The sequence below is a fragment of the Rhipicephalus microplus genome, chromosome 2, assembly GCF_043290135.1.
Source record: "Rhipicephalus microplus isolate Deutch F79 chromosome 2, USDA_Rmic, whole genome shotgun sequence".
Classification (NCBI taxonomy): domain Eukaryota; kingdom Metazoa; phylum Arthropoda; class Arachnida; order Ixodida; family Ixodidae; genus Rhipicephalus; species Rhipicephalus microplus.
Genome location: NC_134701.1, coordinates 174,216,969 through 174,793,684, shown reverse-complemented (window position 1 = coordinate 174,793,684; position 576,716 = coordinate 174,216,969). Strand labels below are relative to the sequence as shown.

General features: G+C 44.2%; 1 protein-coding gene and 1 pseudogene across 1 annotated transcript; both read left to right on the top strand.

Annotated features, from left to right (window-relative positions):
• The first annotated feature begins 184,093 nt into the window (after positions 1 to 184,093).
• Positions 184,094 to 454,778, top strand: LOC119169661 (cell adhesion molecule Dscam2-like; annotated as a pseudogene).
• LOC142786691 (uncharacterized) lies at positions 296,605 to 297,449 on the top strand. Its single transcript, XM_075884325.1, has 4 exons — positions 296,605 to 296,904; positions 296,976 to 297,035; positions 297,101 to 297,205; positions 297,261 to 297,449. The coding sequence occupies exons 1-4, from the start codon at positions 296,880 to 296,882 to the stop codon at positions 297,422 to 297,424; spliced, it is 354 nt and encodes a 117-aa protein (XP_075740440.1). The 5' UTR covers positions 296,605 to 296,879; the 3' UTR covers positions 297,425 to 297,449.
• Positions 454,779 to 576,716: the final 121,938 nt, after the last annotated feature.

Below are 576,716 nucleotides of genomic sequence, written 5' to 3'. Positions count from 1 at the left end.
ACTACCCCGGGTACGAAGAGGGAGCCGCCTGGCGACCTAGCAGCTGGTTACTATGAGCGGGTTGTGGTAGGCTTTGAGGCGCTCCACGTTGACAATGTCGCGCCCTCGACGGCGCATGTCCGAAGATGGTTCGATGGGTTCGATCAAGTAATTTACAGGGGAAGTGCGTTCGACGACACGGTAGGGGCCTTCGTATTTGGGCAATAGTTTTGAAGATAGGCCAGTTGAAGTGGTAGGGATCGAGAGCCAGACGAGCGCTCCAGGGAGGAACATGGGCGCAGTGGTGCTGGTGTCAGCGCGAATGCCTTTTTGCCGCTCTTGATCATGCGCTGTAAAGGTCCTTGCGAGCTCTCGACACTCTTCAGCAAGCTTGGCTGTAGCAGAAATAGGCGCCCACTCTGACGGATCTGGCTTGTACGGAAGTATAGTGTCGATGGTGTGCGACGGGTGCCTTCCATATAATAAAAAGAAAGGTGAAAAGCCAGTAGTGCTCTGAGGGGCGGTGTTATATGCGTAGGTGACGAAGGGTAGAATGGAATCCCAATTTGTGTGATCGGCGGCGACGTACTTGGAGAGCATGTCGCCGAGCGTACGGTTGAAGCGTTCAGTAAGGCCATTCGTCTGCGGGTGGTAAGCAGCAGTTTTGCGGTGAACAACGTTGCACTCTTTGAGAATGGCTTCGACGACTTCAGACAGGAAGACGCGGCCTCGATCACTGAGCAGTTCCTGAGGTGGACCGTGTCGCAGCATGAATCGTTGGAGCAGGAAGGAGGCCACATCGCTCGCTGTAGCCGCGGGGAGAGCGGCAGTTTCGGCGTATCGCGTGAGGTAGTCCACAGCAACAATGGCCCAGCGGTTACCGGCCGACGTTAGTGGAAGTGGCCCATACAAATCAATGCCAACGCGCCCAAATGGCCTGGCAGGGCAAGGTAGAGGTTGCAGATCTACCGGCAACAGGTGGGTTGAAGTTTTGCGGCGCTGACATTCTATGCAGGAGCGAACGAATTTCTGCACATAGCGGTACATGCCGCGCCAAAAGTACCGTTGGCGAATGCGCTGGTAAGTCTTCGATACGCCGGAGTGCGCACAATGCGGATCAGTATGAAAGAATTCACATATGTCAGAGCGCAGACTGCGGGGTATGACTAGTAGCCACTGGCGGCCGTCACCGCTGTAATTGCGTCGGTGGAGAAGGTCGTCGCGAACGGCGAAATGGTGGGCTTGACGACGCAACGCGCGAGTGGATGGAGTGGATGGATCAGTCAGCAAGTCTATCAGTGAGGCAATCCATTGATCCTTGCGCTGTTCAGTAGCAACGGCATGAATGCTAATGGAAGAAACGGCAAGGTGAGACGCTGAGTCGTGGGCATTGTCGTCAGGCAAGGGAGAGCGCGACAGGGCGTCGGCGTCAGCATGTTGCCTTCCGTTGCGGTACAGCACGCGGATGTCGTAGTCTTGCAGGCGAAGTGCCCACCGGGCGAGACGGCCTGAGGGATCTTTCAATGAGGACAACCAGCATAGTGCGTGATGGTCGGTGACTACATCAAATGGGCGACCATATAAATAAGGTCGGAACTTGGTAAGGGCCCACACGATTGCCAAACATTCTTTCTCAGTGACGGTGTAATTAGTCTCGGCTTTTGTAAGCGTACGGCTTGCATACGCCACGACATATTCCGGGAACCCTGGTTTGCGCTGCGCAAGGACAGCGCCGAGACCGACACCACTGGCGTCCGTGTGTACTTCTGTAGGGGCAGTAGGGTCGTAGTGGCGGAGTATGGGAGGCGACGTCAGTAAACGACGAAGCGTTGTGAATGCGTCGTCACACTGTGATGACCACGAATGGAGAGGCCCGTTACTACCGAGGAGTTTTGTCAGCGGCGATGCGATAGACGCGAAGTTTCGGATGAAGCGCCGAAAGTAGGAACACAGTCCTAAGAAACTGCGCAGTTCCTTGATGGATGTCGGCTTGGGGAACTCGGTCACGGCCCGAAGCTTGGCTGGATCGGGGAGAATTCCGTCCTTGGACACGACGTATCCGAGTATTGTCAACTGCCGAGCTGCAAATCGGCACTTCTTCAGGTTCAGTTGCAGACTGGCGTCACTCAGACGCGTTAAAACATGCCGCAGGCGTTGAAGATGCGTTGAGAAGTCCGGAGCGAAAACGACGACGTCATCGAGGTAGCACAGGCACGTGTGCCATTTCAGGTCACGCAGGACGGTATCCATCATGCGCTCAAAGGTGGCAGGCGCATTGCACAGCCCAAACGGCATGACGGTGAATTCGTACAAGCCGTCGGGAGTGACGAAAGCGGTCTTCGGTCGAGCGTCTTCAGCCATAGGTACTTGCCAGTACCCTGAGCGCAAATCTAGAGATGAAAAAAATTCGGCTCCTTGCAGGCTGTCAATCGCGTCATCCACACGCGGTAGTGGGTACACGTCCTTACGAGTGATCTTGTTGAGACGTTGGTAGTCCACACAGAACCGCACAGAACCGTCCTTCTTCGCGACGAGAACGACAGGAGATGCCCAGGGGCTGTTAGAGGGTCGAATAACATCGCGGCGTAGCATGTCGTCCACTTGCTCGTTGATTACACGGCGTTCTGTGGGAGATACGCGATATGGACGTTGCCGTAGTGGTGGTTGTGCGCCTGTGTCAATGCGATGCGTAACAGTCGATGTGCGGCCGAGAGAAGGTTGAGAGACATCGAAAGAAGAGCGGAATTCTTCCAACAGGGCCAGAAGCTGGGAGCGCTGGACCGGCGTAAGGTTGTCGGCAATGGAAGGACCAAATACATCAGCTGATGATGAAACAGATGTAGAAACAGCACTAAGCGTATTGGAACTTCGGCAGTGCGTGTCATTAGGTTGATCCATGACTTGTGCGCCTTCGATGGGTTCCACGCTGCCGAGACATTCCCCTCGCACCAACGTAACACTGTACGGGGATGAGTTCAGAACAAAAATAGTGGTGCTGCCGCGAGTTACTTGCACGGTCGCGAAAGGAACCAGCAAACCTTTTCTGGTGAAAACACGATGAAATGGTGAGAGGAGTGCAGCGGTGTCTGAAAGACTGGCACAGTACACCGACGCCGCCGCGGACGAGTTTGCAGGCACTTGCGTGTCGTCCCTGACGAGTAATTTGCTTGCAGTAGATGGACTGTCGGCCGGCGTCAAAGAAGAGAATGGTGTTAGCTCTATTTCTGCTGGTGCGCAATGAATGACGGCATCGTGGCGGGAGAGAAAATCCCATCCTAGGATGACGTCGTGAGAGCATGAAGGAATTATGATGAATTCAACGGCATACATCACGTCCTGAATCATGAGGCGGGCTGTACACATCGCTGTAGGGTGAATGCTTTGGGCGCTGGCTGTACGGAGGGAGAGCCCGGAAAGTGGCGTGGTCACTTTGCGCAGTATTCGGCTAAGCTTTGCGTCCATCACGGATACGGCGGCTCAAGTATCTACAAGGGCAGATGCACGAACACCATCCACAAGCACGTCTATCACGTTCGAAGGTCTTTCCTGAGGGCTTCCGCAGTTCGACAGCGTCGCAGCCCTTGCCTCGTGGACTGCGACGACTAGTTTTCCTGGTCACCCTCTAGTGGACGTGGCCGCATCGGCGACAGTGAGCGACGTCGCGGAGAATGTGAGCGGCGGGTAGATGGAGCGGGGCGGGACGACGGTGACGTAGGTGGCGGTTGGTCATAGAAGCGGCTCGATTGGCTGGGAAAATTGGAGGCGACTTGCGGTCGCTGCATACGATTGCAGTAGCGTGCTACGTGCCCGACGCAACCTCAAGCAAAGCAGATGGGGCGATTGTCCGCAGTGCGCCATCGGTTCGTGGGTCCCATCCATGTCGAAGAACGCGATGGGCGAGCCGGCTGCTGATATAACTGCATAGTGGGCGGCACACGGGGCACGTGGATGACGTCGGTATATGTAGGCGGCACAGTTTCTCCGAAGGCCTGGGGTCTGGCGATGGTTTCGGTGTAACCAAGAGGGCCAGTCACAGGAATCGGTGGGGGTGGCCTGGCGACAACTTGGGCGTAACTGAGTGGTGTAGATACTGGAGGCGGCTGGTGATATTCTGGAACGACCTCCGCGATTTCCTGCTGAATGGCTCGGCGGAGGGGAGGCAGAAGTGTGCTTGACGACTGTTCAGCACGGTGCGGGGAAGCAAAGGCCAGTAAAGAGACCTGGCGGGCAACTTCTTCACGCACAAATGTCTTGATTTCAGCAAGCAGGGCGGTGTGGTCCGGAAGTGTTGACAAGGCCGAGAGATCAGCGTCACGTGAGGGTGGTCGACGGGTCATCGAGCGCTGCCGTCGCAGCTCCTCGTAACTTTGGCAAAGTGTAATGATCTCTGCTACAGTGCGAGGGTTCTTGGCCAGGAGCATGGTGAAGGCATCGTCGGCGATGCCTTTTAGAACATGGGTAATTCTGTCGGCCTCTGACATGCTCGCGTCCACTTTTTTGCACAAGTCAAGGATGTCCTCTATGTAGCTTGTGAAGGACTCACCAGTCTGCTGTGCTCGTTCACGTAACCGCTGTTCGGCTTGTAGCTTACGTACGGCGGGACGGCCGAACACGTCGACGACGGCGGTTTTAAAAGCGGACCAAGTGGGGAAATCGGATGCGTGGTTGTTGTACCACATGCCAGCCACACGCGCGAGGTAGAAAACCAGGTTGCCGAGTTTACCTGCCTCGTCCCAATGATTGGGGACGCTGACGCGTTCGTGCATAGCAAGCCAGTCCTCGACGTCGGTGCCATCCGCGCCGGTGAAGACAGGAGGGTCCCGGATGCGGGGAACACCGGAACATGGCGTCGGCGCAGGAGGAAGCGTTTGCTGTGCGGCGTCTTGGTGCATGGTAGAAGGCACGGTGCGGGATCGTAGCTCCAGGGGCATCAAATGCTAACCGAAGGTGTTAGAAGGGCACAGCACCTCCACCAAATTGTTGAGACGTTTATTGGCGGACGGTTGTCGACGATGCTTGACAGTGACAGTCAATGCGGGTACCGACTCTCTGCACGAGCTGCTCTTCTTCTTGCTAAAAAGGGCAACCCACTAGAAGGCGCTGTAGAGGACGACCCACTGTTCGAAGGCTTCACCACAATATATATATATATATATATATATATATATATATATATATATATATATATATATATATATATATATATATATATATATATTATCAAGTCTTGGTAGTCTTGGCTGCGTCAGCATTTATTTGTGGAAAGACCTCGCAAAACGAACGGGCAGAGCCAGTACACAGATGATGACGATGATGATGGCCCAGAGTGGCATTGAGGACAAAGAGACAAGGTGATGATGGTGATTGTGATCATCCAGGGATGATGACGATGTAAGTAACAAATGCCCACACTAATTTCCCCCACTTGGAAGCGGACACCCTGGCCGCCGTAAGTTAAAGTGACGGGGAACGTTGCGTGAAAGGTTTCATGCGACAAATGTGGACAATCTCTGTGCTGCGGTAGCGGCGGTCTGTTGGGACGACGAGTGGTGTGACACGATAATTAACTGACAAAGTCTGTTCTAAAACAATGTATGGCCCGATGAAGCGTGGTTGGAAGTTGCCACAAAGATCAGGAGTGCGAATACAAGTTAAAAGCAGCACCTCGTCACCAGGTTGGAAAGAAACAACGCGGTGGGATTCATCATAGATGATCTTCCGCTCGTGCTGTCTCGCTTCAGTATTGATGCGAGCCTGATGGCGAGACTAGGCCAGGTGGGAAATGTATTCTTCGCTAGAAGACTGACATGAATTTCCATGGCTGTTAAAGAAGAAGACATCGAGAAAGTTAGTCGGGGTGCGTCCGTACACGAGGTAAAACGGTGAGTAGCAAGTTGTTCGCTGAACGGCGGTGTTATAAGCGAATATCAGGAATGGTAAAAAAGTATCCCAGTTTTTGTGGTCGGGTTGGACGTAAACGGCTATCATGTCAGCAAGGGTTCGGTGAAATCTTTCTGTGAGACAATTTGTCTGAGGGTGGTACCTTGAAGCTGTCTTTTGAGTAGTTCCAGAAGCGCGCAGTACTCCATTTACCATTTGTGACAGGAACACTTTGCCGCGGTCACTAACTAAGCAATACACGAGGAGCCCCATGACGCAGTATTATTGCGTGAAGAATAAAGTCTGCCACTTCCACAGCTGAGCTTTTAATAACAGTTGAAGTATCAGCGTAGCGTGTCAGGTGGTCCACGGCGGTCACTATCCATCGTTTGCCAGCAGATGTGACGGGGAGAGGCCCGTAAAGGTCAACACCTACAACCTCGAACGGCATTGAAGGGCACGGAAGTGGCTGTAGAGGTCCAGCAGGTGCCGACGTGGGGAGGGAGGAAGCAACAAAAAGGGAGAAGGCAGGGAGGTTAACCAGAAAGACATCCGGTTGGCTACCCTACACTGGGGGATAAAGAAAGGGGACAAGAAAGACGAGAAAGAGGGAAGAGAGGGAAAAAAGGGGGTGGGGGAGAGACTGACAGTAATTTCACTGCAGCGTGTAGAAATCTACCGCATGTCAGAGGCGTTCACACAAGCCTGTCTTTCTCAGGAAACGCAGCAGGGCTTTCACTGCCTTGTGGGCTGTCGAGGCATGTGTACGTTGCTGTAATAGCACCTGCACAGAAAGAGGCCGATCATCCAGTCGCCGCATTGCGTTGGCAAGTACTTGTCTCTCTGAGGCAAATCGAGGACAATGACACAGCAGGTGTTCGATATTTTCGTCGGTGCCGCAAACATCGCACGCCGCACTGTCAGTAATTCTGATTAACGTGGTATATGCTTTCGTGAAAGCAACTCCCAGCCAAAGGCGATAGAGAAGCGAAGCTTCACGTCGATGTAGGCCGGGTGGAGGCCGGAGTTGTAGTGATGGGTCGAGCTCGTGCAGTCGTGTACGTCGTATGCTTGGTGTGTTCCACTCGGTCAGTGTGAGACTGCGGGCCAGTTGACGAATCTGCCTCGCCGCATCCGCTCTTGAAAGCGGTATCGGAACACTGTTCCCTTCTTTATGTGACGTGCGAGCAGCATGATCTGCAGAATCATTGCCGCCTATACCACTATGCCCAGGTAACCACTGAAAGACGATGTCATGGCCTTTTTGTATTAACAGGTGGTGTAGTTTCACGGTTTGGTAGGTCAACTGGTCGTGGCATCCGCGTCGGAGAACTGATATCAGGCACTGTAACGCTGGTTTTGAGTCAGAAAACACAGCCCATTTACCTGGTCTTTCTTCTGAATTGATGTGTTCCAGTGCATTGCGCAGAGCCTCGAGTTCTGCCGTCGTCGAACTCGTCACATGTGAAGTCTTAAAACACCGAGTTATCCCTTGTGATGGTATAACCACTGCTCCACCTGAACTAGACGGCGTAGTAGAGCCATCCGTGTAAATGTGCACGTGGTTACTGTAGTTTTCTTCCAGTAGGGATAGACTCAGTTGTTTCAGGGCATGTGTCGGTAAGTCCGATTTTCTCCTCATTCCTGGAATCATTAAGTGAACTCGCGGCCGGCTCAAGCTCCAAGGAGGAAGCAGTGGCTTTGATGCAGGTGCGTATGTCTCAGCAAACGATGAACGATGCTTGGAGACAATAGTGCCGTATGTCGTGCGGGGCCTTTCAGCAGCTAGACTCGCCAGGTGGTGAGAAGGGGTCCTGGCATAATGCCTGAGGTGCATGCGCATTGTCTCGGTAATAATATGCGTATTTATCGAGTGATCTTGAGCGATGGCAATGGTTTCAGCCGTTGAAGCACTGCGGGGAGCCGACGTGGGGAGTTTACGATGCTGGCATGGGTAGCAGGAGCCGACGTACCGCACTACACTAGAAGAAAGGCCAGACCAGTAATAACGACATCAAATGCGGTCAAGAGTTTTTTTTTGAAACCATGATGACCAGCAGTCAAATCGTCGTGGAAGGCTTCAAGCACCTGAAGTCGAAGAGAGCGTGGCGGTACAAGAACCCAGCGCTGAACGTCAGGGTGATAGACGTGGCGGTAGAGAACTCCATTGTCCAGCTTAAAGTGCAGGAGTTGACGACGGAGTCACGCGTTGGGTGGATCAGAAACTCCCGAAAGGTGGTCCATCATGCATCTGCAGTAGGAATCGGACCGCTGGTGGGAGATAAATGTTGGCTCGTCGTCCAAAGACGGTTGCCTTATTGATGCGAGCGTATGAACTTTTGTAGATGTGGCGGTTGAGTTCTCACCAACGCTGATATGGGCAGTTGGAAGCGGGCAACGAGATAAAGCGTCGGCGTCTTGATGTTTTCTGCCTGACTTGTAAATTATGTCAAAGTCGTACTCCTGCAAGCGTAGTATCCACCGACCCAAGCGTCCGGACAAGTTCTTCAGTGTAGAAAGCCATCATAAGGCATGGTGGTCCGTAATGATTGTGAAGTGACGGCCGTGAAGATAGAGACGGAACTTCTAGACCGACCAAACCACAGCCAAACACTCTTGCTCAGTTATAGTGTAGGTCTTTTCGGCAGGGGTGAGTACGCGACTAGCATATGCAACAACTTTCTCTAGGGAAGACTTCTCGCGTTGTAGAAAAACGGCTCCTATACCAAGGCCGCTAGCGTCGGTATGGGGGATAGTCGGTGCGGCTTCGTCAAAGTGGCAGAGCAGAGGTTCATACGTGAGTGCTTGCTTCAACAGGTCGAATGCCGTTTGACATTCTTGAGGCCATAAAAAGGGGACGTTGGAAGCAAGTAGTTGGTGTAATGGAGCAGCAATAGAAGCGAAGTTCTAGATAAACCGGCGAAAATTGGAGGCAAGGCCAAGGAAACTGCGAAGCTCCTTTGGTTTTTCGGGACGCGGGAAGTGAAGGATTGCAGAAATCTTGTCAGGGTCGGGCCGGATGACATCTTTGCTAACGACGTGTTCTAAGACCTTGATAGATTTGCTAGCGAAAGAGCATTTCTTAGTGTTTATTTGAAGCCCGGCAGCCGGCAAGGCACGTCAAAACTTGATCCAATCGTTCTAGGTGCTCAGGAAACGTTCACGAAAAGATAATAGTGTCGTCCAGGTAGCAAAGGCAACTTTTCCTTATCAGGCAGCGCAGCTCGGTATCTATCATGCGCTCAAAAGTCGCGGGTGCGTTGAAGAGCCTGAAAGGCATCACGTTGAATTCATATAGCCCGTCGGGGGTTGCGAATGCCGTTTTCTCCTTATCGTCTTCATGCATGGGGATCTGCCAGTACCCAGAATGCAAGTCGATGCTTGAAAATAATTCCGCACCTTGTAGGGAATCAACGGCGTCGTCAATGCGTGGCATAGAGTACACGTCCTTCCGTGTGATCTTATTGAGCGCCCGGTAGTCCACGCAAAACCACACAGAGCCATCTTTTTTTATGGACCAAAACAATAGGAGACGACCAAGGGCTAGATGAGGGACGGATGACTTCGCGTTTAAGCATGTCCGCAACGTTTTCTTCTATATTTTTCTTTCAGTTAGAGACACGCGGTAGGGTCGGCGGTGTATGACAGATGTCCCAACAGTTTGAATTCGATGTGCTGTAGTATTAGTGCGGCCTAGCTTAGACGAGCAAATATCGAAAGAATTTGCATGTTTCTGTAACAATGCGAGCAGCTGCTGCCTCTGTGAATATGTCAATTCGCTGCTGATAGCGGTGGTAAAGGCGGAAGAAGAAACATGCTCACCGAGGCAAGGTTCTTTGGATGCGATGGCCTGAATTGACGTGACAAATACAGGCTCGAAGTCAGCAACACGGGCCACAGTAGTGTCCTGTGGCAGTAATATCTTCTCCGGTGTAGAGTTGACAGTGGTGACAAGTGCCGAGCTATTGCAAAAACGGACGACACCGGACGGAAGAACTATACCTTTGCGAACGCAAAGTGGTGACGGTGAGACCAATACATCCCCGTGATAAATGTCGTTGGACGTAATGCTGACAATTTGCTCTTGTAGTGGCGGCAGTTCGATGTCTTTCGCACCGACCAGACCAAGTGGCTTCTGATTGTCGTCGTCAAGCATGTAGTCGGTGTCAGCGAGGTGAACGACGCGTTGTCCACAACAAATCGCCGCGGAAGCAGATGATAGAAAATCCCACCCTAAAATTAGTTGGTGTGAGCTGCGGGACAGGACAGCAAACTGGACATGGTGGCGGATGCCGTTGATGAAAACACGCACAGTACAAAACGCGGAAGGGCGAATGACGTACCCCTGGGCAGCAACTAACGTGGGGCCATCGTAAGGCGTCATTACTTTCCTTAATTGTTCACACAAATCAGCACGTATCACAGACAATGTCGCACCTGTGTCCACCAAAGCATCAAATCGCACTCCTTCCACTTCCACAGAAATCATGTTATACGGGCCTGATGGAGGAATTTCAGTTCTAATTCCGAATGCAGTTTTTCATCCACAAACTGCATCACAAAGTTTTCTGAATGAATATCAGAGGTTAATGATGCGGGCCGAAGTGGAGAAGCGGAACGGCGGAAGGGCGAAGGCGAGCGGCGTCTCGTGTTTCGGCTTTTTCGTGGTGCAGTCGATGCAGGAGCAGATGGAGACCGGTCCGGGGGAGACGAATAACGCCGACCTTGATAAGACGCCCCGGTGTACAAATCCCATTCACGCACGTCGTTCCGTCGTTCATCTTGCTGGCGCTTTCAGCAGAAACGAGTTATGTGGCCGCGATAGCCACAGTAGTAGCATACAGGGCGAGACGAGCGCCACGGTGGGGAATAGAAGGTACTCGGGGCACCTGGAAATAGCGCGGTCAGGTGGGCCGAAGGGTCAGTGGGCACGGAATGGTAGCTCACCGGGGCAGCGGCAGCAACTGACGCGTAGGATGGACGCGGCAATGTCGCGTGGGCGTCGCTGGGAGGCACGGAAGCAACTTGAGGGTACGTGGATATAGGGTGGGAAGCAGGTGGCTGTACGGGCGCAGAGCCAGTCAGCGATGTAAGTTCCTCCCTGATGATGTCACGTAAGGGCATTTCCGAAGGCTGTGTAGGTCGCGGTGTAGGAGGTGTGAAGCCCATGGACCGCGATTCTTCACGTATAATGTCCCGAATGAGGTCACGCAGATGGCCATCTGACGTGGAGTGGTGGTCGCAAATGTCCGGTTGAAGGCGAACGAAGTCCAGCGCATCAAGGCGCTGGCATGTCGTCACGACATCAGCGATGGTAGCTGGGTTTTGCACAGCGAGGGCATTAAAGGCAACAGGCCCAATGCCTTTCAATATATGGCGCACTTTGTCCGATTATGGCATGGATTGATTGAGACGCCGGCAGAGTGCGAGGACATCCTCGATGTATGAAGTGTACGATTCACCGGAATGTTGTCGGCGAGTATTGAGTGCCCTCTTCGCGATGGCGGATCGGATATCTGGTGTCCCAAAGACGTGTCGCAGCTGCTGCTGGAAGGTAGCCCAGTCGGGTAAGTCAACGACGTGGTTAAAATACCATGTATTCGCGACTCCGACCAGATAAAAAGGCACGGAACGCAGTTTGGCGGCCTCGTCCCACCTATTAGCGGCACTTACGCGGTCGTAGTCATCAAGCCAGTCTTCTACGTCTTCTCCCCGAAGACCAGCAAAGAGCGGGGGTTCCCGCTGATGTCCGTGTATGTAAGTAGGAAGGGCAGCTTGCGGCGGTGCCTGGTTGATGACATCAGTGCCGGCAGGCTCGGTCTGGGACATGCTGCCTGACTGTGGGCACAAGCGGCGTCCTGAACGAAGCTCCAGGGGGTATAGCGGGCTGCGGGTGGTCAGAGGACCGAAAATTCACCTCCACCACGTATGAAGTCTTGGTAGTCTTGGCTGCGCAACGTTTATTTGTGGAAAGACATCGCAAAACGAACGGGCAGAGCCAGTACACAGACGATGACGATGATGATGACCCAGAGTGGCAATGAGGACAAACAGACAAGCTGATGATGGTGATTGTGATCATGCAGGGATGATGACGATGTAAGTAAGAAATGCCCACAATATATATATATATATATATATATATATATATATATATATATATACATATATATATATATATATATATATGCCCCGACCAGGTAGTGATAATGGGAGGTTGCGAAGGTTTCTGAGACGCGCTAAACGAACTGTAGGGCGAAGTTTTCGATGTCGCTGATGGCAGAATCGCCGGCCTCTGCCATTAAGGTGGTGGTCCCATACCAGCGGCAACCACTCCGCATTTTACGCATTGTTTGGGAACGCACTGTGCTCTTAGAGCTCCACTAATATAATTTATTGTGCAGGTTCAAAAAGATTATGATTAATGATTTCCTATGAGACTTGAAAGCTGGTCTGAAGGGGTGTTATAAAAAAAATAGTGTGAGCAACAAAATTCACTTCCGTTGTAAAGCCTACGTTCTACTTTGAGTACGGCGAAACTGTTCAACATAACAGTGCCAAATTATTAAAAGAATTGGTACTATGTAAAGACTGCAGTTATTCAATATCATGAAGGAGATGTGAGCTATAGTCGTCTACAGCCTAAAAATAAATGCAAGCGCCACCTACAGCGATCATCATCCCACCAGGCAGAATTTGCCTATATGTTTCACTAAATGACCATAGGTTAATTAGGTGACGTCAGGCACATTACATGGGTTTCGACATGCGGAGTTTAACGTCCCGAAATCATCATATGATTATGAGAGACGCTGAAGTGAAGGGCTCCGAAAATATCGGTCATCTGGAGTTATTTAAAGTGCACCCAAATCTGAGCACACGGGCCTACAGCATTTTCACCTTCATTGAAAATGCAGCCGCCGCAGACGGGATCCGATCCCGCGACCTGCGGATCAGCAGCCAAGTTCAGCCACTAGGCCACCACGGCGGGGCAGATTAGACGGATTTCAAGCATATCACTTGTCGGTAGGATATTATAATCATTTCGCTAGTTTGCGGGCGGGAAATCATCTTCTAGAGAAATTTCATCGAAAGTTCTTTCTTCATTGCTTTGAGAAACGTAAAGTTTTAACAAGGAACAATGAGCATATAATTTATAATGTGCACAGTATTTGTATTACCAGTGAAAATGTGCCTATGGTTAGAAAGGAAATCGCCAATCATTGTTCTGTTCAACCAATGTATGACAGGCATGCTGCAGTTCTGGGAGTGGAGCATGTATTTATTCTCAGGTTCTAGCCGACAGTAGTTGTGCGAGTCTTTACAACACTTGTTAGAGTCCTCTCAGTCGCCAAAACAAGAAAAAACAAACCTTGCAATTAGGGTCCTTCTAAACTTTTCTCACGACTACTTTTACTCAGAGCGTCGTTTCTTTGCGACCTTTCATGTAAACCGTACAATTCACGAGACTTTCTGCTGCTAATAAAATATTCATATTTCTCGACATCACAGTTACGAACAGAAGATTCAAGATTTCATGGTCACATGGGTTGTTGCCTGCCACTAAGGCTTTTAAGATCAACGTGGACTGAACACAAGGCAATGCATCAATGCGTCGTCGACCACCAACTCAAAAGAACAGTGCTCTCGAAATGAATCGTTACATTGTAGAATAAAATAAAAATACGGCACCAAAATGGTCGATTTGATTGATATCTAGGGTTTAACGTCCCAAAACCACCATATGATTATGAGAGACGCCGTAGTGGAGGGCTCCGGAAATTTCGACCACCTGGGGTTCTTTAACGTGCACCCAAATCTGAGCACACGGGCCTACAACATTTCCGCCTCCATTACCAAAATGGTCGACCTAGCAATCTTATTCTACTGAAATAATAAATTGTTGTCATCTCGTACATGGAGTATTAAGCCGAAGCTATAGGAGAGCGAGATGGCGTTCATCTAGCCGGTCTGAAATATCGGCTGCAGGCCCCACTTGACATCGTCAGACAGAATCATATAAAGCTCGTCTAAAGTATAAATAGCGAGCCAACCAGCACAGCGCAAATCACAATGCTTAAATGCAAAGTCAAGAAACGCCAATACGGAAAAAAAGTAACGGAGACGGGCCACGTCAGGACGAAGAGCGCAGGACGACCCCATTTGACAGTACCATTTTTCACGGGCAACATTCGTACAATCCCCATCGAATAGCACGCGTTGCCTCTGAATGCAAAGTTGCTACGATGCTTCCAACCTTTCTTTCTTTTTTTGACACTTATTCTCTACACTTGCTATACATGCTGCCGAGGGAAGTCATGTCTCTGCTTTCCACCTCTGATGATAGAATAAATTGAAGTAAACAATGCATGAACTTGGCGGAAGACAAATGAGGCTGACTGACCGGAAGCAAGGACCAATACCTTTTTGCCGCTGAGTAGCTGTCAGCATGGTGAAAGCATCGCTTCCGCGGCTATAAACCAGTCTTTGTAAGAAAAAAAACAGAAAACGAATTCTGCAACAAGAAGTGTTCAGAATCCTGCACTGCTAGTTTTTTTTTTGTTTGTGCCTAGGGTGTCAATACAACAACTCAAATCTTTCACATTAATATCTGCTTAAATATAAATTATTTCATAAAAGTTGGCTTTTGCTGAGTGCACACTGAAAACTCTACGAAACTGTAAGCGACGTTTTAGTCTGGCTTATTCTCAAATTTTGCATCAACTGAAAATCTCCCAGAGTTTATAATAATCACTCACAGGAATGACTGGAATTCAAGAAAGAATTAGTTTACTATTGTGTTTTTAGAGCAGACAGCTGACCAAGCTGTTACTAACATGATCTTGGAAAGAAAAAGTGCAAAGCATAGACAAAAACTGGATAATTGTCATCGTAGAAAAGAGCCCAAGGACTGCATCTGCCTTTGTTCTACCATCTAGCATTTGTTCTTGTTATGCGTTTCTCTGTTTAACACTTTTTAAACTCAAAATTCCAAGCCATAACCTGCGAGAGCCACAATTTTTCGTATAGGGTAATCAGGTGGCGCTGGTGTGCATGATGTGCCTTTATATATTACTGAAATTTAGGCAAATAATATATAGGCGATGCTCATGGCTCACAATCTACATCTTCCAGGACTTAAGGAAAAATCCCAAAATGATAATAATCGAGAATAAGGCAGTCAGTTATAGCCTCACGCCATGTTTAAAAAGTCCTAAGGAAAAGCAATATTGTCTCATTAAATATTTTATTATATACAATGACACAGTCCTGGTTTCAAAGAATATTGAGCCCGGACGAGTAAAATACTTTTATCAGGCAAATGACTTTTGTTGTGGATTGGCCGCGATCGTCGGAGGAAATGCTGTGGCAAATAATTCAATCACAATCAAATAGTTTAACACACAAAACTTGTGCAATTTCGGTAAATAGAACAAAGCGGCAATTAGCAAAGCCATAAATTTATTTGCCACATCGGATAACTCTAAAGGCGTTAAAAATTACAAGAAAGTATTGACAGCATATCCACAGAGTTAATGATGAGTGGGCGAAAGTACCGTCCGGCAGTCGGTCTGTCTGTCCGTCTGTCAGTCCATGCACCCGTCCGTCCACTCATATCACAATAGAGCACGCATTGAATTGTCGACACCAACGCCATCTAGTGATATTATTTCTAAGGACATATACATACAGTGGCATCTAGTCAGCAATTCTTAAAAGTAACTAGAAGTGGCTACTACAGCATACTACGAGGGAATGACCCACACTCTGAGGAGCTTCGCCCCTAAAAAGTACACACGGAATCTTCTGTCGTGCTTGTCGACGTAATTCGTAAGCGCTTTGTCCTACAATCATCGGCTGTTTCATCATTAAGTGTTGAAGTGCGAATGCAAGTGCAGTGTGCTGTCAGTGTCCATTGACGTGCAGCACAACGCGGTTTTTGCCGTGTTCAAGGAATGCGCCAACTGAATGTGTTGTTTGCTGCGTTCAGTTGTGGTGTTCATTCGAACGCTCTTGTTGGGCAGTATTGGCACACAGCCGCTAAATACATAGCGGCCGCATTATACATGCTGGCTTTGTCATTTCTTGCATTCGTCAGAATGGTGCTGTAGCCTTGACAGTGTAACGCTCATTTGATGTAGATATACTTGTTACGCCGAAATTCTTATATGTCTGATATGAAGCGTCAGGTGGTGAAGAGCCGGCATGTGTACAAAGAAAAGGTGAGCAAAGCATAAAGCAATGTTGATACCCGCGTGCCCATCAGCTCCATACAAGGAAACAGCGCGTTCACTTGTTCATGGCAGCACACAATAATAAACAAATATAATTAATTTAGGGCAATATACACTTGCGTTGCTCGGCCTAAGAGACATATCTTTTAGAAAAAAGGAGAAGGAAAGACACTTTTCTGTAAGTTTGGCTTTAATGACATTCACGCGACTGACAAAAAAAAAAAGAACTGGCGTGATCCTCAGCCCTGCTTGATTTTCGCAAAAGCGTTGTATAGAGATGAAAATGAATAAGTTTAAGAAGACAACAATCTGGCACAGAAAACGTCACGGAAAGCTTCGACGAAGCAACATCGGTTGTTCGGAGAGCACGGTGATAAGCGATGTTCGCTTCGTTCAGCTCAGTGACCTCTCGAGAATAAAAAGTTATACAAAAGCGATTGGAAGCTTCACTGTACAGTGTTAATTTTCATGAAAGGGAACACGCGAGCGCGTGGCCTGCGCATATCGGCTGTTGCTCGCAGCGCGTTCAAGCGGTAGTGAGAGCAACCATGGCTTCTTTTCGCGTCATCTAGTGACGAGAAAAACAACCTGTGTTTGGTAATACCGAACATGTGGCAAGAGTACAAGCCCTTGAAAGCGATTACGCAAGAGGTCCGTACGAAATGAACCAGTGAAAAACTTTATTTTGATGAAGGCCTACTCCCGATGAACGTGGAGGCCTCAGTTCAGAGCACCTGCGGTCTTCGCCATATTGCGAGCACAATTACGCACTCAAATTTGAGCAGTGGCTTCGCTCGGCTAAGCCAGAATATACGTAGCGTTAGTTACGGACGGATGAACAGACCGACGGACTAGCGAGTTAGCTCATGTGAGTCAAGCGCCAGTCAACTCGTGAGACGTCACTAGAGGAGCTGCCAGACCTCCTTCAGCACGCCAGCTGTGCTGCATGTGACGTCACTGCTCCTTAGACATGCGCAGGACAGCTCTCAATAAGTCACGAGGAACTCTCAACGCCAGCCAGTGTAGAGGTTGCGAGTTCCAATTTATAAAGTTTACAAAATTATAGTTGTTGTAGGCGGCATTGGATAAGGCATGGCTTCCTAATTAGAAATAATCGTACTTAAATATGAGTGATATTTGTAAATGTTTAATTAGCACAATGAAAACGCATCAATTTGTAAAAATACTAGACGATAACATCGCAATATCTGTAGTTGTAGCACAGTTATTATTGTAATAACAAAACAGATAGTTTAAGGTTCTGTAAACATAATTCTGAAAATTATACCAGTAAGAAACACATAAACGTGGAGGTTATACTTTTATATGTTCATGATCATCACCTTCTTATTTTTTGGCATTCATATTTGAGCAATATCAGTCTATTTGACGCAAAGTATTTTCCTTCGTGACTCAACGCGAGCCGAAATAACGACACTTTGTTTTGCTCCGCAGGAGCCCAACGAGCAAAACAAACGGTCCTATAGCAGCCAGTCATCAAAAGAAGCCGGAGGACGCCATTCCAGAAGCAGTGCTTCAGAGAGGGACACGAGAAAAAACGGTGGCCGAGGTGGACAAATGAGGAGTCTGCGCGCACCTAGATGGGCGGCGAATGAGCGCCGGCAAGAGGGGATAATACCCGCGGCGGCTCGGTGCGAGACGTCGTCGCTGTAATAAAAATGATATCTCGGCACCACACTCATGCCTTCTCTGGTCCACAGATATAGCAGAACAAGAGCGGCGCGGTGCGGAGAATGCCGCCGGATTGACCGAGATCAGTGGCATCACGCTGTCAGCCGGAGTGGCCTGCTATGAGGAACGGACGCAAGAAAAGTGAAAGTAGGTGGGAGCCTAACCAAGGAGGGGATTCGGAGGAGGCCGCAGCGATGCATCATGCGGGAACAAGCGGGCAAGCTTCCTTCCAACCATTGGGGGGCGATGCTTTCTGGAGGCCCCAATTGGAGCCGGAGTAAGTGCTTTCGTATCTGTGTGAAAGAAAAGGCTTTCTACCCTAACATTCTTTATTTTACTATGTACTTTGCGCCCAACCACGCTTGATGAGGGAGCGCAACGAACGACTATGATTAACGGTGCCGCATCCATTTCGTTTCGTTGCTCGGAAATCTTCGTGCAGAGAAAGAGCGCTACAGGAATGAAGAATATTGATTTACAGCTCGCAAGAACAGGCGGCAAACAAAAGTGTGACAAATCGTAAATGGCGAAACCGGAAGAGCCACCTGCGTGTATTCTGCTGAAATTACCACAAAAGTTTGAAACTGTGTGCGTTCAAGTAGTAGAAGAACAGTGGCAACGTACAGGTAATTTCGTTACCCGACGGCAGAAACTTATGCGGCCTTATCCGTTGAGCTTAGCGGGATGGCTCAGCGCTCTCCCATAGTTGAGTACGAAGTACTCGAAATCGTTAAACATTTTTTTCTAAACAGTGTGAGGCCCAAGGGACGGCTTTCAGCGCACCTATTGTAGAGCGCCAAGTGCTGTAAATCGCTAACCACTTTTTCTAAACACACACTCACTCACTCCGGATGACATGAGTGGTTCGCAGTAGCAGCATAGAGTAATAGTCACTTTATGGTAGCAGGCCCTTGGTGCTTGCTCATTTTCAACAGTTTTCAGGACGGCTCAACGCTTTCCTATAGTTCAGTACAAAGTACTTGAAATTGTTAAACACTTTTTCTAGACACACGCTGTGATATGTTCTTTGCAAAACTCGTAATTTTATTACGACAGCTCTTGGACAGTCGGTTAGATTAGGAAATTTCAAAGACTCCGTTTCATGAAGCGGAATGTGACAATCTCTCCCTGGCTAGCGCTTCAAATGTACCTAATAATGCAGGCATACTGAACTGCGAATATTACAAATACCACAAAAATAGCTAGTTATGGCTACGCATAGATTTCTCCCTTAACCGACCATGGAAGCGACCCATTGAGTGCTTAGGCGTGCTCAATATAAACTCCATAAGCTTCTAATTGATCCGCCTATCCATTCAAAGAAGTGTACACTACTACGTGTGCTTGTTTCTGTGCTCGGCTTTCAGCCGCAAACACTGTTAGCAATGCTGGACGCAGACCACGCTGTAATGTATTACAATCTTTGCGATTATTTCACGTTATTCTTAAGAATATGCACAGGAAACTAAGGGTCAATTTATTTGAGAAATTGCGCAAGCCCCAGCGACAACGCTAGCAGGTTCCAAGGCGGCTGTACAAAAAACGGCACTTTCCTATGATGATCTGATTACTATAGGCCGACGCTATTCGGCAATATTAGTGTACAACGCCTATTGCTTGAACTTTGACTTTATACATCCTGGCCATCAATTCGTCTGAAGAAAAACTTCCGCGCAGAACCCGCTAAATACTGCCTTTTTTCAATGTCACGAACATGTGGACAACATATTGGGAGCTCGCCACGTGAATGACTTCATGTATTGTGTACACATTATCACCACGTGGTCACGTTCTCCAGTTGCACATACCACTGCTGGGTGCACAGGGCAATCATTGTAGTTCTAAGACTGAAGTCGCTCCTCAATATTTATTGAATTAATATTGCCAGAGTAAATATAAAGCAATATAACTGGTTTCTTGGCGTTGCCTTCGTGTTCTATATAAAGTCAAAATCGATAAGATTCACACTCCACGCCTCCCAAGGCACGCACGTCATATGTTTTAGGAGCAGGTAAAACTGGGCGAGTGGAGGCGACGAACGCAGCTGAAGCAAACCTAAGACATTGGCCCCTTATCATCATGTTAATCTGTAAATGTCGTCGAAAGACGAGTCTTGCGTGTGGAGGGAGTGAAAAAAACATTTATTTGATGTTATGCGCAAGAAAATCACTGAATGATATTCTGGAAGTGCTGCTTTAGAGTGCCTCGAGAGTGCAGCGGAGGCGAACGAACGCCTCAAGTCACGCCACACGTGAGACAAGAGCGTCATCAGGCAGTTTTCTTGGAAAACGAAGCGCGTGGCTCTGAGACGGGTGTGCGTGCCCGTCTCAGAGGTGATAAGGTGTAGAACGCAAGGCAACGGGTAGGTGCCACCACCGTCTTTTCTTAGCAAAGCGTTGGACACACTCGCCTTTTCGTACAAGCGTTGCATGGTCATCGCAGCGTGATAAGTGCTACGGTCCTTAAAATTACTTATGTATGCCTTTTCTAGTAAAAGATGCACATGCAGAATATATACGTGTTGCTATAATTTGAAGTTTGAAGTTTATTGAAGGGTAAGCATACATATAAAACTAACAGATAATCGGAGTACAATTATTGCGCATGCCTTAGGCATGCGCAATAATTGCTGTTTAATTGACAATCGCACAAGTATGAGCGCTGAATCTTGAGCAACATTGGTGGGCGCTGCGGTAGGGGACAACCGTTTCAAATACCCGATGCTGTTAAGAGTGGACAAACAGACAATTGTACAGACAAACAGACAAAAATTTTTGCGTTGAAGGTCCCCAAGACTATCGTCTTTAAAAGAAAACACAGCATATGCATGGACTGCATGATGATGAGTGGGGCGAAGCATCCGTCAGTGCATCTGCGCTGCCGTCCGTTCATTCGTTCTTGCTTCCGTTCGTCCGTCCGTTCAACCGACCGTCCGTCCATTTGTTCCTTCGTACGTTCATCTGTGCGTCCATCCGTCTGCATGTCCATCTGTCTGCCTGTGCGTCCATCCGCCCGTGCATCAATCTGTCCATCCGTTCGTCCATGAATTCATCCGTGCGTCTATCCGTCCATCCGTCCATCCATCCATTCATTCATGTGTCCTCTGTTCGTCCATCTGTTCATCTGTCTCTCTCTGCATTCGTGCATCTGCCCATCCGTTCATCCATACATCGAACACTCCAAGTGCCGCCACCTCGCATCTTTTCATCTTATATTCATCACATAGAAGTGCCGCCATACAGCAGACATTCCAAGGACTAAACGAGAGGGGGCACGACTGGACTAGAGGAGCGGAACACGCTCACCTTCTTGAGGCCAGCGCTTCGTGTCTAGTTACCACTTTTCGTAGCCTCTAGTTCATGAAAGTGCGGTCAAAACTAGATAAACCTTGCTAAAACCAAGAGAATGCTCAGCGAGTTCAACAGGACAACGAGAAAGGGCTCAAAGTGCGTCCTTCTGATACGTTTTTTTTTTCTTTTTTAAGCTATATAATAAAGGCAAATTTTATTGCAGAATGAGTCACCAAAACTCGTCTCTGTAGGTTACTTATTCAGAAAGAAATAGAGTTTTATTTAGGACAAAAATAAATTCGTTTCCTCCTCAATTCCAAATGAGTGCGCGCGTGCCGCTGCTCTAGTCTGGTTGTGGAAGTGGCTACGTACTACTACTACGCACTGCTACGACGGCGTTTCACCAAGGGGCGCTGCCCCTTGGCGATGACTAAATTGGCCCATACACCACATTTGACGTGCTGATTGGTACTGATAGCTTTTGGAAATACCAACAGAACAAAGAAACTACGCCGGAAATCAACAGCTATCAAAACTGTCCTTACTGGGCGGTGCGAGAGCCAACCGTAACGAAGTGCAAATCACTTAACTGTGCCCAAGCAGTGCTGTTAAGAGAGTCGGTAGTTGACCGGAAAGCGGAGCCCATTCTTTGGCTCTTCTGGGTGCTGGAGTGTTTTGGCGTGTCTGACCCACCAAAAGAGTCCCCAAATATGCACTTGATAAAACAGTTCAACAGATACAGTACGATGACTGACCAAAGGCATGAAGTAATGCTTCCTTGGAGAGAAAATGTAGACCTATCGAACAACCGCTCCGTAGCAAAAAGATGGTTCCGTCTTTCGAGCAAGAGGCTTTCCGAATTGCCTGGTCTCATGGGCGAATACGAGGCGAATAGGCGAGGAATTTTAGCATAGAGAAGAACACATCCCGCTACAGGTGAGCTAGAAATAGATGATCGTACCATTTTATATATGCCCCATTAGCCAGTTCTTCCACAGCTGAGCAGCATGAACTTGACGATCGTGTTTGGTGCCTCGTCACATGATATTTACGAAACATCAGTGAATAAAAATTCGGCAGATCCCGCGTACCCGAGAATCAACTTTATGCGCAGCATGCGGAGTGAAGGCGACCATGTTACAATTTTTTTCATTGTGTGACACGTCATGAAATGACGTTGAATATATGTACAAACGTCGCACGCACAGTCATATGTTGAAGAGTTGCAGATGTTTATATAACTAGTTATTTGCACTTGCGCAAGGATGCCAACTGGAACATACGTAATAGCAACAGCAGAAGTTGATATGAAGCGCTGATGCTCGCGGGGATGCTGGCCCTGAAAGCTGCCACATAAATCTATTTCAGCGCATGACAACTAACCACAATTGACGTTAACCCGACGTGACGGATGTATGAAAGGAGCACATGTGTGATGTTCAGAAATTTGGGTAGGCAGCCCTGCAACTATTCTTGACGTCTCACGAAGATTAACGTCAATTCGAAAAGTAGTTTTGAGTCCTGACGTAGCTCTGTGGTAAAATGGTTCATTGCCACGCAGAATGCTTAGGTTCGATTCCAGCTAGGATCCTGACATTTATTCTTTGCATTCGTCGGGTGGACGCTACCAATATCGGTTATTTCTTAACGTTCGCACGCTAAAATTGCCCATGTGTGTGTTCATCGCTCCTGAGTAGATACTAAGTGTCAATGACCTGTGGCACATACCTGCATACTAGTGGCACATACCGGCCCGTGTGTATGTGCCACTGTATGGCGGGACGTGTTTGACGACATACGTGGTGGAATTGTGACATTATTGAGATCTTGAGCGGCGCGTCATATTCGTCAAATCATCTTACCCTCCCATGCTAATTTCGGTTCACGCCAAGTTAAAGGGGTGACCAGGAGAGCACCCAAACGTAAGTGGCTAGATAAATAGATAGATAGATAGATAGATAGATATGTTAAAAGTCGCTGAAGTTCACTGAGAAATGCTTCGCATTTAAAACTTGAAAAGTGTTATGCGTGCATGTGTGGTGCCTAGGCGATACAGTGCTACAAACATACAGCCATCGACTAGACCCCTTCCACACGATCGGACCACACATGGTGACTCTTTCAAGGTGCTGGGGGTTGACAATGTGAGACCATAAAAAGACGATAAGAAAGTGAGAAAACATTTACCCTTTTACTTGCGCTGTCGCGAGGGCCGTGCATTTTAGCTCGTGACTGACATCAGAGCCGCTAATGTTGTTGGGGCATTTCGCAGTTTTGTATTGTGAGGAGGTTTGTGCTGGGTGTTGAAATCGGACAAAGCTCAGACATATTTGGGTGCGGGAGCTCACACTTCTTTGGAAGGCTCTCTGTCTCCCTGAAACTGTACTGGCATTTTTGCTAATGAGAGAAAATTCATCGAATATGAATGTGAATGTGTGGGGTGGGTTTCTAGGAACGCCTTGTTCTCAGCGTAAGAACATTTTTGAGAAAGGATGTAGGCCGCAAGTGCATTGACTTCGTAGAGGTTTTGACAAAGCTGGCGGAAGTAGAGGCTGTTGTAAAATCTCGACCCCTAACGCAAGTGCAAGATGGCCAGAGCAATAACGTACCATTGGCTACAGCCACATTTCTTGCTGTCAGACGTGTTAACCCTTCAGCAAACAGTAACCGCAACCCCGGAAACGCGTCTTTCTTTCATACGCTTTGGAAAATGTGAAGGTGGATACTCCGCTCGTTTTTCCAGGCCTGACGGCAGGGCCTTAAGTTGGGGTACATTGCGTTAGTGCAATAAAACTATCCCGCGCCTGTTGGGGAAACTTGATGTAGTCGTTGGAGTCTTTTTTCGGAATAGATGAATAAGTCCGCTCGTGTATGGCCTGGATGCTGGACGGCAAACTTGCGAGGCACCCTGTTCAGCGATTACTCAGTGTTGAAGTTTCCGAACTTTATGATTAGAGAGATCGTTCGGCGGAACAGTTTTGCGAACAGTGCATGTTTCTGTTTGTGAAGACAGGGGGCTCGGCACAAAGCCGTTTTCTATTACGCCGCTTTATTGAGCCCGTTCGGGGAAAGAGGTTCTTTTGCGGGAAATGGGTGCCCTTATTAGACTAGCGGCAGCAAAGCGGGTTGTACCAAAAGAAAGAGGGGTCGAGAAAGACGTATAGATGGTCGCTCACATGTTTTAGTTGAGTTGTTCAGAAGTGCCCTTTTGTGGCTGTAAATAGAGCAAATGAATCCAGTTTACTCAACCCAACTGTGCATTATCTGATTGACATACAAGAAACTTTCTACAGAGATTGTTCGAAATGTTTGTGTCTCCGAAGCCCGCCTATATATTGTCACGTGATTACACAGAGACCACAACGTCTCTTCACAGAAGCCGCAGCACTGAACGTCGAGTCGAACCAAACGTTAGACCCCGAGCACAACAAACAGTCCTCTTCTTTTTCACAAAATGGCGCATACTCGCATTGGCACGGCTCAACCTCGTTCCATGCCTGTGACATTACACCCTTCCAAAAAAAGTACCATCCTAATGCTCAATGCCTAATAAATGTTAAAGTAGTGGCGTACATGCACAAAGACGCATGATGAAGCAGTGTCAGGTGCTCGGGGGTAGTGTGGCTTCATCCGTGACACATGAACAATGTCCGCCTGCTGCGAACATCGAGATCGCCGAGCTGTGTCATCAAGCAGGATTTCGTAGTGGACATCTGTGAGGCGCCGTAGAACTTGATAAGTAACGAAGTAGCGGTGAAGTAACTTTTTCGAGTGGCTCCTTTGGCGAACGGGGATCCAGAGCTGTACCAGATCACCGGGTTGGTAAATAACATGGCGATGACCTCTGCGAGTCGATGCGTTGTTGTTTTCGGATCCGTTAGAGTGCAAGCAGGCGGGCCGCGTCGGGGAGCCGGATAAAGTCGTTCGCATCAGTAGGAATATCGTTCATGTCACGCAGAAGCATCGCAGCCAGCATCATAATTGCTTCTCGGCCATGAAGCAATCGGAAAGGAGTGAAACCCATAGTCTCTTGAACCGCAGAGTTGTAAGTGAACGTTACGTATGGCAAAAATTCATCCCAGTTTTTGTGATCGTGGTTGACGTACATAGCATGTCAGCGAGCGTCTTGTTTAATCTCTCCGTCACACCATTGGTTTGTGGATGGTATGCGGTCGTTTTGCGATGAGCTGTTCCACTAAGCCTCATGGCGGCCTGCATCAATTGGGCTGTAAAGGCTGTTTCACGGTCAGTGATAAGAACTGTTGGCACTCCATGGCGGAGGACAATGTTGTTGATGAAAAAAGTACGCATTTTTTTGGCGGTGCCTCGTTGCAGGGCTTTCGTTTCGCAGTACCTTGTTAAATAGTCAGTAGCGACTACGATCCAGCGGTTGCCATCATGTGACTTTGGGAAGGGCCCAAGCAAGTACGTGCCGATTCGTTCGAACTGTTGTGACGAGGGTGCAACAGGCTGCAATACACCAGCACGGCGCACAGGTGGGGTTTTACGGCGCTGGCAATGATTACAAGTTTTAACGTAGTGCCTGACATCCTGGGTGAGCTTTGGCCAGTAGTAGCGAGTCCGAATCTGGGCAAGGGTACGTGCGAATCCTAGGTGGCCGGAGTAAGGCTCCTCGTGGCAGGCAGATAAAATGTCAGCACGTAGCCATGGCGGAACGACGAGGAGGTACTCAGTCGCATAAGGTTCGAAGTTCTTTTTGTAGACTATGTCGTTGTGGAGACAAAAGGACCCTGAACGTCTGAATGCCGATGGTGGACTTGAGCTCTGACCTTGAAGGTACTTGATAAGTTGTAGTCGTAAAGCCAATCGTCAATGTCCTCGTAAGGGTCACCGTGGAACCGCTTCGGGGTTCGCGAGACGTTGAAGAACCATGGAGGAGGTAGCATCGATGTCTCTTGGGTTAGTGTTCCCGCACTAGCAATAGTACTGTCAAGTTGTGGAAGCGGCCCGAATTCAAGTAATAGTTGTCGCCTGCTACGTCATAGGTCAGCTGGTTCTTCCAAGTCGCGACTAGTGTCGGGATCTTGCTGCTGATTGCAGTGCATACAACACTGACCAGCACCTCCACCAGAAAATGTCTCGTGAATACAGAGAGACCACAACGTCTGTTCACAGGAGCAGGAGCACTGGACGTCGAGACCAACCAAACGTTAGACCACGACCACAACAAACAGTCCTCTTCTTGTTTACAAAATGGCACATACTCGCATTGGCATGGCTCAACCTCGTTTCATGCCTGTAGCATGTGGCAATATCCTCTCACAACAGGGTTTTCAAGAGTTGCACAAGATTGGATCGAAAAGCATTAGCTACGAGTTTTACTTCGCATAACTAAAGTTTTTCACTGTCGCATTTACTGCATCATTCTTGCGGTGAGACTGTTTTATCATTTATTTAGTTATTATATTTAATTTTTTTCTTTGTTTTTTTTATTTAGAACGTGTCGCCATGAGATATGCCACTTTTGGTTAAAAACAACGTTTTCTTAGAATAGCGCACTTGAAGCTTTGGCATCGGTAAATCATTGCTTGCGGCCTCTACAAAAACTATAAGTTATACAGTTCTCAATATCCGAGGGGGGATTTATTCGCAACGATTGCATCGCCAAGTGACGATTTTATTTCTGCCTATTTTTGTAAATCAGTGGCTCAGGTAGGCTGACCTATTCAACTTCTAAGTTGCCTTTTACGCTTTCAATACTGGGTGAAAAGAGGGGTATATTTCCCAAATCACTCTTTGGTCTAGACAATAGTATGCAAGGCATTTTGGCAGATGCAGTTTCACACCATACTCTTAATTAGGTGATCTCTTGTGTTTGCAGGGTAGGTTCATAACACGTCAAAGAGTACGAATATTTAGCAGGAATGTAGTAGTGACTGGTGTAATCACCTTTCAAAATTCTGCTGTGATTGTTTTGCCGGTTTGCCGTGACCAGCGTGTTTTTAACAGGCAGTTTTCCGCTGTGTAGATTATTATTTGTTTTCTTTATTATCTGTCTATAGTTGTACCGTGGCGATTATATTCATCCGTAGTTGTCTACTGGCTGTCTCCTTTTGTTGCAAAAGCTGCTCGTGAACCTTTATTTCTAACAAGCATTTTCCGTGCAAAGTAATGTACCTACTTTTTCAATGCGACGGCATTACACAAAATTCACTACGTCATGTTTTTCAACGACCGTGCCAGGCCTTTTAAATACAATATTCTTCCTTAGGGTACTTTGAGACAAAACTTTTGGTCTGTCTGTTTGTCTTTTTGTACATTTGTCTGTTTATCTGCCGTAACAATACCCCAAAAGGCACCTAACGATACCCCTAACGCAAACCCCATCCGCAGCTCCCACCATTATTGCTCAAGTTTTGGCGTTCCTATTTGAGCAACAGTCAATTAAAAAGCACATATTGCGCACATCTGAGGCACCATAACAACACGTAAATATTTTGTATGTGTGTTTTTATAATACAGAAGACACACAAAAGTAATTCTAAGGGCCGTAGCGGTAATCACGTTGCGATGACAGTGCAACACGATGTTCGATAAGGCAAGTTTTTCCAACGCTTTGCTGAGACGACAAGTGGTGGCACTTGCCCGTCGCTTTGCGTTCTACACCTTAACGCCTCCGAGACAGGCGCACACGCCTTCCTTCGTTTTCGAAAATAGCTGCCAGATAGCGCTCGTATCTAACGTGCATTGATGTGCTCGTTCGCCTTCGCTGCACGCATCAATACTCTCAAACGCAGCGCTTCTAGAATACAATTCCCCGATTTTCTCGCGCAGAACACCAAATAAATGTTCTGTTTACATCCTCCGCACACAAGACTATCGTCTTTCGGCGACATATGAAGTAAGCATGCAGATACGGGGCCAATTTTTATTTATGTTTTCATTCACGACTCTTGGACTTGTGTTAGGAGCTAACCGAAATATAAACGAGATTTAACTTTGTAACTGCACTGATATATCAGTACCATCTTCTTGGCCTACCACTGATGAACTAACGGGAACGAAGCGATTTGCCGCGATTTAGGTCCACAAAAAATAATCGACAAATGCTTAGATATAACCGTAAATATGGTTAAGAAATAGAATAAGCTAAAGCCAGGAGGCATAGCACACAACAACAAAAATCACAAACTTGTGTGAGTATTTTTTACGTAATAACGCTTCGAATGTCTGATTACATCTTGTAAATAGAAAACGTCACTCGTTAAGCAGATGCGAAACTTGAACTTAATTGTGGTCACGTGATCGAAGCCCAGCTGGGGCGACTGCATTTTCAATGAAGGTGGCAATGCTGTAGGCCCATGTGCTCAGATTTGGATGCACGTTAAGAAAACCCATGTAGTAGAAATTTCCGGAGCCCTCCACTACGTTGTCTCTGACAATCATAAGGTGGTTTTGGGACGTGAAACCCCATACATCAATCAATCATTGAAGATAAGGGTGCCGTCTCAACAGCTGGCACACCCGCCATATTGACAGGCATCAATATAAAAAAAAACGAAAGGGTGAGCTATTATAAAGATTCTATTATTTAAGAAGGCATATATAAATGGATTGTGTCAGCGAAGACAAGTGAAGAAAGAAGAGCAATATAAGAGAAAGACAGGAGATTGAATGGGCGAGAAAAAAAAAATTCGGCAGTTCTCACGTGCCTGGGAATCAACGTTATGCAAAGCATGCGAAAGGAAGTTGACCGTGTTGCAATTTTTTTATTGATCGACTCGTCATGAAATGACGCTAAATTAATGTACAAATGTTGCCCGCACAGACATAAGTTGAATAGTTGCAGATGTTTACAGAACCAATTGTTTGCGTTTGCGCAATGATGCCAACTGGAACATGTGTATTAGCAACGCCAGAAGCTGATATGAAGCCCTGATGCTCACGAGGATGCCAGCCCTAGACACTGCTACATAAATCAACTGCAGCGCATGGCCACTATCCACGATTGACGCAAACCCGACGTGACGCCAGTATCAAAGGAGTACATGTGCACCGTTTATAAAATTCGGTAGGCAGCACTGCAACCATTATTGAGGTTTCAAGAAAATTAGCGTCTATTTGAAAAGTAGTTTCGAGACCTGGCGTAGCGCTTTGGTAAGATACTTCATTGCCACGCAGAATTATTGGGTTCGATTCCAGTTTGGGCCCTGTCATTCATTCTTTACATTCGTCGGGTTGACGCTACAGATGTTGGGTATTTCTTAATGCTCGTGCATTGAAATTGCCTATGTATGTTCTCGTCGTTCCTGGGTCGATACCAAGTGTCTATCACCTGTGGCACATATTCGCATACCAGCGGCATATACCTGCCCGTGGGTATGTGCCACTGTCTTGTCGTAAATGTTTGACGACGTACGCGATAGTATTGTGACATTATACATATCTTGACCAGCGCGTCATATTCTTCAAACAATCTAATCCTCCCATGCTAATTTTGGTTCACGTCAAATTAAGGGGGTGAACACGAGAGCACCCAAACGTAAGCGGCTAGATAGATAGATAGATAGATAGATAGATAGATAGATAGATAGATAGATAGATAGATAGATAGATAGATAGATAGATAGATAGATAGATAGATAGATAGATAGATAGATAGATAGATAGATAGATAGATAGATAGACGGACGGACGAATGAATGGATGGATGGATGGATGGATGGATGGATGGATGGATGGATGGATGGATGGATGGATGGATACTCTCAAAGTCGCTGAAGTTCGCTAAGAAATGCTTCGCATTCAAAAGAGAGAAGCTGGGAGAAGAACGAAGAAGAGAACGCGGGGGGGGGGGGGCATTTTGTTTGAACCGGTGCGCGCAGTGAAGAACGAGGCGGGCCAGGACGACGGAGGAAACGGCGGATATTCTAGGTGGTCTGCGTCTTGCCCCAGTCATTAAAAGCTTGGAGGCCCACCCCACAGTTTCTACCTCGGCGAGCTGCCAACTTCATGCTTTAGGCATCTTCCTGGTCAGCTGTGCGGTGAGCTGCCGGGACTTGTCAGCCTGTGCGACGCCGACCTTCAGTGAGCCCGCAGGCTCGCAGCCGCCCATCTGCCCCTTCATGACGTATGAACTAGTCTCCCGAGACATGGAGAGTCTGCCTGCAGTGGGCGTGCCAAGGGAACGAGAGGCGAGCACCTCGCATCATGCGCGAAACGATGTTCGGCGCCAGCACCAAGGACAAGAGTAACGGAAGCGGTGAGCGATGATAGTGCGGCCGCGCGACCGATATGCGTCACTCTCGACTCGGGCAAGCATATAGATACGCACTCACTTGGAAAAGGAGACACAAGTTTGACATTCCCGTGATGGGACGTAGCATTTAGAGCGTGGGGTTTTGCTTACCTGAATGCTTCCTCGTCTTGCTATATTCGTATCGTTCAGGGAAATTAAGCGTGTTTTTGTGCCACCCCGTGTCCCCCAACTTGCGTTCTTTCAATTTGCTTTAACAAACGACCCGGGTGACATCATATCGTGACAGTTTGTATACAATACCATGCTCTTGCGGCTTACTTCACATTGAGAAGACAGACGATTGAAAAATTGATTCACTCCCTTGAGTGGCCGTATTCTCTAAGCAGACGTTTTGCAGAGTTGCGCGACATAGAGTTTCAAAGAGCTAGTTGTTCGTTTTTTCATCGTATAGCATTCTAATTTCTTGCTATCGCATTGATTGCTTGCCCCTCATTGCAAAACTGCGATTCTTAATAATAAGCTTGAAAAGACGTAGTGAAACGGCAGAAATTCCCCAACGTTCAGTGTTACAAGAAAATAAGTTTCAACGCAATAGCTGCAGACACAATTTTTGCCTCTTCTCTGTTGTACCATGTTTAAAAACACAGGAAAAGAGAGGCGGAATATACAGAAGTTATCAATTCACCGGGCAGGCTTTAATCTGGCAAGTACTCCTGAGCCAACATGATGACTTTCTTTTTTTTTATTTCTTCCGGCTGCAATTACGTTGTCTTTCGGATTCGTGTCAATTGATCGCTCTTCTTATTCTCGTTTACTTTTTGCTCTCTGCGACTAAGGTTTTGCCTGCCTTAATGGATGACGGGCCGTGGTGGCAGAGATGAAAGGGAGGAAGGAGGAAGGCTGGCTCGTTCATCACCGCTGCATTGAAGGGAAGGGCCTCCGCTGACAGCGCGTTCGACATGGGGCTCACCCCGGGGCTCGGAGGCACAATTTGTTTTCGCCATGCGCATGAGCCCAGGCGCATAGGGACCACAGGGCGCCGCAGCGTTGTCGCCGGTCGACGAATGAGCGGCCCCGCTTCACTCAATTTCTCATGCCTTCAAGCGTGTGTGGAGGCAATGTGCGAGCAAAGTTCTTTGATTTGTTGTTGTTTTATTTCTTTCCTCTTTTCTGGCTCTCCTGATCCTGAAAGCATAATCATCTATGGTATGTGCCAACTTGAAAGGGAAAATACCAATATGGGTCGTAATGAAAACGAGGTACAAGGACGTTGCCTCAATTGCAGTGCACATATATATTATAATATAAACGTCTTTTTCATCAAGGCAGATTGAAAGGTACTATCAGAACTGAATCGCTGGAACAAATATGCCTTGAAGCTACAACGCCCACTGAAACTTCTTTAAATCCAAAGGTTTCAGTAATGGAGCCTGCTAAGGCTAGCCACTTGTAGAAAACAGATTCTGCAAATGTACACTAAAAACTCAGTACCCTAAGGACTCTTGAATAATAACGCAAGTTGCTACTCACGTACAGAAAAGGAATCGCGCATAAGTAAATTTTTTTCCCTTTAAGCAGAGGAAAATAAGTTTGAACGAACAACAAGCTTTTTAACTAAAAACGCTATGATAAATTCAGCTTTAGGTGGGAGGCTGGGGAGCAGGGTGAAGAGCTGTCAATATTGCAATATTATGAGGGCAACTCTTGATCCTAGACTCGAGAAAGGAATTGATTGATAAATTATAATCTGTACTTTTGTTCTTGCCTTAGCATATAAAAAAGTTAAATATTTCCCACTACGCTGAAGGCTCGTTGCCCTTACATGAAACTGAGGGAACTTTTCGCTGGCTTGTCTTAACCACTTCGACGAGAGCCCATTCGCCCAAGTACGCGCGCACATCTCGTGTTGGGGGTGATGCTACATTTTTTCACTTTTATCGCAAAAGTTGAATCTACAGAGCAAAGCTCACTTCACTCAGTTCAGCGGCTATGTTTGCGAAAAAAAGTGCGCTGCTAAAACAAAAAGTAACTCACAGTTGTTAGTTCGTGAGGTTTGGTTTCGAGCGTTCATCTAAGTGCTTGAAGAGCGCCCTTTAAGTTTCGTTATTTGACAGTTGTTCGATCGCACTCGTCGTGCATGTGCTCTTTTTATAGGTCCTCTGTGCTTGAGCATCATGCTCGATGTGTCTAGCTGCTTGCCGTTCTTTGCGTTATATTGCAATATATTGTTGTCGCATTCTACCTGTCGGCATCGTGGCGAAAGAGTAATGTTTTATTTATATTTCCAGTAGCATTTAGGACAGCAATGTTCGGTGTGCGAAAGATGACAGCAGTGGCAAAGCACAAGCATTATCGTCTTCCTATGTTTGCAGTATTATGCTCTGTTTAGCTTAGCCGAGAACAGTACGCTCCCTTCGCGGACACACAAATGGCCTGGACGTGATCCGAGTGGGAACATATTTGGTAGCTCTCGCGACAACGATTCGGGGCACACGTCTGGAGAGGCCAAGCAAGTGATCTACGTTGACATCCTTCTCCTCACTACGCTCGAGAAAAAAAAATCTGTACACTTTATGTGCTTTCTAGATTACATGTTGAAACGCTTAGGTTGCAACGTGTCTTTTTGGCTCACTTTCCCTTTGCGTTGTTCAGCTTTCGCAAGCTATCTGGCACCAAAAAAAATTGCAGCATATCCACGGAGTGAATGATGGAGAGTGGGGTGAAGCATTCGTCCGTCCATGCGTCCGTCTGTGTGACCGTCCATGCGTCTGTTTGTGCGCCCGTCCCTGCGTTATTTCATGCATCCGCCCCTGCGTCCGTTCATGCGTCCATCCATGCATCTGTTTGTGTGTCCGTTCGTTCATCTATTCAACACTCAAAGTCCCACCATCTCGCATCTTTTTATCATATATTCCCCATATAGAAGCACCGCCATCCAGCGGACATTCCAAGGACTAAACGAGAGGTGGCACACGCACACTTTCTTATGGCCTGCGCTTTGGATCCACTTCCCACCTTTAACCACCTCGAGTTCATGGCAAATTCTAGTTCACTGTATTCGTGGCACTGCGACCAAACGCTCGCTAAACCTTTCGAAAACCAAGGAGGTTACGCCCAGCGAGTATAACGTAGCAACCTCTCCCTGTCAGATAGGGCTCAATTTACATGCCAATGGCTGCTAATGAGAAATGAGAGACAGGAGAATTCGGCTTTTACTTTGTTACGGCTTGCACTTCGTATCTACTTCTCATTTTTAACCACCTTGAGTTCATTCATGGTATATACAAGTTCATTGTATTCATGGCACTGCGGCTCAACGCTCGCTAAACCTTTCTAAAGCTAAGGAGGTTACACCCAGCGAGTATAATGTAGCATCCCTTTCTTGTCCGATAGTGCTCAATGTACATGCCAATGACTGCTAATGGGGATTGCAGCGTGTGCGTTGACTAAAAGCCGAATGCTCATGTCTCTCATTCCCCATTAGCAGCCATTGGCATGTACATTGAGCACTATTTTTTATTGTTAAACAACGCACAGAAGAAATCTCTCACTGGCACCACCTTGGAGGTCAAGTGTTATACCTATTTCGGGTATGTGCCACTGGTGGTTGCATACGAGGGACGCCCAAGCCACGCCATAAGGAGCTTCGCCCCTAATATATACAAATTCACAAAGAAAACTGCGTTGCAAAAATCACAGCAATAACATGAGTGAAGTGACTGTATATGTAGCATTTGCCACCATGTTGTTAGCGTGATGGTGCGAGCCTTCAAGAAGATAAAAAAATGTGTACCCCCTAAAGGGACATGAAACAATGAATCGACTTACATTGAGAAGTTGTACTCTGAAGACCCTATTTTCCATGCTTTGTATTTTATAGTGGAGAAGAAAACGCCACGAATTTCAAATCCATTTTTGTTTTCTGGTGCCACGAACTCACAGAATCTTTCTGAAACATGGTATGTTTTGTCTATGATCCCTTTGCAAGACAATGTACTTCATTTCTACAGGTAAGGAACTGCATGTCACGTCATCAGATCCCGTTACATTACGGCGTTTGGTGCAGGAATTTGAACAAGGAGTCTCCACCCACATTTTTTTTGTGTGTTTTCGTCCCTTATTAAGCATTTTCTCGCTGTAGGACTGCCGTTTGTGGCATTGTCTGATTGTAATTGACCTATACGCAGAAAAAAAAACTTGTTGCTGTTTAGCTTACCTGCGTAAAGGCGCAATCTGGGCTAACTGTCTCTTATCGAAACCATGTGTGGCATGCACAGTTTCCATAACTAGTGAGTACGATTTATACTTAGTTCTGTGATCTCTTTAATTCTTGGGGCTTAACATGCCAAAACCATGAAATGAATATGAAAGATGTCGTAGTAGAGAGATCCGCCAATATCGACTACGTAGGTTTCTTCAACTTGCTTCTAAATTTAAGTACACAGGCCTCAATCATTTTCACATCTGTCTAGAAATGCGCCCGCCATTTCCGGGGTTCGATCGCGTGACCTCTAGGCCAGTAGTCCAGTACCGTAATAAAACAGTCACTGCGGTGGGTTCAAGTGAAATTTTGAATTGTGTGAACGCACACAGCCCGCTAGGACTGTGTTTGGTTAACCATCGGTCACCCCCATCGTGCGCGAATGAAGCCAATGTAAGTCAGTACAAACCTAGCCCCACGGAAAATTTTCTTGTTTCACAGACATTATTAAATAGAGGTGATTGTTTAACTGAAGGACTGACAATCAGTTTTTCCCTTAAGTTATCATAGAGATGCCATTTAGTGCACCACTAGTCCCTATGGGGCACTTGGTGTTTTCGTACGCATACGAACGCTGAAAAATCAAGGAGGTGTGCAATTTACAGTTCCACTTAAAAAAATAGCAGCCTTTGCGTAAATGGGCCAACTTACGACGATGGTGGGTCTTGGGTTGTGTTGCTTATAGTGGATTGTGTTGTAGGCCAAATAGATATAGATGTGCAACGATAGAAAAAGCGTGGCAGCACTAACAAATACATGACGCGTCAAATGTCTCGTCCGATTCTGGCATGAGGTTTCCTTGTTTAATACATCGTCAACGAGGATTTTGTTTTTGCTCCGTTCAGGCGATGACATAAGACACCCTCAAATTATATTATTTTGGATATCTTACGTAGTAGGTTTTCTACCTTCAGTGAAAGAAAATACATGTATAGAGTGCGTACTTGTGTATAGCTTGCCTATAAGCTAAGTGCTTAAGTACTGTGTGTATATCACTTTAGAGACTATATCTTTATAAGAGATGCTCTGTTATATCGTTCTGTTTTTCTCATGACAAGATACGGTAGCCCGTTTGGCAAAACGAAGTCCGCCACACATTATAAAGAAACTGAGGGAGCCATTTACCATGAAAAACAAGTAAATACAACCTTGTTTCCAGTTGGTAAATCCACTTGCTGAACCACTTCGTCTGCAGAGCGCTCCTAGAGTACGAGGCGCGTCTCCTCGACCATCTATGGCGGCGTTAAATCTTGAAATTACTTTGCGAAGTAGAAATGCACTGCCAAAAAGGAATCGCTATCCTTTCCTGTCACCATCCTTCAAGTGGCGGTGCGGGATACAAACAGTACCACTCCAGGCCGCCCTTTCGGACATCGATGAGTCGGTCTTCAAGGAGGCCACCTAAATATGTCATCTATTGCAACATGCTCCTCGCATATCTCCGTCAAGCCACCACGGGTAGGCCGGTTGACATTGATGGAGAGGCCACATGAAGTAAGTCACAAGCTTAGATAGTCGCTGTAAAATTCGCCTCACTCAAAAAGTTTCGATGACCATGTGCATGTTAGCTCTTTGCCTTTGACTGATAAATTTCGGAACCTTCGACGTGTTTGTTACTTATTCTCGACTTTCACCTTTTTGCGTAATATCTTTTTTGGTGTCGTGATAAAAAAATTGAATCTTGAATCTTGCATCTCTCTGTCTTCTTTTTCGAAACCTAAAAAGCATTTAAAGCCCTTCAGTTTCAACACTACCTCAAGGCTCTTAGGGTCCTAATATGCCTTTCATTTGCCTGCCCTACTGCAGCAGTAATTAAAAGACCATTAATTCGTTCCGGAGTATATCTTATCAACATCATACGTTAAGCCCACTTGTGTCTATGACCTGGGTAATCATTACTGAGCAAAGCACGTGGGGTAGATTAAGAGGGGGTGGTGTCCAACGTACTAAATTGATTGGTGCTTTCATCCGGCCACCCAGCTGCGCTTTGTTAAGCGGGATAGCGTGAGGGCCAAGGCCATTAGGGGCCAAGCTCACTCACCCAATAAAGTCTTTCCTTCGATCCTTCATGTCTATATGCATAAAATTCCGAGGGCACCTAGAAGATAAGAAACTGGAAAACGCCACAGCTTGATTGGTAAATCAAAGAAAAAGAAGGAATTACGGAAAGGTAGGGAGATTATGCAGGATACGTCATGCTTGTTACCGTGAACCGCGGAGTAAGATCCGTGCTTTATACACAAGGATGCGAATGAACAAGTAAAAGAGGGATTTCAGCAATCGAACACACAGTACGGGGTGTCGCAGGTTGTCGCCTAATTCAGTTGCCTCCAAGTACTTCATGGGGACTCATGTGGCTTTCTCTGCGTACGTACCAGGAGGCCGGGCTCTAAGAGCTTCCCTCAAATAAAAGTACGGTCATCGAGTCTCCTCCAGACAGGCTAGAGAGTCCAATGATTAGTATAGTGCTAGCTGATAACAACGACAAAGGGACAACAAGACGAGCCCTAACTTCCAACTGAATTTATTTTGCATGGAGCGTCTGCTTGTCCCTTTGTCATCGTTTTCAGCTCGCGCTATAACAATCGTCCAACCAACCAACTAACCAACCAACTAGTTCAAACCGCCACGCTTGTAAGTCCAATGATGTTAAAATTGGCGGTAGTGGCGCGAGATATAGTCAATAGTCTCACCACAGTTGCACTTATATCACATGGATGAATGCATTACACCACTACAATAGCTGAATGTGTTGGTAAACAATACACCAGACCACAGCTGATCCGGTAGTGTTTTGTGTCACGTGAACAAATATCTTCGGTAATAGATGTAACTATAGTAATCACTCAAGGTGCTGGCCAATGCGTCCACGATGGACCGTCCACATTCATTATGACCTTTCCAAGAGTAGACGTTGCAAAAAAAATTTCTGACCTTGTGCATAATGCCACGCTCAAGAATTGGCGTTCTCTGCTATTGTCGAATCGACTAGCAGAACAAATGTGTGTTATTATGAATGCATTTTTTTCGTTCGCAATGTGTCGAACGAATGCTCTGATTCCAATATAATGACTGAAGCATTAGAGAAAATCAGGTGGGCTTAATAACTCAGAATCAACTACGGCAAAAAAGTAAGTGCACTTATTCTGAAAATAACATTCATGCCTGTGTATAGGTCTACTAAAGAGCGCATTCAAGGAAGAAGGTAAAATAGAGGAAGTTCCGAGCCTACTAAATTTGATAATATAGTTCAGAAATCTGACACTATTATCTTAACAAGGTCATATGACGAAAGCCTACCATTCATATCACTTTGTCGACGTTCTGAGGTGTTCGTCACTAAAGAAAGGAAGTGTACAGTGTATAGAGATGAATCCAAAAGAACATTTTCCATCTTTGAGAAAGTTTAATTTTTGTGCACTTCATAGCGACTTGTGGACAAGATTTATATTGATATAGGCTACGTTATAAGTAAAACGTCACTGAAATTTGAACGAATTCTTTAGAACATCTGAGAGGTAATTGATGCTTTACCTTATAGTCCTCGGTGCAGTGGAGTCAACTTTTATGTTGAAAGAAAATACTCAATAAAATGAAGTACACAATGTGTCAAGCGCCACCCTCATTGTAACACAAGCTATATATATATATATATATAGATATATATATATATATATATTTATATATATATATATATATATATATATATATATATATATATATAGGGAATGAACTAACGGCTTATCCCACCTACCCCTGGGCAGTACATATTGGGTAGGATGTTATATGATAATCAAACAAGGGAGTCGTCATACAAACGTACTGCTAAGTGCAGTCTCCAGCCTACGAAAATCACATATATCGTACTTGTGGAACTCACCACCTGGTACGTTGACTTTCTGAAAGCGGCAGACGGAAGCTTACTTTTGACGCAGATGTCTCATTTATGTAACTGTGTGATGTATTTGAGTAGTGTGTAGTCTATCAGTCGATGAATATTTGCCTCCAACTATGCTTTTAGCATTAATCAGTGGAAAAGTAGAATGTTGAGTTACATTTTCCGTTTCAACGCATATCCTTGTAGGCTGCCTGCACTAGAATACTCAGGCGCATGTCATTCTTATTTCCCGACTGACGTTACACAGCTCTACTTCAAGCGATGGCAGTGAGTGCACGGTGGGTAAACAGTTCATTAGCCATCTAAACCGGTAATTAGACATCTAAGTTCTTAGCATACGCTCTGCAGTGATCGTAGCTGAATCGACAATTTCCCGTGGTATGGAGCCCGCGTGTCATGCCACGCGCTTATGAAGTCTAATTGTCCCATAATGGTTTTACATCCGCAATGCCTGTCAAGATCACACCAATACCAAACATAAAAATTTTCATTCATAATATTATCCTATCCATTCAAAATAAATTCAACGAAATCCTTTATGGCTGGAGCAGAGCAAGCATAAATTTTCGGAGCTTGTCACATTCAACGTAAGCATTAACCTCCCGCTGTGCGATAAAAAATGGACACATTCAAAGGCGCTCGGTTATAAAATAACCGTTTTAAGAGCTTGGCTCTTGGAGCACAATGTAAAGCGTTGGGTGTCCACAAAAAACGAACCAAGGAGTTGCTTACCAGCCGCACCCACCGACAGTTACAGTCCAAGCAGCCGCCGTGACGCGGTAACTGCGCGAGCCTGGGTACGAGTGACGAAATATCTAGGCTTCAATCGGAGGCGCAACAGCCAGGTTTGCACGTTAGTTCTGGCGCAGAAGTCTTGTATGGTCAGTGAAAGGCTGTGCCTCGAATGTACTACATCTACGCCAAGAAAAACCCAGCATGGGCAAAGCAGTTCACGTTAGGCCCTTAACATAAACTTCACTGTTTCCTAAAGCGCCACTTATCACCCTGCGTTTAAACACGAGGGGGTGATTTTCTGCTCTCCTTCATACACATGATGCAACCTCCTCGCCTCTTAGTTCTTGAGTGGACGTAAACAATATCAGCACTAACCACGCTAGAGCCTATGACGATTTCGCACTTCTCGGCTGCACGCTGTTATCGCCACTTCCACAGTGAAGTGGCGATAATAAAATGAAGTTTGATGAGTTGATTGTGCACAATATTCATGCGAGACAAAGAAGAATGGATGGGCGGATGCATGGCAAAGCAGTGCAGAAGAGTAATCAGATGTGATATTTCGCGTATAGCAACGAATCGAGAGCATGTATGCTGTAAACGTCACGGGAACTACTGTCTACGTCACAGTAGTGTGCCAAGAAAGACTAGAAATATCAGGAAAGAATATTGCGCTCTTTTTTGTATTTCGGGAGCCTGGTGAGTGGCCCTTTAGGGTTTACACGGCTATAGTCAAATTTACGTCCTTTTTTGAGATGCAAAGCAGCTTTTGCTGAGGACTGTGTCTGAGCACGAAGAGGTGGCAGGGGCATCTTCTCGCGTGAGCGTGAGGAGGTGGGGTGGAGGATATGTCAGAGCGGTGCCTCCGCTTCCTTTCTCCTCTCTCGTTTATTTCTCCGCTACAGCAGTGCGTGTGCTCCCCCCGTTGCACTCTCCTACCAGCGCTGGGTGGTCACTTAGCGGCACCCACATAGTATCACACAAGAATGGTAGTGGAGTAACCTAATTGGTATGCAACATACAGACAACTCCACACACAAATGAAACATACACGAAAACTTACAAATGCAAAGAACAAATGAAAACACAAGTGAACAAGAGCGCTGCTTTGCATCCCCGCATGGTTTCCTTTAGTGGGTGATGGTGTAATATTTTTTCGAGCTTACCCTAGAAAATACAGCTTTCTAGTTCTTCAGATTAGTTTGAAATGCATTCGCGAAAACATTGTGCTGACTTCTGAGAGTTTTATTGCTGCGTGTGCGTGCCCGCGAGATTATTACTTTTAGTTGGCACTCTGCAGCCACTCTTTGGATGCATAAAGTTTCCCGCAATTAGAAGGGGTTCTGGTGCCACGATCATTCAACCATCATTGGAATGATGGGTAGAACACACATTTTCGATGTCTTCCTGCTTGCGGGCGTCGAAGGCACTTGTGGCCTTGTTTATTGCTGTGTTCTGTTTTTCTTTAGAATTAAAGAATGAATCATTGTGAACTTCACGACTCAATTTGAATAGATGAACCTAAATGGTCAAAATTTCGAAATGCAACTGCTGAAAATTTGCTCATTGTGTTCTCGTGTAAAGCGGCTCCAAGCCACTCAAATTCAAAGAGCCGAAAGGGTGAAAGATAGACATATTTGTCACTACCCATCATTCCCACGTTGGCTGAAGCGCCGGGCGTTACAGCTCCCACAGACACTAGCGACAGACACTCTATAGGACACTATATGTGTGGACGCAAGGTGTGATTAGGAACTGCTAGCAGGCTGTGTCCACACAGCCGCTGTAGGCACTCAAGCAGGCCAGTCTATTTCAAGGTGGTATGATGGGGTAAATAGTGTATGGCAGTTTTGGCGCAGTAATATAAAAACGGCTGCAACTATACCCCCAAAAATTTATGTACTCACGAAAAATGCTTCTGAGTATCAAGTGGAACTTTTTTTTATGACTAGGTTGTCTATCTTTCTTATAGTCAATTCAAAAATTTTATAGGGGGTTCATTACACAATGTGCCTGTTCGCTGCAACTATCCATACCGAAAGAAATGTAACGACATTGAGGAGTGATATTGTAGAGGCCTATTATGTGAATCTGGACTAAAACGTTACATTTTTTATAAATATTTATAAAAACACGCACGGCAGGCACAAGGTGACATTTTTACTGCTTCATTTTTATGAAATCAGCATTCGGTTGCTAAGTTCGGTTGTTTATAACTCACGCATACAAAGTTTTATCGAAATCAATTGAATACTTTGGAGTTGAAATACATACAAAAATGCAATTTAAGAAACACGAAGTCTCGCGTTCGCATAGTGCTTATTCCAGAGGGCGCGGCACACTTCAGCGCAGAAAAGAAACCGCTTGGAGTGCCCGCTCGACGCCGGGCTTCAAAACGTTTGTTCCTCAGAATACAGTATAATTTTCAGTGTCCAAATTGCACATTCTACAGTTGAAGGCATTTACCCTACCATACGCTGTCAACAGCGAAGCCGGTGAAGCCAGGCACAGTGTGTTTGCTGATTACAAAAATTATCATCATCGTAAACGAACACGTGCTCTCTTCGTCCAGTAGAGACCTATGGCATGGCTCCTTGCAGCGCTCCAGGTGTTCCTGAGGTAAGCAATTCAGAAATGGAGCGCTTGGTAGTTACCTAACAGTTTTGTGTACATGAGCAAATACTGAGATGAAGCCAGTGTAAAGAGACACTAAAGGCCAATAATTTGTGAGAGTAAAGTATCGCTGTTTGGGAATGCCTGGAACAACAATATTATCAGCATCAGTGCTCTAATCATCGAGAAATTAGGGTATGTGTACGAAATGACATGCTTTAAAATTGGGACATTTTGAAAATTATCCCAACGATGTCAAAGTGCCTGAGTACGAATAATCACTCCGCTGCGGTGGCCTAGTGGCTAAGATACTCGGCTGCTGACCAGCAGATCGCGGGTTTGAATCCCGACTGCGGCTGCTGCATTTTCGATGGAGGCGAAAATGGTGTAGATTCGTGTGCTCAGACTTAGGTGCACGTTAAAGAACGCCAAGTGGTCGAAATTTCCGGAGCCCTACACTGCGGTGTCTTTCATAATCATATGATGGTTTTGGGACGTTCAACCCCACATTAATCACCGAATACAAATAATCACCGGTTCTAACCAGGTGCTATGAAAAACGAAATACCTTTCTTGTATTATAACACATCATAAAGTGGTGCTTGTCCATCTCAGTTTACACGCCGAAAAAAAAATCATCTGGCGTTACTGTAAGGAATGGCGTGAGTGGCTCGAATTTTCCGTTTTCAACTGATTAGGTTGAATAGGCACTGTGATCTAGCGGAGCCCAGTCGAACAAACCAAGGAAAAACACGGCCAAGCTAAACTGTGCGCTAGCTTTTTACGGCCTTCGCATCGTGTGCTGTACATGCCTCTCATTGCTGCTTTGAGAGGGCTGTGACTCTGATACTCCTCCGCCGTTCTCATCAGTACGCACAACGCTGGCACATGGGTTCAGGCGCGCTACTTCACTAACGTCCTGTTGAAAAACAAGTTTCCTAATCGTTGACGACGACTCCACCGTAGTGGTATAGTGGCTAAGGTACTCGGCTGCTGACCCGCTGGTCGCGGGACCGAATCTCCGCTGTGGCAGCTGCATTTTTGATGAAGGCGAAAATGGTGTAGTCCTGTGTGCTTAGATTTGAATGCATAATAAAGAACACCAGGAGGTTGAAGTTTTCAGAGTCCTGCGCTACGGCGTCTCTGATAATCAAATTATTTTTGGGAAGTTAAACCCCACATATCGATTAGTAGTTGACGACGCATGAATTGTTTATGGTATAGCTCATACCCAATGATGTTAGACTATGACCTATACACCTCCGAAGAGTGCACTTTATGTGCAGTGTCAGAAGCCCCAAAGCGCAAGCATGATCGTAACATTTAGTGACAGAAAACGCCATATCACACACTCCCTAACTACTTCGTCGGGGTACGCTAAATGCTTTTTTCACTGCATTCTCTTTGCTGCAAAAAAAACACATTTTCTTTCCTCCTTGTGCATCTGTTGCGATTTTCTTGACACATGCATGGGGATTGCTTTTGCGATAATATTCAGACACATCTTCTCTTCTGCCAGCAACTGCTGTATCTTCTCACAGTTTCAACGATGATACGACACTTGGGAGCACAATCTTCCTATCATAGTCAAGTATCGACCTGTGCGATGAGCGTCGCTGTTTATCAATTGCGTGCAAACACCTACTGCTTCTTGTTTAGTGAAAATACCTTGTGAAGTCGCAACAACCAGATCTGGTTTGCTGGTCTCCCCTTTTCGCTTGCTAGATGTTTGACGTAGAGGCAATGCTAGTGAAGCCACGTTTGATGTAGAGGCGAAGCTAGGGAAGCAGGATATTTTCGAGTCTTTTATGCACTTGGAATCAAGAAGGAGGCATCGTCCTCGAAAGGAGTTAGCGTGGAGTCAGAAAGACGTTTTCTGATGCGATAGGCAGGCACATAGTCCTCATCGCGGAAGTGCCTGCTGCATGCGACACTTGAAGACTTCACTTTACTTCACTTCACTTAATTACCTTAAAGACCCCGGTGAGGGGGTACTACATAAGGGGTGGGTTAACAAATGGAGGTTACAGAGAGTGATCTTCTGACAAACAATATGAATTTATGTTTTGTCAAACGTTGATGAACATGTGATGGCTGCAATGTGACGGGGAAGGCCATTACAGTACACTGCTGTGTGAAAAAAAAATGAGGCAGCCTTGTGTTTGATGATGACGCTTTCTCTCGCAACATTGTTTTTGTAATTTACTGCACACCATAACACAGCTAACCAATATTGATTTACGTACTCCGCGTACTGAAGGTTCTGTGACCGGCTTTTCGAGTCTAGAAATCACTGCAGACTGAACACTGCAGCCATGCTGGGCAAATCTCAGAATAAAGGAAGCCCCACTAGAGAGAAAGGAGAATTGACAACAATCTGCTTGTAGCACTAAATCACTATAGACATAATACATATTTCTTAGAAAAAAGCTGCTTACTTGCCAAAATGTTGGAATGTTAGTTTCTCTTTGTAAACATGTTCCTTCACAAACTCGAAGGATAGCGTAAAACTGATTTGCACTAGAGAGTTGCAGTCACAGGTCAAGTGGCTTGCGAGCCTAAGCAGCAGCGTTGTTCGCATTCTTCGCGAACATGGTTTGCAGTACAAATGAATGCGAAAGATCTTGAAGTCCGCAGAATTTATTGTTCTCTATTGTGTCAACGCCTTGACAATGCACACCACCGTTCTCAGGGCGTGCTGTCCGAAGACGTTATTCAGTAGCAAGAGTATTCTCTTTTTTTTTACTTCATTTCTGCCTATCCGCTGTTATTTTTATTAATTAGCGATAAAACAAACGTACGTGCTTCAAAAAGTTTTCAAGCTGCAAGCCAAAGCTTTTAGCCCTAAGAAGCCCTCCAAACTATATATTGGAGAAGTAAAGAAATAAAAAATACCTTCGAAAGGGTAGGCGTATTCGTCATTTGTGTAAGTGACCTCTATTATTTGTGGCCTGGTTGTCTAACAAGACCAAGGGTTGAAGGCATTTCGTGCTCTTTGCTTTCAGAACAGGTGCAGTATTCTTATGTCTATCTCTCTCTGATTGCAGCCAAAACTTTATGCCTCCTGCATTATGCCTCGTTATCTGATTCTTTCACATTTTACCGAGTTTAAGCTTGTATTAAACGCGAGCACATGCATGCTTACGTTATGCGGCGAGCCGTCTATTGACGAATGTTTTTTTCTCTTTTTAAAGTAGATGATTCTAGGTCTACCCCCAACTTTTTGAATAATCGCCCTCCCCCCTTCTCTTTCGAGAACTGGGCTTTCGCGGTTTCACATCGATCAACACTCATCTTCGCGTGCGTCATAGAGTTTCCTAAATATGCATTAGCGGAAACTCTGGCGCTAGTGTCTATAAGAGCTGCAGCACACGGAGTTTCATTGAGCATGGCAATGATCGGTAGTAACAGATTTGTCAAATTTTCGTGTTTCTGGCTCTGCGTGTGTTCGTGTGTCTTGGAGCTGTTTCCTCACGAAACCAAAGTCTCCAAATGTTCAGTGGTTGCGCTTGGCCACCTTTTCTTTTCGGCTTACTTTTTCAAATCGAGTTACAAAGTTCAGAAGGGTTTGTTCTTATCTTCAAAACGAAACCGAAACAAAGCAATGAACGAAGCCACAAGTACGATTCGCCACCCGCAAGTACGAAGACTTGGCAAATCCACGTACTACCTATCATTCCCATTAACGCTGAACGATCACAGCGCGAGAGTCCCCTCTAGTAAATTATAGGAAAATATGGTGTGCGCGGCGCAGGAGAGGCAAGGTAAAGGTTGAAGCGCGCCTACTATCGACGAGTGGAAAAATACTCATAAACTGGCCCATCGCTTTCGAAACGGGTGAGAAGACCGTAAGGAAAAAAGCACGGACAGGTTCACTCTAGCCCGGCCATGGCAAAAAATTGTTCAATTGTCATTGTTGCTGCTGCGTCTTCCACTAAGTGCATTCGTTCTGTGCAGTAAAGGAGAGCGATTTTAGGCAAGGTAACTGCTACGTCAGCAGGTCCGCTTTCAGACAGGTGATATGAAGTGCGCTAATGCCATGCGAAGCACTGATTTGTGATTTTACTTCATAATAAGCATTTACATGGCACGCAAGCAGCATTACGAGGATTTCGGGCCGCTATTTTGGCAACCAACGTCGACCTAAGATTGTCCTTTAGTGTTTCTTCAAGTAGAGTGAACTTGAGATAAGCATTGTGTAATGTCACATGCCATAACTACTGTATTAAGAACGTTAAGCTTCTTGTGATTTGGGGAAACTTGATATGACATGAACTGGAAAGACTATAGTGAATCCTTAGAAGAACCACCGATTCATAAAAAATACAGCTACGTCTGCATTTAGGATTGCCACCATTAATAATGCTATGCAGAGCTAGTCATAGCCTTTTATTTTTCAGTGTTTGTTTGACGCTTCATACTAGCTCCGTTCGCGTAAAGCTTCGCGCTTTTCTTCACGCCTAAAGGACGGCTCAGTGCTCTCCCATAGTTGAGTACGAAGTACTCGAAATCGTTAAACATTTGTTCTAAAGTCACTAACTCATGAACACGTTACCAGAATTTAAGCTTCTCTTTCAATATTTTCCGGCTCTGTGGTGTATTGTCTAAATTGCTCGTGAGATGACTCAAAAATCATGCATTCGATGATAGCTGCAGCAGAGTTCTTGAGGCTTGTGTACTGTGCGGTCTCAGTGGACTTTAATATATACTCTAAGTAGTCGGAATTTCCAGAGTACTCTACTACAACGTACCTTCTTAACCTACTTCTTCTCGTACGTAAAGTTCCCGATATTATTCTCTCTAAAGCAACAGTCGTCATCTTCGTCAGTGAGCCATCGGCGTTTTTCTAGATTCAGGTGAAATGGCTTTGTACTTTGTCTAGGAACTCACCCTTGGGTCGTCGCTGACGTACCGGAGCATTGTACGGCGCAATCGCTTCTATGAATTTCTCGAAGATGAAGCAGTGCCTACATTCATGAGTTATTTGGACCAAACATTGCGTACGGGTGGATATCCTGCATACTGAGCCGTTCACTGCAGTGAACGGAGTAGTATACATTGATAATGTTATGACAATGGTTGCGTATGTCTGTTTAGACACCTTAGATATCTTTGCCTCACACATAAACAACGCAGACACAAGCACACACACACATACGTACGTACATATATACATAGGTAAGTATACATACAATGTATGTATAAACATGCACACACATGTATGTATACATACATATGTACAAATACATACGCACATACATACGCGCGCATATTTTGAAGCATTTTGCATGAAAGGGCGATCCTGCTGCGTTGGTGTAGTCACTAAAATATTCATCTGTTGACCGGCAGGGCCCCAGACTGATTTCCGGCTGTGGTGACTGCATTTTCAATGGAGGCGAAAATGGTGTAGGCCCGTGTGCTCAGATTTGGGTGCACGTTAAAAAACTCCGGGTGGTCATGATTTTCGGAGCCCACCACTGTGGCGCCTACCTTAATATTATGGTGCTTTTGGGACATTTAGCCCAACATATTCATCAATCAATCAATCAATCAACCAATCAATCAATCAATTAGTCAAATACTTAAAAGTACAAGACGTAAACCGTTACAAATTTATTCCTAAATACCTAAAATCCACAATAATAGGTTTCCGACAATTCCAGTTTTACAAGCTTGTACCAGGAACACGTACAATTTAGTTCAGGTAGATCAAGCTGAGTGAATCAGTAATCATTCATCTTGAAATGAACATTTCATTCATCTTGAAATTATCATTCATCTTGAACACATACACAGTACATAAAAGTAAAATTCACCACGTTTACATGGTTCATTTCTATTGTCGTCGCAAGACGATAGCCTTTTCTCATGAGGCGCTGCATAAGATAAAGAGGCCATCTGGCCGTAGTATAGAGAAACAGGAGGTTATACAGAGCTCAGAAATATTGGCAGCACTAGGTCGTCGGCAGCTCGATTTTTCGAGCTTACTGTCCCATTTTCAGGGAAGTGTAAGAAACAAACGCTTTTTCTTGCATATAGCGTCGTATTTTCAGCACAACGTGAAAAACAGTAAGGTCTTCAGAATTAGGTACCTTCATATTTTCTAGCAAACTAACACACCACCCCATACTTAAGTATTGATGTAGTGCCTCGGATGTGCGTAATATTTGCTTTTTGATTGACTACGCGCCCAAGTATGAACGCATCCACCAGATCACGATGGGTGGGCACTGAGGAGGTGCTTAAAGTTTCGCTGAATCACATAATGACGTGACAGACAGTGCGACAGACTTAAACTTTGTGGTATCTTTAAAAAGACTACCGTCTTTACAAAAACACAGGACACTCGATTCGTTTGCCCCGTTTTCAGTTTTTTGTTCTCTGTACTGTCAGCGTTCACGGAGCGCACCTTGCAAGATAAATTGATTGATTTGTGGGGTTTAACGTCCCAAAACCACCATATGATTATGAGAGACGCCGTAGTGGAGGGCTCCGGAAATTTAGACCACCTGGGGTTCTTTAACGTGCACCCAAATCTGAGCACACGGGCCTACAACAACCTTGCAAGATAAAGAATATTTTCGTACGTCCTAACTTCCTTGGTTTTAGCAAGGGACGGCTTTGTGCTCTCCCATAGTAGTGTGCCTCGTACTCTAAATCGTTAGAAACTTTTTCTAAACACATGTCCTGTATGATGGAGGATTGCACTAACAAATAATTATGATGAGCTGATTGTGACTTCGTTACTCGTACGTTGAACAGTAGCTACAAACAGCATGAATATGCGGGATTGTAAACTTTCTCTCAAAGACTGCAAAACAAGGTAGAGGAAAAAATTAGCCGGTACGCTAAAAGGAGAACTGGTGTGAACACTTTTTTTCATATTTTTTGTCTTGAGGTTCCGAGATTTTGTTTTTTGTCTTTTTTTTCAATACACCACTACTTCGTTACCACGTCGTGTCTTCATATCGTCGGTGTAGAATTGCGTTATCGAAGTGAAATCTATATGTCCTGTATGTTAGCTGCTCTCAAACATTATTTGACGCTCACGGAGCTATTCCCCGTACTTTGTTATAGAGGTGTGTTCTGAAAAACGTGTTCAAAGATTTAGAGCACTATAGTTACTCCACTACTTGGGAGCATAGCTGTCCCTCGTGCGGATGAAACATCACAGCAGCGTACATTTCATGAGGCCGCGTTGGCAGTGACGAGAACGTGTGTTTGGAAAAACTGTTCAACGACTTAGAGTACTCAGTACTCTGATATTGGAGAGCTGAAAGCTGTCCCGTGGGCGTATATCTAAAATAAATTGCTGCTGTCGATGAAGTACTTTGTTATGGAAGTCCACGACGTTCAGCAAACTTCACAAAACCCGGCAACTCGTAAATATCAGCCCTGTGCACAGTAAGTAGTCGTGCGAGTCGGTACATTGTTGCATGTTGTCGTTGACGCAATCAGATGACGAAAGGAAGTAAGTTACTGTTTGGAAATATTTACAAATGAAGTATATACTCCGCAGCAAAAATTAAAAATAAACATTGTAAACGAAGGCTCTATTGCGAAAACAATGAAAAAAGCATATTCGTTTTTTTATATGAACTTTTATTCGGTACAGTTGTAAATAAGGTACAAATCAGAAATGAATGAAAAATGAAGGATTTTTCGTATACTCCAACACTCCTCAAACTCAGAAGAAGGACTGACTGAGATAAATGGAAAAGTGTAGTGCCCGTAGAGCGCTCAATTTTCAAACCGAACGTGGTGCCATCCATCGGCCAGAAGCACGCCATCTATATATATACGGTTCACGCATCCTACGTTCGACACAAGAAAAGAGCAGTTCGAATGCGTCATTTTTCATGGACGTTGCCATTCTGTCTGCCACACAAAGCTCGTGCCTCCTAAAGATGGCCGCCCAGCACAGCGGTACATGTCCATATTTCTCTCGAGTCTCCTTCGTATGACCACTAAACGCGTCGTCATTCGACGTCATTTATCAGGTGGGCGCGCAAGCCTATAGGATGGAAGCAACGTACTGCATCACACACATGAAACCCTACTCGTTGTGACCGGACGTATATGACCCAATCGTTCCTTGCCTCACCAGTGCTGCCTGTGTGCCCCGACACAAAGGCAACAGAGGCCCACTAATGGGCGCCGTCCTGCGTACTCGATCGCTGTGACGTATTGCTCACTCATACCGACGCGCCTCGTCCCAGTGTGCCATGGATTAGCTTCCTATATTTCCTTTCGCTAGGATATATTTAGGTCCTCGTGGACTTCAATTTGAGGATTCAAGCGTATACTCTAAGGAATGCGGACACCGTGATTTTCTTTTTTTTCTTGGTTGCGCGGAATTTCCGTTCTTTGCAACCATTTTCAGGTTGCATATAAAGGTTGTTGTTGCTCTGTGCTTCATGCAGTTATACCGGAAACTTTGTTGTCCGCTGACAGGAATGCTTTCGCTAAATAGCTTGTAACAATGTCGACAAGAACATCACACTGGTGACTAATAGCAAAATACAAGCATAGAACATGGCAGTGAGCTTCCAATCAAGATGTTTCTATAACATCATGCACGAAACTTCGAACGTTGCTTTCTTGAAGGATTATGTTCATCGGGTCTACCAAGATACATTGAACTAATATTCATCCACTGGGCCAACGTGCTGCGCATGTTTCCAAAACACCTATGGCTTAGCGTTCCAAATATCCGCTCTAGGACTTGTGTACACCTAGACAATAACTTATTTCTTTAGGAAAAAATACATAAAACATTGACTTTACTGAATTATGCATGAAGAAGTTTTCTTTCTAAGCCTTATATAGTGGCGAAATCTCTTGCATCAGACCTTTCGTTGAACCTTCTGTAGCGCTTCGCCAAACTAGCGTGAAATATTTCTCAAAACCTGCAACACATATGAAAAGCCTTCGCGCTGTTTGATGCGGCATTAAAATTAAAGATGCTGTCGATATCCCTCTGCGTATTTCCCTCACGAATACCGTCAGGGGAAAATGTATGATAGTATAATTTTTCTAAACTTTTTTGACATATCTACATAAGAGCAAGCACAATTTATATTTCAATATATTTACTGCAGGTACACGTTTATAACCAAGAAGAATGATTTCAGACTGAATTTTGGGAAAAACAGCGTTAGCTTGAGAATCAACAAACGTGTTCCTCTGGTGGGCGAAGTAAATAGTTCTGTGAAGACGCTGTCCAAATTCGAGATGCCATATGCATACGATGGGATACCGAGTGGTCCTTGAAATTGGGTAGGACAAGTGTGTTGCACTTCAAGGTATATTTTTTCAAGCTATGTATATCTCAAGAATTATTTTACATCTGTACAAACATTTACCAATCATCATTTCATTTTTACATCGAAAGCATCAATTTGTACGTGTCCAAACAGCGACATGATGATGCGGGAGGCTCCTTAGTGATTCTCACTGCCTGCAGTCGTCTAACGTGGGCATCAGTATAAGCGCACATGCATTCTTGCAGTTCGCCCCCATCAAAATGCTACTGTCATGACATGAAATTGAAGTCGCATTCTTTCCTACGCAGCCTTTTAGCTACTAAGTTGTTTTTTGTTAATAACTGTTTACTTCACCGATTTGAATTTCCCTAGTGCTAATGAACGCTTCTTGTTAGCCCTCTAAGCCGAATAATGATATTTCAACGTTGACATTACGGATGGCTCTCGTAGGCTTATATTATTTCCTTTGCAGTTTTTCCTAGAACCGTTGAAATAATATACAGTTTAATTATAAAGCACCAATAGAGAAGCGCGAAAACAACGCAGTTCAGTCCAAATACTCGGGTTATAGTTTGAACTGTGTGTTTTCGCTAAATGTACAATTTATTCTAGTAGCTCATTTACGAGCTCTAGAGATCATTAGATGCTACTTCAGGACCTTTTAATGTGTCTGCGAAAACTATTAGGCCTATTTTAGAATATTAGAATTTGCACATACGTCTTCACACTTAAAAAAATAAAACATTGTTTGATCACTGCTATTTGGCGCGAGAGAGATCGAGAGAGTACGCCTTGCTTGTACTCTCTCTTCATTCTGCTGTTGTAAACGCCGATTTAGACATGTTTATTCAAGCCAGGACCCACCTAACTCCAGTAGCTTCACTTCTCAAAATGAAGAATCTGCAGCTCTATGTCGTGTGAGATATGTAGCCTGCGGTTAAAATACAACCGCTGTGTCGCAAAACAATACCGAAGTCTCCACGCGATTCATTCGGAAGGAAACACACACGGGGCTGATTTATTTGCTGTGCCTTGAGAATTTGCCGGTTACTAGAGCAGCCAGCGCTCGCAGACATAGCGCAATGGCAATTGCGGTAATCTAAGCTGTCACGACCAGGCGATGCCTCCACCAACATAACGGGACTCTGCTGAAGATTTATTTAGCGCGTAGAAACCATCATGAGAGGGCAACTAAACACGACATGCAGGAAGAGGAAGACGAGGTTTTCTTTAGTTGCACACTCACGATTGTTTCTATGCCAAAGCACCAACTATTGTTGTTCATAGCGCACTCACACATTTTAAAGGAGATGGTGAAAACGTAAAACGATTCTTCCTGAAAGCCTAATAGAATATAACTGGTTGCTGTGAAGAACAAAGGAATTCTAGAGATGCCACGTACCTTGGGAATCGTCTTTATGCGAATTATCCGTGAAAGAATGTGACCGTGTTGTATGCTGTTTATTGAGCGACATGTCAAGAAATGCTGCTAACTCGATTTATAAATATGGATGCTCTGATAAGTTAAAAAGCGGCTAATGTTTATATAACCAATTCTTTGCTTTTGCTCATCGTTCCCAACAGGAATGTAAGTATTAGCAATATCAGAAGTGATAAGCTGATATTAGGCGCCGGTCCTTGCGGGGATCGCAGCCCTGCACACTGCGACATAAATCAACTTCAGTGCGTGACAACCAACTACTGTCGACGTGAATCCGATAAGACAGCTGTATCATGGGAGTGCTTATGTAATGTCAATAATCTTGGTAGCCAGCAGTGCAACCACATTTCACATTTCACGAGCATAGCGTCTCATTGAAAAGTGCTTCCGAAACCTGGCGTGGTTCTGGAGTAGAATGGTTGATCGCCACGCAGAACGCTTGCGTTCAATTCATGATGAGATCCTGACAATTATTCTTACCATTCATCGGGTCAACGCGGCCGACGTCAGGTTTTTCTTGAGGCCCACGCGTTAAGGTTGCCCATGTATGTTCCCAAGATTCTCGAGTAGATACTAAGTGTCAATCACCTGTGCCACACACCCGCATTCCAGTGCCACTGTTTGACGGGAAGCATTTGACGACGTACGGGACAGTATAGTGACATTATTCATGTCTGGACCAGCCCATCATTCTAGACAAACAATTTCAACCTTCCATACTATCTTTGGTTCACGCCAAGAGAAAGGAGTGATCACGAGCGCTCCGAGACGTAAGGGGCTTGATAGATAGACTGATAGATAGATACATAGGCACCCAAAATACTAGCAGTACCCAAAGAGATACTTCGAATTTAGAATGCCAGCATTTTATCAGCTCAGATTCCTGAAATAAAGCTGTTGCGAAAACTATGTAATCAAGCACTCCATTTAATTAACTTTTCCTGTCTATCCTATTTCTCTTTCACTGTATTTGTATCTCTGAGGTAGAGATACTGATATTTTTCACCAACCATTGAAACTTCGCATCTTATCCTCACTGCGTGCTAGGAATGCGAAATGCTGTTTGTGAAAGCTGTGAGATTTTTAAAACAAATCCGCTAATCAGCTTCCACTTTCTTAAATATACACATGAACTTTATTGTTGCAATTGTGTAAATGAGCTCGAGTCAAAAAATTTTGCAGTTACGCGGTAAAATTTCAGTTCGGACGCAAGCCACAGCATTGGGTTGAAGGAAATGCCGCCTGAGACAAATAACGGTGCGGAGATGCGCAGCGGTGTAGTTTTCCAGCGCGATTAGCTTAAGATTTAGGGTGCTCAGCGACGCCCTAATTGCACTTTGCCGCTCGTGGCCAGTGGACATCCATGGCCAGAATGGCGCAAAGCCACTAGGGAGAGTTTGCAGGCGAAGCCAATTCTCGGAGATAGCTCGTTTGCGACGGCGTAGAATTAGCTTCAGATGGACTAATTGCAATCGCGTTCGGCTCTAAGGCTTTGCCAATTTCAGCTGTCGTTCGCAGCTTCGTAGTCTAGAATTTCACGATCTTCGCCAGGCTTTTGTAGAAGACGCTTTGTTATGTTTTTGTTGCGAGCTTCAGTCGGACACATTGGAAGGAAGACACACGAATAAAATGTCTTTACTTGAGGTGAGTTGAAAAAGCGCGCAGTCTGAAATTAATGTAATGATTTTCAAATGGCGATCTTCTCATATGGGCTAAAGCAGGCAGAATTGTAATTTCTAATGAAAGGTAACGAACAGCTTCCGGGTAGCACTTTTGGTGAAACAGAAATTATTCTTGAGACTTTGTGTGAAAAAGAACATTATCAGCAGTTGTCTTGCGCAACGTGGCAGTGAAAGTGATGGAAAAAGAGCTTCATAATCTTAGATAGCGGTTGTTTGAACGTTATGTCAATTCAAGAGATAGCGGTACGTTATTTCTACTTTAATTAATGCAGTAGACAGCAAAGCCACAATGATTTAAGGCGACTACCGAGAAGTTTCTCACTCCCTATTAAGTTTCCATTTTTGAATAACCTTATTTTTGCCATTGCATTGCACTATGAAAGCACTAACGCTGTATATGACGAATAAGAATGAGATGAGAGTCTTTCCTGGATGTTGCAGGGGGCTTCGGTATGTTAATGTTTCTCAACCTAACGTTTCTTTTTCTGCCTTACCACAATTGTTTGAAAGTTGAGCCCTCCAGTGTTCTTTTATAACTTTCATCGCCGACGTTCCAGTGCAGGGGCGTGGTTCAAATACAGCACTAAATTATTTAGGTGTTGTAGGTTCAATCTCACTGTAAGAGAACATTGCTGTATAGAGCTGTTGTATTATACTACATGATTTCTTGCAGCTTTATCTTTATATATGAAGGCAGAGAACTACTCAGGGTTAGTTTATTTGACAAAGCAATAAAGAGAACCTGCTGATATTGAAGCAAGGGAAAGTATAGAGACCATAATTTGTACTATTTCAAGTGCGCTATAACATTTGTATTATTGACGTCAAGACACTGAAGTAATCCTAATGAGAATGAACACACTTACCGCATTGTTCGAAGCCGTTCGAAGTATAACTTTAAAGCCTGCATACAAACACGTTGTATGGCATCAGAGACACCAGCCAGCTTTTATTCTGACATCCTATAAACTAAACTAGAATATTTGCTGATAAATTTACACAGCTGCGAAAGATACCGATTTGTACTGATAATTAAGCCTCGACTCCACAATTGGTTAATTCAGATGTAAAAAAAAGCGAGATGAAGGAATGGCAATAACAGCAGTGAATTTGTTTGCATATACATATAACAAAGCTGATGTAAAAAATTCACACTAACAGAACAGCAACGTCTCATAAGCAGTACTGATTTTACACATATCAAACACAAAGGTAAGATGAAAGCAACGTAGTAATGTTACCCGAGCACATTATCATTGGTAATATTGCCGGTGGCTTTGTGTGCATGAAGAGGCCACCTATTTGAAACCAGCGAATTATTGAATGGCTGTCGGTATTTTTTATAAAAATGCTTTCTATGAGGTTTTATAATGTCGCAAGGGTTCATTCTATCGAGAAAAGTATTAGTGTCATTGGCGTCTGTGTGCTGTTCCATTTTGCTTATGCAGACAAAAATTTATCAATGTGTATTGAACCTTACAAAGGACCTTATAAAGAATTTATTGATGTCATGTGGAACGCTGCCTTATGTCTGGGTTACGAAACCTGTACCTCTCTTTCACTCTCTTTTTCTTTTACTCTTTTATTACTTTACCATATGTAGGGTAGAAAAGTGATCGTAGTCAACTTAACCTGCGTATGTTCTCCCTGTTCATTGACTATCTCTCATATTTTTGTGGCCGTTAAGGTTGCTAGGCTGTACAGCTTTCAAGGTCACGCTGATGACAAGGGCTTTAATCGCTACTTCACGCTGATATGTATGAAAACAACAGAGAAAGTGTACTGCTTTTCCCCTCATACAACGACAGGTTGCTTGCGTGTTAATTCCATGATGGAATATTGCAATCCGGCAAGAAGGCACGAAAAAAAGCAAAGACAATCTGGGAAAATGCGGGGAGCACGTGTGATCAACGACGCACCTGTCTGGAGGTAACACCGGGAGTTGTGTATTGCGTGAACGAAATACAACAGGGAGGCCACGTGAGGTCGTGAGCAAACCACGCAACGCAGGTGCCAGGCCCGCAGTAGCTGGCAACCATCAGGAACCCATCAGCGTTTCGCTTGTCACTGGGCTGCGTAGGCCGCTCTTAGCCTGATTGCTCAGAGCCGTCGTCTCCCCGAGGGAGAGAAGCCTGTCACTGTCGTGTCTCCTGCACTTCCCGTCCCTAAATGCGTGCAGTAAGAACAACACTCCCCCAACCCTATTTTGTGGTAAGTACAAATCTGAAATTGTCACGTACATTACACTTTGTTTTGTGCATTTTTTTACCTCGAGGCAAGAGCCATAGTTACCGTAGTTACCAACTGTAGCTAGTTCTTGCTAGAACCACCAGAGAGCAGCCTTCTGTTGCTTACACACTGCAAATCGGAAGTCTTAAGTGGCCAGTGTGAACTTTTGGAGTCGGAAGCATTGCACGCACTTGCAGACGTTACGTGAAAAACACTGTACCCAATAAAAAATGAACCAATCTCGTGTTTGCGTCATTAATCGCACACCCAGCTGAGCATTTGTAGCGAAACACGTAGGTTACCCTGAAACATACGGCAGGCCTTCCTTAGCTTTGATGATGTAAAGAGCTACAAAAGGAAAGACAACCGAGGCTCTTTCAAAAATATTTTATTGTGCACCTTCGTCGCACGAAAGTGATGCTTTTCGGCGTGATGCAGTAGTAATGAAGCAATGATCACCACAACGGAGGGAGAGAAAGGTAAAACGTGATTCGGGTAGATGCAGTACTTACAGAGCAGTACCAGTCACAGGAACAACCGTTGTGTCAAGAAGCGAACTACACAGCTACTCTAGACTTCCCAGCTGAAGGGGTTTTGGTATATCTGCGCTCTCTTTGTTTTAGTAAGCAATTTTATTTACACAAGAAAACTTCACTACTCTCAAGAACTTTGCAATATAAAGTAATAACCACGAAAAATATTGACCGATTTCATGACTTTAACAAAAAACTAGTTATTAATGTCTTACAAATACCACATTGATTTTGTGCGTTAAACTGTGCTTGCATTGAAACGTTTCGACAAGGGCATATGAGAACCATAGGTAGACGAAGCAGTTGCAGTTTTGGGTGGCTCATGAAGCAACGATTATTGGTAAATGTTGTCACTTAGTTGCGACGCTGAAAATGGTGGTAGTCTAACAGATCAAAACGAACGAGTTTGTTGCATTCATAAGAGTTAAAAACAAGGCACACCGAAACCGTAGCGGTGACTACGTTCACCGATTGTCGAATGATTTTATGGCCGGTAGAAAACGTCGATTTTTATGCATAAGTTATCGGTAACTCCAGCGTTAGTGTTGATGGTCCAGTCAGCTGGAGCACAAGCTCGACTTGTCGCGTTTTCAGTGAAGTCTTATCCGGACAGTATAAAACAATCACGAAAATTCTATGCACTGCGGCTCTGCTGGTGGGAGCGGTGGTAATAAGTTGTAACTAAAGACTGATTACGTGGGCCCTTATCGATATACATTGAGAGATAAATTTGTTCATAAACAAAACCTTCAAAGTCATTGATGAAAAATCATGTGTACACCAGACGCTTGAAGTAATACACAGCCAAAAAAGCTATTGTTAGTTTAGCGGGTCCATTCAATAAGATTGATAATTTTTTCAGCCGTAACCGGGCAACCATGTAAGGGTATGGGTTTTAAGTGAATAGACATCCGCCAACTACTTACCATCAAATTATCTGGCATTCTGTTTTGGATAGGGGAGTATTTTCAACTCCACGTAGGAAGGTAAATAGAGCTCAGGCAGGGAGATTGAGATAACTTCAAACGAAAACGTACCCTAATCCTTCCTTTTCCCAGAAGCTTAATCTTGAAGTTTATTCGACTAACTTGTGTACAAAACTTGCCCGTTTAGCCACATACTCTAGGAGTGTTCATGGGTACGGGGCACCGATACAGCACCGTCCAGCAAGTGGGGCTCCACTCTGAGGAGTCCGGATATACATTCACATCTTTGGGTTGTCCAGAGGCTCCGCGACGCAGCGGTAGGTGTCGGCCTTACTGTCTCGTCACGAGATAGGCGCGCCATGTGCTAGAGCACGCGTCTTTGGAATTTCATGAATATTGTTTTCCCAAATCCAAACCAAACCAGACCAATGATTTTACTTAAAATTATCAAATTGTAGAGTTAAAAAACTGTCTTTTATAAAAGAAATATGAACCATCTTCCCGAAGGGAACCCTGTTGGGTTGCGAGGCAGCGCACGGCGTTGACCTGGCTGAAACGAGCGTCGACGTGGCTGCTGCAAGAACGGTTTGGAACAAAACTTGGTGTACCAATCACTCAAGTAAACGTTTGTTTAAAACGCAAAAACACGGGAGGCGGGTTGGGTTTCGCGTAAGTTTTATCGCAGATAAACGAGCCGATCTATTGTTTCCACTCGACGTGCTGTCAAGCTTTGCGGGCGTAAAAAGGGCGAATTGAGAGAGAATTGTGTTGCGAATGGGGGGAGGAGCCAGCAGCTGCGGGCAGTGTGGAGACCGTACTGCGGGTGGGAGAAAGACGGATTGATGCCAGCCGGGACCTGTGAAAAAAGCGTGCGACGGGAGCATGACATCAACGTCCAGCTGCGGTGTGACCTACTTGGCACCGCTCCAACACCTGCAAATGGTGGAACGCGATGCGACGCGTTTGTATGGAGACACGTAGGTAGGGTGTTACACACGTGAGCCAAAAAGCTGCTTCGCACCTAAAAAAATCGTGCTAGCCAGTCTTCACTCTTCGACGTGCACGAGGCTTCTACGACGCTGCAGCGTGTCCCTGTCTCTCTAGATAAGTACCTATGTTTCTTTACTGTTATCGGAATTCGTCTAGTGTGCAGATATGTCTGACGACGGTTTAAATTATTCAATATGATGTATTTAACGTTCTTGAAGAGGGAAGCTGCTTGAGCACGCCGTAATTAGTGCCGTGGTGCCAGTGAGCGTATGCGGCCCGCAGGAGGCCTATCAACAATATAAGAGAAAATGTGCGAAAAAGGAACTGGGTAAGTATCACTACTGACGACTGGTCCATGCACTATACATCAAGAAGGCAACAGTTAGTCCAACAAATGGCCACGAAGCGAAGGTGGTAAGTCGAAGACACCGAGTATGTGTAACGAAAGAACAGTAGGGAACGGGAAAGGGAACTGCGTTTGCGACAAGACCCAAAAGTTATGGAAGGTATGCACGAATTACAATGTCCCAGCAGATCTACGATATGTGCGACCGCTTTGTTTCGGCGCTAAATTCATTCAGTATCTGTACTTTGGACACTCGTGTCGTGTGTGAGCTCCTGTGGCTGAAGTGGGCTTTTTATTCAAAAGTGTTTATTAATTTAGAATACATGTTATTTTACTATAGGAGAGTGGAATGTCGTCACTGGAATCTCCTGCATTATAGATAGAGAACATACTTGCCACGTTCTTGTGCAGAAGATCAACGTAGACACAATCTAGCATCACTAGATGGAGCCCAGTGACCGGCTTGAAGCAACCTAGAAACAACAATCATCATCCCGCCAAACACAATCTAGAAGAAAGAATATTTGTCTTCAGAATCGCTCAGTTTCACTGATTTATGCCTAGCGTGGCTAAGAGGAAGCTTCGCCAATCATTTTCTTTGTCACGAGCGCTCCGTCTGTGTTTTCAATGTGTTTTATAGCTGATCAGTTAAATAACCCTCCCAATAAAAACCAATGAAACGTCCTTGAAATGCGCTTGTCATTCCACCTAAGGCCTCTCGCGAGTGTGAGATCAAGCAATGGTCATATGCAATGTTTGTTCTCCTTTCTCCAACGCCCCTCCCTCCCCGTCAGCGAGAGCCGCGAGCAGATGTTCAAACTTGCCTCGACAACTCAACTCCGTCCTAGAAATAACAATTTTTCGAAAAGTTGGAGCAGTTGTTAAAAAACGTTTTTTTCGAATTATTTTTTTCAAAATATGAAAAAGGAATGGAAAAAAACAAACTTTCTTTTGCATGTAGCAATAGTTTATTGCCAACTGTCAAAAGCAATTGCAATCATTGTGTATATAACAGAAATGCTATCTCTCATCAAAAACGAATACGGTGTTTAACAGATCACCCCACCGCAGTCGTCTAGTAGCTAAGGTACTCGGCTTTTGACTCGCAGGTCGCGCGATTCAATAGAATTCCAGCACTGGCGTAGCATTTTCGATGGAGGCGAAAATGCTGTGGGCCCGTGTGCTCAGATTTGAACGTTAGACAACCTCAGGTGGTCGAAATTTTCGCAGCCTTTCACTATACAATGTTTCTCATAATAATATGGTAGTTTTGAGACGCTAAACCCCACATATCACTCATCACCAAATAAATCAGCATTTAACAGATCTAAGGGAGGCTAGAAGCGTCACTGCGAACTCATTTAGCGCTCTGTGAATGGCTGTGGCTTCCTAGTAATATTACGACAGCTAAAACAATGAAGTCATAATTATCTTTTGTTATAGCTTCAACTATGGGAACATCAATCAAGGTGGTAAAATAATGAACTTCAAATTCTTTTTTCAGAGTCAGCATCACTGGCTTCATCTGTATCTTTCTTCATCATGATGTCGCGTTCGGGAAAGTGTAGCTGCTGTTGCAGTGCTTACAGACAGTGAATCCCTGTTTTCTTACATTGGTCTCCTCGATCGTGAACTGCATCCACATATCGAAAATAAGTCCAATCATTGCAAAATATGCTTACACGGCTTCGTAAGCGGCCTTTTGCCATGGGTCACAAAAGTGTACGTAGTAAAATTAGAAACCACCACCCGAACGACGAATCTACGCTATAAACTCATAAAGCTGATGATAGAGCGTACTTTATGTGATGACGATAGTGAGTGGTCAGCCATTGTTTGGTCTTTTGGTATTATGTCCGATGCATTCATTTCACGTTCAACGCTATGGGTTACCTAAGTCTATTTCTGTATGTTTTACTTTTCGAAAATTTTGGCTAGTTTTCCTATGTGCACCAAAAAAAAAAGACCGAAAATAAACAGTTTCTGTTAAAATTTTTCCCTTTTTTCCACTCTTTGCTTCTCTACTTTTGTCACATGATTCCTGAACCAGCAATACTCAGAAAATTATGAATAGCAAGCCGGTGTTTCTTGCAGAGGAGGGCCAACACATAGAAAGCTGCGCGACATCCTTGTTACAAATTGTGTAGAAGACGAGGAGCGACGCTATCATCATTCAGATCATAGCAGGACATTCAGAATAAAGAACAGGTCGATCGGGCGGGCTTCGCCATGGGCACGGCAGCTCGTTCTTTCCTCAACATTTCTGTGCCAAAACCCAGGAGGAAGGACTTTCGAAGGTGAGACGGAGCAGCCTTCACAAGTTTTGACCGCAGTCACCGCCTCGAGGACTTTTCTGAAGCCGCCGTTGGTTGAAGCTGATGTGCGAAGCCAAACCGTTCCACAGAACCCGATCAGGAAGCATGACACGCCGACGTTGCTTGAGACTTCATGCTGCGAAGCGTTTGTGACGGACACCACGTTGACTGCGACTCCTCTTAGTGACGTAACCGAGCAGTGATTTCTCACGTTTCCGACACGGGACTACATGATGGAGGCCCTGTTAGCAAGGCGGAATGAAGTGCGCAAGGCCGTCACAGAAGCCATCGCCAACAATGAACGTATAGTACACGGGGAGCGTCCGCCAGTATGTAAGTTACTGTTATAATAACAGGTTTTGGCACCAAAATGTTGAAGAAAGGACAAGCCGCCGTGCGCATGGCAAAGCCCACCCGTCGACCTCTTCTTTATTGCGAATGCAGGTATCATCCCCTAATGATGATAGCGACTATCTTCGTCGTTCACACAATATTCAACAATGCTTTCGGAATGGCAGCTGTTGACACTTGTTATTTTTTTTTCTCTATTGTATGAACCGATAGGTTCAAGAAATTGGAAAGTTAGTGTTTTGTTTAGTTTTGTGCAACGGCATAATCATGCCATTGCGCGGGCTCAATAAAATCGTGATGACAATCGCTGGGGCAGGCCTTCATATTTTTATATGACAATGTTAGTTTAAAATACATGATTCAATTTTTTGTGTGTTTAATAGTTTTGTTCGCTTAGTTCATCTTTCTGGTAACCGGACGTTTGTTATGTTTGTTTGTTCCAGGCTTGTGTCCTTGGTATCTTTCACAGTTTCAAAAATGTGGCCACCTGTATGACTATGATTGCTGGGCTTTTTGCAATTTTTCATAGTGCCTTAGGCAATGCGTCTTTCAAACCGCGAGTCCTTTTAGAGATACGGCTTGAAGCACGCAAAGATGAAAACAACTTGCTGTCCTCGAATAGCTCTTAGGAAGAAGGTCATGAAACGCTAAGAAAAAAAAACTAACCATCTAGGTGGACCAAGCAGAGCCTTTTGTGCACATACATCAGCACCTAATGAGTGCAATGGTAGGTATAATGCCGAGCATCATGGAAGACGTCGCAATAGAGGTAATAAAGAAATGATATCTCGGCGGGACACTCATGACGTTTGCGTTCACGGATGCAGAAGAAAAAAAAAAGCACGGACCCGAAGACGTGGGCGATCGTAGGACAGTATAAGGGCAATAGCAGCTAGCCATGAGGCACAGCGCTCTATATGGAAAAGAAACCAAATGGGGCCAAAGAAACATGCAGCTGCGTGCCTATCGGGTAGTCTTAGTGGCTGCAGCAATACGTGAAGTGGGGAGACAAGCGGCAACAGCTACGTCATACGAGGCCATCTCGGACCACCTCTATTACAGTAAGGACGAATGCGTTCCTAATTTGGAAGGAATCCTTTTTTTGTGTGTTACCCACGTGTTAGCTGCTGTCACTGATGTCTCGCAGTTATTCAGTATGATTCACGGCTGAAGCTTCTTAGCTCCTTAGCAACCTTCATTCTGCAACGAGTAGGGCACAGTATGAAAACACCAGAGAGAAAAAAAAGGAAGGTAGTGGTTGTCAGACTAGACATAGTCAAGTCAGTGCTAATCAAAGAAATAGGCAACACACACTTATTGCAAATGCACGTTGCCATTTCTCTGTCCCCTTTATATACATTTCTGCATTTCCGAGCAGCACTAAATCTATAAATCCTGAGGTTATGGCTTAAAGATGGGGCGTATTCTTTGTTCGTGCGACTGATAAGCTCCTATTTATTCTACTAACAAAAGTTGAACTTCCACTTGAACATTTGCGCATTGAAGCTACGTGGTATTTAAACGATTAACATAAAGCTTAGCTTTCTCTTTTCCAGTTTTGCATTAACTGAGTATTTTGCATTTCTGTGTTATACCATTTATCTGCCTGGATCTTGCCAACGGTTGTTCCCTTTCTTTTGTGGAAGCGTTACGTTTTAAACTAATAAGAAAGCAGGTACAGTGTTGTTTCATACGCTCAGGTATGAATCTCTAAGAACACATTTCAGAAGTAACCACCCATTTATTATTGCTACGTTGCACAAGTTATCTGTGTCGTCACGACTTAGCTATCCTGAATGACGTTTAATAAATGACAAGACATTCAATAATGTATTACACATTTAGGTATTAGGGATTCCAACAAGAGAAAAACAGAAGTAAGTAGCTCATCTTTTCCCGTTGCTGGCGTAAGGTGGATATTGAAACGCCACGTGTTGTGTGACTTCAACAAAGCAGTAGTGTGTTGCAGTGTCATACTGACTAATCTAAAATTGATGAAACTTGTTCAGTCCAAAAGCTCAGTTTAGCAAGCAGCCTAATGTTCATGCATCATTCCTTAGCATCTTGATATGCAAATAACAAGAAAGCGAGCTAACTCCGGCAACATTAAATCAAATTTTCAGTATTTCTGTTCTCTTGTGCTAAGTAATTTTGTTTATCCCATATGATTCGTGCAATGACAGTCAGAATTCCACACACCAAATTTCCTGCATTTCATTGTTTCCGAATTCCCGGTTATTTTCTATTTTAATAAAGCTCATTACAAAACAGCTGCCGTCGCAGTGTTTACTTTTTACTTATTGCGTTGCAAAATATCGTAACATTTGCACGTATTCACCAAGCTTGCAATAAAAAAGTTATTCCTGACCTCCCGAAGTATCCCTGTGCAAATTAATTCAGTTTAAAAACTTTCAACAAACACACTTCGATTGCTTTTTCGTGTCCTAATGTTTGCCTCACAAGGAGCTACTGTTTATGCATTATTCCTTCGTGAATCAATTCTTCAACTGCCTGCACACATGTTCTGGAATGGTAAGCTTAGCACGTCTTTTCACGCTAGCCTCATCATCCTTACAAGCTTTTGACATCACACATGGCGCAGCCTATTCTTCCGATACACATGCGCTATACCTTCTTTATTCATTTCTTTACGTAATACCATGGTGTTTTGTCTTTCAGTAACTGCTCCTTTCACGCGAGCAGCGTTCGCGAGGAGGCCCAAAACAGCGCAAAGCACTTGAATTATATATTTCGATCGCATTGCCGCACAACGAGTAGTTTTTAGGATGCAATTCATAACATTCCGGAATGTAACTGGTATATTGTGACAACTGTTGTTCCACCCCACGAGCAAGCTTACCCATGTTTGGCAAACATGTCTTTCATAAATTGTGCCTATTCTCAGACAATTTATCATGCTAATAGTAGCAATGGTAACGCGCTACGAACGAAGGAGGCTGCTTTCTATAAGAGATACAATGTTTAAACTGGTTATCTTGAAACACATGTCCATCGCCTGACATAACTTTAACTTTTAAGCCATCATAACATAACTTTAACTTTTAAGGCAACATAACTGTTAAGCCATCAAGCTAGGTAAACCGTGCGTCGAGGGTAAACACTGGCTGTACTTCTAGTTTTAAGGCAAACATTCAAGCACGAAGCTTCTTCTTTTACTGCTAAGCAAAAATCGCATTTCTTAATTTCATGCAAAACAATCAAAGTGCGATTTGATCACCAAGTAAAAGAGACGTAGCGTATAACTGGTTCATGGTTATGAGAACAGCTCGGTAATGGCCTTGCCATCGTCTAAATTTATCCAAAAAATTCAAGTATAGCACGTGTCATAACCTCTTTGTCATACGGGTTATCCAGGAAGTTTGTCAGGGCCAGCAGTACCTAATTTTCAAATCCAAGGCATGCTTTTTCATGTAAAATGCGGACCAAGAAAAGACATGGTGTTTGTTTTAGTGGTGTTCTTATTCTCCCTTTAATTCTCTAAATCATTATTAGTCTTTTTGCATGTTTACTCTGATACTCGTGAAAACATTCAGCTTCCCTATTTAATAAATTTGTCAGTACCAGACATTAGATATTCCCCTGAGTCTTCGGCAGCATGGGTGCAAAATATAGTATGGAGAAACCATATCTGAGCAGACAATATTCACCTTGTTTGATGTTCCATGATTAGCTAGAAAACCTGCGGACAGATGCTTTCATACCACTTACCCGGTCGGACGTTATCCCTGGAATGTTCAGTGCTGCTAACTCGACATAAAATAATTTGGTGGAATGCAATTCTGAAGCAAAGCCGGAAGATTTTTGTAAACAGTAAAAAGCTCTTTATTTTGACTCCCGTTATTTTGAGAAATAGGGTAAATGGGTTTTGTTCTCTGGTATATACCAGCATATGTACTCTTGAATGGCACCCAACTTTCGCTTATTCGGTCATGTATGCCGCGACTGCAGTTTGACTCAGACGATCCTCGAAGAGCTCGAAGCATGAATGCCGATCACTAATGTCTGAGACGAAACAGCTAAAAGAGCTCTGAGGAACAACTAGAACAGCCGCAGGCCTTGAGAAAGGCGTGGTCTTCACCCTTAAGGTGACTATCATTACGTTATTGGTGTCCACGACGGCACTGGCAACGGAAAATTATGACATTTTGTTTCTAACTTCGCCCAGCAAACAGTCAGTGTACGCTGGGAGTCCAGAAAGTTTCTGGACGGTTGTATCTACTGCAATTAGTGTCAAAGCTCTGACTAGCAACAGTTTCATTTTCGTCGCTTGCTGCAGAACTTCGTAGATACCATCAAAGATTGAACATTAGTGAGACGGGTTTATTTTGCAGCAGATGCGGCGCTTTAGGGCTTTTATGCGACTCTGCAATCTGGATGCAGGCCGCACACTTGATTTAAGAACAACGTGGACACCAGGATCACGTCCTTTGGTAGCCCCCTTTTCACTCACAGTTGGTGCAGCTCTCAGCTGCGTCGTCTTAGCTTCCGCTATAGTGCACGTACAATGTCAGAAAAATAAACATTTTGTAACTTGTTGCTGATGAAAACCTTCAGCCGTGGTCTGCCTGCTGACATCAAACTCACTTGCTACATAATCATGACTCAACAAGCAGTTGTTGCTTATTGGGCAGCTAAAAAGTATCGCAACGTATGCGTAGCGCTATTAGTTGTGTCTGTACGTAATAAGCACTGCTTCACAGCACGTTTCGGCTTAATAAGCTTTGCCTTTGTGCCACGCACAATTTAAGAAAAGTTCTGAACCCAACACATTGCGGTTTCAACGCGATAGCGTTAAAACCGCAATGTTTGTGATTCAGAGCTCGTGTCGCAGAAATTTTGCCGTCGGCGTCAGCACTGTTTGTTGTGAGTGAGAAATCGTTCGTAAGCGAAAAGTAAAGAAAGCAGCAAATAAAATAAAGAATAAAACTTCCGGTTTCAGTGAGGATCGAGCCCGGGCCGTTTGCTGGCAAGCAGGTGTTCTTCCACAAGGCCACCATGGTACTTGCAGCTACTTAGGAAAGAAACGCTGCATAAATTTCAAGTAGTGGAAGGAATCTTCCTAACGCTTTTTGTTCCACAGGTATCACGACAAAAAGCAGCCCATTCGGTGATTTGTAGGCGCATTAGGAAATCCATCAAACGACGTCCAGAAAGGCCGAAATAGTCCAGCCACCTGTCGCTGTCGCTGGAAAATCGCGTGCATGTGGTTGGGCCTCAAAGGACAGAGCGAATCACGGATGGGAGCACAGATGGACTGGCAGGTAGTCGTATACACGGAAGGACGGATGGGTAGACGTATACATGGATGAATTTACCGACAGACGAGTGAATAACAAACGAATACATGGACGGACGGATAGGCGGACGGTGCGTGTGATTACATATTGTTCTGTCGTATACTTGATTACACATAAATTGGTTTGTTTACACTTATGGTTTCAATTTTTTTGTGCAGGTGTTCAGTTTCAGTTTAGGGTTTGTGGAGCTTAAAGGGCACCAACTAGGTCACCCCAAAGGATTTTCGCCCTTAAAACTGGCATAGGCAGCGTTGACCCAAAATGCTTACAACAAATATCATGACCCCAGCTGGAATCTAACCCCAGCATTCTGCATGACAATCGAGTATGCTATAACAGTGCCACGCCACGACTCGTAGCTGCTTTTCAAAAGGAAAAAAAAAATATTCATGAACTATTCATAGTGGTTAATCCGATATGTTGGGTTTATCGTCCCAAAACCACCATATGGTTATGAGAGACACCGTAATGGAGGGCTCCGGAAATTTCGACCGCCTGGGGTTCTTTAACGTGCAACCAAATCTGAGCACACGGGCGTACAGCGTTTTCGCCTCCATAAAAAAATGCAGCCGCCGCAGCCTGTATTCACTACCCCGACCTGCGGATCAGCAGCGGAGTACCTTACCCACTAGACCATTGCGGGGCCTCCATAGTGGTTGGAGTGCTAGCCATTCAGTCTTCTAGCATTTCCATACAACCGTCACTTCGGGTTAACGACAACAACAGCAAAGTGCCATCCAGTGAAGTTCATTTATCTGGCAGTGTTCAGGGCCGCCATCTTCGCTGGCACAAGTGCTACATATCAGCCTACCGCTTTTGGTTTTCCTAATACTCAAGTTTCTGTTGGCATCGTTACGCGACACTAAACATGCGACTATTTAACATCTGTCCATGCGTACAACATTCTTAATATGTCTTTAGCATCATTTTGTAAGATTTTCGTAAATTAAAAATTACAACACAAAGACCTTTCCTCCCCAAGCTTCGCATACCATAGATTCCAAAGGTACATGGGATCTGCCGACTTTGTCACTGATGTTCTCGTTTGTTAACTTCTACGGCTTTCTGCAACAACGAAGTGCTAGGTACAGTCTCGTATACGTGAAATGTGCAAACGTGAAATGTGAAACAACAAATGCAGAACAAGGCATTTACATCCCGGAGCAACACCCCAAGATAAGACAGAAACTTTAAAGTGGGGAGGGGGGGGGGTGACGAAGCGTCGAACTTTGCCACGGTGTTGTTTCACGAGGAAGAGCTTAACGTAAATATTTGTTCACCGCTCGTAGGAATGGCTGGTGGGTCTCACCGTGCTGTCGCACCACTCGTAGTATTCAAGGAACCACGTGCACTGCCTGCAAATGGCCGACCCACGCACATACCTTGTAGCTTGTTAGAAGAAGAAAACTCTCAAGAGGAAGGTTCCATACCCTAGTACAAGAAAGCTTAGTTAAATAAATTGGGCTTTCACAGGGGACGCATTGGTTGGAAGTTGCGGCTGAAGTTTTGTCGTATTTTCTTGGCGTTCGACAAACAGCTGCTTCGGGCATAGTTTGTATCAGCTTTTACAACAGCGAATACTACACCAGACCTGTTTTCCAATTTGTATACTAATAATTTTTAGAATGTAATGCACCAAAATCGGGATATACACCGTAATTGGGCACAGCGAATCAATTGTGACCACCATGGTTTCTTTACATTTATCTAACTCCAAGTACGTCGCTGCACCTTGCAATTCACTGCCACCGAGAACTTTGCGTAGTGCCCCTATTCATTTTATCAGTCTGATCGTTTCTCAACTGTGGTATAAAATTGTCACGGCGTCACTACGCAAAGGCTTTCCTTGTGGCTGCCTCTAGGTGTTACTAATGCACGCAATTTGAATTTCATGTCATTTCAAGCAAGAGATTTACAAGCAGAGGCACAAGTATGAGTCATCTACAACGTGCTTAAATACATACTTGTCTAGTTATATTGAAAAACTGCAGAAAAGAGGTACCTACGTGATACCTGCTGCATTTTCTTTACTGTAGTATAAGGCATCTTCACGTGTACACAAGCAATATTCATGTCATTAATCATGAATCGAGCATAATAAACTTTTTAACCAGCGGATATGAGCGGTTGAGTTAAATGAGCAAACTAAAGTCCCTCCTGCGAATAATCCTTAGCCACTTTTAAATTTCCAATGGGTGGTCACTGGTATTCATAGCGGGGAAATGGGATTTTGCTAATTTATCAGGTGAAACCAAAACCGAAGAAGCAGACAGCGCAACTACGCACCATTCACTACGAAAACCTCCTCAATACCGACACTGTTTTCCTTGCATCGCGGGAGGAGGATAAGCGAGAGGCCCGTGTGCTCAGATTTGGGGGCACGTTAAAGAACCCCAGGTGGTCGAAATTTCCGGAGCCCTCCACTACGGCGTCTCTCATAATCATATGGTGGTTTTGGGACGTTAAACCCCACAAATTAATCAATCAGGATAAGCGAGCGTCCATAAGCGGCCATGTGACTGGAGAGGTTTGCTATGAAATGAATTGTGCAAACTCATGGTTGATAACGGCGAAGGAAACAATGTCGTCACTAACGATTCTGTTTAGGTGAATGGTAGATATGCTCTTTGGTGCATCAGTTTCGGTTTCGATTTGTAGATTAGCGATAATTAATTGTCCCACGATTATTTGTAATGGCCGTAATTCAGAAATTTTAAAGTGGCTAGACTATTTGCCGGAAAAACTTGACTTCAATAATTTCACCTAACCACTTATTCCCACTCGTTAAAAGTTAATTGTGTTCATTTCTACAACTACCGCCGTAAATATTGTTGTACGCATCTGAAGATGCCTTCTGCCGCAGTGCAGTAAACGCCGCTGGTAACACGAATGCAGATACCTCCTTTCTGTTATTTTTCAATAATTGTGGATGGATTTCTTAAAACGCCCTGCATATATTAGCATCGGTATGAGTCATAGTGGCCCCGCCGCGGTGGTCTAGTGGCTAAGGTACTCGGCTACGGACCCGCAGGTCGCGGGTTCAAATCCCGGCTGCGGCGGCTGCATTTCCGATGGAGGCGGAAATGTTGTAGGCCTGTGTACTCAGATTTGGGTGCACGTTAAAGAACCCCAGGTGGTCGAAATTTCCGGAGCCCTCCACTACGGCGTCTCTCATAATCATATGGTGGTTTTGGGACGTTAAACCCCACTTATCAATCAATGAGTCATAGTGACTTAACAGAGAGTAATTGTTATTTTACACTCCTGTAGTGGTTCATTGCATACGTCATCGTTCGTGGTCGTTGTCGCATATCTTCAATAACTCTATTCACAGATGCTACGTAAAGAAAAACAGAAATTTTAGGCACCATTGTTTTTCATCTTGGCCATGGTGGTCAAAGTTTGTTGGAATTAAATATTGGAGGGAAGTGTACTCCGCAATGTTTGTGCCCATTGAAGAACTCATCAAAAACCCATCATTATTATATACTGGTTTCGGCACGTGAAACCCGGCAATATTGATTGATATGTAGGGTTTAACGTCCCAACACCACCCCATGATTATGTGAGACACCGTAGTGGAGAGCTCCGGAAATTTCGACCAGCTGGGGTTCTTTAACGCGCACCCAAATCTGAGCACACGGGCACACAGCATTTTCGCCTGCATCGAAAATGCAGCCGCCGCCGCCGGTATTCGATCCCACGACCTGTGGGTCAGCAGCCGACAACTACAATAATAATAATAATAATAATAATAATAATAATAATAATAATAATAATAATAATAATAATAATAATAATAATAATAATAATAATAATAATAATAATAATAATAATAATAATAATAATAATAATATTAATAATAATAATAATAATACCACTGCTCTCCAAGTGCTTGTTAGTGACAGCAATGGCACCGAATGAAGTTCCAATTTCCCGTCTAACACCTACGCATAGCCTTCAGTATAACTATACCTTCTTCTTCTCATTGCTTTCCTTGTGGCCACGAGCAGCCTCTTTAATGGATGCTGGCCGCTGTGTTAGAAGGGAAAGACAGCACGCGTGGTCATCCATCACTGCCGGATTGAAGGAAAGGGCTTCTGCTGTCAGCGCATTCGATGTGGGGCTCGCCCCGGGCTATGATGCGCAATTTGTTTTCCCCCGTAGTGCCTGCGTCGTCTCACGCGTCAAAGGGGACCGCAGACTCCCATGCTTCAGATAGGGCTGCTTCAAGTGAATGCTTGCGCCCGCGGTCGATCTTGCTCGCGCACTTCTCTTTTTTTCCATCGCAGTTATGGACACACTAGCATCCGTTTCTTCGTTTGTATTTTCTGGTGCTGAATAATGAGATACGCTACACTATAACAACAGCAATGATAAACAAAGGTCCTAACGTATTCACCACGGTATGGTCTGGTTATAACTCAAACGGGACGCGCAAGTAATCTCTCGTCCTGCTTGAATTAGTTGTTTGTTATAAGGACGCATGGAGAAATAGCACATGATATCTTGCGAAAATGTTGGTGGGGCATCGCTTAGATAACTTTTAAAAAGGGTCTTGCTCGTGGTTTGACTGCTATGCCATATATAGAAACCACCCTTGTGGGCTTTAAAATGTCTCCCTTAGAAACATCGGCAAAGAGAAGAATAATAGAAAAAGAGCAGGCGTCCACACGATTCAGGAAGCCGGCCACATTACATACACTTAGGTGCTAAAGTTACACCGCGTAAAGAATTTAGTTTAGATTTAAAACAGGGGACATCTTCACGAGACTGAATGATTGACTCTATGCTAAAATTGTTTATGAACATTTGCGTTGCTTGAATGCAAGTGCTGTGTAAGTGCGGCCGCAATAGCAAAGCGCCACATGTCCTTCACCGATATTTTGTGCCATAACACGCTGGTTATTGCTTTTGTCACTACTTCAGTTAAAGCTGCAGCGCATTGCTCCCATCTCTCAGATTTTATGACCCTCTGGCATATCTGCCAGAGTTCGCATGTGATTGACTAAGTTGTTTTACATTGTTCTTTTAACGTTGAGAGCGAACTTCATCCATTTTTATTTAGAGGAGCTGACCATATTCTGTAATTTATCACTGTAACTTGAGCGACTCAAACCAAGATGATAAATCATGGGCAATATTAAGCTCTGTTTTCAAGCTTAACTCATCCTATAGGCATGAAGAAAACAGATACATTTACTTCAACAAGGTAGAATTGTTAACGCATATCAGTTCTATTGAAACCTTTTCACAATTGTTTTAATGTGTATAGCCGTCTGAGGCTTTTAAGCATTACTTCAATAAAACGTTAGAAGGAGCTAATAGCAAGCTGCAGTGAGCTGTAGAACTTCGGGTGGTCTAAATTAAGGAGGATATGTTTTCATTAGCCTATAGCTTTCTCTTGGGCCTTCATACTTTTAGAAATGATAATCTTTCTTGGGAACTTTTAAGGCCAAAATTTTGGTGTATCTGGCTGTCTGTATGTCCGCGCTAACAATATCTATAACGCCAGCCATAGATACGTCGAACGGCCAAGCTCGTTCAGAGCGCCCACAAATATTGTCCCAGTTTCATCGTTCTTACTTGTTCGATTGTCATATCAAGAGCAATTACAGCACGTACCGGAGGCACCACAACAACACGTCGATATTTTCTATGTGTGGCTTTACACTGGAAAAGGCACACATAAGTAATTCTAAGGATCGTAGCCTTTATCACGCTGTGGGGACACTACAATGCGATGCTCAAAAAGGCAAGTGTTGCCAACAATTTGCTAAGACTACACGGTGGTCGCACTTGCCCGTCACTTTGCATTCTACACCTTATCGCCCCCCAGACAGGCACAGATCTTTCTTCATCGGCGCGCACTCGTTCCTTCGTTTTCGAAGATACAACTACCAGATAACGTTCATGTCTAACGTGCCTTGCAAAGAAAGAGATATGGCAGATGAGTCGAGAGAAAGGCTTTAGGGTAGTGGAAATAAAAAAAAGAGTTGCATAGGTGGGGTGAGTTTTTTTTTTTTTCATTGAGGCAAAATTCACTTCGATTGAAGGCTAGGTCATGATGTGGGTTGGCGGCTTGCAGGACGCACAGTAGCTTTCTTTAGGGGCACGCGGGCCCTTCGGGCTCGAAGATAGTAATGAGTAAAGCTGCCAGGGGGACTCATTGACAGGTGGTATAGGCAGATATGATTTAAAAGTGGCACCACTGTCTAACAACGTAGAGTCCGGGGCAGAAATCGACGTAGCCACGAGGCTGAGCAAATTTAGACATAGGCTATTTTAACATGCAGGTTCGCAGTAATAGGCTGAAGTGGGGAAAGATAGAAGAACAGCTAAGGAAAGAGAAGCTGATGACATATGGGTTTGTAGAAACACATCTTAGGTACATGGAACAACCATCTAGTAATCCAGACTACGCATGGGAATATTGTAACAGAACAGAACGCAGCAGAAATGGAGGTGGTATTGATTGATGATTGATTGATTTGTGGGGTTTAACGTCCCAAAACCACTATTTCATTATGAGAGACGCCGTAGTGGAGGGCTCGGGAAATTTCGACCACCTGGGGTTCTTTAACGTGCACCCAAATCTGAGTACACGGGCCTACAACATTTCCGCCTCCATCGGAAAGGAGGTGGTATTGGGGCATTCATTCATAAAAGTACAGACTGGCAAAGGGTCAAACAGGAGTGCACGGAACATTTATGGCTGAAAGTCAAAGTGGCAGGCCAGGTGACACTCCTGGGTTTTGTATACTCGTGGACAAGATCAAAAGCTGGAAAGCCAGAAAATGGCGCAAAACATAGATAATGACATTGAACAACTAGGAGAAGAGTGCTAAGTAATTATATTTGGAGATAAGAATGTACACATGGAAGATATGGATGAATAAGCTGACCCAACAGGCAGAATGCTAGTGAGTATGGGTGAAAGGCATGACTTAATCATTTGCAACAGCAGCGAGAAATGCGAAGGGCCCATAACATGCGAGCTGGAAGGCAGCAGTCGACGATATATTACGCAATAAAGTCACCCAGAATGTATGATCGGCTAAGGGTGATGAACATAGATGAATATTGGTTCAGAAGCTTAGGTTGTGATTACAAACGTATCAAGCTGAGTGTTGGAAGAGAAGTAAAAATGGAGAGAAGGCATTGTGGGCAAACACATGGTAATATTTATTCTGAAAGGCAAATAGAAATAGCAACTAAGGAGATCGAGAAATAATCACCGATATTACTAAACTAGAGTGGACGTTCACAACTCTACCTCGATTGCTTGTGTTAGAGCTTGCTAAGGTACTAGTTAAACAAACCGGAAAACGGAGACACAAACCCAAGATCTGCGGGATGAGAAAGTTAAGATAGCCATACTAAGACGTCAGAAAGACTCCAGAGAACTCAGGTATGCTAAACAGAAGGGTGAATCGGACGGTGATGTCAAAAGACAATGGGATAATTTTTTGAGCTGCAGAAGAGAAGTGCCCCGCCGTGGTGGTCTAGTGGCTAAGGTGCTTGGCTGCTGACCCGCAGGTCGCGGGATCGAATCCCGGCTGCGGCGGCTGCATTTCCGATGGAGGCGAAAATGTTGTAGGCCCGTGTGCTCAGATTTGGGTGCACGTTAAAAAACCCCAGGTGGTCGAAATTTCCGGAGACCTCCACTATGTCGTCTCTCATAATCATATGATGGTTTTGGGACGTTAAACCCAACATACCAATCAAATCAATGCAGAAGGGAAGCGTCCGATTTGATCAGTGACAAGATTAGAATAAAGGGGGCCCAATGAATGGCGGACGTAAACAAAAAGGACAAAAAGGCAGTTGCGAAGTTTTAAAACCATCTGAATTCTCTGAGTAATAAGACAAGCATGAAACAGACGTTTATAACTACAGTTCAAGAGGTCAGACTAGAAGTGGTTGAGACAATAGAATATATAAAAACAATGATGACAGAAAAATTTAAGCAAGAAAGTGCTGCATGCACCGCACCAGATGAGGATGGACCAATTAGCAGTTGGCTCCAATGGGACAACGAGAGTGGGAAAGGGCAGAGAAAAGGGTTCCTAATAGCACGTCAACAGACCCTGACAGCATCCCAAGTACGGTAAAAAAGAAACTAGAACCAAACTCTAAGCAAATATTAGGAGAGGCAGCTAGCAAAGCAATATTGGATGGTGAAGCCCCCGATGGGTGGAAACTAAGCCGGATGAGCATGATCTCTAAACGAAGGGGGGGGGGGCGAAGCCGATATAAACAACTACCGTCCTATAACAGTTGCTTCAGTATTTTACAGGGTGGTGATGCAGATAGTAAGAAAAGACTACAGACATGGGTGGAGAGTGAGGCGGTGCTGGGAGAACTACAAAATGGGTTCCGCCAACGAAAGAAGTTGGAGGACAGTGTTTTCATTGATGCAGTGTATTGAAATAGCAGAAAAAGAACAAAGGCCCATGAGGCGGGAATTTTACATACCAAGAGAGCTTACGATAGTATGATTAAAGAAGACTTGTGGGGAATACTGGACACACTAGATGTGGAAGATGGAACAACTAATCTTCTAAAAGATATCTTTAAAAGTAACAAGGTAGTTATTAAATATAAAAAACAGTTATCTGAACCTATGGAAATACTACGCCGGCTTTCACATGGATGTCCCTTGTCGCCTTTGTTATTTATGCTGTATCTACAGGGCCTAGAAGCCGAATTCGATGGGAGTCGACTCGGCTTCAGTCTATCTTTTGCCAAACAAGGAAAACACATTGAACAGTCATTACCAGCATTGATGTATGCAGATGATATAGAATTAATAGCTGACAACAAGGAATATCTGCAGGAATTGATAGACATCTTTGGTAATGAGGGAGATAGGTTAAATTTGAAGTTCAGCAGTGAAAAATCGGCAATCATCATTTTAATGATAACAAAGTGAGCATAAGATACATAAAGTCACGCTAGAAATAGAGGATAAATACAAATCTTTGGGTGTATGGATAAATAACGGGGCTGAGTACCTAATGGAGCACGAAAGATACGTAACGACTAAGATTAACAGGAATGCAGCTGTAATGAAAAATAGGGCACTGTGGAACTACAATACGTATGACGTTGTGAGAAAGATTTGGAAAGGTGTCATGGTCCCGAGTTTGACGTTCAGCATTGCGGTCTTCTGCATGAAATCAGAGGGTCAAGCAAGATTGGAAATTAAACAACTCGGCATAGGTAGACTTGCTTTGGGAGCACACGGGAATGCCCCAATTCTGGGGGAGCAGAGTCACATGGGATGGACATCGTTTGAGTGCAGAGAAGCTAATAGCAAGATGGAATTTGAGGAGCGATTGAGAAAAATGGGAGAGGAGCCTTGGGCTAGGAAAGTTTTCAGCTACTCGTACATGAAGAATGTTGATACTAAATGGAGCAAGCGAACTCGAAAATTGTCAAGCAAGTATTTAGATCACAGTAGAATACCAAATAAAAAGGAAACATAGGTTAAGAAGAAGGTGAAGGAAACACAGAGGGACATGTGGAACATCGAAATGCTTACGAAATCATCACTAGAGACGTACCGATCTTTCTAACAGGAAATTGCGAAAGAAAAGATTTGATCTTTCCTCGGGGTGGTCCTCTGCTATTCGAGGCCAAAACGGGTGTATTGCGGACTAAGAGGAACCGAGCCAAATACGAAGGCACCGACACGTTAGGTAGGGCGCGTACAAAGGAGGAGGAAACGGCTGCACATTTGATAATGTTGGGCAAAGGGCTCCACCCTGTAGTCTAAGATAATGGCGCGAAATTTTTCAAAGCATTTGGGTTTAGGAACAGTGAAGGGAAAATAAACTTTAAACGGGTAGAAATAACCAGGATGAGGCTAACTGATGTGTGGCTACTTTCAAGGCGCAAGTTATATTCAATCCACGAACACTTAGTGATAGCACTTAACTTCAAGGCTAGGTGGCGTGAGCTACCACCCGACCTAAAGGGCACAGCCAGATACATCAATCTATCCATAAATTCATGCATCTATCTTCGATGCACTCGTTCGCCTTCGTTGCACAAAGTGAGACTCTCTAATGCACCGCTTCCAGAATACAATTCACCGATTTTCTCACACAGAACATCAAATAAACGTTTTGTTAACTTTCCTCACACGCAAGACTATCGTCTTTCGACGTCTCTGCAGTGAAATATGTAGGTACGGGGCGATTTTTTTTAAAGAAGTTGTTCAAAAGTTTCGACTAAGTTTCTAGAGATAGTTGTTCTTCGTCGCATTTTGACTTAGCAGGCTTATGTAAAAAAAGACAGCCTCCACTGATTGACACTGAAAGTGTTGTCACTGAAAGAAAAAAAAAGAAAAAAGTACATGACCCTGCTACACCATTTCTACTAACCGAAATAGTGCGCCTGTTTGGTCACGCAAAACATTTTGTAAGAAAATCACCTTCATGCGAACGCATATTGATGAAGCAATTGTAGACGCAGGTGCAGCGTGACCGTGTACATTGCATGTCGGGGCACACGCACCCGCCCGTTGCCGTGAAGATAATGTCTCCGGAATGAGAAATCTGTGCTGTGGCCCAAGCTGAAAGAGCCGCACGCAACGAGCACCAGTCACGCCATGCTGAATCCGGGGAGTGCTTCTCATACACGACGAGGCTTTTATACCGAATAACCGCATTGCGTACAAGACAAGCATGCGATACCTTCGACATTTCTTCGAAGACCAGAGCGAAGCGTGTTACATTATTGCTGACGTTCATCCGGAGGATTTGAAGAAGGTTAAAACCATGCAGAGGCGTAGTTCCTTCATAAAAAAGAAAAAGAGAATCGAAAAAAAAAGAAAAAAAGAGAGAGAAAGCGATGGTTGTGTTGTAGTACAAGCATTCTCGTTTGACCCGTGTCTCCTTGCTTGGCACCGGCTTGGTTGTGCGTCGGTCAGTGCAGTGCTTTGGCGGGCGCAAATGACGCGGACGTGATTCGAGTAACAATACGTTTGGCGGCGCTGCACCACTGAGCACAGCCGTGGTTCCCCGAGCACCAGCGAATGATCAATGTTGCGTAGCAAGCCACTTTTGCATCGGCCACTCAGAAATATCCGGGCCACTTGGTACGCCGTCGTGTAGCGGCAACTGGCAATTCTGTCGTTTATATTTTACACACCCGTTCTTTTTTCTCTGTGAGAGCTAACACCCGCACTCTCTCTTTCTCTCTCTAAGTCTTTCTCTCTCAGATTCTGCACGTTCATCGACAAAGCGCAAGCTTCGTTCTTAGAAACAGAGATCACGTTCCTTTAGTGGTTGTGTAGTCTCGAAAACCGAACGGATATGATACCCGACAACCTTTATGGGTGAATTTTAGCAGTGGTTGGAAACACTACAATGATTACTTTAACGCCACAAAATAATCCTACCATAGGAAACGTAACATAAAAATACTGAAAGCACATCTGCAATAAGTATAGGAAGACTAAAAATCACACCATGGTGAGGAAAAGCAAACAAAATCGATAAATATACAATAAAAATTATGTGGGTAATTTTTGTGAGCTGTATGGTTAGGTGACATGAAGTTAGTAGCAGCGTGTTGTGGTTAATTTTGCGTACAGTGACGCATGCGCGGGTTTGAATGAACGAACATGCTTAAAATCCCTGCCACATACGACAGTGTGGCAGTCAATGCAATAATTTTGCTGTTTTGCTATAAGACATTTACTTCATGTGATAAGGGATGACAGATGCGTCGGATGCACCCATTTCTTCTCGTATCTTAATGTTTTTTGTGTTCCTTTTAAATTTTTGAGTAACATGATGGTTACCGTAAATATGTGGGCTGCATTAACATAAATAGTCCGGAGAAAATTTCAACACTAACATATAGTATCAACAGGTACAACATTTGCCTCATAAAGATCACTACTTTATCACTTAACACGTATGTCTCGCAGACTCTCGTCATCGAAAGGCCAAGTATGTGTCTGTGCTAGCGTTGATATCCACCGTCCCTTTGACTAGTTTCTTAGAGCGTTCTTAAGCTCAACGCGAAAGGAAGTTCGCTCTATTGCGCATACTGCAGCTGCAAGAACACCCGAAAACACAAGTACCTGCTCAATACAAAAATAAATGACGTACTACATAATGAAAAATGCACCACCGGTCTCCGGTTCCTCTGACGCCTATACTTGTACTGGACAGCCTTGGGATTAGGAAGTGCGGCTCCTCGACGATTCGCAGAAGCGTTAAATCCTGGGATTATTTATCGAGGTGGCAATGCGGTGCTCCAGCGTTTCTGCTATTCCCCTTCCACTGTCAGAGACGATCATCCTTCAACTGGGCAACGGGAAAAGACAGCTTGCTCGACGAAGCTTTCGCGCAACATGAATGGCCCGCTCCTCTGAACACGTCGTCCAAGGATTTCTTCTGCTTCAAGCTCTCTCCCGGGTGCCCGGATGTCACTGGCGAGATAGAGCGCGTCAAGTGAGTTACGCTGATGGACCACCTCCGGAAGCTGCAGTCGGCTGTTTCGGTCGCCACGAGCGGCACCTTTTCGCTCACTCGAACCCGCATTGCATTTCTCTTGTGTCCCGCGTCATGTTCGATCACCGTAATTTTTCCCTGCCATGCCACATCCGTGGTGTAGATATCATGGTCGCCAGTTAAACAGACATCCCCTATTATGGGGGCTAGTGTCTTTTCCTGTAGGATTTTTGTTTCTCGAGTTCGGTTCTCTTGTAGGAACGGTCGCTAGTAAGAATTCTTCACACAAAGTGCTTAGTTAGCTACACAGGATAGCTTCGGGATTCAAAAGCGAAAACCTTAAATGCCTCATGAAACTCTCAATATGACCACCAGCGTCACGCGGCGCCAGCGACGAGTGATTCAAAAACTCGTCACGTGATGAAGTCCCCATACGTAACGTCACAGACAACACGATTTGTGACATTGTGATATCAAGTGACGAAAAATCACATTATGACACCATGGCCTGGTTTTTTTAAATGCTGTAGGCCCATGTGCTCAGATTCGGGTGCACATTAAAGGACCCTATGTGGTCCAAATTCTCACAGCCCTCCACTACGGCGTCTCTGATAAACATGTGATAGTTCTGGGACATTAAACCCCCCATATAAAGTCAAGCCATTACCTGGTATTGTGGCTCGGTAAAAAAGAGAATACGGGACCCTTAAGCTTCATCTTTAAAAGTTCACGAGACAGCTATTTTCTGTGCCTAGTGCGTACTCCAAAAACACACTGCATGAAATATTTTTGACCTTTCGAGCTAGCAGCGAAAGGCCCGTTGGTGGGTTGTCTGAGCATTCACTTCAGTGCAAGTGATACGCTGGATAAAATTGTCCAGTAGGTGTACCTGGAGGCCTGGTTGGCAAGTTTATAGCAAAGGTAAAGTTACATGCCGGACTATGGTGCGCATGGAATAGACGTCAGTGTCTCTAAAGGTCAGGTAATGTGCCCAATTGTTCTTTCATACAGTGGCATAATGCAAACACACATGGTGCACAATAGAAGTGTGCGGCGTGAATGTGATGTTAAACTATGGCGGCAAAGCAAGCAAAAACAGGCAAAAAGGAAGAAATAAGGAAGGAAGTAAAGCAATTTGCTTTTATTTAACATTAAGAAAACCACCATATTCACATAAGAGACGCCGTAGTGGTGCACCGTAATGTAGGTACATGGGTTTCAAGGAATTTTGCCTCCGTCGGAAATTTGACAATCGTGGCCAACAGAGAATCCCGCAGACGGCAGGTCCAAAGTAAAGCACCATACCAATTAGACCGCCAACGCGAGTCGAAAGAAAAAAAAGAAAAGAAATAAAGAACGCACAAAAGAATGAAACAAAGATACAGGTAGATAATGGAAAACAGAAAGAAAAACTTCAGCCACCTTCGTTCGACTTAGTGCTGCTGTTTCGTTTTGGTTGTGAAGTGCTGTGCTAATTTTATCACTGCGGTCATTTATTTATTTATTTATTTATTTATTTATTCAAAATACCTTACATACCCAACGGGGCATTGTGTAAGGGGAGCATAAAAGGAAAACATGCATGAATTGGTACACTTTCTATACAAAGAATAACATGAACTAGATGTCAATTATTATACACGTCCTAACAGAAATAAGAATGAGAAAATAATAATAAGAATTTTAATAGGAATAGAACAGCAATGAACATCAGGTGAGTATAGGCGTTAGATAATGATTTAAAACAAGCTAAAAAAACAAGCACATATTGTGAAAGACTTTCCATTATTCAAAAGAAAGCATCACTGAATAAAACACTACAGTACAGAATGGCATATTAGTATTCAAACCATCAAACAAAATAAGTTTAAAGTAGCAGAATAAAAAATCTCTGACCATATATCATAACTGACCAGGCGAGAAATTCCCGTGGGTCTTTCAGTTTCTTATGTGAATACCATTTGGCGGTTAAAACCTTCAAAAACCACCATAAGAATGTGAGAGACGCCGTTGTGGAGGGCTTTCGAAATTTCGACCACTTTGGGGTTGTTTAACGTGCACCTAAATATGAGCACATGGTTAAACAAAACTTTCGCCTCCATTGAAAATGCAGCCGCTACACCCTAGCTTCGATACTACCGCAGCCTAATACTGGTAGCCTTTATGTTTTGTGCTTGTTTCGAGAGCGCGTGCACGCGAATACAGAGAGAGAGAGAGAGAGAGAGAGACCCGCACGCGCGTAAATAGAAACATACCCAATTCCCTACAATTTTATGAAACAAGAGCTTTACGCAGTGCGCCAAAGCCTTAAAAACGACTGGTCTATGAAAAGAGCCCGAGAGGTTTTGCCTTATTTACGAGATATTCTCAGCAATACCTGTGCAATATTAAGACGTGCACGTAAGGATCGAAACAGATAAATAATGCATTTAGGTCGGCTGCGCAAGTGAGCATAAATGAATCTCTGGCGTTTCCATGATTACTTCCACGTGTCATCGATCGTTTTGTAAGCAAAAGAAAACAAGATCAGAGATACATCTTGTTTTCGCTGCCCTTCTGGTCTCACTGTGTTGAAGTATCCAACGTGGTGCACTGCGGAAAATCTGTTCTGAAATACACTGGGCCGCACAGCATGTCTTCATTATGCTGTCTTTATTTAGCACTGGTTATCATGCGCGGTATGGAGATGAACCTGCTAAAAAGAAATAACGCAAGAAAGCAGTAAATGACACCCTCTTGAATTTTCCTTTTATCTATCGCAGCTCCTTTGCTTTTATGTTATGATGCATCTCTACATGATGTTTTTGTGTCCTCGCAGGTAGTTTCATGTAAGACTCCTTCTACGAGAATATTCAATTGTTTGTAATGTGACAGTCCTCAATTCTGTGTGCGTCATACAAAGTATGATAATAGGGACACTTTTTTGTGTGACTGTACGTTGATATTTGCCCGCCTAATCAATGAGAGCCACTGGCGTTCCATATGCTGATTGAGGTGACAAGGCAATGGTTGAAACGGAAACGAAGATGAGTGTAAACGAGTTGCAATCACTCGGAATTAAGATTGACTTTTTCTAAGATCAAAAGGTGGCTGCGCAGTAACATAATCAGTACGAGTAATCATTATGACAATATTGTGTGGAATAAATTGTGCTGTGTTGTTAAGAAACAGCCAATTGATGTTTCACCTCATCTGACGACTTCCCACGGCTAAAAACTGCGATTCGGTGAAGGTGTCGAGTTTTTCGGCACATAAAACAAAACCACTTGCCTTGTTGGCAAGAACTGTTGTCTTGGCTTCGGATAATTACTTTGCGCATGTCTCTCACGTGTAACAACAATATAAATGCATATTATTTTATCTGAAAAATGCCAACACGCGTGTTACTCAAATTTTTTGTTTCCTTGCATAAAAAAATGGCAGCATATCCACGGAGTGAATGATGGAGAGTGGGGCGAAGCATTCGTCCGTCCATGCGTCCGTCTGTGTGACCGTCCATGCGTCTGTTTGTGCGCCCGTCCCTGCGTTCTTTCATGCATCCGCCCCTGCGCCCGTTCATGCGTCCATCCATGCATCTGTTTGTGTGTCCATTCGTTCATCTATTCAACACTCCAAGTCCACCATCTCGCATCTTTTTATCATATATTCCCCATATAGAAGCACCGCCATCCAGCGGACATTCCAAGGACTAAACGAGAGGTGGCACACGCACACTTTCTTACGGCCTGCGCTTTAGGTCCACTTCCCACCTTTAACCACCTCGAGTTCATGGTATATTCTAGTTCACTGTATTCATGGCACTGCGACCAAACGCTCGCTAAACCTTTCGAAAACCAAGGAGGTTACGCCCAGCGAGTATAACGTAGCAACCTTTCCCTGTCAGATAAGGCTCAATTTACATGCCAATGGCTGCTAATGAGAAATGAGAGACAGGAGAATTCGGCTTTTACTTTCTTACGGCTTGCGCTTCGTATCTACTTCTTATTTTTAACCACCTTGAGTTCATTCATGGTATATACAAGTTCATTGTATTCATGGCACTGCGGCTCAACGCTCGCTAAACCTTTCTAAAGCTAAGGAGGTTACACTCAGCGAGTATAATGTAGCATCCCTTTCTTGTCCGATAGTGCTCAATGTACATGCCAATGGCTGCTAATGGGGATCGCAGCGTGCGCGTTGACTAAAAGCCGAATGCTCATGTCTCTCATTCCCCATTAGCAGCCATTGGCATGTACATTGAGCACTATTTTTTATTGTTAAACAACGCGCAGAAGATATCTCTGACTGGCACCACCTTGGAGGTCAAGTCTTATACCTATTTCGGGTATGTGCCACTGGTGGTTACATACGAGGGACGCCCAAGCCACGCCATAAGGAGCTTCGCCCCTAAAACAATTGAAAAAAATTATGATTCGATACGATTACGATATTTTCAGTAACCATTACTACTATTGAAAAATTCGGGATCAGTCATTTACACAATGAAGGCCAGCGCTGAGGTTACATGTAACGCTTTGTTAAGCACCCTAAAGACTGATACATGGGTCTCCATACAAATTAAGTTCGAACTGAAGTACGAGTGGGGAAGTTCCTGTTCATTAAAATGATACACTTTGAACAAATATGTGGTCTGTGTACAAAACGTTCGTTACTCAAAAACTTAAAAACAAACTCACGCTGTGCCATTCAGAAGAAAAGCTGTAGCACGTGAAAAGAAGTTACTATTCACCTGGCATTCACTGAAGCTGACATTCACGGCCATGCATGCGCTGACTCCTAACATGCAGCCTACTGGGTGTTCATGGAGGAAAAAAAATGCTAAATCGTGACGATGTGGCACCCTAGCCTCTCCGCTTTTGCTTCTTTTTCACTCCCACACCCTCATGCTGTACTTACTTTTCTCCTCTCCCCTTTATATGCTGCAGTATGCAAAGCTTTACTGGTCTTACTCATCTCCACCACCTTCTTGTCATCCTCAAACTCACATCACTTTTGCTAGCCGTTACTTCCCTTATGAAACATTCCTGTCTCTGCTGTACGTTACATGACTACGCTGTTCCGTGCCCTCCCCCTCTCTTTTTGTCCTCCTGCACACCGCTTTCTTATTCACCCACTTCTGTGTAGTGTATTACAAGTGAATATTTTATGGTGCTGAGTAACGCAAGTGACAAGAAGCGAACTTTGCCTATTCGCAATTTTTGCGATACTATGCTGCTCATGGCTATTCAATAATGATGAATAACACAAATGACAATAAAAAGGCTTAGAAAGAGAGCAACATACCATCTTTGCTGTTCTGTTGTCAACACTTCCTCATTCCACCTCATGGCCCTATACTAACTTTTCCAACTTTCCACTGCTACGCAGTAGAGATGGCCGGGCTATTTTATACCGTCAAAAACACATTCCTCTTCCTAACCCTCACTTATCTCCTCCACCTTGCTGTATTCTCATATGCATGGCTATTTTATGCTTGCTGTTGCTGTGTGATGCCAGACGTGGCAATGCCATGCTTTCCCGTCTCTGCTGCTTTCAGTCCTCCTCACCCTTACTTTCCTTGTTTATCTCTTCGATGCACTATATTGCACATGGCTATACCGCATTGCACCCGCCCCTCCTTGTTTTCGTCTTGACCATTCCGACTTCCCTTTGCTGCTGCCTTGCAATACAATAATATGCAACACCTACCCATTACTTTACCATCACACTTCTCCTTTTCCTTTTTATCATTATATATTTTACCTTTACCTTTATTTCCCTTTCTCTGCCCCTTGCTGTGCTGTAATGTATGCGCTAATGCCACACTTAACGCTCTTTCCTCTTTCGCATACCCCTCGTCCTCACACCACTATTCTTTACCCTCCTTTTTCCTTCCTACACTTTTGTTGTACTAGACAATTTAACACTGCGCTCTGCAGAACTGTCCCATGCGTGGTTTTGCAGCGTGACTTAGTTAAGCCTTACTTCTTTTTTTCTTTGTTTTCCATCTTCCAGTGTCGATAAAACCAGCAAATGAGGATAGCGTCATTGTGAATGTCGGCCGTCTTGGTAACACACGTTGTGTGAGAATAGCGTTCAAAGGGGACTGTCTCCCCTCCCATGCGAAGTTTGGCCATTTTCGTCACCAGGTCCGACCATTTATTCCAAAACCTATGTGATGTCATAACTGCCAGAAGATCGGCCATGTGCTCGCGGCGTGCAGGAACTCCGTAGTGTACCCCCGATGCTCAGAACCACACTCCGAGGAAAAATGCAGTGGAACCATACTGAATTGCCCTAGTTGTCAAGGTGCTTACAGTGCATCTTCCAAAGACGACCCGCGCATAAGAAGCAGTTTACTGTTCTTAAGCAAATGGTGCAAAACAGCTCTACCCACGAAGAGGCCGCTAAAAAAGTCCGGCGACGACAACGACGTCACCATCCAAGGTCTTCGCGAAGAACACACTGAACTACAAGGAGTAATTCAACGCATCTGGGAACGGCACCCGCAGCAGTGTGCACCGCGACGAACGCAGACGATGGAAGAGAAAATAAGTAGATCTCTCTCTGCTGAAGAGTGGCTGCCACTTATGCGCGCGCGACTTGTGGAAGGACCACATCAGAATCCACTTCCATTAGAGCAAGCTGTTATAACAGAGGAGCAGCGTAACTTGGATATGCTAGTGATTGCTGTTTTACGACCCCTAATTGATGCCACTCGCATGGTGTTAAACAACATGCACATATTGTCAGCCAGACGTGCACTTCAATTACTGGATGCTCCGAGTCTCGTACTGGCAGCTCTTGAGTAGATAATGGTTCATCCACTGTCTTCTAGGAAAGAGGTCAGAAAAGCATTTTTTAGTGGAATGCACGGGGGCTGACATCACGCATTGCAGATTTCCATCGGTTCGTTTTCACCAATATGTTTCCCATCATCGTCATCTGCGAGCCAAAATTATCGAGCGCTATCAAAGACTTTCTGGATATGAATCATTTATGTCGGCTTCTTTCAGTAAAAACAGTAAGGTCTTGCTAATTGTTCGTCGTGAGCTAACCTACATTCTTCAGTCTGTACCTCGTGACAGTGATAACCAATATGTATGCTTAACAGTGAAGAAAATGGTCTTACTGTCACTGTTGTCGGCGCCTACCTGTCGCCATCAAGTAGTTTTGACCACGGAAGACTAGGACACATCCTATCATCCACTTCTGGCTCAAGGGATCATCAAAGGGGACTTCAGCGCCCACTATACGCTATGGGGAAGCCTGAAGACCAGCGCAAAGGTCAAAAGTCTTATAAAGTTTTCTTCCGACAACGAGCTGTGCTTGTTAAATGATGGCAGTCCCACATTTTACGTGGCCCTGAGTACAGCAGCTGCCTTCACTTGGCTTTTGTCTCTCGAAGTCTCGTCAGATGTGCCGGATGGTTTGCGGACATAGAAACACATGGCAGTGACCACGATCGCACATAAGTCATTATCAGATGATTATCAACTTGCAAGGTACGCGACACTATTCAAAAAGTGGACTGGACCAAGTTTGAATCTTTCATAAAAGAACGCTGTCAAGAAAACACCTCACTAGACTTAGAAGAGGTGATCAAGTCCACAGTGCAAGACAGGGTGCGCACCCTCACATGCTCATCGAAAATAACGAAAATGGATGTAAAATTAGAACACCTTCGGGCTCTCCGAAAACGTGCGAAACGAAGGTTCCAACGCACGAAAGCAACCGACGATTCATGAACCGCTAGTCGTATTCAGAAAAAGATGCAACGCCAAATTTACAAGCTGGAATCACAACGTTGGGCCGCACTTTGCGCGTCGTTAGATCCCCGCAAGCATTTATCACACTTGTGGAGGCCAGTAAGAGGGCTCCGGCAGTGCTTATTCAGCGGTCTCCGTTCAAGGCTCTAGCTTTCTCTCAACAGAGATCGGAGGTCTACGTGGCAGAAGGGTTCTGTGCCAAATTATCTGCTGAGCTCAAAAATCCCAGCATCTCCACGCACTCGCGTGGTGGCACGACATCACGCGATCACCGCATGGGCTAACTTTTTTTCTATTCGTGAGCTTACAGCAGCGCTTTGCGTAGATGGACATCAGCACATGGGCCTGAAGGAATATCCTACAGAGCACTGGGTTACCTTGGTGTGTATGCAAGAAGTGCACTTATCGAGATATACAATGCTTGTGGTGAGACGCCACCCTCCCAATTAACTGGAAGAGCAGCCGTTTGGTTTCATTACGTAAGCCTGGCAAGTCACCAGTAGTGCTCAAATTGTACCGCCTGATTGCACTGGCTTGTTGCTTGGGCAAAGTGATGAAGAGGGTAGTACTAAGACGGCTATAATGGTTCCTGGAGCATCACAACATCTATCCAGACGCTATGACGAGTTTTAGCCGTGGCTGATCATCAATTGATAGCGTCATAGAGATGGTCAGCTACGTGCAACACGAAAAAGGCCGTAAGCGTCTCGGCGCTTCCTTATTTCTTGGTGCTAAAAAGACACTAAAGCCAACTATTAAGTCAACGTTTATTGTTGAAATGACAGTCCAGAAACCTCGTAGTGTTACTTTTGGGCGAAGGAATGGCCGATTTTGAAGTAAAATCAAGTTTCAGTGCTGCGCATCGGTTTAGCGCACTTCAAGTTACCCGCCTCAAGAAGCGGGCCGACCGGACCGTCTCACGTCACTGTTGCCATGCACAACGTTGCCCGGATATATGGCGCTAGTAGCTGCAGGCTGAAAGCAGTGGCAGCCACAGCAGCAACCACGGCCAGTGATCAATTTTGCGCCAATGGCTTCGGGATTGGAGATGCTTTTGTTTCAACGGTGCCGCGCTAGATGGCACCACCTGTCCCGTGTATCCACGCGAAAATGGAATTTTTGAACCACACGCACCTTTTCCCAAAGTAAAGTTTAACGGTTCTTTTTTTTTCATGAATCAAACAGAAACGAGAAAGAAGCATTTTATTGCGTCTCTTGATGCACGGAAGATCGTTTATTTAGGGCAGTTAGATCAATAACTGATGATTAAATTTATGCGGTTCGTCTGATGTCATCGGGATCAATTTGAAAACATCCGACTGTGGCGCTTGTGTTCCTATGCATTTACTTTGATATCTCGGTACGTTGGGCACTGTTGTTGGTTAGATTGTCCTTTTAGATGTACCCATATATTGAGCTTTCACTCTGACGTAAATTGTTATTTGACTTTAGTGTCCCTTTAAAGGGGCATATGATAACTTCAATCATGAAAGTTTCCTCATCGCTCTCAAAGAGGTAGGAGTGGGTGGTTGCATGCTTCAGCGGCTACGCAGCTATCTCTTTGAGTGATTCTTTTTGACAGAGACCTTCTATGGAGCCCACATGTATCATACATGAAAAGGCGGCTGACAGGCATCCGCCATTTGTTGAAATTCTTCGCTAAATAGAACTGGAGAATGTCCACAGCCGCTATGTTGTGACTCTACAGGGTTCGTTTCCTTGAATTCCTTCGGTACAGCCTAACTGCGTTAACCAACGCAAGTAAAACAAGTATACGAATGCTTCAAAGTGTCCAGGCTCAAGAACTCCGGATTTGTCTAGGCTTGCCCCAAACTTCATCAACAGCGGCAACTATCACCATTACAAGGGACCACCTCATCAATACCGTCATTAATGTTGAAGTGCTGAGAACGCATATACGACACCTTGCTTGAACTCCTCGACACCCCCTAGCCTCTCTACCAGTAGACTGACCACGCACATCTTACTGCAAAACAGTGACCACACATGGCGAGTCAATCCCAACTTTGTTGTTTCCTGCTGCGAGACCTGTGACTCCGCCATGGTGCCTCGCTCAACCAATTATTATTACCATACGTGGCGTCCAGAAAAAAGCCAATTTGTTGTCACCGCATCTTAAGCAGCTCACACTACCTTTCTTGTATGAAAAATACCAAGACTCCATACGTATATTTACTGACGGATCGGTTCAGCCGAACAGCTCAACCGAAGAAGTCATGTTACCAAGGTTGGTCACGACGAATAAATTGAAGCCATCCCACGCAACAACGTCAACGGCAGTAGAATTGTCAGCACTTCGGACCGCATCGCAACTTGTCCTTGATCAACCTACACGCAAGTGAACTATTTTCTGCGTCTCAAAGGCGGCACTGCAGTTTCTACTATCAGCCTTACGCCGTGGACCGCATGAGCATCTGTTAAAAGAGATAGCAGAGGTTATACACCACCTGACTGAGAGAGGGCACCAGAAAAAGCTGGCCGCTCAGCCAACGCAGAAGATCATGAACTACTGCTAACACTTTCTAGAACAGATGCTGCACGAAAGCTCCGCTGGATTGCTCGCCAGCAAACCACATCGCAGTGGAATAAGCTGCACTTCAAGCAAGCCCGACTGTACCCGCTTGACCCTACGTTAAGTCATCAAGTCCCGTCGAGGCTTTCCCGAGCAGACCAGACCCTTTTATATAGGCTGTGGATGGGCGTTGCGCTTACCAACGTCTACGCTTTCGGCATTGGGATGGCGGACACCGCAGCCTGTAGCCCCTGTGGCAAAAAAATAAACCATCCAACATATCCTTTGTGACTGCCTAAAGTAAGTAGACAACGACTATGCCTTCGCAAGGAACTCAGCAAATTAGATAATCAACCTCTGTCAGAGGAAAGAATTCTACAATATCGACAAGATGCAACTTCACAGAAGAAGGCCCTGAAAGCGCTACTGCACTTTTTGCGATCGACCAGCCTCTCTGAACGGTTGTGGCCAGAACGCCCTTCCTGTGTGTGTCTTCGTTTTTTCATAAGTGCACGTGCATTTTTTTCTATCTCACTATCTACCTCCTCTTTCTTGCCCCTGTTTCCCCACCTCCAGTGCTGGGTAGCAAACCAGATGCTAATATCTCGTCAACCTCCCGACTTTCCTTTACTTCTCCCTCTCTTCCCGTCCTCTTGCTTTGTTGTACTTTAAATGGTTTTGCCATAAACGGCTGTGCTATTCCCGGTTTTGCCAGTCTTACAACCGACAGAAGAGACTACTGAACACAAGAAACCAGAGGGTATGACTGCATGGACTGCTAATGTGCTGCTCACTTAAAGATTAGGATAGATTTCAACCATTAATTTTGCTCGAAAAAGTGTCTCTTTGCTACAGCTTAAATACAGAGATATGTTTTGGCGTACAGTGATAAAGAAGAGGCAGCAACGCAGAAAACGAAGTTGTAGGTCCTGCCACTCCGGCTATCCCATATTCCAGGAAGCGAAGTGTTGTAAGAACATATATTCAGATATAGGCGCTCGTCAAGAAATCCTACATGGTAAAAATTTACTGAGCCCATCATTGCGGAGTGGCTAGTAACCATAACATAATTTCGTCCCATCAAACTCTGAGAAATAATACAAAATTCTTTCAAACTACAGTTTCCACGCCGATTCAAGTTCCGAAAACTTGGGGGTCCAGCGTACCGTTCATCGATAAACCTCATGTTGCACGATCACGCTAAAAATGAAGTGGTCAACATTTGTGACTGTGGTACCCGGGCAAGTTTTCATTTCAAGCAGTTTGCTTAAACTAAATAAATAATATTTGAGGCCCAACCTCGGCTCATTCAGAGTGCCCGCCACATTTTTCAACAGTGGTAATATTCAAGCCGAGTATTGCTGCGTGACGGTTGAACAAAAAAATGGTCGTCATCATTACTCCGCACCCACCTTGTTTGTTTTCTTTTCTCTCTCCTGCTCAGCTACCAGAATGCATGCGCTGATTTTTCCAGTGTGGGGTACCATAGCTTACTTTGGTTGGCAAGAGAGTGAGTACGGAGAAAGAAAGAGTAACATGAAAAGTGTTTGCGAAACATCTGTTTGGCGAGGTGGTGCTCGAACCTGCGGAGCCGTGACCAGTGAGGCCAACGTAGGACCATTCGCCTATCCAGCTACCCTCGCACAGTATAGCCTATTTGATTGATATGGGGGGTTTAACGTCCCAAAACCACCATATGAATATGAGAGATGCGGTGGTGGAGGGCTCTGGAAACTTTGACCACCACGAGTTCTTCAACGTGCACTCAAATCTGAGTGCAAGGGCCTTCAACGGAAATGCAGCCGCCGCAGCCGGGATTTGATCCCGCGACCTGCGGGTCAGCAGGCGGGTACGTTAGCCACTAGACCCCCGCGGTGGAGTCACCGTATAGCCTAGTCATGTATAGTAAATACCTACATAGTTAGAGAGGTGAGATAGAAAAGAGGGTGATCAGGAGAGATGTGAAGGATCAAAGGACAAAGAAGGATAACCGAAAGGACACTATGTCATAGTAAGCATGAAATCTATAGAAGCGGCGAGAAACAAACTTAGAGAAAAGAAGAAAAAGTGAATCGAGGATAGATAAGTAAGAAAATACATATAGAAAAAAAATGTTAGGAAAAAGGAGGAAGCAATTTACAGAGAAAATAACGCAACAAATAGAAATGGTGCAAAACGAATACAGGGAAAGAAATAGAAAGGAAATTAAATCGAAGTGAAGAGAAAAAGAGGGGTAGAAAAACAAAGGTCCGAGTACGTGGGAAAGAAAAAAAGTGAAAACTAAAAAGACACAAGCCGCCCAGCTCTTCACTACGTTCAAACGTGGCAGAACTTGTACGAAGCTATTTTAGATTTTTATTTTGTGCTCATGGCTTTGTATTTATTGTTTTTCGACATGATGCAGCAACGAGACCTAGTCAAAATTTTTTCATCATACGTGGGTTGTTGGCCAGAAAAAGAGATCGACTTTTTGACACAGCGCTATATTACTGTGCCCAGTAGAACGATAAATTTCTCTACTAGTAAGCCAATGAATCAGTATACATCAGATGTTCCTCATGAATCACAACGTTCTTGAAAGATAGCGAACATTAATTTATCACAAACGGTGCCGTCAAACTCACATTTCGGAAATGTGCTTCACCCGGGTTTGAATTTGTCGTGGCAGAGATGATCGTGTATTGTCACCTTGAAGTGGTTTCACACTCATAAAGCTATTTTTTTTTCGAAGCAGTAACTAAGTGAGTGATGCAAAATATATATATATATATATGCTACGATGCTGGGGCTGAATTCGCAAAGCTTTCTCTTTGCCTACGCATTTTCTTAGCCAAAAATTCTCTTATCTGGAGGGATTACTATAGCGCGGGTATGAATTTAACTTATTCGGCACTTAAGAGGGTAAGGAGGACAGACGATAGCCGATGAAACGACAAGGAAAGAAAGAAGTGTGTGCCGATAATATCAAGGTACCACGCAAAGCGTCTAGCATCGAGAGTATACGATGATAGCCAATGATTTGCTGCATCTAAGTTTCAGTTCCGCGAGCGTCTGCTACAGCTCTTACGGGATGCCGCGTACGTTGTAGTAGACGTTTTGGTGGGCTGTGCAAAGCCAAGCACTCGCCTTTAATCAACGACTGTAGCTAAAAAAAATAATTGCTCGATGGCCTTAAGCCACCGAGCAATCCATGCACTATCTCGCCAAGTAAAAGTAAACAACACTCCAGGTGCACCACATAAATGAAACCACACATAAATCGATGCATGCAATGTTTGAAAATGCGCCTCGAATGTCTTCCCCTATTTATTGCGACCAGTTACCTCACATTTCATTGAAGCTACGCTGCTACTTAACTAATTCGGTGCAATCTAGCACGGTATAGTAGTGAACGTAAGGGTGTTTTGTACCTATAGTCAAGGTAGCCTTTGTTACAATATTCTTATTACAAGACACATGAGCGACTTTGGTGCCTGCAGACGAATTGTGCGGAAATAGATAACAGCAGTAATAAAATGAAATTGTGAGTGCAATTTCGCTGGTTCCATGTACCGCAGCATTTTTATAAAGCCGGAATGCGAGAACGTGCATGCGCTTACGCTTAGGTATATGTCTACGTAAAATGAGGGAGACTCGTCGGGAGGTGTCTCAGTGCTAATGCTTTTCACAAAACACGGTGCAAATATTTCGTCCAGCGTTGTTTGAGTGCGCAAACAAAGCAAGGGACGTGTATACGAGTCTTGAGGTCGAAAGACGTTATCACACGTGCGAAAAGGATGAAAAGAGAGAGAGAGAGACTCTCGTTTCGGCTTCGCGAAAGCTTGAAATTGATAGATAATAAAGACAATTTTCTGGCCCAGCAGACGTCAAGGAAAGTCTCCGCAAAGCAGCGTCAGATGCTCGGAGAGCATAAAAAAGTGGAGTACGCGTTATATGGGAGTGACAGCCACTCAGAAAGCGAAATGAAGTGTGACTGTCCTTAGATGTGAGAATCAATGCTAATTAGGAGAGTTGAGTTAATGAGCCAAAACTTTCCTAAATAACGATAATGGAAGCAAACTGAGCATTCATCTAGTGAAAGTGGCACTAGTGACAGTGAACTCATAATAGTTGATCAGCGTTGTCACAGTCCGATATATATTTTTATTTTCTTATTTATACTTGGCAAACTATGAGAAGGTAGCTTGCGTTAGAGCTGGCTATCCCAATGTCATGACAGTAATGTACAAGAATAAATAGCGCACGGTTATACAGTCACACGTGGCGGTTTCCATCTAGTAACCTTGGGCAAACGCATTCTGACTATTTTTTCTATTTTTGACAAAGTTTCACCGGACGTTTTTGCATTTGGCTTCATTCGAAGGAATGACGGTATATCAGCAATAGGGCGAATGCAAGCACTGCTGCACTGGACGAGCGGTTAGAGCGCTCAACTACAATATAGGAGGTGCTTAGTTCGATTCGCAGAATCACTGAGCACTTTTTTTTTTCAAGAGATTGCCCGGCCTGACATTATGCGTGGTGGCGGGTACTAATTTTTTGAGAATTAGGCTTTCGCACTTGCTTCTTTCACTCCCCTTTTGACCCAAAAGCGCTGTACTGTGCTCCTTCAAAAATGAAACAAGTCAGGGTTCATAATTTTTTCCTCCATTCTCTCTTATCGCAAAAGTGTCCAGTGCTGAAATACCAATATTATACCTGGTATATTACTTTTCACGTGTTTGGATATTCGACCAGCAATCAGTCTTCACGGTGTTTTGAAGAAAATCTACACATGCAGTGAGCTAACTGCTTGCAGCCAAGCTGACTGCCTTTGTAGGGACAAGCTTTCGTGCTAATTTGGTGGGCATCATCACATGCAGCAAGACCAAAGAGCACGGACAGTTAGAGCTGACGCGAATAGAGTGATTAGTTTGTGTCTTCTCTCGCGCTATTTGTCATGCTGCACGCTGCAGTGTAATGTCGCTGTGAATGGTTACAATGAACTATAGCAATTAATCGAGTTCTGCTGAGAGGGTCCCTATTGTCCAGAATGAAACAGAACAATGGCAATTTGATTTGTGTGATAAAGAGATACCCTGCTTTTGGTTACTAGAATAAATTTCTAAACTGAAGTTTATTTTTTATTAACCACAGTTCCAGTGCAGATGAAAGGTGCATGGACAAAATTGATGTATTCAGCTTGACTAGGTTTGTGACCTTAATTGTAATTGCAAACCGGTATCACCATATGCATAAATATCACACACATGTACAACGACGGGTGATAGCTTGCTTATCCTAATTAAAATTGAAAGCTTGAAATCGACATATTCAACCAATGCAATGTGTACGAGATATGCCATGTAGAGTAGCTATGCTCTAAACTAATCTTCGCAGGTTCGTTCCATTTTACCCAATTTCTTGCCCATGACTGTAGGTTGGTAAATAAAACAACTGCTTCGAACACACATATTCTGTGTAAGGTTACATTTATTTTTATGCAGTACAAAATAAATTGAAATATGTAATGGCTCAAAAGAGAAATAACTAGAAACAAATTCAGCCATATCATTACCAAACTTACTCACCAATGATAAACGGATTCTCATTTAAAAGATACATACATACATGCATGCATGCATACATACATACATACATACATACATACATACATACATACATACATACATACATACATACATACATACATACATACATACATACATACATACATACATACATACATACATACATACATACATACATACATACATACATACATACATACATACATACATACATACATATACGCACACACACATATACATATGTACACCCATACATAGATACACTCAGCTGTAAATATTAAAATAAATGGCTGTAAAACAACAATTCTAATACACTCATTTTGAATATACTACAGAAAGTAACTTACGAGAGAAATCCACCGGCACTGTTATGTCTGAACACGGTGTTTCTCGAACCATCTCGCAAAAGCTTGATGCATAGTTTTCCGCTGCTGCTCAGTGACAAGCAGTTTTTATAAAAAACACAAGAATAAATCCCTTGACAATGTCATGCTAAAGAAAAGGGCTGTGCGTCAATATTTTGTACATGTCTGCAATATCACTCTGTTTATTTACATAGCTTGGCTCATTCACAACCCACTAACAAAGCATGTTAGAACACTTGGGCTGAAAGTTGGCACAGCACGAGTAAATTCTAGACAATACATGAATAATACAATTGTAAGCTACTGAGCTCCTTGGTGCAAACAGTGTTTATATTGACAGCTATAGGTGCCATTTCGTTTCTCCAAAACACTTCTCAAAAATAGAATCGACTTTATTTAGCTAAAAGTTCCTATTCTGGCGCGTCGTGGTGGCTCAACGGGGGAAGTGACTCTTTCGGCCAAGAAAACAAAGACCAATTATTTTTCCAGTTCGTGAATTCACCCCATGCTAACAATTGAGGCAGCTTGTAGAAGTGCTTTTGGAGAGAGGAAACCACCACATTCCCACCAGTTGTGGCCTTGGGTAGCTACTTCACTTGGACAAAAATGATGAAAAACACTCCTCAAGAAGACTTCAAAGTTTTCACATCAACAGAGTTCCCGTATAGCTGTCTATTAGTCTGCTTGAAAAATATTGAGTTTACTGGTGGGCCAAGACTGTACACTATGTGAGGTGATTCTCCAGTGCACTGCTTGTATGTCTTGCTGCTGGCCTCAACTGCGATGTTGCTCAGCACATATGTGTAAAATAACAACTAATACTATGCCACTGCAAAGTAATTATGTGTCATTTGCATGAAACAGGGAACACAATAAAAACCTAACAACATTTGCCTTCACAAAGTTAAAAAAATGTAAATAAATTTCCACAGACTTTTCACAGTTTATCTGAGGATAGTAATATTGGTTGTAAACACATTCTTACTTCCACTAGCAAACTATCTTAAGATCCCATATTCAATATTAAAGTATACCAGCACTTTTGTAGGGCTAAACAATTGTACAGGCACCTAGAAAAAAACAAGCGAATGCATGCTATAGCTACATATAAAAATAATTCCTTTATTTCTAGTCTGAGTAGAGCTGCATAGATGATAAGTCACTTGCATTAAATTATGAACAAACCTATCCGAGCAAAGTATACATTTAAAAAGTTACACTTACAGAGTAGATAAGTAGACTGTTGAAGGACGGACAGGCAGTGGGATAATACCCAAGCACTAAAATCTACTGTTAAGATATACTAGGAGTAGTGATGATCCTCTTCCTTCCAAATAAAATAGTCCACATAGATTCACTTCCCAGAGCTTATACACTCATGGCATCATTGGTGCTATACAAATGAGTGTACACTGAAGGATTACATCGACTAAGTACATGTTTACTGCATCCATGGCTTTACTTCTTGTACTACAAAGAATGCAAACACAGTTACCATTGGCGACCATGGATGCTGTGATTTCTGGCATGTAAATGTAGAGGCACGCAGGCACTTAACACACATGTTAAAAACTTCAGCTCAGAAATATTTGCCCACTAACACTACAGCAGCCTTTAAATTAGTGTCATAGTTTGGTATCTTCCAAGCAAAATTTAAATAATTTTGAATGCAAGCAAATGAACTGCTGAATAATGCACTGCTAAGAAGTTAAGCAGAGCTGCTCCTGATATCACAATGTACTCTTTCTGCTGTTGTAAACTTTGAGCAGGAGAACAGTCACTGGCAGTCTCTTTATGCTTGTTGGTCTTCTGTGCTCTGTTCTTGATACACTGTGCATGACCGTGGAGCACCTAACCCCTTGTTACTGCTGGAACTTAGAAAAATACAGATCATTGTTACAACCATGCTACATGCAAGAGTGTATAATTGTCAATTATGTGCTCATATTTACAGATGTATCTTCAGAAGCCAATGACAAGCCTCAACACACACACACACACACACACACAAAAAAAAGTGAAGACTAAAAATATATTTAATATGATACCAGAGCAAAATTACAATGTTATAGATGAAGGCAAGAAACTTGTGAAAGGCATAAAAAGCCAATAGAGTTTCTTCTATTTCGACTTTACACTAGGTGCAAGAAGTATACCACAAATAAGTTCACTAAGAAACACAAGTTGGACTACATTACAACACAACAGCCAATGTTCATAACTTTAAGGCTGTCTAACATAGCCAGCTCACCATATGGCATATAGGAGCAAATGGGCAGTCTAGAAGACACAAAGAACTTGTGGATTATGAGTGTGCTTGTTGCTGACATCTATTATTCTAAATGAAGAAAACCTTTCAAAAATACACTTCATCAGGGGAAATAATCATACGCAACAAACACAACGGGCTCCTACAGGTGCCACCAACCCTCACCATTATTGTTGATACCAGTGTCTTGCCGGATGGATATGCTGCGTCCTGCACAGGACACCAAAGGAGCGCTCCATGACTTGGATTGCATGTGTGCTAGCTGCATCGCTCTGCTGCTGAAATAGGCTAGCCACAGACAGAGAAATGAGAAGCCATGGCTTTGAAACACACTAAACGTCACCTTTAGAGATCAACAATGCATACTTAGGTCAGGTACAAATTTTAGAAAAATATATATCACTATGCAATCGTGGTGAACATGTTCGGCTGAAACACAAGCAACAGCACTGAGAGAGAAAAAGCTACATTAGGTAAAAGATGCAGTTACTGGCCCTATGTCATCTGAGGCTTCTTCAATAGGTCTTTCTCCTTGCAAGTTGTGAACAGCCAGGCAATTTTTACCCACTTGCAATTTCCTTCCAGAGCACTTGATCCACAGAGGGAGTCACAAGCTGAAGAGCTCAATAAGGAATCAAAGTATTTGTGCTCGTTTGAAAGCACAAGCTTTTGAGTCTCAGATTATTGGAGTTTCATTCATAAGCTGCAGGCTTTCAGCTTTCAACATTCTCAATTATCTTGCAATTTAGTTCTATAAATCTTGAATAAGAAATATGTGTAAGAATATTACAGGTATCCACTGAAAGCAACCAGGCTTGGGTTTTAAATTTATGCACAGTAAGTGGTGTTCACGTAATCGTATGTATTAAAGAAAAACTAACCTTGCAGCCAGCCGTTAGGCAGTTTTGTGCCCTCGAAGCTCCCAAGCTGATCGCAGTCCTTCCAGATGAGGCTGCCATGCATGCTTCCAGGCCACATCCAGGTTCGCTGAATGATAGCAGTCTCAGCAGCGACATAGACTTGCAGAGTTAGGGAGCACGTGTTCTTCCTATTTTTGTACAGGTGCTCCAAGTCATGATGAGGATTGATGTGCCAGAGTGTGCAACCGATGCATTACAGGACCTTAACAAACCAATCTCTGCGATCTGTGAAGAGCCAAAAACGAGATATATAAAAACAATCATTAAAAGCACTAACTTCTAATACTTATTAGAGGAAGCTATCACTTCGTTAAAGTGACCAAAATCTGCTCTAATCACTTTCAAATAAACTGAAGCCTCATGTAAAATTTACGTACCGCAATATATATGTCCTACTGAAGTTTAGTACTACCACAGTGGTAATCGTCTATAGAACTAATTTTCCAATATAACCTAAACTTTTTAAGTGCAACCTGGCTCCTGAAAAATAAATTCACATTAACTTTCCAACTATCAAACGTTGTCAATCGACATGCCCAACCTCATAATCAAACAAGAGCTCACATGTATAAAATCATAAAAAACTTTTAATGTATTTGCTCTATAATATATGTATGTATATAACAGTAGTAGTAAATTTTTCATGATTCAACTTACCATAGAGAAACATTACATCTGATGGGCTTAAAAACTTGCACACGTTATAGAACTGCGTGAGTTATAGTACCGGTGAAATTTAGTTCTGCAAGCTGAACTCACCGATGGCAGCATTTAGTAGCCGTCGGTGTCATGAGGAACCAAGTACGGCCACCAGGCAAAGGGCATCTGCAGACTGGAAGCTGCCAATGACAGCAATGAAGGGCTGGCCAGTTATGCACGTCAATTGATAAAGTGTAAGAACTGGCCATGACCGGTTGTTGTCAAGACTCTAGTACCGTGCAAAACGATGGCCAGACGAACTCGGAAACCTGTAGTTAGGCGATATTGGCCCACAACTTCATCCAAAGGAAGGCACCGGTGAAATCTTTGCTTTTTCTGGAAGCCGGACGGAAGCTTGACATTCACGGGCTCTCGCTGCCACATAGAACTCTCAAGTTGTTACCGAAGAACAGTCTAGGCGCACTTCCAAAGTAACACGATCCACAACAGAATGTAGCATCTCACAGCTTTGGTTGATCACATCACTGCGCTAGGTCTGGGGGCCGGAGGGAAGCTTGACGTTCACGGGCTCTCGCTGCCACATAGAACTCTCAAGTTGTTACCGAAGAACAGTCTATGCGCACTTCCAAAGTAACACGATCCACAACAGAATGTAACATCTCGCAGTTTTGGTTGATCACATCACAGCGCTAGGACTATGGTTATCACAAAAGGAGAAGTGACGACTTAACAAACAAAAGCGCCAAGCTGCCCCACCACAACTTCGCAGGGCAAAACAGTTATCAACGCTGTCTTTCAATTTTCGGTCACACGAGCACAGCTTGTTCACAAGTCTTGGAACGTCAATAAAGCACCACTGTTCACAATGAACATCATTTCATTCCCGAACAGTACATTGCTCTCAAGTAAATAGAAGCGTACGGGCTAACTAGTGGCGAAGCAAGAACCGAGCGCGTAGTTCATACGTTTCCGTACGTACTTGGGGTCACTCAAGTAACGTGTCAAAACGCTGTCAATCCGAAATGTCACACAGCACCCAACTGAGAGACTGGAAAGTCAGACGAACGAACTGTTACCGGCACACAAACACACATTGCAGGCTTCTCGAGTGCTAGTTGCCGTCGATACATCGATGCCGATCCCCGCTTGATAACCACACCGACGCACAGGATTCGCTGCGCTTCGCCGTACACCATTGCACTGCCACAGCTTTCCGCACTGCTTACACGCACCGAAAGAGCTGCTGTAATTCCAACACATCCGGTCAAACGCTGAAGTAACTCGTGCGAGAAGCGTTTGTTGAAAGTCGCACCGACCGATATGCTGTTTACGACGCCATGTTGTGTTCGACAACTGCTTAGCACATAAGAGAGCTCTTAGAAAGTACTTGCACTATTTTCATGGCGTGAAAAAATTTTCTCTTATGTGCGAGGGGGGTATTATGACGAACAGGACAGGTCTGCCAGATGAAAGAAGTGTTTTGGCAACGTCACGGAGTGAGCTGATGTAGAGGGTATTGCTTCACAACCAATCACAAGCTGTGCCTGTCGGCCAAGCTGTCGTCTGCTCACGTTTGTCGTCTGCTTCGATCAGAGCATGCGACAGGGGATTCGCCTTCGCAACGCTATTATTCTCAGGTCAAGTGGTCGCTGCGTCGCACAAAATACATGTCAGTGGCTCGCTCTACCTTTGAATGATGTTCGTGCGCCAAGTTAAATGGCTGGTAATTGACGCAGGGATGAATTCAGCCAAGGTTTGCTCCGGAATCGTGAGGGTTTGCATACTTTCGGTGTCATACAAAGTTACTAGGGTCATTTCATTCCGATTGCTTGCCTTATTATCACGGTCCATATCGGTGTCTGAACAGTGAAGGTGAAGATGCATGATTTGTTTGTAGTTCCATGCGTAATCACGCGCACCCCTAATACATTTTGGTTTACAAAGTAAGCTTTGTTCCAGATCGTCCCAAAGAGTATCGACAGCTTTATTTCAGAGATCGCAACCATTACACAGTTAGAGCCAATGAAAGTACAGTAGAGCACAAACTTTATGAGCCACTCACTAAAAACTTCCTCTCATTTTTATTTCCAATAGCGTAGAAAGAATGTGCTCCCATTAACCTCTTTGGTGGTAATTTCCACCAATGAGGCAAGGATCTCGAGTCGCACTTTTAATTGGATGAGATGGGGCACAACACAACAACATAACAAATAAGGTTGATCCTATGCCACGCCGCGTTCGAATGCACCGACCATTCACGTATCACATCAGTTTTCATCCAACCACAAATCTTTACATGCGTAGTTTTATGCCATTGACGCCCAATAGAATTCTTCAATTACTGCGACTTCGAACTTATTGGACGATGGTGGTTGTCAACACCATCCACTGCGTACAAGGGAAACAACACGCGAAGCTCAAAGCGCCGAAAGAAATAAAAACGCACCAGCAGTCATCAGGCAGCCCTTAAAGGGCGTGAATTAACTCGAAACCATCCAGGGCACCAAAGTATACCGCCGCGGCAGCAGGTTCTAAATAGCCACATTGTTCCTAAGAGTGGTCCGGACCACTCTTGGGATTTTCTCTCAGCCATGCTGTTTTTGCGCACAATTTCGCTTCGTGAATCCACTTACGAGCACTTTTTGGTGACGTAAGCAAATATAGCAACTGCATCACCATCGCTGACATGTTCCCGGGCAGTCACAGCGCGCTTTATTTGCAGCGGCTGATGTGACAACGATGGCCTCTTACGACTTTTTTTCGTTAAGTGAATCGACTTACGCAACAAAGTTTCTCTTGCACAAAAATGTTTTTGTAAGTGAGTTTTGTGAATTCGGCCCCAGATGATCCGAGGAGATACAGTTAATATGTAAGATTGCAGTCAAATAGTCTATTAGGTGCAGGGATGTATGATATGCAATTTTCCAAGTAAAATCAAGAAACTGTAACTCTACCCACTAAAATCAAAAGAAAGAACTTTATTTTTTCAGTGCGGGTCTTATTTAACACCAAAAACAAACTAAATAATTTCGAAGTTACAACTGCCTAATACCATGTGTAGTAACGACAATTACCTCAAACTGACGCACTTACATTTCAACCCATATGTGGGTTTTCAAGTTTAGTGTGTACCCACATGAATAGCTTTGAACATCAGACATTTTTTGCTATGCTTGAGTACGCTGAATTTTCAATAAAGGGAAAACGCAATCACGTGGCCTACGAGCACTGGTGACTGTGTGCAGCGCGTTCAAGCAGAAGCGAGAGCGACCGCAGCCTCTCTTCGCGTCATGTTGTGGCGAACAGTAAAATAAGCCACTGATATGGAACCCTCGGATGAATAACCCCCCTCCCCCCTTTGAAGGCGAATACGCAAGAAGCTAGGTGCTGCAGTCTGCTGCAACCATCCGCCGAAATGGTTGGGCCACGCGCTCGTGTGTTTCTTTTTCTAAAAATTAATTAGTGCACATGGTTTCGATTCCCGGTCATAATGGCCTCATTACCACGCAAAATCAATGAGACAACGAAACACTGATGTGCTTAGATTTAGGTGCAGATAGGAATCAAACCAAAGATGGTTTGATTCATCTGAAGTATCTGAATTCAGATTAATCTGAAGTATCCTGCCACGGCGTACCTCTTAATCACGCCATTGTTCAGGCGAGTAAAGCGACACAGAAAAAAATGTTTCTCCACAGTTTGAACTCACAACACCAAGACTTGGTGGATATGCTGGAACTTCTGAAGTTTCGAAGCAGGTGTTCCGCGTAAAAGCACTCATGTTGCTTTATTCCCTTATGCTGCAGCAGCTACCAGAAAACTGCCGCAATTTCTGCAGCATAACCTGTTGAGTTCGAACCTCGCACGGAGATAGGTCGTAAGGCTTCTTCGAAAATTCAATGTCTTTGTGAAGCCGACCAAGCCTTAATCGAATTTTTCGGGAAGCCTACAACGCACTTTTTTTTTCTTGTTTATATGCCCATGTGAGCAAGCCCAAATGCTCTTAGCCAGAAACTGAACCTCAAAGAAGAGAATTTCTTTGAGTTCATCACATGTTTCTTTCACCTGAGAGTCTGCATTGTTCACACTCAAGCGCGTTTTTGTGAAGATGAACTGCAGGTGCCACACTCTCCACAAACAACTGCCTTGAACGAGATTCACACTCTCATGTTGAACAAGTGTAAATTCGATTATCTATCGTAGCAGGCCTATTGTATAGTACAACGTTTTTTGTACAATGCACAGGCCATGTGGTTTTGTCATGCAAATCAAATGATGAAAGCAGGCAATTCCCGACGTAAGTGTGGAACAACTTATCTCAGAAAACAATTTTTAGTTTCGGTGTTCCAGACGTAGGCTTCCCTGCTCTTGCTAAATTCTTCGTATACTGGCGCTTAGAAGCGGTAACATTATTACGTTTAAGCATTCACGGGCCTTTTCCGACGTAGACAGTTCGTCCTAGTCTTTCTGAGTTGCATATGCTTCTTATATAACTTTGCATAGGACAAATTGGTATTTTCACTGCGAACCAAGAAGGAGGCGTAGATACATACCGATTGAAGGATTTCTGGTTTTTCACACCAGAATGTGAGATTCAAAAAGAACACGAACAGGAAGGTGATAACTAGACCAGAGTGAGATTGGATAAATTGCTCAATGGAAAAGAAAAATGGCAGAAAATGCTTGATGAGGGTAAAGTAAGACCATTGAGGGCCACCGATGCTGCAAAAGTTTTGGGTTTGATGTCTCTGACTGCAGTCAGCTCTAGCCAAAAGAAATTGCAGCAGCAATGTAGTCGAAAGACAGAGGTTTCAAGGCGGAAGTGCGCCGAAGGCACCGGATGTATGCAGAGGCACCGATTTCGTCACACAGTTATACGACCGAAGCACTTCTCGCGCTACACCAGTTATTTCTTGCTAAATGTGAAAACTCAAATGACCAGAAAGCACAAAAAGCATATGGGCCAGTTGCTTAGTAACTTCATTTTCATCCGAAAATTCTCCCCAAAGCTGCATATTTGGTTACCTAATCAAACATCACTGCTATACTTTACTTTACTTACGGCATCATGAAGTAACTGAAGGTATCTGTTCGGCACTGCACTTTAATACTATCATAAGGAACGAATGCACCCAACTTTATTTTGGTATAAAGCAAAAAGGCGGGAAAATACAAGATAAATGTTTCTACTTGACAATTTCGGTAATTGTATTGATACTTATTTTTATTTCGTACCGAAGCACACAAGCAATTCAGAAAAAGTTCATAGGGTTAGAAAGATGCTCTACAGATAATAACTCACTTCTGAACTACTGCTGTCCTCCTCAACCAAGGTTCTGAGCAAGCCAGCCCGCCATCTGACCATTATGATTTGTAATCATGTTTTGATGCATAAAAGGCACCACATGAATGCTATTTTTATTCGTACGCTTTCTTAAGCTATTGAGATTTTGTTAATTTATTACAGCACAACTCCATCATATTGCTTTTGCTATTTTTTATGCGTCGCTAGCCATCAATTAGGAATCTATAGAAGACACAACAAATTTAAAGTAGCATGCAGCTGATTTCATACAGTTTGCCAGGATCTACCTCAGCGCAAAAGGCATTTTTTAAACGGTTCTTTAACGAAAGCCTTGATATTTGTTCTTCTAGATCACTTTTTACGTTTTCTTAGAAAGTCTAGTTAATTCTTTATATTATAAGAAGAGTAGTATTGAGTTCATTTCGACAAAGGATGCCGTCATCCTAACTCAATTATTCTGTTGGCCGCGACATAAAATAAAAAAAGTATTGGACCAGCAGGTGCAATAAGTTACTGCAATTATAAAAATAGAACAAAAGCAGATATTGTTAGACCACTTTTATGCATGTTTATTTCATCCTGGTTTCATAGTATACACACTTCGAATAATTTCAGAGATACTTTTCTACCAGGTGTTAAAAGCTAAGCTTTATGGTTTCTTAATATCTGGTGCTAGAAAGAACATGAAAACCACCTTTGCAGATAACTCTTCTATGCAGAGAAACACAAAGTAATAAAATGTTTCTGGTTTTAAGGACCAAATTAACTAAGACTTAATAATTACCTTTTCATTGGCTCCTACAAGCGGGCATATTTGTATTGAATAGTGGGAGGCAGCAATGTTTACTGTTTATGCTCAGTACGTTACACTTGGAGGAACTCTTATAGCATGCCAGTGCTTCGAGATATACCACGCAAAGCTTGATTTTGTGGTGCATGATTACGCATGCAAGGCAGTAAAAATAAGAAAATGTTCTTCCCCGATGCAACGAACAGTCATAGCTGACTACCGCAAGCCAGTGATTTAAGGCCGACCATTATCATCTTTGCTAGTGCCTTCGACCAATGTTCAGATTAAACGACGCATGCAATTATCATAGCCCATCGGGGAAGAGCTTCGCACCAGCGCTAATTTTTTGCATGCGTAATCACGCAAAGCACAATAAATTTTGACGCGATATATATTGGGACACAGACAAAGTCTTCCAAGTATCTTCCAGAAGTTCCAAGTGTAACCATGTGCAAACGCGATTGCCTCCAACTTTTCAATACAAGAAAGATATATAGATATGTGGCATTGGACGTCCCAAAACCACCACATGATTATGAGAGACGCCATAGTGAAGGGCTCCGGAAATTGTTACCACCTGGGGTTCTTTAACGTGCACCCAAATCTCAACACACGGGCCTACAGCATTTTCATCTCCATCGCAAATGGAGCCGCAATGCCGGGATTCGATACCACGACCTGCGGGTCAGCAGCCGAGTATCCTAGCCACTAGACTACCACTGCAAGGTCACTGTTCAGTACGGATATGCCTTGCTGCAGTCACTGAAAAGGTATTTAAAAAGAGGTGCTTAATTGGACTATTAACAACTATAATTATTATTTCGCTTTGTGTCCCCCAATATATATAGGTTATCCACAAAGGTGGTTGTCATGTTCTTTCTAGTGCAGAATTTTAAGAAAACTATAAAGCTTAACTTTGAACTCCTGGTATATCAAGTTTATCTCTAGTGCCCTTTACTTCCAGGCGTGGGTCGCTTGGAGGAAACATTCTGCAGCCGTTAACTGAGGAGGTGGCGCCTGTTGTGTGGCCCACACATGTTAGTGAAATAAAGCAAAATTAGTAAAATGTTGCTCTTTGTGATTCTGTCAATCCATGTCTCACAGCCAGTTTCGTACCACGCCACAGTAAAAAAAAATATTGCGTGATAACATAGCAACTCGTACGATATGTAACCGAAACAAATGGTACGCTTGTTTGTATACCTTATTCCGTATTTGTAGCTCGCACCACAGTATTGCGGCACCCGTAAAAATGCAGACACCACCTAATTGCCCCTGTGCAATCATAAACAGGTGCCACCAATAACAAGTTTTCTAAAACCTCGACACAGTGCCTTTATCGGGCATATTTTGATATTTCGATAACAGCTTTGTTCTTCTTACACGATTTCTCGTTAATTTTAGTGGAGTGCGTGAGAGGTACTCGCTTCTTTACTTCTCCCAAGAGACCATAGTTTAGACGTCTCTGCTGTTGTATTGCTCAGTATTGCTGGTGTATTGCTCAAGAATATATAAAATGTTCAATTTTTAAGGGAAAAACGCAAAACTTTTTTGAAGCGTTGAGATTGTACGGCTTAATAAGTACCTTGAGATTGTACAGTTATTAAATAACTTCACTCACTTTTTTCTCCATCGGCATAATAAATATTCGCGCACTTTCAACGCAGCCATCACCACATTTAAGAGCCTAATTGGTACCGACATTATAGGGTTACATTGAACAGTTCCACATTTGAATTGTTACACTTGAAGTGTTGTTGCCTAATTTTGATACTTGAGTATTGCACGCATTATTAACAAATTAAACTTCAGCACTTTTTACTGCGTTCAGCATGAGCACTGCACAGACGTACATTTATTTACTCCTGTATTCCTAAGTGTTGAGAAATAAAAGTTCAAGAAAATAGACGCTTTACTAGCCTGTAATGTGTGAACGTACGCACATTGTTTCTTTCAGCTTTTTTTTCATTCTATATGTGCCAGGCACCTCATGGTCCGTGCAAGAAAAAATTCTGAAGTACGTAAGTGCATGAGAGTGCAGTGATACACAAGAAATTTATGAAGAAAAGTTTGACATCCTATATAACAAAGGTTGCAATTTCTTTATCTTCCTTATTCTCACGTTATGTATTCATATCCCTAAATGATCAAATTATGGCAGACGCCTAGTTGGTGCCACGCGTGGGTACTTCCTACACAAATTAGTAGGAAACCACTTTTTGAATAAAGTAAAAAGAAACGTTCATAGTTTGAAATTCTGACCTTTTAAATAAATACGCGTTTGCCATAGGCGTACGCTATTTTCATAGGCATGAACTTCTTTTCTGCAATTTACTGTAAATTATATAAGGACCTAACGAGGCCTTCAAACAATTTGCCGTAAAGAACAGCGCTCACGATTCGCTAACTCGTAGTGACGTCCCTCTTATCTCACAGTTTTCCCCAGCAGATATGTCAGACACAATACCCATCATCTTGAAAACGTGCACAAGTTTGAAAAACCTATTAAACATTCAGATCAAACATGGAGCATACACTAAAAGCAATCTAACATGGGCGTCGAAGCAATAAGGTATGGCTAACCAATGCTCGGATACACTTGCTGAAGTACATCAACATTAAGTAAAATCTACGCAACAAGAAAGCTGTTAACAGCTTCTCAAATTGAATAAATATTTAGTTCGAAAAAGTGCAATGACATTCTGGAAAAAAGGACTTATTCTAACGCTCATGCTCCGACAAACACTAGCAATGAGTTCAAAATAAAGACTCTTTGTGTAACACTGTAATCGACTCGTAGTTTTAACACGAATCCAAAGAACTATTGTAAAGAATGCTTTCAATATAGAGCTTGGAAAGTTCTAGAGATGCTGTAATAATGCTTCCATAATACTGCATGACAATATGCGCATGTATATTTCAAGGTAAGATAAGAGGCATTTCTTATAATGTCCTAACTTACATTGTTTAAGGGTTCCAGTAGTGGCCATTTCAGTGAATACACATAACTATGCATGAGCGTGCACCACCCACAGCATTCGTCTTGACTTACCGGTATAAACACTAGCCTTGAACATGCACAGGCGTGTGAACAGTGTGGAGGAGGAACGCGCTGCCAACCCTAAACACTTAGGGTGTGCAATTCAGCCTCACACCCAGCGCTACCAGGCCCATCATTGTTTAACAGACAATGCTATAGAGGAAGATGTCCAGCCCTGTTGACAGTGGCAACAAAATACTTCTTATGTAACATTACTCGAACTGTTTATTTTTCACCTTTATCTCCGGAAACCCGGTGTACTAAAGCGGATCATTTTGAGCCACACGCAATCGTTTTATTTCCCATTTTCAAAGCATTGCAAAACTTGTTTTTTTGGGGGGGAGGGGGGGCAGGAGAGGGGAGGAGGCTCAAACAGTGAAGATATATTTCTGCAGTGATAATTCCCCCACTTTCCCATTTGAAGAACTATGCACAAGCTTATTGGAGCACCAACTAGTCCTGACAATGTATGATTCAAATTCCTACGAACAAGACAAAAAAATAAAGGGCGGTAGAACGCACAGTCACCAGCTAATCATTTTAGCTGTCATTTTTTAGGGTATTGTGATATAGGACGTGTGCACTTAGACATTGATCATAACATATAACTATCGTCTGACACAGCCAACATAATTGTATTCTTCAAGCATAATGACCTAAAGTATGGAAAGTATCAGCATGACAAGTGCAATATTAGGCTAAATAGTGAAAGGCTATAAAGCCTCAATGAGTGATTTACATAAAGGATTTATGAAAATTTACTATTAATAACTCTCGGCATCGAAAGACGAACTCTGAACCAATTTTTGAAGGTGCCACATATTTAGAATATTCATTGACTGTCTGAATATACATAACTTAATAAACGGAAGCATTCTCTTTCGTATTGCTGTCCATTGTACAAACCAGTGTTTGGTAATACCATAACTCAAAAGAGCCCGCAATTGAAACCAAATTTTGGTTACTTTATTCCATGAGTTTGAGACAACTGCAGATTGATGATGATGATGATATGTGGGGTTTATTGTCCCAATCAGAGACGCCGTGGTGGAGGGCTTCGGAGATTTCGACCACCTGAGGTTCTTAAGCGTGCACCGAAATCTGAGCACTAGGCCTACGGCATTTCCGCCTCCATCGGAAATGCAGCCGCCGCTGCCGGGATTTGAACCCGCGACCTGCGGGCCAGCAGCCGAGTACCTTAGCCACTATACCACCACGGCGGGGCGAGATGACCGCAGAGCTAATTCTGAGCATTTAAATAGGCTTCAATTTTAACTGTAATATATTAACTGTCACAGGCAATTTTCTGAAGCATTTGGTGAGGTGAGGCAAAGAAACAAGTATTTTTACCTCAATAATCCCGATCCGACTACCCCCGAAGAGCTTTCCGCCACAGTTGTAGGCCATGCCCACACCGATACTGGAAGACCATGGTACTCCACAAGTTCGCAGTGAACCTGGACTGCCGAAAACTGAACTGTGAGCTCGCGTCTTGTAAAGAGCTTGTAAGAACCCTCTCCGAGTCTCTGTCTGTGCTGAGCTTTGCGCTATGTAACGCCGGGTGCTGCCAGAGCATTTGAGCAAGTGTGCCATTCTCGCCCTCCTATATGCGGCAGCAAAGTGACTGAATGTGCCACGAGAGGGCACGGACCTACCTGCCGCCTCTGACTGTGGTCTCTGAGCTTGGAATGCTGCTGAGTATTAGCCTATCAAAAGGTGTTAAGACCTATCAGTCCTAACACCCTTCTGATATTTTTTGAAATGAAATGTCGTGGAGGTTATACCAGTTTGTTGATGATGTCACGTAATTAATTTCGCACATGAGAAACGTGTGGTAGACCTGACTAAAGTTCCTTTCCTTCAGTCCTCCCTATTGGTTTTAGCTGATATCATTAAGATTAGCGACAGCACGTTCAAGGTCTTGCAGGTGATGCACGCCAAAACCTGCGAGTTTTTACCATTCTTCTGAAGAAACCAGCCTACCACCTAAGTACAGTTGATTCTACGAATATACTGCCTGTCCCTTGCGGTTAGCGCACTGTGTTGCTGGTCGAGCGGTGAGTGGGGCTTCTTGCCTAGGCCAAGCGGTCTTTAGAGAAGCAATGCCAATTTGGAGCAGCCAAATGACATATGTAGGGTTCCTGTTAAGGGCAGGTCGAGGTTTACTATGGAGGTTGGACATATTGCTCTAAATATGTCCGTGTAATCTGTTTATTATTCAGTCACTGATGCAATATCCCCACGACAAGTTACAAGATTAAGCAGAACCACCAATTGAAAAATATTTATTGTAAAAATGGCTATATATTCGTGCAGACATTGCGCTGAAAAATTATATTTAGTGAATACGCACATTTTCGAATAAATGACTATGTTAAAGATCACGATTCCTCTGTTTGGGACAACGCGAGCCCACACGAGGTTCACCATACAGCAAACCATGTAGAAAAACTCGGAAAGAGAAGTTTGTTAGTCTCTCACCATGAACGGCTATAGCAATATACGAGAGGAAGATGACCAGTTTCTTTTGGCTTAAGTCAAACGATATGAATGCAGATGAAATGTCATTCATGTAGGAAGAATCTAAATGCCACAGAGTGGACGCAACAATGAGTATAGTGGAAGAAAGATTTCAGTGTATATATATCTCTCGCACAGGTTACCTAAACTGCTCACGAATAACATGTGATATGACCAATCTAGACTTATTTTTGTGTTTGCAGAAGTCCCAGCTCTACACCAACAAGCCGCAATCAATTGAGCATAACCTAGATCATCACTCAAAATGTGCTATATCAATGCTGCAGAGTCATTGAAAACAGCATGACTAAGATCCGTGCCACCGTGAAAAGCCATGGTGTACATTCAAACCATTTTAAATTCCAGATATAATTTCATACATTCGGCTTTTAAATAAAAAGTTTCTTCAACACTTCTCACAGAGCTTGCTTTATTCTATTTCAAGTTTAATCAAAACTTATTGAAAGACCTTATCAATTTTTCGGTCAATACATAAAATAAAAGACCTTATTGGAAACATTGTGCATTTTCCATAGAATAACTCACTGCGGACAGGCACCTGTGCCTCTTCCTTCACTGCACTTCGTATTTCATTGCATGGGTGCTCATTATCGACAGATGCGTGTGTTTTCATTATGAAATAACACACCAATCGAACAAATGATTTTTATAGATAATGCATAGCGGCAGCCAAAAATGAACGAAAGGAGAAACAATTGCATCTGTGAAACCCGTGGAAGTACGTAGTACAGTTATGCAACGGTTGCCGTTCGTTGAGTTCACGCTGCTCCGTTTCAGGAGCGTGTACGAAGCGCCTGGGGCGAGTACAAAGTGCCTGACAGCGTCGAAAAGACTTCGCAGCCAGTCACTCGCGCTTCCTGCTGCTGCCTTCACCCGTACCGATCAAAGGCATTTTACTCGCCTGTGGCCGACGTATGTGGACAAAGAGACCGCCAACCTGCCGTTCCTGGGACCCTCAGTCCGCGTTGTCTCAGCCTACTCGCCTCCTCGTCCGCCGCACGAGTGCTCGTGCCACCGACTCAATGCCACTGCACTGACTGCAACGTCCCGGCCAACGCAAGTAAGGAAGGAAAGAAGAAAGGAAAAGCCTGGAAACTGTGGCACACACCCACGCTGGGGGATTGGGCAAAACCAGTTAGTTATAACGAAATACTGTTCATCTGTTAGCTCATGTCTTTGAAATTGATGGTGATATATGGTGTTTACCGGCGCAAGGGCCATGTGATGGCCATAGAGCACCATGAACCATGATGAGGGAAAAGCAATGGTGCGTTATTTTAGTAATATAATCAGAATATGAACAACGATAGTGTTGCACGGCTGTAAAAGGGTCTAAAACTATATGCACTAAAGCGGATTAAAACTAAAAAAATTAAAATCATGACGGTGACGTGAAACGCATGAAGGTGTAATAAATGAAAATATTGATCAAGACGACTGTCACACCTGTGACCTGTGTACAGAGGTCGAGCTACTAATCACCTCGAAATATGGGGTGAAATCTATGGACATCGTTTACAAATGTAAAAAGTGACTGAAGTTTAAAAAGCGCATCCCTACCGATGAGCATGACTAGATGTAGTGGTAGCTACTGTTGATAGAGCAATAAAAAGTGTTTTTTAATAGTCTAAATCCCTACACCGAACTAGAATGTGGGCAATAAAAAGTGTTTTTTTAATCGTCTAAATCCCTACACCGAACTAGAATGTGAAGTACCGTAAGTGGATCTACACCCCTCTCACAGATGGGTTGGTCATCGCCAGACGAAATGTACGAATGTGTAGGGTGTGTGTGTGCTATCTGCAGCCTTGTAAATGTAACTTGTGTGTAGCGTGATCTCGACACTGGTAGCCAAGTTCCATGTATTGGTTTAATAACATGTAGTTTATTGTCTGTTTGCCTATTTCCTGGGTGCAGCCAGCTGGTCCTGAGCTCCCATCGTAAGAAAGGTTTTATGTCAAGTGAAGGCACGGCCATGGGTGTTTTGGCGGGTGCGTGGGCGTGCGCAGACGCAGCTAGGTGGTCTGCTGCCACGTTTTCAGCGATCTCTCGTTGCCCTGGCGCCCAGCACACCACATGTTGTTTTAGGGCGTAGATACTACGAGAAAGATAGTAAAGTGACACAAGGACAGGATTCTTATGTTTTTGAGTGTTTTCAGAGCTGTCATAACGCTCAGCGAAAAGTTGTATACAACCGAGCGTTGTAGCTGTAATTCATTATTAGGCCTGACAGCCACAGATACCGCATGGGCTTCTGCGGTTGAAGTTCTTGTGGGGGGGTGCAGTATACCGGTATTTAAAAAAGATGGGCCACAGCTGCATAGGACACGCCAGTGCGAAACTTAGAAGCATCTGTAAAGAATTTTAGGCAAGTGTACTTGTGTTGAAATCTGAGAAAGTGCGTGCGTATATGTGCAGTAGGTGCGTATTTAGTGAGCTCCGCGAAAGATAGATCGCAGTCTATTACCTGCCATTGCTGGAGTCATCAAACAGTGTTCTACAAGTGGCATGGCTGTTTCCTCAGCGAGCCTCCTGACACGGAGTGAGTAGGGCTGTCTCAGAGAAGGATGGTTGTGGAATAAAGTAGAATTGGAGAGATAATAATTGTGGAGTGAGTGGGATGTTCATCGTTTGCGTTCACCCTGAGGTATAGTATGTAAAAGACGTATAGCATGTCTGCATACGGAGCGACCATTTGTTTGACTCTTCATACAGGATTTCTATGGGGCTGGTGCGAAAAGCACCAGCCCCGTAGAAATGCGAATGTCTAGGTGGTGGAGAAGGTCAAGCATTTTTAAAGCCTGATGGTGTCGCAGACTGGTAGCTATTAGCACCGCAATTGAGGCACGTGAGCACAAGGCTTCCATATAGATTCACCAGGCATTTCCTGTCACTACCCCACGTAGTGCGTGACACTTTCAAAATATTCATTGTTTTTAAGCACCTGTTCTTTAAGTACTTGATGTTTGGTATGAAGGTTAGTTTTGTGTCTAATATTACACCCCGAAACTTGTGCTCAGACTGTTCAGACAAACGTTCACCATGCATGTCAATTTCGGGATCCGGATGAACGCCCCTCTTCTGGCAGAATAAGACGGATGTGCTCTTTTGCGTGTTTAATTAAAAAACCATTCTGTTCTGGCCATTGCGAAACCTTGTTCAAACTTAATTAAACCTGTCGTACACATATAGTGAGGCTGCATGATTTAAAACCACCCTGTACATCATCAACATTTGAGCAGTAAAACATATTTCGAGGGATAGCGAGGCGCAGGGAGTTCATTCTAACTAAGAAGAGCAAGTAACTTTACACAGCTGCTTGCGGCACTCCTATTTTCTGGACAAATGTTCACGACAAAACAGTGCCTAATGAAACCCGGAATGTGCGATTGGTTAATTAGCTTTCGATAATGTTCAACATTCCACCTCGTACACCGAAGTGTGAGAGGTCTCTAAGTATGCCAAAGCACCACGGAGTATCAAAGGCCTTCTCCATATCGCGAAACACATTGAGAACAAAAATTGATTATGAACAAAGGCATCGCGAATTTGAGCCTTGATACAGACAAGGTAGTCTGTAGTGGACCTAGCCTCGCGAAACCCACACTGGTATGGGTCAAGTAGGTACATTAGTCTCAAGAAAGTGCATAAGCCGCCTGTTTATCATTTTTTCAATGACCTTGCAAGAACAACTAGTTTGTTCTATTGGCCTGTAGCTTGAAACTGAGGATGGGTCCTTGCCTTGTTTTAAAATAGGAATCACTATGGCTTCTGTCCAGGTCGAGGCCACCTCGCCCGAAAACCATAAAGAATTACACAGGCAGCGAAAGGCTTTTCTGGGTTTTGATGGGCAGACGTTTTAGTGTTACATAAGGCACCCGGTCGGAGCCTGGGGCAGACTTGTTAGAGCAGTTTAGTGAGGCCTGTAGCTCCGCTAAGCAGAATGGTGCATTGTATGCCTCGTGGGTTGTGGATTTGCGCTGTGGTTTTTCTTTTTTTAATTATTACTTTGTATCGTTGAAACTCGGCGGTATAGTGCGACAAGCTGAAGACCTCCTCGAAGTGTGCGGCGATGGAGTTCACCTGATCTTTCAACCTGTCGCCCTGCATGTTTACAAGGGGCGTCTTTGAAACTAATGAGAGAGATCAAGGAAAAAAATTAAATATGAGAAATGAACAATTAGAAATAACTGATACAGAAAATAAAGCAGATAGTTGCAGCAACAGCAATAACTGAATGAATGAATAAATCAATGTGCAAAAATATGATTTCGGGGTAATATTATGTTGTGCAGTCTGAATTTCTTTGAAGCTTTAATGAACTCCTGCAAGGCATCGGTAACGGTCCCATCAGTGAATTCTAGAGACAAAGACTTGAAATAAAGTGCAATTGGAGTGTTTAACTCCAATCTAACGCAAGTTTCACAACAACTGGTGACATTTACCTTTTCTTTGATTGATCCGTGGTACTTCATAGCTCAGGCATCACTGACAGCGGTAGCTTTAACGTGTCTGTAACTTCACTATGTTCTGATGGGTTACACCCTTTTACCTTTTTTCGTGTGGTCATAAACATTTTTTATGTTGTTAGAAATCGGCTCCTTCTTTTCTAGTGCAAGGCCTTGCTTCAATTGAAACCATTCAGAGCACAAAACCTGCATGACGAGCCTCAACAGGTTTGAGGAGCGAAGCTGCTTAAGCCGCGTGTTTCTCCTAGCTCGTCGTGGTTCGTGACCACCTAATTTGATGACTCACTCAGCAGGTGTGCACGGGCGGAAAAAGGGCCACCAGACAAACAGACAGACACACAGACCGACGGACGGAAGGACGGATGGATGCACGGACGAACGAACGGACGCACCGACCGCCGGGTGGACGGGCGGGTGGGCAGACAGACCGACAGACAGAGGGACGGACGGACGGGTGGATGGACGCATGCACGGAGCGCCGGAAGCAACAATTAACGAATGGGCAGAAGCACAGAAGCAAGGACGGACGGACACATGGACAGAAGAACAAATAGATGGACGCATGGATGGATGAAAGGAATAACGAATGGAAGCACGGACGGACGGACGGACAGACGGACTCACGGATGGACGCTTCGCTCTACTCATCATTATTCACTCTGTGGATATGCTGTGATTTTTTACAAGCAATTCAAAAAAATGTGAAGTAAAAATGTCTGTGGCTGAACGCCTCAAAAGCACGATATGAATATGAGAGATGATGTACTAGAGGGCTTCAACAATTTCGGCCCTGTTGGGTTTTAACGTGCACCTAAAATTTAGTATTCAAACTGACCTCCAAAATTTGCCTGCAGTGCGTCTAAAACGTCACAATAGCGCTTAATAAAGGTGACACACACAGTCCACCGGCTCTAAAGTACTTTGCAAAACGCCGTAAATAATAAATATGCATGTTTGCATCAAATGTAACATCACCTTGAAGATAATGTTACAGCTTCCTTACCATTCCTGCGATCCCTGCTTTTAGTGAAACCTGACTAACCTGACTAACACAGCCGCAATATTCATGGCACAATAAGGATAAAACTATTTTTTCCAGTTGTCTAATGAACTTTCTTTTCTTTTTTACCTCTCTATATTATATGTATGCAAGCCTCCGATCCCACCACTCTTACTATTTCTGTTCGCAAGTTATCTCTCTCTCAATGAATTAATGGATTTTCCAGTCGGAATTCAGTTCCTCGTTTTGACATGTGCTTCTCGTTATTCCTCTTAGTATCGCTCTTCTCACAAAAACTTTTGGTGGTTAGTTTCACCGCACTCTCGCAATTCGCTTGATGGTCGACAGAGTAGCGCTGAACAGTTTAAAAGTAAACCAATTACGCACAAAGTAGTTGTGCCACGTTAAAGAGGCAATATTTCATTTGTCCCTTATCTGGGCTCATTACAACCTCTAAAGATTTTCTTTTTCGCCCGAATAAGTAGCCGACTGCTGCATTGTACCGAAATGGTTCCTTTGGCCACTTCGTTAGGGAAAACATATTAGGTTACCAACAAAGAAGTATGAAGATGAAGAAAGAAATGAAAACAACGGGTGAATATACTGCATCATCAATATGGTGTCGTCTGGGAGACCACTTGCGTTGCACCAATTAAGAGTTAAGCTCATCCCTTGTTCCGCTCGCATTGCTCCCCTCACATTGTCGAGTTGTTTATCTCCCCAAAGAGCCTGCTATACCTCTGTGAGCCGGCTGCTTCTTCTACCACTCCCCAATTTTCAACGGTGAACTTCATTTTTGTAGTGCACAAGAAAGGACGGACTAACAAGGACGGGACAGGTGCTAACTTGTAATAGTGCTTTTTCCGGAAAACGCTGAAATGTCTGATAGGTTGGCAGATAAAGATATTTTTAAACGATCGATTGGCCGTTCGTGAAAATAGCATATCTACGTAAAGATTGTTAATTCGCGAATTCGTGATCGCGATAATCGAAAAGCGATGTTGCATATATATATATATATATTATGAGACCACGTCCGGTACGGCAGCAACCAGGTCATCTTTTTAATCCAGGCGCACGAGCCAGAGAGCGTGCCCGCGTGACATACGATTATGGTCACTACAATGGTTCGGTCATACAGATGAAGATGAAGTACATAGTCAGCGCTCACACTATTTTCCCCCCTTCGCGAAAGAGGGCAGCAAGTTAGAAAGGGTTGGGACGCCGAATATATCGTTTCAGTCGAGAGACTTGGGCGATCTCGGTGTGGCGGCGACGGTGATCAGGAGCCGCGTTGACAAGAGCAACGCGATAGTTGACTTCAGATGTTCGTTCCAGGACGGTGTATGGACCGAGATATCGGTGAAGGAATTTTTCGCAGAGCCCAGGTACACGAACAGGTGTCCACAAAAGGACTTCGTCGCCTGGGCGGAACACAACAACTCGACGCTTCGCATCAATGTCAATTTTTCTCTTGTCCTGAATGGTAGCAGTGTTGGCGCGGGCGATTTCACGGCAGCGGGCGACGCGAGCGGTGAACTCTTCCGGGAGAGATGAAGATGGATTGGAAGATGTGGACGAAAAGGTAGTGTCCAGAACAAAAGTCGGTACACGGCCATACACGAGAAAAAAAGGGCTGAAATTTGTAGTACGCTATGGCAGTGTTATATGCGAACATGACGAAAGGAAGTATTGTGTCCCAATTTTTGTGATCCGGTTGTACGTACATAGAGATCATGTCGGACAAAGTTTGGTGAAAACGCTAAGTCAGACCATTGGTTTCTGGGTGATACGCTGATGTGGTCTTATGGATGGTGTTAGAGGCCTGTAAGACTTCATCAAGGACATGTGAAAGAAATGTCTTGCCACGGTCACTAAGGAGCACACGCGGTGCGCCATGTCGTAAAATAATGGCGCGAAGGAAAAAATCGGCTACTTCAGAGGTAGCACCAGATGAAAGAGCTGCCGTCTCCGCGTAGCGAATAAGGTGGTCTACGGCAGTAACAATCCAACGGTGACCGGCTGGCGTAAGCGAAGAGGTCCGTGTAAGTCTATGCCCACAAATTCAAAGGTAGTGGACGGGCACGGCAGTGGTTTCAATGGCCCCGCGGGAAGAGACGTGGTACGTTTTCGGTGCTGGCATGACGCGCAGGAAGCGACGTACTTGGCGACAGAAGTGGAGAGGCCAGGCCAAAAGCAGCGAATCTTGAGGCGGTCGTAGGTCTTGTGGAACCCTAAGTGGCCAGCTGTCGTATGGTCATGAAACGCTTGTAGAACTTCCAGACGAAGTGAGCGAGGAAAGACGGGAACCCATTGGTTACCGAGAGGATGGTAAATTTGCCGACATAATGTTCCCTCTTGAAGATTGAAACGGGCAAGTTGTCGTCTTAGGCGGCTGTTTGGAGCACGCGATAAGCCAGTGAGCCGATCGATGATTGTGCGGCAGTAGGTATCGGCATGTTGGAGCGAGGCGAAATCTGTGGACGAAAGAAGGTCTGCCGAGACAACTAACTGTTTCGAAGCAGCAGCCGTCTGTTTGGTCACTTTCGTGGGCGGTGACGAACAGATGGAAGGTGACACTTCTGTGATTTGCAAGAGTGGGCAGTGGGACAAAGCGTCATCATCTTGGTGCTCTCGACCCGACCTATATTTGACGCTGTAGTCATACTCTTGCAATCGTAATACCCAACGGCCCAGGCGTCCAGACAAGTTTTTGAGAGACGATAACTAACACAGGGCATGATGGTCAGTCACTATTGTGGAATGACGGCCGTTTAAGTAAGGGCGAAACTTTTCTTCGGACCACACGATGGCGAGACATTCTTGCTCAGTGATGCTGTAGTTTCGCTCAGCAGGTGACAGAGTACGGCTCGGGTAGGCCACGACTTGTTCTTTGGAAACGTGGTTCCGCTGAAGAAGAACAGCACCGATGCCAAGTCCACTTGCGTCAGTGTGTAGCACAGTAGGTGCTGCAGGGTCGAAATGGCGAAGCACTGGCCGTGATGTGAGGCATCGCTTGAGGGTGTGAAAAGCGGCTTCACAGTCATCCGACCAGACAAAGGGTTTGCTCGTGGTCAGAAGTTTGTGCAAAGGAGCCGCAATAGTAGCGAAATCACGTACAAAGCGGCGGAAATACGACGCTAAGCCAAGGAAGGTGCGGAGGTCTTTCTGTGTGGTTGGTGTAGGAAGGTGCAGTACCGCGGCAACCTTGTCGGGATCGGGCTCAACGCCATGTTTACTGACGACGTGATTTAATACCTTGATGCTGTGACTGGCAAACCGACACTTCTTAGTGTTGAGCTGGAGACCGGCCTTAGCTAAACACGTGAGGACTTCGTCTAGCCGTTCCAGGTGCTGTGAGAAGGTGGAAGAAAAGATCACAATGTCGTCCAGGTAGCAAACGCAGGCTTTCCATTTTAATCCCCGCAGTACTGTGTCTATCATCCGTTTGAATGTGACTGGGGCTTCGCACAGGCCGAAAGTCATCACATTGAATTCAAAGAGCCCATCGGGCGTAGCAAACGCAGTCTTCTCTCTATCATACTCGTGCATTGCCATCTGCCAATAACCGGAGCGCAAGTCGAAACTTGAAAAGTACTCGGCACCTTGTAAAGTATCAAGAGCGTCGTCAATGCGAGGCATTGGGTAGACGTCCTTACGAATGATTTTGTTGAGTGATCTGTAATCAATGCAAAACCGTACCAAGCCATCCTTTTTTTTCACTAGTACGACAGGAGAAGACCATGCGCTTGTTGAAGGCCTGATGACGTTGCGCGCGAGCATGTCGTTGACTTGTTCTTCTACAAGCTTGCGTTCAGAAGCCGACACATGGTAAGGGCGGCAGCGAATCACACGGGATCCGTCGGTGTCGATACGATCGGTGGTCACTGTTGTTTGACCCAGATCTTTGAAACAAACGTCAAAGCAAGAGAGAGAGAGAGATAAAGATGCAAGGAAAGGCAGGGAGGTTAACCAGACGCACATCCGGTTTGCTACCCTGCACTGGGGAAGGGATAAAGGGGAGAAAGAGGTTGCAGAAAGATGAGAAGGTACACACAATCACGAGCACACTCGGGGAGCACACACAGTCTACAGGCGGTCACTCAGGTTTGTTGACTTAAGGTAAAGTAGCAGTGCCTTAGTTGCTTTCTGCGCAACTGAGGCAGATGCCCAAGGTCCTAGTATCTTCTTCCCACAAAATGGTCCGGGGTCAAGTCGATTCAAAACCATCCGTAGCTGGCATCGCTGTGTGTCGTAGCAAGCGCAGCTGCACAGGACGTGTTCGATGGTCTCTTCATCTCAGCAGTAGTCGCATGTAGGAGTGTCTGCCATACCAATACGAAAGGAGTACACCTTTATGAATGCAACACCCAACCAAAGGCGACCAGAACGTGCGTGTAAGATCTCGAGCCAGCAGGTAAAGTTGTCTTGCTGCATCATTCCTTGATAGAGGAATTAGGACTACACGGGTTTATTCACGGGCTGAGCGGGCTGCATCATCGGCTAATTGATTTCCGGTAATACCGATATGTCCAGGCAGCCATTGATATATAATATTATGCCCTCGTGCTAGAGCTTCATGATGGCAATGTCTTATTTCTTGTACCAGTTGATCATGGCTCCTCCTACGCATGGCCGACTGCAAACTCTGAAGCGCTGCCTTCGAATCACGGAATATGACCCATTTTCCTGGACGTTCTTGAACGAGATATTGTAAAGCAGCCCTCATAGCAAATTTTGTGCTTCATTAATAACGCTAGCAAGGCATCAGTTTGCGTTGGGTTGTGATGTTCACACAACGTGGCCTTGAGAGCAGGAAATGCATCTTCCGCTAGCATACACTTTGACAATGACAAAGAAGATGAACCAGTGACGACACAAAGCAGTGCTTCTTCGGTAATGCTTGCAACAGTGGTCAGCTCTGACAAAAGAAGTGGTTCTGGCGTCGTGTTGCAGGCCGTGATGCTTGCATAACCACGAGAGAACCGCACTAAACAAGATACGGTGGTGATCCCTCAAAAAAGGCAGCGCTGGCAAGGAACAACCACAGCGTCACCATCTAGAATGTCTCGTGACTTGATCGCAAGGACACGTTCGTGTCCGGGAGGCAGGAGGAAACCCGCAGCTGTCACAAGGTTGGGCGACGAAAGGTCGGCAGCAGAAGAAAACTCAGTGTCTGTAATACGAATGAGGGGCCGACCACACAAAATTACAGCAGACGCCGCTGACAAGAAGTCCTAGTCTAAGATTATCTGATGAGCGCACGAAGACAGCACAGCCAATTGTATGTGATGACGGATTCCATCGATGAGAACACGAGCAGTGCACAACCCGGTCGGGCGAATTGAACTGTCAATAGCGCCGCATAACATGGGACTGGCATAAGGAGTTCGCACTTCACGTAGGCGAAAGCACAATTCACGATCAATTACCGAAATTGCGACTCCAGTGTCTATAAGGGCGTCAACCAAAACACCTTCCACACAAACAGGCAGTAAATTAGCTGGACGAGACGGAAGAGTTGTAACGTTCCGACAACAAGCAGTTTCCCCTCCAAAAACTGCACCTTCTACTTTTCCGAGTCCAGAGAGATCGGCGCGGGGCGCAGGGGTGATGACGTACGTTGAAACGGTGACGGAGAACGGCGGCGAGATGAACGAGAAGGATGAGGCCCAGCATGAGACCGCGGAGGGGAGGACGACTGACGGAAGGTGAATGGATGCGGTGCGGGATCGTATTCATTGGGTCTCGGGGCAAGGTCTTTCTCGTAAGCTGAGTAACCACGTCGTTCATCCTCCTGACGGCGGCTGCAGAAACGGGATATATGACCCCTTATGCCACAGTAGAAGCAGATGGGGCGCGGAGGACGCCATTTAGAATAGTGGTGTGGCCTTGGCAATTGCGTTGTCATCGCAGCCACATGATCGCATCCGACGTCTGCAGGCATGGTTGGAACTGGTGCAGGGTCCCGCGATGCAACTGCTGCGTACGAAGACACTGGGAAGCGCACAGGAGACGGGGCATGTGCAGCGCTTGGCATTGATGGCAGTTCGTCCTTGATTATCTCTGGCAGGTTGGGAGGAGGTGTGCGGACAGACGCAATGGTTGGGTTGCCTGGAATAAGGCCGTGAAGTTCTTCTCGGACAATTGTGCGGATAAGTGCTCTTTGGTAAAGCGAGCGTCGCATGAGGCGTGTGGAAGGCGCATGGAATGAAGCGCGTCCTGGCGTTGGCATGTAGTGATGACGTCCCGGACGGTAGTCAGATTCTGGATCACGAGAGCATTGAAGGCCACAGAGTTGATACCTTTCAGTAGATGTCATATGCGATCGGCCTCCGTCATGTCATTTTGTGCTCGGTGACAGAGAGCCAGAGTATCTTCAATGTAGGACGTATACTTTTCGTCATCCCCCTGGATGCGGGTTGCGAGCCTCTGTTTCGCTACTGCAGAGCATCCTGCAGACGTGCCAAATACCTTACGGAGATGCCCCGTGAAGGCCGACCAATTGGAGAAGTCACTCTCGTGGTTGTAATAGCAGGTTTCAGCGACGCCATCGAGGTAAAAAGGAACGTAGCGCAGTTTGCGCGCCTCGTCCCAATAATCACAAACGCTGGTTCGATCATAACTGTCCAGCCATTCTTCGACGTCTTTGCTGCGAAGGCCGGAAAATACCGGAGGGTCTCGATGAGAGGTACTCATGGTGTAGTGAAGCCTAAGTGGCTGAGAAGGAGCGGTTCCAGCAGCGGACGCGTTGGGTTTTGCCATCGCTGTTGCTTGAGGGCACAACCGTCGACCAGACCGCAGCTCCAGGGGTGACGGGTAGAGCAGAAGGACGTGGGAACCAAAGCACGCTCCACCACTTATGAGACCACGTCCGGTACGGCAGCAACCAGGTTATCTTTTTAATCCAGGCGCACGAGCCAGAGAGCCAGCCCGCGTGACATACGATGATGATCACTACAATGGTTTGGTCATACAGATGAAGATGAAGTACATAGTCAGCGCTCGCAACATATATATATATATATATATATATATATATATATATATATATATATATATATATATCTTGCTTTGTGCGCTAAGAAACTACAGTGTGATGTACCAACACGCCCCAAACACTGCGTTATTTTTGATGACGCTGTTCCAGCTTGGCTTAAGATGCATGGCAGTGTCCGAAAACGGCCATTATCGTCAATGAGTATGTATCAAATTTTTCGGGCAAATCCCACCGTTTGGCCAATATACGACGGGAATTTATAACACCATGAATGAATGTCCAGAGAAAGAGAGAAAAGAAAAACAGCAGCCAATGCGCCATCCAGCGGCCAGACACCACACAACCATAGCTACGCGTGGTAGCTAAGCCACACCCACCGACGGAGACATCACGTGCAGCGTCCCGCTCTATAGTGCATAGCATAGATATGGTCGATCATGCCCAGAAAGTCATCGGGTGTCTCAAGTGCTTACTCCCAATAAGGTAGCCGCTTATCACGAAGCTAAAGTTTTGGTCCATGCAAATACGAGTTCCGGCATGCGGTTGTTACTTCTGGACAAGCTTTACGCGACATAGTGTGAACTGCGCGCATATTTTCAACCACAAGACAGCATGCATGTTCTCACATACCTTATGCAGGTATGAAGCCCGATAATGTTTTTTCTTTCATTTCAAAATTAACAAGCAAAATAGAAGTAATACGTTTTTTGTGTTCACTCTTGTTTCTACTTGCTGCAATGAAACAATGTCTGCATTCTTACCAAAGAACAATGTTATTCTTGCCCGGCGAAATTTCTCAACCGTCAGTCATTAGCATTGGAGGTGTTTAAATACTGTGTAATGTGGTATATAGCGCCCGCTGCATTTGAGATGTCGGGCTTAGTGTGTGCATAAACTGCGCAGGGACGAATTGTCTTCAGCTAAGGAGAAAAAAAGTCCAGTTTGCCAACGAGGCTAATATGCACAATTAAGGGAAATGAAATAAGTGGATGATTTTTGTGCTCCGAAATTACCAAGACAAAAATACAAACAAATCACATTTGAATAATTACGTATATCAAGTGTACGAAAAATCTCACAAATCAGGACTGAAGAGCCATATCACTTTTTCATCTGCTTTCTCTCGGGTGGAATTGGGTTGCTGGGGGTTAAATATGATATCTATGCATATGTGCATAAATGGCAAACAACCATGGAAGCAAGGCACATTGTCGTTTCAATTGACAGAGACGAACTAAAATAAGGCCTTACCCTGGTTTTTGTACATATCCGTGGACCGATATACTCAATACAAATGAACGAACTGTTAAAATTATAAAAAAAACAAAACAGCGGGTACCCGGTGGAATGAAGGAACACGTCAGTAACAGACAGCGTCGCGGTAGAAGCTAAGCTTGACGGTTTTTAGGAGCAAAGCTCCTTAAGGCATGGGCTGAGCGTCCCGTCGTGATCGCATGTAGCCACCTCTCGTTAGTTCTTGAACCGGCCGTAAAATGCGGTACCTGTACATATAATAAAACGCATATGCGCTAAAAAATGCAAATTATACGATGCTATAGGGCTTTACTTATAGCGTGATAAATAATAAAAATCACAGCATATTCATGGAGTGAATGATAATAAGTGAGGCGAAGCGTGCGTCATTCCGTCCGTGCTTCCGGTCATCCGTTTGTTCTTCCTTCCGTCCATTCATGCGCCCATCCATCCGTCCGTCCGTACGTCCGTCCGTGCGTCCATCTGCTCATTCGTACATCCACCCGTTCATTCGTGCGTCCTTCCATCTATCGATGCGTCTGTTCATTCGTGCATCCGTTCGTGCATCCGTCCCTGCGTTCGTCCTTGCGTCCGTCTGTTCGTCTGGCCCTGCGTTCGTCCATGCGTCCACCCGTCCTTCCGTTCATCAGTGCGTCTGTCCAACCATCCGTGCGTGTATCCATCCATGCAGCTGTTCATGCGTCCGTCCCTGCGTTCGTCCATGCGTCCATCCATCCGTCTATCCGTCTTCCCTGCGTTCGTCTGAGTGTCAGTCCGTCCGTGCATCCGTGCGTCAAAAAGACAGACAGACTGACAGACGACGGATGGACGCGACCAGCGGATTATTGCCGGTTTGCCGATAAAAAGTATGATATGCGTAAGGCGCCGGCGGCTGGCGCTCAAATACCCAACCCCTATCTGTGAGCTCTCAAAAAAATAAGTATGTCACATCAATACGTTGGCGATCGCGTGTTCATCGGCGCCGCCATTCGTTAGCGGGTGCGGTGTAGTAAAATAAAAGCCATTTCGGCGCGCGCGAGCGTTCAGAAGTACGGCGGATGGACAAGGCTGCAGTGCGGCATGCGCGCAAGGCGGCAGCGGCTCGCGCTCGAAGACGGAACCTCGATGTGCGAGCACGCGAGGCAGATGCGTGCCGTGCAGCTGCACGCGGCGTTGCTTCATCACGTGATTGCGCGAACGTGTTCGATGCCTTCCACGCCTTCAAGCTTGCCCGTGAGGAACCTGCTAGGGTGTTCTTAACTGAGGATTGGGTGGTTTTAGCTTTGCAGTCTTAGTGTTCGAGTCTCTAGTTTATCGATTTCCATGTCTAACCCTGTCTGTAGTGCTCATGTCGACAACTTCTCCTGGCAAGGTGAGATCCGCCTGGTCAGCGTCCCTGCTGTCTAACGAATTGCTGCCGGACTACTTTTTCCGCAGTGGTATCGACAGCATTCCCGTGACACTGATACCTACAAGTGGAGGATTCATCTGACTTACGAACCCTCAGGCAGTTCAAAAGGAACTTAAAGCTACTTCAAACCATTTCCAGATCATCACAGATGTGCGTCCATTTGGGAAAGGAGGTATCATGTGTAGGTCATCGGATCAGACCGGCATGCAGGATCTTCTGAAATGCAACTCGTTTGCTGCTACCGCGGTGAATGCTTTCATTCTGTCTCACCTTGCATGTAACAAAAGCCTTGTACGGGGAGTCGACTCCAAGCTGAGTCCAGCTGAGACCCTAGACAGACTCCCTTGAGCAGGCGTAATTTTGATTTACCGATGTAATCGCCTAGTCAACAAAAATAGAGAACCAACCGAATATGTCATCGCGACATTTCTGGGCACAACATGCGTATCAGAAATAGAATTATGGCGATTGATCTTTCGAGTGGAGCCGCTCACTTCTCGGCCGATTCAGTGCAAAAACTGCTGGAGATTCGGCGACAGTGTGGGAGGATATAAATAATACGTTTGTTGTAGCACCTTTGGAGAGAGCCATTCTTCAGGCGAGTGTACTGCAACAGTGGAAAAGTGTTTGTCTCTGTGGTGGAAGTGACTGCGCCTACAACTCTGAGTGTTCCGTTCGTTCTCAGGAGGTTCAGATCTTATGAGTTATTGAACACCGTCGCTGTTCTCGAAAGAAAGCCATTGACATAGTTAGAGACAGGGCAATTGGATACTCTGATATTACAGCGCGCTACACTTCTAGTATAGACACAAATCTTTCGCAGGCCATGTAAACTGCTGTGGAAAAGGCAGTGAGTAAGGCAATGAAAAAACTCATATCCAACCTTTCTGACAGTTTGGTGCAAGTTCTTTCAAGTCAGATTGGGTAAACAGTACAGAATAGTACACAACCAGCCGTATCGAACATAACCAGCAATGCCCCTTAGCTACACAATGTAGTGTTAGACAAACTTTCTGCATCTGCAGACAAAGCTGAACAGTCAGGAACACAGGCGCACTTGGACCGATATACGCCTCAGCCAATCACAAGTGCTACTACGGATATGGAACTCGATATGCGAACTAATAAACGTACCAAATCCCTATCTACATCAATCACATGTCCAAAACTAAACGGAACAAGTCAGCTACTTCGCGTGAAGAGGCTGAGAAGGGCATGCGCCTCTGCGGTGCGCTCAACACCATAGGTCAGTTGAGGGTACTACAGTGGAACTGCCGTTCTATATTCTCAGCCTGAACCGACTTGCATGGCTTTTGCAATCATTTTAATCTTGGTAATGAAATTATCTAAGAAGCTTGGCTTGCACCGGATAAAAATTTTCGTTTTGCAGGTTTTCGTTCTTTTCGATTAGATCCCCCAACACGTGGTGATGGTTTAATGATCCTTGTATCAAGTAAATTATATGAGAGGACGAAAATTTCTTTCAGAAGGTTAGATTATGATTGTGAAATTGTAGCATTAGACTCTTGTCTCCCCTGATACCACTCTTTTTTAACTATATATTGTTAATTCAGCTCCGGTGTGCAAAGTATGCGTTATCTTGACAGTGTTTTGGTACTGCACGTAGAAAGGAATTTGTTCTCAAAAAAGACTAATTCGCACCGTTTGGTTTGGGGCCTAAGGAGAAATTTTTAAAGTAGGCGACTGTAGGAATGGACCATGTAACATTTGGCCAGGGTCAGACTTGCTCAGTATTATATTTAACGTTTTGCTCAAATGCAATCAAGGTATCATAGGCTGTTGAGGATTTGGCAACTAATAGCAACAATCTTCCCGTAGGTTTTTATATTACTTGTCCAACAATACCTTTAGAGCAACCCAAACACACATACATTAATCACAGCAAATTTCAAGCCTGCCTCCGTTCTGTCATTTCTAAACTTGGAAATGCCAGTACTAAGGCGATTGCATCTACGATTGGTTCAATGTAAGAGGGATATAGAAAAAAGTTTTGCTATTTCATCGAATAAGTGATCTTCCTCTCGTTGGTATAATGATGAGTGTACGCGCGATTATAAAAGACAAAAAGCCGCTTAAAAAAAAAAAAACTTCATAATCAATGCCCTACGAACTGGAAGGACTATCAGTTCCTTGCTGGCGTATTTAAGCGTACAGTGAACCGCACGAAAGAAGAATACAACAGTAGACATTTCGATTATTTTTTTAAATAAAAAGTAAGCGTGCTTTGTTCGCTTATCTTCAGACAAGAAAAGTACTGCCATTTAAAGTTGCAATTATGCGTCTTGACGCCGCAAGAATTGAACACCTCTCTAGAAGACGCAAGATAGCGCAAGGCTTAGAACGCCGCTTAACTGCTAATCTTTCGGCTATTCAGCCCTTGCTGGGTGACTTGCATGAATTTCCAGAAGTTTCTTTAGCTGAATTGAGTCAGACAGTATTATGCTTACCGTCGAGAGCTCCCAAACCAGATGGAATATCAAACTCTAAGTTAAAATTTTTACTCCGTGAATCACCTAACCTTCTGCTAGAACTAGTGAATTATTTGTTAGGGAACGCATGAATACCTCCAGATTGAAAATTTGCCAAACTTACATTGTTGCTAAAAAATAAAAATGAAGCGTACATGTTGGATAACATAGGGTCATTCACGCTGACATCAAACTTAGTTGATTTGGTTGAGAGTATCATCAATATACAAATTATGGACTTATTACCGAGAGGTCAATTCTAAGGCCCTGTCAAATTGTGTCCAAGGCTGGTTGATCAATTTGGGATGCCCACTTTGATTTAGAAAGTTGGCTTCAATTAACTTGGCTACACAACAAATATGCAGCTTTAGTTGCCTTAGACATCGTTAAAGCAAATCATACCGTGGAGCACTGTATTTTGATAGATCGCTTAGAATACGTTGATTTTCCGTCATCCAATGTTGCGTGAGTCCACAATTTTTTTCGCAGACAGGAAATTTTATTGTCTTAAAGATGGGTTTTCATCATCTACTCATAGACAAACGAGGGGAGTGCCGCAAGGCTCAGTGCTTTTCCTGGTGCTATTTAATTTAATTATGACCACGATTCCACATAAAGAGGAGAGAGGTTATCATTATACAGACGATATCATGTTTTTTGCAATGGCAGATAACATTCAGACCTTATATGAATGGCGGCAGACTTACGTTAATATATTGGAGAGCTGGCTCGGTGGCAACTGCTTTCTACTGAATCCGAGTAAATGTGCCCTCCTTGTTTTCCCGATGCAATAACCCACGCACATCTCTATGTCTTACCATCAAGAGGATGTACATCAGGTGGAATGTGTTAAATACTTTGGAGTAATTTGTCACACATCGCACATTGCTTCACTGGTGACCTCATATCGAATACATCGCCAGAAAAGGTGTGCGGGCCATTGGCATATTACGTACGCTTAGCAACTACCGCAAAGGTATGAGAAAAAACACCCTGGCAATGATGAATCGCATGTATGTTCGTCCTATTTTAAATTTCGTTGTGTACTTTTCTCTGCAGTTCCAACTTACATTTCTTCTGGAAAAGGAAGCTTTGCGCTTATGCCTTGGCCTGCCTAAAACGGTTGCTAATAGTGTGTTGCATCTTGAATCGAGGGTCCTTCCGCTTTCTTGAGACGTGAGACGCGTGTCATGTAAAACATGACGCGTGTCATGTTTTTACATGACACGCGTCTCACGATTATCATGTTTGCACCAGTCTTATACCTTCGTCATCTACTGACATCACGTAACAGCAAATTTGGTATATGTGGAGCTAGCGAAACGGCCTCGAGTGCATCATGAAGGACCCAATATACTCCACCGTAACGATGACGCGCGCGCACGCTAGGCACAGCGACGCTACGTTAGCAAAACGCGAGCACTCAATAGTCTGACGCCAAGCGCGATCGGCCCGACCAGCGTCGAACGTCGCGGCTCAACGGCAACTGCCAAGAAATGCGACACGATGCATTTAGCGCCAATGCGTTACCCAGGCAGCACAGCGTCTGCCTCTTTTTGAGACGGAGGGACAACGTACGCGTTGAAACGCGCATGAGTCAAAACAATGCAGCGTGCGCCTGCGAGTATGTGGCAGGACCACCGCCTTGCGTGGCAACGCCAACGTGACGCGATGAAACGAATACCGACGTCGAAGTGTATGTATTAGCGCCTTAACTGTGGCATGTAGTCATGTTCTCACATGACACGCATCTCATAATTATCATGTTTGCACCAGTCACATTCACCATCCATTGATGTCACCATTTACCAAATTTGACATATGTGAAGCTAGCGAAACGGCCGCGAGTGAATCGTAAGTGTGGCATGTAGTCATGTTGTTACATGACATGCATGTCGTAATTATGTTTGGATGTGTCATTTACCTATGTCGTCCATTCGTGTCAGGTAATACAGAATTTGGTATATGTGAAGCTAATGAAACGGCCACGAGTGCATCATGAATGTAGCATGTAGTCATGTTGTTACGTGACACGCATCTAATGTGTATCCTGTTTGCAGCAGTCTGATACTTTTGTCATCCAATCACGTCCTGTCACACCAAATTTCGTATAAGTGAAGCTAGCGAAACGGCCACGAGTGCATCATGAACGTAGCATGTAGTCATGTTGTTACATGACACGCATCTCCTGATTATCATGTTTGCACCAGTCAGATACCTTCGTCATTCATTCACGTACCGTAATACCAATTTGATATATGTGACGCTAGCGAAACGGCCACGAGCGCATCACGACCGTGGCATGTAGCCATGTTGTTACACGACACACATGTCATGATTTTCATGTTAGGGTGTGCCGCTTGTGTTCGCCATGCAATCACGTCATACCGTACCAGTTTTGCAACATGTCATGTGAAAGAAACCACCACAAAAGCAGCAAGACCATGAAATGTAATCCATGACATTCATGACATACATATCATGAGTTTCTTGTTGTTACAAATCAAATATAATCGTCATATAGTCCTGGTATGTCATACCAAGTTTTGTATCGATACTATTACCCAAATGGCCAGGAGAGCTTAAAATCATACGTGGCTAGATAGATAGATAGATAGATAGATAGATAGATAGATAGATAGATAGATAGATAGATAGATAGATAGATAGATAGATAGATAGATAGATAGATACGCACAAAGCCGCCGAAGTTCGCTGAGAAATGCTTCACATTTTAAAAAAAGAGACAGAAATGCCCCCCCCCCCCCCCCCTCTTGCCGCCGCTTCACCAGCTCGGCGCTCGGCGTCGGCATCACGTCCACCGTCGCCTTCATGCCGTGGCATTTGTGCATCGCCGTTTCGTCCCGCTGTCTTGTGATGGTCGATTTTCTACAAGATGGTCCGGGACGGAAACATTTTCCATTGCCTTACGGCACACTTTATTCAAGATATCATACATCTCCCTGCATTTGGGCAAACACTGGGATGTGCAGTCCCTGTGTTACTCTTTCGATTTCAATAAATGAGTCCAAACAGCTTTCCGTTTTTCAGTTGTCGAGGTATGGCATTGTGTCATGCACTAAATAAAAGAGTGCTAGTGCATGCATGACAGCATACTGAAACACTGGCCTATGTATGTTGATGTACGTGTTCTACGAAACAAAGTGAATTGATGATTTTAGTAAAGCATGGCAAAAAAAAATTAAACCGAAGGGAGCGAGACGGAGAAAGATCCAAATTGAAAATTGATTGATTGATGTTTGATTAGGCGTTGCGTAAATTGGTGATGAACATCAAGTACGGAAGTCAGGTGCAGAAGTCAGCAGAAGAGCGTGTCACCGACATTTGCTCACTCTTTTGAATATTAAATACAGTTCTCATATTCCAACATAAATTTGTAACAGTGAGCCACGACCAATTGAACCAGTGTACTGCTGGGGGGATAATGTACCAGCTATAATATCCCCCTTTTCTAAAGAGCAACTGCATGCAGTAACTATAACAATTTCGAGTTTCGTTCTGCACCACTTCTTGACCCCAACTGCACGCGGACGTTCGCGGAAGAGATGTGCAGAAGAATTATTTATTTGAAGGGAGACCGCCCTGTCTATCGCTAATTTGTGTACGTAATACTTGACCTTGGCGCGCGTTTCGGCATTCACTTGAACAGCGGTGTGATGCTGAATAAAGGTGAGAGTAGCCACTCCCCATAAATAAGATCAGTTAAAGACTGGATGAGTAAAAACCACTCTATATCGCGAAATAACGCGCATAAATTCTAATTGCAGAAATAAGTAATCGTCAAAACACTAAAGAGGCGCTGCTGCCCTAGCGTGAATACATAGCTCGCAGCAGTTCGCACGTCCAAAATGCAAATGTTAGAGTAGGCACGCTGAAACAACCATGTAAGTTGACGTGCGAAGGCGCATTGTCTTCAACCTGCTGAGAATAGGCTGTTGTCACACACCCGCGTGTACCTCCCGACACAAATCAGCGAAATTTCTCAGAGCACACGCACGGGCGAGAAATATACGCAGGTTTCGACAGCTGAACACAGCTTCGTCCGTGAATTTCGGTGAGCGTAACAACCGCGGTTCCAGGGGAAGCACTAAAACGTCTGGTGCTTTTGTAGACAATAAGAAATAACAACCTGATAAGCAACCATCTGGTAGCATAAATTTCACCTATAACACTATATCTGCGTAAAATAAAAAAAAACGCTGGCCTTCACCAAGCTGTCGCATCATAAAAAAAAGATTAAAATTTGGGTTCATATATACTGCATCTTCGGAAGTGCAGGTTAAGACAAAGAGAGATGGGTACCACATGGATGTGTACCCTTTCAGATTTAAATTTCTTTTGTGTGCTTTCAAAGCTTCATCAGCAACGCTTAGGAGGATCAAACTCCAACGATATAAGGAGGAAGAAACATGAAGAGGAAATGCAGGGAGGTTAACCAGAGAAGCACCTGGTTTGCAACCCTGCAGTGAAAATAGAGGGATGGGGATTAAAAAAGCGAAAGAGGAGAGAAGCAGCTGTACCCACAAAGCTGTACCCACAAAGATACAGTCAGTCAGTCACTGCGGCCGGGAACTTTTCTGAACAACATGACTTCAGCATTCAGACATGCGACAGGGAAATTCCTGCAATGTGAAGTAAAGAAAAAAAAAGTGAAACAGAAAAGTAGAGTTTTCGCCTTGTTTAAAGGCCTCAAAAACATATACCAGGCAGGAGCCTCAGCGTGACTTATGCTTGGCGCAAGACGCAGCAGTCAGAATCTGCCATTACTTTGATAGCATCCATCGTTTCTCCACTTCACAGATCTGGCACTGCTTGACGTGGATCAGAAGACTGGCAGCGAAATAGAACTTTGCTGCACTTGTACCTTTATACACCTGCTAAGCACGTCGTCATTTGACCTCATTTATCACTTGGTCGTGGTCACACCCCTGGCCCCTCCAATAAAAAGCAAGATAAAGCATGGATGGAAACCTATATCAGACACAAGAGAGATGAGGCTGGTCGGGCTGGAAATACGATCCAATATCTCTGCCTCGTGAAGGCTACCCGCTCCGGCAACGAACACAGCGCCTGTGTGTTCGTTACACCCTTGTAGAAGCAGATCCCAGCGAAGGGCAGCTGCAGCACAAGGTCGCAGTGACATATTGTTTGCAGCTCGTATCCGCGTATCACCACGCCATCTTCAGAAGACTCCTAATTCGCGTGATCTTTTTTTCTTCTTGTTTTCTTTCTACTGCCTACTTGTCAAAACCTCATATAAACAGCAGCATTACTATAGCTGGCCCGGGATACGAGCATAAATAATCTGCCAGATAACAGATACCTCTTAACAGTACTCGTGACGGCCTACTGGTGTTTCTCCATGAGGAACGATGGACAACTTATACCATTCCAAACAAAATTACCTCAGTGTGGGAATTGGGAAAAACGTGTAGTGCTTTAAAACTGAGTTCTTGATATTTCTACAAAGCTCCGTGATCCTGCATGTGATAAACTCACAACTATGTATATGGCGTATTGTGCTTATTTTGTGACGCCTCAGTTATCAATGTTACTGTTTTTCCGTGTCTGTTGACATGTGCAGACGACCTCAATTAACGCAGTATTGGGAGCATACGGTAATTAGGCCTCCCAACTGGCCAACCTCCGGGTGCCGATAGCTGGATTGATATACCATTTCACTGATATTATAGATATGGATTGACAGACCATTTCACTGACATTAAAGATAAAGCTATATTGCATGTGTATTTGGACACAGCGAATTTCTATCCCTTAGTATGGACTTCCGAAATACAAAAATAAAAAACGCTCCCTACTGAATGTTCGAAAACGGAATTCTATCAGTGCTTTGATAAGTGCTGTATACTTATTGCATATTCGAACACTTTACAGCTTGTTAAAATATTCAGATTTAAACAAGGTTTGTGACGTGATGTCAAGAACTGTTTCAATATGCCTGTCACTGAAATAAAAATTGCTATATTTACTCATATACTTTCTAGGTATTCCGTCTTTCTCATTTTCACTCATCTCCAATCCACGTCAATAAAACGATGTATTGTTCCATGAGATTACACTTCTCGACGGAAAACCCTGTTCTAACGTACGAATAACTTCTCGTCATCTTTCTCTAGACTTGCCAACTCCTACAAGAAAAATGATACTTCAATTGGTATGAATTAGTGAACACAAAAGTAATTTATTATTTCATTTTGTTCAACGATAAGCGAACACAATCCTACCGCAACAACAAAAAGATTCCGATTAGAAATGCACTAAAACGACTACACTTCCTCCTACGCAGCAACCGAAATGAATGCTAACGACTCTGCTAGCTGTCCACTTTGCAGTATTTTGTTTACTCCTGCGAACGAATCAAAAGAAAACCCTAATCTTCATTTTTTATATTATGGTAGCATTGAGAAGCCTGGTTCGAGGTGGAAAGAAAGCGTAAACTCGCCTCCAAAATAGCGCCTTCCCCCTTTTTTTTGCATACCGAGTTTCGTTCTCTCGTTATCATTTGTCTTCTCGCTTCATTACAGACCGTCTAGGGACTCATGATATACGGCAGGGCATCGTGAAAAAGCAAAATGCTGGCATTAATTTGCGGTATACGATAGAATTGTATGCGGAGTGCCATGATGAAGGGAAGCATCTGTGTTTCTAATAACGACCACAGAGCCCTCCCGGTGTCTCTCTTTTGTACGTTATTCAGTGTGATAGCGCATCGCAACGCTATTTGCTGCTTTTCGGGGCTCTTGAAACATCCAGCGTGCAGCGAGACATCGCTATGTAGCGGGCATAATGACACAGGGGTTATCTGTTTGCGCTTCCGTCATAACTCGTAGAACAATTGAAGAGGGTCTGATGACAAAACAAGCATTGCAGAGCAAGAAAGAAAACGTGAGCGCATAATTTACTGAAGCCTTTTGAATGCGCGACGGCGTCGTTTGAATAATGGCATGAGGTAGAACAAAATTGGGATGCAGTTGATGTGTTCTTAAGATTATTCGACAATGCGAACAGGGGCGCGGCTCTTTAAACATTTGACATGACTTATCAAGAGCCTTTTTTTAATTTTTATGTTCCCTGATGTGTTACTACTACATCAGAGCACTTTGTCCGAAAAGGCCCTTGTGCTTTGCTTAAAGACAAGAGGGGCAATTTTATGGCCCTATATTGACACTAATATGTCGTGTTGACCCACAGTTAGTTATTCTATGAAACAACGTTTTACAAAAGACTTGTTTACTCATCACTGCAATTAGCACAAAGTTAAGTTATTGTGGAAAAAAGGAACAAAGTAATAGAGATATAGAATGGAAGCGTAAAGACAGGGACCTTCACCGGGTGAAGCCACCACGAAGCCACCGCTCTTCTATGAATAAGGCAAGTGGGTGCATAATAATTAAAAAAAAAGACCAGCGGTAACTGTAAACGGCAACGTCATGCCAATAACGCTGTCTAAAGGCAACCCATGAACGTAGCGATTGAACTCTCACAACGTGTAGTTAATTCCAGTTTCCCCATGAAGCCACAGCAGTGCCCCGATAGCGGCTCACGTTGAAGTGCGCGTAGGCTACCACCCTGCAATATTGCTTTGTCTTGAAGATCTTGAAGCTAACCTATTTTGGCTGAGAAGACTGCTTTGTGGGCGTGCAAGTTTTTCCATTCCTAGAAAAGGTGCGCAATTGTTTAGCTGTACCCACAGAGTTAACGAAATGCACTATTAGTTGTTTTAATAGAGAATGAATATTCATTCGAGAACGCCACGGCAAGCCGGAGACGTACCATGATGGTCTAATTATGTCGTCATAGGTGGCGTCGATACGTGCTGAAATATAGCGTCCAAGGTATGCAGTTTTAAACTTGGCAACATCAGTTAAATTCGCAAGTCCAGCGTTGAATGCAAGAAAATGTGCTACCCCACTTACACTACACCTGTCCGACAGTATCCTCCGTGCAGCTCATCAGCTTCTCATGGGATAACTGTCTATATAATGGTCTATCTCATATGATTGCTAAGCCATCCTCCAAAGTTTTCTTTTCGCTTTACACTTGGCTCACATCAGCCAGGTGAAACATGGCTCACCAGAGTATCTATTGTTCAATACAGGCGCGTTCACTTTGAAGTCCTGGCGAGAGGGTGAGGCCACGTCACAAGATAGCTTCAGTAAAACACGGCAAATCACCTGCAGAGATATTGCTAGGTGCCTAACAAAGAACCAGACTAAGTCGCATTTCCTATAGCGGGAGGGCACAAAGAAGACACTCAGTAGCCAGGCTCCGGCATTGCCTTCCCGGTGGTTTTCTCCCGGAACACTAGTTTGATCACGACAGTATAACCGTAGCGGACGGGGGACGGTGGATCACTGTTTTTAGGAAAGGAGAAGGAGAGTGATGGCAAGGAGAATAGTGACAGCGATTTGACCAACCTTTACTTCTAGAAGCGCAGCATGAAGCCTATGTGACACAATCAAGGAAGATTGAAATGACTTCGGCGCTGAAGATTGGCTGCTACACCAACTACCCGCTTGAGAACGCTGCAAAAAAATCAATGGAGGGGCGGGTACTGACCAGCCTGCAAGTGCTGTGGAAGACACGGTGCTACGCAGACGTTCAACGCGAAAAAGAATTCCGGACAGGTTTTAGAAGGAAGTTCAGTATCTCACCAGATACTTTAAGGGAAGTGCTGTATCGCATTAACTGCGGGACTGTGTCTTGGCGCATCTCCACGGCGCTCGCACACAGCTCTTCCTATACTGAAGAAGACCACCATCAGATGTCTTTGGAATGAACCTCATTTTTTTCACGCGATAGCACCAAAGAGCTCGTTTCGTAGAGATTCCGACGTCGGCTTCGACTTCGTTGGTCGTTAGCAAAAAATCATAATCTTTGCGTGGCCAAAAAAAATGAGAAAGATGGAAAAAATAAATTATGAAAATTCTGGGCCTGAGACGGATCGTTTGCATGGAAAGTGGGTGTTCTACCATACAGCCACACCTATGCTTGCAAATAGAGCAAAAATAACTTAATCTGCTTGTACTTCATCTGATTGTTAATGCAATAACTTCATCTGCTTGTGAATGCACTGAAACTAACTAATTTTTTACAAACACAAGCCTCCTGTATACATGCTTCACAATACAACATGAAATAACACCATAATATTGCCTGGTACAAGCGTACAGTGGCATCGGGAGTCAGAACATGAGATTATCATAATGATTTCATAGTTTTAAGCGAGTCACCCACTACAAAAAGCACACACGTTACTGTACACTTAAGGCCACGCAGTGGGTGCATAGAAAGTTCGCACAAAATTCATAGATTAGGGGTTTGTTATACGTGCTAGGAACAGAATGTTACTATCACGTTAAACTCCTGATGACAAAGCCCAAGGGTTCCCTAATTTTTTACTTGTAGTCCTTTCCTGTGTCCGCAACGTCATTTCACGAATAACTTGCCGGGAAGCTAGTTACGCGGGTAAAAAGTCACGTAACATGTTACTAGTCAAGGGACATGTTCTCACCAGAAACCTAGTAAAAGGCAGTCACATCAGTCAAACTACGCAAAGACTAGTTATATGACTAAAGATTACGCAAGATCATGTAGCTAGTCACACGAATAAAATCAGGCAATATGAAGTAAAAAGCCAGGGTAATAAAATTATGTAGCAACTAGTCACGAGATTGAAGCGATGTGATATAGTCGCAGCTTGTGATATCACATGTTTCTAACAATAGATTGAGAGAAATCAGGTAGGTTGAGAGGTTGACCAGATGGCAGTATCCGGTATGCTACCTTGCGCTGGTACGGCGAAATAGGGGACCAAAAGAGAGAGATAAAGAGCAAACAACCTGAAAAAACAAATGACCACCAAACACTCGATAGCGTTTCAAATACTCGTTCAGACCGGCCTGTAGATTGTAAGAAGCCTATAGTAACGCTTCAACGGTGTAATTCTACAACGTTAAGTATATAGACGATGGCGTAATATTATTCCTGGAACAGAAGCTGCTCGTGTGACTAGTTGAGAGCAAGCGTAACAAGGAGATTGACTCTGTGGCCCGGACAGTCACATGGGACTTGCAACAAATTTAAGTAGGACATGCCTAGTTTGGGAAAACGATCAAAACTGCATAATAGCAATGCCTAGCCATACCTAATAATTTTGCATATTTAGTAATAGCGCAGCGTATCAAGCAAAATCTTGACATAACTAGAAAAAAATTAAGAAGAAAGTAGGTTGAACACTAGATCCTCCAATCATTTCAGTCTTCTGACAGAAGTTCAAGCTCCACATATTTTTTTATTTACGTATCATACAGCTAAAGAATGGAGCCGAAAACACGCTCAAAAACACTTATGTCTACTTTCAACCTACCGTTAACAAATAGGCTTTGTTATCATAACCAACAAACCCAGGTAATCACATTTTACGAAATGTAATTTTCTAATATTCATGACACATGATATTTTCCTGATTCCTTTTAAACTGGACAAAAGGAGGTGGCATGCGAAATTCGGACTGATAATAACCTGTCGCGAATGGTAGTAGTCGATAATTCGGTCCCAACCTTACTATGAGTATGGGGTGCATAACTTGCCAAAACGTGTTACATTTGACGCAGACGTGTTCGAGTGACGCGAACAGATAAAATAGGTTGTTTAGCGAGCGCAAACAAAGAACCAAACGTGCTCTCTTGTTTTTCCTTCTCGGGAATGGAAGCTGTAGCAGACAATATTAACATTCACGCATAAGTTTCAGTAAAAATTACACTGAATCCTGCTTTTAGGTCGGCACGCTTTTTTCGATTTCATGTACACCCACAACATGTATCTTATATTCTCAGTTGTAGCTGTTACCATGAGTAGTATAGCTCTGTTCCGCACAAGGAATAATAAATATTATTATTATTATTATTATTATTATTATTATTATTATTATTATTATTATTATTATTATTATTATTATTATTATTATTATTATTATTATTATTATTATTATTATTATTATTATTATAACAGGGCAGACGTGCCCTTAGGGCACAAGAATTGTTGGCAGTTGTGTAATATATAGGCGTTGATAGTGTAGAGCTGCAAATGAAAGGAGGCAGTGTTCCGTAGATTGATTGCGCATCTAACGATTACGGCTCATAGCAGTGCAAAGAGCTGGGCTTGCAGTTGGTGACGAGAATGTTTCTGGAAAAGGGCACACATGCCAGCAATACGTGGTACCCGCTTTTTTTCAGCACTGCAAAGGAATATATGGACGCGTTGTTTAGCTCCCCTATCATATTGAAAGCCGCTTGCGTATGCTTAGAGATAACGGTGATGCATCATCATTATCATCATCATAATCACGACCATCAGCCTGACTACGTCCTCTGGAGGAGAAAGTGCTCTGTCATTTTCCAGCTGTCCGCTCGGTCCTGTGCTTGCTACTGCCAATTTATACCCGCAAACTTCTTAATCTCATCTGCCCACATAACTTTATGTCTCCCCCTAACCCGCTTGCTTTCTCTGGGAATCCAGTCAGCTATCCTTATTGACCAGCGGTTATCCTGCCTACGCAGTAAATGCCCGGCTCATGTTCATTTCTTCTTATTGATTTCAACTATGATTTCCTTAACGCCTGTTTGTTCTATGATCCACTCTGCTGTCGTCTGGTCTCTTAAGGTTACGCCTACCGTTTTCCTTTCCATCGCTCACTGTGTCGTCCTCAATTTGCGCTGAATCCTCCAAGTAAGTCTCCAGGTTTCTGCTCCGTAGCTAAGTACCGGCAAGATGCAGCAGGTACATACTTTTCTATTGAAGGATAGTGGTGACCTACCCGTCATGAATCGAGATTGCTTACAAAATGTGCTCCACCCCATTCCTATCCTTCTAGTTACTTCAATTTTGTGGTTCGGATCCGTGTTAATTACCTCTCCCAAGTAGATGTAGTCTTTTACAACTTCAAGTGTATTAACTACTGTTGCAGATGATTGCGGCCGCGCGACAACTAGCAGGAGAACCGAAGAAAGAAGTTAGACATCCGAAGTCGGAATAAAGAGACGTTATTGGTGTAGGGCTCGGGTCTTGAATACGTGACATATTTCTGGTGCCGAAACCAGCAGGTCATGCCTTTTCGAGACTCCTATTTCCTATGGCGTCGTTGGAGTGGCTGCGTAAGAACCATGGCGATGTCAGGGCCAGCGTCACACGCAATATCACGCTCTTGACCGGCGAACTGCAAGCCTCCATTGCCGATGCCAGTCAGGTCAACTCCCACGTTGCCTACCACACTCAGAAGAACGCCGAACTCGTCACTTTAAACAAAGAAATCATCGATGCAACTGACGACGATGACTACAAGGAAGGGCTCGAGGTCGCGGAAGAGTACGATCCAAGGGTCTCTTACGCCGTGTCATGAGCACGTTTCTTCCTCCGAGAGGCCGCAGACAAGGCGACAGTAACGAGTACTGCGAGGTCGGTGGCTGCATCACCGAACGCCGACGCTGGTAGTCCCAGCACCGCAGCCCAAAGCCAGGTCAGTGACTCTTCTCGAGTAGCCGATGCGATTCCCAGTCAAGGAACGATGCCGCGTCATCGCATGGTGGTCCTGCCTAAACTACAGATCCCCACGTTTTCCGGCGCACTTCGCGATTGGCAGTCCATCTGGGACTATTTCTGTGCCACGATTCACCCGAATGAAGACCTTTTACAGATCGAGAAGTTTAAGTACCTTCAGTTGTATTTGAGTGGTGCAGCAAAGAGAGCAATCGAGGGCATCTGACTAACCAAGGACAAAACATCATCGCGATCAAGATCTTGACGGAGCGATTTGGTTGACGCGATTTGCTTGTCAATGAGCACGTTGACCACCTGCTCGCCTTAGGACCGGTCATGTCGTCAGCAGACGTGAAAAACTTCGCCTGCCTTACGACAAGGTCAACTTCCGAATCTCTGCGTTGACCAGCTTGGGCGTCCCACCTGACCAGTTCAACTTGGTCGTCAACTGCGTCATTATGAAGTGTCTGCCGGTTGATCTGGCGATTCTCTACCGCCAGAAGGTGCAGGAAGCACCGATGGAAATGTCTGGCATCACAACACCTGAACAGAGAGCTCGCCAGGCTGCCGAATCGCTCAATTTTCTGCACATTAAGATTGAGGTTCGAGAGGAAAACAGGCCAGAACAAACGGCGTCTGGTTTCTCACGGTCGCGGCCTGAACAGATCGAACCTCCGTCGGCACCGATGGGGCATTTGCCTGCGGCGTCCGCACTTGCTTCTGAATCTGTTACAGTTGAGGAAGAGGTGTGCCCTTTATGCAGCAGTTATCAGCACACCATCGCGGACTGCAACGTTCAGCTCTCGGCTCAGGCCCATATCCACCGAGTGAATGATGGAGAGTGGGGCGAAGCATCCATCCGTCCATTCGTTTTAGCGTCCATCCGTCCATTCGTTTTATTGAGCATCTAATACTCGAGGCTTGTAGTGCGGCGCCGTCCGCAAGCTTCCTCCTCCTTCTTCCACCATCTGTGCATCCCTTCTTCCTCTACACACCGCGCGCGCTTCACTCCTCCACCATCTGTGCACCCTTCCTCCTCTACACACCGCGTGCGCTTCTCCTCTTCACGAACATTCGCTAGCTGTATAATGTAGCGCGCATGCGCCGTCACGCTTCGAGAACATCGGCAGCTGACGCGCGCGCATGCGCCGTCGCGCTTCGAGAACATCGGCAGCTGACGCGCGCGCATGCGCCGTTGCGCTTCTCCCCCTTCTCGAACATTCGACAGCTGACAGTGCATGCGCCGTCGCGCTGTATATATACTCAAGGTCGGCGCTCGCTCGCTCAGTTGCCGCTCGTCGGTTGGTTTGTACGGCGCGTCGACGTCCAAGGTCGCGGTCAAATGAATTCCAACGAATCCACAAACACAATGATCGACGGCCCTTCGACCAGCGCCGCCCTTTCGCATACGTGTGTACGTGTTCACTCATTTAACACCCCCTGCTACAACCACGTTAACCAATTTAGCCATCAACCCAAGTAAGTCGCACTTTAACACCCCGTTAACCAATTATATGCTGCGCATCCTCCTCAGTGTTCCCGCGAGGGAAGCTGCGGGCAAATTTTATTTGCTTCCACTCATCCATGCGTCTGTCTGTGTGACCATCCGTGCGTCCATCCGCCCGTCAGTGCGTGCGTCTGTTCGTGCGTCTGTTCGTGCGTTTGCACGCCCATCTGTGCGTCCGTCTCTGCGTTCGTCCATGCATCCGCCCCTGCGTCCGTCCATGCGTCCATCCATCCTTGCAGTCATCCGTGTGTCCTCCCATGCATATGTTTGTGTGTCCATTCGTCCACATAGTGAACACTCCAAACACCACCATCTCGCATATTTTCATAATATATTCCCCGTATAGAAGCACCGCCATCCAGCGGACATTCCAAAGACTAATGAGAGGTGGCACACGCACACTTTCTTACGGCTTGCTCTTCGTGTCTACTTCCCACCTTTAACAACCTCGAGTTCATGGTGTTTACTGGTTCACTGTATTTATGGCACTGCGGCCCAACACTCGCTAAACTTTTCTAAAACCAAGGACAATACGCCGAGTAAGTATAGCAACCCTTTCTTGTCAGATAGTGCCTAATGTTCATGCCAATTACCGCTAAGGGGGAAAGAGAGACAGGAGAATCCGGCTTTTACTTTCTTACGGCTTGCGCTTCGTATCTACTTCCCACCCTTAACTACCTCATGTTCATGGTATATACTAGTTCACTGTATTCATGGCACTGCGGCTCAATGCTCGCTAAACCTTTCTAAAACGAAGGCGGGTACGCCCAGCGAGTGTAACGTAGCAGTTCTTTCTTTCAGATGGTGTTCAATGTACATGCCAATGGCTGCTAATGGGAATGAGAGACAGGAGAATTCGGCTTTTAGTTAACGCGCACGCCGGGAAATTTTTATTATTCAACGACGCACAGGAGAAATCTCCCACTGACACCACCTTGCAGGTTAAAACGTAAGACAGGTCACACACTACTACTCCGACTACTGCTACGAGGGACGAGCGGGTGCCGCTTTAGGGAGCTTCGCCCCTAAAACGGGCTCGGTTGCGCACTGCTCACTGCTGCTACCCCTGTGGCTAGCGAAACCACATGGCACGTTTTTGCTGACGTGCACGCAGCGTCACCTGTAGTAAGTACAACCGACGACACCTCACTATTCTCTGTGAATGGTTCACACAGGCAGCCCCAACCCGTACAAACGCGATGACAGCGAACCAGGACGACCCGCGCATCGCTGGGCGAGGCGCCAACACGCTTTCAGTAATATCAGCCCCAAGCGTCCTTAGTGGGATCAACGCCGCACTTCTTCAAACAGGACGAGTCAAGATAGAGTGCTGGTCCCGAAAGCGTCTCTTGCGCATTATTCTTGACAGCGGCAGTCAGCGCACATTCATCCGAGCAGATGTTTCAAGTGACCTCAGATGCCTAGTTATCGGAACTGAAGAACTTTCCTTGGTTAGGTTCGGCCACTCGAAGCTCCGCGTAGCAACACGCGCAGTCGATTGCCTTGACGCTACGAAGAGAACGTAGGAACATAGCGATAACCTTCCCTGACCCAGATAACCGTGGAGGCCTTGGAGGTACCCAAAGTGTGTGCAGTTACAAGCCCGCCGCTCAGTATTGATGTTTTGCAACTTTTGTGTGACAAGAACTATGATGCTGCAGACAACTTTCATCCCGGCATCTGACACCCACAGGAAGTAAGCGTCCTACTTGGTTCCGACATTTACTGGAAGGTCGCGACTGGAAGGGTTGATCATTCAACCAGCAACCTGACGGCCGTGGAAACCAAGTTTGGCTGAACCATTCAGAGTACCATGGAACGCGAGAGAAGTTCAGCATCCACGAGCGCTCTATTCCTGCACTGTTGCACAAAGTTTGTTCCAGACTGTGATCTTTCTGCGATGTGGCGTCTCAAAGTCATGGGGATCAAGATCAAGACGCCTGCTGAGGAAAAGAGCAAGGATCCACCAGAACTTGAGGCATTTGAAGAAGGAATTATCAAGCTGAACGAGCGCTACCAGGTGCCACAGATGTTAAAGGATCCAGGAATACCTGCCGGCCGTGACAATCGATGGTTGGCGCAGCGCCAGCTGCAAGCACAAATAAATAGGTTCAAACCACAGCCCGAATTCCTGAAGCAGTATGACAGGGCCATCAAGGCGCTCTTTAACGAGGAGCACCCAGGGCGAGTCGAAGAAGAGTTACTACAGAGAGAAAATGTGTATTATATAAGCCTCATCATGCCGTCGCACGATGATAGCTGGTTACGACAAAACTTCGGGTGGGGTTGGATGCTCGCACTCGCCTGGCCATCCCTGCCTGAATGATGTCTTGTTTAAGGGTACAAGGCTTAAAGTAGAGATTGTGCAACTGCTGCTCACTTTTGATGTCACCTGGTGGTCCTCATTGCGGAGATCAAAAAGGCATACTTGCAGATGCTTATTCGCCCGGAAGACCGCGACGTGCTGCGATTCCTCTGGATTGATCGGTTGCCCACGGACAATGATCCATCTCCATCTAAGGTGACGTGAAGAATGACGCGAGTCCCGTTCGGAGGCATTTCTAGCCAATTTTCGCTCGCAGCAACCATTAGACATCACCTAGCATTTTGTCGAGAACGATATCAGGAGACTGTAGCGTTACTGGAGGCCTTTTACATTGATGACCTTATCGTGGGACTTCCAAGTGTGGGCGAAGCTGCCAAGGTGTACAATGAAGCGCGCAAGATATTCTTGGCAGCAAGCATGAAATTTCGCAAGTGGGCTTCCAATGCACCTACCTTACGGAAAATTTTCCTTGGAGACAAGATTGAGAGAGCACCCCAATCAAAGTTCGTGATATACCTTGGGAACACAAAGGTGGCATAATAATTCTCACGGTGCGCGAAGCGCCTGACGTTGCTGCGAAAAAGCCTTCAACCAAGTGCGTTGTGCGCCAGACATTAGCAAGAGTGTATGATTCGTTGGGATATCTACCTCCATTTTCGCTCAGGGGAAAGCTACTGTTTCAATACTTGTGGAAGATGAAATGCACATGGTACGATGCCCTCCCGCCAGATGAGCAAGCAAGCTGGAACAGTTGGCGCACTGAATTGGACAGCATATATTCCTACTCTGTCGACCATTACGTATTCCTGCAAGCAGCTAATGCGACGATTTCAATCGAACTACACGTGATCTGTGACGCAAGTCCCAGAGCGTGTGGTACATGCATCTACGTAAGGGCGCGCTCAATGCATGGCGGCTGCAACTCACAGCTCCTCATAATTAAGAGCCACGTGGCACCACTTGAACATATTTCGCTGCCACGTCTAGAGCTCTTGGCATGCATTGTCGGCGCATGGTTGTGCGCATACATGAAGACAGTACCAGTTCTAGGCTCTGTTCCTGTAGACTTTTGGACCGACTCACTCGTGACATTGCATTGTATTCAGAACACGCCTGCCAAAATAGAAATGTTTGTACGTCATCGAGTCTTCGAGATTCGTAGCCTCACATCGCCGACCCAGTGGCCTCATTGTTCCGGAAAGGAAAATCCCACTGACTTGGTTACACGAGGGGTTTCATCACCTCATCTTTTTGCGTCAACAATGCGGTGGCATGGTCCAACTTGGCTTCATAATCCCGTAGAGCCAATGCCTACTGAGCGCGCTGAATTGACAGAAGAAGTTGCACTCTTCCAACAAAGTCCAGAAGAAACGTCGCTGTGTCCCGCGGGCTTTGTTGCGAACACTATATTATCTGGAAGCAAGTGCAGCCACCTGAACAGACTGCTAAGAGTCACCGGATGGGTGTACCGCTTTGCCGCAAACGCGTCAAATAAACAGTGTTCTAGGGACGGACCGTTAACAGCAGCAGAGCTTCGCAAGGCAGAACACTATTGGTTGCAAAGAGTCCAATAAGAAATGTTCTCCGAAGAAGTACAGGTGCTCCGCGCAGCGAAGGAACTACCGTCTACGAGCCCAGTTCTTTAGTCGCATCCTTTCCTAGACGAAGGTGTTCTGCTTCGCGTTGGAAGCCATCTGCAGGAGCTAGCCGACGCTTTTGATGTCAAGCACCCAATACTGTTACCAGCAAGGCACACCTTGTCCCATATTCTGGTTTCAGCCGCGCATGAACGCGTCCTTCACATCGCAGGCCACGCTTTGCGAGCTTCGAGAGATGTTCCGGGTAGTGAAGGGACGACATACCGTTAAAAGTGTACTGAGGAATTGTTTGCGTTGCAAACGTTACAAGCCTGTCGATCAGACATCTTCATTTGCCCCATTGCCACGAGACCATATCACAGAAGCAAGTCCTTTCTTAGTCGGTGGGTTGGATTTCTGCGGACCTCTATACACGCGTGACATGGCTGCTACGAGCAAAAAAGGCATGCTTATTCATGTTCTCCTGTGCTGTCACTCGAGCTATACATTTGGAATTGACGACCGACATGACAACGACAACTCTTTTCGCTTTCCGCCGTTTTATCTCATGGCGTGGAATTCCGGACACGGTTTACTCGGATAACGCGCTGTCTTTTCACGGCTCAGCGCGAGTTCTCAAGACCATTGTGCCAGCTCTGCGAGAATATGCGGCCATAATCAAGATCAAATGGAAGTTCATCGCTGAGAGAGCTCCATGGTGGGGAGGCTAGTGGGAGCGCTTCATCAGATCGACAAAGAACGCATTGAAATGGTCACTTGGGTGCAGCAGACTTGACGCCGAAGAACTCGCTACGGTTTTATGCGAAGTAGAAGCGGTCATAAACAGCCCACCTCCTACGTATTTTGATGGCAGCCCTGATGAACTGCAACCCCTGCCTCCGTCTCACTTCTTGATCGGAAGATGCCTCATGTGCCCTCCACAAGAAGACAGCAATACTCATGGCATATTGCCGCGACATATTGCCTGCGTTCAAACAACGCGCCCATCACCGCGCGCACAGGGACATACATGCGCGCCGTCTAGTGTTGCGCAGAGACGATGATGATAGCACGAGAACCCAGCTGGCCCCGGCTGATGTGCGCCACGCGCTTGGGCCTCCTCTTGAAGAAGTAGAAGAAGGAGACATCTTTAGTGTTCTGCTGTAACGTTCTACGACCATAGTCCCTTTGAGATGTAGCACAAGTTCGCTCTTTAATAAATATGTTTTATTACACGCCAAGTCCTTCGACATCGTTACATTTCTGGTGGACGCGCTGGGTAAAGAATCAAAGCCCTACGAAGGCAAGACAGCGTAGCCCCGACCACCAGCGAGTTGATCCTGGGGAGCTGACACATGTGCATCAGAGGACCAGTCGCCATATTCGAGGTGATTCAGCAGAATTCAGTCCACTCCACTTCACGCCAAGGGTAACTCAGTCAATAGACGCCCCCGCCATGACAAGTCATGTAACACCGGCCCAAGTGGTGATAAATCAGCCTCATGAGCCACCAGTATTTCATGGCGAATCGTATGAGTACATAGAAGATTGGCTAAACCTCTTTGAGAGAGTGGCAAGTTTGAACGGTTGGGACGAGAGAGAGAAGCTCCGCCGCGTATACGTTGCTTTGGAGGACTTCGCAAAGACGTGGTATGAGAACCATGAAACCTCCTTTACGACCTGGAATGAATTTCGGCAACAAGCTCTGGCGACTTATGCCAGCGCGGATCGCAAAGAAAAGGTGCAGGCTGCGCTCGAATCCAGAAACCAACTCACCAACGAAAGTGTCGCAATGTATATTGAGGACATGATCCGCCTGTTCAAGCGCGCAGATTCCCATATGACTGAAGATAACAAGCTACGCCACCTCATGCGTGGGGTGAAGCAAGAGCTATCCGGTGTTCTCGTCCGCGACCCACCACGAACAGTTGCGAAGTTTCATACGGAAGCGACAGCCATCGAGGAAACGCTAGAACAGCGGGCTCGACAGTACAATCGAGACATAAACTACGCACCTGCCAATGTCTTCTCTGGAGGCCAGCGAAGTGACATGGACGCCCTGCGAGAACTCATCAGGTCGGTGATCAGGGAAGAGCTCAGCAAGTTGCAAGCACATCACATTACAGCAACACTGTCTGTCGTCGACGTAGTACGAGATGAACTGAGGCAGATAATACGTGAGCCGGAGCGTGCGCCAAAGCCAATCCAACGCATCCCAACGTACTCTGAAATACTCAGACAACCCGCGGCGCACACCAATGCAGCAGTTGCGATGGCCCCTCCTTGCCCACAGACAGTACGCAGCGCACCTCGTCCACTGAAACTGATGGCTACCTACCTGCCACGAGCCCGTGGTGTAGCTTGCTACGTGGATCAAAGGCCCCGGAAAAGTGACATCTGGCGTGACCGTGAGCGCAGGTTTTTGTGTTTCCATTGCGGGGAAGCAGGTCTCCTGTATAGGTTCTGCCCTTACCGACAGGCAGAATTAAAGGGCTTTTCGTTGTACGCACAATGCCCTCAAAACGGTAAACGGCCAACGGAGATCGAAGAGTACTTGTCCACGCGCCAGAGCCCACTCCACGCCAACATCAGCCAAGGTGTAACCCAGGCGTTACCGATCACCCAGCTCACGTGCTTCTTTTGTACGATCTGGGCCCCGTTCTACAGGCCCACACTCGGAAAACTGAAGCAAGCGACCTGTGGAGGTGAGACCACTGATAACTACAGTTGCGAAGATCCTCCATCACGGTTTCAAGGTGACGATGCTATGTTTACAGAGGATAAGCGCAGCAGTGCGAAGATTACTTCAGATTTGCGGTTGAATATAGACGGATACGAGCTATATGCTTTTGTTGACACCAGCGCTGATTATTCGGTAATGAGTCAAAATTGGCAAAGAAACTGAAAAAAAGTTGTGACGAAATGGAGTGGGGCACAGATACGCACGGCAGGTGGCCACACTGTTACACCGCTTGGCAGATGCACCTCAAGGCTCGAAATAAGAGGCTTTACTTACGTTGCTCACTTCATCGTACTGACGGACTGTTCAAGGGAGCTTATACTAGGAATAAATTTTCTTCAAGCCAATGGAGCCATAATTAATCTGCGCACATCCAGTGTAACGTTTTTGATCGAACAAGCTATGTCGGTGGAGGAATCGAAAAGCGACGTCTTACTGGATCGCGCGTTGTTGATGATGACGTCACAGTGCCACCACGCTGTAGTGTAATGGTGCTTGTTGAAAATAACGCATTTTGTGACCACGAAGGAATAGCGGATGAAAACGTAGGGCTCTTTTTAAACAAAGGAATATGCTTGGTGAGGGGTGTTGTTCACTCAAGGAATGACCACTCAGTTGTCCTCCTTACGACTGTTGGTAATGAATGTCAGCACATTGCGCAAAGTATGGCTATCGCCTATTCACACGAGTTCTGCATGGTGACTGAACTATGAAGTTTAGCGACTATGCCAACCACTCCACAAGAGACCTGCAACGTCGACGCATCAGTTAACGTCAACCATAGGCTCTCAGATTATCAAAAGAAACTATTGTTCGCCTTTATAAAAGAATTTTCGGACTGCTTTTCAACGTCCTCTAAGGTGCGACGTACGGCTATTACAAAACACAGGATTATAACAAAAGAAGCCACGAGACCGATTTACCAACACCCATATCGAGTATTGCAAAAGGAAAGAGACGTCATCAAGAAACAAGTGGAGGAGATGCTTTCAGATGACGTGATCCAGCCTTCCACTAGTCCATGGGCGTCTCCCGTAGTGCTTGTTAAAAAGAAATATAACAGTCTTCGATTCTGCGCCGACTATCGGAAACTGAACACTAACGAAACGGGATGTATACCCTCTGCCGCGTATCGATGATACACTCGATCGACTACGGAGTGCGAAATACTTCTCCTCCCTTGATCTCAAGTGCGGATATTGGCAAATTGAGGTAGATGAGCACGACCGTAAAAAGACGGCATTCATAACCCCTGACGACCTCTACCAATTTAAAGCACTTCCATTTGGCCTGTGCACAGCGCCAGCGACGTTTCAGAGAATGATGGACGCTGTCCTCGCGGGACTGAAATGGCAGTCCTGCTTGGTGTACTTGGATGACGTTGTCGTATTTTCCGCTACATTCGACCAACATCTAGAGCGACTCCGCACAGTATTAGAAGCCATTCGTTCAGCAGACTTGACTATCAAGCCAGAAAAATGACACTTCGGTTTTGAAGAGCTTCGATTTCTTGTACACGTCGTAAGCTCCGAAGGCGTTCGGTCAGATCCCGAAAAGACAGCTGCCATCGCGAAGCTCCCGACACCCAAAAACAAGAAGTCAGTACGTTGCTTCCTGGGTTTATGCGCGTACTATCGGCGATTTGTGGAAAATTTTTCGAACATTGCTGAACCACTTACTAATCTAACAAAAGACGAGGTGCTCTTTATGTGGAAAAGTGAACAACAGGAAGCATTTGATGAGTTACGAACATGCCTGCAAGCCTCTCCGATCCTCGCCCACTCCGATGAGACTGCCGAAAGTGAAGTTCACACTGATGCGAGTAACGTCGGCCTCGGAGCTATTCTATGTCCAGCGGCAAAACGACCAAGAAAAAGTGCTAGCGTATGCCAGCCGCAAGCTTTCGAAAGCTGAGACAAATTACTCTGCAACCAAAAAAGAGTGTCTCGCGGTCATATAGGCCATAAGTAAATTTCGGCCGTACCTCTACGGTAGACCATTCCGAGCAGTCAGTGACCACCATTGCCTGTGTTGGCTGGCGAATCTTAAGGATCCCTCTGGCCGACTAGCAAGATGGAGCCTTAGGCTACAAGAGTACGATGTTACTGTGGTATGCAAATCTGGGAGAAAGCACAGAGATGCCGACTGCCTGTCACGCGCCCTAGTGGAGACGAGTGAGCCGGAGGAAGATGACTTTCCGTTTCTAGGCGTCGTCCAGGCATCAAAAATTGCTCAACAACAACAAAATGACCCCGATTTGTTGCCGCGTATACAGCGTCTTCAAGAACTCAACGTGAAAGTCCCGCGCACTTTATCCAGAGGGCTTCCTTCATTCTGTCTTAGAGAAGGTGTCCTTTACAAGAGGAACTTCAAGCCTCATGGTGACAAGTTTTTACTCGTTGTACCTGCACCTTTACGAAACGAGATTCTGAACGCATGCCATGATGAGCCAAAATCTGGACACATGTGTGCCAGCCGGACATTCGCCAGAATTCATCTAAAATACTACTGGCCAAAACTGTTATCATCAGTTCAGCAATATGTGAAAACTTGCCTTGAGTGTCAAAGACGCAAAACTCTATCCGTGAAACCTGCAGGCCTCCTCCAGCCAATAGAACCGCCGCTTGCCCCATTCCAACAAGTCGGTATGAATCTCTTAGATTCGTTTCCGACATCGACTGCACGCAAGAAGTGGATAGCCGTAGCCACGGACTATCTCACTCGTTACGCTGAGACTGACTCGCTGTACAGTGCAACAGCTCTTGAAGTTGCCAAGTTCTTCATCAACAACATAGTCCTCAGACATGGTGCACCCAGCGTCGTAATTACAGATCGTGGCCCAGCTTTTACTGCAGACCTAATGAAATGTCTGATGCAAATGACCCGTACAGACCAGAGAAGAACTACAGCATACCATTGTCAAACAAAGGGCCTTACGGAGTGCCTGAACAGAACTCTGACAGATTTGCTTTCAATATATGTCGACGTCGAACATAAACTGTGGGATGAAATATTGCCCTACATCACGTTCGCATATAATACAGCCATTCAAGAAACAACGCGAGTGACACCATTTGAACTTGTATTCGGCTGAACAGTCATCACTTCACTGGATGCCATGTTACCACTGAATGATGAAAGCAGCAATCCACCTAGCCTAGACGACTTCCTGGCCCCGCCGCGGTGGTGTAGTGGCTAAGGTACTCGGCTGCTTACCCGCAGGTCGCGGGTTCGAATCCCTGCTGCGGCGGCTGCATTTCCGATGGAGGCGGATATGTTGCAGGCCCGTGTGCTCAGATTTGGGTGAAAGGTAAATAACCCCAGGTGGTCGAAATTTCCGAAGCCCTCCACTACGGCGTCTCTCATAATCATATGGTGGTTTTGGGACGTTAAACCTCACATATCAAATCATTAGACGACTTCCTGCAAAGAGCGACGAAGCACGACAGATGGCGAGATACAGAATACGCCCCCAACAGCGTATCGACTCATATCGGTAAAGCGCAAGTTACTGAGGTACTCTCCATTAACCCTTATCCCTAACTCTTCCATGTCTCATCTATCATGCGGATGGCTAAACGTTTCATGTCACGTAATATTGCCCCATTAGACACAAGAAAGATTCACGTCTTTCCACGACTTAGCAAACACTAGCTACACCATGCTTATATCTGCCCGGCTTAGTCGCACATTGATGCCAAGATGAATTTCAATTAATGGGCAAATATGCAAAGCAACTGGTTACACGATCAAAATACCCGAACCTCGTTGTTACAACTCACAGCAGGGCCGTGTTTCGATGTCTTTTGAATGCTGTTCACGCCAGTATTTGATTACTTTTGCCAAAACAAACTGTGACAGCCCTTTGTCGCACGCCTTTAGCAATACCCGTTGAAATACTACAATATTCTTCTCACATTAGAACTTATCTCTCATGTGAGGCTCGTGAACATTGTGTGCATCGGTAAGCATCTGTGTTTACCTTCTATTCTCTTTGACCTAAATAATTGAAGTTGAAAGATACATGGGCACATTGTGAGCGCGACACTCGTTTAGCAATTAGGGCCCTTTTCGAAAAGCGGACCGAATGCTTTGACGTGGTATTATCGCCATTCTCGTAAATGGTAATCTATGAACGGAAACAAAGGCCTATCTCGTTTGCTCGTGGTAGTTATGCAAGCGTGTTAGTGATTCACACGGTGGAAAAAGTTTGCCTAAAAGAAGAACAGAGTGCGAATTACCCGGTGCGATGCAGTTTCGCCAGAGCTCGGTGCCGTGATTTAGCGCGCTTGCCGTCGCACTAATTGCCCCCGGTGACCGGTGGGCAGCCATTGCAGAAGCGGCCTCGCGCGCCTTTCTAAACCACGGTGCTGGTGAAACCAATTCCAGGACCGACCTCGTTTGCGCCGTCGTTGAATCAGTTTCAGTATGGGACTAATTGTGATCCTCATTCAGCGTGTACGCTTGCAGCGTTTCTGCGCTCCTCCAGTCTTGCAAGCCCGAAATCATGGTGGCTTGACTGGGTAGTTGTAAATTCGGTCTTCAGCTTAGCGCCTTTACCGTTTCATTTCGATGTCTTCAAAGTTTGTAGCTGACACCTAAAGAATGAGACTGAATTATTGGAATAATTGTTTTATAAATTGAATTGTGAAATTAGACAGCTTTACCCAGCCTGCGCTATAGCCCTAATTTAGCAAAAACTGGCCACAGTAGCTGGTACTACCTTGTGCTGGTAGTATGAAATGAATACGGCACCTGAAGTCATATCACTTAGAGAGGTGGTTTGTTCGATCAATTTACCTTAGTCGCCAGACTGCATTACTTGAGAAACAGCAAACGCTTACGCACCCCCCCCCCCCTCCGTAAACTATAAGTAAAGGAACATAACTCTTTTAATGGGAAAATGCAGTATTTTAATGTTGTAGATATTGTAGAGGAATTTCCTTGTAGTACTCTCTGCATACAGTTTTTATGTTCTATTCTTAGAACCAGATAATCGTGGCTTCTAATAATGTGATGTATGTTTTGCAAAGTTTAGAGTCGTCCTTGCCAATGACAATTTCGTACCCTTGCGGCTTACCGGCCAATATATGCAATCCTTATCAGCTCATAATGAAAATAGAAACGCTGTTAGGAAAAAAAAGGTCATGAACACCAACATCATAACCGACTTGACTACAGGCACTGCACGCCAAAGGGCTCTCCCTTGTTCTGCCAATAACTCCGGTCCTGGGCTCACTGTGGCCACGTTATTAGCCCCGAGAAGTAGGAGTGGCGCCACCTGGCGGATGACGTCACGGCACGGACTGTTCGATGCGAGCCGCGGCGCGCCTACATAATAATGCGCTCGCTTCGTGCGCTGTTCCACTGTTTGCTTTCGCTTTTTAGTTGTCTCAAACTGCAGATAATTAAAGAAAGCGGATTTGGTAGTGGTTCAGGGAAACAAAATGAAAAATTTACTCTTTCTTCTGCAATGTGAGATGAATGAAAAGGTATGTGTCGCGCTGCTAACCTCGATGATGCCATTCGTGGCCACGACATCCACTATCCGACGGGTGGGAAAATGAAGCACACGCTTCTGTTTGGATCAACGAACTTAATGACGCATAATTATGTGATTTTGAGAAGGAATCAAAACACCATATTTAAATTAGAAGGTTGGGATGTGCACTAGTGATTCCTTTTGGAGATATCAGGGCTTATCCTTCCCTAGAATAATTTGTACCGGAGGAATCCACGTATCTATGAACAGAGCTTTCACAAGTGTATCAAGCCCCGCACTTCCGTGCAGCATCGAGTATCGCAAACATACACCAGAAGACGCTCGACCTAGAATAACGTCGTGGCGGTTGTGTGTTATCTCGTGTACTTGCTCACTCAACAAGTTGTTTAGTTTCATGTTTCTCTCACAATTATATTGAAGCTTTAATTGACCAAAATTATTTACGTTAAGTGCGGTTCACGTTAGGTGTGGAAATTCTTATTTCGGTCAGATTCTGTCTTTGTGCAGAATTGTAGCAACAATGTGGTCGCGCTACTAACTACCAGTTTATATAGCCACCTCAGTCATCGCCTCATCGAGGCAAAGGTTGTTCGGTTATTACCTGGACCCAGAAGCCTTAAGGTTTAAATTTTTTTCGAGGTTTGGGGAGGACATCTTCTGAAATGGTCGTTTCACCCTCTGCATGGGAAAAAATTTAGGCGGAGGGGACAGGCCCCGTAAGCAATTCTATGGTTATGCCACTGCTTGGGCTACGTCCATGAGTGCGCCATGAAAAGAGTTAATTTAGACTTTCTGATGTTTCTGTTGAAATCGTTGCTGTCAGTGGTGTCCCACATGAAGCTCCTATTAGCGGTTGTGACGTGGTGGTAGAACACCCCAGCATTTCACGAAAATCAGGGCATAGGACTACATAAGCCTTGGCGCATGTTGAGAAGAAACCTGTACTTATCATCCCAGTGAGCGGAAAGATTTCATTATATCCGTAATCCTTGTGTACATGTGCGGCGTTGTAATTACGTAGCACCATTTAGCATATTTTCTTCGCACCAGTTTTCGGTATACGCGATAAGTACAACGAATGGCTTGCCCTGCACCTCCATATTCACAATAAATACTTCGTTCGGGGGGTAATCTGCCTATCCTAAGCTAAGTTATGGAAACTTCTTATAGCTTTCTAGATTTTCACTATTTGTGAGACCTTGCACCTTGTATGTTGAGAAATTTGCGTCCCGAAATTGAGTAGTAATCACCAACGCATCACCAAAGAACGTGTACACAACGGGTGCAGAAAAAGGCAACAAGCGCCGGCGAAGCAGGAAAGTTTTTGCCGTGACGTCACATTGCCGCGACCGCAGTGACGCCAGTGTTCGTTCTCGGGGATAATATCCGCAAGCTTTTGAATGTAATCAGCCCACCTCACCTTCATTTCCCTTATATCTGTTTTCTTTCGAATCCAGTTAGCCACCCTAATGACCAGTGGTTACATCAGATACGCGTTACAAGGCCTGGCCATGTCTATTTTTCTGTCCTGATTTTGAATTTATCTACTTAACACTCGTTTGTTCCCTGACACTCTGCTATCTCCTTGTCCCTTCTATGCTTCCAAGGTAAGTATTGATTCGAGGCTGTTGTTGTGTACATCCCGTTTAAGGGACAGTGGTGCTTGCGAGTGTGCTCCACCCCATTCTCATTTTTCTAGTTATTTCAACATCACAGTTAGTCTTCGCGCTTGTGACCCATCCTAGGTAGAAGCCTTCCTTTATTACTTTCATGCGTCGCTATACCTTTCGCAAAGTGCTGTTCTCTTCCGAAAATGTTGCGCCATATTTTACTGCATATTGATTTAGAGACTTACCCAATATACTATCTTTGTCCAATTTAGCAACCATAAGTTTCAATACATCCCCTGAGTGGATAATATTGACAGGCATCAGTGACATCAATGACAATGATATGGAATATATGAAAATTCTCATTGACATTGCATTGAACTCAGGAAAGACACTTGGTTGATAGTTCAAATTGCACTCGTGTTAAATGACTATGCGAGAACACGCAGCGATGGTATAAGTTAAATTGTGTATCGGTTTCAAAATGGTTTTCGAGGACGTGTCTGTTTCATGCACTGGCATTGATTAGGCAGTGATTGAGCAGCATTGAATAGGTCCAAGATTTGAGCGATTAAAGTGATATAAAGAGAGTTGAATGAGAGAAAGAGGACCTAACACGCTTCTAGTGAGTAAACGGGTAGGGGTTTCACACCATGACAATGTTAGATAAGTTTACAATTGAGACCTTTCCCGCAAACGTATCATATAAGAGAATTCGCGCTGCATGACGCCGTGTAGCTAATACTTGGTGTCAGCGTCCGTCGTATTGTAGGCGAGTTAAAAACGCCAGTTACTAAACAGTATTATCAGACAGAGTTTGACTCCCAATGAAACGCGCGTCTTGGCAAAAAAACTGATTAATATACAGCGGAAACATCAAAGTCCTTGGAAACACTTGAGAAAAAGTGCTATAAAGGTGTCAATTGTCGTTGCAGTGTTGCTATTCCCTTCCAATACACTGTAAACAAGATTACATGTTTATGCTCGTCAACCGTGAAGCACCACGCCGCGAAGCACTCCTTCACAGGAAGGCGGGATGCTTCAGGGCACATTGGTAAATTAAGAAAAACCAACATCTGCAATGCTGACCCGACGAATGCACAGGATAAAAATCAAAATTCCCGCGGGAATCGAATCCACGCGTTTGCGTGGCACCGAGCCGCACCAAGTTTTAAAATGCTATGTAAAAAGAATCTACGCTGCCGTAACCTAGCCTCAACGTCAATCGCAGTTGTTGAGCAACCTATCAAATTTTCTGACAAAGTAAGAATCAGTAGAATGGAGGTTCTTTAATGCGGGCGTTATGTCGCGTAATTGTTAATTATAAATTCAGCGGCAACATCATCTTTACAGCCTTTTAATAAACCATTTATGTCTAAATATGTGACTCCGCAAACTGTATTTATGATTGCTCAATTCCTCAGTAGTAATCTAATCAAACATACGCAAGATATTGACATCATTGCATCGTAATGTTCACGTCCTTTTACTTAGGAATACTCACTTCTAACCTCCAAAATGAGCACTGAGTTGTTTACTACAACTTAACTACTACTTTACTCCAAAAAAAACGTCTAGTCACCTCGTAACACTTAACTCAGAAGCTAGAAATATGCGAACAATCGATAATCGAATAGAATAGCGCATACATATAACACCGTATGGTTTTCGAATAGCTTTCGAATAATCCGCAACAATAAAATATTCTGAATGAAGTGAGAAGTCGAACAATAAGAGGCTATATGGACGTCATAGTTATCATAAAGTGCATCAGTTTTGCTAGAAACTCCAGTGTCGCTAAACAAATGGTGTCAGCAAACAATTATCTGTGATATTCATGATGGTAAAATAATAAAATTGCGAAATAGTAACTTATAGCTTCATTTAAAAGCTATCTTCAAAGTGTCACCTTGAGTATTTTAGTGATATATATGTTACTGCCGGAGCTTACAAAATATTTCGAAGCCTAGAGTCGCGCCTCAGTTTAAATGACTGTAGCATTTCAAGGTTAAATTCAATTATAGTGTTCTCTTTCAAAGTATTGTATTTATTCATTTCAATGAAAATGTCCTGGAATTCTCGGCCTGTTATGGAAATCGTCACCGCGTGGTACGTATTCTGCGGAAAATGTCTACTATTCGAAAACACTTCGAATAGTATTCCATTTGTGTTCGTATTTAATGCAGCGTTACCACAATTCAATTCGTATTCCCCCCTGTTCTCAAAGTCACAATTCGCACTTTTATAGTCAAAGCTAAAAAAGACGCTTAAAAACATTCCTGGAAGTCTGCTTTTATTAAAACCAATTAACACAATGTGTGAGATCCACCTAGCTTTTCTCTTTTTTTGCGGCAAAAACTGTTGTTACAACCCAATAAGTACACCTTAGTTGTCAAACGTCACCACCACCACTGGCGTTCATTAGCGGCACCACGTGAAATAAAAAAAAATGAATAAGATATTAAAGAGAGGGTTGGCACCTGGGCCCACTCTAAGACAGCCCAGATTTCGAACCCAGAGCCGTGCCGGTGCTGGAGAATGGTGCACAAAAAGAGCATATACAACAAGACCTTAAGTTGCGTGCGTTGGTTCATCGTGATTGTGTTCTAGTAACAGCGCGACAACTTCAGGAAGAGAAAAACAAATTACAGGAAAGAGCGCTTACTTTCAACTAAATTTTATTGAAGGTGCTACGACCGCTTTTATACCGAGTACAAGAATATTCAGTTGACACTGAGCGCTCTTTCCTGTTATTTTTGTCTCTTCCTAAAGTGGTTGCGTTGTTACCAGAACACAACCATATACAAGGGTCATATCGAAAAGGAACTTCATTGACGTGCGTAAAATAGCGGAGTAGAATGATAAAAGTACATCCAAGTGTTTCACAATGCGAATTATGTAACCAGGTGTTACGCAATTCAATATGTGTAACCAGGTACCACACTGTACAAAATGCTTAATGAGGTCGTTCAATGCCTCGAATCTATTGAAAAGCGTTCTGCCATAATTATTCATTGTCATCAGGCACTGTGCCAGTTTAACGCATAGTGAGTACCTCGCAAGCATTCTGGTAGTAGTAGCCCTTATCGAGTTTGCAATAGGTTCTAGAAATGCCACTCTTCGACTTTTTGAAGCGCTTGTGCTACGCTTCCCGCCAGCCTGGTCATTGCTTTTTTTCTTCATGTTTTGATATTTTGTCACTTATTTGCTGCAAAGAAACAAAGGTATTGCTAAGTCTACCAAAGAGGCAGGAATTATTATTTAACAAGTAATCGCAAAATGCTTGCATCAGGAGCCCGAACGAAATCACACTTTGATCAGAGATCATAGCGTCGGCTATTAGGCCACGCAATCAGACTGGACTCTGTCAACTTTTTCTTGTATACCAAGATTGGCTCAGGCCAAAGTTTCACGTACTATCCCCACCAATGACTACGCCTTAGCAGGTTTGGAATGAGCACATCTTATCTTCATCTGGAAAGAAGTGCTGTGTGGCGGAAAGTGATCAGGAGACGAAAAAAAAAAACGGACAAGTTCACTAATGCTATCAGCCGCAGCATTAAGAAACAAAGTCATCGCCATCTTCTCACTGTCGCCTCTGTATTATCGTGTCCTGTTGGTCGTGCACGATAGATGCCACACTCAGAAATGCACCTTTTCTGTTTTCTTGGAAAGTAAGCCTGACCCGTTCCTCTCTCGGGTCCTTCTTACGTGTATTTTATACAACTCTCGTATAAGCTATCCAGAGAAAGATCAGGAAGAAGAGAAAGATTCCGGAGGTGAACGCTATAGTCGGGTCCCCTAATGACTCGCGCCCGATAGCGGCTGGCATCAGGGAATCTGTGGCCTACGAACTGGAGGCTTCTGGACACTGCATTCTTTTCGGCGTGCTAATGCCACCCGCAGTCCGGGCATATACGCTCCGCATCCTGTAGGGGCACCGAGGACTATTGCGTGTGTGCTCAGCATGTCTTTTGTCTTTCTATTATTGTTCTCTAGTGACAAGCATTATATCTCTCTTAGCAATGGCAACCACTCTGGTCTCCGATAAGACATGTTCTCTAATGAACATTTTCGCTCCAGCCAGCAGAATAGCACATGCCTTCATTTCTTTCAAATTACCTCTAAAGCGAACCGCAGATACCATGTACGGTTTATTAAGTAGTAAAGCATATACACTGGCGTTTTGAGACATAGAGACAAGGTTCATCCTGTGCTTTTTTATCTGTTTTGTGTTTCAGCATTTCGTCAACCATGAAACTATTACAACTCGTCCTACATTTCATTTTGTCACAAACTAAGAGTTCCGAAACTTCTTCCTGCCAATGGCCTTCAAATACTTGGATTACCCACAGTTTTACTGGCAGCCCCCGGGCAGATTACCGCTTTTCCATAGCAGAGTACGTACAGTGCTCTTAATCGTTCAGAATCTATTCTGAACACACTTTAAAACGTTATGATGCACAATAAAGAAAGGTATCTGATATTTTCGTCAATACCTTCATTCTTGATGTAGGTAGTAGGCATTCTGTTGTAGGCTCAGGTAGTGTCACAATTTCATAGAATATAAAGCAATGTACCTGTGAATAAAACTTTTTTACTGTTGCTCAATACTACAAAAGTTAGACTTCTTTCCTGAAAGTGTGAATCAGATTTGAATTAAACGCAAATATTATAGCCCCGCATGCCTATATGATGTCAGAAAACTGGAATTTCCGGAAGCCTACACACTGCGTGCAACATTATCATAATATGGCTTTGGCACGTAAGAGCACAAATTTTATCCTTATGAATTCAAATCATGGAGTGGATGCTCATAATGAGCAGTATAAATAATATTCCGAATGGTAGTGATAAATAAGTAAGTATTGCGCATTCAGAAATTGCTGAAAATCAACGTTCCAATTACTAGTGACGCAAAACTCGTTAAAATTGAGGAGCATATTTATTAGCTGCTTGGTAGGTAAATGAGGTGTTAATATCTTCAACACATCTCTCACAATGACCGTTTTGTTGTGTTTTTTTGAACATGCAAATATACTGTAGACGTCCTTGCTTGGTGCAGCCCAAGAGGCTCTCCGTTATAGCGATGATTGCACAACCATGCCTCACAGCTAATTTGTGTTATGATAATAATGAAAACTGACAGACAATTGTGCCACAGAATGTATAGCGGATGTTCTTAAAAGTAATTGTATTTGAATTGTGAAGAAAGTAAAATACACGAAAAGATAACTTGCCTTGGGCAGGTGCCACACCTTCGATCTTCAAATAACGTGTCCTATGCTCTACGAACTGAGCCACCATAAGGGCTATCCCCTCCACCCGCTTTATATGTGTGCAATTGAACGTGAGGGCGCCAGCCAGCGCCGCCTCTTGCCCTTAAGGGGATTGTGGGACACTCCATACCTGCCTGTTGGTGTCACGTAGTGATCTTATTGCAAGCTGAGAGTTGACCAATATTTCCTCGCACTTCACCTGAAGGCATCAGGTCTACCAGATCGAGCTTCTCAATGAACTAGTTCATCAATGGCAACAGGCGGCGCTGACAGACGCTACCACATTTAAATGCACATACATACCTCAAAAAATAGACGTGGGGATAGCCACTGTGGTAGCCCAGTTGGCAGTTTATCGGACGCGTTATTTGAAGGCCCCAGGTTTGGTTCATTGGCAAGTTCTATTTTTATCCATTTGTATTTCTTCACAATTACGTTAAAATTACTGCTAATAACATCTGCTATACTTTCCGCGCCATAATTGCGTGTCAGTTATCATTTATATTGGGTACAACAAAAAAAACGAGCCTTAAATAATACTCTTCTTTCTTTAATTCATAGTCTTGTCACAAGTAACTTCTCGAAAAAAAAGCGCTGCTCACACGTGTGCAGTGAAAGCCACAAGTCAAAATCTGCTCAAATTGCCGCTTCGAATTCCGGATGCTACAGCAGTGCACGCATGCAACAATGCGTACAAAACAGAACAAAGGCCACTTCCTGAGATTTGCGCGTCGTTTGTCAAAATTATCCCAGCATTTTAACTGCAGCGTCCCGTACACTGTATGTAATAAATTTTGATCTTAAAACCTTAAAAGAAATATATGAAGTGCATCAGCCCTCCATGAATTGAAAAAGGTACATTAAGTTGATCCCCCAACTTCAAGGTGTACTGTATAATTGGTTACGCTGCTGAAATGTGTGACAGCCTTTATATAAAGAAATGACTGAAAAATATAACAAAAATGAGTTAAATGCAATGGCGTCACTATCTCTTTTGTCTTGGCGGAGGGAGGGGTTAGTTGTTGTCGCTCCACATGCAAAATAAATTAAGAATATCAGTGAAATTGATTGCTTGCAGCAACTGATAGGCTCATGCAACCAGCACCATTTCCTCTGTTTTCCGCCTGCGCATTGAGAGGCCCTGTTTCCTTTTTTACTCTAAGTTGAACCATCTGGCTAGGCAATTTCAAGTTCGATTCGAACAAACAGAGACTGCCTCAAAACTTCATTGTTTTCCTTTCTCGATAACTTTAACTTCAACATAACTAAATCTTCAGCTTAGCTACGACGGCACCATACTTTTTTCAGAATCTCCTCCAACATTCCTTCCACTAAGCAAGTATCTTTTTGATATCATTATCCTCGTTCTTAACGCTCACTGGAGCTTCCATAAGCTCAAAGTAGACGTTTCTCGATACCGACAAATGGAGGATCCAATGACTCCCTACGATGAAATCCTTGTATACTACCAAAATGCTTGTATCCTGACAAATCATGAACCTTGCACATGTGACAGAATGACAGAAAGCCACTAGCATTACTTTTGATAGCCTCTGTTTTTGGGAAAATCACTTACGACCAACATACTACTGAAGACATTCAGGTGACCGTTGAAAAGATTCGATGATTTATCCTTCATACCAAAGAAAAGGTAAAGAGAATCATTTGTGGTAGGTGTAGCATGAAGACGAACTGGAAGCGATGACCTTATGTCTCTTCAAAATATTTCCGGCAAAACTTGTGGTGGAGCTGTCAGAAACTACATGGAGAACTTTGCAATTCAACATACCCTAGGCATTGATTTGTTTTCGTCGGTTATTGCATTTTCTGCACACAAGTACATTATGCGTAAAGTTCTAGGTGAGTGGAATTTTTTTTAGCAATATGATATGACTTTCATCACGAAACCATGGCAGAAAAACAAATGAATAAGATCTAGGGTAAAAACAAGCTGTGGAATCTCGCGCCACCTTCTCTACAACACGCATCGCGCAATAACTTGAACAGCTCTTTGAATGTGGGTGAGAACACTCCAAAAACTTGTTATAAATGATGCGTAGACATTTCTTTGAACACGCAAAGGTGCCAGCAGAAAGAAAGTGAGCGTTCCTCGGATTATTCTTTATTAATGGCTTTGGCACTACCGTAGTGCACCTTCTGACGCATTGCTCTTTCAGATAGCAACTTAAACTTTCCGGCTATCAGCTGTGTTTAGAAACCCGGGATAAGTATAGCCACCCTAAACATGTGATGGTGCACTGAACTCGTTGGCTGCTCTAACGTAATTAGTAAGCGTTGTAAGTTTGCGAAGCAAAATATGCAGACACAAATTTCTGTAGGGTGAATGCATTGCCTTCTATCATTCTTTCGTTTCTTTGTCACCCCTCCTCCCTTTGCTTTCGATGGCTACATTTCCTTCGTAATATCGTCGCATCACGTAAACATAAGGCCATGGCATGCTTCAAAATGGATCACACAAATGAAATGCTGCTTTTGAAAGTAACTCTCTTGCCGCGTTTAAACAGAATTGATGCCTTCAGGTAACAGGCTATCGCTTATCCCTCGACTCGTTTGCGTATTACGTGCTTCGTGATGCCAGCTGGCGAACAAAGATTACGAGTGACGAGTGACGCTCACAAATGCTCCCAGCTTTGCGTGCGTGTATATAAAAAAATCTTCAAAATTGGATGACGATCTGCGCCACTCCTCAATAGGTGGAGCATGGGGCGCGTCATGCGAAGGTGATAGGATTAGCGCCTGCTGGCGGATAATTGTGTTTCCGTACACTTCCCTTTATTCACAGATCTGTCGCACTTGCTAAAATACCGGTTAAACAGTGCAATGAACTTCAAATACACTCTTCTTAGTTTTATTATCTGCTTGTTTTTGTGAAGGTTGGCTCAAGCGAATCCATGAGCCAACAAACTTATCTGTTTTATTCATACTATGCACGACTATATACGTGGGCTGGGACATGCTTAGCAAATACCCACTGTCGTGAATACGTACCCGCCCAAGATTGTACCTAAACCCGTAGTTTATAAGCAAGGCTAAAAAACAGCGCTGTCAAAATCATCACAAGGAGGAAATTTATAGCTAAGCCAATTGCAACCTGAATATGTTTACTATAGCATGATACTGTCTAGGGGTAAGCTCAATAATGCAAGAACCTGGTGGCACTGGACCCGTTGGAGCTCATGATATTACTCTACGATGAAGAACGAAATGTCCTTGAACTCGGAGTTCACACGTTCGTAGGTATTTGTGGTAGAAACGACTTAATCAGTTACGCTCGTATAGAGAAAACATCTACAGAGTCAAGAAATTTTAAGTCAGAAATTGTCAGAAATAATTGACAATTATTTAAGTCAGAAATAATTGTTGTATGTCGTAAAAACAGGAGGGAGTAAATGCGAGTGTAATAAATAAAGTAATTGTCTGGAGTAAAGTGCTCCCGATGACAAACAAATTTGTGGTACATTGTCGCTAATGTCATGTTAGGTTCTAGCAATAATTCGACACTTACGAAACACGAACTTAACGCAGCAGGAAGGCTTCGGCTGAGTAAACCACCCTACCATCTGAACATTGCTGACTCAAAGTTCATGAAATGCTGTCAATTTTAGGCATATAATTTATCTTTTTAGAAATGCTGCTGATGAAGAAATTTTCAAGGAATCTTCAAACGGTGGGGCTTTCAAAATATTGCTGATCAAATGCATGCTTTTTTTTCTCGTAACAGCTGACATTATTATAAAGCGCAGTTCCTTGGAAGAAAAAGAAAGCAAACACAGCAAATGAGTCCAAATCTGCTCTCTGTATACACTTCAAGACAATAGGTCTAGTCGGTTTTAATAAAGCCAGAGTATGTAGGTTCCCATGCCTAAATGCAGAAATATTGCTGTGGTCGTTGCCAGTGTCTAGATGTGTACTTGTACATGGACAAGCCATTTTACATAATTTAGGAGTGAAGGTCCTTTCGCAGTGTGACCCATCCTTTGTAGGGCTATGCGAGTATGTATGCATAATAAAGCAATAGTTCTTTCACGGTACAACGAGAGAAGAGAGACCCGTATACGACTCTTTTATTTGTTGCGTGCATTATTGTTACGCACATTTGCATGGTATTTTCTCCTGCCTATGTTCTAGGCCTCTTCACGAGGACTCTAGAGAGCATTTCAGTTCCATAAATATTTAAGATAAGTATCGTCACTCCATCACTTGGATTTCCTCCGGTATGTACGAACTAAACTTTTTTTAAACAAATGGGTTTGTTTTAAATCTGGCTTTCTTCTTTCTCTTCTATTACGGTTTTAATTAAAGGTCTTTCTTCTACGCGAAGCCATTGTTTTTTTTCATTTTTGCCAGATCCACTCACATGCTCCTGGTGATACGATTTGGGACTGACCTTGTATGCCGAATGGCCGGACACTTGAAACGATGACCAATATTTCTTGGGGAGGACCTAAAAGTGCAGAAGCAAGCAAATAGGTAAGGTAGAGGCGAAACGAAATGTTGCGAGGGATTTAGTTTGCTTCATGACAGTCACTATTTCAAACAGACATGCTCCGCCTGAACCCTAAGACAGTTTTGGGACACTTGTCTACAGTCCTAGCGGTCACTGTGTCATTAGCGCGCTTTTCACGTGAATGGTATGGCACGTATATAACATGCACAACTTTTTTGTTTGAATAATATGTAAGTGTTACATTTTCATAACACATGCACAAGGCTCACAAGCGCCTCTGAAGCCTTTTAATTATCTCAATGACGAAACAGTGTCCTTAACGTTGATACAGTATGATCGGCATTTAAAAGTCCAGGAAATAAGTTCAACAGGTGTTCGACGTCAATGGTGTATTCGTTGTGCAGTGGGCAATACGCAAGAATAAATGTTCGGGATCCACAGTCATAAAAAAAAAGATCTTTTTGATGTTAAGAACTCAGCCTATAAATGACATACAATATGCTTCCTGCTGCCTCTTTTAGCTTGACACTCTTCCATTTCAGATTGTGCCTGTTTTCTTTGCAGTACTCACTTTCAAAACGGCAATGCGTGTGTAACTGCGCAGCGTTATTTCAATGTGGTCATATATCTCAGTGGCCTATAGCATCGAGCGTAGGTATACAAGAGTTTATTTTCCAGTCTCTGTATTATCCAAATACATACCAAGAGTAATAACGAAATAAATCATTCCCCGAGAGAAAATCCGGGCTATCATTTTTCCTTATCCTATATGGGATTCCCAATATACGAAGGTCACAACTCTTAAGTATGAGGCTGTCATATTTTCTAATGCCTCCATCTCATTGATACATATTCTCTACAGAAAAATTGATAGCGTTCTCCTCAAATGTGGTTTTCAATAGTGTAAAGACACGCTTACAAAAAGGGCACTGCTTTGCTTGCTCATGTATTTTATCTTTACGAACTGAAATGCAATATAAAGCGCCTGGATATTGCCTGCAAAAGAAATATCACAATTTACATCACCCACCAGAATCTCTAGAAGTACTTTCTGATCACCTCCAAGAATAAATGGCATACTAATATTTTAAAATAGCAAAACTAATATAGTAGTTTCGTTTAACTATGCCTAGCAAGAGATCGCTGACGCCCCGAGTTCAGGTTGTAAGTTGAAGTGGCTGTTTGCTTTCATGGTGCTTGCGCGTCGTTATCATTTATCAAAATACGCGCAACCTTGTAGAGGCCAAATATATAATTTACGTAGCAGGTGTTTTGAAAAACATTTTGTATACTGCTTTGTCCAGATTTTATGTGAAAACGTCTTGTATTTATGTTACCAAAGAATGGCATAAAGAATAAGCTGAGTTATGCGGCTGCTAGGATAGGGTCCTTCAGACAATTTACGTTTGATTTTGTTCCTTCTTTTTTTCGGGCCCTTAGTTCCACCTAAGCTTGGGAACTTTTTGCAACAACCATGGCTTATCCTTCTCCTTTGTCATTGCTTTCATAGAAGCGGTTGACGATATCAGTCACCGATGACAATCTTCTGTGAACTGAGACGAAGAAAAATGCAGTCACAAAATACAAATGACCGTCCAGTGAGCGAGCGCTCCCCGTGTCGGTACTACTTCACAAAAACACCATCTTGCACAAAGGAGAAAGAAGGATAATCCGCGTTGCGCTTTTGCACTTCTTGGCCGCGACGCGCAAGAGATGACGACCAGGCAGTTGTGTTTGCCGTGACTTATTGCACGTTGAATGCGATCAATCCTGACCGTCCGCACATTCAAGCAGTTCGAAATAAATAAAAGCAAAACGACTCGATCGCGCCTCAATCTGCACTTTTTGTGTTTTCTTCCCAACTCGTCTTTGGGTTGAGCAGAATGGAAAGTTTTTGTTCTTTTTTTTTGTTTGTAATATTGTTACAATTCGGCTGCCTCACTTCCCATCCGGTACTTAAGAAAAAGACAGGCGAAAGTTTGTGCGCTCGTTGCCCTTTGTCCGAAACCATATTGCCTTCAAAATAAATAAATAAATAAATGAAATGTCCTCACGTTTCGTTCATCTTCCGCTTCCCTTTGTGGTTCGAGATTCGCAACATTTCGTTTCCTTGACGCATTCGCGGGTCCTCAGAAAGAGCAGTGGTGCGTATACGTTGGCGCTTTTCCGTTCGTCTTGCGGGTGCGTGAGAATCTGTGTGTGTCTGTGCACGATCTGGGCAGGTCGCGGTCGTTGTTCGAACGCCCTTCCGGGCGGCCGATACACATGTGCGCCAAAATGACGCCGCCGCAGCGGTCGGAACAATGGTACCACCATTCTAGAGGCTGGCCCGCCTATAGCGTTATTATGTTCGTTGTTCTCTTTAGTTTCTTGTCATATACTCTTTATAACTGTGACTTGTTCTTTTTGTAGCTCCTGATGTTTCTGTGGTTGCTGTAGCTGCAGCTGTTCCCCTGTTCTAGCTGTTTGGTGTTGTTTCGTGTACACTATATTGGACAATTTGTTCTGAAACCTCCACACGATTGTTTACCCGGTGTAAACATAGTGATGGGACAGAAACTTCGAGATGTAGATACAGATTGTATACAACTTATCAAAAAAAGATACAGAGAGAATGGTGCGGCACAGACGCTGAAACTGCGAAGGGTTACACCGAAAAGTTATAGAGTAATTGCGTGCTTTCAAATACCCTTTGATCATAGCAAGTTTGGCTCCCGCTTATGCTAGTTTTAGCATCAAACTTTTCTGCTACGAACGGGTAATGCCGAACTGTGTTATAGCATACATGTTAATGAGTTTCCAGCGTACGATATTCCAGCAGCTCAACATTTATGTGCGTTTTGTGGTGTTTGAAGGACTTGAAGAAAGTGTTTGCTGGTAGCCCTAGGTAGTCTTGCCAGCTCTACTAATATATGCGTATTTGAGCTTTTAGTTTTTGCTCAGTTTCTCGCAGAACTTTTTAGTTTAATGTCGTGTTTTTTTGCGCTTGTTGGCAGTTTTAGAACCCGCCGAGCTATTTTAGTTATCATCACGTTCATCAATAGCACGCTTATCAGCTATTTTGCAGTCGAGTGTTGAAGGCATGTCCATCAACAAGTAACTTTAGTAATGCATAACAAACGTGGACTGCACCTAACGGAGACTACCCTGCAGAGGATGTTAAAAAATAATTATGTGGTTTTGTTCATACTTGCACGCCATTTTGCTCTGCCAAATAATTAGTCATTTTCCGTACTCCCATTTCTGCTCGAGTTGCACCTATTTTTGCTTCTATTGGGACACTGCGCGACAAGCTCTCCGCCTCTTGTTTTTTTTTTTTGCGATGCATATTTGCTAGTTTGTTAGCTAGTATCTGGCAACTCCCGCCCCAGTGCTTTACTTAGGTATGTGGTAGGAATACTCAGATACTAACTCACCGGCATTTTTGTTTCGCGTGCCGCCACTGCGAATCACAGAGGCTACACAGAAATAAGAGCGTGGTTGAGACATGCTCTACGAGGTACCGCTGTAACCTGAGCTGCTAACAATATTTGCTTTTAAGCGGTAAACTTATAAGTGCTGACGTTTTCCGTCTAATGTATCAGTTCTGCGAGACAATGTTTTTTTTAAACTCAATGTTTTGTTTAGTGTAATGCCCACCCTGCCCAAAGCCTCATATCAGATGCAGGCAGTACTTCTGAAATAAATAAAAATAAATTTATCAATACTTCATTGATTTCTTTTCATTTCTTATACTTGTAGGTAATTGATCATTACCGTCAGTAATGTTATGCTCTCCTATTGTGTGTATTTAATTTCCTCTAAATATAACCACCATAATTGATCTCAATTAAAAATTCTCAGACAAATTCTTAAACACCTAAATAAGTGCCTGATTGAATATGCTTGACAAGTAACGGAAATAGCAAACAAATCTTTTGTATGCAACTACGTAAAGCATGATTAGTGGTAGAGAAATATTTTCTTTTTATAAATTAGCGCATTTTTAGTAAATCCACCGATACAATTCACTGATATTCTTCCTTTACTGATGTAGTAAACAAATGGTTCATTATATTTTAATATTTGTGCAGTACGACCACGCAGACTATGAATCGACAGTCTAGGCCACTTATATAGAAATAACAATCACTACCTCATGCACTATTTTTTCCACTACTGGTGAGGCTCACTTAAACACAGCGTTCTTCCTTTTTTTTCGAAGTAGTTAAATATAACTACGCCACGCAGGTGACCCTTACGGCTAGACAGTTTGCTCTTTGTACGTACGTATACGAGAAAAAATAAGATCGATGCCTAGACTGAACTGTCAGATGTGGTCCTATATAGTGCGTCGCTGTCTAAACATAACCGATGCCTCTTAGTGGTCGTTAAGCGTGCCTGATCCACGTAAGCACTCCTCTTGCTAAATAGAGGAGTTTACTTGCACAAACCAAAAAAGTCTATCGGCAAGCAAAAGCAAAAGCAAATTCCTTTTACTGTCTTCCACGAACCGAAGTATGACGCAAATGGAGAAAGGTCTTATACAGATAGCTTACAGATATACTGCAGTTGGGAGGTATGTGATTCTAATAATAGATATTGACCGTATGCCACGGCTTCGAAATGCGATCGATTGGGTACTGACTGAATATCTTATTTCGTAAATTTTGAAGCAGGTCCATGCTACAGGATGATTTGTGGGCTCATTTTTACCGTATTATTTTTTATTTATTCGTTGCTGTACAGATAATGAATACTGTAGCGTCATGGCTAAATTTTAGGATGCTACCGATACAGGGTACCTCCACGAAATAATATTTAAATCTAACCTTCGCCCGAGATAGGTAATATTTTGTTATTTCGTGGCACTTGGTTTCAGCCTTCTCCTAACAGCATATCGGTTTAAGCTGGGCCTTATATGTGCAGTGCAAAAGCCACTTATAAAGATAGGGAGCAGCTCTCTGCAGCTTCCAGACCATGCGAGGAGAGCAGCCCACGTCTATGGGACCTTCTCACAAAAACCTACACGTTTTTAACATGTCTTATATGCAAAGTTCCAGTGCAGGGTGGTGAAGCAGAAATTTGTTTTCATGCTTACCTCCCTGTTTCTCCGCACCACACACACACACACACACACACACACACACATACACACACATATATATATATATATATATATATATATATATATATATATATATATATATATATATATATATATTTGTTTTCGCAAATTACTTTATTACAAGCCATTAATAGTATGGCAAATTGAGAGAGTGAGAACGCGAAGTGCCGTCTACTCCTCCTCCTCCCCTTGGAGTGGAGGAGCCGATACGTAACATACGCGCCGAAGGGTCAAGGAAGTTAGCCCCAGCTTTGACGAAAACAAGTTTCTCATCACCAGCATTCCTCTCCACCTTCTTGTCTTTTTTTAGATACTTTAGCAAGAAGACTAATGTAAAGTTGAGGAATGTGAGGGTGAATATAAGTGGAAGAGGAGATAGTTAAGCACAGCATAGCTGCACAAAGTATGGTTTATCAATGAGGGGAAAGGATAAGCCAGGCTGTGGAAGAATGATGAGGCGGAAAGTTCAGGGTGAAGCAGAGCCTATTTTTTTCGTATATGTCAGAGTCACGAAAGGGAAATAAAGATGTGCACGAGAAAAGCCGGAGGGCAGGAATGAAGCATAACATAACATTTCTTTTATAGTTTAGAAAGCGGATCAAAAATACACCATCTCCCCGAAAGAGACAATGATAAAATGCGGAGCTTCGCGGTTGTGCAGTGCCAGTAGTCTGTTTTTTCAATCTAGAAACTCGCTAGCAGAGGCAGCCTGCATGGGCTTTGCGAGACACTACGAGCATAGAGTTTCCTAAAATTAACTATAGGGGACTCTTTCGCAGCGATTGCTCAGAGACCATGGGAATGATGGGTAGTACACACATTTCCCTGGTCTTTGTACTTGCGGGCGGCAAACCGTACTTGTGGCTTCGTTTATTGCTGTGTTTCAGTTTTGTTTTGAAAAAATGATTCAACTGTTTTGAACTTCGTGACGCGATTTGGAAAGGTAAGTCTAAAACAAATAAGGTGGTGAAGGGCAACCGCTGAACATTTGCTCATTTTGGTTTTGTGAGAAAACAGCTCCAAGCCATACGAATACACACGGAGCCAGAAGCAGGCCAGAAATACGAAGATTAGACAAATGTGTGTACTACCCATCATTCGCATGCTCAAGCCCCAGCGTAGCTCAGTGGTGGAGTACTGGGCTGGTACCCAGTGAAGCCGTGTTCAATTCCCATTGTGTCTTTGGTGCTAGGTTTGCCAACAACATTCCCATGCTCGTTGAAGCGCCTTGCGTTGTAGCTCCTATATACACTAGTGCCAGAGTTCCCTCCAGTGTTTATAGAAAACTATGACCACGAGGAGGAATGCCTGAAGGGGAGAGGGTAGTGACTGTAGGTTAGCAGACGTTCCCTGCGCCAGCATCGCGAGGCAGGAAAGGAAAGTGTAGAAGAAGAGAGGGAGGGAATGCGCATGTGCACTGGAGAAGTGAACGCAAGCAGGTGGTGGGAGAGACGGGAAGAGAGTAACGCGCAACTGTTGGACAGAGAGAAGGAGGGAAGTCGTGAATGCGTAGTGTGAGTGCGGACGCCGGACAGGTGACATACCCGCGAGCAAGAGATGCGTCGCTTGTAAAAGCGTAGGGAGCGGGAGGTTACGGGAGAAGGGGATGCCACCAACTCCACTGTTTCCTCAGTCTTGTCACCACTATATATGGGCCGTGCTGCCCCGATATGGTTTTGCTTGCTTGATGCGTAAGTCACACAAGTTAGTGCAGAGCCCATAATGGATGAGGGTCGCGTGAATATATTGTTACGTGGAAAATAACAGTAGTTAGTCTACAGCCTCAAAGCAGCTCACTGACAACGTCCACTTCATCACTCTCAGTCTGAGGCATCTTTCTTAAGTATGTCCCACTATGCCCTGTTTCAGTCAGCCGAAATCACGTAACACGACCCCCGGCGGCAAAAGCGCCGACCCGGCGAGTTTACGGGGCCACAGCAGGAGCAGTGTGGTAACGCTTGAGCCTTGATACGTGGACGATGTCCCTTGACAGCAGAGCAGAAGAGGTTGATGGATTATCAGGGACAATTTCATATGTAGTGTCAGTCACTCGTCTAAGCACGCGGTATGGGCCCGTGAAACAAGAGAGAAGTTTTTCTGAAAGGCCTGCATGTCGCGTAGGGGACCAAAGAAAAACGAGGGAACCTGTTGGAAAGTGTTCGTCGTGATGCCGCTCGTCGAAACGATGCTTCTGCGAGTCTTGGGACGCCATTAATCTGCTGTGGGCAAGCTGACGAGCATGGTCAGCTCGGGTAATAGCGTTGCGTACATATTCAGAAGTAGACTGCGCAGCGGCTGGCAGGAAGGTATCCAACAGCAATGCTGGTTCGCGTCCAAACAGAAGGTAAAATGGCGAGTACCCAGCAGTGTCATGCCGGGAGGAATGGTATGCTAACGCCACGTAGGGTAGTGCAAGGTCCCAATCACGATGGTCGGCCGAGACGTATTTCGATAGCATGTCTGTCAGGGTGTGGTTTAAACGTTCTGTAAGCCCGTTTGTCTGGGGATGGTACGACGTCGTGAACTTATGTTGGGTAGAGCAGGAACGCAGGATATCGTCAACCACTTTCGAAAGGAACGTACGGCCTCGCTCTGTCAGCAGTTTACGAGGGGCTCCATGCACTAAAATGAGATCGCGGAGTACAATATCAGCGACGTCTGTAGCGCAGCTTGTTGGCATGGCTCTCGTAACTGCGTAACGGGTCACGTTATCCGTAGCCACCGCGACCCACTTGTTTCCGGAAGCGGATGTTGAAAAGGAACCGAGAAGGTCGAAACCAACACAGAAGAATGGCTCCGATGGGATGTCGATGCGCTGAAGATATCCGGAAGGGAGTCCCGATGGCTTTTTGCGACGCTGGCAAATTTCACAAATTTCACAAGCGTTGACATAACGACGTACAGAGCGTGAAAGGCCAGTTCAGCAGAAGCGGCGGCGCACACGATCATATGTGCGAGAGACACCAAGGTGACCGGCGGTTGGCGCGTCATGGAGCTCGCGTAGGACTGTGGAGCGCAGGTGCTTTGGTATGACCAGAAGTAGGTCGTTACCATTGGGCAATAAATTACGCCGATATAAGGTGTGGTCCTTTAAGGTAAACATGCGAACAGAAGCGTCTTGCGGTGAAGATTCGAGCTGTTGTATTAGGCGGCTGATATCCGGATCGCGACGCTGCGTGTCCCCGAGATGAAGCAGCTGGGAGATGGAAAGGACACAACCCACATAATCAGTGCTCGTAGGATTGCAGTCGGCCACAGGGTAGCGTGACAGACAATCCACATCTTTGTGCAGTTTTCCTGATTTATACACTACGGTGTAAGAATACTCCTGGAGGCGGAGTGCCCAGCGGGCGATACGACCTGTGGGATCTTTGAGGGAGGCCAGCCAGCAAAGAGCGTGGAGGTCGGTGAGAACTATAAATGGTCGGCCGTATAAGTAAGGGCGAAATTTTGCGACAGCCCACACCAGCGCTAGGCATTCGCGCTCTGTGATGGAATAATTACGCTCCGAGGGGGACAGCAGCCTGCTGGCATAAGCTATCACGCGATTCTGCCCACGTTGTCGCTGAGCCAACACAGCGCCTATTCCGTAACCGCTGGCATCGGTGCGGACTTCGGTCGGTGCCGTAGGGTCGAAGTGAGCCAGCACAGGAGAAGAAGTGAGCAAAGTGTTGAGGTCGGAGAATGCTGCTGCTTCCGAGGGACCCAAGGTAAACGTTTCGTCTGGTTTGAGTAAATCTGTTAGGGGCCGAGCGATTTCCGCGAAGTTCTTGATGAACTGCCGAAAATAGGAGCAGAGCCCCACAAAGCTGCGGACATCGTTGGCAGTTTTTGACACAGGTAAGTCCTTCACAGCTCGAACTTTTTCTGGGTCAGGCTGTACGCCGTAAGCGTCAACAATATGCCCAAGTATTGTAATGCGACAGCGACCAAACCGGCACTTGGATGAATTCAACTGAAGGCCGGCGAGACGGAATACATCAAGAGTTTTCGACAGTCTCTCATGATGCACTTCAAAAGTGGGAGCAAACACGATCACGTCATCCAGATAACAAAGACACGTAGACCACTTGAATCCATGGAGCAGGGAGTCCATCATTCGTTGAAAGGTGGCGGGCGCATTACATAGGCCGAAAGGCAAGACTTTGAATTGGTAGAGGCCATCGGGTGTTACAAAAGCCGTCTTCTCTCGGTTCATGGGGTCCACGGCAATCTGCCAATAACCAGAACGAAGATCAATGGAAGAAAAGTAGGCGGCACCATGGGGGCAATCAAGGGCGTCGTCAATGTGGGGCAGAGGGTATGCGTCTTTCTTGGTGATGTTGTTAAGGTGGCGATAGTCCACACAAAATCACCACGATCCGTCCTTTTTTTCAACTAATACCACCGGGGATGCCCAGAAACTGGTGGATGGTTCAATAATGTCGTTCGCTAGCATCTTGTTCACCTCCTTCTGAATTATGCTGCGCTCAAAAGCAGACACTCTGTAGGGACGGCGGTGAACAGGGTTGGTATCACCTGTGTGTATGCGATGCTGGACAAAGGACGTCTGCCCTAAAGGTCGGTCGCCAAAATCAAAAATATCCTGGTAGGCCTCGAGAAGATGTTGTAGGGCTTCAACTTGCAGAGGCGGAAGATCAGTGGCGATCATGTCTACAATTCGACGGCTGCCCAAATGTGGTGCGATTGATGTGCGGTGCGGTGAAACAAGGGTGTCTAAGGCAAGCACTTCAATTTGTGAGTCGAGCAATGGACACAGGTGGGTCAAGGAAATGCCTTGTGGAAGCACATGATTCATGTAGCCGAAATTTACAAGTGGTAGACAAGTTTTGTTATCTGTGATGCTGAGCAGCGTATAGGGCACTGCAACATTGTGCGCAAAGAGTACGTCGGTGAGAGGCGTAGCGTAATAGTCACCATCGGGCACAGCTGGTGACCACAGAAAATCGACGTACGTCTTAGTTTTGGAGGGCAGGTGAACAAAGTCACTACATTGTAATCGGCATGTAGGTTGGTACGGGGCGTCGCTGATTTGTGGCAGTTCTAGGCGGACCACACCAGTGGAGCAATCAATCAAAGAAGAATTGGCGGCAAGAAAATCGAGGTCTAGTATGAGGTCGTGGGGACATGTTGCAAGCACGGTACAAAAGGACGACCACTTGATGACCGGCTACGGTAAGTTGAGCTGTGCACATACCGATGACAGGGACTCTTGTGCCATCTGTAACTTGGATGACACTGGTCAAGGGGGGCGTGAAGACCTTCTTCATGCGACGACGTAAACGCGAACTCTTAATACAGACGTGAGCGCCCGTATCTATCAAAGCTTCAACAGGGGTGCCATCAACATATACTTCTAGGGTGTTCCGGTTCAAACTTAAGGGCAACATAGGATGTTTGGGTAAGGTCGACAGGGCAGCTTCACCTCCAGAAGCTGCGCAGCCTATTTTTCCGGGGACATGCGGCGGTTAAACGATGGCGAGGTAGAGCGGCGACGCGTATTTGAACGAGAAGGGCGGCTTTGAGGCGGTGGCGACGACGGGACAGGATGGCCGTAGTCCTCAGGGGCAGTAAATGCTGTAGACTCAGTGCGAGTCGAATAACGGTGGTTCGGTGGACGGAATGAGTTACTGTAAGCGGGGTACGAGCCAGAAGACATAGATGGCCATTGGCTGCGGCAGTAACGAGCGATGTGTCCTGCGCGACCACAGCGGAAGGAGATTGGCTTATCATCAGCTGTTCGCCATTCAGACGGGTTTCTGGTTTGAATAGAGTACTGACGGCGATGTCTCATGTCCACAGACGCTATCGAGGGACCAATATTATCCAGGGTAGGTGCAGTGGACAGGATACAAAGGTTAGCGAAGTCCTGGCGGAGAACAGCCTGGATCGGCTGGCAACGTCGGTTTGTTGGCAGCCGGGTAAGTGGCCTCGAGTTCACGTCGGACTATGCGCGTCACGTCTTCGGTCGTAGACGGATGACAAGGAGTGGCTTCGCAAGACGACGTTGCCACGATGTTGGGTAGGCGCTGGAACTGCTGGAAAATGCGTCGACTCTTCGCCTGCTCGCGACGGCGGCACTCTTTGATCACGGTGTCGATGGTCGTTACGTTGGTAAATACAAGCAGGCTGAACGCATCATCGGCGATTCCTTTTAAAACTTGCGAAATCTTGTCGGCCTCAGTCACGTTGGGATTGGCCCTTTGACGCAACGCTAAGACGTCTTGAATATAAGTCAAGTAAGGCTCAGTGGACGTCTGTGTACGTACGGCCAATTGCTTTCGGGCATCAAGCTGTTGACCAAACGAGTTGCCAAAGAGGTCGCGGCGCTGTTGTTTAAACGTTTCCCAGCTTGTGATTTCGTGCTGATGGGTCTCAAACCAGATGCGAGGGGTCTTTTCAAGATAGAAAATGACATTCGCAAGCATAATGGTTGGGTTCCAGCCATACTGCTTGCTGACGCGCTCGTCCATACTAAGCCACTTGTCCACATTCGCGTTTTCCTCTCCAGTAAATGTACCGGGATCACGGGGTTGCGTTAGGGCGACGTACCGGGTTGCTGACGTTGCTGAGGTAGGTGGCGAAGCCGTATCCTCACCCGGAGCCATGGTAGCAGACTTACGGAGGCGTCCGCTACGTAGCTCCATTGTCAGAAGAGTACCCAGCACCTCCACTGTTATGTGGAAATTAACAGTAATTAGTCTACAGCCTCAACGCAGCTCACCGACAACGTCCACTTCTTAACTCTCAGTCTGAGGCACCTTTCTTTGGTATGTCCCACTATGCCTTGTTTCAGTCAGCCGAAATCACGTAACAATATTAAGCTAAAGAAACGCTGAAGAACTCAACAAATTTCGCAAGTTAGGTTACATTTGCTCGGTAATTTAGGATAACAGCGACTTAGAAAGTCTCTAAGTGCATAATTCCACCAGTAAATAAGCGCACACTGCGGAAATTTGCAGCGCCAAAGCTAAATAAAAAAGCAACCATAATCTAATGAGCATATTCCTTCTTAAGCGACAACTATAGTATAGTGGGAACTTAAGAATGTTATTTAATGTGAGCTTGACAATAAATTCAACATATGTAAGCTCAAGGATAGAGAATGGTGTGAAAAGCTAAAGCTGTTTGATGATTAACTACATAAAATATGGGATTGACACCTGCACTTTTATAATTTAAAAAAAGAAAAAAATGACAGACTAGTATTCAAAAAAAGAAGCGCGGAGACTACTTGCACCAACACTAGTGGTGTCACTCCCTTCGAGGCAGTGTAGAAATATTGTTGCTGAATTCACCGTAAATTTCGCTCAGAACCACCAGTCTTTCTACGAAAGCGCCGGTATTTATGGAACACCGGCTACTTTGATAAAAGTTGTGGGTGCGCTAGTTAGCTTGAAAGAAAGCAAGCAGCTGGTTGACGACCTCCTTCGCAGCACGGATGGTTTCAGCTTGGTGGATGGCTGGCAGTTTAGCCCGGACCACGAACTATAGTGAGTATATATCTGTTCCTGCCGACATGTACACTCAGCAGGTTTCAGCCGACTACTGGCTCTGAACCCACAAGGTATGCCCATTGCCGCGATCACGTAGAATTGTACAATTGCATCTTCTTCAATTTGGGACCTGCTTCACCACACTGGAAAGAAACAGTGCGACAAACGACAAAGCAGAAAAAGGACACATACAGAGCACTGATTTGCAACCAAAATTTCATTCTTCAAAGCACGCATATTTGCCTATGCAGTAGAACAAAAAGAAGAACCAAAGCGATAGTAAAATATAAATGAAAAAGAACTTCATAAAAACATTCTCGAAGCGCGTGCAATTACCCAGATAAAAAGACTACTTCGCTGAAAGGGCAACTGCAGGCCTACTCACGCATGCATCCCCCAATCAAGATATGTCCAGGCCCTCCAGTATTTCCCGGCTAAGCTGTTCCCTATGACGCTTGACAACCACACATAAATAAAAATCAGGGCCACACCCACAATCTCGGCAAGGAAGGTCTAAGTGGCCAGACACCGTCGAGAAAACGCTATAAGCGTGTTCCTTGACATGCTCAAACATCACCCCGTTAGGCGTATGTATCGTTTGCCACGGGACAATGGCAAAGAATACACCTAGCCATAAATTCATGGAAAGAAGCAGGAATCGAATCGTGGCATTCTACGTGGCAATGTATTATTCTACCGCAGAGCCATTCCAGCCATGGGATATCCTTTTAAAATACACCCTTATATTCGTGTAATGTTAATTGTGGTTGCAGTACTGGCTATCCAATTGTTAAAACAACACATATGTACTTGTATGATACAGCCTTATACAGTCATGTCGGGTTAATGTAAAGGCTAGGAGCCATCCGCTGAATTTGATTTCTGTAGCAGTGTTGAGGGCTACCATCTCCTCCCACACGAGCGCAAGCAACTGTCCTTCATATAAGGATAACGCTTCTGGTATTGCTAACATTCACGTTACATTTGGCTTCGTTACGCAACTATAAACAACTGCTAATATAAAACATACGCGGCTGTCAAACGTATATGAGTTGGTGGATATTTACATATATTTAGCTTCACTGCATAACCTCTTGCTCAATAAAAATAAAAAAAACACATTCACCTTCATTTCGCATTCTTCGCATAACATTGATTCCCAAGGTACCTGGGATCTGCCCAATTTTTTTGCATTTTGCACTCATATTGCGTGTATTTTTTCCGTGCTTTCTTAGAGCTTACGCAGCCTGCAGCAGATTCCAAGGTGATTGCCGTTCCTAAAGTGATATTTCAATCTGCTGCAATTTCATCGCTTTGCCTTTGTGGTGAGACTGGGATTTTGTTCAGAAACGTGAGTTCTCTCCCATTGAAATGTGATAATTTGTAGCTAATCCAGGTACTTTCGTTTTCACCGTCCTCAGTTGATATCATGCTAGCACATCTCGACTTGAACACTTACAAGAGAGCCAACAATGCCTTTTGCAGCTATCTTTTTTTTCTATGTGGTTATCGAGATAAATTACACGTACACTTCGTTATAACTAATGTTTCGATGTTGCGTTTCAGTGGGCGAGGACTTGGCGTTTTAATAAGCACATGTGAAATGACGCAAAGTGGAGCAAGACGCTTCAAATAGAAACCAAACAAAAGAAAAAAAACGGCCGCAGGGTTTTATCAGTGTTCGTATTAAAATATTCGAAGCGAAAACTAGCGGGACGCAAAAGACGAGACAATCATGGACATAAAGACTCCTTTCTATCCTGTTAGTTTGCATTGCCAATACTTCAGTATGACTACCAAAGCCTGCCTTTCAAACCTTCTGCGATTTACCACAGGGCTTGTAAAACAATGAAACCTAAACACAGTTTTGCAAAGCCGCAATCTCCATTGGCGGTCACAATTTGGTGCTTGTAAGTAAATAAAAACGAAGTGGCCAGAACCACCTGAGGAGGTTGGCAATGCGGTGCATCTGACCTGATTTTACGCATAATCTCTACGCAAGCTGTAGACGATGCTATATTATGTAATCTCTCCTGATATGTGTTGCATATTGAGCAGTTCTTAACGCTTCATATCGAATATTACACAATAGATATGAAGCCAAATGTACGGAACATTTCGCGGGGAAGCGCATTTGCAGTGCAGCGAAACACACGTGATGTGAATTGCGGGCGTACTAGCAACTCTCCGGTTACGAAACACGCGAACCTCCTCCCGTCGTAGTAGTGGTACTGAGCGATTTATTGAGTACGCCGACTGGCAGTTTAGCGGCTCCTGACATGGCGCTCCCATTATTCAACACAAGCCGCTGTCTCACCCTCAAAGCACGCGATGCATGCTAGACCACAAAGGTGCCATATACAAGTTGCCCAATTTTTACGGGACCCGCGCCATTTGCAGTCACCGTCCTAACCTTTCAACGTCGACCCAAAAGCTTTGAGAGCCGTTTCTGACGAATATGATGTAGAAAGACGTCGTCGTGTCTATCGTTTTGTATACTATTAGGTCCTGCAAAACTCCCCCACAGCAGTGCATAATAAGGGTTGACTAATAATACGCGTGTGCTTGAACCATGCATCAATAATTACTGGTGCCTCATTGCATAATTCTCTTATCTTGACTGTCAGAGTGATAGAGTTGGGAGCTGCTTGAAGAAAATGAAACACTCATTTGATGCAAGGCAATACAACGGGATCACATACAGAGCTCGCACGCGTTGAACCGAACAGTGTTTATAACTTGACAGCTATGACAGAAGCAGTCAAGAAGGCCCGGTGCTTTTGCCGTGACCAGATAAAGACCTTCGATGCATGTGTCATTGCGCTAGGCCCCTGTAAAGTGGCCGTTTTCCACTCCACTGTAATGCGATTTTTTGCGGCGCAACAAATATGCTGTTTCACTGCTCTACTTCTATCATTCACCGCCTAGTAGTTCTGCAGCGCGGTATAGCAAATCTTCTAAAATTGGTTATTCTGGATGCGTATCGTTTTTGTTCTCGCATTCGCGTGAACCCGCACATGCATCAGTATATCGGGACATCAACGAGTTGAAGCAAGATGTTTACTTTGAATCTCCCGCGCGTAGTCCCACTCTCATCCTCCTTACTTGCTCTATTCCCAAATATCGCAACTAATCCTTTGAGGCTCTCTGTGACATCGCACCGCGCTTGCAATTCTCCTATAGGCGGATGGCAGAAATTAACCATCCGGACGTCGTCTGTTTCGTAACATGAGCAACACAATCGAGACATACGCTTGCTACCAAATTCACACGCGGCCAAGCATATCACAGAAATGCACGCGCTGAAATTCGCAGTCGTCCTAGCAGCCGCACAAAACGACGACGTTTCGACATCAGGCTTAAGCAAACATGAACACTACGATTGACAAGGCCAGGACATCGACCTTCAGCATTCGGCGTCGCTGGCAATTGCTATTGAGCAAAGTTGCGGTATAGCGTTGCCTCGCGAAAGTCGGATGGCATCAAACATTTTTCAGTCTCTCTGGTGGAGTTCATCTCTTTCTTTTCGTCTTGGTCATAGCATATGTTTTGCAGAGAGCAAATAGTTGGGGTGTCTTCAAAGTTTCCTGAATCGTTATTGCAAGCTCGTATGTATCGGCTTGAAAGCTTACTGCGTTTATGCAAGTGCACTCAACACAAACGAGCTTGCTTTTCTGTGCTACTGTTCTATCAAAGTTTTTCTATCAAGTTTATTTTCATAGGAAAGAGGAATTAGGAACAATATCTTAATTTCATTTCATTTCATCTACACGACGACGGTAGAATGTTGTTGCAAATACATACAAGCAGACGTGATTTCATTATTAAACAAATCCGTGTAGCACTGACATGAATAATAATAATAATAATAATTAAACTTATGATGATAATAATATAGACATCTAGAATTACAGGTCAAGAACTCGATATGAAGACGCCGCAGTGGAGAGCTCCACAACTTTCTACCGTCTGGTGTTCTTTAATGAGCACTGACTTCGCAGTCGCAATTCGCCTACATCAAATGAGACCACGCACCACAGCTGAGATCGAACTCACGACCTTCGGTTGAGCAGTCGAGGATCATAACCATCACTCCATTTTGTCCGGCCTAGCACTGACGTCCACATCAGCTTATATGTTGACCGTAATTTGTTTAAGTCATAAGAATCGGAAGCCAAATATAAAATGTCAGTTCTCTGCCCAACAAAACAGCAATAAAAAACGGTACTGAAACCCCCCAAAATAAAGTGTCCTGCACTGCACTCCATCTTCAAATAAAGGCGTTTATTCTCTCTTTCCCATTCCGGTCATTATATTTCTTATTTTTAGTCAGTATTGCATTAAAGAGCATCCAACGACTTAAGTGATTCTATAAGGCTTTTTACCATGGCCACTTTTGCCATAAAGTATGTATTTGGAATGTTTACTGCAGTATAGCGAGAGCTGGCATCTAGCACCGAGGGCATAGTGATACTATCAAAGGAAAGCACGCTGCATGATCCGCTAGCCAATATAATGGGTTTGTACGAAAAAGTAAAAAAAAAAGAGACAATCTGCACTAATAAATAGGCGGGCGACCCAAGCAAAGGGAAGGGCTTTCAACCTTCCGCCACTCCAATTTCACCGCTCTTATTGCAGCCGAAAGAGTGGAACGAAAGAAGAAAAGGCAATACGAGCCTTTCAGGGAAGAACGAAGTGAGGGGGTAAAAAAAGGGGGGAGTGAACAGAAAGGTATACAGGACGGAGGGGAAGAAACTCGACGCATGCGCTTCGGACGCCAGTGGCCGGAGAGGCGCGCGGGTCGAAGGGTGTCGTCGCGGGCTCCGCTCTGTGGCTCCACCACGCTCAGTCGTTGAGCGTGCCTTGGCGCGATGGGGACAGCTGAGGAGTTCCGGCCCCGAAAACCCAGCGTTTGCGGCGAGGTGCATCACACGCGCGGTGTTTTCGAAACGGGTGACAATGTTAGCGTCGTTGCCCTCCGCTACCGCAAAGGTGGGTCGTTGCAGTGCATTGCCAGCGCACTGGTAGTCCTCTTTGGTTGATCGCAGGGTGACTGCCGGCAGTACGTTCTCATGAAGAGACCACGTGCTCTTTTCTGCTCACGGACCACCGTTTCGCGATTGTCACTGCCCGCTCGCGTGAAGGCTGCCAGCACGAGCATTTCACCGAACGTGTAGTGGGGCTCTGTGGAGAAGTCTGAACGCGGACTGTGGAACCTGTTGTGTATACAGCGACATTCTGTGCAACCACTCAGAGTGTTTCATGAGCGTTTCAAGAACAGCTTGTGTGTCAGTGCGCAAAGTGACCTAGTAGACACGGTAAACAGCGAGGGCCAACTGTGAATCTTTTTTTCATACTATATACTGAAGCTTTGTGTCCTTGGTTAACCATCAGTTGTGTGTGGCGGGGTGCATCGAGCAGCCAGTACAGAAACATGGAAACTTTTCTACCGTGTCACCGTTCGACGTGGCTGCCCTGGCTGCGTGGCTGTCTCAACTTAGCCGGAATATGGACGCTGATGGTGGTGTCTCTTATCAGCGACAACGTGAATGGACAGCACGGTAAGTAAAAGGTGCCGCACGGCTTGTCGACTACCTCCAATTGGCTTAGTTTCGTAACGTCCACATGTCTTCTTCTCAAGCTGCGAAACAAATCTAAGGCGCCCAAATCCCGACTCAACAAAGTGAAGCTTTTCTACTTAGTGGTAGACAGTGCTCACCATACTGCTGACCTAAAAGTCACGTATTTGATTTTACATGTAGGATAAACATATCGGGGCTGCGGCACGTAAAACCCCTGATAATATTGTGGGCAAAGTAAATGTTTCGCGACGAGACTCAAACTACTCCAGCTTTTACGTACTTAATCTAGGTGTAAAATATTAATGTCCGCATTTATACGAAATAATTTTATTTAAAGGAGCCCTTCTTACACCGGGAAAATGGAGGTTACCGATGCATGACGTGTGCGTGCCTGACTCTTTCTTTCTTTCTTTCTTTCTTTCTTTCTTTCTTTCTTTCTTTCTTTCTTTATTTCTTTATTTCTTTCTTTCCTTCTTTCTTCCTTTCTTTTCACTTTCTTTTTTTCTCTTCCTCTTTTTTTCTTTTTCTACTTGTTTTTTTCTTTTTCTTTATTTCTCTCTCTCTCTCTTTTGTTTCTTCTTATTTTTTATCGAATTCCGTAATTCTTTTTCTCGATTGTTTCCTCCATTCATGCCAGTAATTGAACCTTCGTTCATGTCCTCAGCAGCGCAACACTCTTCTTGCTACAGACGAAAACGAAGGCAGTGCGTCAATATCAAGGGAACGATGATTTGGGCCAGTGTGAAGTGACAGCCAGCTTAGTGAAACTCATGATTGATTAATATGTAAGGTTTAACGTCGCGAAACCACCATATGGTTATGAGAGACGCCGTACTGGAGGGCTCCGGAAATTTCTACTGCCTGGGGTTCTTTAACGTGAACCCAAATCTGAGCAAACTGGCCTAGAGTATTTCCGCCTCCATCAAAAATGCAGCCGCCGCCACCTGGTTTCCATCCAGAGACCTACGAGTCAGCAGTCGAGTACCTTAGCCACTAGACCGCCGCGGCGGGGCGTGTCAGTGAAACTTAGATTACCATATCAGAAACGGCATCAACTCGTAATCGAGAAAACATCCATTACTACAAAAAGACGCAGCCCTAATTTCTGCTATTTTGCCGCGTACAGTGCTCTCTGTTATGCGTAACAAGCTTCACCCGACGAGGTTGCGTTCTCTAAACTAACTGCAAAAGAAAACAATCACATGTGTTCTATATAAAAACCCAGACATATTCACGGACTCAAGAAAGAAGTGAAGAAACCACAAATACCGACTAGCAACTGAAGAGACGCAGTGTTGCAGAAAAGGAAGACTGCAACAACTATCTATGATATGCTAAACTAATCAATTTGTGAGCCTCCATCACATAAGTAGTATAAGTGTTGGACAATTCAATGTACTGTACATAATCGATTGCATCAATGACCTGTGTCATCCAGTTTGTGCCCTCATTTCTCTCCCTGAACACATGACCGGATAACGTGATTGTAGCTTCATTAGGAATCAAGGGGTTTGTCAAACAGCAACCGTATATTTTAAGGCAAGCTTCAAGCAAGACGATGGTCAATATTGGAGCCACATTTGTTTTAACCGTTGTTAGCAAATGGCGTAGTTATGATCATTTTTTTTGCGCAAGCTTCACAAAATAAACTAAGGGAAGTGTCGAAAACTCTACAAAAAAGTTCTTGGTAATGTTTCCACAAAAACCGTTGATCTTGTCTAACCAACTAGCCCATTGTCAAGCTTTTTTGAGCTAATTACTCAAAGAATATTGTTTGCGTTTTTGAGACAAGTAAAGAGGTATTCCAGTAACTATGCTTCCGCATTGCAATCAATCTCGCAACGTGGACCTGGGACCATTTTTCATATTATTGCCAAAGAGATTTATTTTGAATCTTCAAGTAACGAGCAGAAGTTATCTGAAGTGCTAGTTGGCCTGGTACGTTATAGATATTTTGTCTATTCCTATGCAGTTGCCGTACCAGGGAATAGTGTGTAGACACAAACAAAAGCGCTCAATATGTTTGCAGCGATAAAAAGCTTCATGGCCTGAAAAAGTTTCAAGTTTAGTAATCGAGAAAACTGCTTAAAAACTCCACTATAAAACAATATGGTTCTTTTTTTAGCGTGTGTGTGTGATTGTTTCGCTGCCCTAATGGTTGCTTACCATAAATGGCTTTTGAATGACACTTTCAAAGCAGGCACATTTGAATTAAGCCTTGGATCGTTACTTCCGAATGCACTGTTTACGCTTTGCGTTAGTGCTGGGAAGCGTGATGGCCGTTTAATCTCCCATCATCGGCAAGAAGCCTCACTGTTTTCGCTTTAAGGCGTAAAATAGGAGGAAAAGAACAGCTTTGGTTCTCTCGCGCCACTAAAGCGTATAGCATAGACATTCCAGAAATGAAAGTCATGGCAGAAAAGTGTTTATTTATTTATTTATTTAAATACCTTAAGAGCCCGGAGGGCATTACATAAGGGGGGATACATACAAGAGGTTACTATAGCATCAGTAAAACAACATGTCAGGGAGTAATTCTAGTAATCAAACAGACCGATAGCCCAAGCAACATTACTAATAACACAATGAGCAAAAAACACAGTAAGTAGCCCACCATAACAGGAAACATATTTCAAGAAATAGCAATAAACATTCTCTAAGCATGCGTAACACATTAAGTATCAATGGTGGTTACAAATTATTGTCAACTTCTAAGTAAGTTTGTACTGCAGACTGGAAAAGGGAGGGTTCTGTAATAGCGACGATGTTTGAGGGCAGCGCGTTCCACTCGTTAATGGATAACAGCAGAGGTGAAAATTGGTATTTCTTAGTGCGTGAATATATTGGATTGACCTTATGTGCATGACCAACGCGATCAGAAACGTAGGGAGCCGGGTGAATGAATGATCGGGAAAATTACGAGTCACTATGATATAAACTATGGAAAAAACATAGGCGGGACAACTTTCTGCGCGTGGCAAGCAATGGAAGGTTCAGAGAACGCTTAAGACATGTTACGCTTTGGTGGCGAGAATGACAGGAGGTGATAAACCGAGCTGCTTTATTTTGTACCGATTCTAGCATATCAGATAACATTGCCGTGTGTGGATGCCAGATGGTTGACGCATACTCTAGTGAAGGCCTGATCAGAGCTTGATATGCGTGAAGTTTAGTTTTCAAGTTTGCGCATCTGAGGCGGCGTTTCAAAAGACCGAGTTTTTTTTGATGATTTGCTGGTGACGTATTCAATGTGACTGTTCCAGGTTAGGTCGGAACTAAAGAAAATGCCGAGGTATTTTGTGGATGAAACGGTCTCAATTACGGTGCTATTGACTATGTATCTGACGGATGATGAGGGGTTGGCTACGGAGGTAAATCTAATATGTTTGGTTTTTTCAGCGTTGATGTGCATCTGCCACAAATTGCACCACTCTGCGAGTTTTAACAAATCTGACTGTAGGATGCTACTGTCATTCGGTTCCGTGATCTCCTTATATATAACGCAATCATCTGCGAATAGGCGTAGAAACAATATTAGATCCAATGTCATTGATGTAGACCAAAAATAATAATGGTCCGAGCACGGAGCCCTGGGGGACACCGGATTTTACCATGCACTTTTTGGAAATTATGTGGTTAAGTTTGACCGATTGTGACCGGTTACAGAGGAACTCTTGAATCCATTGGATTGTTTTCTGATCAAGCTGGAGGTTACGGACTTTAGTTATTAATCGGTTATGTTGGACGCGATCAAACGCCTTTGAAAGGTCTATAAAAATAGCATCTGTAGGAGCAGAGCTATGCATGGATTTGTGCAAGTCTGTCAACAATTCGAATAGTTGGGTGTTGCAAGAGCGCTTTTCCCGAAAGCCGTGTTGGTTTGGGATGAGGATGTTGTTTCTGTTCAAGTGAGATATAATTTTCGAGTAAATGATATGTTCTAATAGCTTGCAAGATATACAGGTTAGAGAGATTGGACGGTAGTTGTTCGGACTCGACTTTTGGCCGGATTTGTATATGGGTTTAACAAAGGCATATTTCCAGTGTTATCGAATTAAGAAAAATAAAAAATAAATCATGTTTCAACGCTGGTGAAAACAGAAAACAATTCTTTGTTCGTAACGTATTCCCGATTTTGTTCATGCAGATATTTTCGTATAGAAATGGAAGATAAACATTTACGAAATGTCATTTCAATTTTCTGTGCAACTTTTTTCCCCTTTTCTGAAAGTTTTAGTAAATCTGTACAATTTTTTAATCACAGCGCTGAAAAAAAATCCACTATACCTAGTGGCGATGTTCATTAACATGCGCTAATATCACCTGTCGGTTTGGTTTTTGTTTTTTTTATTTTTTTTCTATAGGTGTGTGGACATTACTGTGGTTCTTGCGAAATACGTGCTGCCTTCTCTGGCACAATAGGGATATAGATAATGTTCTTGATTTGTTCATTAGGACTCTCAGATCCATAAGGCATTACCAAAGATGCCCTGCTTGCGTAAACAAATGAACATTTGTTTGGTTTTGCAACATGTTTAGGAAAGGCCATAAACTTTTCCACTCTTTTTCTTGCTTCTCAAGGGCATTTACTGGTCCGAGATATGTCATACAGACCTTTAGTGTTACGAAATTATGAGAAAGAAGTCACCTTTGGTTCTTTTTTGTTATTTTTTCAGTTGACTTAAGGTGTCTTCAGATTTCCACATGTGATAAGGAACACGTGATAACACTTCCCCGCTTTTCAACAGTCCTCTTTATCTACAGCTTACCTTGCTTTGAATCTATGCGACTGTCGAAAATTTTCTTGTATTTATTTCACTTAGGCACTACTAACATAATGAGTTATAGGACTTATAAGGCTAAAGTCCTAGCCCGAAGATACGTGTCTACAAGATATTATGATGACAAAAAACTATGGGGCTTTCGTATTATGATATTTCTGGAGTTTTAGAAAATGGTGATATTTTGCTTTTTGGCTACGACTACAAATACTTCTAAATAGAGTTATAACAGAAACGCAAAAAGATACGACCAAAAGGGACCCATTGACGCGCACACCTTGGTACTACTCTTTACTGGAAAAGAGGCACGTCCGCCTTCTTCAGAGTATTTCTTTATTTCATTCTTACTTCAAACTCACATGCTGGCTGATTACTTGAGCCAGCTCTAGTGTCGGCTAGTTCTCAGCGTATACGTATTGCTGCACTACTAGCAATAATGCATCATAAACGCAGCACTCTCCCTGAAGTTATTACAAAAGTAAGCTTGTTTTCATACGTCAATAACGTAAGCTTTTTTCATACGTCAGTTGTGTAGTTGTGTTGCCATATGAAGCTAGTGCCGGTAGTAGTACTCGTCAGCGTTAGGGCTTTTGGTTACTGTGAGCTATTTTTGCGATGTCATGTATTCTGGTTTCGGGTGTACACGGAAACTCACGAACTTTCTCTAACACATGTTGCAATGTGAAAGCGAATTTGTGCTGAAAATGCATATGTTCTTTTTTAACGTATAAGTAACTTTACCAGCGCCCTTTTTACTGTCCTTCTTCGCTCAATCGAATGATCTCACACAAAATAAGATTTTATCTAATGTTTTTATTTCAGGAGTGTTCTGATTTCATAAGAGGTTCACGCAAATTTTTGTCAATGCGCAAGTGCAAAAGGTCCAACCATTTTGCCACAATATAGATAAACTCCCCACCCACACCTTTCCAATAAAAGAAACGTTCTAATAAGCAGCAGTAAGAGTTAAGATTTCTTTTCCTGACTATTTCGAAAGGCATCCGGCATGAATTAAAGATTTTAGTAGGAACGTTACGATGACGTCCACACTACCAGTTAGGTAGGCACATTCCTAGTATAGAAGTGTGCATTAATAATGCCCGATGAATATTTCTAGTTGTAATTTGCACTGTCCAGATGACACTACGGCCTCGCTAGCAGTCAAATCTTTGTAGCGCGCCATAGGGTTTACAAGCAATTCAGATCTACTCTTATTGCCGGCCAGTTTGCAGCTAAGGCGCAAGTACAATGCAAATAGGTCTTGTCTGCTTTTGCGAGGATAGTAGAAACAATTGCTAGTGTAGTATTGAGGCCGACGGGACGGCTCTAAACATTCACATTGTAGAGTACCGAGTGCTCTAAATTGTTACCCACTTTTTCTACCCCCCCCCCCCCAAGCAATGAGATAATAAACGATTCAAATGTCACCTGACACTTGAAGGAACGTTTACTAACAACCTTTCTTACTGTGTGCATTTCTTATTAAAAGTATGGTATGGTACGATCAAAAGGCTTCTTGCATCACCTTGTGATATATCAGCATAATCATAGCAGTACAATCAGTAAACTTGGGTTATGCCAACTCAAAAATTAAAATTTGGATGTTCAGGGGAGCCATGATGCGGCCGTTGTGATTGACATGATTGTCCCAACGTGGGAGGGGGCAGCTGAGTGTTGAGTCGGGCACGTCAGGAATATCAATAAAGTCTTGTATCTATCTAGTCATTCATCCAAGCATAGAGATTTCTACAAATACACTTGAGGAAACATTGGCGCTAGTGTCTATAGGAGCTGTAACACACGGCGCATTAGACAGCGTGGGATTGATGGATGGCATACACAATATGGGGGAAGGGGGGGGGAGGTTTAACGACCCAAAACCACTACACAATTATGACAGACGCTGTAGTGGAGGGCTCCAGAAATTTCGACCACCTGGGGTTCTTTAACGTGGACGTAAATCTGAGCACATGTATCTACAGCATTTTCGCATCCATCGAAAATGCAGCCACCGCAGCCGTGATTTAATCCCGCGACCTACGGGTCGGCAGCCGAGTACCTTAGCCACTAGACAACCACGGCGCGACATGGATGGCACACAAATTCATCTATTCATCGTAGTTTCGCCTTCATATAGCTTCGTGTAGCTTGGAGCCACTTTTTCACAAGATGACAGTCAGCAAATTTTCAGTAGTTGCACTCCACCAACTTAACCATTTAGGCTCAGCAACTCAAATCGAGTCACGGAGTTCAGAAAGGTCAGTAATTCATTTGAAGCAAAACCAATAGACGGCATTAAACAAATTCACAAGTGCCTTTGAAGACTGCAAGCACGAAGACTGGGTGAATATGTGTACCGCCCATTATTCCCATGGTCGCTGAACGATCGCAGTGCTAAAGTTCCCTCTTGATAATTTTAGGAAACTCTATGAATTCAAGTAATCAATAAAGTATTAAACCATGCCCACTACTATGTAATGAATGTAATACTAATGGCGATTCTAGAGTAGCGAGCCATCTTTAAGCGTCGAGGACATATATACAGACGCTACCGCAGGAAGAGGCACTAACAAAATTTTGAAGTGGGCAGCATACTTCAAGCTACGAACAAACACATACTGGGAAGAACAATTTGCTGTTTGACGTGAACGTTTCAAATTGTATTTTACAAAGTGTAGCGCAGCTTTAGGTGCAGTGTAACTAACAGTTATGAGGTAGCGCAAAATCTAATGCTTTAGAAAAGGTTTTACTAGAGCACCCTATTGGCACAATCATTGTAATCAATTCTTTGGAAGAAAACTGCAAAACTTGTTTAACTTAAGAATATTGCACAAGGCATAATTGATCTCTTGCGTGCTTGTCTCTTTTTCTATCTCTCGCTTGTTTTTGTAAAACATCATGCTACCGTGTCTTACTGCCATATAAGCTGCAGCAACAGTGTGGACACTTTCTAAACCTAAACCAAAAACACAGAACACACTGCTACATGGTGACGTTGCCCCTTTTGTTTTGGATCATTAACGATATATGTGGCCTTGTTGCTTCAAAGTGGTATAACCATTAATAATCAAACAGGAATCAAACCACGTGAATAAAAATTACCGTAACTCATTTATGCATTTCCATGACAACACAAGCAATTTCGCTTGATTAAACATTATGGTAGTAATTAAACCAACGTATCATATCTTATTTGCAATCATTTACAGCTCCACTTGCACCACCGTGCGGCAGCAAACATGATATTTGTATCAAAAGAGGAAATTAAAATGCGCATTGCATAGTCAGCTTCAGTATTCCTTACACATTGTCAGGCTGCGGTTGCTTCGTGCAAATTTTTGTTTAATGAGCCAATAAATCACTGCCCCCACCCAACCTCGTTTTTTGGTTTAGCGATTGTTTAGTATGTGTTCGCCAAGCAGTAAAAAGCCTCAATCAAGCAATAGTTCACAGTCGTCTTCTATAATTTTCTCGCAGGCGCCAATAAGCGTGACTGCAGCCATCCGGGCAATGTAATGCTTTCAAACTACAACAGCCCTAAACTCATTCCGTCAAGTGTATGCACAGCACGCTGCAGCATGTTTGACCCTAACACAATCGCTTAAGATATTTGTATGCCATGCAAATCAAACACATTCCAGAGGCTATACCTGTTGGTAAAGTTCAATTAGTATAACTATTACCACACATTTTTTGTCTGCTATATTGTGTAAGAATATTACGTGTCATCTCGCACGCATTATTCCCGATTTTCGCTTATGGGTAGACGTGCTAATTGACTTTATCATAATTAAGGTGAACTTTCATCAAAAAGTTGCTGCGTTTTGGCTTCCGTCAACAGTTCTGTATTACACCGAGTGATGTACGAGTTTTACGGAAACGCACCGCAATCGCAATCATTTTGGGCAATGGTACACAAGATTTAGAAATCGCGAATTCTCAAAACACTACAAACAATTCTGTAATACATCGAGTTCTGTACGACTTTTACGGAAACGCAGCTGTAATCAAATCATTTTATGCCAACGGTACACAAGGTTGGCAATTCGCGAATTCATGGAATACGTTATATCTTTGTTCGTTTTTCTGGTTCGTCTCCTGTCGTCAGTAACATTAACACAGTGCCGTAGATAAAGTTACATTGCTAGCGTCGAAGACTCTCTGAAACAGCCTCCAGCTAGCAATTTGTTAGAAGAAGTCGGTCATTCATTAGGAATTATAATAATTCTCAACGTGGGAAACCACTCATTATGGAAGCTTCACACCCAGTCAGCGTCAACGAGCAGCAGAAGTTATTCGCTCTCGAACAAGATACAGAATGAGCCTCCTTTTCGCACGCTCGTATCCACTCTTGCTATCCGTTCTCTACAATAATTCAGTCGAAATCAGCGTAAGGCGCCTCACTTCCTGGCTATGCCCCCCAAAAGACTAATCCTCTCATCTCAACGTTGCCTTGGCCCTCGGGGAGAATACATTCATCTCACTTCATATCCCTGCAGTAGAAGTGAGCCAACACCAGAAAAAAAAATAAAGCTCCCTTAAACTTTCTGTTCATTTTGTCGCAATTATAAATTCTGGAGTGATGCTCCAAGCTAGCGCCGTCGCTATTATGCTGAATTCCGCGCCTCTCCAACTCGCTCGCTAGTTTGCCTAGGGCATTTGAATTCGCGGTGGCGTGAATCAGCAAAGGGAGGGAAAAAAAAACGACGCTTAAAGGACCCCGCCGGCTTGCTTGACCTCCTTTTTCTTATCCCTCTTTTCCGGTTTCCTGAAGCCTGCTTTGAAAACAGCTTCTCTCGCGGACGCTTTTCTAATTGCGGCGCTATACGTTGTCTATGCCGCCCGCGTCGACGGCTTTAGCCAAAGGCGGGTGATGCCTACGGCAGCATACTAGACTTGCTCGTGTCGAGTTTTGCACAACGAAGGGGATTCGAAGCAAATAAACTGTCCTCGTAGAGAGCTGGAAGTCTACGTGCCACGCAGCACTTCACCGGCGGAGAAACCGTAGCTTCGAGATCGCAGGCTTCCGCGTGTTTTTCTACTTCCGTATTTAAAGAAACGAATCGGAGACTTCGAGTTAAGATATCTTGTTTTGCAAGATAAGTCTAATTGAAGCTTCGACATGAAAGTAAAGGCATGGTGTAAGGGTTTGCGACAGTCAGTCATGAAAAACGGATCGCAGCGATGACGGTCAAGATTTCAGTCGCTGAAATATGCGTGTCTTCGAGCGCTCTGCATCTTTCATTAGGCCTACATGTTTGAAACAATCCGCATGTACGTGCCGATTATCTTTTCCAAAGAACTCCCAGTGTTTGTCGTTAAAAAGAAATGAAGTTAAACTCTTGCTGAAAGTTTCAGTGACACGTGTTTCTTTAACGGCTCAAAGACATACGTAGGAAGTAACATGAATACACATATTAGGCACGTCTTCATAAAAGTGGTTACTTCAATAAAGAAAATTTCAGACTCTCTCTCATTTCATCAGTGAGAATTCGCTACTATATCTGACACCGTATCTTCCTCTCCTCGAAAGTTTCGAGTCCAGTGACGCACACCTTTGGAATAATAATTGCATATACAAAAACTACATATGTTTTTAAGACACCGTGCTAAAATTTAATACGTAAATGTAAATTGTGAAAGCTAGTCGCATCTTTGATTGAATGTAGCTTTTATTTGACTGGTAGGTGTAGTCTGAGCGAGAAAGATGGATGAGAATACTTTTCTTTTTAAGCTTTGGCATGAACGTAAGAATTCGCTGAATTGCGTTAAGAATGCATTGGTGCAAATAGAATGAACGGAAAGGTAGAGGTGAAGTTTCCGTGTCGATTCGAAAGAATAATGTGAACGGGGAGGCGTACTTATTGGAAACAAATTTGCGCGAAATTGTGGTGAGAGAAAACTTTTGTTTGGACAGAAGAGATGCTGTATGATGGACGGTCTACACAAAGGAATGGTCTACATTCTCACATAGTTGAGAAGCACGAATATAAAGATGAAAATGAGACAGGAGGAGACGGACCAAAGCGATGAGTGGGGACATTAAGAAAGGGCGATGACAGGCTTCGTCGTTAGAAGTGCGTCACAAGTTGAGAAACAGCAAAGTACAATGATGAGCTGCATTATTAAGCTCACAAGCAGGACATATGCACGAACTCAGAAGAACCTGTACATAGAAGATCCCTTTCTGGTATCCTTATACTTCAAAAGATGCTGCGACGACACATTCGTGTCCACCTGATTGCCTTAGGTGGTTTTTAACAACAAAAAATGCCCCCAGGAGTGTTATGCACTATAGCTTGTGTATATCTACTTTTGTGGAAATGTATACCGGATCGCTAGTGTTGTTAATGTTAGTTACCTGTTCAGTAACTTTCCCTTTTGAGCAAAGCGAACGAGCACCCCACTCGGATATAGGTGCCAACACGTTTTTTAACTGCATCAAGTTTCGCGCTGGTTACGAACAGCGCCACTAAAAACGCGCAGATAATTCCACCCTGGCAATTTTTCTGAATGTCTAAACGTAAATTAAAGCGCGTAAATTAAAATTTTCAATAATGTTTGATTATCTCTGCGTGATGCTATTTTAAAAGAAGTACGCACTATGACTTCTCTTGAACGCTAAGGCTGCTATTTATTAAAATGCCATAGCTATAATGACTATTTAAGCATTATTTTTGCAACAAAGCCTGTCATGTCATCGTATTCTATAGCCTGTAATATTTCTCTGTGAGAAGACCTCACTTTCGCACAAAAAAAAATGCCAGCATGCGATTTTGATTTCTCGCTATAAATTTGTTATTGATCATTCGAAAACGCATTTGATTGCAACTGTTTAGGTGGGAATTTCGCAGTTGTCATCGACAGAGTACTTAGTGCTTTACAGTTTGTTATGGGATGGGCATTAGTTAGCCAACAAAAAAAACGTTCTTTTATTGGCATGCGTAAGTGTTTTGTTAGCGCTATGCGCCAAATTCTGCCTGACGCAGCGAGCTTACGTAACTCAAAGGTAGTACAAGAGGGGAAACAAATTCCAAATGTTTATACCGCAGTTATTTGGAGACTCAGTCGAAATCACGATAATAAGTTCTTTTCAGTATTCCCTCGTGGCAAATAGGATTGTATTCCCTGATGCTATGAACCACGAGTTTGGCGTATATGACATTTTCCAGCGAACTGAATTACGAGATCGCAACAATGGTCGTCTGTGGCACTGCAGTTGCACTGGAGTACTGTGGCGCTGTAGAAATCCCTTTCCTGGATCGAACGGGGTGGATCAATTGATTGATATTTTATTTTTTTATTTACTTATTTACAATACTGCTACTCTTTTTCGAGAGTGTGGCAGTTGAGCAGTACAATATTTTTTACCAAAAGTAACAAAAAGAAAGAGCGTTCAAAGCAAACACAAGCATAACAAGAAAACAAAAATAATGTCAATAAAGTTGACGAATGCAAGAGTTAAATATAATAATAAACAATTGAAATGGCCACAAAATATAATGGAAGATCTAAATATTATGCAATGCTGACATCAAACTGAATGCAAAAAAAAAGGAAAGGTATGCTGTTAAATGAAAACTGAACGGCAGTAACTACGATAACTTTAGTATCAAGAGCGCAAATGTATTAAAAACTTGAATTGTAAACACTGGGAATTTGTTTGAAAATGTCTGAATAATTGTTCAGTTATGCGCCTATGCGTGCACAGTCTTTTATATTGATGACGTCGATTCAGATAATAATTCTTTGTTGGTATCAGTTGGCAGCATCAAGTTGATTCCATTCTGCTATTGCGAGCAGTAAGAATGAATACATGAATGCATCGTTTTTGCATAAGCAATCTGTGAATGTGCGTGCATGCTTATTTGTGTTTGTCTAGCCGGGGAACGTGAGACGTATTTGGAAGTATCCATCCTGTAGTTATTTTTCGAGTAGCTGAAACAGAAATTTGTTGCGAGCATTGTTTGTTCTTGTGGACAGTGTTTGTGAGCCGGAGTGTATTGAAAGGTCTGCTGGCAATTGAAGTGGGAGTATTTGTTGTGGATGAACCTAACAGCCTTCCTTTGTATTTCCTCTCATTTTCCTATGTTAGTCTGCGTATGCGGAAACCACACTGTGTTGGCATATTCAAGAGCTGGCCATACAAATGATTTGTAAGCCAACAGCTTCGTTCATATTGAGAGCGCTGAATTTCGTTTAAAAAAATGGTAATATTATCTATGTTTTGTCCCATTTAAAACCAGAAGTGAATGTATCTCCTGCATATTTATTTTTCCTCAGGTTTTTGAGGTGAAGTACCTTTAATGGTGTTTGTGCAGTTGGATGGTTTTGTTTTTCTGATTACAGTCGATATCCCTGATTTTAAATGCAAAGCATTCCTTAGTGAACTCCGGCGACTTTGAGCGTATCTATCTATCTATCTATCTATCTATCTATCTATCTATCTATCTATCTATCTATCTATCTATCTATCTATCTATCTATCTATCTATCTATCCGCTTACGACTTTAAGATCTCCTGGCCGTTTCAATATTCGTATCGATACCAAACTTCGTATGCCATAACATGAATTTATGAAGAGCATAAGTGACTAATCACAACATGAAAATCATATGTCGGTCATGAATGTCATGATTTACATTTCATGGTCTTGCTGCTCTAGTGGTGGTTTCATTCACCTGACATGTTGCAAAACTGGCATGGTACGACATGACTGCTAGCAAGAATACGTAACAGATTCTAACGTGAAAGTCATGAAATGCATGCCATGATATTCATGTTATGACTAGTCATGACTACATGCCACGCTCATGGTGCGCTCGGAGCCGTTTTCCTCGCTTCGCATCTACCAAATTTTATATAACGGGACGTGAAGGAATAACCAAGATATGTGACTGATCCAAACCTGATAATCATGAGATGCGTGTGATGTAAAAACATGACTACATGCCGCACTCATGATGCGTTCACGGCCGTTTCGCTAGCTTCACATATACCAAATTTGATATTACGGGACGTGAATGGATGTGACTGGTGCAAACATGATACTCATGAGAGGCACGTCATATTACATACAACATGTCCACATGCCACACTCAAAGCGCCAATAAACTTCGCGCCGGCGTTCGTTTTGTCGCTTAATGCTGGCGATGGCACGCCAGGCGCCCATCTGACTAGCGGGCACGTGCCGCGCGGCGTTGCTTTGACGCATGCGCGTTTGAACACGCAGCGTCCCTCCATCACGAAGAGAGGCAGACGCAGTGCTGTCTGGGTAAAGCTGGGTAACGTAATGGGTGAGAAATGCAGCATGTCGCATGTCGATCCGGTTGCCGCCCGGCCGCGCCGAAGGAATCTGGTCGCGTCGGTTGCACCTGGCGTCCGTTTTACGGGCGCAGCGTCGCTGCGTCAAGCGTGTGCGCTCGTCAACCTTACGTAGGAGTATATTGGGTAGTTCATGATGCGCTCGCAGCCGTTTCGCCAGCTCCACATATACCGAATTCGGAGTTAGTTGGCACCAACGGATGATCAATGTATATGACTGGCACAAGCATGATAATCAAGACACGCGTGGCATGTAAGAACATCTCTACAAACCGCTCTCATGTTGCGCTTGCGGCCGTTTACCGAGCTCCACATATACGAAATTTGATATCACGTGAATTGAATAGATGACGAAGATAAATGACACGTCGAAACATGATAATAATAATATGCGTGTCATGTAAAGTATGACTACATGCTACGCCCATAGCGTGTTCACGGCCGTTTCACTAGCTCCAGATACACCAAATTTTGTATTATGTGACGTGAATGGACGATAAATGTAAATGATAGGTCCAAAGATAATCATGATATGCGTGTCATGTAAAACATGACTACAAGTTACGATCATAGCACGCTCGGGGTGGTTCTGCTAGCTCTACATACACCTAATTCGGTATCAAGTGACGTAAATAGTTGCGAAGGTGAAGGACATGTGCAAATATGAGAATCACGATATGGCAGTAATGTATGGCATAATTTACCGCCGCCTCGTAACCTTGTTCGATTTGAAGGTGAGATATCAACCTTGCGCATTTGTGTGCTTCGCATATCATCTGTTCCCACTGTACGTGGCATCTGCCAATTTTTCGCGTGTTTATTTTCATCCGCCACATGAAGCTCCAATCAGCTAAGACGGCTAAAGAATCGTTAGCCTTAGTATAGTCGTTGTAAATAATTATATCTTTCTAAATGACACAGTCTTCTGTGAATAATTTTATTTTGAAAGCATTGTTATCAGTGATATTTTAACGTACATTAGCAAAAAGGGAGGCGCAAGCACAGAGCTTTGAGGAACTGTGGATGTCACTGCAACTGTGTTAGAAAACGCTTGTTCGTAAAGTACAAATTGTGGTTGGCTAAAGAAAAAAAACATTTTACTCAAGGAGAAATTTTCCTTATCCCAAAAACGCTATCAATTATAGCTACTAGTTTGCTGTGTCATACACAATAAAATGCCTTAGAAAAGTAGAGTAAAACTAAGTAAGTTTAAGCATGGTTGTTAACTGCAACAGCAAGATCATGAACTAATTCAGTATGCTGGTTACTGTCGGCAAATCACTGCTAAAGCTGTGTTGGTTGGGCGAGAAAAAATTAATTTGCCCTAGGAATAATGTCATGTGTTTTAGCATTATGTGTTCAAGGAGTTTTCATGAAGTTTTGGTCAATCGATCGGTCCGAAATTTGAGGGTAATGATGCGTTGCCTCCTTTGTGTATTGGTATCACTTTGGCCACTTTCCAATCGTTAGGCAGTTTTGTAGCCTTAAGTTATTTTCGGAAACTGATAACTATATGTTGACTACACCATTCTGCATATTTTTAGGGAACATTTAGGTGTACCATCGGGGCTACTACTTTTCTTGTGGTTGAGTTTTAGCAGCAGGTTGCAAATACCAGAGACAGCGATATGTATTTGTTCCATTTTTGTGCTTTGTTGCTCTATAATTGACGGAATAACGTTATCACGTACAGTAGGCGCTGGAGAAATAAATCATGACATGTGTTAGCCATAACAATTTTTTCTTCAAGGAGGAGATACGATGTTGTTGTTTTCTTGGCGCAAAATTGATTCTAAAATATGCGGGGATTAATCATAACAAAAGTAGGTAACGTTATGCTGAGAAAACGCTGTTTAGCAAGCTTAGATTTAAACTTGTATTCCGCGATGGCATCCGGTAGCTTCTGAATTTTTTATTCTCCCCTGCTTTTTGTTTTTATTGCTCTGCGTAGCCTTACGTGGGGTTTAACGTTCCAAAACCACCATATGAATAAGAGAGACGCCGTAGTGAAGGCTCAGAAAGTTTTATCCACCTGGAGTACTTTAACGTGCACCCATATCTGAGCACATGGGCCTACAAATCTTTTGCCTCCACTGAAATTCAAGCCGCCGCAGCCGGGATTTGACCCCGCGACCTGCGAGTCAGCAGCCGAGTACCTTAGCCCTTAGACCACCATGGCGCGGCCGGACAGAATGGGGTTCCAGCCGGGGAGTTCTCCATAGCAATCCAGTATTTTCGCACGTAGCCGTACAGGTGCTTGACACTGTTTCGCTAAAAGACTCTATACATGTTTCACATCAAAAATGGACGAGGTCAACATGTCTATTATACCGCTGTAGATGAGGAAAATAAGATCTAAATGCCATAGTATGAGAAATATTCCCGCCACGATGGTCTAATGGCTAAGGCACTCAGCTCGTGGCCCACAGGTGATGGGATGGAATCCCAGCAGTGGCGGCCGTATTTCTGGTGAAGGCAGTAATGCTCGAGACACCTGTAGTTAGATTTATGTCACGCTAAAGGACGCCAGGTGATCAGAACTTCTGGAGCCATTCACTACGGCATCTACCATGATAATATGGTGGTCCCGGAACGTCAAAGCACAGCAATTACTTTTATAGAATGCGAAATACCTAGCAAGGCAATACACAATGCGAAAAGCGTAACCAGTGGGCTGTTAAATGTTTTCAGCCCATAAGCCAATGCTAAGTCATAATTCTTCATCGCCATCACCCACAGTATGAACAAAGTGGATCTAATGCACCAATTGCACCTGTGATACCTGCGATACACCTGTAAGGTGTATCGCTAGTATCACACCTCTCCGCATAATGACGAATAGTTGCACATTGAATACCACCATACTTCACCGAAGTTGTAATAACGTATAGCGTGGAGGGTACCTGGAAAGTGGACTTGTATTTGTTGCCAAGGAAGCCCGTCAGGCCACCATCATCCGTTTACTTGAAACTTGTAACTAGTCCTCCCCCTCTCTGTCACGTTAACGTTGGTAATATAGCATGGTGCGTAGCTAAATTAACCTTTGTATGTTGTAGTGTGCCACAAAAAAACCTCGCCGTAGGTGGGAATCAAAATTCTCGACAAACTGTGAAGGGAGGCTCGGGAATAGTGTTTTCTTAACATTTCTTCCTTTGTTGCATCGTTTTAGAGAATGTTAATCTAAAACAGGGCCACTTTCACATTTGGACTCAACATAAATGGAGCCACTATTGCGAGGAGTTCAACACACGCCCTCTTTCCGAGGAGCGCGTCATTTTATGTGCTTAAGTATCACGGCAGCTGAGCTGATTTTTTCTTACAGCTAAATCTTGTCTTTTGTTCGACCACAGCTGCATTCCTACGGGTTTTCTTATCGCACTGATCCCATGTAGGGAGACACCGTTCGGCATACTTAGCATGAAACACACAATTGAAGAGCATACGAAGGTAGCGGGTGTAAGGTGTTTATTTTCGAGCCAGTCGTTGGTAGCGCGGTCACCTGTGTTAAACTATGCGCAATACGCGACTGCAACTTAGACAAGGGCTTGTTACTCAAATGAAGCGAGAGCCTCGCGTTTTCATGCACCATCTACGGTGAGTCGTATACTGTAGCGATTACTTAAGGGGATTGCGCAAAAATTTTTTGGAAAAGATAACGAATGTCTGACCTTTCGGTGACGTCAGCAGTTTCGTTTGTATACTTCCAGCAGATTTTTCTTAGATAGTGGTGTTTAAATACAAAAATCCGTATTACGGTACCACAGTCTTGCGCATTACGATGCACTCCCTTTCTCCTAATGCCGCTAAAATTAAACGAGAAGGTATGTCAGAGCGAACAGCGTTGCAAAACATCTTACACGGGGTACGCACTAATCGATTCGTGAGAGCTGCCCCCCTCTTCATCCTTAAGCTCAGTTTGGCAGCGTAAGCAGTCACTGGAACAACTTTGCGAACGTAAGCCTACTCAGAGTGGCGATTACAATTCCTTGCGTCATCGCGCTAGCTCAGCAAGACTATGCGCATCAAGATCGACCCCACTCAGCGAATCGTTCGATTGTCCTCGCTTGCACCGTGTTTAAACCCTTCGTTCGAGCATTGCATCACATCCGTCAGTTCAATAAGGAACCACGCAGATAACGCATGCTGTTAGAGAAAAGGAAGAATTGTTCGGACACTGTTACATAACTAACATTTGCGCGGCTCCAACTCGCCTTGTCGCATTAAAGATATGTATGAGCTGATTTTTTTTCTCGGTTTAACAACTTTGATGTGTCATGATTTTTTTTCGCAGTACGCTATAAAAATGTGATCATACTCTGCATGTTATCTCTGTTCATGCTAATTAGATTTTTGAACTAACGGGTACGCTAGGAACTAAACGGACATTGCTTACTAGCAATAGAGTCAGAAAGAAAATTAGGGTACCTTCCCAAAAAAGGGCGAATCATCAAGTAAGCACGAATCCTTTTTTTCTTCGGTTTACTCTTTTTTTCCTGCCCTCCCTCTTTCTTTCAGCATTTTCCTGTTTTTACTGGATTTTCTTTTTCTAACTCTTATATTTATTTTGATTCCCCTGTTCCCTTCATTATTCTTTCTATTTCTCTCATACTTCATTTTTTTCAATTTATATGTTTGTTCTAGGATACTGGCATGGGGGCACGCTCAAATGCTACAGATGTCTATGTTATATGCGACTTAATCTACGTTATTATTTTTTTCCAAGCGCTCGAAGAGCAACAGCAAGAATAGATCGCTCGCGTGAGCATGCGCTACCAGGCTACGCTACACGTGGTTTCGCCTGCGTTACGCCTAGCGTCGATGACAGCCCAGCCTGCTCAAGTGCGTCTAACTTAAATTTCGCTGAATATACCAAGTACGCAGACGACCGGAGTTCCAACAAGCTTCCTTTTTTTTTTCATGAACTGTAACTGAAAGTGCGTCTCAAATGCCAAGCAATAACTTATCAATTATGTAATGAGCAATGTCCTTTACATTTCCTTCCCTTACTTGAACATACTTCCTTTCCACTCGCCCTTTATGTGGAAAGAAGACAAGATACCAAGTGAATATCTACAGACTTATGTCAAAGTATATATATATATATATATATATATATATATATATATATATATATATATATATATATATATATATATATATATAACAGAACCCGCAAGCGCCACTTTCTGCCACATGTCATACGTACGCGGCGAACCTCCATCTTCCGATAGCGCTGGCTGCAACTTCGGAACGCCCCAGCCAGATCACACGGCTTGTAGACCAGTGTGACGCACTTTTCTTTTTACATCGAGACAGCAGCCCGTTACGTGTCATTTGAGGCTGCACTCAAGCATTTTGGTACTTGTCCCTGAGCCTTTTCCTTCCCGCTATCCTTCTTCTTTGCCCTAAGAAAATAAAGCAATACCGAATATCAGCAAAATGACGTAGTTGCAGCATTTCTGCTGCCCCCCCTCAGAACTGCGACGCACCACGCTTCATTTCCTCCTTGTTTCATTTCCGGTCTCCCGTGCCGCGTCCAACTCGCACATCTGTCAATCGCTTTCACGCTGTTCGGACACCTAAGGACGACAAGTGATCTCGAATGGGAAAGGGTAGGTATTTCGGAAGTAACCCTGGTCACGCGGTCACGGGTCGTTGTGCAAAAACGCCTCCACGCTTCTCGCGAGCTATGGTTACTGGCCGTACTGTACGAGCTCACCGGAAAATTGGCGTCTGCCTTGACCATTCTTTTCACCACTTGTCCGTTTCTGCTCTTCCCACCATCCGCTGCCCCTGTTTGACTTCATTTCCTTTGCCGACCCTGTGCGACGACCTAAACTTGAACTGTTCATAATGTTCGTTGATTCCTTCCAACAGACTGCGCGGCTTAATTTGACGTGGCATATAATTACAAAATGAGTACTTGCGTTCCCTTATTTCTGTCTCTCTCTTTCTTGGCCCCGCCGCGGTGGTCTAGTGGCTAAAGTACTCGGCTGCTGACCCGCAGGTCGCGGGATCAAATCCCGGCTGCGGCGGCTGCATTTACGATCGAGGCGAAAATGTTGTAGGCCCGTGTGCTCAGATTCAGGTGCACGTTAAAGAACCCCAGGTGGTCAGGTGGCCAAATCTCTCATAATCATATGGTGGTTTTGGGACGTTAAACCCCACATATCTGTCTATCTATCTCTTTCTCGTCCAGTGCGCATTCACTCGTCTTCCTTCTCCGCCGAAAGTTTTTTTACTACGAGGATTTTTACCCAACATGGGCACTTTATCTTATGTCTTCCCCCTGATTTTCATTTTGTCGTCGAAGTTCGCTTGTGTAGTGTTATCGCGCGTTCAGCTTTCGGGAGCCGCCGGAAACCTCAATGCTCTCGGCGGCATTTATTAAAGCTCAGTACTTTTCGTTTCCCGCATCAGTGGTCACCAGTCGGCTCGTGAAGAAAGCCGATGAATCGGGCCGGAGAAAGCAAGAACGACGTGCTGCCATAGAACGTCAAGAGATAAGAAAACGAAAACCTTGCAAAAGAGCGGAAGTGAAAAGAGTCGTTTCTACAGCATGAAAAGGCAAAAGATTGGGGGTGTCATTGAATGTTTGTGCTACGCACGCAGACACCGGTGTATGAAGGCAAAAAAATTGTAATAACGACGCTCAGAGAAAATATTACCGACAAAGTACAGGTTGTGATGTAACGCTCAAAAGAAGACCAACACGCAAAGAAAGGAAAACACAAGCTGCTCTTGATCGCACTGCTTTTTTTATCTGTGGTTACAATGGGCCGTACAGCAATTGTAAACCGATGATGATGCTGGCTTCTGCAGTTGAGACTTATAAGGCAATGGTTATGTCACTACAGAAGTGAGGAAGGTAGAACATGATAGTTCGTCTCAAGGTAGATAGTTGGGTTTCAACTAACTGTATAGCTTGCGAGGGCTCCGAATATTGATACCGTTATTGAGTGAAATGATTATGAATGATTCCCTTAAAATAACTACCTATTTATTGGCCGTGCATGTTCTGGGTGGTGTAAGCAGTGCCCGAAAATTCAAAGTGGTACATGGAATAGTCAAATAGAACCCTCGGCAATAAGTGAAACGAAAAGTGAAATATAAATATTTCTGGTGCACCTCAACATCTTGCGGGGTTTGGTCAAATGGGCTGTCGCAAAGGCAACACAGAAATCGGAAGAAGCCCGAAAGCTGTTAGAGAGTTGCAAAGCCGGGAGGTCGTGTGTATCGTATATCAGAGTTTTCTCACATGCACCACAAATGGCAGTTTATGTTTCATACAGTAAACGAAAACCGAACATTCGGCGCCGTCGTTAAAGAAATTAATCACAGAGCAAACATTTTTTTCCACACACAAGCAGTCGGAATGAAAGAGGCATGCGCTCTCTCACTGCCGATGTGCCGATTATTAAAAAAGTCAAACAACTCTAAATTAAAATTTATATAAAGCACTGTTTGGGACCGGCAAGCAGCGTATATGTACATGGTCATTACTGTAATAAGCAAGGAAAGTTTCAGAGAACCGCTAAAATATTTTACAGTAGCAGCTGTAACACGCACGCCTAGGGTTGTATACTATATAGGCAGGATTTAAGTACAGGCTAGACGAAAGTGTAGTACTGTTCTCTCCTTTGTAAAAACATCCTGCCTGCGGCTCTTTAGGTGCCTGCCAATTTCCACTCACGGTGTCGTTAACATCAGCCGTAAAAAAAAAGCAAAGAAGAAACGTTAAAAAGATTAAAAGATTGACTCCCAAGAGGGCCAGCGAAGTCACGCCTACAGAGAGATTCCCGCACAAAAAGAACAACTGAAGAAGGAAACACCAGGCCCTGGAACAACACACATCCTCTCAGGCTGTTCTCGAGGCGCGATAAAGTGTGCACAGGACGGACAAGCGGCTCACTCAGACGAGGCGTCGCACAATGGACGCCGCTGGCCTTTGGCCAGCTCTCACTTTACAATGACGAGCAGGGACTTAACGATGCGTCGGCCGTCCAATTACAGATGCGCGCTGAGCGCCGCCGTCGTCGTCGCGTTGTTCACGATGATAGCGTACTCCTATTCTCTTGATGACACAACTACTCGAGCCAAAGAGGACAAGGAGCCTTTGAGAGCTCTCCCACGCGCTCGAAGGGACAAAGGGAAAAGGCAACGGCTTTGCTTAAAGGAGAGCGACTGTACGAGGGAGACGGGGAAGAGACGTCGAGCGTGCACGTGTGGTGGCGGCAGCAGCCCATGCTCCTTATTGAGCAAATGCAAGCCAGCGTACGCACCCTGAAGGAAAGGACGAGCCAGCTGTCGATGCCGGCGAAAGAAGGAGCAAGAATGAACGAGGGATATGCGCCAAGACAGACGTAATGAACTCGGCGACAGTCCCACAATAGGGAGGGAGAAATTGCTCGATTGAAACCGCCGCCCCGCCGCAGCAGCCGAATACGCCGGAGCGATGCATTGTTGGCGCTATCTGTCGAAATGGAAGCGCGCGTGCTGTCTTTGGTGTATATAGATGAGTGTCTCCAACGCGTCCGTTTTCGCCCTCAGGGAAAACAGAAGCGGGCTTATGCTACGGGATAAACCAGAGGAAGGGCGGAAGGGGGAGAAGGTCTGATACTGTTCTTTTCACTTTTCTTTTTTTCACTTCCGGTTGTAGTAATATGCAGCGGAAAAAAAAACGAGCGAAAAACACGTCTCTCTTGAGAACGAGGCTTTGTTCATGAAGACCCGAGGCACAAAATGGCAACTATTTAAATCTTTTCTCAAGTAGGGCGGCTAAGAACGGAGCTTTTCATTAAACTTAAGGAAAGCTCCTCCGGACACTTGTACTCTCTGAAGCTGGATTGCAGAAAGAGCTGACAGCCGGCCGCTGCCTGAGTGCTTCGAGCAGTTCTGCTTGTTGGGTCTTTGGCCATTCTTATCCCCCTGGCTAAGGCTGCATTGAGATATACTTCGCTTGTCTTGTCTTTCGGGGTTTCACTTAAGTGTAAAAAACGCGACCTGAATATGTATCTTCCACTTTTAAATACGTTTTTTTAGAAGGGTCAGTGTATCTAAAATCGAAGATTGTTTCATTGCGTGCCACATAAAATAAATTAAATTTATAAAACCTCAAGATAGTTTTGTTTGCGTTTATTGATGCTCCCGTTGCGCCACCTTATGTAGATATTTTCGTCCACCCGAAATAAAACTGCACCGACTCCCTGTCTCGAATCACTGCCTATTTCACAAACAGTGCGACGGGCATTTTCACAGAAAGCTTTCCTCAGTGCTTTTCACAGTAGCTAAAGAGTTGGGAAACCGCTGTTTTGAAGGACATTCGATAAGCGGCCATAGGTCTTGTCTTATTAATGACGAAGTAATATATCGCTCACCACAATTCACAGAACAAAATATCTACCTATCTACCTACTGCTACAAACAGACCTGGGCATATGAGTATGTGGCTCGATTGATTTGCACTATATATGACCCATGCGGGGACAATGCGAATAGACTTTGGAGGTCGTAAAGCAACCCATTTAAAAAGCCCACGTGGGAAAAGATGTACCAATTTTGATGACGTTGCGGATGAGCAAAAATTGCTGGTTGAAGAAAAGAATATCTAAGTCAGCACCACCTGGGATCAACCACAGCCAGGCTACGTGGTGGTCAAGTATTCCACCATTCAGCCACGGTAATGCTTGAAACGTATGCAAAAAATGCTTTACACAAGAATCATATCGTTGCAAACCCATTTGTCCTTAAACTGTTGGCTATACGCTTTTGTGACAACGTAATGCACATTTACTACTCTAGCTCTGCTCGAATACGGTGGGGAATGCGATAATGACTATGAAAGAAGAAAACAAAGGGAAGGCGGAGCAGTCAACCAGATGCATGTGCGGTTTGCCCTCCTACAATGCGGGAAGGGAGATTAGGGCGAATGCGTCGTATTCGTTCCGATAAAAGTTGCATCTGTGCTCTAACGTGTGTACTGATGTTACGTCAGACCTAAGGGCTAGCGTTGACCTCCAGTGTATTTCACTTCTCAGGTGAGCACACGATACGCGCACGACTACTAAATTCACACACATTCATCGATCCAATTGGCAACGCCTCGCGCAAGGTGAAAATATCGGCATTGGCTGTATCTCACTAACTGTTTTGCATGAAAACGACTTCTGCAACTCGCGGTGTTTGCTGGTTTCTTTATTCATGTGGTTTGCAGTAGAATTTCTTGTGATCATGTTATGTCTTTGATTATTGTGAATTCGTGTGTTTTTCTTTGTTTCTCAATCATACGCTATCCTCTAAGGTTGTCTTGAGGTCTTATAGAAGAACCCGAAAAAAAAACGCATTTGTATTTTATGAGGTGCACATGGCAAACTTTCGCTCTTTTCTTTCATACTTTACATTTAGATTTAGTTTCTTTAGTGAATGCTGATGTTAACTTTTTTCATCTTCTAAAATACGTATTTGTGTTGTATATATGTAAGAGTCACCATGCTTATGAGAGACGACATTGAAGGTCATCTAGCGGGATTCCAAAATGATTGCGAACTCTTTTGCCTTCACATACAAGACGACTCAAGAAAGACTCGGGCTAAATCCTCGACGAGGACACCAAGCCGAGCAGGACGAAATGGGCTTTGCGCAAGATTGTGCGCGCACAGTGTCCTTGTTCAGGCGTACATTAAGAAAAGACGTACTTAGAATGAAAAAAGTAAAGCCTTTGTGAAATAGGTCCGAGATAAAACGCTTTGTAAACGACTATCGTCACCAGCCATGGGCTTGGAGTGGGTAAAAATCGCCCACCAAGAGAAAACGTAAAACAGCACACAGCGCGAAGTAGAGATGAGCTGAGTGTGCGTGGTTGAATGAGATGATTACAGAGCTAGAATATGTTTGTTTACTTGCTCGTTTTTTGTTTTTGCTTTCATCGGGGCGTTCTTTTGTTCGTGAGCTCGGAAGTATGAGAGAGATAGCATTCGAATTCATTCTTTCTTACACCTTGCTTGTTTATCTTACGTGAAAAATTGTTTTGCACAAAATACACTTGCGTTTCGGAAGTTGTTTCTGGGTCTTGGAAAATACTATTTACCGTGCTATAATTGAGATGAACAAAAATAGTTTTTTGGTGAAGTAAACAAATGTACATTCAAAGTTTATGAACCTTCGTGCAAAATCGGAATATGCATTAGAATATTATCTCATTTTGCAGAAAATTGAAACGGCTTCAATGAAGAGAGACGTATTTTCGAGAATAATAACAACTACTTTGTTTATTTTGAGTATCAATGGTTCACTTTCAGCTAAGGATTGGCTGACATTTGGTAAGCGCTGGCTTTTTTGGTAATTGTAAGCTATCCAGTGCTTTAAAACTGCATGTCAAGTATGTTTTGTATTACCTTCATTGCACGTGTCGCACTCAACAGTAGGTGCCTTTCACAGAATACGTTTCAAATTTTAGCTTTAAACATTAATACAAAGCGAGTTCTGGTAAGTGCTTCTTTGTGTAAGGAAATGAATCATATTTCACTACAAGAGAAAGCAGAACTCCAGACGAGATATAAACCTAGGCGGACGGGGCAAACACCATTGTAAGATGTGAATGCTTTGCTTGACCTTTTCGAGATGGCGTCAGCGCTCACTCTGACACCTGTAAGCCTTCTCAAAAAAATCTCAGTAAGTATATGCACGCACACCCACACCCAGAAAACGTTCTCTCAAAGGGTAACCTGATAATTAGGGATCGTTTGTCGGCCACGATTAGAGTACAAAGGGTTAGGAATAGATATAGCCCGAAAATGTGACTGCTGGGGTAACTTGGTACACAGCAAAAAATTAGGAGATGCTTCTTTTTCTGTTTAAACATGCCTTTGAGAAGAACGCCATCGAACGCCTTTAGTTTTCTATTTATTTTTACAGTGGCTTTTATGGTACCCAGATCAGAGTTTAGTTGTCCCATACGGGAAACTACCGTATTCTTCTACCGCGAAATAACGCATACCTTTAGCAGCATTTTCAATGCTATGTTCTCTAAGCTGCGCAGGTTTAATATTACGGGCTTTTCTGGCTCTGGGCCTGTCGTGCCAAGCAGGCGCTGTTTGCAGGCGACGCGTACGGCAACACTACCAGGTTTGGCAGCAACATAGCGCTTACGCAGCGTAAAGTCTTTTGTTGTCAGCTTTTTGCTGCGAATTACACGGGTTGTTGTTAGCGTTAGTTATTCTGGCCCAGTACGAACACTTTGAATCTATATTAACCGTCGATGGCGGCGTGCGTTTCTTCCGTCTCATCAACATTGAGTTCCACGTTTCGCGCTGCATCTTCTCATGAAGAGAAAAAAAAATTTCTATTGTTTTACTAGTTCCACTCGACAAACTTTTCCAGAGTATATGCGCAGTTACACAAAAAAGGGCGCTTTGCTCCATCCGAAACCTAAATGAGTGCAAAGGTTCGTGCACGGCACGGAGAGGAGGGACACTTTTTTCCTTGTGTAGGCAAGCACCATGTTTTTGGAGTAACTGCCCAAGTGTTTGCGCCGTGTGCGAACGACCCATCCTGGCCTACACGAACCTGTTACCTTCCAGATGGTGCCATAGCGTGGTGTGGTGTAGTGGCACGGCCGCTGGACGTCCAGCGGCCATGGTAGTGATTAGTGTACGCGTATGCTCACTGAGTGGTCCTGAGTTCGAATGCCGTGTGTTTGTTGTGAACTTTCTGAAATTTAATTCTGAAAGTGATGCTTGCACACTGAATGTACACCTACTCACACGCCAACACGCACTTCAAAATGATAATTATTGCGACCACATACATACAGAGAACTTTATATAAACACCAGAAGTACTTGAACGAAGTCCTAAAACTTCTGAACCAGTCGGCGGCTCCACCCAGGTTAGCACAGAACAAAATCTGTTTTTTTGGGGTGGAAATAAATACTTTCTTCCCTTGGAGGAGTAAACGCGACACCGCTGTTAGACCTTGGCAGTTACTCCCAAAATGGGGCTAAGGGTGTGGCAGGCTAGTTGCTTCTCTAAAGGAGCAACCTCAACACTCCTCTTCCACCTTTACTTCTTTGACTGTACACTGAGAATCTGAGTCAGTTTTTGCCGGTATAGACGCCATCATTTTTTGTATAAAATTAAAATAGAGAAATTCAGACCCGTGCATTGGTTATTCGACATGAAAGTAGGCGTTTGCGAGAGCGTGGCACGATTGAATAAGGAAGACTTATGGCGAGCGAGCCATCCTCGTCACATGAAGAGCGCTTGAAATACCATATCCTCACGTCAGAAGCCTGTCTTCGATGGTTCCTCAAACTGAAAGGAAACCGTCCATGTGCTATCGGGTGAAGCTCAGATATGAGTGCACGTTAAAGAACCTCAGGTGGTCTAAATTTCCGGAGCCCTCCACTACGGCGTCTCTCATAAACATATGGTGGTTTTGGGACGTTAAAGCTCACATATCAATCAATCATTATCGGGTGAAGCAACATGACCTAAAGGTAAATATCTTCTGCCACCGTGGTATAGTGGTATAGCACTGGGCTATTGGACCACTAACCTAAAAGCCGCGTGATCGAATCCCGGCTGTGGCTGCTCCATTTTCAATAAAGGCAAAATGTTTGAGGCGCGCCTAAATAAATTTGGGTGCACGATAATGAACCCCTGAAGGTTGAATTTTCCGGAGCCCTCCAGTACGGCGTCTCTCATAATCATACCGTGGTTATGCAACGTTAAACCCCAGATATTATTATTAAATTATTATTATTATTATTATTATTATTATTATTATTATTATTATTATTATTATTATTACTATTATTATTATTATTATTATTATTATTATTATTATTATTATTATTATTATTATTATTAAACTCATCGCTCGAGAAGCAACTCGACAGACATCGATCACTGGCGTAATCTTGCACGTGCTGGGCTTTCACCGCTCACTTCGCGTTGAGACGACTCAGCACGAAAACCGCGTGGATTGCGGGAGTGGCAAAATCTTCTCTCGCCAAAACTTTCATTGCGATAGCAATTATATGGACACTCTTGGCTGGATCTTTCTGCCAGCGTCGGCGTCGACATGGGCGTCGCCGTCACTGACCATATATGTATATGCATCTATATATATGAAAATGCAAGAAAAAAAAAACGTCAGGCCTGCGTGGTAGGCTCAGCACAGTCACAGCGAAAGCTAGAAGAGCGGCCTTTCAAAGCCTTTTCAAAACACTCATTGGGTACTACTGCAAGTACACTTGCTTGGTACCCACAAGGGCATTATTAATAAACTTTTGGGTAGTAGGCCGACATTCGCTATGCTGTTTTTTGTTAGTCTTCTGAAAAAGTGGTATCCGCTAAACACTTGCTAGGAATTTCGTGCCAATTGTCCATGCAGGGCTGACGAGGATGAGGAATTATGGCCGAAGTGGGTATGCCCCACAGTTAATATAGAAACAAGAACTAGCTTTTGTAATGGGTTGGAACATTGGACGGTCCACTCGTTACGCTAATCGCATTGTGCGACGACTGGTTGTTCTTTTGCTGGTGTAAAACGCTTTAAAAGTCGTACTAACGCGATTGCTTTTCCGACATCAAGCCTGCCTAAGGCAAGTTTGACAAGTCACCAGCACCGGAGTAGCTCAGTGGTATAATACTGGGCTGGCACCCAGCGGACCCGAGCTCGAGCCCCACTGTATAATTGGTGCAAGGTTTTTTTTTCTAATTTTGCGCGATGTGGTTACGGACAGTGGCAATGACCGTGGTGGACAACACGCAACTACGCGTGATCCGAGTTGTGATCTCATAACAGCTTTCGCTGTAAAAATCCGGAAAAAGACTTTGGCACCCGGAATAAAACGGGTCCTCTGAATCGTGAGTGCGAGGCGTTAACTACTGAAACACCAAGGATAACGTCCTTGAACGTTCAAACGGCAATCTATATCTACCACTTACCGCTGTTGACGGGCATCTCGGAAGGGAGGGTTACTATCATGTTTTCAGCATTACCACCAACATGACGCATGAGCGCACAGCAACATCAGAGAGTTATAGTATACCTGGCTTACCGTTTTACCGGGTGTACCGTGATACCGGAATCGAAGTGCGCATGCACAGATACGTACGTCACCCGTACCGCTTCCCGTACGCACGGTATTTTTCAGATTTCACGTTACCGTGGTAGCGTAGGTGTACGTAGTGTAAGTAAACATGGCGGCGCTCTCGGACGCCCGCTTCGAAGTGATTTTGGCGTAGTTGTTGAAAGATTCACCTTGTTCGCAGCAAACGACTGTTCAAAGTGGCTTCGCTTGCCTTAAGTTAGCTTTGATGACCGAGTATTACGGATAAGTTGACGTAGTTTTTTAGATAGCTTCCCATTTCGAACGCGCCTAGGCCTAACAACACGATCAATTTAAACAAATCGGCAACGTAGATGTTTTCGCGTTTGGAGCGTGGTTCATGTTTATTTACTTTTGTTATCACTAAAATAAACTTCAAACGATGCTTCGCGCGGTGGCATATAGGCAAACATTCCCGTTTTCCTTTCATTTTCACTGTAACTTATAAACCATATAATAGGTGGCGCCACCATCCCAGCTGGGGCACGTAAACCACATGAACGATATTCCGCTAAACTATAAGACGCTTCCCACAACGAATGTTTGCTGCGCGGTAACGCCAATCCCTTAACCTACGCTATCACGCTAACGCTAAACTATAACTGTCTATCGTTATGACGGGGCGGCCTCGCTCTCAAGCGCACTTTGCCCCGAAAAGAGCAGGAAGTCATCGCTCACTCGCGCGCCCTTATCTCGCGATGGGGAAGATCGTACTTTTTGGCTGGCGTTCGGTTTTTATTGGAACCGTCCTTTTAAGTTACTGGGCACACAAAGGTCACTTCAATCGTTGAACAGTCAACGTTTCCTGTAAGAGCACGCTTTTCAGACAAAGTGAAAGAGACAATTTAGACAATTGTTCGCATTCATCTGTATCTGAGAGTACGTTTTATGCGCGATTTGTGCTTCAGAAACGCGGGGAACGTTCTGATCTGCTGGCCATTCTACACATGACCTTCCAATTTGTTGCCATCACGTTCATTGCTTCGCCATTGTGGCATAGCTGTGACTTTTTTTTTAAACAACACGAGATCAGATCTAGAAAATTCCACTGCTAGCTGCACTTCGTTTAACATTCAAGCCTGTTGTTGTCGCATTGATGGCCTCGCCTTGGCTGTGAAACTGATTTTTCTCGATACCTCGGACACTGCGATCCCCGCAACAACAAGGCAGTCAAACTAGACTTTAGAAAAATGTAAGACCACCTGGCAGCAGATCGTTATTATTGATATTCCGTACATCTAAGTGAGCCCTTTTTTAATACGTTGCATTGCGGAACATGCCAGTGCAGATAGCGCGAAAAGCAACCCAAATACTACGGTATATACTCAGGAATAAATGTCATCTGGGCCATTATACGGACACAATACCCGGGTGGTAACGGCGTACCCGTCCTAGTGGTCTCTCACCATAAATTGTATCGTCACTGTCGACACCAAACTTTCATCACAGCAATGAATGGCCACACATGAATTGCGAAAGGCGTAGTGGCATCATCGTTTTGTCATGCTGTCCGAGTTGTGGAGTTGACCAACAATCACGGTGTCTTCGCAATTTACCGAGCAGTACAAAGTGGCTGCGAAACACTTTCGTTACTTCGCTTGGTGAAAACTGAAAACTATTTCTCCTGTTTTGAATAGAAAGAAACTCTTGGCCCCGGAGGATATTGCCAATATGTTAGACCTTGCATTTGTATAATAAACAATACAAAAAAGTGAAAGTGGGCATTTTTTGTATTTTAATAGCCGGAAAATTTACTCCAAGCAATTTCTAACGATTCCAGGAAGTTTAATACAAATGATTTGAAACTGTAGCGATTCTACTGCGACTGGTAATAAGTCACGGAATTCATAGGCGAATCTACACGGGCAGAGGCGTCCGTTAGTTTTGGGACGCTCAAACTTTACAAATGCACGTTTGAAGTGTTGAGATTAGACAACAGACATATTGCCGCGGGAATGGAACGAGCACAATATTGATCAGTTCCTTTGACAAAAGTTTTTGTTAACCACAGGCTCTTAATTAAAATTCTTTTTCGGAATTTTAAAGATTGATCGGGGCCTCTCGTAGATTTGAAACCAATTGGCGAATCGGTACGACAAATGAAGGCACACATCGCTGTATTCAAATTAGTAGGTGATTCAACACGTTGATCGAAGAGTGAAGAACCCAGAAGCGAGTACACGCCATTTGATGTTTACTAAGACAAACGACTTTAAAGTATCCTCCGCTGTCTTCTACTTATAGGGTCACCACTGAATACACGGCACACTTAAATTATCGCGCTTGACCTGGAGCTGTAAATTGGCAGTGAGCTTTTTCATTGTGACGGTAATTTCGAGAGCGACTTCTAAGAGGTAAATCGCACGACGAGTGACGCTGAGCTAAACGACACTCTGTGGCAGCGTAGACTGCGTTTCTTCTCAGTTCGAGTCATTTTTCACGGCGAATTTCCGCACAGAGGCAACCACTGGGAGCCCGTGCCGGAAGAGACGTCATGGGGAATGGGTTCCTTTGGCTTCATACAGGGATATGTATGCTCGCATCTTTGCATAATACGAGGCGTAAGTTTTGTTTCACAAAAAGAGTTAAGGGAAGTCTAAACACCCCCAGTCATCGTTTTTTTTCTCTGAACATCTTCATAATGTCGATGAAATGGTGGCAGGGACAAGTAAAAGTGAACAGAAAGCTGAGAACTCAAGACACAGGCAAGTAAGGACGTTTATGATTATGGAAAGGGTACTTTTTTTTTTTGCATACGGTCGTCGAGCTTCAAACGCCAGTCCATCACGGCAGAACGTGGCCTCCCCTTCCCGGCATGCTCCGGACCGCCCGCTATCATCGCCGCTGCGTGACGCGCTCGTTAATGCATAGCGTTAAACGACGGTAATAACACGGGCGCCCGGCGCCTAAGGCCGATAATCTGGAACCCCTCCTCTTTCCGTTGAAGACGTCGTCTCTGCCTATAGCCATCATAAGGCGTCACCGAAGATGGGCCGTCCGGCGTTTCGCCTGCGACTGGCGTTTTCCGTACCACGCCACTGCTTCTGCTGCTGCCGTTGCAGCCGCTAGGCGGCTCGTGGCGCGGCTCCTTACCAAGACAAATTGCCGCAGCCGTGGCCCTGATCGTTGGCTCCCCTTCGTCCCTTCTCCCGCTTAGTGCCTCTCCCTGTACCCTACTTCTAGAACCACACTCTCCGATGTTCTCTGCATACGTCATTCTGTGACCCTCCCACTCGCCCTCCTCATCTCTCGTCTTTCTCTTCTCGCTGCTCATAAGCGGTATTGCTCCACCACGGGAGACGCACTATTCTAGCGCGACCGTTCATCGCGTCTTTTCGCTTTTATTCGGCCTCGTTTTGGAGCTCGCGGCTATGAGTTTATGGAGGGAGAGGGGGAGGAGGTGTATGGAAAAAAAGGAGAGAGGTCACACAAGCCAGAGATGTAGGAGTGAGGGCGAGGGTTACACCCATTCCTTGAGCCCGCGAACCAGAACCACTTTCGCTTCTTTTGCATACAAAACTTGAGTTTCGCTCTCTACTAACTTGTTCTTGTCTTTCCTGGCCAGCGGTCTTTTGTTTTCTCCTCGCGTCGATGGCGTCTTAAGGCTTCGAAAATTGGTTGTCGTGCCGCAACAACTCGAGCCGCACTGCTTTTTTGTAGCCATTTGTATATGTTCTTTCAGGGCAGCAAAGCCTGCTTGAATTCGGGCTGCACTTTGTGTGCGTAATAATAAATTGCTGATGACCTTATCAAGCTCTTTTTTTTCTCTTTCGTTCAACAACGTACTTTGCTCACACCGACAAATTTATACGAGGACAAAAAGAAAAAAAAAAAGAAGTTGAGCACGTTCTTAATCATTCTTAAAAGACCTAAGCGCAGGAGTCTTCTTGCAGAGCTCTTTTTTCCTCACTAATATTGAAGCTAAGTACCAAGTCATCCGTTGATAATTCAGTTTTTACATAGATATTTGTCACAGGACAGAAATCAATAAGTACACTTGAACTTGTGCTTAGCTGGTTTATGTACAAAAATATTATCGTACCTATATTTGCGTGCTGTATGGCTTGAAGAAGAAAATGTATTGGTTGCCGGTAGAATACCGTAGCCCCCTTCGCCGCTACAAACCATATAAATTATAAAGCTGAAATGTGACTGAAATAATCACCGTTTGATCTATGTCGATTAATCAAATCGGATGTGTGTGACTTTCTCTAAGCTGTATTGCTACTGATGCACGTATGTCTGGAACCTGTGCAATATAAAAAACGAAAAAAAGGCCACATTTTTTGAACTGTTCGCTGCTGAGAACCATCTATCTCGTAGCCCGGCGTTTTCTTCTGTTTCAAAAAAGCGTATTTCCTGGAGACATGTACCAGGTTGGTTGATTTCGCAGCTTGAAAAATGAGAAAAACTTGGGGCATGCCTGAGCTTAGTGAAATGTAACAAGATAGTGTAATGGGGACCTACGTGCTTTGCCTTCTCTCTTGCCAGTCTTACTTCGGTTCTCTGTACGGGCCTCCACAGTGGCATAAAAAAAAACGAACACCTGTGCACACAACAATGGCCGCTAAAAACTATCCTAGAATTTCTATTCCAAGTGCAGTTGTTAATTTCTACTGTGCCGTAATTCTTCTTCACGAATCAGTAACGCCTCCACTGCGCGTCCGTAAGCCCACGGGCAAACCTACACAGCTGGTGACTTTGTTAATACTTTTCCAGCTAATGATGGTTAAAACACGTATCCGAACTCTTAGTAATGATTGGTCCTCGGAAAGAACCATTCTTTGTGCAAGTCTCACGTTTGACGCCCGGCAAAATTCTAAGCTTCTGCCACGCAATATCACGCTTCTCCGTAGCACACCAATATAGTCTCCTTCACGCAATAAGAGTTCAGCAGACTCCTTTCTCTACTTGACATTCATTCATATTTTTTTAGAAGTGGTGTCGTGTGGCGACGTGGTTTTGGGAAAGAACGCCAACATGCCACAGCAGTTCACCTGAGTTCCATTCTCACTCAAACCTAAAATTTTTGCGTTTGTCTTAATTGTATGTTTCTTCATTTTTCTGTTATGGACAAGATCATCATTTTTCTGAAAACCAATTAGGCCAACACCTGACCCTAAAATTTCTGCGAAATAAGTTTTTAGCACTATTACATTAAAACAAAAAACTTAGGCGAGAAAATGGTAGTACCGAGTGAATATTGAAGACTATAGATCCTAGCAAAAACGCATCTCGGAGACAGCAAATTTTTCCTCCGAACAACATCGAATGAAGTTTAATACAGGAAGAGCGTTAAGAAAAGCAGAAGCAAGCGTAAGAAGGAAGGAGCGAATGAAAAGAAAACAGGCAGGTAGGTCAACCAGACGAACGTCTGGTTTGCTGTCCTACGCTGGGAGAAGGGTATTGAGGGATGAAAAGAAATAAATAGAACGAAGGAACCATGAAACCGGCACATATATCTCTAAAGACTATGCTGCGTGTGACATTCATCAGCGCAGTATTTCAGGCGTATCCTATTTCACTGTAGACCGCCCCGTTAAGGTTCCTAGTGCTGGTTTGAAAGCACTGGACATAAGAGCACCCAGTTCCTGTTTTACGGACTCGGTGTATATGGTGATAAGCTCGCGTAAAGATACGGTATTGCAATATTCGTAAAGGGGGCGCAATACTATAAACATGTTTAAGCTATTATATTTGTATTCACGTTTGTCTGTTTTAAATTAACGGAGTGATCAGTTCAATACATAGCATGATGGTTAGGAGTGACCTGACCCGTACGGGCTCATTTCTCATAACAATGTAGGATAGCTCAAATCATTGCTTCTTCCACTGCAGCGAGACAATACAGCATATACTGTATTGTTGTGATCACTTTCTGTACGAAACGTTATGCCCTTCGGGCTGCTTTGAAACAACTAGATTATGTTTAAAGGAAAAGATCCCTGAATTATAGCCCTACGCACCTCTGCAACAGCTAAAGGACGTGGGCGTTGCTATTGTTCGTTAATGTTTAACAGGCTAGGTAATCATTTGTAGGCATACAATTATTATTATACACTTGACCACGCCCATTGCAAGACAAAGACCTCTCCTCTGTTGTGCCAATCAACTTGGTCATGTGCTCCCTGCGGCCATGTTATACCCGCAAAGGTCTAAATCTCATGTGCACTCCTTTCTTTCCTCCTCCCCTTCACGTGTTCGCGTTCTCTCAGGATCCAATAAATTACCTTTAATAACCAGTGGCTTGCGGCGGCTGCATTTCCTATGGAGGCGGAAATGTTGTAGGCCCGTGTGCTCAGATTTGGGGGCACGTTAAAGAACCCCAGGTGGTAGAAATTTCCGGAGCCCTCCACTACGGCGTCTCTCATAATCATATGGTGGTTTTGCGACGTTAAACCCCGCATATAAATCAATGACCAGTGGCTTCCCTGCCTTAGTGCTATCTGTCCTGGCTATGTCCATTCATTATTGGTCGCCTTGTCTAATAGCTATCATTTCTGAATGAAGGCATGCAACGGGCATGCACAAACGTTCCAGCATGATTGCACAGTCTCCTTTCTGCTTTTTTTGTTTGCTTACTTTAGACTATTTTCCCACAGTATGGTATCAATTTGGACGCGTTTCTGGTAGACTTTCGTGCTTCTCTTTTCCCCCTGCTTTTTTTGTCCTCTTTAAATGTGTATGCGCTGCGAACAGCAGTCACAAACACTCCTAACCACTCAAAGTCCGCGATAGAGCAGCATCAGCTACTTTCCCTGAGATGAAGCACAGCTAATGAAGCTCTCGAGTATCCGTGCGAGATTAACAGACATGACGACCCATTCGTAAAGATTGGCTCATTTGAAACTTGTTCGGCTGTCACATGTGGCTTGTTAGGGAGAGTTAGTGGACTACATGTGGGAAAGAAAGTTATATGCGTTTCAAGAAAAAGAGACAGAAAAGACGGGTCAATTAATGGCGGGAAGATAAACTAGGTTTAGCCCTGCAGGCTACCCTGTACTAGAAAAGGGGAAGGGAGAAGAAAAGTTTTAAAAAGCAGAGAAACGTGAGTGCTGCCACCGACGTAACAACAGTAACACGCTTGGAATTACTTGTGGTGAACTTGCCCCGGGGCCGAAATCAGAGTAGCATTTTCGCGATTTTACACAACCTTCATGCGTACTTCCATGCACCCAAAATCTTCATTGTGAAGCATGGTGCTGCTTTCAGTGTTTTCAAGGCGCGCTTTGCTGAAAGCTTACAAGAATACTCAGAATGGCATCCAGAATTTCTGAGGTGCTACGAGATGCACCTGTATCTGTGTGTCGGCATCTTGCTTAGAAGCCCTGGAAGAGTATTTCCTTGAGTACTAACCATGCTGAAGACCTATCTTTCTCCGTCAGTTTATGAGCTACAGAATAAGAGTTAATTACTGTCCAAAACTATCGTCGCTCATTGGTTGAAGGTAGTTTATGATTATAGGCGAAACGTGAACTCGATTGGTGGTAGATACACTTTCGTCCATAGACACGACTGGGGTCCTCCTGGGTGGCAGAGATGGTGGCAATATTTTACGGGGTTTACGGGGCAATGAGGCTTTAGAGGCTCTGATTGACCCATGGTGAAAGGACTGCGTCGCCTATTTGATGCAACCGCTGCTCGGTTTGATGAGCGATCTGTAACCCTTTTCTTCAACATTTCTATCGGTCTTCAACAGAACGCTTCTTCGAAGAATTGTGGAACCATAGACAATTTGAGCATTTCTGTGCCGTTCCCTGGCAAGTCTCACCACGGAGGGGCCCCGTTTATCTGGAGCAAATTGTAGCGTTAACGCACGCAGTGATCACGTGACCCAATATAAAGCACTTCCACGCCTCGCCACGGTGGTCTAGTGGTTAAGGTACTCGGCTGCTGACCCGCAGGTCAAGGGTTTGAATCCCGGCTGCGGCGGCTGCATTTCCGACGGAGGCGGAAGTGTTGTAGGCAGGTGTGCTCAGATTTGGGTGCACGTTAAAGAACCCCAGGTGGTCGAAATTTCCGCAGCCCTCCACCATGGCGTCTCTCATAATCATATGGTGCTTTTGGGACGTTAAACCACACAAATGAATCAAAAATCAAAGCACTCCCACAAATGATGCAGTTTCGGTATAAAATGGCGAAGTGAGTGTCGGCAAAATTTACATGTGCCGGTATCCTCAAATACAATCTCTATACTTATCGTGACATCGCGAGAGTACATGCTCTTGTTATAAGAATACCTACTAACGCAGGATTGATCAGGCCTGGTAGGTCGGTAATGGCTTCCTGAACATCATACATCACGCCAGTGCTCACTTCCTTGCCCCAACGATATACGAGAGCGGACTTCCATCTCAATAGCATAGCGTATCGCACATCGTAACATCTTGCAATGTATCCAGCGCTCACGTCATTAACGTCAGTCGCTAGGATGTTCTAGCGAGTACTAACCCTTTTTTTATTTTTTTTGGCACCAGTGCCTCCAGCCCTACACCCACGGCTGGCCGATTGAGGGGTCTTCTGTGGTTACCGGTGAGAAGTGACATAAAGACGACTGTTAGTACATCGGTATTCCGCTATTGTTGCATGGGGGTGGGCTCAGGAACGTCTCTTTGCCTTGCGGCTCCTCTTGAGCTCGCAGTTACTGCGAATAGGACCGGTATTCTGAAGCTATCAAGAAAGGTGACAGTATCGTAGACGGTGACGTAGAATCTGGTGTGTGCAATAACCAGCCAGTGCAACGTCATTGGTTGCACTCCTGATCGGATCACAAATGACTGACAGCTCAGGAGTGAGCGTGCCGTACAAGCGCAGAGCACTCCGAGCGGGGTGTTTTAGAGCGTATGCTGGCTTCTTCACTGTGGTCAGGCTTGACCGTCACCACTCGAAATATGAAGCGTGTTGAACGTGCTGTCAACATGTTTATACAATTATGCAAGTCACAGTGTAAATTTTTAAATATGACAATTTCTCGGAAATGTATGCTTATTCATAGTTTAACACGGCGTGCACAAAGAGTTTAGCCATGTGTGTCAACATATCTGAATGTAAACCTGTCAACATGTCTACGTCGCGTCAAAGTGTCTGCATGTTGCCGGCATGCAATAAATTTCGTGAGCGACCCATGGTTCAATTTCCTGGAGCGTTCAAACCACACACACGCAGACATACACTCGCACAAGAACGGGTACTGAAAACACATAGACCTAGTGTTCGCTCATTTGCCACAAACAAAGGGCAAGGGCAATGGTGTGTACGTGTCTTTGTAGTATGGTATGTGCGGCACTGACTGGAGTGAAACAGGAGGAACAGGATTGCATAAATCGAAGTGACGAACTGAGGCGCTGAACGCTGAAGCAGCAGCAAGCAAGCTCTCTTCATTGTTGAACCCTTGCATGAAAACTTTTCAGCGTCTTTTGTTGTGGATTTCAAACAGGGTGACAGCGGGAATCCTCAAATGGCCACGACTACTATTTCCGACCTAATTAGACCGAAAGTAAATATACTGCACTCATCTACCAACAGCCAAATTTCACAAGCTACCGTCTAGCCTTTGAAACGAAATACTCCACCTGCCCCGCCACGGTGGTCTAGTGGATAAGGTAGTCGGCTGCTGACCCGCAGGTCGCGGTATGGAATCTCGGCGGCGGCGGCTGCATTTCCGATGGAGGGGGAAATGTTGTAGGCCCGTATGCTCAGATTCGGGTGCACGCTAAAGAACCCCAGGTGGTAAAAATTTCCGGAGCCCTCCACTACGGCGTCTCTCATAATCATATAGTGGTTTTGGGACGTTAAACACCACAAATCAATCAAAATACTCCACCGCCAATTGATGGTAAAGGTGTGCTGGCTTCTTCCAGGCATGTGAGGAGCACCGTTGAGCAAGTCACGTTGGCGGAAACACTAGTCAATGCCCCTACTTTTGCGGTTCAGATCAATAGCCAACCAGCACGCACTAGAAGCGACACTCTTGCGACTGTCGCCTTTTGTGATCGTGTTGGAACACAGCCCCAAATTCTTCGCTGGTCGCTCACATATTATTGAACCACTTCATCGGTATCAGTGGCACTGCCAGTGCTGCGGCGCTTTCTGCAAATAACAACCGCGGGAATTGAGATGACTGGTGGTCGCGCGTAGTATTCTACCTCGATCGCAGCCCAGATGTTAACCACACTTCTGGTTGTAAAAAAAAAACTTCATCGCTCGTAATATACGTTTCAGGAATTGTATAATGATGTGTTATGATGAAACTAATATATTCATACCCTTTTATTCAGCCAAATGATGAGCTTTTTACCCAGTGGCTGATCGCCACATATCACAAGTTCTAATTTTTTGCAGGAAAAAAATGAGGAGTGCCCATACCATCTATGTTGCAACTTTAAGGCTGTTGTACATCTGATTTCTGAGGTACAGCTTTTAAACCCGACAAGACTAACCAGCGCATTATTCAGAGAACTCAAGCCCAAGCATTTAAGATATGCCTTGGGTCACCCGCAATGCTTCAACGGCTGAAACCATTGCCATCGCACAAGGTTAGTGAGTTCAGACACGTATTATTGAGACAACGCGTATGCAGCTCAGGAATTATGCCAGGACCCCTTCAAACCACCTGGCCAGCCTCGCTGCTGAAAGGCCCCGCACGACATACGGTGCCACTGTCTGCAAGCACCGTTTATCATTTACTGTGGTGTTCGCAGCTGTGTCAAATCTACTGCTTTCTCCTTGGGGCTTGAGCTGGTGGTAATTTTACTTAACAATCCCAGAATGTCGCGGAAAATCAAACCTACCTACACATCCTCTAAAACAACTGAGTCTGTTCCTACTAGACCAGAACTACAGTAAGCACGTGTACATCTATAGCCACTGACGGCTCGACTACGACGTTCAGTTCTGGTGGAGCAATGCCTATACCATCACAAAGGGTAACTTTGCGTATTAAAACTTCACATGCGTTGACGTCAATAGTGACAAAACTCGCGGCTCTGCGTAGTGCACTCTAACTGATCAATTTTAAGAAAAATGAGAGTAAGTGAGCCATGTTTTATGGCTCAAAATCGGTGTAACAGTGCCTGCGGTCAGTTCTTTGACGCGGATGCCACGGCCAGTTGACATATGAAACCATGAAACTTCACCGCCTCCTAATACAAAGAAGCCACAGCATTATTTTTCAGTGATTCCCTGTGCATACTGGTATCAGTGGAAATGATTCCGCAGATCAACCTGCTCGCGCGTCACAATCAGTAAGGAAGCAGCGTCCCTATACCGCTTTCAAGAGCGGAAGCTGCGAGGCAGATTTGTCAACTGGCTCGCAGTCTCACACTGTCTAAGTCTAACAGTAAATATACGACATAACAGACAAATTACCTTGACCCTTCACTTCAACTTCTGCCTCCATCCAGCTTACATGGAAATGAGGCTTCGCTTCTCTATCGCTCTCGGCTGGGAGTTTGCTTTAACGAAAGCATATAACTCATTAATCAAAATGACTGACGGTGTGGAACGCGATGTTTGCGGCTCCGGTGACAATATTGAACACCATCTGTATCACTGTTCTCAATATGCCTCAGAGAGCAACGCGATTCGGTGATTGGTCGAATGGCCACTTCCTGTACATGTGCTTTTGAGGCCTGTCCACATCTCTCTACTGCCCACAAGGATTGGAAAGCCCTCTTGTGTTTTTGAGGACGACGGGTATGTGTGAGCACCCCGGAAGTCGCGGTGGAGTTCTACACGCTGCTGTGATTCTTCTGTATCTACTTTTTTTCTGTTCCTTCTACTCCCTCCTCCCTCTTTTTCATCTTTCTATTGCCCTTCCCAGATTCTCTAGTGTATGGTGTTCAGCCGTATGTCTTTCTGGTTAACTTCTACGCCTTCTCCCTTTGTGTGTTTCCTCCCTTCCTTCTTTCCTTCAATTTATGGCTGAAATCCCGTCTGGGTTGCCTAAAGTGTCTGAAGATCAACAACAAAATACACTAATAATAATAATAATATCAGGGAGTTTACGGAACAAAAGCACATAGTTAAGAGAAATGCCATAACTGAAGGCTCTGGGGATTTAATCCATCTTGTGTTTTTTAATGTGCAATAGCACCATACAGTGCACGGACCCCTGCCATTTGGCCTGCATCGAATTGATACTGCCATGGCCGAAAACAAGCCCGTGATTTCGGGGCCAGTAGCCCAGCACTTCACCAACGAATCCACCATCGCGGACGAAGAAAGTTGTCAGGAAAGTGCCCAGCTTACGCATACTGCACAAAAACAGCATGTTTTTCCAGTCATTATCCTCTTGTCGTTCTAAAAAAAGCCGAACGTAAAATTGCCACAAAAAATAATCAATTTAATTAGAAGCTTCTATATCTAACACAAATTGGGAATTCCCCAGGGTGTCACAGACACCTCGAATTGACGGTAATTACTTCGCCCAGCCGACATTCCTGATGGAAAGAAAGGGCTATCGAGATTACGAACATGCACAGCACGCATAATAATAACCTAGTTTACGTTATGGCGAAGAACAACGCTTGTTATTTTTGCATTTACGCGTACTGTGTGGCTTTTAATCTATATTCACTAAGGGTTTTTTCCAACCAAATACTTATGCACCATTTTTTTTTCAAAAAGGTGAGGTGGTGATAGCTTATTCACCATATACGTGGCTTTATTATTGATTTTTGTCAATTGTTTTCATGCAAAAATTTTCCAAACACCTTTGTTATTTTTATTTCTCTTTTTTTGCTCATTGCAATGATGAACAGCTTCGGTATAATACGCTAATGCGTAGTTGCTTGCTAATTTTCGTCTTCTCATTTTATGCTTCATTTATTCAGCCGATGCTTTAATTCATGCAGCAGATCAAAATTTTTAATCATATGTTTAGATTTTATGCTTCCGTGTTTGAACTAATCTATATACATTTACAAACGTACGTCCTTTTTTTGGGGCGGTGAGTTACAGTGTACGTAAAACAGAACTTATAGTTTCTATTCCTGAATCTAAATCTCACAAAGAAGCGACGTAATCAGGAATTCTTACAGGAGCATAATTTAAAAACTTTTTTTTTTGAGCAACCGTATTAGCGGGATGGTTTCTAACAGAAACCCATGGTGCTTCATAACTATAGGATGACGTTGAAACTGTCGAAGTCAGTAGTTATAAAGATCAAGAACCTTTTAACCGATGAATTCGTTGTGAGCTTCAGAACAAACTGATAATATAAAATAAATTTTCGTAATAACACCGGCTTTATAGACAACCCGAAACAACGTAATGATTGAATGCAAATTTCTTGTTTTTTCATATTTCTTGCGTGCAAATCCAGACCATGCTACAGAAAATAATGAATAAAATCTTCGTTCGAAACTTCCGATTGGTGATTAGATTTAAGGAGGGGAGAACCTCAGAAAAGATATAAGAGTTTGGTTTTACGTAGCTAAACCAGGATGGAACGCAGCAGTAGAAATCTCAGAAAATTTTGACTCTTTGGGGCTCTTTTTCGAGCCCCTATGTCAAATTAAGCGTGCACATGCATTTTCATTTGCACTGGTAATGCCACCACCTAGTTAGACTTGGGATCCCGTTAAGTTGAAATCAGCAGTCGAGTACCACGTTCATTACACCTAGTGGCAGGTCTTTGCCTGTTTGAAATTTCTCGTCTGCATAACCTTACGACAATTATTTTACTATGCAGCACTCACCACCGTTCTATAGTCGCTTTGTTGATGTGATTTTTTTTTCTTTTCCATACATTTTTGAGGCGCATTATCGACAGTGTGTTCCAGTGTTATATACAATTCTTGAATTTTTGAACAATTCGGTGCGAAAGAATTCTGTTTCAGAAAACATAATTATTACCCGTTTCATAACACAACTTTACAAAAACAACTTCACATCCATCGAACGATGAGCTTTGGCAAACGTTTAGGTTGACTACATGTGGTGAGTGATAACAATTTTTCAGACCTATGAGGCATTTTCAACTTCGTATGCAAATACATCCTTTAGATTACTTCAACCAGGGAAGCACAAATGTTTTGCGCGCGCCACTGTGCTCGCACAAGCGTATATCTCCTTATCTTGCGGCATAACTGAATATAGTTCTCGTCCTGATCAATTTATTTCCGGCTTCTAATTCCTCTTCACTGCATCCTGGACGTGGAAACTATGATAAGTGTGCAAAGGCAAATACGCGCAAAATCACCACAGGCGCTGGCCACAGAAGGCATAGATATATGACGTACTTCGAACACCGTACCTACACCTTGTCTACGTAATTGGTTTTTGCGGCCCATCATTCTAGTCTTCTTAGAAGCGAGCGCTGAACTCATTGCTCTTTTTTCGCTAAAAAGAATCGCCACCAGCCACCAGCTCGGCCACCACACATAATCTCCCGTAATCGGCAGCGGATTGGCGTCACTGAGACAAAATTGAAAATCGACCGCTCCCGTTCACCGAAGTTTCCCGCCAGAAAAGACCACCGGAATCTCACTTATTTTCTCTTCTGTTTGATTTTTTTTGCGTGTACATGAAGTGATCATATATAGTTCATTCTGGTACTCCGAAAACAAAGATTTCATTGTAATATTTATATTTTTTTCTTTCTTGCCTATGCGAGTAATTTCCTGAAGGATCTCTTATTAGAAACGAGCACGTCATACCAATGATCACTACCTTTCATTTAATGTAAGCAATTCTCGAAAAATGCAGATAACTAATTCGGAGAAAGAAAATATTACTAGCCCTGTGAGGTGTCACTGTGCGAAGATGAGGCAGGACTATGATAATCTAAATTAGTCTTGACAGGATGACGAGTCTCGTCTATGAGCAGCAGGCGATAAGCTTTCAGTTCTTGTAATTAGGTTGCCCTGAAATATACTTCCTTAGACTTACGCGAAGAAATGTGGCGTTTGCTCAACTTCAACCACTCATAATGGAGGGGCACAGGAGAGGGGGGGAGGGGGGTTAGGTAGGAAGCATTACGTAAAACAAAGCTTTGCAAAAGCATATCAATAAAATGCGAGTTGTGGTCTAACATTCAAACTCCTATCAGAGAATTTTTTTTTTTTGCCTCGAGAACACTGAAGACATAAGTTCGTTTATTTGCTTATGCAGTGAGCGCATTGCACAGATTGCAGTGCCCTTTATGAACATCACAAGATAGACGTGTTATTTAGTCGAGAAATTCGGTTCGAGCTTTAAACAAAAAAAAAAACGCGTGGCAGTTCCAGTACTGGGAAGTGTGTAGCAAGTTCAAGCTGTGACTCCTGTTCGTGAAGTTCCCACTGTTCATTTACCATTCCGACGACGACGTTACTGTTTAGAGTGATTTACCCGGCATGACTACAAACGAGTTAGGGTAGTTTGAATATTATCTATTCAACACGCACGCTACATTTTGCTACGCATTATGGACTTCCTGCTACTCACTGCATTTAACGAGACGTGTCGGCAGCCACAAATTCCGCCAGACTGCTTTGCCGACAGTGCGCCGAACAACGCTGATGGAAATTGTAATCGTGTTTTTGGCATCTTGGTGACAGGATACCGTTATTTCAAGTAGTTCGACGTGTAAGGCGTTACGCTTGAAGTTTTCGTCTCGCATTTCGATCTGCGGATTTTGTACAAAAAAATTCTAGCGAATGTTTCAGGCTTGAATCTTAGTCGGCGTAAACTTCATCTTGGTCCCGGGACTAACCGCAATACCAGAATCCTTTCATGGTGGTCGCTCTACCAAATTACTTAGTTGGAAGGAGAGAAATTGCAGCAAAAGGGCAAATTTACTGATGAATCAAAGCACATGACGCTAAACATGCCAGCTGGCAATAGCTATCACCCTGTTGAGCTCAATTAGTGAAGCGACTACACCGGAAAAGATCTCGTCACAGGTTCGACCAACTGACAGGTAGGTGGTTTATTGAACTAAGCACTCGTACTTTTGCAACACTTGCATGATTTTTTTTTCTTTCAACGGTTGGTAGTCAGTTTCCTCTTTGATGACTGTGAATTCTGAAGCAGTGCGGAAACACGAGTAAGACGCAAGCACTTCGTCATTAAATAAGCATGTCATGCACATAAAGAAAATCGAGTAAATTACCGGTAAAGTCTAATAATAACGTATGAAGTATTACGTCCCCAAACCATGGTATCATTATGGGAGACGCCGTAGTGACGAACTCTGGAAACTTTGACCAACTGGTGTTCTTTGACCTGCACTGACAATGCTCAGTACACAGTTATGTACCTTTGTGCCTCCACTTAATTCCGACCCCCGCGATGGGGGTCGAACTCGGAACCTTCGGGTCGGCAGCCAAGCACCGCAGACACTGATCCGGGGAGGGGGTGGGTGTAGTATTATGCGGGGGTCACATTAGGAATGCTTCATGGCATTCCTAATGTCCACCTCTGGGGGGCAGAAACTACAGCTCACACGTCTCTATTACAGTTACAAGAAGCGCCACTTTCCCCTCCCCCCCCCCCCTGGTCATTTTCCTCTGAAAATGCCATGTCTGAGCGGCCGAATCTAAGGCACAGTACGACTGACATTTTGGCAACAAAGCAGGCTTAACAAAGTCCTCGAATTTTCGCGTTGTATGTTTTTGTACGAAGGCCCGGAACTAGAATAGTCATATATGTGATGTTTTTTTTTGTGTGGAGGAGGTCAAATGAGCTGTTGCCAATTGTTCCGACATGTAGCATTGTGAACCGAATCAGTTAACTCCTATGAGTTAAATAACCTCTCTTTACCTACATTGGTGTGACCCGGGGGGAGAGGGGAGGTCAAGTGGTGGGAAAGAAACATTCACGTGAACAAAGGGAACCACCAAAATAGTACGCGCCTGTTGATTGCTCGGCTAAGCACTGCCAGTGCCTCAGAAGCACTGCAGTCCACCTAAGTTATGAGACGGGACGAGCTTTTCGCTTCATTTGACCAGGTCTATAGAGCCGGCAAATAGGCTCGGGTCGTAGCTTTGGACTGAAGCAGCGATGGAAATCGAAACAAGAAAACAAAGATTAAGCAATAAAACACGGTGGCTTCAACACACAAAGAAGACACTGTGATCGTCTCGCTGATTGTAGTAGTAACGAGACCCTTGGGTGGTAGCGTCGTTCGGGAAGCACGACCTTTTTTTTTTCTTTTTCTTCCCAAAGCTCTTGAACGATGGGAAAGGCGGCCGCGATCACCGCACCACTGCTCTTCAGCCCAGGGAGACACAGTGCGCTTTCTATCTCGCACGATATATCAAAAGAAGCCGCGAGGAAATAGGCGCAGTGGAAAGGCTCCGACAAAGGGAAATGAAATGAGTCTGCAACTGTACCGGTGAGCCAGTGCATGGTGTGCGCGGCTGCGCTCGCTCTATAGCACCGGTTTATGGCCTATATTGTTTATTCTGAGATGATGCTACCGCCCTATATGCTGGTGAGATCTCGCTGGAATTTTACCGAGTTTCTGTTCACTTCCAATGAAAGGGCGATGGGAAACACTCAAACTGGAATGATTTTAATGTTTTTACGATAACTCCATACGTGGCCGTAACACTAGCTCGGACGTATGTCAAATATGTGGAAAGTACATAAACGTTTATGTGTATTCCGCAAGGAAACCTACACACACACACACACACACACACACACATATATATATATATATATATATATATATATATATATATATATATATATATATATATATATATATATATATATATATATATCGCAGTGCCACAAATTCTATTGCAGCCATAACTTGTGGGTAGGGCAATAATGCTTGCGGCGGTTATGTCAACCCCCCAACTTCATGGCAAAGGGCGAAATTGTGTGTTTTAACTTTCAAATGAAGAAGGTCAAATCTGAGAATCCTAAAAGAAAAAAAACTAATTGATATTATGAACAAATCTTCATATTTAAATTCCGATATTTCACGCATCAACCTTTTATATGAGTACACGGCACAGTGTCTACATATATTCTTTCAACGCTTTGCCCAAGTGAGGTTCACTAATGCGCACTCGAATTTAAGTACATGAACGTTTTCTTACGCTAGACCCCCATTGAAGTATGGCTGCCATAATTGAGCTCACATCCTTGCGCCGAGCAGTTTAACGTCGTAGCCGCCAAACCGCTGTGGTATTATAAGCCACAGTGCACTGTCACACTAAAAAGTGCATCCAGTTATTGCATAATCTGAATGTTTTTATGTTAGTAATCATTTTACGTTCGTGGCATGTGACTAAATCAAGCTTGCGCCAGCGGTCACTTCAAGATAATCGAGGTTGTAAAACGGGAAAATGTTGGCAAAATTGAAGTGGTCAAAAAGACAGACTCTGTTGTCCGTACTGTTCGGGTTCTTATACCCATCTTACATAGACAGGTTAACCACGGTTTGGATCAACCACGCGTCGCCAATGTTACACATCATGAAAGCGTCCTCGGATAATGCGGCTACCACCACCCGGCGCACAATAAGCTAACTGATGCAATAATAAGCAGATCGCCGTTCTGTACACAGATGTGCCACTTCCTTCTAGCATGATGTTCAAACGTGCATTTACGCGATTATATGCGAATACATGCGTTCAACTTGGCCCTTGTTGCCACGTACACCTCTGTATTGGGGGACGCGTGCTGTTTTAATCACGCAAATAATTTTCCCAGAGCTTTAGAACGCTTTCCGGTGTTCCTGTCATCCAGTTTCTCAGTTTTTTTACGCACGCCCACAAGCATGCACTCATCGCTCATGGGCGCCGTCATTTTTTCGGTTAACTTCCTGACCGATATTACAAAGCTAGGTTTCCTGCGAACACAAAATTAGCGGCATAACCATGGTTTCGCGTACCGTGAAACAAAAGTGAACCGTGGTCAACTTACCCGTGGTCACGTTAACCGAGGTTTAGGCTGCGTCTGTAACGAGGGTATCAGCGATCGCTTATGCCTTCCAGGGAGTGCCAACAGCGTCACGCAACACCGCGAATCACCTCGATGAAATCGTCTTTGCAGTGACAGCTTGGCCTTCGCGTCTATAGGCGCGCTCGCTCCAGGTCTTCACGAATTTGTGCCCACTATAGCTCCTACGGTGACCGATTGGAATGCGATAAGCGATTATGATATTTCTTCTTGCTTCGACAGTATATGAACATGCAGATAAAATTGGTGACCACAGCAACAGCCTATTTCACTGCCGGAGCGAAAACGTGAGATACAACTAGACTACTGTTCACATCTGTACGGTAGGCTCTAATAAACGCACTCAGTATTTCGGGTATATATATATATTAGTTTTTCTGTTTACGCTTCTGGAAGTTACACAAAACTTGGCAAATGTTCCGCCATATGTCCCTTCAAAGCATCATTTTGATGCTCAAGGAAGTTATCGATAATGTTCCCCGCTATGAATAATGGTCATCATCGATCTCTTCCTATCAATAACCGCATGGTATATGACCTATATAATAAAGATTAGACTTTGCTTTGGTGCCAAACTCTGTTGCACTGGTCCCATCAAAACAAGCAGGCAGCTTCTTCATAGTTGCCTCTTAGCTTCGTCGTACGACGAGAAAAAAAATCAAACCAATAGACGTAAGCCAAATAAATGCAGCAGGTGTCCAAACGACTTGCTTCTGCCGAGTCTATTGAAACCCAGCTTGTTTGGTGAGTGTGGCCAAGTCTCAGCCACATTTGCTATTCCTTTATTGTTTTTCTGCACTCGTTTACCCACTAGCCTCTCTTTTTTTCGCCTTTGTAAATCGGACCAACGCATGACAGAGAACGACGAGCTTTCATTCTCCGAGATTACATTTCAGAAAAGCGCCCCAGGCCCCACCTATAGTGTGCCGGAGATCCATCGCTCTGCCAGCCCAGGCAGAATCTTTCTCATGGCGCAGAATATAAACTCTTGCTTTTCATTTTTGTCCCAGTCCCGCCTCACGGCACCTCTACATGGCGATTCTTTTATGCATCTTCAACTCGGGTGACTCTGTACCCTCCCCCCTCTCTTTCTTTTCTTTCACACAAACTACAGCTTATTTTCTACATATGTGCTTTCCACGTAAAAGTTGCTGCGACGCTGAAGGATTCGTGTAGACACTGATTTTCTGTATCTCTTCTCTCTCTTACTTCATTCTCCGAATGTGTATTCGCTTTGCGATTCGTTTTGCCCAGTCTACCGCAGCAACCAGGGTTTTCCGCCTCGCTAGAACGCACATCTAAGCGGGTGCCGGAACTGACGACAGCATTGGCAAGGCGACGTTTTTCAAACGGGACGATGAAAAGACCAGCTTTTACCGCTTCCCACAGCCTCTATATCCGCGAATGCAGGGAAGCCAGGCGTCAACGTGAGCCGCCTGTATCTTTCTGCGTCCCTTTCTTTTCCCCGCACCGGCAACCGCAAGCAACTATGGCAACAGGAATGGCTGCTGCCGCTGACGCTGTTGGCGAGAAGAGAGAACTCGGATGAACACTGCCTCTTCAGCGGCCGTCCCTACCAGGCAACCCCAACCTTCAGGATTTATGGTTTATTCTCGTTCTCAGGTCGTTCGTGGCCCTTTGAGGTACCGTGCGTCTTTACCATGCTTGGAGTTGCGGTTGGTTTCTAATAGCAACAAGTACGTTGCTTCAAGACTTGTACTTTTGCGTACTAATCAGTTCTTCAAATTTAGTAGGCTGTTTAAGGGAGATGGTAGGTAGGGAAGGAAACCCTCAGCTTTTAGTCGCCGGGGTTATTTGAAGAAGAAACACATTTAGTTAAGCGACATTCAAACAGGAATCAATTCGGTCTTTACACAGAGTTCACCCCTCAAATAGTACTTTTTGAGGTAAGAAAAATATATAAGTAACCAAAGTAGGTAACAGTCTCGGCTTACAGCGTGCATAATCGTAAAGTAAAATAATAATAATAATAATAATAATAATAATAATATAATAATAATAATAATTTCTGGGGACTTGCGTGTTGAGCATAGCCGTGTTTGGGGAGTCTTCACGTCAATTGCAGTCTCCAAGAATTTTTAACGCGAACCTAATATAAGTTCAATGTGATTGTTCTTATTTAGTCCAAATTGAAATTCGGCTGCTACGGCTAAGATTAAAACCGACGCTCTCAAACTCACCGTGAAACTTCAAATTAAATATTTATTTCAGTGTTCAATTATAAGGTGGGACAATCGTTTTACAAAACGCTAACCAACATACATAGGATAAGAGCTGGGCTAAAATTGTACGAACAAAATTTGAACAAAATAGAGAAGATGACAGCCAGGATACGGTTGAAGCAGTCCAAGGACGGGGCATCACAATGCGAGAGCTTCACGGCGTCAGGAGACCGTGGAAGGCGAACCAGTCGGTGGAAGCTACGCTATCGTCGGTTTTCCTCGTGCATACAAAGCAATGTAGAAACAAATGCCTCTTTCCCCATTTCCAGCTCGGCTGAAATGAAAAGGTCGTAACAAAAATACTGTACACATGCCAACGCGTGGCAGCTAGATGCCCCAACCACTGAGAAACCTCAACAGGTATACACAAACTAAGAAACCAATGTAACTCAAGTCCTGCAGTCTTTTCTGAGCGTGCGAGCGTGAGTGGAGATCGTGAAACATTTTTCAGCATGGCGAAATAAAAAAGATCAGCTGACGGTATGCTCATCCACGTGAGACTTAGCTGTTCTGCTTTCTGCTTGTACGGAAACAGAGTACAACTCTCACGGCTCGAAATATTAGATAAAGTGCGGACTGGTGATGCTCCGCGGTCAGTCGGTCGGCCACGTAGGTTGTGTCAGGTTCCACTGCTTTCTGAACTAGACCGCTCTTCAGAAACCTGAAGGAGATAAGCAGTGTTCACCAGGACACGACCCTAGTGCAGCTGATTGTTCCTCTCTGATTTCATTTTGATTCAGCTCACAACTTCACTCATATAATTGTTGAATTTATGTATAGTAAACGCATTTGAAGGAGCGTAGAATATTGAGTGTGTACTTTGTTTTTGCTTTTTCATATCTGTCACTCCCAACTGTAACGTACTTTTGCTCAGATAGCACAATAAGCGAAAAATAAGTATAAGCTTTCACGTTTCGTCTTTTATTTTTCACGATTTCTTATCAAATATATTCTTTTCAAAGCTTCGTAATTTGCTTCACTTCAAGCGCTGCACTCGTCAGGTTGAAGAACACCCATTCATATATACAGGCTAACATCTGGACGTTCATACGAGAGAATCGTTTCTACAATATGCGATGTTCACAATGACGTGCTTGCTCTTTGTTTCATGTGTATTGTTCGCCACGAAAGTTTGTCCTCAGATTCTTTTCGGGCCTTAACCTTCGACTGAAACTTTCACCCAACACATAGGATCACATGTTCCAAATAAATAATTGTAAAGCGTGAAACGAAATAACAATTTCAGACTGCGGTACAATTATTATGCTCATGAGCTCTTAGTAAGCTCTGAACCAAATTGTTTCCATTATTGTGTTAAACTCGTAACTTCATCCGTGTTATTTCCAGAATAGTTAACGTATCTTCAGTGTGGAGGTGTATATTGCCGTTTTGATTTATGGTCCTTGCCAGTATAAGCATCATTTATCCTTCCACAACGTGCGTAGTACAAGCACTGAACATAAAGTAACATGTATGTGTCGGGCTTTTACACATACAGCAGACACGTTTGTCTAATAACAACAGATCCATTTTTTTTTTCATTTGTTCGCCTAGTTGGATCGCTTCCAGAAGTTTTCAATAGAGCAACTGCACCTTGTTTAACCATTTCGCGTATAGAACCATTTATATCTTTACAAAAAGCATGCTGTTGCGTGACTGGGAGGACACCTTGAACGATAAGATAGAAAGCACTTATTAAATCCTTTTCTCAATAACCTCGATCTCTCTTCAGGCTCGTAAATGTCGATAATTTTCCATGGAATATAGAATAAGTTTTTCTTGAGATGAGTCGTAAAGTGTTTCTTACTTTTCAGTAAACACTGCGTACCTATCCTCCATGTGCCATCCTTCTCAAGAGAGAGTGCCTTTTTTTTTGAAACTCACAGCCCATAAGCATCAATTTGAAAGCCCTTCAGCCCCTGAGTGTTTATTTTTTTATCGCCGGTAACTCTTACAAGAGCTTTCACTTAATTATTGTTTTCCTGACCATTTTCAGCCAACAGCGATCGCACAGAACAGCTAGTGAGCTTTATTTTATGTGCTCTCATTTCTTGCACCTACTTCCTTCTTCAAACTCCTGAGGCGCGCTTATTAAACATTCCTCCGGGCTGTCCGGTGTAACGAGAATTCCGGTTTGCACGAAGAAAACTGTTGCGCGGCCTCGTTTCTCGCTTCACTCTCACCATAAATTCAGCAAGGGCATGCTTTGTTTTTAATTACACGTGAGTGCTGCTTCATGTTGAGAAAGCTTGTATTCTTGTTTCTCTTGCTGGCGAATATTGCGGCATTTTTCTTCTTACGTTCTTCTGATGTGTTCTCGAACTCGACGACTCGTCGCGGAAGCAGATTATGCGCGTGCCTGCATGCTAATCAGATGCCTTCAAACGCTTGATGCATTGGCATAGGTACAAAATTCAAAGCTGACGAGAAGTTTCTACGGATATCTTCTACCTGGTCTTCCTTTATTACGTCCTAATTTCTTCGCATGTCCTTTACTTTCAGTTTCAGCACGTTTTAGTGTTCCAACAATAAGTCTGCGCGTAAGCATGTACACGTCCAAAGGAAAAAGAAAGTTCTGGGGTCGTGCTAGCAAAATTAATGCCATAACATGAGGAAACATGTCACGAGTAGGCAGAAACATGAGCGATGTCTGACTGGTTGAAAACTTCTGTCAACATCAAGTTTTCTTCAGCGCTTTCTTGTGCTTCAACAATCTTCTGAAAGTAGTTGCGTGCCAAAACTCTAGTAGAACTGCGTGGTAGGGCGGAGTTAAAGTGGTCAAAAGAAAGCTTCATGGTAGAAAAAGAAATGTGCCTTTTCGGTGCGCGCACGAGGCACTTGCAGCAGCGAAGAAAATCTTTATGACCACGCTTGAAAACAAGTTTCTTCTTTGGTTAAGCAGACTCTTTTCATTTTTGTTTGGGTTCATCGAATTTGTCCCCAAAGCTTTTGTTGTTTTTTCTGTACTTGACACTGCAAAAGTAGTGACAAATATTTTTAATGTAGAGTTTTGTTTTGTCGATCCTAATGAATGCCAACACCACAAAGCCATAAAGTTATCGTAACTTTTGCGTCAGGCTCACAACCACGATACTATATGAGCAAAATTTAAAAGAAAACTCTTGCAAAATACTATTGGCTAACTAGCAAACTACTATTGGAAACTTGCAAATTACTATTGAAAAACGACATACGACGTAAACAACAAAAATAGCGCCTGTTTAACCTTTATTATTTGGACGCCGTACTTCGTACGCGTTTTTTACGCGTATTTGCTTTCTCGTGTGATCGGTGAATAAAACTGTTTGGAAGTGCGCAAAAAAAGTATATATATATATATATATATATATATATATATATATATATATATATATATATATATATATATATATATATATATATATATATATATATATATATATATATAGTAGTAGTAATAGACTTTTATTCAGCCAAATTTACAGGCCGAGCATTTCGACCGCCTGTGCGATCAGTCGACGCTGTTCTTCTTCCCCTTCGGCGCCGATCCAGTCGAGCCAGGAGGTGATGGAAAGGGATGGGGGAGGGTAATAGCTGGATTGCTGAGCAGTTGGGCAGTAAAACAGGCAGTGTGACAGGTCAGCGTATGGGGAGGGACAATTAGGACAGCAGGGGTTAGACCTATATTTATAAAGGAAAAGGCGAGAGGGGGTTATCAAGCAGTTCATTTGGATGTGCCGTAGAGTTCGAGCCTCGAGCGCCGTGAGTGATGGATGAGGGGGAGGGTAAAGACGCTTGTCGAGCCGGAGCTGGAGATATACCTCCTTGATAGTGTGACGCAAGGAGATCTGCCCATCGTTATTCGCGGAGCTCTCACTGTCTTCCGAAGGTGTGGGCCAGGGAATGAACGGTGCCCGGTGCAATATATCGCGGGCAAGCTGATGAGCTAGCTCATTGCCGTTAATACCCGAATGCCCAGGAACCCAGCGGAGGAAGACAGTGGAGGGTTGAAGAGCAGAGGCCGCTCGCTCGACCTCCTGTTGAAGAGCAGGGGGCAACGTGTTGTTCTGTATGTGACGGATGGCGGCGTGAGAGTCGCAGTAAATCGTGTACTCGGGGAGAGAAGGGAGGGAGGAAAATGACTGCATGGTGTGGACCATGGAAAGGACCTCGAGCGAAAGTACATTTGGCGGGTGTAAGTATGGCCCGCTGGTGTGCGTGTCAGGTGCCGAAAGGTGTGGATGGTAGATAACGTAGCCACACGAGCCCCGAGGAGCCATGTATGAGGCATCTGTGTAGGCGACTCCCTGTGTAGAGAGAGGAGGAGAATGATGCTGTGCTGCCGCATGACGCCGGCCGGCGTGAAGAACGGGAGACATATTGGATGGGAGGGGAAGGATGCGAAGGTTAGAAGCAGCGGTGCTAGCGGCAGAAGGCAAGGTGGGAACGGAAACGGGAATGTGAGGGATACCAGCTTGGGCTAATAGCCATTGGCCTTGACGAGTGAGAGAAAGACGGGTAATCTGAGAGTCGTGGTGCAGAGAAATAAGAGAACGTAATGGATGGAAGAGGCCTGTGGCAAAGAGCTTAGTGGTAGAGGTAGTGAGAGGGAGGTTTAGAGCTGCCTTGTAGAGGCCTAATAGAGCTCTTTCGAGTGTGTTGAGTTGCGTTTCGGTGAAATGAACGTAGGGTACAAAGTAGAAGAACTTGTTAAGGGCAAGCGCATGTGCAACCCGGCACGCATGAGCCTCGTGGAGCCCCGACTGCCGAGTGACAACGCGTCGCAGGAGGTGGGTCACCGAATGGCAAGTCCTCACAGCGTGATGTAGGGCCTGTGCGTTCTTTGTCGCGTGCAAAGGGAAGCCAAGAACTTTGCATTGCTGAACAGTGGGGATGATAGAGCTAGAAAGATGTAGGGAGATGAGGGTATTGTGGGAGCGCTGGTACGCAGACCGGTTTAGCAAAAGTAGTTCACATTTCTCCGGTGCAGGGGACAGGCCAGCAGTAGCGAGAAAGGAAGCGATAAGGTCCAGGCCACGTTGCAAAGTATCCTGCACGTGGCCGGGACATCCAGACGTACACCAGAGAGTGATGTCGTCTGCATAAAAAATATGGTGGAGGTCAGGTATTTGGGACAGTTGGGAGGCAAGGGGGGCCATAGCCATATTAAATAGAGTAGGAGATAGTACGGCACCTTGAGGAGTGCCGCGGGTGAGGGAGTGTGGGTTAGACAAATGAGTATCGACTCTGAAGCGAGCAACTCGATTGGAAAGAAATGATCGGATGTAAGAATACATGCGGGAGCCACATGATAGGGAGGAAAGCTGAGCGAGTATGTGGTCATGACTCACGCCATCGAATGCCTTCCGTACATCGACGGTTACAAGCGCATGGATCTGACTACGAGAAGGTGAAAGAAAAGTATGCTGAAGAACAAGGAACATGTCCTGCGCACAAACGTGGCGTCGGAAGCCAATAAGAGAAGGAGGGAAAAACTCTTTCGCCTCAATAAAATCAGACAGTCGAGTCAAGGCCATTCGTTCAAGAGTCTTGCCAACGCATGACGTCAAAGAGATAGGGCGAAGGTTAGAGAGAGATGGAGGTTTGCCGGGCTTCGGAATCATGCAAATTAGAGATGATGTCCAAGAGCTTGGAAGACAGCCGCTGTTCCATGCTTCGTTGAATGTGTGTAAGAGAAATTCCTTCGCGTTGTCGGGGAGATTACGTAATGTAGTATATGTTATTTTATCCTCACCGAGTGCCGAGCGGGTAGATTGAGTGGCTAAGGCAGCTTCCAGCTCCCTGAGCGTGAATGGGCGGTCCAGGTCTGGGTTAGCTTCGCCACAGTAATCTGGGTAGGAAGGTGTGAGGGGGGGTGGGAGATACAGAGATTTTAAATTTTCAAACACATCAGATGGAGTCCCTTGAGTGAGAGTTTTAGCTAGGGTGGGAGCAGCGGCAGGCTTGGTACCTAAGAGAGACCTAAACAGAGACCATGTAGAGCGCGAGTGCAGTGCGGAGTCAAGGCCGTCACACAGCGTGTTCCAGCGAGAGGGCTCGAGAGAAGTGCCGTAAGCGATCATTTCAGCCCGCAGAGCATCAATTCGGAAGGAAAGTTGGAAGTTGTGTGGCTGCGAGCGGAGAGCGCGTTTCAAACGTTTATGACGTCACCATAATCGGAGGAAGTGAGGATCAGGGTCAGAAATGGGGAGTTGAAAACGAGCGCGGCGACTACAGGATGTCATTGCTGCGGAGATCCGCGACGTCCAGTCGTCCTAAGTTTTAAATGAGTGAGACAAAAGGTTATTACGGAATGCTTCCCAGTCAGTGTGAGCGACTCGTTGTTTCCGCCTATTGTGGGAAAGAGGGGTGGTGATGTGTATGAGAAAGTGATCACTGAAAAAATTTTCAGCAGAGACCTGCCAGTGAAAAGGAAGGGAACTCCGAGAGAACGTGAGATCGGGTGTAGTGGAACGCTGTGAAATAGTGCCCGCTCGAGTAGGGGTGTCAGGAGTATTAAGAAGGGTGAGATGGCGTTCCTGGGCGAGGCAGTGTAGAAGGCGACCTGGTTTGAGTGTTTGGGGGTAACCCCAGAGCCTATGAGGAGCATTAAAGTCACCCCCAAGGAGGATATGGGTGGTCGATGGAAGGGAGTGCAGAAATTTGCCAAGAGCACTAAACAAAGCGGACGTCACAGGGGGGTTATAAAATGACATCAGAGCGAGAGAAATACGGGTAGATGGTTGGTAATAGACCACACCAACTAAATGTTTCAGGAGGGGGGAGGGTACGTCTAGTGGTTCAACGAGAACGTCATTGCGTACATAAAAGAACGCAAGTGGCTTTCCCGTCGTAGCGTGATATGCATGGTAGCCTGGGACGGCAAGGGCCGCCCGAGTCTCCTGTATAAGGAGAAAATGGGGTAATGTTTGGCGGGTGAGAAGATATTGGTGGAGAGGGGTCCTATTATGACGAAAGTTGCGGCAGTTCCACTGCAAAATATCGAGGTCCTTTTCACGCGCCATCTAGGTCTTTTGAGTAGAGGAAGCGCCTACGCGTGCGCGTTCCTTCTTTTTTGCCGGGGGAAGTGACTCCTGCAGGGAGTTAAGCATATAGGTGAAAGATTCCAGTTGCTTAGATTGGGTTTCGAGGGTCGTAAGAATCCGGAAAATTGAATTTTCTAGCTGGACCAAACGAGTGTGATGTGCAGTGGTGGTGGTTTCGACCATGTCGGCCAATTTGGTTACATGGGAGCTGGAGGTCGGGGCGGTGAGTGTGGTGAGTTGCTTATTTAGCTCCGTGAGTTGAGAGGTAAGAGAGGATGTGGTAGTTGCGAGTGTCTGTGTTAGTGCAAGTATTTTCTGTTGTAGCTCATCTGAGACGCGTTGTTGCTCGCGCTGGTTGCGCTCCAACATAGCCAGTCGCAGATCGAAGGAGCGGCTCTCGTTACTTGTAGATGGTGAAGGTGTGTTTGATGAAGAAGTGCACATGGGAGGTGTTCCCTTAACCTTAGCGGCGTATGAGCCCGGGGGGGATGTTGCGGGAGGTGATAGGAGCTCATGCGCTGAAGAGGAGGGCGGCGAAGGCTGAGTGGCTCGGCGCATGGCTGTGCGACGGAGAAAAGCTGCTTTGGCGCATTCGCGTTGCTTAGCTAAAAGGTAGGGGCAGGTGGAGTCGAGAGATGAGTGGGTGTTGACTTGGCAATGAATGCACCAGGGTTGGGCGCAAACGTGAGCATCGGGATCTGCCGGTAGAGGAGACGCACAGCGGCGGCACTTGGCCGGAACGCTGTGTCGGGGGCATTGATGAGCACGGTGCCCTATAGCAAGGCACCGAGTGCAAGTAGGGGGCTTGGGTTTATGTGGACGGCATCGGAAAGAGACGCGTTTGAAGTACACAAAGCGAGGGATGATGGTTCCAGCAAATGTTATGAGGACGGATTCAGTGGAGCCCATCATACGTGCAGCGAGTATATCTGAAGTAAAGGATTCGAGGTCATGCAAGAGCTGAGTTGTTGTGAAGTGACCACCGACGTTGTGTATGACGCCGAGACATGATATTGGAGGACTGAGGGCATAGGGCTTAATGGTGATCGGCTTACCATTAAGTTCCAGACTTGTGAGGGAGAGTAGGAGGTGGGCAGTGAGAGGTGAGTGCGTTTTCAGAAACACAAGGCTCTGAGCAGATTTGGCTTGAAGGGTGACCTCCGCACTGGTCTTGGGAGAGAGATTTGCGGCGGCTGTGATGGTAGAAAGCAGGTCATAGAGAGGCAGTTTCGGCGTGAGTGTTCCGGGTGGAAGTTGGATTCCGACGGTGATGAGCTCGGAGCGGGGGCGGGCGGTCGAGGCAGGTTTTCGATTGGCACTAACGGTGTTCCAGCTGCCTTCAGGGGATGGCGTATGGTCTTCGTTGACTTGCGATGCCGTGAAGTCCATTTCCGTCGATAAGTCGGCAGCTGAATTGATGGAAGGCAAAACTTCGGCGATGGAAGGAACGACGCTCGTCGAAACGCGCTTGTCGACAGACTCGGAATTTCCAATGGGTAGGCCAGACGCAGATAAGGTGGGGAGAGCAGCAGGCGTGCTTGATTGCAATGCCAACGCTGCATTACGGCTCTCGGGCTCCGGCGTTTGCGTGGCTATCAAGCTGAGAGTAGCAGAGACGCCACCAGCGTTGCACGTTGCTGGACCGTGCGCGCTGTTGAGGAACGCTGCCTGTTGCTGTATTGTTGTCGGCGCGGGGCTGGTGACATTGCCAGATGGTGACAGCGGAGGCACGGCTGTATCAGGCGTACGACCGGAGGAGGCTGGGCTTACCGAAAGGGCGTAAGTTGTCGTTGGTGTCGAGTGCTGGGCGGGACTCTGCATCGTGGAGGTGCAGGCGCGGCGCGTTAGGGTTAGCGCGGCGCCGCGCCGCTTCGTACTTTTGAAGGGGCCTGGGGGGCCAGCCTGGGGTCGGACCGGGGCCCGGATGTTGTCGGCGTGTCCCGGAAGTCTTCCAGAGGAATAGTGAGCTTGTCCAGACACGGGCGGGGCCCGGTAACGGGCCAAGAACACGTGAAAGTGGAGCACTGTATGCGGCCAGCCAAACAAAACGGCGCCACCTGGCGGTCTCCCCTATATATATATATATATATATATACTAGGGTGTTCATTAAGTTATTTTCTAGTGCATTCATTATTATTATTATAAGGTTTTTAAGCAAAAATTACAGCATGTCCTCAGAGTGATTGATGATGAGTGGGGCGAAGCATCCGTCAGCCCGTCCGTGCTACCGTCTGTGCGCGCGATCATCCGTGCGTCCATTCATGCGTCCGTTCGTCTGTCCATGCGTTCGTCCGTCAGTGCGTCCATCCATCTGTCTGTATGTCTATTCGTGCGTTCATCCATCCGTACGTCCACGCGTCTATCCATCTGTCCGTCTGTCTGCTAGTCTGTCTGTCCGTCTGTCCTTGCGTCCATGGAGTGAACACTCGAAGTACCACCATCTCCCATCTGGCATCTCCTGTGGCACATACCCTCTCTAGAGGGGGCATGTGCCACCGATGGCTACATACATACATACATACATACATACATACATACATACATACATACATACATACATACATACAAGGGATGGACAATGGACAGACCCACGCCATAAGGAGCTTAGGCCCTAAAATGTTTTCTGGAAATTTCATGCAGAATTATTGGGGCACTTGTTTACAGCGGATTTTTTTAGGAGTTAGCCATGTCAGCGAAGTGTCTGTGGGCGTCACGCGTAACGCACAGCAGTTACCTCCCGCAGGTTCCTGGTTGGCTGATGTCACGGTGTGGAGAAAGCAGGACTCGGTAGGAAAAGGAAAGGGCGGGGCCTCCACGAGATTGTCGACATAGAGGCTCGTTCATTGGGGGAGGAGTTAAGCGTGTTTCTGCGCGTGGTCGCAAGGGTAAATGGTGTACATCCTGCAATGGTGCCTTCCAAAGCATCCTTGGCGGGGCGGTTCCGTTATGCATAGAAGCGATGCTTGTGTAGGCTTACGCCACATGAGCAAAGAAAAGAGACGACTGAATCCCATTAGACACCAGCAGAGAACGCAAACCTTGGTGTCACGTGCAACAGCTAAGCGCCATCTTTACTTTAAGAGCTCGCTCCTCATAATCGACCCTTGTTCATCCATCCCGCTATAGAAGCCATTCTCTCTTTGTAGCAAAAGACCGGGTCAGAATGGAACACCACGCGCGCGTCTCTTCTTGCATGAGCGACCGACACTACGCTACCAAAGCGCGAGCTCCGAAGCGAGATGCAATCAACGCGACTAGAGTAGGTTGACGCACCCATTACTGGCACCATTCCAACGCATAGGGCGTTTGCGACATCCGGCCAAATCCGCCGATTTTCGTGGAGTACGGGAGGGAGGTGCGGAAACAAACTTTTGGTCTAATTGAACAATCAATCAATCAATCAATCATTCATTTAGCGTGACTTCGAAAAGGCATGAGGTCTTAGTGCAGACGCATGCAAAAACAAAACAATACAAACAAACAGAATAAGAAACAGAAAAACAACACACATATTACAATATAGGCACTCTTCAGAAAAATCCAATAAACAGTGAAAATACACAGAGAAAAATCACCCAGAAATGGGAAGAATAAAAATACAAGACGACCATCATAAATAAAAGTGAAAAAGTAAGGAGAATATATACATCTATGCAGAAATCTGAAAGAAGGAAAGGGAAGAATCTGTACGTAGGGAAAAACTATGTTAAAACTGCAGAAGAGAGGTAAGAACAATAAAAGTGGACTGTGAAAAATATAAAGTTCATAAAAGGTAACCTTATATAGACTTTGTATTCTGTGAACAGTAGACTATCCAAAGAACTTGGCAGGTACATGAAATAGGTGATTCTCTCTGGCTAACTCACAGGGAATCCTAAAATTTAGAGAACTCAGAGAAGAACGGCAAGATAGCATACCGTGAACTATTTTCTGAAGAAATCAGAGGTCTGCGAGATTTCGTCGACAGACCTATCGGAATGGCAATGATAATATTGTGGCAGCGTTAGAACAATATCCAGACTTATTTCTATGAAACAATTATTATTATTATTATTATTATTATTATTATTATAATTATTATTATTATTATGTCACCACCTTCCTCAATGACCGAGATTTCAGTGCAACCAAACAGAAGGGCGGTGGCGTGCTGAATGCTATTGATAGTTCACAAAGACCTGCTAGACAGAAAGACCTGGAAACTTTCACAGATTCTATTTGGTTAGATATCAGCCTGTAGCGGCAAGAAACATTTTTTAAAAGATTGGGTATTTCTATTTACCACCAAGCATTTCTCCTGCCTTATTTCATGATGTCATGTCTTTCATTGAACATGTGATTTTGTCTCCTAAGTGGGCATAGGATTATTGTTCTTGAGGAATTCAAGGTGCCTTAGATTGACTGTAGCACGCTTAATTTTCCTGACTATATAAACTTCATCAATAAAAAGTGCAGCCTGCTCTTGCATTTTATGGCGTTCAATTCTCTTCTGCCACACAACACAGTCCTCGATTGCAAAAACAACGTCTTGGACCTCTTTCTGCCTGTCAAACCCGTTGAAGTTGCACGCTTTGACATCTTTCTTGTTCGCCGTGATAAATTTCACCCACCACATAATGTAAGATTATCTGTAATCAGTGTCGAAAATACGACTTACAGCATCAGTCATTTGAACCATTCTCAAAGACTTGTTTTTAAAAGAGGGGACTACACGGGCTTTTATCATTACTTGTCAGCCGTTGATTCGTCCCAGGTGACTAACAAACCAATTGCTGATGAGCAAGTTGAGCAATTTATGGATCTTGTATTAAACAGCGTGGATAAGTTTACCGGAATATACGCCTTAACATTATAAATATACCAACTGGTTCTCCCCTGAGCACCAGTAAGTAAGCCCGGTGCTTATAAGTGCGCTGAAGCATAAAGATCGCGTGCACAAGAAGGCTAAATGCTCTCCATTGAGCAAGTGGAAGGAAGAGTTTAGCTTTTTCCGAGCTCTATCTAAACACCTGTATAAACGGGACCACAGTGCATACATTGCATTATTAAAAAAATATTTTTGGCAGGCCAGCTGAGTTTTGGAAATATGCACGCAGATGGTCCGGCAAAAGTGGGGAGTCCGTCAGGCTATTGGACGGTGTTGAAGTGCATGCCATTGCTGACTGTTCTGCCACGCATTTCTCATCCATCTACAAGGCTTCAGACTCTTCGACTCAAACAGTACAACAGCCCAAGGTAGTTAGCAAATCAAGTGGTCTATCGCTGGATGAAAAGCTCATCTGCTCATGCATTAAGTGCTTGAACCGTTCTTGTCGTGTGGCCCTGATGGTATACCTTCCGTCATACTAAAAGCTTAGGGTAGTATATTTGCCCCAATACTGACTACAATACTTGACAACTGTCTGAACGCGTGCACATTTCCTATTGTGTGAAAAGCTGCGCGTATTTTTCTAGTGTTTAAGTCAGGCTGCAAAACTGATGTTTCTATTTATCACCCAATTTCTCTATTGTGTGTCGCATTGAAGATCTTTGAGCAGGCTCTTCAGAACATTTTGTATGTTAGCGTAAATAATTCAATATTTACTTATCAACACGGGTTTCTCTCTGGCCGCTCAACTACCACAAATCTTGCTAGCTTCATGACACCAAATATTTTCTCCTATTTCTCTCAAAGGACAGGTTGATATAGTCTACCGTGACCTGAGAAGGGCTTTCGACGTAGTCAGCCACTCACTGTCCTCGTTTACACTTGAAAACTTTGACATTGCTCAACTGTTGTGAATCTCCTGCACAGCTATCTGCTCGATATATCAAGCTATGTTGTCGTAAATTGCCAAACGTCTTTCTTTTACAAAGTGACTTGTGGAGTGCGTCAAGGATCGGTATTAGGCCCACTCTTAATTTTAATTTACGTTAACAATGTTTCGTTTGCAATTCGTTATTCTTCCTATCTATTGCATGCTGATAATGTTAAGATATTTAAGGATACGCATTCAGTCAACGACTGTCGCTTGCTGCAGTCAGATTTGTGTTCTTTCTCTGAACGTTGTGATAACAATAACCTCAGTCTGAATACCTCAAAGACCAAATTCATGAGCATATCTCGCAAAACATCTATCGTTTCATTTCCATACACTGTCGAAACCCTGTCCTTATGTAAGGTATATGAATTCAGTGATCTTCGTGTTCTTTTTGATGACAGGCTAAATTTTTCGGCTCGCAATAAATGTGCTACCATGCGTGACCTTAGTTCTCTCGGCTGCATTTGTAAATCTCTAGAGAATTTAGTTCTCCTACATCCTTTCACAACTTGTACATTGTCATGTCTTCCGCAACTCGAATATGCATCTGTGATATGGAATGGTATTGCTAAATCTGGCAGTGACGTCATTGAGCGAGTCCAGAAAAATATCATAAGCATTTACACTTCTCGTTTCGCTAGCAATAACTCTGGATGTCACTCCAACACTGCTAGAATTTTATCATTGCCATCACATCACTGCCGACAAAATTGTGCAGACCTATTATTTCTTGACAAACTAGTTCACGGTATGCTATCCTACCCTTTACTTCTCAGTTGTCTAAATTTTCGGATTCCCCGTATTTAACCATAGAGAATCGATCATTTTATGTACCTGCCAACTTGTTTCAACTTCTACTGTTCACGGAATAGAAGGTCCATATAATGTTAACGTTCATGATCTTTATATTTTTCACAGTCCACTGTAATTGTTCTTATCTCAGCTCTGCACAGTTTTCATATAGTTTTTCCCAATTTACAGATTCTGTCCTTTTCGTCTTTCAGGAAGGTTTCTGCATAGATGTATATATTCACCTTTATTTATCACTTCCTTTCTATGATTTTAGTCTTGTCTTTTTATTCTTCTCAGTTCGCGCTGATATAAATTTTCTGTATTTTCACTGTTTATTAGATTTTCCTGAAGAGTGGCTGTATTATATTATTTTCATTGTTTCACTTCTGCGTGCACCTGCACTAGGACATCATGGTTGTTCAAGGGCACGCTAAAAGGTTATAGTATATTATTATTATTATTATTATTATTATTATTATTATTATTATTATTATTATTATTATTATTATTACTGCTGCTGCTTAGGCTTGACATCTCATACCCTGGATATGATCAATAGGGACACCGTATTGGAGGTTTCCAGAAATATCGGCCTCCTGGGTTGTTTAACGTACGCCAGATCTAAGTACACGGACCTCGAGAACCTTCTTTCCAGCACCGAAAATGTGGCTACCCCGACTGTTGTCGTTGCGGACCACTTACAGCAATCCCACTGTGAATAACATTGTTGCCAATGAACAATTTCTATAGGCACAGCTTTGTTAATTACCGTAAATTGTAATTTCCTTTCAATATATCTTTCCCATAAACACGAAACAAACGGTAACGTAATATAGCCACGGGTGGCGTCCATAGCACGCCCAACCAGACTGAATCAAAGAGGAGGCGTTGCAAGCAGCTACGTCAAACGTATGGCTGACCGAAATTAAAGCAGGGCTGGCTAGCCGTTACAGTCTCGGGACAGCACACAATTCCTGGCACAAACATTGTGCGAACATAAGAAAATATTGCTGGTCGCTAGAAACCCTTCGGGCGAGCTTGGACTGCGGGTCCGGTTAACGCGGTCGAAGCTGCGTGTCACCGCAAGCTGCTCCAGCTCTGCTACTCCTACTCTGTCGCTTCTTCTTAAACAATTCTCATACAGTGTCCAAGTGCTTTTTTTTTCTCTCTTGTGCCACCGTTCTCTGCACGAACACGGCACCCTAACGCGCACGAAACTGCCGCTCTGCTTCACAGCCATGCAATCTCCCAAGTTGCTCCAGAGCACTACAGAATGCCACACTAGCACTTGAAGCTTTTACAGTGGCTCTCTTAGGGTTAAACAGGGTTTGGCTGTAGCACGACTTTTCCCTTACAGATACAAGAAGAGCACAGTCTACGTACTTTCTGTGATTTTGGAATTGTTGTGTTTCTCACCCCCATAATTAAGCAATTGAAATACCTTTCACAAAAAAATGGGGCCTGTACATTTGAAAAAAGAATGTTACTAATTGCGACACAATATGGAAGATAATGAGGGCCTCAGTTTTGCTTTTATGCACGTGTGGACCCTCAGTATTCTTAACTTCCAGCCGAAATGAAGAATCAGCGCAGTAGTAAATCAAATGTTGAAAATGGTCTCACGTCGTGATCATGTAACAGTACAGTCGCACGACAGGCACGGTGCTGTTGTGCTTCTATTTTTGTTTTGTATTCTCATTACCTTGCCGATTTGATACAATGGTCACGCTAGTGCATTTAAAAACAACATTACAGTAAAATGGCTCACCCTAAACAGCACTGAAACAAGTTTCATTAACATAAACTAGATGACGTGAGTGTTTTTTCCTAAATTAAAGCAAAAAGTGTTTACCAAACTAATCATCTTGAAATATAAAGAACAATTTACTCGTAAATTTTTTTAAAGCTGCGATGAAAACATTTTGTTTTTGTTGTACCACGAGAAAGGCAGGCTGAACAGTTCGGAATGATTGATTTCATGATGTAGTTTACATGGATGATTATGATCTTGCGATCTGAAACACGTGTGTTTTTAATCATTCGATTTCCTATTATGTCCGATTCTTTGGCCAGTTCAGTTGGACAATACGCCATTTACTGCATAAGGTCAGTTGAGTAAAAATGAATGACGTAGATGGCTGAGAAATGCGAGAACACCTAAATCACCTTGTATATTGGCAAGTGACTAACACATCGCTAGCTGAAAAAAATTCGGCAGATCCTACGTACCTGGGAATTGACGCTATGTGAAGCAGGCGGAGGGAAGGTGACCGTATTGCAATTTTTTATTCAGCGACGAGTCATAAAGATACGCTAAACACATGTACAAATGTTGCACACATAGACATATGTGAAGAATTCCAGATGTGTATATAACCAGTTGCAGTTGTGTATATAACCAGTAGCACTGAGAGGGAAAGTAGAGGAATTCAGAGTGTCGCTGCAGAACAGGTACTCGGCTCTTAGTGAGGAAACCAACCTTAGCGTAGATACAATGAATGATAATCTGATGAGTATCATTATGCAGTGTGCAGTGGAAGTTGGAGGTAGGGTAGTTAGACAGGACACTGACAAGCTTTCCCAGGAAACGAAGAACCTAATTAAGAAGCGTCAAATCATGAAAGTCTCAAGTACAACAGACAAAATAGAACTGGCAGAGCTTTCGAAGTTGATTAATAGGTGTAAAATATGCGATGTAAGAAGGTATAACATGGAGAGAATTGAACATGCTCTGAAAAACAGAGGAAGCGTCAAATCAGTGAAGAGGAAACTTGGAATAGGCAAAAGTCGGATGTATGCACTAAGGGACAAAGAAGACAAAATAACTACCAATATGGATAGGATAGTTAAAATAGCGGAGGTGTTTTACAGAGATCTGTACAGTAGCCGAGACAACCACGACCTTAATACTATAAGAACTAGCAGTAACGCAGATGACACCCCACCAGTAATGATAGAAGTCAGAAAAGCTTTGGAGAGCATGCAAAGAGGCGAAGCTGCTGGTGACGATCAGGTAACATCAGACCTGCTGAAAGATGGAGGACAGATTCTGTTAGAAAAACTAGCCACCCTGTTTACGAGGTGTCTCCTGACGGGAAGGGTCCAGAGTCTTGGAGGAACGCTAACATCATCTTGGTACATAAGAAAGGAGATGACAAGGACTTGAAGAATTACAGGCCGATCAGCTTGCTCTCTGTAGTATACAAGCTATTTACAAAGATAATTGCTAACAGAGTAAAGAAAACATTAGAATTCAATCAACCAAAGGAACAAACAGGATTAAGAACAGGCTACTTAACAATTGACCACATTCATACTATCAATCAGGTAATAGAGAAACGCTCATAGTATAACCAACCACTATACATAGCCTTCATAGATTACGAGAAGGCGTGTTATTCAGTAGAAATATCAGCCGTTATGCAAACACTGCGGAATCAGGGCGTAGATGAAGTATATATAAACATTCTGGAAGAAATCTACAGGGGATCAACTGCTACCATAGTGCTTCATAAAGAAAGCAACAGAATACCAATCAAGAAGGGTGTAAGACAGGGGGACACAATCTCCCCAATGCTATTTACCGCGTACTTACAGGAGGTTTTTAGAAGCCTAGAATGGGAACAGTTAGGGATAAGAGTTAATGGTGAATACCTTAGTAACTTGCGCTTCGCCGATGACATTGCATTGCTGAGTAAGTCAGGAGACGAATTGCAACTCATGATTACGGAGTTAGACAAGGAGAGCAGAAAGGTGGGCCTTAAAATTAATCTGCAGAAAACGAAAGTAATGTACAACAACCTCGGAAAGGAGCAGCGCTTCGAGATAGGTAATAGTGCACTTGAAAATGTAAAAAGACTATGTATACTTAGGGCAGGTAATAACCGCAGAGCCTAACCACGAGATTGAAGTAACTAGAAGAATAAGAATGGGGTGGAGCACATTCGGCAAGCACTCTCAAATTATGACAGGTAGATTGCCACTATCCCTCAAGAGGAAGGTATATAACAGCTGTATCTTGCCAGTACTTAGCTACGGAGCAGAAACCTGGAGACTTACAAAGAGGGCTCAGCTTAAATTGAGGACGATGAAGCGAGCAATGGAAAGAAAAATGGTAGATGTAACCTTAAGAGATATGAAGAGAGCAGAGTGGATTAGGGGACAAACGGGGGTTAAGGATATCATAGTTGAAATAAAGAAGGGGAAATGGACATGAACCGGGCATGTAGCACGTAGACAGGATAACCGCTGGTCATTAAGGGTAACTAACTGAATTGCCAGAGAAGGGAAGCGGGTTAGGGGGAGACAGAAGGTTAGGTGGGCAGATGAGATTAAGAAGTTTGCGTGTATAAATTGGCAGCAGCAAGCAGGGGACCGGGTTAACTGGCGGAACATGGGAGAGGCCTTTGTCCTGCAGTGTACGTAGTCAGGCTGATGATGATGATGATGATGATGATGACGATGATGATATAACCAGTTATTTGCTGTTGCGCAAAGATGCCAACTGGAACATGCATATTAGCAATCATTCATATCAGCACCACATGCTGATATGAAGCGCTGATGCTCGCGAAGAGGCAGGCCCTGGACACTGCTACATCAATCAATTTCAGCGCATGGCACCTAACCCCAATTGACATTAACTCGACGTGACGGCTGTATCAAAGGTGTATAAATGTAATGTTTATAAAATTGGGTAGGCAGCACTCCAACCAATATTGACGTTTTACGAAGATTAGCGTCTATTTTAGATGTAGTTCCGAGACCTGGTGTAGCTCTGTGGTAAAATGATTCATTGCCATGCAGAAAAGTATAGTTCTATTCCAGCTGGAACCTTAACATTTTTTAAGCCTTCGTTGGGCCGACGCTACAGCTGTCGGATATTTAACGCTGATGTGTTAAAATTGCCGATGTGTGCTCTTGTTGTTCCTGGGTAGCTACTAAGTGTCAATCACTTGTGCCACATAACCGCATACCAGCAGCACATACCCGCCCGTGCGTACGTGCCACTGCCTCGCGGGAAGTGTTCGACTTGCGCGACAGAATTGTGACAATATTCATGTTTGACTCGTGTATAATATTCGGCAAACCATCTTACAATTCCATGCTAATTTCAGTTCACCCCAAGTTAAGGTAGTGGCCCATACGTAAGTGGATAGATAAATAGATAGATAGATAGATAAATAGATAAATCGATAGATAAATAAATAGATAGATAGATAGATAGATAGATAGATAGATAGATAGATATATAGATAGATAGATAGATAGATAGATAGATAGATAGATAGATAGATAGATAGATAGATAGATATGTAAGATTCAGCGTCCCAAAACCACCTTATGATTTTGAAAGACGTTGTAGGGGAGGGCTCCGAAAATTTTGACCAACTGGGGTTATTTAACACCCAAATCTGAGCACACCAGCTTACAGCATTTCCTCCTTTATCAAAAATGCAGCTGCTGGAGCGGGGATTCGATCCCGCGACCTACGGGTCGGCAGCTGAGTACCCTAGCCACTAGAAGCACAACATCTTGGTGTAGTAAAGTATAATCATCAGCAATCAAATCATCCCATAAAACTACGATGATGGTACAACAATATTGCGTGTAGGAACTGTCATTTATTCGGGCTAGTATGTTTTGGTTTTAAATAACCCTACGTAGTTAAATGTCCCGCATGTCATTGCAACTATTCCGCACAATATGGCGCGAAGTTTTTTATGAAGCGCATATACCTACGTTGATGCCATATTATATTTTAGGTGTTCTGACACTCCTCAATTTGTCTTTTTTATTCCGCTCGTTATTTTAATCATGCAAAGTCACCCAACAATAATAATTAGGTGTGTGTTGTTCGATTACGCTAATTATTTAAGGCTGCTAGCAGTGTAATGCCTTGCAGCTGTCACTGTCGAAAACATCTGGAAAATCTGTGAAAAAAGGTTTTGCTTCATCATAAAAGGCAAATATAGATTTGATATTTGGGACCTAACACCAACACAAAACGACGCCTGACAAATGTTCTTCCCCACAACAGTAGTCTTACTGCAAAAAAGCACGCTCTACAAGGGTCGATATCAGGGTGACAACATGCGTACGCGTTTTCAGGAGGTGTACTAAGTTATACATTGCGCAAATCACGCCTACAGCATCTAAGAATTACACAAGGTATGTGTCATGAACAATTCATTTCTCAGTAAGAGTTTACGTGAGTACCTGATGTCTTTTACCCAACATCTTTACAAGGACGCATCAGAACGCCTCAAGAGCACTATTCAAATTTTGCAGTAAATATATAAAATGAACTGTAATGTATGGGTTGTGACTGATAACCAAGTAACTTCAATTCAAGTAGAAGTTCTAGCACCAATATATGAAATTTGAATCTGATTTTAATGAAGTAGATTGTGGGGATAGTGTACAGAAATTGCTTGATATAGTTTTCTAAGGCACAAATGCCCCACGCTTTGGCTCTGAATAGATCACGTTTCTCGAAAGAAACAACAACAACAAAAAACTCAACTCTTTCAAATGACAATTCAGGGCGTGAAACTTCATTTCAGAAACACCTCATACTTGCCTTATGTTACGAACAAGCCGCCTAACATGTGTGCTATAGCGTGGTAGAAGAGTGAAATAGCAACCAGGCATCACATAGGGTTAATAGGGTTACCAACGGGTCCTTGAATGCTTCGGACCCATTACAAAGAATTTATCGTTATTAACAACAGCATCAAAAAAGGTAATTTAATGCCTTGTATATGCCGAGTGGGTAAATCTCTTTTCATCATAATTATAAATAATTGTGTATTGGGCGCTTCCCGAATTAAGTAGAAAGTATAACTTATGGTGTAGTGTGTACCTTGCAAAAGTACTTGCAATAATAGCCCCAAGACCGTTTACAACTGGCTCTAGCTTGCTTGCTTGCTTGTTTCTTTATTCTGGCTCAAGCAATAACGTTCTTTCAATTTTGTTTATCACTGTACGGCGCTGTCTGCGCAGGGCTGGCGTTTTTCGCTTCGATCTCTCGTTTCACCACGTTCTGCCATCTCACAGTGCACGAAAGCAAACCGAATTCCCGCCCCTCTTTCTTTTCATCTGTGTATCTTGATGTGCAATAAATTTGCTATATTCATGTGGAAATAACGAAGCCATCACGCACCAGCGAATGACTTCGTTATATTATTTTTTTCTTCTTTGCGTCTTACCTACTAGAACGGAACCCAGAAATTCTGCTTGTAGAACCAAGTAAACCTGCATGCACAGAATCTGAATATAGCAAATTGGAGGTAGCGCAAATGCAGAATCATCAATTATGCTTACTCAGTGGGGCAAAAAACTGGTGCGCTTAGCAATATTTATCGAATAGTCGTGCTGAGCGGAGAGCGGTTCCGAGTACGCGAGGCGGAAATGCAGCCGCCTGGGCATTTTCTCTGTTTTTATTATTCCTCGTTGGTTGCGCAGCGAAGGTACATATAAAATTTATTTACAATATTTTTTTTATTTTTCCCGGCACGTGTTCGTAGCTTACTGCTCCAACAGATTTAGCTTGCTAAAGAATTCAAACCGGGGCCTCCTGTTCGCACGAACACTTCCTTTCCATTCTTCCACACCGTTAGCTTTAGTGCAAGGGCTAATTACTTATTTATGAAGCACGGCATATGAGGATAACAGGAACTGCTGATGCACTGATAATTGACAACACCTAGTCATTTTCGGTTAGCGATGTTTGGAATGGTTAATTGAATTTCAAGAGTGTTACCTTACCGGAACAAAAAATCAGGTACGTGATATATATTGACATCAGTACAAAACTCCTCGTGAGAGATTAATTTGGCCCTTCTACTACAGCACTTGCATGGACTCAATTAAGGCTCAGCAATACGTCTGAAAGTACCCATACTACACGTAATGTTCTGCAAATACCCGCAGAGTGTATGCATTTTCCAATCGATACACATGCGTGTGTGCTCACTAAACATAACCTATATAATCCTGAGGGCACTGTGGCATTCGAGAATAGTTCTTCAACAAATTTAGACCACGTTGTGAAATTCATACTTCTATGAATGTAGCTTTCGCAGTGCAAGCGCATCCAGGTTATTTAAATTTGGGCTCATTTCTACACAATTCAAAAGTCGCAAAGAGTTGTGGCAACAACAACCTAAAAAATGAGACATCAGGAAGCCTAGCTTCTCTGCATAAGTGTCACCTTACAATAAAGAAATAAAAGGTCGACATACAAAATATAGTAGACACGCGCCGTAACAAAAAATCTAGATTACAATATAGTTTTTCAGTGGATTGCAAGTCACAGTGAAATCTTAGGAAGTGTCACAGCTGATTGATTTCATGGCACATCGGCACATAAAAAGAATTAGTTATCATCGCTAACCCTAGCAGCCAGTGATAGTAGATGCTTATTGATAGAATAAATTCTATACGACCGATAGTCCAAGAACACTTTGTTCGTAAATAGCAGATCTACAAGTTAGCTAATGCTAGTGCTGCAAAAATATTTTCACTTCAAAAGCACCTGATCGATATCTAAAATTAAATTATTCGAAGACTTTGGCGAGACACTGACTATACTGAAAGGTTCTTCTATAGGATAAGCAAAACTAACGGAGCTACGTGCCAATGAAAAGAGGCTGTAAAAAACATGTGCACCTTCTACTACAATGTGAAAACATGATGCGCCCTAGTAAAAACTGTCTGTAAAAACTATTTGTGTCATTAGGCAGCCGCTTTCATGAGCTGAAATATTAGGCCCATTGCCAAGAGAACATATTCAATACATATATTCACCCGTATTGGTACACCTTTTTAGGAAAAAAATCCCTTGACAATAAGGAATCAAATACAAAGGAAGGCTTATATTAGTAATTATTAAAAGGGGCTCTTATGTACATGTCTAGTTTTCATGTGTCTATGCGAAAATTGCAGTTACATCTAGGAAGTGACAATTATACAACAGCTTTAAATTGTGCAGCACCTTCTGTATGAACTCTTTTATGAACTTCTCTCTTATTCAAATACATTCAGGTTGAGTCAAGATTTATAATGCGTAAGCTCTGTTTCCGCGTGAAGAAGTGAATTCTAGAACAAAAAGAAACTGTGTGAATGTTCATTCATGTGTTTTTTTTTTTCGCATCGGGGACTCTAAATATTGCAACATTAACATATTATGTCATAGACACCAGACACACAGGCATCATTTCGGGCCGGAAGACAGAGTGAGCGTGCCTTTCCTTTATACAATAATGAAAAGAAAGCTTACCTGAGCATGCTAAAGTTCAAAAGTACTTTTCTTCCAACTATTTAGGTACACATATATATGAAGTGAATCACTTCCTAAGAGACACAGTGCTTTAGGTATTTGTTCATGTATATTCTTTCACTTACAGAGGTATGTGGCACAATGCACTAGCTCAAGTACTTGCTACTACGATAGGAGACTTTGGTTTTTGCCGGCAGCAATCACGCTCCCAGATGTGATCTCAACCGGTAAACCTAATTTATTTAGTCTCCAAAGCCCCATCTAGAGTCGTCAATAAGAGCAGAGCTCTGGATTATATTTTCCATAACGCATATGCTCGTACTCTGCTAAGCTAGAAAAGTAGAATTCATCAATTTCTGTTCCTAATATCACTGTGCCCAAAAACGATAGGCTCTCTGATTTCCTCGCGCTTGAAGCATACTGAGGTCATCAAGAAAACGGGAAACAAACGCAAAAATTCAGTCTGACTTGATCAATGCAGCGCTAAAGACATATAACCGTCTGGTTTCACCTCATCGTGAATGCGTTCATGATTATATAGGTCATTCTTTTCAACAACGAAGACGTGGAAGAGAAGCCACTCTTTCTCATCAAACGTATATACTAAGGAAAATTGCAAAATTGCACAGAAAGCACTATGGCGTAAAACATGGTAAAAGATTATGGCTCAGTGCTGCAGAGCTGGAGGTATGAGGGAATGATTTTTCATGGTGATGACTAGATTGCAAAAAAGTATAACGCAAAAATCTTCGTGTGGATACCTATTTAAAGACACTTTATGACATCGCCTTTGCGAGTACCCTAATGCACAACGTTATCTTGCTGTATTTTTCATACTCATATTGCGATTGAACCTTAAACCAAAAAAGCATTAAGATAGCTTAAAAAAAGTCTACTTTGTACAAGCGACAAGTTTAAAGAGGACGCTCTTTTTCAACTTGCGCAAAAACGTGTGTTTCGGTATATATCTAAAAATAAACAACGTAAGGGCAACCTTGTGATGCACCTGAGTGTCTTCTAAGGTGCTAGATTATAGAATATAACATTGTGATGCACTTGGGTAATATTTAAAGTGAACTTCTGGTCATCGACCTCTATTGCTTCAACGTACACAAGGAACCGACTAAAACTGTGTTGTTCAACATAATCATCATCATCATCATCATCATCAACTTGAATTGGAGAGAAATGAATGAAAGTGAAACTTTATTTTCAGTTCTCAGTGGCATGACTCAAGGTACAGTAGATCGTTCCCACGTTGGACAGTCAGGCCCAGTCCGACCGCAACATCATGGGCTCTCTGACCAACCTATTGTTTAGATCCGACGTTCATTTATGCAAAAGTTCTCAGTGATGGTCAGAGAGCCTCTCCTTCCAGGAACCCTATTGCCTGATCAAACTGTCGGGCTTGGACGACAATTTTACGTTGGTTGACGGGGTCTGTCTTGGAATTAGCATTCTATTCTGCTTACAAAAAAAGCCGTAAGAGATGCGTGAATTTATGATGGCATAAATATACAAGAAAAAGTGTGCGCTCTCTCAATGAAATCATTACATTAAATTTTATTATTTCTTGGAGCAGTTACTTATCCCCCATCTTAGCTAAATTTTCTTCCAATGCAATCTGTATCGGAAACAACTCTCAACTTGAATCATTCCAAGTAGCGTGAAAGCTTCAAGCGGTCGCCCTGAAATGGGCTTGCATACTCTTCTTGTGTTCGGTTGCCTTGAAAGCTAGGCCAGAATGTTTTTCGGGACATGGAAGCTAGAGTTTGTGACACGTATACTCCTTCGGGAGACCCCCATGATTCATGGGGGTCTCCCCCATGAATCATGGGAATGATTCCATGGGAATGATTCCATGGGAATGATTCCATGGAAATGATTCCATCTCCATGGGAATGGCTAATGAGCCTCACACACTGAGGGTGCTATTCAGGACGCTGTTGAATTTCACCATATTGTCAAATTTTGTAATGGTGGCATTTTAAGCGAATCAGAGAGGTTGTAGCAGCTCAGTTGGCCAATTAGCATCGATCATTGGCGGAATCTGACAACATCGCGGAATTCGACAATGTCCAGAATAGCACACCGAAATGGCACAATTGCACTCATCTGATACCTGAGTAACACACGCAATTCAATAGTGGCTACGACCAAGCATTATTAACCACATTGAACCGAAGTTAGCGCCAACCCCGGCTCGCCGATGCTACACAGTGCAAGAGAAGTCCTTGTTTAGGGCGGCTGACATTAACTTGTGCATGCTTGCTGGAATGCAGACATGCTTCATGGACGCTGCCACTTCCTCGATCAACAGACAAACCGAGGTTGCCGAGCTCGGTTTCCTACAACCGCGGTCACAGCATACCCACGGTCTCGTGTACTGTGTAACACATGCGAGTCGCGGTCACGTTAACCATGGTTTAGGCTGTTAGGCTGCCTGTACAACAAGGCTTAGTAGTGCAGTTTAACTTCCAGCTTCGTCGCATATCTGTTTCGAACCACACCGACTACAAATGTATAGATTTGACGTCTTACAGCGCGGGCGTCAGGTTTGGTTCCACCTGAGAAACTGTGGTCGGACGCTGCAATTTTCATTATGAGCCACCAATTTTAACGTAGTATACAACATTAAAAGTCAACCTTAATATGGTATTCTGCAACTTGGAAATATCTTCGTCGGTTTTGCTCGCTATGTTGCTTTCCTCAGATATGTTTGTAGTGCGAGGTGATTTATATATATATATATATATATATATATATATATATATATATATATATATATATATATATATATATATATATATATGTGTGTGTGTGTGTGTGAGAGAGAGAGAGAGAGAGAGATCGATCAGACAGTAATGCCAAGTAATGTATAGGGGAAGTTATTAGAACAAATGGAATGTAAATAATAAGAAGAAAGAAAAGTGGGTGAAAAAATAACCAGCCCTGAGCACTTTTCTTTCTTCTTATTTACATTGCATTTGTTCTAATAACTTCCCCTATACATTCCTTGGCATTACTGTCTGTTAGATCTTATTATTATTGTGTCAAAACACGAAAAAACGAGCCCTTAGGTATACACTTATTTCCCATATATATATATATATATATATATATATATATATATATATATATATATATATATATATATATATATATATATATATATATATATAGTCATGAGCTGCTTTCGAAGAGCCTAATATATTTCTTTCATCCATGCGACACCAAAGTATTCGTAAACAGTTCATAGCGAGAATGAACTACATCAAATTTTGGCATTACTAGGGTATCACTAGGGTACGTTTAAAGTTTTTCCATCTATCAATCGCGCGAGAGTCCCAACGTGGGTTCCTAGTTCTACATGTTCTCAAGAATAATTATGCATTCCGATTCCCAACTTCTCGCCAAGCGTTCTGGAATATATTGGTTCCTGCTTCCCAGAATGAGGAGTATTGGGCTGAGAAAATACTTTTTTCTTAAGAGTTAGTATTTTTAGTATGATTTAGTATGAAGCATCACTGCCAAAAAAAAAGAACTTACACTCGGGAACCCATCCCACCAGTTCAAACAACACCGAAAATATCCTTGTATTTGACAGCGATATGAAAAGTAGGCGCTGTAAATTCCAGCGAAATAGAAGAGCAATATACCTACCCCTCTTCCCCTTATATATGTAGGAATAATGTTTAAAGTAACCATTCTTCAACTCGTTTCCGCCACGTCACTTCTTAGCTACTAGCTGTTAGCAACTTCCAATATATGCGCTGCCTCAATGCCGAGCCTCCTTTATTAAGTCTGCCTAGGCTGTAAACAGGCCGGTCAGCATTCCCCCGCTCAGTACCAGCATACCATGGCTTCCTCCGGCGTGCAACCGTTTCTCCGCCACCGCATATTTGCGGCCAAGTGTTCCGGTAAATTGTGAAAGGGCAAGCGGGCAGGAGGTGGAGTTTGTGTCTGGGCCGATTTTCACTGAGATGCATGAAGGAAGCGGGCCAAGAAGAAAGTAGATAGTTGAGAGAGTGAGATAGACCCTGGCCACTACGGAGGAGAAGGAGGGTGCAAATTATCAGTGGTACAGCCACGTTGCTCCGGACTGAGTGGTATAAGGCGCTTGGCAGGCCGTTTCCTGTCCGTCCCGGAAGCAAACCGGAAGTGCCACGCTCTGAGGAAGCGGAAATTAATCCCGCCGAAGGAGGAGAAGCCAAGGTCAACGAGATAAGCGGGGCCGAGCCGTAGGTTGCCGCCGGAACGAGGGGCGACATAGCGGAACAGAGAACGACGCCACAATCGCTGTTCCCGTTTGCGGAATTCAAAGCAAGACATATACTGTCTACGTTTTTTTTTTTTCGGAAAGAATGCTGGCGTACAAAAGACGTTCATTTCTCTTCCTTTCGGAGATCTTGTTTCTGCCTCATACGTAGAATTCCAGAATGAAATTGCCATTAGACACCTGCCTATATTTTTGTCGACAATTTAGCCCATCAAGTCGGACCCTGTGTAAGCGGCGAAAGCGTCTACTAGTTTGTTGCTCAATGTACGTTCTCTTTCGACCGCTTTCCCCGCTTCTCCAACATCCTGCACCTCTCAGTCAGTGTTCTCAATTACCGACGGTATTAGGGTGTATATTAGAATCAACGACTTCATCAACTTCTATATATACAACGTCGTCATATAACACTGTAGCACGCCAATAAAGACCGAACGACGGAAAATACGGAGCTACTTAGCAATATTGCTCACACCTTACAATTATAAATCAAGATAAATTGCTTTGACAGCTTTTTAGAGCCTGGCTACTTGATGCCCGTTCCTGAGTGGAGAGCCTTCTCTCGTCCCTCGCCCTAACATAACGAAGAGAAAAGTGAAATCGTCGGCAAATAGACTAATAGTTCCAACGGGGATCGAATCCAGGCATACTGCGTATCAGTCAATAAACTACCACAGATCCACTGGTGCGGTTACGAGCGTTATATCGGCTGAAGGGTGATGCCAGTATGAATGAATACTATTGCATGTAAGGAGTGTACAATCACACCGGTCCGCAAAGAATGCGAATCACATATAGCGCGGGTGCTTTAATGCTGCCCACCCATTAAAGCGAGTTGAAACTATCATTCATCATAATCGTCATCAGGCACAACATCCGCAGTGCAACGTCGCTGTGAATATTGCGTATACTACGCTACCTGTGATGCATTATGCCGCAGTATGCACTTTGTAACTTTACCTGCAGTAGACTGCAAAAGTTTACGCCGTTTGTTTGTGAATGCCAAAGATGGAAGTGTTTTGGCCACTGCAGCTTCGTGCCAAGCGAAGCCAGGGCTCATCGGCTCTTACGTCACTATCCAAATGTGCGCACCGCTGGAGCACAAGTTAGACACTGTCGCTGCCAACACCAGGGAAGCAACAATGTGATTTCAATATATCTCTTTTCCTAAATATACCACTGAATGAAAGCACTCGCAGCGAGGTGCTCAAGTTTGCAATTATGGCGTATCGCATTCGTCAACACTTTATTTGTTTCAGGCTCCGCTGAGAAGAAACGTTCCCGAACTAACTTTCTTTTGATGGTCTCGAAAATTAAGCTACTAACGCAAAAAAATATCTGATGAGTGAAGAACCTGTAAGAGTGCGCTATGGCGCAAATTACATTAATTGTTCTTATCACAGTGCAAGACGTGAATGAGTGTGTAAATTGATCTAATACTTCTACTGGCAAATTAAATTCATCCTTCGTGCACCTTTAGTGAGGCTCTGTGAGCGCTTTCCATCTATATCCCCTATTTCACATGGGCTGTCACTACTAGCAGTTACCACTCCCAAATTGCGGCTTTCTTAGTGATTCACTTGCGTTGTACAAACTAGGTCATCCAACACTGATGTGACTGCAGCAACAAACAGCTAAGTAGATTCCAAGAAATTAACAAAATAAATGAAAAAATGAAACGCATCAGGTGAAGACAAACGTATTGCACTTCTGTGTCACCCGTAAATTTTTTCTCACAATTTAAAGGAAAATATAAGCTGAAGTCGTCACGTTCATGTGTATACCATTAACCCAACCATATTCGTTCGTCAATTGATGTAATAATCCATAAGTACTTGTGGAGCTCGTTTGCCTCGAAATATTGTAGCAAAACATCTATTTGTTACATATGTACGTAATGAGATTAAAAGCTTTTATTTGGGGCTACCTGCTGAACCTCAAAGAGCACTTACAGAGATTATTTTCTAAAATATTCTTGTTCATACCTGTGCCATGTTGTACATAGATTGACAAAAATGACGCAAATAATAAAGAAAACTTGCAATAAACCTGGTTCAACACTGCATTCTCTTCTGCGTTTTAACTTTTGTAGTTTAGTAACAAACCGTCCCGTTAAAAATGGCCTCGAGTAATCCATCTACCGAGGTCTAGGCAAACTTTTATTAACGTGAACAAATGGAGGGGTACGTGAGGCTGAAATTGTGTAAAAATCGCCTTTCACGGCGGCACCTTTTACGCATATTTGAAAGACAGACAAGAACGTCAATATATTCTATCTTTTGTTTGCCTAACTTTGAACAGCAGCGCTCCCTAAATCAAACTGTGCTGCGTATAACCACACTGTAGAACACTTGAGAGCTTTGTTGAGCAGTCGGTGCACTAAAATGCAAAATGTTTGCCTCAGAAACTTAACGCGAACACGGAAAAATAACAACTGACGGTTTACTAATTACTGAAGACGTTTGTAATGCAACCGGATAACAATTTTGACAAGATCATTCCAACGCGTAAATCATGCGTCGCTGATCACTAAGCTGGGTGGCACAGTTCCCGTTTGAAGTGCCAAAGGCCTTGCTTCAAACTACCTGACCGCTATGCAGTATTTCTTCAACTCTTCACTATATTAGTTGTAGTTTTTCTTATTAACACGAATCTTTCAAATGCTTCCCTAAATCCTAATTGGGCATTTTTATTCAACTTTTTCATCTTACACATGTAATAAAGTGAGTGTTGCTGCACCGCGCATAGTAGCTCAACGCGGGTGCGTATACTCATAGCCGGCCACATCTTTGTGGCATGAACAGCGCTGCATAACACTCCTTTTGAATGCCTTTTTAAAACACTCATGTCGTCACTTCTTTATACCTGGTCACAAAATACAGCCCTTGTGCGTGGTAATGGCCTAGTTGCGCGCTTGCTGCGTGATAACGCGTGCCATCAACCACATGAATTCGCCGCTGTCAGTTCTGAAGATGGTAAAAAAGTATGTTAGGCTTGTGATGAAAAATGAAAAAAAATATGCGCAAGGGCTGCCACTGGAGCTGCGATTTGGAAGTGTGGTCTTACTTTTTTCGAACCAGCAAATGCTTCGTTGAAGCTTAAATGACAGCCTCTGTTGAATTACAAGAAAAAACATCCACTAAACTTTGTTGATTTCATATCTGTAACTTCGTAATAATGACGCACTTGGCAATGCAAAAAGAGCCCCCAAAGTTCCATCTTCCTTCCTTCATTGATGACAAGGGTCTTATTCCGGCACACTGGATGCTTTTAGGTATAGGACGCCAGGGATTATTTGTTCGTTGAAAGCCTGTAATGAGGTCACGTGCTTCGTCACAGCAAAAGGCATAAAACTGTTTCATATCCGGTGTAATGGCTAGTGGTGGCGTTGACTGACACTCGCACATTTATATGCACGTATATACCCCATCAACTGGACGAAGAAATGCCCAGTGCTGTAGCTCAGGAAGTAGAGCTCCGCACGTTTTATCTTTGATTGACAAAACGTTATCTTCGATTGATATGTGTTTAGAAAAAGTGGGTAACGAATCATAGCAATATTTTATTAGGTACTTCACTACGGGGGGCTGAAAGCAATCTCGTGGGCCTCGCATTTGATGAGGTTGATCATATACTTATATACCATCATATAATTATGAGAGAAGCCGTAGTGGAGGGCTCCAGCAAGTTATCTCTTAGCCTACACTACGTAGTTCACATTCACATCGGATTAACTACAAATACCAGCCCCTTACTTTTCTTGCCTTTCTCCTCTGTGATACTCGATAACGGTGTGTTTATCAAATCCCGGCTGTGGTGGCTGCATTTCCGATGGCGGCGGAAATGTTGTAGGCCCGTGCACTCAGATTTGGGTGCACGTTAAAGAACTCCAGGTACTGAAAATTTCCGGAGCCCTCCACTACGGCGTCTCTCATAATCATATGGTGGTTTTAGGACGTTAAACTCCACAAATCAATCAATAACGGCGTGTTTAGAACAGAAAAACGAGCCTTATATTTTCAACTTCATTGGCATACTTGGAAGGTTTTTATCCCTTAAACCCTTCATCTGCGAGGCATCGGCCATTTTAGGCTTCTGTTTTACAGCAATGTTTCAGTAAGTTTGACAGAACGACAATTAAAGTTTCAAAGAGAAAAGAACGAGAGAGAGAGAGAGAGAAAAGAGACCAGAGATGTCATCGCACTTAAAGTAAAACTTGCATGCCACCCTATACTGAAAAAATAAATTACTCGGAGTACGAGTGCGACACGTGGAACCCATCCACAAATCAATTAACTAACACGTAGCCCTTTGAGAGAAAGAGCAACAAAACTTATTCTCGCGTTTCTCCACTGGTGTTCTTTCGGGCGAGGCATTTTAGTTCCGATCTATACCTGTATTTTTCGTGGCAACGGCAGGATTCCTCTACTCTCAGTGGCACCTGTTACGGCGTGATTGGCCAAATGAATCGATGATGTGGTGGGCCACAGCAGGGCAATCTCCTCTATCGATGACAGCGTGCGTTACTCCATTGATATATATCGGGCCTGCGGAGAAATGATGGCCAATTAGGCCGTCTCTAACTTCAGTTTGAGAGCATTAACTCATAGCTCAATCATGTCTGAACAAAACGCTCGTAGACAGATTTTGACAAGTCGGGCAACCAATATTATACACTCTTCTATAGCTATTTAAGATGAACACGAGGTAAAAGCTAAAGTTTCTAAACAACGCGGCCATATTTTTTTCAAGTTGCTTAGAATGACTCGCATACTATGAAAAGACTCACTTTCACGTCTTTTTTTATTAGAAAGAGATAATCAATTACGTAGACACCCTATATTCTCATAAAAAATGAAAGTAAAGAATATGCATCTGTCGACACAGAAGGCTAGTAATATTGATTAGTAATCATGTGCTCCTAGGCTATTTTCTGCACTATGCTTCAAGCCTCTCGATCAACTATAGCAGCTCTGCTGATAAAAATTGGCTGAGCTAACACTTGGTTGGCTAAAAAAATAACTCTCTAAATTTGTTCCAAATTAGCTTTTCTACCTATAAAAAGTAAGAGAAACGGCGTTTTATTACATAACGAAGCAGGAGTACGTTCTTCCCGAACCGCGCAGCTGTAGAACTTCAGGGAGTAAATAAAGGCTCCACAAAAACTAATGACTCTCCCGGCGCTGTGCCTGTCAGTGACAAATGAGCCTGCTTTCGGCTACAATTTTAAATGCGAAGTAATTTATTGTGCACTGCCGGCACATTCAGCATATATCTATCTATCTAGCCGCCTACGTCTGGGTGCTCTCGTAAATCCCCCCCTCTAGCTTGGCGTAAGCCAAAATTTTTACGGTTGGATAAAATGTGTCATCGAATGTGATTTGCTCGTCGTGACAAAAATAATGTAACAATCCATTCACGTAATACGCCAGACTCTTTCCTCCAAACATGTAGCACATACCCGCGGGCGGCTATGTGCCACAGGTATGTGGTTATGCACCACAGGTGTTTCGCAGTTTGTCTACCGAGGAACAGCGAGAACAGATATTGGCAATTTAAATGCAAAAACGTCAAGAAAAGCCTACATTAGCAGCATGAACCCAATGAATGCAAGTAGTAACTGTTATGGTCTCAGCAGGAATTTAGGAATATACCCCAGGTTTTCTGCGTGGCAATCAAGTATCTACCCCAGAACCATGCAGGTCTCGAAACTGCTTTGGAAACAAAGCCTATGAGGGCGCTATGTTCGCGAAATGTCAGTTGTAGTTGCAGTAATGGCTGTCCAATATTATAAGCATTGCATAAGTACACGTGTGATATTGCCGCCAAGTCGGGTTAACTTCAATTGTATACTTAAGCGCCATGCACTGAAGTTGGTTTATGTAGCACACTGTACAGGCTGTACCATCCTCGCGTGCACCGGCGCCAAATATCAGCTTATAGCTTCTGGGGTTTATAATACCAACATGGCTGTTGCGATCGTTTTGAAACTGTAAACAACTGGGTATATAAAACACATACGGTTTTTTATTGTGTGTCTGTGTGTGCATCATTACGTGCCTTCAGCGCCACCTCGCAAAGTTCCGTACACTACTAAAAGCAACACAGTCAACGTCCATTCAATTAATTCGCATCAATTCCTAAGGTACGTGGGATCTGTCGATTTTTTTATTATCAGGAAGTGTTGTAGACGTTTGCGAAAAAAAGGTGTTCAACACATTAATTGTTGCTTTAAAAACGAAAGCCTTCAGAACGCGTTACCACCATACCTGACCTATAAATTGAGGTACTAATTCGTCATTTTGATTAAATGAAATAAAACAATGTAGTCCCTAGTGTGCCATTGCTCCAGGACCAGAAACTTCAGACATCGCATTTGCATTGCAAAAACCCTTTCCGCCATCTGCATCTCTCCCCGAAGACTAAAAAAAAAACGTCATACAAGTTCTTTTTTTACATACAGCTTCAATAACCCGAATGAACACTTTGACCTAGAGGATGATTAAGTATTGAACGAAAGCATCGGAGTTTAGTCATGTCACATTAGCTAAGGCTGCTGTTATGTAGAATTGTATATAGGGGTCTTTGGCTGCTTCTGTCTGTGTGAGATTTTGGAATTATATACTTTGACATCGATATCAACGCACAAAGAAACTTATTACCGCCAGCAACTCAGAGTTCTTTCCTTCCTGGTCTGTTGGCAGTGTGAAATCTACCGCATTTAGTCGCATTGTACGAGTAACGTTGGCAAGTTCTAGCTGTTGCTAATATCTGTCGGCTAGTGTTGTCAAGGAAGATGTTAATTAGTGCAAAACGTACATATGTGACAAAAATATAAATAATAAAGCCTAATAGTCTGGGAAAGTTCTTTTTTTAAACATTAAATACAGGAAACTGCAAAAGGTTTTTCGCTCATTGAGGACGGTTGCACAAAAAGTAAATCTTGCTTTGAAATCATTTTTTGTTGCCCTTATTTTTGTGATAACTTAGCCTACTCCAGCGCAAGACGTTTATTTCTATAAATTAGCTTACCATTTCTAACTTGCATTATTAGTGCTGACAAGCAAGGTAATGGAAATGAATTATTAAACATTAAAAATCACCGCGAAGCATCTTCGAATAGTTTGTTGCCTATCACCAATAAATATATCTTAAACCAGAAAGTAATGCAACGTTTCAATGGTCTAAGAAGACCACTTGAAAATTTTGTGCGTTGTGACGCCCTCTACTTTCAACAATATATGGACCAAAGGCAGAACTCGTAGCGTGCAGCCACACTTTCTTCATTACAGCATTAGCATACTTTATCCTTCTTAAGGCCAGAATGTCCTTTTACAGAACTTGATCGTGTCCTGAGCTTGTAATGCTCGCGCACTCTTACACGCAGGCGTTTCACTGAGCTGCGGCGCACAATTATCAGTGGTGCTTTCATTCTCCGCATTTGGACCTGTCATCCGCAGGCATCGCACGACGCGCGGCCGTGCTTGGGACACGCGTTCGCTAATGACGCGACGCCCGTCTTCCCAGCATAAACGAAGCGGAACGGTGGCCTATTAGCGCGTACAAGACAAAGAAACGAAGCTGAACAAAAACACTGTCAGTCCTGCAATCTTTCGTGCAATTTCACACATGTGTACACACACCCTCCATCTCCGAGCACTTTTTGCTCTCTGCGCCTATGTAAGCTTCTTCTCTGCAACGTCGCCAACTTGCGCCACGAAATCCGTGGCTCTCAAATGGCCGTGGACGAATGACCGACCAAAGGCGTCTTCAAATGCGCAAATGACGACGCCTGCCGTGCAGTTGGGGGATCGTTGTCAGGCAGGACTTTCCTCTCCTTCCGCCCAGCTTCTCCGTTCGCATTCGGAAGCGTCCGATCGTTAGAGCGAGGCAATATTTGCGCACTTTGTCGGCAGGGCACACGAAAGGGTCGCTTAGTGGCAGAACGACGGGCGCAAACGAAGGAGCGCAGAACAAGGCGGTGCTAATCTGCAGTCTGAGCGGATCGTTTGCCGAGGATTAGTTTCGTGTATACGTTTGGTGACCGGCTCCAGCGGAGGAGGCGCGAGCGCAGCGCGAGCTGAGCTTTGATGACCGCTGTGTGTGTGCGGGAAATTTCGGTGACGAAAGCATCCAGCTTAACTAAAGTTCTCATTTCTATTGTTTTATTCAGGAGACTGCTCTTAGTAGACATTCCCCTTCTATATTTCTTATTAAGAAGGGGAATGCGTAAATATGTCAACCCTCAACGGAGCAGTGAACACCAGATTGATCGCGACTTGTGAAACTGCAAATAGGACATCAACACAAAGAATGTCTGCAATGGCCTCACACGCTTTGCGCATAACTTGTATTCGCAAAATCGTTCAGCTCGATCACGCAAGTAGGTGGTAGGGATCAGAAAGGCTATTAGTAACACGGTCCTTTTGTACTAATAAGCTACAAAAACAAGCATACAAATTTCACGAAAAGTTCGGTGAGAAAGCTATTCTAATTTGAGAATCCAGCAGGTAGCAGCACATTGCCAAGCTGGTAACATTACCATGTGAGTTGAGCGACATGCTGCCAACTGGCAGAGCATGGGCGAATCGATCGACAAGTGGAAACAGATGAACACTGGATATACGGTGTGCTTGCAGGTATTGTGCAAAAAAATGAAAAGTGATTTTCATATTAGACTTTCATAACTTGTACTAGTGGCCGCATTCGCCCCATGGTGCCTTGTACTTGAATATATCAGTTCTGGTGGGCAAACAACTGCATATATTTAAATTTCTAAACCACTCACTTCTCTTTACCTTTTAAGCTTTGCAGACTCCAAGAAACACTGTGAGTTTTATTATCCTATGTTGATCTACTACCACTGTCAGTGCTACACCGCGTAGTGCTTTAGCGAACACCTAACTGGATCAAAACATCTTAAAATAGTGAGTGTTGCTGTTCCTGCCGAATAGGCTTTTGACTGCATTGGTTACAAGAATGCTTCAAGGTAGTATATCATTAAAATGCAGGTAGAGCGTATTTTTTGAACTCATTCCAAAAGCTGCCACTCCTTCTGCATGTGTGTCACATACTGCCATTTTCGCAAACTGGCGTCCCGCCGTTGAAAGGACGCCGGACTTCAACGCTGACCGGTCTGATCGCGAAGGAACAATGATTGTTAACTTGCAAGCCGGAAGCCCTAAGCACTATTGTGTATTAGCGAACACCTCCGTAGCAGGGCCATCTGCTACTGATGTGAGAGCTGGAAAGGGCTGACAAATGCGCTTCTCTACGAATGCTCTCTGCTGACGTTTGAACTTTAGTACCTGTGCCATTGGTCATGCTGAATCATTGCAGGCTGCGATCAACTCTTAACGATGTATAAGAGACCAAGACGCACCGCTGTGGAGCCAGATAAAGAAATAATTTTAATGAGATGGGCAAGCCGTCTGCGATCGCCTAAACAAGTTGTCGATCGTTCTCAGATTCGACCTATGTTGTCGAGGTTTTTATGGCCTCAGAAAAGAACCTGAAAGCACGGAGGGTTATTTATGCGAAGGGTATTTCCAAATCAACCCACTTGTTGGTGAAACATGGTGCGGAAGAATTTCTTTTAGAAATTTTCTAAGTACGTCTTAGAAATTAGCTGGCCATCTAAAGTTTGGGGTTCGTATATTTGAGACACGTATTTAACATCTGCAGCACAGGCATTGCAACTTTAATCTCATATTATTAGCTCAACCTGCCTGAGGTCACCTGAAGCATCAGTTGCTGCAAGCATCAGAAACGCAAACCGGAACCCCCAATAACATCTCGCATACGATGAGAGGGGACTGAACGATTTCGGTCTTCGTATACGTATGCATTCATCTAGCATATTGTGTTGATCTCTGGCACCCCGTATCATATTCGAACTTTCACATCTGCGGCTACTTTTAACTCGATTCATGTCTGTCAACCTAGATGTACCGGGCGCTTTTAGGGGCGAAACAGGGAAGTTTATTGCAAACTGGTAACAACATTTCAAGTGAGTACAACTGTCTTGTGTAACAAAATCACTTCGATGGTGTGTACAAACTATAGAACATAGACAAGATGTAACTCACAGCACTTCAATATTCTCACAGATCACGAATCACTCAAGAAAACAAAGAGAAAAGAAACGCAAAAAAGCAGCAAATTGGAACAGATTCACATATTACGTGCGATGACAAGCAATTTTTCCCCCGAGTTAAAGCGGAAGTAAAGGAAGCTCAATATTCCCATTCCGAACTCCAAAAAACCGTGTATGCCACCATCTGATAAAGGCTTCTTCACCCTGAGTTTCAATCTGTTCGGTATGGTACCGAACCATGATCAATCTAATCTTCTGTAACGCTAGGTATGCAGCTCGTTGGGGTCGTCGCCGTGCTTCGGCCATACAGCGGCGACGCCACAAGACTAACATTATGACGTACGAGTCGCTCAAATGGGCCCCTTCTGCACTGTTGGCTCGCAGAAATGGACCCTCCTTATAGTGAAGCTTCTTATAGCGGTACCCATTCGTCCCTCGTAGTCGTAGTAGTAGTCGTAGTGTGTAACCAGTCTTACATTTTGACCACCAAGGTGGTGCCGGTGAGGAATTTCTTCTGTGCGTTGCTGAACAATAAAACATTTGCAGCGTGCGCGTTGACTAAAAGCCCAATTCTCCTGTCTCTCATTCCCCCTTAGCAGCCATTGGCATGTACATTGAGCACTATCTGTCAAGAAAGCGTCGATACGTCATACTTGCTCGGCATAACCTCCTTGGTTTTAGAAAAGTTTAGCGAGCGTTGGGCCATAGTGCCACGAATTCAGTGAACTAGTATATACCATAAACTCGATTTGGGTAAAGGTGGGAAGTAGACACGAAGCGCAAGCCGTAAGAAAGTGTGCGCGTGTCACCTCTCGTTTACTCCTTGGAATTTCCACTTGATGGCGGTGCATATGCGGAATATATGATGAAAAGATGCCAGATGGTGGTACTTGGAGTGTTGAATAGATGGACGAACGGACACACAGACAGATGCATGGACACACTCACGGAAGGCTGCGCTGATGGATGGACGCATGGACGGACGCAGGGGCAGATGCATGGACGAACGCAGGGACGGAGGCACAGATGGACGTGCGGCCGTACGAACAGACGCACGCGTGAACGGGTGAATCGACGCACGGGCGGTCACACAGACGGACGCATGGTCGGATGGAAGCAAGAACGAATAGGCGGATGGATGCTTCACCCCATTCTCCATCATTCACTTCGTGGATATGCTGCCATTTTTTTTAAATGCGAAGCAGTTCGTAGCGAATTTCAGCGACATTGTGCGTATCTATCTATCTATCTATCTATCTATCTATCTATCTATCTATCTATCTATATCTATCTATCTGTCTATCTATTCTATCTAGCCGCCTACGACTTTTAGCTCTCCTGGCCGTTTCGCTCGTGGTATCAATACCAAACTTGGTATGGCGTAACATAACTGTATGAAGAACATATTTGACTAGTCATAACTTGAAAATCATGAAATGTATGCCATAAATGCCATGATTAACTTTTCATTGTCCTACAGCTCTTGCGGTGGTTTCGTTCACATGGCACGTTGCAAAACTGGTATTGTATGACATGATTGCATGGTGAACAGAAGCGACAGACCCAAACATGGAAATCATGACGTGCGTGCCCCTGTGAAGGTGTCCATACATTTCGACGTGACGCCGTGCACGTGCTCACCGGCGTTCATTTCGTCGGGTGACGCTAGCGCTGCCACGCCAGGCACCGATCCTGCCATATACTCACAGGCGCGCACCGCGCTGCGTTGCTTTGACGCATGCGCGTTTAAGCACGTCCGGCGTCCCTCTGTCACGAAAAGAGGGAGACGCAGTGTTGTCTGGGTAACGCAACGGCGCGATATGCAGCATGTTGCGTTTCGCGCCGATTGGCGTCGGGCCGGGTCGACGGACGCTGGTCGTGCCGTTAGCACCTGGCGTCAGACGATAGAGTTCTCACGTTTTGCTAATGTAGCGTCGCTGTGCCCAGCGTGCGCGCGCGTCAACGCTACATTGGAGTATATTGGGCCCTACACGATGCACTCGTGGCTGTTTAGCTAGCTCCAGATATACCGAATGTGGTGTTACGTAACGTCAATAGATGACAAAAGTATATGACTGGTGCCAACGTGATAATCCTTACACGCATGTCATGTATGAACATGACAATATACTAACCTCATAGGGTGCTCGTTATTGTTTCGCTAGCTCCACATATAATAAAGTTGGTATCACATGACGTGAATATATGACGAAAGTAAAAGACACATCCAAACATAATAATCATTACATGGAAGTCATGTACGGCATCATTTTCCTCCACCTCGTAACGTTGTGTTGATTTCAAGGTGACATATTAACCTTTCTCATTTGTGCTTCACATATCTTCGATTCTGACTCTATGTGGGATCTGCCATTTTTTCTAAGCTGAGCATCCTATTTGAAATGTTTATCGGTTTACTGTAAGTGCTACAGGCCGTAAATTCTTTTTACTACAATACCAAAACTTGAATATGGTTGTTTCATTTTTCCAACACGTGACTCATTGTTGCGATGTGTCTGCTCGCGTGTGAAACAGACTAACCAGTGTCACAAAACGAGCGCTCAAAAAGGGCGCGCCGCCAAATTCTCGTGACGAAACGCCGGAGTGACGCAGCGAGGTCAACGATAAAAAAAAAGAAAACAAGCATCCGAAGGCTCCCCGGGCACGCGTACCTCTCCCCTCGGAAGCGTAGGTTTGCCGATGAAACTCCTCACCCCACATCGGCGGCCGAGCAAGCCCTGGAATTTTCTTGATGGAAAGGGGCGTGGTCATGCCGGGTTGAGTCATCCGTCATGGATGGCCCCCGTATCGTCTCGCCCTTTCCCCCAGCCTTCGCTGCGTATCGCGCCGACGAAATGATGATAACTTTCTGGAATCTCGCGCGGAAGGTATTTAATCGAGCAGCCGAGATGGGAGATCAGGAGAAGACGGAAGTTAGCGCCAGAGCGCGCAGGGTATTCCGCCGTGTAGCCAGCGAAGGTTTTGTCCGCAGTGACAAAGCAGGAGAAGAAGAGGATTTCCACCTGAGGGGTGAAGGCTCGAGCTACAGGCAAGAGCGTGTGTCTACCGCTATCGAGCGAAGACGCGTGGCAACAGCTGCGAGTGTGAAGCCGACGTGATTCCGGCAAAAAAGTTTGAAGCTTGGAGAGCGGCCAAGTGAAGACGTGAGGTTTCCTGGAAGAGAAACTTCGGGGACAGCGGAACGACAGAGGTTTCCTGGAAGAGAAACTTCGGGGGCAGCGGAAAGACAACAACGCTGGACTTTGAGTGAGTGATTCTCGGAAGAGTCTCATTAAGACTTTTGTTCCAACAACTTTGAACTGAATAAGTTTCCAAACTCTTTAGTTTTTAAGTGTCTTGGTTGTTCGATGCATGCGACTGCATTGTAGTGCGTATTGTGGTCTGTGTCCGCTGTTTCGAGTGTGGCTGATAGTACTGTGTTGTACATTCTTTGATTGGTGACACATTGTATTCAACTATTGTAGAGTGTGCATACTTGGGTATTGTTTTGATCTGCCATAATTGAGAATATAATTTTTTTGTTTATCAACTCTCGGCTATGACTTGTTCTTTGGACCACAGCCGGCGTCCGCTGGCGCACCAAATAGGACCACTTCTAGATTGTCCACGCTTTCGTGGTGTGGTTCGGGGGGCCAATACTTCGGCCCTTGGAATTAGCTCGGCGATCGCCTCCCGAATTAACGGGACCTGTGACAACCAGCTGTCATTGGTGTCACAGAGTATTATTGCTGTTCTCATTAGCGTTTTTTAGCAGCTTGCGCACGTTTTTTTTAAATTTCTGGGGACCAGCACTACAAACAACTTGCACTATTTCGTAAGGTTGAGCCTTGAATATGTCAAGTGTGAACTGCAAACACAACAAAGGTCCTCGTTTCAATATTGCTGAGAGCACCGTTCAAGGAAGAAGGTGGCCATATAAAAGCCAGTTGAAACGCTCTTGTGAAAGTCTCGTTTACAATGGCCGCCAACGACAAACACTCACTCAAGCAGACGGTTCTTTACAACTGCTCACGCATCTAACGTAGTTAGAATTTCTCCAAGCGTGTGCGAAGCTATTTGAAATACTTGAAGAGCCTACATATAAATTGAGAGCAGCTTGCCATTTGATTTCGTTGCCAAGAAAGCTACCGTGAAGGAGATTAACGGTTTATTGAGTGACTACTATTGTATAACACAGTCGGCACTTTGTAAATTCTTTATTATATTTCTTATCAGCCAGGCCCATTTTGCTAGAGCCTCTATTTTGTAAGTTGTTTATCGTAAAATAAATTTTCTGCAAACCACAGTGGGAACGTTCACAGATGCGTGCCAATCAGCGCAGAGCGTTTTTGGCTTAGAACATTTATACAGCCTGTAGGAATTTTCATTCGCTGTTCAGCATCAGCTTGATTAAAAGTTTCGTTCGCATGGAGGAACGATATTCGCCAAATAGCCCGCTCTTTATTTTTCACGTAATTGATTTCGCTTCGCAAGCGTAATAATACATGACCGTTTATTAAAGTATTGATTTGAAGCGTACTTTCTGAAGCAATAATGTACGGGAGATTGGTACTCGTCAGCATCTACAGGTATGCATACACGGAGCTTTACTGCTAGTTGTGTTAATTTTACTTCCCGAGTGCAGTACTATATTCAGGCCCCTTCTACGAACAGAAATATAGAGAAAGAACAAAGGGAAGTTCATGCATCACTGTCCAAAGAGCGCCCACGTCTCAGTATAACTCGCGTGCATGTTAGTTCCCAGAGCACCACAAAACGAAATCCATAAATCTTGTCAACACATCGTACTAACACTTTTTTGATAGCGTACTTTTTCAGGCAGTCGTTTTTATTTTTTTTCACCTGGATTAGGCAACAATTTGCATAGCTGGTATGCGTATTGTCTTTTTGTGTCATTTCACAATTCTTTTTATTAACGGTGAGCCGCAGAAAGGTAGGGCGTGTATATATTCTGAGCATGTTGATTATATTTAGCGGTTCTTTATACTCCATCTTCTCTTTACTTTCTTTCGCGCGTACGTGATTAGGCTTCCCACACAAAAAGTACAGAGTGGGAGTCTGAGTTAGACTTCTTTCGCACACTTTTCGCTTCTCACTACTTGTGCTGCCGCCATTTTTTTCGTTTCGTATGTCATCTCATCGTTATTCTGCTAGCTGCGCAAATCCATTCTCTAAAAGCAACCCACGTTGCTAGCTCATCGTGTATTCCGTGTAAAGCTCCGACGCCCGCGTTCTCACTTCTGACACTATACTTCGCGTGCCTTTCGTTTTTCCCTTTACCGAGATAGTTGATTGCTTTTGCCATCTCTACCCGAACATTTATCTCGTCCATTCTTTGTCTCGCTCTCTGCAAGGCAAACCCTCGTTGCGGTGGCAAAATAAGGGAAACGTCACGCGTGCACAGCTGGCACAGATTCGCCATAAGGCTCTCGACGCTTCTCCGAACGATTCTGGAGCACAGCACGTACGCCTTTCTCGCACTTCGCAAGCAGAACGTGGACAAATGGAACTGTACAAGAAACACAGGAATAGAACTGTACAAGAAACACAGGAAAACGCAAGCTTACCTGTGATGAATTTCATGGCACAGCGTGATTTCGCGGTCGTCTCTACAAGTGCGCGCTTGTATTTCTAGATTAGTCTCTTTATAAATCGCTATTGTGCGAGTGCAGGAGCGACAATTGTACTATTCATTTTACTGTACTAAAGTATGTTCTAAACAAGATTTTGTAGTTTCGATGATCTCATTAATTTCCGCTGTTTCTTCACAAAAAATCACAGCATATCCACGGAGTGAAGCAAAGCGTCCGTCCGCCCTTGCGGACGTCTGTGCGACCATTCATGCGTGCATCTGTCCGTCTGTCTGTGCGTCGATACATGCGTCCGTCCCTGCATTTGTTCATGCGTCCATCCCTGCGTCCATCCGTCCATTCATCAGTCCCTGCGCCCGTCCATGCATCTGTCTGCCTGTCCATCCGTCCATCTAGTGAACTCTCCAAGCACAGCCATATCGCATCTTTTCATTATATATTAAGCATATAGAAGTAGCGCCATGCAGTAGACATTCCAAAGACTAAACGGGAAGTGACACTCACGCACTCTCTTACGGCCTGCGCTTTGTGTCTACTTATCACCTTTCACCGCCTCTATTTTATGGCTATATACTAGTTCACTATATTCATGGCACTGCAGCCTAATCGTCGCTAAACCCGTTAAGAAAAATGTATTGTCACGGACGTCAATAAGATTCAACAGAACATTTTCTTATTAGGCATAAAATAACAATGATGAAAAAACAGACCTTATTTGCATAAATATGAAACCTTGCTAAAACCAAGGAAGTTACGCCCAGTATGTTTGACGTGGCAACCCTTTCTCGTCAGATATATAGTGCTCAAAGTGCGTCCTTCCTATACTAGCTTTTTCAGTGAGCATCGAATTCAAGGCGAATTTTATTAGAGAATAAGTCACCACTACTTGTCTCTGTAAGTTATTTAATCAGAAACAACTATCTTTTTTGTTTCTGATTAACGTGCGCAGGTTTCCTTCTCAATTCAAAAGAGTGCGCGTGTGCCGCTCCTCTAGTCCGGCCGAGGAGGTGGCTACCTACTACTACGACGACGACTACTACTAGTATTACTACTACATACATTGCGGATGCATGCCTCACGGCATAGGGAGCTTCGCCCCCAAAACTATGGGCCATCTCCTTGAAGGGAACCCTGATGAAATGGGAAGCCGCAGCGGTGCGCAAGGCGTTGACCCGGTTGAAACGGGCGTCGACGCGGGTGCTGGATGAACGTTTTGAAGCAAAACTTGGTGTAGCGTTTCCTGGAGCAAACGTTTGTTTGAAACGCAAAGACACGAAAGGAGGGACGCTTTGAAGACGCTTGCGCTTGGCTTCCTCCCCTGGCGTCTCATTCGTGTTACCCGCGCGCTTTCTCATTTCTAGAACGCGATCGGTGTTCTTGACTTGCACCTCATCGGTATCGTTTCCGACGCTAGCGTTCGGCTTCCCTGGCTCGTGCCTCGTCGGTGTTCCAGGCGTGACGTCGCCATTCGCGAACTTGATCGGCTTTGCTAACCCGCAACGTCAACGACAGCCGGGAAAGGTATGCGCACACTAGCGGAAAGCATGCCCGGCGGCGTCCCGCCTGTCTAAGTGATTGCGGGGCAAGCAGCGAAGTGCTGTCCACATTGCCGGCGTCGTGGGTCCACGGCCTGGCGAGACAATGGCGCGCGAGTGCGCGCAGAGCACCTACCGCGGCTTCTTCTCGCCGACAGATGGAGATACATGATACCTTAATGACGCAAGTGTCAATTAGAGAGATTGTCCTAAATTTTTGCTTCCCGGAGATCGAACTTTATTCACAGGTAAGTTTGGGGCTGAGTAGACGCCAACCTATAGTTGCCGGCCAAAAGCTGATATCGCTTCGAACCTTCATAAGCTAACATTTTAAATGCGAAGCATTTCTTAGCAAACTTCGGAGACTTTGCGCGTATCTATCTACCTATCTATCTAGCCGCCTACGAATTTTAGCTCTCCTGGCCGTTTCGATAATGGTATCAATACCAAACTTGGTATGACATAACATGACTCTATTAAGAACATACTTGAGAAGTAATAACATGAAACGTCATGACATGGATATCATGAATGTCATGACTAACAATTTATGGTCCTGCAGCTCTTGCAGTGGTTTCGTTTACATGACATGTTGCAAAACTGGTATGGTATGACATGATTGCATGGTAAACACAAGCGACTGACGCTTACATGAAAACCATGACATGCGTGTCATGTAACGACCTGACTACCTGTCAAGCTGACGATGCGCTCGTGGCCGTTTTACTAGCGTCATATATACCAAATTTGGTATTACGGTACGCGAGTGAATGACGAAGGTATACGTTACTGGTGCAGACATAATAGCGTGTCATGTAACAACATGACTACATGCCACGCCCATGATGCGCTTGGGTCCATTTCACAGGCTTCACGTATATAAAATTTGTAATTACGGGACGTGAATGGATGATGAAGGTATGATACTGGTGCAAACAGGATAAACATGGCATGCGTATCATGTAATAACATGACTACATGCTAAGCTCATGAAGCGCTCGTGGCCGTTTTGATAGCTTCAAACGTACAAAACTCGATATTACGCGACGCGAACAAATGACATTAGTAAATGACCTATACAAACATGATAATCACGATATATTCGTGTCACGTAACAACATGACTACATGCCACACTCATGATGCGCTCACGGCCGTTTCCCGAGCGTTACTCATGCCAAATTTTGTATTAGGAACGTCAATGAATGGCGAAGGTATGTGACTGGTGCAACCATGATAATTATGAGATGCGTGTCATGTTAGAACATGACTAAATGCCACAGTCAAGGTGCCAATATATTTCGACGTAACACGGTGCGCGTGCTCACCGGCGTTCATTTCGTCGGGTCGCGCCGGCGTTGCCACGCCAGGCACCGGTCCTGCCTGGCACAGGCGCGCGCCGCGTTGCGTAGCTTTGACGCATGCGCGTTTAAGCGCGTCCGGCGTCCCTACATCACGGAAAGAGGGAGACGCAGTGTTGTCTAGGTAACGGATAGGCGCTAAATGCAGCATGTCTCATTTTGCGCCGGTTGCCGTCGGGCTGCGCCAACGGACGCTGGTCGCACCGGCGGCGCCTGGCGTCAGCCTATTGAGAGCTCGCATTTTGCTAACGTAGCGTCAGTGTGTCCAGCGTGCGCGTGCGTCAACGCTACATTTGAGCATATTGGGCCTTTCATGATGCGCTCATGGCCGTTTGGCTAGCTTCACATATACCAAATTTGGTGTTACGTGACGTCAATGAATGACAAAAGTATATGATTGGTGCAAACATGATGATCTTGACAAGCATGTCATGTAACAACATGACAACATACCATGCTCATAGCGTACTCGCAGCCGTTTCGCTAGCTCCACAGAATCTAAATTTGGCATCACGTGACGTGAATAGATGACGAAGTTAATTGACACATCCAAACATGATAATCATGACACGGAAGTCATGTACGGCATCACTTAACTCCACCTCGTTACGTTGTGTTGATTTTAAAGTGACATCAACTTTTCTCATTCGTGCTTCACATATCATCGATTCCCACTGTACGTGATATCTGTCAATTTTTCAAATTATGAATGCACTGTAAGCCAGGTAATACTACAGTAAAAATTAAAGTAATTGTGATTGAAGAAGAAGAGCGTAAGCCCAGAAATTGATCAGAGAAGGAATTCTGAGATGACCCCGTAGTTATATCAAAGAATGCATTCGAGAATAGCGATGTGAGATTTATAGGCATGGGTTGGTAAACTCACTTATGAGCTCACTCACTGAGACTTACTCTGACTAAGATGAAGCCGTGAATTTGAGTGAGTACGGTTGTGTAGGGAGTCTTATTACTTGTGAGCAATGAGCATGACGTATATTTTTTTAGTGAGTCTGAGTAAGCCCTACCTTTCTTTAATGCCGACCCGTGTTATGAGACTTGAAAAACAATGCAATAATCAAATAAATAAATATCACATATGCTGACACACACACACACGTACTAATATATATATATATATATATATTAGTACGTGTGTGTGTGTTTGTGTGAGAGAGAGAGAGAGAGAGAGAGATACACCTTGCCCTATCACCCGAAATCTTGCTTTGTGCTATCAAGACCTGTACTGTTTCCACGCCCACAAAAAAGCGAGTGAAAATCACAAGCAAATATTTACGTTATCATCGTAATTCTTGCTCTTCTCTATCGTTTGAGTAAGCTTTTCAGGTTTGTTCCTTCATTTCTTGCTACATTCAAAAAAATAAAAGTATGTTTGGTGTGAAGCACCACGTGTACGTCTGTGTTTACTTCCTGAATTTCCTTCGAGAAAGAGTCAGATGTCACGTAGTCAATCCTTTTTATCACCATGCTATGGATACAAGATGCCTAGTTGGCAATTTCTGAAGGATGATTCTCCGTGCTTCAGAATTCAATCTGCGCGATACGCCATACCGTTGACTTCTCCTTCAACAGTTTGTCTAAGCCGAGCAAACAAGACTGCGCGAAGTGCGCTCCACTTTCAGAGGGCACTCACTCCACTTTCGTGCACAGCGTCTGCGCACTTCATCTCAATTGTCATGACACTGCGCTCTTGTCAGAGATCTTGTCCCCCCGTGTAGCCGTAAATCCTGTTCCAGGGATGTTGCTTGTGCAATGCGACACCTTCTTCACTGGCTGCGTCAACACGGTTCCCTTTGTCAAACGCTGTGTATGTTTGCTAGCTACAGCTGGGCTACCCCATGGCAACTAACCGGCTCTCCTGTGTATATGTTCGTGTAGAGACATGCGAGTACTTGTTGATTATTTAGGACTAGTGTCTTCGACTAAGGTTGTACGAGGACACGCTTTTGCACACACATGAGCAAGAATGTATTATGGGAAAGCTTGAACGAATCTGGTTCCTGAAAATACGCACTCCTAGCTGAACAACATGTCACAAATACCTAGTTTATTTCTATTGATGGAATGGCGGCTTACACGATTGCTGAAATGTATATTGTAGGTTGTGTTGTTGATTGATTTGTGGGGTTTAACGTCCCAAAACCACGATATGATTATGAGAGACGCCGTAGTGGAGGGCTCCGGAACTTTTGACCACCTGGGGTTCTTTAACGTGCACCCAAATCTGAGCACACGGGCCTACAACATTTCCGCCTCCATCGGAAATGCAGCCGCCGCAGCCGGGATTCTGCATTTCCGATGGAGGTGGAAATGTTGTAGGCCCGTGTTGTTATCCACTCATTCCGAGGCTATTGCGAATCGTGAAAACATGTAAGCATTAGCCTGGTGCCCCCTGCTTTTGTTTAATAGGACGTATTACGCTCATTAGGTCTCTTGTTGTGTGTCCACGATGCCGACTCAATGCTCATCAAATAGGTTCATGAGTTCTTTCTTTTTTTTGAATACAAAATTGTAACCATAAATTGGCAATCTGTCAGTATATTCTGCACACGTCTGAGGTTTCTCAGCTGTTCTTTTTTTGTGTATTTGTTTGTTTGCTACGGGTAGATGGCCGGCTTTCACATAGCACATGTACATTTGGAGACGGTAAAAAGAAAACCTGCGCCTTAAATGAGTTGGAAAGACAGCTTACCAGCCTAAACCTCTATATTTTCTCTTTAATACTTTTTCCAGTCATCTGCTTTCCTTTTTTTTTGTGAATAGTTGCAAAATTTTACACGTGTAAACAACTGGCCAACACTATTTTAATGCCATAGTTTTTCAATACACAGCATAAGGCAGCTTCGATCACACTATGCTCTTATACAGAGAGATTTGGCAGCATCAAATTGAACCAGTTTACTTACCGAAACATTGGCACTTGCCCGTTCTACTACTACTGGCTAAGAATATTGACGTTACATGAGACTTTTGTGCTGCCTAAAACTATTCTTATCTACCAAAGTGCGACGTTCGCAGCGTTTCTTTAGAATCGAGAGCATGATGGTTTTTCACCAGCTTTGGCATTTACCTGAAATCAACAGCACAGACGTTGTAATGATCACCAATTTGCAGAGTTGTTAGCCCAAGTCTCTTCACGGAAATTTAGCTTATCGAGGCTCTTACACTGTACAGCATTGTCATAGTATGACGATCTCTCAACTTTTTTACGATACGCAAGACACGTATACAAAGGCTAAAACAATATTTTAATAATACTTATTCTACACAACCAGTGCTTTCGTTCTTTGGTTGTCATTTTTATTTTTTGCATACAGCGAAATTGTGTCCTCCAGCAACATGCCAATTTTACTTTTTCATTTATCACTATTGATGATATTTGGACATATAAGATACGACTGCAACATTTCGCAAATGAAATGTCACCACCGTGCTTTCGGACTTTCTGTCGCTGGGCCATTTATTTTAAGCGTTGCAACCAATGTCAGTGCCATTCCGTTTTCGAGACCTTTTTTTTTCTTTTTTGTGGTCTACACAATAAACGCACGCGCGCTTGATAAAGCTGAAATATAAACGACACGAGATTTTTTCAAACAAAATCTTATTGATCGTCGAATAGCGCATTCTTCAATGCCACGCTGCGTAGTGACTACTTGCGTCAGATCTTGCGTTGATGCATGCCTTCGCAACTCTACCCTTTCAATAATCAATCATCGGGACGACCTCACACGTCCGAGCTCATATTCTAAGTCCGCAACGGTAGACTGACTTTCGGAGAACATTCCGCATTGTTTTACATCTTGGCTTTGATATCATTGTAAATGTGGGCTTTGGTACATACTCCGAGAAGAAGAGCTTGCGAAACATGTATGCGTATTCCGTTGTTCAGCTTTGGGGGTTTTTTTTTTTTTTGCTTACTCGTCGAAATCAATAGAAGCGGAGAATCTTTTACGACTTGAGTCATTACCAATTTGTAAGGTTGGTGGTGTCGCTGAACCTTGTACTACACGGTAATAGCCTACATACATTGCTGGTTGGTGGCGTCGCTGAACCTTGTACTACACGGTAATAGGCTACATACATTGCTGCGCGAAATTGCACGCTTTCACTTTCAGAAAGGGTATGACAATTTCTTGCGTAAGCGGACCAGCAGTGCTCAATTGATCGCTTGCTGCGCCTGCAGTGAGGTATAGAGTCATATAGAGTATATACGATTCTCTGAGGTAGACAGTCAAGCCGTAGACAATTTAAAAAAAAGCAAAGAAATGTTACTGTTACGTCTAGGGCTTTCCAAAGCAATGCGATGGATCTGTTATTAGTGTCGTCCCTGAAATGTAGGTCGGCATGTCTACACCGACATACTTTCCGTTATTAGACTCATTGCTGGGAAAAAAGTACGTTCCCGAAGGTACTGAATGCTTCACACATCAAGATGTTGCTCGATGTCGCGAACGATCGCCGAGACAATTCAGCGGAGCAAAGTAGTGCCTGCCTTGGCCTTTGAGAAATGTGCTTTGCTAGCAGGCGGCCTTTTCAGTCTCTCGTAATAACTGCTTATTGCGTTCGGACACGCTTCACGGTAGAATAGGGGTGCCCTTATCTAAGCGTGATACTTGATGTGCCTAAATTTAACATTCACAAATAAACATAAGCTTGATCCAAATGAAGCGCTCATTGGTTCATCCGCGTGAAGCAATGTTACAGGCGCTGCATTTTCCTCCAGGGAATAAATGACTTCTGTTTCTTGTGATCTGTTCACAGGTGTAGTTTCTTTATACAAGTGCTGGTTTCAGAACCAGATAAACGAAACCACCCAGAGGCCATGATAGCTTACGGAAGACGAGATTCATGAAAGTTGATAGCATTTTCGAGAAATTGTAGAACGAGCGAATCAAGTTAAACTTTGGGGCGCTTCATAGATGAAATCATGTGAGTGATCAGTGAAGTATAAACTGAGACGACGGTAATTGTACGATCTTTCAGAACCCAAATGTCTCCGCTGCAAGTAAATGGTGTCCTTAGTACGAAAACACCAAGTCGATTGAGTTACTTAAAACAGCTTTCCTTTGCAATATCTGTTGTTTTATATTTTTAAGTTCTCTTCTATTTCGCGCTTTCTTGTTGTGTTCTTCTATTGTTATACGTGCCTGTACTCGCGTTGTGCCAAGCAATGACAGCATATAAAAGCTGGGGCCCTGAAAGTGCTCTGCACCCTATGTACTTTTGGTGGATGTACAAATTTTCTAGTTTCGGCAAGACCGTGCACGTAGTGTGGAATCGACCTATAGGTATACCTAAATGAGGGCCTATTTTCATAAAAAGTTCTTGTCGGAGGCCGCATGCTTTCACAAGAAAAAAAATCTCGACAAACCTTAGTATTTTTGGACGGCCACAGTCGAAAAAAAGCCTTCGATTTTATTTAAGTGGATACCTATGAGGGCTCTGTAGTACTTGTTGAGCATACACATAAAGCGCTTCCATTCAGTAGTCGACGTTAATTAGAACACGTGACACAAACATTATAGTGCTGGACGTGGCACGTAATTAACAAATGTTTCACTGTCGGCTAGAAATCTTTCCCTCTTCTTTCTATCAGAGATTCAGTGATGCCATATGCCAGAATGACTCCGCTATATAAAAGGTCACTAGCACAAGGAGAGTCGCGTTCAAGAGAAATGAAAAAACAAAACAAAACAAAGTGTGCTCAAGATGATGAGGCGCGTGTGACGTAACTTTTGTCACCCTGCTATCCCCACTTAGCTTTCAGCCTGCTTGTCGGAACGAGAGAAAAGACAAAGTAATAATAGCATGCCATAAATTTATATCTCCCCTCCTGCTTGACGGAGTCTGAAGTTTCTTGTGGTGGTCAATTCGGGAAGCAATAAACTCCGTTATGGAAGTCGCCTGAAGGTTGCTTGAAATATTCCTGCACGGCACCTTTAAGGAGCAAGAGTAAGCAAGTATTTATATTTTGTCAACGCCGAAATGTAAGACTTTAAAATAGGCAAATTCTTCGTAAGTATGCACACATTTGTTTCACGCCTGTGTGAAAACGTGAAGTTCAAAGTGAATTCACTAACGTCGAAAGTCGGCCAAGTTGGTGAAGGGCCATCTTCTGTAGAAAAAAAAAACTGCGCAGCAGGACGAGACAGGCAAAAAAAACGATCAAGAAGTGCACACTCACAGCTACTTTATCGAAAGAAAGCTAATAAACTGAAATGGCTGCAGCAATTATGACGTGTCATGGTCAATGAACAGCTCAAGTTTTTTTTTCAATAAACTAGTTTGAGGGTGCGCTTGTTTGTTGGTTCTTTCTTTTTGTGTGTCCTGTGCCGCCGGGCAGTTTTTTTTTTCAGCGTAACAGGGAGGCTTGTAACGATGAGCAATCATTGAACTGTTCATTTTGGGTAAGCTTTGTTCGTTTTTTTTTTTGCGCTACAAAACATAAAGATATGGAGTAGCCGAGCTACTATGAACCTCAACCTCTGATTGATTGATTGATTGAATAATTATTTGATTGAGTGATTGATTGATTGATTGATTGATATGTGGGGTTTAACGTTCAAAAACCACCATATGATTATGAGAGACGCCGTAGTTGAGGGCTCCGGAAATTTTGACCACCTGGGGTTTTTTAACGTGCACCCAAATCTCAGCAGACGGGCCTACAACATTTCTGCCTCCATCGGAAATGCAGCCGCCGCAAAACCTCAACCACTTCACAGCAAGACAGTTCCAAAAGAAAGAACTGAACAGGGATTGTCGTTTGAGTCAACGTCTCGAGAAGTGGACTTGTTTTTGTCAAGGCATCAATCGACAAAAACTATTCTCCTTATCGAGACGTTGGCTTCAGCGTCATTTGCTGCTGAATGATTTCTGTGCGCTATGTTTTCTTTTGTCACCCTCAGTGCATCAGGGTCGATCTTTGACGGTAATAAACAAATGGTGATCCATCAGGTAGCTTAACGGCGGATGTATACTTTATAGTGGCAAAACGCACGCGCATACGTGACTGCCGAAGAAGTCAAGATACCACCACTAAAAGCCCTTTTAATAAATTGCAAGTGCGCTTTTCTTGACTGCATATTTGAACAAGTATTGGCAGCACCCGTCGTGTTTTAAATGGAGTCGAGGTCCTAGTTGAACGTGCAGAGGCTTGTTTGTTATCAGAGTTTATATCAATAGAAAGAAACAACTTTATTCAAAACAGCAAGTTTCCGAGGAATTATATCCTCTCTCCTAGATGGCAGCTAAGAGTCCTCGGGCCCTAGCGGCATCTTCGGCTTGCCTGATAACTTGTAGCTGGTCCTGGATGTTTGAGTTAAGCAGCGCGGTCTCCCACTGCTGTGCGTTGAAAGACTCAACATTTTCCCCTCATTGCGTAAGCAAACCACACTTCAATAGGCTATTTGCACTAAATCACAAGCCGCCATTAGTAGTTCAAACTGCATAACAGGAAAGCCAACGTAGAAATACTTAAAAGCGTGTATTGCATCGTTAATTTATTTATTTATTTATTTATTTAATGATTTATTTATTTATTGTACCCTCAGGGCTTTACAGCATTGCAGATAGGAGCGGGCACTGATGAACAATGTTAAAGAAAAGGATACATAGAGAAGACACTAGAACATTATTAAACACTGGCAACTGCAACTATGTCATACAGCCAGTAGATTATACAAGAAAACTAACAACATAATCAAACGTTTACATTTCCAACACTAAGTATGTTATCGAGCGATGTTTTAAAACTACAAGGCGAGGTGATGGATGCAACTGATTGTGGGAGGTGGTTCTAATCCTTGCAAGTTTTAGGCAGGAATGAGTGGGAATATGTTGATGTCTTGAAGCGAGGAACAGCAACTTTCTGCGCATGGTCAGTACGAGCTTGTGTTAAGCTTGTGTTATTAGCCTTACACTCACATAAAACGTAGCAGTAGGCGGCTTAATCCATATTGATATGTACAAAAATTCAGGCTTCCATTATACTAACATCCTTTTAGTATATATTCAGTAAAGTTTCTCAGTCGCTAATGTGATTAACTCGCAATTTTTGTGTACTATATATGGCGCTTGCAAAAACAACGGTTTGGGAACTGCTCTTTCAGATTTAGTTGAACTCGAATCGACGTGCTTGACAATGCTTCCTTGTTTGTTTTTTTATGCCGCACAATACAGTTCATTGCCCACTGCGATGCGAATGCTCGACAGTTGTGCTACGGGAAAGCACTATAGCTTCTTTCACAGTGCGGTACCATTGCCGAACAGTACACAAATCGCTGGGTAGGGCTAGTTCCTAATTTTGAAACTAGCCGACAGCGTCAATTTGTATGTCCTACCGACGGCCCTGTTTACACAGACATGGCTCGGTGTCGCCATAAGTTTGCTCGTCATAGCCTTTTGTATCACACTTATTGCGCAAAGAAAGCAATAGACAGCGTCAAGATGATGGGTCAACAGCCTGAGAGAATTGCGAATACCAGCTACAAAACCTTTGTAGAACGCATTTCGAAAGTTTCAGAAACGGATCCACAAAATTTCTTTGAAGATGCAGCCCAAAAACTCTGTTTATTCATGTTTTTTTTTGCTGTTAAAGTACTGAAGACGCTATTTGCACTGTTTGTACGTTCAGAAGCAGATGTTTACAGATAGAAATCGAAAATGTGTTTTTATTGACCTTATATTTTAACGAAGTAATAACTTTATGTGTCTTATGACTGAAGCAGCAGCAGCTTTTGAAAAGTAAACACCACATTGGATCTTACGCACTGCCAATTAAGCCGAGTCTTGTGTGGTGCAACGCGATACAGAAATATACATGAGCTTCAGGTACAAATTAATGAGCAGTTAGGTTGTTCGAGGCAAGCTTCGTGAAGTTTGTTTCATAGAAGTATTTGATCATTGCCCAATAACGGCAATAGTTATGCAATTTAGTACGTAAAATAGGAAAATAAGGGGTACATAAGGTTGCCAGTGACTTTCGAGGAAATTTCGCTAAACGACTTAAAAGTCTCCAACAATTGCCATTTTTTCTTCAGAGTTCATCAAATAAGTCACTACTTTCGATATGCGTTGCATGCCTAATGATGAAAATTTCAAAACTATGAATGGTCTTCAAGAATACATCACCTCCAAAACCCCTCATTTATACTGACAGGTTTCAAAGCCAATCGCATCACCCGCTTCAACATCAAAACGTTTGGTGCACCTAAATGTACAACTAGCCATGTTAATGGCTTTATGGCACAAGCCTTGGCTACCACCATTTTTTAATTGAATGCTTATGATATCCTTCCATCGCGATTTGCTAGTTTCACAAGGGACAGTGTGGTACACCTTGGGTAAAAAGCGCCAAAGCGTTGTTTGTAGACAGCTCTACATCCCCTAATATGAATGAAAATATTTATGAAGGTAACTCGACAGAAGCTTTGAAGAAGCGAAGCATTAGCGATTAGTATAACTTTTCTGTTTGAACTAATGTACCGGGTGCCACTGTCCAATTTTTATAGTTCTTATATTTGCACGCGTCGTTCCGATGTGTCTGAAACATGAAAGAAAGAGCAGGTAGACTAAGTAAATTCTTATACTGGAAATACTTTTATTGAATTTAATGGCCGATGGCAGTAGAAATACGTAAAAAATATATTTATGGTATACAAGATACATATTCACCTCTCGGCTTTAAATATCTGAACGTGACCCTGAGGCACTTCTAACATTTCACTGAATGGGCACTACTGGTAAATGCTAGAAGCCCCAGGATAGTTTGCAGTCATTTGGCAAGGAACATTCTGCTGAATTACGTAAAATGTAGACATTTTTTGGTGCAGACAAAAGCCACATTTTGCTTTCAAATGAACTCCAAAAGGCGCACCTTCATTTTATTGCAAAATTTCGTGTTACTCAAGGTTACTTGACAAAAGATTCTCTCCGCTGGTGCATTTGAGATCAGAAGCCTTTGGATGTACACGGCTCCAGAGGCAAGCGCGGAAACAGGCCATACACCAGCGCTGTCTCTGAATACTATGCTCTTACATACTAAAAGCTTATGTTGGAATCGGTAGCATTTGTCACTCATACAGAACAAAGCAGTCGCTAAAAAGAGAGGGACGGCATGCGAAGTTTTTTCTTAGATAAATCGAAGAATTTCATCGCAGTGTCAAACGTCCTGCAAACGAGCAACGTAATTTAAAAGCAACGGAAATAACTTCTTCGAAAGTACATGTGGTGCACCTTTTGTGTTACATCTACAGCAAATATTTTTTCTCAAGGCAAGGGTTTAGTGCTTCTAGCTGGTTTAAGTGTTTTTAGTATTTTTTTTTCATCTTTGTTACTTTCATAGGTGGTGGCACTACATACATCGTTTGTGGAATGCTTTCTACATGCATATTTTTGTCGAACACGATTAATATGTTGAACGAAACGTCCAAAAATCTTCATGTGATTGTGAGAGATGCCGCAGTGAAAGGCTTCAAAAATTTTTTACCACCTGGGGTTCTTTTAACGTGCACCCAAATTTGAGCACACGGGCCTACAGCATTTTCGCCTTCATCGAAAATGCAGCCGCTATTCCCCGTACTAAATTCCGTGACATGCAGGTCAGCAGCCGAGTACCTTCGCCACTAGACCACCGCAGTGGGGTGCACACCTTTGTTCTTTATTGCATTTGCGCATTTGTTTTTACGTATATAAGAGGGTAAATTAGGAGCAAGCATGAGTTAGTAGTGAGCGCCGAGTGTCGTGTGTGTTACTAGGGTGGATGAGTCAGTGTTTGTGCATGCGTTTGGGGGAGTCAAGGTTGCGATAATTATCTTACAAAATGACGGATAACCAAATAGTCCAACAAGTTTTATTTAACCTTCCCTACATCTGCACCACACTTACCGAGCGGTAAAGCTTTTGCTGCAGATTCGCATCAGTGCAGTTTCTGAAGGCTGCTCGTAGAAGCTTATCTCTTCTGCCCAAAGAGTGTGGTAATAAAAAAATTAAAATATACATACCGAATCAGGAGATACTGCAGCAGTGCGAGCTCTGATTAGAGCACAGGTACTTTCTGCCATCCAGGCACTTAAGAAGTGAACGTTTTAGAGCACGAAGTATTTGGTCAAACAGCGCCTTCTCGAGGAGCGCATGAAGCTGTCCGCTCATTTGAATTTTGCTGAGAAGTCACTGGTGGTCGCACCAGCATCTTCGGCGTGTAGATTTATTGAAGACACATGCACACACAACAAAGAGGATAAATGTACTGTATTGCGCTTAAAGGGCAACTCCTACTCGTGCATGGTTGTGTCTGAAACTAAGAAAAATGGGGAAAAAATTTTGCCGCTCATTCGTTGCAAAGACACTGAGCATGGAATGCATGCCTGCACTAGAGACCTAAGCCGAAAGTCCCCAAAAGTTCACGTCACCACACATTACAAAGAAAAAAAATCAATTACAAAAAAAAACGACAGCAAATTTTTCGTATTCGCTGGGAAATGTCCCACTTCGCAACGTCGCTGCCTGCATATATCTAGCCATATTGATATCGTCCTACTTAAATTGGACTGCGCATGGTTAACATATTACAAAGAAGGCACTCAGCAGGTTTTTTTAAAGCGAATCCTTCGTCATTCGACACGCCAAACAAAACTTTAGACGTATGCCATGCTTATCCGCCCAATCCTTGAATATGCGAGTGTGGCCTGGTTTCCCTTCACAAACAAACATGTTGCCGCGCTTGAAAAAATACAACGTAAAGCAGTCCGTTTTATCTGTAACTGTTATAGGCGTACCGACTCACCTACAGCTTTTTTGATAAGAGCGGATCTGCCCACCCTGGCGAGCCGCGCCAAGCTTCATAGTCTGAGATTTTTATATCTGGTGCTACGCAACTCTTTGAAAATAAATCCGGCTAATTAGTTGCATGATGATGGATGGTAGCGCAGACAACGAACACGGACAAGAGAAGGCACATAGACACAACACAGCGCTAACTTTCAACAACAGTTTATTACACGCAGATCTCCGTGGTGTATGCGATCCACCACGCCAACGTCGCACGTGCGTAGCTCTAAAAACCATCAAATCTAACCAACGCGCGTGATCCAATACATTACAATTTTATATTTTTCAATCTTTTTTTACTTTTTCTTTCTTCCTTTTATCCCATGTTACCACAAACCCTATCGCGAATACATGTAATCAAGTTCCTTATCTGTCAACACCACTGATGGGCTGCTCACACACGTGTCACCTAGCTCTGCAATTCTGCCGGCCTCCAATACCAACCGCGTCATCTCGTGCCTACTTCTATTGATTATAACCGTTTCCTTGAATTTCGGTGTGCAATTACATCTCTGGCAATGAAGGGAAAGAAAACCATCAGGAACAACACTATTTACTTTGTTATTGTGCTCGCGCAAGCGATCGTTTATGCATCTACTGGTCTGACCGATATAACACTTTCCACAAGTAAGTGGAATGAGGTATACAACACACATGATGCACTCCACAAATAGGTTTCTATGTTTCTTTTGGCATACATTTGATTTTCCCTTGTCTGGTCTTGTGCTTCTGCAAAGACTCACCAACTTATTGGGTGCCGAGAAAACTACGTTAGTGCCACATTTTTCCGCAATCTTTTTTATCCTGTGAGAAACCTTATGCATGTATGGAATTACGGCAAAACTTTCCTTTCTTGAGCTCACCCTATCCATCCCTTCACATCTTTTCTCCAGCACTTTTCTGTGCAATCCTTCAGCAACGGACACGACGAGGCTCTTGGGGTACCCGGCATTGCTTAGCCTCGAGACCTGTTGTCTGAAGCTTTCATTCATGAGGCACCGGCAGGACTTCTTTAGTGCCTCACTCAAGCACATCTTCGCAATGCCTCGTTTTACCAGTTTAGTATGCGCTGAGTGAAACTGTAGTAAAGGCTTACTTGCTCTGGGCTCGTAACACCAGCATGTCTTTTCATCTGAGAATTGAAAGTTAATGTCAAGAAATCTGAGCCTTCCGTCACATGGCATTTCAAAAGTCACTTCAAGTGGGTTAAGCCCCTCACGAAAAACGCTACACACGCTACTACATTGAGTAGCAAAATCTGCAGTTCTGTCATTGATAAACACTAAAAAGTCATCGACGTACCTAAATACGTGCACAACATTGTATTCATTTAGGCGTCCTGATAGCCTCCTGTCCATTTCAGCCAAAAACAAATTACTTAAAACTGGTGCTAAGCACGAGCCAATGCATACTCCTTGTTTTTGCAGATACGGGGTACCATTGTTTTCAATAAACGTTGACGACAAGTAAAACCTAAGTAATTCTAAGAAATTGTCGACGGACGTACCTGCTTGTGAGCTAAATCTAACGGCACCGTACTCATCGATGCATTCGCCAACACTTGTTAATACTGCTGATTGTGGCAGAGAATAGTACAGATCTTTTATGTCAGCCGAAAACGCTTTTAACCCTATGTTTTTTCGTTCCCTGACGAAACTTATCACCTGTTCCGAATTTTTTGTCAGGAAGGGGTCATTTATGTCAAGCAAGTTTAATGTTCTTTGCAGATACACAGCTACAGCTTTTTGCCACGTGTCCTTCTCCGACACTATCACTCTGAACGGTACTCCTTCCTTATGCGTTTTAGCACTAAAGAACACATCCAGACTGTCATTTTTACTTTTTCTGATACCGCTAAGCACACCTTCTAGATTCATCCTCTTACAAAGTTCTATTGCTTTTCCCCTCACTTTTTCAATCGAAATACTTTTCTTTTCGCTGAACACTGCCGTAATAGCACTTTTAGCCTTTTCTTTAAATTCATCATGCGAGAAAACCGCAAACCCTCCTTCTTTATCGACTGGAAGTACACTCAGAGCATGCTGTGTCAAGTAAGTTTCCACGCGTTTGAGAGGCAAACTGCGGCATGGAGGCCTACACAATTTTAAAGCGTCCACACCTTCGTTAATGATCCTGGTGGCTTGATCCTCGGGAACCCGCTTCGACACTTGACGTACAATTGATACGAGTTCCGGCTTGTTCTTTTGAGGTTGCACGGCAAACTTTGGCCCAAGTCCCAATACTTCTAGTACAAAGTCCGGTAGGCAGATGCCTTCTGCCACATGAACGTTGGAGGTTGCACTCACGCGCACTTTGTCCACCAAATCACGTAACAGTCGTAATTGAAGCTTCCAGTGGAATTCTATCATTTGGTCTGCCAGACGTAGATGCTTTCGAAAGTGAATCTCCGCTGCATATGACTCGTAAGTTCGATGCATCTGCGCCCGTAGGTAGGCTCTGAAAAGGCGTACCTGTCGAAGCCATTCTGAGCGCTGAATTTTCATGATCCTCGTTCTGTGCCCATCTGAAGGGGTACACCCTCCGAAGAGCGCTCGAACATCCTCTGGTAGAATCTTGTTCCTTATGGAAAAGCTGAGCGTTCTTGCCTTGCACACGGCGTTGACGATGAGGGCTACAACTCCCGAAGGATCTCGCAGTACATGAACGAAAGAGCCCGTTGAACGAGAAATGAAGTCAATGAGGGTGGCGATTTGGGCTTGTTGGTATGGTTGCATGATGATGGATGGTAGCGCAGACAACCATAGAGAAAGAAGAAGACAAGAGCGGACACTCCGCGAAACCTGGCCTCAGGAAGTGCGTCACGACTACGTAACAAACTAGTGCTCTCACCAAACGTCAGAGGGCGCAAGCGCAAAAAAAAAACAGTTATAATCAACACAACAAAATTGTTTTTACAAAATAATAATTATACGCCCAAATTTGGTATGTTATTTATACATAAAAACAATTTATTCAACACACCTTACGCGATTATTTTTCTTCAGCCGTACTGTCATAAACACCATCTACCCAGCGACAAGCCCATGCATGACTGACAGCGAGAAGCTTTCGTCGCTTTCGTCAACGTCGGCTGCGTCGGCGTTTTCGTGCGTGAGATAACAGGTGAGGCACGTTTTCAAGCGAAGCTTGTTGAATGACATGTTGTTGGTCTTGTTGGGTCATTTTTTCAGAAAACGGTTACACTTGCGCGAATAAGACACCATGCAACAAACATAGAAAGATGCACACACACACGTTGCGCTTCGAGTGTGCGAGTTTGTTTCTTACGTGGCGTCTCATTCACGCAGTTGTAACCTTTTTCTGAAGCTTGTAAGGACTGGGAGGTTCGCTAAAAAGAAAGTTTGTGGCTCTATGCGGCGGCTAGATGGGAACATTGTGCAACGTATGCAGTATAGCAAAGGCGGCACGGCGTCAAGCCGAGGCGACGCGTGCTGCGTCTGCCACGGACGCGAGCGTCTGTGCGCTGAGCGTAGCTGGGCAGCTAGGTCATAGGCTCGGTGCAAAATACTGAGAAGCATTCGCTGGGCCTCGCATGCTTCAAGACGCGTTCCCCAAAAGCTCTGAACACGAATAATTCTTGGTGTGCCGTAGGCAAATCTGGACTAGCCAAGAGGCCATCATCTTCGTTTTTTCGCTAGCCTTGTGCCACTAGTGCAAGCTGCTCACAAATTTTTTTGACGTTTCCAATATAATTTTACCGCATAAATTTCAACTACGATTTTTCTTACATTTCTTTACATTTCTGTCGTTTTTTGATGCTCTTGACCTGTGCAACTTGTTTTAAAAGACTTTAAAGGGCTATTTCACGTTATCTTCAAGCCTGAGTGCACATGTACGTATACCTTTCATCAGTGAAAGCTGCCACTGTTGATAATTTCAAAAATCACAAATTACTTGTTTCCTAGTTGGTGCCTTCTCTTTTCTTCCACGTTCGACCAATTTATGCGTTTGAAAGAGCTGTTTAAGTTTCCCCATGCTACAAGCTTTGTAACTTGTACCAACTGCACATATATGCAGATTTTCTGAGCGTCTCTTCAAGTAGTGACTGTGACATGGCTGCAGAAGCTGCACTGCAAGGTGCGGATGAGCTTCAGTTTGTGTTATTTTAAGCCTCTTACTGATACATTGTCGTAATTTCATTTCTTCAGGACCTGCGGTAGAGGCTTCAAAAAGCGGCTCCCACACATTGAGGTGCCCCGATGAACAGGGTGCGTTCAGTGTCGCGATTTCTTTTTTTTTTTACCCAAATTGACTGTTGACCAAACCTCTGCAGGTGGCAGCTCCCTTGTAGCTGGTGAAAGAATTTCCGCTGACTTCGTCTTGCCGGAGAAAACCTTAACCAGTCATTCAGCTGTCACAAAAGGAACTTGTGTGACCGGTAAGTTGTATGTTCACTTCAACACCAGAGTGGATTGATATAGAGACTTCCGCAGGCCGCTCGCAAGATTGTTCCGACAGCACTGTCCGAGGCACTCAACAAGCTTCACAAAACCCTCCAGAAGACATCTCCGCCAACAGCTCCACGCCTGAGTGCCCTAGAGAAAATGATGACTATGCTTTTATTGCAGCTGTTCTTAATGTGCTATTTTATGTTTAGGACATTCTGAGGAAACTATCCTCAAAAGGACACTACGTGTGCACTTACAAAACGTAAGGGTGGGCTCTCAGTGATTTTTATTTTTTTTGTGCATTGTCAACATTGTGAATGGTTTGTTTTTAGGTAGTGGAATCGAAAACTTTGCACCACAGAAAGTTGTGCACCTTGGGTCTGAAAGAGCGAGGAAAGTGCTCGTATGGGATTAGTTGTTCTTCACTTTTACATCCATTTTTTTTGTTTATTGCAGTGCGTTCCTGTGTGCCAGCGACAATGTCTCCATCAATGAAGTACAAGCAAACCATTAAACATCTGCAAGCCAAAGTAGCAGCACAGCAGAAAACTATCAAAAGACTGCGGAGACAGCCTCACCAAGCACCGTCATCGACTTCAAAGGCCCTTGAAGTTATCCGACCGCACGTCACCGAGAAGGTTTTTAAACTTCTTTCTGCACATGTTCGCTTGAGGCCCAAACGCAAGGGCAAGCGGTTTCCCGTGTGGTTCAAGAAATTTGCTCTTCACTTAAACTTCCGAGGTCCGCGAGCATACCAATTTCTGGCTCCATATTTTTCTTTGCCCTCCCGGCGTTCATTAAGGAGGTGGCTAGCTAATGTAAAGATGACACCTGGCATAATTCCAGGAATCCTTTCTTCCATTGCAACAAATACTCAAGCTTGGAATGAACGGGACCGAGTGTGCGCTTTAGTTTTCGACGAAATAGCACTCAAAAAGAATTTGTACTATGATGCTGCAAGAGACGTTGTCCAGGGTTTTACAGATGATGGCACTCATCGCACTTCAACCATCGCTGATCGAGCACTGGTTTTTCTTCTTGTTGGCGTTTCGAGAAAGTGGGTTCAACCGGTTGCTTTTACTATAGGGCACACATCAACACCATCATCTGTTATGCATAACTTGCTGGTGTCACTCATTTTGGAGCTTAGGAGCATTATTATTGCAGTGAAAGCAGTCATTTGTGACCAGGGCAGTTCAAATGTAAGTCTCGCTAACCAACTAAGAGTGACTGTAGCAAAGCCTTTTTTTGAAGTTAATGGTGAGCGGGTATATTACATTTTTGATGTTCCGCATTTAATTAAAACAACGCGCAATAATGTCCAAGCACACAAGTTATACATTGGGGATGACATCGTTAACTGGTCGCACATTGTAAGCCTTTACCAATCCTCACATGAGTTGCGGTTGTGATTGGCTCCAAAGTTGACTGAACGGCACGTTCATCAGAAACCTTTTTCTAATATGAAGGTCAGCAGAGCAACTCAGGTCCTCAGTGCATCAGTTTCGATTGCTATCACGGCATTGGTGTATGCGAAGGTGCTGCCTGCCTCGGCCATCACTACAGCTCAATTTTGTGATCGTATGGACAGGATTTTCGATGCCTTGAACAGCTCGAGTAAAAAAAGAACTTCGCAAAAGCTGCGGCATGCAATCATGAAAAATGATTCAGAGCTGATTGACTTCCTCCGAGGCCAGCTTCCCTGGATTGCATCATGGCAGTTTGTTGGCAGACGTCAACCACAAACCATCGTAGGTTGGCAAATTACAATTCAGGCAATTTGTCAACTATGGGACGACCTCTCCAAAAATTACAATTTTGAATACCTGTTAACACGCAGGCTTCAACAGGATCCTCTGGAGAACATATTTGGCCACATAAGGCAAAAACAGGGTTGCAACACCAACCCCAATGTAGCACAATTTATTTGTGGCCTGAAGCACATCTGCATAAGAAAACTCTTCAAGCTGTCAGAATACGGATATGTCGAGGATGATGAATGTGACCTCCTCCAGGAGCAGCTCTCGCCATTCTCCCTCACCAGTGCGTCTCTTGTGGATAATGAGTGTGCACAGCCACAGCCTGACGACTTTCCCCCTCTAGACGATCTCTCTGAACTTGCGACAAACGTTCACTCCCATATTATCGATGACTCCGCTGCATATTATGTAGCTGGTTTTCTCATCAAACACTTCCTTCGGAATGCATGTGACGGTTGCAGTTGCCCACAGTTACTGAAAGACGACAGTGAGACGCTTAAGGGTACCCACCAGTATTTCACAATGCTCAAAGCATACCACGTCCCCAGCAAACTTTTTGGGAATCTCACTGTGCCATCAGAAGCAGCTTTTGCATACGTACAACAACTTGAATCTCACTTTCTTGCCATAATTGAGGCCACTGCACATCACCTGAAAGTGTGCGATGTTTTGTATCACCATCTGTCAAGTGTTGGTGATTTTCATTTCTGCTCTGCTGGGTGTCGCGCGAAGTTTCTTAAAATGTTTTGCCGGGTTCGTTTATGTTGGCATGTGCGTTTTGTGAACCGAAACTTAGATAGGGTTAGGTTCCAGTCTTCAATCTCAGGCATACAGCTTGACAAGTTCAAAGGTTAGCAATTAGCGGCGGGTTTACACTAAAGTATTCGAGTTGAGCCGAATCCTGCAATAGCTTTGTTATGTTATTACTTCGTTACAGCAGACTTCATTATGGTCTTATATGCTTATATTCAGCTCAACTGGACTAGCCACTCCTTCGTTGCATACATTGTTTAGGTTACCCGCTATGTGGAGTAGGGACACTGTGTATTCGCTCGAAGTGATTTGCATAACCTTAAAAAGAATGTTGGGTATCCTGTCTGTATTTTTGTAGCAAATGCGGGCGAACTGTACACTTTACTGTGGCTCGCTTGGTCACTGTGTATGCTTTATCTCTCCAGCTCAAGTAATATATCGATAACAAAACCGCTTGCTGAAATGTCTTTGAGCGGGTAAGGAACACAGTATGAAGTGGGCGCGGTTCATGTTATCACGCTTTTCGTATTTTAGCTTCTCATTAACCTCCTCATCTCGCCCATCAAAATTTTCAAAAGAATACTCAAACTTGTAGCGTTTGATGGGGCTGCGGATGCTGCAATTTTATTTTTATATAGCTTTTGAGTGATAACGTACGATGTAGAGCCTTTGTGAAAAATAATGAGCCAAAGTGGTTTCCTTCTGCTATTTATTAGCCCTGTAATACCGCTCTCGTAGCACCAATTAAGGTCCACAATTCTGGATAAGTGATGACTACAATCTATTTTAGCTCGCAAGCGTCACAGCAACACCCAGACCCAAATCACTTGGGATCTTAAGTTTTTGATGAAGGCGACGCATAACAAAAGCCACAAAACCTGCCAGTGTTGTAGCATAAAGTTTGTCTTTCACGTAGTGAGCAAGCTGCAAAGCCCTACCTTTCTGAGGACAAGCAGGCATCAAGTCTGCTTTTTTTTCATTTTGGACTAGCTGTTCTTAAGCACAGCCAGCACACTGCACCTTTGCCTTTCTGCTATATTGTGTCGTGTGGTTTCTGTGTGCTCTTTTTTTATATGCATTATTTCGGTTAACCCCAGGCGTGATTCGCGACTTCATTGCTGTGTATATGTCACTTCTTCCTTCTTCATCAGCATTGTGCGCTGTGTTTTTGCCATAGATCCTTACTTACCCACTGGCCCGGTGTGTCATACTTCACCAGCTTCTCGGCTTCTGCCAACTCTAGCGATGTGTGCGTTGTCTGTGTTCTCTCTGTATTTGTTACAATTTATTTGTAAGGCGAGATGCATTTGTTGTCTACCTTTGTCATATTGTGCTTTTTATATTCTCAGACTCTACCTTGCCTTTGAATAAAACATTACGGATACTCTGTCTCTTTGACTGATATATACATTGATCACTTGTTCCAAAAGAAAAACACAAGCGCGATGAATAAAACCATAGTGAGTTATCATTACCTGCATCTCTTTTTATTATAACTTAATCGAAATAAAAATTACGTCACGACCGATTCGCACGAACCACTGAACAAAACAAAACAGGGAATCGCTAAATCAAAACGACCTACAAAAACTATCCATGTGGGCGATGAATAGTGGTCTGAAATCATGAACTTTCGTCATAGCCAAACGTCGGTTATGCAAAGTAATTCAAAATTTGCGCCAGTGAAACCGAAACAGGAAGCGCACGCCACTTGCTCTCACCAACCACTAGGTGTGCTAGGGTCGATTGGGCCGCTGGGGTCTACGGGAGTGTCCACTCTTAACCTTTATTTCTCTATGAGACAACGAACACGGACAAGAGAAGGCACATAGACACAACACAGCGCTAACTTTCAACAACAGTTTATTACACGCAGATCTCCGTGGTGTATGCGATCCACCACGCCAACGTCGCACGTGCGTAGCTCTAAAAACCATCAAATCTAACCAACGCGCGTGATCCAATACATTACAATTTTATATTTTTCAATCTTTTTTTACTTTTTCTTTCTTCCTTTTATCCCATGTTACCACAAACCCTATCGCGAATACATGTAATCAAGTTCCTTATCTGTCAACACCACTGATGGGCTGCTCACACACGTGTCACCTAGCTCTGCAATTCTGCCGGCCTCCAATACCAACCGCGTCATCTCGTGCCTACTTCTATTGATTATAACCGTTTCCTTGAATTTCGGTGTGCAATTACATCTCTGGCAATGAAGGGAAAGAAAACCATCAGGAACAACACTATTTACTTTGTTATTGTGCTCGCGCAAGCGATCGTTTATGCATCTACTGGTCTGACCGATATAACACTTTCCACAAGTAAGTGGAATGAGGTATACAACACACATGATGCACTCCACAAATAGGTTTCTATGTTTCTTTTGGCATACATTTGATTTTCCCTTGTCTGGTCTTGTGCTTCTGCAAAGACTCACCAACTTATTGGGTGCCGAGAAAACTACGTTAGTGCCACATTTTTCCGCAATCTTTTTTATCCTGTGAGAAACCTTATGCATGTATGGAATTACGGCAAAACTTTCCTTTCTTGAGCTCACCCTATCCATCCCTTCACATCTTTTCTCCAGCACTTTTCTGTGCAATCCTTCAGCAACGGACACGACGAGGCTCTTGGGGTACCCGGCATTGCTTAGCCTCGAGACCTGTTGTCTGAAGCTTTCATTCATGAGGCACCGGCAGGACTTCTTTAGTGCCTCACTCAAGCACATCTTCGCAATGCCTCGTTTTACCAGTTTAGTATGCGCTGAGTGAAACTGTAGTAAAGGCTTACTTGCTCTGGGCTCGTAACACCAGCATGTCTTTTCATCTGAGAATTGAAAGTTAATGTCAAGAAATCTGAGCCTTCCGTCACATGGCATTTCAAAAGTCACTTCAAGTGGGTTAAGCCCCTCACGAAAAACGCTACACACGCTACTACATTGAGTAGCAAAATCTGCAGTTCTGTCATTGATAAACACTAAAAAGTCATCGACGTACCTAAATACGTGCACAACATTGTATTCATTTAGGCGTCCTGATAGCCTCCTGTCCATTTCAGCCAAAAACAAATTACTTAAAACTGGTGCTAAGCACGAGCCAATGCATACTCCTTGTTTTTGCAGATACGGGGTACCATTGTTTTCAATAAACGTTGACGACAAGTAAAACCTAAGTAATTCTAAGAAATTGTCGACGGACGTACCTGCTTGTGAGCTAAATCTAACGGCACCGTACTCATCGATGCATTCGCCAACACTTGTTAATACTGCTGATTGTGGCAGAGAATAGTACAGATCTTTTATGTCAGCCGAAAACGCTTTTAACCCTATGTTTTTTCGTTCCCTGACGAAACTTATCACCTGTTCCGAATTTTTTGTCAGGAAGGGGTCATTTATGTCAAGCAAGTTTAATGTTCTTTGCAGATACACAGCTACAGCTTTTTGCCACGTGTCCTTCTCCGACACTATCACTCTGAACGGTACTCCTTCCTTATGCGTTTTAGCACTAAAGAACACATCCAGACTGTCATTTTTACTTTTTCTGATACCGCTAAGCACACCTTCTAGATTCATCCTCTTACAAAGTTCTATTGCTTTTCCCCTCACTTTTTCAATCTTACTTGACACAGCATGCTCTGAGTGTACTTCCAGTCGATAAAGAAGGAGGGTTTGCGGTTTTCTCGCATGATGAATTTAAAGAAAAGGCTAAAAGTGCTATTACGGCAGTGTTCAGCGAAAAGAAAAGTATTTCGATTGAAAAAGTGAGGGGAAAAGCAATAGAACTTTGTAAGAGGATGAATCTAGAAGGTGTGCTTAGCGGTATCAGAAAAAGTAAAAATGACAGTCTGGATGTGTTCTTTAGTGCTAAAACGCATAAGGAAGGAGTACCGTTCAGAGTGATAGTGTCGGAGAAGGACACGTGGCAAAAAGCTGTAGCTGTGTATCTGCAAAGAACATTAAACTTGCTTGACATAAATGACCCCTTCCTGACAAAAAATTCGGAACAGGTGATAAGTTTCGTCAGGGAACGAAAAAACATAGGGTTAAAAGCGTTTTCGGCTGACATAAAAGATCTGTACTATTCTCTGCCACAATCAGCAGTATTAACAAGTGTTGGCGAATGCATCGATGAGTACGGTGCCGTTAGATTTAGCTCACAAGCAGGTACGTCCGTCGACAATTTCTTAGAATTACTTAGGTTTTACTTGTCGTCAACGTTTATTGAAAACAATGGTACCCCGTATCTGCAAAAACAAGGAGTATGCATTGGCTCGTGCTTAGCACCAGTTTTAAGTAATTTGTTTTTGGCTGAAATGGACAGGAGGCTATCAGGACGCCTAAATGAATACAATGTTGTGCACGTATTTAGGTACGTCGATGACTTTTTAGTGTTTATCAATGACAGAACTGCAGATTTTGCTACTCAATGTAGTAGCGTGTGTAGCGTTTTTCGTGAGGGGCTTAACCCACTTGAAGTGACTTTTGAAATGCCATGTGACGGAAGGCTCAGATTTCTTGACATTAACTTTCAATTCTCAGATGAAAAGACATGCTGGTGTTACGAGCCCAGAGCAAGTAAGCCTTTACTACAGTTTCACTCAGCGCATACTAAACTGGTAAAACGAGGCATTGCGAAGATGTGCTTGAGTGAGGCACTAAAGAAGTCCTGCCGGTGCCTCATGAATGAAAGCTTCAGACAACAGGTCTCGAGGCTAAGCAATGCCGGGTACCCCAAGAGCCTCGTCGTGTCCGTTGCTGAAGGATTGCACAGAAAAGTGCTGGAGAAAAGATGTGAAGGGATGGATAGGGTGAGCTCAAGAAAGGAAAGTTTTGCCGTAATTCCATACATGCATAAGGTTTCTCACAGGATAAAAAAGATTGCGGAAAAATGTGGCACTAACGTAGTTTTCTCGGCACCCAATAAGTTGGTGAGTCTTTGCAGAAGCACAAGACCAGACAAGGGAAAATCAAATGTATGCCAAAAGAAACATAGAAACCTATTTGTGGAGTGCATCATGTGTGTTGTATACCTCATTCCACTTACTTGTGGAAAGTGTTATATCGGTCAGACCAGTAGATGCATAAACGATCGCTTGCGCGAGCACAATAACAAAGTAAATAGTGTTGTTCCTGATGGTTTTCTTTCCCTTCATTGCCAGAGATGTAATTGCACACCGAAATTCAAGGAAACGGTTATAATCAATAGAAGTAGGCACGAGATGACGCGGTTGGTATTGGAGGCCGGCAGAATTGCAGAGCTAGGTGACACGTGTGTGAGCAGCCCATCAGTGGTGTTGACAGATAAGGAACTTGATTACATGTATTCGCGATAGGGTTTGTGGTAACATGGGATAAAAGGAAGAAAGAAAAAGTAAAAAAAGATTGAAAAATATAAAATTGTAATGTATTGGATCACGCGCGTTGGTTAGATTTGATGGTTTTTAGAGCTACGCACGTGCGACGTTGGCGTGGTGGATCGCATACACCACGGAGATCTGCGTGTAATAAACTGTTGTTGAAAGTTAGCGCTGTGTTGTGTCTATGTGCCTTCTCTTGTCCGTGTTCGTTGTCTGCGCTACCATCCATCATCATGCAACCATACCAACAAGCCCAAATCGCCACCCTCATTGACTTCATTTCTCGTTCAACGGGCTCTTTCGTTCATGTACTGCGAGATCCTTCGGGAGTTGTAGCCCTCATCGTCAACGCCGTGTGCAAGGCAAGAACGCTCAGCTTTTCCATAAGGAACAAGATTCTACCAGAGGATGTTCGAGCGCTCTTCGGAGGGTGTACCCCTTCAGATGGGCACAGAACGAGGATCATGAAAATTCAGCGCTCAGAATGGCTTCGACAGGTACGCCTTTTCAGAGCCTACCTACGGGCGCAGATGCATCGAACTTACGAGTCATATGCAGCGGAGATTCACTTTCGAAAGCATCTACGTCTGGCAGACCAAATGATAGAATTCCACTGGAAGCTTCAATTACGACTGTTACGTGATTTGGTGGACAAAGTGCGCGTGAGTGCAACCTCCAACGTTCATGTGGCAGAAGGCATCTGCCTACCGGACTTTGTACTAGAAGTATTGGGACTTGGGCCAAAGTTTGCCGTGCAACCTCAAAAGAACAAGCCGGAACTCGTATCAATTGTACGTCAAGTGTCGAAGCGGGTTCCCGAGGATCAAGCCACCAGGATCATTAACGAAGGTGTGGACGCTTTAAAATTGTGTAGGCCTCCATGCCGCAGTTTGCCTCTCAAACGCGTGGAAACTTACTTGACACAGCATGCTCTGAGTGTACTTCCAGTCGATAAAGAAGGAGGGTTTGCGGTTTTCTCGCATGATGAATTTAAAGAAAAGGCTAAAAGTGCTATTACGGCAGTGTTCAGCGAAAAGAAAAGTATTTCGATTGAAAAAGTGAGGGGAAAAGCAATAGAACTTTGTAAGAGGATGAATCTAGAAGGTGTGCTTAGCGGTATCAGAAAAAGTAAAAATGACAGTCTGGATGTGTTCTTTAGTGCTAAAACGCATAAGGAAGGAGTACCGTTCAGAGTGATAGTGTCGGAGAAGGACACGTGGCAAAAAGCTGTAGCTGTGTATCTGCAAAGAACATTAAACTTGCTTGACATAAATGACCCCTTCCTGACAAAAAATTCGGAACAGGTGATAAGTTTCGTCAGGGAACGAAAAAACATAGGGTTAAAAGCGTTTTCGGCTGACATAAAAGATCTGTACTATTCTCTGCCACAATCAGCAGTATTAACAAGTGTTGGCGAATGCATCGATGAGTACGGTGCCGTTAGATTTAGCTCACAAGCAGGTACGTCCGTCGACAATTTCTTAGAATTACTTAGGTTTTACTTGTCGTCAACGTTTATTGAAAACAATGGTACCCCGTATCTGCAAAAACAAGGAGTATGCATTGGCTCGTGCTTAGCACCAGTTTTAAGTAATTTGTTTTTGGCTGAAATGGACAGGAGGCTATCAGGACGCCTAAATGAATACAATGTTGTGCACGTATTTAGGTACGTCGATGACTTTTTAGTGTTTATCAATGACAGAACTGCAGATTTTGCTACTCAATGTAGTAGCGTGTGTAGCGTTTTTCGTGAGGGGCTTAACCCACTTGAAGTGACTTTTGAAATGCCATGTGACGGAAGGCTCAGATTTCTTGACATTAACTTTCAATTCTCAGATGAAAAGACATGCTGGTGTTACGAGCCCAGAGCAAGTAAGCCTTTACTACAGTTTCACTCAGCGCATACTAAACTGGTAAAACGAGGCATTGCGAAGATGTGCTTGAGTGAGGCACTAAAGAAGTCCTGCCGGTGCCTCATGAATGAAAGCTTCAGACAACAGGTCTCGAGGCTAAGCAATGCCGGGTACCCCAAGAGCCTCGTCGTGTCCGTTGCTGAAGGATTGCACAGAAAAGTGCTGGAGAAAAGATGTGAAGGGATGGATAGGGTGAGCTCAAGAAAGGAAAGTTTTGCCGTAATTCCATACATGCATAAGGTTTCTCACAGGATAAAAAAGATTGCGGAAAAATGTGGCACTAACGTAGTTTTCTCGGCACCCAATAAGTTGGTGAGTCTTTGCAGAAGCACAAGACCAGACAAGGGAAAATCAAATGTATGCCAAAAGAAACATAGAAACCTATTTGTGGAGTGCATCATGTGTGTTGTATACCTCATTCCACTTACTTGTGGAAAGTGTTATATCGGTCAGACCAGTAGATGCATAAACGATCGCTTGCGCGAGCACAATAACAAAGTAAATAGTGTTGTTCCTGATGGTTTTCTTTCCCTTCATTGCCAGAGATGTAATTGCACACCGAAATTCAAGGAAACGGTTATAATCAATAGAAGTAGGCACGAGATGACGCGGTTGGTATTGGAGGCCGGCAGAATTGCAGAGCTAGGTGACACGTGTGTGAGCAGCCCATCAGTGGTGTTGACAGATAAGGAACTTGATTACATGTATTCGCGATAGGGTTTGTGGTAACATGGGATAAAAGGAAGAAAGAAAAAGTAAAAAAAGATTGAAAAATATAAAATTGTAATGTATTGGATCACGCGCGTTGGTTAGATTTGATGGTTTTTAGAGCTACGCACGTGCGACGTTGGCGTGGTGGATCGCATACACCACGGAGATCTGCGTGTAATAAACTGTTGTTGAAAGTTAGCGCTGTGTTGTGTCTATGTGCCTTCTCTTGTCCGTGTTCGTTGTCTGCGCTACCATCCATCATCATGCAACCATACCAACAAGCCCAAATCGCCACCCTCACCGGCTAATTAGGTTAAGGTTAACAGTAAGCGCCAAACACGAAATAAGCATTGTCACACACTTGTTGAGTATCCCTTCAAGAACAATGTTTTTGGTCACACACTTTTTTCCGCGAGCCATACGTGCTTGGAATGCTCTGCACCCCACCGAGTTGACACAGCCGACAGTGGATAAATTTGTGAATCGAGCGAGTGAAAATGTGCTGACTTATATTTAGCCGTGATTTCCTGAATCGATGATAACGCAAGTTTTAACTCTGTCTGTACAATTACGTCTTGTATTTGTTTTTTGCTTGCCCCAGCAATTCGCCTGATGTTTTAACTTTGTCTGTACAATTACGTTTTGTATTTGTTTTTAGGAGCGAAGCTCCTTAAGTCGTGGGCTGTGCGTCCCCTGTATGTAGCCACCTCTCGTTCAGTTGTAAGTATTACGCTAGCCACCACCCGATCTAAAGGGTACAGCCATATCCATCCGTCCGTCCGTCCGTCCATCCATCCATCCATCCGTCCGTCCGTCCGTCCGTCCGTCCGTCCGTCCGTCCGTCCGTCCAAAAGATGCAAGATGTTATAAACTAGACGGCGGTACGTGTAGTTGATTATGAAAGATGCGAGGTGTTATAAAATAGGAATGATGCCACATATGGCGCGTGTCATCGTTCGATATAGTGCGGTGACGTACGCTAGGGGGAGCGTTGCAATAAAATCGAGTGGGCAAAATGTACGGAGGATTCATGGTTTACCAGGTTTACCTCCGGAGCTTCGCCCACTCATCATCATTCACTTCGTGGATATGGCGGCATTTTTTTTTTGCTTGCCCCAGCAATTCATCTGATGTTTATATACATAAAGACTTTTTGCCTATTACTACGGTGAGTTTTGTACTATGTTTGAGATATTTGCTTGAAAATTTTAGTGCTTGCAACATGTATTTTTAGTCTGTGTATTATTGCTTGTTTTTACAATGAACAATATGACACCACTACTGTATAATCCCATCACGGGATTGACAGTATTCTGAATAAATAAATAACATTTATTTACCACAGGCTTCTCAAATTCGCTAATTTAGTGAAATGGAGCCATTAATGGCGACTCTGGGGTACAAGTATTTCACATGCTCTTCATATCGGTAGGGAAGTGATTTGAAGGTTACTACTCTCGGAAGAGCACCTAAATTCTGACATTATTAAACGCGATAGGTTTCCGCGGCCATGAAAAAAAATGCTTTGGTAAACATCCTCGGCAAAGTTCGGATTTGTGTATGATATTTGCAAAAAATAGTTTTTTCTTTAAGTTATTGCACCATCCTTTTGGAATGACCATTCATATTTTAACCTTTCGCGATTCTGTACAGGTTACTTAAAAAACAGAAATTGCAAACTGGGGCGTTAGTGCCAAAACTAAACCACGATTACGAGATTAATTTGGACTATCTCAAGTTTCTTCACAAGAATTAGATATAATACCCTGTTTTTTTTTTATTTCACCCTGTCGCGATTTAATCCCCTTGACTAAACGTCAACCCTGCACCATGAAAAACACAATTTGAATACCTTCGGCGGTAAGCTACCATAATTTCTATTATTAATATCTCTCCTAAGCTAAGCGACCGCACTGAGTTGAGGTTTCTGTGTTAGGTAAAACAACATTTGTAAGGACAATAAACATAGCAAACGGTAATAACAAAAACAATGAACAGAAATATATATTTAGTGTGGCGAAAAAATGTCTGTTTGGAGCAATAGACCAAAGAAGCTTTGCTGGTTTTGACAAGCTGTATACTATGAGCTTAGTTAATGACCTAGTATTATAAAACAAGGGCTCTACGATCAGGAAAAAATACACTGTAATGACCCCCCCCCCCTATTAAATCGCATTTTAGTCACTTATAGCTGAGGTAAAGCAGAGTTCAAGCGGGGAAGCAGTGAGCGTACAAGGAAAATGAAGGATCGTACGCGTTATTCAACTGGTCATTATACACGTTCTTAGTGTTACCACCTCAACTGTGGTGATGCAGTTAATTTAACGCAATAGCACGAGTGCACATAACTCACTACAATGTGCAGCTTAAGAGGAAGAGCTAAAGCCTTAAATAAATTTATTTACTCTTGGGTAGTGAGGCGATAAACGAAACTGATTTTTTTAGTCGAGAAAAACATGCATGGAAGCATTGTTTTTGTAGCAATATACACTTTTTGTGTGATAAACATTCATCAATAACGAAGCTGACTGACTAGTACTTGCTAAACCAATATATATAGCTACCCTAAAGAGTGCTGCTTGTTTGTAAAAACGATTAGTAGCAAAGAATCAAATTTTTTATTAGCTTGTAGTGCATGAAACCTTTGCGACCTTTCTATAGGCCCCCTACGTAGCCTTAAGGGAATAGGTGCAGAAGAGTTTGTGCATTTGGTATTGGGTGACCAGCTTTAAACCACGAAGCTATTATGATAATCACAAGTTCTGACGCCCGCTGTCAGTGGGCGCTTGTACAACACCTTATTACTGCAATATTTCATGCTGCATTGTAAAGCATGTGTACATGACGCGTGTGTTTGTAAAGTATGAACTCTACTTTTACTGCATTCCCATGCAGAGAAAGTTCTTTTCACTGCATTTACAAGCAGAGACGTGGCCGTGTGCGATGACATCCACTTGCAACGCAAACGACCCGGGTTTGATCCCCACTCGGGCTTAAACAACCTTTTCGCTTTTCACTCTGAGCCAGGACTTATTATTCGTTTTATTCGCATCGGCTCCTCAATTTTTCGGCTACGCATGAGATAATTTTTTGCTGGCAATCAAGAACGCAGGCACCGAAATTATTGTGAGACGAGCTTTTCAACGCTAATACATAAAAGTCACTGTCGTTAAATAGTGCTTATCGGATCAGCAAGACGCCGCAGATAGAGGACGTTCATGTGTGGGTGTGTACAGCCTGTATAGATATGTGTAGTTGGGTGTTTGTGCTTCCAACGCCTAAAATACATGAAAGAAAACTTAAGACGTGCGGAATAATTTAGAAAGTAAAGTGCCAAGTGATAGAGAAGAAAATCGACACTGAAACTACCGATAAAAATTGTTACGCGAATATCTCGTCACTTAGAACACAACAGTATCGTGAATAAATTACCGCAAATAGGCATACATCAAATAGGCATAGTTTTGTCTCCTTTCTTTCTTTTATTTTGCGGAATGAAGCATTATTGTGACTTTGCTTTTTCCTACTGTTTTGAGTTGTTTTAAGAATTTTTCTTGTGGAAAACGTACTTTGGAAGATGAAATGTTTGTAAGCAACATTTCAACCAGCTTGAAGCGAGGACTTCGTGGCAATAATTATGTCACTAATGAAACACGCATTTAATGCATGAAACACGAAAAGAAAGGAACTTACTATGGGAGACAGCACACGCAAACTGGATTTTACGTAAGCAAGCTCTATTCTGAATGATTTATTTTTATCAGCTCCTCGCACCCTATAACAGCCGCAAAGGAAAACTGATCTGCTAAATGGCCAATTTGCATTTATGTCTTGCATTCTAAGACTTTTGGGAGAACTTCAAAACAGTATATCATATTTATGAAACACACTAGTACGTGTTTGTTAAATTGCCAATGTGCATGAGGACGTCATCCTAATAAAGAAACTATGTGCAGGAAAAACACATAAGGCAACAGAGTGTGTCGTCACAGCAGCAAATTAATAAATGCAATATGTGGTGTAACGATATTGACGTTGTACAACGCCAAAATACGTCTCATCTGCAGATCACAATTGCTGCTAGTCTTTTATACCAGCATACTGTCATTTAGTGATAATTCTATCATATTTCATCAGATGCCTTGTAATGCCTTGCGCAATGATTCACATGCTCTTACATTGTATCCATCATCGATACCCAACAATCTACCCCTACACACTTTGGTTTTGTGTGTGATCTGCTAGAAGATAAATACGTCGTTTTCAGTTTTGCTATTATGTCGCCCTATGTATGAAGATGCCTGCCTTACGAACACAATAAAAATACACAACAGTTCAAGGAAGCACCTTAATGATGGGCGTATGAGCTTAACCTCGAATAGGTTGCACCATACGTGTTCTTCCATATTGTGTACGATATAGAGACGTTTTTTTTTTTCTCCTCTGGTAGCTCTTTCCCCGAGATAATGAGCGCTTGATGGTGATTTGATGAACCGTATGGCAACCGAATCAATATTATGGGGTCTGGGTCAATTTCCTCATAGTTCGAAAAGACGCGATGCATAATCGTCTGAGAATTTTCTGTGTGACGCAAGACCTAAAAAAGTGAAGTAATGTTATTATTAGGCTGTCAAGAAAGTGCTGCAATGCATGGCGTGTACTTCAGAAGACCGCTCAAAATAAAAATTATAATAGGGGTCTAATCAGAATACTCTTTCAAAACCACGCTGCGTATTCTGTTATATTGCAAAGTATATACTGAGCAATGACGGAAAATAAAAGATGTGTCACATAAATTTCTGTAGCATGATATCATCATCAGCTGCTGTCGCAGTGTAGGAGTTTAAAGAACTGAAGCAACATTCGGTGCCAGTTCAAGCAGCACGAAAGAGCACTTGATGCCAGAGGCATAAGCTGTTGCTTTTTAAGCGTTGCTTTTGTTTAGACAGAATAGCTTCCTTGTTTGGCTTCTCAACTGAAGAAGTGGGTTTACGTGGCTACAAAGTTCTCTTGTAACGAAAATGGCACATAGATTTAGTTACCTGTAGATATAATTACCTGTTTTACTGTTTATTTGCTCTGAGAAGGAGGAAGAGCAGGATTGAAGAAGGAAGGACAGGGAGGTTAGCCAGTTCTCGGACCAGCTGGCTACCTTGTCCTGAGCAAGGGGTAAGGCGAATAAATGATGAAAGAAAAGAGACGTTGAAGAAGAAAAAAATAGGGACCACAATGCGATCCACGACGCTGTTTACAGCCTGTCTCTAAGACCACTTGCCCTCAAGAAGCGCAATGACGCTCTCAATGCCTCGTGTGCCGAGGACTGTCTCAGCCAATGTCCTAATACCCTTTCTTCCGACAATTGGCAATTGTCTAGTCTATCTAAAACTTTCGATTGTTCTTTTCTTGGCACACTGAAGCGAGGACACTCGCAGAGAAGATGGGAGAATGTCTCTACGCAGCCACTTTTGTCGCGTGTTGGGCTTCTGGCCATTCTAATTCGAAACGAAAAAGCATTCGTAAAGGCCACCCTAATCTACAGACGGCACAAAAGTGTCTGCTCAGCTTTGGTTATTCCTGATGAAAGACAGAGCTGTAGGTGTGCGTCCAATTTACGATGGCGTACGTTGGTGAATGCCGGTGAATTCCACTGAGTGAGTGTAAGTTCTCGCGCAAGTGATTGAAGCCTTGTAGTGGCGTCCCTTCTGGATAAGGGTAGAGCTGCACAAGGGGCATCATGATAAGCCGATCGGGCTGTTTCATCTGCACAGTCGTTTTCGTCGATGCTGCAGTGGCCCGGTATCCATTCATAAGCTATGTCATGTTTCTCTATAGCCTGGTGAAGAAGCAGTTTTATTTCAGTGACTAGCTGTTCATTTAGTCCATGACGATATGGCGAGGCAATGCCCTTGAGGGCTGCTTTGGATTCGGAGAATATTGATCATTTCTGCTGTGATTCTTCAATTAGAAACTCCAGGGTGGCACGAATTGCAGCGAGTTCTGCAGCCGTGGAATATGTCAGATACGATTTCCTGAACTTTACCGTGACAGATTTCTCCGGAATTACCACTGCGCCCGTTGAACTTGCTGAAGTAACCGACCCATCTGTGTAAATCTGAATGTGTCCACTGTGTTTGTCGTGCAGAAACAGTAATGTTTGTTTTAGGGCTAAATTTGACAATTTTTTGTTCTTTTGCGTTCCGGGGATGGTTATGGCTTCCTGTGGATGTAGACACCACACTCGTAACGGCGGTCTTGCTGCGTGTGTGAAGTTTGCGGAAATCACCATGCGATGTTGAGCAATAATAGCCCAGAACGCAGAGCGTGGCCTCTATGTTAAAGGGAGGGCGAGGTGATGCGATTGAACACGAATGGCATGTCTTATTCGTTCTTAAAGCATCGGCATGAATGTAGGCTGTGATAGGGTGTTCATGAGCGATTGCGAGAGTCGCTGCTGAGGATGCGCATCTCGGAAGCCGAGCTATATTCTCAGTGCTTGAGCTTGTAGTGACTTGAGTACGCGTACGTTTGTTATTCGGGCTTTGCGGAGCACAGGTAGGCGGTAGCACATGAAGCCGAGAAAAAGTGCAGTATACAGTTGAAGGATGACTTGTATCGGTGCACCCCATGATTTTCCTGCCAGAAACCTTTGGACGTGGGTAATCATGGTGGTTTCTTTTTCATGTGAGCGATGTGAAGGCTACAGGACAAGTCATGATCTATTATTACTCCCAGGAAATGGTGGTTTTTTTATCGTGTGTTCAATAATTCTGATCACGTATGGGGTCATTGCCTTGTGCGTAAACGCAACCAGTGAGCATTTCACAGACGACAGATCCAGTTCTCGTCCTCGCAGGTAGTTTGACGTCAGTGTAGCTGCTCACTGAACCTGGCTCGTACGTGTAGACGCATGACCACTGATGCCCAGATGCAGAAGTCGTCTGCGTAGATAGAGATATGCGCGGAGTGCGGCATGACGTTAACGAGGCCAATGAACCCAAGGTTGAAAAGTATGGGGCTTAGGACACCATCTTCAGGTACACCACGATAAGTATGATGATTCCTTGTTGCACCATTGATGTCTGAAAAAAAATGTTATGTCCTTCAAATAACTGTAGATCCATTGGTAGTCACGGCCCCCCGATAAAATGTTGCACAAGGCGTTGAGGATGGCTTTATGCAGTACATTGTAATATGCACTCTTACTAACCAACAACAGTGCCGCTGATATACTGTGATGGAGTGAGCGAAATCGAAAGTGGTTGGAGTGCACAGAACTTGAAACAGATTGAGTGAGCGGATGAAGTCTTTTTTGTTTAAATCTGGTATTCATCATTGATATACAAACAAACCACTTCTGCTTGGGCCGCCTAGGCCTGCAGTATTGTATAAATAAAATAAAAATAAAAAAGTGCCCGCCATGAACCAAGTTGAGACTCGGCAACAAGGAAGAAGCTTGCATGGATGTGAACCAACAAACGATAAATTACTGAAGTGCCAGTTGAACGCAGCAATTGTTTAAAGCACGCGCGAGACAGAGAAGAAAAGTAGGAGTCAGAGCGGTGACCAGAGGAAGACAAACGACGCATCAGGGTGGTCGGATTTCAGACCTGAGCGAAGGCTCTTACCTCTATCATCCGGTGATCTGAGGGGCTTCAGGACTATTAGGCTGCGCTGACGTTCCCATGCTCGTCGACAGGTCTGAGCTGTCAATCTTCGGGCTCGAGCTCAGGCGAATCTGTCCGGTCGGGACTCCACCTCGAGGCCAGTGAGTAAAATGCAGCGTCTGCTGGTGCAGCGTCCACCGGCAGCCTAGGAAGGCTGCTTCTCCTATGGTTCGTATAGCTGCCCAACGCCGACGCCAAATACGGCGACAACAGCGTCAACCACCGTGCTTCGTGCCGGGCTTCCACTCAACGACGCGGGAGAGATCCCACTCCCTCGCAACTGTCCGTGACCAACTCTCTGCAGGGACTGAGTGGTAGGACTTGTTGATGAGGGACTAACTTATAGCATATAGATTTCTTTGTATCTGTATCTGAGGAGTAGGACCAGTTATTTGGGTTAAGTGTTCACAAGCTATCTTTAGTAAATGTTTGCGTCAAATGGACTCGTCCTTCGGGAAGTGTCCTGATGTGGCTCCTCGGACCTACCAAATTGAACCTGCGCGTTGATCGAAACAAAAAACTACAACGTTACAGATACAGGCGTGAACAGTGCCACTGTTGTACAGACGTGACAAGAGAGAGAGAGAGATGGTATGAAGTAAGGCAGGGAGTTAAACCTGTAATCAAGTGTCTGGTTTGCTACCCTGCACTAGAGAAGGGAAATGGGAGATAGAAATGTAAGGAAAAGAGAATGAGAGAAAAAGAGGGGAACGTAAGCGAAAGTGCACAAATTCACTAAAACGTCACAAACGGTCGACGAGGCTGGTCGATCGCAGAAACTTCACGAGAGCATTCGTCACTTTTTGGCATTAAGCTCGATCTTTCCGGTATACCAAAGTTAATTTTTTTTTGAAAAGCGACTCGTTGCAAACACTTCTGGTTGCAAACACTGCTGGCAGAGACTGTCTCTGATAATTGTACTGAGAGAACTGACACAAAATATGTTCGATGGTATCGTCAGCACCGCCATGATCACACTCTTCAACATATCTATGAGCGTGCAACATTTGTAAATATATTTAGCGTGATTTCATGACGTGTCGATTCATAAAAAAAGGTGCATCACGGTTACCTTCCCTCCACATGCTTCGCATAACGTCGATTTCGAGATACGTGGGATCTTACAGATTGTTTTTAAGTTATTTGAAAGTGAACGTTGCTAGACACCCGGCTAATGCAACTCTAGCCCAATTTCGGTCTTTACAGTGCTATAGCAATAAAAGCAGGATTTCTCAAAAATGTCAAATTGGGAATCGAATAAAGTTTAAAATATGTAGTAAGTTCCACTATATTGGTACACCTGAACGATCACCGCATGACAGTTGTGTGTAACAATTATAAGCAATGGGACATGACAGTAATGGCATGACATGACTAGTACTAGCACTTGTAATATCATTACTAGTAAAAGCATGCCATGACCTGTCATGTTATGGCATGACATGACATGACAGTAATGGCACAAACATTAAGGTTAAGTTTTCATTGTGGCATACTGTTGGCAACTTTCTCGCGTTAACATGAAAGATATTATGGCGTACAACTCATGACATCTCATTGTTTGTTATGGCATCTAATAACATGACATACTGTATTTTTCACCGTATAAGGCATAGATATTATTATATGTTATTTGCATTCACGTGCCCTCTCGATATTTCATTTTTTGCAAGAAGATATGCGTGCCTGTTTGAGTGACTAATTAAAATGTGAGTCGTTATATATGTTTTTACGTTTCTTAGAAATCATATAATAAACATAGGAAAAGCTTTCTGTTTCACGATATTGCCCCCCGATCATGAAAAAGAAAAAATGGCAGCATATCCACGGAGCGAATGATGGAGAGTGGGGCGAAGCATTTGTCCGTCCATGCGTCCATCTGTGTGACCGTCCATGCGTCTGTTCGTGCGCCCGTCCCTGCGTTCATTCATGCATCCGCCCCTGCGTCCGTTCATGCATCCATCCATGCATCTGTCTGTGTGTCCGTTCGTCCATCTATTCAACAGTCCAAGTCCCACCATCTCGCATCTTTTTAACATATATTCCCCATATAGGAGCACCGCCATTCAGTGGGAATTCCAAGGACTAAACGAGAGGTGGCACACGCATACTTTCTTACGGCTTGCGCTTCGGGTCTACTTCCCACCTTCAACCACCTTGAGTTCATGGTATATACTAGTTCACTGTATTCATGGCACTGCGGCCCAATGCTCGCTAAACCTTTCTAAAACCAAGGAGGTTACGCCCAGCGAGTATAACGTAGCAACCTTTTCCTATCAGATAGTGCTCAATGTACATGCCAATGGCTGCTAATGTGAAATGAGAGACAGGAGGATTCAGCTTTTAATTTCTTACGGCTTGCGCTTCGTATCTGCTTCCCCCCTTTAACCACATCGAATTCATTCATGATATATACTAGTTCATTGTAATCATGACCCTGCGGCTCAACGCTCGCTAAACCTTTCTAAAACTAAGGAGGTTACACCCAGCGAGCATAATGTAGCAACCCTTTCTTGTCCGATAGTGCTCAATGTACATGCCAATGGCTGCTAATGGGGATCGCAGCGTGCGCGTTGACTAAAAGCCGAATGCTCCTGTCTTCCATTCCCCATTGGCAGCCATTAGCATGTACATTGAGCACTATTTTTTATTGTTAAACAACGCACAGACGAAATCTCTCACCGGCACCACCTTGGAGGTCAACTGTTATACCTATTTCGGGTATGTGCCACTGGTGGTTACGTACTACGAGAGACGCCCAAGCCACGCCATAAGGAGCTTCGCCCATAAAAGATGGGATTACAAGGGCCAAGACTCAGATATCTCTTAGAGGTACCGACGTCGAACGCTAAGAAGAATAAGTTAAAATAAATGTTATATGTCACAGAATAATATTTATACAGACAAAACTCTCATAGAACCTTCGAATTTAGCTTCGCAATAATGTGAAAAATAAAAAAAAATGAAGTGAACAAAAGAGACATTATTAATTTTAACGAAGTGTTTGGGAGTAGACTAGAATTAATGAAGCGTCTCCTCTTCTGCTCCCATCCTCCTCCCGAAGTGGGCATCAATAAAATTTCTTTCTTGAGACAAGACTGAGAACTCGGATGTGGTTAACGGAACAAGCAAATGAAAAAAGATCAATAGAAATGGGGGAATCCCAAAGAGAGAAGACGGTATTCCTTGGGGCTGGTTAAGGAAACCACGGTAACCACAAAGAGTTGCTCACTTTAAATGCAGCCCCACAGCGTCGTTGTAGTTTTCCAGTCGTGTCACTCACCCTTGTTTACTCAGTGCACCGAGCGGCTGCTCGCTAAAGCATCCCGACACGTACGCAGTAGCATGCGAGGCGATGACGAGAGCGTGGCCTGGCAGTGGCATGAACCTGGCGCGATTCGGCTCAAAAATGGCCGCGCCACTAACGAGGTTAAGTCACGTATAGCAACAACCGTCGCTCAACACGTACCCGCGGAAAACCTCAGGGGCGGCCGTGCATGCTTAAGTCTAAAGTTTTTGTTTTCTTAGTTTGGTGTTGGAAGCTACCAAAGCAGACGATATAAGTTTACTGCGGTCGTGAAAGTAATGCCCTTTCGTAAACTTTAACAAATCGCTCCCGCCACTTCGTGCAGAGACTGTAATGTAAGTCACCCGCTTTAGGCTCAAAATTTCTCAGAGGAATGGCTATTCCTACTTTTGAAATGAGCACATAACCATTACATCAACTCGACTGAGATCCTAGTAATGCTTGCCTGCATAGAAATATGCGATAGAAAAAAAGTGTGCCTTTGTTGTTGCTGCAGGTTATACGTTTTCACGACGTTAACTTTACCAAGCGCAGAGGCACAGTATTTTGCCTGTTCATGGCAACTACAATAAATAAAAAAACACGTTATGTCCAATTAGCAACTTTTTCATTGCACTAGCTTTATGATTCAGCCAGAATTGCTGATGTTTTGAACGCGTATCAAGAGTCTGCAGAAACTAAACAGACTATGTAATCTGGCAAAGCGATTCAGGGGATGCGTTACGTTGCTATCGAGTACAAGGTCGTGTGAGCCATTGCAGATTCAGTGGCCTCACTTAAAACGATGCTAATAACAGTTGTACTTCAAAATAGGTACATTTAGTTGCTTTCATAGGCACATGGTATTCACTACCATGAAACTGTGGAAAGATTTACTCCTGGTAATCAAAACTCCATCTTTTCGTCAATTGAGATACGCATACAAAATTTCTCATTTGCGTATATAAATGATTCAAATTCAGTAAACCATACTTTTAGAGGTTGTTCTTTTTGATCATCACAACACATGACTTTTGTTACAATAGTTTTGTAAGTTATCGTACTTCACTACTGTGTTTCAATCTATGTATTAACCTTTGTGTATTACTTGTTTTATGGGCGAAGCTTCTTAAGGCGTTGGTCTGTCCATCTCTTCTATGTATGTGTGCAGTACATAGCCACCGGTGGCACATACCCGCTCTAGAGCGGGTATACGCCACGGGGGATGCGAAATGGGAGATGGTAGTACTTGGAGTGTTTACTAGATGGACGCACGGACGGACGGACAGGCAGACTAGGAGACGGATGGATAGATGGATACACGCGCGAACGTACGGACGGATGGACGCATAGACAGATTGATTGATTTGTGGGGTTTAACGTCCTAAAACCACCATTTGATTATGAGAGACGCCGTAGTGGAGGGCTCCGGAAATTTCGACCCCCTGGGGTTCTTTAACGTGCACCCATATCTGGGCACACGGGCCTACAACATTTCCGCCTCCATCGGAAATGCAGTCGCCGCAGCCGGGATATGAACCCGCGACCTGCGGGTCAGCAGCCGAGTACCTTAGCCATTAGACCACCGCGGCGGGGCGACGCATGGACAGACAGACAGATTGATAGACGGACTCATAGAGGACGCATGGACAGAAGGACGGACGGAAGCAAGAGCGAACGGACCAACGGAAGCACGGACGGGCTGACATACGCTTCGCCCCACTCACAATCATTCACTCCGTGGATATGCTGTTATTTTTTAAAATGTTTTTGAAGACGATAGCCTTTATTGGGGACTTTCGACGCAAAAATTTTGGTCTGTCTCTCTGTCTGTACTTCTTTTGTCTGTTTGTCTACCCTTAATGGTTCTGGGTACTCTAAACGGCACCAACCGATACCCCGAATGGCCGACCCCATCCGCATCGCCCACCAATAGAGAGTTTTGGTGCTGGGTATACAAGCTCTTTGGGCGTTGCGGGCTTGAGGGCGCGTGGCATTGCGTACCCAACCCATACCCAATTGGTATGCCTCATAGAGGCACTAATTTTAACTAATAATAACTGAGGGCACCGCGCAGTCTTCGACTGTGGGACCCGGGACTGTATTTTTCTGTAGCCACAATTTATGCGTTAGGATAATTAATGACCGACTTTGCCTTTGACTTTGACTTTGATCGTAAAATTTGAAGTATATCTGACAGACAGGCCTTCAACCTAAATTACAGCACGCTGCATATTCGTTACAAGATTGTATTATTAAAGAGCCCCTCAACTTCCTCTTAAAACAGGAAGAGCTATAGATTTATTCTTCCCACCATTTCGCGTCTTGTCAGAACACACAACGTGGCACCAGCAGTTTGTTCGTGTGATGGAATAAAAAATCGCCTATTGATCGATTTCTACACTGAAGGTATCAATTGTGAATGATCTCCCACCCTGATCTGCAGTGCAGTGACACGCTCATTCTACCTTATCTCACACGACTATCATGTGGGATCGACTTGTTCCAAATTGTATCGTTCGTTTTCGACGGCGCAAGTGGGGAGAAAAATGTGTAGCTGGAAAAGCGTGAAATCATCATTATCATCATCATTATCAGCCTGACTACTTCCACTGTAGAACAAAGGCCTCTCCCATGTTCCGCCAGTTAACTCGGTTCTGTGCTTGCTGCTGCCAATTTATACCCGCAAGCTTCTTGATCTCATCTGCCCACCTAACCTTTTGTCTCCTTCTAACCCGCTTGCCTTCTCTGGGAATCTAGTTAGTTACCCTTCATGACCAGCGGTTATCCTGTCTACGCGCTATATGGCCGGCCCATGTCCATTTCTTCTTCTTCATTTCAGCTATGATATCCTCAACCCCCGTTTGTTCCCAAATCCACTCTGCTCTCTTCTTGTCTCGTAAGGTTACACCTACCATTTTTCTTTCCATTGCTCGCTGCGTCGTGCTCAATTTAAGCTGAACCCTCTTTGTAAGTCTCCAGGTTTCTGCTCCGTAGCTAATCACCGGCAAGATACAGCTGTTATATACCTTCCTCTTGAGGGATAGTGGTAATCTACCTGTCATATTTTGAGAGTGCTTGCCAAATGTGCTCCACCCCATTGCGTGAAATCAGGATGGGCTCAACGTTTAGTGATGACATTTCCCAACGTGCCCTACGAAGAAATAAGGGACGAGGAAGGAATAGGGTCTGTAGGAACACCACTACGAAGGGAAACTAAGTACTCTACCGTTTTTTTATTTCGGAGTGTTTGAGAGTTCTTTGTGTCACACTGTGTGTAATTGCATCATGTAGTCTATTTGTATGCTATATATGTCACCTTAGAACGCTGATAAGTAGTAAAATATGCGCGAGGGAAGCGTCTATAATCTAAGGAGTGTTTTGGTACCTTTGTATATTTTGTGTAGCTTGGTACATACCCTAAACAATATAAATACTTTGAAGAGACGAACTTAAAAATTATATAAAATGTGGGGAAAGCTATTCTAAGTGACTCGCATCAGCCCGAAAGCGACGGATGAACCGATTAAACAAAGGTACTGTGAGAAATTTGGAAATAACGGCCGTTAGGGACGCATTATTTTTCTTATATTTTACCAGTTTCTCTCACTTGTTTTGCGCAAGACCCTGGGGCACTGGTTGCGCAGCCATGATTCTTGATCCACCAGCCACGTCCTGTAGCAACGTACCTCACGTTCGTGGTGTAGTCTGTCGAGAAGTCATTACGGCGATTGTTCCAGAGATACGCGCAGTCTGCCTTTGATTCGCCGTCTCTTTATCAGCTGGAAAGAAAATGAGCCCACATGAAAAATAAACGACGACGCAGCGCCACAACTTCAGCACCGGTAGCGAATAGAATCACTAAGCATCGCTGCAACAATTAAATAACACCGCGAGAAGAAATAAGCTGCTATCGCTTGTATTGTAACAGCGTGTCCCTGAAGATACACCTTCAGAGCATAGAAAAATTTGAGCCTAAGAGCCCTTGGGTAGTAATGAGATGTTTACCACAACGATCCAAACTGCTTCGCAAAGCCCAAATAATACTGACTGGAGAGACACTAACTCGCGCGCATTTTCATAGTAGGCTGATGCATTTGTGGATACTCTGCCGCTCAATTAATAAAGTTTTTCCAGTCATCCATCCATGATGTAAGAAGCTGCCTGCGTCACCTGGAGCAGGGACCAGCCTGCATGGTTTTAGTCAGACGGCAACGTGGCCGAAGCTCATCAAGTAATGAAGGAACTCCCGGCGGGACGCGAAGCCCTATGATCGAGCAGCGACAATGCGTGAGTGAACGTGCAGAAGAGCCGCAGCGACGTGCTTTTAATCGCTGTCCCGAGGCGAGCACGAAACGTTATGATGAATGGAGCGTCGAGGCTTCGCTTATTTGCTCGCATTTTCGTTACCTTTTGTGTCGGTGCGGTTGAAGTGATAGCATCAAGAAATGAAGCTGCGAGCGCATTTACTAAAAAAAAGGCGAAGAACGCTCTCCCGCTTAGAGTGATCTCTATTAGGTTGACGAGTCTGTGGCCCGCGGGCGTTAAAAAAACTTTGCGAATAGCTCTTTTGTGCAGGCTGGCGCCTCGCAACGCGCCTTGTTTGGGTGCTCACGAAACCACTGCGTAAACTAATGTTGAACAATATAGCCCCTAGGGAAGCAAACCAGCACATCCGATTCTCTTGCACCTACGGAGAATCATGAAATTTTGTACCGATACTTCCTAAAAAATGATGAGGGTATCGATTACATCGTTTACATGGCGTCAACATTGAAGCCTGAAATAGTATATAGCCACGCACCTCAACTTTTATCAGCGAGGTATGTTTTAGCCTATTAGAAGAATCTATGCAGCATATGCACCCACAAACCTATGTGCATCTCTCTTGCTCTGTCTATCTTGACAGCTTGCTCACACCCTTCTTAGTCTGAGTATTCGTGAGTGTGTGCAACATCGCTTTTTCGTAGCGTATGAACAAGCATCGTAAGAAACAGGAAGTGGTGTATTACAGACACAGTGAAAATAGTTTTGAATTCGTTATTTATGAAAGCTTTGCTACAAGCCTACACCAGAGTTTTTCAACAACCAATAGCAAAATGAACATTCTCGTAATCCCGCAAACCCGTGTGAGCAAAGCAGTCAATATGCACGTGCGAGGAACTGTTCTTGTAGGCAAAAGGTGCAAAACGCGACTTGATAGGGCCTTCACCAAGTGTAGTAAGCGCTTTCGCTAATTAACAATAGGAAATTTATCGTCCTTCGCGTCAGAATTTGTTATGTTATTACCAAGACGGTAGGAACTCTTTTGACTTATTTTGGTCAGCATGAGACTTCCATCAGCGCTCACTAAGGAAGGTCCTGCAGTAACCTGTTACTGTTCGCATCAGCGCCCTGTTTAGTGTAACTAGAGCGTAACAAAGTCAGGGTCGTGCAGATAGTATTCTCGACTTCACGGAGGAAGACAGAAAAAACCACGAAATACGTCAAACAAAGGGACATGAGCCACCGATCGTCAACGAGACGAGGAAGGCGTGCGCGGAGCAATGTATACATTGTGCAATGCCACTTCTCCAGAACGGCGAGCTCCGCCTACTGCCCGGGGCGTATTGACTCTGCGTGTTACCGCACCAGCCGCGGCTCGAGTGAGTAGATGTAGCGTTCGCCCCACTCCCGCGGGGTCCCACGGATCCGTGTCTGCAGCGAACCCTTTCCCGACTGTTGTCCGTTGCTTGGTCCCAATCTTCCGCACCACCACTACCGCAGTCAGTGACAGGAAAGCGGTGGGCCAGCCTACGTAGGGTACGGGTTCGGGATGAATTGGCTCCCACGACGTACTTCCCTCCGACTCCTCGTGAACCACAGAAATCACATTGCATTGCTCCCTGCGCAAACGGGAAAGCTCTCCTATTATCGAGCCTCATCAAGCTCGGGCAGGTCGGTTCGTTGGCTTATAGCTAGCTTGCTTGCGAACCGCGAGCGTGTTTCGGTCCTTGCAGCGTTTCTCACCACAGACGGCCCTTCCTCATGATTTCCTTCTTTGTCTCCTCCAGCTTTTTACGTATTGTGTGGTTGCTTGTGTGGGACACGAACGTGTTGTGGTGGTATCGGAATGACGCCCTTGCGCCGCCACTCCAGTGATCTGTGTGCCGTTGCCTACGACGCGCTTGCACCCTGAATATTTGTTTCGTACCACCTCTGTCTCTTTGTTCTGTGAATTAACCATATATATGCCCATATATGAAATGAAAAATATTGCAATATATAATTTTTCATCGGCCTGCATTTCATTCTTCTTTGTAGTTTAAACAATACCATTCTCTATCTACACATTAGAAGGACAGGGAGAAATGAAAATGGAGAGGAAAGGTATAAAGGGTAACCAAGCCTGTGTTAACCGAGGAAAAGTATGAACTGCAATCCTGGATACCTAGTATAAACAGGTAAAACGAGGACGTCTTTGCTTGTCTGTTATTGTTCCTTGGTTAGTGTTCAGCTATTAAAAGTAGCCTTGTCTTTATCCGAATACCTCAGCTGAAAATAATTTTGTGAAAAAGGTTCCACACACTGCAGCTGCTTCGTGTGATCACCAAATCAACAAGATTGGTCCGCGACGCCTTTCTCTGTCTGTCTGCGTGCAGTGTTTTCAGTTTCACAGTATGAACTTGTCTTGAATATGAACGAAATATGTCAGATCAGTAGAATTTTCATGAAAAATTGTCTGAGACTGCACTGATATATGCGGCTTCAAATAAACATTCTGTTTATTTCCTTCTCAGCTGGCTTAGATGGCGTCACTAGCTATGGGTTCAAACTCTACGGCAGCCGTTGCATAAATTTATTTTGCTTTCCGCTCTAACAATGGCGAAGCTTAGCAGAACGTGTTTCCGGGTCAGCTAGCGCATATATTCAGAAAACACCTAGACGCCTAAGCAGAAACAAGAAGCATAAGAAGATAACTTTTTTTTCCTGTTTTGTTTTTCTGGTTGTGCTGTGTCATCCATGTTTCTCTCTCAAAAAAAAAAAAAAAACGGTGAAGCCCCTTAGGTTTGGCGACGTGGCCTGTTGTCCAAAGTCACGGTTGCATGTTTCGAGGACGGGCATCTCAGGTCATTGTGATTTCCTGCTCTTACCGTTTGCCTAAATTATAAACACGACAAGCTATGCAAGGAGCAGTCAAAGAAAATAGTTTCTTGAAAGTTCTTGTTGGGCTAGTTGGTGCGTGTTAAAAGGAAATTAGATGACGCAAACTGTCGAAGAAGAATAGGCGAAAAGAAAAAGCCTATTTTTCCCGGTGGCGTGAGTGCTCCAATTTTGTTCAAGTAAAAAAACCTTCTTGCAACGCTTAACCGAAGAACTTGGTAAGCGTTGGTTCTTATAGAGTTGTGCTGCAGTTGTTTTTATGTGCGCACGTGACACGTCGAGTTCGTTCGCGTGATGAAGGCACAAAAGGCTCAAAGTTTCAAGTGAATCATCGTATTAACGATAACAAGCGTATTGTATGTGCGCTTCTCATTTTAAGCCCCAGTTGGGGGCACTGTTTCATACTTATTTTGAACCAGCTTGCCCGCCAGCAATCAGTGTCGAGATGTGCAGGTTGCTTATGTGCTAATTACACGTCACACTAACCCCCTTAGCACAAGAATAGAAGAAATACAAGCGAAATTGCAGTAATGAAAACTTTCGATTTCGCAATCGCGGCTATCCATGACTATTCCACTAGATGAAAGTCAGGCAGGATTTTGTGTTAAGCTCCAGTTACTTCCACCATCTGGTGTTCTTTAACCTTCACCCAATTAAGTACACCACTCTCTACAATTACGCCTCGATCGAAGTGCGGCAGCAACACACGGTATTCGAAACCGCCATATTCGGCTGAGTAGAGAGCATCATGCCACAACATGGTGACGCATAATCCTCAGTTCATAGCACGCATTGTTTTTTTTTTTTTTTTGCATACGAAAGAACGTGTCATTTTCTGCACTTCCGCCACTGCCTACACTTCCTGAGACATACGTTTTATGAATCCCCCCTGCAGGTTTAGTTTTGCCATCCCTGGGTTTTGATGAGGAGCCCCCTGAGCGGTACCACTTCCTCAACACACTGGGCGGATCCTTACGGTGCCGGGGACACGGTTCGCCTTCGCCCTCACTCTGGTGGATCCACGCGGACGACCTAAACGGCTCTTCTTCATCGGCGTCGTGGGCGGGCAGCGTCGGCATCATGATGTCCACTCCGGCGGCGCTGTCCGAAGTGCCCGGCCTGCGGCACACGAGCGCCGACGGATCGACGCTCCTCTTCCCAGCTTTCGGGGCCTCGGAGTTCCGCGCTCACGTCCATTCGACATCGTACCGCTGCGTACTCAGCAACGCACTCGGAAAGATGGCTAGCCGCACCGTCAGGGTACGAGCAGGTGAGTTAAAAAAAATCTTACGTGCCACACACACACTAGTTGGTCTAGAACCATTGACATTCTTCAGCTCTCCAAAGTTGCAGTACTGTGACTTCAGCTGAACATCCCTCAAAAATTGTTCGCATGGGTCATCCTCAAGTTGCAGGTGTGTTTTTAAGACATACCGTTCACTTGTTTATTTTGGTTTCAACTGCAGCATTCCTAAAAGTTTGGCACAATAAAATCATAGTCTTCGCGTTGCTCATTCGTCAGTTAAAAGATGCTAAAATTGTCCATTGCTTATGGAACTGCAACGTGAAGGAAGATTGCTGCTCTTTGGACCTTTTTTTGTACGTTCCCGTGTCGTTTTTACGGTTTCAAGGTTGCAAGCGTTGTGTCCACAATAAAAAAAAAGGATCACAGCATATGCACGTAGCGAATGATATTATATCTAATACTGGTCTCATGGTTGCTAGACCAGCTGCACAATTCTGATACAAGAGACATACAGAAATGCATATACACTTTTCGACAGACAGACAGACAGACAGATAGATAGATAAACAGACAGATAGATAGATAAACAGACAGATAGATAGATAAACAGACAGATAGATAGATAAACAGACAGACAGACAGACAGACAGACAGATATATATATATAGATATATATATAGATATATATATAGATATATATATAGATAGATATATAGATAGATATATAGATATATATATAGATAGATATATAGATAGATATATAGATAGATATATAGATAGATATATAGATATATAGATATATAGATATATAGATATATAGATAGATAGATAGATAGATATATAGATATATAGATATATAGATATATAGATATATAGATAGATAGATAGATAGATAGATAGATAGATAGATAGATAGATAGATAGATAGATAGATAGATAGATAGATAGATAGATATTTTACAAAGGCGCTGTGGTAATCACGGCTAAATCAAGCAGTTGCCATCCTGTGAACATTTCGCGTCGCGAAAGCGGAGTACGGCTTTCGACGCAAATGCTCAAGATTACGCGGCAAGCGGATGGCGTTGGACACTGTTTACTGGGGTTGACCCACGATCCGATAATCAAGATTATCCCACTCCTGGAAAACTTCGTGTTCTTAAGTGGTTCCACGTAGGTCTAATTACCAGACTTACACCAGAGGCAGCTTATTTTGTGTACTGCAGTTTCTTCGGCGAGAAGCTTAGGGCATTTCGATTTCACTCCACGTGTTAAGCTGTAACGTGACGACCAACCAACGTAGAGCTTAATGGGCGCTTGAAGTATCTTTTTCTTTTTGTCTCCTCAGATAACTGAGCAAATAATGAACTACGTAAGAACACTCTTGTTGAGTCGATGTATATTTTATTTTGTATCAATGGAAAGCAAGCTATATATAAGTGAACCTATATTAAACACAAAGCTTTTTTTTCATTTTTACTATAAACATAAACGGTTCGCATTGATGCCTGTCTGGTAAAAATGAATCAGTCTGCTTTTCTTTCTCTTTGGTTCTATTCGGTCATAACGAGTAGATACAGAAACGCTTATGCTCCGTGATGTGTCGCTCAGTGAGTGGTGCTGCGGCTTGGATTCCTGTTCTCAATTCTTGATGCCTTCTACGTAAAACAGGTTTCTTCCGCACATTTCGTTTTCAAAATCTGGCATTTCTTGCTTCAGTAACAGAAGGCTCCTTCTGTTTGAAATTTCTTTGGAAAAGCCGCATCACGTTACTCAACAAATGTACTTTATTTTTGTGCAAAGCAATCCAGGGGGCTTAAAGGAATCGTTAGCTCAAAAATTTATGGCCGAGACGAAAAATATATCACGAAATAAGGCGCACAGTGTAAGGTCCGGACTTGCGAGGAAGGATCTGAAGAAGTCGTTTCTCCAAAAAAGTGTATGTGATGGCCTTGTCGTTCGCATAAGCGGCAGGCCAGCAAAAGCTGTGTGGCGTCTTCACATTGCGTGACCAGAAAGACATGTTTAAGAACGGTGCCACCACGAAGAACTGTTTGAGTGGCTGTGTGGTAGGAACTTGTTAGATGTGAGCAAACAAAGGTACAACTGCCCACAGATCACCATTGTATGGTACGCCATGTGCACCAAGAGCTGATTGTAATTGGCCTGCTAGTTCGGCCAATATGCCTGGCCTATTTACATAGATGCGATTGGCCTGACTTACGTTTGGCCAGTCATTTTCATCAGAGGCCATGACTTGCCGTAGGGAAAACGCGGAGGAACAACTTCGCTGTTAGTAGCTAGCACCCAGGTCGTTACGATCGTTCTTGCGTAGAAGCGGTGCTCTACACTTTTGTCTCTCGAGCTTTGTCGGGTCAATAAAACCACTCTAAAGAACTGCCTGTGAAGATGTGCATATATGTGTGTGTAACATCTCGCCCTTTGTGGCCAGAAAAGCGAACGTATTTCAGGCTTGTGAAATTGAGCAACACTCCCCCCCCCCCCCCCCCCCCCTTCACTTGTCAACAAAAAAATGTGCATTAACTTTGCTTGCGCCCCTATTCTGCCTCCGACCCTACAGTACAAAAAAGATAAGGCGCGCGAATTGAAATAGGTCTCATAATAACGTTGCGGAGTTTTTTTTCTTGAAGTCATCATATGACGTGTGCTAATTTCAGGCTTTTCACAAACATGTTTCTACTGGGTGAGAACATACATCACTAACGGCTTGCAATCCGTATTGCAGTCACACACCGCTAAACTAAACAAAGAAAGAAAGGCGATGACGAACAACAGGCATATGCAGTAAAACGGAAGCCGAAAGAGCTGTTACGACGGCATTAATGTTTGCTGCCAAGTCAGCCCTTCACAGTAGAACGGGTTCTATCACGACGTCTTTATGGGCACTTATCTGTGCGTCTTCGGCATGCTCATTACCGCTGATGCCACATTGACCTGGTAACCACTGAAAAGTTACGTCATGGTTTTTGTTCATTAGTTGATGGTACAGTTGCGATATTTCCCGCGTAAAATGGTCATGAGGCACAAAACATTGATAAGTTTGAAAACAGTGCAGAACTTGTTTCGAATCAGCGCATATGTTACATTTTATTGGTACTTCTCGATCGATTGAGCGGAGTGTGCTGCGTTGTGCCGCGAGCTCTGCGGCTGTGGGTGTCGCCTTGTGTCACGTTCCTAACTGAATGTTTCTGGCTTTTGGTGGGGAAAACCAGAGCTCTAAGATGTACACCATTCGTCGAGCCATCTGTGTAAAGTTTAACGTGGTCTTTGTATTCTTCGTGAAGCATGAAATGTCAGATGCTTCAACGGTGCCGAGACCTCAGCCTTCTTAAGAATTCCTGGTACTGTCGAGCGCAGTGTTGGCCACTCCAATCACCAAGGAGGGGCAGGGGGGGGGGGGGCATCATCTTCATTGATTGAATTAAACTATGTTCTGAATCGGAAATCATCCAGTGCTATATGAAAGATGCCATGGTATGTTTTTCTGGAATACTGTTACCAGAGTTTTCATTATTCTACGCTCAGAGCTCCCCATACTGCAACAATTGTTGAAAATTATTCGTCATTCGAACGTAACTTCCCCAATGCGAAATAAAAACAGGTAACATTGCAAATGGTAGAACAGCGTTGCTTGTCCTCAACCAATACGCTGGAGAAATTTTCCAGTTTAGCATTCGCCTTATGACCTCCAGCTCACCAAAAGCGAAACTATACGGCACCATCCTACACATACTTCAACGCAAGGGCGTTGCTACATTTTGATACGGAAGCGCCATACTACATGACACATTATAGCTTTGTGTGGTACTTGCGTTGTGCTGACTAGTTGGCCATTACCGTAAGCATAATGACTTCGTAATGTTTCTCAATAGTCTTCCATCACATTTTTTATTTTGTCATGACCTGTTTTTTCTGCCAATGTACGTGCGTGGCGGTTCAGTCAAGGTCTCTGTTTTACCGCCATGCCATCCTTCACTCCTCTATATTTCTTCTTTTGAAGCTATGTTACTTTATCCACGAATCAGGAACTATACGCCCCAACGCTCAGATCTATGTTTCTTTCTCTGTCGTGCTCAACTTTTTGACACAAATATTTATAATCCGACGTGCTCTATTCCGCTAAGTTACACGCAAACGTGCAGACAACTGTAGCAGTCGTGAAAGCACAGCATGTTCTCAAATAAACTATTTCAACGCTTACTTCTACAATTCTTTCTTTTTCAATTTATTACAGCCACCTTCTGTTTTTTATCATTTTTCAATGGTGTTCTTTATAGAAAGCGTCACGTAGAATAGTCGTGCACCATGGGGTCCGCGAAAACTTTGCTGTTTTTTCTTGCTAGTGAGCACATATATTGCTGTAAGCTCCCACCTAAAATCAACGTCGCAACGCCAACCTTTACGTATTATTGCCTCGCATTCTCTTCTGTTTGCCACCGACCAGAAGGAGTTTTTTACACGTTCCGCTATACAGGTCACGTACGACACAAACGACTATTTTGTATATTACACTTTGTATCGCTTAATCAACACAACAAAGGTGTAACGGAGTTTCCAACCTGCTAATTACGCAATGTTTCAAACTTACTTTTCTTTCTGCCTTTTCCTATACTTTATGCGCGCGTACCCATAATGAGCTTCACTCAACATAGGGTAAAGCGTGTTTCTCCTATATATACTGTGGTTCCCTTTGAGAACTTTGGCTACGTGTTTCCTTTCGTGTTCACCTTTTCTTCCTTTTCTTGCTTCTTTACTGAGTGATTCTCCTCTACCACACCACTTCGCGCCGCATCCGCTCATTGAATATTCCGCACAAATCACCAACTCCGACTGCTAGTGCCTCTGTTTTTCATAACATTGCTTTTTCAGGAACCTTCAAAGCCGCCATTGCCTATAGGTTACAGCACAATCTCGCTGTTTTTTCCTTTTCAGAAATTTGTTACTTTCGTGTTGTCGCTTTCTTTCGCGGCACGAGGCGACGTTGGCTGCGACGAAATGAAGAGCGCGGTGGAGCGCACGTGGAGACAGCCGGCGCTGATTGCGCTATTGTTCTCGGCGTGTCGTGCTTGGCAGAAGCTTCACTCTTTCCGTTGGCCCAAAACCTGCGTGCGCCTTCCATTTGGCCTTTTTTCCTCAAAACACCAAGACGAGGCCCAGACAGCGGAGACTAGTCTTATGCACAAAAAAGAACAAGCAAAACTGCCAAAACATTTTCGGAAACAAAAAAGTTTGAAGGGTAGGCACATTCTTGGTTCATTATACCCTTCTCATACTCTTGTAGGCGCTCTGACGTGCCGCGTTGTTCCATAAGAATCATCCTAACTATTTTGTTTCGTCAAACAAGGCAACAAGAGACAGTTTTCCCTATTTTCTATCAGTGTGTGGAATATTTTCTAAATTTTTGTTCTCTAAACATGGCGCAAAAGGAAGAATGTAATACAAACGAGTGCACATGCCTGTATTGTTCCTTTATACATAGTACTTAGTCTATCTCTCCTACCCCCTCCCCCTCCCCTGCACACACACTACGACAAAATGCAGGTTTCTTATTTTTAAAGCACTTATCTTGTGGGTAAATAGCGCCGCTACCGAACAAATATGTAGAAGCAAAGTACACGCCCACCGTCGTTGACTCTGAAAAGTCGAAAAAGCCCGATATTCTATACAAATACGTTCGATGCAATGCCGAGAGGCGCAGGCCGTTTTCGCTTGTTGGAACACGTTACTGAAAATGCTCTTAGCGGTTTTCCCTAGGGCATCACATCGATCGGCTTTACATTCTCTGTTTGTTCGCTCACATCTATACATTCTTTTTCTCGCTAGAACCACGCAGTGCTACCTAAGCTATAGATATACGGCGTTAAGCAATTGCTCTCTGCTTTCACCCAGCTATTTCTGTACGAAACATCTGGTTATTGTTGCTTGGGCCATTCAATGCAGCGTAGAATATATTGACTTCTTTTTTCCAAGAAAAAAAAAAGGTGCAGTGTCATCTAAGGAAGATTCAGCTTGCTTGCGGGTCTCTCAATTGCATGTATGTTCTGCACTGCTGCATCTTTCTTCGAAAGAAGAGACGCATAGATGCGAACGACGGTATTGCCAACGTAGGAGTGTGCCCGGTGGTGAGAAAATCCAGGGGCAAGCTGGTGATTTGTTCATGCTGCGCATGGCTAGGCACGTCCGCCGTAGTGCTGCGCCACATAGACTCGCAAGATGAACGGTGGCGGCGCTGTGAGAAGCGACACTCAGCGCCTTGCTCGTTCGCTGATCTCCGAACATCTCCTCTTCTTTCTCCTGCAACGGCTGCGTCATCATCACCAGGTATAAATGCAAAAGTGCGCATCTAGTCACCAGAAAAGTAGAAGGCTCTGGTGATTATAGCGGCATTTTTTTTTTCGTGTTACCCAACTGCTACGAAATAAATGAGCAGTTTATGCCACGAATACAACAAAGGCACAAGTCATGTATGACTCATGACGAGTATTATCAGCATTAGCCCTTTCAGACGCCATGTACACACTTGTATACAACAATCGTTTTCGTTATTTGCATCCCGTAGAGGCTAAAGAAGAGCAAGATATATCAAACATTAGATGCATTGGACATCCTGCATGATTAATTTGTTTTAATTTAACCTCATTTTGCAGTGTACTGATACATATGATCACTTTTCTGAAGGAACTATCACGTTTGACGAGTTGAGCAACAAGCCGCCTCCTGCAAGTAATGTGAAAAGCAGAAATTTTTCTTGCTCACAATTGGCATAACCAAAACTTAATTTGCACTATATTTATAGCCCTAGATTTATTCTATTTATCCCAAAATTAAGCACCATTGACTTCAGGGTTAGGATATATTTAATTGCATTTTAATTAAAATGAGTTACTATGACACACCGAGTCAACAATTACCTCTTTTATTTTTGTCTCAATAGAGTATTGAGCGCCTTGAAGTAACGTTCTAGGAACTTGACACTTTTAAACACAGTTGTTAATAGCTGGCTTCTGAAAGGGTTCACAACAAGAATCGTACTAAAGTCAAGTGTGACGCATGCCCACATTCCACGGGTAAGAATTATAGTTAAGTGGAAATTCAATGCGAAATAAGGTAGTTATAGTACCAATTCCGCTCTAAATAGAAACAGGTGTCCCCCAAGTGGTTATGAGGCATCGAATGGGAAGTAAAGTGAGTTGAAAAGAATTCAATGTGAATTCAAAGTGAATAAAATGCCAAAGTAATTTAAAGAAATCAGACAGAAATTAGCAATGAAAAAAAAGCACTTGAGCTTAGGGTTCAGCCGGTGCTGTTCTTAGCGTTGATTCCACAAGCTTCCTCTCAGGTTGAGCCGCGATATCTTGATCGGTGCTCACACTTTCATTGTTTACATAAAACATACGTCAAGTCGGGGGATGTAATTGACATGGACATGATATGGAACTTCAGGGAGTACTCGACGTAAACAGCAAGAATGCTCCGGAAGTGTCCGCGGAATCGCTATCGTAATAAAATGCTCTCAGTAGCCTTCACACATTGAACAGTGTTGCAATGTTCTTTTAAATAATGTATTATATCCGCTATTTTTTGTGTTTATCGATTAGTACAGCATGCAGTGCATATAAAATAGTATCATCAAAAACAGAACCTACGAGCCACTGCAGGCAGTGGGACCCCGAAGGAGAGGCTGCACGCATAAAAAACAACAACAAAACAAAATCGTCAACAAATGTTTTCTCGTTCTTCTCTATAGCTAGATTCCCTTCATAGTCGTCGTCGGCAAACTGTTACAGAAACCTAGTGCACTGTCTTAGTCAAGAGATATGCGTTTTTGTTTTGTGTGCATCTTTTCTTTCCCTTCTTTACTCTTATTTTCCTCTCCCTATGTGTAGGGTAGCGAAGTGAACTTAATATAGTTAACCACTCTACCATTCTTATGGTCATTTTTTCTCTCTCTCTCTTTCTCTCTGCATACAGAACACACACACATAAGACCAAGACACCATCGCAGAAGCTGAAGGAAAATCAAATAGTATACAGTAATAAGTGCACTAAGTTGACTAAGACATGAGTTTTTTTATTGAAATAAAAATAAACTAAGAGGTTTTCACCATGACTTGGCGACTGCCACCCCCTTTCCAGAAGATGGTTAAGAAATAAGAATTAAGAAAGAAATTAGCATGTATACATATATAGAGTCCTGCATCGGTGAGTCGAAAAGTTATCATTTAAACAGAACAAGAACTCGTGTCATGCACGCCCATGTTGAGTGCACAATATAAAGGGTAATTATACCTGTACAAATAACTATATGACTGGCATGCTACGCGTAGAGTTAATTTCTATTAAAACAAAAATAAAACCTTACATCATGCTTTGCTTCTGCGCTAAATGCTCGCTGGAAACGTTGATGTTAGCCTTTATAAAAAGGAGCGCATACAAAACTAAATCGCTTCACCCTGCACGCTTGAAATTCGTTCATAAAAAAGGAGGAAAATATCTGTAGAAGCTTCGTTACGTTAGGTTGTTTTTAACCTAAATCTCAAACCCAAACTTGATTTTTCCAATTCGCTTTCCACACAGGGGGCAGCAAATATGAAGTAGTACCAGGCCTAGGGGAACAGCGCGATTTTCGTCATCTACTATGCATTTATGTGCTTTTATTTTGTCAGGTGAAGTTCTAAGATGTCAGAGAAGGCTAAATATTTCAAGCCAGTGAAACGTCGTGAGAAAGATCGATGCGGGAAAACTCTTTCCTGCTCAGCGATTGCGTCTCAATTTTTCGGCTGAATCTACCCTGTTTATTTTGAGTCCCCTTTTGTTTTGTGCGACAAACTGTTTTCTTATCACGTACACTTTGTTAGGGAACATTTGAGCTCAAAAGTACGTTGTCTTTGTGGGGAGAAAGGGGGTGGGGGCTCTTAACGCGCAATACACAGTGGATATGGTTCAGTTCGTGTTTGTACGTTCGGAAGACTTCTGACTCGATCAATGAACAGAGAACTTTAACGTTTGAGATTTTCTACAGTTCCTTCTCGAACGCCCAAACCGGTAGTCACAGATGGTCCTCTAAATTCACTTCGGGAAAGAAAGCTCTCACGAACTTTTCAGATCGTGCTCTCGGAAGCATGCATCCCTTGATAAGACCAGACGGGCTGTGCGAAGCAAAGCCGTAGAATCACAGGAAGCCACCTTCAGCTTTCGCCAACTTTTCGTCTTTTTATTCAGCGCACATTTATATTTGTTTCTTGATTCATTCGTATTGCTGAAACCCTTCGATTTATTCTGGTTTGAGTTCCCCCAAAAGAGTAGTACCTCTTATTTACTTTCTTGGTCGCTCAAAATATACTACATTTGCATATTTTTTTGCTAGAGTGGTCAGGGGTCATTCGAAATCGTTTCGCACAGTTAAACTGAACGATGTTTCGCGTTGGGAATCGCATTACACGCTTGAACAAAGAGGCACGTGCAATTCCGTTGAAAGCGAAAGCTTGTCTTCTGTGTCCTGCAGGGTTCCGCAGTGTCCGAATATAAGCAGTAGACGGGTTTTGGGGTCAATGTCTCGGTCTCAGTCCCACACAGTGAGCGTAGAGAAAAAAGGACAACAAAACTGAGTGAGGCAGGAACGTTTTTTGAAAGACCTGGTAAATTCAAGTCGGGGTTCCCGGCACAGACTTGAAATACAAACTGAAATGTGCAGTCGAATCCGCAAACCTACCAGGGATGACTTTGGAAGTTTGACTGCCGAATTGAGCAGGAAGACGCACTTATTGGCGAAGTTATGTCGAATTCAGTTTGAGAGCATCAACAAAAAGAAAATTATTCGCAAGAAAAACAATACATAACTTGGGATGATCGGAAAGAAGAGAGTTTTTTTTTTGACGCGGTGGAATCCTTCAGGATCCCAATGAAAGTTTTTCATCTATCATCCATCCATTTGGATGCAGCAGGTCTTTTTTGTCTTTGCTCCTTCAACTGCTGCGAGTCAAGCAGATTACGCCACATGACTCGAGTATGTAACCATAATGTATGCAGTTTTTGACTCGAGTATGTAACCATAATGTAAGCTAGTGTTTTCATCAACGTTAAACAAAGCAGCCTGTAGCGTGCGCTGCCTAAGTTTATTCATAGAAAAGGCTAGCATGAATTCCATGTGTGTACGTTGTGTTCTCGCCCAAGCAGCGATGATCAATGCCAAATAAAGCTGTCTTGCAAGACAACTGCGTTCAGGAATATAACTTCCGGTTGAGCTCACTGAATGAAATACTGAGCTATGCGTAACAAAAAAGTCACAGCTTAGCCGCGAAGGCGAAGGAATGAAAGTGATAAAGATAGATATGGCAACGAGTGCAGTGATGGAACAGAATTGTTCCGCTGAAAGCCCAAGGCATACGGCCCCACCGCGGTTGTCTAGTGGCTAAGGTACTCGGCTGCTGACCCGCAGCTCACGGGATCAATATCCGGCTGTGGTGGCTGCAATTCCGGTGGAGGCGGAAACGTTGTAGGCCCGTGAGCTCAGATTTGGGTGCACGTTAAAGAAACCCAGGTGGTCAAAATTTCCGGAGCCCTCCACTACAAAGAGAGAGAGAGAGAGAGAGAGAGAGAATTTATTTACAGAAAGGCAGAGAGGTCGGCGTGAGCTATATTTTGCTCTGGCCTGCGACTCTACACTCGGGAAGGGTGACTGGGAAGTGAAAGAGTGATGAATAACGATGGTAAGGTAGAGAGATGATATGTTCCTAATAGGCTGGGTAATTCTACAGACGTGCATCCAGTCCAGTGGCTTCTAAGAAAGCAATGACGGCTCGTATAACCACATGTGTGCTGCTGGCGTCAGGCCAAGGACCTAACACAACCTCATCGGTTAATGGTCGACTAATATATCGGCCAATCGAAGATATCAGTTGCTGACGTTCGCTTGTCTCCACTACAGCGTCTCACATAATAATATGGTGGTTTTGGGACGGTAAACCCCACATATCAATCAAATCAAGGCGTAAGACTGTCCGCCCCACGAGATAAGTGAGCGCACGAGTGATAGTCCATCCTGCCCCTTTTCTGCGGCGCAAAGCACGCTGGGAGATGAAAGTGCGCCGCCGCGTCGTGACGATTTGGCGACGTGCGCTCATTTCGCCATCTCGCAGGTAATACTGAAAACACGATAGTTTCCCCTCCCTCGAGATGCCTATCGCCAGTTGTGTGTGGTAGCTATAAATAGGTTGCCGTTTGAACGATGAAGGAGGTGCTCCTTCGTGGTGGAGTGGCTAACGCAATTTTTGGAATATTTTCTTTTTTTTGCGTTTTCCTGTGTATATATACGCATACATAAACGGTGATGAAGGCGATGCTGACGCCGGCGGCATAAATTCAGCCGAGAGTTTCCGTATGAAAGCTATCCGAATAATAACTAACTACGTTCGACTACGTTGTCGAAGGGTCCCCAAAGTCCTGAGAATTCAAAGATGAGAGTAGTTTTACAGCGAAAGGTGCCAGATCACAAAAAGAATTGCGTGCAACGTAGTTGTCTGCCGCGCTGGTGTCCACAACCAACATCGCGCGAAAGAAATAAAAAATATACTAAGTAAATGAGAAACACCAATGACACAATGAGATTTGAGCCCGGGTCTTTTCCGTGCCAGCACAGTACTCGGCCAATCCTGGTAAATTTGTACCACACAAAATCGAAGCACCGAAAAAAAATAAGACACACAAAGTCATGCCGGTGCTTGAAACTGCGTTGCAAATTGGCCTTATAGGCCGGCTTGGTGTAGAGAAAAAAATCGCGTCAATAAGAGCAATAAAGCTTTTTAAAACAGCCGAAGCACAGCCACGCGTCACACGACACGAACTACGTAACGAGTAGGTCATCGAATGCTCCAACTCACTGCAAAATCTTCAGGCATAAGTACTCATGCATGTTCGTCAGCCAGAGCATAACAAAAGCGCACCAAACCTTTTGCAAGTATGTAGCAGGTATCATGCTTCTGCGAAGAATGAAGAAGGATGGCATAGCTGATGGCTCCCCACTACTAAAGAATATGATGATTTATGGTGTATTGGGTACCCTGTCGGTGTGCTTGTAGCATCACTTAAAGAGTGTTTGACAAATGCTCTGAAAGGCCGCTCTTCCAGGGCTGCCGTATTTTTTTCTCGCCTCTGCTGCCCTTTCTGCACGCGATATGACTTCTTCGCGACATATTTCTTCATACAGTCTGCGTGCGAATTCAGAACTACACTTTGAGCACATCAGAATTTCGCACTTGTTGGCTACACACGTTTGTACATTCGGCAGCAGATGAGGCCAAGTGAAATCAGTTGGTCAGGCATGGTAGTCGTGAATCACAAAGAATAAAGAACGGACGGGGGGGGGGGGGGGGAGGGCGTTGCAAAACAGGGTACAAGACCATTCGCAACTAATAATGTAGTATTAACCAATCGACACTTCATACCATGAAGGTGTGTCGTGAATTACGCTTCTGGCGTCGCGAAGTTTGAGGAAAGGCAAGCCACGCCTGGAGAAAACAACGCGCTAAAAGTAGCCCATTGCCTCAACAGTTGTTGCCGATCGCGTTCTTGTCTACGCTCTCTGATGAAAGGTCATGACGTCAGCCCCCCACCATGCGTGCCCAATGGATCCAGCTTGTGTCTTCCTGCCCTTCAAGGCAAAAAACTGCTGCCTTCTGAAATTATGCCTCAGGAGATGTCCCAGAAGGTTGAAAGCAAACTCATCTACTGCTTATTCCCCCTACTCCCCATCACACACACACACACACACACACACACACACACACACACACACACACACACACACACACACACACACACACACACACACACACACACACACACACACACACACACACACACACACACACACACACACACACACACACACACACACACACACACACTTCTCACCACATAAAAAGCAGAATTATTTTGATTGATTGACGCTACGGTAGGAAAAAGACAAAACGACCTAGATGATTAGAAACTTGCGTGGCAGGTGAAACTTGGTCCATGCTTCATGACAGAGCATGGTTGTGACTGTTGATCCTCTCGAGTGAATATAAATATACGAGGCACGTACGAAACGTTCTCAATTTGGGGGAATTTTACTCCTAAGTTAGGCAGCTTATTGACCTGACTTGTCGGTGAATGCTGCTCATGCTTGGATTTACTGTGTTCCTGTGTTTTTTTCTGTTGATGAATGGAGTTTATGAGTTTCATTTTACAAGATTTTGTACACATCCACCTGACTATAAAGATGCGCGGCTTAATCGGGGTCTGCCTCATTTTTCTGGCATTCGTTCGCGAAAATGAGCCAAACGTAACAAATTGAGCATTTCCTAAGAATTTATATGTTTTACTTTTTTCTACGGCTGTTTTTTTTTCCTGTGAAATAGGTTTGACGGTGCCACTGAAAGAGCCAACGCGTATAAAAATTTCAAGAAAACAAAACATGATGGCGAATAGACTCAGCTAAATGAACAAGTTGCGGAAGGGCCCAGCTTGTAAGTCGAGCGAAGTGTCAAGTTGCAAGCAAGCAGGTAGCTTTACCATGAAAAGAGGTAAGGCTAGCCTATGCAAAAAAAAAAACTAAAACACGAATTGCCCCATTCGTGCTCTCTGCTTCCCCTGTCCTGTGTTCGTGACTCAGCTTCTTGCGTGATGAATCCCTGCGAACTACTCAACTTCTAAGCCACGTTTCTTCATTCCTTCGATCAACAAAGCTAAACATTGGCAGGAGAATGCAGACGTAGGAATCTCAACGTATACGACAAGAACATCGAGTGTTAGAACGAGGTGCGCGACTTTTTTTCGTTTTTTTTTTTTCATTTTGCTGCTATGGTACGCAACGTTCTGAGGCAAAATGAAAGAAAAACGGAACGGCAGCTCAAACCGCAAACCTCAGAAGTGTGCCGCGGTATGCAGGTCACGTTTGCAAACGTTTTCCCAACACTCCTGGAACGCAGTCCTTGCGCCGTCCGGAGCGTGAGTCCCTTCTTGGTGTAGCAGGCTTCGAATGAATACTGGCGCTTTCTTCTTTTTAGTCTTGGTTTGATTACATTTTCAGCTGTTGTAATTTTTCCCCGCTTATTACAGCCATCTTGACTGTGGATGCGTGTGTCCTCCGAGCTTCCTTCGAACAAAACGCAATTTTTTTCTGCCACTCTCTTCCACTGATTGAGGTTGCTGACTTGCAGTCTCTAGAAGCGACAGCGTGAAATTTTCGCCCTTTGACAGCAGTGACCTTGATTATGAATGCGGCAAATGATGTGAGTTGAATTAACGGAAATTATTCAATCCTTACAGTGAACGTGTGTGTTGTTTTTTCGCAATTCAGTCACAATTTCATAAGCTTTGTATTGTGAACAAATCAAGAAACTGCATCTCAAATCATGATGAGGGAAGTAGGAAATGTGCGCAGATTTCTCAGAAGCCATTACAACTTAATTCGAGAAAAAAATGTTAACGAAATACAAAGTACTTCGTATAGGATGAATACAAGGACATAGATGTACACTGTGATGCCTAAATGATTTTGTGAACTCCAAAAATGATCTCCAAGCATTAAATTATTATCTTGTCAACGTAGTATGATAAGCAATCAGCAGATTTTTTACAGTACATATTTACAAAACTCTACTGCACTGATTGTTCAGTTGTGAGAGGATATTCTACACATTATGTACAAACTCTTAGGTAAATGTTTTACTCACACCACATCCGAAATTTCGCATGAGTCACCACTACCACGAATATGTTAGCTTTTGGTGCAGGTGTACGCACCATAGTTCACTTCAAACTGAGGATTTTCAATTTTATGCTTCCGGCCTGTGCATGCCTATATATATGCTTGCTGACGAAACGAATACATAACCAATTATTGAATAGCTCAAGTCAAGTCGCAGGTATAATTTCCATGCTGCAGCAGCGAAAATAGGACAAACATAATGCAAGTGCAAAATTAAAGCCACAAATAATACTCCCTAGGTTGCGGGACGTTGAGCGAGGCAGCGGTCGGTGTGTCGAAGATAAAACTATTTCGCTGAACTGGTGGACGGGCAAATAATAGTCAATTTAGAGCAAATAACGCATGATATTGGCGAATAGGGCACCGACCTTGTATAAACTGACAAGTGATCAAGCGCGTCGGCTTTTGTGCATTCACCATTGGAGATTAAAGCGTTATCACTAGCGGCCACGTAAGATGCAGAACTAGGAGTAACTACGTGAGCACGTGATCAGATTATATTGAGCACGAATTATTATCGGCAAAGTATAACATCAATAGATTCTTCCCAGCCTTGCAGGCACGCTTCGAGCAAAGCAGCTGTCATATTGAAATGGAAAAGTAGCATGAAATAAAAAAAGTTAGCTTTGCCGCAAAGGCGAAGCAATGAACGTGAGAGCAACAAATAGGAAAGTCACGCGCATAACGGAAAGCAGATCGAAACGTACCCCGCGTTTCTCGCGCACATATGACGCACTAAACGTACTCACAGGTACAGATGTGCGTGAATAAGCGTCTCAGTTGTTACTTAGCTTTGTCTGAAAAATGTGTGCTTTTCGCAAACGAAAACGCCAATGATTGCAGTTACTTTTGTGTACCCGGTAACTACAACAGAATTGTTTCAGGTAAAGCCCGAGGCCAGCCAAGACTTACGACACTCCCCGCAAGATAAGGGCGCGTGAGAGAGCTTCGCCTCCCTGCTCCAAGTGGGGCAAAGTACACGTGGAAGATTAGAGCGCGCGCCGCCACACGATGTGGCGACGCGCGCTCGTTGCGCCAACTTGCTGGTAAAGCTGAAAACACAATAATTCTCCTTCCCCTCCCCCCACGAGTCCCGTCAGCAGAGGTAAGTGGTATTTATAAATAGCTTGCCGTTTGAATGATGAAGGACGTGCTCCTCGGTGGCTCAGTATAGGGTTTTTAGCTGACCGTATTTTGCTTCCTGCTTCACTCAGCCATTCAGTGGTTGCGCCACTGCGCAGGTGCTATACGGTCAGGCGCTAAGCGTGTGAACCATGAAGGAAGGAAAAATGGGAGAGGTCATATATGGCATACGTATACATGTATAGGGAATGAAGACGACGCGAACGCCCACGTCAAAGTCAACGCCGGTGGCAAAATCAAGCCGAGATTGTCCACATAATTGTCAACGAAATAAAAAAATAAAAAAGGGTGGGCCATACCTGAGAGAAATTCCTGAACAGCCTTCGACGGGTTTCTCATGAGCCCCGCAAAGCGCTCCTGCTTTACTCCTCGCATGAGGAAGCCCACTTTGTCGAAGTTGGTGTGGCGGAAAAGTCGTGTTATATCCTCCGTGAATATTGACACGATTTAGTTCGGGAGCTGCACCCGTGTTCCCAGTAAGGTGGTGGCGCTTTCCATTCGCACGATTCGCACGGCGCTTGCAAACGTTGCGAGGAAGCTGGTCTGCAAGATGTCCCAGGTTGTCTGGCTGGGCTCCCTGCTTTCGAACCAGGCCATGGCGCTGTCTTTCAAAGCGAAGTATACACAGCTTGAAACTTGTCGTTGATATCTCATTCGTTCAAGGCTGCAGTTCTCTTGTACGACTCGAGTCAAAATTTTTGGGGCCCTCACATGATAATCCCCGAAAGATCAGCGGCTTCCTTAGCTGCTGTTTCACCATCGCGGGCTGTGGCACAGCGGCTGTGACAGTTGCCATAGTCTAGGTCATGGGCTTGGTGTTCCGATTCTTGTTGCGTAGAGCCACGTATTCTGGTGGTAGGCCTTTTTTCTATGGCTGATGCGTTGGTCGCGGTACACATCGGTGTCTTCTTCATAACGTGCGCTGGGTTCATGGCCTGACGGGGGTTTTCAGAATACGAGCGAGCAGCCTCTCCACGTGTCACGTGGTCCTGGCGTCGACTAAGGCAGCAGTCAGTGTGTCAAATATTAGGCTCTTCTTTCGGTCGAACCTTAGGCCGGTAAGCTGAAAATCAAAAACAGCAAGCAATACACGCTGTACTCTGACATCAGCGCACAGAGCGTTGACCGTTACTAAACTAACAAAGGATTTAAAGCGTCGGCTTTCATACATGCGTCATCGAAGATTCCAGTCTTATCGTCAGCGGCCACGCAAGTTTTAGAACTTACAGTAGTGTTCGCGTGGAGCACGTAATATGATCGGAAGGTTCTCAGATTATCTTAATTGTTGAGTTATTTTGGTGTGCTTTGCACAAGGCCACAGTTCCTTAGAAAGGGACGGTAACAGGAAAATAGAAAAAGTGGGCTCGGCAATACCTTCTTCCAGACGTACTTCTCTGCGACAGCTTTTATGGAATGCGGGATAGATCATGCACGCAGTATTCGATTTTTTTATTGCGACGCTAAACGGAACCACGAAAAACGATGCGAGCTTCCAGCTAACCTTTATGCGCGATGAACACATGCCAAGTTTTACCATGAATTTTACCAAGGCGTTGGTATTCAGGGCAGGCTCATGGCTTCGAATGCAAACATCCAGCATTCCTTTCGCGCTAATGTAGTCCTAATATGTATTCTTCTGAAGTTATTCATGGAAAACTTTAGTCGTGTCACATTTAAATACCGACACTACTCACGTACTGAGGTAAAAGCGAAATACAGCTGCGAAATTTATTTATTCGCCGAAAGTGAAAAAAAAGGTGTACCGAGCGATTCTTTCTTGTAGAAATGCGTAATGTGACTTTTATTTAAACAGTGTGAAGGAGAAATGCTTGTTAGTGCAAAGTGATTAAGATAATAAATGTCTACAGTACATTCATTATTCTGTTGAATTTAAATTCGGTAACTAGAACACAGCCGATAACTGTTTAGATGTCTGCAGCAGCGTTGACATCAGTGAGCCATGAAATCGCATTAGTAGCGTCGAGTAGTTTTAGAAAGATCTATTACAATACTGACAGGATGAAACAATGCAAGTGATTGTGTCTACGAAGTGGCGAATACCGTTTTGGTAAGTGTGAATGGAAGAATAGGCTACCTGCTGCCTTAGGTAATGAAATATCTAATCATACATTTTACATCTAGTTGACTTGGCTTTTTAATGCCTCTCTTTGCATACTGGGTATCTATGCAAGTTATTTATCTTTATGCCCACATTTTTTTACTGGTTATGTTTGAGATTTGGGTTCACGTTAAAGAACCCCAGGTGGTCGAAATTTCTGGAGTCCTCCACTACGGCGTCCCTCATAATCGTATGATGGTTTCGGGACGTGAAACCCCAGATATCAATAAATTATCGGTTATATTTGCGCGATGTATAAATTCAATTATATTGTGTTTACCCTCTCACTGTAATGCCTTTTATGGTGCTGTGAACGGTGTGTGAATGAATAAAAGAAATTATAAAATTCAGGGAGAAAGAGAGGTTGAGGAAAGGAAGAGACGCATCTCGTGCAGCCCTCATTGGGCGCAGAGATGAGCGCCAACAAGAACTAATAGCGGCATCCAATGGCGGATGCGGAGTGACCCATAAACTCTGCGCCACCGCACTCCACTGTGGAGAAGGGCAACAGAAAGGAACCTACCGATAGTACACACGCGCTCATTCTGGAGTAAATGGCAGGCTCAGAATGGAACGCGATGCGCACGTCTCTCTTCTTGCATGAGTGGGCACGCTGGGGACAGCGATGTTATGCTAGCAAAACGTCAGCTCCGCCACGAGGTGCAACTGACGCGACCGGCGTACGTTGGTGCGCCCAAAGTTGGCATCGTTTCAAGGCACGAAGCGCTTGCGACTTCGGGTCGAATCCGTTGATTTTCGCAGAGTACACTCTGAAAACTAATTAAGTCATTCACTGGCAGATTCGGTGCACTTCCGGTAATACTCTCTTCTGCTCCATTTGGAGCAAGTCTATTTCATTAGCGGATTGAGAGTGCTTCCTCTATGTTTCATGGGTAGATCTGAAGCAACTTCATCGCGAGCTCCACTCCACGGAGCGACTATCTCTACACCACAAAAATCAATGAATTTGACCGGAAATTACAAGGGCCCCATGCCTTGAAACGGTTCCAACTTCGGGCCTGCCAACGGACGCCGGTCGCGTGAGTTGCACCTCGCATCAGAGCTCACGTTTTGCTAGCGCAGCGTCGCTGTGCCCTGCGTGCCCACTCATGCAACAAGAGAAACGCGCGCACCACGCTACATTCTGACCCTGACATTTGCTCCAGAAGTAGCGCTTGTGTCGCATTGGTAGATTCCTTTCTGTTGCCCTTTGCCAGAGGGGAGTGCTCCGGTGCAGAGTTCGTCGGCACACCAAATACGCCAGTCGATGACACCATAAGAGAGAGTGCCAGGCACTCTCTGTGGGAGGGTGCTTTCTTCTCCAACATTTCACTCTCTTTTCTAAAGTAAATCACCCCTTGTTGAGGCAGAGTTCACCGATTCTCCCAGAATGGGTCAAAGCACTCCCCCTCAACAGAGTAACATAACACTGTTCAAAGCAGAGTAGCATAAACCCACCGAAAAGAGTAGAACGCCTACGAAAAACAAAAACAAAACTTGAGCGAAAATTAGGCTTTTTAATTTTTTTCATAGATCTCTTAGCGCGACAATCGTAAGGATGGCAAAATACGAGCACTAGGACAAAAACAACTGAAAAAGCATGACTGTGTGGGAATCGAACTTTCGACCTCCACACGCAGCGCAGATTTAGAGTCTGACATGGTCACCACTACACCATACTGCACGATGGTAATAGCGAGTTTATTTTTTTATGTCATAAGGTTTGTTTAGGACATGTCTGCATTTTCTTGTTCAGAAGCGCAGATTTCAGTGTCTCCGCTCTTATCGAAACTTGCCGTACTGCAGCTAATGTGTTTACTGTGTTTGTTTTGTGCTTCGTGATATCAGGACGTGTAACCGAGACGTGTATTTTACTGCAGGAAAAATAAGATTAGCACATCAAACTATTATGAACGTCGTTTGCACTGACTCACTAAGTCGTTAGTCAATTTTTCATACGAAACACCACGGTTCTGAAGTGTAGACGAAACAGTTTTTTTTCACCCCCTTGGACATATTTTCGGTAATGGTTGTTCACTTTCTACGACTAAAACCTCAGTACTTCACTGTAGCTGTACCGAACGTTAGGCTTACAGGACCATCGTCCATGTGCGATGGTCGTAGCGAAAACATGAATATTAATGCAAGGAGAATGTCATATGCGTTTGCGTCGACTTTTGATCGTGAACTGAGATAGTATGTTCTTTTTTACTACAGAGATACGAAGCTAAAAACGTGGATACTAAGAGTTCCAAGTGCCTTTCAGTGCGCCGAAATACACTGGCGCGCACTGTAAACGCTGTCCTGTTTGTTAATCTTCTCGAATAACTTAACAAACAAATTCAGTAGGTTTTATTGCACATATTTGTGGTTACTAAGTAGTGCTAATCCCTCGTGGTGGCCGACGATTCTAAAATAGTAAAAAGCAGAAGTAGAACCGCTTTCTACTCTCTCTTACCTGGAGAGTATATGGGCATTTTACTCTCTCAAAGTGAGGTAGAGTAGAAAGCTGTTTCACTCCCTCGTTTCATACAGAGTAAAAAGGAATTTCACTATCTGATGGTTTGTGAGAGTGGAAAAGCACTCTGAAGAGAAACCTGACCTTTTTGTTCTTGCGATACCCTCAGCAGATTTTAGAGTGTAGAAAAAGTTGCTCCGTGGGGTGGATCTCGTGATGGAGCTGCTGAAGATCTGTCAAGGCAACATGCAGGCAGCACTCTCAATCCACCAATGGAATAGACTTGCTCCGCATGGAGCAGAAGAAAGTATTACCGGAAGTGCTCTAAATCTGCGAATGGATGATACCATCAAAGAAATACTAAACGCGATCAATCGAGGAGAAAGATGGCGCCACAAAACAGATAAATTATCACGAAAAAACTCACCACTCATGGAGCAAAACCTGCTTTGGCAAGTAAACATATATTGTTAACCTAAGTATTAAGACGTAAACCTATACATTTGTCCTCGAGTGAAAAAAATATACTAAGTACTTGCTCATATAGTTGACATGAAATAAAACAACGCTAAAAAGCCTCGTATTTTCATTCCAACATCATTTCACGAAGCACTCAAACTATGATCGATCACAATAGCATTGCAATCTTTAGAGGGCCACACCCACGGCACAAGAGGTCACGATAGCAAATCAAGAACAGGCGCTATGGCCCTTCTTTTCTAGAATATTTTTGATTGACGGCCCTCCCAAAATTTCGCGAAGCTCAAAGAATTCTCAGTCATAGAGACGTGTTGCCTACGTGCTGTTACCATTTTGTTCTTACATGTCCACGAATTCCAGATGAGGCAGCAAACGAGGGCGCTGAAAATTCAATTTTCTCGCGAGCGGCAGACGTGTTCTTCACAACAAGCCCGGAGAGATAACATTCATTCAAAAAAGAGTGGAAGCTGCCAGCTATGCCTCGTGGTTTTTTTTTCTTTTTGTCTAAGTAATGTGTTGTGTTGAGCCTTGCTTTTGTTTCCACTCAAATATTTGCTGGCTATCCAGAGGGCTCACAAGAAATGCTTGAGAAAGGACAAACAACGGAAAACAAAATATGACAATTTCCCCAAACACTTTCACTGAGATCACTACATTTTTCTCGGTCAACTAGTTACAAAAAAAAGAAAACAACTTGTCAAATTATGCGGCACAGTTTTTATGCTTAGCCGCCAAACAAGATTATAGTTGCAGCGCGAGAACAGAATGACGACAAAGGGAAAAGAAGAAGACAACGTTTGTCGTCATTCTGTTCTCGCGCTATAACTATAATCATCCCATACTAACAAGCCCAAACCACCACACTTCTAAGTTACGCCAAACAAGAAGGCAATAGAAAAAAATATGGAGGCGAGCCTGATCCTTGACCAAAATGCTTGGCGTGCGCACTGCACATCAATACTCGTGCGTCCTGGCGTATTCCTTGGGTTCACTTGGTATCAATGGATCTCGAAGGCCATGTAGGAAGAAGGTTGTTGTTCAGATCTTCTCCTACAGGTGCCGCGAAAATCCCAGTTTCTTTTTTCTTCTACCTGACTGATTGGTATGTGGCATTAAACAATCTAAAACCACCATAGGATTATGAGAGATGCCGTAGTGAAGTGCTCCGGAGATTTCAACCACCTGGGGTTCTTTAGGTGCACCCAAATTGGAGCACACTGGCCTAAAATATTTCCGCCTTCATCGGAAATACAGACGCTGCAGTCGGGATTCGATCTCGCGACCTTCGGGTCAGCAACCGAGTACCTTAGCCACTAGAGCACCGCGACGGGGCCTTTTGCCCGTCTACGCCACACTAACTGCGTCCTACCGCTTCAAAGAAAACCATCACTTGTCATCATCATAATAATCTATGAAGCTTTCAATGAACGCAATAAATTAACATTATTTACAAGAATATTTACTTTGCACCTACACTGAGGCATTATATGCATTCAGCATAGCTGCCAACTTTAACTATACTATCTATTTCTAATGCTTAGATGATGATAAAAACACTCCTTATTAAAAGAAAACGGGAAGAGAAGACCTCTTATAAATATTATTACAACCGGAATTAGGTCATTACTAATATACGCTTGAAAAAAAGGCAATAGGCAACACTTGGTAGTGGTGTTTTTTAAGAAATATAGTGTGCATGCCCATTATCATGGTAGGAATAGTTAACCTAAAGAAAGTGTTTATGAGCAGGTGTAAACAATATGGCGTAGTCAGGCATATACGCAAAAAAATCAAACTAGGTTCCATATATCTTGTGATTGCCTGCCTTGGGTGTAGCAAAAAAAAAATGCTCGATGCAACGCTGACACGGATAGGGGTGAAGACGCCTAAGATATGCATATTCGATTCATCGTTTTTCAGCAACCCGGATGCATTAAAATGTACGTAAATAGCAACTACGTACCAATAAAATAACGGGGAAAATAAATCATAAGGAAACAGCCTCCTTCTTTATAACGAAAACAAGGAGGTATGCAGGTGATGTTTGAAACATGACCTGCATACGTCCTTGTTCTCGTTATAGAACGTTACAGTTTCTGAGTTCCCCTTCTTTAAATAGTCGGAGCACTCGCAAACGAGCACTCAATTGTGCCATTTATGAAAGTGGTACTTTATCACCAGTGTACAATGCGACAAGATCAAAAACTGCTATAAAAGCTATGATAGCTTTTTTTTTAAATGTACAGGACTAAACCTCTGATTCTCGCGGAGCCACAGTGCTGCGTGGTTATTGTATAGAGGGTGTCTCACATACCTTTAGCCAGAAATTGAAAATATGCCGGAACACACAATTAGGACGCGACCAAATGCATGTTACTCACCGTTTCCTGGAGTTAGACTATTTTTGCGTTCTTCAATATTGTATAATTAGATATGTTTAATTAGCTAACTTTTCAAGATACAAAGATAGAAAAAAAATTCAATGAGAAAGTTGTAGATCGGTTTGCGAAACGTCCGATTAGACAGTTTTGAACTTTATATCCGTTAGGTATTAGTGTTTTTTCGCAAATGCCTGCAAAACACAAAATATACCACGTGACAAACCCGCTCGCACGTCAGTGCGCAAGATGATTATAGTGCTCCCTGATGTTCCGCGGACGAACTACACGCTTTCCTCGCACCAGTTCATGACAGCTATATGCAGTCACAGTGGTTATTGATAGTGGTTATTGATAGCAAAACGTGTTCATCGTAAAGCCACCATCGTTGCGGCCCTGCCAAGACAGCAAAATGAGGCAAATGCTACGGTCATTCGTACGCGGAACGTTAAGGATCACCAGAACCACTGCACGCACTGGTGCACGAGCGGGTTTGTCACGTGGTCTTTTTTGCATTTCGCGGGCATTCGTAATTACCAGAAAAACACTATAACCTAACAGATATTAAGTTCAAAACTGTTTAATCGGACGTTTTGCGACGCATCTACAACGTCCTCATTGGATTTTTTTATCTATCTTCGTTTCTTGAAAAGTTACTTAATCAAACAATGTTTGAGAACACAAAAGCAATCTGACATACTCCAGACAAGGGTGAGATACATGCATTTGGTCGCATCATGAGTACGTGTTCCGGCATATTTTTAAACTTTGGCTAAAGTTACGTGGGACACCCTGTATATGCATAACTTGTTTCAGTCGCCATCCTCCCCCTTCATCACTTCTTTTTCACACCTTGTCACTCTCTCCCTTTGTAGAGTAGCAGGCTAGAGAGAACTAGGCCAGGCTGACCTTTTCGTCTTCCAATAAATGATCTCTCTCTTTTGCTATGTAGTTTAAATAAAAATAATACTGGTTTTATCTCATGCACAATACATGCGTCATTTGCTGACTTTGTGCTGGAATAATAAGTAAAAAAATCACAGCATATCCGCGGAGTGAATGATGATGAGTAGGTCGAAGTGCCGTCCGTGTGTTCGTCTGTCCGTGCATGCATCTATGCATCCGATCGCGTTCGAGAATGCAGATGACACGCGGGTATCACCGACGAGACGCGAACCAGGGAAGCCAAGTGCAAGCGTCTTCAACGTGTCCGCGGCTCTGCTTCGTCCATGCCCCACCAAAGATCTGCCACGTACGGCGACTATTCGAGAGACATATAGGCATTCGTGCTCCACGCATCTAGACGCAACCCGCGCAGCAGCCAATCAGAGAGTAGTAGCACTGCGCCATCTACAATATCCTCACTGAACTGCAGTTTGTATGTACTTCTATGAGACACCACTTTCTATTATACTGTTCGGAAGATAGTGCCTTCTTTTCTTTCTCATCTCTTCTTTGAGTTACGCGTGACGCATGACAAGGTTAGACGCACAGAAGCTTCACCCTTAAAAATCACGGCATATCTACTAAGTGAATGATACTTTGTGAGCTAAGTAGTAGGACCGATTGGTGTTACCATCAATCACCTGTGATCTTGACCCACTCACGCACGTAAATAAGTGCCAAGCTTTGCAGAGTTATATACAATGCTTATTGGTACTAACTGGTATGTTGTGTTGAGTTGTGAATTTCGTTTGGCGTTCATTATTAGTGCTTTCTGGTATCTGATCCAGCCTTACACAGACAATGGCACAGACGATGTGTGTGCACGTTTCATTTGTGGTTGTTGGTTGTTTCTAGTAATACGAAACGCGTCGAAGAAAATCTCAAGACTTCATATACTGCACAAGCCAGTCGTGGCCGTGATCATCATTGTCATATTTCTCACCGTCATCAGCGTCATCGTCATGACATGTAGTGGGTACTGCGAATGCGCTAGGCCGTGATGGCTGAGAGAGAATGTGTCGTCTAGAACACGCTTATTCATCGTCATCAGCATCATCGTCGTCCTCATCCTAATCGTCAGCGGTGGCTACGGCGCACAGCGCAAAAAGACAGGCATCGTCCTTAAGGAGCTTCGCCACTAAATACGTAAGGCAAGACGCGTGGAAGCTCTACTCCTGAAAATTCCGATTGTCCGCATGTAGCACAGACACACGGCGTTTCCTGTATGTGTATAGAGTTCCCACATCTCCGTTTACCTCAACTGTGATGATTACAACGGTTGAGGTAAGCGTAGAGGGTTTCCTCTCAACCAGTAGAATGTGATAATGAAAAATTGCGCACTCGGTGTGCAACACGTTCGCTATTTTTGCTGCGCTTTATCGTCTTCCTGCTCGTCACACCAGTTCACATACCTGTAGCGTGCTGCGAGTTCTGTCCGCTTGTTTCTCTCATCAGATGTAGCGGCACAGCACCGGTGAAACTGAAGGGGAAGGCCATTCACTCCTTGAGGAGTCAATTGCGCCCTTTCTTGCACGGCCCCGGAGTCAGCCGCAGCTTTCTAAAAGATTCTTAGTTTTTTTTTATATTTTTTGTGATTGCTTCTTGGCCATTTTTGATATATACATTATTTAGCGCTTTGTTCGTTCGCTATAACCCAGTTTTAAGCATTGCATGCTATTTTCGTAATCGCATGTATCAATCGCTTTTCTGTGAGCATAATCGCGCAACAAGGGATGTATGGATGGGTGACAAGAATAAGGTGCTCCGAACATAAGAGACGGTGACAGGAACATGTAGTTACACGATTCCCTCGAGTAGCTAAATAAATATATTCTCGTGCTCTTATAAATATTTGTGGCATCACACCAACGCCACCAATCAACATATTTATGATAACGACGTTTATTTTATATTTCGCAATATGCAAAGCTAAAATTGAAACCGTAGATCCCATGCGCCAAGACCACGATACGTCTATGAGCCGAGAATTTGTAAGACGCTCCTCGTAACACCAGGCTCGATAGCAGCTGGGAGTATAGTTGCTAAACTAAAAAATAATTCGTGTGGTGCACATTTTATCACTTCTGTCAAATTGACGGAAGTTACATCGCGTAAGATTAGAATTATGTAGTGCGCTCTATCATGATTGGCTGAAGATGCCAGCACCTTCGCGAGTAGTGCCAACCGCTCAAGAAACAGGTATGTGTACGGCATACTTTCTCATGAAAGAGCACACAGTGGGTCCCTAGCAGCAGGACACCTGCTTCAGACTGTGTGCTGGTTAATCTCCGACTGTTTGGAGTGCGACGCACTCTGCTGTTGGCAAGCAACAATGTACCAATCACAACATGTGTATAAAAAGACTGTTCAACGATTTAGAGTACTTGGTACTCTTCTAAGAGAGAGCAGGAAGCCGTGCAGCCCGTCGTGATTTTAGAAAAAGATGTTAATGGTTTGGAGTACGAGGTACTCTACTACGGGGGAGCATAACGCCGTCCCATGGGCCTGATACTCGATGAGGCCTGTAAGCTTTACGGAAAGTGCATAGACTTCGCTGCACATATAAATGACGGCTGGTAGTAAAGCAGTGATGCAGCTAAGCGCTGACTTGCGCTATCGCAAGACCATGTTGATTGCTACGGTCATTCAGTGTTTTAATTTAGAAGAATGAAGATGTAAAACCACATCAGGTGTAAAGTGCGTTGTATGTGGGGTAAAATTTTAGTTAAAATGCGTGTGTTTTATTCCAACAAAGAAATTCACGCACTTGCACAGAGCCTCACCTGTTTACTGAGGGCTGCGTGACTCGGGGCTATTTTTCTTCGTCGACCTACGTTGTTTACCCGATGCCCGTGTTCATGGACAAAGATGCCCTGGCCTCAACCTCACTTCTCTTTCCCAGCCTGTTACCGAAAAAAAATGTGGCCAAGGAGCTCCACTCCTAAAAAAAATGGCAGCATATCCATGGAGTGAATGATGGAGAGTGGGGCGAAGAATTCGTCCGACCATTCGTTCTTGCTTCCGTCCGTCCATGCTTCCGTCAGTGTGACCATCCATGCGTCCATCACCCCATCCGCGCGTGCGTCTGTTCGTGCGCCCGTCCCTGCGTTCGTCCATGCAGCCGCCCCTGCGTCCGTTCATGCGTCCATCCATGCATCTGTCTATGAGTCTGTTCGTCCATCTATTCAGCACTCCAAGCACCACCATCTCGCCTCTTTTCATCATATATTCCCCATATAGAAGCACCGCCATCCAGCGGACATTCCAAAGACTAAACGAGAGGTGGCACACGCACACTTTCTTACGGCTTGCCCTTCGGGTCCACTTCCCACCTTTAACCACCTCGAGTTCATGGTATATACTAGTTCACTGTATTCATGGCACTGCGGCCGAACGCTCGCTAAACCTTTCGAAAACCAAAGAGGTTACGCCCAGCGAGTATGACGTAGTAAACTTTTTCAGTCAGATAGTGCTCAATGTACATGCCAATGGCTGCTAATGGGAAACGAGAGGCGGAGAATTCGGCTTTTACTTTCTTACGGCTTGCGCTTCGTACCTACTTCCCATTTTTAACCACCTCGAGTTCATTCATGGTATATACAAGTTGATTGTATTCATGGCACTGCGGCTCAACGCTCGCTAAACCTTTCTAAAGCTAAGGAGGTTACACCCAGCGAGTATAACGTAGCAACCCTTTCTTGTCAGATAGTGCTCAATGTACATGCCAATGGCTGCTAATGGTCATCGCAGCCTGCGCGTTAACTAAAAGCCGAATGCTACTGTTTCTCATCCCCATTAGCAGCCATTGACATGTACACTGAGCACTATTTTTTATTGTTCAACAACGCACAGAAGAAGTCTCTCACCGACACTACCTTGGAGGTCAAAATGTTATAGTTGTTACATTCTATGGGGGACGAACGGGTGCCGCTATAAGGAGCTTCGCCCCTGAAACCGATTTAGGCAGCGTTGATCCGATGAATGCTAAGAATAAAGTTTATGGTCGCAGCAGGAATAGAATCTTATAAATCTGCGTGGCAATGAAGTATTCTGCCATAGAGCCACCTCAAGTCTAGGAAGTGCTCCGGAAAAAGGCCCAATGTAGCCGCATCGTCTCTGAAACGAAAATATTGGTGGTAGTATTGGCATTCTAATTTCGTAAACATTACACTTATACTCGTATTATACAGGCATCACATCGGGTTAACGCCCGTTGTAGTTGATTGTCATTGACTGAAGTTGGTCTACGTAGAACCATCCAGGTTCTACGTACCCATCCTCACAACCCATCCCACCCATCCTCACAAGAGGAAGCGCCAGATTGCAGCTTATACAACTTCCAGTGTTGTTAATGCCAATGTTGTTCTTGCAAGTGTTACGCAACTATATGATGATGATAACATCCCAAAACCACGCCTTTAATTATGAGAAACGCCACAGGGAAAGACTTCGGAAATTTCCAACACCTGGGGTTTTTTAACGTCCACTCAAATCTGAGCCCACGGTGTTACGCAACTGCAGACAACTGGTTCTACGAAACGTATGCAAATGTTCAACATACATGTCGGCACGTATAACATATGTTCAAACGTATAGTATTATTTTTAACGTGTCCCTCAACAAAATAACATGATGGTCACCACATGCTTTGCATGTGGTGACCATGGTGTAATATTTTGGCACCTTAGAACCATGGCATGTGGTGACCATGGTGCCAAGACATGAGTCACCGCATGCTTAGCAAGTGGTGACAAATGTTTTGCCAAGCACGCTCTGCGTGCTTTGTATGACATCGATTACCGTTTTACTTGGAATCTGCTGAATATTTTGTTGCCGTCTTGGACTGCTTCATGGCCCGACATTGCAGGGCCCATATTGCAGTTCAGCAGTTGACCAACGCAGGATAATCGGGATGACCAAAAAGAGAACTTCTATAAACAAGACGGCACGTGTCAACGTTTTGTTCATAAGACACAGATTTCGCACACCGATGAACGTTTCAATAACTAGAACTGCTACATTTTTGTTATCTTTATACTTCCCTTGACCAGTTCCGAAGCGCGGCTTAGCCAACCGGCCGTGTGCTTGATTATCCTCGATGCCGTCTCTCTCGTTCTTCCTCCTCGCTACATTTTCTAGACGATCTCGCTCGAGCCCGTAGTTCATTCTCGTTAGTAACAGAATACATATACAGTTTCCTCACAGTGGTATAGTGATGAACGAAATAACAACTACTTGAACAGGTATACAAATTATGGTTGGTAACCAACTCTTTTCGAGAAGATCTCAAGTCAGTAAACAAGACACTGGTTTTAGGCAATACGACCATTCCTGGGACTCGAGTGGTTTTTGTGCTGTCAGTCCTCTAAACGCGACGCGTTGAGAGCACAGCAAGTTTTCGATCTGTCTATTTGTGTATCTCGAGCAGTATCCGAAGGCGAAACACAAAAGAACTTTCTCTCATCCTGATGGGTCACCAACAGCAGATCTCGTGCGATCTTACCGCATGCATCCTTCGTGTGACGGAGATAGCCGGTTGATGTTCTCTCATCTTCTACGATATTCGCCATTAGTGATTGCATGTTTTTACAAATACATTCAACTTGATGATCTGGCGGGCGATGTTATCGATTTTGACGTAATGCGAGAAATGACGGGGATGGGGACGCCGAGAGTGTCCATATAATTTCTACCGCAATAAAATTACTTTTCTTTGATGAACCACTGACAGCTAAGGCAAAGTTCGGCTTTCTTTGATCGCAACCAAGCGGAGCCTCTCACAGCCAGTCTGTCTATGCGGCTGCTGGATACAGTGGGCCAAGAAATTCACTAGCTTATCTTGGTCACGGAGCGATGTTGGCAGCCCGAATTTGAATGTTCGTACTGAGATGGCATCAAAGCTTAAGACGATGAAGGCACTTTTAAAATCCTAGAAAAAAACACACTCGCAGCAATGTTACAAAACGATTGAGATCTCGTGTCAATGAACACTGCGAATTTGTGTTTATGCTCCCCTTCACAACCTCTTTCTGCCAAGCTGCCCAATCATTTTTCTCAGAGTACTTCTACACACAAGTTATTCTAGACTGCATAACAACCCTACATTTCCTCTTTATCATGCCTCTTCCTTTCTTGTTTTTGAAGCTTTTTATCTATCTCCCATTGATTCTTGTCGAACAATGAAAATGCTTACCTTTCGTGAAGCACGACTCATACTCAGCACACTCCGGGGCATGGATGTAGGAGAGACGATGCGAGAGATGTTATCCCTGCTAGGCAGTCCACAATGAAGGCAGCGCAAGAAAGTCTGGGGGAAAAGGGGGGGAGAGAAGTTGCTCCATCAGCACTCTAACGTCTATGCGTCGCGAAGTTCATGTTTAATGCATGCTGCTGCCGAGCCGGGAAAGCGGTGAGTTTGATAAGTCATGAGCACGCACGATCGTTACTCGTGCTTCTCGGAACCCCTCGTCAGCTTTCATTTTTTTTTTTCGCATTTCAGAACCTATCTCAACGGTGTGTATTACATGTGTATACTTTGTGTCTACTACTGAATTTTCTATAGCGCCGATATAAACCAACTGACTTTTCGTTTTAGATGCGGAGCATCTAATACTCGAGGCTTGTAGTGCGGCGCCGTCCGCAAGCTTCCTCCTCCTTCTTCCACCATCTGTGCATCCCTTCCTCCTCTACACAACGCACGCGCTTCACTCCTCCACCATCTGTGCACCCTTCCTCCTCTACACACCGCGTGCGCTTCTCCTCTTCACGAACATTCGCTAGCTGTATAATGTAGCGCGCATGCGCCGTCACGCTTCGAGAACATCGGCAGCTGACGCGCGCGCATGCGCCTTCGCGCTTCGAGAACATCGGCAGCTGACGCGCGCGCATGCGCCGTTGCGCTTCTCCCCCTTCTCGAACATTCGACAGCTGACAGTGCATGCGCCGTCGCGCTGTATATATACTCAAGGTCGGCGCTCGCTCGCTCAGTTGCCGCTCGTCGGTTGGTTTGTACGGCGCGTCGACGTCCAAGGTCGCGGTGAAATGAATTCCAACGAATCCACAAACACAATAATCGACGTCCCTTCGACCAGCGCCGCCTTTTTGCATACGTGTGTACGTGTTCACTCATTTAACACCCCCTCCTACAACCACGTTAACCAATTTAGCCATCGACCCAAGTAAGTCGCACTTTAACACCCCGTTAACCAATTATATGCTCCGCATCCTCCTCAGTGTTCCCCCGAGGGAAGCTGCGGGCAATTTTTTTTGTTTTGTACACATATTCTACGTTACTACTTGTCACGTTAGTAGTTGATTTTTCTCAATTTTCGTCCGCCGCCGTAGAGCACTCACTGTTCTCGCATCATCTTGGCTACAACAATTCAAAGCGCACAAGATGCTTTGGTTTTCGCATTCTAGACTCGTCTTCTTTTTTTTCTAGTTTGTATTGCGTGTAAAGCTCTCGTTGCGCGTCTTCTTTGTATGATTTTTCAACAACAACGCGAGTTTCTATCTTCATGTTGATATAAAAAAACTCCTTTGAGCCTTTACAAACGTTGTTGGCACTCATACCTAATGACATTGCATAAAACATATTTTCATAGATACAATAAAGATAATAGAAAATGTTTGGCCTGTAGGTAAGTATGCCAAAATGTAAAAAAAATCGCAATAAAAAAACCAGAAGTTACGTAAACAACATGGAAGAAGAAGGCAAAGCTCAAATTGAGCTCACTTTTCGCATGTCGTTATGCAAATCAATTCGTCAATTCGTCGATTGCTTTGACTTTCACACAAGCAACGAGACAGTGGCTGTTTAGTATTCAAAAGAAAAAGTTTAGTAGTAACTTTAAACACTGCCTCTTTGTTTCACATATAAAGGTACGGCTTAAGGCTCTCCCGTAGTCGAGTACAAAGCACTCTAAATCGCCAAAATTTTTTTTAAACATAAAAATTTGCTTTGCGCTGCTGTTTCTTCCCTCGCTTATATACAATGTCATTCATGGAACTATCTTTTCATTTCATCACGATCAGAACTCGCTGACATTCGTAGCTCGTGTTCTGGTTTTTCAGTCCCCGTTCTCACTAAAGTTGCATCAACAGCACGAAGAGAACTAGGCACAAAATTAAGAAGGCAGAAATTTCCGAGGCAGCGTCGTTCGCCGGCGTTGTTTGTGTATTCGGTGCGTACACACTTACTCCGCTCCCATCTCCCTCACTTGGTATCATTTTACGCGCACGGAGAGTTGTTGAGCTTCAACTGTATATCATTAAAAACAGTACACAGGGCAACAGTGAAAGAGTGATGATTCAAACAGAAACGGAGATATGTACGTCCAGAAGAGGCCCCACCATATAAAAAACGCGCTCCCCCGAGGAGCGATATGGAAAGTTTATACAGCTGCTCGACTCAGTAAACTTGTTTTCTTCATTCTCTTACTTGTTTCGTTCATCTTGTTGTTGTGGGCGTTGCCTTTCAGATCTGTTCTTTTGTGCCCTTTCTGCGTTTTTTACCACTGCAGCGCGATCGTTACTCCAAACCTACTGCGCGTTGGTTTCTCATGGCGATCGTTACGTGGCGCGTTCATTGTCTCTGGCCATAAAAACACCGTGCGTTCGAATAACGAGCGTCGTTCAAGCATCGGAGATAGCCGAATGCAACCGCTGCGCACCTCTCTTCCCGCGTAGCCCTAAGTCACACTCAAACCGAACGCATCGACATTCGTTTCCGGCCTCCACCCCCATATACAATGCGCAAGTTCACGCTTTCAGCGCCGTGCCGGGAACGGAATGGCCGAAGAAAGGCGGAAATCTCGCCTTTCAATCAACGCGTTGCAAATGTATCGAGTCAGCACGCTGTCCTCGCTTCATTTGTTTACTTGCTCTGCTTATCATTGTTTTCCTTTTCTCTCTGCCACGTAGGTTTCACTGTTGTCCAGGCCAGCCGTAAATCCAGCGCATTCGATAGGTCTCGCCTCCATGGCAGCATTCGGCCGATGAATCCATTCAGTGCCGCTCTCTTTGGCACGCTGTACCCGTCTAGAGCTCGTATGGGCGAACAAAGCGCCTTTGTTTCGGTTTGCGTGCATTTGTATTTTCATGTTAAAACGAAGATGCTCGACCTGACACAGCGTACCGGGTGATAGGCGCTGAATCTCGATGCGGAACGTCCGCGTAGATCAATGTTGATGTATTGTTGTAGTGCGCATACATATGCAGCGGGCAGCGTAGGGAAGCGAACAAGCCAGAACGATGGCATCTGAATAGGGCAGCGCTTGGCTGGCCAGCCCAGCTTCAACATGGTAGTGGAGAAGGAAGACGGCTGTCCATCTTTTGTTCTGATAAGGGAAGACGACTCCCTTTCTTCGCGTATTCCGCCACTGAGAGGAGCCCTGGGATCACGCGGAATAAACAGAATGTTTGCTATATTTAGATGTAAGAAAGCCGCCAGTGAGGAAATCTGGTTTGGCAGAAAAAGAATAGGAGTTATTTTCTTGTGAGTGCAAATGTAGCCTATCTGTGGAATCATAATATTAATATTATCTGCGTTTTTACGCCCAAAGACCACGAGAGTTGCACTGCGTGCGGGCTTGTTAAGGTTGCATTTGCAAGAATGTTTGTGGCGAGGTGAAATACAGAATCAGGAAGAGATATACGGACAGGAAACAGCGCTACTTTTAACATATTTTAGCAATGGTCAATGGGGGAGGGAATAGTGTAGGTCAGTGACATCAATTGAGAAGGCTTTTTATTCAAAATTTCCGACAGTATTCTAGGCTTCAAGGGAGCTCATGAAAATGCAGGGCTAAAAGCTTTCTATATTGATGTGACCGACGTATAGTAATCCTTCCCACATTCACAATCGCTGAAATGTGTTGAAAGTGGCACTCCATCCTGTGCGTCTATCTCTTCCTGTTTCCTTATTTCGTCTCGCACTACAAAAATTCTTTCAAAGCCATCGTTGCGGAACATTCCGTAAATTTTGGGCATCTGGTGTTTTTTAACGTGCACTCACATCACTAGCATCTCTCACTTCACCTTCATCGAATGCGACCGCCTGGTCCTGGGTCGATTCCTGCGACATTCGGGTCAGCTGCCGAGCACCCTAGCCACTCTTTCACCCAGGTGGACTGACGCATATTAGATGTGAAGCAGCTCTTTGGCTATCCTGTGTGACGCTATCCCTCCGTACGCACCGCTCCCCTCGGCGCAGCTGTTGGAGCCATGCCAAGTAGCTCACGCTCTCCTAGCAGCACGCAGTGACGTTTCTCTCTCTCGCCTACCGCGCACCCACCGCGTCTCAGCTCTCTCTCGTTTCACCCTCTCCACCGCTCACAACGCTCAAACACACTCCTCACGTGGGTATCACCTCAACCGCGCCCCATCCCTCCATCTGTGGGTGAGAAGTAGCCCCGAGACGGAGCGTGCGTGCACCTCGAGAATCTCATAGCGCCGCCGATGCGGACAGCACACCGCTGCTTGCGGCGCAATCGCGGCGACAGGCGGGACGCCATCGTGGCATCCTTCCCGCTGTGTGCACGTATCTTTCCCAGCTGTCTCCAGTATTGCGAGGGTTAGCGAGGCTGATCGCGTTCGCGAATGGCAACGACAACACCGACGCGGTGTGAGCCAGGGAAGCCAAACGCAAGCGTTGACAGTGCAAGACCGCCCCGCCGCGGTGGTCTAGTGGCTAAGGTACTCGGCTGCTGACCCGCAGGTCGCGGGTTTGAATCCCGGCTGCGCGGCTGCATTTCCGATGGAGGCGGAAATGTTGTAGGCCCATGTGCTCAGATTTGGGTGCACGTTAAAGAACCGCAGGTGGTCGAAATTTTCAGAGCCCTCCACTACGGCGTCTCTCATAATCATATGGTGGTTTCGGGACGTTAAACCCCACATATCAATCATCATCAGTGCAAGACCAGTGACACCGTTGAGGAGCGAATCAAGCACGCCGATCGCGTTCGAGAAAAAAAGATGGCACGTGGGTAACACCGATGAGACGCGAGCCAAGGAAGCTGGGAGCAAGCGTCTTCAACGCGTCCCGCCTCTCGTGTCTTTGCGTTTTAAACAAACGTTTACTTGAGTAAACGCTACACCGAATTTCACCTCAAACCATTCATTCAGCACCTGCGTCAACAACCAGTTCAACTGGGTCAACCAAGAAAATCGTCACCACCGTGCGCAGCACTGCGCACCCATTCCATCAGGGTTCTTTTCGAGAAGATGGTACATAATTTTTTTCTGCAAAGTAGTGGTTAGTGAAATTTGCGCGTGTGTTTGCGTAAGCTTACGACTCTATGCGAACATTTTACATGCATTTTATGGTCTAGTTCAATCCGGTGTGAGCCGCGGCCACCGTTACAGCACATGAGCGTCCCCTCTCTGTCCCCCTCTCCCGTCTTGCAACGTGACGCAGGTAGCGTCTGCTGGTATCTGCTCACTTCCCGCGTTCCAAGGCATCCCTCCCCGCAAAGTTTGCACCCCTCTTGCGCATGCGTGTCCCCTCTTTCCTCGCCTATACTCCCCCCCCCCCCCCCCTCTATCGTCTCGCAACGCCGCTGCAGACAGCGCCTGCTAGAGAGTTTCTTATTTCAAAATCTGAAAAAAAAAAAGTTGGCAGATCCCACGTACAGTGAGAATTGGTGATATGCGAAGCACGAATACGAAAGCATAATATATCACTTTAAAATCAGCACAACGTTGTAAGGTAGAGGTAAATGATGCCGCAGATGACTTCCGTGTCATAATTAAGTTTGAATCTGTCATTTACTTTCGTCATCTATTCATGTCCTGAGATACCAAATTTAGTATATGTAGAGCTAGTAAAACAGCTGCGAGCACGCTGTTGGCGTGGTATGTGGTCATGTTCTTACATGACACGCGTGTCAGAGTTATCTTTGCACAGTCAAATAATTTTTTCATCTATTGATGTTCCGTAACACCAAAGTTGATGTACGTGGAGCTAGCAAAACGGCCGCGAGCGCATCACGAAGGGCCCATTATACTCCGACGTAGCGTTGACGTGCGCGTGCGCTGGGTACAGTGACGCTGCGTTAGCAAAACGGGAGCACTCTGTAGTCTTACGCCAGACGCGACGGGCATGACCAGCGTCCGTAGGCGCGGCTCGAAGGCAACCGGTGCGAAATTCGCGCCGATGCGTTACCCAGACAACACTGCGTCTCCCTCTTTTCGTGACGGAAGGACGCCGTACGCGCTGAAACGCACATGCGTCAAAGCAACGCAGCACGGCGCGCACCTGCGAGTATATGGCAGAACCGGCGCCTGGCGTGGCAATGTCGGCGAGCACGCGCACCACGTCATTTCGATATGTATTGGTGCCTTGACTGTGGCATGTATTCACGTTCTCACATGACACGCATCTCATGATTATCATTGTTGCATGATTATCATTGTTGCACCAGTCGCATACCTTGGTCTTCCAATGACGTTACTTAATACTGAATTCGGCATCTGTGAAGCTACCGAAACGTCCGCTACAGCCTCATAAGAGTGGCATGTAGTCATGCTGTTGCATGACACGCATGTCGTGATTATCATGTTTGTATGTGTCATTTACCAATGTCGCCCGTTCGTGTCACGTAATACCAAGTTTGGTACATATGAAGCTAGTGAAAACGCAACGAGCGCATAATGAGCGTGGCATGTAGTCATGTTGTAACATGACACGCATCTCGTGATTATTATGTTTGCACCAGTCACATACCTTCGTCGAAAATTCACGTACCGTAATACCAAATTTGCTATATGTGACGCTAGCGAAACGGCCGTAGTCAAATTGTTACATGACACGCATGTCACGAATTTCATGTTACTGTCTGTCACCCTTGTTCGCCATGCAATCGTGTCATACCACACAAGTTTTGCAACATGCCATGTGCACGAAACCACCGCAAGAGTTGCAGGATTATGAAATGTAAATCATGACGTTCATGACATACAGGTCATGATTTTCATGTTATGACTAGTAAAATATGTTCTTCATATAGTCATGTTATGACATGACATACCAAGTTTGGTATCGATGCCATAATCAGAACGGCCAGGAGAGCTAAAAGTCGTAGGCAGCTAGATAGATAGATAGATAGATAGATAGATAGATAGATAGATAGATAGATAGATAGATAGATAGATAGATAGATAGATAGATAGATTCAATGTCACGGAAGTCTGCTTGGAAATGCTTCGCATTTAAAAAAAATGACTGCTCGCGCTGAACAACTGTTCAACGGCCACCAGCTATATATAGGCACAGGATCTAGACCTTCAAGGAAGTGCCGGTGAGAGATTTCTCGTCCAATGGTGCCATCCATTGGCTGATTCGGAACACTTACGGTAATACTTCCTTCTGCACAATACGGAGCAAGTCTGTTCCATTGGCGGATTGTGAGTGCTCTCTGTATGTTCCATTACCATATCTGGAGCAGATCGGCAGATCTGGAGCAGATACATCGCGAGATCCACTCTATGGAGAACCATTTAGGGGCGAAGCTCCTTATGGCGTGCCTTGTGCGTCCTCCATTGTCGTAGTGCGTAACCTGTGGCACATACCCGCATACCACTGGCACATACCCGCCCTCGGGAAGATATCCGCATGTCGAAATGTTACGAAAAAAAAATTGGCAGCATATTCACGGAGTGAATGATGGAGAGTGGGGCAAAGCATTCGTCCGTTCATTCATTCTTGCTTCCGTCCGTCCATGCGTCCATCTATCTGAGCGTCCATGCGTCCATCCGCCCCTCCGTGCGTGCGTCTGTTCATGCGTTCGTCCCTGCGCTCGTCCATGCATCCGCCCCTGCATCCATTCATGCGTCCATCCATGCATCTGTCTGTGTGTCCATTCTTCCATCTATTCAACACTCCAAGTACCACCATCTCGCATCTTTTCATCATATATTCCCCATATGTAAGCACCGCCATCCAGCGGACATTCCAAGGACTAAACGAGAGCTGGCACACGCACACTTTCCCTTGGTTTGCGCTTCGGGTCTATTTCCAACCTTTAACCACCTCGAGTTCATGGTATATAGTAGTTCACTGTATTCATGGAACTGTGGCCCATTGCTTGCAAAACCTTTCTAAAACCAAGGAGATTACGGCCAGCGAGTATAACGTAGCAACCTTTTCCTGTCAGATAGTGCTCAATGTACATGCCAATGGCTGCTGATGGGAAATGAGAGACCTTGCCGACACCCATTTTCACTGAAAGTAAACCTTCGCGGTAATGATGGTTTGAGATAAGCCTTGCTATTTAGTTTGTTCGCACACCACCTAAACTAGCAATTACTTTTGTTGGCTATTGTAAGATAAGTTAGAGCTCCCACTGGTTGGTGCTACGTAAGCTCTAATTATGGAGCGAACTAGATAACTGTAGAGCACGTTGGGTGCCTGAAGGCTGCTGCTATAGCTCATGTTGGTCGACTCCTAATGAGGCTTATTCCTGCCAATTATGTGGGCTAAATAGTACTTGGTGAGGGTGAAATAGTGGAGAATGTTCGCCATTGCTGACTAATTTTGTCTTGCTGTTAGGTAGTGTCTAAGCGTTGGCTGTCGTCTCTAGTAGCAGCAACATTACATTTATTTCGTCAGAATTTATTTATTTACTTGTTCACTCTTTTTCAGTAAAAAAGAATGCTTGTCTACTAAAAATCCTAGAAATTAATTGAGGGTGCCAAACTTCAAAAGTTCGCAACTCACAAGATATTTGGTACCATCAAAGCGCAGACATATTTTAAAGGCAGCCTCACAAAGTTTCCTACTTCATTAACAAATGTTGAAATTCAATACTCTGTTAGCGCGGATTGGGCAACAAGGTACGCTCAAGTATAGACTATTTTCACAAGGAGGCTGCCATTTTTTTCACCCAGCACGGACTAGCGTCTGCGATGTTTTCCACACACTGTGTCAGTGTGTGGGCGATCTGCGGAGGTGTATGCAGCCTATGCGCTCAGTGCACAGGGTAATAGGGCTCTTCATAGTCTGATGAAAATACAGCAATGCTTCGCGAGTTGAAAGGATTGATAGATTGATATGTGGGGTTTAACGTCCCAAAGCCACCATATGATTATGAAAGACGCCGTAGTGGAGGGCTCCGGAAATTTCGACCACCTGGGGTTCTTTAACGTGCACCCAAATCTGAGCACACGGGCCTACAACATTTCCGCCTCCATCGGAAACGCAGCCGCCGCAGCCGGGATTCAATCCCGCTACCTGCAGTTAAGTAGCCGAGTACCTTAGCCACTAGACCACCACAGCGGGGCGCGAGTTGAAAGGAGCTACTGAGTTAGAACTAAGCTGTGAGCTTCGAAACGGCTGAAGCAGAAAGCTGCACCGACCCACGAGACGTTACTGCAGCGGTGACCAGGATAAACAGAAGGGCAGCAATTCAATGGATTCCATAAGCAGCACGTGACAATGGTTAATTGGTTCGTATTTTTGTTATAGCTGGCCTTGCGGTGTTCTAGGAGCGTGGCCTAGCGTTAAATTTTTGGCAACTCTTGAAGTAATGGGAAAAACGTGAATGGAGATCAGCCGTACACTCGGGTTTCTTCGCTGCGATTATTTATTTGAACGTAACTCATACAATCGCTTTCAGATCACTTGGTTCTACTCGGAACGCCCCAATACAAATTTTATGAAACGAGAGGAGCACAAACACCGATGACCGTGTTGATTCGTGTCATAGATGTAGTGAAAAGCTTATGTCTGATAGTTGTGCAGGATAACAAAGGGACGTAAAACGTACGAGCTCAAAATTGCCCAAAGAAGTAACACTAAGAGAAATGAAAATAGGCGTCTCGCACACCTGGAAGCAAGGCATGGCTCAACTTCTCTTCCGTGGGAGCAGCTGCTAATGGCGATGCGCCAAAGGTGCGTCCATTCTTGGTAAAGTTGTTGTTTTTGGTAATGGAGCATTATGCCGGAGCGCAAACGTTGAGGCAATGGCTTTAACAGTTGTGGGTCAATTATGTAAGACACTTGGTCTGCCACAGAAAAAAAATTGTCTGGCTATCATAAAACTACCCCAGTTATTGTACAAAAAGTAACAAGTCGAGATATGACATGCCGTCGAAAAATAATGGTAGAAATGCGAGGGGCACCTTACTGGTTCAAAGAACACTTAAAGTCATGCGGCCATTTCTGGCACGCAGTTAGAAAAGTGCTTATCGTATAACCTTGAAATTTCAGGCGCTTGGATTTTGGTAGCCGCAGGCTTTGTAACTCACGTCTGTCTGTACAGACATGAAAGATGTTCAGCGAAAATTTTGCTTCATTTATTGCGGGTTCATCAGCTTGTACGAGACGAAGTAGAGCCAAGTGATTTTCACTGTAGCTCATAAGAGGAAGACACCAATCATGATAGGGAAGTCAATTTTATTGGCCAGGCTTTTAAGCCTGACACTCTCATTCCGAAAAGTAATGTACCATGAGTCTAGGATGATATGCTACTGAATAAGACATGTCGTATACTCCATCGTAAATCAGTCTTTCCTCTTGCCTTGCCATCCTAACCCAGTCATCGCTTAAAAATGACAACTCATAGATACTCAATGACAATTTATCGTGATCAGAGGGTAATGTTAAGGGTACACAACACGATTATTTTATCCTGTGCGCTTTTTCTGTTATTTTATCTGCAGTCACCCGACACGTAGCTGTAACACGGCAGCCAGACCAATGGGACGTTTACGCGGTCAGCATGATTGTTTACCTCCTTTTAAAAGCCGCTGAGACTGCAGATGCCCTTAATTGAAAGCACACGCGTACGCACAGGCGTACGCACCTGCATGACCACGGCATCACAGGCCGGTCTGGTCCCTACTTTAAATCGTCAATTTTATATCCTTGCAAGAAGCGCTGGTACTCACAAACAAAGGTTGCTATCTATATAAAAAAATGACAACACTCTGCCAGTAGGTTCGCCTCTACTATTTATGCTGCAAGATGACTGAAAACAAAGTTGCAAAGCGCATGTCCATGCAGCAAATATTGAGGTACTTGCACACGTACCCAAGTATAAACGTTCCTATTCTCTAATATTCAGGGATGATGGACATTCTTTGTTGCTTGTCTGCTCTTTGTACGAATTCGTAATACCCTTTTGTGGCCGACGAAAAGGCTCGGTTCAAAGGGGAGCTTGGCCAACGGCGGCTTGTAAAAAACTTGTTGACCAGTCACACTCGAAGTTAGGACGTGCACTCCACCTAAGTAAAACTAGGTCGAGAAGCTTAATATAGAACGGGGTTTCGAGTGATATCTCAATTTCGAGCTCAGGCTTTCTATAGCAGCCATTTCTTATGACAGAGGACTCACATGAGAAGGGTAGTGGCTTGGGCATGTTGGTAACTCATGACGAGTACTATAGCGCGAACTCAAGACGAGGACACAGAAAATATGGCGCTCGTCCTCATTTTTTTTCTGTCTGCGTCATGAGTTCGCGATATAGCACGCAGCTCACATTAGCACACATTAGCTCATGTAAATCTTCGCAAAGATAATAACAAAGAAGTTGAACGTCTCCTTCAATTTTTTAAATAAGGCGACACAACTATGACATGTACGGCAACATGAATTCCTTACTGCCACTTTACGATTATAAGGTGCTGCAATTATCTATGCTGGTTGCGCAAGCGTTTGTTTAAATGCGAAGCATTTAAGAAAATGCAGGAATTTTGAGCGTGTATAGGCTATTTGAGTGCTTCTATCTATCTATCTATCTATCTATCTATCTATCTATCTATCTATCTATCTATCTATCTATCTATCTATCTATCTATCTATCTATCTATCTATCTATCTATCTATCTATCTATCTATCTATCTATCTATCTATACTCCCAAGTCTGGGTGAAATCGTCACTGACTCCTTAATTTGGTGTACACCTTAAATAGTAAGCGAGTCTGAGAAGATTTGACGAATGCGTCTGGCTGGTCATTCTATGATTTACGTGAAAACTATGTCGCCTGCGTCGTCGAGCCCTTTCCTACCGACAAGGGTGGCACATACCCCTATACCATAGGCCGCAATACGCAGGTGTATGCCACAGGTGATTAACACTGTACATCTACTCTGGAACGGTGAAGACTTGCACTAGTGACTCACGTGTGAAAGCATCGGTACCACTGACTTGATTGAAAAGTATAACAATCAGGAACTCGGCAAAAATTGAACCCAAGCGTCTTGCGTGGCAGCTTGGAATTTTACCACACAACTATAACAGCCTGGTTTTCAAATTGCTTTGTAAAAAGGCACTTGGTAGGTGTAAGGCCAGTGCAACTTTTATTGTGGTTGCATTGTGGACTATAATTTTGTAAGAATTCAATAAACCTTACACATTTAAACGTATCAGACTAGTGTCATGCCGAATTATCGCCAACTGTTGTTACCATCCTGACTCCACTTTATGGCAGTTTAATAAACAATGCACTTTTGTTCCTCTAATTCAGTAATCTATATTTAAACCTTGCTCAACCTCGAAAAAATGTGGTACTAAAGGTTACGTGCAGTACTCACAAAGTCACAGCGCAAACCGCTTTTTATTTCGAACCTACTGACGTCTACACTGTAAGGACGGGTTCACGCTAGCGGCAAGCGTGCCTCGCCGCTTGACGTTTGACTTTCTCAGGCAGCCGTGTGCGGCAGTTTGCTTCGCGCATGTCTGCCGTTCTTTGCGTTCAAAAAATGGGTCCGAGGCCCATTTTTCCGCCGTTTGCCGTTGGCCGGAGAGTTCTTTAGCCAATCAGTGACGGTGGAGCAACATGGCTGAGCCGCGTCGTCTGCTTTCGCCTCTCCCTATTGTCTGCGTCTGCCACGGGACACTTCGATCTGTTTGCTTCTTGCTCCGCAATCTTCACGCAATGTCGTACGTGTTGTTCCCAGAGCAAGTTCCAGCAGTGAATAGAGCATTTTTGCCTGTCCGGTATTTTAAAAAGCGCACGACAGTTCAAAATGACGTCTCCAAAGCAGGCGTAAGGACAAGTGGCGCCAGCTATCCAGCGTGACCAAAAACAAACAAACGCGTAATGTATGCCATCCGACATTTGGGAAGGCTTGCTTAGGCCTAGAACATCAATTATTTGAGTAGGTTTCTCAAAGAACGCTGCTGAAGTGAATCGAGTACTGTGTTGTCGAAGCTAAATGATACGAGTCTAAAGCAAATGGCAGCATCAGTTCGGAGTTTACGAGCTACAGAGCGCACGGTGGCCGCTCGATAGATATCAGGCGGTCGACAACTGCATTCGGAAGGGCAGCCATGCTTGTTGGAGGCTCAAGTGCTTCTCCGGCGAAGCTTGCTGCGGACGGCGCCAGCCGCTGGTCTACGGCACCGCGCTATCAGGGCATGGTTGCCGCTAGAGTGAACCGGGTCTAACGCAAGTGCGGACGTCATGCGAGTTGATATGCTGCCCAGCATAGTCGCCAGTACATACCCGTGTCGTATTCTTTCCTGATAAGCCCACGATGTGCATATAACTGAATTTAACGCCTATCCCGCTCATAACAATTGTTTCAAAACCTATAAAAAGTTAGCCTGCGCTTCACCACTACGCTTCGTGTAAACAACATTACTCAAAGTATAATACTACAATTAAGTGATTGATATGTGGGGTTTAACGTCCCAAAATCACCATACGATTATGAGAGACGCCGTAGTGGAGAGCTCCGGAAATTTCGACCACCTGGTGTTCTTTAACGTGCACCCAAATCTGAGCACACGGCCTTACATAGGATACCAAAAGTACGTCAGCCTTCTAGTGCTGGTTCTCGTAGCGTGCACGTTATAGTGGTGGCGTCGTTACGCTGCCATGAACAACCAGTTTTCATCTTAGCAAGTTTTCTAGATGTGTGAATGCGTATAAAATGTCTTTATACCTTTACTATGTATTATACCCATCTTTGTCTCGTAACAATGCGCTCATTTAGGAAGTGCAGCACAGAAGACTTTCTGGTGCATGCGCTGCATATCTTTGACTCCCACGGTACGCAGGACCAGCCGATCCCCCCCCCCCCCTATGTAGCTATGAATATGCACATCATAGCCATGATTGATTGATGTGTGGGGCTTCACGCCCGAAAAGCACCACTAAATTATGAGAGACGCCGTATCTGGAGTGCCCTGAAAATTTCGACCACCTGAGGTTTTTGAACGTGCTCCGAAATCTTAACACACGGGCGTACAGTGCCATAGACATGGGCTCCGGTAATTTCGACCACCTGGGGTTCCCTAATGGGCACTAAAGTCGCGCAGTACTCGAGCTTCTAGCATATCACCTTATCCAAATGTGCCCGCCGCGGCAGAGATCGCATTCCCATCTTTCACGTCAGCAGCCGAGCACATGCGACGGCAGTACAACCGCGGCGGATAGCTCAAAACACTGAGCTGCATTTGCAATTGTGTCATGAGCGAGCTTTGTCATACTTTGATCAACAAACTTCACTGAGAATCAGCAAAGTGGTGGCGTGAAAAGCACCGAACTATCTTAAAGGAAGCGTTTCTTGAAAAAACAAATACGTATACATTTTTAGGAACGCTTTGGTTTTATGTCATTTACTTGTCATTCATCTGTTAATTCATTTTTGTATTTATATATTTGTTAGCTGTGACTTCTTATTTATCGTTCCTTGTTGACTTTTTTCTATTTATTGCTGGAAATCAGCTTAGCTTTTTCCTCGCACTCAAAAAATTGAGTGAAAGATATCAAGCCTATGTTTTTAAGTCATGGGTAGCTTAGGTTATACTATGTAATTTAACGCTGAGATCCGTATTCCCTTTCAGTGAATAAAGCACATGGTCGTTCGCAACCATGATACTGCTGACAATGTGACAAATAATAAGGGCTCCTTTAATAGACTGCAGTTCAATGCGAGACATATTTGCAAGCAATACATGTAAGACCCTCATCGAGACCACGTTTTACCTGCATGCACGCGCTCGTTCCTGTAACTCTCGTGACAACGCATACGTGACCAGAACAAAACCTACTATAGTCTGTTTAAGCTTCCTCCTTGTGTTCACCTCCTTCCATGTACGAAATGCGTGTATTAAAGACTGCAGGAAAAGTAGCCCAAATGCTAAGCGAACTGAGAGCAGGGGGCAAACGAAGTTATCGCCCTCCTGTACAGATAGGCATAGCGAGGCTACGGTCATATATAATACCCCGAACGTTGTTCTATGCAAATGCTGCTTCATCGAGCGACAACGTATAGCCAGCGCTATCGAGAAAGCATTTCTCGTATGGCGGTATAGGTACCGCCGAGATTCGTTTTGTTTTTTCCCGCGAACAGCAAATGAAAACACGCTACATAATGGCCCGGCAGTTCGTGTGTCCCCGTTACGGCACCTCGTTTGAGGGACGCAAGAAAATAGGCCGTCCCAACATAAACAAATGGCAACGACGGGAACGAGCACCGAAGCTGCTCCGTGAAGGTGTACCGGCTAACGATTCTTGGTCGATCTGTGCGAGTGAGGGAGTAGGGAAAAGGGTAAGGAGGAGTCCTCGTCGCGCTACGTCCACGGGAAGGAGTAACGCGACTTACGGCGGCTTTTATAAGGGCGACACGCTAGAAATAAAGGCTTCGGGGGGATCGGAAGAACGCCTTGCTTCCCTATAGACGGTGCTGGCGGTCCCATCCCGTGTCCGGGAAAGGGGGTGATTTCACCTGCCTGCGCGATAAGGCCTAATGAACTGGTGCCGAGGAGTCTCTGGCCAGAGCCCGCATAGTGTGCGCCCCTCCGAGACAACCCCCGCCCCCTTCGCCCTCCGTGGTGCCGTCGTTAAACAGAATCACGTCGCCGGAATGACCGGAGCGGTAGTCGCCGCCAGAGATAGGGAAATGCGGCGCGGCGGGAACGGCTGTAGCGCCGATCACAGTGACCTTTTATGTGTACTCGTCCGAAAATGTGCGCCCCGCGCGTGTACGTGTTCACTTGCCTTTCTGCGTGTACGTATACATCTTAATGACCTCGCTTCGTAATGATCATGTGTATGACGAAAAGCAGGTATCGAACAGATATATAATTGTTCGATTGTCACGGCCACGAAGAGAGTTTAGTCACAAAAGTAGAACTCCTTGTTAGATGTTGAAAAATGGTGAAAGCAATCCTACACTCAACTTTCAAAAAATGCTATAAAGGCATTCATTTGACCAGAGTGAAAATTGATGTCCCGCATCTTCTGAATACTTGGAGAGAGGGAAACGAAAAGAAAGGAACTGGATACTTCGAGTCATGTATTCTGATATTGTGGCCCGTTTGCTCAGATTTGGGTGCACGCTAAAGAACCCCAGGTGGTCGAAATTCCTGGAGCCCTCCACTACGGCGTCTCTCATGTTCACATGGTGGTTTTGGGACGTCAAACCCCACATTTCAATCAATCAAATCAATCTGATATTGTGCTCACTGAAATCGCAAGTGGGTTTTTCTTCCTGCCGTCAACAGGAGACTTGGTGTCAAGCGTGCCCTAATCACCACTCACTGACCACCACCTGCCTTCAACTAGAACGGCATAAAGTTTGGAAGGTAGACAAGGACTCCTGCTACAAGATGGCAGGCACGCACGAACACAGACAAGAAGAGAGACCAAGTTAACAGAAACGCCAACTATCAACAACAGAAAGGTACCCAGAGGTAGAAAATAAAGCAGACACCAAAACTGTACTACGAATGCGCACGCGTGGACATCTCGCGCTCAATGCGGACAATGCGGTGTGCTCTACGTGAGAAATTATGTTTGAGGAATCGGATATGCACAAGTTGATATACTGTTAATGGTAGGCAATTTATCCCTGTACCTTCGGCTTTGACAAGATCACGCTTCCAAACAAAGTCCATCAGTCTAGCTCAACAGAGAATGAATGCCCTTTTTGTTCGTTTGCATATTCGTGAGGTTCATGTCACCAAATAAAATGTTATAAGAAGGTTTCAGATCGATAACCGACAACGACCAGCAATTGTCCTGCGATTTCGCTTCGTGCCACAGTTCCAACGAAGGCAGGTGAAAGAACAAAAAGTATACAGAACGAATGCTGACTGGCTAGCGATGAAAAAAAAATATTACCTTATAATCGAATTTCGTCTGTGGCCTGCTCGAATATGTACTGCAATAACTGCTAATTTATAGAGAGTACAGACGAAAATGAATCATATAGTGATGTGCTAAAGTTTTCTTGCGCAAGCACCCTTAAAGACTACTTAAGCTGAAGGTTTAACAACCACCGATACAGAATAATATGGCTGTCTTAAAGTTACCTTAGGCAGTTACAAGACAGCTCGTACATATTGGTGGCGCCACTACGTATTAAACGGTGTTTTGATTTCTCATCAGAAACTTTCACGTCTTCTACGGCAGTCTGCCCCTCTGAATAACTCGACTTGCTCTATTGCTCCTGTCTCATTTGCTTTCCACAAAAAAAAATGTGCTTGAAGCGAAAAAAAAAAAAAACCTGCGCAAATGTGCATGCGCTGACTAACAAATGGAGTGTCAAGGTTCATGCGCAATGGTGAATACGCAGCAAGCAATAAAATAGCATTTAAAGCAAATTCGCACACATTTTGTATATCTGTATATGAGCTTGGTCATCAGGATTTCCAATGAACAAACTTTACAAACTGCTTGCACAGTAATGAATCCTGAATGGGTGTCATAATCATTACACACTCAAAAAGAGGAAGTTTAGTCTGTTTGAGTGGCTAGAGCCCTTAACGAAGGGTAAATATATGAGAGAAAAAAAACAAGTTAGTCGCCCTCGACGTTCGTTTCGTCGTGTCGCATCGATCCGGTGCTGTTCTGTGAGCACGTTACAATAGTGCTTATCTGTGGTTCTGTGTTTCGAACTGTGGTGTCTAAGCACTTGTGACAGGAATAAATTTGTTGGGAAGTGCGCCCTTTAAAAAAACAGAAAAAAATCTAAACACTAGAAGATTGTTCGAAACTTGTAACTGAACGCTATTAGCTTGAAGTTAAACTAACTTTCAAGAGAGCTTCTTTTTTAACTGAAATGAAAATTGATGGTGGAAACGGTCGGGGTGCCACGAGGAAATTGAAGCGCAAGAAGTGTTGGGGTTACCTTTCTCCTGGGTGGTATCTTAGTCACCATTAAGAATCCACCTTCGCTTTCTGCACGTGCGCAGTGCGTGGAAAGGCAGCGGTCAATTTCGCTTGTGAAGCTTTCTTTTTTATTTTTGTGTGCTGTACGCGTTAAACCACAAGTCGCTGAACTCAACTCGTACCTAAAGTCACGTCAACCCCATTAACCAAAGTGCGTCGAGTAACTTGCTTCTCGCGCCGTTTCGACATCGAGCGCTTCTACGTCACCCGTACTTGCCCCTTCAGTTTATAAACGAAATAGCTTTCGTTCGCTGCAGTCGAAATGTCGCTGTCTTTCGTACTTTTCTTTTGCGTTCCGCCTCAGCGAACGTGCCTGCCGATTTCAGATCGCGCCGCAGGTATTTCATCGAAATGATTGGCTTCGTCAAATACGGCCCGCTCGATCGTATGGGAATGGAAACCTTTCGCATTAAATCGGGCGAAATATTGCACTCTCAGAGGTGCACTGCGTTGTGTGTATGACGAGTTGCTCTTGGTGAGAAAGAAGACAAAAAATCAAGAGTAGGTGAAATACCCTTATATAGCATAAACTTTGTTTTTGCCTAAATAGAAGTGTTAAAGTCACTGAGCTCACTTTTGTACTTGCGAATGACATCCAACATTTTTCCACAGACCATTCAGAAGAAGTGGTGTGGTAATATAAAATTATGCATTAAGGTGTATATATTTGCGCAAACGTCTTTGAGTTCACAGTATTAGGAAATGCTATAATAATTATGATGTTTCGATGTCATAACAAGCAAAATGGTGGCAGGCCTTTGCCAGAACACAGCACATAACGTACAATGAACTAAAAAATTTTAGGGCGAACGTGCTTGATGCCTCAAAACACAAAAAGCGACCGTGGGTGCTGCTGACCCGAACGATACAGAAGTTCCCCAGAATTTCGCGACGACATTAAAACCTCGCATGATGGCGTCGTCACATAGGTGTCGTCACTTGGGGAAAGGTGGCCCGACTCCCGACACAATCCGACTTAAATTGAGGTGCGGGAGGCTGCGGTAGGACGTGAGAAGGGTATTTATAATTTACCTCAGTACAAAAATCAGACGAGAAAAAAAAAGAGTACAAAAGTTGGTTGTGCCTTTGAGTCGTCTCAGAAGAATCCACAAGACGCCATGCGAGTTTTTTTTAAAGGTGAAAGCCTTTATTGGCTCAAGCTTGCGTCCATCCGTCCGTCCGTGCCCTAGAACGGACCTAGCTGTGACCTTTCCGCCTTTCACGCTCTCAATGACTGCCGAGCGTAAAAATAAATCCAAAATAAGTGAATAAAAACAAGCCGTACCCAGTTGAATGGCCACAGACTTTCACCTAAAACACTTTGAAATTTAAAAACTGTCCTTGAGTTTCTTTTTTTTTTTTTGATCATCTGCCCAACGCACGTAATAAGCGCTCAGTTAAAGTACGCCGAGCAGTACGCTGAAGCTATGCATTACCATTCTTTATTTTTATTCGGCAAGTAGGTTTCTTGCGTATGAACTATAAAATTGACTGAAATTTCTTCAGTTTCACCTGGAAAACTATATTCCGGTAAATGGGCATGCTCAAATTGAGGCCCACAATGAGAGTGACCTAATCATTCTTGGCACTCACTCAGTAGGGAAACCTTTGCACTTTAACTCATTACATTGGGTACCATGATCATATATTCATTCTCAACACCAGCGCGATGTGAAAGCTAATATGTTTCCATTGTAGTTAAAGAAAGCCCGCTGATTAGCGCAGGTGAGTTTCAACTGGTAGTCTTTCAGCAGATTCAGTCTCGGTCCAAAATGCACTGAGTATGAGCTACTACCGAAGTATTCGTTTGAATGAGTCAAATCTGTGAGTACAAAAAGGAACATTTACGTGTCTAGTAAAGATGAGGCCTTCAACATGAAGCGAGTAGTTGTGGGGAAGTCTCTTTAACTAGTGCTTTATGGCATGGATCTTTTTTTTTTCAGTTACGTATAGCTAACAAAAAAACGAAGTAGAGATGGCAATCAGTCTGGAAGGATTGCTGTGCTGCCCTGCGCTGGGGAAAAGGGTGCGAGAGTTTTAAAAGTGCAGAAAAAGACAGAGAGAAGGGAAAGAAACACTTTGTGGTCCTAATATCTTGAGGTGCCGAGCGGTTTTCCATTTTGCCCTCTTACATACATTCTCACACTCTGCAATAATCCTGTCCCTCTGTAAATTCTATAGTGCCACATTTTGTAGAATATCTTCTGTTAGTTAAGGCCAGCTGGGGGGGAAAAACAGTTCAACGTTTCGTCGAGCCTCATCTCATTTTAAAATACCTGGGGAAGCCGAACATTTCGAGAAGTAGAATAGAAAACAAACGATGGATAACTGTTACCGGGCCCGTGGGACATGTTGTAGCTCTTGTTCTCGAAAGAAGAGAGCGATGTTGACTTTAGGGAGAAAGATTGCTACAAGCGTAAGAAAGAAAGAAAGACAAAGTAAGAGGAGACACACGTACAGATGCACATAAGAACTACAGCGGACGATGCCGAGACAATGTCGGTCGATTCGAGGCAGCGCCCCAGCGTAATGAGAATGGGTTGTCCACCCACTGTTTTTAAGGGATCTCACTGCCAAATGGCCACTCCTATACTGCAAACAAACACAAAAAAAATGTTGCACGAAAGAACTGCACACATCGCTTTATCGCAGTTGAAAAAGAGAAGGGTAAACGCAAGAAGAACGGTCGAACTCGCACTCGTCCTAGCAGCAGCGGCCCTCACCGGGGCTCTACACTGCGAGACTGACGCGAACACGGCGACAAAGACGAAGGGTAGACTTGACGTGACACCGAAGGCGCAACGTGCGTGTTTCTCAGTCGCAATTGATTTCTCTTTTTCCGTAGTTTCACCAATCTCCGAGCAGGGCTCCCAGGGCTGTCACAACCCCGGCTTTGAGTCCGATACTTCCGGTGACGAATCGAACGCGTTTTTTCTCTTGCAGGCGTGTACTACACCAAAGAGGTTGTCTTCGAGACGTCTGGCAGTTATTATGAAGAATAACTCTACTGTATTCTCTCTTAGAGCGGTTCAATAAATGTTCATGTTCCCTTTTTGCGATGCTTTTTCTTGTGCTTGTTTTATGTCACTTCTATTTTTCATTCAAATACTCGTGCACCGCATATTTTTAATTTTTTTGCCTATTACTAAGGCCTGTCGTCGACTGTCTTCAAAGAAAAATATTAAAAAATACCTGTAAAATGAAATTAGGAACATTGGGAACGCATCAACTTCGAGTTCAAGAGTAGAACGTGACAGCGTGAATGCGCCCCTGGCGCATCGCCTTCTGAATTGTTAGCCAGGTTTGGTTCTCAGTACATGCCTCAACCATGTCGCAAGGAAGCCACGGGCTGTGCACGTAACATTAGCCGTTGTCAACTTTGCTGAAGTTCTTGCCACAAGTACAATCACCATAATTTTTCCTTTTGCGAACCAGCGAAAGCAGCGAAAGGCCCACTGTGCGTCTGTATATGACAACACGCGACCCTGCGCTGGTGCACGCGTCGATGTTTTTGCTTATGATGATACGTCTTAGCTCAAAGATGTATCTGCACGTTGTACCGCGTGGGCGTTGCACACACTGGCGCATTGTGCAGTTCACTCGTTTTGACATTTTCGCGATGTCATGCTTCCGCCACGCAGCATTATACGTAAACATACGAGCATGAAGCTACTTCCACAATCATGTACTGCTTCCTTCTGGGGTAGTTTCAAGCAATTACGTGTATTGGTGGTAGAACGCCAGATTGTCATGCAGAAGGCCCGAGTTCATTTTTTTCTCGAACCAAATGTTCTTAAAATTTATGTTGCGTCTTTCTTGATTCTTGGAAAACGGAAAGGGCCGATTTTTTGCTCACAACCAACAACGCCAACACCGGAATTTCCGCTAAACAAGCTCTTCAGCACTCTGGCGCCAATATTTGCTGCATTTTTACATGTCAGAAGCGTTATGTGATTATGTTTCACGTCGTAGTGTAAGGCTCTGAGAAGTTTCAAACACTTAGAGGCACATAAACGTGCGCCTAAGTATGAGTATACTGCTATGCCTGCGAGTCCACAGCGAACGTCCGTGCCTCTGAAAAAGGCAATCTGTGTCAAGGCGAGCCCGCCTGACGCGAACAACTCAACAGCGTAAACACGCGCGGCGCCTTTCTGGCGCGCACGTGCAGCGAGTCAGCGCAGCCGCGAGCCCGTCGAGTAAACAACCGGCGTCTTCCTGTCTGGCGGCTGACGCAATGCGCGGCGACGTCACTCGTCCTTGGGTGCAGCCACCTGCAGCGCAGCCTCTCCAGATTCGATGACAAAGAAGGACGCGGCCCAGCGGCGACCTCATTGGAAAATTCTGACCTCGCGACCAGCAGCGCTTCTGGTTGGACATTTGGGTTGGACCCGGTGCATATAAAAAAAGCCCTGCGGTGCTTCGAGGGACCCCTTTGACAGCAGACCCATTTGAGAGTAGAGCTATGTGTTAGAGAGAAGCTCTTCGCGTCTCTGTCGGCCCTAGTGCCGAATTTGTAATGCCTCTGTATATATGCTGTACGTAAACCTTGTTTAACTCACCGTCGTCTCGTCCGCTCGTCTATCAGCTCTGCGCAGAAGCAGTCGCGAGCTGAGAAACCTACGCTACCAAACGGCTGGTGACCTTCCCGGCGGAGTTCGAAGCAGTGGCGCCTTCGTGACCGTGTTGGCGTCGCCGCCTTTCGAAACAGTGGTTGCAGCGGTGAGACTTCGAGGCGCCCTTCGTAACGTCGTCGGAGGCGCGCTTCGCAACAATACGCAGGTCTCCCGCATTTTGCCTCCAAAATGTGACCGCCCGGGCATGGTTCAACATGTGTACTTCGGCACAGAATTTTATAGAAAGTCTTACGTAATTTGTATGCAGCTTTGTGTACCAAGACCCATATATTGTTTACAATAAACGGCAGTGGACACCGAGTTAAAAACATGAAACACACACAAAAAAACGACACAAGTGATCGCGAATATGACCAACCAACTAGCCCGCAAGTACATTTTAAGCAAGAATAATTGTGATGAAGGCAAAACGCGACTTGATCAACAGAGAAGTAAAAGACTGATTGCTAGCCTGCTTCGAAGTTGACCTTGTGCTGAACTTTCCATTTTATTGTGCGGTGTTATTATACGGACTTCGCAGACAATATAAATCCGGTTATCTAACATTGAAAAAGCAGCAACAAAGACGGGAAAGAAGATATTTAGACAGTCAGAGATGAGTGAAGAATCACAAAAGAATAGGAATCTCCTTGTGATGACCAGTGAATAAATTGGATCCACAGTTTCTTGTTTCGTGTGAGTACGTTTAGTAATTTATCATTTTAATTGCGAAGCATTCCTTAGCTAACTTCGGTGAATTTGAGAGTATCCACCCATCCGTCCGTCCGCCCATCCGTCCATCCACCCACCCACCCACCCACCCACCCACCCACCCGTCCGTCCGTCCGTCCGCCCATCCATCCATCCATCTATCTATCTATCTATCTATCTATCTATCTATCTATCTATCTATCTATCTATCTATCTATCTATCTATCTATCTAGCTATCTATCTATCTATCTATGTAGCCGTCTACGACTTTTAGCCCTCCTGGCTGTTTGGATGTTGGTATCGATACCAAACTTGGTATAGCATAACACGACTGTACTACAAGCACATCTGACTAGCCACAACAAGAAAATCTCGACATGTATGTCATGATTTCAATTCCATGGTCCTGCAGCTCTTGCGGCGGTTCCGTTCACATGACATGCTGCAAAACTAGTATGGTATGATATGATCGCATGGCGAACACAAGCGACTGACCACAACATGAAAATGATGACATGCGTGTAATGCGACAGCACGACCACATGCCAGGCCCACGATGCGCTCGCGGCCATTTCGTTAGCGTCACATATAGGAAATTTGGCATTATGGTAAGTGATTAGATGACGAAGGTATTATGTGACTGGTGCAAACATGATAATCTTGAGATGCGTGCCATGTAACAACATGACCACATGCCACGCTCACGATGCGCTGGCGGCCAACTCGTTAGCTTCGCTTGTACCAAATTTGGTATAACGGGACGTTCATGGATGACGAAGGTGTGATACCGGTGCAAACCTGACAAACATGAGATGCGTGTCATGTAACAACTTGACTACATGCCACGCTCATGATGCGCTCGCAGCCGTCTTGCTAGCTTCCCTTATACAAAATTGGTTATTACGGGACGTGAACGGACGACATAGTTAAATGACACATCCAAAAATGATAATCATGGCATGCGTGTCATGTAACAACATGGCTACATGCCGCAATGATGATGAGCTCGCGGCCGTTTCGCTAGCTTCACATATACCAAATGACGTATTACCTGACGCCAATGGATGATGAAGGTATGTGACTGGTGCAAACATGTTAATCGTAAGATGCATGTCGTGTGAAAATATGACTACATGCCACAGTGCAGGCGCCAATACATTTCGACGTGACGTCGTGCGCGTGCTCGCCGGCGTCGATTTCGTCGCGTCAAGCCGGCGTCACTACGCCAGTCGCCGGTCCTGTCATATACTCGCAGGCGTGCGCCGCGCTGCGTTGCTTTGACGCATGCGCGCCCCAGCACGTCCAGCGCCCCCCCGCCACGAAAAGAGGCAGACGCAGTGCTGTCTGGGTAGCGTAGTGGGTGTGAAGTGCCGCATATCACGGTAGAGTACGTGCACGGTAGAGCACGTGCGTTCATTGCGCGTCTGCAGAATCTTGTTCCCCGACGCCATCATGTCATGGCTGAGTGAGTGTTAGGGAGAAAGTCCACAGCGTCTCACACAGCCTCTACAACGGGCAACCTTTGCGTATGCGCAGTAAGGGTGCTCACACAGCGAATCGGGCTCGACCATAAGCTGCTTCGCATCTAAAAAATTGTCAGCTACGCACTGATCCTGAAGGTGAACGACCGCATTTGCAGCATATACCACATAAGGCCACCAGGAAGCTATATAGGGACGTGAGCTGGGGTTGTCGACAGTGCGAAAGGCATCTTAGAAAATGTTGGAACAATTCAAAGAAATATCTGTGCCCCTGACCTGTTCAGAAGAAGGAACTATGAGGATAGGTTGCCCAGCATAGTCGAACAAGTGCCTGCGCATTTCGGGTCTATGAATGTTTCGGTGTTTGCACTCACTACACTGCTTGCAACATAACTGTGCTAGAAGCATGCACAAAGGTTTTCAGGCACCGTAGTTGATGAACGTGCATGTAGTCAGACCAGCGTCCAATATGAGTTCACGCACTGCTCGTAGCAGCGAGGAAAATGGCTCGAGGGGAAACGCAGTCCTTACAGACACGTCCATGGTCCATTCATTACAATACTCCTGGCAATGCAAAACAAAAGAGAAATATCAAAGCATATCCACGGAGTTTATACTGATGAGTGGGGTGAAGCGTGCGTGCGTCCACATGCGCGACGTTCCATGCGTCCCTCCGTCCGTCTGTCCATGCATCCCTCAGCGCGTCCATCCGTCTGTGCGTTCGTATGTGCGGTCGTCCATCTATTCGTGCTTCCGTTCATGCATCTGTTGGTCTCTCTGTCCGTCTATGCATCCGTACGCCCATCTAGTGAACACTTCGAGTACCGCCGTCCTGCATATTTTCATCATATATTCAGCATATTGAAGTACCGCCATGCAGCGGACTTTCCAACCACCAAACAAGAGGTGGAACTCACGCACCTTCTATCAGCTTTCTCTTCGTGTCTGCTTCCCACCTTTCCCCACCTCTAGTTCATGGCAATATACTAGTTCACAATATTCTTGGCACTGCGGCCCAACCCTCGCTAAACCTTGCTAAAACTAAAGGTTACGCTCAGCGAGTGTAACGTGGCTACCCTCTCTGGTTAGATAGTGCTCAAAGTGCGTCCTTTTGATACTAGTTTTTTTAGTATGCAACAAATTCAAATTTTATTAGAGATTAAGCCACGAATACTTGTCTCCAAGTTATTTAGTTACAAACACCTATCTTTTTATTTATGATTTAAGTGCGCTGGTTTCCTACTCGATTAAAAAGGGTGTAAACTTGCCGCTTCTCTACTCCGGCCACGGAGGTGGCTACTTACCACTACTACGACGACGACTACTGCGACTACTACTACTACATACATCGCGGACCCATGACCCGTGGATTCAGGAGCTTCGCCCCTAAAAAGAAAACGCGAATGCGTGTTGTTTATCATTTTTTTCTTTGGTTGGTTGTATTTACTTGGTTGGTTTTTTGTGTATGTCTCAATAAAACTGTGGGCAAAAACTTCAACAAGACTTCCACAAGGACTACGCATCATACGTATTTCGTGTTTTAAACCTTTCAAACTGGTCGGCTTTTATTTTTTTTTTCATCATGGCTCTCTGCGACAAGACAATTGGTCGTCAAACCACCAATTATATTAGGTGATTGCTGTTTTTTAGTTTTTGATAATGATGTAATTCACAGTAAGCGCTACGCACCGCGTGTACTTAAGTGAAAGGTGTACTGCTTGACCTTTATTATTTTACCTAATTTTGGGTTCCGATTCTTTAGGAGCGATGAGTCTTCTTTGACGAATTGATTTGGTGTCATACGTCACTGCTAATTTATATCTATTCTGCTTCGCATGTACAAGAAACTAACACCATTTCGTTAACGCATTGCTTTTGCTACAAAAAGAAAAAAAATCACTAACTTGTTGTTAACCGTATTTGCAATGAACTTCTGTATGTATTTTTTTTACAAACAGCCTTGAATAAACCACAAAATTTTACCAGTCTTATTTTTGATATTATTCTGGTTAGTGACTAACTGAGAACTAATATCATACACAAATGGACCTTATCATTGTGTTCTCAGCGTTGGATAATGAATCACTACGCAATACTTTGAGCGATTCCTCCTAGAATAATAACAATTTGCTTCGACGCATCACTCCAAGCTTCTTAATACATTTCACTGGGAAGCGGAACACTCTTGACAAGGACACTGCAATACCTGTCATCAGAAGTGTAATCAGGAAGTGGCACCCCAGGCACGTCCCCCCCCCCTAATGTTTTCTCCATGGCATAGACAGCATAATATGGCCATTTTAAGAGGGTGCCCCTCCGAAAATCAAAGTTGTGTCCCCCCCCCTTCTCCACGACAAAAATATCTGGCTACGCACCTGCCTGTCATGTCAGCTGACACAGACCCAAATAAGCGAACGCCTTAAAAAGCCTTGAAAGAAACATGAGCAATAATGTTTTTGTAACTGAAATGAAATCACAATACGCACGCGATCTCAATACAAATTTGCAAAGTTAATACCAGCACAACTGGCTAAAAGAGAGATCGAGGAAACAGCACCTTGAACGCCCATGCGTTCCCAGTCATCATCTACCTTTCTGTTGGGCCGAAACCCGTGACAAAACAGGTGCTTCTTAAAGCCTAAGTGGCTATGGCAAGCTTTTCTTCCATACACTTATTTTCGCACTCCGTAGTCAGAAAAAATATGCGATATAAGTAGTGGTTGTTGGAGCCTTAACGGGACACTTGAAACTTATGTTATGTCTTCGTTTCGAAGTATGCACTCCCTTCCTAACCTTCATTAATATCATGTTTGTCTCTACCACGGCGCCATGGTGCTTCGTCCCTGCTACACAATATTTGCGATGAGTTGGCACTTTGTCCACGCCGGTTAAGAGGCTTAGGAACGAAACCGCCACACATCATAACCGCCCTCTATGTTTCTGAGTTTCAATGTTCCCCGAAGCCGCCCACTGCATGCTTCTGACACACTATGAGGAAATGTTGCCTCACGTTCCTGCTTTTCTGTTGTTGCCCCACAAGTATGTTTAGTATTTCGTGAAACTTGCTGTTTGCTCGAGGTTCATAACAAGTGCTTGTAGGCCTGTGTTCCGACATACGCCAAGAGTTCCTTTATTTTCCTACGCCAACTCTCTTTCTTTCTCGAAAAGTTTTCGATTGTTTCGTTTTCCCGGATATCCCTCCTAACAAGGTAGGAGTTTGCTTTCGTATTCTGTTTTTTCCTGGCTGCTACGATTGTTGATTCTCGGCTCACAATGAATACTACAGCAGCCGTAGCTCACCTTAAACTTTCAGGGCACGCTTGCCGTTCGGCTTAAGGCTGCCAGACGAACTGCTCCCCTATCTAGGACGCGCCAGGCGCTGTGTACATACGAAGTGCATACGGCTCACTTGCTTCCTTTCTTTATATCGGCGTCTTCACACCACTTCTCTGTCTTTTATAGCTTTCGGCTCTCTTATTTTTGAGCCTCCCGAATTCACGTACAACCTTTCGCCCCATTGGCCCATGGTTTTCTTCGCACTGCTGACAAAGGCATCCGCCTGTCTGAAGCAGCTATTGTTCTCCGTAATCCTTCATGTCCACCATGCGGTCATGTTTATGTTCAAACTGCAGATCGCAAGCACCGCGCTCTAACACGTATTTCTTTTATTTTTTGTTGATTCTTGACATTTCAGTTTCTTCTTCTACATGAAAAAGAAAAAAAAACTTAAATGTAGTGACGCAAGAAACTTCCACTTGCGCGCATCGGAAGTGCATTCAACCGTCATAAAGGCGAGCTTTCTGTTCTTTTTTATTTCATAAAGCATGTTCGGATTCATCGTTTTTTGAGCATATTAAGAACAGATGCTCATCATTGTGGAATTCAACTCGCCCAAAACCTTCCATGATAGAAAACCTTCTCTGGTGTAGCTACTGCAGGTGTATCACGGTTTATCAACGCGTACTTCTTCAGTAACTTTCCTTTCATTACCTTTGAAACATTTCCTGCAAAGTACCTGCATGCCTCAGTTTCGCTGCACGTTTTTATCCTGCCTTTTGTGTCTATGCCTGTTTATTATAAATGTCAGATTTGTGTTTCAGATTTCTGAAACTCACTCTGTTTTTTTTTTGACACATGTCAGTCTGACACTTCGGTCCGCATTCAGAAGCTTTCCAGGTGCATCTGTCTCGCAAATGCTCAAACCATATCTTCCAAAAACTGTCATTAGGAGTGCTTCTCGCAATCTTTCAAAAGTATATTGCTTGAGTCGACTTAATTTTGGATTTATGGGACTGCACATCCATGTTGCATACAACAACGCCAGCAACGAAGTTTTTAGGCCACGAATTTTAGCAAATTTGTTCACAGCCTCCGATTTAAAGCGCACGACTGTCTTCACATCCGTGGCAACAACAGGAACGCTTCTCTTTTCTAATTTTTCTTCCAAGTACAAATGAGGCATTCGGACTCACCTCTAGTTAGCATCCTCACCTTTCTTTATCCTTTTTCTCTGGCAAATGTTTCTTGTAAGTAGGAGAAAGTTGCAGCGAAAGTACGTGCACGTTTCTTGTGACTATCTTGGCTTCTGAGTGAGTTCCTTTCAACAACGAATAGTGCAAATTATCTTTCCATTGAAACTCAAACCACGTACGCCGCTTTGTACGGCTACCGTTTTACAATTTGCCATTGGTAACGATGATTTACTTCATTCCGGCGCGCTTAATTTGTGCTAGCCATCTCCACCCTGATCCGACCCAGAGAAAATCAGAAAAATATTTCCCTATTCGTCAAACGTATTCCAATGAAGCTTTAATTTTTTGTAGGTCCGTGTCTTTCATAATACTTCGTGGTTAAGTGCACTGAGTTCCTTGTACGAGCAGCATGGCCAGTGGAGAGTAAATGAACGCCTCCAGTAAAATGCTGCGCTTTATTCGACAGGGTAATGTACCGGGTTCTTTGAAGTGAATAACGTTGCGTATCAATAAAAAGACACAATAAAAATTATTCCACCTTTATTGAGTCGTATATGCAAGTTTGAAAAAACTAACAAAGTCCTGTCCCTATTAGGTCGTACGGAAGATTAGAATGAGTACTTGCTGAGTAATTAGGCAAATTTTGCCTCCAGCATGATGGCTCGTCTTAACCGTGCAATACATTACAAACAAAATTTTTATTGCGCATTGTTCTTTTTTTTTGGTTTCAGCAGCTGTGCTTAGCTGAGCTCGTCTTACACGCGATCAATAAAGCCTGTGCTCCGCTGCACTCTAATTTCCTTCTTCGCTTTCCATCGAAAGCGTTCTTAGTTTATGCCCTGTCATCCTTCTTTTTCGAACTGCAGATCACTCCACCGTGAGCACTCACTCTATCCTTTAACAGCTCTTTGAACTTCTGAACTTACGCCGAGAAAGAAAAACATTTCTCTTCAACTACACTCTCACCTCTCTCTTTTTTGAAATCGCTTTCGAGCAGCACTCTTTCACTCGTCCGGTTGAAACAAGTGAAACGGAAACGATCGCGCTCCGCAAAGTCATAAATACTAACTAAACTCGTTATGCCAGACCTAGCTCGAGAGCAGTACGACACTGAGCAAACTTTAACGAAGAATTATACGGCCGTTCTCAACGTGTCGACGCCTTTTCCGTGAGGCGGGTGCGCCGCCTATAATCAACGTCAAGATGAACCGCGTGCTGAACCAAGCTGTCCTCGATTCTGTTGGCTCCGCCCACTCTCGCTTGACAGTCAAAAAATATATATTAACAAAAACAAACTTCGCACAGCGAAGCGCAAGCACTTCATTATTCGAACTCACCACTATAGCATGCGATCCGCATTATTTGCTTCTTTCGTGAGTCTCTTCAAGAGTGAAACGCTGGTCGAGGTAAACGATAATATAAAAAAGAAAATTAAAGGCTGGTGCACTGTTGAACATTCGAGGGATCGATAGGCTAATGCAGAAGAAAGCTTAGCCGCTTGATGAAGTAGCACAGATATTGATGGGTGGCACTCTGCATAATTGCGTTGATGGCAAAATCGTGTTTGACGTTCCTTACCGGTGTAGGTTTGACGATGTTTTTCACTTAATTCTCGAAAAAGGCTCGTGAAGAACGTAATCTTGGCATCTTAGAAGCAAAGTGAAGGCACAGTTGTTTAAGTGTTTTTGGTTAAAATCTGCTTTTTTTTGTCTTTAGAACCTTTGAGAATGACGGAAAACATTGGTCGACATAATCTTTTTCGTAAAATTCTGTTTAGCGGGACGTGAATGGCATGCAGCTGGAAGCTTCACCTAAAGTGTTTCAGAAATACGTTGAAATATGCGCTCTAGAAATATGATAGATTGCTTGCAAGGAAAATTCTTTTTCTTCAAGCCTTTAGAAAGCTTTAAAGTGCCATAGCTAATGCAAAAGTTCTCTCTCCAGATTTTTCTGGTTAACACTGGCTAGACCACTTTGAGCATGTCAAAGAAAGAAGCAAAAAATTTAACTTGTGAGATTCAGATATATGCTCTAAACTCAACATGACTGAATATCTGTATTCGGTCATTTTTATGTTTTTGTTTACAGTATTATTTATAATTAGAAAGAGGACGGTGCCTAGGTATGGCTCCAGACACCCAAAATCTGTTGTTTTCAGACACCTGTGTTTAAAGCTTAGGCATTTGCCAAGTCGGGGTGGTGTAAACTGGCCGTCTGTAAGGAACTGTGAGATGAACTCTTCTGTAAAGAGCGAACCTTTCTGATGCGTGAATGTTGTTTATGACGAGTAATGATGCTTCTTTGAATACGCACTTTCAGAAGTGAATTTTTCATTACTTTATTGTTATTACTAACTTTATTACATAAACTGTTATGTGAGAGAAGTTTTTTCAAGTCGCGAGCTCATAAGAATCCTTCCTAGCCGCGCAATGACATGGACGAAAAAAACACAGCACTGAACAATTAAAACATATATTCGTAAAAAGTCATTTCCGTTTCTACAGGGGATCCTTCTTCCCAATGCTCCATGAACAAGGGTCCTATGTCGGGGCGGAAACGTCTTCTTAAAAGTATATTTCTACTTTGGTCAATCATCTGTTTTCTTCCGAGAGAAGGTCTTAGGTTGTTCTTGAGTGCTCTAACTAACTGCCCCTGCGCATGTCTCCAACGTCTTGCGGTCTCAGCATGGCGTAACTTCAAGGGAAGCTGGTCTGTACAAAAACCATATTTTATAGTGGGACACTTTTTTTGTGTGTATTTTAAAAAAAAGGCAGATCCTACGTACAGTGGAAATCAATGATATGCGAAGCACGAATGAGGAAAGTTGATGTCACTTTAAAACCAGCACAAGGTAACCAGGCGAAGGTAAATAATGCCGTGCATGACTTCCTTGTCACTATTATCTTGTACGGACGCGTCATTTACCTTTGTCATCTATTGAAGTCACGTGATACCGAATTTGGTACATGTGGAGCTAGCGAAACGGCCCCGAGCGCCTCATAAAGGGTCCGACACACTCCGACGTAACGTTGACGCGCGCTCATACTGGGAGCAGCGACCCTACGCTAGCAAAACGCGAGCTCTTTATAGTATGACGGCAGGCGCGACCAGAATCCGTTGGCGAAGACCGGCAGCAATATGCGCGAAATGCAACTTGCCGCATTTCACGCCCTTGGCGTTACCCAGCTCTACCCAGACAGCACTGCGTCTGCCTCTCTTCGTGACGGAGGGACGCCGGGCGCGCTCAAACGCACATGCGGCAAAGCAACGCAGCGTCTGTGAGCATATGGCAGGCAGATCGGTGCCTGGTGCAGCACCGCCGGCGTAGCGCGATGAAAAGAACGCCGGTGCTCGTTCACGTCGAAGTGTATTGATGCCTTGAGCGTGGCTTGTAGTGATTTTCTTACATGGCACGCATCTCGTGATTATCATGTTTGCACCAGTCACATACTTTTGTAATCCATTCACATCCCATAATCTCTAATACGAAATTTGGTAAAGGTGAAGCTAGCAAAACGGCCGCGAGCGCATCGTAAACGTGGCATGTAGTCATGTTGTTACATGACACGCATCTAATAAATATCATGTTTGCGCCATTCACATATCTTCGTCATTCATTCACGTCCCGTAATGCCAAATTTGGTATATGTGAAGCTAGTAAAACGGCCGCTAGCGCATCACGAGTGTGGCACGTAGTCATGTTATTACACAGTAACACGCATGTCATGATTTTCATGTTGCAGTCTGTCGCTAGTGTTCGCCGCGCAGTAATGTCATACCACACCAGTTTTGCAACAAGACTTGTGAACGAAACCACTGCAAGAGCAGCAAGACCATCAAAAGTAAATCATGAAATTATTGACATACATGTCGTGATTTTCATGTTATTACTTGTCATATATGCCCGTCATACAGTAATGTTATTCCATACGAAATTTGATATCGATACCATAATGAAACCGTCAGGAGAGCTAATATTCGTAGGCGACTAGATAGATAGATAGATAGATAGATAGATAGATAGATAGATAGATAGATAGATAGATAGATAGATAGATAGATAGATAGATAGATAGATAGATTGATAGATAGATACATAGATAGATAGATAGACAGATAGATAGATAGATAGATAGATAGATAGATAGATAGATAGATAGATAGATAGATAGATAGATAGATAGATAGATAGATAGATAGATAGATAGATAGATAGATAGATAGATAGATAGATAGATAGATCCGCGGAAAGTACGCAGGTCACCTGCTTTTCCTATTCGCCACTTTCCAATATTTGGTGCTATCTTGCCGAGTCGCTTGTCCACGATCGGATGTTATTGATATGGCAATGTGGTCTTTTATGTAGGTCACTTGACGCATCACATTAGCCCAATTTGTTTTTGCTTGGATAATTTCACAAAATAAAATGCTTTTGTTGGACGTATTGGTTTATTCTGGATTATAATTGAGCGTAAATGGACAGGACACATAACACTCGTCTAGTCCGCTTCTCTTTTTCAGTCTTGTCCGGTTGCACTCATATCTATATTGTCACGAGTTTTTTTTTTATGTCTTAGCAGCTCTGCAGAAGACTGTTAGCAATGATTGGCGCGAACTGTGCCTCAAGTGCTGAAAGAAATTTGAAAATACCGAAACCAGGCTCTGAAAACATTAAAATGAGTACCTTATTATTTTCTGACGTTCCTCGTCTTTCTGGTGCAATTCGTGACACATAAGAGTGATTTAGGTGATGTGATTGCAGTAGAGACTCACGACTGGTTTATATGTATATCAGTCGCGCCCCACCGTGGTGGTCTAGTGGCTAAAGTACTCAGCTGCTGACCCGCAGGTCGCGCGATCGAAGCTCTGCTGCAACGGCTGCATTTTTGATGGAAGGGAAAGTGCTGCAGGCCAGTGTGCTTAAGTTTGGGTGCATGTTGGAAAACACCCAGGTGGCCGAAATTTCCGGAGCCCTCCGCTACGGTGTCTTTCATATTCACATGGTGGTTTTGAGACGTTAAACCTCACAAATCAATTATTACATCTGTTCTGAATAGTTCCCTACCCTGATTTGACATGTTGTGGCCCACTTGTTCTTTGTCTCGCATGCCTAATGTGCGTGACGAACTGATTTCGCCACATTTTGTGTGTTTCTGACTGCGCAAGTGGAGCTAACAGCGTGTAGCGGAGAAGCGCGGCATCCTGATTGGCTCTATGATTAGTGCTGGAATTTTACACGTGCTTTTAAGAAATAGGCGGTCATGAGGAGACATCGCCAGTCGGAAGGGCAGTGAAGGCCGAAGGCAACCTTTTCTCGTCTTAGAACGCGGGGTGGTAGGTGTGGGGTCCTTTATAAAGCTTCCAGTTTGTTGGAAATCATTGTCTTAAGATTGCGTGTTTGACGCGAATCGTCTAGATCATTCGAGAGCTCAGACAACCACCAGTGATAACTCTGAAATCTTCGAGAACACGTGCTTAAAAGCCGACCCACTTTAATTGTCAAAATAGCAATGACCAATGCTCTGTTCGCCGCCATCAGTGTACAGCGAGCATTGCCTGTATGAACTTTCACCTACCAGGCACGAGTTCATAGAAATTAAATTTCGTCCTGAACCTACTGGCTGCCTCGGTCTTCAAGGTCACGACCACGCGATATCTGGTGGAGGTGCGGGTTAACAGCTTGTAGATTCGTGCACAGTGCAAGTCTCTTTCGTGCAATACATGCTTTCCAGCGGCTCCACAAACAGATTCTTTTTGTTTCTTTTTTTGTCTGTTCGGTGCAACTTACAATTTCAAAGCTGCATAGAATAAGAATGGCTTGCTATTAATAGAATAGACTGCAGCCAAAGGAAGACAATTTAGGTGTGCTTTTACCAGATTTGGCCAATGCTACTGATATAACAAGCAATCAGTCTGCGCAGCAGAAGCGCGATAGAACCGCAAACATATTGAGTTTTGCAATTCAAGAAAAAAAAATTGCTTTTTATAAGAAATGCCTCTCACTTGCGAAGGTCAGTTAAAAAATTTGTTTTAATTCGTTTGCCCACTCAACATATGCGCGACTGCGAACCTGAACATATATTTAATTTTACACAATTTTTCAGGGTAGCCTGTTTCATTGAATGCACATTTCTTAGTGCATGATTAGCGTCACTTCTTGATTCCATCAGTGTATATCTTACCTCAGTACTCAACTACTCAGCGTGAGCGCTAAATGCTATAATAAAGGTCTACAGATGCCCAAATGGTAATCGTAATCACCACTAAAAATTGATACTAACTGTGAAATCAAAATAGCCTCCCCCCTCCGCGCAAGAAAATGCAACAAGAAACCTAAAGTTCTATAAGTGAATAATTGAAAAAAAAAGAGGCCCAACTCCACTTTTTTATAGGTGGAACTGGCACCGTTGGCTTGTACCTAACTTGTTAAATGTGAGCTTGACATTATATCCCTGATTGTAAAGATGTTTGAGAAGGGAAACAGTCCAGCACTATGTAATTATTTGCTTAAAGGAAAAGAAGGAATTATTATGATAAACATGTAAACAGACATAGCAAAGAGCGGCATCTGTTGAAAGGGTCGGCCGTGCCCATTATTACCATAAACCAATATGTTTGAAGAGACGCTCCAAATCAAACACATCTCTGCAAAATAATGTCTCTGTTGCGTCAGAATTGTAGCGTTATGATGACGCGTTAGCTTTGAAAAGTCATTTTTCTACACGTGACTTGTATATAAAAATGGTATTTAAAAAGAAACGCTACTGCAACACAATGTTCGCATTCGTCAACCCTTGTTCTCTGAACGCTTATACCGCCACCACCTTTGGTGCTTTGTTGTCTTAGGATTTTTGGCTATTCTGGGAAATGTCCTGTTCACATTTATTTTACTTTCTTTTCTGTATCATTAGCTTTTCGCCATTTTTTGGGAAGGTGTTACCCACCCGGCAATTTCGGCATTCAGCTGCTTCCGGCAGGTGAAGGCCACAACGAGAATGTATGGGGATGCTATTCCAAGGAAGTGTGAACGCTACACCGAAAGAAGTAAAGCAACAAATTTTGACAGCCGTGTTTTGATTGACCGCTTGAGCTTGTTTATTTTGCGGACTGTTGCTGGCTCAGGCACGCTGTGCCATTTTGCCGCGTTCCCGCGCAAAGCGATCGTTCTCAAACTGCACAGCGACGTGCTTGCAAGAGGCATGTCATCCCTTTCCTCTCATTTCTTTTTTGGGGTCTCTGCAAAAATAAAGAAAAAAGCTGACAACCGCTACTGCCTTCCGTCGAGTCACGTTTGAACGTTGCCTCTTTACAGTGTAGCTGTTATGCGCTAGTTTCCAGCAATCTGATTGCGTGTGATATCACTAGTAGTGAAGCTCCCATAAAAACCCATACGTTCAGTAAATGGTGGATTATTAACTGCTCATGGAGCTCAGCGTTATCTATGTGATGAGGAAACACTTTGGGCGGAACAATAAAAATAAAGTGAATGTGACGCAATACCGCTAAACAAGTGACGTTATTTTGTTGCCATGAGCGCGAAATTTGATTTCAAGGTGCTTTTTGTAGGCTCCTGATTGTTATTGATTCGTGCTAACGCGATCACCACCCTGTCCTCCACGAGTGCGCTTAAAGTCAACACCAGCTAATCCATCATCAATTCATGACGAGATAGCGTTGTTTAAGTGCATTACCGTCCAGTTTGCCTCGGTTTCACAAGGAAACTTATTTTTTGAACTTTTATTCGGCGTTCGTGGCACCATTCGTAGGTGGATTAAAGCAAGCAACAGCGTACCATCAACCTGCAGCGCTCCTTATTGGCTTCGAACATACGAAGATCTATCAGAGTGCACAATGCTTGTGTGCTTCTGTTTTAACAGCAAAAAATGACGCCTGGTCACACCATTATTAGGACTTTGTTTTTCAATGGTCACAATAACCCAATCTTATAACCCTACAACGGCAATAGGCTAAAACCCAACGGCAATAGGTTATAACCCTACAACGGCAATAGGCTAAAAAGTTGCCGTGGTGGTGTAGTGGCTAAGGTACTCGGCTGCTGACCCGCAGGCCGCGAGATCGAATCACGGTTGCGGCGGCTGCATTTTCAGTAGAGGCGAAAACGTTGTAGGCCCATGTGCTGAGATTTGGGTGCAGGTTGAAGAACCTTTGGCGGTCGAAATTTCCGGAGCCCTCCACTACGCCGTCTTTTATAATCATATGGTGGTTTTGGGACGTTAAACCACAGCTATCAATCAATCATCAAGGCTAAAAAACTTGCGGTACAACATGCGCTATCATTTTCACTCTTGTCCGACAAATTGCTTTCGCGCATGCGAATGTAGGCATGCGACTTGTAGCGTGATGATTACCTTGAATATCTACTCACCAATAATGCGAATAAAGCACTGTGGGTTGAAAGAGAAAACTGGGCTGCCGGCACAATGATGCAGAAAATTGCAGCTAGCACAGTATTCCGAATGGTTGCCCTTGTTTCTTATGTAGGAGACATGGGTCGCCAGGCAAATGCTTCTTGCTTCTGCATCATTGCGCAGCAAATGATTCCCGCAGATACCGAGGCCAGCACTCAGCATTAAATGTTATCCGCATCGTTCCACTGCCAGTTTCACACTGTACTAAAGACATTCAATAAATGATAAACTGCACCTCGCAACTTCGCGCACAGCAAAGAGCGTAAGCAAGTGCGGAACAATAAAGCACTTCAGGGAGTGTGTCATCACAGACAAATTTTATGAGCGTGCCTTTTCATGCAGCGCAAGAGCCGCAACGGCGTAAATGGCGAGGGTATAGAGGGCGCAAGAAAAAAGATTTTTCGTAGTAGCAAAACTCTCTCATAAATTCTTTGCTCATTACACCTACGTTTTATTGTTGGGTAATAAAATTTCATTTGTTAAACTTAGCGATTGCTTCGCCTTTGAACAAAACTAGGTTTTGCACTATTAGTATTTGTTCCTTCCAAGCATAGTCGGGCGTCTATCGCAGCACACCCATAACTCCCCATGATGATGTCGCTGGAAGTAATTTCTGAACCACCTTTCGCCCGAAGTTTCGTAACCTATTTGAATAGAGCTTGAATTAAACCGAACAGCGACTGCTATCTCGCCAGTGGCATCTGCGCCTGCGCTCCTGTCACGGCTGCTGGCCGTTTTCATGCGGCGGTGGAGTGTTCGCAGAATAAAAGCAGTTAAGATTGGGACGATTGAGGTAATCCTGATGATTTAGATAGCCACAATGACACGTTGAAGGACTGTACAGATGTGGTTGCTGAGTTCCTGGCAAACTTCAGTTTATTTACACACTGACACCTAATAATAATTAGAGGCCGGGATTATCACTTAACTGACCGCACAGTAAGCACTGGGCTGTAGTAACGTCGTCTTTACTTGCCGAGTCCTTATTATACTGCAGACATCGATGTAGTAGCTTCTCGATGTAGTATCAAACCCTGGATCAGACTCGGCGCCTAGCACTACCTCTGTCCACGCTTCCCGATCTCGTCCTCGAGCACTAAGCTCCCCTCCTCTCCACTTCTCTTCAATAAATACCTTCCGTTTCATCTGAGACCATCTCGTAGGAGGAACCCCTTCTTGAAGTTCCACCAATGCAGCAAGCAACTCTCCATTCCTCAGAGACGTGCCTCCACGTCTGCGTTCTCAAACTTTGCTGCCCTCATCTTCCAAGAAATCAGCTGGAGAACTCAGTCATTTCGTCAACGTACAGCCTAAAAATACTTTCGCACAACAACAAGTCTGGCTAGACAGCCGGTAGGTCGTCTGAAGTTGGTACACAAGATGCTGCTGAATGTATGTTCACACTTACTGTGGCAGCACGCGGCCACATTATCCGGTCGGGAGCGGTTTCATTACAGGCACCACTTGTTTCTTGGACTGGCTTACCATGAGAGCGCTTCCGCCATGCGTGTGATTGACTCACCAGCGCAAGGAAAGCGGCGGAAAAAAATTGGCTCTGTATCTGCATGATAATCTGCAAATGTCGCCGAAAGCCGATAGTCTTGCGTGTGGAGAGACTGAACAAAACATTTATTTGATGTTCTGCGCAAGAATATCGGTGAATGGTATTCCGGAGGCGCTGCGTTAGAGTGCCTCGAGCGTGCAGCGGAGGCGAACGAGCGCATCAAGTCACGTCACACGTGGGACATAAGCACTATCTGGCAGTTTTCCTGAAAAACGAAACGCGCGGCTCTGAAACGGGCGTTTGATAAGGTGTAAAACGCAAGGCACGGGTAGGTGCCACCACCTTCTCGTCTTAGCAAAGCTTTCGAAACACTTGCCTTTTCGTGCAAGCGTTGCATGCTCAGCACAGCGTGATAAAAGCTACGGTCCTTATAATTACTTATGTATGCCTTTTACATTAAAATACGCCCATACAGAATATATACGTGCTCTTATGGTGCCTCAGATATGCGCAATAATTGCTGTTTAATTGACAATCGCACAAGTATGAACGCTCAATCTTGAGCAACTTTGGTGGGTGCTGCAGATCGGGTTGGCCGTTTGGGGTATCACGTGGTGTTGTTTCAAGTACCCAAAACCGTTAAGGTTGGTCAAACAGACAAATGTACAGACAGACAGACCAATAGACCAGATTTTCGGCTTCGTCTTTAAAAGCTCACGGGGTTTGGCAACAAAGGCGCGTGTAGAGGCGAACGGCTTTGTACCCCGTCTGCACAGCCACTTTTCGTTATCTTCCATGTTCGTGAGGCGCTGTCTGCCGACTGGCGATCCTTCGCTTGCTTCAAACATAACTAAATCCTTCTGCAGCACAGCATGCAGAGGAAACACAACACAATAAACTGTGCATATTGGAAAACTTCCGGATTTGCACCAAACATATATTTCACCATGTGTTATGATGGTGCAACTCTGGACATTTTCAAATTTCACCATGTTGTCGAATTCCGCCATAGGTGAAGTGTCATTGGCCCATAGAGCTCTCACGGCCTTTCCGTATGGTTTATAATACCGGCTTTAGAAAATTCGACTATATGGTGGAATTTCATAGTGTACGCGAGAATACCCCCGCTAAGACACTGACAAGCAATGCAAAATCTAAATGCCAATACTGCCACAAAATATCCCGGATGAATTCAGTTAAGATGAGCGGAAATCGAACGCAATCTTTTTCTTATCAGTCAATGTATTGATAATACATTGACAATACAAACGTTTTGAGGCTAACATGGTTTTGCAGTGCCTCAAAGATTGGAGGCACCTAACCTGGTTTTGCATTGCCTCCGTGCTCGAGCCGCCTTTCCTCAAATTAGGATGTAATGTGATGATGGGATTATGCGTCGTCACGACACGCGACGTAAGAGTAAGCTCATGATGGGGCCATGTAGCCGTCACTGATTTTTGTGCGTCATCGTGGCGTCCTTCCGTGACATCGTCTGAGAATAATGAGACTTGGTATTTCTCGTCCCCGCCGCATTGGGACGGTGGCGATCAAATATTGCCTTTTATGAAGTACCTGAGTCTTTCACCCTAATACAACTGTACGCTCGCGCATTCCTCATATTATTCCCAAAGGAGCCCTTGTGTCCTTTAAGCCACCAACTCCAGCGGTTTTCTTAGGTCAATGGATCTCAATGAAATTCCCTGGGTACGTTCGTTTGCACAATTCTGTCATTTACGCCAAATGACATGCTGGAGTGATGCGCTGATTGTTTGCAAATAATTTCAAAGCCTGCATCGGACCGATCTCCTGACCTGCCAAAAGTATTGGCTACACTGTCTGTGTGGCGTCAGGTTTGGCATGTCAACGGATGTGACATAGCTTATGTCATCGCTAATTTTGGCCGCCAGCGTTAATGCTGGCCACGGGATGGCGGCGGCGGTGTTTGGCACGCAGAAAATTTCTTCCTTTCTTTGTGGTGTTTGGCCGACTCAGCTTGGCGCACTCGCCTACAGTAGAAGTGCCTGCTCGTCCCGGCTTTCGCAGTTTTCCTAACCGGCGCCCGCGGGACCAGTAAACGACTTCCTGTTCCTAACAAGTAGTACGTCGTACGTAGGCACTGTGTCGATTGGGTTTCAGTTTCGGTATTGTGCCTTTTTTGCTTATTACAAATTATCTTGGAATTTCCTGAGCATTTCAGCTGTCGGGCTCGTGACAAGAGTGTCTCGGAACATAGAAGCTCCACTACCCTGACGTGGTCAAAAATCACCGGAGTTGGCCTTTAAAGGGGTACGGGCACAAAATTTCGTGGCCTAGATAGCCTGAAGGATTGATTTTCGGGAACATGCCTAATCACATACAGGATATCAACAGCAAATATAGCTAAGAAGGTATTTTATTTAATTTTGAAGTTTGTGTGAGTGATTGACTTCATCGCGCTATTGACAGCCTAAATAGGACCCTTGGGGGCCACCTATACTTCGCTATGCTGCAGCGTGGTCCCTCACGTGACCACGCTGCAGCAAGTTTTGAGAACTCATCGCCTCCACTTTTCTTTGATCACGTTTGCTCTAGCAGACTATTACGCGGCAGCTGCTCGTGAGTCCATGGCTGTGGCACAAGGGTTCAAAGTTTTGTGCTCGATTGCATTGCTGACCCGTTTTCTGTTAGAAAAAAACTTCTTGATGAGAACAGCGTAGAAATGGGCGACAGTTCTGTGTGCTGACATGGTCGAGGGTTGTATCCACTGGGTAGTGATAGTTACACACGGTGCATTGTCATTTTTGAAACGGAAACTAGCAATGCTTGGTAATAACGAGCTTGTGTATAGGTATCTGTAGCGGGCTGCAGAAAACGATGTGTAGTGTTATGTCTAACAGGTTCTCAAAAGCACATTGCAGAAAAAAAACGTGGGGCCTAATTTTTGGGTCAGTATTCCTTTAAGCACTGCTGGTTATGAAACATTAACTGAAAGGAATGGTCTCACTTTTTTTTTTGCTTTCTTTTCATTACTGCAGCTTTTGTAGGCCTAAACGTGCGTATACGCTTTGCCAAAGCCATGGTATAAAAATTAGGTCTTCATACTCACCACTGCTTAACATTTATTAAAACTCAGTGGTCATTGTGGGCCAACACTGCGTTCATTTGAGAGTCAGTTAGTGGCGCTCGTATGCAATAATAGCATTGTTGCGGAACATTTGCATATATCTTCATTCACAATTGTACTCGTTTTCATGCACATAGCTGCCACGCACGTGTAAAATAAAAAAAAACTGTGGCAAGGGCAGCGTGATAGTGTCAATCTCTGAGGCCCTCAGAGAAAAAAATGACTACAGCAATAGGTGAAAGAAACATTTGACCAAGTTTTGACTTAGATCTGCCGTCGTAGATTAGCGTCTAAGATCGAGGACGCGGGTTGAATTCCTGAACACGGATGCCAACATTTAATTGCGCATGAAACGCAGCTAGAGTGAAAAAAGCATCATGCAGTGAACTTTCTTTCTTTTTTGTTAATATTGAAATAACTAAAGCATGCAAAGCAGGTGTAGTCATTTTTTTTTGGTGACGGCCGCCTTTTTCCACGAGGCTGGTATAATAAAGACAACAAAACATGGAAGACAGTGAATATATATACACACATGTACAGCTCTGCATTCTGTGACTTGAAAAGTTCTCGTTGTGGCTGAAATACAAACATGGTGCAAACTATCGATGTATTTCATTGAATGCATGTCACAAATATTGGTGTCCTAAAAACTATATGTGTAGGCGCGTTTCCATTGATAGTCATGGTTCATATAGTCGGATACAGTTTTATAAGTCCGCGGCATTTGTGCCCCACAGACACAAGTACGTATTGTCTGCTCCAATAGTTGCACGCTATAGCCTGTCGTTATGAGCAGGATGGCGGGTGACCCACCTTCAAAAAACACGTGCATGCGCGAGGCTATTTCTTTAGTCGTGAAGTCGATCATCCAGCATGCTTCGATCGTGTAGTTGGTGCCTTTCCCGACTTCCTTTATTTTGTCCGACTATATTCGCTAGTGTAAAAGTCATCTCTTAGTCCAGCAAACAGAGGGTCTATCGGGGTTGCAATTGACGTGAAATGTACTTGGGGCAGTCTAGCAAGTGCTTATGTAAATCCAGTCATAGTTAACATGTCCATGTAACCACCTTTGAGTGCACAAGAAAGAATCCAAGCTGGTGCAGAATTGAACGGGACTACAACCATTAGAGATTGTAGCATGTGATCTACAATTGGTAGCTTGCGCCATAAACACCCGCTGTGATGACCGTACAGACGCCATGCGAGTTGCTGTCCCATCTCTATACTGTATATGTAGTCGCGGCATGGTATGCATTCCTCCAAAGAACCACTTAGCTCCTATAACACTGCGTCCAAGACTTTAGAAAATGTAGTTAAAGTGTCAAGTATATTTCTAAAAAGATTTCGTTTGTCTTCGCAGTGATCCAGCAAGAGTATGAGGTGAACGTGCACGACGGCTTTGCCACAAGAGGGAAGAGGGAGCACGGCGGTGCTGACATGCCAGATTCAGCCAGCGGCGGCCAAGGACTACACGAGTGTGCTATCATGGCTCAGAGATGACAAGTACCTCATCACTTCCGAAAGTCAGACGCAAGGTGAGAATCAAATAAAAACCTAGAACTTTCTTTTAATATTCATGCTACCCGAAAGTCCCCCACAGCACTAAGATCACTCTGAGGAAAGCGTCCTTAGAGAAACACAATAAAATGAGGCAGCATATTCATGTAGATTGATAAATCATTGTTCACTGCTTGGTGACAATTTTACAATCATGCGCTCGTTAGCACAAATAAAAAGTTGAGACCAAGTTTACGTGCGTGAAACTCGCGCAGAAACTGCGACCCATGCACAGGCAACAGTGTGACGTCAAAAATGTAAATGCCTGTTTTTCCATATTAGCTACATCGACTCGGCTAATTTTCACGAAGCTTTCCATGTTAGATATGTTCTTACCTGGAACTCAATATAGTTTCTTAATAACTTATAAATGATTATGCAGGTCGCAGCAGTGGCTGTCAAAATTTATCATGTCACAGCAGTTACACGTGATATCCTTCAGGGGTCGCCATTGGCGCTTTAGTAATGAGTGTGTTCGTGCTTACCGTGAGTTCTTTATAGAAAATATTAGTGTTTCGGTAAAGTGAGAACGTGCTGTGCAATCGACAGTTAACAGGAACATGTGAGCTAGAACACGTTAAAATTTTCCTTTCCTGTGTACTCGTGTGGCTTACAGCAGTTAACTTCTGTTAGTTAACTAACATGTTCATATACAGAAGAACGTCAGATGTTTACTTGGTAACGGTTACAAGTTAGAATGATTGGGTCTTAATGAGCCAAAATAATATATCTTGCCAATAGCACGAGATGTTATTAATTGGCAATGAACGGAACTTTTCACGACATGCTTAACTTAATTGAAAATATGCACGAAGATGAATGGGTTTAGGTAGGCTACCCTCAATCTGATCACGAAGCACAGCATAGGAAGGTGTACTCTGAGGTAACTATGGGCCCCGGGATTTCATTACCTTGCGCCCAATACACAGTGCACGAGAGATCTGCATTGATTCCTCACCATAATGAGGCCACCACTGTCGCAATCGAAGCAGCCGCGACCCGTACAACACCGGATCGATATAGCAACGAAACTACATTAGAGTATACCTTGAGTAAATACGATCACAATTCAAACACTAATGAAAGTGTTGTCCACAACCGAAAGGGCGATATAAGTATGACAAAACTTTACCTTAAGTATCGCTAGCATCCCTTCTAGCAATACCTTTTCTGAACAGAATAACAGATGCCCTTTCGATGTCGCACTCCCGCTGCAAGTTTTACCGCATAAACATAGAATGAACAAAAGAAGTATGATTTTCAGGCGTCCTTTGAACACTACATCCTCATATAGTCATGAACAGCGAGGTGTATAACCACCTTTACTTTTTATCCAACAGCGCAACTCATGCAATCCACAGGATTATGCAGTTAGCTAACAACCATAATTTTTTGGGTTTCACGTCTCAGAAACCCCATAGGAATATTAGGGACACCGTATACTAGAGGGCTCCAGATATTCTCACCAACCAATTTTTTTTTAACGCGCACGCAAGTCTAAGCATTTTACCTTCATTGAAATGCAAGGTGACGGCAGAAATTTGATTGCGTCAGCATTTTCTGTACCTTAGCCACTAGACCCATGTGGAATTTTAAAGTTCACGAATAGGTTAAGAATAATTTGTCAAGAACAACTTCACGTCCCACAAGAACATTTATGATTATGATGAATGCCGAAACGCAGGGATTCGGATATTTCAACCACATGGTGTTCACGGTGCACACCTAAACCACGAAACCTTCGATTAAGCAATTTAGCCAAATATATTTTAGATTTCTCGAGCACTGTCTTTGTCCAGGAGAATTGAAGCCGGGCATAACCTTTAGTTCATTCCGCCCTTTACGCGTGGCGGTCAATTCAATATGTTATGCTCGTGGTTATGCTGACCCTATATAGTGTAATGACCTTCGGTCGCGGTGCACATTGTGGCTCTTGGTGATTTGATAACGGTGCTGTTTTCAGCGCCACTGGGATTGAAAATACATACTCTTAATCTCCACGTGTCTTAAGAATATGCGCTGTATAGCACCGGCTTTGCTGTCACGAAATTCTGCGATGAACCTTCGCCATTAGCCGCGTACTTATTTTAGACTCGAGATACGCATCACTCTTGTTCAAAGAATAAATTTAATGCACAACCATACCTGAGTTAGCGCCGAAGCGCGCCTTGATAAGCTCACCCTAACGAAGAGCCCGAAAGACTCAGCTTAACACGTTAGAATCCTCCTGTAGTTTCGCTCCCTGTTTCCTGTGTTTAAAAAAAATGAAATGAAGAAGAGACATCTTCGAAAACGTTACTGCAACAGCATTAATCATGCGCAAAGTAGCAACGAATAAAGAACAAACTTTTTGCGTGGACCGAGAAACCTAAAATGAAACGAGAGGAGAAAACGTGCTGCCCGGTGCAGATGTTCGCACCGCAGTTGAGCCTCGCAAATGCCCACGTCGTCGGCAAAACTCATTGAAATAAAAAAAAAGAAAAAAAACTATCAAGAGAAGAAGAGGAACAATGCGATGCAGGCACGAAGAAAGCTTGTGAATTTAACAGACAATGAAACGAACAAAGTAAACAGGTGAAAAGAAAGAGGGAATGGGAATGGCAGCGTTGATGAAGGGTTAAAAGTAGCACGCCGGGAAATTGAGGCATGCGCGAAAGAAAGGGAGAAAAAAAATTAGCCTCGCATCGAACCGCTTGGCTCTCTCTTCGTGCTTCACTTGGTCTTCGCCGAAGCGGCGAAAGGCTGAAGCCACTTAAGCGGAAACACGGTGGGATGTGTACGTGACGCGTGTTTAAAAATTAAAGTAGCAAAAGAAAAGCAATCAGTGATATAGAGATGTATTTACGTTTTTGCGAGTGTATTCGTGGATGCGCCAGCGGAAGAGAGTGAGAGCAGATGAAAGAGTAAAAGCGAGTCGAGAAAGTAGAATAATTCAAAAGTGTGGTAGATAATGCTCAATGTTCAGCGATTTGTCTACCTTTCTTTCGGCTCACGAAAATTAAAGGTGCGAAGCGTGTTCGTGCGAGCGCTTTATTGGCGTTCCAGCGGGCTTCGGGACCGTTCTGTTTTGTTTAGCGAATTTTCCCTTTCGAATCACCTTTTACTGACAAAGAAATAAAGAAATCTCTCAAGAATACTTTCCGCGTTGTGCTCGACGTATGCGCTGCTTTAGATATTTAACTATTTTTATCGCCAGCAAGCTTCGAAAAGGTCAGTAGTACAACTGCGGCTGTCCGGAAAGCTGTTCCTTGTAATGATAAATCAAGGAAGCAGTTCTCAATAGCTGGTAACGAACTATATTTTTTTTTCTCTGTTGCCTTCACTGAAGGAGAAGTACAAAGAAAGTTGTTTACTATTACTTCAGAACCTGTCATGCAACTTACTGTATATAATGTGTGCCACTGTAAGGGACTACTGGTAATTGAACTACTTCACACGCGGCCCACTTTTCGTCATATTACATGAAGTTCTTTGATTATGAAATGTTGTGACCTCTGCTGGGAAACAGCCGTGAGGATACAGAAGACAGCAAGACACTATAGAGTTGGAACAGTGTCTCGGGAATAACTTTTGTTATTAGGTTGAAGAGGCTCATTATCAGATGTACCAGCTTCGTGGAATACCGCGAAGCGCAGGGAGGGTTATAATAGGGGAAATTTACACCCGTGTTTTTAGCAGAAAGGAGCGAACGAGAACGTGCACATGAAGTTGTCACAATGAAAACATTTTTTTATGTTCGTGACAAAAAACGCGTCCTAGTGAGGTCTTTGATTCAGAATTCATTATTGTCGACCTTTGGGCATATAGCATCAGAACTAGCAATAAGCTTTATTGAAGAACATTTCCTTCTGCTCAACGAAAAAAAAAAGCAAAAGCCATAAACCAACGCACCCTGCGGGAACCTACATATGATGAAGCCTTATTTTGAAGCATAAAGAAATAGTATTGCCCAGTGTGACACCTTTCCCCTATTGTTTCTTAAGTTCCGTCAGGCATCGTTTAGATACTATGTTTGAGAAAACCGTAGCTCACATTCGAACGCAAAAAAAAAAAAGCTTACAGGGATTTGCAGAGACAACTTGCTTCGTGCGTCAAGAAACGTGACACGCTCATGTTCAGTTTTCGGATGAGACAGGGACTGATCAAAGACAATATTGCTAAAGACAAGTAGCAGTCATGGCCAGGGGAACACCGGGAGGTTTGAAAAAAAAAAAAGAAACTGCTTCCCTAGAATAAAAACTTCATAAAGCAGTCAACGTTGTTTCAGAAACTTTTACTCTGATTCGACAGCTTCCATAACATCAACATCGTTACAAACAGGCACATCCGTTATTGTTCTTTCTTTCTACCTTTCTACCTTTTAGCGCGTGCATTGCAACTACTGCACATGGAAACCGCTATACACCGACACAGATGCACTGCATTGGCAGAAGAGAGAGAGAGAGTGAGAAAGGAAAGGCCGGGAGGTTAACCAGATATTAGCATCTGGTTTGCTACCCAGCACTGGGGGCAGGGAAGTAGGGGCAAGAAAGAGGGGATAGATAGAGAGAACAAAAAACAAAAAAACGCACGCACACTCATAAAAAAAACGAAAACACACACAGGAAGGGCGTCCTAGCTACAACCGTTCAGTAAGGCCGGTCGATCGCAAAAAGTTTAGTAGCGCTTTCAGGGCCCTCTTCTGTGAAGTCGCATCCTGACGATACTGCAGAATTCCCTGCTCCGACAGAGGTTGATCATCTAATTTGTTGAGTTCCTTGCGAAGGCATAATCGTTGTTTACTATACGCTAGGTACTCACAAAGAATATGTTGAATTGTTTCCTCTTTGCCACAGTGGCCACAGGCTGCGGTGTTGGCCATCCCAATGCGGAAAGCGTAGGCGTTGGTAAACGCAACGCCCAACCACAGCCTACATAACAGGGTCTGGTCTGCTCGGCAAAGCCTCGACGGGACTTGAAGACTTAGTGTAGGGTCAAGCGAGTACAGTCGGGCATGCATGAAGTGTGGCTGATTCTATTGTGATCTGGTTTGCTGGCGAGCAAGCCTGCGGAGCTTTCGTGCAGCATCTGTCCTAGAAAGTGGTAGTCGCAGTTTATGATCCTCTGTGTGGGCTGAGCGGGCAGCTTGATCGGCCCGTTCATTGCCGATGATTCCGCAGTGACTGAGCAACCACTGAAATGTAATTTTGTGCCCTTTCTCAGTCAGGTGGTGGATAACCTCTGCTATCTCTAGTACCAGCTGCTCGTATGGTCCACGGCGTAAGGCTGATAGTAGAGACTGCAGTGCCGCCTTCGAGTCGCAGAAAATAGTCCACTTGCGTGTAGGTTGATCAACTACAAATTGCAACGCGGCACGAAGTGCTGCCAATTCTGCTGCCGTTGATGTTGTTGCGTGAGATGTCTTGAATTTAATTGTCGTGGCCAACCTTGGTATCACTACTGCTCCTGTAGAGCTGTCCGGCTGAACCAATCCGTCAGTGTATATATGTGTGGAGTCTTGATATTTCTCATACAAGAGAAGTAGTGTGAGCTGTTTAAGAGCCGGTGACGACAAATTGGCCTTTTTCTGGACGCCAGGTATGTTAATATTAATCATTGGTTGAGCGAGGCACCATGGCGGAGTCACAGGTCTAGCGGCAGGAGAGAACGAAGTTGGAATCGACTCACCATGTGCGGTCACTGTTTTGCAGTAAGATGTGCATGGTCGGACCACTGGTAGAGAGGCTAGGTGATGTCGGGAGGTTCGAGCAAGGTGTCGTATATGTGTCCTCAGCACTTTCACATTAATGTGGGTCTTGATAAGGTTGTCCCTTGTGATGGCGATAGTTGCCGCTGTTGACGCACTTTGGGGCAAGCCTAAACATATCCAGAGTGCTTGAGCCTGGACACTTTGAAGCATTTGTATGCTTGTTTTACTTGCGTTGGTTAACACAGGTAGGCTGTACCGAAAGAATCAAAGGAAAAGAATCATGTATAGTCGCAACATAGCAGTTGTGGACATTCCCCAGTTCTTTCAAGCGAAGAACTTGAACAAATGACAGATGCCTGTCAATCGCCTTTTCATGTATGATACATGTGAGCTCCATGAAAGATCTCTGTCAATTATAACACCTAGGAACTTGTATGATCGGAGGTGACGTATCCTTTCGTTATTTATCAGAACGCTGTAGTTCTGCATTGGTTTGCGCCTAAATGCCACAAGTACAATATCGGAGGTTCACCTGAAAAAAAAATATTATGATGTCTGTATGACGCACACAACACTGGTGTACTGTGTGTAACTTTAACCGGCTTGTGTGTGTGTTTTTTTTATTGTGCGCTAGAATCGCACAGTCAAGGAAGGCTCTTGCGTTTAGCTTTTATTTAAATGTGATGAATGAAACATCGCAGTGAATGTCACCGGGATGCACATTAATAAAATATTGCATGCTCAGCTACATACAATTAGATGTATACCGACGAAAACCACAAGTTACGAATAGTGAGCAGTAACCAAAGTGAACGTGCGTCAACGACCTTACGTTGGAGCACCAATGGAGGTTTTGTTTTATCATGTTGCATTAGTTAGCGAGTCGGTTCGAAACCCCGTCTGTCAGTTCATCCATCCTCGGCCAAAAAAAAAAAATGTCACCGACACTCGGGAAATAGCGTGCCGACCAGGCAGCGGAGGGTAACACTTACACAGCTTAATATTGTGCCTACGTACTGCCGCTATTGATCTCTTCCCCGAAAAATCTGTATAGGGCACAGCTTAAGGTAATAAGGGTGCGCGTTCGATAGCGGTTGGTTCATGTGGTACCAATACGACGCATGTATATGACTTATACCTTAGCACCTTTACAATATTACTCCCACCATGGCACACAATACTTCTCCTACTGCTTCTTAACTGCGTTCTTTGAACAGCCTAGCGTGGTGTCACACGGCCTACTTGACAGGAATTTTTCGGACTGCTCATATCCGTCCGAGCTGTGGTCTTACCTCTCAGTTCACGTTGAATCCATAAACAGCATGAGGGTTGTTTCGCTTGCTGCATCAGCTACGCTTCCTTAAATCAGCGTTTTGTTGACTTACGCCAAATAGGATTCTGAAGTAGTCAGTCGCTAGACCTACTCCGAATAAAATCGCAACTTATCAGCACCCACGCAATGCTTCCCCATTTCGGCGAAACTGTGGCATCTTAGTCAGTTAAAGAGCCATGCTGCATATAACCATAATTGATGTCTCCACGTAACTTTGACTGTCAAAAATGCATCAGCCGAACCAGTTGCCTGATTATTGAGTAAACCTGTAGGGCCACCCAAGTGTTCAATTAGCGTGCGAAGTGGCGACTTTAGTGTCCGAAAGAGCCATATGATGAAAAGAAGTTGCAAAAAATTACATTGTGGGTGCGTGCTTGCCATAAGGCAAAGGCCCACACAGAGAACTGTCACTCGTGCATGTTATTTGAATATTCGGACAAATATATACCCTGCAAGTACTCAAAGTGCAACAATTGCGGCAAGTACACAGCTCAGTTATCGAAATCTCATTGGCGTATATATTGAGATGGTTATTTGGACTTGAGTTACAGCACATACCAGCTGTGCTTTTTGCGCAGTTCCCGGAATGCGCTCATCTATTTGCTTTCCGCGTGCCATTTCAGTGGAGTGTAGACTGAAAGTATTCGAGAAGGTCTTCCTCAATCGACCTGATGCTTGCACCGCGTTACAACACGTGTATCAGTATCCTCCGGTACAACCATGTCACACTGGAATAAAAAATACAAGCTTGCACAGCTATATATACCATGCGTGCGTGATGGTTGAGCATCTTTAGCATAGCGACGATGTTAGCTTGCTTGTGGTAGCGCGTGTACAAAAGTGCTGACGTGACCTTGCACAATAGAGGAGCTAAGCATCGCAAAAGAACAGAAAAACAACCAGTCGGGGCAACCTCGAAGGGCATGCAGCTTTTGAGAAAGAAGACTTTTAAGAAATGCGACCGTAGAGTGGAAGTGCGACACGATGACACCACTTCATTTATTACGAAACTGGCTTGCGCTGAGGAGAAATGGCAGTGCAGCTGCTCTTCTTGTGACGTCCCTCTATTAGATGATGTATTGCCTTGAGAGATGCAGCTTTGAAGACATTTCGCCTCATGTCTGAGCCTGTAGGGTTTACCGCATATACGTGGCTGAAGTATACATATTGATTGCGGTGACGTGACACACATAACACTGAAGTGATGCCTCGCAGAGGCCATTTCGTAAGTGGCGTTATATGTACACTTATAGAGAAGTTGTGAGTGCACATTTGATCGCTTTGCCGTAAGCCGTACAGCACGTTCAGGCGGCGATGGCTAAATTAAACTACAATGTTGTGCAACAATCTGTAACAAGCTGCAGAGGAAGCTCAAGAGAAAGCGATACTCTTGCCATATAATTGAAAGACATTTATTACAGAAGCTGGTGCCACGCTTTATAAATATTTATAGTACGTAATCTTCTTAGTTAGGTTAAATTTAAGTGTTTTTTTTGTGAACACGTGCAAAAGAGTTAGTGTAACTTCTAAGAAATTCCTGACTTTATGCAAGAACTCACGTACTCGGGGCCCTCTTTCTATGGTAGTAACCTTAATTTCTCTTTTTTGCAATACAGCAGTCAGAAATCTTCATATAAGGCTGATCTTTCGGATAAAAGGTTGCCCATTATTTCTACAATGTTGCTGGCACAACACGACCATATACTACTTTGTACAACTAAGGCTGAGCTTAACTAAGTAACTATTTTGTTATGTTTTGGCAGCCAAGCGCTCAAACAGCCGTCCTTAAATTCGTATTCACGTGTAATTATGCTGTGCTGTTATGAAAAGCCATGCGCAGCCCAATGCCTTGACATGCGATGATGGCGTGACAACTACAACGTTGAACTCCTTACAGTGCCAGCATAGTCTGTATTTTTCTCACGCGGCAAATCAACCGAAGAAAGGGGAAGGCTGTTTTAATGTCCCCTGTCTCAATGTCGGAACAACAATTATAAGCTCTAACCATTCGAGAACCTGATCGCGACACTGAATCGGCTTTGCACGTTCAACTGTATGCCCTGCTCCGCGCCAACGAGCTACAAAGAGTGAATGATATGTACAAGGAGTGTTTACGCAACACCTAAAAATAGTTTTCCTGCAACGCTGGATAGACGACATCGAAACAGTAAGCGTGGGTTCAGGCAATAGCTGTATAGAGAGATACCAATATGGCTTTACGTTTTTCGCTGTAATCTCTCACTAAATGTTATTACGAGCCGATTCTATGAAGTGGTATCAGTGGACAGGTGTCTTCAAGATTATTAGGAGCATCGGACAGTTCGCCGCTGCCCGGCGGAGTGCATCCGCAAGGGGCATAGGCAGAAATGTTTTCGGGTTATGGAGTGGAGGGCACCAATTTGATTCGAAATAGGTTCCAGGTAGGTGTATATCGTCGAGTGTCATTTGTAGTACACGTGCCAAGACAATTTTGGGGAGGAAGAGGGGGATGGGGGAGGGGGGGGGGGAGGGCTCGGTATGCTACCCCTGACTATACCACGGACAACTGCGGAAAAACACAGTTACGATCTGCTCGTGCGTTGAATCACCACACCAAGCAAGCAAGCCTCGTTCCCTCATGTCTCTAGACAAACGTTTGCTTGCGTTCAAAAATTTACTGTCCTCTTTATGCCACCCCAAACATGTCTGTGGGATCAGGGCCTGTACACTAAGGTGTGCTCACGCTCTATTGGGCGGAATATCTCAACTACTGCTAATCCTTTTAGCACCAATGTAACTAACGCTCATTTACAAGCTATTTATTAGCAGTATAACTAATGAATTTTCAGTAATTTCTAAGCAGCATGACCTTAACATGACCAGTGTTATCCAGAATTCTTATTATTGAGTGGTCTGTACCACGGCGCAATGCCTAATTACACTTAGTTGTAAATAACTGTGCAATTTAAACTTGAACACTCTTTAGTAAAAGTGTTCTGCGATGTCGGTTTTTTTAGTATCGTTATCCACTGCTGTTCTTAAGGGGTGAAGCCTCTCAGGGTCGAGACATGTCACCTGTCTAACGGCGTGACATGATACAGATATCCATATACATACGGCTATCCAGATCTATAAAGATGTGGATATCTATACGGATGTGGTTATCCGTAATAATATCTATATGGACATCTGAACAGCACGTGCACATTGTGATTAACAAACAACTCAGTATATACTGCAAACACGTGTTACATCGTTGCATCATTTATGGGCACTGAACAGAATTAATAATCCGTCAGAGCTTCGCCCACTCGTCATGATTCACTTCGTGGATCTGCTGAGACTTTTTTAAAGTAGTCGTAGGATTCTTGAGTTACTTGCAGTTACTTTGTGCTTAATTACCTTTTACACACTTCACTTAACTATGGACAGGTATAGTATGTCGCTTTATGATTCATGCTACTATAACTGTGGTAGGCGGTGGCAAAGCGGATGGTAACATTCGGCGCCTAACGCTGCAGGTAATGATTTCCATTTCAATGGTGCCGATGCTCACTGACACTCATGCACACGCCTGTTTTCTGTAACACGTGGGTACACACATACAGATCGTTTGAGAGGTGGCATCAACACAGCCCTACTTTGCGAGGCTAAGGCGCATCCCAGCTTTGTTCTTTTGGAGGAAGGCAACACTAGGAATACCACGCATGCACGCAACCTGGAACTACTTTTTCACAGGCGCGCGACACTGAGGAGCAGCCACCTCTTCGGCACTCCTAATTATTATGTGACCGCATGTACACCTAGAACTGTGGCAATGCAAGGAATCAAACTTGAACATGCAATAACTTGTCCTAGCTTAAAGCTGTCCGATTTCTCGCAGCTATAGTATTTTCTTCAGTGGTTAACTTGTACGTGCTTGCTGCAGCAACCATCTTATTGTCCCCATTTTGCAGGGAAGTATGCGCTATACCCGAGCGGCGAACTTTACATACATGACGTGGATGAAAGGGACGCTGAGCGCTCCTACCGGTGCCAAGTACTGGACCACACTACGAACGCTACAAAAGCAAACACGAGGCCTGCCAGAATCATACTTCAAGGTGAGTGATCTTTCACTCAGTCGAAAGTGCGCGAAAGTCGCGCGTATACTGGTAATAAACGTACGACGCCTTGTGACGCATGGTGAAAGCAGTTCAGCAGACGCAAGCGACATGAGAGGTGGCGAAACTTCGCTCTTGCACACCCGGCCTCTACCTTGCACGCATGGCGCTTGTCAACTGGCTTAATCATAAGAAACCTATTCAGTCAACGAATCAGGTTCCGCCGTGAGTGCACGTGGAGGTCTTTACTGCGTGGAAAGATTGCAGCGGGTTTAATCTTTACAGCCAGTTGCGCGTTCGTAAGGTAAATTGCACCGGTAAGGAATATGTTTGGGTCTTAATACTGGTAAAAAAAAACTCAGCCTCCAAGCCGACTGCTTTCACATTCAACTCATTGATTAAGTGCAATAGTACCTTCACTAAAGCAATGCCGATAATAAAACCTAGCTCATCATTAGGAATTGCTGGTTAGTGCGACGAGATTGTTTTTCGCTAAGCTTTGAATATAAGCATAACCATTCTGCTAGCCGCAATCAATAGAAAGCGAGATAGTAAATGAAGTATGGAGGGAAAAAAGCGAATTCTTTGATTACAAAGTCGACGCACTGCTCCACATTCGTTTTGTCGATTAAGACGCGTATTGACACGAAAAAAAAAAACGGACTTTGTTGAGTTCTTCTAGAGAAAATTCAAGCTAATCTTGGCTGTGGGCCTATAATTAGCAAAGTCGGGCTAGTTATGGCAAAAAGCGTTCTCGAATAAGAGGCTTTGTAAATTCTTACTCCAGGACAATCTCTCTGTTCAAAAAGTTGTCAGCTAAATAAGAACGAGAGTATCAATATTTATTACACATATTTTGGTCATGATAACAGGAATGTAACCCTACACGTTTTTATTTGAAGAGACTAAGCTACTTTATTAGGTTGGTGTGAATATATGTCCCGTTTTTATTTGTTCGTCCAGGGTGATCACTTCACAGATAAGCGCAGAGTTAAACTAAGAAGTTTACAGACCATGGGACCTTAGGAAAAACATGAATGCTCTTGTTGCTTCGGCAGGCAAGCCTGAGTTAGACCTCCTACCGGCTCCAAACTGCGCTAAGAATTTGTATGGTGAAGTTCGGGCGTATTCACTCACCTAGAAAATTCAATATTTTATCATGCCTAGTGGTCTATAAACTTTTGACTCTGAGTTAACCCCATCGTCAACGCAATTTAATTTCAGACCAGTTTCAATGCACCCTATTTTAATTCCAGTAATGCAGTCATAACCGATACTATTGTTGAGACGTGATGCGGGTAAAGTTCTTAAAAAAAAAACATGGCTCTGCTCCGCAGTAATAAATGCTTGTCCGAGGACCTTCAAACTTGGAAACTTTCGCCGACATGGAAGATGATGGCGTCATCGTCGAGCATTTCTTCACAATAGGCGGCGGGCGAAGAAATTGAAAGAGCGGTCTACATGATTGCACCCTGGTCCGGCGATTGATGTACGACCTGCCTCGTGGTTCCGATGAGTAAAAGACATCGAAAGTATATCCCAGGTATTTTTTTTATACGTGTAACAAAAAAGAGGCGTTAGAAAGCGGAGAGGGAGGCGTTGCGCGTCGCAGCACCGATCGACCATCCAACGACTCTTCGACCGCGCCAAGAGAGACGGCGTTTCTGAGCCGGAGGACAGCGATCGAGGCTGTATAGTTGCCGGGCGCCGGTGCTCTTTCAGCCGCAAATGTTTCCGGGCTGTGGAGGCGAGTGAAAGGGAAAGGGGGAGAAAACGACTACGCTGATCACTGTCTGTCGCGCATCCACCTTCAGTTATACACCGCGTTCACTGGCTTTGTACTAGTATATGTGGATTCTGGCGAACGATCGAAATCGCTCTCGCTCTTCCCTTTCTCTTCATCTGCCTCACGTGACCTATTCTTCCTGATTTTTTTCTCGCTTCCCCATTTGTTCTCCCATCGCTGCTCTCGGCGCTGAAACTCGACGCCGCAGCCGCAGTGAAATCGCATCGAATTCAACGCGGATCGCGCTGTTCTCTCTCTCGATGCTGCTGCCAAAAACACCGCTGCCTGTGCGAAGCTCGCTATAGCTGAAGATGAGTTAAGCCAAAGGTATAATAACAAAAAAAAAGGACATTCGAAACGTGGGTGGTCAGATGCGAGGGAGAATTGAATGACACGGGTGACAACGACGACATTCACCCTCGTTCCATCGCACTCCAGCTTTCGTCACCTCTTCTTTTTTTTATCAATCCTCTTTCTCTTCCTCTTTTTCCTCATTTCTCACGTCTCCTTTCCGGCCAGCGCTTCCCGAAACTTTTCTCGGGTACGCTGCGGTTCACGGTTCACTGTCCGGTGTCGCGGAAAAAGGGGCGCGAGTGTTACGACCCTTTGATGGTAGTTCGCTTCTGCGACGCTTCCTGTAAGCATTTCCTTCTTCATTATTTCCTTTCTCCTTTCCTGTTGCTCGCATCGCGGGTCGCGTTTTCCCGAGGCAATCGAGCGAAACGCAGTCACTCGCCGTCCCTCTTTTCATCGGATTTGCCCTGCAGCTAACTACAGGGGATTCTTCCCAATTCTTGATTCCCTCCATTCTCATTTTTTTTACCAATTTCTTTTCATCTCTGCTGTCTTCCATACAGCTTAGTCCTTCCCATATTGCTTCTGTTTGCGGGACGAGTCCATGTGTATGATTACAGCTAACACGAGACGTCTCCCTATTTCAAATTTATCCTACGAACCGCACTTTTTTTTCTTTTGTACAAATAATGGGACTACTAATACATGATTAGTCCGTGCACGCACAACTTCCTTGACCTTATATTACGCTTCCGCGCCCCACTCTTTGTAACAAGGAGATAACGATGGGTAATTTCGGCGACAAATATACGTCTGGGGCACTGCCTGATGGGTCAAGCGCAAACGTGGCCGTCGAGCGAGGAGGGGGGCACTAGAGTATTATCGGATTATCGAAGGATACGAAATTTTCTCGTAATTAGCACATGCGCCTGTAAGGGTCCTTCCCAACGAGCTGGAACCGCGTTCAACGCCGCAAAAGGTTCTCCCCTTAATCATCTCGTGCACTGCTCTATAAACATACATCCTTCCAATACATGTATTGTGCCGAATTTCCTAACGCCCTTTCGCTCGACGACAATAACTACGCTTTCCTACTCTTGATGCATAGGGGCATCCTGGCACTTGATTTCTTTTTTCTTATTGTTTACGAGAATGGGCGTTTATACCGGAATCGACACACAGCAGTGCGCTCGTTAATTAGTTTCGCGAGAAGTTTTCCGCGCTGTCGCGAATAGCCCCACTGCTATGCTGTCCGTAATTAAATTACGCCCGTATTTCTGGTCCTCCCCATGCAGGCAACGGGGAGGCATGCTATAGAATCTTGCGTATCCCGCTTCTGTGCGGCTTGTCGTGCGGGGCTGTCATTGTTGCGGCACTAAAAAGGTAAAGTATGAGAGGCGTAGTTGTAGGTGATTCTAAGCCTACGTGTGTTATAATAGGCCTATAGATGAGATTTCAACGACAGGGTCTGTGTAGGTACTCAATAACTTCGGGTTCTTCGGGAATTCTTCGGGCATGGCATTTTATGGCACGTGGCAAAGAACTTCACCAGTCCTGAAGAAAACCCTTCCGTGACTACACTGAAGTTTTATAGGTTATGAAAAAACACGGACTGGGAAAGAAGGGCCACACACAGGCGCTAAGTGTTTGTCAACAGAACATACCGTTGCCACGCAGTGTAAGAGTACGACTGGTTGCAAACTCTTTGGATTTTGCTAACACTCTATGAAATAGTGTGATTGATGCCACAAAAAAGACATGATATATAGGATGAAGGGTTGTTGTTCTTGTTTTGTTTTTGATTTACGTACGCGTTTTTATTTATTTGTTTGTTTGGTAGACCAAACCTGTTGCAACACTAGAGCCACCACAACTCCGTTCTTTTTTTTTATCAAACGCAGTGATGTCACGCCAAAACAGAGGAGTCATTTGTAGTTTTGATGCACGTTTAGTACTTATGAGACAACAGTCAAAGTAATTAGTATACATAAAATACAACAAGCCGCTGGTGGGTACGCACTAGCAATATGCGTGCCATGGACCGAAATCTGGCAGCAGTCTTTTTCTGCACAGTTTCTGCGTCATCTCCGTCTCCAGTGTAACCCTGGGAGTGTCTGCTAGAGCTGTACTGGTAACTATGACAGAAAACGTGCAACACTCAAAGACCGTGTAACATTCTTTCTAGCACAAATCACTTGCGCTCAATACTGATTAGCCGAAAATGACACTTCTTGGATACACTACAAAGGGCCACTGACGAATGTTGATCGCATCATAGGCTGTATTTATTTGTTTTAGGGAAGCATTTCTTGTTATGGCCTTATGTAAATGGAGCCTTGGATATGCATAATTTGTTATTTACCTACTTATTTATTATATAGAGGATTTCTTTCTCTGTAGCACGTTTAAAGGGTGACAAAGATAGCTTTTCTTTGTTTTTTGTGGCGAAAGCTATTTTAGGATCATAAGAAGGGCCGATTTCGGCCCCATAGTTGCCCGCCACCACCGTAAGTGTCCATAAAAATTATCGATTGAAATAAAGAATAAATAAAAAACTATACACGAAGAGCAGAATGGCAATGAAACCCGGACCTTCGGCGTGGATGCCCAGTACTCTACCACAAAGTCTCGCCGGTGATGACCTATTCAGGGATCCCTGCGATGAGGAATCACTTTAACATGTGTGATGAAGTGTATTAGAGCAGTCAAGTAACAGCCAGGCGTAAGAAAATGTGAATTGCGGCACCAGTGGGTTTTTGAATGATTTAACCCATTACAACTGCATCAGGCGTATTTTCCCATCGTCGTCAGCCATGGCATCAACAAAGCGTACATAACGTAGCGGGTACCACAAATTTTTGAAAAAAGTACGATTGATGGGATAGTGAACGCTTCCTCGCAAGGCAAAATATATCATGATGCATGATGTAGTGGGTACCATTCGAGAGTGCCTGTATTAGATGCCCAAGTGCTAAAAGAGGCTCTAGAAAGGTCACTGTTAAAGCTTTCGCTGTGGTTGTGCTGCGCGTTCCGTGCAGGTCTGGTGTTTTCTTGTTCTTTTATCAGAGCATAATTACTGCAATCAGTTCTTACCAAGTTGGAATGGCTCTAGTAACAGTTCATAGAAAACGCGACGTTTCGGGACAAACATGGTGCCTTTTTTAAGGGAATGACAAAAGACGGCATTGCGTGCGTGACCAACACAGTCAGCCTCAGAGAAAGAGATCGAATAGGTCCCAAAACATTATTCTCGCTTTAAATTGTGGCTGGAGCCATTTCCGCTTAGGAAACCTTTTACGAAGCTAGACAGATTTATGTCGAAATGCTCACATGCAATCAAGCCTCAAGCCGTTCTACATATTTCATCCTAGGTCCCCGAAAGTCCGAGGCTCCACGCGTGATTTCTTGGACGAAGGAAGTGACGGTTGAAGAAGGCCAGCTAGCGACGCTCAGCTGTGCGGCACGTGGGATGCCACTGCCAGCTTACCACTGGTTTCGCCAGTCCGGCGCAGACATGAGGCCCCTGCTGGGTGCGCCAACGCGCGGATCTCAATCATCACCCACAGGTGGCAGTCACCAGCAGGGACATGCGTCGTCGTCTAGAGGCACCCTGTCACTCGGGCCTGCACACGTTCAAGACGCGGGTCGCTACGTGTGCCTTGTGAACAACACCTACGGCGAGGACAGAGTGTACGTGACTGTTAACGTCAGAGGTTAGTGTACTCTACATTGCCATAACTACCGGCTTCCGACTATTGAAACCTATTGTCAACACCAATACGCGCAGTATGGCGCGCTTTCAGGCCCCATGTTTCAGACTCTCGTTGAAGATCTTACAAACGTGCAACTATTGAGCTGTTCCAGTACTTTGTTAGCAGAACAGTCAAATAATCACAGCACTGAGAAAAATGAACGTTCTTCTTTTGCATTGTAGTGTTTTTCCACGGGTGATGGGTTTTCATTGAAAGGAAACTTAGTTTACCTTATCTCTACCAGTGATGTATCACAAAAAAATTATGTATTAATCAACGAAGCTGTAGGAGTAAAACAAGCCACTCCGAATACTTGTAGATTGTTGATTCACATTGTCTAACAAAACGTAAACTTCACCATTATTATTACATAGGTTCTGTATTATGTACCAGCTTGTAACCCACTCGTAGCCTTATCGTCTGCACTGCTTGACTATCCAGCGCGGTTACTCGAAATGTGGTCAGAAATACACTACTGTCCAAAAACCTTCTCGGATAAGTTTCCAATTAACGTGCCCTTGTTGTGTTGGCCCATGCAGGCTCACCACTCGTGAGCGTGCAGCCTCGATTTCAGCGGGTTCCTCTGGGGGCATCCGTGACGTTGACTTGCAACGCCACCGGTGGCGGCGCTGGCGTGTTGGCGCGAGAGCTTCACTGGTACCGCAACCTGGTGCCCGTCCAGCCATCGGCTGCGGACAGGGTGCGCTTGTTGGGCTCCTCTGTGCTACAGCTGAGCTCGGTCAAAGACGGACAGGAAGGCATCTACCAGTGCCTGCTCGACAGCTCGCGGGAGTCGGCACAGGCGTCTGCGTTCGTCTTACTCATGGGTATGCGCCACAATTCTATTATCTTTTCAAAGCACTGTCGGTGAAAAGCAAAGATTGAAAAACTAGGTGCACTGCTCTCGGCTGAGAAAGAGTGAAAGAGGGGCTATTCACAATGATGTAATGGTTAAGAAGAACCAATAAAAATGGAAACATGGCACCCTTCGCGATGAAAGGTGATGTACGGAAGCATTGAGACGGAGGTGTGTCAATTTGGTTTGAATATTATTGCAGTATTGCAAGATGATGTTCACATGTGGACAACTTATTGCTGTTGTTCAAAAACTACCTCTTCTTTAGCGCAGAGGCACGCAATATAGGGTCATTGTGGCTTCATGGGAAGAGATTCTCTTTACTTTTAAGACGATTGTTATAGCGCAAGCACAAAAAGGCGACAAAATGACAAAAACACGGGCGCTTTTTGCCGTTGTTATGAGCTTGTGCTATAACCATCGTCATGACCTGCCAACTGGACCAAACAGCCACGCTCCTAATTTAATCTTATGTTGTGACCGACTGTTGTCACGTCGGCGTATTTTTTAGCATTAGAACTGGAGAACTGTATAACCTTTTCAGCTCTGAAATAATTATTTTCTTCGTAGAAGTGTTTTGTGCATGTTTTTGTAATGCTTGGGGCCTCACAAAACCACGAAAGAAACATTTAACCCGTGGTGCAAGTAACTATAAATTCAGAAACACGTCTCCGAATTAGGTCATGAGGGTTTAGTCATTGTGAAAAGAAAAAAAACTTCTTCTGTATTCCTGAAGATTGGTTGACAGAGAATAACTAAGGGTCGAGTTTATTTACATAAGAATATCTTCTCCCTCTCTACACTATCAACATAAAGAAACAATATCAGTGAGAGGACAGCAAGTGTCGTAATCAGGTTTATTAAAAGGTACAAGATTAACATAATACAGACCTACGCGCCTACATCGAACCATGATGATCATTTCGTTCGACGGTTCAATGATGACGTAGAGACAGCCATTGTTATAATAAAGTCACAGTATACATTTCTAGTGGACAAATTTTATGGAAAAGTAAACCATAGACAGGGTGGAGACCATTCAGTGAAGTAATATGGCATCGGCTCTAGAAATGCCAGAGAAGATTTATTAGTAGAGTTCACAGAACTTAATAATTTACGGATCTTGAATACTAGTTTAAAAGCTTTCTTTGCCCCGCCGCGGTGGTCTTGTGGCTAAGGTACTCGGCTGCTGACCTGCAGGTTGCGAAATCCAATTCCGGCTGCGGCGGCTGCGTTTCCGATGGAGGCGGAAATGTTGTAGGCCCGTGTGCTCAGATTTAGGAGCACGTTAAAGAACTCCAGGTAGTCGCTATTTTCGGAGCCCTCCACTAAGGCGTCTCCCATAATCATATGGTAGTTTTTGGACGTTAAACCCCACATATCAATTTAACAAGTTTTTCTTGGTTTCATTTGCTTCGAAACAGCCGTGAAGATCGGCACTCGTGCAATATATACGAAATATAAAAATCAGGAACAAAATAACTTTGCGAGTTGCCAGCGCGCATGCTCATAACCAAGAACATATCTGGGTGTTTTTCGCGATTGCGTTGACCCATGACCGAAATGATCGTATAATAATTTTATTACATGTGTCCCCAAGGTGTTGCGTCACCAGCGAGGCGACACCGACAAAGCGCGGACCCCGACTCAGTTTGGCCCGGGTCTCGCATTTTATTAATTTTCTTAGGTTTGTCCTCTTTCCCCTTACGCCGCCTGCGTTCTATCCAGCTCTCAAATTCCGCTGCTCCATCGAACAAAAAAGTTGCCTTCCCAACACAGCTGGAGACCCATAGCCTTAGACCCCCCCCCATTCTAAAACTCTTCAAAGTTTTCACAATAACTCCTTTGGCAGCTAATGGACTACTGCTGTCATCGCTTTCATATTTGAAGGGCCAACAGCGTAGGCCTGCTCAGGGCTCTCCAGTGAACGCTAGCTTACCAAAAGCTTTGGTGAACCTCCAGGGCGAAGGTTTAAATAAGCGCACCCCCACCCGTGCAAGCGAGCCAAAAGACAAGACAAGCCTCTCAAGGAATATACCAAAGAAAAGAAAATATTGATGTGCTTCCGATTGCGACCCAGCTCTATTCTCTGAATTTTCATGGATAAGATGTGAGAAACAAACAGTACTTTGAAAGTATCACCAGGCGCACTCTGCTATCATGACCGTAAAACAATCACAGCATATCCACCAGGTAAGTGATTGCGAGTCGGGCGAAGCTCTCCGTGGCCTGTTTTCGTAGTAATACGAGTGCGCGCGCATAGAACCAACGGAGAATTGGCAAATGTCAGTGCCTCGTCCACCAATGTCGGGAAGCTCAGCATCGTTCATAACTACAAGGCCAGACCGCCCGACATAGACGCACCAGTGGACGCATGGGCGTACGCATGGACGGACAGACACACGGAGGCACAGAAGCATAGATGTACTGACAAACACTTCGCCCCACTCATCATCATTCACTCTGTAGATTAGTTGTGACACCGTTTTTATTGGCATGCAATGCAATGAAACTGGCGACTACGACGACACGGCACGATCGACCCACGGCGTAAGGAGCTTCGCCTCTAAAACGTGTAAGGCCCTAACTCTGCACTCAGTTCAAACAGTCATGATACGTTTGAGTCAGTCAGGGTCATTTTACGGTAGCCTGATTTTTTTTTTTTTTTGAGGTTGGGGGTAGGGGGGGGGGCATCACTTTGATTGCCGGAGGGGCACCATCTTGAAGGGGCCATTTTTCGCTCTCTATGCCATGGCAAAAAAAATTTGGGGGGGGGGGGGCACGTTCCCGGAGAGCCACGCCCTGTCTTCGCCCCTGAGATGCTCTTAAATAAAGTACTAAGTTGCCTTGTGGTTGAAATATGGCTCTTTGTGCGATCACGGCAGTGGTGCCAGAGAACACCGTACAACTGTGTCGTCACCTGTCGACGCCCCCTCGAATGACTTATGGTAAGCTGAAATACAAAGTCATCCGTTGCAGTTGCCGCGCTTGTCGTGCGTGTACCTGGGAAACCCGTTGATTGCTCTCTTCCGTTTCTCATGACACGTTCGCCCCTTTTTTCGAGTGCGTGGTAGAGTTATTGTTTGAAGAAGCCTAGCTTTTCCAGACTGACTGAAATCAAGGGCTTTCTCTCATAGGATCATTCAAGCACCCAGAACACATCTTAGTGCAATTAACTGCATTCTTGCACTTTCGCGCCTATTTGAGGAGTAAAATCTCAGAAGCAATGACGAACTACTCGACGCTATGCTTTATATTTTTTTTTCTATGTAAAACTTCGCTACTACTGTTTTGGCTCAAGCAGATTAAGAATAGTCATAGAATAAACCTGTTGATGTCATCCCTATCCTTCTGCACCTTGTCGCTTAATTGGACACATAATTACAGATTAGAGCGATAGCTAGGCAATGTATACCAATCGTGTTAACGTGTTTTCTGACCAGTTTACGCAATAATTACAGAAAGATTCCGCTCCAAATTTAAATTTCGCACGTTAGGTGCGTCCTTCGCTTTTGGCGCCTTTCTATTGGCATGATCGCAAAAGTGACTACCATTCTCCATTGGCTCCCTACCAGGACAATGAATACATTACGTGCATCCCACTAGAGTACACAACAGTAAAAGTATCGGGCAGTCTTCCCATCCCCCTTCGATGATTAGGAGGGTAGCGGGCATGCCAACAGCTCTCTGAACTTCATTACGAACACGCCATTTGATGACTTCAATTGAAACAGCTCTCACCATTCGGTAGAAATTATAAAGGGCTGTAGCATATTGTGCAATTCTTGCTTCCTAGTAACCAAGCCCGAACTGACTGTGACCTTCGCCGAGCAAAACACGTACCCGGGCAGCTTCGTGTCGCTCAAGTGCGCAGCTCGAGGTCATCCGATGCCCCGCGTGACGTGGACTCTGGACAACGGGCCCGTGCCGTCGTCGCGGCGCGTGCTGCGAGGAGACTTCGTCACCGAGGACCACGTGGTGCACAGCTTCGTCAACCTGACGTCGGCCAATGTGACGCACGGCGGAGAGTACGCCTGCCAGGCCGAAAACGAGGCCGGCCGCGTCGCTCACTCGGCCTGGCTGAACGTGCTCGGCCCGCCGACGCCGCTACCACCACGGAACCTCACCGTGCTCTCGGGCGAGACGCTAAGCCTCGCGTGCCCCGTCAAGGGACATCCTTTCGCCTCCTTCACCTGGTACAAAGGAACACACGGTGAGTGCAAACTACAGGTGTGCGCGAAGCAGGTCCGTATAGCCCGTGGGGAGGGAACCAGTGGTGCCCCTCCTCTCCCGCCTAGAAATTCGTATGAAGGGAGGTGTTTTGCGCATGACATATATAAAAAAAAAATAGGTGCCTGGTGCAGAATTGTTCTCTGGCGAGAGGAGGAGAGAGATCAAGCTTTATTACAGCAGCACCCTCCCCTCTTCCCATTATAAAGCTTGCGTGACGTCACTGAAGCCAGTGGGTGGGATTACCAGCTTAGGGACACGTGACGTTTGCGATGTCACATTAACGTCATCAAATCATCACAGGAGGTAGGTTCTTTCGTTACTTAAATCGATTGATTGATTGATATGTGGGGTTTAACGTTACTTAAATCGAGAATCGGAGGTAACGTACTCTGCTCAGTATGTAATGACATGGTTGAAATGTAATAAAATGTGTTGTTCAAAATAATGGCGCTTCGCCATTCACAAGAAAGCCTTGTCCACACTGCACGAACAAAGGCTCTTCCGACAAGTCACTATCACTTTGTAGGAGATGAAGCGCAACTTGTTTCTCACCAAGCTGACCATCGTGGAATGCCATAACAGTTAGGAGCAGAGACCATGACGTCACGTACCAGCCATCCATATCCTCCCAATGGGCTCCTTACAATAAGAACGCATTGTAAAGACAAGAGAATAGAAAGGTAGTGCCGCACCCCCTCCCCAACCCGTTTTTGCCTATCTTCTCCCATGCGAGCGTAAACTCTAGTACGGTTTTTGTGAAGTAAGAATGGTTCATGTAATAATAATAATAACAATATTAATAATAATTCATAACAAACATGCCGGCCATGTCGTGTTCTTCATACTGTGCATAGACAAGACTAAGCACGTGGGCCTCAGGCTCTTGGGCTCCATCGAAGTATGGCCGCCACGGCATGAATCTAATTCAGGTGGTTAACGCTGCGGCTATAAAGCATAATCAGCAGCGGCTTGACGATCCGAAAGCTTCGATAGTTGTCGCCTCCTGCTACCCATCGTGATGTCACAATTGTGATTCCGTCTGGCTGAGACTGTGCGCTGATTGATGTTACGTGCCAAACGGGTTAATTTTTAAGTGTGAATACACTTTATAAGCGACCCCAAACCATCCACCGCCGTCGGCGGCGTCCGCAGTCTTCTCTCTATCTTTAAAAGAAAGAGGACTTGACGGGCCGCAGCGCGACGCTCTACCGAATAAGCCACAGACGCGACGCTGATATCCCCCTTCGCTCGCTCCTCCACTCTCCTCGCTCGCTGCAGCTGCGCGCGCACCCCTCTCTCTCGCGCGCCCGCCTTCTCTCTCAGTCTCCCGTCGAGAGCGGGTCATGAGGTAGAGTAAAGTTAAAATCCGTTGGCATTCGCCAGTGAGTTAACGTAAACACCCCCGTGTGATCAAATTGCGATTCCCAGGAACCATTACATCATAAAGGCACCATAGTGTGAATAATAAATATAATAGTGCGAATAAATAAATACCCCTCATAGCATCACCCCGTGTATTCGCACTTAACCATGTTCACCCTCGGGGAAATGCTTGGGAGTTTTTTTTTCAATCTCTCAGTCAATTAGAAAGTTATTCGATCAAAAAAAAAAAACTCGCACCACTCCAGCGTTGAAAAGCAGTGTGTCATATAGGTGCATCGTAAAAATATTAGAGAATAATAGCTAAGTGGCTCAGTGGGCCCGCCCTGCGAATAACTAAAGGCGCCACCAGAGCACACGCGGAACGCTGGCACGGCCAGCGTTATCATGGGTCGAGCCGCTCGCCAGATCCTTTCGTCTCTTCAGCGAAACAAGTGCTGCGGAAAAGCGTGCTAGCGTTTTCCCAGCAAAGCCTCAGCTCGATTGACCGCGAGTTCATTGTTGTTCTACAGTTGGCACAGCAATGCGCTCCGCTGAAACAAGGGGGTACCACTCAGCTATGACTCTTCTTCTTGTGTCGCACTCCGCTACCCCCTTTGCTACTTAGCTGGGTCCGCTGACCCGCTGAGCCGCTTAGCTATACTTACTACTTACTTGGTCACAAATGCGCAAAACGAAAAGCAAAAGTGGGAAAAAAAAGCAAAGCCTGCTTTACGCGTTTTCTTTTCTCTTTGCACATTATTTTTACAGTGAATCGGACACTTGTCGATGGCCAGCGATACCGGATGAACAGCCATGGACGTTTAACCATCCATGATGTCGATCGGAAAACTGACGATGGTGTCGTCGTGTGCTCGGCCACCAGTCCCGACAGTCGCACAGCTGAAGCACAAGTCAACCTACACGTCGCAGGTGAGGAGACCAGTTTCTGTACGTATTCTTGTGCGCATGGCCGTAAGTGTTAACGTTCGTTATTACGGGATCGCACTCTTCCGCCCCAAAATGGCTCCCGTGCCAACGAATAACATATATCCTACGCACTTTGACAATCAGCTATGTGGAAATACTGGATTCTGCTTACTTTTTTTTTGTTGTGCCACGATACTCATCATAGCACCTTGACTACGTTCTTCATTGCTGATTTGTTTAAAAAGCAGTCTGTGTGGTTTTCCGCTAATGGGAATTACCACGTTGTAGCTACAACTTTATCCCTTCCAGTTATGACATGACTCCTTGAAACGAGTCATATCAAAATATATTCAATGTTGCCTGAACGCTGCCAAAACGTCGCCTCAACTCTATTTTTTATTTTTATGCGGTGTTCCAGTTCCCCCAACGATCGCCCCGTTCTCCTTTCCCTCTTCGGTACGCGAGGGTGAACGAGCGAGTGCCCACTGCTTCGTATCGTCGGGCGATCGGCCGGTGTCACTGTGGTGGCTCAAGGATGGCCATCCTCTACAACCAGGCCTTCTGGACGTCAAGCCGCAGCTCATGAACGAGTTTCTTTCAGTTCTCTACTTCGAAAGCATCGCCGAAGAGCACAACGGTTCCTACACATGCGTTGCCAGCAACCCGTACGCTCGCACAAACGCCTCTGCTCAGCTGGTCGTGCAAGGTGAGTGAGCAAGGCCGCGTTGCACCTTCACCACTAGCCTCATGACTAGAACCACTCCCAACATCATCTACATGGCCATTCTTATAACACTGTCGTGTTTATAAAATCTATTGCGAAATAACTGAGCCAAACCACACACAGTGCAGGAACAGAACTTGAGTAGATTCAGTACAAGCTCGTTTCGAACTTAAGTTTATTGAATGTAATAAAAAAAAAGGCAAAGTCAGCGCACATGCGCCTTCACAACTAAGGTGGTGTGTAAACGCTCTGTAAAGCGGTTGCATGAAGCTTCCGAAAATCATCTGCAATCGGTAACCAAACGATAGCGACAGATCAGTGAGGGAAATTTTTGAGGCTTACCACGTACGCAAACAACCAGTTCTACTATGCAGCCAGTCACGCCGACAGATAAAGTGTGCTATCTGGTAAGCCGTTTAGGCAAGTTCACACGGAACGCATCGTACGCAAGGGGGCAACCAGATTTTCAAAGAGCTGGCAACGAGCATGCGTTGGTGATCAGATTCACGGATGGTAAGAATCGGAGCACTTCCAGTGGCACTTCTTCTGCACCGTGTGGAGTGAGCCTGCTCTATTGGGAGCATTGCCAGATCCGGATAAGCTCCGCCGCCAGAACCACGCTTTGTAGCAGAGCTCTCTACACCACCAGTGGCGGAGATTTACCCGCAATTCGAAAGCACCCCACGCTTTTTTAGGGCATGACGTCCCACGTGACCGGCGCAGTGCGCAGCCACAGCGCACCCGTTCTGTCTGCGCGCCCTGTCAATGTCAGCCGCGGTTCGGAAGCAATAATATTGCATCACGGTGCCAGTGGCATCAACATGAATCTGCTATGAGAATTCATTACGGGTTGCCTTTTTCAGCGGTCCTCCACCGAGGAGGAGGTATTCATGGATCTATGGTGATCGTGCTACCATCTTGCGGCACTGCGCGGTATTTCGCGCTCTCGTGTCGGTGCATCGGTAGGCTGCGGGGAAGTTAGCCAGCTTTTCCACGCGAAGAAATTGGTCCGGGCGCGGTCCATGCAAGCAGCCGCGGGTTTCCGACCTTTTAAAATAATGCTCGTACACTCTCACGAGTCTGCCTCTCTGCATGCTTGCGCGCTCTGCGTTTGGTGTGAACATGCCTTCAGTCTTAGGCCACGAACTTTTCAGAGAATTAACACGTGAGCTCATTGCGTGGCGACAGATTCGTGCCCGTTCCGCCTTCTTACAATCTTTATAGTGAAGTCCAGTTGTAAGCGAGCGCTTGCCTTGTACATATCACTTCTTTGTGTAGTGCGTTTTGCTCCACTATTTCACTACGATGAACCAAATGACCCGATTATGAATGCTTGTGTCAAATTTATTTGCGATGTATGGATGAAGTGGTAAATGGATGTTTAATCATTTCCGCCGTACGTCAGGTGACCCAGCGCTATTTCTTCGAACAAGTCATTCAAAATACTTTTTCTTTTCGCCACGCTCGATAGCGTTTCTCATTTCTTGCCAACACTCGATGAGTCTAGAGCCCCTCTGTTCAAGCCGTCTTTGCCGTTTAGTACACAACGTGTTCAGCGTAGTACTATCCTTCTGTTCTTGATCTTTTTTAACTAGCTTGAGCTTGCAATTAAAACAAAAAATATGCCCACTCTGCCTGTCGCCACTTATGACCGGGGTAATACTTTGCTCTTTGCTCGGCTTCGCAACCGAAGGTAGTTGTTTACAAACAAATATCGAAGGTAGGTGAGTGCAGCAAACCAGCTCTGCCTATTTATAAAACTTCAAACTATACCAAACTAGGGGCTTAGAGTTACGATATCCACTTGCAACAGAGCCGATCGCCAAAAGGTCGAATCTATCAGAATTTCTCATGCTGCACATTACACTTGCTCTACTTTTCAAGACGACGTTAAAAGAAGGAAGCTGGAATGTAGGCAGAACGGCTTGAAATAACCCTATATTTGGACGCAAAAAAAGAGAGACAAACGATCAAAGTTTGTTAGCAGATGATCCCTTCATGGTGCACCTTAATTTGAGCGCTCTTTGCATCTCCTGTTGTCTGACGTAATAATTTGTATGGATTTGAGAGGTATTCATGAAACACATGAGCTAGTTGCCTTCTCCTGTACTTTCACTTAAACAGTGGCCCCCAAGTGGGTGTACACGCCATCTAGCACCAACGCCCTGAAAGGAAGCACCATGCGATTTGACTGCCAGGCTGATGGCTTCCCAACGCCAGTGATCCGCTGGAAGATGTCAACAGGTAACATTGCGTGTGCATCCATAAATATTGATATTCCTATTTCGTGTTAGATTCTTTCATGTGACTTCAATAGCTGTCCGACGTCTCAATACAAATACAAACTACAAGCTGAAGAGTGACGCTTGATTCACCGTACTCAGAGATGGGGTAGTGAAGAGGCACTGACACGAAAGTTGTGATAAATTTATAGAATTGGTTCGCTTTGGAAGTCTTTCAAATCATAAATAATTGTCTGTGGTGAAATTCACCGTGGTTCAAGGTTTCTCGATACTTCTTTTGTTGATGGTTTTGCGCAGGGGGTGTGAAAAAGAATGTTGGAGTAAAAGTTTGCTCAAAGAAACACAGAGCACATGATGTTGTTGCCATATCTCAGCATGTGCCACCATAGTGGAAGCCTTTCGTGCTGCAGACCGGTTACTTTATATTATTTGTAGTGATTTATTCTTAGTCTGAACAGCATAGTATATCTAAACTGTGCTGCGAAATTTGAACAGTCTTCATTATCACTTGTGACCAGTCGTTCTTCAGTGCAGCCTTGTTTGGATGTAGAAAAATATGGTGTTGTAGACTATATTACTTGCGGAACACTCAAAGAAACAGATTTACATTATGGTTATTTTTTGTCCAACGAGAAAAGGCATAAACAAATCAGCGTTTATACCCACGAGAATATATGGCTAGAGAAGTTGTTACATTATCATCCTCGCCCACAACCCGTATAGCATTTGATAGTTCTGTGAGGTATATAAATGAGTGCTCTACTTCCTGAGCCAGTGCTTGTCAACCATTTCAGAGGGTGGGCCAATCTGCAAGAAAGCGACTAAGGGGGGCCAGACGGCCACAGAGAGGGGGGGGAGGTAAGGCGAGGGGTGACGTAAAAGAGAACCAATATTGGGGCATTGGCAATCCAGTGCAAACATTGAACAGAAATCGTGCTTGTTTGCTGCACGTACATCACCAGATGACAACTTACAAGCGTAAAATAGCGCGTTCAAACCCTATCAGAGGTCAAAATGCGATGTCGCTCTTCCTGATAGGAGGTCAAGAGGGGGAAGAGAAGCGTTCTGACATCATGCCGGGGGGGCTGCGTAATACTGACTCGTGGACCACATCTTGGAGACCGCTGGTCTCAACTATTCGAAATGAAATGCCTAAAGCCTTTCGCATTATTTCACCAGCTGTCCATTATAAAGAGCCGTTCTTTATTTTCGCTTATTAGTGTTTGGATCGTATTTTTCTTAGCCTCAGTTGCCGGCGCTCAAGCCGGGACGCACGCCACGTGAAAGCGAAGTAGAGAGTTCGCTCACGCTGCTCGCCCAGCCCGGGTGACGCCCCAGTCTGCATTTTGTCTCTTCCTCTATTCCTCCCGCTCCTTCCTCCCTACCAGGCTTTCTCTCCCGCTTTTATCGAGCGAACGAGACGGCACGTTTGCACGACAGCAGCCCTGTTCGCTTAGCTGCATCGCTCTGCCTACGCTGCTATAGTACAGCGTGCTCTGGCACGCTGACATGGAAATCACGGCACCCCGCATAACTCCGCACAAACAAGCTGCCGTATACAATAACGCCTCGTCGGCGTCCCAGACCCGGCGTGCTGAACTGCCGACGCATAAGTTCGCGAATAGCTGGGCGTAAAACACTGATTAAAATTCAATCGAGCCTGACACCTAAGTTTTACACACTAGCTTGCTCTAAAGTGTTCGACTCCATTTTGTAAGTGAAACGCGTCACGATTATCGTATTCTAGCCCGGTAATGAAAAAGTATTGTCTGGTATTGTTTAAGCAGTCTTGAAAAGGAAAAGGTTCATTTTGGTTGGGCATTTCATTTTTATCAGGCACTCGTACATTTACTTAATGGAAGAAGAGCTTTCATGAATATTTTTTTGGCATAAAAAGAAATAGCTTCATTGCCTTAAACGGGAACAGTATATTACTACAGACGTCGCACAAAGACGCTGTGTGGAACACTTTCAGCCAGGGTGGCACTCAGCGCGCGTGCCAACTTCAGAACAAAATATGACCGCACCCTCCCTGCTTACGATGTGAGTTCTGGCTTTACGAAGAAGTGAGGGTTTTCACGTTATTTCATATTACAGGAGGCGTCTCCAGCAGTTTCGTCACCATACGCAGCAACGCCAAGCTGCAAGTGCTGGAAAACGGCTCGCTCGTCCTGCAACACGTGGATGCTTCCGACGCAGGCGTCTACCTTTGTCAAGCCACCAATGGAGTGGGTCCTGAGCTCACGCACGAGGCGAAGTTAACCGTTTCCGGTGAGGCACGCAGAAGCTTAGGTAGCCTTCGTACAACAAATACGTGAAAGGTATACGAGTACTGAAGACTAGAGTGATACCTGTTTGTTCGTTTGTTTGTTGGCTTGTAGTCAGTTAGTTAAATAGTTAGATAGTTAGTTAGTTAGGTCACCGAGAATAAGACACAAATTATAGATTTTTGAAATTGCAAGTATACGATTTGCACTAATTACTCGCACGCGTGTTATTCAAACTATGCGTGACGTTGCTGATGTGATTAAACGGAACGAGTGGCCCGACTGCCGCTCAATCGTCTGGACAAGTTCGTACCAGCTAAAGAAGCATGCATTTTTTCGACCTTGCCTAAATGTAACTGAGAAACAAAATCGATGCACTTGTTTAAGTGGAAATCCTGTTCTGCGCTCCTATTTTGTTTCTACTCTAAAGCATAGAATTTTCACTGTTGCAGCTCGGCCAAACCTAAGTGCAGCAAAAGAACACTTTATTTATTACAGTACAGTTGCTCAAACAGTATATCTCAAGACACAATAACTGAACTGTACTAACTTTTATTCCTTCGAAAGCATCATCGTTAAAGTGCTGTTGGCACAAGCATAGATTAAAAATGACAAACGAAATTTGATTTCTGGAGGCCCAGAAAAAGAGAAATTTCATAAGCACAACACTTAATTTACCTTGTTCAACATGATACAAGAAAAATGTACTGATCATAGAACCTTCAGCATATCGTCTGCAAAAACTACTCTTTGCAAAGGTTTAAAGGATTCTTTTGACTTTTTAGAAACATAATCAAATTCATCTAACATAATGGTGTTCACTTCGAGAACCTGCTGTGTCTGCATTTAAGTTAGCTGAGCGCTAAGATCGTCCCGCGATATTTAAATGTGGAACTTTTCCCTTATGCTATATAGTAGGCACGTCAAAACAAGACATTCTAGCGCATCACACCAACTTCTAAAGTTTCTGGAGAACATGAGTTCTCATTTAGTTGCATTTTCACACGCGTCCTTGCCAGGGGGTAAATATTTTTTCGGCAATATTGCATGACTTAAAAATATCCGCTGAATAAGTGAGTCTACTGAACAGAAATTTCAATCTCTTTCACTACATTCTTTAAACCCCAGTCCCCGCCACCTTCATCACCAGTTCCATGTCGGTGACGTCTCGTAAGGGAGACAAAGTGCACCTGCAGTGTGACTCTATCGGCGACCCTCCTCTCACCATCACGTGGTACCGTGACAACGTGCTTCTCGACATGGACAGACACCCGAGGTAATTAGCGCGGCCACTTTTGCCCTCCACGACGGCCACGTAGTGGCGACGGTCGGACGTCACCGCTTATTCGCCAGCGATGGCGTTGGTCACGTTCCTGCTTCGTTAATAAAGGCCCTCGACATAGCTCGACGCATCTGATTGGCTGTGTCGTTTCAGACGTTGTGTTGCGAAGATGCAACAACAACAAAAAGGGGAAGGTAGTTGGGTGTCTTCTGTATGTGTGGTAGTCTAAGGTTTTGTTTTCATTCTTTCTGCAGGCTCTGAGTGTGCTTGGATCCCCGTCAGGAATAAAACATATGGCTTTTGGCCTTATGATTTAAACAATTTGGTGTCCTTTTCGGCGTCAAGTTCTGCCAACTTTCTCAGCAATCACCCAAGAAGGCACACTTTTCTAATGAGTCTTCATAACCGGTGTAATCGACTCGCGATACGACATTGATACTTTCATTATTGCGTACAAATAACCACAAAAAAGAGCATTTAGCTTTCGCACCTTTTAAATCATTTTGCGTGCGTCGCGCGAGCGCACTTGTTTTGAGTAGATTGATTTACAGATGCATTCGCAGAATAGTGCATCCTGAGCCTGCGAACATAGTTGTCTTAAGTGAAGTTTGCATTATAACTCAAAAGTATTACTTTATGGCGTTTATTCTACCTGTTTCAGCAATTATTATCTCCCCAATTTCCGCTTACGACCACTAGGTACACCTTGAATGATCATGAACGGGAGGACGGCATGGCGTCTCAGCTATTGCTCCGCGATGTCAGGACAAATGACACTGGAACATACGCATGCAAAGTAGCCAACAGCCATGGCAAGGACGAAATGTTCATCAAGCTAACAGTGCAAGGTAATGCGACAACAGTCTATTCCTTATTCCTGTCGTCTACATAGTTACTATGAAGAATATACTCACTCTAGTTCGGTATTCTAGCTATGAATACATGTAATACCAGTAACTGCCCTGTGCAAATAATTTAAAAAATTTTTAAACACACCATGATTTGGTTGTTCGTGTGCCACCAATAAATGTGCAACAAAATGTGTAGCACACCTGCATCATGCACGACAATTTGTTGTACATTTCACAAAATATCGCATAGCTCATCTGGTTCTTCTCGTATTAGCAAGTTGAACGGCCCTGATGTCTATAAAGATGGATGGCCATTGCGCATACTCATTGGATAGTCAAATGTGAGATTCCTAATAACGTTTATTTGGAAAAGTGTATCAGAGTCAACAAACCGTTTTTTAACAAACGTGATACTGATTCACTCAGCCGATGGGCTTACATTTATAGAAAAGTCAAATAAATGTGCAGCTGATATATAAGGGTTGTTTGTTTTTGTATGTCTCCCTACCTACTTCATTGGTACGAAACGCAAAGTAGTAAAAGGGGCAGCAGCACAGGACTCCAAGAGAATTTTTCCTTGACTATAAAATGAATGTTCTGTAACATTTTTTAGACCTCATTCTATTCGTTTAACCTTCTAGGCACTGCATTATTGAATAACAATGAAAATTTGGCTTCAATGGAGACAAGAAATAACGGACCAAATTTTGCAGTAATAAATGAATTCTGAGAATTGTGCTGGGGCACCTTTCTATTAGACATTTTTTATTTAGTCGAATGTTACACTTCTGCAAACGAAATTGCACTTAGTTTAGTTCACATACATTCATTCAATGTGAGCCATTTATTTGGGGCAAATATTTGCACTAAGTTTACGTAACCAGACTAGAATGACCGTCACGAAAAGGCAAAAGAAGGAAGCCCTTTGAAAGTTCTGTGACAATTTGTACACTTTTCAGAGGCACCCTCTCCACCAACAAATGTTCACGTGAGCCACCTAGCGAGCCGCTCTGTTTCCATACGTTGGAGCGTACCTTTCGATGGAAATTCACCGATCACCCAATACGACTTCAAGATACACTCTTCAAGAGGTAAAGATAAATTTCAGGGTCTAAGTTGTGTTCAGCTATTGTCATTTAACAAGTGAACAGTCAAAAGTTATACAGTACGAAACTGGTGCTTCGATAATGTGACTCCCATCAGCCAGAAGCAACAGCGCTCCTAATATGAATGTGAAATCTTCTTATAAGCGCTTCTGGCAGATCTTTTTTGTGTATGTAAATAAAAAAGTTGGGATATCTTGTGTGGAAAAGTCTGATTTATTGCGCCACTTCGGCGTGGAGAACTACTTGCTATCGGTTCAGGGCAAATGTATGTAAACCACCAATATTGCTACAAGGAGAAATTACGGTGATTTGTAGACTAGCCTGAGTGATGTTAGCTGTGTGCTTCTTCTCCTTCAGTGAATGTTTACCAACTATTCTTCGCGTATCTTCGTGACAGATATCTATGTTTCTTTAAACTAAATGGTCAAGTTCATACGTGGAGAATACAACAGCAGTAAAATCCCAGTTTACCGAACTGCCTCCAACGTATTTAGGTATTACGATGTTAAAAGCCATCTCTGAGACCACGTTTATTATGGCTGTGGCTTGAAAATCGCTAGGCGCGCAGCAACGAAAATAAACCTGATAGCTAATCCTTAGAAACTGTATAAGCATATTTTCTCTGTTTCCTTTTGGGCTTGAAGATGGCACTTCGCGCGTGATTCCAATTCCTGGAACACAGCTGGAAATGACACTGGACAGCCTGAGCCCGAACTCTGCCTACAGGGTTGAAGTAGTCGCTGTCAACGGTATTGGAACTGGCAATCCGAGCGAGCCTCTGTTTTTCACCACCGACACGGAAGGTATGTGAACCGATGGTTTCCTACAAATAAAATGAAAATTACTTTCATAAGATCTCGGCTATTTGTTGTGGTGTGGTTCATGTTTTGCATCGAAACAATTTTCTTTCGTCTGTCCTAATATGGCCGTTTTCTGCAATATGTCCCATTGCAAACAATATGTCCCATTACTAGCAATGCAATTTTTCCATTATAAGGTACTTGAGCTTCTGCTATATTTTATCTTTTTATCCTTGCTTTTTGTGGTTTGCTGCAGTACATATCTTGGGATTCCTTCTTTTCAGGCAATGTCATGTAAGTAGAAAGTGTAAAACGTGCCTTGTTCAAGTGAAGGGGTCGCACCTAAACTTCACATGTACAATTTATCACTTCAGCTTTGTGCAATGATCTGGAGATTCCTAAATTAGTTTAGATCCCAATCCCTTAATGCGGTAGGTAATATTGACGTTTTTCTATCGCCATGCATGGAATAAGAAAGGTTGTGTGTCGAGTCTTACCAGCACTCGTTTTGTCTCATCTGCTCCTAATGTCTTACTTGTATAATGTGAGGCTGTATGACTTTATATTTTGTGTAGTACTTTTTTTTTCATTACGTCTGATTTTTTCTTGGCACAAGCATAAAAAGGAAGCCGTGCTCTTTACCGAACCGCATGATGAGCCACCATTGCTTGTTCGTTCTCTTCAGCACCATCAGCGAAGCCCGTCGACTTGAAGGTCATTCCACTCAACGCAACCAGCCTTCGTGTTACTTGGAAGGTCAGTGCATAAATTCTTCTGTGACCGTGTGAACCTGGAAATGTTGAACGTAAGCAATATAGAGTTACGAGACTTCTGAACACATCACAAACTTGAAGTGTGTCAAATGACCCTTTCCAGCGAAAACCACTAGCATTTAAGAGGATCTTGACAAATATTTTCTTGTTTTTGAAGATTTTTCAGTGTTTAGGCTAAACCTAAAGCATCGTCAAAGTATTTGCAATAAAAACTTAGTGACATGCCGTGTACCAAGCACGCTACGGAAATTTATAACATACCCTCCTTTTCACCTCTGCCTGGCCTCCTTAACTCATGAGGCATGCTGCCATCGCTAACGATCGCAGAGTTCTCACGAGTGCACTCATCGTTTAAGCTTTTACCAGTCTATACCTCCGAGACCACATGCCGACAAGTCGCCGTCTCAAAGTTCATCACGTAGTGCGTCCAGCAATACGCATGCCGTCTGGCTAAAAAGGCGAAGATCGTGGAGTGCTTCATATCTGCTCCGAGGGGCGCCGCCACCCTACCAGCCGATCTTGCGCATTCTACAGCGCATCACAGCCAGTCAGATTAGCAGAAATGGCCGCTTACGTGCTTTAGAGCGGCCAAGCGGCAAGAACATTTCGCTCTGTGAATGGGCGGTTGAAAATATGTTTGACCGAGTTGCAACAATCTGCACCAATCTACTACCCTTCACAGCTTTAAAGCGTTGTAATAACTTATACAGTTTACGCAGAGAGCTAAAATTAGTCTCTAGATAACCCCAGAGACTTCGTCTATTGGTCCAATGTGTTTGTACAAAATTGCCAAAACTCTTAGAGGGTTCCTTTAAGTTTGTCTGTGTATGTGCGAGAGAGAAAGAGAGAGAGAAAGAAAGAGCGATAACGCGTTGGTGAGCGAGCTTATCATAAATGTGCTTGTGAAGTGAGCCAGCAATGCGAGTGCTGCTGTAAATTTGAAGTATTAGTCTCACCCGGCAGGCCCATTTATTATCTTAAATGTACAGTTCAAGTTGTACTACAATGGCAAACACGTCTGTTGTGCACTAAGGCAGTCTCTATAAAGCATTTTTTCAGTTCGCTTTTTCATGCACGACAGCATTGCCTCAAGACCCCTGTTAACCTGGCATATATAAAATAGGCAGTAGTTCGTGGCTCATTGTGTAGCTAAATGAGATGGCTACATGTAGGTTCATAGATTACAGACTTATGTTGGAATATCCACTACCACCTCTACACAGCGTTCATATGGTCTGTTCTAGCCTTCACTAACGTGAGCCGTCTCTAAAACATTTGTTCAAGCCAAACTGCCGCCGTCCGACATAAAGACAAGAGAAGCTTCTTTGTGCCGAATAGGCTATAAACCGCTGAATTTTAGGTACCTCTTACTACTGGCAATTTTCATTTTTGCGTGGAAAAGTACGTCACCTGAAACCTAGTTTGATGTCCAATCGCAGATGCTACCAGGTGACAGTAAAATTGCTGGCTACTATGTTGGATACAAAGCAGAAGCCGATGGTCGCGCTGAATCTTTTGTCTACAAGACAGTTGAGTCTCGCCCAGGCAAGACCCAAGAATGCGACATCAAGGATCTACGTCCTGGTACGAAGTATACGGTAGTCGTTCAGGCGTACAACGGAAAGGGACCAGGGCCAACGTCTGACGAGACTGTGGGAGAAACTCCAACATCAGGTAATTGTTCATTGGTGCAAGAGTCATGATTAATGGCTGTTTCTCTATCAGAAAATGATATTGTGCTTTTATCAAGTTGTCTGCACGAGCAATGAGCATGTTTTTTAATGATGATGCTTATATTTCATTTATTTGACTGTCTTTATTGATTCTTCTCGTTTTAACTGCGCAGGTATATAATTGCATGATTAGATGAATAAACATTTGTTGTAAGTCGGTGCTTTTGCATGCGTCCTTTTTTGCCTGGTGCTTCGTCATTAGCGCTGTTTCTCTCCAATATTTTTTTATCCTAGGATGATTGAGTATACCACCAGTCATTTAGGTGGTTTAATCTATGGTATTCTGTTGTAAGTATACTATAAAAATAGAGCAAGAGATGCTGACTTGGTTAACAGTAGTGTTTGCATCTTGTAGGTCAGACTCACACTACATCGTTACGTAGATTACAAGAAAGAACCTTTATAATTGCCCCTGTCATATTCACGTTTCCGCAGTTCATGCTACTGGCTAGTTTACACTAGCTAGAAGTGGAAGATCACCGTATTGCATAAACGAATATTTCTAATGCCGACTTATTTCTTCAAAGTTTTGAGATAATGTTTATTTCCTGTTTTCTATCTTTTGTATTCGGAGATTAGTTGTTTACAGGGCCTTATGCATTGCAGTCGTGTACCCACTCATGCCGTTTGGTATGCTTAAGTATATGTTTTACCGGCACACTTGTTTATACAGCTCTCTCTTTTTACTTGTCTAGACATTGCTTCACTTTTTCGCGTGACCGTCAACTACACGTCATCAACAGAACTACGCATCATTTGGCATGACGTCATCGGACCGCGGCACGGTAAAAATTTATTTAGCATCTATATGTCTACCCTGTCTCTGCAGTAGGTGTCGTAAATTATGTCCGCGCAAAGCAACGCCACCTACAGGCGAATCAAGGACGGAGAATGAATATGAAATTAGTGATGGAGTGTCGCGAATGAGGCACATACGAGCCAAGAGCAGCAATGCCGTTAATCTGAGAAAATATACGCGTACTAGAGAGAGGATTACTAGACTTACCTGCAATAATTAAATTAAGAACACGGTATCGGAAAATATACGCGAGGACGAGTACATCTCACTCTATGACCACGGACATTTTCTTTCACAATGCTGTGGTCAAGGGACCAAGGGACAGTATTTTGGTCAGAACTGCTATTAGTGTAAATTACAACGACGTTTGCCTCGGTGAATTGGGGCGACGAGCGAGCGGGTAGGTGCCGGCGCAACTGCTAGAGGAGGTTAGCAGTGAACTTCCCCCTACCAGTTTCTTCATCTTTGTACTCGGGTGTGGAAGTGTTGAGACTGACAAGGCATCTGCACTATGGTGTCGCGTTACAGCGACGGGTGCGAACGGGTGCACTCGTTGCCCTGTGTGTAGCATGTGTGGCATCCGTGAGACATTCTTGCCGTGAAATATGCGTGGTTTCCATGCTAGAACAAATGCTTCCCGCGTCTGTCATGGCAAGATTCAACGTTTGCAGCAACTGCCAGGTCCCATCATTCTGGATATCCAATGGGTTCATGTATCCGCCAAAGCCACCTCATTTGTTCAAGTTGACCTCGGCTGCGGAGAGGCTAATTTTCCTGGGATATTGTTTGAGCAGACTCCTTGGTTATTGCCCATTTGCAGCCAATGTGTCATTGAGAGGCCGATGGTTGAAATATTGAGGACGACAAAGCCTGCTTTTTGACCTAAATATAAATCATACGGGTAATGTACAAGAAAAAAAATCTATTCGCTCGGTCTTCGCTAGCGTTCAGGTAGCGACATGCCGCTAATTTCCTTCACTGACTGTGCGGTACTTGGTGTTTCATCGACTTTTATATTCAAGTGACTGGTAAGTTACCATCAACAGGCGTTAACTTCTAGTCTTTCCACATGCAGGCTACAAGCTCTTTATTCGACCGAATATAAGTGACTGGGAAGTATACAAGGTGGCAGGCACAACGAATAGCTACACTTTCAGCAACCTGCGCTGTGGGACGCGTTATGAAATCTACGTCGAAGCACTTGGTGAGAGTAGACCTCGAATGACGTCCATAATCACAGCCAGCACTAAAGGCTCCGGTAAGTGTTCGGATCCTCATCACTCATAACTATTGCTTGACTCCCGCTGGTCATGATTCATATGCAAACGCTGCCTGTTTTTAAATGTCAAGCAGCACTTTTTGTACGACAATGGCGTTATAGAAACAGTGGCTTGAGCTTCACTCAATTGTACGCCAGCCTACATCATACATGACTTTAAAAGAACTAAATAAACTCGTGCAACGAACAACAGAATAGAGGAGGAGTGGAGGGCATGGCCGTGTTATTGGGCTAGTACGAAATAATGTTGTGCAGGTTTAGCCACTTCAGCAGCTGTATCACGATCTTCTAAAAGTGGGGCACGGTGATTTTGTGCTCGGCTGTGCGTGATAGTGTTTATAAAAAAGAGCGTTTGTGTAGCGACCGTCTCACAACGCTGTATTAAGTCACCTCGTCCATACGTTACAGTAAAATAGCCTTACAAACTCAAAAAAAAAGGTTTTCTAAATGAAGCACGCTATCTTCGATTAGGCCAAACACTTTTTCTGAGCCATATACATAAAGTATACATAAACTGCGGGAAATGTAGTTTGGCTAGAAACGAACAGCTGGCGCTGAGCATCACAAACTTATGATATCTCATCCATTTTGCCTGGAGCGATTCAGGAGAAGTCGTTTGCTTACAGAACGTTAGCTGACTCAGCATCGTAAACGAATAATAGCGGGCGATGTAACGATGTTCATACGCGCTGCACAGTACCAGTAGCACCCGCACACCAACAGCCGCTGCTGGTGGATAGCGAGAACGTGCCTCTAGACCTGGAAGCCTTCGGGGACGGAGGCTGCCCTATCGGCCACTACGTGGTCAAGTACCGGGCTCTGGACGACGCCGAGTGGACCGTCGTGTCCAAGGAGGGCAGCAAAGGTCACGTCGTGGCGCTGAACAACCTCGAGAGAGGACGGCGCTACAAACTCCTCCTCGGTGCGGCCAACTCAGCGGGCTACACCGAGCGCCTGTATGACATGCACGTGGCACCAGCCGCCAGCAAAGGTGCGTTAAATGTAGCGCGTCGTTCAATCATCGAAATGCATTTCGCTAAACAACTAAAACCACAGAATTTTGAAATTTCGTTAAGCACCCGTGTAGTAGACACCGAGAGTGTTATGGCGAGGCAAGAGCATTTTCCCCCTTTCCAAAACTTTGGATGTGGCTATATGGGTGCTAATAATAATAATAATAATAATAATAATAATAATAATAATAATAATAATAAAAATAATAATAATAATAATAATAATAATAATAATAATAATAATAATAATAATAATAATAATAATAATAATAATAATAATAATAATAATAATAATAATAATAATATTATTATTATTATTATTAGTAGTAGTAGTAGTAGTAGTAGTAGTAGTAGTAGTAGTAGTAGTACAATCATGCCAACTGGTAGCTTTTTTTAAATGCTATAAGTGAACTCGATTACTGTGTTGTAAAAACGAAAAATATTTTCAACGGTTACTTGTGCTTTAAGATAGCACCAGAGTAGAAGATCCATGAGTTTGTAGAGATAGACCACATGAACGCCTTGAATGTCTCAAGCTGGCGTGTGCGGCTTCAAGCTTGACGGCAGTTTTTCATGCACTAGATTATGAGACATTGAACATCTTAGAGCTCTAGAAAAAAAATTATGGAACCTTTAAACTTCACCTCTAAATGTTTAACGTGACAGCGATATCCGGTACCTGGTTCGTACTTCCAAGACTTAGTGCATGAAAGCTTTTCGAGCTCGTTATGCATCCACTACGTGGCCTTAATCGAATAAGTGCAGCAACGTGTGCGCCTTGCATAGTGGGTGACCGGCTTGAAGCCACGAAGTCATTACAATAATCACCTGTTCTGTCGCCCGATCGCCATGAATGCTTGCACCCTGCATTATTACTTCAATATTTAATATTGCATTGTGGAGCATGTATACAGGATGCGTGTCTTTGTAAAGCCGAAGTTACTTTCACTGCGTTTCCAAACAGAGGAAGTTATTTTCGCTGTATTCACAAGCTGATGAGTGGCTGTCTGGTAGAGCACCGGCTTGCCACGCAAACAACCTAGGACCGATCCCCACTCGGACCGAAGTGTTCTTATTTTATTTGCATCTTTCTCTAATTTTTGTTCACGCACAAGATGATGATTCTCCGCTCACAACCCACGACGCCGACACCGGAATTTCAGCGAAACAAGCTCTTTCACGCTATCGCGTTAATACTCATTATTTATACTGCATTACATCTCTAAGTCCACATGTTCCACTATGTACTGTCCCTCGCTCACTCATTGTTTATGAAAATAAGTAAACGTATTTCGAAAATAAAAAGAAACAAGAAAAATGTATTTGCGATTGAGTGAAGCCTTTTTACATTGTTTGAGGCGGTCTTCATATGTCTGCGGCCATCAATCTCACCTACACGTCCTGAATATTTCTTTTAGTCTTTACTGTTCTTCTGAGAAGGATACGTTACGCTCATACTTGTATGTCATTTTTGGCGTCAAGAGAGTCGGGGCACAACGTTGCAAATATCGAATGAACGTTTGTCCCTGTCCTTCTGTCCGTGTCTAAGTAGCGCGCTCTTATTGCGAAACAGGCATGTATCACCAACTCGCCCAATCAACCGTATTGGCAGATTGAATTAGCTCCGAAGAAATGGCGATAAATCTGAGGACAAAACAAAACATTGTCGACAATTTTGCTTAAATTGTGCCCGTTGCTGTTTGGAGTACGTGGTCTGCAAATCACTTGTGGCCCTGATTTGGATGCAGGTGTGTCTGAGACTTCGACGAGTGCGGCGTCTCAGCAAGAGATGCACCGCAAACTGGCCGTGGTAACTTCCATCGTGTGTTCGGCGGTTGTGCTGATCGTCATCATTGTAGCCGCCTGCGTGGAGCTGGGAAGAAGGAGAAGAAGAGAGCGCACCGATGCAGCCGCCTCAGAAATATACGGTGTGTTTTCCGAAGATCGCATTCCACCGTCTCGGTATGCTGCCAGCCTAAAAAGCTTGCGACACAGATATTTCCGTGTATGTATGTATGTATGTATGTATGTATGTATGTATGTATGTATGTATGTATGTATGTATGTATGTATGTATGTATGTATGTATGTATGTATGTATGTATGTATGTATGTATGTATGTATGTATGTATGTATGTATGTATGTATGTATGTATGTATGTATGCACCTAAATATTTGCCCTTATAGTTATTATATTTATTATTCTGTTGTGGCACTTGTGGCTTTGTTACCGAAAAGAGCCTGAATGTGCTTGTGCCTGTGTGGAATTACATTACTGTACGCTGCTGCGCGGATCTTCTGTACGGACACTGCGGCGTGGACGCTGCTTTACGCTGCGACGCGAGTCTGGTGAAGCCATTACGGGGATTTTTTTCGGCGCCAATGCCTATGTGACAGATGTTTAATGAATCTCAGCCGAATGTAGTGGGGACTTGTATATTCAATGTTAGTGCTCATTATGAAACAAAGAGCGCTCGTATATGGCCAGGAGGCTACATGTCTTGGTTCTATGCCTACACTGTTTGATTTATAATACTTCATACACATACCTTTTATTTGTAGCTGATCTCTCCCTCTTGTTGCTAGCTATTAAATAGTCATACCGTTGCAATGTAGAGAGAACGCGAATATAGTTAGTGCGTCAATATAAACTTGTAATTATGGTTCCAACACCTTAATGTAGCGGTTGTAATAGAATTTTGATTAAGGTTAGATCCCATGGTCTAGTCTACCTAGCGTCACTGAGCGACTGTTCTTTATGCAGCCGAACCGCGCTTGAAACCCGCTTCAAAATGCGAGGAGGTCGCGCTGGCCACCTGGGACAAGCAAAAGGAGCCGCTACCAACACCAGCGCGCAACGGCGAACTGCCCCATCAGCAGCACCAGCAACAGCAGTTGCAGCAGGAGCAGTTGTATGCCCCGTGCCCGTACGGCACTTCGTCGGGACGGTTGCGGCAGCACGTAACCGAAGGCACCTTGGGAAGGCGGCAGCACACGAGGGCAGAGATTGTCGAGGAATTCTACGATATGCCTTTGCCGCCGGTGAGTGAAAGAGATCATTGATAGAAGCGCGTTTTTGCTTTGGTCGTAGAAGAAAAAGCATCTTAGCATGCTTTTTTTCCATTAAGTTTGGAAGATTGAGACGGAAATATTAGTTATATAATTGTAAAGGTAGTGATCGGCCCGATGCCGTTAAGTTTACTTGCGCAGTATCCTGAGGTGCAACTCGTTCAGCGGTTAACGATTTGAATTGTGGTGAGACATAAAACGAGAGGAAGCAATGAAAACATGGAACAGAATAAACCAATACAAGAAAAAAAAACAGTATACTGCAATTTTTTGTCATGGAAAAAATACCAAAAAAGTCAAAACAAAAACTTAAACCTATCGTAGTCTTGAAAAAGTAGTGCCTTGAAATTAAGGGAAAAAATGTTTCATAGTAATTGCTCGAACCAGAAAAAGCGATGGCCAGGATTAGGAACGATGCTGGTAGTCCACGCCGAACATCCTTCCTGTTCCTGTTTCTTTTTTTTTCTTATCTCGGCTTCTCCTGCTACCTTTTCGTGCTGCTGGCAATCCCTTAGCAAGAACTATGCCCCCGCTTGCCTATCTAGCCACCGCAATGAAAACATTGGGTAGCGACGAGGTGTGCTCTGTTCGCAGGAGCCATCTATGGTGCTCGCGAAAATTAGAATTTAGATGATACTCATTCAAAATATGATGTAATATTGATCGCGCTTCAATCAAATACCTTGTGTGGGACAATAATCGTAAGTACATACAAATGTTTATCGGAAGGTTTTGGTCGCATCGCATATCTTTAGTCAGTTTCTCTTCGTCCATCTGTAATTTCTCGGGTCGAAATTTTGACAGTGAGTATCTGATATGCGCAGTGCCCCATTAGTCTTGATTTCCTAATGTACGAGGATAAACGGACAATACTTGAGAAGTAGGGACTTTGGTTTCACATTTTTATTTGAAATCAAACTATCACTGAAAGTTTCTTGTTTATGTTACCATTGCAGGCGTATGACTATATAAGCGACAAACAGCTTTCGTTGAACTCTCTTTTCACGGTGCAAAGTATGCAATCAGTTTCTCAAAAAATAAACATAAATCATTTTTTTTTGCATTACTTGTATTGACTTCTACGACTTGATGGCAATGATTACCATTGTCGCTGGGGTATGTATTGTACAAAACGTGTGTATTGCAGTGGTCGATAATGCATACGATTGACTTTATTTCAATTTGGATTTCAGTACGCCGTTCACCGACACTTCATCCGGCTGGAGTCATTACCTGTTCATTGTCTCGACAAAGAATCTCGCATCTAACTAAAAAACAACACACTGCTCAAAAAGGTACACAAACACTCTTCACACATTAAAAAAATAATTACCTGTTTCAGCGCCCACCAAACGCACTCAAGTTATGCACACTCACCGCAAAACGCACTCTGCCGCATCATTTCAAGATATCGATTTTTTTCTGCACAGCTTCGCAATATACAGGGTGGTTTGAGAAATGTGTCCAATATCCTTTAAAATTACAGAAAGAAGGTATCTGCGTTCTATTTGCGGGGTTGCCTTCCTGTGGCAGAAGGCATCTTCAGGTGGGTACAAACATAATTACTGCAGCGATTACTAAAATCGAATCTATTGTGAACCAGTGCAAATAGCCGATCGAGTCCAATTGGTGAATTAATGTTCTTCCTACGAATAATCAACAGCCGCTTTGAAATTTTGGACGGGCAGCCACTGCAGGTAATCACTTCAGAGTGATTTTTTCTGGTCAATTTAGCTGGTGAAACTGAAAACGACGCACCAAACTGCGCATCCCCCATTCTCTTTGACAACGCCCTCAATGACGACACTTTTTCCCTTGCATAGGTGGAGAAGAATAAGCGAGCGTCGATAAGTGGCCAAGAAGCGAGGTGTCTAAACTGATGGTTGCTAACGGTGAGGAAAACAATAACGTCATTGAGGGTATTGTCGAGATGAGTGGCAGATGCACTATTCGTTGTGTCGGTTTTGATTTCTCCAGCTAAATTATGCTCATTGCATAGCTCCACAGCGATAACCAGTGGTCGCTTTTCGAAAATTTCAAGGTGGCTATGAACTATTCGCAGAAAAGGCTTGAATTCGTTCTTTTAACTCGACCGGCTGTCAACACTGGTTAAAAAGTTGATAGTGTTAACTTCTGTAATTTGAGCCGTAATTATTGTTTGTATGCATCTGAAGATGCTTTCTACTACAGGAAAGGCAACGCTGCAAGTAGCACACTGATAACTCCTTTATGTGATTTCTAAAAAAAAATATTGGACACATTCTTGAAACACCCTGTGCATTGCGAAGCTGTGCCTTTCAGCCTTACCAACTGCTTTGCTTTTTGCACATGCGCACTGTAGAGCCAGAGTCTATCGATACTTTTCTATTGGTAACGAAACTCCCGCACAGCGCTATGAACGACTATGCTACGGCAAACTGCATGCCCGTTTTCACCGCAGCGCGTCGTTGCGTAGCTAGAATGGGTAGCGCGCATGGTAGCGCGCCTCTATGCTGGTTTTTCGTAGAAAGGAACGCTGCCATCGAAGCAACCCATAAACGCTGCGCCAGCAGCGTTCTAGACGCTAAGAACACTGCGTGTTGCTGTGCATGCTTTTAACATGCGAACGTGTTTGCTGTGTGGCAACATGGATGTTTTCGTAGGCTCCGCGACACCATTCGGTAAATTATACTAATACCAAAGCTGGTAGTCTAAAGGATATTAAGTGAGTTAAAGTACTTTTCATTGACATGTTTTATCGAAGTACGACCAAAGTAATATGTAGATATGCTATCAGAACAACCAATATACCAGAACTTGCACTCAGGCTTCTTGTTAAAAGAAACCTTTGCGATTTCTGCTTGTAAAAGCAGCATAGACAGTGGCAGGCTGGACAATAGATGGGGCCCACGGGATAGCTTTATGCTCTGCCTTCGTGTAGTACTACCAACTCTAAAACGTTAACAACTTTTTCTGAACACATGATAGTTTGTGCACTGTATACGAATGTTGCACGGCCACAGTGGAAATGCAGCATTCGCCCCTTGGTTCTTGAATATTTGTCGATATGACCTTATCATGTGTGTTACGCCTGGAAATCCTGACCGAACGTCATTACCTCTACTAAGGCAATATGTATCAAGGCCAGCGAGCGAGCCTGCTTGGCGCCATCACCTCAACGACGTCATCTAACCTGGCGGCGCCGGTGTGTCCTACACAACGCACGGCGAGCTCCCTAAACCCACGGGCCCAATAGCAGCTTGTAGGCCCGTGTACTCAGATTTGGGTGCACGTTAAAGAACCCCAGGTGGTCAAAATTTCCGGAGCCCTCCACTACGGCGTCTCTCATAATCAAATGGTGGTTTTGGGACGTTAAACCCCACATATCAATCAATCAATAGCAGCTTGATGATGCAATCGGTGCCATTCAGTCCGGCGAGCCTTACGCAATGCGTGGCAACATCACTCGTCTATGAGTGCAACCCAGTGGTGGTCCCTAACTGGAGTATTCTAATACCACGGCCACAGGCGCATCTGATTGGACTTTGATGACATAAGGAATCACCCGGGGCTACAAAAAAGCCAAGCGGTGTGTCGGCAAGCAGTTGACGTATGCGTTAGAGAGAAGACGACAGCGTTGGAGTGTCCGAAGGCAACTCGGCTCTTCGAGTTCCTAAGTTGTTGGTCCCAGTGCCGAATATGCAACGCCTATATTCTATACTGTACTTAATTCTTGCTTTAACGCACCCTCGTCGTGCCTGCTTGTCTATCAGCTCTGCGCAGAAGCAGCCAAGAGCTGAGATACGCTATACTGAACAACCTTGGCGGCCCATGACCTCGACACACTACGCAACAGTGTCGGCGGCGGTGCGAGTCGCAACAGTGTGAAGACCACGGACGGCTTTACGCTCTTTCATAGTCGAATACCGAGCACTCTAAATTGTTAACAACTTTTTAGGAGCGAAGCACCTCTTAGTCTAACGTTATCCCGCATCAGGTGAAACCGGCAGAAGAAGCAAGCGACCAAAAAAAGGAGGGCAGTATCTTTAGAATAGTATAATAGGTGGTGCTGTCTCATGGAAGTACGGAAGCTGCAGTTGAGTGAGGATATTCTAGATGGCACTGTACCACTACTCTCCCATTGGCTGCTCCGCGGGCTGTGCCTGGTTGAGGGGAGAACGAGTGCCTGTCTCAGTCTCCTGGAACGTCGCCGTACGTGTCGGATTGTTTGTGGAGCATGAACGGTGCACATTGGTGGGGGCGTAGCGCCGCGGCGGCTTGTGCTTCTCGCTTTGTTGGTGAGGCATAGACAAAGTTGAGCGGAGGGCTGCGGTGGCTGGTCCTAGTCACCAAACAGAATAAAAGACAGACATACAGATAGACAGATGGACGGACGGACGGACGCATGCAGGCAAGGACGCACGAACGCTTTGCCCCGCTCATCATCATTTACTCCGTGAATATGCTGTGATTTTTTCCACCCCCCCCCCCTCATTACCTTTCTACCTCACTGAGTAACAGGATGCCTTGCCTCCATTGCGGCAACCTATGTCCGGAAAAAAAACAGCAAACATTAAAATAAAATTTTTACAGCTTCCTACACGCCATGGAGGCCTTGGTCTCCCAGACATATCAACATTCACGAGAGCACTGGCTCCAAAACAGACAGCACAGAAGCTTTTCGGTGACAGAGATCGTCCCGTCTTAAAGCTCTTCATGTAGGGGAGTAGTACGCTAAAATGAACTATTCCGGCTACTCCATTTGTTGGACCACGAGCAGAAAGAGTTGCTAGTGACTTGAAAAGAACAGTTGAATCAATAGGTTCATGCAACTTGGGAGATGATTCATGAAAAAAAAAATAAATGGAATGGCGACAAGTAGCACACTGAGTGAAAGAGAAAGAAGAAGAGCCATGTGAAAAAAAAATGGCAGCATACCTACAGGGTGAATGATGGAGAGTGGAGCGAAGCATGCGTCCATCCATTCCTTCTTGCTTCCGTCCGTCCATGCGTCCGTCTGTGTGACCGTCTGTGCATCCATCCGCCCGTGCGTGCGTGCGTCTGTTTGTGCGTCCACACGTCCATCCATGCGTCCGTCCCTGCGTTCGTCCATGCATCCGCCCTTGCGTCCGTCCATGATCCATCCGTCCGTGCAGCCATCCGTGCCTCCGACCGTGCATCTGTGTGTCCGTTCGTCCATATAGTCAACACTCCAAGTACCACCATCTCGCATCTTTTCATCATATATGCGTCCGTCTGTATGACCTTCTATGCATCCATCTGTCCATCCATGCGTGCGTCTGTTCGTGCGTCTGTTCGTGCGTCCGTCCATGCATCCGCCCGTGCGTCCGTCCATGCGTTCATCTATCCGTGCAGCCATCCATGCGTCCGTCCATACATTTGTCTGTGTGTCCGTTTGTCCATCTCGTTAACACTCCCAGTATCACCATCTCGCATCTTTTCATCATATATTCCGCATTTATAAGCACCACCATCCAGCGGACATTCCAAGGACTAAACGAGAGGTGGCACACGCACACTTTTTTACGGCTTGCGCTTCGTGTCTACTTCCCACCTTTAACCACCTCGAGTTCATGGTATATACTAGTTCACTGTATTCTTGGCACTGCGGCTCAACGCTCACTGAACCTTACTAAAACCAAGGAGGTTACGCCCAGCGAGTTAACCTAGCAGCCCTTTCTTGTCAGATAGTGCTCAATGTACATGCCAATGGCTGCTAATTGGGAATGAGAGACAGGGGGATTCGGCTTTTAGTTTACGCACACGCTTCGAAGTTTTTATTGTTCAACAACGCACAGGAGAAATCTCTCACCGACACCACCTTGCAGGTCAAAGCGTAAGACTGGTTACGCAATATGACCATGCTACGACTACGACGAGGGGCGAACGGGTGCCGCTTTAAGGAGCTTCGCCCCTCAAATGGACACAATGGCATTGGAATTGTGTACCTCACAAGGTGCGCCGATTTGACTGGTTGCAAAGATGGAGAGCATTGCCGAAGCGTAGAGGTCGTCACAATTCAGAGTCGTTGCAAATGACCACTGTCCAAACAGCGGTAATATAGAGACGGCACAGAATGCTTTGTTCGAGTGCTCGGTGGCGAGAGAAGTCTGGCACAGGTGCAACGCCCATTTGGCTTCCTCAAAAGCCGCATAGAGGGAGAACAGGAGCTGTTTGGAAGACTGGTCTTTGCAGTGATCTTGTGCGTACTGTGGCGGCGACGCTGTTTGGAGGATGTACGGCACAAGCCTCATAGAGCCACCTATCCCGCACTTTAGAAAATGCAGCAATGCGGCTCAGTGTGTTGAATTATCTCGATGAGCAGCTTGAAACACACGGCGAAGGGGCTTTCCTTGGACTAAGGCACACGCGTTTCTTCAGGGCAAGGAAGGGACAGTTATAGGTGACGGTGCTGGGTACGTCTTTGTTCTGCCCATATGAGAACTTTTGTACTCACTTATGCCGGACTGTATAAGCATATATGCTATTTTGTTGTTTTCTAAAATTCTTTGCTTCTAACAGTCAAGTGGTAAGAGATACTTGTCACCAATTAACCATGACAACAATTTCTTCATTTATTTACTATTTCAAAAAATAAAACGAAAAGCTGGAGGTTTCAGTACTTCCGTACTAACCAAGCGTGCACTCTATTACGCATACATACGTGGTATACATACGCATACATACGTGTATGCATATCTATGCATACATACGCATACATAATTGATTGATTTATGTGTGGGGTTTAACGTCCCCAAACCACCATATGAATATGAGAGACGCCGTAGTGGAGGGCTCCGGAAATTTCGACCACCTGGGGTTTTTTAACGTGCACCCAAATCTGAGCACACGGGCCTACAACATTTCCGCCTCCATCGGAAATGCAGCCGCCGTAGCCGGGATTCGAACCCGCGACCTGCGGGTCGTCAGCCGATTACCTTAGCCACTAGACCACCGCGGCGGGGCACATACGCATACATAAGTCTATTCATTTATTAGCTTCTCTAACTTCTAACATTCGGATACGCAAACATAAATTAGTGCTCATTTGTAAGATATATGCTCTCTTCACTTATTTTTGTCGTTTGGATTGTGTATGTACAAGTTACATTTTCAATAACACTTCTCTCCTGCAGCAGTTCAAACACTCTCACTATACTGCACTATGTAAATCATATGCAAATCATTTAACCCTATCACTTTGTGACATGTTCCATGCGGATTGCCCCATATTAACCAACATATCGTGCTTGTTATATATTCTGAAATAAAAAAAATAAATAAGGGAGGAAAGTATCGCCTGCGATAGATTTTAGCAGTGGCATAATATATTTATAACAAAAAAGACTAAATTTCTGTGAAGGTAATTGTTAACTTGAAATAAATCAAGATTGGTGAGGTTCAAAACAGGCGATGCGGACATATTGGTACACTTTTAGTGTACATACGTAATTAGTTTGTGTCTCCGTGTAGGGCTACGCATCACGCGCCTAAAAGCTAAATAACATATATTATTTATGGGCCCATTTATTCTGCTCAAATTATGTTGCCTAACTCCTACTATAGATGAGAACGCGGCGCTTGTGGTGACACATTAGTGGATCGTTATTTTACACTACTGCATAATTATTGCGCAATGATTTCTGTAAACGGTTGAGTAATTCAAGGTACAGTAGACAGTTTACGCTTGATTTGAAGCAATACACCGGATTCCAAGAAACGTTAGTGTAGGTATTTGTGACGACGCACATGGACACGGCAATGTTAGGGCGCAAAAGGTATACGAGCGCAAGCTCATCTGCAATGACACGACATGACAAGAACGTTATTTTGGTCCTGAGGGACAGCTATTTAGGGAAGCCTCCCGCCATAGCAAGTCGGTGGCTCCGCCCACTATTGGACCGGAAGTCGGAGTTCCGTCGCGATGTTGTGGGACCTCTGGATGGCCTGGAGTTGTGCATGAAGGCTGCTGCTCTTCAGGGATGCATCCTATTGCTCCTTCGAGATGGGCGGAGAGGCTTTCAAGGCTGGGTACAGCCAGAGCATGTGATTGAAGTCAGAGCATGTGATTAAAAGTCGTGGCCACATTTGGGGCACGACTGCGAGTGATCGCTGTCTATCCTGTTAAGGGATCGAGGAGTAGAATATGAACGGATTTGAAGTAGCCTTATAGTGCTCGCCTGAGGCTTGGCCAAATCGGGGTGGGGTCTGAAAATATTTTTCTGGGCAGATAAAAGCACGAAACAATTTCATGAATAGCAGACATCGGGTCTTTGTAAATGTCGACCTCGTTACAAGCATGGCTATTCACGACAGCGCTGCACGTGAAACCGCTCGCTATCCGGTGAGCCTGCTCGTTAGGGTTACATTCGAGCGGGTTAACTGAACCATCTAGATGGGCTGGGTGGCACCCTCCTTCGCTCCACTCCCGGGTTTGTTAAAGTGCTTTCGCCACAATACTGTTCACCTATTCAGACACAAGGGCGTTAGTGAAAGATCTGACTACCGTACGTGAGTCCGAGAAGACAACAGCGGGAACTTTTGCGCTGTGAAAAACCAAAGCGATTGCCACTTTCTATGCCACATGGGCGATTTTTGTATAAACAGAGGCTACATTGACCAGGCTACCTTCCGCGTCAGCGACCGAAATAGCGAACTTATCCCCACTGTGATACCAGGCAACATCGATAAAAAGGGCTTCTAGTTTGTGCTGGTTAATTTTTTTAAGTATGACCTTAGCTTTCACGACTTTTCTACCATCGTTGTGTACTGGGTAGATGTTACGTGGGACAGGGTCAACCCTGATTTGAGTGTGAATTTCCCTAAGTGAACCCGCTTCTGTAAGGCAGGGATAAAGCTAAACTGCAATAATTTTTTTTGCTGCCCATGAAGTATATATTTCAGTTGGCACCAGTGGGCATACTGGCGACAATATTTCATGGGTAGCATTGAATGAACCATCACTCAAGGTTTATCACTTGAGATAGTAAACAACTTGTCAGCTATATCGCTGCCTCGCCACGGTGGTTTAGTGTCTACGGTACACGGCTGCTGACCCGCAGTTCGCGGGATGGAAGCCCAGCTACGGCAGCTGCATTTTCGATGGAGGCCAAAATGCTGTTGTGCTCAGATTTGGGTGCACGTTAAAAAACCGCAGGTGCTCGAAATTTTCGGATCCCTGTACTACGTCGTCTCTCATTATCATATGGTGGTTTTGGGACGTTAAACCAGACATATCGATCAAATCAATCAACCAATCAATCGTCAGGTATATTACTTGGTTAATAGGCACCACTGCTATATGGTGTTTGAGAACACAATAAAAAATGTCAGGGTTTTTTATATATAAAGGTGAATGCTCACGCAAAAGCGTGAGTTCCTATCCGAACGAGATATGTCAGCCGCGTTCAACCTACCACAATGCCTCTGGGTTTAGCATTTGTGCCTGTACGATGCTCAGGTGTGAGTTTTAAGACCTGGAGAAAAGCAGAGATATACCTTGGTATACCAAATTTTTTTATTGAGTATGATATACTTCACCTCAGTTTCGCTTCGTTCAGAACAGTTTACTGATCACACCCCTCCGAGATCATTTTTTTACTTACTTCTTGTATATAATATAAATATTTCAGCTTGCTTCATATCTCTCAGCCAACGTGGGAAAAGAGGGCCACCGCATCCTGTAAACAGAATAGAGGCCAGTCAATTTTGTATGTGTCTTTACCATTAAAAAGTAACCTGCTGCATTCCGTACTACTATGAAGGTGTGTACCGTGGCATACCCATTTCAGCCATAACTTGCGAAAGGAACTAGAAAAAAATGTTATAGAAACCACACTTTTGTTTAAACGTCTTCATATTATATCGCTGCCTGCCTGTCATCACGCAACCTTCTCCTTTTTTTTTTGCTGTATGCAAGTATATTCGACGCTGATTTATATTTATCAGTTGAATTTTTTGATGCAATAATTGCTTCGAAGCATTTCATTGTTTTCTTCACGCACGCAGGCTTGCCCAGCGTAACAATGCACAACGCCTTTCATATTCACGAATACCGCGCGTTGTCTCCCGCTTACTTCTCATTATATTCTCTTTTCAGGGATTTCGGTGCTAATAGTAACTAATTCGGCGTGGCAGTACAGACTGCGTGGGAACCTGCGTGATTGTCGCGGGACCGAGGACCACTCTGCAAATCCGTCTCTTCGAGGATCCTGAAACCAAGGGTTTTCCTTCGACGTCTCCTAGCCGCCCACTGATGGATATGCGGAAAACCGAAAATACGTGCTCGTGTGTATGTGTACGGTGTGTCTGTGTGTCAGTGTGTGACGAATGCGTCTCTGACCTACGTGCCACGGCAAAACTCAAGAAGAAAAAAAGATGTGAAGTCATTTGTGTTATGCGGTACTTGTGCGGTAGTGAGTGAACATGACTCATGACTTGAGGAATGCTCTCAAGAGAAGACAGCTCGACTAGTCATCTGAGTGTGCTTGCAACACAGCATGGATTTCCGATATGCCATGCGGGTCGTCCATACGTTCAAGCAAGGACGCTCCGAAATGACCCGTTGAGCGCAGATCTTATTGTGATATGACAAACGCTACGTGTGGCGCAACGTAGTGCACTTATTAGCTGGTTACCTGCGACCGGGATTACGGAGGTAATCCGAAAACTCGACTTTGTTAGGGAAGAAGTGTGTCACGTCTGGCACACAATGCTCCGATTATGGTGAATACGTAAGAAATGCTGTTCGTAGATCTTTACTGTAGTCGGCTGCTCTAACGTGTCTTGTTGCCGACGTGAACAGCACTTACTGCCTGGAGCCATACTTGTATCAGATATTACCAACAGAGTGAATTTATGAAATGTGAGCGTCATTGCCCTCCACATTTAGTGTTCACCGATTGTTATAAAACGCCCTGACGTGCAGGAACGGTTAAGGTTCATTTGTTCGTGCACAGCGTGCTGGGTACGGATGTTCTTTCGTCAAACTAAAGCAAAAACTTCTCCATCTTGTGTCTCTTCCTTTAAATATAACGTGTTTTCACTAACTTTTATAAAGCAGTGGAGCTGATTTTATTTTGCACTGCGTTGTGGTGACCATGATTAGACAATAATATGAAGATCTTCAAATGGCTGTGTGCGACTTGACCTGACTGGAAAGAAAAGTCACCACGATGTGTTGACGTGATGAGGATGATGTGAGGGGTATGATAATTGTCTATGAGACTCCACTACTTATCCAAGGGGTTATTTTGCGAATACGTTGACGAGGCCTATAGGTACGCTACTTTCGCTCAGTATTTACGAGTTGTCTTAAAATACCATTGCCTAATCTATGAACAGTTTACCGAAGAAAAATAGCATTGCACTATTCCGCATACTACATAAAGCACGTCTCTTTGTCGTAAGGAACCTTAGTGTAGTCCTAGATGCCATCGCTACGTGAAAGGTACAAAACACTCAACTACAAGATTTCGGTTTATGCAGATGTTGCGTTAAAAATATTTCAGGTAACTGGGGAAACGTTGTCATAAATCATGCATGGTACTCTGATGGACATCTCAAGCAAACCCACGGCCCAGTTTTTCCTGTTTAATATGGTTTGAAGGTACCATACATGCATAACTAACTTTCACATGCTCGCGAAACTTGTACAATGTTTTGTACAAGTAATGCAGAAGAGACTGTTAGAAGCACCTTAGCGATATTTTCACTTAAATTGGTGCCATCCATTCTATAGAATTATCATATTTACAACATAGATGCATTACATTTTATCATTTAAATAGTGCTCCCACATGAGCACTAAACAGTACAACGTCCCAAAACGCAAGCACATAACAAGATATGCGCATAAACACGTCATCATAAGGATAATGGTGGTAACTTAAAAAAAGCCTTTACCTCACCGCAAAGCTTCTGTTTCAACAGATATTGAAGTGTATAGAAGCTCGGCAGCTCCGCTTCTCTACCGTCTGCAGCACACACACACACACAAGTTATCATAGCCTCATAAAGTACGAAAAAAAATCAAACTGAAGTTGTGCACTCCCTTTCCTACATATTTTTGACTTCAGGATGCCAGCATGAAGAATGCAGCATGAAGTATGAATTCTCGCAGCAGTCCAAGTAACACATGTGGTGCTGCTTGAGTGCCCGGTCTATATGCGAAACAATTCGTGGTTTCGTCCATACGCTGGCGGCTAAGGCACCAGGGCTTTGTAGATGAACTGGCAGTATATGAACAGCACAAAAAGCAAAGTACAGGTATGACTTACCACCCTACCATGGTGGTCTAATGGCTAAGGTACTCGGCTGCTGGCCCTCTTGTCGCGGGATCACATCTCAGCTGCGGCGGCTGCGTTTCCGATGGAAGCGGAAATGCTGTATGCCCGTGTGCTCAGATCTGGGTGCACGTTAAAGAACCCCAGGTGCTCTAAATATCCGGAGACCTCCACTACGAACTCTCTCATAATCATATATAGTGGTTTTGGGGCGTTAAATCCCACATATCAATCAACCAATCATCAGATGTGACTTACCTAAACATGGTTCATATGTTTGAAGCAAAAAAAAAATTGACATGTGGTTACGCTCCAAGTAGGTTACGTTATTTTGGTGAGCGTTACGTTATGTTGTCGCTAGATTTGTTGAAAGTAAATGTGACAGCAAAGACTGTCACATCAGCGGTACTGTTCTTGCTAAGTTGATTGCTGCCAGAACAAGCGAAATGCATGGCTTAAATGAACTAATACCTATGTTATAAAATAAAATTAGACCAGTAAGACTACAAAGGGACTTCCAAGAGCTGTCGTAATAACTGAACGCGAGTGATGGCTATGTTCTATGGGTCTGGCTTGCATAACCTGCACCCTTTTATAAAATCATATTCCTATTATTGTCGCATACCTCGTATATAGAAAGAGGTAGAATATCCCCTCGGGAGAATTTCATTTTGGCAAGAACGGGAGTGTGCATGGGCAAAATTTGAAAGTAAAGAATGTCCTTTTCCCGCTGGCAACACCAGCAACAAGAAGCGCTTGTGAGAGATCATGCCTGTGATATTTTAGGGGCATGGTGCCATCGGACCAAAGTGCTTAGATGCTTATATAACAAGCATTATCGGACTAATCCAGCTTATGAATTCATTGCAAGTGGCAACGTGTATTACCGAAATATTGTTGCATTTGTTTGAACTAAATATTTCTAGTTGGTCTTTAAAAACATTTTATGGTATTTCTTATAAAGCTTTGAACACGTTACGCTTTGAAACATAAATAACGACGTTTTCTAGAACTTCTGGAGGCAACGCGAAGTATGAAAGGTAAGGCAAAAATCTACAGAATATTCGCTATGGTGTTTAAGGAAATCGTCCCAATTTCACTGAAAAAGTGAAGCAATGCATGCGACAGCAGCAAATCAAAATGTCACACGAAGAACAGCTGAGAACTCGAAAATTGCAGTGCGCTACTCAAATATCGAGGTCGCACGAAGTGAATTGACAGTGCACGAGCACGAACTATCCATTGCAACAACTTGACATTTGCCGCACATGATGGCTCGAACGCGCGCACACACGCACGCACACACACACACACACACACGCACACACACACACCATGACTGATCCTTCTGTCGTAGGAATCAGTATAACACGAAATTTAAACATGTCTTCACAGAGGTAGTTGAGCGTTATTGTGCATTGTTTCGCCACAACTTCGAAGGAATGAATGCTATAGCAACAAACTGTATAATGTTCACTTGAAGAACGGCAAGTCACTTGAAAATAGCAGCACGTTCCTCAAGCAGAAAGGACGATTGGAAACAACATATACTGGACGCATGCGAAATAACTTTCACAGCTCGGCACACAAAGTGCTGTGTGTCCCGCCGCAGTAGTCTAGTGGGTAAGGTACCCGGCTGCTGACCCGCAGGTCGCGGGATCAAATCCCGGCTGCAACGGCTGCCTTTTCGATGGAGGCGGAAAGGCTGTAGGCCCGTGTGCTCTGATTTGGGTGCATGTTAAAGAACCCCAAGTTGTCAAAATTTCTGGAGCTGTCCACTACGGCGTCTCTTATTATCAGATGGTGGTTTTCTAACAATAAACACCACATATCAATCAATCAACTTGAAGCGCTGTGTTAAAACACCAAGAAGGAGGCAGGGAGCAAACGCCCAAGTACGCACAGGACGAGAACAAACTAAGAACAGTCACAATAGTTACTTTGTATGTGAGCAGCATGCTCCGTCACAAACGTAGCCGCTTCAGCAAGCCAAATGACCTTCGGGCTCTCTTTAGCATCAAAGCACACTTGCGGTGGAAGCAAAAGACGTAAAAACAACAAAACAACACCGACAACGAGATAGCGCGCGCACGAGCGATGAGCCCAATTAGGGCACAAGCGCATTGAAACGCGCGGTATGACGACGACCTTTAAAGTGAACCCTCGGCGCTCTTCGTGCCATAGCGCTAGTGAATACAAGAACACGCTGATATTACCAATCTATGAGTACCGCCAGTGATTACCTGTGTACTTGAAGCGCCTAGCTCACCGTCAGCAATCTGAAGAACGTACGGGCGGAGGGATCAAAATTTCCGAGGCCACTATGCCACGTGTTTCTATGGAAGCATGGCCTGGAAACAGGACTGTACGCTCTGTGGCCGTGTTGGTTATCACTGCACGTGGTCGAGGAAAGAGTTGTAGATTCTACTTTGGTCGACGGAACCATTTCATCTAGTTTTTCGTTGCAATTTTCAGTTTATAAATAGGTGACCAGTATAAGAGCGAGGGATTGTGGGGTGCACCATCTGCTACCGGCTTCCGGTTCGAGGAGAGTAGACGATGCACCTTAAATTATTCGGGATTCACGCACGCAGTCGCTGCTTTAGCTTTGTGCTACTAAACCATGGTAGGTTTTCAGCCATTGGCTGCCCCAACTCGAGCGTGAAAGGCTAACGCTTAAATCAATTCACATGGAACGAAGAAAAAAAATGAGGTGGGCCGCAGCTGTGAAGAGAGCCACAGTGACAGGTAGCCTTTGGATACCGAACGTTCAATCCAGAGTGTGCGAAGACCTTTTTATCACAGGTATGTGTGTATTCCGCACTAATAAAAAGCTTACGCATGAATTGATGTGAATGGTATATCAAGAAATAAATTGTCGCACAGGCGCGCCTAGCAAAAATATTATGGGAACGCGTGGGTGAAATCTATACCTGCCATACGAGATGAGCGCCGGCCATTGCACCCATATATGTGACAAAAAAAAAAAAACACGGGAACCTTCACTCAAGATTAGGTTTACTAGATGCACTGGACGAGGCCATTTGCGTTTATCTGGGTCAAACTGTGCGCCAGGAGCGCACACAAAGAAATAACTGCGTTAAACAAGAACAAAGGTTTGGTTCTTCGTCGCCGTTTATGTCTGAATGTATTGTTTATTTACCGCCGTGCCGCGCAGCTTGACCAAGTTCAGCGTGCAAATAAGCATCTGGCTTCGACCAAGAAATGCATCTGATAGCGCGCTGAAGGCTATGAAAAAAAAAAAAGAAAGATATCTCAACGCACTCGATGTCGGCCACGATGTCGGCCAAAGCAGCGATCCTGAAATGATCTCGTAGCACACTGCTACAGTCATGCCCATTCCCTGAGAGCTCTAAAGTGGTGATTATTTTTTTTATCTGCAGTAACGTATCATCAATGAAAACTGTCTTCTGTATCGACTGATCTGCTAGCCAAACTGACAGTACCTCCAAGCAGCATAAAAGCATTGCGCAGCATTTTGGTACCATGAAAAGCTCCCTTACTGCTCATGACTTTCGTAGCTGGTCATTGTCACAGTCACGGTTTCAGAAACAAAAAAAAAACAATTTCTACAATTTATAAAGCATCGACACTGCACAGAGAGGTGCTTTTTCAACGAAGGGGTACAAAAGTGCGCGCGTGCCGCTGCTATAGCCTGTGCGGTGCGTCGAACCGGACGCCGTCATATCCCACAGTTCCCTGCGATTGACTATTTTGCCGGTCACCTATTACAGCTTCATATGCGCGATGGAATTACGTCAATGGAGCCGTAAAGAACCTCGGCATAAAACACATCTGCGTTATATGGTAAACACAAAGTGGAGACCGACGTAAGTGAAAACGCCGGAGCTTCTATACCAACGCTCACACTCGCTTTAATGTAGAGTTATGATGTAAAACGGCAAGTGATCAATTCAATTAAAACAAGCAGGATTGCAAAAGAAAAAAAAAGAACACTAAAGACACGAAAGGAACTGGTACGCATAAGACGAACACCAACAGCTGTCAGTTGTCACTTAAACTAACACCTTATTTGGCTCTTACGGCCAGTAGTACACTGCTTTCCAAACGTGGCCTCTGCATATTTAGTGAATAAGCTTCTTATGGTCTATAGCTTAAGGCCAACATTGCGGAAAAAACACAATGCGTACTAACCTTTCCCTTTAAGAAATGAGCGCTTGAGAACGGGCGACCACGTCTGTGTCTCAAAGCACAAGTCAGAGTCACGCATGCTCCGGCGAAATACGAATAGGCTGTGGTTGACTACTTATATAGTTAACGCGCCTTGATGCATTTGTTTCTTCGTACAAGGTAGTAAAACCTCTTATATTGTCGGCACCGCCGACATATTCGTTAAAACAGTGTAAATGTCACTACTTCAATAATTAAAAAAGGAAACGCCGTACCAGGCACACACACACACACTCATATATATATATATATATATATATATATATATATATATATATATATATATATATATATATATATATATATATATATATATATATATGAAGTCAAGTAAATCCCTCGCGAGAAGTCAAAACGTAGTGTATATTTTTCGACTTTTCAGCCCGAGTTTCATCGGAAATGAGGGTACAGTTAGACCAACCAACTGTACCCTCATTCCCAGCTTCCAGCAAAGAAATGTCGATACTAGTTGGTTGAAAATTTTTCATCTCATAAAAGGCTTGGCCACACCGCAGGCGAAGTGGGCAAGCGTGTTTTAGGGATGAATTTCGTTATAGCGGCACCCGTTCGTCCCTCGTAGTCGTTGTAGTAGCCGTAGTGTGTAAACAGTCTTACATTTTGACCTCCAAGGTGGTGCTGGTGAGAGATTTCTTCAGTGCGTTGTTGAACAATAAAAAATTCGCAGCGTGCACGTTAACGAAAAACTGAATTCTCCGAAAACGGGTCAGGTTTCCGCTTCACGGCCTTGGCTGCGCTAGATCAAACCACGTCACCTAACCAGCCGTGGCAGCTTGAACATGGCGGCAATGGCGTAGGTGGTGGCTCGCGTCGGCTCGAATCGCAAACTACCTGTGACGGCCTTAACGAGGACGCGTTGATCGAGAGCCTGGTTTGGATTACAATCGCTGAGAGCTCTGAAATTAGACGGTGCAGCGGCAGCGAGTCGGCATGCCCTAACGTGTTTCGCGTTTGTGTACAGCCAGCTGAATCCACCGCCGCCGCTGCCGCTGTATTCGCTCGTGTCGTTTCTGCTGGCTTACCCCCTCAAACTACAATTGAAAAGGTGCGAGTCGTTTCTTTTCACTACTTTGCGTGAATAACTAAAATTTGGCATGAACTTCAGTTTTCAGAAAGCAGGAAAAGCGAATTCATTGTCAAGGTATTGACGGCAGCGGCGGCGGGATGGAGCGAAACTAATGTGAACATGTTCGACGTGGGCGGTTGTGGTTTTCTGGCCGCTCGAGCGTTTTCATTTTCTCCTCACTTCGCAAGTGTGAACGCGCCCTAATGGTCACCGCGTCTCCACGCAAGCTGTTCGCTGGGCGGGCTGGCCATTCCCTGCATAGAGCATCGCTCCGATGCGGGTTGATTGCTTCGCAGTTGCGCCCACGTCGTCAAGCGCTTTCGTCACGAGAGCGTCGCACGTCGAGAAGTGAACACATTTCATAGCACCTTTCCACAGCCTCCTGCCCTGCACCTCATAGGCGTCTGTCGTACCACTAATCTGGCCCTTACGTTTTTGAACGTTCTTAAGGCTGGTGCACACCGGTGACTAGCAGCGGTCGCGCGACCATTTGCGACTGGCGACCAAAAATCGACTGATGTTCACACCGGCAGGGGCTAGATGCAAGCGACCGGAAGTCGCACAAGCAGAGAATCACGTCCGGATCTCGTTATCAGCGAGAACTCTGGAGACCGGCGCTGATCAGCTGATCGCCGCCAGCTGAGTGAGTGGAGTAAACCGGGTGCGCCGCATAAAGAAAAAATAAACAAACATTGAGCATCGCTGATTGGTTTCAGCAGCTTTGCGACTGCAGTCGCGCGACTGAAAAATTGGTCAGCAAGTGACTAGCCAAAGCAGACGATTTAGGAGCGTTTGCGACCGTTCGCGACTGCTTGCGACCAGTCGCAAATGGTCGCGCGACCACTGCTAGTTACCTGTGTGCACCAGCCTTTACTTGAACTCTAATGGGTCATTTTTTTAAAATCGAGCTTAGTTTTCCCTGTTGCATTGTACGTACCTTTTCTACCTCAGTGTTTTTTAATGTTTATTTTACGTGTCCTGTCTTAAATGTTGTGGGTATTTTTCCCATGCTTTCCCTTTGTTCACTTCTCCTCGCACGGCACGCAAAATAAGCGTTGATGAGCCTTAGTCCCTTCATTGTTTGCATCAAACCTGCCTACTCCTTGAGGAACCACCAGTGAGAAGCAGATGTAAAAAAACACACACGGAAGTACATTCACGTGTGCAGTTTCACTGTACTTCCAAATAAACCTTCATGAACAAGGACGCTTCACACGACGCAAATGTTTCAACAGCGAAAATTTACACATGCAAGATAACGAAGCAAGGAAAATACATTTCCTGGAAGTGGAGAATAAAGACGCTGGTGCACTCACACAAACGGTAGTTGAGCATCGTAGCGAAATGAGAAAAGTAGTTCTGTTTTCAGAAAAGAGGTTGAAATGGGCATGTCTGCCCAGCCATTATGCGAGAACGGAAAAGCAATTGAACAAGAACTGAACGTTAACCCGATTCCTGTGCGTCATCGTGATAAGTTCGCGAGTAACATCGTTCTCGGTGGCCCTGTGTCTGATTACAGAAACATAAGAACTGTGTGCTCTGAGGCCCAAGTGACGTGGCTAGAAGAGAGAACAGAAAGTGGAGGTGCCCGAAACGGTAATTGTGGCAGACAGAAAACAGTTCGCTTGCATGCGTGCGGACAAAGCAGAGGCCGCCGCTGAAAGCAAGCAATTTTCCGGCTGGCAAAAGCGCGGCCATATACATAAGTGCTTCGCAGTAGCTTAATGGGTTCGGTGGCACCATCATAATGGGTGAGAAAATATTACTTGCTCGACCTGCGCAAACATCTAAGTGATTGGTAGCAGGCACTTTAATGGGAATGCTTCATTTTATGTTGGTGAGGATTCCTTAGTTTGCCTTTCTGGATTTACACATTTGATCATGTGTGCGTGTGCGTGCGTGTGTGTGTGTGTGTGTGTGTGTGTGTGTGTGTGTGTGTGTGTGTGTGTGCACGTTATTGAAATTGCGTTGTGACACGTTTACTTGTAGGAAAGCAGAGGCTACATGTGGGTGCCTATGAGTTTACTAAAGCACTTTTCGAATATTCCCGTAAACTTTGCTTCAGCTATGCCTGCCTACTACTCCCCTGGCTTAAATTGCCATGCTAAAAATGTTGCAGGAACAGTTCACATATATACTTTTGACGCTCGCATCAGGGTCCTCCAAATGCGGTACAGTTGTTCTCTATAGTACAATTACAAAGCCTTCTGATTACAAAAACTGAGGTGGTAACCCGTTTCTATAATTGTACATTACTGTGCCACCAATGAACAAAACGACAAATGGTAATGTACTAAAAGGAAGAGGGTAGAAGTCTAAAACAAGGGATTAATGGACGCTTACATGGCTGCATTGAATGAAGCTTAACCGTAATAATTATCTGACTATTTCACAAGTGCCTTTCCTTACTGAAGGAGTGAAAAGACAATTGTTTTAAATGTCCAGACAAGAAACGACAAGACAAACTGAGATGTGCAACTTAACGAGAAGAAATAACTGATTACAGAAGAATAGTGTAAAATTGTGCTTCTTTCTTTAAACATCTTTCTTAGGACTAAATGACATGTCTTCTATCTCGTGTAACAGGCGCTCATATCACTTGCGAAAGCTACACTGAAATTCGACTGAACCAAGGCCGTAGTACTGTCAGCGATTGACTTCAACTACGCTTTTATTGGCTATTCTGAATAAAGGCTACAATTCTCACGTCTCATCCACACAATCAGCATAATACAGGGCTGGGCAGTGATACTCAAAAAACATCTTCCGGAAATACGATATCTGAATACAAGTGATGAAAGCCTAAATCACAAGTACCTTTGTTTGAAGTCTTTCAGGTAATGGTATAATACAAAAATACATTTACCCAAAACCAAAAAATGTACCCCGGGATATAGAGAGTGGAACACAAATACCGAATGCATCGTTGTTTCAGAGATGCTGAGTTAGCGTGAGGATTTTATAAGTGCCGAATAATACTGTGAATGATGATGCAGCATATAGAAGCCATTATGTCAAATCAGTTGCTCGGATGACTAACGAACAACATTTATTAAAAAAAAATAGTACAAGACCCAGAAGCTGTCGTTGGGCTGGCCGCCAAACAAAAATATAGGTGGGGTACCAGCCTCAAAAGGCAGCCGCTTTCATCGCCAACTGTCGCCAATGTTGCCACCGCAACCCTAACTTGAACAGCGTCAGGCGCTTTACCACACGGGCCACTTAAACTGAGTGACCACCCGTGCACCGATGAACTGCGTGTGTTGTGTGCAATGTGTCTCTCTTTGTTTCTTTCAGTCTTTTCCTTCCTTATTCCTCTATAATCGTCTGTACGGTAGCTGATCGCACGTAGACAGGTTAACCTCCCTACAATTCTTATAAACATTCTCTGTGCATATTGTAAACCCTTCATTGCCTTCCCTGTATTGCCAATCGGCAGTGCCCCGTGGCTTGGCACAGTCCGAAAACGAGTGTTCGGTCAAAATTATTTTTCTTCAAAATTATTGAAGAGATACCCATGTCATTCACAATGTCGTGGTTCAATCGATTATCGCAAAAGTATTTCACTTCTGAGGTATATATATACATCTTTCAAATGCATCTAGATACAGAAATAAAGACAATCAAACGTATCTAGAAGACACTGTCGTGAAGCTCTTCTTTCGTGCTGCCCAGCCCTGCCAGAATTGAACATCGCATTTGCGTACAATTGCTTGATTTTCTGTAGGAAGCCCCGCCGCGGTGGTCTAGTGGCTAAGGTACTCGGCTGCTGACCCGCAGGTCGCGGGTTCAGATCCCGGCTGCGGCGGCTACATTTCCGATGGAGGTGGAAATGTTGTAGGCCCTAGTGCTCAAATTTGGGTGCACCTAAAGAACTCCAGGTGGTCGAAATCTCCGGAGCCCTTCACTACGACGTCTCTCATAATCATATGGTGGTTTTGGGACGTTAAACCCCACATATCAATCAAATCATTTCTGTAGAAACAGAAATTCTAGTGCAATTTCACTCATCTACCATAAGTACAAAACATTCGAAATTCTAGAGCAATAAAATACTATACATTTGTTATGTTTTTGTATTTCATGACCAAATATTCTCCTAAGTGGGGATTTAGTTCAGAAAAAAAGAACACATACGACAAAATAAGCGCGAAAGCCCAAGAGATTTGTGTGGTCATTGCACTCCATATTAAACAATAAAACCTTCGAAGCAAAGCTTATGTTTTTCTCAGAGATGCTGCACGGCTAATCATATATGCGTTTCCTTGTTACTTCAAACCACACTGTCCCAGAAGGCTAACTAATCTAACAGCCACCGCGAACACGAAATTACACGGCTCTTCAGCCTTGCCTTTAGCCTTAGCTTGCTCTGTTGCCTGGGCTCGATCGAAGACGAGACTCAAGGGGTCCTCGCTCTTTTCCCCTCATTAATCAAACGATCTAATTGCCCAAGAGACTGCAAGTGGTGTTCCTGCCTTTGATAATTGTGTCTCGTACAGCAGACTTTGTTGTTAGATATGATATTACAATATCGCAGATTTTCGAAAAGTTCTTTGTCGACTTTTTTTTTCCATAACCAGGCTTTCAGTGGCCGATAAAAAACTGAATATAAATGCAGACGTTTTCGCACAGAACCTATAACATAATATGATAATGCATGTATTAGAGCGAGTGTCCAAATTGTTTTTTACAACGAGGCTCAGCTAAAGTGCACTGAAATAAAGGTAAGCGAGTATTTTTTTGCATTTAGGTTGTTCCTGAATGTGGCTGTTATGTCTTTGAAATCGAACTGACTTTGTGAAGCATAGAAGCACGTGTACTTGTTGGCTAGGCTTTCATAGTCACACGACGTGGTGGGAAATCTTTCAACATGGGACGTGGCTGCAGCTCACGTTTAGGCTATTGCAATGCCGTTTTTGTCACGTCACCCCCGCAGGGCTTCATCTTCCCCCTAGCCCGGCCGCGGTGGTCTAGTGGCTAAGGTACTCGGTTGTTGACCCGCAGGTGGCGGGTTCGAATCCGGGCTGCAGCGGCTGCATTTGCGATGGAGGCGGAAATGTTGTAGGCCCGTGTGGTCAGATTTGGGCGCACTTTGAAGAACCCCAGGTGGTCGAAATTTCCGGAGCCCTCCACTACGGCGTCTCTCATAATCATATGGTGGTTTCAGGACGTTAAAGCTCACATATCTATCAATCATCTTCCCCCTAAACGTTTGTCTTTTTTGAATGTCATAGACGTGTAGCTCATCAACATTGCTTACATGCGTTGAAAAAATGCTAACGAAGCAGAAGCAACGGCTGACCGCAAATTAGAATAGTGAAAAAAATGTTTCTTTCAGAACAAAAACCACCAGGCATGCGCAGACCGCGCAGCGCAGTCCCGGTGAAAGCTGCAAAAGTGGACTTTTAAAGTCTTTTTAAAAAAAAATTTTGTATAACTACTACAACTACACTTGCAGAATATCCACTACGCCATAAATGACAATAATGTTTGTGTAGTAGTGTAGTAGCAGGCATTCATCATGCAATTCTTCATCATTTTGCAAAGAAGCGCCGTGCACACTGGCAATAAATTTTGTTGCTGTTTTTTAAAACTCACACTAATGAAGAGGAAGAACTATTTCTGAAGCCTCATTAACTGTGAGTCTGAGCATTCGATAACGCACTCGTTACGCATTTCGCATCGTGTGACACCTGATTGGGTCTTGGTTGATCTAAAACGCTTTAGTGCTTTTATTAACGCAATTCCTTTCACAACATCAAGCGTCTCGCTCGCTGGATTTCGTGCCGGCTGGATGTGCCCCCATGATCTCCGACGACAGTGCAGCTCTGCCAGACTGGGCTCCCCCTACGCCATCTCCTGACGCCGACAACAGCTCTCCCCGAGTGGTGCCCTGTCCTCGGACTCCTGCGACCATGTCCATCTTTCCTATCTCGTCTTCCATCGCTCACTGTTCCTGCGCGCCGCTCTCTCCTTCCTCTCTCTATATACACCTTTTAATCCTATTCCTCTGATCCCTCCTCACCCCCATTTTTTGTAAGCTACTGTTGGGGTGTCGCACTCTGATGCAGACAGTTACGGGGCTCACTTTTCTCTTCTTTTCTCTTAAAGAATCAGATTAAAAAAAACATCAAACCTGCCTGAGGCAAGTTCGTAACGGAGTTCCAAACATCAGCGTGGCTCGGTGGTGGAATACTGGGCTTGCACTCGGGGGACTGGGGTTCGAATCCTGCTGTGTACTTATTGTTTTTTTTTTTGTAAGTTTGTGTTTCCTACTTCTTGCGATTGTGGTTACAGACACCTGCGGCGGTGGTAGACAACTACGGCACACGTGACTCTTGTGATCTCATAACAGCTTTTGCGGTAAAGAAGCAGATGGCTTTCACCATCGTTTCGTCTCGTGTGAATGCATGAGGGACGCTGTGATAGTTTAACAGCAAAAGCTGGCATCAGATCACGACAATTGTCGCGTAAGGCAGCATATTTGTCCGCTACCGCCGCCGCTGCCAGGACCTCCGGTGTCCATAACAACTATAAAGCATATAAATGCGCCAAGGACACCATGACTTTCGAACCCGGGTCTGCTGCCGGCCAGCCCAGTGTTCTACGACTGAGCCAAGCCTGCACTGCAAAGTTTGTATCAAACTGACCCTAGGCTGATTTGATGTCAGGAAAAGATTCGCGTTAATACACACAATAAAGCGTTTTAGACAAACTAATGCACAACCAGGCGTCACACAATTCGAATTGAGTGACGAGTGTGTCATCGAATGCTCTGACTACTAATTACTAAAGCTTCGGGCATAATTCTTCATCGTCGTGAGCCACAGCATCAAAAACTGCCACAAATTGTTTTGCTAGTGTGTACACAAAAATGATGAATATTTATGGCGTAGCCGGTAACCTGCAAGTGTGGTCGTAGTCGGGATACAAAGAGTGTTTAAAAAAAGGATTTCAGATGGAACTCTTCATGCTTTTGCTGTGACTGTTGTGTGCGTGCCGCGCATGCTTGGCTTTTTTTTCGTCAAAATATCGATCTTGGACAGCCAGCTTCGTAAGCCTTCTGGACTTATAACGTGTCGGTGCACTGCATGCAAGATTTGATTCATTTTATGTAACTTTGCACTGCCTCAAAAATCCACTTACCTTGGGCCAACTTGCGATGATATGTGACGACATCGTCACGTGACGTCAGAATAACATCATAGTCTCGCAAAACTTGCCGCTACTTGACGTATTCTGATGAAGCATTGCGTGATGTTGGTTTTGGCATCACTCGAAATTGATACGCCGTTTAATGGCGTTAACAACGGTGAATTCTAGCGTTTGATGAGGCATGTAATTCTTCCACCCTATCCAGAAAGACAATGTTCTCCCAAGAGATGATTTTTCAAGAGATTAGTGTACTTTATTGACTCACGCTTGCCCCACGTGTATCAGTTCCCCGTTACCACAGCACCTCAGTATAAACCTGTCTCGCGCAGCGAGCTCATGACGAATATCTGCTACATTTTCTATGGCATTATAGGTTTATTTATTTTCGTCCTGATTGTAGTGTTCCCTGGGTATCCCTCAGGAAACAGTATAAAGTGAAGTGTCAGGCTCCAATTTCCCGTAATCCTAGTTTTTTGAAGGAATGAAGCTTGTCTTGAATACCTGTAGTCGTGTCCTCTCTTGTTCGAATGGTTGTCGCCAATAAGCGCTACTTTTCTGATAATTCTTCTGCTTGTGTATACTACAAACTATATAGGTAGGAGAAAGCTCTGTGTAGTGTGGACACATTTCCGTGTGGTGTGGACACTCAGTATTGAAAAACGTCGACTCATTTAGTAATGTGCTATGTACATATTTATAGTCTGGTGTTTGCTACAAAATATGCGATGTCGGTTTTTGTGCAAGAGAGAAGGAGTAGCCGGCGCCACGCATTGGGGCCTACCTCTGCTTATATACATTTCAATAAAAAGAGACAAGAATCCCTGCTTTTGGAATATGCAGGAGGAGGAGGAGCTCAGCCTAAATCATGTAGTGCTTAGCTGAAGATGAATTGAAAGAGAGCGGATGCTATCCAGTTGGTACGTATTCATAGTTAAAAACAGCACGAACTAAACATTGACAATAACTAACACGGCCCCAGTGCTGTTCTGTATGAACTGGCACAGCACTGGTTCCGTGTGATTTTTCGTGGGCGTTTACTTCGCGCTGCTTTCATCTGTGGAGCTGAAGATGCACTGCGAGTCGGCGTTCAGTGTTGGCTGAAGAAACACCTGTGCTGTTTACATGTTGCTATAGGAGACAGCTTTCCAGGCAATATTATGCGCGATTATTTGATGTACTGTCCCTCTATAACCGCAATCAGATGTTTTACATTATAATCGTAGACTTCTTCATAAAACATTTTTTTCTAAACACAAAACATAAAAAGAACGAAAATAGGAAACGCACACTTACGATGGCGTACATAAGCCGGACAACTGGTCCAGTATTCTTCAATAAAACGAGAATTTTTTATTTGTTTCCTTAAGTTCAACATCTGCAGGGCATAGCCAACATATTAATAATTAAATGCTAATGACACTGAGTGAACTGCTTTACATATCATGTGGGACTGCCTTCGACCAAAGGGGTTTCAGATGCGTTGTTTGGGGATTATGTCCCACAAGACCTCCCAATATATTGTCCCATTTTCGCATTCACACGATTTCTCTCCAACATTTCTATATAACGTTTGTTCAATGAGCCCCTGTGTGTCATCAATTAATTTTGGCTGGGTTCGCTTGCGACGAAAGCCGCGCTTGCTGGTCGTTACAAACGATATTATTGTTTGAAATTTTATGCAATATCTCTTAGCTCTTTCCTCAATGTGTCTTTTTTTTTTCTCGCTTTCTTGTTCACAACCTAACGACGTTTCAGTTGTCTTCTTGTTTCCACAGTAGTATATAGATATTATGAGGTATTACAAAAGTTATTTGGCTTTGACTTCAGACTCGTCCTCCGTGGTGCCACCGAGGCTACGGGGCTCGGAGGGAGTATAAAAAGTTTTGGGTTTGATTCTGATTACGGCAGTCGAATTTAGATGAAGGAGAAATGCAGCAAAATATCTTACGGATCTATTGCCTGAGCTCGCCTCCTATAGTGCGCTTCATGAAAACATCTTAGAAGTGGCGCGTAAAGCCACAGCAATGAATGCCAACTGGCTTTGAGCAAACGACCCACAATGCAGGCGGATTTCTGCTGCTTCTACGCGGGCGTATGGCCGAGCACATCTTGACCTACCTTAAAGTCCCTGCTTTGGAACGTCACTAGATATTACTTCATAACTAGAAAGCCCACATTGGTTGGTGTTTTGTTTTCTTTGCTAAGCAGAAAAAAAGTATAGTCAACAGTGAAATAAATAGTGTGAGTTAAACCTTTACACTATTTTTCCTAGCGTGAAATAGATTGTGTCCAAAAATAGTTCCACTCGCTTAAAGTTTCTTGCACATTCTCTGACGTCTTAGTGGTTCTTGCTCTAAAGGCGACGCTAAATATTTAGACGCTTTATAAGTCAACAAAAATTTCAAAAAGAGGAGTGCGTGCAAATTGCATCCTTAAGTAACTTCCTTCCAGAGACCACGTTTATTAGAACCAAAGTGCATTTCCTTGTTCCTAGAGCCTCTCTTGCATGAGCGGAACATTGTTTGTGCAGCTTCTTTACAGACCCACTAAGAATTATTGACTTCTGAGGGGCACTGGGGCAGCCATAATTTATGAGCACGGCCGCACACTCTCTTTTTCTTCTATATGAAAAGGGGAAAGAAGGAAAAGTACCGAACGGATGCTGCTAGGCCAAACGGGGCAAAAACAGTTCAATAAAATGTTTGTACATTGACAAAAAAATGAAAACATTCGCATGACTGATTCAGCAAGTTAGGAGCCGTTAAATGCGAGACATTTTGCAAACAAAAAAATAGCCTTCTTCCTCTTTCAATTTCTTTGTGCGTTGCTCCGAGGTTTGAAACAGTTGGCATGATGTCTGCTGCCTGCCTGATTTGAGCGTGTTCGGGCACCGTTTTTCCGTGCAGGCTATATAGGAAATCAGCCAGGAGAAAACGACCGCAACGGAACGACTTCTCTGGAAAGTAATGAAACTGTGCTACAGTTTTACAACTGCTCGGCGTTCTCCTGCGGCCGCAGTCTACCAATCATGGCGGGACTGCTCTTGCTTCGGCTCGTTTAACTGCTGGTCATTCGAATTCTGCTATAAAACCGCGAGTAGTGTCTTACTTATACTGCGAGTCCACTTTCGAAGCATATATTGTGGTTCGCATGCTTATAATTATTCTGTTTTGGAAAAGTGGTTATCAATCTGAAGGGCTAGCCGTTTATACTGCTTTGTTAGGGCTCATGGAAAATTTGCCTTTTTTGTTATAACTGATGCAGTGTGACCTCGCACTATCATGCTCGAGGACATAGGTTCGATACCATGAAATGGCGGCCACATATTGATTAGGAGAAGAATGAATGTGGATGTACGCGCAGCACTCGTGCATTAAAATGCGTCATTTTTAGAGTGAAAGCTGTATATCGCTAGGCGAATTAAAAGCCGTTCGTGGCGAGTAACGCTAAACGCCTTCATTGGCTTCTCCATCTCTTACGTCGTTCTCTACGTCCCACCCAACATTGCATGCCATTGGGAGCACCGTCGTTCATCTCTCCGCAGCCGCGCCACTGAGCATGCGCTTATCAGTTCTAACGGAGTAGTAGGAAACAGAAAAAAATGAAGAAAATTCAGAGAATCTCATGTACCTCGGATATTGACGTTCCCTGAAGCAAGCGGAGGGAAAGTGACCGTGTTTTAGTATTTTTATTGAGCACTGCGTTAATTGATTGATATGTGGGGTTTAACGACGTCCCAAAACCACCATATGTATATGAGAGACGCCGTAGTGGAGGGCTCCGGTAATTTCGACCACCTGGAGTTCTTTAACGTGCACCCAAATCTGAGCACACGGGCCTACACCATTTCCGCCTCCATCGGAAATGCAGCCGCCGCAGCCGGGATTCGAGCCCGCGACCTGTGGGTGAGCACTGCGCTATGGAATTGCGCTAAATATATGTACCAATATTTCACGCGCAGTTATATGTTGAAGAGTTGCAGATGTTTCTATAACCGTTTGTTTGTATTTCCGCAGCGATTAAACAGGACCACGAGTACTGGCAGCACCAGAAGCGATAAGCTGGTACGAAGCAGTGGTGGTCGCAATGATGGTAGCCCTGGACAATGCTACAAAAATCAATGTTGGCGCATGGCACCTAAAGGCATTTGACCTTAACCCGACGTGATGGCTGAATATAGGAGTAGATATGTATTGTTTATAAAGTTGGAGAGGCTCGAGCACTGAAATCACAATTCACGTTTCGAGAACATTAGGGTCAATTGGAAAAGCAGTCGCGAGACCTGGCGTGGCTCTGTGGTGGAATAATGGCCTGCTACGCAGAATGCTTAGATTCATTTCTTGCTGGTACACTGAAATTTATTCTTTGTATTTGTCAGGTCAACGCTGCCAATGTGAGGTTTTTCTTAACACGCGCGTCATAATTTCCAATGTATGTTCTCGCCGTTTCTGGATAGATATGAAGTGTCAATTACCTGTTGCACATACCCGAATACTAGTGGCACAACATACCCCCCCCCCCCCCCCCGTATGTGGCACTGTCCGGCTGAAAGTGTCGAAGCATGAGAAGGGACTATGGCATTATTAATGTCTTGACCAACGCTTCATATTCGTTAAACAATCTCACCATTCTCCACTTATTATGGATTGCGCTAAGTCAAGGGGCTGATCACGGCAAAACCCAGACATAAGCGGCTTGATAAATAAATAGACGCCAATAGTGCTCGCAGTACGCAAAAAAATGCTTCGCATTTAAAAAGTGCAGCGCCGTCTGTCAGGCGAGGGCACCTCAACCGCACTGCACAGAGATGGGGAAGAAAAAGAAATTTATTTTTTCCAGGAAAGTTGACTTGCAGTGGGCCTCAGCCTCAGCCTGTAGGCATCGGCTATGAGCCCGGCGGCTCAGGCGGCTTCCTCGGCTCGCTAGACAGAACACCGTCGTTGGTATATTAGGGGCTGAGCAGAGCCTTCTCCCAGCATGCCCTTTGCTTTGAGAGTGCCCCTTCATGGTATTTGTATGTTCTGTCTTCCAAAGTCGGCCATTCCCATGGTATGCGAGCAACTGTTGCTCCGTCATCACAAACCTTCCATTTTTATGCGAAATGTTAACTGGAAAAGAAAAGAATCTAGGAGGTGAAAAACTAATTATGCCATTTTTCAGTAAAGGTAACCATATGCGGATGTGAAGCAACGGGGAGATGGTTCATTTGAGCGGGAAACGATGTGCTTTATTGAGAGCTTGTGCTCCCTCCAACACTAACACTAGCGGTAATGTCGCCCAGGAAAGAAACTTGGGGAGGCACAGAGGACGCAGTAACACACTTCTGTTTCCAATTGGAAGCTGCCAATCACTGCTAATGGGCAATGAGATACCGAAGACGCCGAATGGACACGCATGCCCGCAGTCCGGTTTTAGTTATTGCACACGCTGCGATTTTTATTTTTCAACACCGCACAGGAGAAATCTTCCACCACCACTACCTTGGAGGTCAATGCCCAGTGCCTAATTATACAGGTTGACTAGTGAACAGTTGTGCAGCGCCAGCAATATTATTTATTCAAGAAACTTGCCATCGAGACGCTGCCTGCGTCAGTGTAGTGAGGTGAGAGAGGGAAGGAGCGTAGTCAAGGATATGGTGAGCGGACACGCATGTGCAGTAATGGTGGTCACGGCGCACGCCGGATTGAGCTCGACTATAAAAAGCATCGCGTCTAAAAGTCCTTATACAAATTTCAGCTTAGACGTATTGTGACAAACAAAAGCATCAACAAAACGAGCAGCTGCGTAGGTTCGCATGCTGTCATAGAGACGTTCAGTCAGCTCTTCACTGTTTTTTTTTTCAAAAAGAATTATGGCGTACAGGGCACTTCACTATTATACTTGTTGCGGGTCGAGCGGGGACAGAGAGGAGACAGAGAGGTGGGTGAGTGTAGGCTAGCAGATGCTGCAAGCGTCGGCGTTGGTAGAAAAGAGGGAGAGCGTAGGAGAGGAGGGGGAGGGTCACGCATGCGCAATGGAGGTGGTAGACACCACAGGGCTGCGAGACAACGCCTCCGGCATAAGATGTTTTGCATCTAAAGGAATGATGTGAAAAGGCAATTGGGCCCCACCCTGCCCGTGCGTGCATGTCGCCCCTCACCGACCATGCTCTCACCGAAGAAAAACAAAGCAACTTTTCAAGAATGCTGCCAATAGCCGATCATGAACTAAAGAACTAGTGTTCGTCGGGCCTACGCAGCAGTCCGGGCGCGAGAGCAGGCCCGGGTGGCCTAGCGCAAGCAGCAACTGCCTACTGTTACGAAAGACTGGGACGGCAACACGGTCCCGAAGGCGCCACTGCTTCGAATTCCGCTGGGAAGGTCACCAGCCGTTTGGTAGCGTAGGTTTATCAGCTCGCGACTGCTTCTGCGCATACCTGATAGACGACCGGACGAGAGAACGGTGAGCTAAAGCAAGGTTTATGTACAGCTTAGAAATAGAGGTGTTACAAATTTGGCACTGGAACAGACAGCTTATAGACTCGAAGAGCCTAGCTCTCGTCACTGACACATAGGTCTACTGCTCACGATGCGCCGCAGGGCTTTTTTTATAGGCACCGGGTGGATTCTTTGAGTAACCAAATCTCCAACCAGAAGCGCTGATGGCCGTGAGGTCAGAATCCTCCAATGGGGCTCGCCGCTGGGCCGCGTCCTTCTCACCAAATCTGGAGCCGCTGTGCGTGGTTGCAGTCAAGGACAAGTGACTTCGCCACGCATTGCGTAAGACTCGCCCGACAGGAAGGCGCCGATTGCTTCAAAGGGCTCGTGGGCTGAGGGGGCTCGCTGTGCGTTGCACGACAGAACGGCGCCGACGCGTGATGACGTCGTTGAGTTGTTCGCGTCAGGCGGGCTCGCGTGCTGGCCTTGACACAGGTTGCCGTTTTCGGAGGCATGGACGTTCCGTGTGGACTCGCAGGCATAACACTACCGAGGACAGCAGCCTTCCAAGCAGAGCTAAATCGTGACGAAGAACACAAGCGTCAATGGCGGACAGATACTGCTAATCACCACGCCCAGCTATAAATTGAAACATTGAATCCAGGTGACAACTGTGAACGGAGAGCAGAACAATACGAGCACAGCAGCGTCGATGAGTCAATAAGTAAAACGAGTTTGCCGGAGCTGACGCCCACTTTCACCAGAAGTTTCTCGAGAGGCTTGGGTTTTGCAGCTTCGAGAGTTATGCAGCCTCGTCAAATAATGCGAGGTGGTTGAATGAAATCTGGAGTCCACATTATCAGGCATGACTCACAATCACAGCGTAACTTTGGCACGTAAAACCTCATTTTCACACCAGTATTCTCGGTGAAACAGAAGCCACCATGCCTCTCATCCACGTGATGATCCTGGTATTCCTGAATTCGTGACATTATTACTACTTATTATCCTAGATTAAAAAATAGTTTTTATTGTTTGATTATTGCTACCCTAGAGATAAGCCAGAAATCGTGCGCAATGACATGAGCTGGTTTCCCTACTTGAATGTCTTCCATTGTTATTCCCATTCTTGATTCTGTTATCTTTGGTCATTAATACGTTTCGTAAGTTTTTTTATGTGATTTGACGTTTACCGAATTTTATAATACATCGAATGTTTATAAATTTGGCACCTTGAAGTAAGCTTTTGCGTTATTCAAAAAACGAAGACGTTCCTTGCGAACAAGGGTGGCTATATTAAACATGAGATTTGTCCGATCCCACCATCTTAAAAACTAGTGGCCACAGTTTTCTAGCTGCGTAACTCAAGAAAATGTGAACTTTCCAACTGCTAACGCTACGATGTTTTGCCTTTTGATCTTTTTACCAAAGACAGAACACCATCAGTATGCCATTTCAACGAGCAATGCTGCGGTGTGCCGGAACCACTATACTATTATTCATATCAAAAAGCTACCAAAAGGCATCAATGCGGTTATATTCGAAAGTAAACTTTATCAGTAAAAATATAGAGTCTTCAGCACTGGCGTTAAAAACACTACTTCGTTTCACATCTAATGCTTTAAAATTGTTTCAATGGTCGATTGAGCACGTGCCCGCTCAACTTGATTTTATAGGTCGTCAGATCAGCAGTATGTTATTTGCCGTCCTTCGCTGCACACGTGTCGGGCGCAGCGTAGTCTCATGTGCAACGTCGATGCCACCACATTGTGTTTCTTGCGAGTTTCCTTTCACGCCTATCACTTCATTTAGTACCACTGCTTTGATGACTCCCGCTGAGCCACGTGATGTTGTAAGCAGTGAGATCTTATACGGTAATATTCATACTAACTTTGCCTTTCCGAGGGGATTTCATGGTTTACTTGCCTGAATAGAGGGAGGGCCCGGTGTTTTTTTTCTTCGCCTTCACGTTGCACCTTAATACGCAAGGAAAATCGTCGTCAGGTAAGTCATTGCTGTCAAGCTCGATGGCACTGGCTTCGACGCTGTGAATGGTACAATGGCGCTCAGTGCACCTTCTAGAGACAGCCACTGCTGATGCCCCTATTCCCTACGGTGGCACAGGGATTGGCGCCCGAACCAAGGAGGCAACCAGGAGTGGACTTAGAAAAAATTGGGGACCCTTAAGCTTCGCCTTTAAGAGTTTCACGCGATAGCGAAATCCGTCCCCTAGCGCACCCTTCAACCGCTAAGTGCATACTTATTTATATGTATTCTTGCATACACACGCACGCACACAAACACGCGCACAGTAAATTGGACCAGCGTGCGCTATTATCGCTGAATGGGCTCGTTTTTGGCGTTACACCTGTCAAACAAAATGCGTTAAAGAGACCCTGAAACACTTCTTCAAGCAACCATGAAATGAAATTCACTAGAAAAGCTTATTGCCTCACAAATTTAACACCACAAAATTTTAAGAATCCGTCCAGTGCGAGTGGAGTTACAAAGGTTTGTCGCATGCTGCAATCGCATAATCTCTTCTCTTATCCCAACAAAACCACTGGAAGCTAGGCAGGAAAGAGTGGCAGGGCAAAGAAACTACCGCGCCTCGTGACCTTGAGCACTTCTTTTTTTCTTCGAATGCACGACTTTTTCAGGGTGATTGTGCACGCGTGGACAAGTAGCGACCTCCCGCGGCTACCTGGGTAACTGAATTTTTCGGTCACAGACGCAAAGACAAAGACGATTTTTTGCTCACAACCAACGTAGCCGACGCCGGCGGTGGGTTTTCTGCGATATGAGCTCCACAAGGCTATCGCGTTAATAATCACAAATTATCGCATCAATGATCACAAGTGGCTCGCCAACATACGCGGTGCCGCGATCAGCAGAGTGCGATGATGATATAGATGGTTTTTCACAGCGGCTAATGAATGCTTCCACGTTTGAAAACATGATATAATGGGCTTTTCCTTTTCACTTCATCCTCGCCGACGGCCGGCCGGTTTGCCGCCACCACTCCCGGGTTGCAGGCCCGCAAAGCGGGCGCAGCGGTTATGGGGTTAGGTGGTGAAATGGCAGACAGTGCGGTGAGTGCCGGTGTTTCACATACTCTCACATCGTCACTCGTCAACACACCGGGCTTGGCAAACTTCTAACGAGACTTAATTTTTTTTGCTACGTTTGCGCACACCCGCATAGTCTGCGCATCCCGTTTCTCGCCGTAGGCTGCAGGGCAACGACGGCCACACGCCACATCGCAGCCGCGCCGCCGAAGAGAAGGCCGTGGTGCTTTGGTGCGGTGGCGCTATCTAGTTTTGCTTAAAAAACTAGCCGCCGAAATGCGTCTATACCGAATAAATGGCTCCCTCTGTTTCACGGCTTAGGAACATCTTAGCACTGCGTGCACAGCGCGCGCTGAATGATCAACGCAAAAGAAAAATATTGGGGAGGGATAAGGGGCCGTAAAGCGAAGGGCATGCGTGGAATGTGGCTATGTACTTCGGTGCACACTACCTTCCAAAGTTTACAAACAGATGCTTGTTAAAATTTAGTGCGCCGATCAAGTCTCGTGTGATGGCACCGATCTGCAACGGACGTGCAGAGCAGCTCAGTGGCACTGCTTACATGCTCTGTCGTACGCAAACCATCATCAATATGTAACAGTGCCAAGCTGATGTTAATTGATCACCCCCTTCCTCGAGTGTGCGACGTTAACCATCTGTTGTAAGATGCATAATCAATTGATTGATTGATTGATATGTGGGGTTTAACGTCCCAAAACCACCATATGATTATGAAAGACGCCGTAGTGGAGGACTCCGGAAATTTCGACCACCTGGGGTTCTTTAACGTGCACCCAAATCTGAGCACACGGGCCTACAACATTTCCACCACTATCGGAAATGCAGTCGCCGCAGCCGGGATTTGAACCCGCGACCTGCGGGTCAGCAGCCGAGTACCTTAGCCACTAGACCATCACGGCGGGGCAAGATGCATAATTAGCGATATGTTGTCCCACATATCTAGCTTGTCTTGCAGGTGAATTACTGAATTGCAAGAAGATAAGAACTGATGTTGAATAGCGATTTTGCGAGTGCCCATAACTTTTGAACCAAAGCCCATGGCAGTGATATTGTTGATGATATGAGTTCGTGTCGATACGTTCTTTTATTCATTCAGACATCTGATGAATTGGCATAAATTTACTTTGTTCTAGGCACCTTGTTCTAGGCATTCTCAGGGTTGCTGATTGATATGTGGTGTTTAACGTCCCAAAGCCACCATATGATTATGAGAGACGCTGTAGTGGAGGGCTCCGGAAATTTCGACTACCTAGGATTCTTCAACGTGCACCCGAATCTGAGCACACGGGACAACAACATTTCCGCCTCCATCGGAAACGCAGCTGCCGCAGCTGCGATTCAACCCCGTGACCTGCGGGTCAGCAGACGAGTACCTTAGCCACTAGACCACTGCGGTGGGGCATTCTTAGGGCTGCATCGTTGCCTGAAAAGCACAACGAGTTAAGAGGTTACCACAAAACAAAGATGCATAATAAGCAGCAAGCCCATAGAAGGCAGTGATATGCAAATAGTTTTGTTTGCACACTCAACACAACGCAGCGAATTAAGGCTATGGGATTGTTGAAGGAGGCGCTAACCATTTTGAAATTCCCCGATTTCGAAGACTTTGCAGTGGGGGAGCAATGTGGACTGTGTAGAATTCAGCGCACACAAGCTGTGTGTGACCACTGAATTCAGTTTAATTAACGGTGATGCAGCGATACAAAAATACGATCTAAAATTATTTCCATTATCGTTCATACGTGGCAACTGAAATTGTATTTGTTCATGTTGACAAGCTATTACATTCAGTAATGCCTTTTGATACGTGTATATCACATGTTACTATCACATGTTACACCCATTAGTGCCAGAACATTGCCTACAGTAACAGACTACAAACCTCATATAAATTACAGCTTGCTCACTTGTTTAATAAATAGACAAAGAGTGTGTGTGTGTGTGAGTGAAGATCCCTCCTGCCCAATGCCGCTTGGTTTCTTTTTTACACGCTATATTTTCTCCCATTGAAGTGGAATGTACCCGACCGAGAGCAAGATTAATATTCAAGCACGACAGCTTGCACGCTATCAATATAAGCATTACTGTAATTACACCAGCGAAGTGTTCTTTCCTTCCTTATTTGCGTCTGTCCAAATACTTTAGCTGCTAACTCTCGAACAACGACTCCAGCTGAGCCCTCATTTCCTCCAAAGGAAGCACGATTGGCGGATGAAATCTTCGATCGCAATAAAACGAGATATGTAAAGACGCGAAGTTCTGGCCATTGCTTCTTGATGACCATACAGAATGTGAGGGCCGAAAATTGATTACGATGCCCCTCGTTATGCCGCTGAAAGGAGCCCGACAGCAATGGAAAATGCGCTCTCAGCTTCTGTTCTGAGCTGCTATTTATCCTCGCCTTCGATCGAACGTTCTCTGCAGCTCAAATTATGTTTGACAGACAGTATTGGAAAACCAATACCTTCGACAGCGCATTCTTGTGAAAGTTCGCAGGCTTTTACCACAGATTTCTCGAACTGCGTTAATATTTATGTCAAGTCATCTCAACGTCTCTCTCAAGTTTTTTGTATCTATACCTAGTTTTCTAGCATAATGAAACTTCTGTCTCTCCCCAACTCCCATCTCAGTATAGGTTTCTGACATTTAGTTTTCCTCGTGATGTTATTCCTTGAAGGCCATGGTAAATCATGACGATGAAAGCCTTTTTTTTTCAACTTATACTGCTGTTTCATTTAAAATGAGAAATTTCAGGAAGGTCTGCGTACTACAGCGATCTTCGACTTGACTTCGATGGGCTTTCTCATAAGATATGTTATGCCCTACTGCACCAAAAAAAAAAGCGGCTGCAACCTTTGATCCTGATTTCACACTGAATTTGTATGGATGAAACACCTGACTCAAGATCCATCTGACTTATCAAAAGCAAAGCTGCATGGTGTGCTGTATTGTATGGAGGTGGCCAGCTTTGAATAACGGAAGTCATCTAAGCATTGTAAACCAATTTTTGTTTGCTAGTCAGAGAGATGGTAAAAATAGAATTATCGTTCTGTTTGTCCCCCCAACCCCATATGCACCTTAACACTGTAATTAGCAGAGAGTCATGCCAAAACCATAAAAAGCATTAGTTCATTAAGTAATGAACAGCAGAAGAGATCCTAGTGTGTTGTATAATAACCTCATCGCCAAAAGCTGGTTGGCTAGAGTAACCAAGCTAAAAAAATTGGCAGATCTCATGTACAATGGGAATCGATGATGTGCGAAGAGCGAATGAGGAAGGTTGATATGTCACTTTAAAATTAGCGCATCGGTATGATGCGGACGGACGTAGTTTATAGCATACACAAGTAGAAATGTTATGCGCGCTCATGTATCTTGATAAGATGCAAGTATGTTGTTTGTAGTAGCGTAACGACGGCACCATTAACGTTTTCAATACGAACGCCAGCAGTGGTAATGATGTAAATTATGCCTTGCATGACTACCATGTCGTGATTATCATGTGTGCACCTGGCATTTGCGTTCGTTTTCTATTTACGTCACGTAACACAATATTTGTTATAAGTGAAGTGAGCCAAATGGATGTGAGTGTGCTGTGATCGTAGCAGGTAGTCATGTTCTTACATTACACACATGTCATGAATATCGTGTTTACATCAGTCATATGTCTTCGTTATTCATTAACGTCTCATTCATGACACTGAATTCGGTATATGTGCAGCTAGCGAACTGGCCGCGAGCGGATCATGAGCAGGACAGGTAACCTTGCTCTTACATGACATGCATATCGTGATTGTGATGTTTGCACTAGTCATATACCTTCGTCATCAATTCACGTCACGTAAGTAATACTAAACTTGGTATATATGACGCTAGCGAAACGGCTGCAAGTGCACTATAAGCATGGTATGTAGACATGTTCTTACATGACATGAAGGTCATGATTACCATATTTGCACCAGTCATATATATTCGTCATCCATTCACAACTTGTACTACAAAATTTGGTATATGTGAAGCTAGTAAAGCGACCGCGAGTGCACTATGAGCGTGGCGTGTACTCTTGTTTTTACATGACACGCATGTCATGATTATCATGTTTGCACCAGTCGTACTTATATACCTTTGTCATTCACTTACGTCACGTAATACCAAGTTTGGTACATATGAAGCTAGTGAAACGGCCACAAGCGCATCATGAGGTTGGCATGTAGTCATGTTTCCACATGACAGCATGTCATAATTTTCACATTTCGGCCTGTCACTTATGTTCGCCAAACAGTCATTTATACCACACCAGTTTTGCAATATGTCATGTGAACGGAACCACCGAAAAAGCAACTAGACCATGACATGTGAATAATCACAATCATGACACACATGTCATGATTATCATGTTATGACTAGTCACCTTTGCTCGTCATACAGTTTTGTTATGCCATTCCAACTTTGGTACAGATCCCTTTATCTAAACGGCCAGGAGAGCTAAAAGCCGTAGGCAGCTAGAGATAGATACATAGATAGATAGATAGATAGATAGATAGATAGATAGATAGATAGATAGATAGATAGATAGATAGATAGATAGATACGGCCAAAATCATTGATCTCCGTATCGATTTTGCTTTGCATTAAAAAAATCAGGAATCAGGAATAGATGGACAGTTATGGCTTGGTCACACAGCATTCCGGCCGCTGAAAGCACGCCGGATCCATTTCGGCCGCGGCTCGATGGATGGATGGATGGATATGGCTGTACCCTTTAGATCGGGCGGTGGCTAGCGCCACCAAGCCGTAATACCTAATGAATCAAAAACTATATTTTTTTTCCTTAAAAAAAGAGTTTGAGGATTCGTACTTTGCAGTGAAAAGTTTAATTTTCACTCGTGCCTTGACTTTAGCCACCAATCAGATAACCTCCTTCTAGTTAAGTCTACCCGCTTAAAGTTTATTTTGCGCTCCCGGTCCCTAAACCCCAGTGCTTTGAAAAACTCTGCGCAATCATCCTGAACTATAGGGTGAAGCCCTTTACAGAACATTATCAAGTGTTCGGCAGTTTCTTCTTCCTCTCCACACGCACTGCATACTGTGTCTACCCCTTCGTATTTGGCCCGATATGTCTTGGTTCGCAGTACTCCCGTCCCGGCCTCAAACAGTAGAGAACTACCCCGAGTATTATCATAGATCCTTTCCTTGGCAATTTCCTGCTTAAACGTTCGATAGATCTCTAGTGCGGACTTCTTTATCATGCCCATTCTCCACATGTCAGTATCCGTTTCCTTCACTTTCTTCTTAAACGATAGTTCTTTTTGGTTTGGCCACCTGCTGTTTTCTAAGTATTTACCAGTCAACTTCCTGGTTCGCTTCCTCCATTTTGTATCGACATTCTTCATGTACAAGTAGCTGAAAACCTTCCTAGCCCAACGCTTTTCCCCCATTTCTCTCAATTGCTTCTCAAATTTTATCTTGCTGCTAGCTTCCCTGCCCTCAAATGATGTCCATCCCATATCACCTTGTACTCCCTGATTTGGTGTATTCCCGTGAGCTTCGAAAGCAAGCCTACCTATTCCACGTTGCTTAATTTCTAATCTTGCTTGAACTTCTGATCTCATGCACAAGACCGCATTGCCGAACGTCAGCCCAGGAACCATGACCCCTTTCCGTATTCCTCTCACATCATACCTATTGTAATTCCACAGTGCCCTATTTTTCATGACTGCTGCATTCCTGTTACCTTTAGTCGTCACGTATATTTCGTGTTCCCTCAGATACTCGGTCCCATTGCTTATCCATACGCCCAGATATTTGTATTTATCTGTTATCTCTAGCGTGACCTCCTGTATTCTAAGCTCACTACCTTCGTTGTCATTGAAAATCATGACTGCTGATTTTTCCTTACTGAATCTAAAATCTAACCTATCTCCCTCATTACCGCAGATGTCCATCAATCTCTGCAAATCTTCCTTGTTGTTGGCGAAATACGTCGAAAGCGCCCTCTTCACGCCGATCTTACTCGGACCTATTTTTGAGGCGTCTTCCGCCAGATTGGTTCGCTGTGAACCAAGAGGAGCGCTAGCTGTGGAATTCGAAGAAAAATGGCAATCATCTCCGACTCGCTCGTAGTGTCACAGTGAGGTGACGTGCGCTCAGCAGAAACGCTCATTGAAAAAGTGCACAACCACCCCGTCCTAAGCGACAAACGCCACCCCAAGTACAAGGACCACTTGGTAAATAACGACTTGTCGAATAAAATAGCAAACGAGCTAGGATTGACAGGTAAATACGAGTTCTTGTGCCTATGTAGCTTTGCTCGGTAAATCACAAGCGCCTTCTGATGCAGTCGCATTTCTCGTCAGAGTTGCAGAGTTGCAACGAGCATTTAAACGTGCAAAACAAAAAGATTCAAGATTTCATGGGTACACTGAAGTTGCGAGCTGCCAACAACATCCGGGGAACAGCCAGTCCATCTCGTGCTCACCTTGTAGTTCATTGTTCTCTCGGCAGATGGCGCGCTATGGTTACACAACGTAAGGAGCCTGTATGAACTCCCTAATTCGGTTGATCCAGAGGTGCGGTGCGCATCCAGTGCGAACGACACTGTGTTTCGGCCACAAAAGAATTTCGCTCGCTGTAGAAAGCAGATGCTCCAGCGTCAAGTAGGGGCTAGCCGGGGAGAGTAACAATTCGCTAAAACAGAGGAAGTGAGTGCACGTTACTAATGGTACATTTAATAGTAGCGGTTTCAAGAACGACGCTCATAAGCAATGGACGGCTCATCGTCAATCATCAATATTTTCTAAGGTTCACCCCAAGTTCGATACTGTCCAGTATAGCTGTTTTGCTAAAATCGAGGCAAGGTGACACAAATAATAAGGTGCCCCTGGATTTGTATCGACTGAAAGAAAAAAAATACCTTGCTCTTACTTCTTCAGTTCTAGTTCGTCTTTTTCTGACAGCAATGCGGGGACGTAAATTGAACTGCGACGCACTTCGTGCACTTTCAGTGAGTTGCAACGACCGGCAAACAACCCCGACCAATGCCAGACACTGCTTCGTATTTCAATAACGGAACGTAATTGAGCATCCCATTCTTCGGTGAGCCTGTCTGACTTGACAGCGCTGCATTGCCTTTTCGAAAAAAAGAGTGACATAGTTCGTAGAGTGTCGATCCATTTACGCTATTGAAAAATGTCCCGCTCTTTTTTTGTTTTCTATCAAACTTCACGAAAGCTACGAAGGCAAAAGCTCCAAGCACTTTTTTGCGGAGGTGCTCATCTTGTGTATTTATTGCGATATTTGAAACAACTTTTCCAGAACACAGTTTTGTTGGCTGAACAGAAAATTTGATGAAAGCAATATTTCTAATCCACCCTTTCTGAGCACGATGCTACGAGGGAAAAATATATACAGTTCTAACCAGAAGAAGTCTTCACAGTTGGAAAAGAAAAGAAAAAAAAAGAACTTTTCTGGCTGAACCCCCCACCCCTTCCTTTTTATTAGGTGTCCTTAGTGGTTTCCAATATAGTTTTTTTCTTCAAAAGAGCTGGCACATTTTTTTTCTTTTCAAATTTATGAACCAGTATTTTCAGCTGTCCCCGAATTCTGTATTACAACAATAAATTACAGCAACTTGAGAAAAAGAGCAGCACAATAGACCGTCGTACACTATCAATGTCTCATAGGGAAGAAGAAAAATGATAGAAGCTAATCTGTTTATTACCCACAGCCATAGCGCATCAAACGATAAGCCCCATGCCTGAGATAGTTCTGAGTTACCAGGAATATGAATATAACACTAACTTATCACATGGGGGTAAGAGAAGCATTACATTTCTTAAAAGTAAAATTGGTGTCACTAAAAGATTGCTGGAGCACTCGTTTGATTCGCCATTCACAAGATCTGTTATTGAACATTCAGAAACTGAAATTACCTCAGCATTCTTTCCTGAAGCAACGCGGTATAGCTTTAAATATGAATAACATGCAGTGGCAAGTAACGTTATTCTGCTTTCGCATCTTTCTGTTCCATAACAAGTTAATGGAGCTGCTGCCCATTAGTTTCAAAAGAATTTTATTGATGAAATATGTGATAAAGATTTGACAGTTGAGAGCGATATTGTAGTGCACATCAAAGCGGCACCAGACTTATTTTCGTATTTTTAATGGGTGTTCTTGCAGACAAGGTAGACAAATTAAGAAACAGACCGCAGGACCATTATTTTCTAACCCGTAAAATTGGTTACCAGGGGCGATAGTAGCATACTCTAGGGCAGAGGTCTACGGCGAAGACAATGACTCAAAAATTGTTTGATTGATTGATTGATTGATTGATTGATTGATTGATTGATTGATTGTTATGTGGAGTTTAATGTCCCAAAATCACTATATGATTATGAGAGTCGCCGTAGTGGAGGGCTCCGGAAATTTCGATTACCTGGGGTTTTTTAACGTGCACTCAAATCTGAGCACCTGGGCCTACAACGTTTCCGCCTCCATCGGAAATGCAGCCGCCGCCGCCGGGATTCGATTCCGCGACCTGCGGGTCAGCAGCCGAGTACCTTAGCCACTAGATCACCGCGGTGGGCCAGACTCAAAATTGGAAAGGCAAACGCTATGGCAATGCTGAGGTTTTGTAATCTTTTTTTTTAGTGGCACTTGTTCGTCCCTCGTAGCCGTAGTAGTAGTGTGTAACAAGTATTACATTTTGACCTCCAAGGTGGTGCCAGTGAAAGATTTCTTCTGTGCGTTGTTGAACAATAAACGATAGTGCTCAATGTACATGCCAATGGCTGCTAAAGGGGAATGAGAGACAAGAGAATTAGGCTTTTAGTTGACGCACACGCTGTGAATTTTTTTATTGTTCAACTACGCATAGAAGACAAGAAAGGGTTGCTACGTTATACTCGCTGGGCGTAACCTCGTAGGTTATACTCGCTGGGCGTGACCTCCTAGGTTTTAGAAAGGTTTAGCGAGCGTTGGGCCACAGTGCCATGAATACAGCGAACTAGTGTATACCTTGAATTCGAGTTGGTTAAAAGTGGGAAGTAGACACGAAGTGCAAGCCGTAGTGTGCATGTGCCTCCTCTCGTTCAGTCCTTGGAATGTCCGCTGGATAGCGGTGCTTCTATATCAGGAATATATGATGAAAAGATGCGAGATGTTGGTACTTGGAGTGTTGAACAGGTGGACGGACGGTCACCAGACAGATGCATGGACGGACGCAAGGATGGCAGCACGAACGAATGGACGCATGGACGGACGCAGGAGGGGATGCATGGACGAAAGCAGGGACGGACGCACAGATGAACGTGCGGACGCACGAACAGACGCACGCACGGACGGGCGGATGGACGCACGGGCGGCCACACAGACGCACGCATGGATAGACGGAAACAAGAACGAATGGACGGACGGATGCTTCGCCCAACTATCCATCATTCACTCCGTGGATATGCTGGCATTTTTTTTAATTATCGCACAGATTTTATATGGACGATTTTTTTTGCGATTGAATTAATATGAACAATTGTGGTAGCTTTAGGCCCTCGCCGTCATGTTACGTATAAATTACAAATCGATGAAATGCCCCCGCAAACCTCCTGTTCTATGAGCTTGTAAATGTGCGCCAGTGCTGGGGATAAACGCCGCTTAAATGAGAGATGAAAACAACCGGCCCTCTCCTTAGCACGAATGGCCCATGCGATGACATTGCCCCCCTGAAAGGCCTGGCGTCGATGGCTTATCGTGCAGAGTTCACTAAAGGGGCGTGATGGGACGCTGCTGCAGAGTGTTAAGGTTCGGTCGAGCAGCAGCAGTGAAAGTACCTCCTAAGTGCACGGTTTCGAGCACTGGCGCACACTCTTATCTTGACACGCATCAGGAGATGGTTCATAAGTTAGCCGCCTGCACAACGCTTATTGTTTGGAGTACTATACAAACAAAACCACTTCGGTGCGTGGAGTGGATTATCACGTTACCCGACTGCTTTATTGAGTTACGAGAGTTCGAACGCAAAACAGTTAGCTGTTAGGTTTATTTCGTGGCATTACAAGTCGTTGCTATTGAATTTATTTTTCGCCTTTTCGGTGGAAATAGGATTGCTATGTCATTTATTGTGATTATAACACAGTAACACAAAAGAAATTGTGTATTTTCTATAAATATATTGTGTAAAGAACAAACTGCTTTTCATGAAAATGTTGTATGGAATATGCTGAGCAGTAGCGTGCAGCCAGACAATAAAAGGTATAAAACTTCCTTTATGTTTTCATTTATTTATTTGTACTACAATTCCTCCAGAGGTTCTAGCAGGGTTGAATACAGTACATTAAAAAAAAACACAACCTAATGGCACCCAAAATATATGTTTACATACACGCAAAGATTACAGCAAAAAACTAAACACAAAAAGCACAAACGTAGCTCCAGTCATTAGAAAAAGCATTTATCGAATGCGCAAACTAACCTTCAGCAATCGGCAACACTGATATACTTTACACATTCGCTATTAAAATAACTAAGAATGTTTTAGTGATTAAGAAGGAAATAAAATGTGGACAAATAGTCTGCTTGTACAATATAGCTACTGAGGTTATTCCAGTCTTTGACGGTTTGTGAAAAAAAAAACAATACTTGAAACATTCATTATGACAACAAAAATTTGTTGTTGTTATTCCATGCTTTTCACAAGTTCAATTAGATAAGTTACTAACGTCCACGCTATGGTGCACATTGACTAACTGATATAAGAGTAAAATATATTTGCATCGTATTATTCTATGTATCTTTTGAATATTACACTGCGAATAAGGATTGCTGTTAGTGCACGACGACGTCATTAGCTCCTCGCTGAACCAGGTGGCGAGAACATGGGAAGAGCGCATCCACAACCCAGTCACGATTATCACGCCCCTGCCGCTAGGCCCTTCATAAATATAACGACAGCTTTATGGCCGGTGGCACCAGCGACCACCCCGCGTAAGCAGCGCTTCATTTTTACTATTCATATCGATGTCAAGCACAACCTCCTGTGTTTTTTTAACGGCAAGTGCACCCGACAGTATGGGTGTAGCTGTTATTAACATAAGCTAGCTCTTTTGCGATTTCGGTTTCTTAGCCTTGCTGCGTTTTCCTCCCGCTGAGATCCGTCGTGCTTGTCGAGTAATTTATTGGGAAATATGGCCGTCATTCAACCTTCCTTTGTCTGTTTCTTTTTTCTTCGAAAGGTTATGAGGACGTAACAAATTACGGTGGCCCCAATTAGCACAGCAGGACTTCCAATAACCGTCTGAAATATTGGGACCAGAAAACAAAACAAAATATTGCCAAGCGCACAATCTGTCGTGCTCTTTAGTTTATCTTCGGTGGTCAATCCTGTCTTTCTTAAAGCTTCTGATCTCTTTCTGAGTTTTGCAGCCTCTGTGTGAGTAAATTTAAAACTGTCTGATTACTGTAACGCTGTATGCTCATGTGGTAATAATCACTCATATGTTATTTAGCGTGCTTTACCGGTTCCTTCATAGTAGTAAGTTTTGCTGACGGTACCAACTTTTCATAGGAGGTAGGCATAAATGAAACGAAGGGGGGGGGGTGTCAAAAAAGCTTTCAGCAATAAATATTTCGCCTAATTTCAGAATCAGCTTTCCAAGGAAACATTGAAAACAGGTATATAAATAGATAACTTGCTTTTTCGACTGATTCATTCGGTGGTAATAATTTCTGTATCGCAGTGAAACCAAAATGGTGTCTGCAAGAAAGAAACGAGACGCTTCAGAAATATTTTCAAACTTCATTTCTTTTTTTCACAAAGATGTAACTTAAAACACTGTTGTGGATTCATACAGTGTGTCATAGACTCGTTGTTAGGTGAAGTGGTATTATGTTGTAAACCATTATTTAAAAAAAAAGTGAAGCCTGATATTCCAATTGTAGGGCTTCTCGTTTAAAACTCAAGACAAAAATATGGGTTGTTTAATAAAGGCATATTCGAGAATATTAGGGATCTCATTGGAATCTTTCACGAGCACCTAAGTGTCAGTGCAAGGGTTTTCTGACCTTTCAGTTGAGCCGAAATTCGTCCACCGCAGCCGGGAAGCGAGCTCAGCTGGTTGTTCAAGGTTAGCAGCCTAACAAAAAACAACAACGTAAAAGAGAGATTTTAAGCTACGTAGGAATACAAAGTGGTACTCGGTTAGCTACCTTATATGATGTGAAAAAAACAAAAAAGAGTACTAAAAATTCGGCAGATCCCACGTACCTGGGAATCAACTTCATGCGAAGCACGTGGAGGGACGATGACTGTGTTGTATTATTTTTTTGTGACATCTCATAAAATGACACTAAGTATATGTACAAATGTTGCACAGCGAGACACGCTTTAAAAAGTTGCAGATGTCGATATAACCATTTTTCCAGTTGGACAACGAGGTCAGCTGAAAATGTGTTTTAGCAACAGCAGAAGCTGATATGAAGCGCTGATGCTCGGGAAGATGCTGGCCCTTGACACCGCTACCTAAATTTATTTCAGCACATGGCACCTCACCACAGTTCACGTTAACCCGACGTGACGGCTGTGTGAAAGGTGTACATATGTACCGTTTATAAAATTCGGTAGGCAGCACTGCAACCACTATTGACGTTTCACGAAGATTAGCGTCTATTTGGAAAGTAGTTCCGAGACCTCGCGTAGCTGTGTGGTAGAATGCTTGAGTGCCACGCAGAATGCTTGGGCTCGATTCTTGCTGGGACACCAAAATTTATTATTTGCATTCGTTGGGTGACCAACGCTATGTCAAGTCTTCCTGACACTGACATTTATTTTATGCCTTTGTTGGGTCCACGATAGCGATGTCCGGTATTGCTTAACGCTCACGCGTTAAAATTGCCCATGTGTGTTCTGGTCATTCCTGGGTAGATACTAAGTGTCGTCACCTGTGGCACGTACCCGCTTACTAGCGGCACGTACCTGCCCGTGAGTATGAGCCACTGTCTGACGGGAAATGTTTGACGACGTACGCGACGGGATTGTGACATTATTCATGTCTTTATCAGCGTGTCATATCGGCCAAACCATCTTATCCTCCCATGCTGATTTTGGTTCACGCTAAGCTAAGGGGGTGACCACGAGAACACCCAAACGTAAGCGGCTAGATAGATTGAGAGAGAGATAGATAGGTAGATAGATAGACAAATAGATATGCTAAAAGTCGTCGAAGTTTACTAAGAAATGCTTTGCATTTAAAATATAAAACTTTAAATACAGCCAGTCATCGCTCAACAAAAAAACTGGACGATCTCGCACACCACTCTGATTTTTTTAGCTTGTTTTTAGGATTTATTCGTCCAGGCTATAACTGTACAGAGTGCTGTTTATCGGATTTTTACAGGACAGCTTACCTGCAATATCTAACACTGATAAGACCAACCTGTGCGCAATTCAGAGCATTCAAGCCCATGCACTTAAGATATTCCTTGGATTACCCCGCAGTGCTTCAACGGCTGAAACCATTGCCATCGCTCAAGATCACTCGAAAAAGACGCATATTATTACTGACACAATGCGCATGCACCTCAGACATTATGCCAGGACCCCTTCTCACCCCCTGGCAAGCCTGGCTGCTGAAAGGCCCCGCACGACATATGGTGCTACTGTCTACAAGCATCGTTCATCGTTTACTGAGACGTACGCACCTGCATCAAAGCCACTGCTTTCTCCTTGGAGCTTCAGCCGGCCGCGAGTTCACTTAATGATTCCAGGAATGAGTAGAAAATCAAACTTACCGACACATGCCCTGAAACAACTGAGTCTATTTCTACTGGAACAAAACTACAGTATTCACGTGCACATTTACACGGATGGCTCGACTACGCCGTCTAGTTCAGGTGGAGCAGTGGTTATACAACCACAAGGGGTTACTCGGTATTTTAAAATTTCACATGCGACAAGGTCCACGATGGCAGACCTCTAGGCTCTGCGCAGTGCACTAGAACTCATCAATTCTGAAGAAAGACCAAGTAAGTTGGTCGTGTTTTCTGACTCAAAACCAGCGTTACAGGGCCTGCTGTCAGTTCTGCGACGCGGATGCAACGACCAGTTGACCTACCAAACAGTGAAATTTCACCACCTCTTAATACAAAATGGTCATGACATCGTCTTTCAATGTTTACCTGGGAATTGTGGTATAAGCGGAAATGATTCTGCAGATCACACTGCTCGCACGTCACATGAAGAAACAAACAGCGTTCCGATTTCGCTTTCAAGAGCGGACCTGGTGAGACAGATGCATTATCTGGTTCGCAGTCTCACACTGACTGAGTAGAAGACACCAAGCATATGACGTACAATACTTCACGAGCTTGACCCTTCACTACAACTCCGGCCTCCACCCAGCCTACATCGACGTGAAGCTTCGCTTCTCTATCGCCTTTGGCTGGGAGTTGCTTTCACGAAATCTTATACCACGTTAATCGGAATTACTGACAGTGCGGTGTGCGATGTTTGCGGCACTGACGAAAATATCGAACACCTGCTGTGCCATTGTCCTCGATTTGCCTCAGATAGACAAGTACTTGCCAACGCAATGCGGCGATTGGATGTTTGGCCTCTTTCTATGCAGGTGCGATTACAGCAACGTCCACATGCCTCGACAGCCCACAAGGCAGTGAAAGCCCTGCTGTGTTTCCTGAGAAAGGCAGGCTTGTGTGAACGCCTCTGACATGCGGTACAGTTCTACACGCTGCAGTTAAATTACTGTCAGTCTCTCCCCCGTTTTTTTCTTTCCCTCTCTCCCCTCTTTCTCATCTTTCTTGTCCCCTTTCCTAATCCCCTAGTGTAGGGTAGCCAGCCGGATGTCTTTCTGATTAACCTCCCTATCTTCTCCTTTTTGTTGCTTCCTCCTCCTCCTAGCCAGAGGTGATGCAGGTTCTACGTTCCTTCTACGTTATTGACAGGATTTAGATGAGTGATCCTATGTTGTTTATACGTTTATTTTTGGAGCAGCGAGGTTGGAATTATATCGCAGACTCATACACACAATGCGGTTGTTTGAACTCCAAAAACCGAAACCCTTGCTTAAACCGGACGCTGACACCACTTATATATCTCTGGGCACGTTGTCATTGCCATGGACTTTCCATTGTTTCGGTGCCTTCTCGCAGCCTCCACTGCCTTTCCCTCTTTCTTGCATACGGCCGTTGTACGTTCTGAGGATATTCAGTTCGTCGCCGCAGCTTCGTAGCCATTTGTTGGGCTAACTGTTGCCGTCATAATTTTTAGTGGACCAGTGTGGGGTAGTGGCATTAGTCCATTTATGGTGCCACATATTCATTTGTGATGATAGTTTCGTGGTAGGCTGCACAGTTGTACATGCCTGTGGCGATGATATCAGTTTTCTTCAATCTACTCACAATGAACGATTGCCTGAACAGCTTCTCTGATGGAATTTGGTGCACTTTGATCTAGAACGTGAATCACTGGGTATACAGCCGAGCTGGTCAGCAGTGCCAGACACGGACTGTGCACTATTTGAGTAATCAGCTTTTGACCGCTGCGGCATTTTCTCAGAGGCATGGAAGTATGAGCCATCCTCTGATCGACACCTTCACGCCAGAAGCAATGTGGTGCATCTATTATGTTCATCGGCCCGGTGGCTATGGCCTCGCCATGATGAAACACAAAGCGATGATGCATTGACATCCGCACATTTGACAGAAATGGGTCAACGCCGCAAGGAGAACGGTACCCGGGTAATATGGCCTTGGGTCTCCGTGGGCCTAAAATGGCGGGACTTTTTTGGGCGTGCCGACAGCACTAATCTCAAGTAACTTGTTTCACATCATGACTCACTGAGAGTGACGTGACGTAAGGCTTTTTAGGCTTCTCAGTAGCTGTTGCACACACTCTTAGCGTTCTTTAATGTGCGCGGGGTGATGTCTGCTTCTATGAAGGGTCGTAACTTGAGTAGACTGACGCGCTGTGAATTGCGTGTTTTCAATAGTGCTAATGACAATAGTGCTAATACAATACTATTGTGATAAAATATTTAAGGGTAGACGCATGAGAAGAACCATTGCATGCCACCGCAAGGTCAACTCAATGGTTCACTGGGCATCGAGCAATTTGTCACCAAAGTGAAATCATTCCGAAGGTGATCGATCAGGCATAAAATAGTAGGAGGCAAGAAAGAAATTTGTTTATGAAGCAGTGTGTTCCAGTCACGCGTAAAAAAAATTGGCTCCGTATCTGCATGTTAATCTGCAAATGTCGTCGAAAGACGATAGTCTTGTGGGAGGAGAGAGTGAAGAAAACATTCATTTGATGTTCTGCGCAAGAAAATTGGTCAATGGTATTCCATAGGCCCTGCGTTAGAGTGCCTCGAGCATGCAGCGGAGGCGAACGAGCGCATGCAGTCTAGTCACACGTGAGACATGAGTGCCATCTGGCAGTTTTCTTGGAAAACAAAGTGCGTGGCTGTGAGACAGGTGTGCGCGCCAATCTCAGAGGTGATAAGGTGTAGAAAGCAAGGTGAAGGGTAGATGCCACCACTTTAGCAAAGTGTTGGAAACACTCGCCTTTTCGTGCAAGCGTTGCATGGTAAGCACAGCGTGATAAGCGCTACAGTCCCTAAAATTACTCATGTATGCCTTTTCTAGTAAAAGACGCACATGCAGAATATATACGTGTTGTTATGGTACCCCAGACATGTGCAATAATTGCTTTTTAATTGACAATTGCACAAGTATGAACGCGAAAGCTTGAGCAACATTGGTGGGCGCTGCGGATGGGGTTGGCCGTTTCAAGCATAGAGTTTCCCAAAATTAACTAGAGGGCACTCTGGCGCTGCGATCGTTCAGCGACCATGGGAATTATAGCTAGTACACACATTTTCCTAGTCTTCGTACTTGCGGGCGGCGAGTCATATTTACGGCTTCGTGTACTAAAGTGTTTCGGTTTTGTTTCGAAAGAAAGATTCACCTCTTTTGAAATTCGCGCCCCAATTCGGAAAAGTAAGTGTAAACGAACAAAATGGTGAAGCGCAACCGCTGAACATTTGCAAATATCTGTTTCGTAAGAAAACAGCCCCAAGCCACACGAACACGCACGGAGCCAAAAGCAGGCCAGATGTACGAATGTTAGACAAATGTGTCTACTACCCATCATTCCCATGCTCGCTGAAGCGCCATGTGTTGCAGCTCCCATAGACACTTGCGCCAGAGTTCCCTCTAGTGTATATTAGGAAATTCTATGGTTTCAAGTACCCAGCGCTGTACTTGAAATGACTAGACAGACAGACAGACAGACAGACAGACAGACAGACAGACAGACAGACAGACAGACAGACAGACAGACAGACAGACAGACAGACAGACAGACAGACAGACAGACAGACAGACAGACAGACAGACAGACAGACAGACAGAAGGACAGACAGACAGACTAAAATTTTTGCGGCGAAGGTCCTGAAGGAAGACTATCGCCTCTAAAAAGAAAGCATAAATAGAAGTCTGAACTCGCAAAGAAAACATGCTTTTCAATCTCCGCCGTCCAGAATGAGCAGTCACCACTTCTCCGTGCCGCTCTACTGTCGTCGACGGTGTGGCAAGAACAAGTGCGAGAATTGCCGTGTTGGCCGAAAAACGGCTGGCCTTCGCACCAAGAGCAAAACGGCCAGTCACGTCGCCCCCCTTGTCACTGCCCGCACTGTACAAATAAGCACAACGCAGTAAGCCAGAGCCGGTCGGATACCCGAGATACGAAAGAGCGCGCCAGCCAGAATAGGTTCACGAAAAAAAAAAAGGAATCGGCAACAGAAGCAGTAGAAACACAAAACAAAAGAGACCGCTTCACCGAAGCGTGCATTTTCGAGTGGACGGCAGCTCTCTCAACCGCACGTCTGCCCGCAGCTGGCTTCAACGTGGAGGCCAAATAACGGGTTGCTCCGACAACGACGCCCCCGGATCCGCGACCAATACTGGAGTAGAGAACGTGCCGTCTCACTCGAACTCGCTTTCCGGCTTCCACTGCCGCTGTTCTCTGTCATTGCCTCAGCGACGGCGCCCGGATACTGAGCGCCAACCGCTAGGAGAAACCTTCGATTTTTCAGAATCGCTGCTCGTTCGCGCTCTGCTTGCGTGCGACAAGGTGCTATTGATTCCACTGCCTCGTTTGCTTTTTGTCAATTTTCTTGTCTATAACCTTCCCGCTTGCAATCATTTGTGGTGCACTTATGGCATGTTTTTGTTCCTGTGTTTTATTAAACCTAGTTTTATTTCACAGCGCTGACATCGAAATATCGGCTCCCTTCAGTCACCGCTGCTTTTGGAACTTGCGGAAGGTTTAGGTGCTCTGTCTGTTATAACGCACTTACGTTTGTGTCATGGTGTGCAAAGACACAAATGCGAATGCAGACGCAAGCACTCAGACACACACACACAAGCGCGCGCGCGTGTACACGCACGCACGCACGAATGCACAAACACACAGAGTACGCATTGTTTTGTTTTGGAGGTGCAAACGCTGTAGGGCCGTGTGTTCAGATTTAGGTGCACGTTAAAGAACTCCAGGAGGTAGAAACTTCCGGATCCCTCCACTATGGCGTCTCTCATAATCACATGGTGGTTTTGGAACGATTAACACCACATATCTTCCTTATCATCTTCATCATCATCACCATCATCATCATCATTCTTTTTCTTGTTCCCAACGAATTAACTAAAGTTCGTCGTGGGGGACTCAAGCATCTCTCCTTCCATCAAAGAATCAATGCAATTTGATGTTCACTGCAAAAGAACGTTGGGTGAGTCATGGTGCTTGTAGATACGAAGATGCACTGGCTCTTGGTCATGCATTGTTTGAATTCAACGCTCAAACCTACCATCTTTTGTTTGTAGGTTAATTCATCCTCTCTATTAGGTATAGCATCTTTATCTGAACAACAGGTTCACCCACAGAGAGTACTGAAAACAAGAACGCAATGAAGAGATAGTAAGGTTGATTGAATGGCGTGCGTTTCAATTATTCAGCGCGCATTTTGTAGTTGTGTACGACAAAGGTAATAGATGCCTAGGTTAATCGATTAAAGAAAAGAAATCATGCCTAATTTTTTTCGGGAGGACGGCAGGGAACTGTTTTTTATTGCGTTTGGCGCACATTACAGACGTGGGTTACGACTCACCCCAGAGCATGTTGAAGGCACTATAAATGGCAAAATGATTTTTCGTGTAATAATGAAGCACAAATTCAATATCCCAAAAATAACACTCTTACCGCGACACGACGCTTGATAAGCCAGTAAACGAGCGAAAAGAAAAATGCAGGCCATCTTTGATAGTACCGTAAACCAAGCATTGTGACGTCAAAAAATTTGAAGTCCTCCACAGTGTTATACGTAGGTTCTGAGCCATAAAACTGAAGTACATTGTGATTTGTGCGTCTATAGACCTGCAATACAATTTTTCAGAAATTTTGATCAAGTCAATGTCACGTAAATACGAAAACTACATTTTAAAATTTTTGAGTTAACACACAGATATTTCGGCGCAAAATTTAAAATTGAAACTTCAACCTTGATTTTTCCGCTAATAAAGAACTTATGATAGTGAAACATATGACAAGCGACTTTTCAGAGTGCGCTTCGTGAATGTAAACCAAGGTATTCTTTCTCTTTAGTGTCTCTTCTTGTATGAAGCGCATGACGCTATTCGCTATGCCGACCGACTGTCGTGGCGCCAAGCGGAATTGAGAACATCTTCTCGAGCAGGATCAGTAGATGACACTATGGCAGCACTGCGTGGTCACTCCTATGTTGAGCTGCGCTAAAAAAACTTAGAGTTAACACGATAGCAGGAAACGAATTCAACGACTTCAGATGCTTTCTGCATCAATGAACAAGTCAAGCCCGACGTGATTCAAGTCTCAATCGTTCTTGAGAGATATGAACTCTTTGTGAATACACGTAGCTATTCGTGCTTTAAATGATAGCCCACAATGCACACATATTGGCTTTGCGATACTTTCTATATTTACGTAGATTATAAACGCTATGAAGTAATATTTTCAGTTGAAATACACGCCGTTTTACTTGCTTGGGGCATTCGTCAGTGCTTTAGTGGTGCATGAATCCCGTAACCAGTTTATGATGCCGTCATGCGTGCTCGCGATGTGCTGTTCCACAATTTAGATATCTACAACTGGCCGGCGTAGCGGCTGCGCCGTGTCAATTTGTACGTTTGTTGATAGGTGGCAGCACTCTGCAAGAGACATGCTTGTACACCAGTATAAGAGTAAAATATACTCCGCACCCAGATAATGTAGTGATGCGGTGTGAAGTCGTTCACGAAGGCGTTTCTAAACTTGCTTTGTGGAGTGATGTCAAAAAAAGAAACCTTGAAAAATGGATGTTTTCAGTGGACTGAGTGTGACAGTGACGATGAACGATTCACGGCAAAATCCACCTGGCCATTTCGGTAAATACAACCTCGGAGTGCTGTTCAGCTCATACATCAATTCTAGTTGATGCAGCTTTCTGTAGCATGCTAATGATCTTGCAAGGCATTCATCAGACACGGTAACAGAGCTGAAATTTACCCCTTAACATTGAAGCGAATAATTCGGTGGTAAGTTTCCATAGATTCGGTAAGTATCTTGGTCTCATAAATTTCATTGCAGCTCATGACTTCATCTAGTAAAAGTGGCACGAAGGGTGCGTCTACATGTTATACCTCTTCGTGCACTAACCAATGAGTTGACCTTCAACCAGGTGCAATCTCAAATCGTACAGCGTGCACCTAGATCATGGGGTATTCAATTGCAACAATCTCCACAATTTCGTTTTAAATAAAAAGAATTTGTTAGCAACCTTGGTGATGAGCTCATCTATCTATCTATCTATCTATCTATCTATCTATCTATCTATCTATCTATCTATCTATCTATCTATCTATCTATCTATCTATCTATCTATCTATCTATCTATCTATCTATCTATCTATCTATCTATCTATCTATCTATCTATCTATCCATCTATCTATCTATCTATCTATGTATGTATCTATCTATCTATCCATCTATCTATCCATATATCTATTTATCCATCCATCTATCTATCTATCTATCTATCTATCGATGTATCTATCTATCCATCTATCCATCTATCTATCTATCCATCTATCTATTTATCCATCTATCTATTTATCCATCTATGTATCTATCTATCTATCTATCCATCTATCTATCCATATATCTATTTATCCATCTATCTATCTATCTATCTATCTATCGATGTATCTATCTATCTATCTATCCACCTATCTATCTATCCATCTATCTATTTATCCATCTATCTATCTATCTATCTATCTATCCATATATCTATCTATCTATATATCTATTTATCTATCCATCCATCTATCTATCTACCCATCTATCTATCCATCTATCTATCCATCCATTTATCTATCTATCTATCCATCTATCTATCTATCTATCTATCTATCTATCCATCTATCTATCTATCCATCTATCTATCTATCCATCTATCTATCTATCTATCCATCTATATATCTATCTATCCATCTATCTATCTATCTATCTATCTATCTATCCATCTATCTATCTATCCATCTATCTATCTATCTATCTATCTATCCATCTATCTATCTATCCATCTATCTATCTATCCATCTATCTATCTATCTATCCATCTATCTATCTATGTATCTATCTATCCATCTATCCATCTATCTATCTATCCATCTATCTATTTATCCATCTATCTATTTATCCATCTATGTATCTATCTATCTATCTATCCATCTATCTATCCATATATCTATTTATCCATCTATCTATCTATCTATCTATCTATCTATCTATCTATCTATCGATGTATCTATCTATCTATCTATCCACCTCTCTATCTATCCATCTATCTATTTATCTATCCATCCATCTATCTATCTATCCATCTATCTATCCATCTATCTATCCATCCATTTATCTATCTATCTATCCATCTATCTATCTATCTATCTATCTATCTATCTATCTATCTATCTATCTATCTATCTATCTATCTATCCATCTATCTATCTATCCATCTATCTATCTATCCATCTATCTATCTATCTATCCATCTATCTATCTATCTATCCATCTATCTATCTATCTATCTATCTATCTATCCATCTATCTATCTATCCATCTATCTATCCATCTATCTATCTATCTATCTATCTATCTATCTATCTATCTATCTATCAGATCTTTGTGGCGTGTGGCCCGCCTTTTGTCGCCATGCTTATCGTGCGCTCGTGACTGTTTCGCTATCTTGAAATCTACCAAAGTTGGTACTGCGTGATATGACGAACACGAAGGACAGGAGGTAACTTAGTACTCACGAGATTAATTTAATTCACAGCACTGTGGATTATTTCGCAAACAGGCCAACCGACACCGACTTTCAAAGTCACACTGACCTTCATTAACATCGTCTTCAGTCGAGGACGTTGAAGGGGGCTTCCAGTACCTCGTCAAACGCGTTGAGGCGCTCGCTCACTTGCTGGCGCAATGCTTGTCGCCTTCTTCGACTAGAACGAAGCCAGGAAGTTCTGCAACATGATTTACATGCCACGCACGTGATGCGCTGCCGGCCATTTCACTGGCTAGTTATAAACCAATATTGTTAGTGCTTGAAGTGATTGTACGACGAATAGAAATAGAACGTAGTAACATGGTATTCATAACAACCATGTCATATGCAGCATGATTTACATACCACGACCATGGTACGCTCGTGCCTGGTTCCCTAGCTCAATGTACACCAAAATTGGCATTGCGCCGTGTGAGAGCATTATGAACATAAGTGACAAGTGCTAACCTGAATGCTTTGATCTGCATGTCTTGTATGGCGCAACTTACATGACACTGTACCGGTGAGATGTCCACCTTTTTGTTAACTAGGAACAGACCAAAATTACTGTTGGATGACGAGAGGGAATGACGAACATAAATGAGAGCTCATGCATTCTTATATACGACATTATGCGTTTCATTAGCACCATATTCCAGAATTTGTACGCTTGACTACATGACAAACATACAATATAAACTGAACTCGATGCCATGACTTGAACAACTTCATTTGCCTCCAAGACAAAAGAAGGCGTGCACGCAGCTCTTTGCTGTCTGCTTTGCATACCATCAATTCCCGCAGTTCATGGAATCTGGCAGATTGTTTTTTTTTGCTATCAGCATTCTAGCGTCCTGAATATACCTGAAGTAATAAAGAACTTCGCAAATATTGGCATTACCATTTCTTCGAAACTAGTTTTTGCTTTGTCTTCACGATCTCCTTTGGAAAAGTATTCTATATTTGAAAAAAAGAAGAAACCTACGCAATGTCTTTAGACATTCCTTTTGCGTTTTTCAATACCAGACTCACCTGAAAATCTCAAGCTATTTTGGTCTAGCTATAGACAATACTCGCAATAAGTTTGCATTGAAAAGGGTTATGCTTCACAAAGCAGGCCTAGGCTTTCTCTTTCCAACCAAAGGTGAAAAGCAGGGCGTTCCTTTTCTTCTCCTGTAAGATTAAGCGTTGATTTTAGGCAACGTATAGTTATTCATGAAAGACTGGATTCAACCATAATAAATATTTCACTAGATAATATGATATGTACATTTTCTTTGACAGTCTTCTTGGTTTTTTCTGAATTCGTGCCTGAGATTCTAAGCACCTGGCTTTCACGTTTCCGTCGGCGCAGTTGCCATTTCCGAAGTTCGTTTTCATTTTTTTTTCATTCTCAACGGCATTCCTGTCAGAAGCTTTCGTGCCGCACGCAATCCCAGACACAGAAAGCAGCAAGAAGATGAAAAGCCGATGTGTAGGAAAAGGTGAGAGCCCTGAGAGCGTGGCTGCCTTTCTCGCCATAGCTAGGAGCCCCAGATACGCTTGCATTCCGAAGATTTTCTTCCATTGTCAGCTGGAATGCTGGGCACGCAAGAACTCTATTCCAGAATGGCTTGCTCGTGAAGAGCTCACTGCCAGAGATTGCGGTTAGGCTCGTTGCCTTCTTACCGATATACGATATCATTATTTCCGATTTATTTCGGGCACTGACGTCTAGACTTTTTTTTTCTTTGTCAGGTTTAGAGGGTTCATGTTTTTAAGGAGGCCCCGTTACCGTGTACGAAGCTGTGGTTGTACCATATCCAAGGCTGTTTTTTACGTGTCTGCATTTCCATCATCAGGCAGTGAAATATTTTAGATGACTAACTGGAAGAGAACAAAATTAAGGTATGTGAAAGTAATTTAGAGAACGTTTAAACATTTCAAATGTTTTGCGTGAAGACTACGACATGATTATGATGCGGGTCATGGTGAGCTACCACGGACAATTCTGACCGTATCCCCACCGTGTTCGTGCAGCCCCAATAGTGTAACATAGATGTTCTTCGTTTTAGCTTCAAAGAAAAGCGTAATCCTTGTCTGAGGTAATTGAACCTACGTACTCGGGGTTAGCAGCACCACACCTTATCGGCTATTCTGCACCGACACTTGCTCGCTAAATCTGAAGGGGGAAAGAACCAGACAAAACTCGCTCCAGATGACGCGTATCTCAACTGCCTCAAATAAGTGTCAAGTCGATAAAGTACACAAAAAAAAAACACTTCGCATGTTGCACCCTGATTTTACGAATCCCTATAAAATCTACCTACTCGTGGCGATAAATTCATACACGCTTACCTGAAACATGGCTGGTGTAGTAGAAAGATAAGTAAGAACTCCACAAAACAGAATCACTGCGGGACTGTACTACGCCCAACCGTAAGTTTCACGTGGATGAAGATGCAGTCGTTGTTGTTTTGTGGTTTTTTTTTGCGTGAAGTGATCGTCTACAACCAGTCGAGGTGAAGAAGTCAAACTCTTGTAATACGAAGCTCCCTGAATTTTTTGCGATTTTTGCCCTGTTATTCGTGAGAAAATTACGTTGCAAGCTACGCATAGCTTAAGATGGTACTGACTCTAAATGTTTGTCTAAATTTTGCCTACTCCTTAGAGAGAGATAGGGACTTTTTATTAGAAAAAACGATTTTTGCCGCCGTCTATATATCACTGGCTTGCTACTCTGTATAGCAATAGGGAAGGAGACTGAAAGTCTTCAGTAGACACATCGAGAAAATAAAATATAAAAGAGTTGTGACTGAGTGAACATGATCAAACTATTTACAATTAGGGTATCAGTTGAATCAAGACTTTCCTATGGGACATATTGTATCATTAAACCCTATCGTGGGATCAGTGGCAATGATTCCGCAGACAACGCGGCTCACACTTTCCACCAAGAAGGGCACACCCTTCCGATTCATTTGTCAAGGACAGACGCTGCAAAGCAACTTTGTCACCTGGCAGGTAGTCTGTGTCTGCTGTTGTGGAACACTCCAAGCATAAAACATACGAGACTCTTCCAAACAAACCGTCGGCTGGATCTTCGACCTTCATCCGGACTTAGTAGACGTGACGCTTTACTTCTTTGTCGCATTTGGTTGAAGGTTGCCTTCACAAAAGCATATACAACCCTCATTTGATTGACCGACAATGCGGAATGCGACATCTGCGGCACCGAAGAAGACACTGACCATTTGCTATGCCGACTATTGTCTTTCCACGACATTTGCAGATTACCATGCAGATACTGGGCAATTTTTCTTCTCTTTCTCTTCTCTTTCCTCTCTCTCTCATCTTTAGAGCCCTCTCCCCATTCCCCCAGCGTAGGGTAGTAAACCGAGCATGTGCCTGGTTAACCTCTCTGCCTTCTCTCTTGTTGTTCTTGTCCTCCTCCCTGCCTAAAACCTTCTGACAAGACCAGTTTCGGATAAGGAATTGATAATTGACACCGCAACCCGACGATGTTCTGAAGGTCAGCGCACAGGGCGTACTATGTTGCGCAACGTTAATTGTTTGTGGCAGATCATCTTTATTTCTTGTTCAAGCAGTTGCCTCTCATTGCGGTACGCGGGGCCTTCTAGTAGTATGTGCAGCATTGCCTCTATGCTGCCACAGTTATCACAACATGAACTTGTGGTAAGCCCTATGCGGTACATGTAAATGTTCGTGTATGTTACCTTCGTTCGAAGACAATGAAATGAGTGAGAGAGTACCGCGTTCAGTTTTAGGTCAATAAAATAGAGAAAGCTATGGTGGGAAGTGGCGAATCCCAAAGGTGGTCTTTTTTTTTGTAGGCATATTTTTTGCGATTTGTCAAGCGTCGGCTTTTGTAAAAAATATTTTTCTTAAAATCCGAATTGTAGTTCCTTTCAGGCAGCCTTATCGACTTTTTCATTTCTCAAAATACCAGCATGATCAGGTATCCACTGAAACGTATTGCTCTGTCCAGCAGCCTTAGCTTTATGATATAGATAGGCGATAGCAGATGTTGTAGGCTGTTGATTCCCACATTTATACGTGCTCCCTACCTAATTGTTATATATATATTTGAATATGCGTGCGTCGCCTAATATCGGCTGGCCTATTATCTAGACGGGGAGTGTACCACCTCCCGGCATTTTCCTTCGTCCTAGTGAGTCATGCATTATTTGTGTGGTTTATTAGTTTTAGATAAAAGCACACCCAATTATGTTTTTAAGAGGGCATTTCCCTTACGTTAATAATGTCTATCAGTCATGTCTATACATCAGCGCGGACAAGAGGCAGGGACAATATCACGTTCAAAATTAGCGTCTCATTTCAAGCAAAAATAAATATATCGATTAGTACCTATGCAAACAGACACTCATTGGCCACTTTTAAAGAAAAAGCTTTCATCAGATCACAACGGCAGTGGAGTCGTTGTCAACAACTTTCTCGTGTGAAGTAAGGAAACAACAAAATAATTCCTCAGAACATTGATTACTCTTGCTGACTACCATCATCAACGAAGCATCCACACTTATGGCCGCGGGTATCCATGACGCTGAAGTCACTTTTCAACATCAAGTAGTGTTGTCATCCTGGGTGGCAGATAGCACCGATGCTGCATGTTATTATTTGTCATTGCCGTCACCGGCCGACATGCAATAAGAATGTCCCGCCGTGGTGGTCTAGTGGCTAAGGTACTCGGCTGCTGACCCGCATGGCGCGGCTTCGAATCCCGGCTGCGGCGGCTGCATTTCCGATGGAGGCGGAAATGTTGTAGGCCCGTGTGCTCAGATTTGGGTGCACGTTAAAGAACCCCAGGTGGTCGAAATTTCCGGAGCCCTCCACTACGGCGTCTCTCATAATCATGAAGTGGTTTTGGGACGTTGAACCCCACATATCAATCTATCAATCAATCAATAAGAAAAACAAATATTGAAGTAACCGAGACCGAACCGAATTCTTACCTTACTAAGCACACTGCGTGGTTCTGTAGTATTCTAGCACAGAACCACGATGGTGCTTGAAACACATTTGTAAAAATCCCCTACGAAAGCATCACGTCGGGAAAGAAACCTCGTTAGCTTATGATTTGATATGTGGGATTTAAGGTCCCAAAACCACCATATGCATATGAAAGACACCGTAGTGGAGGACTCTGGAAATTTCAACCACCTGGGGTTCTTTAACCTGAAGACGAATCTGAGCACACGGGCCTACAGCATTTTTGCCTCCATCAAAAATGCAGCCGCCGCAGCCGGTATTCAATCCCGCTACCTGTGGGTCAGCAGCCTAGTACCTTAGCCACTTGTTCACCGCGGCGGGGCTCGTTAACCTTTGTAATAAAGCGTGACGGAAGAGCAAAACAACAACCAGTTATTACGCAATGCTAATGTGCATCGATTGTGTGGTTTAAAGCTTCACATCTAGAGGAAAATGCCCAGCCATACTTCTCCACCGTCATCCCACTCACAGCAAAGTGCACATTAACAGGTACTTCGCTATGCGCCCAAAGATGAATATTGGCGTTGTGGGTGCTGTTATGTTTCACAAATGTTATGACTTATTGCGCAGTCAATACCTTTCTGAAAGCCAAGACTTCAAGTACACATGTCTTAGTCCCAACACGAAGCTGTGCACTGAATTTGCATATGGCAGTATTGTAATAGTCTGATTTTTTTTCTTAATTTGCTTGCCTTCTTGTCTCCTATCTACCTTTTATAAATATTTGTAGTCTAAAAGTCGGTTAGATTTCGTTTAAATTGTCAATTTTTCTTGAACTATTGTGCTGGGTTAAATATTAAAGCTTCTCATAGCTAAAAAACTTACAAACTCACATAGATCACCGAAAAAAGAAGATTGGTCTTTGTGTAATTCGTTCTAGTATGCTGACCTTGAAATGTATTTTCATTGTGTGACTGGCTTCAGTTCCAATAAATATACAAGAAATTTTATTCGTGCCTACAGATTCATCAGTCTGAAATCACAATCGCTGTAAATATCATGTTAATATATTGAGGGTTACATAATTAAACAACGTGTTAATCATTTTTCGTTATTTCATACTGTGACAAACATTGCTAAATAATGAGAGCAGTTAAATGAGAGAGGCGCACGTGAAGTGAAATGCAGTACTCAGTACAGTGCAAGATTAGAGTGAAGCTACAAAGACTGGTACCATTTTCGCGCTGCCTTGCTTCGTTATTGATTTAGGTTCGCATAATGACTGCCACAAACGCAACCACAATGCCGGACGCGAAATGGCAGCAGTTCAAGGCCTTTCAATAGCGTCCGCCAAAGACGTCAGCTGGTGGGCTGTTGTTCACGCAGAGAAAGTTTGAAACAACGCACGCAGCTGTTGGCAAATTTGAACTCCGATAGAAACACAGAACGTGGGAAATGCTAGCGCGTGCGCCATCACTTGGCTAAGGATGCAGCTGCGAACGACACAAGCGAAAAACAAAAGATGACTATAGAGATGGAGGCGGCGTCTTCGCTTATACCAGAAGAGGCTAACTGTTCTCCGTTCGTCCTGTCATCTCCAACTCTGGTGTCGCGTCCTCAGCTCAGTTTAAGCCATCGAAGTTGTCTCATCCTTCCTCCCAACCCCCCACATGCTCTATTCTACGTTCGGCCTAAACACTAATTGGCACCGCAGTGACGAAGACATTTATTTACAAAATGTTCCAATAACTTGGTTTCTTCACCCTATCTAGGAAAGATTACTTAGAGATTTCGTTCATAATTAAAACAGCTTAAAACGAGCAATGAGATACAACGCGTTAAATATACATTACTGTCATGTGTGTTTGCCACTTTCCTGTTAATTTTATCAATAGCAGCCTAGAAAACATACTGCGAGTTTCATTCATGGGTTTAGTATATGGCTAATTGGAACATACAAGTCTGTTTATTTTTCATGAAATGCTTGTAAATAACAACATTGCTTTGTATCCGAGTGAACATGGTTGTATTTTCATAAATCGTCATACAGCTTTTTGTTCGCAAAGAATATCGCTTTTGCTTATAATTACGTGAAATCCACGATGCAGAAGTGCATGCGGTGTAAAAGGGTGCTTGTCTGAACTTTATCGTTTTAGGAAGATGGCCTTCCGTTATATGTATTCCAAATACCCAAGGCCAGATTGCGGCGAATGCTGAAAATCTCCTGACGACCGCAGACCGCAGAACGAACCCCTTGGCCTAAACTGGACAGAGAGACAATATATTTTATAAGCCACCTGTAGCCTAAGCGCTTGAATTAGTATCCATATGTGTCGCGGAAGATGCTGTGCGACGTTCAATGGGCGCTTGTTCTTTTATAACTTAATGGTTGTCAAGCCTCGTCTCTCTCAAACAGCGGGCCCCTTTACGATCTTGTTACACAACTCCAGAGCGTAAAACTGAGCTGTTCATTTACGTTAATGAAACCTTAAAGCCAAAGTATTTACTGAATCTAGATTCACTAAAAAGCTGTATTAGGCACACCTAAAATCTAAAGACCATTCTGCAAAAGTGTCACTCAGGAATATGCCATGACAACCTGGTACCCGTACTCAAGACGCAGTATGGAAGTATATAAGTAGTACTTATGTAAGTGCAGTCAAAGCAAACTACTTGCAAGAAGCTCAAGTGAGAGATGTACAAACGGGTTCACTAGTAAAGGGAAAATGTTCGTGGGCATCATATCCAGATTTCGTTCACTGGAAAGAGCATAGTGAGTTAGGTTATTATGAGGCTAGTATTGGTTGACTGTTTCACTTTTTTTAATAGACGAGTACCAGAAATTAACAATGTTCATGTGTACTTGCAGTTATGGGACCCGAAATAATACAGGCGCCCATCACAGTGTTCTATTTAACCGAGGATGGTACTGTATAAACAAACAGCGAGTCAGACATACAATGTAACAAGTGGCAAATCGTTTACTGAAAGTTTCCAAAATGCTAAAATAGTTTCTTAAAACGGTACTTCGAATTTGGGAGCGAAATTTCAGAGGGGCAATGAGCATGAACACGAGAAAGCCTATGAGAAAACGCCTACTCTCTCCTTCTCTGTCAAATGGATGCATCGGTAGCAAATACATTAGCGATTCCAAAGTGAAGTAAGCGGCCTTCTAACCCACCTTTTAAATATCTTAAAGGTGGTGGTATTGAATTACCGGAGGCAATATCAGGTTCACTTTTTTTGTGTTGGTCAATACCCCCTTGTCAACTTATCGCTTCGTCGCTGTCGATCCTTATCCCTCTAACTGTGTAGGTCACTCTTATTGATGCACTATAGACTTCAGAGAGCGGCTGAAAGAACTGCTCACAGGGGCTTTTTGGATTCTTATGGGCCTATCAAAGAATGCGTGTTCACAGGAGGTTTTCATGGCCGTATAAATTGAGGGGAATTCGGATAAGAGCTTCTGGAAAGTATCTTAGTAACCTGCGATTTGCTGAGGACAGAGCCTTGATGAATCACTCAGGGGACGAATTTCAGTTCATGATTACTGTGTCCAGCAGCCTTAGCTTTGTGATAAATATTGGACCCAGAAAGGAGAAGCGTAGGTCGGAAAATTATTATGCCTAAACAAAATCAATGTGTAAAAGTCTAAGCAGAAACAGAGCTTTACGCTAGGTGGAGAAAATTCTGAAGTTGTAAAGGAATATGCCTGCTTAGTACAGGTAGAAACCGCGGAGCCGAACCATGGCAGTAAGATAACTAGAATAAGGATGGGGGGCATCACACTCGGCAGGCATTCTCAAAATATTAATGGTAATCTACCACTAACTCTCGAAAGGAAAATATACAACAGCTGCATCTTGCCGGTGTTGGGAAGGCACCAGCTGCTGCACTGCAACAGGTTGTTGGATGCAAGCACCACGAAAAGCTTAAAGGAGCGTTACTGGTTTTTAAGAACAGATTACTCCGAAATAATAGATGTGCCACTGGAGCTTGCACCATGCCGGCTTGGGTGGCGAACGGACAGTGCCGGATCCCTCTCGTTACGAGCTCCACCACGGCAGAGCTAGTGGGTGTGCACGTATCAGCTGAGGTCTGGCTGAAGACCGTGCTCAGCAAGCAGCAGCCGCGTTCTACGACTCGAAGCCAGCCCTCAAGTGCCTCGCGAATGACCGTTGATCTGCGACCTTGCTGGGAACCATGCTTTCCACATTGACTGCTGCGGACATTTCCGTTTTGTTTCACTAGATGCCAGCACACGTGAGAATCAGCAATAATTAACAGTGCGACACCCTCGCCACCACCACCGTTCCTGTTTTGTGCCGCTCACACGAGCAGTCATTGCCTTTGATTTCACGAGGCAACGCTTCAAACGACTGCCCATGAGCGTCCACTATGATGCTAAAACAGCTAGGCCAGCGTCCTGAACCAGCCTCTTTGAGTAGAATGCTTCAGTAAGTGCGAGTGCACAACTCAATTTGCCTCAATTTGGGCTGTGTGGGGACAAGTGCGTGTTTCTGAGGTAACGAAAGCGCCCCGTCACCGACCTGGAACGTTGCGGGGATACTTATATCGTTCGTGCCTCCTCTGTGCTCGCCAATGGTCGACGCAGAAGCACTCAAACCACAGCACCGTGTAGAGCCAACAGGGATTCCACCTTATACGAGCACTGGCGAACTGCTGTTTTCTTCACCTCCCAACCTCAAGGCTCCACACAGCCTCTTGGAGCTTGTGGAGGTGACCTGGATCACTGCCTATCGTTGAACGTCGACAACACACTGGACTACATTTAACCCTGGTGGTTCTTTTTTGCATTAGTTTTTATAGTGATATTTTCCCTTTTTTGACATAATGCAGTGCTTTGTATTAGGCTGCGGAAGCAAAGGTCAATTACACTACTTTATTGCATATAATTTGGTTTATACTTAAAAAAATCGACTTGCTGCGCAAACTGGTGGAAAACGAGAAGGGAGACAGGAAAGAGCGCAAATGTGCTCTTTCCTTTCTCTCTTCTCGTTTTTTTTTTCAAGTTTGTGCAGCAAGGTAATTTGTCAATCACACCATAAACCACTGCTACTCTTTTATGCGCGCATTGACACGAGAAAACGAAACTCTTCTTCGTGGCAAGGTGACTTGCTGCCGTAAGGAAGCGAAGCTAATAAGCCACGAGAACTCGCTTCCACGTAAAGTGCACGGCAAGCCTTGAATGTAGAGATTGAAACGCATACACATTATTTTTTATGCCGACCGTAAAAGTACAATTAGGTATGTTCGAAAAGTTCGTGTGAAGCTGGAAAACATGTTGTACGCAAACTAGGCCAAATATTTTGCGCATGTATGTGCAAATAGTGAAAATTATGAGCCACGTGTAAGACACGACACGAAGGGGTTGGATCAGTTCATGCTAACGCTATCAATACTTCTTAGCTGCTGCTTCTCAGCAGATAACCCCCAGCTCACGGCGGAGCGGAGTGGAAAGTAGGCACTATTTGGGATGGCACCTTAGATGATGCTTCCCTGTGCAATGCGCAGCTCTCAACGTAGACTCACGTTTTCGCGATCCCAGAACACCATTGCTACTGTGATAAAGTAATGCTTCTTTGTTGACATTCGCGTGTGTCGGTCATGTGCGAAAAAACAAAAACAAAACAAGAATCCTTTCCCTATCAGGAGAACCGTGCAACTCGAGAGTGGTGTGCGCGTGCCTCGCGTTATTCCTTTCTCTCTTTATTCTTTTCCTTATTCCTTTATTTCTTTCTCTTTTTCCTCCCTTCCTCCTTTCCGCGACTCATAACATCATTGACGTGTCCGTGTAGCAGCACCATATCACAGTTTCTACAAAAAGAACAACGATCATGCATTTATGGCATGAAAATGCAGATGGCATGAAAGACTGCATCTGTTAAATGTAGCAGCCCCTGGCCAAGATGAGACTTGTATACTGGAAACAGCTCATCACTGACAAGAAAATGGTTGAAAGGGCATGAATTATTGGGAAACAGCGCACACAAACAGGCATATCACAGGAGCATCTTCTATGGTCGTATTTCGGTATCACGATGACACTTTCATTTGAATCTGTGAGTCGTAACATGTTTAGTTTGAATATGCATGCAAGTAATTGTTAGAATATGCAGTCCCGTGGTAAAGTCATTGTACTAGAGAACTTTCTAATCTCTCGTAGTAAAGTACGAAGTATTCTGAATCGTTCGGCAATTTTTCAGGCACCCAATAATGTTTTTTCTTCGAAGAGATGCCATTCTGCTATCCTACAGTAGAGTGCCATGTATGTACTCTACATGATTAAACACTTGCTATAAAGGCACCCATAAGCTCAAAGTAGGTGGGCACAGCGATAAACGAGTGGTCCGACACATGCTTAGTGACATCTTAAAGCGCCTATAAAATGTCCCCGCCTCGCCTGCGTTGTTCACCGCCAATATTCCTCGACGCATTAAGGGGCATTATGTCATTACTTCAATTCTACACTCGCACCCCTCTCTATGAAGCAGAGGAGGCATCCTTTCAAGCCTCAGCGAGGTGTGAACAATCGAGTCTGATAATGTGTATAAGGAAGGCTAACGAGGAATCGAGCGTGCTAATTGGGTAAGGCAGATGCTTTCGCAAGGATTAAGGACCAGTGCGTGTATTGGCAGAGGTACAGGCGCCTGAACATCGCTGTGTATCGATAAGTGTCGGCTAAAAAGCCTAAGTGGCGACATTACGTTTTTGCCCCTGGGAACTCATCTCTGATTCTTTACACGCTCATGAGTTAGCCAACAAAACCCGCATCTGAAATATTAATGACAGGAAAGCGGTTGGGTTTGACCAACCGAGGCTTCGACATGTAACAATCGGGGGCTACTTTTGTAACGGAACGACGGAAAGGAATAAAAAGACTGGCTGGTAAGGAGGCTAAATAGTTCTAAACTCTTTGAGACTCTTTGTAGAATATAACATAAATCACGTGATTTTGTGGTGTGCTTCAGGTAGTAGGTAAGGGAACGTAAATTACATTGAAGATTTTATAAATTTGAACTTTGGCACAAAAAACCTACCTTTTTCTATCCTCAATAAGTAGCATATGGTTGCATTTCATTATTTTGCGGACGAGGTATGATGTTCTACAAGTTCCTCGGCCTGCCGCTTTCCACGTGGAATGTCAATAGTCTAAATACCCTCAGCTGAAGACAGACTTCCATGATATTTATATACAACGCTTAGAACTGATTTATGCAAGCATAAGCACATGAATGGCTTGTCATAGAATCAATATTTTACTAAACTTTAATATTTACGAAATAATACAGCTCACACAAATTGGTGTGTTATGGCAACGTTTCTGGCGCAATAACACATCGATGCCTAGCACTAATATTGTGTAAGTTTGGTGCACTTACACACATTTGTTTTTCATTAGTCGTGCCAAAAGGGTCAAAGTGGCTGATTAAATCGAGATCGGAAAAGAGAATAAAGGGAATAGAATTCAGAAGTTGAAATTGCCAAAAATAAAATCAAGGAATTCAAATGAGAGTGACGGGAGGCATTTTGACTGAGCCTGTAAAATTAGCATTTATTTGCTCTCATAGAACCTGATTTTGAGAATTCTAGATGTTATGTGTTCAGAAAAAATGTTTAACGATTTCGAGTACTTTGTACTGAACTATGGGAGAGCACTGAGCCGTCCCGCTAAAAGAAGCCAAATTGGTGCGGTTATTTGAAGGACCAGAGATGCTATTCAACTGTAACGTAAATTGTGATTTGCAATTTAGGTGAAATGAAGTAATTTAAAGCATGTTATATCTTAGACCTTAGCAGTTGGACGTGGTAAGACCTACTTATGTTACAACATCATTGAAAATATTTTCAGAGCTTAAGACGATAATCAAGTGAATCATTAGATCATTGCGACGGTGACTATTGAGGTCTGCAATGTGTAAGCTGAAGAAATTTATTGCCGAAGTAGCAGTCTTAGAGACGCTCACAGCCACTACAATGTGTCTCCATCCTTCGGCTCCGACGTTTGCTTTTGGGTTCTCACGCATGTATTATATTCCTGATATATAATATTTCAGGCTCTAAATTTTGTATTTAATAGACAAATAAAAGAACAAGTTTTCTTACGCACACTGTAAGATTGTTTGATTTTTTTATTGATAAGATATATAAGGAGATGTTGGCGCACAATTATGGCGCCGGCTATTCCTTAGCCCATGAGTGGAACTTGAACATGTATCTTGAAGTAAAATATACAAAGCACTGCATGGAAAATAGAACACTCGGGCACAGATATGCAAAGACACACTTATATGCACATATCACAACAGAATGATAAGGAAATGTTCGAAAGTCAATGAATGAAATCTCTGATAATGTCCCTCGTCAATATTCGGTCCAACCAGCACAAAACAGCAGAGCACACGTCTTGTCCTTATGAAGATGTATTCGTTCGTGTGTACATGATAGTCGACACGTCATTCGCTTCACTACACACACATGATGGGTGTCACATGACACTGCACATAAGAAGTACATGTGTTATACAAATGAAAGCTCGTTATTTCTTAGTACTTGTCAGCAATTCCCCTGTCTTGTAAAATACGTGCTAATGCTTTTAAAGCGTGTGACTGCAAATCTCCAGTTGGCAACGGGCCCAGAAGTTTCTTCTTGCTAAACGGTCTGCGGTGTAATGCCAACAGTTCCGATTCTTCGTGATCTTTTCTTTGGCATATTTTCTTTTGTGAAACTGTTAAGTTCTCGGCGTTTCACATGTAAAAGCCACACTATAATTATGAGTCAAACAATAAAAAGGCACTTCGTCATTTCTGTTCACCCCTGAAGTTTTTAACAAGCTCTTATGTTTCAACTTTAGGACAAAACACAGTGCTCCATACAGCTTTTACCCAAGTTTACGCGAAAATGTCCACACGCCTTCGCTAGCGAGCGTTGGATCCAAGACTAAATTAAACCCCTAGAACGTGGCGTTTCATCGTCTGCTTGGCACTTGCAACCTTCCCTATATTGCTTTCGATTTGCCGTCGCACATGCCTACCCTCCACAGCACCTTGTCGTGTTTCAGCGCGTATTGATCGAAGATAAAGGGTATTGCAATCGTCATGATGCTTTCGAGGAATGTTTCTTCTTTCGCTACCCTTGCTGCTAGCTATTGATTCACTTGTTTCTCTACATTAGGTTCCTTCCTGCCTTTGACCTGAAAAGCCTTGGCAGAAAGACTTTTGCGAAACTTCCAATTTAAACCGAGAGGCCTATCAGCTCGGAAAGCCTGGTGGCATGCTACTTCTAAAGACTTTCTCAGAAAGTGTACAAGACGACGGTGCTGCTACCGACATCAAGATAGTGGTGAAAATTCTTTCAATCCTCTTGCTCCGTTCTAGACTACAGGCATCTTTTGTTTTAGGTTCGTTGCGTGAGGGTTTTCCGTTTTTCAGCATGTGTTTTGGGGGGGAATTTCTGAGCCTCTACAGCAAATGCTGTGTTATTTATGGGGCTACTTTTTCACTAATATGGTCACCACGGTACTGCGGTCTCAGCTGTTAAAAACACTTCAAAGAACCTAGTCTTGATTTTGTTCATAGGCATGCACTATGGAATTTCAGCATCTGAATTAGTTCCGTAATGCGCACTGTTCCAATAGTTGCGTACACAATACCCATGTGCTGATGTGCAGACTCTAGGCAGCAAGCACTAAAGTTATTAGCACATACCGATGGTGACTCACAGGAGCGCTTCACCTAGTTGAATGAAAAAAAATATAGATATATTAACGGAAGCCTATTTGACATTTTTCCTTATAAAACAAGTTTTGTTGCCCAAACAACTAAGCTCGCTTCCTTGAACCAGGCAACTCTGTAATAACTTATTTTGAGGCTCGTTGAACCACATCAACCATTGAAAAATACCATGAGTGTCAACTGCGTACCGTGGCGTGGCTGTTACGCCTGAATTTTGTCTGTTACTTATTCATTATTATTTCCGTAATCTAGCCTAAATATGTTTGTCGCCTTTGCTAGCACACGCGTATGCCTTCAAAGATTGCTTAAGCTAGACATGGTTCTGCCTATTGTTCTTATAACACACACATTATGTCATGACATCCTCATTCATCGTCACAGCATCACAACAATATTTTGAACTTCAATGGCGCAGCTAAAGAATATTACAATCAGGCTGAAACAAAAACATTGTCTGTTGTTGGTCAGGTACCCGAAAGAGATCTCATGGAACAAACTTATGAATAGTATACGAAAGGGAACAACAGACTGAAGTAATCTGGGGCCTTCTGTGTTGAATATACTGGTGCGATGTCGTCCAATTCTGAACATAATTTTCACTTAAATTTTCTTCGTACTTTTTATATACGCAGAAGTTGTTCTTGCAAAATTTAGGGCTGTACTTATAATGCAGCAGTTGCGAGAAAATTTGTAAGAGTCCCAAATCTCCCCTGTGATCTTTCTGAGCTCCTCCTGATGAGCATCATGGAATCTCTTCTTACGTTACATAAACGCTTATCGACAGAGTAAATAATTTTTGCATTGCTAACTGTTCCTGATACCAATGCTCACATTGTTGTGCTAATTGATAGCAAGTCAGTGTCTATTGATGTGTTAACTTGTCTATTTTAATGCATGATGAGCAAGTAAAAATACCTATACGGAGATGCACAAGAAGCACTACCAAAAACTTGGAATAGCCAGGGATGGTTTTGTAGTGGTAGAATATTTGTAGTTCAGGTATAAACAAGAAGCATGTTCCCCCTGCCTTAGAGCTTTTACTATGCAAAACTTGTCGTGTAAGAGACAAGGCGTAGCTAGCACCAGACAGAAGCACCAGCATCTTTGTAATCATATCTACTAAGGAAGCGCAATTTTCATCCGAATGTCAGCTAAGCATACACAACATACTCTTAATGTTTGCAAGTTTGTAAGCAAAGTCAAACAAACGGAGATCGACAAAAACTTACTCTGGAAGCTGCAAATTAACCCCTTAACGGATATCAATGCATCATAATCCCCAATGTTCTATAAAAAAGACAGGCGGTAATCATGACAAAGAAAGTATCAAAACGTGTTCTATTCAGAAATCATGCGCTGCCTTCTGTATCAAGATGACGGTTAAAACTGATCCACTGTACTTGTTGCTGAGTGTTTCACTTCCAGTGCGTCCCAATGCCACGTCATCATTCTGGCATTGCTACCCGCCTGTGAGCTTTCTTATCCTCAGCTCTCGTTAACGTGCCTGTCTGTCTCTTACTTTTATTTGTTTCTGTTTCCACTCATGATTTTGAAAGCGTATATTTCGTAGTGCTTGGCGCACTGCTTACGAATTCAGTCTGTGTACCGCAACGTCACGCCTCTTGGTTGACCTGTTTCAAAGTTGCTTTGTGCCCCTACCACATCTATAATGCACGAGCCACGCGTTATCCTACTTACATTACTTCCCTGCTTCTATCCAAGCCTTGCGCGTCTACTCGGTTCCGCGCACTGTACATAACGCTTGCCGCCTGGTGCAGGAAGTGTCACGCCAAGCACCCATCCTTGTTCGGGAACAGCGAAGCAAGCCAACTGTTTCCGACATGAGCCCTAATCCCCGCTCGCTGTCTACAGGCTTCGCCTGTGCACGCGCTCACACGGTTTGCGACAGCCTGCCGCGGCTCCTGACGTGAAAGCGAACGCTTGGTTGGAAGGCGCACAAGGACGCTGTTGTTTACGGGCTCGCGCATCTGCATGAATGAAGAGGTGGCCCACCTCGAAGAGGCTTTGTTCTCCGCCCTTGTTTGGTGCCTCTTTGTTTTTATTTGTTGTTACACTTACGGAAAAGTATACTATAGTCAGATCGCATGGAGGGACCCGCCACGTTGAAGCGTTCTGTCTATTCACATTTAGGGCGGCGAAATTGGAGTGGCGGGGAAACGCGTGTACTGGGCAGTTTACGCATTCAGGAGTTTAGAGTGTTGCAGAGCTCTCTCGGGCGTCACCTTAACGTTGAGTTAAAAGGGAGTTCCTTGTAGTATGGTGGCGTTAACCATGGCAAGTGAGATGTTTCTATTGCTGTAATAAGGTTCAGAGCACTTCACAGAGTATTTTTTTTCCTAACATTTCTGTTGCACTTGAGTTGTGCTATTATGAAGAGGCCGACTGCAGGAATAAGCTGATTGCACTTCATATCTCTGGTATGTCTCAACAAGTAAACGAGTGAGCAATAACGGAAAAAAGTGAGGAATAAAGTTAGTGAAACAAAAAGGGATCTAGGCATCGTGCCTGATAGTTTTCTAGTGTTCTATAAGTGCGAAATTCATATTTTATAAAATGTTAGAACAGAAAAGTACTTAGCACAGATGAAAATGCAATGAATGTTACTCAAACACGAAAATTCGTTAAGTACAACGAACCAAATGAACGCAGCTTCTATATTTTATTGTTATAATAATATTAAAAAACCAGTTTTGTGCATGGCTGCATTTTGCTTTCCGGAGATTCAAACATTATTTGTTTATCACCAAGTATTATTGACAATCTTTATTAGTGGAACTTCACACTGTGTTTGATGTGACTTCCCACCCAGAGAGCCTCACATATCCAGAACTTTGGGAAGACGTGAATCGTCCACATGGGAATGATTAGGCCATACCTCAACCTCGAAATGTATTGATTTACACTATAAAAAAGCTTCGAATGAGAATGTTGTTCAATATAAAATTATTACAATTATTTATCAAATTCATATGTTCCATTATTCATTTCTGCTCAAGAGATATCATTGGCTTAGTTTCAGAATGTACAGTCGTTTTGCCAAATTTTGTTCAAATAGAGATTTTCTAAGGACAGCCGAAACGCTTTAACAATCTAACAAGACATGACCGGGCCTTGCCAGAACGTTGAGCGACAATGTAGAGGTTTAACTAAAACTGTTTGAGTTAAATAGAGCTTAGGCTTTTTGTAGTACCATGGTAATATTTCGTTGCGTGGCATTTTCAGTTTGCTTTTATTTGCTTTGTGTCGTGAGCTTGGGGAGGCATATAGCCCCTGGCAGGCTGCATTGATTTAGTTGCACTCGGTCGAAGAGTGCCCAACCGGAATAGCTGTGAACGCAGAGACAGTCTGGCGCCAGCATGGTACTCTGCATAGTTCAGCAGCGCCAGAGACGGCCGAGCGTTTTGAGTTCCCGTTAACTCAAGGAAAAGTAACCGACCCCCACGGGGGCAGCAGGGATCAGAAACCTCCTCATGATGGCCCTATAATTGTCTCAAGGCACTGGCAGCTGATGCATCAATGGGCCACTTCCAAGACTGAGTGCACTGTTGCGACTCCTCGCATTGGTTCGGCTTGTGCCACGGCAGTGTACTGTTCGCGATTCTGCCAAATCGGTGGTGCGCATTGCGAAACCGCAGTGGTTTCCGTTAACCTTATTTTCGTTCCGGTCCGGTGGGGTAGATCTCGAAAGTGGGCGGGCTCGTGACAAGTTGGTGCCTGGGGTGCCTATATATTGTTGAATTGCCATGTCTTCGACTGCTCCCGCGTTATCTTGCAAATGAGCTCGTAAGTGGAACCACGGGCAGTCAGTGAGCGGTTCCTCTTACAGCGCACAGAGGACAAACAGATCATTGCCCAGTCGTCAAGAAGTTCACGTGTTACAGGGAAGTCGTTTTATGGCCGTAATACCCAGTACGTGTAGCTCTGTCTTAATAATAGTGCACCGCAGAGCTTGCCCAAGCCTCTATGACTTTTTCTAGTTTTGTGTTAATTACAGTTTCGTTAATTTGTAATTCGGAGAGAAGGCATGAGCCCCCACGTGCCCGGGGTTCGGTCGACCGAGTGTATCAGTGGACAAGCAGGCGATGATTCGCCGAGAAGTGTCTAAGGGTGGAGCAACGAGAAATAAGAACAGACCCCGGAGCTCTGCCAGGCGTTGTGAAGCGGTCTTGAGGTCTTAGGCACCATCGGCTTTGCCGAATCTCGTAGGGTCACTCTACAGAAGACGGTTCATTTCCATAGACCCCTTTTTTGTAACGTTGATGTCCGTACTTGTGTATATTTTGTACAGTCTGTAAATAAAAGTTTTTCTCAGCCTACTAGAACTTGTCCAGCGTTTTTACTCAATCTTCAAGGGACCAGCAAGTCACTCGCAGCTATTAGAATAGCGGCAGCACGTTTCGTCTCCCACTTTGCTATACCACCTCGGGTAGTGTGTCTCGGGTGCCGAGTGGTGATAGTTGGTTTCTACAACACGGAGAAAAACCTGGATTTTACTCTTCTTTTTGATCATTTGAAACTGCCTTTGAGACATGAACTAATCACTAGCTTTTGTTGTACCTAACTCAACCTAATCATGTAAATAGCACAGTTCTGGCATTGAGACTTGTCTTTCAGGATTTTTACTTTGTTGTCGAGTACTTATAAGGCTCACAAAATATAGGGATGGATTATTTGAATAGGACTTGACACCTGTAACGCAGTACCATTAGACAGCTTGTATGTCCGTCACTTTTTGCAACGCTTTTTTTCTAAGAAAAACAAATTCTCATCTGGAAATTCTCTTCTGGGAAAGATGAGTAAGGGACACTATGGACGTTAACTGTTAGACTGGAGTGGTGCGTTGTCTGTGTCTGTGAGACTTCGAAGCGGAAACTACGGTAACTTCCAAAGAATGCAAAAAAAAGTGCAGGCAAAGAAACTGCGCAGGGCGAAAGGTCCATCAATCAATCAACAAATGGGCGGGGCAAAGCAAAGCGAGGAGAAATAAGATGACGAGGTGGCAGGTTTTTGGAATGCCCGTGGCCGATCTCCCGAAGGAGGTTGGGTGATCCTTGCGGTAATCATCATCATCATCATAGTATCAGCTTGTGAGAAGATATCCGTGCCGAGCTGATCGAGGAGGGAGTCTCAAGGCAGCTGGGTTCCGGGCCTGAGCCAGTGACCCGGTGGGGACCTGTTCAACTGGCAAGGTTGGCGACTGCAGCACCACGTTGCTGCGGTAAAAATCTTCAGAGTCCACTCAGCAAGGTTTGTCATGACACCTTGACTGGATTTCCAGGAAGCACCTGCCATCCTCCCTGCTGCACTACCGCCGTCGCCATCGGCTACCCTTCGCCGAATCATCACCATGATTTTCCGACATCAACCAGGCTGCCAAATAAACTTCGTAGACTGTGGACGCTGACTTTCTTAACTTATGTTAATCTGGACTCTTGGACAATGTGTTTGTACAGCGACCGTTTTTCTTTCCTTCTTACTTGTAACTCTTTTTGAAAACTAGTATTACAAATAACAAAAGAATACCATTGTACTTCATGGTTTTGTTTATTTTCCAACTGCGACCGTACTGCGACCAACTGCGACCGTTCCAACTGCGACCGTTCCAACTGCGACGGTTTTGTTTATTTTCTCTGCGACAGTACTTAACATTAAGAACCTAACACATGACATATTTGTATTACATATTCATAAACAGATGCATGTATTGCCACTTCACGGAGCTAACAACGCAAGTTGCAACTTGTGATCGTGTAGCCAAAGCTTGGCTATCATTGCAGTTATTTCTACGTTTAGTTACCGCAGCGAGGGCACATACCTTGTATATATATAAAATTTATCTGAAGATGAATTATTGAAGGGTTGCAGTACACTGACTCATTTTAACAACTTATAATAATTAAGCTGAGAAACTTCTTGCGTTTGTTAGCTTTTTTTTCTACAGCGTAACATAACTGTGTTGTAAATTGACCACTATAGATTTGGTGTACAGGCGAATAATAACACATTAAGGTAATGTACTTCACTACAAAGAAATGTTATCTCACCAGAACACTTCAAAAAACAGAAATATTTACAGGGATTTTAGATCATCACAGTTCGCGTAAGGGCCACGCGCAATACTTTTTATCATTACACCTCTCCTCTTTATTTATTATCTGTTGACTTCGCATGGTCATGCTTCCACCACAACAGATGTTATAACGGCAGCAAAACAAAAACAAAATTTTTACCCATAAAAGGGTCAACGTTACTCAAAGGATACGAAAGTGGAGCTTGACAGTGGCGATTGATATGAGTTGAGAAATACATAAAGCTGACTCCGCACGTTGACATCGCTGAACACAAGCATTTCGGGTCACACAGTGCGCTAACGAAACTCTGACGAATTCTTTTAGCAAACGGAAACAGAAACACAGTGAGCGAAAGTGAACACGAGAACAGAAAAGAGTTACTGGCCGCAACAATTCAAGGGAGCCATGGTAACCGCAAATGGCGGGCGCAGTTTAGAATGACACGAACATGTACTCTTTTGCGCGCGTGTTTCTCCTCCAACGCATTAGTGTGTGCGTGCAAACTGCGCTGACGTGGCAGACGCGTGCGGTGCACAGGGCGAGCTTGTGAGAGTTTCGCCGCTGCATTCTGCTCGTAAATGGCTGCCCCACTAACGAGGTTAAATTCCGTAGAACCGCCGCTCGACGTAGTCCCGCGGGAGTTATTGGAGAGAGAGGAAGCGAGAGCTCGCATGCATAAGCAACGCGAAGCGAAACTTTTCTTGTGCAGCGCGTCGTCTCGCGACGTGCAGTGCTGCTGCCGCCATCGACAGAGCGACGACGTCGTGTCGTGACTTGGTGAGCACTTCCGCGAACCGTGTCTCATTAAGATGGAGAACAGCATTGTACATCTGAGTTTAACAAGGTAGCTGCTAGAATTCATGCTGGAACTGAAAGACATTGTGTCGATTAAAATAAATTAGGTTACCTGAGCAGCTTTTAGCATCAACTATGCATTAGGAATACGTTTCTCTATTTCGCGCATATTTGTTTACTGCTTGAAGGGAAGCTGGAGGGACATTTGTCCTAACCAAGGTTACTTGATCATCACTATAGCGCTGGCAATGGAAGGGAGGATGGTAATATTTGCTATTCTGAACATCAGTAACTTTGTACACACCAGTGAATAATTGCTCGCTTATGCCTTTTAAACCAAAATATTTCACAGGAAATTTCCTGAGCACACACATTGTGAGACACCAAATACAATCGAACGGTTGCAGGCAACCACGACTCTTAAGTACATATGGTACGAAAAACAAAAACGCAAGGTCTAAATTTTTAGGGGTGACGCTCTGTAGGCCGTGGGTCGTTCCCTCTTCTGTAGGAGTAGTAGTAGCGGTACCATTAGTAGTAGTAGTATAATGATTGATATGTAGGGTTGAACGTCGTCAAACCACCTTATGAATATGTGAGACGCCGTAGTGGAGGGCTCCGGAAATTTCTACCACCTGGGGTTCTGTAATGTGCCCCTTAATCTGAGCACAAGGGCCTACAACATTTTCACCTTCTTCGCAAATGCAGCCACCGCAACCATAATTCGATAACACAATCTGCGGGTCAGCAGCAGAGTACCTTAGCCACTAGGCCACCACGGTGGGGTCTTAGTAGTAGCAGCCACCTCTAGTTTATGAGTTCTTCAATAGAGCGTGCTGTGTGTATAAATAGATTTCATCAATGTAGATGAGGCATTAGGCCGATATAAAATATTTTTTCTTTGCGAATATTTTTTTATTGCGAGCCTGGTGGCCCAAATGTCACCGCCCCGTAATAAAGAGGCCGCTCATAGCATTCATTCATCCATTCTTTTCGGGAATAATATAACTAGGCGCCGTTAGTGGCTTTCACAGCATATCCACGGAGGGAATAATGATCAGTAGGATGAAGCATTCATCCTTCCACTGGGGTGTGCAACCATGCGGGCATCCATCCGTTCTCCCATCCGTCCATCCATCGGTGCGTCCGTGCTTCTGTCCGTTCATCTAATCTATCCGTCCATTCATCCGTCCGTCCATCTGTCTGTCAGCCCGTCCATGCTTTTTCCGCCCATCATTTCATGCATCCATCCATCCGTGCGTCCGTCCGTGCTTCCATCCATCCATGCTTCTGTGCTTCTGTCTGTGCATGCGTGCGTCCAGATGGATCGACGTACGGATGAACGTATGGACGTACGAACCGACACACGGACGGACAGATAAATGCTTCGCCTACTCATCATCATTCACTCCGAGAATATGCTGTGATTTTTTTTGCAATGATAACGCAGGTAACGTCTAGAATACCAAAACACCCCGTGATACTCCTAAAACCGCGCTCGTCCTAGTTTGAATACCACTGAAGCTGTATTGACTCATCTTCAAGCCCAGCCAGTTCCATCGCAAGAAGAACCTCCCTGGAGTGTTGGTGCTCACCCTTGTTCTTTGGTTGGCCATCTTCCCGCACTGCCCACGCGACACGCTATTTTTATGTTATTTGTTGTCGTCCCTTACCTCCGTATCAGCCGGAACAACCAGGAAGGCTTCGTCAGCGTTATTGAGTTCAGATAGGGGGGTTGAAATAGCCCTAATGCACCTCTCACGATGATGGTAAATAGCGGCCGCCATTCCCTGCGGATAAGGAAGTAAACAAGGAGGTCCCGCTAACAGCATAGCTCGTCAGTCCTCGCTTTTCGGTCTGCCTCCTCCGCCTGGCTGATGGAAAAATCCTCGCTTGTCGCCGTATATCGCAACAACAGCACCGCGAAGAAACCTCGCTTGCACCCTCACTAACACCAACGGCCACACACCCCCTGCCCTCTCTTCACTTCTGCGGTGCAGAATACCGAGAAGCTTTCAAGGCTCCCAACAAATATACCTTGTTGAAACCTTGTTTATTTAAATAGCGTACCAGGGTAACGGCGGACACCTAGCAGTGCGTTTTATGTACCTACAGCGAAAGGTACAAAGCGTAACAAATTCAGGTTTGTTTGTCTTGCTCTCTTCTCCACCACGAAATTGTGAACACACGCCAGAAACAGAACAGATATCCAGAGCTAAATTCTGAGCATTTCGTCGTGACCATTTTGGCGCAGCTGCTGTTGCGGTTGCCCAGAGTGACAGCATGTCACAAAAAACATGAACAAAAAACAATGCATCAGTGCACTCTAAACAGGGTTCCTTTCTCTGCTTCTTTCAATGCAGCATCTGCGGCGTTTTACGTGGTAGACCCTTAAAAACTTATTTCATTGTTTATTGTTCAGCTTTTGAAACTGTACTGCTTGGTCCCCTAAAGTTTTATAGTGAAGTGAACGTGTTCTAGAAGGTTGCCGAACTTTGGTCGGCGTAGATAAACACATAATCCTAATTATACGCACCATTTCAGCAAAACCGGTAGCGATACTATAAAAAGAAAGATAAAAATTTTTTACGTGTTTTGCGTCAGTTTCTCGCAAACGTTTGAGGTTCAACTAAGCTTTTCACCACCAAATGTGCTGGCCGAGAGTCTACAAAATATCTTACGTAAATATTTATGCATGGACAGAATTATTTTCATCTATGCCGTTAAACCATATCTAGTGACTCAAAACTTATCGTTCACGACTGTTTTTTTGTTTTATAGTGGGTAATGACTATGAGCTATCATCAATAATGAGCACATTTTCAGCACTTGCGAAAATATTTTCGTTATAATGAGTGCAATCAAAATGTTTCGTACAGTTTTGTTGTTCTGCTGGTGTCTTTTTTATTTTTTAAGAATTATTTTTTGAACACTGGCGAGAGGATTTGCTTCATTGGCGAAATGTCATAAGTAAAACCTAGACCAGTTGTCTTAAGGTTATTGAATTAGCGGGTTCCAACCATGAGATTCAGTGTAAAGCTTGATGTAGTATTGACACAATAATTGAAATACTTTCAACGTGCTGCTTCAAATGAGTACGCAATTTCGAGACCGCTAGAAGCGGCACTGTTGAGCTTGGAAAAGCATTAGGTGAATTTTAATACCCATACCTTAACAATCACTTTCTGTTTTCATTTCGAGGGCGTGGCTTGGCAGTAACGTAGTACACAAATAAGACCTCTGAAAAATAACTTCGACAAGCAAAATACTAGCGCCAGCTGTGCCAACGCTGTATTTGTACATTTTTATCTTTTATCTAATTTATCACCTCCTGCGATGCTTAGGTCGAGCAGGCAGGCTGTTTTTGTTTAGAAATGTTATAGTAATTTTATTTAACATATTTTTCGTCTCAAGTTCACTTAATTGTAACGTCAGTCACAGCTGATTGATGAAAAAGAGAATAAATGAATTGTAATTCTCCGTTATACACAGCGTTTTTAGGCATTAAAGCTGCATGTAAGACTCAGACTTTGCAAATACTGTGAGTTGTGGGGACACGCAGTGACAGTGTTTAATCCAGTGGTACTGGGTTACAGAAGCTGGCTGACGGATAATTTACCAGCACACTAAAATATTTTATACATGCTGTCTGACTCTAGTGTGTAAAGAGCGTTGATATTGCATATCATGGAAACAAACAAAATCTTTATTGGGCTGTCTCAGTGAGATAAAAACCTATTGAAAAGCTGGGCCAGTGAAGAACGTTGGAGTAGTGTAGTGTGTAGGGAGAGGGGAGAGCTAGTGTTATGACAATCTTGCCTAATGTTGCCTATGAAAGGCACGACCCATATACGGATTGTTTCTAAAGAAGATTTGACGTCAAGATTTGAGAGAGCTATAGATACTAATTTCGGCAATGACTAAAATCTTGACAAAGATTCGTAAATCTGTTTTGTTTCATGGTCAAGTTTCATGTCATAGTTTCTAACCTGCTGAAAAGAAAAGACAAAGAAATCTTTGAGAGCAGTGTTGTCTCTGTATCCTAGCCGACCAAAAAGTTTCGATTAGAATAGACGTGAAAATAATGCGAGAACCGTTCAACTGAGTAACAAAACTTTATGCTTCGTGAAGTCGCGGGCCGCATGTGACCCAAGGGTCACGTGTTTTAAAAACACAATCTAGATTGTATATATAAAGGAACTCCTCATTTTGAAAGCAGCAATATTGTTCCCCTGACTAAGTCAAACCAAGAAATTATAGCGATGTTTTGTCAATTCATCGGCTAGAAATGCATGAATCAGCTGCAATATTGCACATAAAAAGCTGGTCATTTTTTCTTTTGCCAGTGTGTATGAAATTTATTGCGATGATTGCTTGAACATCGTAAAATAGCTTTTATATTTATTGCATAGCCAAACATACAACTTAAAAGATATCTTTTTTTTCAGACAAATCCAGAGAAAGAAGTATAAATTAATGGTTTTGTGTATAATATCTGTGGCTTCATTCATACATGATCCATCTTATGTAAGTTATTAGGCAGTCATAGGTAAAATAAAAAAAATGCCATATCAGATGCCACATAAAAAAACAACTTCAAAATGAAGATCAGCTTGCATTCTTCTGTGTTTTGCTGATTCGTCCGATTGCGCTCGGCACAGCTGAGCATTTCTCGGCACTTTTTCTTCGCTTTTTTTTCTACGCCTAATGCACGAAAATCTGCACCCCGGACAAGGGCCCACTTTGTCCTCTCTCATAGCACTGGCGCTTCAAGTCGGGGAAGATAAAGACGTGGTCGTCGACATCCTTTTCTATGAGTGTATACATTTCTGCGACACCACCCCCTCTGCTCTTACAAAACAAAAAGACAGCAGTTTCTTGTCGGATGTTTCTTAGGAGCACAACTGCACGTTTTTTTTCAGTAAGGCTTCTCACACAAACGCTTTGCTTCTAGCTCATACGTCAGTGCGTATTTCGGTCCGCCATTCTTGGTGTCAGCTTTTATGCTGCGTTCTGTACTGCGCTTTTCTTTTTGTTGCGCTTTTGAGCGTGTGACATCGTCATTCCGGTTTGCTGGCTTAATAAGTCTTCTCTCGCTTTCCTCCCGTCTGCTGTTTGCTCATCTCTCCCTTCATACAGACATCTTATTCTTTGCTTCTCTCATTAAGTCGCTATATTTCTCATTTGGCTGCCAGCACTCCTGCCTTTCTCTCAAGTTTTTCGCCATTGTTCTTCGCTGCTGCGCACGCTGATTAATTCGGCTCTCCTAATTAGGCGCCCACTTCCCCGGGAGCCCAACTTGTGAAACGGTGAAAGCAGAAAAGTTCGTGTTATTCACAAGTGCCAGTACTTGTTTCAATCGGAATACTTTTATAGCTGTAAATTGATAGTTTTTTGGCATGGTCGGCGTGCGTTGCATTACACTTACTTATTCAGTCGCAGGCCTAGACTAGTGTGATGAACTCGTGACAAAGAAGCAAGCTCACTACAAAGTACCTCTACCTTTTATTTGATTTGCGGATAAGGCTTCTCACAAACACATTGATAGGAGGTTATGAAAAAAAAAAAGTCATAGCTTTGCCGGAAAGCCGAAGCAATGAACGCGATAGCAACAAATTGAGAGGTCACGCGCAGAATGGAAAGCAGATCGAAGCATGCCCCGCGTTTCTCACGCACAAATCACGCACAAAACGTACTCATAGGTACGGATGCACACGAATAAACGTCTCATTTTTTACTTTGCTGTGTCTGAAAAGCGCGTGCTTTTCACAAACGGAGACTGCAATGATTGCAGTGACCTTTGTGCACCCGGTGACTACAGCAGAATTGTTCCAGGTGAAGCCCGATGCCAGCCAAGGCGTACGACCTTCCCCTCCTCACCGCCGCGAGACGCGGCCTTAACTCACCGGTCGAAGTACGCGTAAGAGATTAGAGCCGGCGCCTCCGCGCGATGTGGTGACGCGCGCTCAAGGCACCATCTTGCTGGTAGAGCTGAAAACACAATTCCGCCCAGAGATGCTCGTGAGCAGCGGTAAATGGTAGGTATAAGTAGCATGCCACTTGAACGTTGAAGGATGTGCGCCGGGGTGGCTCACTGGTTAATGCCTCGCTTTCACGACGCAGAGGTCCCAGGTTTGATTCCGCATGCCGGAGCGCTATAAAGACGATAGTCTTTCTTGGGGACCTTCGACGCAGAAAATTTAATCTGTCAGTCTGTTTGTACATTTGTCTGTTTGTCCACCTTTAGGGGCACCTCAAAAGGCACCGGAGTAACCGGCCGATACCCCAAACGGCTGACCCCATCCGCAGCGCTCAAGGCTCAGCGTTCATACTTGTGCGATTGTCAATTAAAAAGCAACTATTGCGCACATCTGAGGCACTATAACAACACGTCAATATTTTGTATGTGTATCTTTTACTAGACAAGGTATACATAAGGAATGCTAAGGATTGCAGCGTTTATCACGCTGCGCTGATCATGCAACTTTTGCACGAAAGGCAAGTGTTTCCAATGCTTTGCTAAGACGACACTGTGGTGGCACCTGCCCGTCGCCTTGCGTTCTACACCTTATCTCCTCCGAGACGGGCGCGCACGCCGCGCACGCGCTTCGTTTTCCAAAATAGCTGCCAGATGGCGCTTATGTCTCACGTGTGACGTGACTTCATGCGCTCGTTCACCTCCGCTGCACGCTCGAGGAGCTCTAACGCAGTGCCTCCAGAATACCATTCACCGATTTTTTTGCGAAGGACATCAAATAAACGTTTTGTTCACTCTCTCCAGACTCAAAACTATCGTCTTTCGACGGCATTTGCAGTGTAACATGCAGTTACGAGGCCAACTTTTTTCTAGATTTTTTTTTTCTCTCTTGCGTTTTAATATATATAGATACGTATACATATATGGTGCACGACATCGACGCCGACGCCCATGTGGACGCCGACGCCAGCGGTAAAATCCCGCGGAGAGTGTCCATATCGCTGCTATCGCAATAAATATCATCGAAGATCTGATTTCGTCTACCGCTGGTTTAGAATAGCTTGCTTGTTTTGCCAGTAATACTAGTTCTTTCTAGATTAAAAACCCAGTTTTGTTTGGTGCAAGGAAAAGTGCGGCTATTATGAACATTCGTTTTATTTCGCAAGAGTTTCGTTATCGCTTGAACAATTGGGACTTACGTATACGAAAAGAAGCGGTCATTCGCATGACATGCATTTCTCATGATCATCAGTCATGCACAAATGCACAATGGTAGTTACCAAGTGAACAGATCCCACTGGCTGAGATGGGCATTCAGGAAATCAAAGCAAGGTCAATAAATTCTTGTTTAGGTTGTGGAAGCCTTTATTGCAACACCTTGTGTTTGCGATAGCGCTACTTTACTACCCTTTAGCTGCATTTGTGTGCCACGTAATGCCATGTATAAGGGGTGCCTGAATGTAAGTCTATTATAAAGTGATTTCATTCCAGTGCTTTGACGTTAATTTTAAGTATTTACGAAAGCGGGTGTTAAACATGACAACACGCTTTTATTTATTCAGTCAAGAAAAAATTCTTCCTTGAAAGAAATCGTGTTGTTTAAAATGAAGCTTTATCTTCCTTAATGCCTGTGACTCCACTTGGTAACATTGCTTCGAGAAAGTTATTTCAGTAGCCACTATATTTTACTTTGAACTTCAATTATTCGCGTGGAAGGGATTAAGCTCAATCAGATGGTACTTCATGTCATGTATTAGTGACGTACGGGGGCTTTTATAAAGGGGTTTCTCTAAATCGTATATTTTTTCGACTTCACAGCACGTAAATAGAAATTTATATAGTCTATTTTCTCGTTTGACATTACTGCCTAATGATTTTCGATGAAGTTGTAGTCAATTTCTGTTCAAAATCGGTGCTTTAAATGGCAGCCAGCAGGCACTGATTGACTTAAATAAATTGTAATTATGCATTTGACTTCTGAACAAAAACAAACTTTCCAGTTTTTTTAACCAGCAAAATCTGCGATGAAATCACAAAAAGGGTCGATTTCGGCACCGAATTTCTCGGCCGCCCCCTCTGTTACCGCTCCCTCTGTCAATTTCTCTGTCACCACCTCCGGTGTCCGTCACCACTTTCAGGAAAAATTAAATGAAAACTAACTTTATAAAACACGAAGGAGACACTAGGATTTGAACCCAGGTACCCTGCGTGCCAGCCCAGTATGCTACCACTGAGTGACGCTGGTTTTTGAAGCTTCGTTGCAAACTGGCCCAAGGCAGGCTTCACGTCGCGAAGAAAATCGCGGTAATATGAATAATAAAGCATTTTCGAACTTCGAAGAACTAGCCAAGCGTACCACAGTAGACATTGTGTGACGAATGGATCATCGAATGCTCCAAGATGTTTCGAAAGGTCTAGGGCATACTCCATTGTCATTAACCACAGCGTCGACGTATAGAATGGCTCTCAATAAAAAAAAGTGATGGTTTGTGCCGTACTGGTTACCATGCAAGTATGTTTGTAGCAGTTGCCCAAATATTGTTCCGAAAAGACTGGAGAGACCACTCGTTGAGCTTTCGCTATGACTAAGCTGCGCGTTGCACGCAGAACCTGCGTTTTTTTCATATTTGTTTAAGAACATTTTTGCCCTGTTTTCTGCTGTGCTCAAGGGCAGAATAAAAAAGGTTGGAATCAATTGGCCGGTAATTGTCTTCTCCGGTATGATGAATTTATTACCAGTGCTTACCAAGGTTCGCAGGACAGGGATCCTGCGGCCTATTTTTTTCCGCAGTCATCGCTGAAAAAACATGCAACCTCACGCGCCCAACAAACTCTCGCTTAATAGGCTTTGCTGATTGCATGGAGAGATCTAAGCGTGTCCGCGAAGACAGAGCAAGACGGTCCAATTTTTCTTGGCTCGTTCAACCTATAGAACCACCGCAGAACATATTTAACATCGACTGCGTATGCCTCTTTGAAAAATTCGGCAGAACCCACGTACGTTAGGCATGAATGTTATGCGAAGCATGCAGATAAAAGGTTATTGTGATGTAACTTTTTATTGTCCGAAACGTTATGAAGTGGCACTAAACATGTGTAAATACGCATGCACAGACACACGTAAACAGCTGCGTATGTTTTTTATTACCAGTTGTTTTGTTAACATTCGTGTAACGAAGCAAACAGCAACACGGATCTTAGCAGTACCAGAAGCGGAAAGCAGATATGACGCCTTGGTTATCACGAATATGGTAGCCCTGGACAATGCTAAATAAATGAACTTCAGTGAATGAAGCTTGGATACAATTGTCGTAAACCCAACATCATGGCAGTATCTAGGAGTGCAGACGTAATGTTTACAAAATCGATTCACGAGCACTGAAACTACAATTGGGGTATTACAAACATTAGAGTCTATTTGAAAGGTAGGTATGAGACCTGGTGTGGCTATGTGGTAGAATACTTCATAGCCTCGCAGGTTTCGGGGGTTCAATTCCTGCTGGGATCTTGACACCGATTCTTTGCATTCAACGGGTCATCGCTGTCGAATTCAGATTTTCCTTAACGCTCACGCGCTAAATTACCGTTAGTTGTTCTCACAATTAATGGGTACATATAAACGGCCAGTCTCCTGTGGCACATACCGGTAGGTGGGTATGTGCCAAAGGAATGCGGCACATACCAGTCCGGGGGTATGTGCCACACGTCTGACTGAAAGGGTTTGATAACGTAGGCGACTGAGTTGTAACAATATTCACATCATGGCCATATTATGACCATCGTCATATTTGTCAAGCCATGTTACCCTCCCATACTAATTTTGGTTTGCCCCAGCCTAAGGGGTTGATCTTGAGACCACCGAGACGTAGCTGAATAGATAGATAGATAGATAGATAGATAGATAGATAGATAGATAGATAGATAGATAGATAGATAGATAGATAGATAGATAGATAGATAGATAGATAGATATTCAAAGTGCCTGCAGTAGGCTAAGAAATGCTTCGTTTCGCATTCAAAACATCTATTTCTTGAGGTACTGCTTACCTCTTTCCAGGTTTAGCAGAGGAGGATCCAAGCGCTGTGCCTGCATTCTTCCGGGGGCTGTACTGCGCTCACCTTCACCGGTTCTCCAGTCCTTCCGTAAAGTGCTTATGGTCTTATCCTTTCCTTCTAGTCAAGAGAGATGGCTCTTCTTATCATGTGTCTCTTCTCTTCATTTCAGGGGGTGCTGCTTGCGGGTGGCGTTAGGATTCCAGCTTGCGTTCATGCCATGTGCGTGAATCCTATTGCAAAAACTTACAAGGTTCCTCACACATTCGACTAAGTGAAGGCACTCCACTGTGGTTATTTCCTTGTGAACTTTCTATCGATGACCGAGGTTGAATAATTAGTCCTCTCAAATTAACAGGCACGAGTTTTACCTCTCTGTCACTTTCATTATCTAAACTACAGGAACTTACTCCCTAATCGAATTTCTTTGATCGTCATCTTTCTAACTTTAACCAAAGTTATTCTCTTGGAACATTCACGCATCACTAATTACCTACCAGTTATTTTCATTGCTTTTATTATTCGTTTATTACGCTCAGGCACACTTTGATTCTTTTTTTGCATATTCTCTTCCCTTAAAAATTAGCGAGCTGGTGCACACGACGATGACGCTCCACCGAAGCTTTCTGTGATGTGTGCTGTGTCCGAATCCCTTCGCCCTTATGGCGTCGTTTTCACAAATTCGCAATGACTAAGAGTCACAAGAACGCCAGCTTTTTTATTTCTGTATTTTAATAATGAGGGCAGGCGATGTCAGAGCGAGCGCAACTTTTGCTCGTCTTAATTCACGAGAAGTTAGTGTGGCCTTGAAGCCTGAGGCTGAGTGACTGAAACGCCATCGTCTGACTTTTTTTCCTTTTGCAATCCTTAAGAAGAAGTGAACACGTAGCTCACAAGCATGCAAATATGAGACACTTGGCGGCTCCAGACCTTCTGCTTCTTTGGCTTTTTGTACACAAAGCTTCGTTTCGTCACGTCATCTTTCGCATGTGGTATATGGGGCTCTCACCACTCGTAATAAAAGCCAGTGGATCTTGCAAATTAGAAAAATAAAAAAACAAAGCTTTTTATGAGTGTGCCTGACGGACCACTTGTCTGTCTGCAGTCTTTTTTTCTTTCTGACTGCGCAATGCTTCGTCCTGTTTCCCGCCTTCATTACGAGAATAGAATTGTCACCCTCAGTTTGAACAGTGCAACACTTTAGTTTATACGAGTGTCCATGATGGCAACTTGTTGATATGCGGGCGAAAATAAAAATTGGAAACGTGCAGTGGCAAATTAGCTCAATAAAATATCAGATTGCGGTATCAGAAATGGCTCACTATCGACAAGCCTACGCTGAAGAGAGCATCTGTGTTGAGAAGAAGTGCGTAAAATTACACATGTGAGAAAAGGTCGGTTAACTCACTCATGAATCTACTAATTCGGACTCACTCAGCCTCAAATTGAGCCGTGAGCCTTGGTATGAGTGAGTCCGAGTGAATAATGCTATCATCATGCTACCATAATGCTATGGTGAGTTTGATTCCAAGTTGTCTGGCTGCAGAAAATTGTTATTTGAGAAAGTTTCACTGACAAAAATTTTAACGACTCAAAGACCGAGTGAGTCCAAAGCGCAGCATATATTTCTTGAGTGAGTCTGACTCAGTTTCACTTTTTTCTAAAATGATCTGGCCGACTTAACTTCAGCATTACCATTAGCCTTCCCTCCATTAACGCTGACACTCACGTCATCTCATACGTAGTCGGAAAGAGTGTCTTTCATACATCATTTTAATACTTATTGATCAGAGGTGCGAAAAACGCACGGGAGCCTCATCCAAGGAAGCGCTTGATAAACTTACTTTATAATGTCTTCTATTTCACATAAATTCACTTTACAGTACTAGTTCACAAACACTCATAACTTGTATTTAATGGTAGGATATATCAAAACGCGCAAAGAAGAGCACAAATTATGATAGATATTATTGTCATAGAACGCTGACATCACGTGCGAAAAAATAATTTTAGGCTAACAGACTCATGAGTCGACTCAGTCGGTGTCAGTCAGGCTCAGATCAAGCCATGGGTATGAGTCTAACTAAATCAAGGTGAGTAATGTTTTGGTGAGTTTCAGTTAGATTGAGCCACGCTAAAAAAATGTTTGTGAGTCTTAGTCTGGGTGACGTTTTGCCGCCCTGTGCAAGTGAATATCCCACTTACTGGGTCCGCTTTTTTCGTTTGCGATCGGAGACTCTCGTATTTTCGTGGCAACACCTACAACTCATTCGACAATTGCGAGGCAACGCAAGATTTAGTTAAACACACACACGCACGGACGCACACACACACACACACACAGTTGCAAGTTTTTTTCACCGAAGTAAGGGTAACCCTACAGTGATGCACCCTTTACAGGCTGCGTAATGCTAGCGTTGGAATTTCAACGTAATGTAAGTTTGACAAAAGAAATAGCTCTATTAGCCATTCTCACATATTAAATACATATAATAAAAATAAATACCGTGTTTCTTTTAGAAATGATTTGATGGACATAGTCTTCTACAACGAAAAAAAGCTTCGAATTTTTAGTTATTGCTTATGGGAACTCGGAGGGCAGCTTCACGTTGGGGCAATGATGACTACGTTTGAAGGTTCAGCTATCAGTAGTTATTGCAATGCTGCAATTGTCACATTGCAACAGTCCGTCTAGACGATGACACAACATCATATAATGCGTAGATGCATATTACGTTTAGCACATCGTAGCTTTCATAGTTGCGTGTACCCACTGGCTCAATTGTCAACGCTTCGCTAAAGTGCACGCACCATGCGCAGGCAGTGATGCCGACGTTGAGATCAGCGACCAAAATGCAGCTGGTCTGGCGTCCTGGACCACCACCGGTTATTTCGCGTGGCTCTTGAACTCTTCGTCGCCTCTAAGAGCATAATTTGTGCACTATCTCAAGCGCATACTTGACCATTTCAGGCACCTCTTGTAGAGAATAGAGTGTAAAGGCATCAACTAGATAAAAGAAAAATAGTGTCACGATACACTTATTAATCTCTGTCTTGACAACTATATTATTATTAAATTTTATTTAAACATATATTTATTTTAAAGTCCATCCTGTATTGGTTTATCTCAGAAACAAAAAAAAAATTATCGTACGTCAGGCAAAAATATAATGCGAATTCGTTCATGGTTATGCCAATCTCGATCGAAGAAAATCATATCTTTCACGTGGCTCTCAGGATGTGGCATGACGAACTGCTCATCGAATTGTTCGATGAACGTGGCAGAACCTTCAGGAAAGCAATCGTACGCAACGGTACGCTGAAAATGGAGTTGAATGAAGGCATATTTATTAAGCGGGAGGTTTAGTTCCTCCAAATCTGGTCGTATTTGACGCTCTCTTGACCACTTGTCTGTACGACAAACAAAAACAAGTGGTGTAAACCATTGTTTCTATGGCGCTTCCGAGTGTTAAAGTGTTAGCTTGAAAAGTGTAGTGTCGGTGCGACTGCCTAGGATACTGACACCGAGGGAACAAACTACTGAGTGCAAACCGGAAATGGCGGCCCCGAGGCACAAAAGAAAGACTCAGCCAGGTGCCTAGAGGAGCATCTGGCTAGCGCAATAGAGAGCAATATTTTGATAGCGCAATATTTTACTACCCCAGTATTTTGCTAGCGCGGTATAAAATATTCCGGGTTAGGGGCAAAAAAGCAAGTTTTAAAATAAAACGGAATTCTCCGTGTACAAAAACACATGGAGTCACACAGAAAAAGGACAAAGTTCGAACTTTGTATAACCACTGAAATATATCGAACGAAGCTGTACAAACAACATACAACACTATGCGTGCGAAGGGGCTTAGGGCAAACAAAAATATTGCCTAATTTTGCGTACCTCGCAATTCAAGTCGTGATATAGTCTTTTATGGCTAATAAATAATATACAATCTTTACATAGCGCTCATCCAGTTCATCCTCAGCATTCGGTGTGTCTCCGACGTTTTTGTGCTGGTATTCCAAGTATGCGTCATTTCCCGGAGACCCACATATCCTGCTTACTAACTATGAAATCATGGCTTTGATCTCGAAATGTGTATGTTCCAGCATGTCAATGAGGAAAATAATGCCAGGTAGCCGACTGGACCTGTTCTCTCAGGAATGGTTTTTCTGGCGAACGATAGTTACCGTGCAAATAAAGTCAAAAACACCGAATACCATGTCAATAAGCGGTCTTACTTCCATGCGTCTCACAGAGTTCATGTTTAATGCATGCGCTTGGCGAAAGATTGATGGACACGATGACGCCAGTGTGCATCCGCTCGAATCTCGGACTGCTAAACAGTTTCACTGCTCCAAATTTTTCAACCGTTGCCTAAATATTTCGTCACTTTTCTTGTTGTGCTTCCGCGTTAATAATATTGTGTTTGGTACAAACTGAAAAAGTAAATGAAAATCATTGCTTTTAACGCTGTCTATGTGTCAGCTTCAAGTTCTTTTTAGTATACCGACGCGACGTTTTTCTAAAAATAATGCGAGTAGTCCATCATTCTAATATTTTTGTATTTTCCAACCTGCAACAACAGGATTTTTCTGAGGAAAAAAGTGGTAACGACAGCGCAGGACTATATTAACAATCACAAGACAAGCGTAGGCTAAGTCGAATGCACAAAGCAATGAAGATTGGCGACAAAAGAACAAAATGTGAATCAGGCTCACTAGCTGCTTACGAAGTGCCGACTCTGAGTTATGCAAATTGTCACATCAACTTGTACATTTAGTTGACTTCAGAGTTCCGGTTGTCGATGGCGGACGTAAAGGAAAGCCAAGAAATCTGTCTTATATTTCTTGTCTGCACTTTTTTTTCCTTCCTCTTGACGCTTCACACCACGTCCGTTTTTTTTTTATCTCTCGTCCTATAGTGAGCATCCTTACATTGTGTGTGGAGTCAGGATTGTATTAGCTGACTTGATTTTTATGCTCTAGCTGAACACACCTGTTTTGGACTGCCATTGTTTTGTGTAAGGCAGATAAGACAAAACCCAAAAAATCTATTCATCGACAACGGTGAAGTCAGCACTGATAGCAGCAGTTCTGGAAACATAGCAATGGCCTTGATTTCGCTTGCGTGTTCAGAACTTTTCTACTTTTGCTGTCCTTGAAACCTCTGCCGGATGCTCGTAACAGCAGAACACTGGCGACTGTAAAGAACAGCAACTGGCTCTTTCATTCGCGAGAACAAAGGGCGAACATATATGTATGCAAAGCATGCTTCTGATTGCAGCTATGGGACGGTTTTGTACACCGCTGTTTAAGCTCGCTGAACTCGTTGTCTCACACTGGGTGATTCGCTTTTTGTCTCTCCGTCGCAGTTTTTTTTTCGGGTATCACCTTCCACTTGTTTTTTCTTGTTTTAATGAAATAAAAAGCGACTGAAGGAGTTGTTAACACCATTGCTTGGCAACGGCTTCCCCTTTTGTATGTTGTTTTTCTCAGTTCATATCTATAACCTTTCTCTACGTGATGAATTCTAGCTTGCTCCAGAAAAGATATCTAGTTTAAATATAGGAACGTTGTTAATTACCACCCCACACAGACCTCTAAGACAACGCAATGTTAATGCAACCTATGCATTGTAATATGACTATGCGAAAACACTGATACAGAAAAATGGCAGCACCAACATTTGCGTAGGTTACAAATCCATCCGAAGAAATGCTGTGCATAAGAAGTAGCTCTCTATACTACAGGCTTCTGTATTATTATAGGAATCTTGACGCATATTTCTAACTGTTCCGCGGATATTCGCACTGACTATAGAGTAACTGTGACATATGTGTGACTTTTCCCACAGGGCTATTGAATGCGAATTTTTTCTAATGACTCTTGATACGTCGTAAATGTATATTTCTTATTTTTATTTCCTTCTGTGTTTCCGATATGGCATATGGTGTGTGTTTGTTCTGAGAAAATACTTTTGGCAATCGCTGCTTTTGTATTGGTTTTCAATATGCGTACTTCTTTACTCTATGAAGGTACGTCGACTAGACATTGCATGTTCCATCCCAAAACGTGCCGTGAATGTCCTGTGAAATTTTCAATCGTTCACAATTTAAAAAATCATTCTGTGCAATCTGGGTGAAGAAGCTCTACTTTTAAAGAAAAAGGTTTGCTTTTGTTTTCTGTTGCGCTAGCTGAAAAAAAGTGACGCATATTGAATGCATTGGCGTGCACACGCTATAAATTGGATAGTCATAAAAATTCCACATCAGTTCTTTTTGTGCTCATGTACAATGTCAAAAATATTTATGCTCGATTAATATTTGTGAAACTATAAAGTTACATCAGTCAAATTACATTCTACTGCACCACAGAAAATAATTCGAAAGGAGGCCTCACACCATACGCACGGAAACCACACGCACAACTGTACAATTGAGGCAAGTTTCTTTGATGCTCTCAAAACGCGGTAGTTAATTGAACTCAATCTAACTTGGATTACTTCTTCTTTTGGGCGGGGTAGCTCACCGCTTGAGATGAAAGCTAATTTCAGGAAGAAAACTTTATACTGCCACCGTGAAATGGAACGAGAACGTAGTGGAGTGCTCCTTCTCGAAAAAAAGATGCAACAAAACAGGCGACGAACTCCTTGATGGGGGTTTTCTCATTTTCGTTCTTGTTGTTCTTGACTGTCGTTCGCTACTCCTCCGACCTTCTTCGTTTCCTATATACACCGAAGCGTAGCTAGATTTCCTTTCCAAATTAACATTTAAGAAAAAAAAGGAGGAGAGAAAATGTCCGAATAATCAACCGCAGCCGCCACTACCGGTTTTCCTGATGCCAGGCGCTCGCATTAGGGAAGCCGCAGTTTCCTTTTTGTGGGAGCACGTTCCACGCCAAGCAATACGTTTCTCAGCAGCTCGCGCACTTACTTAGGGTGAAACCAGACTTCTCGACCAGAGCTCGAAGTCACGTCAGCCCCATTAAACATGATGTCTAAAAGCACTTTTCCCCACTTCTCCTCCGCTCAGAACTTTTCCTCTTCTTGTTACTCTTTACTGTCAAATCAGAACTGTACGTGGCGTTTTTCTGGAGCTGTCCCTTTACGTTCTATTTTTTTTCACAAGCATTTACTGTGTGTGGACACGTGATTTTGGCGTTTCTAATTATTATGGATGATGCACTTTAAGTGCAACATTTTCTAACAAGTTTCGATGAACCTTGTACTTAGGCATCGTTCGGTGTACTTTTATATGGCACGATATTTCTTTTAGTGGTTTCATTCATAGGTATCTACGCCGTAGCCGAGGGTCAAGTAAGCATTCCTGGTAGATAGGAAAATAGAAGGCAAATTGTCTGCCTTTTTTTCGGTGGTCAGACAGGGGAGGAGCGAGATGTCTATTGCTGAGCGTGGCGATGGTCACAGTAGTCGGGGCCTGCTTTCTTGCTTCCCGCTTATCCTCGCCAGTTCCCGTGGTTGCATCGACCGGAAAATCGCTTCGTATGCTCTTTTACGTGCGGTTAACGCTGTAGCTCGCGTTGCTTAGAAGAATTGGTAGGCCACATGATGCGTTTGTTGATTGTGCTCCACCAGCCAATAGCGTCTGCGTTTAGGAAGCTGTTTGTTGTAGGCGGCCATCAAGCGACAGATATTTATTGTTTATTATAAGTTTGGACGTTTTCACGCCTGCAAACTGCAATATGAGTATAGCCGCCTGTGTGCCTGAGGACTCTGGATCGATTTTGACCATATGAAGTTTTAACATCTCCCTAAAGCTAAGCACAATGTGTTCATTCATCTCGACAGCCCTCTGATGTGGCCTCGTTGGCCCAAAGTTGAACGCCTGTCCTCGTCTGTCTCTTTGTGTGGCTCACGTTTTGTTGCGTTCTCGTGGTGGTTTTTATGTGAGAGCATCAACTCGTCCAACAGACAACTTTTTTTTTATCTTGAACACCGATTTCTGGAGCATGGGAGCTATGAACTGCTGTCAGTTTTATACTGGCTTCTGTGCACATGACACTATATTTGTCAATTTATTAGATGCGAAGTATATTATTAGCGAGTTTAATTCGGTGACGTCAGCGCAACACTGCCCATGCACCCGTTCTTTCTCCCACACTCCTGTTTTACGCAGGTATTCGGTCATCGTCTTTTCTCATCCTGCCCCAAGTGCCATCCTCGCATTCTCCTCTTTCACGAAGGCGCAGGGTCGCCTTCTCTCCTTTTCTTCGCCCGCACTACAGCTTGTAAACCTTTCCCTACTCTCTCGCCCCCATTTCATAAAAGCACGTGTGCACCATCGGCATTCCTTCCGTCAATACCCTTTCGCTCCCGTCAAGATGAGTTGTAACGTCAACGTCGGTGCCAGTCGCGGCAGCACTTCCACCTCTGCCGAGACCAAGATCGTCACAAAGCAGCAGCAGCGCAGGGATCGCAATTCCGATTTCTGAATGCATGCGCATATACAAACGCACATGCTTAACTCCAATTATTACTTCATATCGCCCTTAGAGGAACTACGAGGGGATGCGAAGCAGCATTTGGGGTGCACACCAAGTTTCCGTTAAGGTTCTTTAGGCGCAAATGGAAGCATAGCACTAACGCAACGTAAGGGCAATACAAGCAGTAGATAAAAACCACACACAATGACGGAAATGCCGAGTGAACATATACGGAAACTTTGTGTGCACCCTCATTGCTGCTTCGCATTCCCTCATGGTTCACTTAAAGAGGAGATGGCTTAATGTTCTCGCAAGGAAATGTTTACTGCTTGCTAGAGGTGCTCCTTAACTATGACCATTTCCTTCAGCTATCTAATGGTTCGCTCTTGTATTGACTGCTGCCTATTTTATATGATAGTGGCGTTTACCCGTTTCGGACCTGAATTTTTGAAACAGGTGGAAGTTTTTGTTTCTTATAATTTTAAGTTACTACACGCTCAAGTGCACGAAAATATTTTTTTCTGAGCACCTCATTAGTATACAAAAATTTGGCTCCATGTGCTACATATTGGACACCAGGGCTAAGTGCTTATAAAATGAAATATGGTGAACACCAATACATATTTATCTATTAAATCCCGTTCAAGTTATCGTTGTGAAATTAACACACAGCAAGCAAGTATTGGTTACAGCACCTAAACTGTCCAATAGCAAATCATTGCGCTCGTGATACATCGCTCCTCATTCCACTCACCTGGTCACCATCTAAATATTGAACATGTGCACTTTGGAAGATCCAACTTCATCAAATTTTGCCGAATTTGGCTTTGCAGCGCCAGAATTGATTCCGGCTATTTTTCTAGGGGCAAGGTGATTGAACTGCCCTTCACTGTCATCATCTTTTAGCTCCATCACCTACCATCACTATATTTTATAAAACGACATAAAATTCATTACGTACCAACTCGTTATTAGACACTCCTTACATATTAACTGAGGTATGTGGGCAGGTTTCTGAACTACATTAACAAGAAGTCGGGAGCTTTTAGAAGAACTATACATGTTGATTAGCCTGAATGCATTGCGAGGTCAAACAACCCCTGATCCCTGATTATAGTGCCTAGAAATATTTCTAGACACTGTACCATGATGTCCTCTATTTGGGACAAGAATATTCTCCACTGCTGCAGGCGATACGTTAGTGTTAGGGAAGACCCATTTTATAAATAGCAAGTTAGGCATCTTAGAAACAACAGTAAAATACGATAGCTGCTGATATAATAGTTAAACAGTAAGGTGTTACTTATTATTTGGTTGCCGCGAGTGTCATTGTTTCCGCATTCAGCATTTTCTTTCCCACTTTGCAGAGTTTCAAAGAAGACGACGACAAAAAAATTACTACCTTACTTGCGCAGATGTATTGAAAATAGTTCAGGCATCTTTTTTTCATTTTATGACTTCATTCTGCCACATTTGGCAGCGAAATTTCTGCCTGTCATTTTTATAAGACGCCAAGGTCGAAATCATTAAGGGGGGAGCACTTTAGAGGTCTGGTCTGTTGCATCACACTTGGCGTCACCCAGGCAGAACTATGCATATCTAGGTATGGCAGTCATGTATAGTTTATAATATAGTATGGTGCAGTAAAGTATAGTACGGTGAGGAGTAGCAACAGAAGGATGACTGTAATTCATAAGATAGCCTTGTATGCCGTCAAGTAGGCAAAACCATGTATAGGAAAACCTGCATGGTTTAGTATTGCAAAGGGGCCGAGAAAACGAGTGAGGGTAAGGAAGATTGATGTGAGCGTGATGAGGAGTGGAGAGGTTAAAGTATAGAATTGACCTGTATAGATATAGGAAGGCATGGGAAAGAGTAGCGAGTGAGACGACAAGGAAGAGAAGGAAGCTTAGGACGAAGTATTGCATAGCCGTGTGAAGTGCAGTATAGCATATTAGTGGGAAAGAAACTGAGAGTAAGGAGTAGAACAACGAGGAAAACGGAAAGTGGGCATGTAAGGTAAACCTCAGCAAAGCCCTGTTAAGTACGAAGGCAAGAAATGCAAGAAATACAAGGCATAGCAAGAAAGGCGCAAGGAGAAGCGATGGTGAGAAGGAGTAATAAGAATAAAGTAGCAAGGAGGAGAAAAATTTCACCATCTCCCTGAAGAGGACCGTAGGGTGATGCGAAGCATCACGGTTCTGCAGCATAAACAGTCAGTTATCAGTCAGGTGACACTATTCTGTTATAGAAAGGACACTATTAAGTTATCTTTCTTCTAGTCATATGTGGAGTTTGCCAACTGAAAGGCTTTTCTTTTCGTGTGAACCTTCTAATTTTCACAGTTGCATAATCTTAAGTTTATTTGTCATTGGTCTTTTCGAAGCTTTCTTCGTAAAGGTACATGTTCTATAAAGATTCATGTCTTTTTCTAGCACAGAAAACACAAGAACAGGAACCTACGAAAAACGCAAACGGGAAAACGAAAAGCTTTCTCAATGCAGAAAAATGAACAAGAAAACGACGATATATTTTTTCTGCGCCTGGATTGCATTGTGAGCGATGACCTGCTTATCGTGTCGACGTCGGATCGTGACTCAGCTCGCGCTCGCTCACCTGAGCTTCGAGATAGAGCGGAACAAATGTCACAAAGAATAAAACAAGAAAATAAAACGATTCGGTGGAGGCCATTCGCTGAAGCTCCTCATGCGTACGGAGAAAGAAAAATGATAAAACTTGAACTGTTCAAGTTTTACTTTTTTTTTCGTACACGACAAGTGTAAAGATAGAGGACCGAGCCAGCGGCACACGATGGCCTCGAGAGATCGGTTCAACAGAAACGGGCTACGACACAGTACAGGCAAACGTTTGCGCAATCCTAGCCCTATCTTTGTTGCCTCGGACGTGCAGACACTCTGCAAACGCAAGCGGCTCTAGGGGCCGATGAAAACCGCCCTGCGGTGCTATATGGAGTCTCCTCCTGTGTAGGGGAGAAAAAGTATATAGCAAGAGGACGAACATGTACAGCAATCGTTGAAGCGTGATGCTTCCCTCTTCTCACTGATGTCGTTTACATATTGCTTCTGTTTACATAGTGGGTCACAAATAATCAAAAGAAACAAAAATTAAACAAAAAGGTAATGCACCACCTGACATTATATCTCCCCCTTGTTCCCGTTGTTCGCTCCCAGTTATATTATATCGCACAGAGTTAACCTTACAAAGACGTTTTATGAGGCAATCCCTGCGATTGAAGTGGCGAATGAATACTAGGCTAATGCAGAGGACTGATTTAAACTTGAAGATGACACACCTTGATAGTATATAGCTTAAACGAGCCGCTAGCACTTCGCTAAAAAAATCCTTTATTTCTGATTCAGGAAGCCACCCGCAGAGAGCTGCGCAAACCAACTACGCAAGCTAATTGTGAGAAAGGCAAAATACACAAACAGAAATCCGAAAAGAATCTCTAGTTGGCCAACCTCTACTTAAGAAATGGGAAGTGGTTGCTAAACAATGAATGAGTAAATAAATAATATATGTCTATGACTACACTTCAGTCTCACCACGACAACGGCTATGTTGAACTAACAAAGAGAAACAGAAATATTCGGCCGATCGTACATACCTAGAGATCGATAATATGTGAAGCATGCGGATAGAAGCTGAATGTGTTTTATTTTTTTAACCGAAGGATACGTTATGAAGTGGCACTCAATATATGTCTGAAACATCCGCGCAAACATAGGCTAAACAGCCACTTATGTTTGTTATTGGCAGTCGTCAACACTTTCGTAACGATGCCAACATCAGCAGGAATAGTAGCAACACCACAAACGATAAGCTGATTCAAAGAGCTGGCGTTTGCGCTAGTGCTCGCTGTATGGATGAGGGAGTGAAAGCTGAAATATAACACGTGCGGGCACGCGTACACCACCGCGCACTACGCAGAGTTGCCTGACGTACCGCGACTTGATGATCTGTGGGGTTTAACGTCCCAAAACCACCATATAATTATGAGAGACGCTGCAGTGAAGGGCTCCGGTTATTTCGACCACCTGGGGTTCTTTAACGTGCACACAAATCTGAGCACATGGGCCTACATTATTTCTGCCTCCATCGAAACTGCAGCCGCCGCAGCCGGGATTCAATCCCTCGCCCGGCGGGTCAGCAGCCGAGTACCTTAGCCTTTACACCACCATGGTGGGGCGTCATAGTGTGACTAAGAAATGCGTTCACATTTGAAACTTGCACCAAGCTTTAAGGACCTTTCGTCATCAGTGAAAGGGTGGGTGAAAATACGTGACGTCTAGGTAACCCTGCAGGTGAAACGAGCGCAGAAAAACGCAGGAAAAATAATTTGTCTGTTCACATTTCTCGAATGAAGTAAAGAGAGCTTTGGCAGAACTGACAAGTCGGTGCTTTGTGCGCACGTTTTTTAGTAAAACGCCCGGGTGCAGTGTGACCGAGTGTGATTACCGAAGACGAAGATACAGAACTGCATGAGTTGTCTGGTGTGGGCAGACTACCGGCTCAGAACAGAATAAGAACAGCCGACCCCCTGCAAGGGTGTTTAGTTGGCTATCGTTTTGTTTACGATAGATAGATAGATAGATTGATTGATTGATTGACAGACAGATAGATAGATAGATAGATAGATAGATAGATAGATAGACAGATAGATAGATAGATAGATAGATAGATAGATAGATAGATAGATAGATAGATAGCCTCCTTCACAGTCTGACTACAGAAGCGGCATGCGTGAACTCTTTTGAATTGAAGAGGTAATCTGCGCACGTTGGCCATTAATAAAAACAAACGAATCCAGCGGAAAATGGAGTGAGCAAATTAGATGAACTGTTCTAACATTAGACAAAAACTATACGTGCTGATGCAAGGACCCTAATAACACCTGTGTATATATGATTTATAAGTGGAGTTTAATGTCCTTAAACCACCATATGACTATGAGAGACGCCGTAGTTGAGAACTACGAAATTTGCGACCACCTTGGGTTCTTAGACGTGCACCTAAATATGAGCACACGGGCCTAGAAAATTTTCGCCTTCATCGAAAAGGCAGTCGCCAAAGCCGGAATTCAATCCCGTGACCATCGGTTCAGCAGCCAAGTACCTTAGCCACCAGACCACCTCAGCGGGGCACACCTGTGTCTAAGGCCGAGGTCTTGGTAGGATTACCTCAAGTTTTCCGGCTAAGTTCCTTTCGCGTCTTTTCTAACTTGTGATTTGTAATAGAAGACACAGACAGTAAGTTCTTGGGGGACGTTTCAGTGGTTAAGTCACTCATTCTCGCTTTCCTTCTTTCTCTACTTCCAACAACATGGCTGCCAAGTCCTGGTGTACTATTGACAGAAGTATCAAAGACTCCCGTGTACTTTGTACTTGCACCAGATTTACAACTGGTGACTTCTCGCTTTTCGTTTCTTTCATGCTACTTCCATCTTTCACTTAATATTTTTAAGGTCATAAACCGCTGACCACATGACCAAGAAGCTAGTGAAGCAGACGAAAAACCATTCTTAAACGCACAAATGCCCTCTTTGTGCCAGACGGTCATCAATGACGAAGAACTTGTCGGATATTTGTAAAGGTGCATATTACTCAAACTCGCGTCATTCTCAAAACAAAAGCAACCGCTACCTGTATTCAACCTCACGAGGCCGTACTCTATTCTTATAGTGTTCTTCTTTGAATTTCTTGACGACAATTTGTGAGATGCGCACGCATCGGCTTTCAATCGTTTGCATATACTTATCATCTTTATTGATTTGTTTCATTATTTTCTTAGACTGATGGCGGGAGTGTAAGCTAACTGATATAAAAAAGCAGCCCCTACAGTCGATAACCAAATACTGCTGACAGCTCATTCGCTCGATAAGGATGCACCGATATTGACCGGCGGTATGGTGCATGATTCAGTTGATGGGAAAAGCCTGTTTTGTTTCCTCTCTCGAAGTGCCTAAACGTCTTTTCTTGTAAATATTGAAAGTGACCTTTTTTTAGTTTACTTTGTTCGTTATCCGCAACCCGTAAACGAAGGTTCTTTGTAGGTCTTTGGTATTTGTTTTGCCGCGCTTTTCCTTCGTGTTGTATGTTATGAAGGTAGCGATCATATATGAACCATCTCGTCTGCTTTTGGTCGACGCCATCGGCCTATTTTTATACATGGACGCACATATAGACACTTGCTGACAACCAACAGAAAATAATTCTTGAGATAGTGTAGCGGATGTCATTACAAGTGATTAAATGCAAGTTTGAAGAAAGAAAAGTGGACGAAAAGACAACTTTTCGTGGGCAGGGAGCGAACCTTCAAACGCAGGGGATTACAAAAGCTTCTGGAATAAATTTTCAAAGTCGTCAGCCACAGCATAAAAAATCGCAGCGTACCCACGAAGTGAGTGATGATGAGTGGAGAGAAGCATCCATCCGTTCATCCGTCTGTGCGTCCGTCCGTCCGTGCATGCGTCCATGCGTTCGATCGCGTTCGTGAATGCAGACGGCACGCGGCTAACACCAGCAAGACGTGAGCAAAGGAAGCCGAGCGCAAGCGTCTTCAACGTGCCCGCCGCTCGGCTTCGTCCATGCCCCACCATGCCCCACCATGCCCCACCAACATGCCCCACCAACGGCGACTATCTAGGAGACTGAGAGAGGCAATCGTTCTCCGCGTACTCAGGCACAGCCTGCACAGCAGCCAATTGGAGAGTAGCGGTACAGCGCCACCTAGTATATCCTCACTCAAGTGCAGTTTGTATTTATTTCTATGAGACAGCATCGTTTGTTGTACTGTTAGGGAGGACCTGGCTCTAATTCTTTCTCGTCACTTCTTCTCTCAGTTACTCATGACGAATCACAAGGCCAGGCTAAGAGGAGATTAGCCCCTCAAAACTTGTGCAAAGTTCCTGGCAAGCGTGCAGTGAGTACTGCGCTTGTCTGACGAAAGATGACAGTGAATACCGGCCTACAACGCAATCAATAATGGCATAGTAGGAACCCGGCAAGTGCTCTTTCAGCAGCTACCTAAAGACTTCAAAAATAAGGCTCCAAAAGGTCGCTCTTTAAGCTTTCGCTGTGACATTGTGTTGCGTTTCGCGCACGCCTGGCTGTTTTTCATACGGTTGATCGCATTCCTGCAAGTTTTTCTGCTCATTCAGCCTACTTTTAACAAAATAATTTTGAAATTAGTATTTTACAAATGAATCATCAATTTTGTCTTGTTTGTAGGTTTTTCAATCAAATACCTTATTTTACAAATTCGTATCTTTGTATAGGCTAATTCCGTTAGGTAGGCTTGAAAGTTCTATAGATTGGCGCCGCATATACTCACAGTGTTTGAGTTTTTTGTCTTGCTTACTTCTGTCAGTTTCTCAGAGAAGCTCTTCCCTAAGATATGTGGTTAATCAGTATTTCTTTCAAGCATTGCAGATGTAGTTGTTATGAGTGTGCCATAAAATTATATTTTATCGGAAAAACATTTGTGGCGTTTTTCGACCAACACAAAAGATTTTGCCATATTTCGTGAGTGATGACAACTCTATGTTTAAGTATTGAAAATTAAGATAATCAGTTTTGTTCATCTTAAAACACAAATGCAGCACATACTGTAAGTTGTCGTCTCTGCAAGAGTAATTCCGGACGTTGACATTTCATTCACATATCCTTCTCGTGGAACTGTGACCAGTTTTTTTTTTCATTTGAACTTTACTCTTTTCTATGAAGGACAGCCTCTTAGGAAGATCTTGTGCTTTATCTGTCACCGCCTATTACTAGGACACGCCAGTAAACACATAAAAGTGCGTTGATACAAATGTTTGCAGACGGCAAGAAAAGAAACATAATCTTAGCAAATTTACAACTCGATGCGTCAGAATGAGACACATTCTGTCTGGGAGCTGAATTTTAATGGAATATTACAGAGGGAGCACGGGTAGGACGAGGCATGGGACACAATCGAAAACGGAAACTTGAAAATATAACAATTCTAACAAGAGACCCACTGCAGCAAAGCATTACGATCATTCTGACCCCGAGGACTTCTGACGGTGAAACCGGCCTTGAGTTCCAGTTAGAACAGATATTTATGCAGTAAGGTCACCCTAGCCACTATGCAAAATAGCGGCGTAAAAGTCCGTGGTGCCAGTAAGAAAAGAAAATCCAACTGCAGCACTAAGCAAAACGTGGAAAATGATGCCTCGGATTTTCTTTGGGTGCAGTTCTAACTGCTTTCGTAGACAGCTCGTATGCTTTGAAAATGTTCGCTCTTCACTAAGAAATGCTTCAAGGCAATAGCAATAATATGGACACTCTCTCGCTCGGCGGAAGTTTGTTTGCTGCCGGCGTTGGCGTCGTAGTTAGCGTCATTAGTACAGCATATGTATACGCACCTATATATATATATATATATATATATATATATATATATATATATATATATATATATATATATATATATATATATATATATATATATATATATATATATATATATATATATATATATATATCTGTGTGTGTTTGTGTGTGTTTACGTATAAACTTTCATGCTTAACTTTACGTATATACCCAATAAAGTGGCTGGGAGGATCGCCGCCACGGTAGCTCAGTGGTACTGCATCGAACGCGTTATTCGAAGGTCGCAGGTTCGGTTCCTGCCCACGGCAAGTTAACTTTTCTCCCCTTTTTCTTTCGTCATATTGACTTCAGGATTCGGTCTAATAACTTTCGATATACTTTCCTTGGCATTATTTTCTGTTACATATGAATAATATTGTGTCAAAGCAACGAAAAACAAGCCCATACGTATACACGTCTTTCCATATATATATATATATATATATATATATATATATATATATATATATATATATATATATATATATATATATATATATATATATATATATATATATATATATATATAGTGAAGAATAAAGGAGCACACTTACGAAAATTTGATAATTGTTTACTCTACGTTTCGGCCGTGGCACGGCCTTCGTCAGGATTAACAGAAATACGAGTATGTGGCCGCTTTTATGGGCAGGCATGAACACGTCAGTACAAAACACGTGCGATCAGCATGTGAGTGTCACAAAAATTCTTTTAAACAGCCGTGACTACACTACAAACCATTAAAATCTCATACAATAGACAAGATTGTGGGCATGTAAAAGACATTTCTAACATTCACCATTGACGACGAGGATCACGCATGAAAAAAATATAAATATGTGATAACCTTTAGGAAGTATATTATACGTCAGGGTTGCTTCTTTAAATATTTCTCAAAATTTCGGACGTCAGGGCATCGTAGGAAGGCATGACACTTTTCCTACGCATTCGTTAATGCCGGATAACAGACTGTTGAACTTGTGAATCAAGAACGATTCTCGAATTTCGCGATCATGGTGCGATTTAAAGCCAGATTCCAATAGTGTTACCATAATCTTGTCAAACGAATGACCTGGTAGATGACAATGCTTGGACAATGGAAGATGTGGCAAACTGTTTACGTGTGATTTGTGGTTGTTGAAACGGATGCGAAAAGATGTCTCGGTTTGACCGATGTATTGCATGTGGCAGATTGAGCATTCAAGTAAGTAAATGATGTTGCTGCTATCGCAGTTTAAGTCCCCTTTAATCCTAAGTGAAAAGTTAGATGCCGTGCTTTTAGCAACAGTTGCAGTGGTCATGTGCGCACAAACTTTACATCGGGTTTTTTTACAGGGGTGACAACCAACGGGAGCAATGAATCTAGTCTTGGAAGAAGTTACCATGTCGCGCAAGTTTCTTGATCTCCGATATACAACCCGCGGTGATTCAGTGAAGATGTCCTTAAGCCAATCGCTCTGTGTCAGTATGTTGTAATGCTTTCTGAGTATATACGACACGTTAGGAATAGATGAAGAATGCGTGAGAACGAGGTTGGTTCGGAAAGGTGGCGCTAATCGCTTGTCTTTACTGATGAGCTCTTTCCGATCCAGACATTTTGCCCATTGGAGAGCGTCGTCAATTATTTGTGAAGGATATTGTTGTTCGGTTAAAGCTTTACGGAGCTGGTCACAGTTGCGAGTGAAATCCCTGTTGTCCGAACAAATTCTTTTAAAACGGATAGCTTGGCTATAAGGGATACTTGTTTTGCAGTGTTTGACATGGCTACTTTTAAAATGAAGATATCTTTGTCGGTCAGTGGGCTTCCTGTATAGGTTTGTCGTTAGTTTACCATTGCTTAAAGCTACATTGACGTCAAGGAAGTTTATGGTGACGGGTGAATAAGAGTGGGAAAAGGAGATGGATGGTTCTACTTTGTTAAAGTCTGCAATGAAAGATTGTAATGCCGCTTCACCATGGTGCCAAATTAAGAAAATGTCATCAATGAAGCGTTTGTAATAAAGTGGTTTAAGGTCACGAGTGGCGAGAAAGTTATTTTCTAGAATGCCCATGAAGATGTTCGCATAATTGGGACCTATTTTTGTGCCCATCAAGGTGCCGCTGGTTTGAACATAATGTTCACCGTTAAATTCAAAGTTGTTAAGCTCGAGTATCAGTGATAAAATAGTGCCCAAGGTGGAACCGTCGATGGGTTTGTCATTTACCAAGTCATTGTATGCTTGGAGTACAGAGCGAATCCCGTCCGCATGGGGTATATTTGTGTACAGTGACACCACATCTAGTGTGACCAGAAGAGCCTCACTTGGAACACGCATATTTACAATGTCACGCAGAAAGTGATTAGTGTCCTTGACATATGAAGCAAAGTTAGGAGGAATTGAACAAATTAGGCTGTCTGCATATCGAGACAGGCTTTCCGTAATGGTTCCTATTCCTGAAATTATTGGCTGGCCTGGATTATTTTGTTTATGAATTTTAGGAAGCAGATAAAATCTATTAGCTACCGGACTCAGGGGGACTAAGGATTTAAGCACAGTTTCTGGAATTTTATTTTTTCTTACAAGTTTTTTTAAAGTTTCTTTTACTTATATATATATATATATATATATATATATATATATATATATATATATATATATATATATATATATATATATATATAAACGAGAAAAAGACTCGCAACCAAACGAAAATCTGACCTCTTGCTTGTTGTAAGTGCGAGCTGTTAGCCAGTGAGCCACGAAAGAGAGCATCCTTCAAGGTTCAAACGGCAAGCTAGCCCTGCCGCGGTGGTCTAGTGGCTAAGGTAGTTGAAATTGGAATTTTAGTGCTCAGACTTTTTTCATAAAGCTTGCACGCACTGTGTGTACCCATAGCCATTGGCTAGTCTTAGTTCATAAAGATGTGTTTTATAAGGCCACTTCAGAAAAGCCTAACTAAAGAGGACATAGTATCTCATAATGGACCTAAGAAGAGCCAGTACAGCACATCACATAATCACACAAAGACAGAAAACTGTTACAACACTTGAAAAAAATAACCTCTTCTTACATAATAGAATTAGGAGAGCCATAACGTTAGGTCAAAACATTTTTTCTAAATAATGTTTTTCTACTGCCTTAGCGAAATTTTAGCACACTTTTATATCAAAAGATATATCATTACAGAGTTTAATACCACCGAACTGTAAAATCCATTCACCATATACGTCGTTATTTCACGGCTTTCCAAGTCAGCTGCTGACCCGCAGGTCGCGCGATCGAATCCCGGCTGCCGCGGAGCATTTTTGATGGAGGCAGAAATGCGGAGGTCCATGTGCTCAAATTTGGGTGCACGTTAAATAACGCCAGATGCTTGAAAGTTCCGGAGCCCTCCACTACGGTGTCTCTCATAATCATACGGTGGTATTGGGTCGTTAAGCCCTTCATATCTGTTTATATATCTAACTATATACAGTGGCAATGATGTAATTGTGTGGTGGCCCATTCTAACGACGCTGCCTGTAGTGACGGGTGTCAGCATCACCCAGCTGTTTGTGCTCTTACTGAAGTGATTGGAAAAGGTTTTAGTGTTTTTTTTTTCTTTACTACTGCGCGAAGTGATTGCGTTGAAGCTTCCAACGGCTGCCGTCTCTCATCGTAGGATGCATCGATGCTGCTAGATGCACCTTCATTCTTGCGTATTCGTTTCATCGACTGTGTCACACCTTGTCGTTTAGCGAAGCACACAGCTGCACCAGCCAGCACTTGCAAATTGAAGTAGTCAGGTGACCGGTCACGCCCACGCTATCGGTGTTCTCGCAATTCACGCCCAGAACTATACGGAACACGTTTTTCTCCTGAAGAAAAAGTGTCGTCTCAGAATCTCAGGTGAAATAGGCCGGAAGACGGAGACACAGGAATTGTAGTAATAAGTATTGTGGTATTGAGACTTAATTTTACATACTGTCAAACTAAACAGCTCTCGGAATCGAAACACATTCTATGTTGACCTGCAGAACGTTTGGCATCAGCCCATATGTACCCTTTACACAGCGACACGGGAAATACGTGGAACGGATTGATTAGGGGACATAACTATGTGTAACAAATTATTTGGGCCTATGTTGTGAATGTAAAGGGACGGAAACCCCGCTGAGGGTGGTTTCTCAATGCGATAATGAAGTAAATTCCCACGCATCCAACAGATGTTGCTCGCCCAGTGCAGTATCAATTGGTTAATCAATTGGGAAAGATCTTCATTCTACGTTGCACGTAAAAGAAGGTTTTATATATATACCCAGTGAACAAACACGATTATCATTTCACAACAAGTAACAATACTTGAAACAATACTGGGAGCAGAAAATAAAAGAGCGTGATTCCAACCGAAATCAAACACCAATGGCACTGCACCACGAAATAGATAAGGTAGGGCTGTCTATAAAGCGGCACAAACAGCGACACAATTTTTCGCAAAAAAGAAACATTACGACTACTTCAGAGCAGTAACGTCCATCTTGATGCATTACCTTAAAAACTTACAAAGTGGAAATTCGGATTAAGAGTGGGGGCGCGATCGCTTACACAACTGCGCGTCAACTGAATACACCAACTGGACAGCTAGACGGTGGCGTCTAAAACAACTACAGATTGCACTATGGTGATAAGCCAACTCAGCGTAGTTCTTGCTTTATGCATGGAGACCATCGCTATAGCTGCATTGATATTATCTTGGGCCCCTCGATTTCAGCACGCTGACGAGCCTCGTCGCCGTAATTGCGATTACACTACGCTGGCCGGTCCCCTGACTAAAGATAGTACTGCTTTCACGGGCCCTTTCACCATTGCTACCGCCTAACTAAAGATCAATATAAAAGGCATGGCAAGGGGATTTGGTAGCAATGCTTAAGAAAGAAGACTACACGAATTCCTGTATTGATTGCGGCTAAAACAGCTTGTAAATAAATGACAGGCTACAGCACGAGCATGAGACAACTTGTTCTGCTAATGCACAGATGGGCCGTTCTCTCTTCTTGCTTCATTTGTTCATACGAAGTGGCCTACAGCCTCGCTTAAAAAAACATTTCGTGAGAAGGCCGCCGCTTCATAAAATGTCGAGAGTGTTGGTACTTTAGCGCTTTAATAATCAAAATTAGTGTACTCGTTTTTGCACGCGAAAGTAAAAGCAAGCACACAACTAGAAGCACCCTGTAGGTCTCATTTCAACATCTATTTTCGGAACGTGAAAATTGAAACCACCGGAGTTCTAATTTTTGTGATTAATGTTCAGCTCTAGCTTAAGGCACGCGTGACTCCTGTCTTTCTAAAATAGATTCGGAATAAAATGATTGTCACATATTAAACGGAAATAAAAAAAAAATTGGCACACCCGACGTACAGTGGGACTCGATGATATGCGAAGCATGAATGAAAAATGTTGATATATCACTTTAAAATCAGCACACGGCTACGAGGTGGACTTTATAATGGCGTGCAAGAAATCCGTGTCACAATTATGATGTTTGGATGTACCGTTGACCTTCGTCATGTATTCATGTCACGTGAAATCAAATTTAGTATAGGTGGACCCAGCGAAACTGCCGCGAGCACGCTATGAGTGCACATGTGGTATGTTGTCATGTTCTTACACGACACGCATGTCAGGATCATTATGTTTGCACCAGTCATATATTTTGTCATCTATTGACGTCACGTAACACCAAACTTGGTATATGTGCAGCTAGCAAAACGCCCGCGAGCCCATAATGAAGCGCCCAATATGCTCCAATGTAGCGTTGACTTGTGCGCACGGTTGGCACAGCGAAGCTACGTTAGCAAAACGCGAGCACTCTGTAGTCTGACGCCAGGCATGACCAGCGTCCGACGTCGTGGCCTGACGGCAACTGGCGTGAAATGAGACAAGCTACATTTCGCACCGATGCCATAGAGTAACATTATTCTATGCCGATGCGTTACCCAGACAACACTGCGTCTCCCTCTTTTAAATGCGAAGCATTTCTTAGCAAACTTCGGTGACTTTGCACGTATCTATCTATCTATCTATCTATCTATCTATCTATCTATCTATCTATCTATCTATCTATCTATCTATCTATCTATCTATCTATCTATCTATCTATCTATCTATCTATCTATCTATAGATACGCTCAAGATACGCTGTAGATACGCTATCTATCTAGTTAGATACGCTCAAAGTAGCCGAAGTTCGCTCTGAAATTCTTCGCATATAAAACCAGCGGGATTACTACTACTTTCGCTTCTAGCTCTAGCTTAGTCGCGTTCCTTGGTAATGTATGTAGGCTAGGCAGGCTTGATTTGTAAAAGGCAGGCTAGACTCGTGGCACTTTTTGCTGCATATAGTATGGCAATCAAACTTCAACTTTGCACTCTACACTTCTTCTTTCATCTGGCGTTCTTACATGCTTTATTTTTTCCCACAGTTAGTAGAAAGTGTTTCTCACCATTGTGCTCCCGGCCACGGCAGTTCTCACAGGTGCCATCAGTCGGCTTGAAGTTCAACTATTCTTTGTCTTTCAGCATTGGATCATAATAAGGTGTCCATGGCCTGATTGGTCCGTTGCCTTCCAAGTGCCAATTCAGCCCGGACCAGATTGTAGTCGTCCTGCAATAAGTCAATTAAATGACGCTTTCAGTGACACAGCCCATTCGTCTTTGTTCTTCCTAATATTGAAGTACATTGTATTTTTCTCTGCAATTGTTAATTGTTGTTTTTAACCAGGAAGAAATATAAAAATTAGATGCTCTCACGCAATGCAGGCTCACGTTTGCTGTCGAGTAGAGAAAAATGAGTTGAAAACGCCATAAGTACACCTTTGTATTAACTTTATTATGTGCTTTTATTCCCTTTTCTCCACTTCTGCTTACAAGACACCGACAATTTTCGAGAGCCCGGAAAAAGCCGAAAAGTTGACACCGCCTTTATTGACCATTCGTTCTTATCTTGCCACTTACATTGAAGAAGAAGAGCAGTCTTCGAGAATCATGTTCTCTTTTTTTGTCCTTTTTTTTCCCAAAAAAAAAAAAACATATCTCGCTTTGACGAATCTTGTTGTTCTTTTCATTCTTCTAAACTCGACGTGTATAATTTCAAGTCAAACACATGTGATGTCTTTATTTGCTTTCAGATTACATTTCGTGCTAGCCTGTCCCCTTCCCGTTATTTTCACTCGCTCTCTCTCTGTCTCTCCTTCTCACTTTTTCTCTACTTTAATGTTCCTCTCACCCACAACCATCATCCACGCGATTCACCAGGGAACAGTGGAGCTTTCAACAGCACGGTTGGAGCGCACAGAAGCTGCGCGCACGCGTGAAGCGGACCGACCAACCCCGTTGGTGTCATCGGATTATCGAACGAGATAGAATTGCGCCGTAATGAGCGGGAAGACCAGCCAGTGCAACGCCACGTTCTCTTCTTCTTTCGTGTATTACTATTCGTCGAGTGAGAATAACCTGCTTCCTCTTCACCTTCAACTTCCTCCCCTCCTTTCTTCTGTCTCCGCTGAGCGCTGAATGGATGTCTCTCACATGTGGCCCGCAGCAATGCCCATTCTTTATATTTGCTTTAGTTTTCACGCCTGGTCCACTCTCTTGTAGGACAGCGAGTACTGTACGAAGTGTCGTAGATAGATGTGCTGGTGGCCCGTTCGCGCGCGCCAGTCGCTTTCACTTCTTGCTCTTCTTCCTCTGCAGCTACAACAGCCCCCTTGCGTTGCGCCTGATAATTGATTTTCTCGCGGTTCTTTGCACAACAGTTTCGCACCTCTGCTCTTCGCAGCTTTGTAATTGCGTTACGCCCTGCACACTACTTGTATCTACTGTCACCTCCTGTAGCTTTCTTGTCAGCTAATGCGAATTGTCTCTTTTCATTGCGATTTGTATGCATAAATGATTTGCAGGTTACTTCGTGGGAAAGATTGTGCAGATAAGGTTCAGTTGTGTGAGCGTGTGTGTGTTTGTCGTAAGGAGACTATTCAGAGGATGACGATTGGCTGATAAGGAATGCTTGTAGGGTCTCGAGTTGAGGTTAGCTCGATTAGACCACCATTTGTATTGAGACCCATTGCAACTTGTATTTCGCCAAGGTGAAAATGGATGCCAATGGAATGGCCAACGATGCTGCAGCGCAGTGCTCTGTGGTGGGCTGTGTAGAATTTGTGCGAGCAGAAAAGACATACACATGGAAAGCAAGAATCGTTAAACGCTAATAAAGTTCATTCAACGACGATGCTACATTAAAAGCTCGTTACTTCAAACTTGAAGAGGGGCTATAAAATTGTTCATATTAAGCGCGCGGAGTTTGAATTAGTGGGCACGTGCTACAATGAACGCACATCGTGCAACACTGTGTGGGCAGAGCCAAAAAAGCCACATCAGCTCTCGTTATCTCAAATCAGGTGCTATTACATGACTGTGGCAGTCATTTTGTGAAATATGTTCACTCAACTATAACAGGGCACGTAACTAACTGATCAGTCAATGAAACGCCGCGAAGAAGCAGGGACATGCATTCCTATGGGCAGTGAACATTATTATGAAAATATATTATGCTATTTATGCACCAAAACGCGCTTATTTCTGTAGCCGAGTTGACGTAATCACTACTAAAAGCAATCAGTAACACACACTTACTTGCGTTAGTTCTGTCGTGACTTCTTGAGCATTCTTTACAGCTTGCCCAAGAGCTCCAGCGCAGAACCCGAATATTTCACCTGCTGAGAAATGCGGCAGTTTTTGAAAAAAAAAGGATGACCCTAATTTTAGATCTGGCAGTCCCATGCCGCCAATTTCCTACGGGGTGATTGCCCTCTCAAGCGACTACAACTTCGTTCTGCCGAGCACCAGGCCGGAAGCACGCTTGTACCGATTTAGCCAGCAGGTACCTGGCGGCAGCTATTCTATGCTTCCCAGAACAGCGGCGGTTGCTCAACTATTTCACCAAGGCTGTGATGGGTTGACGTATGCCCATGGGTCTTTGCAGAACTTTATGGGGCTACCTCTCGAGATGAGTACCCAGAAACAACCGAGCGCCAGGTCGCTGTACTCCTCTACCCATTGGGAAAAACCGGTGGGTTTCCGGTCGGCACTGCGAAACCCGGTGCCTCTCGCATTGGAAGCGGACGCTCTCACCATGTAGCCACCGCTGCGGTCGAAAGAAGTCTCAGCCCGCCAAACAGAATCCTTCCGGTTACACACGGTTAAACCGGAGCCGGCTGCCTTACCCGGAGAGAGCCCTACGAAGCTCCCCCCTGTTTTAATTTACGTTGGTGCCTCGTCGGCCCCCCACCGAAGTGGGGTTCCTTCCATCACGCAAAGCTTTCATGGCATGTGCTCAAGAGGGCGGGGACGCACAACCTCCGAAGGCCCACCCGTGCATAGACATCTCCGCCCGGGTGCCCGCAAGCATCCCCTATCTTGCCAATTCCAGAAGGACAGCAAGCTCTCCTCATTTCTTTAATGTAGCTTCTTTGGCCACCAGCCCTCGCAAGAAGGACGTCCTGTAAGAGGGTGGTGCTAAGCCGGGCCAACAGAGCACCCACGTAAGGTGCTACTCCCTAGCCCTAAGACTTGGTTTCACTTTCTCGCCCACCTATTCATTGCAAAGCGTTGCTGCGCGTGGCACCCACGTAGAGGGGGGAGAGGCGAGTTTGGTACACAGGGAGCGCTTCCTTGAAACCAGTTTGCAAAACCCAAGAACACCACCTCTCACGAGCATAAACTTGTGACCATGTGTCTCTCCTGCACCATGGATCTTCGTCGTCATCATCATCATCAGCCTGACTACGTCCACTGCAGGACAGAAGCCTCTCCCATGTTCCGCCAGTTGACTCGGTCCTGTGCTTACTGCTGCCAATTTATGCCCACAAACTACTTAACCTCATCTGCCCACCTAACCTTCTGTCTCCCCCTTACCCGCTTGCTTACTCTGGGAATCTAGTTAGTTACCCTTATTGACCAGAAGTTATCCTGTCTACGCACTACATGCCCAGTTCATGTTCATTTCCTCTTCTTGATTTCAACTATGATATCCTTAACCCCCGTTTGTTCTCTAATCTACTCTGCTCTCTTCTTGTCTCTCAAGGTTACACCTACTATTTTTCTTTGTATTGCTCGCGGCGTCGTCCTCAACTTAAGCTGAACACTCTTTGTAAGCCTCCAAGTTTCTGCTCCGTAGCTAAGTACCGGCAAGATATAGCTGTTATATACCTTCCTCTTGAGGGATAGCGGCAATCTACTTGTCATAATTTCAGAGTGTTTGCCAAATGTGCTCCACCCCATTCTTATTTTTCTAGTTAATTCAATCTCGTGGTTCAGCTCCGTGGTTATTACCTGCCCTAAGTAGGTTTTATCTTTTACAACTTGAAGTGCACTATTACCTCACTCGATGCGCTGATCTCTTCCCGGGTTCTTCTACATTACTTTCGTTTTCTCCAGATTAACTTTAGGACCCACATTTCTGCTCTTCTTGTCTAACTTCGTAATTAGAGTTGCAATTTGTCCCCTGAGTTACAAAGCAATGCAGTGTAATCCGCGAAGCGCAGGTTACTAAGGTACTGTCCATTAACTCTTATCCCTAACTGTTTCCACTCTAGGCCTCTGGAAACCTCCTGTAAGCACGCGGTAATTAGCATTGCGGAGATTGTATCCCCCTGCCTTACATTCTTCTTGATTGGTATCTTCGTGCCACATTGCAGTTTATTAGTGACCAACAGCCCCAAAATTGGACAATTTTGAGTTATTCTAAGGCGGCACTGCAATCCCTGTTATAACCTTTACGCGGTGGCCTGTACGAACAACAGGTCTTTCAGACAGCAGAGAAGACTCACCATCTATTTGAAAAAAGATATGTAATAGCCTTTCAATGGCATTCAGGTTATTGTGGAAAAATTGTCAATGAACGGGCCGATAGAGCTGCCCGTTCTGCTCATACTGAAAGCAATCAAATAACAATTCTGCTCTCCGGAACTGATGCTGCACGGAAACTCCGCATGCTTATTTGCAAGCGAACCACGTCACTATAGAACGAGTCACATTTCAACAACGCATCTAAGACTCAACTCTCAGTCTTTGAATCCCACCTGAACTTCGCCGACGAGAGGCTACTATGCTGTGCAGATTGTGGTTGGGCGTCGCATTCACCAATGCGTAGGCGTTCGGCATAGGAATCTCTGACACGGCTGCATGTGACCATTGTGGCACTTACGAAACAACTTGGCATATTTTGTGCGGATGCCCACAATACTACTCGCAAAGCAGTCATTCTGATATGCACTAGACGAACTTGACATCCAGACACTTTCGGAAAAAAGAATCCTGCGCTACCGACAGGACTTTATGTCGCAGAAGAAGATTGTGAAGGCGCTCCTGCACTTCTTGTGTTCAACCGGCCTCTCCGAATGACTGTGATCTGAACACCCTGCATGTGTGTGCATGTGTGTTTCTTTTTCCTAATTTACTTATTATATGTCCATCTCTATCCTTTTTGGAATCTCCATTTCCCACGCCTGTGCAGGGTAGCAAACCAGTTCTTCTAGGTTAACCTCGCTGTCTCTTCAATTTATTTATTTCTCTCTTTCTCTCTCTCATTGTTTCGCGTCACTCGTAAATTTATTTTTGTTTTGTTTCGCGACACCGTGAGATCTCTCAGTGCCAAATTCGGTGAGGAGCACTGAAACGCTTCTCCCAAACGGTCTTTCCAGTTCGGATTAACTGTTGTGGGCACATTGACTAGATATGCTGGCCTTCTATCAAGTGCTTTTCTGTTGTCAACCAGTTTGCATGCGCGTGCTAACATTGCCTACAATCGTTTCTACGAAAAGGAAATGAAAAGAAAGAAGTGAGAGTTGAAATGAGAAACAGATAGCCCAGCTCTCGAGCACGCGCAGTAAGAATGTCAAAAATGAATAGACCACATATGTGGCACTTCTATGTGGCAATGAATATCAAGCTGAAGCAGCGCTCTGTACGTCATTTTCTTTGATTTATTGATTGATTCATTGATTGATATGTGGGATTTAACGTCCAAAAACTATTATGTGATTATCACAGACGCCGTAGTGAAGGACTGCAGAAGTTTTGACCTTGTACACAAATCTGACTGAAATTTTACCTGTACACAAATCTGAGAAGATGGGCGGACAGTATCGTTGCGTCCATCGAAAATGCAGCTGCCGCAGCCGTGATTCAATCCCACAACCTGCGGTTCAGCAGCAGACTACCTACAAGAGCACCGCCGCGGAGCATGTGTCGTCTTCTTGTCTTCTCATTTTTGCGCTTACCTGTTTCCCAATGTCACTGTACCAACTTGTTCGTACCGAGCCTATGATACTGTACTTAGAGCAGAAGTCTTTAACTCATCTCGACTTGCAAGCCGAACTAAAAAAAATAGTCTCACAAAGGCGGAGACAGTCCAAAGATGGAATATGAAAAAGGTAGGGATATAATTGGATTACGTTCAGTTTGCTACCCCTTCACGTAAGGGCAGGTAACAAACAAGTAAAAGAAAGAGAGAAAAGCAGATGCGTATTGAACACCTGAACACAATGCAGGGTTTCACAGGTGATCGCTCAGTGACATTGGCTTGAAGAGTGGTGGAAAGGATCTTGCGGCTTTTTGGGCTGATATGCTTGAAGACTTCTGTAGTAGTAGCATGGGAAGTTTGGCGAGCTGATTTGAGGACATTCGCGGAAACATTTCGGCGCACACGCCTAAGATGACAAAACCAAAGGCGACAAGACACACGTCTTTTCGTCTCGAAATTTCTTCAAACAATTTTTTCGTCAACTCTGTGTGCACCCAAAATGTTTCCAAGAATTCACTTCAAGACCTTGGATTCGAGTTATTTTCCAGAATAAAAAGACACTTATGCAATTTGCTGAAAACATACATGAGACCGTCAAGAATGTTAAAATGACCAGGGGGAAATGTATCTGCTAAAGTGTAGGTAGCTGGGCCGGATGGTACGAATTCATGGTAGCGAACAGCGCGAAAAATAAGACAGTCACAGAGGAAAAGCACAAATATTGTGCTTTCTTCCTCTGTGCCCGTCTTGTTTTTCAGGCTGTGGACACCATGCGTGTCAGCTTAAGTTTCCGAAATGATACATCTTTTTGTTATGTCATATATAGGGCGTTACTGAAAACAATTTCAAGTCTGGAATCCAGAAACAAACAGATAGCAATTTCTAGCGAAATGAAATCAGGACTATGATTCCGATATTTTTTTTGTGTCACAGTGGTGCTTTAAGAAATGTTGACAGCATGGAGTGCTTCAAGAACACAAAAAAGATATTAACTTTAGTGGCTTTTGTGTCGCTCACCCTGATCACGCTAACATATATTAATCGTAGTTAACTAGGACGTATTGCAAGAACCACTCAGCACAGTAAAATCACTTTTTTTTTGCAAAGCAAGAAAATAATTGCTAAAGCTCTAAACATACTCGCCTCAACACGCTGTCTGGAATGCCCGCCTAGTTACTCTCTGGCGCGGGCAGCTCTTGATTGTGGGATGAAAGCGTGTTCTTTACTTAGTAAGAAAATAAAAAGAAAAAAAATTGGCAGCATATTCACGGAGTAAATGATGGAGAGTGGGGCGACGCATCTGTCCGCTCATTCGCTCTTGCTTCCGTCCGTCCATGCGTCCGTCTGTATGACCGTCCGTGCGTCGATTCACCCGCCTGTGCATGCGTCTGTTCGTGCGTCCGCCCGTCTATCTGTGTGTCTGTCCCTGGGTTCACCCATGCATCCACCCCTGCGTCCATCAAGGCGTCCATCCATCGGTGCAACCATCCGTGAGTCCGTCCATGCATCTGTCTATGTGTCCGTTCGTCCATCTATTCAACACTCCAAGTACCACCATCTCGCATCTTTTCATCATATATTCCCGATATAGAAGCGCCGCCATCTAGCGAAAATTCCAAGGACTAAACGAGAGGTTGGAAGTTGCACACGCACACTTTCTTACAGCTTGCGCTTCGTGTCTACTTCCCACCTTTAACCACCTTGACTTCATGGTATATACTAGTTCACTGTATTCATGGCACTGCGGCCCATTGCTCGCTAAACTTTTCTAAAACGAAGGAGGTTATGCCCGGCGAATATAACGTAGCAACCCTTTCTTGTCAGATAGTGCTCAATGTACATGCCAATGGCTGCTAATGGGGAATGAGAGATAGGAGTATTCGGCTTTTAGTTAACCTGCACGCTACGAATTTTTTATTGTTCAACAACGCACAGGAGAAATCTCCCACCAGCACCACCTTGCAGGCCAAACGTAAGACTGGTTACACACTACGAACGGGTGCCGCTATAAGGAGAATGCCATGTGCGGGCCGTGAGCTGCTACGAAAGCGCCCGCGGGGTGCGTGTTTGAAACCTGTTACTTCAAGCAATTATCTGAAAAATTAGAAATTCGTGTCAGAAGCACTCCTTTTGAGGAAGGTTTGCCTGCGAGGCCTTGCAGGCGTCTGCGTTTTATTTATATATATATATATATATATATATATATATATATATATATATATATATATATATGTGTGTGTGTGTGTGTGTGTGTGTGTGTGTGTGTGTGTGTGTGTGTGTGTGTCACGCGATCGCAATCTTGGACAACTGTAGTGGCGTCAGCAGCAGTACGCTGACAACCATGGCACCAAAAATGACCATTTCCTAAGAGCTTTTGGTGTAAAGAAAGCTTTACCCACCAGCACACCTCATGGCTCATTACATGCGAGCTGCGCCTCCTGCTTGTCTTTGCAACGTGCTGTAAACAGAAAAACAAAAAATGGTGGTCATACAATGCGGCTTAGCGTGTCCCGTCGATGATTGCGCGCCAGTGCCGCTAGCATTTCCTTGCTAATCCCCATGTATTTCCGCGTTCTCTTTTGGGCGTTCACCTGATCAGTAAAAGAAAGGAACGTTCGCGTGACTGATTGCATCATTGAGAAATCATAAAATTGAGCCAAGAAAAAAGAATAGGCAGATCACAATCTATGACACAGCAATCCTCATGGAAACCTTTTGCACAGCAGCTCCACCTTCTGGGTAAAAGAATGAAACGGTGATTACGTGACTTGACTTATTGACATCCAGGGATGCGATACTCTAAAAATATTAGGTAAAAGCCTGAATGTGCATAATAATACAATAAGGAAAAAAAATATCTGCGTATGAGTTGATCAGTGAAAGTTAATCGCTAAAGGTAATTAGCAGTTTTTTATAATGCGATGTTAGCAATTTCTGAAAGTAATTGTATGCTGAGTTAATTTGCTATTGTGATTTCGTTAAACCTAATTAGTCTGAACTAATTTGCAAATTAGGGATTTCGATATGAAGTGGTCGGTAAAGTAGCGAGACCGGATGGCTTTCGCATTCGAGCGTTCTAATGTGAAAACAAAATAGAGCATGTGAGTTTTGCTGAAATTTTCTTGGCTGAAGCTTTCCCCGGTCGCATCGATTGATTGATATGTGGGGTTCAATCTCCCGAAACGACGACATGACTATGAGAGGCGCCGTAGTGAAGGGCTCCGGAAATTTCGACCACCTGGGTTCTTTAACGTGCACGCAAATCTGAGCACACGGGCCTACAACATTTCCGCCTCCACCGGAAATGCAGCCGCCGCAGCCGGGATTTGAACCCGCGACCTGCGGGTCAGCAGCCGAGTACCTTAGCCACTAGACCACAGCAGCGGGGCTTCCCCGGTTGCAGGCGACGAGTTCGTGCTGGCCGACTATAGGTATGAGGGGGCATTGCAGGCGTCTGCGTTTTATAAAGGGGTTTTGGACTGCGTTTAGCGAAGCTGGTTGTGTTGCTGTGAGGCTTTCTTGGCTCTACTTGCTTAGTAACCTTGTTGCAAATTGGACAGGTCTAACTACATAGCGTTTGCTGCGTATTGTACAATAGGATGCAGTTTCCATCTCTCTCTAACACACACACCAATGCATATGTATCGAATAAATTAAAACTCAAACCGAAAGTTTTCCCTAACCATTTCGAGTAGCAGTCTCCTCTTGACATACAGTTTCACATATCCACTATCACTCTTGTCTTGTCACTATCCCTTACTAAGCAGCCAATCTTTCCCGCACATTTTGGTGTCCTAAGGGAAATGTGAGAAACAGTAATCATACCTAGCATGAGACACGCATGCCACACGGCTACGAGCCATTCTTCCCGACCCGATCCTGTATTACACCATGCCGCCTTACTACTGCAAGGCTGCAACGAAGAATCTGCCGAGAAAATGAAGGCAACTGTTTTGGCAAACTTCCGTGCTCCCCTTTCCAGCTATGTTCCTTATGGCCCAATCGACGTCGCTCTGCACTACTCCGAAAACTTCCTGTCTAAAGCTGGCACTGTCAGAACCCAATAACCCTTTCTCTTGTGATGCTTTCTGTTCTTTCAAACATACAACGCGCTCTCTCACCGCATCCGCTACGTTCGCAGCTCGTAATTTCTTTCCCCTTCAGTTTTCCCTTCTTGTTCATCTCCGCTTCTTCAACATGCATCCGGTTGATAGCCCTCATTTCCTCAGTGTGATTCTGTTCGTGCGCTTTCGGCTCTCTATAAACTCCTTTGTCTCACTGCCATTTACTCGCTCACTGTTTCGACTGAGGGCGCTTACGATGTGCTATCGCGCTGGCAGTTTCCCGAAGCTACCGGAAGCCTTGATGCCGCCAATGGCGCTTATGAGACCGACGTGGCTTTATTGCTCGCACGAGCGCTCGCCGAAGAACATGGTTAGCAAACAAAAGAAAAGCGAAGTTGCGATAACGCTTGGGCGCCGATAGATAAATAAACGAAAGCTTAGAAGACGGATGTGAATGTAGTGGCGCAGTTTAGAAGATTAAAGATGGTGAGGGCAGGAAATGACACTAACCTACGGCGGTTGTACGAAGGTATAGCACTGAATGGGAAAAAATAAGAATTGAGCGACCCATTGAGACACGCAATCCGAGCGTATAGTTGAGATAACAGAGAGAAGGCTGGAAGGTCGGTCGGCGCCACTAAAGTTCCTTTTCATGGCATTGTTTTCTTATCATGAAGGTCCATAGCGTGCCTTAGACGAAAAAAGTGCTCAGCTAAGTGAAGGAGAAAGAAAACGTTATACTGAAAAAGAAAATGAGGGGCAAGACAATGAAATATAAGCGATGCCTTAGAAGGTATCTACACATGACCGATTTGCGCGTGTAGAACTTTTTCGGCTACTTCGAAGAATCCACGCAACTAAACCAAGCCATGCACAACAGTGTATCCAATGGATTCTATGTGTCCTTATATAAATGCGGTAGTGTTGGAGAGCTCGTGTCGCAGAAGTTCCGCTTTCTGCGTCGGTACCGTTGGTTGTGAGCGAAAAATCGTCTATCTCGAAAAATCGAGAATGAAGCAAATAAAATGAAGAATAAAAATGTCGGTCCTATTGAGGATCGAACCCGAGCTGTTAGCGCGGTGAAGAGGTGACCTACCACGAAGCCACGATGCTGCTTGTAGCTTCTCCGGAAACAAACACTACATAAATGCCATGTAGTTGAAGAAGTCTTTTGTACGAAAGGTGTCATGACGAAAACGAGCCCATTCGGTGATTTGTAGGCGCATTTAGGGGGCCATCAAACTACGTCGAAAAAAAGCCGGGATAGTGCAGCCATCGTCGCTAAAAACACATGGGAACTTTCAAAAAGTTATAAAAATGGGCAACTATGCATCCAGCGGAAAACATATAATATATTTCCAGAGGTGTTGATCAAGAAAACAGCAAACGCTAGATAATGTGATGCCATCTGTGAGACATTGTGAAACTCTTTAATCTCTTTCAAGGTAGTGCGATTTGAAGAAACCACAACACTTGCATACATTTAGCTTTCCATTCTCACGACACCTTAAAGAAGTGAAGTACTACATTTATCATTTCATCGACCATAAGGCGATGCTCATTGCCGTTGGACAGAAGACGTCTCCTGAAGAACAAATCGAACAATTGCCAGATAACTAACGCAAGAAGGATTACAGAACGTGACCATTAACGAATACAAATGTCACGCCAAGGCGCAGTTCGTAATACAGGACCATGTAACTATATCACTGTACAATATTTACATGAAGTTGTTATAAGAGTGCTGTTAAATAGATCGAAAACCTGCACCATTACTATCAATACGTCACACTTGCGCGCGCGCGTGCGCGTTTGTGTGTGTGTGCGTGGGGTGTGTGTGTTTGTAACAAAACATAATAATAAGTATGCACTTATTGGTTGAAGGGCGCATTATAGGGCCGGATTTCGCTATTGCGTTCAACTCTTAAAGTCAAAGCTTAAGGGTTCCCCAAGTTTTCTTATGAGAAGCTTCCGATAAAAGAGTGTCGGAGAAGTGTGGTGCAAACAAAAACTTTATGCATATCGTAGAATCGGGCATGAAGCTCGCTGCGATGGCTTATTTCAGTATACCTGTAGTTTTGATGCTGAAGGGGATTAAGCTTTCGTGCTATTGATCAAAATAAAGTGTAAATATTAGCCTCCTTGAGGAGAACAAACTAGATGTCGGATTCGAACACTGGAGTGGTATTAGTATGAAAATATTGGCCAGGACTAAGGCAAAAAAAAAGTTGTCGAATCGAAATCTACGGCTGGACGGGACACAAAGCGAAGAGGAGACCGACAGTGTGGTTCATCCTGCCATACAGTTTGATGAAAGAGAAATTGAAACCAAGCCGCCAAGATTGTTATGATGCTAACTCGCATTTGCTGAAATAGATTTCAGCCTACCCGGAGTACTGTAGAAATACATGCTATGCGAGATGTTCCGGAAAGCGCCGACTTTAGCACATCGTCATTTGAGACAAGTGCTGCAATAAATAGGCGAATCGACGTCTGTTTTAAAATGTAGTAAAAATGTTAGTGACAGTGCATTAGCAGCATAGTTTACGAACTACAATACGGCGTCCGAAGTGATCAGTGGAGTCTGACTTAACGCCGGCAATCACGCTCGAGTGCAAAATACAGTTACTCGGGAAAGAGATGCTCGATTTGCTGCGTTTACGTAGCTCATAGGTAAGCAGCCTTTGTTGGCGCATTTCTTCTGTCTAGAATAACGCTAGACTGACCTTGTAATAATGCTAGGCTGCCAATAGCTCATCATTCTAGTCTACGTCGGTGTTTGTAGACTACACGAGTGCAGTCTACAAACAAGAATGAGGCAACATTATTTTACTGTTAGCCAGGATTAGCGAATATTATCAAATACTGGCTGGTAGTTCACGAACGTTTTTCAACACTATAGTCAGCGGCTGGCAAACACCAACGTGAAGTATCGGGCAATAGTTGACTGTTAGGCGACACTGGCAGCTGATTCCGTAGCCGTGCTTACTAAAACGAGCAATACTGAGTCTTAAATTTGTTTAGTTCTCTTACAATCTTAGAATAAGAATGTGTAAACAACAGAAGTAGTGGATACTAAACGCCTAATAAAAACACAAAGGAGGTAATAAACACGTTCATGTAAAATACGCTGGCACATTTACACTTTTGAACTTAATAAGAGAAAAAAAACCGTTGCCTCAACTATAGTTCATGCCGCTTTAGTCATGAATTTTCTGCGAATGTTGTGGCATACGTGAGACACACACAAAAGATGAACACAGCCGCAGCACAGCTTTACTTTTCGATGACGACGAATTTTATAACTCGCTCAATATCGTCTCACAAGAGTGCCACCCTCTGGCCTCACAGTTAAAGCACTGAACTCGTGTCCCCTTAATGACTAGACTACTGCAGGAGAAAGAAGGGATGAATTAGGGGAAGCTTTTTGGAGCTATTTGTCTGAGTACAATAGAATGACGAAAAACATTGTTATTGGGAGAGCGGTTGCGAAGCTATAAAGGCTGTTGAATCGACAGAGGCACGTCTATAAAATCATTTGGAAGGAACACATGTTTAGTGCAAAAAAAAATAGCCGTGAGCGGCCTTATATGAAATCAGGGTAGACATCGATTCTCTGGTGCACGTCAGCAATTGATCCGGTGGCTAAAAGGAAATGCGACGGGACAAAGGCGTAATGAACTCCATGACAGCCACACAATGGTGATATGAATTACCCTCTCAGAAGCGTCCTTACTACACAATGAGCCAATTGTCGAGGTTTTTCAGTTTTAATCGAAGCGCAGTTTTTACTCAGCGGGAAGACGAATGTTCAGCACAGTATATAGAACGAGGAGTGATGTGTAGTGTCTGCTGATTAGTTCTTATTCAGTGGAAGTTTTTTTAGGAGAAAAGCTTTTTATAGCATCACATGGTCGGTCGTCCTTTCATTCCGCGCTGCAAGCGAATCCACGTAGTGAACGATGATGAGTTGGGCGAAGCGTCCGTCCTTCCGATGTGTGCTCTAGTGTGACAGAAGCGTACAGACGAATGGACAGACGGACGTACGGATGGACCGGACAGACAGACGGACAGACCGATGGACGGACGAACGCGCGGACGAACGGACGGACGCTTCGTTTCACTCTTCGTTCACTGCGTGGTTGTGCTGTGGTTTTAGATGCGAAGCAGCTCTCTGACAAGCCTGTGTAACGCTGTTTCCCCGTCCGCACCGCTCCCCCTGGTGCGCTTGCCGCGTGTCAGCTCTCTCTCGCTTCACCCTCTCTGCCCCTCTCAACGCTCGAGCCGACTCCTCACGAGGGCATCATCTCACCCGCGCCACCTTTCTCCATCTGTCGGAGAGAAGAAGCCGCAAGCGGCAGGTACGCGCTAACGGCGCCGACAATAGATTTATGTGCGCGTCTGCAGCAGCCGTACGTACGCGCCCTGTCATTTCGAATGGCTAGCAGGCTGCGCCGCGATGGCTGCTGCACACGCGTGACTAAATCTGTCTAATGTGGACACAGCGCCGCTGCTTGACGCGCGTACATGCCGACGGCCGGGACGCCGTTGTGACATTCTTCCCGCCAGTGTGCGCGTATCTTTGCCGGCTGTCGCCGGCGTTGCGAGGGTGAGCGAAGCCGATTCCTTTCGCGAATGGCGATGTCAACACCGATGGGGCACGAGCCAGGGAAGTTCGACTCAAGCGTCGGCACTGGAAGACCAGCGACACCGACGAGGTGCGAGTCAAGAACACTGATCGCACTGGGGAATACAGACGGTGTGCGGGTAACACCGACAGACGCCAGCGAAGGAAGCCGAGTGCAAGCGTCTTCAAAGCATACCGCCACTCGTGTCTCTGTTTCAAACAAACGCTTACTCGAGTAAACGCTACAACAAATTTGACTTCAAACCGTTCTTCCAGCACCCGCGTCGACGCCCGTTTCTACCGGGTCAACGCCGTGCGCACCACTGCTGCCTCACATTCCATCAGGGTCGCCTTCGCAGAGATAGTCCATAGTTTTATTGTAGGGGCGAAGCTCCGTAAAGCGTGGGCTGAGCGTCCCGTCGTAATTGTACGTAGCCACCTCTCGTTAGTTCTTGTGCGGCCGTAGAGGGCGGTACTTGTACATATAACGAAAGGCATATGCGCTGAAAATGCGAATCATACTATACTAGAGGACGTTACTTGTAGTATGACAGATAACAAAATCAAAGCATATTCATGGAGTAAATGATAATGAGTGGGGCGAAGCACCCGTTATTCCGTCCAGGCTTCCGTCGGCCTGTTCTTTCTTTCTTCTGTTCGTTCATCCATCTGTCCATGCGTTCACCCATGCATCTGTTCGTTCATCTGTGCCTACATCCATACATGCATCCGTCCATGCGTCCATCCATCCGTCCTCCCATGCATCCATACGTGCGTCTACGTGTGCGTTCATCCGTCCATCCATACGTCCGTCCCTGCGTTCGTCCATGCGTCCATCCGTCCGTCCGTGTCTGAATTCGTCTAGGCGTCTGTCCGTCCGTCGGTACGTCCATTCGTTCATCCATGAGTTCGTTCATACGTGCATCCATCCGCGCGTTCATCCGTCCTCTCTTGCGTTTATACATGCGTCCATCCGTCCGTCCATATGGTCGTCCATGCATCCGTCCCTGCTTTTGTCCATGCGTTCATCCGTTCGCCCCTGCGTCCATCCATGCGTCCATTCATCTGTCCATCCGTGCGTCAAACAGACAGACAGACAGAAGATGGACAGACGCGGCCAGCGGATGATTCACGGTTTGCCAATAAATCCCTGCGAAGCTTCACCTGTGGATAGCATTCACTCCATGGATATGCTATACTTTTTTCGTGATGCGCCTTATCAGTCGATACACGGCATGAATTTTATGAAACTTGGTAATGACAAGCTTTATTTGTGTCTTCGTCTCAACCACATAAATAAAAAAATCACAGCATATTCACATACTGCATAATGATGAGAGGGGCGAAGAATCTGTCTGTGCGTCCGTTCGTCCGTCCGCACGTCCATCCGTCCTCCCGTCCATGCATCTGTCCGTCCGACCATTCATCCATGCGTCCATTCGTGTGTCCTTCCGTCCGTGCGTGCATTTTTCTCTCTCCATTCATGCTTCTGTTCGTCTAGTGGACACTCCAAGTACCGCCGTCTCGCATCTTTTCATCATATATTCATCATATAGAAGTACCACCATCCAGCGGACATTCCAAGGGCTAAACAACAGGTAGCATAGCCGCACTAGAGTAAAGGCCCACGTGCACTTTATTACGGCCTGGGCTTCATGCCTAGTTCCCATCTTTCACCGCCTCTAGTTAATAGCACTGCAGCCCAACCCTCGCTAAACCGGTCTTTAGAATAAAATTGCAGCATATCCAGAGAGTGAATGATGCAGAGGGGGGTGAAGCATCCGTCCAACAATTCGTTCTTGCTTCCGGCCATTCATGCGTCCATCTGTGTGACCGTCCATGCGTCCATCCTCCCATCCGTGCATGCGTCTGCTTGTGAGTTCGCGCGTCCGTCCGTGCGTACATATTTGCGTGCGTCCATGCATCCACCCCTGCGTCCATCCATGCGTCCATTCGTCCATGCAGCCATCCGTGCATCTTTCCATGCATCTGCTCGTGTGTCCCTTTGTCCATCTAGTCAACACTCCAAGTACCACCATCTCGCATTTTGCATCGTATATTCCGCATATAGAAACACCGCCATTCAGCGGGCATTTCAAGGACTAAACGAGAGGTGGCAGACGCACACTTTCTCACGGCTTACGCTTCGTGTCTGCTTCCCACCTTTAACCACCTCGAGTTCATGGTATATACTAGTTCACTGTATTCATGGCCCTGCGAGCCAACGCTCGCTAAACCTTTCTAAAACCAAGGAGGTTACGCCCAGCGAGTATAACGTAGCAACCCTTTTTTGTCAGATAGTGCTCAATGTACATAGTGCTCAATGGCTTCTAATGGGGAATGAGAGACAGGAGAATTCGGCTTTTAGTTAACGCTCATGCTGCGAATTTTTTATTGTTCAACAACGTACAGGAGAAATCTCCCACCTCCTTACATACATTTAATAAAAAAAGAAATCTCCCACCGGCACCACCTTGCAGTTCAAAGAATAACACTGGTTATGCACTACGACTACGACAAGGGATGCACGGGTGCCGCTTAAAGGAGCTTCGCCTAAAATATGACGCCGCTCACGCAGGTAAGATATTCGTAATTCTTTTAACCTAATTGTTGTAACATCGCGTTTTTGAACGTGTGGGAAAGTCCCGGCTTTTTATGTGCACCTGAAACGCTAAGCGACGCCTGTGTCTACATGAAACGCTGATGGGGCACCCCCGTCATTTTCCACAGCGTACGAGCCAAAACAGACTACTTCGCGTAGTGCTACATGTGCAAAAGCTCCACCGCTATAGCTTCCCTTCAGTGCCAATAAGAGGTATCGCCGAGTATAGAATACTGGGCTGGAACCCAGCAGACCTGGGTTCGAGCCCCACTGTGTCATTGGTGCTAAGACTTTTTTGTAGTTTCGCATGATGTGGTTACGGAACCTGGCGGTGGCAGCAGCGGTGGCAGACAACTACGCGTGACGCTAGTTGTGATCTCATAACAGCTTTCGCTGTAAAACATGGTTGATCCCTCCGCGATAGGAATCGGTGTAACATGAAAGTAAAATGTCTTTCTGCAGAAGTAGTTCACTGCTTACTGTACATTCATATAGTAAAGCTCAATAAATGTCCGTTAGTGTTCGACCGTTCAATCACAGATGAACGTAGAAGCATCCACGCTGTCTCTTGGTGGTATATTTCTAACCCAGGTACTAACGTCCATTGTTTATATTTCATTTGACATTCTCTTATGATTATGGATGCCTCTGGTAGCAGAAGTTAACAGTGAGAGCGGAATCAAAGAAAGCGGCGGGGTCACCATATGAGCATGGCTTATTGAACGCAAACGTGCGCTATAGTGCTTCTCGATAAAGCCGTCCACTCTTCGGCATGGTAGAGTTACTCAACACTATTGCTTGATTAGAGGAAAACGCAACGCATGTTCTGTCTACTCTGGCGAGCTTAGCGGTGAACACCGAGCTACACACCGGCGACGCAGGCGCATCGATCTCTGCGTTGTAGACCTATTTTTGGCGTGGATGGGTTCTATGAGCCAAGCCAACGCTTTGGGTAAGGTGGCTACCTGGCAAAGTCTTAAGGTGGTAACTAAATTGCGCTTTCCCTATTCAAAACACACTGAATAGTAGGGAAGCGTAGAAACGACACGTTTCACGAAATAGTTGTGGATATCACGGTCATAAAGTCTTATTACAATTTACGAAGTGTATTTGAGAGGACAGTGTTAGATATAAAAGGCGGGTTTAAAACCTACAGAGTATGTGACCGTGGCGCAGTGAATAGCGTGCCCGGTAGCTGTTCTCAATGACCGAGTAGTGATGGGTTTGACTCCTGTACCCGAACTTATTTCATTGTTTTCTGACGAATTATTTCTAACGTCATTTCCGTGATAATAGTACGTCACTGAAATGTTCGTGGACCCTGACGTCAAACACTTTCGTGTTAATAAAAATGACCACATATCCACGGGGGGGGGGGGGGAGGCGCTGCGGTCAGCGAGGTGAATGGACGCTCTTCACGTCGGCTCCGTTCTCGCAGAATGATTTCGCAGCGAATACAGCCAGGCACCGCTCGGATTTATATACCATCTGATTCTTCTCGTCACCGAAAATTCGAAGATACCAAATTCTAAGGTCGGTGATCATTTTTCGAGATTTTACGACCGAAAACCAGCCCCCACCAAGCAGCGTCTACTATTCCTACGACCGGCGCTCCGCGTCGACTGGGGCGGCCTCACGATAGCCACGCCTCGGCGTTCGCGCCATACAGGCCGTAATCATCAATAATGGAGGTATCGCAGCAGAATGAAGACGCCACCCAACGGGAAGACGAAGACGTCACCCAACAGAAAGATGACACAGGCAACGGGTGGACAGAAGTTCGAAACAGAAAACGTGGAAGAAAGATAGCCAGGAACACCGTGGTAGCCCTAGCCCTACCCGAACACCTAGAACGCGCGGTGCAAATCTGATATCCCGGATATCCAGAACCAGCAAAATGCCAAGACTTCCGACAGGCGACTTCAAGATTGTTATAAGGCCAAGAGGAGGACTGCAGCTATCCAAGCTCAGCTTAACGGAGCTAGACAAAGCTGTGTATTAAGCGGCCGAGATCCCTTATGAAGAAAGAGAGACGTACACGATTTGTCCGAATAATTTTCAGAACGTCTTCGTCGTTAGCACCCCAAACCAAGACCATGCAGACAAGTACCAAGGCATCAAGCACATCAAAGCCAACGACAAGTTGTATGAGGTGGGAGCATACGAGATGGCCCCAGAACTCACTGCCAAAGGTGTAATCAAAGGAGTTCCTTTGAACGAAACCCCACGGGACATCACCGCAGCTATTATTACAGCCCGAAATCCTATGGCGATCGCAGCCAAACGTCTTGGCAACACCACGACAATGATAGTCCTTTTTTACGGCAGCAGAGTCCCGACGCACGTTATGTACAGAGGAGTGCTCACACGCTGTTCACTATACAGGAAACAAGTTGACTTTTGCAAACAATGCAACAGACTTGGACACAGGAGTGACGTGTGTTGGAGGCCAAACGACAAGCTATGTGCGGGTTGTGGAACGCCTGATCCGAGCGAGGACCACCACTGTCAGCCACGATGTCAGCTGTGCGGCAAGGATCATCCCATGGCTGACAAACTCTGCAAGGCCAAGTTCAAGACACCCTACATCGTAAAACAACGCCAGTGGTTCCCACAACTTCAAGAGACGCTCGAGGAGAACTACCCCCTACCACCAAGCCAACCGAACGCGGGAGGTCCAAATTCCGGACGAGGGCAACGCCTGGGTCCAGATCAAGGTCCTGGTCCTGCGCAACGCCCCGCTGCCACACCACCCAGTCTCCGGGACCGAGAAGGCGCACTACATTCCGTTCCAGATCCCGGTCTAAGCCAAAGGGTGGCAATGGCCATCAAGGGAACCCGGAATTCACGGTGAGCTGGTCAAACGTGGCTAAAGGGACGCGCCCTGAGCCTTCGGGGGAGACTGCGCATAATGTCAGTGATATACCGGAGCTGAAAAAAAACGCTGAGCTTAGAGAATTGATATCACAACTTACTCGGGAAATTCAAAGTCTTAAAAACTGCACAAAAAGAACTTCTGGTCAAATGCTTTCCGCGGCCCAAGAGCGCCTCGAAGAAATGCAAGATAATCGAATGGACGAGGACAGTACCCCGCCACCTCTTAAAAGGAAAGCTCAGGTGTCTAATGACAATATTACAGCGCAAACCTCGAACATTAATCAAACATTGTCCGAAATACAGAAAGCAGTTAAGGAACAGGCAGAGTCAACCAACAACCTCTCGCTTGCAATATCCATGATCATGAATAGACTAGATAAACTCGAAGCTAACGTAGCCAATCTCAACCCTAGGACACCTCCGGCACTTCCAGCTACCAACCTTTCGATGAGCACTGAAGAAAATTCACACTTATTTCAGGGCACATCAGTGGCTATATCAACTAATTTTATGAGGCCTGCCTCCTTTCACCCTCCTCTCTCTTCGATAGCCAACTCAAAATAGGGAAGCCCAGAAAAAGGGACTTAATTATTTGGCAGTGAAATCGCAGGAGCTATGAGGGGAAGAGAGCAGTCTTGCAACAACACCTTAGAGACAGAACCAAACCGGATGTTCTAATTTTGCAGGAAACCCATGCTTTAGCTAAGCTACCAGGATATCAGGCGATCGGCCCCTCAACAGGGGATATTAAAACACTAACCACTCTAGTAACGAAGGGACTCGTAGCAATCCGCCACGACACCCGCATCACAGAAATCGAACATATACTCGTACAACTTGCCCCTAAACGAAAAAAATCTTCGAGCATATTTATTCTGAATTTGTACAGCAATCCCACACGCATACGACAACGCTTCCTTCTTCTCTTTAAGAAGGCCGTAGATATAGCGGGACCCCATCCACTCGTCATAGGTGGAGACTTTAACGCTCGCACAGTGCTTGGGGATACGGATACACAAGAGCCAAAGGAAAAACGCTATGGCAGGATATTCAAGAAACAGGCTTAACTCTCATCACTGACCCCGACTCCCCTACGCGTATGGGAACTGGGCTTGCAAGAGACACCACTCCAGACTTAACGTTAGTTCATAACGCGGGGACCGCTAAATGGAAAAACACGTTCGATGATCTGGGGAGTGATCATCGAATATTAGAAATCAGAATAGAAACCATGGCTGCGCAAAAATTGAGAGACAGATTAGATGGACTGACTGGGATAAGTTTCGGAAAGTCAGAAACGCGAAAAAACAAGACCCTATCAGCAATGTAGAAGATTGGATCAAAGATGTCACTAACGACGTCAGCGAGGCAACGCGAAGTATCACTTCAAGTCCACCCCTAGAGCAGATTGATAGCCGTCTCGCACACATGTGGGAGGCCAAGCAATCACTGCAGAATAGATGGCGGGGACAGAGACACAACCAGCCCTTGCGCAAGCGCATAGCCA

Coding starts and splice junctions, on each gene's coding strand:
- LOC142786691 (XM_075884325.1), top strand. CDS start 296,880: ATGGCTGCAGAAGCTGCACTGCAAG. Junction 296,905..296,975: donor TGCAGAAGCTGCACTGCAAG/GTGCGGATGAGC, acceptor TCATTTCTTCAG/GACCTGCGGTAGAGGCTTCA. Junction 297,206..297,260: donor AAAAGGAACTTGTGTGACCG/GTAAGTTGTATG, acceptor AGACTTCCGCAG/GCCGCTCGCAAGATTGTTCC.